Source organism: Bombina bombina, chromosome 6, assembly GCF_027579735.1.
Source record: "Bombina bombina isolate aBomBom1 chromosome 6, aBomBom1.pri, whole genome shotgun sequence".
NCBI lineage: Eukaryota > Metazoa > Chordata > Amphibia > Anura > Bombinatoridae > Bombina > Bombina bombina.
Genome location: NC_069504.1, coordinates 485,642,735 through 486,219,450, shown reverse-complemented (window position 1 = coordinate 486,219,450; position 576,716 = coordinate 485,642,735). Strand labels below are relative to the sequence as shown.

Here is a 576,716-nt window from a genome sequence, read left to right as displayed (position 1 = left end):
AGACATTAGATGCCTGGCTGACCACAATTCAATCCTCCCCCACTCAATATGCAAAATTTCAATGCATCCAGGTGAGAACAAAGGAGGTTAAATTCAGGCAGTCATTTCAAAGAAAGACAAATTACTTCAAAAAGATGGTCATCTATATGGTTGTGTATTGCAAATCTTAGATCAGACAGTAACGTCAAAGTAAATATTAGCATGATGTAGCCTCAGAAGTGTATGCCCATATATGGGCTTCCTGCCCAAGATAGATAATGAACTCACAGGCCCCCTGTGGGGAATAGACGGTCTGTCTGTGGGAATGTTTGAATATACAAACATGCTCAAAGAATTGTAGTTTTTACCATCTACATGATTAATTAGCCCTGCTGAGATCTAAATACACAAAGGAGTTCTGAACTCATTTTTGAATCACAATTTATGTTTAAATCTCAAACATTAAATATATGCCTTAGACTGTATTAAATGTCTATAATGCAATTCAGATTGTAGAGAATTGAATGGCAATTGTAATAGTTTAAAATATGTAACATATTTATATTTTTTTTTCTGTCTTCCAGACATCTAAAGGACAAATTGGGATACATATGCTGAGTTAATAAATACCAATACAGTCAATTTAAAATGTCCAATGTTAACCTATTCTTTTTATTTTTTTCAGGCATTTAACAAATACACATGTGGTCGTCCCATAAATTGTGTAATAGGTTTTACACAATCAGAAAGATGTATACTGTGTGTGTAATATGCTGGTTTTTATATGAATATAAGGAAATACTGGATTTTAAGATAATAATAATAATATATGATGTTAGAAATAATACTGATGTTTCATATCAAAATAATCAGGAAAAATAACAAAATATAATCCATGTATATTAAAATATGACCAGACAGGTTTATTAATATAAAGAAATAGTGTATTTGATAGACATTTTATAAGATTGGATAATCTAACTGTAGCAATATTTGAATGAAATTGTTGTCTCTGTCTGCTGCCCCCGATGGCCTAAATCCAGTATTACAGCCAAAAGGCATTTGGCTGTTGAAAATTAAATTTACCAGTAGCCAATCAGAGAAAAGTGCATACCCAAATCTATCGAATGATTAAGAGATGAGGAGGAATCCTTCTCAGACAAAAAGCTCCTTGCACAGAGAGAGAGGAATTTTGGTGGAAAAATGTTGGTTGGTAACTGCTGCAATCCTGCTTGCTACTATTTTGCTTATAAGAGAGACCAGTGTGCAAACACAGTTTTCTGTAAGACAAATACGTTGCGACACTCTTTGTGGATAAGAGACTATCAAGATAAATTCTCTTACAAATGTGCATAATTCCTCTAAGCATATGACGATAGACATATTTGGATATTAACTGAATTCTCAAACTGGTGATCTGGTAAAGTATAAGAAATTGTTAAGTATATAATTTGATATTTTAAAGCAAATACATTCATTATTGTTACAGTCAAATTGCAGTTAATAGATTTAAAGGGACACTCAGTATTTTAAGCTTGTGTTTCATAGTCCTGTGTAGTCTTAACTAGTCATTACTGCTAAATAATTTATTTATTAGACAGGGTTTTATGCTCCAGATTTATAAGTCAGTTAGTATAGTGAACTCTTTCAGAACTGTACATAAACTGTTTATTGTGATTATATCCCTCGTAGTTATTAATTAAGCATAGTAAGTGGGTAATCCATATTAAGCATTGAACTAGAGTTATTGGTTAATAACAGAAGATTCTGGTATTTCATTGTGGTATTTTAATGCAATTTAACTGTGAATAACGTTAATTATAAAGTCACAATTTGGTTTGCTTTGTAAATAATATTGTAACAGTTTAAACTTGTATAGTATTGATTCATATCTGGTTTTCTAGAAATATAATTCAATGTGTCTATAAATTTTAACTAATATAAAGAATTTAGGAATTTACATAAATGTTATTGTTTTGTATCTGCATTTTATTGGGGGTTTATTTTAAAGAATAATTATTAAATATATTGTATTATAACCCGGCCATATGCTTACAGTAGACTAGTTAGTAAATAGTTATAAACTATTTACTAACTACCTAGTTAAAATAAATACAAACTTACCTGTGAAATAAAACCTAAGCTGCCTTACACTAAAACCTAACATTACAAAATTAAAACCCTACCATTACAAAAAATCAAAAACACTAAAATTACAAAAAATAAAAAACCTACCATTACAAATGAAATTATCCAAAACAATAAAAATTATTCCTATTCTAATACCCTTTAAAAAAAACACCCCAAAATAAAAAAACCTAATCTATAATAAACTACAAAGGGCCCTTAAAATGGCCTTTTGTGGGCCATTAAAAGGGCCTTTTCTAGTGCATTGCCCTAAAGTTAACAGCTCTTTTGGTAAAAAAGAAAATCAAACATCCCCTAAGAGTATACAAACCCCACCCCCCAAACCCACAAAATAAAAATAGTAAATCCTAATCTACCCATTGCCCTGAAAAATAGCATTTGTATGGGCATTGCCCTTAAAAGGGCATTCAGCTCTTTTTCCTGCCCTTAAAAGGGCATTCAGCTTTTTTAGGAAATGCCCAACCAATAATCTAAAAATAAAAACCCACCCAAAAGAAAAAAATAACACAAAATAACAAACAAATTATCAAAAATAATAAAAATTATTCCTATTTTAATACCCATTTAAAAAAAAAACTACCCAAAATAAAAAATCTAATCTAGAATAAACAACCAATAGCCATTAAAAGGGCCTTTTGTAGGGAATTGCCCTAAATAAAATAGCTCTTTTACCTGAAAAAAGTCCCACTAACATTACAAACCCCCAACCCCCAAAAAGCCACAAAATAAAAAAAAAAATCTAAAAAACCTAATCTACCTATTACCCTGAAAAGGGCATTTGTATTGGCATTTCTCTTAAAAGGGCATTTAGCTCTTTTGCATTGCCCTGAAAAGGGCATTTAGCTCTTTTATGAAAAGCCCAAACCCTAAACTAAAAAAAAAAACCCACCCAAAAAATCTTAAAAAAAAACACTAACCCCTCTTTAGGAACTTACAGTTGTTGAAGTCCCGCTTGAATGATCTTTACCCCGGCGGCTCCTTCTTCATCTAGGCGGCATCTTCATCCAGACGGCTCCATCTTCATCCATCGTGGGACCGGCATCTTCTTCATCCCTGCGGAGGTGGAGCAGTTGATGCGCGGAGGTCCAGGGGCAGGTAATACATTGTAATAAATTGCTGGTAAATATCTTGATACAAAATGATTCGCTTCTAGCAATTAGATATACATATGTTGTTGTGCTTCAATTCGAGGCACATATACAAGAACTATACCCTGGATTGTGACAATAACCTCGATTAGCTTCTGGAGCTAATTTTAGCGCAAGTGTTTAGATATCAGCGGTTACAATGCAACATATAATGTGTAGCTATATAATGGTAAAGTATACAGAATAACACAAAAGATGCTTGAATATAAAGCTGTGATCGTGAGGAATGCAATGGTACCCCCAGTATAAAAGGGGTACCTTGTATTTGAATCCTCAGTGTGCGGAAGACTATCGCATGAAGAGGCCCTCAACGTCGGATCGATGGACCTCCGTCTGGACATCCACCTTGGACCTTTGCCTGGACCTCCGCGCATTGACCACTCTGCCTCCGCAGGGATGAAGAAGATGCCGGTCTTGCGATGGATGAAGATGGAGCCGCCTGGATGAAGATGCCGCCTGGATGAAGATGGAGCTGCAGGGATGAAGATGGAGCCGCCGGGATAAAGATCCTTAAAGTGGGACTTCAGCAACTGTAAGTGGATCTTCGGGGGTTAGTGTAAAGATTTTTTAAACTTTTTTGGGTGTTTTTTTTTTAGTATAGGGTTTGGGCTTTTCGCAAAAGAGCTAAATGCCTTTTTAAGGGCAATGCCCATACAAATGCCCTTTTCAGGGCAATGGATGGCTTAGGTTTTTGTTAGGTTTTTTTATTTTGGGGGTTGGTTGGGTGGTGGGTTTTACTGTTGGGGGGTCTTTGTATTTTTTTTTACAGGTAAAAAGAGCTGTTTAACTTAGGACAATGTCCTACAAAAGGCCCTTTTAAGGGCTATTGGTATTTTATTGTAGGCTAGGTTATTTTTTAATTTGGGTGGGCTTTTTTATTTTTATAGGGCTATTAGATTAGGTGTAATTCTTTTTTATTTTTGATAATTTCGTTTGTTATTCTTCGTAATTTAGTGTTTGTTAATTTTTGTAATTAGATAGTTTGTAATTTTTATAGTAGTGTTAGGATTTTTTTAATGTGTAATATAGTTTATTTAATTGGTAGTTAGTTGAATATTAGTTTAATAGTTATATTAGTTTAATTGTTAGTTTAAACAGTTTTTTTATTTTGACAGGTAAGTTTTAATTTAATTTAAGATAGGGAAATTTTAATATAAAGTTAGGGGGGCTTTAGGTTTAGGGGTCTCTAGTTTAAATTAGTTTATTGCGATGCGGGGGGCTTTTGAATTAGGGGTTAATAGTTTAATTTAGTATATTTTGTTGTGGGGGGCTTGCGGTTTAGGGGTTAATAGGTTTATTATAGTGGCGGCGGTGTAGGGGGTTAATAACTTTAGTATAGTGGGGGCGATGTTGGCGGACGGCAGATTAGGAGTTAATAATATTTAAATAGTGTTTGCGATGCGGGAGGGTGGTGGTTTAGGGGTTAATAACTTTATTATAGTGGTGACGATGTCGGGGAGCGGCGGAATAGGGGTTAATAAATGTTATTAGTGGCGGCGATGTCGGGAGCGGCAGATAAGGTCTTAATAACTTTAATATAGTGTTTGCGATGTGGGAGGGCCTCGGTTTAGAGTTTAATAGGTAGTTTATGGGTGTAACACTTTAGTTATGAGCCTTATGTAACAGTTTTGTTGCGTAAAACTCATAACTACTGCTTTCAGAAGGCGTTACGGATCTTGTCGTTATAGGGTGTAACGCAAGCTTTTTAGCCAGAACCCAAAACTCGTAATGGCTGCGCTATGGAAGTCCCATGAAAAAAAACGTAATTTTTATGTGTGCCGGACTGACGTTGCGTTACAGGCTAAAAGGCTTGCGGTACAGCTATACCGACAAGACTTGTAATTTTTTCAGCGTTAAAAGATGAACGCACAACTTATAACTTACCTGTATGCGAATTGCAACAAATGTTGCTTATTATAAAAACCAGGGATAGGAGGAGGAGAAAATGTCCGTGACAGAGAGGCTAAGGCGGGACTGAGGGCGGGACAAAGAAAATATGATGATGCGTCACTATGAGGGGCGGAGACAAAGGCCGACAAAGGAGTAGCCCTGAAACGGAGATGCAAGAACATAACCAATGAAAGTAGAGAGTAAGACTTAGGAGAGAAACTTTGAATAAAAAAACAGAAGCGGTTTAGATAAGGAGAAAATAAATATTACAAAAATCGAAAGATTAAAAATAAATAGGAATTAAATAAATTGGAAACATCCTATATAAATGTTTGTTTAACATAAAGGAAAGAAATTTAATAATTAAATAACAATAAATAACAATAATATAATTTATTAATAACAAGAGAACATTAATAAAATTTGAATACTTAACGTCTGTTCAGCAAAGTGAAAAGAGGATTAGATGTTATATCACTGTCTACTTATATCTTTGGGTGTTATCTGATTGGCTGTTTACATATTGAATAACATGTACCTGTAACTCTATTGGTTGAATTTTTTTCTGTATACTTTATTTAAATTTGCAGTGCTTTTAAGTGCTGTCTGTTCAGTAAATGAAAAGCTTATGTAAAATAGGAGCCTCTATCCTTGTAATAAAATCAGACACTCCTCCCCACATGATGTTGCCAATGCTAGCTCCACACCTCAACAGCAAACACAAACAACACTGAGGATAACTATAACACAGGTTGTATCACAATTCTTCTTGCTTAAATATGCCACAAATTGTCATCTAATAGAAACCTGTGAAGTCAAAGGGCAATCTCTTGCCTTCCAACTCAAATATGTACAACAGTTTTTCAGTCATGAGGGTTAAAGGTTAACTCAGGCAAAAACTGTCCTAATAAATCAGGCTCCCGACCACAAAATATACACTATTGCCAGATAGAGAAGGGATAAGCTCTGAAGCAGCAGCCCTTTCATTTAAGAGCTTTGGTGGCCAGTGGTGTAAGAAGACATTAGACCTTGGTGAATATCATCCAAGTGTAGAGAAAAAACACAGGAGAAATGTGATGATCCTAAGTGAAACATTAGCCCTAAAGAGAGTCCTGTAATACAAAAAAAGGCTAGATTACAAGTGAAGCATACAATCTGGTATTTCTAGTGGATTGTTAAAAAAGATAATTATGCTTACTTGATTTCTTTCATGATGGTGAGAGTACACGATCCTACATGAGGAGGCTAAACACCTTACACAGTTGAGAACTTTATTATTCTTCTAAATGATATTCTTATGTACCAATAGCCTTTGGACATTATAAATAGTGAATTCTGGGTAATTACACCCAATTATACATTTCTTGTTCTTCATTGGACAATTATATGCTATATGATTACCTATCTGTTTTTTATGCTTATACCTTAATTGTAATGCAAATAGATTCTACTGAATATAGCTTGCTTAAAAAAAAATCACCTTACAATAGAGCTTTAATCCCTCCCACTTTTCCTTGATTCCTTAGTCATAACTACAGCCAAGAGAAAGGTGGAAAAAAGCAGGGAAGGAAAAGCAGGGAAAAAGAATTCCAAACTGGTACTAACCGGTGTGGAAAAACAAAGATGGGTCTTGTGGACTCTTAAAATCATGAAATAAATAGATTAATACATTTATCAGGTAAGTATACATTTAGTTTTCTTTCATAAGATGGTGAGAGCCCTCAATCCATCACATGTGGGATCCTATACTTAAGAGACCACCATGAAATAGGGCGGAAAAAACAGTTAAAGTAGGTAAAGGTACGAAACAGGCACTGCGGCCTGCAGAACTTTCCTACCAAAAGCAGCCTCAGAAAAAGCAAATGTGTTAAAAAGGATAGAATTTGGTAAAGATTGAAAGATGACCAAGTAGCTGCCTTGCACATCTGTTCAATGGAAGCTTAATTTCTAAGAACCAAGAAGTGGAGACTATGGTAGAATGAGTAGTAATTCATTCAGAGGGAGACTTCCCCGCAACTAGGTACGCTTCAAGAATCAAAGCTTTAAAGGAAGCTGCCAAGGTAAACAAGGAATAAGAAATCATAAATTCTTTAGTAGTTTGAAGATAACATGTCAAGGCCCATACTACATCTAAGTTAAGAAAGTGATCTCTCCTTAGCTTTTATTTGAAATGGGACTAAATTTTCCTATTGATGTTTTCAGAAGAAACAACTTCAGGAAAGAAAGTAGTTCATTCTTAAAACTGCTTTATCCTGATAAAAAAAGCTCAGGTAAGGAGAATAACAAGCTCACTCTTGCTAAGAGAAATAGAAACTTTCATGACAACAGTTGAATGTCCAGATTATCCATAGGTTCAAACGGCTGAGCTTGAAGTAACCCTTAAAACCAGGTTAAGATTCCACAGAGGTGAAAACAGGCCTGATAACTGGTCTTATTCTGACCAAATCTTAAACAAAGGCTTGAATGTCATGAAGTCTCGAAATCTTCTTGTTATACAAGGCAGAGCAGAAATTTGGCCTTTAAGGGAACTGACTGATAAACCCATAGCCAGACGATCATGCAATTTTTTTTAAGGTTACCAGAAATCCAATGGTAATTCTTAGAGTCAAACCAGGAAAGAAAAACTTTACAGACTGTTGGTATATACCAGGCTATAAATATAATGTATTTATTATTATTCTTTCAAATAACCTCCAATTAAAATGTATATACGAAACAATTGAAATTAATATTTATTCCTTAATTCTTGAGATTAGTTAAATTTATAAACACATTGAAATATATTTATATAGAAACTAGATTGTGAATCAATTATGCACGCTTATTCAGTTACAATATTCTATACAACAAATCATAAAAAATATACCTTTAAAATTAACCTTATTCACAATGAATCGCATTAAAATACCCCAAATGAGGACTCAGAATATGGACTATTAGCTTAACAATGCTTGGTTAAATAATATAACAAAATACTTTAACAGCCAATTGATATGCCAATTTATCTGAGCTGAAATAACCTCTTATTTAGCCACCATAAAACAAGTTTTAAAATATATCACAATAGCTACAAATAACTTAATACACCAGAGAAATTTAACTACAATAACCAGTTTATATGAGATTTTGCAACAGTAAAACTGATTTATAAATATAAAGTACAAATTATTTTCTAGCAAGTAAAATTATTTAGCATTAATGTGACTAGTTAAAACTACTCAGGACTATGGATATAAATGTAAAATACCAATTGTGCTCTTTAAATTAGCAGCTGCAATCTAACTGTAGCAACAAAATACCTTTAATTTAAATATTATATATATATTTAACAATCGTGTTTACTTTACAAATAAGCCAATATAAATGTTTCAGCTTTTTCATATAGATCTAGATTCACTTCATGTGAAGAAAGGTATTGCAATATGGATAAGGAAGTTAGCCTAATTTTTGCTTATAGAGACTGTGTTTCCAAAAAGGCCTGGAAGGTTATCAGTCAAAATTTTAGCAAGCAAAGACCCTTTTCTATCATTTTGCATGAGGTTATATCATGTGATAAACCCCACACTTTTTTATTCTAATCATTAGTGAACCTTTTGGATACACACTTGTCTTTTGATAGGCCTTTAACGAAGCTTGTCTGTGATAGGCCCTTCGAGCTGAACATTTGATTGGCTTACTGGGAACATATGGTTATTTGATACTATAATTCCCTTTGGTTGTAATTCTTACATAAACCACTATATGGCAATAGACAGCCAGAAATGTAGTCTCACCATCAATACTGCTAACAGTACATATAGACTCTTATATATATTCAAATGTATATTTAGTATATTCACTATTTCTTGATATTAATAAACTTATCTAGTTAACATACATGTCCCATTTGATATAACGTAGTATGTATCTATAGAGACTAAACATGAGCATATCTCTAGTAATATTTTAAAATGCACTTAAAAATCAAATTTTCCATGAAAGGATTTAAAAGGATCACAATACCTTCAGCATGGATCTAACTAATATCTCAGTTATCATCTTAATATCACATACATACCATGAGATTAGCAATCAGTTGTAATTTCATATCTATATTTATTTTGGATTATTTTCCCATATCAATATAAATATTGCATATCTACATATCTCTTGATGAGTGTATAAAAATATATGTGATAATTTACAGCACCAATTACATATGCACTTATTAGATGCCTTTAAAGTTGCATTTGTATGAGGGACTAGTAGTATAAATCAATAATATATATATATATATATGTGTTTTGTATATCAGTTAATTTGATCTACTGGTACATATATATTGCATTTCCTAGTCAACATCTTGTTGGGTTATTATGTGTCTGGAAAATATAAAGAAACACATGTTATTACTCTGAGACTCTAGAACACATTTCAAATTCACCAATGCAGCCATTCAATACAGCAGACATCTATCCAATACAGCAGACCTTTATCCAATATAGTATGTTTCAGATCAATATATATATATATATATATATATATATATATATATATATATATATATATACACATATATATGTTGTAAATATAATCTTATATGAAGATTAAGTCACAGCATTGCCAAATATCTGTAGGTAACTTGAGTTCAGATGCCTTATGTGTATTAAAACTCAGCAGGTACCAATTTAACACCTAAGTGTAAATGGTCATTTTCCTCTGTAGATCCATTCAGGCTTCAAAAGATCTAGCTCTAGACCTCTTGGCTGCTTATCCACAGGGGATATTATCTGGTAACTTTTATTACATAGATTATGATCTGAGCAAATGTGATTTAGCATATTGAGTGGGAAGGAGGTCTGATGTGTAATCAGCAAGGCATCTCATGTCTGAATTCAGATTTGTAATACACAGAATGTATTCAGCAATAAAATAAGCATGTTCAAATTTAATATTTAATAGATTGCATACTTATTTATCTTATTATATATACAGGTATACAGGGAGTGCAGAATTATTAGGCAAGTTGTATTTTTGAGGATTTATTTTATTATTGAACAACAACCATGTTCTCAATGAACCCAAAAAACTCATTAATATCAAAGCTGAATATTTTTGGAAGTAGTTTTTAGTTTGTTTTTAGTTTTAGCTATTTTAGGGGGATATCTGTGTGTGCAGGTGACTATTACTGTGCATGATTATTAGGCAACTTAACAAAAAACAAATATATACCCATTTCAATTATTTATTTTTACCAGTGAAACCAATATAACATCTCAACATTCACAAATATACATTTCTGACATTCAAAAACAAAACAAAAACAAATCAGTGACCAATATAGCCACTTTTCTTTGCAAGGACACTCAAAAGCCTGCCATCCATGGATTCTGTCAGTGTTTTGATCTGTTCACCATCAACATTGCGTGCAGCAGCAACCACAGCCTCCCAGACACTGTTCAGAGAGGTGTACTGTTTTCCCTCCTTGTAAATCTCACATTTGATGATGGACCACAGGTTCTCAATGGGGTTCAGATCAGGTGAACAAGGAGGCCATGTCATTAGATTTTCTTCTTTTATACCCTTTCTTGCCAGCCACGCTGTGGAGTACTTGGACGCGTGTGATGGAGCATTGTCCTGCATGAAAATCATGTTTTTCTTGAAGGATGCAGACTTCTTCCTGTACCACTGCTTGAAGAAGGTGTCTTCCAGAAACTGGCAGTAGGACTGGGAGTTGAGCTTGAATCCATCCTCAACCCGAAAAGGCCCCACAAGCTCATCTTTGATGATACCAGCCCAAACCAGTACTCCACCTCCACCTTGCTGGCGTCTGAGTCGGACTGGAGCTCTCTGCCCTTTACCAATCCAGCCACGGGCCCATCCATCTGGCCCATCAAGACTCACTCTCATTTCATCAGTCCATAAAACCTTAGAAAAATCAGTCTTGAGATATTTCTTGGCCCAGTCTTGACGTTTCAGCTTGTGTGTCTTGTTCAGTGGTGGTCGTCTTTCAGCCTTTCTTACCTTGGCCATGTCTCTGAGTATTGCACACCTTGTGCTTTTGGGCACTCCAGTGATGTTGCAGCTCTGAAATATGGCCAAACTGGTGGCAAGTGGCATCTTGGCAGCTGCACGCTTGACTTTTCTCAGTTCATGGGCAGTTATTTTGCGCCTTGGTTTTTCCACACGCTTCTTGCGACCCTGTTGACTATTTTGAATGAAACGCTTGATTGTTCGATGATCACGCTTCAGAAGCTTTGCAATTTTAAGAGTGCTGCATCCCTCTGCAAGATATCTCACTATTTTTTACTTTTCTGAGCCTGTCAAGTCCTTCTTTTGACCCATTTTGCCAAAGGAAAGGAAGTTGCCTAATAATTATGCACACCTGATATAGGGTGTTGATGTCATTAGAAAACACCCCTTCTCATTACAGAGATGCACATCACCTAATATGCTTAATTGGTAGTAGGCTTTCGAGCCTATACAGCTTGGAGTAAGACAACATGCATAAAGAGGATGATGTGGTCAAAATACTCATTTGCCTAATAATTCTGCACTCCCTGTATATATATATATATATATATATAACTGTATTATCTACTGACATTCACAGATACCCTGACAAGACTTTGTGTTAACCTTGTCTTGTAACAGACTTACTGGCCTGAATCAAAGTATCCCACATGATCTTAAAAAAATCTCTCTGAGACAAAATCAGATGATCAATCGCAATGCCATCAAATTGAGAGATTTGAGCTTTTGATGGAAGAAGGGACCTTGAGAGAGAAGGTCCTTCCTGTGCAGAAGACACCAAGGCTGGCTTGAGAACAATTGTACCAGATCTGTGTATGAAGCCCTGTGAGGCCATGCAAGTGCAAATAAAATAACTGAGGCCATTTCCTGTTTTATCTTGGCTATTATCTTCTACACTAAAACAAAAAGGGGAAAGATGTAATTCAGATTGAATGACCAGGAAATCACTAGTGCATTTCATAGAGTTGCTTGTGGATCTCAAGATCTCACACAATACTGTATTATTTTGTAATTCAAGTGAGAAGCCATAAGGTCTATGTCTGGCCATTCCCAACAATTCACAATATACCATTTACCAGGGTGAAGGTACTGATGTCTAATGAAGTTCACATCCCATTTGTCCACTCCTGTAATGTGAATAGCTGAAATCATGCAATGATGGTGGTCTACCCAAGTCAGAATGTGGGCTACCTTTTTCCTTGCTAAGGCACTTCAAGTACCACCTTGGTGATTAATGTAAGCCCCTACTGTGACATTGTCTAACTGAAACCTCACAAAAGACTCTAATCTTAACAGAGGCCTACTCTGGATAGCACTGAAGATTGCAAGGAGCTCTAAGAAGTTGATCAGAAACCTTGCCTCCTGAAGAGACTAAACTCCCTGCACTTTCTGAGATCCCCAGACTGTGTTAATACTACCCAATTCAGATGAAGGAAAGAGGCTCCCTAAATCAAAATTTGTGAGTCTGCCACAAAGACAGAGAATGTCTTGTCTTGAAGTCTAAAGAGATCTTCTAATACAAGACTGCTGAGATTTACATTCCACTGTAGCAAAATTTGAAACTGCAAAGAATGTGAGTGGAATCTAGCAAAAGAAATGGCATCTGAAGCTGCTACCAACTACTTCCATGCATTGAAGCAGTGTAGGAAGAAGAGTTTGATGAAGAAGAGCACATGGCTTTCTCCAAGCCTTCTGAATATGTTCAGTCTGCCCTCAACCAGAACTGAGTTTGGTTTGGGGGCCGCATCTTCATGCAGATTTGGAGGAAGGGACAGGTTTTTTTTTTGTCTGTTTGCACTTAAACCAAGTGGAACAAGACTTCCACATGGACTTGGAGGTGTCTGACTTATGAGACACTGAAGAGGTGGATCTTTACATCTTGCAATGACAAAAAGATTGAAATCAATTCAGTGCAGGTCCAAAGTAACACGATCTTTCCCTGAAATGGAAGGGAAAAAAAGTCTGCCTTTACATATTATTGTCAGGGTTTTTTCCCTGTTGTGTTTGCCTTGTGCTGCTGGCAGCCATTTTACTCACCTCTCTTCCTGACTATGGTGCATTGTGGGGAATGCTGCTCAATTCCTGCACTTCCTTTTATGGCCAGACTGGTGTGCATCATCCATGTGAGACAGGATGCAGTCTCAGAATTGTGATGTCATCACTTATTATTTAAAGGGCCTCTGTTCAGTATGCTTTGCCTTTGCGTTGTCTCAGACCTGTTTGTGAGAGTTCCTGTGTATTACCTGGCTGCCTGACGTCCTTCCTGGTTCCTGATCCATGGCTTGTTCCTGACTCTGCTGTTTTCCTTGTTCCTGATTCCGGCTCGTCTGACTATTCGCTTTGGCTCCTGACTCGGCTCGTCTGACTACCAGCTCTGGTTTTGATTCCTGGCTTGTTTTTTGACTTGTGGACTTTTTATTATTTTTTGCTATTAATAAAGGTGTGATTATTTTTGCACTTCTCGTCTCAGTCTGATTCCTGGCACCCTGACAATTATATCAGCAGACCATGACTTCATCCATAAGGCTCTTTTAGCTCTTTTAGCCAGAACAGTCATAGCAGCACTCTTTGCATTTATTCAAGTAATTTCAACAGCTGCATTTCAAATGAGACTGCACGCAGCCTTGACCAACCTCAAGCAATCCTGAATTTTATCAATGGAAGCTTCTTGGGAAATAAGGTCAGAGATGTTGTCACACTATACTGCAGTAGTTGCAGATATGCAAGCAACACTAACAGCTGGAGGAAACATAGAGCCTGCCAGCTGAAAGTACCTCCTGTGGAAACCTTAACATTTTCCAGCCATCGTATACTTAAAAAAGTACTGGTGTTACGCCCAGTCGAAGTGGAAATAGCACTGTACATCTATAGAATAGTTTCTCATGCCTCCAAATTATTTTCTTTCAGGATGATGATAGTCCATAACATGAGGGATATACTTCCCACCACTAGGAGGAGGACAAGAACCTACACAAGAGCTTCAATCCCTCCCACCTCTCATCTCTCCTCAGTTTAATGTACAGGCGTACCTTGCAGATATTGCGGGTTTGGTTCCAGACTACCACAATAAAGCGAATATAGCAATAAAGTGAGTCACGCTCATTTTTTTTGTTTCCCAGTGCATATAAAAGTTATATTTACACTATACTGTAGTCTATTAAGTGTGCAATAGCATTTAGCATAAAAATGTACATACCTTAATTAAAAAAATATTTATTTCTAAAAAATGCTAACAATCAACTAAGAGTTCAGTGAGTCGTAATCTTTTTGCTGATGGTGGGTATACATAGGTGTTTATATATGTGTATTTATGTGTTTATATGTGTATTTATGTTGCAAAAATGGCTCAAAACAGCATTGTCACAAATCTTTAATTTGTAAGAAGCGCAATAAAGCGAAGCGCAATAAAACTAGGTATACCTGTATATCCAAGTAGATAAAATGAAACAGATAGGTAGGAAAAACAAAAGCAGAGTCTAAAGAGGTGCAAATTAGAACTGTCCATAAAATGTGGGATTTTATACCCAAGCTGAGTCCATATTAAGGAATGGGGGGTTAAAAATAAGGCATTTCCTACTTGCCGGACATTGCATCCTGAAGGACTTTCCTGCCAAAACTGCTTCTGAAGAAACTAAAAAATAAAAACAGTAAAATTTGGAGAATGTATGCAGAGAAGACCATATTGAAGCTTTGCAAATTTTCCCTAAAGATGCATAATTTTTGAAAGCCTAGGAAGGAGCAACTGATCTTGTGGAATATGCTTTGGGTGAGACTTTCCTGACACAAAGTAAGCTTTGTGAATTACCTGTTTAAGCCAAGAAGCTAAGGCTAAAGCAGTAGCTTTATGCCTTTACAAGAACCAGAATAGTGAACAAATATACTAGAACTTTGTCTGAACTCCCTAGTAGTTTGAAGATAAAACTTTAACACTCTAACAACATCAAGATTATGAAGAAGCCGTTCCTTAGAATTAGAAGGATCCGGGCACATTGAAGGAACAACAATCTCCTGGTTGATATTCTCGGAGGAAACAACCTTTGGAAGAAAATCATACTTGTTTGAAGCACCACCTTATCTTTATGAAAAACAGAAAAGGAGATTCACAAGATAAGGCAGACAGCTCAGAGACTCTCCTAGCTGAGGAGATGGCTAGCAGAAAAATATCTTTCTAAGGTAACAGTTTGATATCTATGCTGTGCATGGATTCAAAAGGAAATCTTAGCAAAACTAAAATAACTAAATTAAAATTCCAAGATGGAGAGATAAACTTCACAACTGGCTTAATTCTCACTAATGCCTGGGCAAGGGTTTGGACATCTGGAAGCTTGGCTAACTTCTTATGAAAGAGAACTGAAAAAGCAGAAATTTGTCCTTTTAAGGAGCTAGCAGACAAACCCTTATCAAGACCATCTTGTAGAAACTGAAGGATTCTAGGAATCCTAAAGGAATGCAAGGAAAAACCTCTGGAAGAACACCAATCAAAATAAACCTTTCAAATGTTGTGATACATTTTTGGGGTGACAGGCTTTCTGGCTTGTAGCATAGTATCAATAGTCAAGTCAGAAAAAAACTCTGTGCTTCATGATTTGGCATTCAGCCTCCATACCGTTAAACTTAGATATTTAAGATCTTCTGGAAGAGAGGCCCTTTAGACAAAAGGTCATCTCTGAGGAAGAAGCCATGGAGGAGAAAAGGACATCTGAACCAGATCCGCATTCCATGTTCTGTGGGGCCAAGCTGGAGCTATCAATATTACTGATGCAGACTCCTGTTTGATGCAAGCAATGACTCTTGAAAGAAGAACAAATGGAGGAAACAGATAAGTTAGCTGAAAGTTCCATGGACACACTAAGGCGTCTATCATTTGAGCCTTTGGATCTCTTGATTTTGCACAATACACTTGAAGTTTGTCATTTAAATGGAAGGCCATAAGATCAATGTCCAGTAGGCCCCATTTGGCAACTAACTGATCAAAGATCTCTAGGTGGAGAGACCATTGTCCTGGATGGATAGACTGATGGCTGAGGTAATCAGTTTCCAATTTCTTCACTCCTGGAATGTGAACCGCGGAGAGAGAACATTGGTTCTTCTCTGGACAGTATAGAATCTGGGACACATCCAGCATTGCTTTATTCATTACATCATTCTCAAGAAACATTTATCCAACTCCCCCAAGTCTTATATGGAAGTTGCAAGTGACTCCACTGCTCCCGTGCCAGAATTCCAGACATTTGCAGAAGTCTGTGATGTAATCTCTCTTCAGGATTTAGCCTCAGAAACAGAGGCCACCTCTGGCCAGGTGAACAGTGGAGCCACTTTCAAGGAAAAATCTAAATTTTATCCTATTCATAGTAGGGGTCAAGTAATAGAGACATTTCACTCAAGGGTTGAGACCGACCTCCAAGCTCTGAAGGATAGCCCCGGCAATCTGACACACAATTTGGCCAAAAGACAATGAGAGGCCTTGAGGTCTCTACAACAGAACGCCAACATAGTTATACGTCAGGCAGACAAGGGCGGCACTATTGTTGTCATGAACCGGGCTGATTATGTCTCCAAAGCTTTACACCAACTTAACAATTCACATGATTACTTGATTCTTGACAGAAATCCCACTAATGACTATAGGAGACTTTTAGTGGACATGTTGGATGATGGTGTGGAACATGGGTTTCTAGATGAGCATACAGCCTCATTACTCAATGTTTCATATCCTAAGATTCCCATGTTCCACCATTTTCCGAAGGTCCACAAGTCCCTAATCAATGTGAAGGGCCGCCATATTGTAAGCGGTGCTGATTCACTTCTAGAACGGCTTTCCCAGTGGCTAGATGCCATTCTTCAACCTATAGTCATTACACTTCCGTCCTACACTAGGGACTCCAAACATATACTTAAACTTTTGACAGAACTAAAATGGGAAACCCAATTTACCTGGATTACAGTAGATGCCATTTCACTATACTCCTCTATACCTCATTCTAAAGGCATTAGGGCTGTAGAGTATTTTTTGAGTAAGTGTACAGATTACACCCCAGAATTTCAGATGTATGTTGTGCGTGTATTGGAATTTCTCCTAACTCACAATTTTTTCTTTTTTGGGGGGCATTACTATCTCCAAATATGCGGCACTGCAATGGGGGCAAAGTTTGCCCCTCATACGCAAACTTGTATCTAGGCAGATGGGAGTTGGATAGCCTTTTCGGTCACATATACACTTTTTTTAAAAGATATATAGATGACCTTCTTTTGATTTGGTCGGGTCCCCATTCTTATATTGTTCCTTTTATGGAATGGCTTAATCACAACAATGTGAATCTCAGTTTTACCTACACCTCAGATTCTACTAGCATTAATTATCTTGACCTATGTCTAATAGGGAACACAGATGGCTCCATTGACATCAAAGTCTATCATAAACCTATCTCTGGCAACACCCTCCTGCACGCCTCCAGCTGTCATCCAAAGAATACTTCATATGCAGTAGCAAAAGGACAATTTTTTAGGCTCAAAAGAAACTGCAGCAGACAAATTGATTATGTGCAGGAGGCTAAGTTGCTAGAGACTAGACTTAAAGAGAGAAAATATGCCCAAAGTCATATTATGGAAGCTAAAAACAAAGCTAAAACAAAATCTTACGAGGGACACTCTCTTACAGGATAAGTCCACTAACAGTACTGGTGGTGGTGGATTTAAAGGAGTTTATTTTGTGACAAGCTTTAGCGCTCAATACCCACAAATCTGCAGTATTATTAGGAAACATTTTTCTCTTCTGGCTACAGATGACAAACTTACTGAGACTGTTTGGGAAGGCATTAGGTGCTCATATAAGAAATGCCCCACATTGGCCTCTATCTTATCTCCCACCCAATTAAAACAGACAACACGTCCATCTAGCTCTTGGCTTAGACATCTGGGAATGTTCAGATGCGGCCATCGCAAGTGCAAACCCTGTGATTATGCACAGGTTACCTTAGAATTTACCTCAGCAGTGAGTGGTCAAACCTACCCCATAAAGACATGCTTAAACTGTAAAAGCACTGATGTAATTTATCTTATCTTTTGCACTAAATGCAATTTCCAATATGTGGGATTAACTTCAAGAGGCATCAATTCCCACATAAGGGAACATTTTTCCACCATATCTAGGGGTACATCGACCACTCCTTTAGTGCAACATTTTGCCACCAAACATGACTGCAGTCTTAGTTCCTTTAGATGGGCTGCTATTGAGAAGGCTAAGGTTCCCAATAGAGGAGGCAATCTAGAGAGTATTTTGGCCACATGTGAGGTTTATTGGATTTTTGTTCTAAAAACCAGACTCCCATTTGGTTTAAATTCCAAATACAATTTTATTAATTTCTGGGAGTGAATCATGTTGTCCATTGTACTCCCTTTCCTTTGTCCTCTGAGCCTTGTTTGGTCTTATTTAGTATAATATAATATTTCTTAAAAGGTTTTGCACCTCAATGTGTTTCAATAACTCAATACATAATATTTTAGCCTGAGTGTTTATACCTACTCTCTGTATTTCCTTATCCACCCACAACTATACTTTGCATCCCATATGTTTTGGAGCTTTTTGGCAGCTCCTCTCTATTTACCCCAATTAGTATTTCCATGCCCTTTTCTAATTCTGACTAAAATAAATAAATAATTTTTTGTAATAAGTAGGGCTCCTGTGGTAACAGGGACTTAGATTCCTTCTATACTAACTGTGGTAATGGGGTTTTTTGGACATTAATTATATTATATTAATTTATTTATATGCACATATCGGTAATTTGATTTTCTGTGTTATATAAGTTTTGTTAATTGCTATGTTCCAGGTACTCTAATACTAGGCTTTTGTAATCTTGATTGTCATTGTATTGAAAGCTGTATTGTACTCATAGCTGTATGTATAACTATTTATACATCTGTACTTATTCAGCATCACAATCTTATATTCTACAGTGTATATTGTATGCTTATGCTAAGTCTTTTTATGCACTTTCTGGACTATTGTCCTATGTCTCTTTCCAATTCCTATATGTCTAATGTTCTGCTTCAGTTTTTAACTTATTAACTTTTTTCTATGCTATCAGCTATTTTTGTAAGGGGCTAACCTCAGTTCAGGTTGTTGTGTTCGGCGTGCTTTCGTATTTTAGGTTTCAACCTATTAGATTATCTCTTAAGCTTTTTAAAGTGTTTCACATGTGCGGCACCTTATGCTATGATTATGGCTTTACGCCAAAACATGTAAGCCATTGGTGCCATGCTCACACACCCCTTTTACCTGTTTGTACTGATGTACCCTCCAGCCTATGTTGGTGATTTTAATATTTACCAATAAACTACTGTTTTATTTAAACTATACCAGACTCGGGAACCTATCCTTTTTGTTTTGACTACAAGCTTTACCAGCTCAAGGATCCCGTTTTTCCTCATAGTGATACCGCAAACTCCGGGTGAAGACTACCGTCACCCCACACGTCATTTCTGAAGTCATCGTCCGGAGCCGAGTGCCGCAAGCCATAAACCGGATAGAGGTGCCACTGGGAGGAAGCAGTGAATGCATTTGCCGAGTAAGCTCTCGGTCTGTATGGAATACAGATTCCCCAGTGCTCTCTGGAATACCTCTGATGGCAGACTCATAAGACATGGATGCTAGAATACAGTGTGGAAGTACCACTACTAAGTTGAGTGCGTATTGGGTCATAAGTCCCGGAGATAAGAATTGTATGCTATTTTGCTTGATATACTTGGAGACCAAAGGGGCATACCGCACTAACTCTTTTTACTGTTACACTTCCAGCATCGGCAGAGGATGATTAATGCATGCCACAGTAGTCATATTGTCTGAGTGGAAACTGATGTACTTATCCTTCTGGAGAAGGGGCCAGGACTGAAGAGGCCAAAGAATTGCTCAAAGTTCCAGAATGTTGATTGGTAACCTCGCCTCCAGAGGAGACCAAACTCCTTGCGCCCTCTGATACTCCCAGAAAGTGATCTAACCCCAAAGACTGGCATCTGTGGTTACAATAGCCCACAAAGGCCGAATTGAGGATGCCCTGATGGTCAAAGAAGGACTTTCCACCCACCAAGAAAGAGATTTTCTGACAGAAGTATCCAGAAAGATTTGTTGGTCCAATTGCAGACGGTTCTATGTCCATTGTTTGAGCAGAGACAGTTGGAAAGGCCATAAGTAAAGGCGGGCCAACAGCATCTCTAGCCGTAAGACCCATTACCTCCATGCATTGAGCTACTGTTGGAAAATGAAAGCATTGAAGGAGATGACATGTCTTCTGAAACTTTATTCTGGAAAAGTTGCATAGATACTAAGCCTATAATGACTCGGTAGCTGGTGATAAGGACCACTTTGCAACATTGATTGTTGAGGAAGGCAAACCTGATCTCTTGGGGAATGAAAGGAAAAAAAACGGTTACCTGATTTGTTCTTTTATTATTTTATCTGTCAGGAATTCTGTTCCACCTTTACAGAAAGGCTGTAATCTCTCTATACCACCTTTACAAACTCAGGCCAACCCCTTACCCTATTTAAAGTTACTCTTGAGGCCAGCCAGGTGCTTAGTGATTAAGAAATCAACCTAACTGAGCTCCCTGCACATGATTTGTGCTCCAGCTATTTCAAACCTTAGAAAGTTTATTCCTAAATCTTTAACCTGAATTTCTACAAGGAAACTGGATTGCTTTCTGCCTAGGCAGAACTTGCTACTTCTGCTCCGCTACTGCTGAAGTTTATCAAGTGATTTATTGACACTACAACAGCGTGACCTGCTTGTCACAATTTGCAAGATTGATACTGTTACAATTCCCGGTAAGCTGTTTACCTCTAATTCAACTGCCAGTCTGCATTGCAAGTTTCAGCAGACACGGAGCTGCTCACAGCAAGACATTCCTAAGCAGTGACATCACAACTATTCCAGACGGCTCAGCTTACAAGCAGATTTCATATCAGCTGTTCTACCATTCTGTCTCAGCCTGTCTCACTGATTCACACACTCTGCTGCTACAGAACATTTTCCTGCTAATCTCTATATGCAGGTAGTGTGGTCTCAGTGGTTTCCTAAACATTTTGGCTGTACTTAGAATTATATTACCAGCATAAAATCTTCATTGCTATTTTTCCAGTGTGGAAATTTATACTTTATTATTTGCAAGTATAAACATAGTGAGAGATTCTTCACCTATTCACAGATTAATCCAAGTTTGTGAATTCAATATAAACTCACTTTGTGCCCTAAAATTAACATTTATCCATATGTTAATTTACAGCTAAGTGATACAAAACCTATCATCCACAGTTGTGATCCATACAAAGGATTGAATTGATACAGTGAATTAATTCATTACAGAATCACTAAGCCAGTAAGATGGATCCAGTGGATTTACCACAGGTGGTTTATGAACTGTCACAGAAGGTGGACCAATTAGGTCAAGCTATGAACAGTTTACAAATAGAAAATGAAACTCTAAGAAAGGTCATTAGAGATTCCATAGGACACAAAACACCATCACAAGACACTCATCCTGAGCCACAAATATCCGGTCCTGATTTATTCTCTGGGGACAGAAGAACTTATCGTCAGTTCAAAAATGCCTGTTTGCTCACTTTCACACTCAAACCAAAGACTTATCCCACCGACCATTTAAAGGTTTTGACTATGATCTCCTATCTGCGAGGAGAACCCAGGATATGGGCGGACTCATACTATGAATCTAACAGCCCCATTCTATTCTCTCTCCCAGACTTTCTTCAGGCCATGGATGAGCTATACCTTGATACAAATTCACAGATTACAGCAGAAACAAAGATTAGAGCCCTCAAACAGGGTACGAAACCAGTTGAACAGTATATTACTGAGTTCAAACAGTATTCAACGGACTCTCAATGGAACAGGGTAGCCTTGAAAAATCAATTCCGACTGGGACTCTCTGATAGTGTTAAAGATGAGCTTGCCAGAGTGGAGCTACCTGACACATTGGAAGCATTGATGAGATTATCTATGCAAATAGACAGGCGCCTAAGGGAGAGGAAGTCTGAACGCCATGGTCCAGAACCTACTTATCGTAAGACCCCCACTTCCGCAGTACCCGTAGGCAGTGGTGGGACATCTCAGGAACCAATGGAGATAGGGCTCTTGAGGGGTCCTCTGTCTACTGAGGAAAAGCAAAGAAGAAAAACTCTCTTGTTGTGTCTTTATTGTGCTAGTCCAGCACATTCAGTCAAGGACTGCCCCATTCTTCTGAAAAACAAGAAAAGTAAGTGTCTGCTAACCAATTGTACTACCTCACAGCAGAACAAACCTAATTATTGTTTCATCTCTCTCTCTTTGCAATGGGACCGTAGACGCCTATCTTCTGAGGCCATTCTCGACACTGGGGCACATGGGAATTATATAGACATAGAGGTTGTTAAGGCAAATAAAATACCACTTGAAAAAAAAAGCTCTCCTGTCTCCATTCGTGTTGTGGATGGTACATACATAGCTAGCGGTCCGATAACACACCACACGGTTCCTTTAATGGTTACCACTCAAAACTGCCATTTCGAATACATGTCATTTGATGTTTTACCTTCTCCTCTTTTTCCAATCGTTCTAGGTATTCAGTGGATACGCCTCCATGAACCCTCCATAGATTGGAAAACCCTAAAAGTCACTTTGAACTCCTCTCATTGTAAAACAAATTGTTACCATTCAACACATACCATCCACATAACTGAACAAACTACAGATATACCTGAAGTATATTCACAATATACCGAAGTATTTAGTAAGAGGGAGGCAGAAACACTACCTCCACACCGTAGCTATGACTGCCCTATAGATCTGAAACCTGGTTCAGTAATACCACATGGTCATCTCTACCCTCTAAGCCAACCTGAATTAGCACATTTAAAAGGCTATTTAGACGAAAACTTAAAAAAAGGGTTCATCAGGCCGTCCGTGTCTCCTGCGGCAGCTGGTATGTTCTTTGTTAGAAACAAAGATAAATCACTACGTCCGATCATTGATTATAGAGAGCTCAATAAAGTTACCGTTAAAAACAGGTATCCACTCCCCTTAATTCCTGAACTTATTGAGCGACTCCATCAAGCTAAGATATTCACCAAATTGGACCTCAGGGGGGCCTACAACCTCATTCGCATAAGAGAGGGAGATGAATGGTTAACTGCGTTTAGAACGAGATATGGCCTATACGAATACCTGGTTATGCCATTTGGATTATGTAATGCTCCTGCAACTTTTCAGCATTACATCAATGATGTTTTCAGGGATCTCCTTGACATATGTGTAGTGGTCTATCTGGATGACATTCTCATTTATTCCCAGAATTTACAAGACCATATCAAACACGTCAGCTGGGTTCTATCCAGACTTCAAATACATCGATTATATGCCAAGGCCGAAAAATGTATATTCCATGCTGAAAAGATCTCCTTCTTGGGATACAATATCTCATCCGAGGGCATTCAAATGCAACAAGACAAAGTAGAAGCGGTAAAGAGCTGGCCTACCCCACAAAGCCGCAAGGATCTACAGCGGTTTTTAGGGTTTAGTAATTACTACCGAAAATTCATTAAAGGGTATTCTGGTATAGCTAAACCATTGACCTCGCTTACTGGTTGCACTTCCAGATTTCTTTGGAATGAAAAGGCAGCAGAAGCATTTGAATATCTGAAATCCTCTTTTACATCAGCACCCATTTTACATCACCCCAATCCTGATCTCCAATACTTCCTCGAAGTAGACTCATCTGATTATGCTTTGGGAGCAGTTCTTTCTCAGAGAAAAAGCCTAATGCATCCATTACATCCGATAGCCTTCTTTTCCAAGATGATGTCCCCCGCCGAAAGAAACTACCCCATAGGCGAAAAGGAACTTCTCTCCATCAAAAGAGCTTTTGAGACTTGGAGACATCTACTAGAAGGAACTCAACTACCAATAATAGTGTATACAGACCATAGAAATTTGGAATATTTACAAAGGAATAAGACTCTTTCCTCAAGACAAGTGAGGTGGAGTCTCTATTTCAGTAGATTCCTATTTCAGATAGTATATAGGCCAGCCTCTCGTAATGGTAAGGCAGATGCTTTATCCCGTAGAGACCCTAAACCCGATTGTAGCGAAACCCCTTCGGCTATAATTCCACACGACTCATACATTGGAAGCATTACCACCACAGCTTCCAAGTTTAAAAAAGCCTTGCAAACTGAACAGGAACTTCCACCTGATCTACGTATAGGATCGGATGGTCTCTACTACAAACAAAATAAGTTGTATGTTCCGACTACTTTAAGACAATACATCATTAGAGAACATCATGATACTCCTCTCTCTGGACACCCTGGGATCCAGAGAACTCAAGAGCTAATAAGTAAGGCTTACTGGTGGCCAGGAATGGCTCCGGAGATTCGCCTCTATGTACAGGCTTGTACTAGATGTATTACATCAAAATCCGAAAAAAGACCCCCATATGGATTACTCATGCCAATACCAGTCCCTGGAAGACCTTGGACTCACTTAGGCCTAGACTTCATTGTTGAATTACCTACTTCCGCCGGAATGAATACAGTCTTGGTTATAATTGACCTCCTCACTAAAATGGCTCATTTTGTACCCCACCACAAACTCCCAACCTCAGCCGAAACAGCTCAGTTATTCATTGATAATGTAGTAAAGTACCATGGAATTCCAGAGATTCTCACCACCGATAGAGGCACGCAGTTCACCTCTCGTTTTTGGAGAAACTTATGCCAGAAACTCCAAATCGACCATCGTTATAGTACTGCTTACCACCCCCAGACTAATGGCCAAACTGAACGATTAAACCAGTGGCTTGAACAGTACTTGAGGTGTTACTGTGCCTACCATCAGGGGGATTGGCATAAATACCTCTCTCTAGCTGAATTTGCTTACAACAACTCCCTTAACTCCTCTAGTAAAATGACACCTTTCTACGCAAATTACGCATTTCACCCAAAGATGGTCTTAACAACAACGGAATCCTGTTGTAACCCAAACGTTGAAGATTTAGCTGACCATTTACACGAGAATTGGAAGTTACTCCAAGAAAACCTCCAGACAGCTCAAGCTGTACAAAAGAAGTACTACGACCTCAGACGAAGACCTTCTCCACAATATTCCATAGGAGATTGGGCCTGGCTTTCCACGAAAAATCTAAAACTACAACTTCCCAGTAAGAAGTTAGCTACTCTGTTTGTTGGACCCTTCCAGATTATTAAAGTCGTCAATCAAAATGCTATAACCCTTCGCTTACCCTCATCTTTAAGTATACATCCCACTTTTCATGTATCCTCACTAAAACCAGCAGCTATTAACAGCACCCAAGTATTACCTCCAAAAACACAAATTCTAGAGGATAATATTTATGAAGTAGGAAACATACTAGACTCACGCATCAACAGGGGTCAACTTCAGTACCTGGTTAGGTGGAAAGGATATTCCTCTGACGAGGACACATGGGAACCCGTTAACCATGTCAATGCCCCAAGACTTATCTCTCAGTTCCATCGACGGAATCCCGAAAGACCACGCATGCAAGCCGTGGGACGGCATGCCTGAAGGGGGCATTCTGTCAGGAATTCTGTTCCACCTTTACAGAAAGGCTGTAATCTCTCTATACCACCTTTACAAACTCAGGCCAACCCCTTACCCTATTTAAAGTTACTCTTGAGGCCAGCCAGGTGCTTAGTGATTAAGAAATCAACCTAACTGAGCTCCCTGCACATGATTTGTGCTCCAGCTATTTCAAACCTTAGAAAGTTTATTCCTAAATCTTTAACCTGAATTTCTACAAGGAAACTGGATTGCTTTCTGCCTAGGCAGAACTTGCTACTTCTGCTCCGCTACTGCTGAAGTTTATCAAGTGATTTATTGACACTACAACAGCGTGACCTGCTTGTCACAATTTGCAAGATTGATACTGTTACAATTCCCGGTAAGCTGTTTACCTCTAATTCAACTGCCAGTCTGCATTGCAAGTTTCAGCAGACACGGAGCTGCTCACAGCAAGACATTCCTAAGCAGTGACATCACAACTATTCCAGACGGCTCAGCTTACAAGCAGATTTCATATCAGCTGTTCTACCATTCTGTCTCAGCCTGTCTCACTGATTCACACACTCTGCTGCTACAGAACATTTTCCTGCTAATCTCTATATGCAGGTAGTGTGGTCTCAGTGGTTTCCTAAACATTTTGGCTGTACTTAGAATTATATTACCAGCATAAAATCTTCATTGCTATTTTTCCAGTGTGGAAATTTATACTTTATTATTTGCAAGTATAAACATAGTGAGAGATTCTTCACCTATTCACAGATTAATCCAAGTTTGTGAATTCAATATAAACTCACTTTGTGCCCTAAAATTAACATTTATCCATATGTTAATTTACAGCTAAGTGATACAAAACCTATCATCCACAGTTGTGATCCATACAAAGGATTGAATTGATACAGTGAATTAATTCATTACATTATCATTATTATCGGTTATTTGTAGAGCGCCAACAGATTCCGCAGCGCTATAAACATAGACGGTATACAAGGTAACATTTATAGGGATCAAATGGGTAGAGGGCTCTTCCGAGAGTCACACTGTTGTAGTCAGCTTTTAAGAAGGTGATCTGCAAACAGTTCGGCTCTTAGGCTTACATGCTAAGGGGGTTCAAGGGGATAGCAATGTAGGAGAGGAACTGGTATAAGGAAAGGTTAGTGTAGGTTGTATGCATCCCTGAACAGCAGAGTCTTTAGGGAGTGCTTGAAGCTTTCCAAACTAGGGGAGAGTCTTAAGGAGTGGGGCAGAGAGTTCCACAAGATGGGAGCCAGTCTGGAGAAATGCTGCAAATGGGAATGTGAGGAGGTAACAAGAGAGGAGGAGAGTAGGAGGTCGTGAGCAGAGTGAAGGGGACAGAAGGGAGAGTATCTGGAGACAAGGTCTGAGATATAGGGGGAGCAGTGCAGTTGAGGGCCTTGTATGTCAGAGTAAGAATTTTGTGTTTAATCCTGGAGGTAAGAGGAAGCCAGTGAAGGGATTGACAGAGAGGTACAGAGGCATTCATTATGGATTGTAAAGTAGCTAGACGGAAACTTAGGAGACCAGAGAGGACAGAGTTATAGTCCCAAAACTCCAATGATCCAAAAATCCAATGATCCAAAAATCACCCTCCTGGCAGCTCCTGCGTGGGTACTCACCCCCTCCAGTGACCAGAGTACACAACAGCCCTCACAAATAGCAGGAAGCCGAGCAGGGAGTGAGAACTATCTTGATTTGGAGACAGCATAAGAGAGGCCGGAGAAAAGAGCGCCAAACTGAGGAAGCAGGGCTACCTCCCACAGCACTCCTGGTGCCTCAGAGAGGCCAAAAATACCAAATAAAGTGAAACTTTTCACAAAGTATTCAAAATCATAAGACAAACCCCCAAATGACTCCTAGCCCCTAGCAGAGTCCAACCACATGCTGCCTGAGACAAACGTTGGCTACTTACAGCAGTCAGGAGTTTCTTAAAGGTCCAGATAATCAATTTAAACATTGTTCAAAGTGGTCTCAAGATAACTGCCAGCTGGTTAGAGAGACTTAAGGGTTCTTAGATATAGCCTCTACAGTTGTGATTAGGGCAATTATTTGTAAGAATTAGCCAAACATTATGTCAGCAGGTAGGCAGGCAAAGTCCCCTGGCTAAGTTATACTTGAGTGAAAGTACTTTCTTGTAGCCTGTGGGCTGTGTAGGTGCTGTAGGAGGACTTACCCAAGTGAAGCACCCCTCCACTGAGCTTACCAGGCACAAGAGTATAGCTGTATTATGTAGAGTACCTATCCAGTGCTTGTACAAGTAGAGCAGAGGATTTAAAAGGGAAATTCCTTTATACCACAAGGGGAGGCTAAGGGACATACTGCGCATATAACAAGGTATTCCCCTATATCATTCAGTGCCCTAATTGCTTCTTTCTGCTGTTTGCTTCTTACTGAATGAATATGATCTAGGAGTGAAGAGTCTCACATTGGTATGAACTCCCATAAAATAATCTGTAAGCAAGTAATTGGAGCACCTCTATCTTCAACTTTGCTACTGGGTGGCCAAGAACAAACTAAGCAGAGATGGGAGGTGGAAGGGATCTATGTTCTTGTGTTGGTTCTTGGCCTCCTCCTTGTGGCGGGTAGTATATCCCTTATGGATCCCTATGGACTATCATCATCATACAAAATAAATATGTTTTTGAATTTGGAAAAGGGAACAAAGGAAATGTCTGGATTGTTCCATTCCTTGCTGATTAACTCAGGAACCAGGAAGGTAGATAAACTTTTTTTCGGGGCTGCCTTAAATGGACACTGAACCCAAATTTTTTCCTTTGTGATTTAGATAGAGCATGCAGTTTTAAGCAACTTTCTAATTTACTCATATTATCAATTTTTCTTCGTTCTCTTGTTATCTTTATTTGAAAAAGAGGGCATCTAAGCTTTTTTTTGGTTCAGACTCTGGACAGCACTTTTTTTATTGGTGAAGGAATTGATCCACCAATCAGCAAGGACAACTCAGGTTGTTTACAAAAAATGGGCCGGCATCTAAACTTACATTCTTGCATTTCAAATAAAGATACCAAGAGAATGAAGAAAATGTGATAATAGGAGTAAATTAGAAAGTTGCTTAAAATATCATGCTCTATCTGAATCATGAAAGAAAAAAATTTGGTTTCAGTGTCCCTTTAAATAATTTATCAATCTTTTTCACAGACAGTTTGTCTGCAGGTGGAGGGTCCCCAATTCTGCAAGGCAAGAAAACTTCCAGCAAAAGAGTGTGCTGTGCTCCAATTTGAAATTAAAAGACACATCTTCTGCTACTTTATCAGAAGGAGGTCCTAGGTTTCAGAATAATTGTCATCGCTGAGAAGGAGGATTCTAATAGTAAATTGTATTCCTGGAGGGTACAGGCTACCTAGACGAGTCGTTCCTTAGGTATGACGTAGATGAGCCCAGGGCATGCAAAAGGATCTGTCTGTCTTTTGTGCACATTTGTGTCTAACTGCTGCGGGCATGAAAGCCCTCACTTGTGAAATGTACTGTTTTAAAGGGACATTGTACATTTGATTTTTCTTTTTTTATTTGTATAAATGTTTTGTAGGTAATCCATTTATATAGCCTAACTGGGGTGTTTTTGTAAAAATTTATAGTTTGTTTTTTTAAAATAACATTGTGCTGATTTTCAGACTCCTAACCAAGCCCCAAAGTTTTAAATGTATACTGGTGTATACAGACTTCAGATTGCTTCTGTATAATGGGTCTTTTCATATGCAGGGGAAGGGGGAGGGTCTGCTCTCAGCCCCTTTCAGTGGGTGTCCCTGCTTAACCTCATCAAGAGTGCTATATTGGGAGCTTTATATCAATATGTGTATAAGTTTGTGCGTTCGTCTTAACAAGTCTTGTCGGTATAGGTGTACCGCAAGCCTTTTAGCCTGTAAAGCAACTTCAGTACCGCACTCTTAAAAATTACGTTTTTTCATGGGATTCCCATAGCGCTGGTATTACGAGTTTTGCAGGGAGGCTAAAAAGCTTGCGTTACAGCCTAAAACGACAAGATCCGTAACGCCATCTAAAGTCAGTAGTAATGAGTTTTACGCTACAAATCTGTAACATAAAACTCATAACTTAAAGGGACATAATACTCATATCCTAAATCACTTGAAACTGATGCAGTATAACTGTAAAAAACTGACAGGAAAATATCACCTGAGCATCTCTATGTAAAAAAGGAAGATATTTTTCCTCACAATCTCCTCAGCTCAGCAGAGTAAGTTCTGTGTAAAAAGTTATACTCAGCTGCTCCCAGCTGCAGGTAAAAATAAAAAAAAATGAAGAAATGAACAGCAGCCAATCAGCATCAGCAGTGCTGAGGTCATGAACTCTTACTGTGATCTCATGAGATTTGGCTTAACTCTCATGAGATTTCATAGTAAGCTTCCTTTACCTGATTGGTGAAATAGCATGAGAGTGCATGATGCTCATCCTTTCAGCTGTCCCAGGACAGACACACTAAAATGCTGCTTAGAAATCCTTTACAATGGGAGGTGGCTACTGAGGAACTTTTGAGGTAAAATATCTTTCTTTTTTACATAGAGATGTTCAGGAGATATTTTCTAGTCAGCTTTTTACAGCTATGCTGCATCACTTTCAAGTGTTTAAACATTTGGGTATTATGGCCCTTTAAGTGTTACAAAGTACACTAACACCCATAAACTACCTAATGACCCCTAAACCGAGGCCCTCCTACATCGCAAACACTATTTTAACGTTTTTAACCCTTATTCCGCCACTCCCCGACATCGTCACCACTATAATAAACTTATTAACCCCTAAACCGCCGCCCTCCTGCATCGCAAACACTATTTAAATATTATTAAAGGGATATTCCAGCCAAAATTGGAAACCACATGGGTGCATTTTGGTATTGAACAGAAGCAATTTTGTAATATGCATGTATTAGCAAAAATGCTTTTTATAAAAGCTATAGCTGTTTCAAAAGTGTATTTAAGTATGCACCGTGCACCAGCATTTTAAACACAACACTTACTCGAAGAGCCTAAGGTGCTTGTACCATCTGGTAATGACGCCATTTGTAAATTGCTGACATGATACAAGCCCCACTGATGATCTGAGCAGCTGTAATATTTAATGTGTGGGTGCAGTGACAATATCTAGCTAAGCTTCACATGCACGTGCAGAGAAAAATGTTAACTCTATAACAGTGATAACTTTTACTAGAAGCATTTTTGCCAATACAGGTATATAGCAAATATGTTTCTTTTCAAATATGTAATTAATCTATATGCATTTACATTTTGACTGGAATGTCCCTTTAACACCTAATCTGCCATCCGCCCACATCGCCCCCACTATTCTAAAGTTATTAAGCCCTACACCGCTGCCACTATAATAAACCTATTAACCCCTAAACCGAAAGCCCCCCACAACGAAATATACTAAATTAAACTAGTAACCCCTAAACTTAACGCCCCCCTAACTTTATATTAAAATTACAATTTCCCTAGCTTAAGTTAAATTAAAACTTACCTGTCATATTAAAAAAATAAGTTTTAACTAACAATTAAACTAATATAACTATTAAACTAAAATTAAACTAACTACCAATTAAAGAGACACTCAAGTCAAAATTAAACTTCAAGATTCAGATAGAGCATGCAATTTTAAACAACTTTCCAATTTACTTCCATTAACAAAATGTGCACAGTCTTTTTATATTTACACTTTTTGAGTCACCAACTCCTACTGAGCATGTGCAAGAATTCACAGCATATACGTATATGCATTTGTGATTGGCTGATGGCTGTCACATGATACAAGGGGAGTGGAAATAGACATAACTTTGCAATTTATTTAACAAAAATATACTACTCATTTGAAGTTCAGACTAAGGGCTATTGCATTGTTTTCTTATCATGCATTTGTTGATTATGCAATCAAAATTACAAAGTATCACAAAGTGACAAAGTATCTAATTACAAAACCAAAAAAATACTAAGTTACAAAAAAATAACAAACACTAAATTACAAAAAATAAAACATTAAATTATCCAAAATAAAAGAAGAATTACACCTAATTTAATTGCCCTATCAAAATAAAAAAGCCCACCCAAAATAAAAAAATCTTAGCCTACAATAAACTACCAATGGCCCTTAAAAGGGACTTTTGTGGGGCATTGCCCCAAAGATGTCAGCTCTTTTACCTGTAAACAAAACAAAAAGACCCCCCCAACAGTAAAACCCACTACCCAACCAACCCCCCAAAATAAAAAAACCTAAGCTACCCATTTCCCTGAAAAGGGCATTTGCATGGACATTGCCCTTAAAAGGGCATTTAGCTCTTTTACTGCCCAGACCCTAAACTAAAAAATAAAACCCACCCAATAAACTCTTAAAAAAACCACAACACTTACACTAACCCCCTGACTATCCACTTACAGTTTTTGAAGTCCCGCTTGAACGATTGTGATCCCGGCGTTGAAGTCCTCATCCAGGCGGCGAGAAGTCTTCATCCAGGCAGCCTCTTCAATCTTCATCCCGGCAGCAAAGTCCTGATCCAAGCGGCGAGAAGTCTTCATCCAGACGGCCTCTTCAATCTTCAGCCAGGCTGCATCTTCTATCTTGATCCCGGAGGCACGGAGCGGGTGCATCCTGAAGACATCCGGCACGGAGCATCCTCTTCATACGGTCGCCGCCGTACACTGAATCTTCAATGCAAGGGACGCGATTCAAGATTTGGTCCCTTGCATTCCTATTGGCTGAAAAATTTGAATCAGCCAATAGGAATTAGGACTGCTACAATCCTATTGGCTATTCAAATCAGCCAATAGGATTTAAGTAGCTCTCATTCAATTGGCTAATTCGAATTTTAAGGGCCCTTGGTAGTTTATTCTAGATTAGGCTTTTTTATTTTGGGGTGGTTTTTTTTTTTAAAAAAAAGTTTTTTTATTTTTTGTAATGTTAGGTTTTAGTGTAAGGCAGGTTAGATTTTATTTCACAGGTAAGTTTGTATTTATTTTAACTAGGTAGTTATTAAATAGTTAATAACTATAAATAAATACAAACTTACCTGTGAAATAAAAATAAAACCTAAGCTAGCTACAATGTAACTATTAGTTTATATTTTAGCTACCTTAAGTTTTATTTAAAAGGTAAGTATTTAGTTTTAAATAGGAATTATTTAGTTAATAATTGTAAATTTAATTTAGATCTAATTTCATTATGTAAAAGGGGGTGTTAGGGTTAGAGTTAGGTTTAGGGTTACGTGTTAATATAGTTTAATTTAGGTTGTTGCGATGTGGGGGGCTGGCAGTTTAGGGGTTTATAGGTTTATTTAGTGGTAGTGATGTGGGAGGCCAGATGTTTAGGGATTAATAACTTTATTTAGTTGCGGCGATGTTGGGGAGCGGCGGAATAGGGGTTAATAACTTTAATATAGTTGCAGCGATGTTGGGGTGCGGCGGAATAGGGGTTAATAACTTTAGAATAGTGGTGGCGATATCGAGAGCGGCAGATTAGGGGTTAATAATTTTATTTAGGTGGCGGTGATATCGGGAGTGGCAGATTAGGGTTAATAACCGTAGGCAGGCGTTGGCGATGTCGGGGGCAGCAGATTAGTGGTGTTTAGACTCGGGATTTATGTTAGGGTATTAGGTTTAAACTGTATTTTCTTTTTCCCCATAGACATCAATGGGGCTGCGTAATGGAGCTTTTGTTTCCGCGATCGCAGGTGTTAGACTTTTTTTTTGCCGGCTCTCCCTATTGATGTCTATGGGGAAAGCATGCACCGCTTGTTTTGGGTACGGTATGGAGCTTAAAATCTCCATATTGCATGGGCAAGCCGGGTTTTTCAAAAATTCGTAATGGCAGCGCTATAGTGAATTAAATAACGCAACTTTTGTTGCCTTCGTTAATTTCCCTATAGCGCTTAAAACTTGTAATCTAGCTGAGAGACAGCTATAGTAGAACTGTCCAGGGGATAAAATCCTGGTAGTTAACAAAACCCTAAATACTCTGCTGCAACTGTAATGCTGCATGGGCATGGCCCTGTCTAGCAGTAGGCACAGACTCAGCACATAGGTTACAAAGCTGAGTAGGGGGACACACCAACACTTCCTGACATAGCAAACATATACGATAAGGGGTTAAATTGTCAGTAGATTGCCCTTCTAAGGGATCAGTGTTAAGTCCTAAGACTTTTGCTGTACAAGTTTGATCCATAATGATATAGAATAGTAAGGGCAGGGAAATATCTAAAATTAGACAGCAGCACAGAAATACAGTATAAAAGGCACAAAGAGGGTTAATACCCTCAGGGCAACACACATATATTGGCACAGTATAAGACTGAAGTCCCTGTCAGGGAATCAAAAATAACTGGGTACTGTTTTGTTTTTTTGAGATAAAATTGTACTTTAAAATATAAAAAAAATACAGTTTGAGCCAATAAATGGTTTTGTATGCAAAAAAACTAGTTATTAAGGGTGCTTACCACTCTATGGCTCTGAGGAGAAATTGCAGTGTGTCATCAAAGATAGCCACTGTCTTGAGAGAAAGGAAAGCACAGTTTTGGCGGGAAAAAGTTAACTCCCTGAGCTCTGCAGGAAAGCAAGCTCAGAGACCTCTGAAAATGAGCTCTGCAGCTTAAGAGGTGTTCCTGATCATTTGAGAGCCTGCTGAAAATGAGTCACTCTGGTATGTATGTACTAAATACCAGAAACAGAGACAGTACCTCAATTTAAAGAGACAGTACCTAAATTATACTAGTGTAAACGTGCCCAAAAGTGCCTAAAACTGTTGTATAGTTATTTGGTGTATGTAACTATGTCCCTGGGTTTTGGGAATCTTGTGTACATGTTCATGCTAATATAGGGTTGCCACCTTTTTTGGAAAAAATACAAGCCATGCTCATTAGCATACATTTGCATAAATGATTAGACAGCATAACTCATAAACTAAACTGCTAGGATTGGTTTTAACCCTTTGAGTGCTTAGCTGGATTTAGTTTTCTTCAGTTTTTTTACTATTTTAAAAAAAAATTGACTCCCCCCCCCAGATCCCCAAGACTTATACCTAGGGTTGCCACTTAAACCATGTTTTCCTGGACACTTATGAGTTACACATGCTGCAGGGTGGGCAGGGAGGAACATGTATTGTGTTTCTGGACAGCACTATTCATATTCCTCCCTGCACACGCTGCAGCATGTGTAACTTATAAGTGTTCTGTATTTTAAGGAACGGGTGGCAACCCTACTTATACCGTTGGAAGGGATAGGGAGGCCCCCGGCAATGCCTGTCACTATACAGGCCCGATCGCTGGGGTTGGAGTCAGTAGGAGCCATACATCCAAAGCACTCCAGCCACCAGAAGAAATCTTTGTTTAAAAGACCTTTATTTTCATTAGCTGGGTCCAAAAGTTTACAGGAACAACATTTCGAACCCACAATAGGCCCTTAGTCATGTACACTGATTGCATGCAGGTTTGTACCTTTCATAAACTTACCTGAATACAGAGTTCTAGGTAACATTATAGTGACATCTGCTGGTAATATATTGGTATTGCATCTTTCAACTTCAATATTAACCCTTAATGTACTAAACTCAAAAAGTTAAAAACATAGGTAAAGTAAAACCATTATATACAAAAAAATTTTTTTTTTTATAAATAACTAGAATATAACAGATATATGTCATTTTACAAAAAACATAATTTATGCTTACCTGATAAATTCCTTTCTTCTGTAGTGTGATCAGTCCACGGGTCATCATTACTTCTGGGATATTACTCCTCCCCAACAGGAAGTGCAAGAGGATTCACCCAGCAGAGTTGCATATAGCCCCTCCCCTCTACGTCACCCCCAGTCATTCGACCAAGGACCAACGAGAAAGGAGGAACCAAGGGTGTAGTGGTGACTGGAGTATAATTTAAAAATAATTACCTGCCTTAAAAAACAGGGCGGGCCGTGGACTGATCACACTACAGAAGAAAGGAATTTATCAGGTAAGCATAAATTATGTTTTCTTCTGTTAAGTGTGATCAGTCCACGGGTCATCATTACTTCTGGGATACCAATACCAAAGCAAAAGTACACGGATGACGGGAGGGATAGGCAGGCTCTTTTATACAGAAGGAACCACTGCCTGAAGAACCTTTCTCCCAAAAATAGCCTCCGAGGAAGCAAATGTGTCAAATTTGTAAAATTTGGAAAAAGTATGAAGCGAAGACCAAGTTGCAGCCTTGCAAATCTGTTCAACAGAGGCCTCATTCTTAAAGGCCCAAGTGGAAGCCACAGCTCTAGTGGAATGAGCTGTAATTCTTTCAGGAGGTTGCTGTCCAGCAGTCTCATAGGCTAAACGTATTATGCTACGAAGCCAAAAAGAGAGAGAGGTAGCAGAAGCTTTTTGACCTCTCCTCTGACCAGAGTAAACGACAAACAGGGAAGACGTCTGTCGAAATTCTTTAGTTGCCTGTAAGTAAAATTTTAGGGCACGAACTACATCCAGATTGTGCAGAAGACGTTCCTTCTTTGAAGAAGGATTTGGACACAAAGATGGAACAACAATCTCTTGATTGATATTCCTGTTAGTGACTACCTTGGGTAAGAACCCAGGTTTAGTACGCAGAACTACCTTATCCGAATGAAAAATCAAATAAGGAGAATCACAATGTAAGGCTGATAATTCAGAGACTCTTCGAGCCGATGAAATAGCCATTAAAAATAGAACTTTCCAAGATAACAACTTTATATCAATGGAATGGAGGGGTTCAAACGGAACGCCCTGTAAAACGTTAAGAACAAGATTTAAACTCCATGGTGGAGCAACAGTCTTAAACACAGGCTTAATCCTCGCTAAAGCCTGACAAAAAGCCTGAACGTCTGGCACTTCTGACAGACGTTTGTGTAACAGAATAGACAGAGCTGAGATCTGTCCCTTTAATGAACTAGCAGATAAACCCTTTTCTAAACCTTCTTGTAGAAAAGACAATATCCTAGGAATCCTAACCTTACTCCAAGAGTAACCTTTGGATTCACACCAATATAGGTATTTACGCCATATTTTATGGTAAATCTTTCTGGTAACAGGCTTCCTGGCCTGTATTAAGGTGTCAATAACTGACTCAGAAAACCCACGTCTTGATAAAATCAAACGTTCAATTTCCAAGCAGTCAGCTTCAGAGAAGTTAGATTTTGATGTTTGAAAGGACCCTGTATCAGGAGGTCCTGTTTCAGAGGTAGAGACCAAGGTGGACAGGATGACATGTCCACCAGGTCTGCATACCAAGTCCTGCGTGGCCATGCAGGTGCTATCAGAATCACTGATGCTCTCTCCTGTTTGATTCTGGCAATCAATCGAGGAAGCATCGGGAAGGGTGGAAACACATAAGCCATCCTGAAGTCCCAAGGTGCCGTCAGGGCATCTATTAGGACTGCTCCTGGATCCCTGGATCTGGACCCGTACCGAGGAAGCTTGGCGTTCTGTCGAGACGCCATGAGATCTATCTCTGGCTTGCCCCAACGTCGAAGTATTTGGGCAAAGACCTCCGGATGAAGTTCCCATTCCCCCGGATGAAAAGTCTGACGACTTAAGAAATCCGCCTCCCAATTCTCCACTCCCGGGATGTGGATTGCTGACAGGTGGCAAGAGTGAGACTCTGCCCAGCGAATTATCTTTGATACTTCCATCATTGCTAGGGAGCTCCTTGTCCCTCCCTGATGGTTGATGTAAGCTACAGTCGTGATGTTGTCCGACTGAAACCTGATGAACCCCCGAGTTGTCAACTGGGGCCAAGCCAGGAGGGCATTGAGAACTGCTCTCAATTCCAGAATGTTTATTGGCAGGAGACTCTCCTCCTGACTCCATTGTCCCTGAGCCTTCAGAGAATTCCAGACGGCACCCCAACCTAGAAGGCTGGCGTCTGTTGTTACAATTGTCCAGTCTGGTCTGCTGAATGGCATCCCCCTGGACAGATGTGGCCGAGAAAGCCACCATAGAAGAGAATTTCTGGTCTCTTGATCCAGATTCAGAGAAGGGGACAAGTCTGAGTAATCCCCATTCCACTGACTTAGCATGCACAATTGCAGTGGTCTGAGGTGTAAGCGAGCAAATGGCACTATGTCCATTGCTGCTACCATTAGGCCGATTACTTCCATGCATTGAGCCACCGATGGGTGTTGAATGGAATGAAGGGTGCGGCAAGCACTTTGAAGTCTTGTTAACCTGTCTTCTGTCAGGTAAATCTTCATTTCTATAGAATCTATAAGAGTCCCCAGGAAGGGAACTCTTGTAAGTGGAACGAGTGAACTTTTCTTTTCGTTCACCTTCCATCCATGTGACCTTAGAAATGCCAATACTAACTCTGTATGAGACTTGGCAGTTTGAAAGCTTGAAGCTTGTATCAGAATGTCGTCTAGGTAAGGAGCTACCGAAATTCCCCGCGGTCTTAGTACCGCCAGAAGAGCACCTAGAACCTTTGTGAAGATTCTTGGAGCTGTAGCCAATCCGAATGGAAGAGCCACAAACTGGTAATGCCTGTCTAGAAAGGCAAACCTTAGATACCGGTAATGATCTTTGTGAATCGGTATGTGAAGGTAAGCGTCCTTTAAGTCCACTGTGGTCATGTACTGACCTTCTTGGATCATGGGTAAAATTGTCCGGATAGTCTCCATTTTGAATGATGGAACTCTTAGGAATTTGTTTAGGATCTTTAAATCCAGGATTGGTCTGAAAGTTCCCTCTTTTTTGGGAACCACAAACAGATTTGAGTAAAACCCTTGCCCCTGTTCCGACCGTGGAACTGGATGGATTACTCCCATTAACAATAGATCTTGTATGCAGCGTAGAAACGCTTCTTTCTTTGTTTGGTTTGTCGACAACCTTGACAGATGAAATCTCTCTCTTGGAGGAGAGTGTTTGAAGTCCAGAAGGTATCCCTGAGATATTATCTCTAGCGTCCAGGGATCCTGGACATCTCTTGCCCAAGCCTGGGCGAAGAGAGAAAGTCTGCCCCCCACTAGATCCGATCCCGGATCGGGGGCCCTCAATTCATGCTGTTTTAGTGGCAGCTGCAGGCTTCCTGGCCTGCTTGCCCTTGTTCCAGGACTGGTTAGGTCTCCAGCCTTGTCTGTAGCGAGCACCAGATCCTTCTTGTTTTGGAGTAGTGGAAGATGATGCTGCTCCTGCTTTGAAATTCCGAAAGGAACGAAAATTAGACTGTCTAGCCTTAGGTTTGGCTTTGTCTTGAGGTAGGGCGTGGCCCTTACCTCCTGTAATGTCAGCGATAATTTCTTTCAAACCAGGCCCAAATAAGGTCTGTCCCTTGAAAGGTATATTAAAGGGCCATGATACCCACATTTTTTCTTTCATGATTTAGAAAGATAATGCATTTTTAAACATCTTTCTAATTTACTTCTATTATCTAATTTGTTTTATTCTCTTGATATTCTTTGCTGAAAAGCATATCTAGATATGCTCAGTAGCTGCTGATTGGTTGCTGCACATAGAAGCCTCATGTGATTGGCTCACCCATGTGCATTGCTTTTTCTTAAAATAAGGATATCTAAAAAATGAAGCAAAATAAATAATGGAAGTAAATTGTAATGTTGTTTAAATTTGTATGTTCTATCTGAATCATGAAAGAAAGATTTTGGGTTTAGTGGCCCTTTAAGTAATTTGGACTTAGAAGTTACATCAGCTGACCAGGATTTTAGCCACAGTGCTCTGCGCGCTTGAATGGCGAATCCGGAATTCTTAGCCGTAAGTTTAATTAAATGTACTACGGCTTCCGAAATGAATGAATTAGATAGCTTAAGTACTCTAAGCCTGTCTGAAATGTCGTCCAGCGTAGCTGAACCAAGATTCTCTTCTAGAGACTCAATCCAGAATGCCGCTGCAGCCGTGATCGGCGCAATGCATGCAAGGGTTTGCAATATAAAACCTTGTTGAACAAACATTTTCTTAAGGTAACCCTCTAATTTTTTATCCATTGGATCTGAAAAGGCACAGCTATCCTCTACCGGGATAGTGGTACGTTTAGCTAAAGTAGAAACTGCTCCCTCCACCTTAGGGACCGTTTGCCATAAATCCCGTGTGGTGGTGTCTATTGGAAACATCTTTCTAAATATTGGAGGGGTTGAGAACGGCACACCGGGTCTATCCCACTCCTTAGTAATAATTTCAGTTAGTCTTTTAGGTATAGGAAAAACGTCAGTACTTGTTGGTACAGCAAAATATTTATCCAACCTACACATTTTCTCGGGTATTGCAACTGTGTTACAATCATTCAGGGCCGCTAACACCTCCCCTAGTAAAACACGGAGGTTTTCCAGCTTAAATTTAAAATTTGAAATATCTGAATCCAATCTGTTTGGATCAGAACCGTCAGCCGCAGAATGAAGCTCTCCGTCCTCATGTTCTGCAAGTTGTGACGCAGTATCTGACATGGCCCTAACATTATCAGCGCACTCTGTTCTCACTCCAGAGTGATCACGCTTGCCCCTTAGTTCTGGTAATTTAGCCAAAACCTCAGTCATAACAGTAGCCATATCTTGTAATGTTATTTGTAATGGCCGCCCAGATGTACTTGGCGTCGCCATATCGCGCACGTCCCGAGCGGGAGATGCAGGTACTGTCACGTGAGGCGAGTTAGTCGGCATAACTCTCCCCTCGTTGTTTGGTGAAATTTGTTCAATTTGTACAGATTGACTTTTATTTAATGTAGCATCAATACAGTTAGTACATACATTTCTATTGGGCTCCACCTTGGCTTTAGTACAAATAGAACAGGTCTCATCTTCTGAATCAGACATGTTTAACAAACTAGCAAATAAACTTGCAAATTGGAAATACTATACAAGTAAAATACAATGAAAAAAACGAACTGTGCTTGAAAAGCACTGAATATATATAACAGATGAAATCAATCAGCTTTGTAAAACAAAATGCAACTTAGCAAAGGCTTGTACCCAGTAGCAAGAAATAACTAACCCTGATGCATAAAAAAGTTAAAGAATAAACGTTTTTTATCACAGTCAACTACAATCTTACAGCTCTGTTAGATTACTTCCCTCAAATTAGCTTTGAAGATCCCTGGGTTCTGTAGAGATAAACCGGAACATGCAGGAAAAAACAATGAGCTTTTGACTGAAATTTTTGATGCGTAGCAAAAGCGCCAAAAAAGGTCCCACCCCCTCACACACAACAGTGAGAGAGATTAAAAACTGTCATAATTAGATCCAGCAACTGCCAAGTGGAAAAATAGTGCCCAAACATTTTATTCACCCAGTACCTCAGAAAATGAAAACGATTTTACATTCCAGCAAAAACGTTTAACATAATTAAGAATTATTAAAAAGCCTGTTGTATTTCTATTAGGCTAAAATCTTATATACACAGTGTAATTCCAGTGAAGTACCATTCCCCAGAATACTAAAATGTAAATTATACATACATGATATAATGTCGGTATGGCAGGATTTTCTCAGCAATTCCATTGTTAGAAAATAAAAACTGCTACATACCTTTTTGCAGAATAAACTGCCCGCTGTCCCCTGATCTGAAGTTTACCTCTCCTCAGATGGCCGAGAAACAGCAATATGATCTTAACAACTCCGGCTAAAATCATAGTAAAAACTCTGGTAGATTCTTCTTCAAACTCTACCAGAGAAAGAATAACACACTCCGGTGCTATTAAAAAATAACAAACTTTTGATTGAAGAAATAAACTAAATAAAATCACCATAGTCCTCTCACACATCCTATCTAGTTGTTGGGTGCAAGAGAATGACTGGGGGTGACGTAGAGGGGAGGGGCTATATGCAACTCTGCTGGGTGAATCCTCTTGCACTTCCTGTTGGGGAGGAGTAATATCCCAGAAGTAATGATGACCCGTGGACTGATCACACTTAACAGAAGAAATAGATTCCAATTGAAATCTTTATTAAGACCCTTAGGTATCATAGTGTCAAATTTCTCCAATACATCTCCCTTATTTTTAGAAGGTGTTCCTTGTCACCTCCTCTCCTGGGGACCGCCACTTGTTCGATAACCTGAAACCGAAGCTGGCTAATGTTATGTCCCCTGGAGAGGAAGTGAGAGGAAACAGACTTCTTTATTTTTGCATCTAATGTTTGACTTGTGTTCTATAAGTCTATCTCTGGCCTCTCTACAGGTCTCGCCAATGTAACATGGACATTTGATTAGATAGATAACAAATGTTGATCTACAAGTAAGATACTCTATAAAACTTTTTTCCCCTCAGATCCCCAAGACTTATACCGTTGGAAAGGTTAGGGAAGCCTCAGCGATGTCTGTCATTATACAGGCCCGATCTCCGGGGTGGAAGTCAGTAGGAGCCCCCAGATTGCTAAAAAGGTAGTTGAGTGCTGTATTATTTGTTAATAATTAGATTCTCTGAAGTAGTTTTAGCTTGAAGGACCTTTATTTATATATTCCTAATTATCTGTATTGACCTGAACCTTAAAAATACCGGCCTTGTCAGTATAATACCGTCTGGATGGCAACCCTATGCTAATAGCCTGTCGGCTATGTGAGTGCAAGGATCTAGTTGCCTGTCAGCACTCACTGTGCTTACAATCCTGCAGGGGCCAATCTTGTGCAGTATACACTTAAACAGGATCTAAGGAGGGTGTACTCTAATGAGGCCAACCGGAGGAGGTTGCAGGACCAGTCCCAGCGACACCTGTGGCATAGAAGTGACAAACTCCCATGGGAGATATACTCTCACTGCTAATGTACTCCTTTACACCCCTCTGTCCTATTCCTGGCTCTCTGAGGGGGATAATGGGTATCACATCAGTTTTAGAACCACTTTCAATCGATGTATAAACCAGCACTTCTAGTTTCACCATCCTCCTTGCTGGAGGCAAAAAAATTACTAAGGAATCATGTGAAAGTGGGAGGGATTAAAGCTCTGTTGTGTGGGGTGTTTTGCCTCCTCCTGTAAAACTGGACTTTAATCCCACATGTGATGGCTCATGGACTCTCATCATTTTATGAAAGAAATTAACATTTTATTTTTTTTAAATATTTTTATTGAAGCATGTACAAAGAGAAATACAAAACAGGTGTTTTAAAGTTACATGCTCGTACATTTGTAAGCTTTACAATGAAAAAGAGATACAATAAACTTATTAAACAAAACAAAACAGAAAATTGCGTGTCTTGTCCTATATAATCATTTATGTCAAATACCTCAGTCGGCTCTTCTCTAGTTATTGAATACTCACTATACTTGTCGCGTTACTCTTACTCTGGGGGAGCCCTAGATTGAGGGCGTTAGAGATGCCCTGGCTATATTCCTAACTCTCTGTTACCTGGACGAGGTATTCAGTGTGGTAAGGTGGCCATTCGGCCTGACTAAGGTGTGGGAACCAATGTAGGCAGCGCTTTCAATTTGGCTGATACGTATTCCTCCCAAGAGGCAGATAACAATGCATAAATATCTCTGCAATGGTGTGTTATATAAAAATATTCTTCCATTCGAATCGAATGGTGACATTCTTGTAGCCACTGGGCAATAGTTGGAACTGTAGTTCCTTTCCATTGCCTAGCAATGAGGATTTTGAAACTATTGCTTGTGATAGTAATAAGTTTGCGTTGTGTAGGAGAGATTTTTTTTGGCATCTTATTAAATAGCCATAAACAGGGATCTAGTGGAAGTGTGATCCCTATCAGTTTGGAGGTTTCCATCGAAATTGTGGACCACATTGGTGCAATTTTGGGACATTGCCACCATATGTGAGCCATATGGGCCACTGGACCACTACATCTCCAACAGTTTACAGAGGGGAGCTTATATATTTTGCAGCATCTAGCTGGAGTCAAATACCATCTGTGAAGAATCTTCAGATTCAGTTCTAAGTATTTACTAGAGATGGAGGATTTCTTCACAGATTGGAAAATCCAAGAGGCAGCAACATCGGAAATGTTTACATTTAATTCATCATTCCATCTATCTATGTAATATGATGTTGAACCAAGTGTGAGCTGTTTCAACAGTGAGTAAATAAGGGAGAGGATATGTCTTGAGGGTGTGGTTCTGTGGCATAGGGATTCATATGGGGTCAGCGGTCTAAGCATATTACATTTCTGAGGGTGTGAGGATAGGTAAGTATAGCATTGGTGGTAAAAGAACCAATTATTAAACATCAGAAAACCATCCTCCACTAGTGAAAATCTTGTTTGTAACAAGTTATTTCCTAAGTGACACATCATCAATGTTCTATCTAATGCTTTTATCATTCTCATTGGTATGTGAAGTCCCGGAGGAAACTCAGTGTTATTTATTAGTGATGTCAGAGGGGAGTATTTTGAGGAAATATTAGGGTATTCAACCAGAACTTTTCCCCAAATTGAAAATGTCTCCTGTATGATGCGTGAGGTGTGGGTTGTGGAATAGGCAGAGCCCTCAGTGTCCAGAATTGGGCTCCTAGATGTATAGAGTGTTCTATGTCATGTTCGAGTTTTACCCATAATTTAGTGTTGTAATTTGTGAACCAATCCACCACTCTCTGGAGATGTGTAGACTTCCTACATGCTTCCAAGTCTGGTACTCCAAGACCATTGTTATTCAGGGTCTGACACATAATTTTCTTATTAATTCTAGCGTTTTGTTTGTTCCACAAGAAATCAAATATTTTATTTTGTAGGGAAGATATGAAGGAGTGTGGTGGGGGATTGGGAGCGTTTGAAATAGGTAAAGGATTTTTGGTAGTATAGTCATTTTAAAGGTGTTTATTCTTCCTATCCAAGTCATCTGTTTGCGTCTCCATGAAGACAGAGTGGCAATAATAGAGGTCGGCAAAGTGGTATAATTAGCCGTAAACATTTCATCTATAGTAGGAGCTAGAAAAACACCCAAATATTTTAACAAGCAGTTCTAACAGCGGAATGGACAGAGGTTCCGAACCATTTGTACATCATCATTGGACAGTGTGATATTCAAAATCTCTAATTTATGTTTGTTTATAAGAAAGTTAGAGGCTCGACCGAACTCCTCAATATGTCCTAATAAAATAGGAATAGAATGCTTTGGATTAATTAAATAGAATAGGACATCGTCCATGTAAAGGGAAAACTTATGTTAAGAGTTATTGACTTGAAGGCCTGTTATCTCCGTAAGTGATCAAATTTTCAGAGCTAGGGTCTCTATGGTACATGCAAATAATAGTGGGGATAGAGGGCATCCCAGTCTAGTCCCGTTTTAAATAGAAAAAGGGGCAGAAAGACAACCATTTACCCGTATATTAGCTGTGGGGGATGAGTACAAGGCAAATACTCTGGATACGAACGTTTGGCCTAAGCCCATTTTGAGCAGCACCGTTCTTAGAAACTGCCAATAGGCCTTTTCCGCGTCCATTGACAAGATTGCCAAAGGTACCTGGTAAATGGTGACATAGTCAATTAAATCAATAGCACGGACAGTATTATCTCTCGATTCTCTTGTCAATATGAATCTGACCTGATCCGCATGGATCAGTTACGGAAGAAGGCTATCCAGCCTATTCGTCAACAGCTTTGCATATATTTTTATGTCGGACTTCAACAAAGAAATGGGCCTATAGTTCTCCACTCTAAGGATTGGGTCAGGAACGGGTTTGAGTCAGAGATGGAGTTAAAAAGGGTTAGTAGGTGTGGAGTCAAGATGGGGGCGTATTTCTTATAATAGTAATTAGTAAACCTGTCTGGCCCAGGCGCCTTATTTAATGGTAGATCCTTAATAGCTAATTGCAATTCTTCACTGTTAACAGGGTTATTCAGAGTGGCCTGTTGTTCGGGGGTGATTGTTGCGATGTCTATATCACACAAAAAGGACTCAATGATGTCACTTTTAGTATTGTCAGATATTTGTTCTTGGAGACCCCTCTGACTCGATAAATTGTATAAGGATTCATAACAACTACGAAAAGCCTTGGTAATATCTTTGTAGAATAAGCTATGGATTGGTCAGATTTCGTAATGGACAGGATATAGGATCTGTTAATTTTGCGTTTAAGTTTACGGGGAAAATATTACTACACTTGTTATCCCCTTCATAGTATGTCTGTTGTAGTTTAAGGGCCAGATGTTTACAGTCTTTATCAAGGAGAGAAATTACTGTATCTCTCTGTGCTTGAAGCTGCACTTTAAGGGGTTCGTCAGTTGGGTGGAGTATAAGTTGGGTTTCCAATTCAGTTAATGAGTCAAGAGCCATTTGAAGGGTGACTCATTGCTGTTTACGATAAGTGTCCCTTTATGTGCCTCCCATATAAGCCTAAAATCTGAAACTGTGCCCAGGTTTAGTAAAAAATATTCCTGTAATGCCTTTTCAAGTTTTTCCATATATAGTGGGTGATCTAGGAGGTCATTATCCAATTTCCAAGAGTAAGAATTTCATTGGGCCAAGGGCCACTCGAGTAAGCAGTGGACCATTGAGTGGTCTGTCCATCGCGCTGGCTGGATTTCTGATCTATGGGCTAATGAAATACGGTTACATCTAAGAAAATATAGTCAATTCGGGAGAGTCGTGAGTGAGGGAAGGAGAAAAATGTATATTGACGGTAATCTGGGTGCTGAACCCTCCACATGTTGTGGACAGCTAAATCTTTTATTGAATGTTTAATTCTATTTATTACTCTATGTGGGGCGGAGGATATCCCAGTCGAGTTACCCATCTGAGGGTTTAGGGAGATATTAAAGTCGCCGCCCATAAGAAGCAGACCTTTTCTTACTTCCAATACAGAGTTCCAGAGGAGTTTAAAAAACTTATCTTGATTACAATTAGGGGCATAAGCACATACCAGAGTCACCATGGTATTATATAATTTACCTACTAGAATAAGAAATCTAACTTCATAATCTTCAACTGAGTCAATCAAGGTAAATGGGATGCCCTGTCTAATTAGTATGCCCACCCCATTAGTTTTGGCGAGGTTAGAAGTGTAGTAGGCGTTCCCGAATTTATACTGAAATGTCTTGGATTTCTTTTTATGAAGGAAGTGGGTTTCCCGCATAAAGATTAAATCCCCTTTGTTATTATGAAGGTCTTTGATAGCTATACTCCGTTTATTTGGGTTATTGAGACCCTTAGCATTAATGGTGATTATGTTCAAGGAAGCGTTAGTCTGCACCATTGGTGGGGAGGTCAGTGGTCAGTAGGCGGGCTGTGAGTATTTGTGAGAGCTGTACATAGCAGCGGTGAGAGTGGTGGTCAGGATTGTCAGTGACAAGAGAGTAATTGGGTGCAACATTGTGACAATTATAAAAAGACAATAACACACATTGCAATGAAGAACAAACAAGACAAAAAGCAATAACAATAACAATCATATTTCTAAATGAAGAAGTGGAAATAACTTCAAAATAAATAACCTTAGAGAGATTAAAAATCACTCCAATAGAACTGAGGGTCTGCAGAGTACTGGGACCAAACCTTAACATTATGTCTTACATGTATAGAACAATCACAGCGGTACGTTAGTGTTCAATAGCTGCAGTTGCAACATATTGTGTGAAAAACAAAGAAATGTTGTGTGGAGAAAAAAAACACATTGCCCCTCTGGGCTACATTGCTACCTGGGGGGAGAGAAAATAAAAATAAAAAACTGCAACAAACTATGGCCCAGATTACGAGTTTTGCGTTAGAGGCTGTGCGGTGCTAACGAGCAGTTTTCCCTCACCGCTCACTTACCTACAGCGCTGGTATTACGAGTTTTCAGAAACCCGTCGTTAAAGACAAGAAGTGAGCGTTGAGGAAAATTTGGCTCATTACCGCACTCCAATACCAGCGTTGCTTACGTCAGCGGTGAGCTGGTGTAACGTGCTCGTGCACAATTTCCCCATAGGAATCAACGGGGAGAGCCGGCTGAAAAAAAGTCTAACCTGCAAAAAAGCAGCGTAAAACTCCTTAACGCAGCCCCATTGAAATAAAAGTTATGTTTACACCTAACACCCTAACATGAACCCCGAGTCTAAACACCCCTAATCTTACGCTTATTAACCCCTAATCTGCCGCCCCAGACATTGCCAACACCTAAATTATAATTATTAACCCCTAATCTGCCGCTCCAGACACCGCCACCACCTACATTATACTTATTAACCCCTAATCTGCTGCCCCCAACATCGCCGACACTTACATTATATTTATTAACCCCTACTCTGCCGCCCCAATGTCTCTGCCACCTACCTACACTTATTAACCCCTAATCTGCCACCCCCAATGTCGCTGCCACTATATTAAAGTTATTAACCCCTAAACCTAAGTCTAACCCTAAACCTAACACCCCCTAACTTAAATATAATTTAAATAAATCGAAATAAATATTCCTATCATTAACTAAATAATTCCTATTTAAAACTAAATACTTACCTGTAAAATAAACCCTAAGCTAGCTACAATATAACTAATAGTTACATTGTATCTAGCTTAGGGTTTATTTTTATTTTACAGGCAAGTTTGTATTTATTTTAACTAGGTAGAATAGTTATTAAATAGTTATTAACTATTTAATAACTACCTAGTTAAAATAAAGACAAATTTACCTGTAATATAAAACGTAACCTAAGTTACACTAACACCTAACACTACACTATAATTAAATAAATTAACTCAATTAAATACAATTACCTAAATTAAATTAAATTAGCTAAAGTACAAACCCCCCCCCACTAAATTACAGAAAATAATAAACAAATTACAGATATTTAAACTAATTACACCTAATCTAATAGCCCTATTAAAATAAATAAAAAACTAGCCTAAACTAAACTACCAATAGCCCTTAAAAGGGCCTTTTGCGGCCATTGCCCCAAAGTAATCAGCTCTTTTACCTGTAAAAAAAATACAAACAACCCCCCCAACAGTAAAACCCACCACCCACACAACCAACCCCCCCAAATAAAATACTAGCTAAAAAAAACTAAGCTCCCCATTGCCCTGAAAAGGGCATTTGGATGGGCATTGCCCTTAAAAGGGCAGTTAGCTCTTTTGCAAGCCCAAACCCCTAATCTAAAAAATAAACCCACCCAATACACCCTTAAAAAAAACCTAACACTAACCCCCTGAAGATTGACTTACCGGGAGACGTCTTCATCCAAGCCGGGCAAAGTGGTCTTCCAGACGGGCAGAAGTCTTCATCCAAGCCGGGCAGAAGTCTTCATCCAAGCTGGGCAGAAGTGGTCCTCCAGACGGGCAGAAGTCTTCATCCAGACGGCATCTTCTATCTTCATCTATCCGGCGTGGAGCGGGTCCATCTTCAAGGCATCCGACGCGGAGCATCCTCTTCATCCGACGACTAACACAGAATGAAGGTACCTTTAAGTGACGTCATCCAAGATGGCGTCCCTTAGATTCCGATTGGCTGATAGAATTCTATCAGCCAATCGGAATTAAGGTAGAAAAAATCCTATTGGCTGATGCAATCAGCCAATAGGATTGAGCTTGCATTCTATTGGCTGTTCCAATCAGGGTTAGACTTAGATTTAGGGATTAATAACTTTAATATAGTGGCAGCGACGTTGGGGCGGCAGATTAGGGGTTAATGGCAGATTAGGGGTTAATAAATGTAGGTAGGTGGCGGCGATGTTAGGGACGGCAGATTAGGGGTTAATAATATTTAACTAATGTTTGCGAGGCGGGAGTGCGGCGGTTTAGGGGTTAATATATTTGTTATAGTGGTGGCGATGTCCGGTTCGGCAGATTAGGGGTTAAAAATTTTCTTTTAGTGTTTGCGATGTGGGAGGGCCTCGGTTTAGGGGTTAATAGGTAGTTTATGAGTGTTAGTGTACTTTTTAGCACTTTAGTTAAGAGTTTTATGCTACGGCGTTGTAGTGTAAAACTCTTAACTACTGACTTTAATATGCGGTACCAGTCTTGACAGGAGAGGGTCTACCGCTCACTTTTTGGCAGACTCGTAATACCGGCGCTATGCAAGTCCCATTGAAAAAAGAGGATACGCAATTTACATAAGTGGATTTGCGGTATTTCCAAGTCTGGCAAAAAAAGTGAGCGGTACACCTGTACCTGCAAGACTCGTAATACCAGCGGGCATTAAAAAGCAGCGTTAGGACCGGCTAACGCTGCTTTTTAAGCCTAACGCAAAACTCGTAATCTAGCCGAATATCTCCATGCCCTGGGCATGGGGCATAATAACATCAGCTAACTACAGTACAGAATCACAGTATGAAAACTTAGTGATCTCACCCAACAAAGGCATCTGGGAAGAGTCAGGCCATTCAAAGATTAGTTAATGTATTGTCCTTGCGTTTCTTAGCCTGGACCTTATGCCATTGTGTTCCTTGGGCTTTTTGGTGTTTCACATCCTATCGGTTTGTAGAGCCGGAGGTGGAAGAGTCCAGCAATTGTGGTGGTCTCAAATTTAGTTCCAAGCCTTTTGAAATCTCCTCTTCTTGAAGGCCTTTGTATATATAGGTGTGTCCCTTGTGGGTAATCACCAGATTAAATGGAAAACCCCACCTATACTTTATGTTCTTTTCTTGAAGAATTGTGGTGATGAATTTGATGTCCCTCCTCTTTTGAATAGTGCTGGGACAGAGGTCTGGAAAAATCTGTAGAGTGTGTTCCATGAAGGATATCTTCGAGGTCTGTCTCGCTTTAGTCCATATGTCCTCCCTGTCCACAAACCTCAGGAATTTAAAAATAATATCTCTGGGGGGTGCGTTCAGCTGAGGAGGAGGACGCAGTGTGCTCTTTTACAATTTAAGAGGTGGGTAATCTGTATCCCCTTTGAGGTGTTGAAACAATTTCTGGAGGTAATACTGTAAATCTGCAGCTTTAACTGATTGTGGGATGCCCCTCACCCGTAAGTTGGAACGTCTGCTGCAGTTCTCCAGGTCTTCGAGTTTGTCTTTCAAGCTCTCTATTTGAGATGCTTGGACCGCAGCATGGGTTTGAAAGGCTCCCATCATATCACTCATAGTGGTTTGGGTATCCTCAGCCTCCTCCACTCTGAATCCCAGATTGTTAATATATTTGTGCATAGATGTTAGTTTGGAGGTGATGAGGGTTTTTAGGGATGCAAAGTCCTCTTTGGTAGGTAGAGTGGCAATATCTTTTTGTAGTTGAGTGAGGTAGGCCGCAGGTTGGCAGGATTCGGCATTGTCATATGTGGGCCCAGTCATATCTTCTGACTCTTGGGTATTTTGTGTAGTATTTACAGCAGCCTCCATTGTGTGAAAGAAGGTCCTAACTGAGATAGGAGTAGTCATCTGTGACTTAGCTGATTTTTCACTTTTATTCAAACGCCTGGCAGCCATGTCGTAGTAGCGTTCAGTGGGTAATAATAACAGTTACCCAGGTCCCTGGGATGTTATAATTCTGAGACAGTAATACTTTTAAAATGGCACCCTGTAGCAGCCTGTATTATAGATGGAGCAGCAGGTAAAGTGGTTGCTCTATGCCCCTATTGCTGTAGTAAGCTCTCAGGATCGTTAGATATAGCACAGGGTATCGTAGGACATGTGCACTGTGTCTTGTAAAAATGTAGGCCTACTTATATAATGCTATAGGCTGCGTAGTGCCTCTGTGTTAAAGCCCCATGCATTTTCTCTGTGTTCCAATATTTAATAGCCTTGACAGAGCATGTTAGGGCCGTGAGTGCTTAGGTGTAGCTATTTGTAACTTGTCTGCATCAATCTCACCCCCAAAATTGCCTCCAGCGATATCCAGTTCTTGCCGTGTGCTCCATGTGCGTGTCAAAATGGCGCTGTTGGTCTGTGAAGCCGTCAGGGCTCAGGCAGTAATGGGCTGTTTTGTGAGCTGTGGTGGTTTCTTTTCTACATATCCGCAGTGCTACTGTGTACCGGAGGGCTTCATTCACCTCCTCAAGTCAACGTTAGAGGCTGATCATACCGCTTATGTAGTGTCGGGTCTGTTCGTCTGCATAGAGCTGTTCTAAAATGCGGCCATTTGCCTGCACGGCCAAACGCCGCCCCCGAAAGAAATTAACATTTTACTTGTCACTCCTACCTCCCACTGTGATTGTAGTTTATTCTGCTGGCTATGTTTAAAGAGCTTTTTTTATAACCAATAAATAAGTATTGAAAATTTCAGTATAGGTGGGCACGATACAGGCAAAAAACGATTTCAAGTACCAAAATAAAAGGTAAATTAGCTATTTGTAAACAATTTAATATACTCCAGCAGTAATGGATAATTGGAAACAAATTAAAGGGTAGAAATTTTTACAGTACACTGTCCCTTTAATGTCATGCCAATGAGGTAGAATCTTTACAATTAAATGTTACTGGGTTACATATATACAGGAATGTTACTGTACACATTGTTTGGAGGTAGTATACAGTTATATATGATTGATTTGCACTTTTTTGTTTGTTATAGTTTTCTGCATAACATTTGTCACAATTGTTTGATTGCTTTGATTGTACACAATACAATTATAATTTATGTGTATGTTTTCTTTGTCCATTTTCTCAAAAACAATTAACCTTGTAAGAGTGTGTATAATTTGTTACAGTGCCAAAGAAAGACTAGCAGTGCCTGTCAAAGCAGTGGCATATAAATGACATTGATAACAGAGCAGGAGAAATATCTAAATTCATTGAACTTCTGCCACACCCTTAGATCTTTCAACTAATATAACCCATCTCTTCCCTTACATTTTCTTCTTTCGAAATCCACATGATTCGCTTATTCTCTCCCTTCTCGCTACATGTTGCAGTTATATATCACCCCCCCCCCCCCGTCACCTCAATTCAATTTCTTGATCATTTTGTGGCCTGGCTATCTTATTTCCTCTCCTCATTCATCCCTGTCTTTATTCTTGGGAACCTACCTATTGACAATCCCACTGCCCCTGAAGCAACAAAATTTCTCCAGCTCACTTCCTCTCACTTTCTATCACAGTGGACCGACTCTCTCACTCGCAAAGATGGACACTCCCTTGATCTGATTTTCAGCTTTCAATGCATTCACTCAGACTTCACAATTCGTGTTTTCCTCTTTCTGTCCATCATCTCCTAAACATCACTGCGCTTCCTACTACTCTCCCTCTTTCTAACCCTCACACCAAACTCATCAGAAGCGTTGTCACTAGATCAGGAACATCTTACAAACTCTCTCAAAACTCTGCTCTCTTCCATCTCCTCCTTGTCCTGCCGTGACCAATCTATCTGTCAATTCAACTCCACTCTTACATCGGTCCTTGACAACTTGGCACCTCCTACCATAGCTCAAAAATCACGCAGTCATTCTTGCCCTGGCATTCTCCTCTGAGACACTACCTACACAGATGTTCCCGCACTGCTCGGTGTTCAGCTGGCTTTCTTAACTACAAGTTCATCTTGAACTCCTATTATCCTGCCCTTAACCTAAGCAAGATTACTTTTCTACTCTTATCTCTACCGTTTCTTCAAGCCCAAAACATTTGTTCCCCACTTTTAATACCATTGTCCGCCCACCGCTACATCCTATTGTCACTTCTCTATCAGCTCAAGATTATCAAAGAAGAACAAACAAGGTCCAGGAGTGTCAGTTAAAATGGTAATCCTTTACTTGATAAACAATAAAAGTCACGGTATACAGGATAGCACACACATGGGTAGGCTGTGGCTGTGAGATCAGCTCAAGATTATGCCAGCTACTTTAACAACAAAATCGATTCTATCAGAAACAAAATTATCTCTCAACGTACTACCAGTCTCAAACTCCAACACCAGTTCACAAACGTCCAAAACTCACAAATTAAACTAATTTGCCCCTGTTACTAAGAAACAAGTTTCTGCCCTTATATCTTCTTCTCACCTCACTACCTGTCCCCTTGATCCTATCCTTTCACAACTACTGCCCTCCCTCTCTCCTACTCTAATTCTCACACATATTTTCAATCTCTCCTTTAGCACTGGTATCTTTCCTTCATCTCTTAAACATGCACTAGTCACAACTATCCTCAAAAAAAACTCTCAATCCAACATCCCCACCAAATCCACCCTCTTTGTTCTTCCTAACTGCCGTCTATTTACTTTACAATCCATAATGAATGCCTCTGTCAGGCTGACCTTCCTTACAAGTTGCTCCTTATCTGCTGCACTTCTCTGCCAATCCTTTCACTGGCTTTCTCTAACCTCCAGAATAAAACACAAAATCCTGACACTAACATTCAAGGCCCTCAATAACTTTGCCCCCCCTTATATCTAAGACCTAATGTCCATCCCCTTTGCTCTGCTCATGACCTCCTACTCTCCTCCTCACTTGTTACCTCTTCACATTCCTGTCTACAGGGCTTCTCCAGATTGGCCCCAATCTTGTGGAATTTTCTGCCTCGTTCCACAAGACGCTCCCCTAATTTCAAACATTTTGTAGATCCCCTTGTAATCATCCTGCACTGACCTAATGACCTTACACAAATTTGCATTATCTGCATAAATAGAGATGTTACAATTTAAACCAAATTCAAACCAAATAGATTAGAACACTGCGTTCATAACTTTTTGCAAATAAACTAATAGTCTTCTTATTCTGGACCCAAGTAATATATACATATACACATGAGGTCAAAATATATAACAACCAATGTTAGATATTAGGAGTTCTATTACTCTATTAGGCTTTTTAAACATTGCTTTAATGGGTCTTTATAACAGCAGCACTTTTAGCTGCTACAATGTCTGTTTGAAATGTATTTCAAGTTGTGATTCGCTCAAATGTAACCAATTGTATCTCATGGCACTCTTTTTAAACGTACCCAATTCTTACATGTGTAAATGGACTTGAGGAAACGGCCAGGAGCTTGTGGCCGAGAAACGCGTCTTAAGCTCACCCAAATAAAACACAATTTGTTTTTAAAACAAAGTTTTTACTTGCATCACGGCTTTTACCTAATTGCCCCCACATGCCTTTCTGAGGCTTTTGGAACACACAAGTCGTTTTGTTCATTGTGGATTGTGCTACTAGTTCCAGACCCAAGAGGGGAGACTGTACATACATCTGGTGACGATATCGACGATCCCTGGTGATTGTGGAGGAGAGCCCACGGCCGCACCTCTAACACTTTGAAGGATCCGTTACACAGCGTACTGACTGCTGTTGAATGTCAGCCTGCACATTCGCACTGCTTTGTATAAGAGTGCCAATACTCCTGTGAGTATATTTCCATTTCTTCTGTTTGTTTCCTATTCTGAAGTTTATCTGCACTATGAGGCGCTGTCTTTTTTTGTCCACTTCATGTTACAATTTAATCCTTGCTCCAAGTCATTAATAAAAATATTAAAAAGAACAGGGCCCAGTACTGAACCCTGGGGGACTTCACTGATTGCCTTTGTCCAATCGGATCTGTTTACTACTACTCGTTGCTCCCTGTCTTATCTAGTTATTTAGCTATTGTTATTGCTAACATGTTCAGCTATTCCCAGTCCCTTAATTTTATACATTAATCTCTCATGTGACACTGTATGAAACGCCTTTGCAAAATGTAATCATATCACATTAAAGGGATACGAAAACTGTTTTTTTTTTTAAATAAAGATAGCAAGAAAACGAAGAAAATTTGATAATAGGAGTAAATTAGAAAGTTGCTTAAAACTGCATGCTCTATCTGAATCATGAAATAACAAATTTTGGTTTAGTATCCCTTTAACTGGTTCCCCTTTAGCTATATTGTTTTATATATATATTCCATCTGGGCATAGAGTTTTATTTACCTTAATATTATACAATTTTGTCCTGATATCCTCTAGAGATACCCCAGTTAATGGTATGGGCTTGTATGTTCTAGTTTGTTTCAAAGTATCTCCATTGGTTCCTCTCTTGTGTAGACCTAAGAAAAGAACTGTTTTAGTACCCCAACCTTTTCCCTGTCTCTGTTAATCATGCTAACCTTCACACATTTTTCACACATTTTAATGTACTGTACCCATTTATGTACTTAAAATAACTTTTAGGGTTTGAAATAAAGGACAGAGAGGTGCAGGTCTTATTCGGCAATGTTTGTATGCAAACAACTTCCATGTGTATACAGGATTGACTCCGGAATACGAAATCAATTATAACCATTTCTCCACTTACTTCTTACTTGTTAGCTTTTATTGTACTGGACCACTGTACCCTCTCATACGGTGTTCTCCGTGCAGCTTCTGTGAGGCACTGCCGTCATCTGTAAGGGTCACGTGATCCTCTTCCTAATTCGGAAAGGCGGATTAATGGTCTTTCAGTCTAGAATCTGTATCAAAGTGTATCCCGAATACCGACACACTAGTACATCCACTGTGACTGCAAACAAAGGGGCCAAATTAACAAGGGCCGAATGGCCCCTGATCCCCATGTTTCCGCGCTAGCCTTCAGGCTCGCTGGAAACAGCAGTTAAGAAGCAGCGGTCTTAAGACCTGCTTCTTCTCTTAACCGGTCCACTGCCTCCAGGCTGCGGACATCAATCCACCCGATCCTATACGATCAGGCTGATTGACACCCCCTGCTAGTGGCTGTGAATCTGCAGGGGTGGTTTTGCACAAGCAGTTCACAAGAGATGCTTGTGCAATGTTATGCATTATAGCCTTTCTCAAGATATGCCTATGTCTGACATACAACACCCTTTTATTCACATTAATTGTTACTCCTCCTCCTCCTCCTCAATTCTCTTGTTGATTCTTAAAGGGACATTCAAGTACATATTCATTCTTAAAGGGACGTTTAAGTGACCCTTAAAGTTGGATGCCAAATAAACTTTGACCCAAAATTGACAAGCAATAAACAAAGAGAAAAAAAAAACCTAAACAGAAATGTATAATAGATACATATGTTAGCAAAATACATATAAAAATACTCAAACTTTTAAATGATTCACAAACTCAGATTATAGATAGTTTTAGTTTAGTAAGGTGGAGGTGAATAATTTAAAAGTTTGAGTATTTTTATTTTTACTTTAAGAATTAACAAGAGAGTTGAGGAGTAACTATTAAAAAAGTGTAAATAAAAGGGTGTTGTGTGGCAGACACAGGCACATCTTGAGAAAGGCTGTAATGCTGAAATGCGTCCAGTACAATAACAGCTAACAAGTAAGAAGTGAGTGGAGAAATGGTTATAATTGATTTGTATTCCGGTGAGTCAATCCTGTTTACATACACGTGAAAAGAAGGATTTTATTTTAACATTAAAGTGTTTTATGTACTGTAATGATTTTTGTGTTTTATCTGTCTACTGTTTTAGCTGCTTATTAGCGCTCCCTTTTTTTAGTAGAATTATTTATTGGAGTGAGTAATTTGTATACTACTCACATAAGGGTAGCTGTGCTTTATATTTTCTCAGGGTTTTGTTTCTTGTTTGTTACTAACTTTTAGGGTTTGACTTAGAATCCTTTGCAATTAACCTTTCATGTTCAATTTTGACTAATATCATTCACCTAGATTACAAGTTTTGCGCTATAGAGGGTAGTTAACGAACGCAACAAAAGTTGCGTTATTTCACCCTCCATATCGCTGCCATTACAAGTTTTTGAAAAGCCGGCTTGTACGTGTGATATGGTTGCGTTGAGCTCCATACCTAACAAAATACAAGCGCTGCTTCGACGTGCTCATGCACGCTTTCCCCATAGACATCAATGAGGAGAGAGTGTCAGAAAAAAACCTAACACCTGCGATTGCGGAATGAAAAGCTCTGTAACGCAGCCCCATTGATTCGAATCAGCCAATAGGAAAGAGAGCTGCTTAAATCCTATTGGCTGATTTGAACAGCCAATAGGATTTTAGCAGCCCTAATTCCTATTGGCTGATTTAATTTTTTCAGCCAATAGGAATGCAATGGTACCCCCAGTATAAAAGGGGTACCTTGCATTTGAATCCTCAGTGTGTGGCGGATGATCACATGAAGAGGACCTCCACGTCGGATTGATGGACTTCCACCTGGACATCCGCCTTGGACCTTCGCCTGGACCTCTGCCTCCGTGCATCAAACGTTCTGCCTCCGCAGGGATGAAGAAGATGCCGGTCCCGCAATGGATGAAGATGGAGCTGCCTAAATGAAGACGGAGCCGCCTGGATGAAGATGGAGTCGCCGGGAGGAAGATGGTTCAAGCGGGACTTCAGCAACTGTGAGTACCTAAAGAGGGGTTAGTGTTAGTTTTTTTTAATAATATTTTTATTGAAAAATTAGTAGGTTGTACAAAATGCAAAACAATTTGCTGTGCAGGATATGTATTGCCGATACTCAGCATTTTACAAGCTTTATGTATCCATTATAAAGAGTCCATTATGAGCATCCTAGTGTGGTGCTGTGTGGCATCTGTTGAACATCTGTTGGCTCAAACAATATTATATACATTGCTAATAAAGGCAAAAGAAAAAATAGCACAAATATGATACATGGTTCTCAGAATTCCTGTGAGTTATGCGTCAAAAAATGAAGTGATGCTCACACCCTAGTAAAAAGTGCTGAGTATATATTAAGTCCCTGAGCTTATGCCCCTGTCCTGAGCATTCTACTCTGGATGTTGTTTACTGTTAATCCCCATCTCTAACATAAGTTCGTGTGTATCTATTGTTCTCTGTTTAATGTGGTGGTATCTTTCTAGGTGAAGCAATGTTTCTACCTGCCTTTGCCATTTGTCTATCGTGGGAACCTCTCGGGACTTCCAATGTTTGGGTATTAGTAGCATAGCACTGTTCAGCATGATCAGCAATAGGGCTTTGGTTGCTTTGTTAGTTAGTTTAGGGAGTGAAAGAAACATCAGTGTTTGTGGGCTATTTTGCAGTGGTTTTCCTATAGTGTATTCTATATGGTTGAGTATTTCCACCCAGTAGGTGTCTAATCTAGAGCAATCCCACCAAATGTGAGTTGGCGTCCCATCCCCCCGCAGTCTCTCCTGCACTTGCCAGAGGCATGCTTGTATATCTGTTGCAATCTGCTAGGGGTAAGGTACCACCTTGCCAGGAATTTGCAGCTGGACTCTTGCATCCTTGTGGATATTGAGGTTGTTTTGGTGATTTGGAAATCTGTCTGCCTTTGTACGGTATCTCAATTTGTAGTTCTTCTTCCCATGCCTTAGTGTATGATGGGAGAACATGAGGGTCCTCAACAAGAAGTAGTTTGTACGTTAAGGAAATTGTATGTACCGTGGGGGTGTTTCGTAAACATAACTTATCAAATATGGTTGTTTGCTTTGTGAGGCTATGTTTGTGCTTGTGTGTCTCGAGGAAATGATTCAGCTGTGCGTGCGAGTACCAGCTCATATTAATGTTAGGCATTGTTTCCAATATGTCATGGTGTGTTTTAAGTTTGTCCCCTGTGAGTAGTGTCGCAAGAATACAATCTTGGAAGGTCATTTTGTGGTCTGTCTCTTGTTCTGTATAATTCCATGGTACTGTCGTTTTTTGATGGAGAGGTGTCAGTGGGGAGTATTTTGATGATATATTTGTCGTGGTGTGAATGATCCTGTCCCAGTTTGTGTAAAAGCCTATAAGCAATGGGTATGTTGTTGTCTCTGCTGGTCTTTATTTCTCCGGAACGCAGGCCTTCAGACCTGTGTTTCTTGTACCCAGGATGTCACAGTCTAGTTGCACCCACAGTTTATCAGGGTCATTGAAGCACCAATCAATTAGTCTGTGTAGAGTAATCACCTGTTTGTAAATTTGGATGTTTGGTACTCCAAGGCCCCCCTGCCTCTTGGTAGGTAGACTGTCATCCTGGCCACTCTAGATAGGTAGTTGGTTGGGAGGTGGGATAGGCGTAGTTTAAAGTAAATATAATAATCTGGGGTGTACATTCATTTTAACCACATTAATCCGCCCCACCCAAGAGATTGACTTGTTTTTCCAGCTAGACAAGTCAGCAACCAGAGCGTGTTCTAAAGCTTTATAATTTTCCTGGAATATGACCTGGGGGTCCGGGGAGAGGTATATTCCCAAGTAATTCATTTTAACTTTTTGTAATCTCAGGGGACAACCCCGCAATGCTGTGTCGAGTGCATCTGGGTGACATGTAATATTAATTAATTCTGATTATGTTATGTTAAGATGGAAGTTGGAGAGCTGTCCGTAGTCCCTGAAGGCAGTCAGAGGTTTGGTGAGTGAGGTGTCAGTGTTGGTCAGTGTTAATAGGACATCGTCTGCGTACAGCGCCAGCTTATGTTCACGCGATTTAGTGGGTATCCCTGAAATTTGTAAGTCTTCCCAGATCCTCTGCGCCAGAGCCTCTATGGCTATGGCAAAAAGGGTCGGGGAGAGGGGGCAACCCTGCCTTGTACCATTTCTGATAGAGAATCTATCAGACAGGAGGCCGTTCATTTTAACTCACGCAGTGGGGTTTCTTTACAGTGTAAAGATTTGGGCTATGAAGTTCTCAGTGAATTTCATTTGGACAGGACTGTTTTTAAGAATGGCCAATGTACTCGGTCGAAAGCTTTTTCCGCGTCCGTCGAGACCAATACTAAGGGTATATGTTGCTGTTGGGCATGTGCTACCAGCTGCAGTACTTTCAGTGTATTGTGTCGCGCTTCCCTTCCCGGCACGAAGCCCACCTGGTCTGGGTGTATCAACTTAGGTAGAAATTTGTTCATTCTGTTTGCTAATATTTTGGGGTATATTTTAATGTTCGAATTCAAGAGTGAAATGGTGCAAAGGTTTTCCGGTCTGTCTGGGATTTTCCCCTGCTTGGGTAATACAGTTATATTTGCCTTTAACATTTGGTCTGTGAACCGTCTATCCTTCAGTAGCGAATTGAAAAGAGATACTAATGGTGCTAGTGATGCATGTATGTCTTGTAGTATTTTATGCCTAGCCCATCTGGCCCAGGACTTTTCCCATATGGCATGTCTCTAATGGCAGTTTTGACCTCTTCCCTCCTGATTGGACTGTCTATGTATTCGGTGTCCTCTAAGGATAATGTGGGCAGTTGCACGTCATCCAGATATCTGTCAATGTCAATTTGTGTGCTATTGTAATAATGCCGGAACGTCTCTGCTATTTTCTCGCTGTCCTTCTGTGTTTTTCCCACCGCGTCTGTTAGGGAGTGTATATATGTGCTTAATTGTTTTCGTTTTAGTGCTTTTGCTAGTGATGACCCTATCTTATCACTCATGTCAAAGTACCTTTGTTGTAAAACACAGGCCTTTCGCTGATATTCTTTAGTAAGGTGGTTGTTCAGGGTGGTCCAAACATTGGCCAGGGATTTTAGTATAGTCGCGGAGGAGGGGGCTTTTTTCAGTTCCGTTTACCAGTACCTAATTTGGGATAGGGAGGAAATTACGAACTGTCGGTTATTTTTAGTTTCCCTCACCTTATGTTTAACAAATTCTCCCCTCATCACACATTTGTGGGATTCCCAACCTGTAGAGGTGGGCATGGGGTCCAAGTTGTTTTCCTCAAAGTAGTGCTGCAAGGTCGTGTCAACACCTAGGTTGACCAAGGGGTCAGCTAGAGCGCATTCATTAAGTCTCCACAGAAAGGGGCGTATGGGCATGTACGGCCAAGCTATTGTTCATTGTACTGGTGCGTAGTCAGACCATGTGATTGGGAGAATGCTGGAGCCCTCTACCAGGGACAATGCCAGCTGGTCCGCTACAAAGTAGTCTATTCTTGTGTAGACATGATGTGGATGTGAATAGAATGTGTAGTCTTGTGCCTCAGGATTAACTGACCTCCACACGTCGTGTAGCCTTAGTGCGTGAAGTTGGGTGTTTATAGCTTTAATTATTTTTTGTGGTGTGCATGTTTTGCCCGTCGAGGTATCCCTCATGGGGTCTAAAGGTAGGTTGAAGTCCCCTGCTAAATATAGCATGCCTTTAGAGTGTTCATATAGTATTTGTGTCACACACTTGAAGACTATGTGTTGCCCCTGGTTAGGGAGGTATATGTTTACTAATGTGACATAAGCTAAACAGGATGCCTGTGACCAGTATATAAGATCCGGCAGGATCCTTCAATATGAAGGTTGGTTTGAAAGGCATCGAATTCTTAATGAAAATTCCCACCCCGCCTTTTTTTGAGTTGCCCGATGCTAAATAGAAGGTTCTATACCTGTGGTTTATGAATTTTGGTTCTCTCCCTTTTTTGAAGTGTGTCACCTGAATATATAAAATATCCCCTGCTTCCCTGTGTAGCTGGTGAAATGTTATGGATCATTTTCTGGGCTATTAAACCCTTTGGCATTAATTGAGATCAATTTTATTGGGTTTGGTTGCATCTTACCTGAGACTATCTGCCTCCTACGGTGTAAATGTGAGGCATATGACAGGTGTACTGCCCCGGTGGGCAATGTGTATAAGTCAGGTGGTTCACTGTACAAGGGTGTTTTATGTATCTACGTCCCTCTGGATGCCAGTACACTAACTGCTCTGTAGGGTGTGGGGTGTATTCAGCCAGGTAAGGTGTGTAAAGAATACCAAGTATCTCTCAAAGAATATAACAATTCATAATATAATGCAAACAATTAAACTGTGCAATATGTATAGACAGTGCAAATAACTGACAGTGAAAAAGATGTCACAAGAAAATAAACAATATAACAGACAGGTTAGTATCTCCGCCTCCAAACCCAGCATTTTAAAATGTAAACATAAGCATTATATTTTATGACCTGTTTCCATGGTTTAGCAACAAGAGTCCCCTTGTGTTGGTGCATGTGGGCTTTTAGGGGTCCAGGATGGATCCCCCTACTCCACTGTGGCGGCCGCTATGGAAAGTTATTTTACAGGATCCCGGCTTGTTTTTTCCTCTGTTTTGGGCCTTGTCTTGCTTCAGAGCAGTTGTTGTGTAGAGTGTCCGTCTCTCAGTTGTTCTTGAGTATGTATATTTATCTGCAGAGTTTCACAGAAGTGTGGCAGGTCTTCTTTATTCTTGTAGACTGCCGTGTTGTCGCCTCTGGTCACAATGATGCTGACCGGAAAGCCCCACCGGTAGGGTATTTTTTGCTCCCGAAGGACAGTTGTAATATGGTTCAAGTCCCTCCTCTTCTGAAGCGTTGCAGGGCTCAGGTCCGTGAAGATCTGTATGCGATTACCATAATAAGTAAGATCCTGCTTCTGCCTTGAGTGTTTGAGAATCTCCTCTTTATCTTTGAAGTGTAGTAGCTTTAGTATCACGTCCCATGGTGGAGCCTTGGGTGACGGCTTAGCTCTCAATGCATGGTATGCTTTCTCTATGATGACGTCTGGTGCGCTGTTATCCCCTTTTACTGTGCGGAACAAGGCTTGTAGACACCCCTCCAGTGCCCCTGGTTGTATGGATTCTGGTATCCCACGCACTCTGAGGTTTTTTCTCCTGCCTCTGTTGTCCAAGTCCTCCACCTTTTCCAACAGGTTGTATATAGTTTCCTCCTAGTTGTGCACTAAGCGGGACATATGTTATATGTCGTTATAAGTGGTGTTATGGTTTTCTTCTAGGTTGGTGACTCTCTGCGTCACCCTTGTCAAGTCTCTTTTTAGATCACCGTACCAATTTTTATTTTCTGAAACAATGTTTTTAAGGTCATTTTTGGTACATAATGCTTTTAAATCTTCCTTTGTTATACTTTTTGATTTGACCAGTGTGGATAGCAGGTTTTGTTGCTCTTCTATCTGCATGCGGTCATTGGGGGTGACAAGTGAGGAGGTTGTGGGGGCCTCCGTTGGTTTCAGGAATTGCTGTATCACTCTCGAATGCATATTTCCGTTAGTTTTATTGTATTTGCGCCCAGGCATATCTAGATATATGCAGTGGTAGACAGCTGTAATAAACACTTGGGGTGAGCCTTGTGGGAGCTGTTTGTACAGCTGGTTAGGATGGTGTGCTGCCTTGTCTCATTCACCTACTCCCTGTTAATTGGGCTAAGTGTGCAGTTGGCTGCAGAAGTTACTTGTGTGCCTACTTTCTGTGTCAGGTATATACTGATTGGGCTGTGAGAGGTTTAGCTTTTAAAGTCACTCTTGTGGGTCAATGGACTTAATAGTCGGGCTCTAGTTCTCTGTAGTATGCAGAGTTCGGGAGCATTAAACACTACTGTTTATTACACTATGCCCAGTTCTATATGTGCTGCTGCTGTGTTTTATTGTACTGTTTACACAGCCTATGTCCCCCCTTGTCCACTATATCTGTGTGTCCTATTGTGGGCCTTTTGGTTGTTAATCCCCAATGTAGCCTGCTTCTTTTTCTTTTTTCTTTTTTTTGTCCCTCCACCTCTCGGCACTACCAGCCGTTATAATAGGGCCTTACCTCGTGTCGCTGTTTCCAGTGTAGTCTTACGCGGGATCTTGCTGTGCCCAGTGATGCTTTTAGCTGCCTTGTGTGCCAGCCACCTCTGCCAGAATCATGCTGCCTATACTGTTAATGATGCGTACATCCGCATCTGCTGCTGAGCTGGGGCTGTAGTGCGCCACGCTGGATTTTGGCCCTGCTGCAGCCCTGTTGCTTGTCTTGTTTGCGGGCAGTAGCGGGATCTGCAGTCACCCCCTGTGCTCCAAGACTTTGGGTATCGGCTCCAGAGGAAGTCTGCCGTGTTTGGGGAAGTCTTTTGAGACTGAGGTCTCATATGGCTGCCGGGTTTGGATGGCGTGGGCCTAGGAGCTGTTCCTCTACACGGCCATATCACTAAACGGCCAAGCTCCGCCCCTCATTAGTGTTAGGTTTTTTTTAAGGTTTTTTGGGTTTTATTTTTTTTAGATTAGGGTAGTGGGCCCTTTTAAAACAGCTGAATGCCCTTTTAAGGTCAAGAAAAAGAGCTGAATGCCCTTTTAAGGGCAATGCCCATACAAATGCCCTTTTCAGGACAATGGGTAAATTAGGTTTTTTTTAGATAGTTTTTTTTATTTTGGGGGTTTGGGAGGTGGGGGTTTGTAATGTTAGTGGGTCTTTGTATTTTTGTTTAGAAAAAGAGCTGATTTCTTTAGGGCAATGCCCTACAAAAGGCCCTTTTAAGGGCTATTGGTAGTTTATTATAGTATAGGTTTCTTTTATTTTGGGGTGTTTTTAAAAAAAATGGGTATTAGAATAGGAATAATTTTTATTATTTTGAATAATTTGATTGTTATTTTGATTTGATTGTTATTTTGTGTAATGTTTTTTTTTCTTTTTGGGGTATTTTTTTTTTTTTTTTTTAGAATAGCCGGGAGAAGTCTTCATCCAAGCCGGGAGAAGTGGTCCTCCAGACGGGCAGAAGTCTTCATCCAGATGGCATCTTCTATCATCATCCATCTGGCACGGAGCGGGTCCATCTTCAAGACATCCGACGCGGAGCATCCTCTTCTTCCGACGAATGAAGGTTCCTTTAAGTGACGTCATCCAAGATGGCGTCCCTTAGATTCCGAATGGCTTATAGAATTCTATCAGCCAATCGGAGTTAAGGTTTAAAAAATCCTATTGGCTGATGCAATCAGCCAATAGGATTGAACTTCAATCTTATTGGCTGATCCAATCAGCCAATAGGATTGAGCTCACATTCTATTGGCTGTTCCAATCAGCCAATAGAATGCAAGCTCAATCCTATTGGCTGATTGGATCAGCCAATAGGATTGAAGTTCAATCCCATTGGCTGATTGCATCAGCCAATAGGATTTTTTCAACCTTAATTCTATCTTGGATGACGTCACTTAAAGGAACCTTCATTCGTCGGGTAGTCGTCGGAAGAAGAGGATGCTCCGTGTCAGATGTCTTGAAGATGGACCCGCTCCGCGCCGGATGGATGAAGATAGAAGATGCCATCTGGATAAAGACATCTGCCCGTCTGGAGGACCACTTCTCCCGGCTTGGATGAAGACTTCTCCCGGCTATTCTAAAAAAAAAATATATATACCCCAAAAAGAAGATGCCATCTGGATAAAGACTTCTGCCGGTCTGGAGGACCACTTCTCCCGACTTGAATGAAGACTTCTCCCGGCTTCATTGAGGACTTCTTGCCGCTTCGCTGAGGACTTCTCCCGGCTTCGTTGAGGATGGATGTCGGCTCTTCAAAACTGTAAGTGGATTTTCAGGGGTTAGTGTTAGTTTTTTTAAAGGGTTTATTGGGTGGGTTTTATTTTTAGGTTAGGACTTTGAGCTGCAATCGAGCTAAATGCCCTTTTGAGGGCAATGCCCATCCAAATGCCCTTTTCAGGGCAATGGGGAGCTTATGTTTTTTTAGTTAGGGTTTTATTTGGGGGGGTTGGTTGTGTTGGTGGTGGATTTTACTGTTGGGGTTGTTTGTATTTTTTTACAGGTAAAAGAGCTGATTTCTTTGGGGCAATGCCCCGCAAAAGGCCCTTTTAAGGGCTATTGGTAGTTTAGTTTAGGCAAGGTTTTTTTTTTATTTTAGGGGGGCTTAATTATTTTGATAGGGCTATTAGATTAGGTGTAATTAGTTAAAATATCTTGTAATTTGTTTTTTATTTTGTGTAATTTAGTGGGTTTTTGTTTGTAATTTAGGTATTTGTATTCAATTTAGGTCATTGTATTTAATTGTAGTGTAAGGTTAGGTGTTAGTGTAAGACAGGTTAGGTTTTATTTTACAGGTAAATTTGTATTTATTTTAGCTAGGTAGGTATTAAATAGTTAATAACTATTTAGTAACTATTCTACCTAGTTAAAATAAATACAAACTTGCCTGTAAAATAAAAATCAAACTTAAGCTAGCTACAATATAACTATTAGTTATATTGTAGATAGCTTAGATTTTATTTCACAGGTAAGTTTGTATTTAGTTTTAAATAGGTATTATTTAGTTAAAATTGTAACTTTAATTTAGTTCTATTGTAATTATGTTAAAGTTAGGGGGGTCAGGGTTAGGGGTTAATGGGTTGATTTAGTGGTAGTAATGTGGGAGGCCAGAGGTTTAGGGTTTAATAACTTTTAGTGGCGGTGATGTCGGGGAGCGGCGGAATAGGGGTTAATATCTTTATTATAGTTTGGGCGATGTTGGGGTCAGGGGGAAAAGGGGTTAATAACTTTAGTATAGTGGCGACGAGGTCTGGGAGCGGCAGATTAGGGGTTAATCATTTTATTATAGTATTTGTGATGCGGGAGGGCCTCGGTTTAGGGGTTAATAGGTAGTTTATGGGTGTTAGTGTACTTTGTAACACTTTAGTTATGAGTTTTATGTAACAGTTTTCTTGTGTAAAACTCATAACTACTGGTCTCAGATGGCGGTACGGACCGTGTCGTTATAGGGTGTAACGCAAGCTTTTAAGCCTCACCGCAAAACTCATAATTGCAGCGCTATGGGAAGTCCATGAAAAAAACATAATTTATGCTTACCTGATAAATTCCTTTCTTCTGTAGTGTGATCAGTCCACGGGTCATCATTACTTCTGGGATATTACTCCTCCCCAACAGGAAGTGCAAGAGGATTCACCCAGCAGAGCTGCATATAGCTCCTCCCCTCTACGTCACTCCCAGTCATTCGACCAAGGACCAACGAGAAAGGAAAAGCCAAGGGTGAAGTGGTGACTGGAGTATAAATCAAAAAATATTTACCTGCCTTAAAAACAGGGCGGGCCGTGGACTGATCACACTACAGAAGAAAGGAATTTATCAGGTAAGCATAAATTATGTTTTCTTCTGTTAAGTGTGATCAGTCCACGGGTCATCATTACTTCTGGGATACCAATACCAAAGCAAAAGTACACGGATGACGGGAGGGATAGGCAGGCTCTTTATACAGAAGGAACCACTGCCTGAAGAACCTTTCTCCCAAAAATAGCCTCCGATGAAGCAAAAGTGTCAAATTTGTAAAATTTGGAAAAAGTATGAAGCGAAGACCAAGTTGCAGCCTTGCAAATCTGTTCAACAGAGGCCTCATTCTTGAAGGCCCAAGTGGAAGCCACAGCTCTAGTAGAATGAGCTGTAATTCTTTCAGGAGGCTGCTGTCCAGCAATCTCATAAGCTAAACGAATTATGCTACGAAGCCAAAAACAAAGAGAGGTAGCGGAAGCTTTTTGACCTCTCCTCTGCCCAGAGTAAATGACAAACAGAGAAGACGTTTGTCGAAATTCCTTAGTTGCCTGTAAGTAAAATTTTAGAGCACGGACTACATCCAGGTTGTGCAGTAGACGTTCCTTCTTTGAAGAAGGATTTGGGCATAAGGAAGGAACAACAATCTCTTGATTGATATTCCTGTTAGTAACTACCTTAGGTAAGAACCCAGGTTTAGTACGCAGGACTACCTTATCCGAATGAAAAATCAAATAAGGAGAATCACAATGTAAGGCTGATAATTCAGAGACTCTTCGAGCCGAGGAAATAGCCATTAAAAATAGAACTTTCCAAGATAACAACTTTATATCAATGGAATGAAGGGGTTCAAACGGAACGCCCTGTAAAACATTAAGAACAAGGTTTAAACTCCATGGTGGAGCAACAGTTTTAAACACAGGCTTAATTCTGGCCAAAGCCTGACAAAAAGCCTGGACGTCAGGAACTTCTGACAGACGTTTGTGTAACAGAATGGACAGAGCTGAGATCTGTCCCTTTAATGAACTAGCAGATAAACCCTTTTCTAAACCTTCTTGTAGAAAAGACAATATCCTAGGAATCCTAACCTTACTCCAAGAGTAACCTTTGGATTCACACCAATATAGGTATTTACGCCATATCTTATGGTAAATCTTTCTGGTAACAGGTTTCCTAGCCTGTATTAAGGTATCAATAACTGACTCAGAAAATCCACGTCTTGATAAAATCAAGCGTTCAATTTCCAAGCAGTCAGCTTCAGAGAAGTTAGATTTTGATGTTTGAAGGGACCCTGTATCAGAAGGTCCTGTTTCAGAGGTAGAGACCAAGGTGGACAGGATGACATGTCCACCAGGTCTGCATACCAAGTCCTGCGTGGCCACGCAGGTGCTATTAGAATCACTGATGCTCTCTCTTGTTTGATTCTGGCAATCAATCGAGGAAGCAACGGGAAGGGTGGAAACACGTAAGCCATCCTGAAGTCCCAAGGTGCTGTCAGAGCATCTATCAGGACTGCTCCTGGATCCCTGGATCTGGACCCGTAACGAGGAAGCTTGGCGTTCTGTCGAGACGCCATGAGATCTATCTCTGGTTTGCCCCAACGTCGAAGTATTTGGGCAAAGACCTCCGGATGAAGTTCCCACTCCCCCGGATGAAAAGTCTGACGACTTAAGAAATCCGCCTCCCAGTTCTCCACTCCCGGGATGTGGATTGCTGACAGGTGGCAAGAGTGAGACTCTGCCCAGCAAATTATCTTTGATACTTCCATCATAGCTAGGGAGCTTCTTGTCCCTCCCTGATGGTTGATGTAAGCTACAGTCGTGATGTTGTCCGACTGAAACCTGATGAACCCCCGAGTTGTCAACTGGGGCCAAGCCAGGAGGGCATTGAGAACTGCTCTCAATTCCAGAATGTTTATTGGCAGGAGACTCTCCTCCTGACTCCATTGTCCCTGAGCCTTCAGAGAATTCCAGACGGCACCCCAACCTAGAAGGCTGGCGTCTGTTGTTACAATTGTCCAGTCTGGTCTGCTGAATGGCATCCCCCTGGACAGATGTGGCCGAGAAAGCCACCATAGAAGAGAATTTCTGGTCTCTTGATCCAGATTCAGAGAAGGGGATAAGTCTGAGTAATCCCCATTCCACTGACTTAGCATGCACAGTTGCAGTGGTCTGAGGTGTAAGCGTGCAAAGGGTACTATGTCCATTGCCGCTACCATTAAGCCGATTACCTCCATGCATTGAGCCACTGACGGGTGTTGAATGGAATGAAGGGTGCGGCAAGCACTTTGAAGTCTTGTTAGCCTGTCCTCTGTCAGGTAAATCTTCATTTCTACAGAATCTATAAGAGTCCCCAGGAAGGGAACTCTTGTGAGTGGAACGAGTGAACTTTTCTTTTCGTTCACCTTCCATCCATGTGACCTTAGAAATGCCAGCACTAACTCTGTATGAGACTTGGCAGTTTGAAAGCTTGAAGCTTGTATCAGAATGTCGTCTAGGTATGGAGCTACCGAGATTCCCCGCGGTCTTAGTACCGCCAGAAGAGCACCCAGAACCTTTGTGAAGATTCTTGGAGCTGTAGCCAATCCGAATGGAAGAGCCACAAACTGGTAATGCCTGTCTAGGAAGGCAAACCTTAGGTACCGATAATGATCTTTGTGAATCGGTATGTGAAGGTAAGCATCTTTTAAATCTACAGTGGTCATGTATTGACCCTCTTGGATCATAGGTAAAATTGTCCGAATAGTCTCCATCTTGAACGATGGAACTCTTAGGAATTTGTTTAGGATCTTTAAGTCCAGGATTGGTCTGAAAGTTCCCTCTTTTTTGGGAACCACAAACAGATTTGAGTAAAACCCCTGTCCCTGTTCCGATCGTGGAACTGGATGGATTACTCCCATTAACAAGAGCTCTTGTACGCAGCGTAGAAACGCCTCTTTCTTTGTCTGGATTGTTGACAATCTTGACAGATGAAATCTCTCTCTTGGAGGAGAGTATTTGAAGTCCAGAAGGTATCCCTGAGATATTATCTCTAGCGCCCAGGGATCCTGAACATCTCTTGCCCAAGCCTGGGCGAAGAGAGAAAGTCTGCCCCCCACTAGATCCGATCCCGGATCGGGGGCCCTCAATTCATGCTGTTTTAGGGGCAGCAGCAGGTTTCCTAGTCTGCTTGCCCTTGTTCCAGGACTGGTTAGGTTTCCAGCCTTGTCTGTAGCGAGCAACAGCTCCTTCCTGTTTTGGTGCAGAGGAAGTTGATGCTGCTCCTGCTTTGAAATTACGAAAGGAACGAAAATTAGACTGTCTAGTCTTGGCTTTGGCTTTGTCCTGAGGCAGGGCATGGCCTTTACCTCCTGTAATGTCAGCGATAATCTCTTTCAACCCGGGCCCGAATAAGGTCTGCCCTTTGAAAGGTATATTAAGCAATTTAGACTTAGAAGTAACATCAGCTGACCAGGATTTTAGCCACAGCGCCCTGCGTGCCTGAATGGCGAATCCTGAATTTTTCGCTGTAAGTTTAGTAAGATGTACTACGGCCTCCGAAATGAATGAATTAGCTAGTTTAAGGACTCTAAGCCTGTCCGTAATGTCGTCCAGAGTAGCTGAACCAATGTTCTCTTCCAGAGACTCAATCTAGAATGCCGCTGCAGCCGTGATCGGCGCAATGCATGCAAGGGGTTGCAATATAAAACCTTGTTGAACAAACATTTTCTTAAGGTAACCCTCTAACTTTTTATCCATTGGATCTGAAAAAGCACAGCTATCCTCCACCGGGATAGTGGTACGCTTAGCTAAGGTAGAAACTGCTCCCTCCACCTTAGGGACCGTTTGCCATAAGTCCCTTGTGGTGGCGTCTATTGGAAACATTTTTCTAAATATCGGAGGGGGTGAGAACGGCACACCGGGTCTATCCCACTCCTTAGTAACAATTTCAGTAAGTCTCTTAGGTATAGGAAAAACCTCAGTACTCGTCGGTACCGCAAAATATTTATCCAACCTACACATTTTCTCTGGTATTGCAACTGTGTTACAATCATTCAGAGCCGCTAACACCTCCCCTAGTAATACACGGAGGTTTTCCAGTTTAAATTTAAAATTTGAAATATCTGAATCCAGTCTGTTTGGATCAGAACCGTCACCCACAGAATGAAGTTCTCCGTCCTCATGTTCTGCCACCTGTGACGCAGTGTCTGACATGGCCCTAATATTATCAGCGCACTCTGTTCTCACCCCAGAGTGATCACGCTTACCTCTTAGTTCTGGTAATTTAGCCAAAACCTCAGTCATAACAGTAGCCATATCCTGTAATGTGATTTGTAATGGCCGCCCAGATGTACTCGGCGCTACAATATCACGCACCTCCCTCTGAGCGGGAGATGTAGGTACTGACACGTGAGGCGAGTTAGTCGGCATAACTCTCCCCTCGTTGTTTGGTGAAATTTGTTCAATTTGTACAGATTGACTTTTATTTAAAGTAGCATCAATACAGTTAGTACATAAATTTCTATTGGGCTCCACTTTGGCATTGCAACAAATGACACAGGTATCATCCTCTGAATCAGACATGTTTAACACACTAGCAAATAAACTTGCAACTTGGAAATACAATTCAATTAGAATAATATTAAAATGTACTGTGCCTTTAAGAAGCACAGAAGATCTATGACAGTTGAAAATTAATAAATTGAAACAGTTATAGCCTCAATCCTTGTAAACAACACAACTTTAGCAAAGGTTTAATCCCATTAGCAAAGATAACAAATTCTGAAAGCAGGAAACAAATTACAGAATAAACGTTTTTTATCTCAGTCAAACTATAATTCTCACAGCTCTGCTGAGAGAAATTACCTCCCTCAAAATAAGTTTTGAAGACCCCTGAGCTCTGTAGAGATGAACCGGATCATGCAGGGAATACAATGAGTTGCTGACTGAAATATTTGATGCATAGAAAAAGCGCCAAAAAACGGCCCCTCCCCCTCACACACAGCAGTGAGGGAGAACAGAAACTGTCAGAAAAACAGATTAAGCAACTGCCAAGTGGAAAAATAGTGCCCAAACATTTATTCACACAGTACCTCAGCAAATGAAAACGATTTTACATTCCAGCAAAAACGTTAAACATAATCTCTAGTTATTAAACAGCTTTATGTATTTCTTACAGTGTAATTCTAGTGAAGTACCATTCCCCAGAATACTGAAGTGTAAAGTATACATACATGACATTATATCGGTATGGCAGGATTTTCTCATCAATTCCATTGTCAGAAAATAAAAACTGCTACATACCTCTATGCAGATTCATCTGCCCGCTGTCCCCTGATCTGAAGTTTACCTCACTCCTCAGATGGCCGAGAACAGCAATATGATCTTAACTACTCCGGCTAAAATCATAGCAAAACTCTGGTAGATTCTTCTTCAAACTCTGCCAGAGAGGTAATAACACACTCTGGTGCTATTTTAAAATAACAAACTTTTGATTGAAGATATAAAACTAAGTATAATCACCATAGTCCTCTCACACATCCTATCTAGTCGTTGGGTGCAAGAGAATGACTGGGAGTGACGTAGAGGGGAGGAGCTATATGCAGCTCTGCTGGGTGAATCCTCTTGCACTTCCTGTTGGGGAGGAGTAATATCCCAGAAGTAATGATGACCCGTGGACTGATCACACTTAACAGAAGAAACATAATTTTTCCAAGTGTGGGACTGATGTTACGTTACAGGCTAAAAGGCTTGCAGTACAGCTATACCGACAAGACTTGTAATGGCTGTGTTGATGTTTTAACGCTGAAATTACAAACTTGTAATCTACCTGATTGTTTTTTGCATGCTTAATTACATTCCTTATATAGGGCCAAATTACAAGTGGAGCGTTATTTTAACACTCCCGCTGAAGCATTAACTGCTTTTTGCGTGCATCAGATTGGCTCATATTATGAGTTTAAAGTAAACTGTTTTCACTTGCGTGGTAACCCGACAAAGGCAAAAAGCCGAACTTAGAATACCATGCACGCAATAACCTATTCCCCCACAAAAGTCAATGGAGCAAAAAAAGTGGAAAAACACCCAACTCACGCGCAAACCCAATTGCATATTCTCATGTGTGCTTACCCCCCAGGCGGAGGGAAAAAAGATAGTGAAGATGGGAGAATTACAGTGCATCGCATATATGTTTGATGCCTTGACTCAATGAAGCGCATGCACTCTGAGGGGATTTATGATCTTACTTCGGGCTTAACCACAGCTGCTTGGGTAATGTCTGTACACTTAAAGCTATAGTAGCTCAAAATCATGTGAGTGGTTTTCCTATTGTTCTTAAAGGTATATTCTCATATGGAGTTTCTCTCCATTTTCTTTGAGGTTTGAAGAAGATCAGGTTATGAATATTATCCCATGGCTTTATAGTTCACGGTGTTGTATGGTATAATTTTCTTCTTTTTTTCTTTATTAATTGTTACACAAATGTATCCCTGAGAACATTTAAAAATCTATCGCCCTTAGCTGTATTACTAGTTTCATTTGTCCAGTTTATGTTGGGGTAGTTAAAATCTCCCACTGGTATTATTAACAGCCTTTGCTATTTGCATTAGTAGTTGAGTTTCCTCCTTGTCACTAATGTTGGGGGGCTTTTAGCATGTTCCTAGTAATATTTGTTCAGGAATTTCCCCCCACTCTTTATTTCCACCCACAGGGTTCCCTTATTGTAGGTTTAAGGTCAGGTTTAATATACATGCAAATTCCTCCACCCCTTTTATTACATCTGCCCCTCCTAAAAAACGCCGGGTTTATCAAAACCTATAATAGCAGCGCTATAGGGAGGTGAGCGGTGACAATAACTTGCAAGTTAGCACTGAGCCGCTCATAACACAAAACTCGTAATCTAGCCGATATTCTATGGATTATTTAGAATATTTTACATTATGTTTAATCATTTTGAATATATATATTTTTATATTTAGAGATAGATTACAAGTGGAGGGCTAAATATTGCTTGCACGCAAGAGATATTAGCGCTCCACTGAGTAATACCAGCACCAGTGTATGTATACCAAAAAATGCTTCTAGTTGCAAGTGAAATGCATATTATATCCTATTTATCTGAAAGCAGCCACTAGATGGCTCTTACACATCATCTTTACCTCCATCATTATGACTGTGTGCCATTATGAATAAAAAAAAACAAGGGGTGCCCTTTACTACTTACTAAAGTAAATCTCTATGTATAATCCATAAAAAAGAATAAATAAACTGCATAATTGCCTTAATATGTCAAAAAAACATAATTCTAAACCAATCAAATAATCCTATCACTTTTAAATTGTTCAGTGCCAGCTTTAAGAGGTCAAGCTTTAAAGTCTTAACATAAATTTTTGAATCAGGTCCGACAGACATATGATAAATAGGCCCCATGGTGTTCACTCTTAGAAATTGGGCTATAAAAAAACTCCTATAATGCTAAATTAGTAATATAAGTGGATTTCATTGTCTTGTTATTTTAATACATTTTCTCTATTAATAGTGAATGCAAGTAACAAAAAACAGCACATCAAACATGTTGCTATGCATGATGTACATTTACAGTATATTAAAAGAACAATACATTTGAATGAGTTTCTTAAGATCATGTAAACATTAATTGCTTAGGAAAAAAATTACAGGTGATTTTTGAACACTTCAGTTTAAAACCTAAGCTGGGAAGTAGTTGACATACTGAAAAGATCGCATTTAAATGTGGGTAAATTAATTAAAATACATTTTTATACAGTATTATTCCTCAATTGTTTGGATACAATTTGTATACTGTATTATGAGTAATAGGATTATGTATTATCTATTACAATTTTCACTTTTTAAGTGCTATCCTTCTAAGGTGACACAGGGTATGGGTGCAGAGTTGGGTTGCTCACGGCCAACACCTATAATCCAGGTCAAATGGAGGAGGGCCTAAATTCCATTCAATGACCAGATCCATGATTAAAAGCACCTCTAGTCATGATTCTAGTGATTGAAAAATTCTGATTGAGCTTGAATGTGCTCTACAGGATGGTACATAGTTACACACATATTGACATATGCCTGGAAAAGAGGTTGATCCTGAGTCTATATATTTTTCTACAGTGTGAAGAGAAGTGTTAAAAGGCAAAAGACAAAAGGTTTATATGTGTAAAAAACTATGTTTTATACATTCTACTGACCTTTTAGTTGAGCTAATGGTATGTACATCAACCATAATGTTTTATTTTTTTTTATAAATAATTTTTACATCAACCATAATTTTTGGCAGACTAACACTTAATAAACTCTTAACTCTGATGCTGCAAATTGTGTTGTTCCCTCTTCTCACTCATACTCCTTTACACTCCCTAATACTCCCTAATACTCCATCAAACTATCCCTGGACTTTCTCCCGCTCACTTTCTCTTCACCTCTAACTCCCCCTTGTTTCTCTCCTTTCCTTTAACTTCCCTTGTATTTCTCCTTCCCTTTCAGTCCCCTTGTCTCTATCCGTCTCACAATATCTACCCCTGTCTGTCCCCCACTTACTATATCTTTAGTCTCACTTTTGCTCTGGCTTCTCTCCCTTTTGCAAAATTTTACAATTTCTCTCTCTCTCACACACACTATCTCCCCCACTCTTAGCACTTATTTTTTACAATAACAACAGTGTGTCTGTGTGTGATGTGTAGTATTTGGTTTTGTGGGCACATATAGATGTATTACAAAAATTAACATAGACTTATGCATTGAAAAAAAAAAATCAATTTTGAATTGATGCTGTGTTTTGCATTGGTTCATTATAACTTCTTTCCATGAAGGTCAGTGAAAAAACAGCTAATACATCAACACTCATGAACACTCAAATTCATTTGAAATTGATGGTTAAGTCACCAATGTTGTCTTACACGTCCTAAAGTGTAAGATCGATAAATTTGTTTAATTACCATTATTTAAAGGGCCACTAAACCCAATTTTATTTTTCATGGTTCAGATAGAACATGCAATTTTAATCAACTTTCTAATTTACTCCTATTATCAATTTTTCTCCATTCTCTTGCTATCTTTATTTAAAAAGCAGAAATGTGATGCTTAGGAGCCGGCCCATTTTTGGTTGAGAACTTGGGTTATGCTTGCTTATTGGTGGGTAAATGTAAGCCTCCAATAAGCAAGTGCTATCCATGGTGCTGAACCTAAAATGGGCTGGCTGCTAAGATTTACATTCCTGCTTTTAAAATAAAGATAGAAAGAGAATGAAGAAAAATTGATAATAGGAGTAAATTAGAAAGTTGCTTAAAATTCCATGCTCTATCTGAATCACGAAAGAAAACATTTGGGTTCAGTGTCCCTTTAAGTATTATTATTATTATTATCAGTTATTTGTAGAGCGCCAACAGATTCCGCAGCACTAAGTAATAAACTTATGTCTATTTATATTGTTCATTAAATTGAACTAGCAAAATACCACCCTCACTACCTGTGCAATAATCGAATATACGCCCAATCACATATGAAAATCCTTTCTGACACCCACAAGGTCTGCCCTCAGGGAATTTTCTAAAAAAAAATGGGTGTCCCTGCAAATTGCAAAATGCCTCCCATAGAAAGTAATGGAGTTTACTGGAGAGAGAAACTTTGCTGGGGAGAGTAAACTTAACAGGGAGCAGGTAGCATGCTGCTACAGAAATACATAGTGTAGGTGGTATAGTACAACTTACTTGTCAAGGAATGGAAAAACATTTCTTATAAAGAGACGGTCAGGGGATGATTAAATGATAAAACAAAGACAAAGATAATAGATATAGGGCCAGATTACAAGTGGAGTACAAAAGATTGCTTTCGCTGAAGCGATATTTGTACACCAATTAGTAATATCAGTGCATGCAAGCATTGTGCTCACAAGAGCACACTTCCATAAACTCCAATGGGAGCCTTGTTCTCATGCCATGAGAAATGGCATGAGAACTAGCACAGCGAAGGGGGTTAGTCACACAGCGATGGGCAGCAAATATAAATATATATATATATATATATATAATTATTTGTTAATATGTGTATATACACATAAATATATATGTATATAAATATATACATATATATTTACAGGGAACACACAGTTCCCATAGACTGCTATGTAATGGCACTTTTCCTAACACCCCACAGCTGACAACTTTACCCCCCAAAAACTGCTTAGTGCATATTTTATAATTTTTAAAAAAAATGCTATATTTAAAAATAACCTCTGGTTAATTTTCGAACCGCTAATTGCTATTACAAGCTCGCGATAACAATAACTAGGCGTGCAATAAATTAGCGTTCCACTTGTAATCTAGCCCATAGTGTTGATCTTAAGCTTTAGGATGATGTAAAGACATTGGTGAATTTACCAGTTCTTTAAGATGTTTGAGTTTGCATTGCATTTGTATTAATGGGGCACAGCTTTATTTAATAAGAAAATGGATTACACAAATTGTCACCCTCCTCTTTATTAAGCAGTGTGTGAGGTTCATTAGAAAAATACAGAACAGTTGCTGGGTTCCTCACAACCAAATTGGAGAAGGTGATATTGCACGCAGTCTACTACTAGATTCAAATAAGACTGTAGCTCATAATCAACTGGAATTCACCACTACATATGCTGGGGAAAAGAGAGACTGCACAAGTGCTACCACAAGATAACAAGCACTCTGAAGTGCACTGCCCTTGAGAATAATGTCCCAAGCACTATGTCCTCTGATTAAGGTTATCAGCCATGGTATATTGAAAAAAACTAACAACAACAAAAACACATAAGCCAAGCAGAACAACTAGGGACTCAATTGAGGCTATGGGAATAACGTAGGTATAATTTAAGACATGCATAAAACAATCAGCAATATTTTAAATGATTCAGTCCTTATACAAAAAGGGACAATATACATTAAACTTAACCCAATACTCTAATGTACCTTTAGATTGTTGTGTGGGCTATTCCATGAAGGTAAAACATCAGATATTAAGAAAAGGTGTGACACATCACAGAACATTAGTTAGACACGTTTTGCTAAGTAGTCACACAGAACAGCTGATAGTGTGGCATTTTGTTGATGGGGTTCCAGTCTGAAATTCATCATTATCTATCATGTTCTTCCACTTAAATGTAGATGAGATTGTGATACTAGTTTCTTACAAGCAAAGGTTTGTTATATCTTTACAAAAGATTGGACACGATCACCACCAAGAAACATTAACATATACATTTGGATATATCATTATTTTCAACATTTTTGAGGTGGCCATTATTTAGTTTCATAAAAGCAAAGTTTATGCTTACCTGATAAATGAATTTATTTCATGGTGGTGGGAGTCCATAATCCTTTACTCCTGGGATTCAAATCCTGGCCTCTAAGAGGAGGCAAAGATTCCCAAAACTTCCCAGAGTGCTTCATCCCTCCCACCTCTCTGGTATGGCAGTTTAACGTATAGCCAAGCAGAAAAAGGTAGGAAAGGATGAAGCAGAGAATATAGAGTGCATGGCTCATGGACTCTCGCCACCATAAATACATTTATTTATCAGGTAAGCATAAACTTTGTTTTCTTTCATAAGTTGGTGAGAGTCCACAATCCTTTACTCCTGGGAAACTAATACCCAAGCAGTGGAGTCCACAAGTAGTTTTGGGCGGGATAGGGAAAAATAACATTTTATAAAGGCAGGCAACTAATTCCCAGACACCACAGCCTGGAGGTCTTTCCTACCAAAGACTGCTTTAGAAGAAGCATAAACATCAAAAAGGTAGAATTTTGTAAATGTATGTAGCATTGAACATGTTGCTGTTTTGCAACTTTGTTCAACAGAAGCCTCATTTTTAAAAGCACAAGAATTTGCCCACCTCCAAGTAAGCCTTGTGAATCAAGAGCTTTAACCAAGAAGCTAAAGAAACAGCTGAGGCCTTGCGGCCTTTACATAGACCAGAGAAATAATTGAAAATGACTAGATGTTTGTCTGAAACCTTTTGTAGCCTGAAGGTAGAATTTTAAAGCCCTTACTACATCCAAATTATAAATAAGTCTTTTTTTTTCATTTTGAGGATTAGGACAAAGAGAAAGAACTACAATTTCTTGATTGATAGCATCAGAAGAAACAATTTTTGGCAAAAAACCTAATTTAGTATTAAGCAGCTTCCCTCGCTCGGAGATCCTCTTCACACATCAGCAATGACTAATCTGGTTTCCTCCAATCACGGCTTTCCCCTCAGGGGAATCATTGCCTGAGGCTATGCTAGTAGTTAGTATAGTTAATAATTGTAAAAACAAGGATTCCCAAGGGGGTGTCCGACAGTGGGGGCGCACCTGAAAATTTATGGTAATGAATAATAAATAATTAAATAAACAAAAATAATAAATTCCAACAAGAAAATAATAAAAGGTACTTAAGTTGATGATGGTATAGCGTCCAAAAATCCAAAGACAAAGGGGCATATGTATCAAGCTCCAAATGGAGCTTGATGCCCCGTGTTTCTGGCGAGCCTGCAGTCTCGCCAGAAACAGCAGTTATGAAGCAGCGGTCACAAAGACTCTGAGCATGTGGACAGACATAACCGCAATTCAACCCGATCGTACTGATTGACACCCCCCCGCGAGTCTGCAGGGGGAGGCGTTGCACCAGCAGCTCTTGTGAGCTGCTGGTGCAATGCTGAATACGGCGAGCGTATTGCTCGCCATATTCAGCGAGGTCTGGCGGACCTGATCCGCACTGTCGGATCAGGTCCGCCAGACCTTGAAAACTAGAGGCCAAAATGTCCAATGTTCGGTTTAACAGCTGCTGTTCGCAGTGTAATATCTTTGGTAAGTGATTCCTTAGTGGAAGTTACAAAAGGCTGCTCTGCTCACAATTCCGGTGTGTTGAATTAACTAGAAGACTGGCGAAAAAAAAGAAGAGGGCGCCTCATAGTGTATTACGCACAATAGAACTGTTTGGCACTTAAAGTGAATGTAAATTTTTTATGTTATGAAAGTATAATTATATAGGTAATCAGTATACTAAACAAACCGCCACTTTCATTTTCTCATAAAATGTATAATAATTTTTTTAAATACATTTCTAAATATCGATCGTTGTATATACTTGCTCCTCCCACTCTCAACTTCCTTATTCTTTTCAATCCTACGTATACAGCGGTCCCACCCGCTGTTTACGTAGTGGCAATGAGCGCTCCCATGTATGCTAAACACTGAGCATGTGTCAAACCACGATGCTGCTGTCTGTCAACATAGTATTCAGTGAATGAATACATTCACTGAATACTATTGTTGGGTAAGGAAGCAAAGCATCTGATCGTCATTCCCATAAAGCGCTAAAATATTTGTAGAATGAATGAAGTCCGAGAAGTTTGCTATTGCGCATGCGCGAAATGTGAACGGGCTTCAGATAATAACGTCTGAAGAGCTGTCTAACGCAAGCGCAATAAGGAAGTGTGACGAAAGCAAAAGGGCTTTGGTCCCCCCGTGAATGATTGGTTCTAAGGATCGTGACTACAACGACAATGCATTATAGAAAATGCCGGGCGGACGATTATAATAAAAACGGAACGTTTTTATGCATTTGCCTGAGGAAACGACCATTGAGTGGTCAAGAAACGTGTTGCAATAAAAAGATATTAAAGTGTTTGTTTTAAATAACATATTAGAAGTTGTCTTCTATATGCTGACTTAGCTTCAGCCGATCCTTTTTCTAATCGGCAAGATATTCCAGTTTGGACAAATACATGAATCTAGTCATTACAGCAATCCTCAGCCAAGGAACAGCTGACAGTGTACTAGCCGCTGATTTGAGTGCTAGCCCGCATTCAAGCATCAGTCATAGTACGGTGCAACTTGTTCTGGTAAGCATATTACCTTTAAGTGCCAAACAGTTCTACTGTGCGTAATACACTATGAGACGCCCTCTTCTTTTTTCTCCAGTTAATAATTGTAACTTTAATTTAGGTCTATTTTAATTATGTTAAAGTTAGGTGGTAGGTTTAGGGGTTAATAGTTTCATTTAGTTTGTTGCGATTTGGGGGTTGGCGGTTTATGGGTTAATAGGTTTATTTAGTGTTTCAGTTAGTGTCGGCGATGTCGGGGAACTGCGGTTTAGGGGTTAATAGGTTTAGTTAGTGTTGGCAATGTTTAGGAACGGCGGTTTAGGGGTTAATAGGTTTAGTTAGTGTCAATGATGTCGGGGAGCTGCGGTTTAGGGGTTAATAGGTTTAGTTAGTTTCAGCAATGTCGGGGAACTGCGGTTTAGGGGTTAATAGGTTTAGTTAGTGTCGGCGATGTCGGGGAACGACGATTTAGGGGTTTATAGGTTTAGTTAGTGTCAGCGATGTCGGGGAACTGCGGTTTAGGGATTAATAGGTTTAGTTAGTGTTGGCAATGTCGGGGAATGGCGGATTAGGGGTTAATAGCTTTATTTAGTGATTTAATTAGTGTTGGCGATGTCAGGGAACTGCGGGTTAGATTACAATGAAAAATTATGAATAAGAATAAAGAATGGATCCGAAAATTTGGAAACTGATTTATTAATTTTCGGAATTTTTTGGTGCCGATTCAGAAATTCGGATTCATTCAAAAACTTACGGCTAGATTTAGAGTTCTGCGGCCAAAGGGGTGCGTTAGCTACGCGTGCTTTTTTTCCCCCGCACCTTTTAAATACCGCTGGTATTTAGAGTTCACAGAAGGGCTGCGTTAGGCTCCAAAAAAGGGAGCGTAGAGCATATTTACCGCCACTGCAACTCTAAATATCAGCAGTGCTTACGGACGCGGCCAGCTTCAAAAACGTGCTCGTGCACGATTCCCCCATAGGAAACAATGGGGCTGTTTGAGCTGAAAAAAAACCTAACACCTGCAAAAAAGCAGCGTTCAGCTCCTAACGCAGCCCCATTGTATCCTATGGGGAAACACTTCCTACGTCTGCACCGAACACCCTAACATGTACCCCGAGACTAAACACCCCTAACCTTACACTTATTAGCCCCTAATCTGCCGCCCCCGCTATCGCTGACCCCTGCATTTTATTATTAACCCGCTAATCTGCCGCTTCGTACACCGCCGCAACCTACGTTATCCCTATGTACGCCTAATCTGCTGCCCCTAACACCGCCGACCCCTATATTATATTTATTAACCCCTAATATGCCGCCCCCAACGTCGCCGCTACCTACCTACACTTATTAACCCCTAATCTGCCGACCGGATCTCACCGCTACTATAATAAATGTATTAACCCCTAAAGCTAAGTCTAACCCTAACACTAACACCCCCCTAAGTTAAATATAATTTAAATCTAACGAAATAAATTAACTCTTATTAAATAAATTATTCCTATTTAAAGATAAATACTTACCTGTAAAATAAACCCTAATATAGCTACAATATAAATTATAATTATATTGTAGCTATTTTAGGATTAATATTTATTTTACAGGTAACTTTGTAATTATTTTAACCAGGTACAATAGCTATTAAATAGTTAATAACTATTTAATAGCTACCTAGTTAAAATAATTACAAAATTACCTGTAAAATAAATCCTAACCTAAGTTACAATTAAACCTAACACTACACTATCAATAAATTAATTAAATAAAATACCTACAATTATCTACAATTAAACCTAACACTACACTATCAATAAATTAATTAAATAAAATACCTACAATTAAATACAATTAAATAAACTAACTAAAGTACAAAAAATAAAAAAGAACTAAGTTACAAAAAATAAAAAAATATTTACAAACATTAGAAAAATATTACAACAATTTTAAACTAATTACACCTACTCTAAGCCCCCAAATAAAATAACAAAGACCCCCAAAATAAAAAAATGCCCTACCCTATTCTAAAATGAAAATAGAAAAGCTCTTTTACCTTACCAGCCCTGAAAAGGGCCCTTTGCGGGGCATGCCCCAAAGAATTCAGCTCTTTTGCCTGTAAAAAAAACATACAATACCCCCCCCCCAACATTACAACCCACCACCCACATACCCCTAATCTAACCCAAACCCCCCTTAAATAAACCTAACACTAAGCCCCTGAAGATCTCCCTACCTTGTCTTCACCTCGCCGGGTTCACGATCCGTCCACCGAAGTCTTGATCCAAGCCTCCGAAGTCTTGATCCAAGCCCAAGCGGGGGCTGAAGAGTGATGTCTATCCTCCGGCTGAAGTCTTGATCCAAGCGAGCAGAAGAGGACATCCGGACCGGCAAACATCTTCATCCAAGCCGCATCTTCTATGTTCTTCAATCCGATGACGACCGGCTGATCTTCAAGACCTCCAGCGCGGATCCATCCATCTTCACCGACGACTTCCCGACAAATGACGGTTCCTTTAAGGGACGTCATCCAAGATGGCGTCCCTCGAATTCCGATTGGCTGATAGGATTCTATCAGCCAATCGGAATTAAGGTAGGAAAATTCTGATTGGCTGATGGAATCAGCCAATCAGATTCAAGTTCAATCCGATTGGCTGTTCCGATCAGCCAATAGAATGCGAGCTCAATCTGATTGGCTGACTGGAGGTCTTGAAGATCAGCCGGTCGTCATCGGATTGAAGAAAATAGAAGATGCGGCTTGGATGAAGATGTTTGCCGGTCTGGATGTCCTCTTCTGCCGCTTGGATCAAGACTTCAGCCGGAGGATGGATGTCACTCTTCAGCCCCCGCTTATGCTTGGATCAAGACTTTGGAGGCTTGGATCAAAACTTCGGTGGACGGATCGGTGAACCCGGCGAGGTTAAGACAAGGTAGGGAGATCTTCAGGGGCTTAGTGTTAGGTTTATTTAAGGGGGGTTTGGGTTAGATTAGGGGTATGTGGGTGGTGGGTTGTAATGTTGGGGGGGTATTCTTTGGGGCATGCCCCGCAAAGGGCCCTTTTAAGGGCTGGTAAGGTAAAAGAGCTTTTCTATTTTAATTTTAGAATAGGGTAGGGCATTTTTTTATTTTGGGGGTCTTTGTTATTTAAAATTGTTGTAATATTTTTCTAATGTTTGTAAATATTTTTTTTATTTTTTGTAACAGTTCTTTTTTATTTTTTGTACTTTAGTTAGTTTATTTCATTGTATTTATTTGTAGGTATTGTATTTAATTAATGTATTGATAGTGTAGTGTTAGGTTTAATTGTAGATAATTGTAGGTATTTTATTTAATTAATTTATTGATAGTGTAGTGTTAGGTTTAATTGTAACTTAGGTTAGGATTTATTTTACAGGTAATTTTAATTAATTATTTTAACTAGGTAGCTATTAAATAGTTATTAACTATTTAATAGCTATTGTACCTGGTTAAAATAAATACAAAGTTGCCTGTAAAATAAATATTAATCCTAAAATAGCTACAATATAATTATAATTTATATTGTAGCTATATTAGGGTTTATTTTACAGGTAAGTATTTAGCTTTAAATAGGTTAATTTATTTAATAAGAGTTAATTTATTTCATTAGATTTAAATTATATTTAACTTAGGGGGGTGTTAGTGTTAGGGTTAGACTTAGCTTTAGGGGTTAATACATTTATTATAGTAGCGGTGTGGTCCGGTCGGCAGATTAGGGGTTAATGCTTGAAGTTAGGTGTCGGCGATGTTAGGGAGGGCAGATTAGGGGTTAATACTATTTATTATAGGGTTATTGAGGCGGGAGTGAGGCGGATTAGGGGTTAATACATTTATTATAGTAGCGGTGAGGTCCGGTCGGCAGATTAGGGGTTAATAAGTGTAGGTAGGTGGCGGCGACGTTGGGGGCGGCAGATTAGGCGTTAATAAATATTATGTAGGTGTCGGCGGTATTAGGGGCAGCAGATTAGGGGTACATAGGGATAACGTAGGTGGCGGCGGTGTACGGAGCGGCAGATTAGGGGTTAATTTAATAGAGTGGCGGCGATGTGGGGGGGCCTCAGTTTAGGGGTACATAGGTAGTTTATGGGTTTTAGTGTACTTTAGAGCACAGTAGTTAAGAGCTTTATAAACCGGCGTTAGCCCAGAAAGCTCTTAACTACTGACTTTTTTCTGCGGCTGGAGTTTTGTCGTTAGATTTCTAACGCTCACTTCAGCCAAGACTCTAAATACCGGCGTTAGAAAGATCCCATTGAAAAGATAGGATACGCAAATGGCGTAGGGGGATCTGCGATATGGAAAAGTCGCGGCTGCAAAGTGAGCATTAGACCCTTTCCTGACTGACTCCAAATACCAGCGGGCGGTAAAAACCAGCGTTAGGAGCCTCTAACGCTGGTTTTGACGGCTACCGCCAAACTCTAAATCTAGGCCTAAATTTGGCCGAAACGTATTGCACATGTCTAATATGCTTATATACATACTGTATATATTTATGTGTTTATTTGTGTATATACACATATAAACACATACATATACATATATGTATTCATATACATATATATTTTTATTTTGCTGCCCAACGCTGTGTGATCTTTCTCCTGTGCTGGGCTAGGTGGTTTGCCATGTCTCACAGCATGAAAACGAGGCTCCCATTGGAGCCTATGGAAGCATGCTCTTATGAGCTCAAGAATTCCAGGCAAAGGTCATGTTCACATTGTGCCTGACTTGTAATACCAGCACAAATGTATGTGCGCTGGTTTTACTGAGTGGAGTGCAAATATCGCTCAACTGAAGCCTCATTTTTAAAGGCCCAAGAAGCAGATACCGATCTAGTGGAATGGGCTGTAATATGTTTGGGGGAGACTTGCCCGCCACCAAGTAAGCTTTGTGAGTCACCTGTTTTAAAGGGACAGTCAAATCCAAAATAAACTTTCATGATCCAAATAGGGCATGTAATTTTAACAACTTTCCAATTTACTTTTATCACCAATTTTGCTTTGTTCTCTTGGTATTCTTAGTTGAAAGCTAAACGTAGGAAGGCTCATATGCTAATTTCTTAGACCTTGAAGGCCGCCTCTAATCTGAATGCATTTTACAGTTTTGTGTCATATAGATAACATTGAGCTTATGCACGTGAAATTACCTAGAAGTCAGCACTGATTGGCTAAAATGCAAGTCTGTCTAAAGAACTGAAATAAGGGGGCAGTTTTCAGAGGCATAGATACAAGGTTATTACAGAGGTAAACCCTGTATTATTATAACTGTGTTGGTTATGCAAAACTGGGGAATAGGTAATAAAGGGATTATCTATCTTTTTAAACAACAAAAATGTTGGTTTGACTGTCCCTTTAACCAAGAAGCTAATGTCACAGCAGTAGCTTTCTGTCCTTTACAAGGACCAGAAAAATATATAAATAAAATTGAAACGTGTTGAAAATCCTTAGTCAACTGTTCCGATCAGCCAATAGAATGCAAGCTCAATCTGATTGGCTGATTGGATTCCATCAGCCAATCAGAATTTTCCTACCTTAATTCCGGAATTCGAGGGACGCCATCTTGGATGATGTCCCTTAAAGGAACCTTCATTCTGTGTTAGGACGTCGGAAGAAGAGGATGGATCCGTGCCGGAGGTCTTGAAGATGGAGCCGCTCGTCCTTGGATGGAAGAAGATGCCGCTTGGATGAAGATGTCTACCGGTCCGGATCTCCTCTTCTGCCCGGATAGGATGAAGACTTCTGCCCGATGATGGACTACTTCAGCCGCTGCTTGGATCAAGACTTCAGCCGGAGGATGGACGTCTTCAGCCCCCGCTTGGGCTTGGATCAAGATTTCAGCCGGAGGATGGACGTCTTCAGCCCCCACTTGGGCTTGGATCAAGACTTCGGAGCCTGGACCGATCGGTGATACCCGGCGTGGTGAAGATAAGGTAGGAAGATCTTCAGGGGCTTAGTGTTAGGTTTATTTAAGGGGGGGTTGGGTTAGATTAGGGGTATGTGGGTGGTGGGTTGTAATGTTAGGGGGGGGGTATTGTATGTTTTTTTTTCCAGGCAAAAAAGCTGAATTCTTTGGGGCATGCCCCGCAAAAGGCCCTTTTAAGGGCTGGTAAGGTAAAAGAGCTTTTCTATTTTAATTTTAGAATAGGGTAGGGCATTTTTTTATTTTGGGGGGCTTTGTTATTTTATTAGGGGGCTTAGAATAGGTGTAATTAGCTTAAAATTGTTGTAATATTTTTCTAATGTTTGTAAATATTTTTTTATTTTTTGTACTTTAGTTAGTTTATTTAATTGTATTTATTTGTAGGTATTGTATTTAATTAATTTATTGATAGTGTAGTGTTAGGTTTAATTGTAGATAATTGTAGGTATTTTATTTAATTAATTTATTGATAGTGTAGTGTTAGGTTTAATTGTAACTTAGGTTAGGATTTATTTTACAGGTAATTTTGTAATTATTTTAACTAGGTTATTAACTATTTAATAGCTATTGTACCTGGTTAAAATAAATACAAAGTTGCCTGTAAAATAAATATTAATCCTAAAATAGCTACAATATAATTATAATTTATATTGTAGCTATATTAGGGTTTATTTTACAGGTAAGTATTTAGCTTTAAATAGGAATAATTTATTTAATAAGAGTTAATTTATTTCGTTAGATTTAAGTTATATTTAACTTAGGGGGGTGTTAGGGTTTGGATTAGACTTAGCTTTAGGGGTTAATACATTTATTAGAGTAGCGTCGAGATCCGGTCGGCAGATTAGGGGTTAATAATTGTAGGTAGGTGGAGGCAACGTTGGGGGCGGTAGATTAGGGGTTAATAAATATAATATAGGGGTCGGCGGTGTTAGGGGCAGCAGATTAGGGGTACATAGGGATAATGTAGGTTGCGGCGGTGTACGGAGCGGCAGATTAGGGGTTAAAAAAATATGCAGGGGTCAGCGATAGCGGGGGCAGCAGATTAGGGGTTAATAAGTGTAAGGTTAGGGGTGTTTAGATTTGGGATACATGTTAGAGTGTTAGGTGCAGACTTAGAAAATGTTTCCCCATAGGAAACAATGGGGCTGCGTTAGGAGCTGAACGCTGCTTTTTTGCAGGTATTAGGTTTTTTTTCAGCTCAAACTGCCCCATTGTTTCCTATGGGGGAATTGTGCACAAGCACGTTTTTGAAGCTGGCCGCGTCCGTAAGCACCGCTGGTATTGAGAGTTGCAGTGGCGGTAAATTATGCTCTACGCTCCTTTTTTGGAGCCTAACACAGCCCTTCTGTGATCTCTATAAACCAGCGGTATTTAAAAGGTGTGGGGGAAAAAAAGCCAGCGTTAGCTACGCGGGTCGTTACCGACAAAACTCTAAATCTAGCCGTATATTTGGTTTGCAAAGCTTCCTTATCTTTGTGAAAAAATAGGAAAAAGGAGATTCACAAGATAAAGCAGACAACTCTGAAACTCTCCTAGCTGAAGAAATTGCTAAGAGAAACAAAACTTTCTAGGATAAAAGATTAACATCGAATGGGCTCAAAGGGAGGAGCCTGCATTACAAAAAGAACCAAACTCGAATTCCATGCTGGAGAAATGGGTTTTACAACAGGCTTAATCTTAACTAATAATTTGCATAAATAAAAAGAGAGAAGCGCTCTACCTGGGAATGAACAATAGCATAATAGCTTGTTCTATGGCTAGTTACCACCCAAGAAGCAGCCTCTTTTTGCTCAACATGTGCCTTTCACAGAGAAGAACTTTCCTGTAGCATATCAGTCTGATCCTGACTTAAAGGGCTACTAAACCCAAAATCTTTCTTTCATGATTCAGATAGAGAATAGAAATTTAAACAACTTTACAATTTACGTCCATAATTTATTTTGCTTCATTTTTTAAATATCCTTATTTGAAGAAAAAGCAATGCACATGGTGAGCCAATCACATGATGCTTCTATGTGCAGCAACCAATCAGCAGCTAGTGAGCATATCTAGATATGCTTTTCATCAAAGAATATCAAGAGAATAAAACAAATTAGATAATATAAGTAAATTATAAAGATGTTTAACATTGCATTCTCTTTCTAAATCATAAAAGAAAAAATGTGGGTGGCATGTCCCTTTAACAGTACACTCCAGCCCCGAAATACCAGGCAATCCCTCTCTGAACAAGAAAAACAGCAAAACCCCAGACGTACGTTTCAGCCTATTATGGACCTCATCAGTGAGATGCAGCCATATCCCTCTAGGCACACTGAGCAACGGGTCCATGTCTGGATTCCCGCATCACGCTTAGGGAGACTTCCCTAAGAGTCATAATTTACATAAATAAAAAGAGAGAAGCGCTCAACCTAGGAATCCAGGTGTGGACCTGTTGCTCAGTGTGCCTAGAGGGATATGGCTGCACCTCACTGACGAGGCCCACACTAGGCCGAAACGTACATCTGGGGTTTTGCCATTTCTCTCGTTCAGAGAGGGATTGCCTGGTATTTCGGGGCTGGACTGTACTGTTAAGTCAGGATCAGACTGATATGCTACAGGAAAGTTCTTCTCTGTGAAAGGCACGTGTTGAGCAAAAAGAGGCTGCTTCTTGGGTGGTAACTAGCCATAGAACAAGCTAGTATGCTATTGTTCATTCCCAGGTTGAGCGCTTCTCTCTTTTTATTTATGTTAATCTTAACTAATGTCTGCACAAAAGTTTTAACATCAGGTAATTTAGCTATCTTCCTGTGAATTAAAACAGAAAGAACAAAAATATGGCCCTTTAAGGAACTAACTTACAAACCCTTATCTAACCCATCCTGAGGAACCTGAAAGATTCTGGAATAAAACATGATCTTCGCACCAAGAAAAATAAACCTTCCAAATCTTGTGGTAAATGTTCCTAGTGACAGGTTTCATAGCCTGTAGAAGAGTAGAACTTCAGCATCTGAAAAACCCCTGTGCTTTAAATTAGAAGTTCAACCTCCAAGCCATCAAATTTAGAGATTGTAAATCTTTGTAAAATAGAGGACTTTGAGACAATAGGTCATTGTGTTGTGGAAGGAGCCATGGAGGAGAACTGGACATCTGAATCAGATCTGCATACCAGGTTCTGTGGGGCCAGGCTGGAACTATGAGGCATTCTCTTATTTGATCCGAGCCACAATCCTTGGTAGAAGAACAAATAGAGGGGAAAAGTAGGCTAGATGAAATGACCATGTACTCACCAGAGCATCGATCAATTATGCTCTTGGTTCCCTGGATCTTGCACAGTGTCTGAGAAGTTTAAAATTGAAATGTGAGGCCATCAGGTCTATTTCAAGAAGGTCACATCTGCGAACAAGTCGATCAAAAATGTCCTGATTGAGGGGCCATTCCCCTGGGTGCAGAGACTGACGATTGAGATTGCTTCCCAATTCTTGACCCCTGGAATATGTATTGCTTACACAATGATTTTTTTCTCTGCTGAGGACAAGATCTGGGAAACTTCTTTCATTGACAAATTACTTTGTGTCCCTCCCTGATGATTGATGTACGGCATACCCATGACATTATCTGATTAAAGCTGAATGAAACTTTCTTGTTTCAGGAGGAGCCCCCACTGAAGGGCACAAAAAATCCCTCAGAGCGCTAAGATGTTGATTGGTAACTTTGCCTCCCTGTGCAATTTCTGTCCCTAGACTGCGCCCCAGCCCAAAAGACAGGCATCTGTAGTCACTATGGCCCAAAATGAACAAAGAAAAGAGGCCCCAAGGGCCAAGGACTGATTTTTTTATCTTCTAGGAAAGAGATTGTCCGACTGTGGAATATAAAGTAATCTCTTGATTTAAATGATGGTATCTCTTCATCCACTACTTTGGCATACAAAGCTGAAGAGGATGTAAGTGAAAGCATGCAAAACATAGTGTGTCTGAGGTTGCTACCATCAGTCCAACTACCTCCAAACATTGGGATACTGAGGGAAAGTCTCTGCACTGAAGCTTTAGTTTGTGGGATTCCGTGTGAGAGAGAGACGCATGGAAACTGAATCTATAGATACCCCCAGAAAACAGACCTTGGTACTGGGGGATAAATAACTCTTTGGCACATTTATCTGCTGACCGTGACTTAACAGAAATGACAGAAGATAAGTATGAGAAATTGCCAGCTGCAGAGAGGAGGCCTAAGCGAGAATATAGTCCAGTTAAGGAGCTACTGAAATTCCTTGTGATCTGCCAACAGAGCTCCCAAAACTTTTGTGAAAATACGGGGAGCAGTGGCCAACCCAAAAGGTAGGGCAACAAATTGGAAATGCTTGTCCTGAAAGGCAAATCTGAGGAACTGATAATGTCCCTTGTGAATAGGAATATGAAGGTATGCATCCTTGAAATCTATGGTCATGAACTGTCCCTGTTAAACTAAAGGCAAAATAGTATGAATGTTTAGAGTTTTTAAATTCAGAAAAGGTCGGAAAGTTCCTTTTTGGAACAATAAACAGATTGGAGTAAAAACCCTGACCCTGTTCTAAGACAGCAACAGGATGACTAACTCCCACCAATAATGAATCTTGAACACATTGCAGCTGCCTTCAAATGATCTTATGGGACATGAAGCAGAAAAAACCATCCCAGAGGAGGCCTGGACTAGAAACCTATTGTGTACCCCTAAGGTACAGTGTTCAAAACCTAGGGATCCTGAACCAATTGAAACAAAGCCTCCTGAAAACGGCTTAGTCTGCTCCCAACCAAAACTGAATCTTGATTGGGGGCTGCACTTCATGATTTAGAGTTGGAAGAGGGTTTTTTGTTTTGCTTTGATCTTGACCAAGAGGAACCAGGTTTCCAAGATGAGTCAGCCTTCTGTGAAGTAGAGGATTTCTGATTCGTGGATGGACAAAAGGAACGAAATTTATTGCCAGATCTGTTCTTGTTTTATGACCTCTTATCTTGGGGAAGAAAGCACCTTTGTCTCCTGTGACAGTAGAAATAATGGAATCCAAACCTGAAAAAAGAGAATTTTCCCCTGAAAGTAAAGAGTTAGCAATCTGTTCTTGGAAACCATGTCTGCAGACCAAGATTTCAGCCATAAAGCTCTTCTTGATAAAACAGAAAGTACATTTTCTTTACATTAATCCTAATGATATCCATAACTACATCACAAATAAAAGAATTAGTGGAGCGAAGCATTTTAATGCATCACTATAAATCCTCCACAGAAGGAATCACACCATAAGGCAGCAGCCCCTGCTACACATGTTATTTCAAAAGCTGGTTTAAAAAGATAACCTGTTTGAAGGAACAACTTTCTGAGCAAGGACTCTAACTTGTGATCCATGAGATCCCTGAAAGAAGTGCTATCCTCTAATGGAATGGTGGTTAGCTGCATTTTAGCAGGTAAAGGATACATCTTCTTAAAACTTCAGGCTGTAGCAAACGGAATGCCAGTCCTATGCCATTCTTTGGAAATAATTTCAAAGATTAATTCCGGGACAGGAAAAACCTTTGGAGTTTTTAGTGAAGGCTTAAATATTAAGTCAAGCTGATTAGTTGTTTTTTCTTCTTTAAATAAAAAATAATTATCTGCATCTGAATCAGAAACAGATTCTGAATCCTCTGAGGATATCTCGCCATGTGACAAAGATTCTGAATCGTCAGATGAGGAATCCTGCATAATAGATGCTCTCTACTCTGACTAGAAGCTTGATCTACTGCAACATCCTCCGATCGCTTAGAATCTACAAATTTCCATTTATGCTTACATGATGGTGGCATAGATGCTAAAACCTCAGAAATAAAAGGGCGTAAATATTTTCTTTAATTCTGGAGAAAAACCCTTTGGGAAGCCCTGTGTAAAATAAACAGGATTAGGATAAAACCCTCTAGAGTGGAAGTTAAGGACAGACTGAGCAGAATGCATTACCTGAGATACACAGGTACTGCAAAACTGCACTGGAGGGCAGACTAAAACATTTTTGCGTAGTAAACACATGACTTGAAAAAAAATTATAGTCAGTGGACTTCCCATCTTTTTGGTCTGTAAGGAGCAGTGTAGGCAGAGAGTTGTTTGCATCCATGACCGGATAACAGAAGAAACAAGTAAAGTAATAAAGCTGAAAAGCTATAATAAAATAGTGCTGAGCAATGACAGATACTGCTGAAGCGGTGTATAAATGTCCCTCAGCTATACTAAGCTACCCTAGAGAACTGTAAAAAATGAATAACTATATGGAGTAGCTATAAGTAAACCCCTCAAGCTCCGGTGCTTAGGTACTCACCCCCTCTAACCAATCTAGGAAGATTTGCAGTGTCGTAACATCTCACAAATGCATCAGTGTGTGCACTCTGCTGATGGTTTCCAGCAGCTCCGTAGAAATGTTAAAAAAAATCCACTTCTGACACATTTTTACACACATACAATGTAAGGTGAAAGTTAACAAGCACTGTAACCCTGTGTTTCAAGTTAAACACTTTAAAGGGACATGAAACCCAAATATCTTCTTATGATTCAGATATAGGATACAATTTTAAAAAGTTTCCAATTTACTTCTATTATCAAATTTGCTTAGTTCTCTTTTTATTTTTTGTTGACGTGATAGGTGGATAGATAGGTTGTATATGACTGGAGCACTACATAACAGAAGTGCTGCTATTTAGCACTCTTGCTAATGTATTACATTGTTGCAAAACTGCTGCAATATAGTACTGCAGACACGTGCACACTCCTGAACTTATCTTACTGCTTTTCAACAAAGGTAAACAAAAAAAATTAAAAAATTTGATAATAGAAGTAAATTACAAAGTTGTTAAAATTGTATGTTCTATATAAATCATGAAACAAAAATTTGAGGGTTATACATATACAGCCCATGCACAGTAAGGCCTAAATACACTGTGGGGAGCGCTGCAACATAACATGACTGTATACTAAACATATGCTTTAAAATGCCCCTTGCTACAAATAAAATTACATGCACAGACTAAGGTGTCAGCAAGCCCCCTTTGTGTATACTACAGATATCTGATAGAGAGAGACAAATAATGTAAGGAATATTAAGTGAGTCTGTGTGGAAAATGTTTTCCCCCGGCTATGCTAAAGTGTATCTACAAATAGCCTGCAGGCTATCTGAGTGCATAGTACTTACCTGAACTGGCACTGACTCCGAACTTACTAGCTCTAGAGCAAGCTGCACACAGTAGAGAGCCCGTCCAGTGCTGTACAGTTGACAGCAGAGGATACTGGAACAGAGTACACTGACGACCCAACAGGAGGAGACTAAGGGATATGTAACTGTGACACCTTTGGAAGGCTTGTGACTAAAATCCCATAGGGAAATATTGCGTCACTACCTCTGTGTCCAGATTAGTCTGCAGAATAAAAGGGGTTAACAGGTCTCACATAGGTCTGAGCACCCATTCACCTATTCATGGGAGGCAAAGAATACAACTTCTTAGTACAGGGAGGTAGGAGGTTCAAAAGCTCTTGGTGTTTCTTTGCTTCCTCCTAATACAGGTATAAGTATATATAGATCAATATAAAAATATGTATTTACAATAAAATATACATTATCCTATAACTGAGCATTGGAATGGGAAATATGTACAGTAAATATACAATAAAGCACATAAATACATCTGTACCTATATATATATATATATATATATATATATATATATATATATATATATATATATATATATATATATATATATATATACACACACACACATATTAATAACAATATTATATATATATAACAGAATTTATGCTTACCTGATAAATTACTTTCTCCAACGGTGTGTCCGGTCCACGGCGTCATCCATTACTTGTGGGATATTCTCCTCCCCTACAGGGAATGGCAAGGAGAGCACACAGCAAGAGCTGTCCATATAGTCCCTCCCAGGCTCCGCCCCCCCAGTCATTCGACCGACGGTTAGGAGAAAAAAAGGAGAAACTATAGGGTGCCGTGGTGACTGTAGTGTATAGAGAAAGACATTTTTCAAACCTGATTAAAAAACCAGGGCGGGCCGTGGACCGGACACACCGTTGGAGAAAGTAATTTATCAGGTAAGCATAAATTCTGTTTTCTCCAACATTGGTGTGTCCGGTCCACGGCGTCATCCATTACTTGTGGGAACCAATACCAAAGCTTTAGGACACGGATGAAGGGAGGGAGCAAATCAGGTTACCTAAACAGAAGGCACCACGGCTTGCAAAACCTTTCTCCCAAAAATAGCCTCCGAAGAAGCAAAAGTATCAAATTTGTAGAATTTGGCAAAAGTGTGCAGAGAAGACCAAGTCGCTGCCTTACATATCTGATCAACAGAAGCCTCGTTCTTGAAGGCCCATGTGGAAGCCACAGCCCTAGTAGAGTGAGCTGTGATTCGTTCAGGAGGCTGCCGTCCGGCAGTCTCATAAGCCAATCGGATAATGCTTTTCAGCCAGAAAGAAAGAGAGGTAGCAGTAGCTTTTTGTCCTCTCCTCTTACCAGAATAAACGACAAACAAGAAGTTTGTCTGAAATCCTTTGTTGCTTCTAAATAGAACTTTAAAGCACGGACTGCATCTAAATTGTGTAACAAACGTTCCTTCTTTGAAACTGGATTCGGACACAAAGAAGGAACAACTATTTCCTGGTTAATATTCTTGTTGGAAACAACTTTTGGAAGAAAACCAGGCTTGGTACGCAAAACAACCTTATCTGAATGAACACCAGATAGGGTGGATCACACTGCAAAGCAGATAGTTCAGAAACTCTTCTAGCAGAAGAAATAGCAACCAAAAACAGAACTTTCCAAGATAGTAACTTGATATCTATGGAATGTAAGGGTTCAAACGGAACCCCTTGAAGAACTGAAAGAACTAAATTTAGACTCCAGGGAGGAGTCAAAGGTCTGTAAACAGGCTTGATTCTGACCAAATCCTGTACAAAAGCTTGTACATCTGGCACAGCTGCCAGTCGTTTGTGTAACAAGACAGATAAAGCAGAAATCTGTCCTTTTAGAGAACTCGCTGACAATACCTTATCCAAACCTTCTTGGAGAAAGGAGAGGATCCTGGGAATTTTAATCTTACTCCATGAGAATCCCTTGGATTCACACCAACAGATATATATTTTCCATATTTTATGGTAAATCCTTCTAGTCACAGGTTTTCTGGCTTGGACCAGAGTATCTATCACTGAATCTGAAAACCCGCGCTTGGATAAAATCAAGCGTTCAATTTCCAAGCAGTCAGCTGGAGAGAAACTAGATTTGGATGTTCGAATGGACCTTGTACTAGAAGATCCTGTCTCAAAGGTAACTTCCATGGTGGAGCAGATGACATATTCACCAGGTCTGCATACCAAGTCCTGCGTGGCCACGCAGGAGCTATCAGAATCACCGAGGCCTTCTCCTGTTTGATCCTGGCTACAAGCCTGGGAAGGAGAGGGAATGGTGGAAACGCATAAGCTAGGTTGAACGACCAAGGCGCCACTAATGTATCCACTAGAGTCGCCTTGGGATCCCTGGATCTGGACCCGTAGCAAGGAACCTTGAAGTTCTGACGAGACGCCATCAGATCCATGTCTGGAATGCCCCATAATTGAGTCAACTGGGCAAACACCTCCGGGTGAAGTTCCCACTCCCCCCCCGGATGAAAAGTCTGACGACTCAGATAATCCGCCTCCCAGTTGTCTACTCCTGGGATGTGGATTGCTGTCTGACTGGAATCTTATGAATCCGGCCTTCGCTAGTTGAGGCCAAGCCCGGAGAGTATTGAATATCGCTCTCAGTTCCAGAATGTTTATCGGGAGAAGAGAATCTTCCCGAGACCATAGATCCTGAGCTTTCAGAGAATCCCAGACCGTGCCCCAGCCTAATAGACTGGCGTCGGTCATGACAATGACCCACTCTGGTCTGTGGAAACTCATTCCCTGGGACAGGTGATCCTGGGTCAACCACCAACTGAGTGAGTCTCTGGTCATCTGGTCTACTTGAATCATTGGAGACAAGTCTGTATAGTCCCCATTCCACTGCTTGAGCATGCACAGTTGTAATGGTCTTAGATGAATTCGAGCAAAAGGAACTAAGTCCATTGCTGCAACCATCAACCCTACTACTTCCATGCACTGAGCTATGGAAGGCTGCAGAATAGAGTGAAAAACTTGGCAAGCGTTTAGAAGCTTTGACTTTCTGACTTCTGTCAGGAAGATCTTCATTTTTAAAGAATCTATTATCGTTCCCAAGAAGGGAACTCTTATCTACGGAGACAGGGAACTCTTTTCTACGTTCACCTTCCACCCGTGAGATCTGAGAAAGGCTAGAACAATGTCTGTATGAGCCTTTGCTTTGGAAAGAGACGACGTTTCGATTAGAATGTCGTCAAGATAAGGTGCCACTGCAATACCCCTTGGTCTTAGAACCGCTAGAAGGGACCCTAGCACCCTTGTGAAAATCCTTGGAGCAGTGGCTAGCCCGAATGGGAGAGCCACGAACTGGTAATGCTTGTCCAGAAAGGCGAACCTTAGAAACTGATGATGATCTTTGTGGATAGGAATATGTAGATACGCATCCTTTAAAACCACGGTAGTCATAAATTGACCCTCCTGGATTGTAGGTAAAATTGTTCGAATGGTTTCCATTTTGAACGATGGAACTCTGAGAAATTTGTTTAGAATTTTTAAATCCAGAATTGGTCTGAAAGTTCCCTCTTTTTTGGGAACTACAAACAGATTTGAGTAAAACCCCTGACCTTGTTCCACAGTTGGAACTGGGTGTATCACTCCCATCTTTAACAGGTCTTCTACACAATGTAAGAATGCCTGTCTCTATATTTGGTTTGAAGATAAGTGAGACATGTGGAACCTTCCCCTTGGGGGTAGTTCCTTGAATTCCAGAAGATAACCCTGAGAGACTATTTCTAGTGCCCAGGGATCCTGAACATCTCTTGCCCAAGCCTGAGCGAAGAGAGAGAGTATGACCCCTACAAGATCCGGTCCCGGATCGGGGGCTACCCCTTCATGCTGTTTTGGTAGCAGCAGCAGGCTTCTTGGCCTGTTTACCCTTGTTCCAGCCTTGCATTGGTTTCCAAGCTGGTTTAGTCTGGGAAGCGTTACCCTCTTGTCTAGAGGCTGCCGAGTTGGAAGCCGGTCCGTTCCTGAAATTGTGAAAGGAACGAAAATTGGACTTATTCTTAGCCTTGAAAGGTTTATCTTGTGGGAGGGCATGGCCCTTTCCCCCAGTGATGTCTGAAATAATCTCTTTCAATTCTGGCCCAAAAAAGGTCTTACCTTTGAAAGGGATATTAAGCAATTTTGTCTTGGGAGATACATCCGCCGACCAAGACTTTAGCCAGAGCACTCTGCGCGCCACAATTGCAAACCCTGAATTTTTCGCCGCTAACCTCGCTAACTGCAAAGCGGCATCTAAAATAAAGGAATTAGCTAACTTAAGTGCGTGAATTCTGTCCATGACTTCCTCATACGGAGTCTCCCTACTGAGCGACTTTTCCAGTTCCTCGAACCAGAACCACGCCGCTGTAGTGACAGGAATAATGCACGAAATAGGTTGAAGGAGGTAACCTTGCTGTACAAAAATCCTTTTAAGCAAACCCTCCAATTTTTATCCATAGGATCTTTGAAAGCACAATTGTCCTCAATAGGAATGGTCGTGCGCTTGGCTAGAGTAGAAACCGCCCCCTCGACCTTAGGGACTGTTTGCCATGTGTCCTTCCTGGGGTCGACCATAGGGAACAATTTCTTAAATATAGGAGGAGGGACAAAAGGTATGCCTGGCTTCTCCCACTCCTTATTCACTATGTCCGCCACCCGTTTAGGTATCGGAAAAGCATCAGGGTGCACCGGGACCTCAAGGAACTTGTCCATCTTGCACAATTTTTCTGGGATGACCAGATTGTCACAATCATCCAGAGTAGATAGCACCTCCTTAAGTAATGCGCGGAGATGCTCTAATTTGAATTTAAATGTCACAACATCAGGTTCTGCCTGCTGAGAATTTCTTCCTGTATCAGAGATTTCCCCATCTGACAAACCCTCCCTCACTGCCACTTCAGATTGGTGTGAGGGTATGACAGAAAAATTATCATCAGCGCCCTCCTGCTCTACAGTGTTTAAAACAGAGCAATCGCGCTTTCTCTGAAATGCTGGCATTTTGGATAAAATATTAGCTATGGAGTTATCCATTACTGCCGTCAATTGTTGCATAGTAACAAGCATTGGCGCGCTAGAAGTACTAGGGGTCGCCTGCGCGGGCATAACTGGTATAGACACAGAAGGAGATGATGTAGAACTATGTCTACTTCCTTCATCTGAGGAATCATCCTGGGCAACTTTACTATTTGTGACAGTACTGTCCTTACTTTGTTTGGACGCTATGGCACAATTATCACACATATTTGAAGGGGGAACCACATTGGCTTCCATACATACAGAACATGATCTATCTGAAGGTACAGACATGTTAAACAGGTTTAAACTGGTTAATAAAGCACAAAAACCGGGGGCGGAGCCAGCTATTGAGAGAAGCAGACGTGCTTACTTGCAGCTCTCTGCTTAATATAGATTAAAAAAGGAATTTATTGTAATATAACTCACCAAAATTTGGCTCTAATACCCTTATATTGACTGGTTAGAAGGGAACAACTACTTATTACAAGAGCCTGAGCTTTAGACCTGAAATTCAGGAGCACCTAACTACAAGTCACGGAGCTGCAGCAGACCGCACGCAATCTGAACAGAGCAAACACCGGTCCTGGAACATACTGCTAACTTAGTGGGACACCGGAGGAGCGAGGCTCCTCTCCAGAGTTCATAGCCCAAGAGTCTAGTGGCTGTGACACCCGGTTTGCATCGTATGCGGGAGCGGTACTACCAACCCTTGATTCTGCAGTTGCATCCTGTGACCCGACATCGGAGACCTGCTGCTGTACTAAAACCCTAACAGACTTTGCTTGCGGTATCTACCGTAACGCATAAGACTCACCAGCAGCGAGATTTGCGGAGCCTGAGGCCAGAAACCGCTGGAGGTGAATTGGCTCGAAAGATCGCCATCTTCCTTTTGGGCCTACATTGGCGGAGGTATCTCCCAGTCACCAACTTCCCTCAGATAGCGCACCACGACCGCCTGCAGGAACCTCCGGTAAGAGTCTGTGATAGATTTAATCACAGTTTTTGACCATAGGAGTGCTGGATGTTTGTTGTTAGACTGTGAAACTGGCTGGGAAAATAACACTGTACACCGGGTCTTTAACTCTAACAACCTACAAACTCAGCATTAAGGCCTACCCCTAGAGACATATAAACATAAGCCCTACCTCCCAGTGGCCTAGAAAACAACATCTTTAGTGGGAGGGAAACGCAACTCCTATACCTGTCCCGGCCTAACCACCACTAAGGCCGTTAGAATCGTCACTAAACTACCTTTATTGTCACTGCATACAAGCGACCCTTTTACCAGGGTCCTGTTAACCTACCCCTGGCTTTGAAGAAGAAAGATTGACAAAAGGTTGTAATAGAGAGGAAGCAACATTGGAAGCATCTGGCTGACAGATCCACTCTTAGGCCCTGCTGGTCTGCATTAACTTTAACAGAATACAGCACTACAACTGATCAAGATAAGTGTACTGTAATAGTTGTGCCCTGATAAACCACAGACCTATTCCCTGGAATTTAACACCTAATGAGCTACTTAAATTTACTTAGGTGATTACAATGTTTACCTGAAAGACTGCCTGGTATTGAAATCTCACTCAAACTTTTTGTGCTGGACTGCAGCTTCTCTACTTGGTTGTAAAGGCCTACTCTAATTTGTCAGGGACTGATCTCTACCCAGAACTCTGATAAAAGCAACGCTATAATATTTGAGCTGCTGCGTCAGCCTATGTACCTCTGCAGCCCAGGCTCAGAGTGGAGTGTCTTAACCCTTGTTTCTTTTTGCAGGGAAAAAATTTTTTTTTGCTTAGGTGTGTTAGATACAGAGTGGCATAACTTTCCTGTACAATGTCTGCCTATTAACAACTAATTTTCTCCCTCCAGCGGTGGTAGCCACTATACTATTACAAACAAATATTGTTCAGAGGGCTTTTATACGTACTGTTCTAAACATAGATTACACAACAAGTTGTCACGAGTTATCCCACGCCAAAGGCCCTTGCTATAAACCATCACTATTACTAACTGTTGTGTAAACATATACTATTGGGTTGCATATTTAGATTGTAATGCTCATTGCATAAACTAATCTTGACCTTCTTTCTACAGATATATTAGTACAAAGGCGTACTTACATACGAACTGAAAGTGTAGCGGAGCTACTTAACTTACAAGGCATAACACTAATATATTGTCCTAAATTTTTCATTATCCATTGGGTATTAAAGACCAGAAGCTAATCACTTTAACACTCTCTGACACTCTCTCCACCCCTTTCCTGCTGTACACTGGTACAGCAGGTCATACCCCCTCTCCATTTTCCGTCTTGGCCCAGTGTGGGCATCTCCCCCGGAGAGGGTGTATATTGGGAATCTCACTCTGCCCTCCTCTGCGGAGGCCTGACTAGGATTTGAAACTACCCAGGGTCATGATACAAGATTCCACTCTGGCTACAAGCAACCCGCTGAGTATGGCCGCTTAAACCAAGATTGACGTCAGGGGGACTTTAGTACAATACTTCTCACCATTGTCTCACTCATTATACTCTACATCAAAAAGCAAGTGTCCAAACACATTGATTTGGCAGGGGAAATAGACTTCAAAACATGTCTCAAACTACTAAGAGAAAATCAAAACCGTCCCATCCACCCGGGAAAACGGTCGCAGACCATTTCAAAAACCATCACCCTGGAAAATCCCAAATGTATAGAGAATCCACTTCTACACTAGAGGGCAGTGAATCTGAAGGCAGCATAGACTCCCAATCTCCCATACCAGATGCCCTATCTGCAAACATTGTAGATGTCCTAACCAGGCGTATGAACCTCCTTCAAGACACGTTAACAAAGGAAATCAAAGGCTCCACAGCTGAGCTCCGCAGAGAAATTGGAGCATTGGGAGAACGCACTGAAACTCTAGAGCGTAAACAAGAGGACCTGGCTGTGGACTACGCCCACCTGCAAGCCTATTCCCAAAACCTAGCGATACAGATAACTGATCTGGAATTAAAACTAGCCGACATGGAAGATCGCTCCAGACGGAATAATCTGAGATTCCGTGGAATACCTGAAGAGATCGGCCCCCAAGAACTGGAGCCATATGTTTTGGAGTTTTGCAACATCTTACTACCCTCTTCAGACCCGCCTGGTCTCCTTCTAGACAGAGTTCACAGAGTGGCACGACCTAGATCTGTCTCCCAAGATAAGCCCAGGGATGTCCTAGCTAGGATCCACTTCTTCACTCATGAAGAGAAGATACTAAGGGAGCTGGTTAACAAACCTCAACTACCTGAAAAATTCCAACAAATTACAGTATTTCCGGACATTTCCAGCTACACCCTACAAAAGAGGAGATCCTTCAGAAACATCACCCAAATCCTAAGAACGGAGAATATCAGATATAGATGGGGGTACCCGACAAGACTCATAGTCTCTAAAAATGGTGAGACTCACACAATTTTTACTCCCAAAGAAGGATTTGATTTGCTAGAAGACTGGGGCCTGGCTTCAACTAAACCCTGATCAGATGCGGATTCTTTGCCTTCTAGAGACCGCTCCGATACCACGAACACGGCTCAATCATTACAGAGGCCGAGTGGAACAGACGCCCCCCATGCCACAAAAGTCCGGGCTGGTGCTCTGGATTTCACCCCTAGACTTCAAAAGCCTGCCAAATGAAAAATAGATAGCTCTGGTCTTTATACTAAGTTGATCCTGTTACCATAATGTTTCTACATTCGAAACTAGATAAAATGTATATACTGTTGGTTGTATTTACCATGTGTTAGTTGTTTATTGCATAAAAGGAGTGGGGAGACCCAGGACTCCCCGTTAGGAAATGGGTGTTTGCCCAGTGATGCCCGCTTTATTTCTTTAGTTATTATCTCTCCTCGGTTAGGACTCATGGGAACCCCACACTCCTTTAAGTTACTCAGACTGCTTGATTTCTCGCAGGCGCCTACCTGTTGCCGCATTGAATTGTTCCTAGAGACAGCAGTGACTATAGCATATCTTATAGCACTAACAGTGCATGTTGCTATGCCTGTAGAAATGAGATATAATATTTGCTCCTGCTACCATAATGTTTCTATATCCGAAACTAGATAAAATGTATATACTGTTGGTTGTATTTACTATATGTTAGTTGTTTATTGCATGGAGGAAGTGGGGGGACCCAGGACTTCCCGTTGAGGAATGGGTGTTTGCCCAGTGCTGCCCACTTTATTTCTTTAGTTATCTCTCCTCGGTTGGGACTCACGGGCACTCCCCACTCCTCTAAGTTACTCAGTCTGCTCGATCTCTCACAGACGCATATCTGGTGTTGCTTCGAATTGCTCCTTGAGATAGCAGAGACTATAACATATTATATAGCACTAACAATACATGTTACTATGCTTGTAGAAATATGAAATATTATTCAGTTTTGATAGAAAGACACTGATGTGTCCTTCTCGTTCACATTCCCCCAATGACAGTCAATCTATACTTACAAGTTGAATACTTGTATTACCCCCCCCCCCCCATATACGCAAATTTTATTTGTGCTATCCCCTCTTACGGGGACTGGAGAAGTCAGTTTCGTATCTAGATACACTTCTCCCTTTGGTGATCCAGCGGTTCACCATATCTGTTAAAACACCTAAACCTCACCTAAATAACATTAATACGATTGGTTCTAATCTATAGACGCACACTATACTGTCTATATTGCATAGTTGTTGTTCCTGTTCATTTGTTCAACGTTTCCTGTTCTTTTTATTTCTTGCATTATACTCTAGGTGACAATCAGAATTCTTCCGGGATATATTCTCACGTGGCTCTTTTTGATCCTAATTCGATCACTGAGCTTGGAGCTCATCAAGTGCCACACTCAGGTGCGCAGATCCAGGCGGGGTAAGTTAAATACCTAAATCCTTCCCCCTCTCTTGTCTTTTCCTACCCCCACCCCCCCCTTCCTAGGCTTAAGATGGCGACAACCTCTAATAACATTTCCTTTGCAACATTGAATGCCAAAGGACTCAACTCACAAGAAAAGAGAAGCATGCTTACCAATACCATGAAGTCTCTGAAAATACAAGTTGTTTTTTTGCAAGAGACTCATTGGCTAGAGTCAACCCAGAATCCATACAGAACCTCTGACTATCCCACAGTGGTCCTAGCTTCTCATACTAAGAAATCAAGAGGAGTAGCGATTGCCATACACAAATCCTTACATTTTGACCATATCCACGCAGAGAAAGATAGCCAAGGGCGGTTCTTACTACTCAATTGTAAGCTAAACGGTATCCTATTTACTCTGGTTAATATATACGCCCCAAACCAATTACAATCTAAATTCCTGAAAAGGGTACTGTCTAAAATTGAGAAACATAAAGCTGGGACGGTAATCCTAGGGGGTGACTTCAATATGATATGGGATCCCCTACTAGACAAGAAGGTCCCGACTGGGAAAAAAATTGATGCATACTCTATAACTACGGCCAATAAATTTCGACAGTACATCATCCAACATAATCTGTATGATATCTGGAGGACACTACACCATAATGACAGAGACTATACATATTTTTCCAGACCACATAATTCCTACTCGAGGCTGGACCACTTCTTTACTGACTCGTGGACTCTAAATAGAGTCTTGGCGTCACATATTAGGGTCTGCCCATGGTCGGATCATGATATCCTTAAGTTCACTCTCTCCACAGACTTAACCACAGAGTCTAGGCCTAGCTGGAAATTCCCGAAGCAAATGCTCCAAGATAAAACCTTTAGAGCCTCCCTTCAGACCTCTATTATAGAGTTCCTGAGAATAAATGAAACCCCAGGTATGTCCCCCCAAACTGTGTGGGCCGCTTTGAAAGCGTACATAAGAGGGATTTGCATTAGGAGAAAGGCAATATCAAGACGCCAAGCAGGCTTGCCCCTGGGTCTTCTCATGGCTGAGCTGCGCTCTGTAGAGCAGGAGAATAAAGATGCTCCAACTACCCTTCTAGCCGATAAAATTAAGGAACTAAGAACACAACTGGCGGACAGGGAACTACAGAGAGTTAAAGAATCCTATGTTCGATTCAAAAAGCTGATGTACTCCCAAAGTAACAAAGCCTCGACCCTTCTTGCCCATAAACTAAAGGGCAGGACAGCGACAGCTAGGATTTTGTCACTTAAAAGGGACAATATCTCTGTCTTCTCACCCAAGGAAATTGGGGAGACGTTTGCGGCCTATTACTCTGATCTGTATCATCTTAAGCCCTTGATGGCTAACAAAGAGTCCTCTTCACGTGAAGTGATTGACTTTTTGCAAAATCTAGATTTACCAACTCTCCCAGAGAAAGATAGAGAAGCACTTAAAGCCCCATTTTCCTTAAATGAGCTTAACTTAGCCATTAAACATACCCATAATAACAAAGCCCCAGGCCCGCATGGCTATCCGGCAGCCTTTTATAAACTGTTCAAAACAGAATTAAACAAGATCCTCCTTAGGGTCTTTTCTGAAGCCCGAGAGGCAGGTTCATTTCATAAAGAATTTCTGCAGGCAGTAATCCTACCCATCCCTAAGCCAGACAAAGATCCCTCAATATGTACGAGTTACATCAATTTCACTGATAAATGGTGATGTCAAGCTATATGCCAAACTTTGGGCTAATCGCCTCAATAGCTTGCTCCCGAAGGTGATACACACGGACCAGGTTGGGTTCACGTTTGGTAGGGAGGGCCCAGACAACTATCGGAAAATGCTGAACGTACTTACAGAGGCATCCCGACTGAAGATGCCCATGCTGGCCCTGTCGCTAGACGCAGAGAAAGCGTTTGACAGGGTCAGATGGGAATACTTGTGGCACACGCTCGCCCAATTTGGCATACCAGAGGGAGTGATTACTGCGATACGAGCCCTATACTCTTGCCCCTCTGCAGTAGTTAATGGTCTGGGATTCGCTTCTTCAACAATACATATCACTAATGGCACAAGACAAGGCTGCCCCCTGTCACCTTTAATTTTTTCCATGGCCATTGAGCCCTTGGCTCAGGCTATTAGACAATCACGCACAATAAGAGAGGCCACGAAGATAGCATTGTACGCGGATGACGTGACACTATTCCTAACGAACCCAATAGGCTCCTTGCCAGCTCTTTTTGATATCATTGACGAGTTTGGAGCTCACAGTTACTACAAAGTAAATGTCTCCAAAACGGAGGCTCTACCAGTATGCATTCCAACATTTGAATTGGATGTATTACAAACATCGTACTCTTTCAGATGGTCGCAAACCACTATTCGGCATTTGGGGGTGCAACTTGGCCCAGACCCGAAAGTAGTGATTGCTGTTAACTATTCAGATCTTATCAGAGAAGTCACTGAGCTTACTTCCTCCTGGAGTCTTAAGGAGATTTCCTGGTTGGGCCGCATTGCATCTTTCAAAAGGACGATCTTGCCTAAAATCCTATATTACTTTCGCTGTATCCCTCTCAATGTCCCCAAAGCTCTAATAGATAAGCTCCAATCTCTTGGACAACACTACATCTGGGGCGGGTCTAGGTCTCGGGTTGTGGCGAAAATCCTCCAAAAAAAGTATGAACATTGAGGGGTTGCAATGCCTAGCATACGCGGATATTATGAGGCAGCCAGGCTTTCTCACATTACGGCATGGGCGAACAAAGGGGAACCGCAGGGATGGAAAAGCATAGAAGCCCTAGCCTTCCTCTAGGCTTAAAACTGGCAGATCTACCCTGGATTCCTGATCATTGCCTTGACAATTTAGGAATAAAAAATGCCATCGTCAGAGATAATCTGAAAGTTTGGCATAGCCTTAGAAATCTACGCGACATTTCCCCGCATCCATCTCCCATTCATTCCATACCAGCCTTACTGGCAGCCCTACCTGACACACACATACAGCAATGGAGTGAATGGGACCTACAATCGGTCTCTCACCTTTACCCCTCAGGCACCCTACTCACTCCCAAGAGTATTAGAACAATTCTTCCAGAACCTCCCCCTTGGGCCGCTTTTGAATATTCGAGACTCTATGCTTTCTTGACATCCTGGGGATTCACCAAAACCCTAAATAGACCCCTGACTAACTGGGGAAAATTGTGGCAGCTTCCTATCAAGACTCCTAGACTCATATCGTTCCACTATGACCTCTTACAGATGTCTACTAACAGCGATAGACCTTGGCAGTTGAGGGCCTGGGAGGGAGACTTATCCAGACCAATTACAGATAGAGACCTACGTACAGCTATGACATTAACTAAAAAGACTGTACACTGTGCAAACACCTTAGAGGCCTACATGAAACTATTCCTGAAATGGTACTATACCCCCTAGAGATTGTCACAAATGTTCCCTACAACGTCTCCTTTATGCTGGAGAGAATGTGCGCAGAGAGGCTCGGATATTCATATATGGAGGGAATGCCCAAAACTCGCACCCATTTGGAGTCAGGTAGCAGACCTCTGTACCAACCTCGGGCTCTCTATCCCACTCACCCCTACAATTGCTCTCCTGCACATCTTCCCAAGAAGTGTCCCAGCCCACGTTTCTAAGTTGATCATCTTTGTCCTAGCGGCCATGAAGTTGGCGATAGCAAGAGCCTGGAAGCAGGCCTTACCCCCAGATATTACGACCATTACATCTATAATACAGGTATACGCCAAAATGGAACAAAGTTTCTATTTTAACATGGATAAAGAGGACCTATACTGGCAGATTTGGGAGACTTGGTTTAACTACCAGGGAAACCATAGCCAAATATGTAGACATGATAGAGCCCCTGATCATTTCTATTAACATAATTAAACTTTCGTACTTAATTAGACTGTACTAATTAACTGATGGCTCCTGCCTCTCTAACTTTTCAAACTCTGTTTCTCTCCTCCTATCTCTGACCCTATCCCCCCTCCCCCTTTCTCCCCTACCCTCCCCTCTTCCCCCTCCCCCCTCCTACTACATGTGACCTACCCTCTGCCCTAGCCCGTACCTTTTCCTCTCCTTCACCCTCTCAGAAAAGGCCTCCCCTGCCTGGAGATGAGCACTACGTCTATTGGAAGAAGTGTGTTGACAGACATTTCTGAGCTGACTTTCTGAAGTCTCTAGAAAGTTATGTCCATGTGTAGGACTGGAGTATTACCCTAGTCCCTATATTTAAAATTTGTTTGCAATAACAGAAAATGAGGTTTACGTAGTTATCATTTTACTTACTCTGATATGTTTGATCTATATGCTCTGCATCATCACCAATATCTATACACACTATGTAATGGTAACAAAATAATGTATATATACATGTGAACTTATTGGTCATTCATGCTGTAACATGTGTTGTGATGCATAATCCTCAATAAAAATATTTACAAATAAAAAAATAAAAAAAAGTGGGGTTTCATGACCCTGTAATAAATTATTGTATCTGAAAAAAAAAAAAAAAAAGCAAGCACAAAAACCGTTTTAAAACAAAACCGTTACTGTCTCTTTAAATGTTAAACAGGGCACACTTTATTACTGAATATGTAAAAAACTATGAAGGAATAATCCAAAGTGTCTTAATGCATTCACAGTATTGCACCCCAATTTTCAATCTGTTAACCCTTAAAATGTGGAAACCGGAGCCGTTTACAATTTTAACCCCCTTACAGTCCCAGCCACAGCCTTTGCTGCGACTTCACCAATCCCAGGGGGGTATACGAAACCAAATGAAGCCTTCTAGGAATGTTTTTAGTGGATTCCAGACCCTCACACATGCAGCTGCATGTACTGTACTCAAAAGTAACTGTGCAGTAATGGCGCGAAAATGAGGCTCTGCCTACTACAGAGAAGGGCCCTTCCTGACTGGGAAGGTGTCTTAACAAGTGCCTGGCGCTAAAAACGTTCCCCAATATTATAAAAGTGTGAAATTCAACTTCAAACTGCATATAATACTTAAATAAAGCAATCGATTTAGCCCCTAAAAGTGTCTACCAGTTTATAGCCCATAATAAGCCCTTTATTCTGTTTGAGACTAAGAAAATGGCTTACCGATCCCCATGAGGGAAAAATGACAGCCTTCCAGCATTACACAGTCTTGTTAGAAAAATGGCTAGTCATACCTTGAGCAGAAAAGTCTGCAAACTGTTCCCCCCAACTGAAGTTCTCTCAGCTCAACAGTCCTGTGTGGGAACAACAATTGATTTTAGTTACTGCTGCTAAAATCATACTCCTCTTTTAAACAGAACTCTTCATCTCTTTCTGTTTCAGAGTAAATAGTACATACCAGCACTATTTTAAAATAACAAACTCTTGATAGAAGAATAAAAAACTACAACTAAACAACACAAACTCCTCACCATCCCCGTGGAGATGCTACTTGTTCAGAGCGGCAAGGAGAATGACTGGGGGGGCGGAGCCTGGGAGGGACTATATGGACAGCTCTTGCTGTGTTCTCTCCTTGCCATTCCCTGTAGGGGAGGAGAATATCCCAAAAGTAATGGATGACGCCGTGGACCGGACACACCAATGTTGGAGAAATATATATATATATATATATATATATATATATATATATATATATATATATATATATATATAAAACAACGAATGAAGAGTGCACTCACCAGGACTTTTCACCAGTTTATTTCTTAAGTATTTTTGTATGTTTGAGGAAGGGGCTAATCCCCGGACGAAAAGGTTCACTACTTAAGAAATAAACTGATGAAAAGTCCTGGTGATTGCACTCTTCATTTGTTGTTATAAACTTTTCTGTTGCACCCCAGACATTAGTGATTGGAGTGCTTGTCTCTTTTTGTGATATACCATATACCTTTGAACCCTTATAACATCATTTTTTTCAGATATTGTTTATATGAGTGCATTATGCAAGGGTTTCACAATCGTATTTAGGTTTAAATTGTAATCCCCAAGCTATTTCCAACACACATAAAAGCCCAATATCGCTCACCCGCAACAGTTAGTACGCCACTTGAAATCTAGCCCTATATGTTATACCAGATTTAAAATATCCTTCTCTATCATTCAATTTTGCTTGTTTTATGCCTCTTCAATCAACTGTGCAGGGTTTAAATCTCTCTTTAAAGTGATGGTAAATTCGCCCAAACTGCTACACATATTTGGAAAGGTCTTCTCCTAACTAGCATATCGATATGCTTATTTATTACAAAGGTCATCAGTACACTAGATAATGTTCGTTTTATTCCTGCTACATTACCTCAATGAATGCAGCCTCTCTCTATGATTTTTGATTATGCTTATTTGAGTGGCAGCTCTTCTAGCCAATCAGAGCTTTGCCATGCGCCCCATGTAAATGTATAGCAGCACGCTCCCATGCTTGGAACTCTGTTATTAACTTGAAATGCGCTACTCCTTACGCTATTTGTGCAACAAAGGAAGTGAATTTGCTTTACCGGTTACTATTCACTGCAAGGATATCAGTATGTGTAGTATCCGTGCTCCACCAATATTTTATCTATTCTTTGGCGAGTTTGTAAATCAATCTAAGAGGTTGGATGAAGACTTCTGCCGGCTTCGATGAGGACATCTGCCGCTTCGTTGAGGATGGATGTCGGGTCTTCAGAAACTAAGTGGATCTTTGGGGTTTAGTGTTAGGTTTTTTTAAGGGTTTATTGGGTGGGTTTTATTTTTTAGATTAGGGTTTGGGCAAGGAAAAAGAGCTAAATGCCCTTTTAAGGGCAATGCCCATACAAATGCCCTTTTCAGGGCAATGGGGAGCTTAGGTTTTTTAGATTAGGTTTTTATTTGAGGGGTTGGTTGTGTGGGTGGTGGGTTTTACTGTTGGGGGGTATTTGTATTTTTTTTACAGGTAAAAGAGCTGATTTCTTTGGGGCAATGCCCAGCAAAAGGCCCTTTTAAGGCCATTGGTAGTTTATTGTAGGCTTGGGTTTTTTTTATTTTGGGGGGCTTTTTTATTTTCATAGGGCTCTTAGATTAGGTGCAATTAGTTTAAATATTTGATAATTTATTTTTTATTTTGTAACTTAGTTGTTAGTTTTTTGTAACTTTGTCATTTTTAATAGTAGATTTAAATTTTTTGAGTAGGATTAGGTTTTTAACTATATAATATATTTAATTTGTAGTTTAATGTAATTTTAGTATAACAATTAGGGTAGATTAATTAATAGTTTAATATAGTTTAATGTAATTTCTCCTACATTGGTGTATGTGGTCCACGGCTTCATCCTTACTTGTGGGATATTCTCTTCCCCTACAGGAAGTGGCAAAGAGAGCACACAGCAGAGCTGTCCATATAGCTCCCCTCAGGCTCCGCCCCCCCCCAGTCATTCTCTTTGCCGCTCTGAACAAGTAGCATCTCCACGGGGGTGGTAAAGAGTTTGTGGTGTTTAGTTGTAGTTTTTATTTCTTCTATCAAGAGTTTGTTATTTTAAAATAGTGCCGGTTTGTACTATTTACTCTACAGCAGAAAGTGATGAAGATTTCTGTTGAGAGGAGTATGATTTTAGCACCAGTAACTAAAATCCATTGCTGTTCCCACGCAGGACTGTTAACCAGAGAACATCAGTTGGGGGGAACAGTTTGCAGGCTTATCTGCTTCAGGTATGATCAGTCATGTTTCTAACAAGACCATGTAATGCTAGAAGACTGTCAGAAATTCCCTCTGGGATTGCTAAGCCATTTTTTTTTTTCTAATAGACTCTGTATAAAATGATGGCTTATATTTAGGGCTCTATGCTGGTTGACACTATTGTGGGCTTTAAAATTGATTGCTTTTTAGCATGTTTTTCACTATAAATAAGGTGTTTTTTCAGACTTTAAAACACTTTTGAGGTTTAATTTCGGCCTGGTACTTATTTGGACACCTAAATCTAGTCAGAAAGGCCCCTCCACTCTAGAATGAAGAGGGAGGAGGCCTCATCTTTAGGCCTAAATTGTGCAGTTGTTTTTGCCTAGGCAATCCATGCAGCTTCATGTGGGGAGTCAAGAGGCATCATAAAAGACTCCAGGGAGGCTTATTTCCTGCTAAAATAATCCCTAATGAAGGTAAAAGGCTACAGTGAAATCTGTGGCTAGTACTGTAGTGTGTTAACTGGTTAATAACTGTTATTAACTCCGGTTTGGGCATTAAGGGGTTAATTTGTGTGCAATCTTTTCAAAGCATTAAGACTCTGTGGTGAAAATTTCATTAAAATCGGATGTTTATTTCATGGTTTTTTTTGATGTTTCAGTAAAAAAGTGTGCATTAAGGGGTTAATTGATCTGAAAATGTGTGTGCAATCTTTTCAAAGCATTAAGACTCTGTGGTGAAAATTTCATTAAAATCGAATGTTTATTTCATGGTTTTTTGATATTTCAGTAAAAAAGTGCTTTTTTATTATTTAAAGAGACAGTAACGTTTTTGTCAAAAATAATTTTTATTGCATTATAGTTCTGTTTAAGTCTGTTAAACATGTCTGAGTCTTCAGATAGCCTATGTTCTGTATGTCCAAAGGCCAAGGTGGTTCCCCCATTAAATTTATGTGTGAAGTGTGCCATAGCGTCCAAACAGCTTAAGGACAGTACAATCACACTTAAAAATATAGCCCAAGATGATTCTTTAGCTGAAGGTAGTGAAAATAGCTTGCTTTCCTCTCCTTCTGTGTCAACACCAGCTATGCCCGCGCAGGCGATGCCCAGTACATCTAGCGCACCAATTGCGATTACTATGCAACAGTTAGCAGCAGTAATGGATAATTCTATCGCAGCATTTTTATCCAAACTGCCAGCTTTCCTAGGAAGCGTGATTGCTCAGTTTTAAATACAGAAAATGAGCAAGTAGACGCAAAGGATAATTTATCTGTAGTGCCCTCACATCAATCTGACTTGGCGGTGAGGGAGGGCTTGTCTGAGGGAGAAATTTCTGACACAGGAAAAGTTTCTCAGCAGGCAGAGCCTGATACCATAGCATTTAAATTTAAGCTAGAACACCTCCGCGCTCTACTTAAGGAGGTCCTGGCTACTCTTGATGATTGTGACCCTTTGGTGGTCCCAGAAAAATTGTGTAAAATGGATAAATTCTTAGAGGTCCCAGTACACACTGATGCGTTTCCGATACCTAAGAGGGTGGCGGATATAGTGAATAAGGAGTGGGAGAAACCAGGTGTACCTTTTGTTCCCCCTCCTATATTTAAGAAAATGTTTCCCCATTGTTGACCCCAGAAGGGACGCGTGGCAGACGGTCCCTAAGGTAGAGGGGGCAGTTTCAAAGCTAGCTAAGCGCACAACTATAGCAATAGAAGACAGTGGCACTTTCAAAGATCCTATGGATAAAAAATTAGAAGGTTTATTTAAGAAAATTTTTGTTCAACAAGGTTTTCTTCTTCAACCAATTTCTTGCATTATTCCTGTAACCACTGCAGCTGCTTTTTGGTTTGAGGAATTAGAAAACTCGCTCCAGAAGGAGACTTCTTAGGATGAAGTCATGGATAGAATTCACGCCCTGAAGTTGGCTAATTCTTTCATTACAGATGCCGCTTTTCAGTTAGCTAAATTAGCGGCGAAAAATTCTGGTTTCGCAATAGTGGCGCGTAGAGCGCTTTGACTAAAATCGTGGTCGGCGGATGTGTCGTCCAAAACAAAATTGTTTAATATTCCTTTCAAGGTAAGACCCTATTCGAGCCAGAGTTGAAAGAAATTATTTCAGATATCACTGGGGGAAAGGGCCATGCCCTTCCACAGGATAGACCTTTCAAAAGTTAAAAATAAGTCTAATTTTCGTTCCTTTCGCAATTTCAGGAACGGACCGGCTTCTACCTCTACAGCCACTAGGCAAGAGGGTAACGCACCCCAGCCCAAACCAGCATGGAAACCATTGCAAGGCTGGAACAAGGGTAAACAGGCCAAAAAACCTGCTGCTGCTACCAAGACAGCATGAAGGGGTAGCCCCCGATCCGGGACCGGATCTAGTAGGGGGCAGATTTTCTCTCTTTGCTCAGGCCTGGGCAAGAGATGTTCCGGACCCCTGGGCACTAGAAATTGTCTCTCAGGGGTATCTTCTAGAATTCAAGGACTTTCCTCCAAGGGGAAGGTTCCACTTGTCTCGCTTATCTTTAGACCAGATAGAGAGACAGGCATTCTTACATTGCGTAGAGTACCTTTTAAAAATGGGAGTGATAAACCCAGTTCCAACAGCAGGACAAGGACTGGGATTTTACTCAAACCTGTTTGAAGTTCCCAAAAAGGAAGGAACTTTCAGGCCAATTCTGGATTTAAAGATCGTAGACCAATTACTCAGAGTTCCATCATTCCAAATGGAAACCATTCGGATTACCAGTTCGTGGCTCTTCCCTTCGGATTGGCCACTGCTCCGAGAATTTTCACAAAGGTGCTAGTGTCCCTTCTAGCGGTGCTAAGGCCAAGGGGCATTGCAGTAGCACCTTAACTAGACGACATTTAATACAGGTGTCGTCTTTTCACAAAGCAAGGGCTCATACGGACATTGTTCTAGCCTTTCTAAGGTCTCACGGGTGGAAGGTGAACATAGAAAAAAGTTCTCTGTCCCCGTTCACAAGGGTTCCCTTCCTTGGAACAATAATAGACTCGGTAGAAATGAAAATCTTTCTGACAGAGGTCAGGAAACTAAAACTTTTGAACACTTGTTGAGTTCTTCAATCCATTCCTCAACCCTCCATAGCTCAGTGCATGGAGGTAACAGGACTAATGGTTGCGGCAATGGACGTGGTTCCTTTTGCTCGAATTCATTTAAGACCATTGCAACTGTGCATGCTCAAACAATGAAATGGGGATTATGCAGATTTTTCTCCCCAGATTCAGATGGACCAGCAAACCAGAGACTCACTCCTCTGGTGGTTGTCTCAGGATCACCTGTCTCAGGGAATGAGTTTCCGAAGACCGAAGTGGATCATTGTCACGACCGACGCCAGCCTCTTAGGCTGCGGCGCGGTCTGGAAGTCCCTGAAGGTTCAGGGTCTATGGTCTCAGGAAGAATTTCTTCTCCCGATAAACATTTTGGAATTGAGAGCGATATTCAATGCGCTCCAGGCATGGCCTCAACTAGCGGAGGCCAAATTCATCAGTTTTCAGTCGGACAACTTGACGACTGTTGCATACATCAATCATCAGGGGGGAACAAGGAGTTCCCTGGCGATGAGGGAGGTATCCAAGATCATCAAATGGGCAGAGGATCACTCCTGCCATCTATCAGCAATTCACATCCCAGGAGTGGACAACTGGGAAGCGGATTATCTGAGTCTTCAGACTTTCCATCCGGGGGAGTGGGAACTCCACCCGGAGTTTTTTTGCTCAGCTGACCCAGCTATGGGGCATTACAGATCTGGATCTGATGGCGTCACGTCATAACTTCAAAGCTACACATTACGGGTCCAGGTCCAGGGATCCCAAGGCGACATTGGTAGATACCTTAGTAGCGCCTTGGTCGTTCAATCTAGCTTATGTCTTTCCACCGTTTCCCCTTCTCCCCCGGCTACTAGCCAGGATCAAGCAGGAGAAGGCTCCGGTAATTCTAATAGCTCCTGCGTGGCCACGCAGGACTTGGTATGCAGACCTGGTGAATATGTCACCAGGAAAATTTACCATAAGATATGGCGGAAATATCTTTGCTAGTGCGAATCCAAGGGTTACTCATGGAGTAAGATTAGGATTCCAAGGATACTATCTTTTCTCCAAGAAGGATTGGAGAAAGGTCTGTCAGCTAGTTCTTTTAAGGGACAGATATCTGCTCTGTCTGTTTGGTTACACAAGCGTCTGGCAGCCATGCCAGATATTCAGGGTTTGAAATTGTACAGGCTTTAGTCAGAATCAAGCCTGTCTACAGACCTGTGGCTCCTCCATGGAGTCTAAATTTAGTTATTTCAGTTCTTCAAGGGGTTCCGTTTGAACCTCTACATTCCATAGATATTAAGTTACTATCTTGGAAAGTTTTGTTTTTTTGTGGCTATTTCTTCTGCGAGAAGAGTTTCTGAATTGTCTGCTTTGCAGTGTAATTCACCCTATCTGGTGTTTCATACAGATAAGGTCGTTTTACATACCAAACCTAGTTTTTTTTCCAAAAGTGGTTTCCAATAATAATATCAACCAGGAAATAGTTGTTCCTTCTCTGTGTCCTAATCCAGTTTCTAACAAGGAACGTCTGTTACACCATCTTGATGGGGTTCGTGCTTTAAAGTTTTATCTAAAAGCAACTAAAGACTTCAGACAAACATCGTCCTTGTTTGTCGTCTATTTTGGCAAGAGGAGAAGTCAAAAGGCGACTGCGACCTCTCTGTCTTTCTGGCTGAAAAGCATCATCCGGTTGGCTTATGAGACTGCTGGAAGGCAGCCTCCTGAATGAATTACAGCTCACTCTACTAGAGCTATGGCTTCCACATGGGCTTCCAAGAATGAGGCTTCTGTTGAACAGATTTGTAAGGCAGCGACTTGGTCTTCAATGCATATGTTTGCCAAATTTTACAAATTCATTACTTTTGCTTCTTCGGAGGCTATTTTTGGGAGATTGGTTTTGCAAGCAGTGGTGCCTTCCGTTTAGGTTACCTGACTTGTTCCCTCCCTTCATCCGTGTCCTAAAGCTTTGGTATTGGTTCCCACAAGTAAGGATGAAGCCGTGGACCGGATACACCAATGTAGGAGAAAACAGAATTTATGTTTACCTGATAAATTTCTTTCTCCTACGGTGTATCCGGTCCACGGCCCGCCCTGGCATTTTGGTCAGGTTTAAATTTATTTTTTGTAAACTACAGTCACCACTGCACCTTATGGTTCTCCTTTTTCTCCTAACCGTCGGTCGAATGACTGGGGGGGCGGAGCCTGAGGGGAGCTATATGGACATCTCTGCTGTGTGCTCTCTTTGCCACTTCCTGTAGGGGAAGAGAATATCCCACAAGTAAGGATGAAGCCGTGGACCGGATACACCGTAGGAGAAAGAAATTTATCAGGTAAACATAAATTCTGTTTTTAGTATTATAGTTAGGGTAGGTTAATTATTAGTTTAATGTAGTTTATTTTAATTTTAGTATAATAGTTTGGGTAGGTTAATTAGTAGTTTAATATAGTTTAATTTAAATCTAAAGGTAAGTTTTAATTTAGTATAAGATAGGGATGAGTTAATATTTAATATAAAGTTAGTGGGTTGTTAGGTTTAGGGGTTAATAGGTTAATTTAGTTTATGGCGATGTGGGGGACTGGTGGTTTAGGGGTTAATAGGTTTAGTAAGTGGTAGTGATGTGGGAGGCCAGGAGTTTAGGGGTTAATACATTTATTTAATTGTGGTGGGCTCCGGGAGCGGAGGGATAGGGGTTAATACATTTATGGCTAGATTTAGAGTTTTGTCGGTAAGGACCCGCGTATCTAACGCTGGCTTTTTTCTGGCCGCACCTTTAAAATAACTCTGGTATTGAGAGTCCACAGAATGGCTGCGTTAGGCTCCAAAAAAGGAGCGTAGAGCATATTTAACGCAACTTCAACTCTCGATACCAGAGTTGCTTACGGAGGCGGCCAGCCTCAAAAACGTGCTCGTGCACGATTCCCCCATAGAAAACAATGGGGCTGTTTGAGCTGAAAAAAAACCTAACACCTGCAAAAAAGCCGCGTTCAGCTCCTAACGCAGCCCCATTGTTTCCTATGGGGAAACACTTCCTACGTCTGCACCTAACACTCTAACATGTACCCCGAGTCTAAACACCCCTAACCTTACACTTATTAACCCCTATTCTGCTGCCTCTGCTATCGCTGACCCCTGCATATTATTTTTAACCCCTAATCTGCCACTCCGTAAACCGCCGCTACTTACATTATCCCTATGTACCCCTAATCTGCTGCCCCTAACACCGCCGACCCCTATATTATATTTATTAACCCCTAATCTGCCCCCCACAACGTCGCCTCCACCTGCCTACACTTATTAACCCCTAATCTGCCGAGCGGACCGCACCGCTATTATTATAAAGTTATTAACCCCTAATCCGCCTCACTAACCCTATAATAAATAGTATTAACCCCTAATCTGCCCTCCCTAACATCGCCGACACCTAACTTCAATTATTAACCCCTAATCTGCCGACTGGAGCTCACCGCGATTCTAATAAATGTATTAACCCCTAAAGCTAAGTCTAACCCTAACACTAACACCCCCCTAAGTTAAATATAATTTAAATCTAACGAAATTAATTAACTCTTATTAAATAAATTATTCCTATTTAAAGCTAAATACTTACCTGTAAAATAAATCCTAATATAGCTACAATATAAATTATAATTATATTATAGCTATTTTAGGATTAATATTTATTTTACAGGTAACTTTGTATTTATTTTAACCAGGTACAATAGCTATTAAATAGTCAAGAACTATTTAATAGCTAAAATAGTTAAAATAATTTCAAATTTACCTGTAAAATAAATCCTAACCTAAGTTACAATTAAACCTAACACTACACTATTAATAAATAAATTAAATAAAATACCTATAATTATCTACAATTAAACCTAACACTACACTATCAATAAATACATTAAATACAATTCCTACAAATAAATACAATTAAATAAACTAACTAAAGTACAAAAAATAAAAAAGAACTAAGTTACAAAAAATAAAAAAATATTTACAAACATTAGAAAAATATTACAACAATTTTAAACTAATTACACCTACTCTAAGCCCCCTAATAAAATAACAAAGCCCCCCAAAATAAAAAAATGCCCTACCCTATTCTAAATTACTAAAGTTCAAAGCTCTTTTACCTTACCAGCCCTGAACAGGGCCCTTTGCGGGGCATGCCCCAAGAAGTTCAGCTCTTTTGCCTGTAAAAAAAACATACAATACCCCCCCAACATTACAACCCACCACCCACATACCCCTAATCTAACCCAAACCCCCCTTAAATAAACCTAACACTAAGCCCCTGAAGATCTTCCTACCTTATCTTCACCATACCAGGTTCACCGATCGATCCAGAAGAGCTCCTCCGATGTCCTGATCCAAGCCCAAGCGGGGGGCTGAAGAGGTCCATGATCCGGCTGAAGTCATCATCCAAGCGGGAGCTGAAGAGGTCCATGATCCGGCTGAAGTCTTCATCCAAGCGGGAGCTGAAGAGGTCCATGATCCGGATGAAGTCTTCTATCAACGGCATCTTCAATCTTCTTTCTTCGGGAGCCATCATCTTCCATCCGACGCGGAACATCCTCTTCTCCCGACGCCTACTAGCCGCATGACGGTTCCTTTAAATGACGTCATCCAAGATGGCGTCCCTCGAATTCCGATTGGCTGATAGAATCCTATCAGCCAATCGGAATTAAGGTAGGAATATTCTGATTGGCTGATGGAATCAGTCAATCAGAATCAAGTTCAATCCGATTGGCTGATTCAATCAGCCAATCAGATTGAGCTCGCATTCTATTGGCTGTTCCGATCAGCCAATAGAATGCGAGCTCAATCTGATTGGCTGATCGGATCAGCCAATCGGATTGAACTTGATTCTGATTGGCTGATTCCATCAGCCAATCAGAATATTCCTACCTTAATTCCGATTGGCTGATAGAATCCTATCAGCCAATCGGAATTCGAGGGACGAGGTTCTCTAAAGTAACAAGTAGGGCAATAAGAACACTGCAAGGCCGTAGGGTCTCTCTGTCCAAAACAAAATAGAAGCCCAACGTAAGCTTACAGTTGAAATATGTAAAAATGTAACTAAAAATAAAATGGAACTGAGAGTTTGTGCGATATACTAGAACAGTCAACATTTACATGCCAAAATTAGAAGTTTAGAACAATGCGGTCTGCAAATCTTGTGTAGCGGGGAGTATAGTGTTCAGAGTGGTGAAAATGTCTCATGGAAATCTCATCCGCTAAGACCACAAATAGAGCCAGGTGTTTGCAGTTAGTGTCCCCTTTACACACCATAGTATTGAGCCAGCTGACGTTACCCAATTCCCCTTCTAGAAGCAGTGCTGGAAGCATTAAATGTGCCCCATGCTGGGAGAGAAATAGCAACCGCCTCTGTATTAAGAGTGAGAGCTGCGGAAGGGAGAGGCCATACTCCAACATCGAGACAGGAGGCACCTAGTGTCATCGGGAGCCCTGCCGAGCAGTAAACTGCAGCTAGTTCTGGGTCATAGGGGGTGTCTGAGAAGTACCTTGCTGGGTATAAATTTGAAGTCATTCCGATTGTTCTCATATGGACTTGTGTTGAGAAGACAGCGGTGTAGGTATTGCGATGCCGAGCCGACTGTGGGCGATCCAGCCGATGCGACTCATATGGGGCCCGTCTCGAGTTCAGAAGCAGCTCCCTCTCATCCAATGTAAGTTGCTGTCTCTGGATCTCGGTCTGCCTCAGGCTCATGCCACTCTTAGCCTTGCTCTCCTCCCTTTGCACTCCCGCTACTGTGGGAGCGATGTGCCCATTGTCGGTTATGAAGGAATCCTCCTGTCTCCAGATCCGGATCGTCTTAGTGATACAATGTGCAGAGGGTTCAGCAGATGACACCAGGGGCCGCAAATCGCCATCTTGAGAATAGCAGCTATCACCGTGTGTACCGCAGGAGTCACGGATCTGCTGCGATAGCTGGATAAAGTGATAGTCCAGTCTGTCACCCAGGTCTTTAAGGAGTGAGAATAGTATGTTCTCCATTTCTTATTTACCGGGTTCTGTGTTAGTTGGCAGGAGAAGGGAGGTGGGGAGTAATTCACAATCGTAATGTTAGCTTTCTTGCGAGGTTGCTAGTGGTCCGTACCATGCGGTCTGTTGGTTGAAGGCTGTGCAGGCCCTGTATAGTGACGCCAGGTTATTACTATCCCACACCTCACTATTTCCCTTCTAGAAGTAATCAGTAGGCTTTATCCATATTAGGTAGGAATTTTAAGGCATTAATTCCATTGTTTGGTGCTCTTTTCTGATGTTTTCTGATATTCTTGTAAGGGAGCTCTAGAAGTTTGCGGCCATACTTGTCTGCGGCTAGCTCCACCCCCAGGGCATTTTTTTATTTTGGGGGGCTTTGTTATTTTATTAGGGGGCTTAGAGTAGGTGTAATTAGTTTAAAATTGTTGTAATATTTTTCTTATGTTTGTAAATATTTATTTATTTTTTGTAACTTAGTTCTTTTTTACTTTTTGTACTTTAGTTAGTTTATTTCATTGTAGTTATTTGTAGGTATTGTATTTAATTAATTTATTGATAGTGTAGTGTTAGGTTTAATTGTAACTTAGGTTAGGATTTATTTTACAGGTAATTTTGTAATTATTTTAACTAGGTAGCTATTAAATAGTTCTTAACTATTTAATAGCTATTGTACCTGGTTAAAATAAATACAAAGTTACCTGTAAAATAAATATAAATCCTAAAATAGCTATAATATAATTATAATTTATATTGTAGCTATATTAGGATTTATTTTACAGGTAAGTATTTAGCTTTAACTAGGAATAATTTATTTAATAAGAGTTAATTAATTTCGTTAGATTTAAATTATATTTAACTTAAGGGGGTGTTAGTGTTAGGGTTAGACTTAGCTTTAGGGGTTAATACATTTATTAGAATAGCGGTGCGCTCCGGTCGGCAGATTAGGGGTTAATGTTTGAAGTTAGGTGTCGGCGATGTTAGGGAGGGCAGATTAGGGGTTAATACTATTTATTATAGGGTTAGTGAGGCGGATTAGGTGTTAATAACTTTTTTATAATAGCGGTGCGGTCCGGTCGGCAGATTAGGGGTTAATAAGTGTAGGCAGGTGGAGGCGACGTTAAGGGCGGCAGATTAGGGGTTAATAAATATAATATAGGGGTCGGCGGTGTTAGGGGCAGCAGATTAGTGGTACATAGCTATAATGTAGGTGGCGGCGCTTTGCGGTCGGCAGATTAGGGGTTAATTATTGTAGGTAGCTGGCGGCGACGTTGTGGGGGGCAGGTTAGGGGTTAATAAATATAATACAGGGGTCGGCGGTGTTAGGGGCAGCAGATTAGGGGTACATAAGTATAACGTAGGTGGTGGTCGGCAGATTAGGGGTTAAAAAAATTTAATTGAGTGGCGGCGATGTGGGGGGGCCTCGGTTTAGGGGTACATAGGTAGTTTATGGGTGTTAGTGTACTTTAGAGCACAGTAGTTAAGAGCTTTATGAACCGGCGTTAGCCCAGAAAGCTCTTAACTACTGACTTTTTTCTGCGGCTGGAGTTTTGTCGTTAGATTTCTAACACTCACTTCAGACACGACTCTAAATACCGGAGTTAGAAAGATCCCATTGAAAAGATAGGATACGCAAATGACGTAAGGGGATCTGCGGTATGGAAAAGTCACGGCTGAAAAGTGAGCGTTAGAACCTTTTTTGACTGACTCCAAATACCGGCGGTAGCCTAAAACCAGCGTTAGGAGCCTCTAACGCTGGTTTTCACGGCTACCGCCAAACTCCAAATCTAGGCCTTAGTTAGTTGTGGCGGTGTTGGGGAGCGGTGGAATAGGGGTTAATACCTTTATTAGAGTTGCGGTGGGCTCCGGGAGTGGCAAGATAGGGGTTAATAACTTTATTTAATTGCGGCGGGGTTGGGGAGCGGCGGGATAGGGGTTAAACATTTAAGTATAGTGGCAGTGTTTAGTGACAGTATATAAATAAAGCTGGGAAAAAGCCGAATAGCAGCGAGATCGATGACTGTTAGTTAACAACAGTCCGTTGCTCATCGCCCCGTACTTGGTGCGCTGCTTTTTGACAGCTTTTTATAAAAATATGGAGAGCGTATTCAGGTCCGTGGCCGCTATGTTAGGCGATGTCAGGCAAGCGTATTGGTGCCATCGAATGCAGCACAATTGACGGCTTGATAAATAGGCCTCTATAGGTGAATCGCAACCGGTAAAGCAAATTCACTTCCTTTGTTGTGCAAATAGCGTAAGGAGTAGCGCATGCGCATTTCAAGTTGATGACAGAGTTCCAAGCACGGGAGCGTGCTGCTATACATTTACATGGGGCGCATGGTGAGGCTCTGATTGGCTAGAAGAGCTGCCACTCAAATAAGCATAATCAAAAATCGTAGAGAGAGGCTGCATTCATTGAGGTAATGTAGCAGGAATAAAACAAATATTATTTAGTGTACTGATGACTTTTGTAATAAATAAGCATATCGATATGCTAGTTAGGAGAAGACCTTTCCAAATATGTGGAGCAGTTTGTGCGAATTTACCATCACTTTAAGGACCAGGCTTAGGGGTAGATTTATGAAATGTCGGACAGACATGATTCGATGTGGCAATACCGCCCCCTGCACATTCGCGGCCAATCGGCCGCTAGCAGGGTTGTCAATCATCCCGATCATATCCAATTGGGATGATTGCTGTCCACCACCTCAGAGGTGGCGGATGAGTTAAGGAGCAACGGTCTTATGAATGCTGCTTCTTAACTTTTGTTTCTGGTGAGCCTGAAGGTTCATGCGGAAACAGCTGCATCTGCAGCATAATAAATCTAACCCTTGCACTTTCATAATCGTCCAAAAGGCTACCATTGTGTCTGATCCTTTTAAACTGGCCATATGGTGCATTATTTTTCCAAGGTAAATGATGATTACTCTTGTAATCTAAATAATTATTGCAATCCATGGTTTAAAATGATTAGTAGATATAATGTTCCCATTATTAGAAAAAGACACATATCAAAAAATATAATACACTCTTGATTTACCATACTAGAAAAGGATAAACCCATTTTTTGTTATTAATATGCTACACAAATTAATTGGCAGAAATTACCTTTCCATACAAATTGCAGATCATATGTAATGGCCATAGTATTCCAGGTGGGCCCAAAGCTGGAATTGTAGATATAATCTTGTTCAAATCTGCCCATATACAGATTGGCAAAGATCGGGGTGAACCTGGTAGCCATGGCCGTACCTCTAATCTAGAGATAGTACTGATCCTGGAACACAAAATAATTTTTATCCAGAATAAAGGCAATTAGTCATAATATGAACTGATTTTGCAGAGGAGGTAAACATAGGTCACCGTCTAAATAATCATTCACAGCTCTTAATGCCAAAGAGTGAGGGATATTTGAAAACAAAGAGTGCAAATTGCAAAAAAATCCAAATATAATCATCTGCAATTACCAAATTACCAAAACTTTGACATGAGGTCTGAAGAATCCTTAATGTACGAATCTAATGAAGATACATTATTCTGCAAAAAATGAATCAACATAACATGAATCCTTATCAGTCAAACTCCCAATACCAGCAGTAATAGGTCTTCCTGGGGGATTTTGTATAGGTTTGTGTATTTTGGGCAAGTGATAATAAGAAGTCCTGTTTGGTTTCTTATTGATAAGTTAATCTCTTTCTGATTTAGACACTATCCTTCTTTATATCCAAATTTCAAAATCCCACTTAAAACTTCAGAATAAACAGTAGTAGGATCATAACTAAATTGTTCATAAAAGATCTTATCATCAAGGATTCTCACCTCCCAAGGAGACCAAATCCCTTAGACCCCCATATTGCACCCCAACCCTAGAGACTTGCATTCATTGTGATTATCATCCAGGAAGGACAAAGAAATTACGTTTCTTGAGAGATTGACTGATTCTCTATCCACCATGTTAGAGAATTCTTTGTGTTTGGATCCAACAGGATTCTTTGAGAGAGCTGAGTGTAATACTTGCACCACTGATGTAGCATGCATAATTGTAGAGGTCTGATGTGAATCCGACCAAAGTGAATTGCGTTTGATGCCAGAATCATCAAACCTAAAACTTTTGTGCAAAGCAATACAGTAGAGTTGGAAATAGATTGAAATTTCACACATGCTGACTGTAGTATTTTCCTTTGCTCTATCAAGGAAAGTCTCATAGTCATTGAAACGATAATAACCCCTAGAAAAGAGACTCTGGTTTCAGGAGAGAGAGAACTCTTCAAAACATTGATACTCCAGTCCTGTCTGTGAAAAAACAAAAAAAAGCTTGTTGGTATGAGATATTGCTAAAGGTCAAGATGGAGCCTGTACCAAGATATCATCCAGGTAAAGAGCTACCAAAATACTTTGAGTACGGATTACAGATAAAAGAGTTCCCAGAACATCTGTAAAAATTCTGGGAGCGTTAGCCAGATCAAATGGAAGTGCTATAAATTGAAAACGTTTGTCCTGAAAGGCAAAATTATGGAATTGACGATGATCCTTGTGAATTCTTCAAATCTATTGTGGATATAAATTGCCCTTGTTGGACAAGGGAAAGAATAGTTCAAATTGTCTCCATTTTAAAATTAGGAACCCTGAGAAATTTTTTTATTTTCTTTTGATCCAGAATATGCCTGAAAGCACCCTCCTTTTTGGGAACTATGAACAGATTTGAATGTTGGCCTTGGCCTTGTTCTGAAATTAGAAGTGGAACAATCACTCCCATTATTTCCAGGTCTTGAACACAATGAAAAAAGGCTTGAGCCTTTTTTCCTGAAGCCTATTCCTGGGAAACTATGTTTAACACCCAAGGATCCTCAACACATTGGAACCAGGCCTTCCTGAAAAAGGTACAATCTTCATGTGGACATGGAAGAGGTAGCCAGCTTTTTTTTTTACTGTTTTGCCTTGGATCAATTTGAATTAGATTTCCATGAAGATCTGGAAGAGTCCTGTTTTTGTGAAGAGGAGAAAGCTTTTTGATTCCTTGATTGACCAAAAGAAACAAAAGTGATTGTAATATCTGTTTTTTTCCTTTAGATTTTTTTATCCTGAGGGAGAAAATAACCTTTTCCACCAGTTACTGTTGAAAAAATAGCATCTAAATCAAGACCAAAGAGAGTCTTTCTTTTGAAAGAGAGAGAGATGAGTCTGGATTTAGACACCATGTCTGCAGGCCAAGATTTAAGCCACAAGGCTCTTCTTGATAGCACAGATAATGCTTTTTCATTGAGCTTAATAATGTCTACAATAATATCACAGGCATAGGCATTGGCTACTCTAATAATTTTCAATTTATTGAAGACCTCTTCATCCACAGAAACATCTGAAATTTGGTCAGATAAACTATCACACCAAAGAGTACAAGCCGCAGCTACACAGGCTATACTGATAGCTGGCTGAAATAAATAACCTGCTTAAAGAAAAGCCTTTTGATAAAAAGACTCTCATTTTCTATCTGTGGGGTCTTTAAAGGAAGTACTATCTTCCAAAGTAGTGAAACAGCCAGAGTGAAAATGGCACTATCCACCTTCGGAATAGATTCCTAAAGCTACACCACACTTAAAAGTAGAAGACAAATTAAAAAGTAATACCTGGCTCTGGCCACTTTGGTTATTAATTAAGACATCAGGCACCAAGGACAGGTAAAACCGCTGGAGACTTGACAGAAAGTTTAAAAATTAAGTCCAATTTCTTGACAGATTTATCTTGAGACTTGAGAGTGCTGGACTCCTAAAGTGTCTAAATCCTCCCTTAAAAGGGTATGTTAAATGTTCCAGTTTGAACATAAAAGAGAAAGATTCCTCATCCTGCTCATCCAGGGACTCCTCATCATCCGACAGTAGTTCACTTTCAGAACACAAATCTGAAGCATTAGATAGTAGTAATTGATTAGCAAATCTGATCTTATGAGTTCAGTGTGACTAGATAAATCAAAAGTAGGTTGTTAGATACTTATGCTTACTTGGAGGGGGCATGGCCGCCAAAATATCAGAAACAGTAGAGCGTATATAATCTGTCAAATCTAGAGATAAATCAGATGAACTCCCTTTAACTATACAAACAGAGGGAGGACAAACTCCTTTATAAGCAAAGACAGAATTAGACTGCTTAGTCTGCATAAAGTTATCCATACATGGAGAACAAATTTGAGCTTGAGGAGTTACAGAAGCTGGCTTGCAAATAAACACATGTTAATGTATGAAACAAATTATCTGTAGATCTGCTTCTAAAGGATCAGAAATACATGAAGATGGTGCAGTTCTAGATTGCTCCATCTTACAAATAAAGGCAAATAAGTTGACAATTGTACAACAATTAAATGCTTAAAACAATCTGTAATATATAAATATAAATACAGTATAACCAGGTGACAAAGAAATAACAGTGAATAGAGATTTTAACAGTAAACCGGTATATACAATTGAGCAAATATGTCAGTAATGTCTGAGAACAGGTTATGTCATAAGCAATAAGCAATAAACAATAAAAAAAGAACCCCCTTATAACAAAAACTTGCACACAGAGAAAAATCTTGAGACTCTTACCCCTACCACACAAAGAAAAAAAACCCAGTAGAGACACAAGAGAAAATGGACTCTTTACCTTAGCAGCACTGCTAACGGATGCGTATTTAGCACTAACCTGACTCGAGAGCGCAAGCCGGGAGCAAGTAGTGCTAAAATCACCTGCATAATCAAGTGGGGCGCAAAAAAAGTTGAGTTCATGAGAATTATATAACTCTCCGAAAGTAAAGCCACAGCGTGTAAAAACTGCCATTAAGAGCGTAAAAGTAAAAAGTAGTAACATTTAAATAAAAACACAGGATGTTTCAAATAAAAAGTGTGCATATAAATAATATAAATAACTGTTGATAAAAACCCTTATCTCCATTAAAGTGTATGGAGAATTTTTTAATTAACACCAATTTCCAAACTTTGTAGAAACGGGAATGCTGGTATCCGCACTGGCCAATGTATACTCCCAATTTTAGAGGAAACAATGGGAACAATACCCCAAAGCCCAATTTTTGGCGTAATAAACCACACTTCTTTACTCCCCCTTACTTACGCAATAGTGGAATACAGGAAATGAAAGCTGCACACACACACCTAATTTTAGGGACCAAAATAGATTTGAGGTATTGGCTGATACTGTGCAACATCATAATACCAGAAGTGATTGGAACACACAGCTGGCCAAACCAAAAGGGAATTTTTCACATGAATAGAACACATGTGAATAAACAATGGGAGGAAAATAGAAGCAATGGTCACCAATTGCATTTTTTTAGACCTTGCCGTGCCACCCCAGGGACGACATCACAGTGTAAAAGAAGGAAGGATTCCACAAATTGAAACCAAAGAACAACACCAGGAAAAAGAAGAAGAGGAAGCGGGGATCAAGAGGGGATAGAAATGTTAAAAAAACAGATATAAAAAGAATGAGATAGAACGCAATAAGGCTAATATCTTTAATCTCTCTAGTACAACTCTAGGTAACACTGAAATAAATCTTTTGTCCAAAGGCCTTCATTTTGCCCCTAAGTCTGCACCAGACAGGTTTCAGACCTATATTATATTCAGAAATATGTATGTAATTTGACATTAAAGAGATATTTCATCAAGAGTACTCAACACATCAGACCAACCCAACAATTCCTCAATAGCTCTGATTATCAGACCATTGGAGTTTTTAATATCTTAAATGACGCTATGCTAAGCCTTAATACCCAAGCATCAGGGGAGGACTCACTAGGAAACCTATTAGATCTATCCATTCACGATTTAGGTTCTACCATCGAACACAGTCATTTCAAAAGAAAGTCTTCCTTCTAACCATATTCAGCACAGGGAGAATTTATTAACACATTTAACAAATTGGTATGTAGGGACTTAACAAAACTATGGGAAAAGAAAAAAAAGCAATGGGTCACTAAATACAATGACAACTTAACCTTTGAAGAGAGAAAGACATTACATTTTTTACAGAATAATAGAGATATTGTAATTAGGGCAGCAGATAAGGAGGGGTGGGGTAGTCATTCAGAATCGCTCTGACTATTTAGAAGAGGCAATTAAAATATAGAGTGACACAAACACATATAAAAAGCTTCATTTTGATCCTACAATCAAATACAAGAAGTAACTTAATAGTATATTGAAATACACTAAAAATGACAGTATTCTTAACTCTGACGAGTTCAACTTCTTATTAGAAATCTACCCCACTGTACCAACTTTTTACCATTTGCCTAAAGTACACAAATCTCTGACTAAGCTGCCCGGCCGACCTATCATAAGCTCCTTAACCAGTAATCTTTCCATTTATATTGACCACTATCTAGAACCGATTGTGAAGTCCACTAAAGCTTATCTTAGGGATACTATGCACACTATACATATTTTTGAAGGGATAGAATGGCAGGAGGACATTATGTGGATCACTTGTGATGTGTCTTCCTTGTACACATGCATTCCACATAATCTAAGAATAACAGCAGTTCAAGAAATATTAGAAAAAGGTAATATGTCTCAGATACACTTACATTTCATCATAAAAGGTATACATTTCATATTGAACCACAATTACTTTACTTTTGAACAACAGTTCTATAAACAGACACAAGACACAGCGATGGGGACAACTTTTGACTCATTCTATGCCAATATTTATATGCATAATTTTGAAGAAAACTACATCTGGAACAATAACCCATTTTCAGAAAATCTTATAAGATATTTCCTGTACATTAACGATATTATCATCATTTGGAAAGGTCCTGAATCAGACTGTATAAAGTTTATTCAACACATAAACAGCAACAACCGTAACCTTAATTTTGTCTCTAAATCAAGTCGAATTTTTAGATCTACAGCTTTTCTTTGATGAGAACAAAAGAGTAGCGGTCAAAAACTATCGTAAACCTGCTGACAAAAATGGGTTTCTTAATGCCCAGAGTGGACATCTACCAAAATGGAAGACAAACAAACCCCTGGGCCAATATCAAAGGGTCAAAAGAAACTGCACAAGGGAAAGCAATTACACCAAGGAGGCATTATTACTAGACCAGAGGTTTATAGAAAAAGGTTATGACATAAACACTATAGGGAGAGCCAAACACAGGGTCCATGAAATGAATAGAGACGCACTTCTAAAACCTAAAGAAAATACTAACGTATGTAAATAATAATGTGATTCATCACAACCTTCAACCAGGGGAGTAGAGACATTCATAATATCCTTAAAAAACACTGGGGAACCCAAAAAGCAGACCCTATCGTGGGCGATTCCCTAGATGACAAACCCCTGGTTATTTACAGAACAAATATGGATCTAAAAAATATCTTGGCCCTACAAAACTACGTAGCGTAATCGACAAATGCCACGATAAACCTATTAACTGGTTACAACAAAAAACAGGCACATTCAGATGTGGGGTAGCAAGATGTGGTATGTGTAGTCAAATAGAAAAAGGGGATACTTTTTGTAATTTTAATAGGTCCAAAACATTCAAGATCAAATACAAAAGTCTATCGCATAGATTTAGAGTTTTGTCGGTAAAGACCCGCGTAGCTAACGCAGCTTTTTTTCCTACCGCTGCTTCCAAACAACGCTGGTATTTAGAGTTGTCTGAAGGGCTGCGTTAGGCTCCGAAAAGGGTGCGTTGAGCCGATTTTACCGCCACTTCAACCCTCAATACCAGCGTTGCTTACGGTAGCGGTAAGCTGGCAAAACGTGCTCGTGCAGGATTACCCCATAGGAAACAATGGGGCAGTTTGGCCTGAAAAAAACCCTAACACCTGCAAAATAGCAGCGTTAAGCTCCCAATGCAGCCCCATTGTTTCCTATGGGGAAACAGTTTCTAAGTCTGCACCTAACACCCTAACATGAACCCCGAGTCTAAACACCCCTAACCTTACACTTATTAACCCCTAATCTGCCGACTCCGCTATCGCTGACACCTGCATTACACAATTAACCCCTAACCTGCCGCTCCGGACACCGCCGCCACCTACATTATCCCTATGAACCCCTAATCTGCTGCCCCCAACATCACCGACACCTACATAATATTTATTAACCCCTAATCTGCCCCCCCCAACATCGCTGCCACCTAACTACAATTATTAACCCCTAATCTGCCGACCGGACCTCGCCGCTACTATAATAAATGTATTAACCCCTAAAGCTAAGTCTAACCCTAACACCCTGCTAAGCTAAATATAATTTTAATCTAACAAAATAAATTAACTCTTATTAACTAAAGTATTCCTATTTAAAACTAAATACTTACCTGTAAAATAAACCCTAATATAGCTACAATATAACGAATAATTATATTGTAGCGATTTTAGGATTTATATTTATTTTACAGGCAACTTTGTATTTATTTTAACTAGGTACAATAGCTATTAAATAGTTAATAACTATTTAATAGCTACCTAGTTAAAATAATTACAAAATTACCTGTCAAATAAATCCTAACCTAAGTTACAAGTAAACCTAACACTACACTATCATTAAATTAATTAAAGTAGCTACCAATACCTACAATTAAATACAATTAAATAAACTAAACTAAATTACAAAAAAAAAACACTAAATAACAGAAAATAAAAAAATATTACAAGAATTTTAAACTAATTACACCTAATCTAAGCCCCCTAATAAAATAAAAAAAAACAAAATAATAAAAGTCCCTACCCTATTCTACATTACAAAGTAATCAGCTCTTTTACCAGCCCTTAAAAGGGCTTTTTGCGGGGCATGCCCCAAAGTAATCAGCTCTTTTGCCTGTAAAAAAAAATACAACCCCCCCAACATTAAAACCCACCACCCACATACCCCTACTCTAGCCCACCCAAAGCCCCCTTAAATAAACCTAACACTACCCCCCTGACGATCTCCCTACCTTGAGTCGTCTTCACCCAGCTGGGCTGAAGTCTTCATCCTATCCGGGCAGAAGAGGACATCCGGACCGGCAGACATCTTCATCCAAGCGGCATCTTCTATCTTCATCCATCCGGAGTGGAGCAGAGCCATCTTCTTCCAAGCCGACGCGGATCCATCCTCTTCAACCGACGCCTACTCACCGAATGAACGTTCCTTTAAATGACGTCAGGATTCTATTAGCCAATCGGAATTAAGGTAGGAAAAATCTGATTGGCTGATTCAATCAGCCAATCAGATTGAGCTCACATTTTATTGGCTGATCGGAACAGCCAATAGAATGCAAGCTCAATCAGAATTGGCTGATTCCTACCTTAATTCCGATTGGCTGATAGAATCCTATCAGCCGATCGGAATTCGAGGGACGCCATCTTGGATGATGTCATTTAAAGGAACCTTCATTCGGCGAGTAGGCGTCGGTTGAAGAGGATAGATCCGCGTCAGCTGGGAAGAAGATGGCTCTGCTCCGCTCTGGATGGATGGATGAAGATAGAAGATGCCGCTTGGATGAAGATGTCTGCTGTTCCGGATGTCCTCTTCTGCCCGGATAGGATGAAGACATCTGCCGGTATGGATGTCCTCTTCTGCCCCATCGGATGAAGACTTCGGCCGGCTGGGTGAAGACGACTCAAGGTAGGGAGATCTTCAGGGGGGTAGTGTTAGGTTTATTTAAGGGGGGTTTGAGTGGGTTAGAGTAGGGGTATGTGGGTGGTGGGTTTTAATGTTGGGGGGGGTTGTATTTTTTTTTACAGGCAAAAGAGCTGATTACTTTGGGGCATGCCCCGCAAAAAGCCATTTTAAGGGCTGGTAAAAGAGCTGATTACTTTGTAATGTAGAATAGGGTAGGGACTTTTATTATTTTTTTTTATTTTTTTTTATTAGGGGGCTTAGATTAGGTGTAATTAGTTTAAAATTCTTGTAATATTTTTTTATTTTCTGTAATTTAGTTTAGTTTATTTAATTGTATTTAATTTTAGGTATTGGTAGCTAATTTATTGAATTAATTTAGTGATATTGTAGTGTTAGGTTTAATTGTAACTTAGGTTAGGATTTATTTGACAGGTAATTTTGTAATTATTTTAACTAGGTAGCTATTAAATAGTTATTAACTATTTAATAGCTATTGTACCTAGTTAAAATAAATACAAAGTTGCCTGTAAAATAAATATAAATCCTAAAATAGCTACAATATAATTATTTGTTATATTGTAGCTATATTAGGGTTTATTTTACAGGTAAGTATTTAGTTTTAAATAGGAATACTTTAGTTAATAAGAGTTAATTTATTTTGTTAGATTAAAATTATATTTAATTTAGGGGGGTGTTAGGGTTAGGGTTAGATTTAGCTTTAGGGGTTAATACATTTATTATAGTAGCGGCGAGGTCCGGTCGACAGATTAGGGGTTAATACTTGAAGTTAGGTGGCGGCGACGTTGGGGGGGCAGATTAGGGGTTAATAAATATTATGTAGGTGTCGGCGATGTTAGGGGCAGCAGATTAGGGGTTCATAGGGATAATGTAGGTGGCGGCGATGTGCGGTCGGCAGATTAGGGTTTAAAAATATTTATTATAGTGGCGGCGATGTGGGGGGACCTCGGTTTAGGGGTACATAGGTAGTTTATGGGTGTTAGTGTACTTTAGAGCACTGTAGTTAACAGCTTTATATACCGGCGTTAGGCCATAAAGCTCTTAACTACAGCCTTTCCATGGGCGTTAGGAGTCTTGTTGGTAGAGGGTCTACCGCTCACTTCAGCCAAGACTCTAAATACCAGCGTTAGGAAGATCCCATTGAAAAGATAGGATACGCAATTGGCGTAAGGGGATCTGCGGTATGGAAAAGTCGCGGCTTGAAAGTGAGCGGTAGACCCTTTCCTGGCTGACTCTAAATACCAGCGGGCGGTCAAACGCAGCGTTAGGACCCCTTAACGCTGCTTTTGACGGCTAACGCAGAACTCTAAATCTAGGCGTATGTAATTCAACATATGTAGTTTATCACCTGACTTGCAACTGAAATTTGATCTATGTGGGAACATAAGAGACATATAAGAACCCGTTTTAATGAACATATTAATATTTCAAAAGGACTCACAACACATAGTGTATCCGAACACTTTCGCATTTTACATAATTCAAACCCTGATAGTCTAAAAATTAAGGTAATAGGCTGGATACCACCTAACAAATTCAACAATAGATTACTTGCCCTAAAACGCAGAGAGACATTCTGGATACACCAGTTAGACTGTATGCACCCACAAGGGTTAAACAGGGAACTAGATCTTCAGGCTTTTATGGAAATCAGTTTAATTGTTTCAGTTTATAGTTAATTTTTTTCTGTTTATAGTTTAATACAAGTGCTTGCATGAATTTGTTTTTAATAATTTTTTTATCCATTAACTGTAACGCTATTCTCTGTTTTATCTTATATTGTTATTTTATATTGTGTTTTATATTGTGAATTTCGTTTTCGTACTTTGCAAATATTTTGATTTTTATTCTTCATTGAATTTTTACAGATCAACATCTGAGTATGTAGGAACTAAATCCATTATTGTCACAAAGTTTTGTTAAAATCTTATACTAAGATATAGGTGCACTTACTATGCAGATATTAAATTTTGCTTTTAATATGTTTGTAACAACATTTTACACTGAATGTGCTATTTATATGCTTAATGTGAACTTTTTGCTCTAGTAACGTTCCAAATAGAACACCTGTGTCTGTTCTCAACCTCTCTTGAATTTAATAGAGGGGGCGTGAACAGGTGCAGGATTGGTCATCAAGGTAAAGCAACTAAAGATTGTTGGGCATTGTCTGTATATTCACCTCTTGAGAAAGTCAGATTGCATAATGACGAAACGCGTAGAGAACTTTAGAGAACTTTGTAACACTCTACCGGACTTGCTGAACAAATACTTCCAGTGTACCTTCGCTCACATTTGGTTCACTACAGCTATGGGGGAGGAGGATCACATAGAAACTTCATAACCCAGTACAGACCGGAGTGGATATATGTTTACATGCATTCATTGCTTTTAAATCTTGTAAGTGTTCATTTGTCTGTTATGCGCACTTATGTTTATTAAATGATCTGCACCTAGTTGGGTTGCGCTTGTCTCTCTTTTCTTCTTCAATTTCCAAACTTTACCACCTCAATGGAAACTAGGCCTAAGGCTTGTTCTGACGAGCAAAAACCCAGAAAAAAAACTGTTATTGCTTGAGCGCAAAAGTTTGCACTTTCAAATTTATTTATATTATCAAATTTCTCATGTTATTCATTGCACAGCATTTCTTGGTTGGTAGTGTGCACTTTTTGAAGCACTATATGGCAGCATTTTTGCATCAATGCTTTTAAAAATGTTATAAACTTTTAATGTACTAGATGGCAGCAGTGTTTGCATAAATTACATCATTGTCAAAAGCATACTTGCCAAATTGCTGCCCTATAGTGCTTTAAAAGTATATAACATTTTTAAAAGAATTGATGCAAACCAATTGCCATATAGTGCTCAAAGCAGGTTATCAACCAAAGTATGCTCTTCAACAAAGGATACCAATAGAATACCAAGTAAATTTTGTAACATAAGTAAATTGGATTATTATTTTTATTTTATTTTTTTAATTTGTATGCTGTTTCTGAATTGAGGAAAAAAAGAATTTGTGTTTCATATAATTTTAACAAAAAAGTAATCTGCTCCAAGACTAGGGCAACATTTTCTAAAAAGAGTGCCACATGTGACAATATATCATAAAATAAGATGAATTGAACTCACAAAACCGGAGCATGTAAAGGAGTTATAGACAAATTCTTACACTGCCCCAGCTGACTGATACCAGGCAAATCCAGTCACCGTATAATCTTAAGTATGCTTTGTTGCAACAGAATAGCTTATATAATAACTTCCGGCAGACATTTAAGTTTAAACGTAAAAAATATTTATTATTCTTATTATTCAATTTAATATTCTTAGTATTAAAAACACATAGCAACTTGATTTCTGTTACCAGAAACTTCCATGTTATTTACCAGATGGACATTTCTAGGTAGGAATTACATCCTACAGCAGGAAGAAAGCTTCAAATCAAAAACAAAAACATAAGGACTGATGCCCTACCTGATAGTTACAACCCCTTTAACTCAAACTGAATAATGACTTCAAATAAAAACACAGACACAGAGAGATGGGTATAAGACGATATTATGGTCACGTTTATTTAACCATTTAAATAAACCAGACTTTAAGAAGTCATAATAATATATTAAACATTAAACCAGTGGTGGCATTCAAGGCCTAGCAATTTTAACCCCATATAGCTAGAGGTCGAGGCCAAGTGTTCTTGGAATTGAAAAGTGTGGAGGGGGAAGCCCCAATGAGGTTCTGCCCCATTTCGTCTAGGAGGCGTAGATGTCCTAAGGGATCTTCAGCCAGCAGTCCCGGGGGGTGGGGTACCCCCAGGGCATGACCTGGGGACATCACCCTGCCCATTAGCCCGACTGTCACACCTATGGACTTGGCCCTCAGATTTTTATGGCCAGGACCTCCCGCCAAAAAGAGACAGACTTTACTATGTAAAGGCGGCCTCTTGCCGCCACCAAACTAAATATGAGTAACGTAAGCCCTTTTGAAGCCTGCCAGGAAGATCAACAGCCCTTCTTCATATAGATGTACTACATTATGGCGATAGAGATGTTTCCTATCAGCTGAGATCTGTTCGTGGCTGACCACAAAACCTTCTGCAGCCATGATAGCTCTCCCCAGTTCTCTGTTCACCTTCTTTCTAACCCTATATGCTGTTTTGGGTGTTGATATATATCTCCACTGTAACCAAGGAATAATGTTGGACCAGCCCAACCTTACTCCTGGAAAAGTGGCACAAATCCATCTTACTTCAGACCTCATTATGTTAATCAGGTTTAACGTTGATGCAGTCCCTAGATCGTTACCCGCCATATGGAGAATAACGTGGGGTTGACCCCATCTTTGCTTAACATCCTAGAGGAGGGGCGGTAAACCATTCTATTGTAAGCCTCTATGACCCAACCATCTCATAAAGCCCTCGTCACCGGAAGCCCCAGTTGCTGCCCATCAGGAAGGGAGATTGCCCTCAAGGCTGCCCAGTGCACATAAGAGTGCCCCACGATCCACACTTGTGTGGGGCCCCTGATAGTACCTAAATCAGAATAAAACAGTTATGAACAAGAAACTTGCATATCGGCTGCTAGGCACCCTGAGATACAAATGTTTACCCGTTTCCATTGCTACTAATCATCTGTTGGGGACGCACATATAATTTGTATCTTTGGGAACTTCACCTCACTAAACCCTTGATAGAATCTGCCTGCCAACCTAATGCAGTCGCACTGGTGGCGGACCCGATGCAGAAGGAATGGGGAGAGATCCTATTCAGGCCAGCTGCTACCACTGCTTTCCTCAAAACCACCGCAAACTGAAATTATGACAGGTTTACCCCCATCTGCGTGCACCAACAACTGTGAAGATGTGGGCGGGCGCAGCACCATGAATGCCCAAGACAATCACACCGGACACGCTCCTGACGCTGACTAACTAAGGGTCAACCATGAGCCCTTTCCCTCCTGATCAGTCTTGGAGCGGGGGATGAAAAGCAGCATGCTATTCCCTGCCCATCTGATGTGGGTGGTTTGAATTACCGTTCTCACTGCAAGTTTGGAGGACGCTACTAGCTCCCCTGGCCGAAGAGCCCCAAAAAATGTGAGTGTAAACGTGCAGCGAAACAGAGCCCTTTTGTAGTCCTCTGTGCACACTGATTCAAGTGCTCCTAACAATTTATCTAATCGCGGTAAAGTGACAGGTTCATGGGCATCGGGGTGCCTGTGTTGTAATCTACCCCATCCCTTAAGGATTTGCCTAACCATAAACCATTTAGTGACATTTGGATGCTCTAGCAAATTGCTGATAAAGGAGATTGCTGCAAGTTTGCTTGACACTGCTCCCTTCCTAACCTTCTGCACATTTAGACTAGCCATCAAATCCAGAAACAATACCTATGGTCCTTCTGCCATCAAGGCACCATGTGATATGCAGTAGCCCTTCCATTTCAGCCAATTTTGTGTATAAGCTTACCATGTAGCCAGAGCCAGTGACGCTCGGACTAGGTGCTGGAAGGAGTTCCATGCCCCGCCAACTCCCAAAGAGAAGGGGGATAAGGTAACCCATTTTTCCTTCCATATGGTGCTAGCCTATAAAACTGCTCCCACTGAAATCTTGACAGCGTGTCCGCCAGGGTGTTATTCGCCCCAGGGTCATGCTTGGCAGTGAATTCAATGTTGTACTGCAAGCATCTCAACACCAGGTGTCTGATGTAATGAACCAAGACTGGAGAAGTAGCCAATAGCCTGTTGATAGAAAAAAACAACGCTAGCCTTGTTGGTCCATAATACTATGAAGCGGTTTTGCAGCACTGGACCCCATAGTTCTATCGCTATGACGATGGAGAATAGTTCAAGCAATATCAGGTCCTTAGTTAGCCCTCCTTGAACCCATGTCATGGGCCAGGGTTCAGCACTCCAGTCTCCTTCCAGGTATGCCCCATAGCCAAAGGCATCAGCAGCATACGTAAATAGGTGCATAGTCTGGCTAGACGCTTGCGGGGAGCGCCAAAGACCGACTGCAATTCCCTAATGCTTATTGACTGTGCTGATGCTACTCCTGTGGCTGCAGCAAGCATTTCCTGGACTTTTTCCTCGGGGAGACGACAGAGCCTTGTAACAATGTCTATCTCTATGCCCATGAATGATAACCTGGTGCAGGGACCGTGGGTTTGTCCTCTGCAAAGGGAACCCTGAAGTCATGCATCAAGCAATGCATCACTGTCATCAGACTAGTGCACTCCTGCGAATCAGCGCTGCCCACCAGCAGGAAGTTGTCAAGGTAGTGCGCGACTGACGCCCCCCCCCCCCCAGCTGCTGTGACCACGGCCCAATGCAAAAACTAACTAAATACTTTGAAGTAAGCAAGATATTGAGCATCCCATCGGGAGACATTTGTCAATATAGTAGTTACCTTTAAATTTGCAACCCATCAGTCCGAACAATGACAGGTGTATGGGTAGCAACCTGCATATTCTATATCGAGCTTGGCTATCAGCACCCGTGGCCCTGCTTCTCTGACAAGCTCTAATGCTTGGTCGAACAATTGGTACCGGACCAAACTAATGTCTGGGTCAATGGTATCATTCACAGACCTGCCCTTCGGATAGGACAGGTGCTGTATGAGTCGGAATTTCCTGGGTTCCTTCTTAGGGACCACCCCCAGTGGGGAGATCACCAAAGAAGGAAGCAGAGGCTCTGAGAACGGGCTTGCAAAGCGGCCTAGTGAGAGTTCCTTTGTTAACTTAGATCTGACCCCCTAAGAATTCATAAGCTGACTGTAAATTCCTGTGTGTCAAGGATCCCAGAATCACCCCTTGTGTAGGAATTTGAAATCCCTCCCTGATCCCCTCTAAAAGTAGGCTAGCAGTCTCCCCATCCGGATAGGCTGCCAACCATGGCCTAATTGCGGCCAACCTCAGTGGTGTTGGAGCCCTTCTGGCTAGCCCCTCCTTTTTGGGCTCCCCGAGCAAGCAGCTAGTTTCCTTTTTGGGCAGCCTGTGCCGTGGTGTTGTCCGCCGCAGTACATGCAAGCGTGGGGAAAGGAGCAGGACACCCCTTTATCACACTGTCTCTCGTTGTACCACCAACATTCCCTCCCCCTGTGCCTAAAAGAACCTTGTTGTTTAGCAAACCACAGGCGTGGGGCCGGGCCCACAGACGCACCTTTTTCATAGGTCCAAATCTTTAATCCTGAAGTTTAGGATTGGGTTTCCCACCCTCTTGTGTCTGAACTCGATATTGTAGGATCTCCACATCCCCTCCCCGAACCTATTGTATATATATATTCTATAATATCAGTGTTTTTTATGATATCTAAGGCTGCCTCGAGTCTTTGCGCCAAATAGCAGGAGGCGAAGACTCTAAAGCAGCGCCGCCACTCCTCAAAGGTGTCCGGTCGCTGTACATTTTTAGGGCCTGTTCCATCCTCACTGCGCTCTTTTTCCCTATAATCATTCACAGACAGCGCAAACATTTTCACATATCAGTGGTCCCTGATCTTGCTCACTGTTTTTGCTTTGATATTGCGCATGAAGTGGAGGAATCTTACAGGGGTATGAGTCACCTTGTACTGCTACACTTCTGGCGCTGACTGTATTATCTGCGCTTGACTGACCTTCCGCGGCCGGCGCTGCTAGTCCGGACACCACCGTTGAGGTTGTGGGAAACGTACAGGTTGTCGAGTGTCCTGGGGACATTAAACCCCCAATGGCCTCCCTACCCTGGCTTCGGTCCGCTACTAGCAACTTCAGCATGCTGAACATGCGCCTCTGCCCTTTACTATTCAGGCCTAGTCTCTTGCCCCTATCTGAATCTAAGTCTGAACTAGAGTCCCCACTTAATGTGTGTGAGAGGTGCAAGGAGGATGGCTCACCAGCTGCAGAAGTTGTCAGTCCTCCGCCAGCTGTAGCTGATTTCGTCACTCTTTCCATAGGCATGTCTGCAGGGGCCATTCCAGCACCCTCTCTTGTGTTGTTGTGGAGTGGCGTCGAATTACGCAATGGCGTGGATGTCCCAGCGACATCTTAGACTTACATTGTTCCCTGTGGAGGATAAAGGAGAGGGGAGCCAGCTGATAGTGAACCCCGCCCACGTCCGTGGGAAGGGGTAGACATCTTAGGCCCTGCTCTACGTTCTCAATCACATCTGATGCAGCCGCATCATAACTATCCTCACTCACTCCCACATCCATGGCTTGTTTCCTCTGGGGAATTGTGCATGGCCGGTGACTTGCTAACTATAGCTTGTTTAGGGGCTCCATAACTGCCCCCGGGGCTTATTAACTGCCCCACAGCTACGTACATACATACCGGTCCTGTCCACACTCATACCCCCATCCCATACTGCAGCCCTTGGGTTAGTCCCCCAGCAATTCATTCAGTATGCCCCTGAAGTGATCCTTTCTGACCTTCCTGATACGTGCTACCACCACGACCCTTTTTTATCAATACCGTTCTTGCACCCTTAGTTGCTTGTAAAGAGCATTGCACAGTGTAGCCGCCCCCGGATACCCCCCACTCCTGTGGACAGGGCACCGCTTCTCCTCTTCCTCACCATTGTCGCCTTCGCAGCCGGTCCCGACGCTCCTGATCCATGCGCATCCCTTCCGGAAGTGATGTTATGCATATAAGGCCTTGGGAGTGCGTGACCGGAAGCGGGGGCGGCTAACGTCATGCTGCTGCGTGCGGCGAACATGCGGTACTTGCGGGGGCCTAAGCTAGACTGCACCCCCACTGACCCATCCCCCGCTGGTGCCAGACCCCTGACCCAAGCAGGCCCGATAGGCCCACTCGAGACTGAGGGCCCAACGGCCTGGGGATCACTGTCGCCGACAAGGCCACGAAATAGGCCTATGACTGCCACCGCTGTCTCCTGGGAAAGCCCAGAGGATGTTAGGGCTCCAAATACCTGCTCTAAGCTGGGGGGCACTGTCAATTATATAATAATATATAATATAATAATCCCAAACAGTTAAGGATCCAAGATTGCAGCTGCATCAGACATTTGCTTATTGAGTTTCCGGGAACTTTCAGACACGTTTGAAAACAGTGTCACTTTTTTTCTATCACTTTCTTTGATCCCTTTGGAATAATCTTAATTAGAGGCAGCACGCAGCAACTTGACAAGGAAGAAGTGTAATTAGAAAGTAGGCTGGGAGACAGGAGCTGTTTGGGTGCGGGGGATGCTGTAGTGATAAATATGCATGTTGCAGAATACTGCCATACCCTGTGCAATGCGAACTCCTGCATGAATTTTGTAGCTTTCATGGCTGCGCTTTGTAACTATAATGTCACATTTTTTTTGTCATTTTAAATGTGGACATTTTTTCACCTAAGTGATTAGGACATCATTTTAACTCTGCGTATGTGCATTATTCATATGGTAATTGTGTACAGCTCTTCAGTATGAATAAAATAAGTTAAACACGTTATTAAAAGGGACATTAAACACTAAAGACTAGACTACAAGTAGAGCACAAAACTGCATTTTCGTGAGCACAACATTTGCGCTCCACTCAGTAATACTGGATGGACACGGCACAGAGCCTAGCGCAGCAAAAGGGTTAAGTCGAACAGTTTTGGGCAGCATATTTAAAATATATATGTATATGAATATATACATATATATTTCTGTGTTTATATGTGTCTATACACATAAATATATATGTATATAAGCATATACGTACGTTTGCCCACTGACAAAGAAATGATCAGTTTATAATTTTAATGGTAGGTTTATTTGAACAGTGAGAGACAGAATAACAACAACAAAATCCAGGAAAACACATTTCAAAAAATTTATAAATTTATTTGCATTTTAATGAGTGAAATAAGTATGTGATCACCTATCAATCAGCAAGATTTCTGGCTCCCAGGTGTCTTTTATACAGAATGAATTATACAAAAAAGCATGCAAAAAGCAATCTAATCTTAAGCTTTTTGCATACAATCCATGCATGTTTTTCAACAAACGACATTTCAAAAACAATGAATTGGCCTTTTTTATTTATTGCAGCCCTCATCTGTTTTTTGTAAATTTTATTTACATAATTCCTTTTTAAGTAATATTTATTTCATTTAACATCTAGAATCTTTTCTAACCTTAAGTGTCCATTAGTGTTTAGTGCAAGTTCCGTGATATGATATTATTAGGGATGGGCGAATGTTTCGCAACATTCGAAAAACGGCACGAATTTTAACACATTCGTTCATTCATTCATTTACATAACATTCTAACATTCGATTTTCGAATGTTCGGTTTCGAATTTTACGATTACATTCGAAAATATTATTTTCGAAAAATTCGAATTTAGATTGTAATAGTATTTCTAATGTTTTTTCTTTAAATGTAATATTCGAATTATGCAATATTCGAATTCGAAAAATTCGAATTTAGATTGTAATAGTATTTCTAATGCTTTTTCTTTAAATGTAATATTCGAATTATGCAATACGTGTATTCGAATTCGAAAATTTTTAATTTAGATTGTAATAGTATTTCTAATGCTTTTTCTTTAAATGTAATATTCGAATTATGCAATATTCGAATTCGAAAAATTCGAATTTAGATTGTAAATAGTATTTCTCAGCAACAGTAATTTATATAATTGCGAGATCAAATGGGATGGGTGTATTGTTGCTGTGCATAGGTTTTCAAAGGAGGTTCTACGTCTTGTCAAATCGGGTTTCTCTTTGTGTGTGTCAAAGAAGTGTCGGATCTGTGCAACTCTGAACCATGAAGTGAAAACTTCAGGATCCCATTCCGCAAGCTCTTCCTGTGTCTTCAGTTTGTCTTGACAGAGGATGTTATATATTGCTGAATCAGCAAGGCTACAGATCCTGTCCGATTGATGTGTACTAGTGATAAATCCTAAATCAGGGTTTTCTCTGATAGGGGAAACCGGTGAACTCGGGGTGGATATATAAGAGGCTTTTTTGAGTAGTCTATCCCAGTCCATCAGGACCTCATCTACCAGAGGGTAGAGCTTGGCCACTTGTGGTCTACGGGGAGGGGAGATCCAAGCCAGGGCCCCCACGTTACCTCTCTTCAGGATAGCATTATCCACCTGGATCCAGGCTTTATGGGGAGAGTTCTGGCACCACTCAACCAGTCTTTGAAGTGATATGGCTCTCTGATAAATACGTAGGTCTGGTATTCCTAAACCACCACCGTTGCGGGGGAGAAACATCGTTCTCCTATTGATTCTCAGCTTCGTGTCTCTCCATACATACGATTCTATCGCTGATTGGATTTGGTGGACAATGTTGGATGCTGCAGCCGAAGGAATAGTCTGCATAATATAAAGCACTCGCGGGAGCACGTTCATTTTAACCACTCCAGTGCGGCCCAGCCAGGAGATAGTTTTATTTCTCCAGTTCGATAGATCCCTGATTATTTCGTCTCTGACAGATTTATAGTTCAAATCTACTATCTCCTTTAATGTGGGTACTAGAAGTATGCCCAGGTATTTGAGTTTACCGTGAGCGACTTTTAATGGACATTCGTCCTCTATGGCTCTAAAATCGTTCAGGGGGACTGTGACATTCATAATTTCAGATTTCAGGGGGTTCAATAGGAAATTTGACACCCTCCCATATGCAGAGAACTCTTCCACCGCCGCACCTAAAGAGTGTTCCGGGTCTGAAATCAAAAGAAGGACATCATCGGCGTACATGGCGAGCTTATGCTCGGAGCCTTCCACCTTGATTCCCCTGATCTCAGTGTTTGTTCGGATCTTAATTGCCAAGATTTCGATCATGAGAACGAATAGTAGAGGGGACAAGGGACACCCTTGTCTGGTCCCGTTTCCAATCGTGAAGGCATCAGAGAGAGTGCCATTTACCCTTACTCTTGCATTCGGGGATGAGTACAGAGACATTATCCTGTTTACAAGCTTAGGACCAAAACCGAATTTAATTAGAGTATGGTAGATAAATGACCAGCTAACCCGGCCAAATGCTTTCTCAGCATCTGTTGAAACCAGGGCTAGCGGTACCTTATTATTATGAGCATATGTGATCATCTGGAGGACCTTGAGGGTGTTATCCCTCGCCTCTCGTCTTGGGACAAAACCCACCTGATCCGTGGAGACTAACTGAGGGAGATATTTGTTGAGACAGTTGGCAATTGTTCTGGCTAGTATTTTAACATCCAGGTTGAGCAACGATATAGGTCTATAGTTCTCGGGTCTGGAGTCTGGTTTGCCCGGCTTGGGATCACAGTGATGTGAGCCTCTAACATCGATCGAGGCAGCAACGGGGAGTCTGAAAGTGCATTGAAGAGATTTAACATTTCTGGGGCTAGTATGTCCCTGAAAACTTTATAATATTTGGCTCCGAAGCCATCTGGTCCCGGGCTTTTGCCAGTTGTCATATCTTTGATAGCCTGTTTAATTTCCTCCATGGTAAATGGAGCTTCTAAGGCTTCAGAATCTGATTGCGAGAGTGTTGGGACCTCTATTTTATCAAGATACTCCTGTATCTTTCTCGTCTCTTGCTCCTGACCTTCAGAGTCATTTTGTAGGTTATATAGATTTGCGTAATAAAACACGAATATCTCCGCTATCGACTTGCCATCCTCTCTGGGTGTCCCATCAGGGTGCATCATGGAGTGAACATAATGCTTCCTTTTTTTACGTGCGATGGCCCTGGCAAGCAGGCGTCCTGCTTTGTCGCCCTGCTCAAAGAATTGTTGTCTCAGTATTAAGGCTGTTTTTTGTTGGTCTTCTTGCAAGAACTTCAAGAGTGCAGCTCTTGTCTGAGACAGGGCCCTGATGAGTGAGTCATCAGTTGGTGCCTCTTTGTGTGCTTTTTCCGCTGTATCTACCTCAGATAGTAATCTCTGATATAACTCCCTCCGCTTCCTGATTATCCTAGCCTTTTGTTTTAGAAATATGCCTCTAATTGTACACTTATGTGCTTCCCAGACCCCTGTGGGCTGGACCTCTGACCTCTCATGTATCTGGAAGTATTCTGTTAAAGTTTTTTCGATTTCAAACCTCAAGACCGGATCGTCCAAGAAGGTGTCGTCCAGTCTCCAGACGTATGGTGTGGTAGGTGCAGTAGACCATGACACCGAGCAAGCGATCGGAGCATGGTCCGACCATGTGATAAGGAGTATATTACTGTTCGTGGTGATAGTCAGTCCTGTTGTGTCTGTAAACCAGTAATCTATTCTGGAGTACTTTCTGTGGGGGTGTGAGTAAAATGTATAGTTTTTAGCAGTAGGGTGCTGTGCCCTCCAAATGTCATGAAGTGCTGCTTCTTTAAGCAAAGAAGATATGCATTTGAGAGCCCTGTGGGGGACGCTGGAGATTCCGTTGGAGGTATCTAGGGTTGGGTCCAGAGAGGCATTCATATCACCCCCTAAATACAAAACACCAGATTGTAACTCCAAGACTTTGTGGATCACTTTTTGGAAGAAAGTGTGTTGGTGTTGGTTAGGGCAGTAGACGTTGACCAGGGTAATGGGCCTACCATACATGAGACCATTTAGTAATATGTACCTACCCTCCGGCTCTCTGTGCACAAGTGTAGGTTGGAACGGTGTTGAAGAGCCAAAGATAATTCCGACCCCATTCTTTTTGCTAGGGCCGGATGCAAAAAAGGCAGTAGGGTAGTGTTGGTTAGACCAGCGTGGTTCATGACCCAATGCAAAGTGTGTTTCTTGTAAATAGATAATGTCCCCCCCATGTCTGTGTAGATCTCTGAGGACCATAGAACGCTTAGCGGAGCTGTTTAGACCTTTCACATTTATGGAGATCATTTCAATGGGGCGGGACTTAACCTGTGAGCTTACCATTTTATATATGGGGAAGGGAGATGGGGGGAGAGAGAAAAAAAGAAAAAAAAAACAAGAGAGGGGGGGAGAGAGGGAGGGCGAGTGATGGAAAGTGTAGAGAGGGGAAAAGACAGAGAGGAGAGGTGTTAGGTTGGATGTTAGAGAAAAGGAGAAAAATGACCTTGGTCGTAAAAAAGTATATGGAGATTCCAGAGAACCTGTGTTTCAATCAATTTATAGTAGTAATAAAAAACAAAAAAGAAAAAAGGAAAAACTGAGTAGTTTAACACTCAGGTATGTACCTAGGCTCTAATAAAATGACAAAAACTAAGGTATCAAAGCAGGGGTAGTGTTCCCTGCCATCTTACACTCTATATTAACATTTCTTTTGTAAAACTTATAACAGTAAACAAGTACCATTATGAATTGCAGATTATTTAAACTTCCCTCCCAGGGTTAAGCGGGGGCACCTGTCTTGTGATCTATTATGACTAATAGGGGATCGCAATCTCTTAGTAACCTTTATTATAATCAAAATTATTCAAGGCCTATGGAGTTAGAGCTCCTCCCTAGGTGATGCTAAGGGCCATTCTTTATCTAGAGGCTCCCTATTATCTAGTCAAACATTGCGGACCCCTGAAGTGTATTCTCCCTAGCAGACCTATATAATGACCTAAATATGATAGTGACTAATGTATGGCAATCCCACTTCGACATAGTTTACAGACAGAGGGCAAGAGAATTGATGCCCTCCACTTGGTTTACTTTTTAGGGGGATTTCCAATCCTCTAGCCTGTCCTCAGATTATAAATAATTCTCAATTTTAGCTAAAATTTAAGAGCTTTTCCCCCATGAAGGGACTACTAGCACATATCTACTAGAATCATTTTTCCATGTTCTCTTTGTATGGGTAACCCAATGGCTGCTTAAGTCTAAACGGGATATAATCTTTCTACAGAACCAAAGAAGATAAGATAATAAAAACAGGAATGCATTCATCACATTTATATTCATAACATATCAACAACATTTTTTAAGACTTAACTGGGTCCTGATCAGCCTCTCTCATCTGTCAGATGAACATATGTCCATATACGAAGTGTAAAATAAGGCAGTTCTGACAAAGAGAGAAAAAAGAAAACAGGAATGTTTTTTTTTAAACTTAACTGGGTCCTGATAGACCTCTCTCATCCACCTGGTGAACATATGTCCGTATGCAAAGTGCAAAGTAAAGCAGTTCAGTGCATAGTAACAAAGTACAACTGTAAATCTCTCACCGCTCAACCTGTGAGATGATGGATTCTGTTGGTTTCTTCAGCCCTGTGATCCATGGGGGCCGCAGGAGCTTTATCAGGGAGCCTGATGTTGAGGCCCAGAGCCTGATTAAAGGATGTCAGGTCAGCAGGAGTCTTGAGGACGTGTGTGGCGTTGTCTTTAGCAACAATGAGGCTTGTGGGGAAGCCCCACCTGTATGAGATCCTGTTGGCCTTTAGTGTGGTCGTGACGAATTTGAGGTCTCTCCTTTTTTGGAGGGTAGTCGGGCTGAGATCTGAGTAAACTTGTATCTCTGTTCCTCTGAATTCGATCAGCTGCTTATTCCTGGCCATTCTCAGTATCTCCTCTTTTTCTTTAAAGGAGAGCAACTTTAGGACAATATCCCTTGGAGGGGCTCTATTTGGGGGTTTAGGGCGCAGTGCCCTATGGGCTCTCTCTATTTTAACCTCTCGGCTTGTTTCATCATTTCGGAGGTACCTAACAAAGTCTTGTATATAAGCTAATATTGTAGGAGGTTCAACTGTTTCGGGGACCCCTCGCAGCCTAAGGTTGTTCCTCCGACTGCGATTTTCAAGGTCCTCCACACGGTCTAAGAGTGAGTGAACAGTGTTCTCCTGCGCTTGCAGGAAACTAGCTTGGTGTTGCAGGTCTGAGCTGAGGGCCTCGTGTTTTTCCTCTGCTTGGGTCACTCTTCTATCAACCGCTGCAATATCTCTTTTCAGCTCTTGGAACATTGACTTAAAATCCCTCATAGCCTCTTTGCTATCTTCCTTTGAAGAAAGGAGCCTGAGATCTTCTTTAGTCACACAGTTCTGATGAGTGGGCAATTTAGGGGTATCATGAATTTGTGCTGAGGTAGATTTCAGCTGAGCATCTTGTTTCCCCGCTGGTGTTGCAGGTTCAGTTGCTATTAGGTAGTTTTCCATTATAGAGGATTGCGTATTTTTAGGTAGTCTAGTTTGTCTTTTGCTGGACATCACATATATATAGTCCGTTTGGCTGTTTTTGTTAAAAAGAGGACAAATAAGAGGAGTAGGAGGAAGGCCCAGCTATTGATGAATGATCAAATTGTTAATTCCCTCTTCACTTGGAGTTATAGCTTCTCTACCTCCCTCTCCCCTTCAGACATATGTTATAGAGATCCCAGCAATATATAATGTCCCAGATAGAAGTGGATTATGGTGATAATAAAAACGAATGTTTAACTTCTAACTCAATTATCAAGTTAATAGGCCTCTCAGTTCAGCAATAAACAAAAGCTTATGCACATAACCATGGTGTAGCTCCCTTTAGTGTGATACGGTAATGCACCCAAGATAGTGACCTGCTGTGTCTGCAGAACTGAACAGGGCCCAACTCTCCGCTATTACCAACTTAGCTGCATATCAGGCCTGCTGGGGTGTAAGAATTTGCAGGGCCCAGACACAATCCATTAGTCTTCTCCCCCTTCCTCCCACCAGGTAATTTCGGCCAGGACAAATGGGAGATCAAGTCGCCACTTCTAGAAGCCGATAGAATGGCTGTGGTAGCTTACCCTGTGAGGCTTGTATGATGTGCGGCCTTCAGCCACGTGGCCGCTACTTGTCTGCTATGATGATCGGCGTCTTCTGCGGCGAGAACTCCAATCTCCCAGCCACTCCGCGCCCCCGGCTCTTATTATGGTGCTCCGCTAGTTGGGGTGATCTTGCCAGGCAGACCGCTGCTGAGCTCCGATGTCTAGGTGCGCGGTTACACACCTCTGTTGCTGGGCATGAAGGCGTCTGTGCCGGGAGTGATGGCGGCGCTATCGCGGCTTCTCAAAGTTACATCGGGTGGCTCCGCTCCGGCTCAGACCCCCGAGGCTCTACTGGTAATCCGATCAGTCTCCTTGTGGTGGAGCGTGGAGCGTGTAGCTAGGCAGGGGTATTTTCCCTGGAGCTGCGGATGCTAGATCAGCTGGGCCCAAGTTGGGTGGTGTGTGCTCCGGGTTCCCTTCAAGCAGATCTCTCTTCAGCCAGGGGTTTTAAACTTGGTCCGGTTGGGGAGTCAGGGTTGAGGGATCCTAAGCTGCAAATTTTAATATTAAACTTTATATATGGTGTACTTATTTTCGGTGTAAGATTAGCAGGGACAACAGAGCTTTTCTAAAAAGCAGCCATTCTCAGCAGTGGCTAGGCTCCGCCCCCCTGTAAATAGTATTTCTAATGCTTTTTCTTTAAATGTAATATTCGAATTATGCAATATGTGTATTCAAATTTGAAAAATTTGAATTTAGATTGTAATAGTATTTCTAATGCTTTTTCTTTTAATGTAATATTCGAATTATGTAATATTCGAATTCGAAAAATTCAAATTTATATTCGAATTCGAAAAATTCGAATTTATATGTTTGTAATAGTATTTCTAATGCTTTCTTTAAATGTAATATTCGAATTATGCAATATTCTATATGGAAACATTCTAAATGATATATTTGTATCTATTATGTATCAATTTACTAGATTCCTGCCATACCACATGAACTATTGAACTTCTGAATAGTATTTGTTAAATAGAATGTTAAATTCGAAATTTCGAATGTGGACATTCGATATAATTATAAACATTCGAATTCGAAAGTGACATTCGAAAACTGTATATAACATTCGATTTTTGAATTTTTAAGAATATTCGTTCTTATCGACATTCGGATTTAGAATTCAAATTTTGGTAATAACATTCGTTCTACATTCAAAATTCTAAAATTTACACATTCGCCCATCCCTAGATATTATGTTCTGACATTACAACTTACAAATATCGATTTCATTTGTAGATAATATTTTTAATAAAACTTTTGTTTAGAATTTTTTTGTTTCTTTGTGCAATTTCGGATTGTAACTTCAGTCTGGTAGTAGTTGTATGGTGGGGCCAGGGGTCCATAAAAACAATTTTTTTAGCAACAGTGTATTTATGATTATTTGACAATGCTGTAGAAATTCTATATTTAAAACCATGCAGAAATGTTTCCTCCTCAATACACAAACGGTAGGTGCCCTTTTGGCAGATATGAGTTTTTTTAATTTGAAATGAGACAGGTTAACTCCACAGCTGGCTTAATTTTGAAATACATACCAACAAGCCTAAATCCTGCATTTAACCAGATCTAATGGTATGAGTACCACAGCTTATGGTTCCACCAAGACCTTATAGAGTACAGCATTTTCAAAATCCATAAGTACAGCTGACACATGGGAACATTTGTACACTATATTTGAAGTTGTGCTCTTGTTTGGGGAAAATGGGGAAAAAACAAACTTTCAACCTTTTAAAAGTACTTTTTTTCATCTAGCCATCTACCCAGATCATTAATGTACAATTTTGAATTCACAGAATTAATATTGTTTGCACATTTACAAATATGAATCTTTAAAAAGTGATCTCATAATTTCTGCATTTTTTTTATCATGCATGTCACACACTGTTGATTTAGGGGATGCAAGGTGCATAAATGTTCCCTCCTGTGAGTGTTTATGTGGGTGTCTGTGTTTATGTCTTTGTGCTTTGGTTTGTGTCTCTATGAGTGTGTATGTATTTTTATTCTGTGGGTCTCTCTGTGAGGGTGGGTGTGTATGTCTGTGAATTTTCTGTGGATGTCTGTGAGGGTGTTTGCATATGTCTTTGTGCTTTTTCTATGGGTGTCTCTGTGAGGGTGTGTGTATGTTTGTCTTTGTGTATTTTCTCTGGATGCCTCTATGAGGGTGGGTGTGTATGTCTGTGTTTTCTGTGGATGTCTCTGTGAGGGGGTGTGTATGTCTTTGTGTGTTTTCTGTGGATGTCTATGTGAGGGTGTGTAAATGTATATGTCTTTCTGTGTTTTATGTGGTTGTCTCTGTGTGTGTGTATGTCTTTCTGTGTTTTCTGTGGGTGTCTCTGTGTGTGTGTGTGTATGTCTGTGTGTTTTCTGAGGCTGTCTCTGTCGGTGTTTCCTTGGGTGTATGTGCAAGTTTGTGTTTGAGTTTGAACAAGCAAAGAGAGAGGTACGCTTGCTCAATGTGGAATTGCTGGAAATCATAAATTTATTTGAAGACCAAATAAGTACAGGTACAGGTATACAGGGTCACAGTTAGGAATGCCTGACGCGTTTCGCGCATGCGTACATGCGCTTCATCATGTGTGTGTGTGTGTCCATTGTCTGTTCCTTTTTAGGACATTTTGACCTTACTACTGATTATTCACATCTTTCTACAGACTTTTAGACTAATGAGACCTTTCCGGAAGTCACCTAATCCACCATTTAACCTTTAAATTATTGTTTAGGCAGTTCAGGGCCCTTCCATTCAGCCACTGCATGCTGTTGTCATCATTTAGTTGACATCTTCTTTTACAAAAAGATAATCAGAACTCCATATTTTGCTTTCTAAATCTCTTTTTTTACAAAACTGTAGTCTACCTCATTACTTGTCAGATCAATGTCAGTGTCTGTTTGGGTGTCTGAGTGTGTTTCTTTGCATGTCTGCTAGAGTGTCTATATGTGAATCCTTCTGTGTGAGTGTGTGTGTTTCAGTATATGAGTGTGTCTGTATGTTACTACCTTTACAACATTTCCAAGTTTAAATAGACACTTAAGAATAAAGTGCATATACGTTTTAGTCACTTGGTCAAAAATTGCACATGTCAAAGGGGGGGGGGGGCAGGGGGAGTGTGTCTGTGTATTTGTAACTACCTTTACAACATTTCCAAATTTAAATTGCACATGTCAAGGGGGGGGGGGCCCTGATCAATGGTTAAGTCAGGGGCCCAAAATTTCTAGTGGCGGCCCTGCGGCCGAGAAACATGTTATTAGCTCAAATAAATCCCTTTTATATCCTATTTGGATTGTTTTTATATTCTCTTTATCTGCTCAAATTACCCTTCTCATGAGCATATGATCATTTTAACACTCTGAGTTGTTTTGCCTCTAATTCGGCTCCCCGAAGTTCACGGAGAGACTTTTTACTGTTTGGCATTCTGTCAGAGGGTCTCCACATTCGGCTTTCTTCTGCAACTGTACCGGTCAGCCACGGAGCAAAACCAGAGTTCCGCTGTGAGGACCTGACAGCTGTTCTTTGTTGACTACGGCTTTACGATAACTGGGATCTCGTTTGTGGGTTCCTGACAGCCGGATTCACTTTTCCCGCACTGATCTCCAGCGTACTGACTGCTGTTTAAATGTCAGCCTGCCTGTCTGCACTTTTTTGATTAAAAGTGCCACCTTCCTTGTGAGTACCATTTCACTGGACACCATCACACTGTGTTATAATCTGTCTAGAGTTATTCACACCATGAGGCACTCTCTTTCTGCTTTTACTTGTCTTTTATACAGGTATATAAAGGGAGTGCTCCTAATCTCAGCTTGTTACCTGTATAAAAGACACCTGTTCAATCGATCAGATTCCAAACTCTCCACCATGGCCAAGACCAAAGATCTGTCCAAAGATGTCAGGAACAAGATTGTAGACCTACATAAGGCTGGAATGGGCTACAAGACCATCGCCAAGCATCTTGATAAGAAGGTGACAACAGTTGGTGCGATTATTCGTAAATGGAAGAAACACAAAATAACTGTCAATCTCCCTTGGTCTGGGGTTCCATGCAATATCTCACCTTGTGGAGTTTCAGTGATCATGAGAATGGTGAGGAATCAGCCCAGAACTACACAGGAGAATCTTGTCAATGATCTCAAGGCAGCTGGGACCATAGTCACCAAGAAAACAATTGGTAATACACAACGCCGTGAAGGACTGAAATCCTGTATACCAGCAAGATCCCCCTGCTCAAGAAAGCACATGTACAGGCCCGTCTGAAGTTTGCCAATGAACATCTGAATGATTCAGAGGAGAACTGGGTGAAAGTGTTGTGGTCAGGTGAGACCAAAATCGAGCTTTTTGGCATCAACTCAACTCAACATGTTTGGAGGAGGAGGAATGCTGCCTATGACCCCAAGAACACCATCCCCACCATCAAACATGGAGGTGGAAACATTATGCTTTGGGGGTGATTTCCTGCTAAGGGGACAGGACAACTTCACTGCATCAAAGGGACAATGGACGGGACCATTTACTGTCAAATCTTGGGTGAGAACCTCCTTCCCTCAGCCAGGGCATTGAAAATAGATCGTGGATGGGTATTCCAGCATGACAATGACCTAAAACAAAAGGCTAAGGCAACAAAGGAGAAGCACATTAAGGTCCTGGAGTGGCCTAGCCAATCTCCAGACTTTAATCCCATAGAATATCTGTGGAGGGAGCTGAAGGTTCGAGTTGCCAAACATCAGCCTCAAAACCTTAATGACTTGGAGAGGATCTGCAAAGAGGAGTTGGACAAAATCCCTCCTGAGATGTGTGCAAACCTGGTGGCCAACTACAAGAAACGTCTGACCTCTGTGATTGCAAACAAGGGTTTTGCCACCAAGTGCTAAGTCATGTTTTGCAAAGGGGTCAAATACTTATTTCACTCATTAAAATGCAAATCAATTTATTACTTTTTGAAATGCTTTTTTTCTGTATTTTTTGTTGTTATTCTGTCTCTCACTGTTCAAATAAACCTACCATTAAAATTATAGACTGATCATTTCTTTGTCAGTTGGCAAACGTACAAAATCAGCAGGGGATCAAATATTGTTTTCTCTCACTGTACATATATATTTACAGTTTAAACACAGTCCAGATAGACCCCTATGTAAAGGCACTTTTCAGTGCCGTTTTTTTACTAACACCCCACATCCCCTCACTTTAACCCCTAATAACTGCTTTGTGTAGCTATTTTGAAAAAAAAATAAAGATGCTGATATTTTTTAATTTCATAAAGGATCAGTCCACTTTATTTGAGGGGCAATTGGGGCACATTTTTTTAAATTAACCAGAGGTCTGACTTCTGGTTCATTTTGCTTAGCACAAAGTGCTACCACAAGCTTGCAGTAGCATTAACCAGCCACTTGTAATGGCTGGTTATTTAACTTGCGCACGTAAACAGGCAAATTTGCCCCTTTACACGCACACGTTAAATTAGTGCTCCACTTGTAATCAAGCCCTAAATAAATGCTAGACAGAATTATGCATTTGAAGATAAGAGTAGTCTGAGAATAACATAGATTTATTTTTTAAAGTTTCATTAGCTTTTCATATAGTGGCAAAATAGAGTTTTAATGTCTATAAAACAATGGGAGCTGCCATGTTGTAACTTAGGCTACTTCCTCTGCTGTGGCAAATTAGGGACAGTTATTAATAGGTCACTAGAGTGGATGTGTGGAATATAACAGTGTTCTATATAATTTTAACAGAAACTGAAATGCTCACTGTTTCAGAATGGAATTACAGGAAAAGGGGACAAAATAAATAATAAAAGCATATTGTAGTTTATATATATATATATATATATATATATATATATATATATATATATATATATATATATATATACAGTATATATATATATACTGTATATATATATATATATATATATATATATATATTAGTAACAACTAAATAAAAAGACACAAGAATGCAGTCTTACTAATATAATTATACGGATGTACCTTCGCCTATATTATAAGGTTTAAGAATAATAGGTATATATTTAAACACCAAGTCAATTTAGAAAAATATATTAAGTACATAAAAGTCCTTTAATGACACATTTCTACAAAACGTTGTTAAATATACAGTAAATATATATATAGGCAACTATTTGATCAACACCCCAAAGTGTACAAAAAATTGTATTCAGTTTAAAATGTAAAACATGCAAAGCATAGCTACATTTAGTATTCTGTATGTTAGTTTTATTTTAGTCTGATCCCTAATAACAGGTGACAGCACTGACTGCCTTGCCATCCCATGTGGCCAGTGGCCTCCAACTTGGCTCCCTCCTGGAGCCCTGACCTTGTTGCGTGTGTGACTGTGTGTTTGGTCACGTGATGTAATTGTTCGCACCCCCCCATTATCCATTCCCCTGTATTCAGGCAACAGGCGTGATGCAATTTTCAATGATTGGCACATCACAGTCATTCACAAATTTTTGCATCATGCAAATTTGTGAATGTCTGTGATGTGCCAATCATTGCCATTGGAGAGGGAGCAGCTGTGGTGACGGCACTGCCATATCCTATGCCAGCTGAGTGTCTGTTTAATAAACAGGGCAGCCGCAACGCTCCCTTACCTGTTCTGCTGCTCTCCACAGTCCACACGCTGGCCCACCCCTGCCCTAATGGCCCGGCCCACATGGATTTTTCCCGATATCCCGGTTGCCCAATCCGGCCCTGGGAATACATATTTGCCTAATTTCATGCAATTGTTATTAGGTTAAAAAAGAAACTATTACGCATACCCCAGAATGTGACAAATTTTATCATATATATTTTTCAGTTTTGGTTGGTTTACTTGTGGCATACTTGGGTATAGAACACTGTACTTGGCATTTTTCATCATGGCATATTTTCCTTGCAATACTGTGGCCTTATATATCTGGCACATGGGTCTGTAAAATCTTCTCATTACCTGGCACTTTCCCTGTGACACACTTTATATTAGTGTTTTTCAACTCCATTCTTCAAATGTCACTAAAAGGTCAGATTCTAAGGATTTCCCTATCTGAGTACAAGTGATTAAGTCACAGTGGGTGAGCAGCTGACCAGCCCAGGCAGGGAATTACAATCTGGCTTGTTAGGGGCAGAAATGACAAACACTAATTTCAGTGATAGATTGAATGTTTACCTTAGCTTTATAAGTTTTCCCCTTAGCAAAGCTCCTGGTACCCCAGGGGTACCTGTACTACAAAGCTCCTGGTACCCCAGGGGTACCTGTACTACAGGTATAGAAAAAAGTGATGCAGCATATATGTAACAAGTTGACTAGAAAATAAGACATGAACATATCTATGTAAAAAATATGAGATATTTCACCTCAAAATTTTTGAGCATTTAGAATTCAGCTACTGCCATTTGCATGTTGTGCAAAACAATAACAGCCAATCAGCATCATCAGTGCTGAATTTAAACTTTGCTTTACTGTGATCTCATGAGATTTCACCATAATCTCATGATATTTCATAGTTATTCATATGCTAAAATACTTAATGCAAAGATGACTAGAAAATATCACATGAACATCTCTATGTATAAAAATGAATGTTTTACCTCAAAATGTCTTCAGTTTAGCAGAGCAAATTCTCTTTGATCCATTATAATTCAGATACTGCCATCTGCATGTTGAAAAAAACAACACAACAGCCAATCAGCATCATCAGTGCAAAATTCAAACTATGCTTTACTGTGATCTCATGGGATTTCCTTATAATCTCATGAGATTTCATAGTAAACTTGTTTAAAATGCTAAATCACTTCAAAGAAATGCAGCATATCTGTAAAAAGCTGACTAGAAAATTTCACATGAGCATCCTTATGTAAAAAACAAAAACAAACAAACAAAAAAAGCTATTTTACCTCTTAAGTGCTCTGTGAATAGATATCTTTCGGCTACTGTAAAGAAGAAAAACAGCCAATCAGCATCATCAATGCTGAATTCAAACTCAGGATTTCACCATAACCTTACAAGATTTGATAATAAACTTCTTGCATATGCCAGATACACTCTCCCTTGTAAGCATCCTGACTGGATGTTTTCAGTCCCATAACAAAATGGAGGAATTTTGTAGGTAAAATATTTATTTTTTACTTATAGATGTCCTGGTGATATTTTCTAGTCAGGTTTTTGCATATATGAGGCTTCACTTTTAAGTTATTTGGGTAACATGTCCCTTTAAACTGAGGAGGGAAATACAAGTGACTGTGCCTGCACATGCAAAATGCAGGCTCCCTTGCAAGTCCAGAGACAAGCATGCTGATTGGGTGTTTAAAACTCCTTTACAATGGGATGTGGCTATTGAGGAAGTTTTGATGTAATATATAACCATACATAAAGAGGTTTATGTGATATTTTCTAGTTAATGTCTTACAGATATGCTGCCTCACTTTCAGGTTTAAAGGGACATAATACTCATATGCTAAATCACTTGAAACTGATGCAGTATAACTGTAAAAAGATGACAGGAAAATATCACCTGAGCATCTCTATGTAAAAAAGGAAGATATTTTACCTCACAATTTCCTCAACTCAGCAGTTCTCTTCCGTGTTTTGTATTTCTCTGGGTGATTACATCCACCTGTGCACCCCTTCTTTGTTCTCAGTTTGGCTTTGTGAGCTCGCATGGTGTGGCTGTGTTAGGGACTCAGGCAGTGGAAAGGACCTTGACACCTCACCCGGGTTAGCCCCCCCATATTCAAAATTTTAACAAATTATCATTCCATTTGTTAGATCTTTGTTAGATCAGGTTAGATCAACTGTTTTTTTCGTTAGATCTACTCTAAAATATGAAATATTAACAATCTTTTTCAGGGGGGGCTAACCCGTAGCCAGCCCCCCCTCAACAAAAATTTGGACAAAATGTTATTGATTATGATAGCTCCACGTTAGATCAGGTTTGATCAGCCAAAAGTTTTGTTAGATCTAGTCTAATTACTGAGATATTGCATTTTTAATGAGGGGGGGCTAGCCCCCCCTCAACTGAAATCTGGACCAAATTTGATTGATTTTGATAGATATACGTTAGATCAGGTTAGATCAACAGTTTTTTTCGTTAGATCTATCACGCAAGCGGCTGTATTCACAATCCTAGTTTGTGTGCGGGGGAGGGGTGATCCCCGGGTTAGCCCCCCCTCAACTGAAATCTGGACCAAATTTGATTGATTTTGATAGATATACGTTAGATCAGGTTAGATCAACTGTTTTTTTCGTTAGATCTATCACGCAAGCGGCGGTATTAACAATCCTATTTTGTGTAAGGGGGAGGGGTGATCCCCGGGTTAGCCCCCCCTCAACTGAAATCTGGACCAAATTTTATTGATTTTGATAGATATACGTTAGATCAGATTAGATCAACTGTTTTTTTCGTTAGATCTATCACGCAAGCGGCGGTATTCACAATCCTAGTTTGTGTGCGGGGGAGGGGTGATCCCCGGGTTAGCCCCCCCTCAACTGAAATCTGGACCAAATTTTATTGATTTTGATAGATATACGTTAGATCAGGTTAGATCAACTGTTTTTTTCGTTAGATCTATCACGTAATCGGCGGTATTCACAATCCTAGTTTGGGTGCGGGGGAGGGGTGATCCCCGGGTTAGCCCCCCCTCAACTGAAATCTGGACCAAATGTTATTGATTTTGATAGATATACGTTAGATCAGGTTAGATCAACTGTTTTTTTTCGTTAGATCTATCACGCAAGCGGCGTTATTAACAATCCTATTTTGTGTGCGGGGGAGGGGTGATCCGCGGGTTTGCCCCCCCTCAACTGAAATCTGGACCAAGTTTTATTGATTTTGATAGATATACGTTAGATCAGGTTAGATCAACTGTTTTTTTCGTTAGATCTATCACGCAAGCGGCGGTATTCACAATCCTAGTTTGTGTGCGGGGGAGGGGCGATCCCCGGGTTAGCCCCCCCTCAACTGAAATCTGGACCAAATTTGATTGATTTTGATAGATATACGTTAGATCAGGTTAGATCAACTGTTTTTTTCGTTAGATCTATCACGCAAGCAGCGGTATTCACAATCCTAGTTTGGGTGCGGTGGAGGGGTTATCACTGGGCTAGCCCCCCTCAACTGAAATCCGGACCAAATTTTATTGAATTTGATAGATATATATTAGATCAGGTTAGATTAACTGTTTTTTTTGTTAGATCTATCACGCAAGAGGCGGTATTCACAATCCTATTTTGTGTGCGGGGGAGGGGTGATCACTGGGCTAGCCCCCCCTCAACTGAAAACCGGACCAAATTTTATTGAATTTGATAGATATATGTTAGATCAGGTTAGATCAACAGTTTTTTTCGTTAGATCTATCACGCAAGCGGCGGTATTCACAATCCTAGTTTGTGTGCGGGGGAGTGGTAATCACTGGGCTAGCCCCCCCCTTCAACTGAAATCCGGACTAAATTTTATTGATTTTGATAGATATATGTTAGATCAGGTTAGATCAAATGTTTTTTTTGTTAGATCTATCACGCAAGCGGGGGTATTCACAATCCTAGTTTGTGTGCTGGGGAGTGTGACAGGGTTGGGGGGTGAGTGTGACAGTGCGAGAGAAGGTGAGTGTGACAGGATTAGTGGGTTAATGTGATCAGGTGAGTGTGGCAGGGTGAAGGGGGAGGGGGTGTGACAAAGTGATAGACAGGGTCGGGGTGGGACCAAAAATAGGCCCAAGCATTTTAAGGCAAAGCAGCCATCCCAATTTCTTGTCAACACCAGCATTTTTGTTGTTTAAAAAGATAGATAATCCCTTTATTACCCATTCCCCAGTTTTGCACAACCAACAATGTTATATTAATGTACTTTTTACCTCTGTGATTACCTTGTATCTAAGCCTCTGCAGACTGCTCCTTATCTCAGTTATATTAATATACTTTTTACCTCTGTGATTACCTTGTATCTAAGCCTCTGCAGACTGCCCACTTATCTCAGTTATATTAATACACTTTTTACCTCTGTGATTAGCCTGTATCTAAGCCTCTGCAGACTGCTCCTTATCTCAGTTATATTAATATACTTTTTACCTCTGTGATTACCTTGTATCTAAGCCTCTGCAGACTGCCCCCTTATCTCAGTTATATTAATATACTTTTTACCTCTGTGATTAGCCTGTATCTAAGCCTCTGTAGACTGCTCCTTATCTCAGTTATATTAATATACTTTTTACCTCTGTGATTACCTTGTATCTAAGCCTCTACAGACTGCCCCCTTATCTCTGTTATATTAATATACTTTTTACCTCTGTGATTAGCCTGTATCTAAGCCTCTGCAGACTGCTCCTTATCTCAGTTATATTAATATACTTTTTACCTCTGTGATAACCTTGTTTCTAAGCATCTTCTAACAGCCCCCTGATCACATGACATTTTATTTATTATGTGTTGACTTTCATTTTAGCCAATTAGTGCAGTGTCTGCCACAAGCCACGGGCGTGATCACAATGTTATTTATATGGCTCACATGAACTAGCTCTCCCCTGTTGTGAAAAGCAAATAAAAAAGCATGTGATAAGAGGCGGCCTTTAAGGGCTTAGAAATTATCATATGAGCCTTCCTAGGTTTTGTTTTTAACTAAGAATACCAAGAGAACAAAGCAAAATTGGTGATAAAAGTAAATTGGAAAGTTGTTTAAAATTGCATGCCCTATTTGAAACATAAAAGTTTTTTTGGGGACTTGACTGTCCCTTTAACACTCGCTTGTCCAGGATGATTGAAATGCTTTGCTATAGTGCAACTGTTTGCACCACAGCAGGGGATGGCGTTGCGCAATAATCCTCTTGTGCAAAATTACATTTTACCTTGCTTTGAAACATGGCCACCTGCAGGGATTGTAAATATACCTTAATGTGTGACATCCAGCACTACAGAAATACACTTGTATGAACGCAGACCCCACATACAGACACTCATATGCAAGCACATCACACATACACACACTTATATGCACGCACATCACACATACACACACTCATATGCAAGCACATCACACATATACACACTCATATGCACGCACATCACACATACACACACTTACACTCATATGTAAGCAGATCACACATACACCCACTTCCAAACACACTCATATGCAAGCACATCACACATACACACACTCATATGCACGCACATCACACATACACCCACTTACACTCATATGCAAGCACATCACACATACACACACTCATATGCACGCACATCACACATACACACACTCATATGCACGAACATCACACATACACACACTTACACTCATATGTAAGCAGATCACACATACACACACTCATATGCACGCACATCACACATACACCCACTTACACTCATATGCAAGCACATCACACATACACACACTCATATGCACGCACATCACACATACACCCACTTACACTCATATGCAAGCACATCACACATACACACACTCATATGCACGCACATCACACATACACACACTCATATGTAAGCAGATCACACATACACACACTTACACACACTCATATGTAAGCAGATCACACATACACCCACTTACACTCATATGTAAGCAGATCACACATACACCCACTTCCAAACACACTCATATGCAAGCACATCACATACACTCACTCATATGCAAGCACATCACACATACACACACTCATATGCACGCACATCACACATGCACACACTCATATGCAAGCACATCACACATACACACACTCATATGCAAGCACATCACACATACACACACTCATATGCACACACTTAACACATATACACACTTAAGGCTGTGACACACATACACATACATATACACACATACAATCATACATACACACATACATACAATCATACAATCATACATACACACATACATACAATCATACATATACACACATACAATCATACATACAAGCATACATAAACACACACACAAGTATAAATATACACACATGCACATACACACACACATACAAGCATACATATACACACATACAATCATATATACACACATACATACAATCATACATATACACACATACTCACATACATACAAGCATACATATACACACACACAAGTATACATATATATATACACACACACATGCACGCACACACACAAGCATACATATATACACATACACACACGTGCATATATATATATATATATATATATATATATACACACACAAGCATACATATACACACACAAGCATACATATACACACACAAGCATACATATACACACAAGCATACATATATACACATACACACAAGCATACATATATACACACACACACACAAGCATACATATACACACACACATATATATACACACACACAAGCATACATATACACACATGCACATATAAATATATATATATATATATATATACATACATGCACATACAAACATACATATACATACACACACAAGCATAAATATACACACATTCACACACAAGCATATATATACACACATGCACAAGCTCTTCCCTCCTGACCTGCGCGCTGCCTGGGGACAGCTCAACAGGAGCCGGGGACATTTCTGGGACATAATTTTTCCAGGGACAGTCTCCTCAATCCGGGGACTGTTCCCTAAAATCGGGGACGTCTGGTCACCCTATCATAAGAAATGTGTTGCATAGCATCTTCAACAAGTCTTCTTCTTTGTTCCATACCTGGGAGAGGTTCACCAGTGTGATCCATGGAGATGAAGGAGGGTTAATCTCATAAAGTATTAACTTCCATATCTCTTACATCAAGAGTTAATACTTATTATAATAAAATCAGCAATATTAAATGTTATAATAGGAGATGCATTACTTGTAATTTTATAGAACACAATACTAAAGAATGTATTTCTTCTGTTATAGGACAAATGTATACTATAAAATAATCCAATAAAGTGTAGAATAATCTTCCCTTCCCTGCTTCCTACACCCTGGTGGTATGTGGGGGCGTAGTTTGTCACTGCTGGATGTCTCTTGGTCTTGTGCAGAGCTTTGGAGCAGGGTTATAATAACGTACCTCACAGGCCAAATAGACACAGTGCGTGCAAAAGCACTGACTGGTTTGTGCATGGACATGCGCTTCTACATGCTACCGAATACCGCCTCTTGCATTATAGATCAAACAAAAAAAACAGTTGATCTAACCTGATCTAATGTATATCTATTTGGTCCAGATTTCAGTTGAGGGGGGCTAACCCGGGGATCACCCCTCCCCGCACACAAAATAGGATTGTGAATACCGCCGCTTGCGTGATAGATCTAACGGAAAAAAACAGTGATCTAACCTGATCTAACGTATATCTATCAAAATCAATAAAATTTGGTCCAGATTTCAGTTGAGGGGGGGGCTAACCCGGGGATCACCCCTCCCCCGCACACAAAATAGGATTGTGAATACCGCCGCTTGCGTGATAGATCTAACGGAAAAAAACAGTGATCTAACCTGATCTAACGTATATCTATCAAAATCAATCAAATTTGGTCCAGATTTCAGTTGAGGGGGGGCTAACCCGGGGATCACCCCTCCCCCGCACACAAACTAGGATTGTGAATACCGCCGCTTGCGTGATAGATCTAACGAAAAAAACAGTTGATCTAACCTGATCTAACGTATATCTATCAAAATCAATAAAATTTGGTCCAGATTTCAGTTGAGGGGGGGCTAACCCGGGGATCACCCCTCCCCCGCACACAAAATAGGATTGTTAATAACGCCGCTTGCGTGATAGATCTAACGAAAAAAACAGTTGATCTAACCTGATCTAACATATATCTATCAAAATCAATAACATTTGGTCCAGATTTCAGTTGAGGGGGGGCTAACCCGGGGATCACCCCTCCCCGGCACACAAACTAGGATTGTGAATACCGCCGATTACGTGATAGATCTAACGAAAAAAACAGTTGATCTAACCTGATCTAACGTATATCTATCAAAATCAATAAAATTTGGTCCAGATTTCAGTTGAAGGGGGGCTAACCCGGGGATCACCCCTCCCCCGCACACAAACTAGGATTGTGAATACCACCGCTTGCGTAATAGATCTAACGAAAAAAACAGTTGATCTAATCTGATCTAACGTATATCTATCAAAATCAATAAAATTTGGTCCAGATTTCAGTTGAGGGGGGGCTAACCCGGGGATCACCCCTCCCCCGCACACAAAATAGGATTGTTAATACCGCCACTTGCGTGATAGATCTAACGAAAAAAACAGTTGATCTAACCTGATCTAACGTATATCTATCAAAATCAATCAAATTTGGTCCAGATTTCAGTTGAGGGAGGGCTAACCCGGGGATCACCCCTCCCCCGCACACAAACTAGGATTGTGAATACCGCCGCTTGCGTGATAGATCTAACGAAAAAAACAGTTGATCTAACCTGATCTAACGTATATCTATCAAAATCAATAAAATTTGGTCCAGATTTCAGTTGAGGGGGGGCTAACCCGGGGATCACCCCTCCCCCGCACACAAAATAGGATTGTTAATACCGCCACTTGCGTGATAGATCTAACGAAAAAAACAGTTGATCTAACCTGATCTAACGTATATCTATCAAAATCAATCAAATTTGGTCCAGATTTCAGTTGAGGGAGGGCTAACCCGGGGATCACCCCTCCCCCGCACACAAACTAGGATTGTGAATACCGCCGCTTGCGTGATAGATCTAACGAAAAAAACAGTTGATCTAACCTGATCTAACGTATATCTATCAAAATCAATCAAATTTAGTCCAGATTTCAGTCCAGATTTCAGTTGAGGGGGGGCTAACCCGGGGATCACCCCTCCCCCACACACAAAATAAGATTGTTAATAACGCCGCTTGCGTTATAGATCTAACGAAAAAAACAGTTGATCTAACCTGATCTAACGTATATCTATCAAAATCAATCAAATTTAGTCCAGATTTCAGTTGAGGGGGGGCTAACCCGGGGATCACCCCTCCCCCGCACACAAACTAGGATTGTGAATACCGCCGATTACGTGATAGATCTAACGAAAAAAACTGTTGATCTAACCTGATCTAACATATATCTATCAAAATCAATAAAATTTGGTCCAGATTTCAGTTGAGGGGGGGCTAACCCGGGGATCACCCCTTCCCCGCACACAAACTAGGATTGTGAATACCGCCGCTTGCGTGATAGATCTAACGAAAAAAACAGTTGATCTAATCTGATCTAACGTATATCTATCAAAATCAATAAAATTTGGTCCAGATTTCAGTTGAGGGGGGGCTAACCTGGGGATCACCCCTCCCCCGCACACAAAATAGGATTGTTAATAACGCCGCTTGCGTGATAGATCTAACGAAAAAAACAGTTGATCTAACCTGATCTAACATATATCTATAAAAATCAATAACATTTCGTCCAGATTTCAGTTGAGGGGGGGCTAACCCGGGGATCACCCCTCCCCCACACACAAACTAGGATTGTGAATACCGCCGATTACGTGATAGATCTAACGAAAAAAACAGTTGATCTAACCTGATCTAACGTATATCTATCAAAATCAATAAAATTTGGTCCAGATTTCAGTTGAGGGGGGGCTAACCCGGGGATCACCCCTCCCCCGCACACAAACTAGGATTGTGAATACCGCCGCTTGCGTGATAGATCTAACGAAAAAAACAGTTGATCTAATATGATCTAACGTATATCTATCAAAATCAATAAAATTTGGTCCAGATTTCAGTTGAGGGGGGGCTAACCCGGGGATCACCCCTCCCCCGCACACAAAATAGGATTGTTAATACCGCCGCTTGCGTGATAGATCTAACGAAAAAAACAGTTGATCTAACCTGATCTAACGTATATCTATCAAAATCAATCAAATTTGGTCCAGATTTCAGTTGAGGGGGGGCTAACCCGGGGATCACCCCTCCCCCGCACACAAACTAGGATTGTGAATACCGCCGCTTGCGTGATAGATCTAACGAAAAAAACAGTTGATCTAACCTGATCTAACGTATATCTATCAAAATCAATCAAATTTGGTCCAGATTTCAGTTGAGGGGGGGCTAACCCGGGGATCACCCCTCCCCCGCACACAAACTAGGATTGTGAATACCGCCGCTTGCGTGATAGATCTAACGAAAAAAACAGTTGATCTAACCTGATCTAACGTATATCTATCAAAATCAATAAAATTTGGTCCAGATTTCAGTTGAGGGGGGGCTAGCCCCCCCTCATTAAAAATGCAATATCTCAGTAATTAGACTAGATCTAACAAAACTTTTGGCTGATCAAACCTGATCTAACGTGGAGCTATCATAATCAATAACATTTTGTCCAAATTTTTGTTGAGGGGGGGCTGGCTACGGGTTAGCCCCCCCTGAAAAAGATTGTTAATATTTCATATTTTAGAGTAGATCTAACGAAAAAAACAGTTGATCTAACCTGATCTAACAAAGATCTAACAAATGGAATGATAATTTGTTAAAATTTTGAATATGGGGGGGCTAACCCGGGTGAGGTGACCTTGACGTGGTGCCTGAGCTTTTCCCATTTGGCCAGATGCGGTGACTAACCTTTCCAGTTGTGATTTTATCTTAGCTGTGAGCTAGCTGGTGAGTGCTGGATGTTTCTATGTGTTGTATTACTTTTTGTTTGTAATCCCCCTTGTTTCTTGCACCCATTCCGGACTGGGGTTAACTGCCTGTGGCTCTGGTGAGATCACAGCTTTTTTGGAGTGCTATTTAGCACCCAGGGCTGGATGTTGCTGAGTCAATGGATGTGTACCTGATCCGGTCTTGGAGTGCAGTTCCCTTCTGTGTTTTGTATTTCTCTGGGTGATTACATCCACATGTGCACCCCTTCTTTGTTCTCAGTTTATTTGGTTTTGTGAGCTCTCATGGTGTGGCTGTGTTAGGGACTCAGGCAGTGGAAAGGACCTTGACGTGGTGGGCTAACCCGGGTGAGGTGACCTTGACGTGGTGCCTGAGCTTTTCCCATTTGGCCAGATGCGGTGACTAACCTTTCCAGTTGTGATTTTATCTTAGCTGTGAGCTAGCTGGTGAGTGCTGGGTGTTTCTATGTGTTGTATTACTTTTTGTTTGTAATCCCCCTTGTTTCTTGCACCCATTCCGGACTGGGGTTAACTGCCTGTGACTCTAGTGAGATCACAGCTTTTTTGGAGTGCTATTTAGTCACTGGATGTGTACCTGGTCCGGTTTTGGAGTGCAGTTCCCTTCCGTGTTTATATATATATATATATATATATATATATATATATATATATATATATATATATATATATATATATATACATACATACATACATACATACAGTCCATTTCATGAGAACACCCTGACTTAAGTTAGAGCATAATGTGACCCTGTGGTACATAAGAAGCTTGTCTCCAGGGCAGGCCCGAGCGTCTGTGCAGGGAGCATATGTAAATACACGGTCAAGTAAATAATTTGTACTTTGTACGTACCATCCTCTGTGCTGTTACCTAACGGGACTGGCATCGGCTGCGCCTGCACCTCTGATGTGTTTTTCCGACGTGCTAATAAATCTGGAAAAAGTGTTTATTTAAGGAATGCCTTTAGTTGCTGGGACATTATAGAACCCTCAAAGCATGCGTAAAAACACAAATGCTACCTTATTTACTGCACGTAATTAAACTTTGTATTCTAAAATATTTAAAGGGATACTGAACCCACATTTTTCTTTAATTATTCAGATAGAGCAGGCAATTTTAAGCAACTTTTTAATTTACTCCTATCATTTTTTCTTCGTTCTCTTGGAATCTTTATTTAAAAAAGCAGGAATTTAAGCTTACGAGCCGGCCCATCTTTGGTTCAGCACCTAAGTTGTACTTGCTGATTGGTGGCTAAATGGTATTCACCAATCAGCAAGCACTATCCAGGGTCTGAACCAAAAATGTGCCGGCTTGTAAGCTTACATTCCTGCTTTTTCAAATAAAGATAGCAAGAAAACTAAGAAAAAATGATAATAGGAGTAAATTAGATTGTTTGTTTTTTTTAAATTGCATGCTCTATCTGAATCATGAAAGAAAAATTTGTGTTCAGTGTCCCTTTAAGCATTCAACAAGTGTACGGTCACTGGAAAATAGGTTTGTTGTATGTGGTGTGCAATAAAGCTACTTTTTTGTTTAATGTGCCTTTAGTGGGAAGCTACTTTAATGATAAGTCTCTATCTTATTTAGGGTTTCAAGGTGTCCAATATATAACTGGGAGGGGGGGGGGGTGGCGGCACAGTAGCGGGTGAAGCAACCTCCCTAAATTAGTTTTTGCAGGTTGGGATGTCTGTAACTTATAAGTATAGTATAGCATTAGTATACTATACGATCAACACATTTATTTATTTTTTACTTTATAGTATGAAAACTTTAACTATAACTAGTAATATTTTTTTTACACTTTTTAAATTGCTACAATATAGTATACACTTAAAGGGACAGTAAAGTCATAATTAGACATTCATGATTCAGACAGCTCATACAATTTTAAACAGCTTTCCAATTGACTTCTATTATTTAATTTGCTTCCTTCTCTTGTTATCCTTTGCTGGATGTTTTTTCTAGGTAAGCTCAGGAGCAGCAAAGAACTAGGTTCTAGCTGCTGATTGGTAGCTGCATAAATACACCGATTGTCATTGGCTCACCTATGTGTTCAGTTAGAAACCAGTAGTGCATTGGTGCTCCTTCAACAAATGATACCAAGAGAATGAAACAAATTTGATAATAGAAGTAAAGTAGACAGTTGTTTAAAATTGTATGTTCTACCTAAATCATGAAAAAACAATTTTGGATTTGATGTCCCTTTAAGGTTTATCATGAGGCGAATGCCTCGAACAGTTGCAGGCTCGCTTATTTGAGCCTGCAACGGAAAATTATGAAGCAGCAGTGTAAACCACTACTTCATAAACCATCTCGCCATCTTGGATTTGGCGGATGAAAATCACCTTGGATTTATTTGACTGGTGGTGATTGACAAGCCCTACTCTCACGCAGTTGATTGCACGAGAATAGGGGACAGCATTGCACAAGCATTTAGCTCTGTAAGAAGTAAAAACAGCAACTGGCACCTATATCCCATGCCTGTCTCTGTGGTGACTAAGGGCAATCATACCTGTCTCTCTACCAATCAGCCTCTTATGGCACCCCAATCCCTCCCCCTTATTACGTTGTTCTTTTTTTTTTCTTATGTACTTTCTGTGCTTAAAAGGAGTTTGTGTGTAATTTGCACTGGGGATTTAATATTCTGTAGTCCTTACATAACTAATGATAATGCCCAACTCAGTTCTTTTGTCAAGTTTGGATTTGGTGTGTACGTGCGTATCTTGTTTTATTGCACTTCGCTTTATTATGCTTCACAGATATTGCGTGTTTTAAAAATTGAAGGTTTGTGGCAACCTTGCATCAAGCAAGTCTATCAGTGCCATTTTCCCAACATATATACAAATATAAACAAATATATATATATATACATACATATACACACACGCACACACACACCCCAGCAGCAGCAGCAAAAAGATTATGACTCGCTGAAGTCTTTTTTTAGCAATAAAGTATTTTTTAATTAAAGGGACATAATACTCATATGCTAAATCACTTGAAACTGATGCAGTATAATTGTAAAAAGCTGACAGGAAAATATCACCTGAGCATCTCTATGTAAAAAAAGGAAGATATTTTACCTCACAATCTCCTCAGCTCGGCAGAGTAAGTTCTGTGTAAAAAGTTATACTCAGCTGCTGCTCAGCTGCAGGTAAAAAAAAATAAATGAAGAAATGAACAGCAGAAAATCAGCATCAGCAGTGCTGAGGTCATGAACTCTTTTACTGTGATCTCATGAGATTTCACTTAACTCTCATGAGATTTCATTGTAAACTTCCTTACACTGAATAGGGAAATAAGATGAGTGTGCACGAATGCTCGCTCCTTCCGCTGTCTCGGGACAGACATACTGATTTGTTGCTTAGAAGTCCTTTACAATGGGATGTGGCTACTGAAAAACTTTTGAGGTAAAATATCTTTCTTTTTTACATAGAGATGTTCAGGTGATATTTTCTAGTCAGCTTTTTACAGCTGTTCTGCATCACTTTTAAGTGTTTAAACATTTGGGTATTATGGCCCTTTAAGGTATGTACATTGATTTTTAGACGCAATGCTTTTGTACACTGAATAGACTACATTATAGTGTAAACATAACTTTTATATACCCTGGGACACCAAAAAAAGTATGTAACTCGCTTTATTCCCATATTCGCTTTATTGCGGTGGTCTGGAACCAACCCCACAAGATCTCTGGGATATTCCTATATAAGATTTTACAAACCAAATGTTAAATAAGATTTTACTTGTTGATTTCTATGGTGTTCTATTTTGCTGGTGTCTCATTACAGTGGCATCAGCTAGGGCCAAACTGGGAATATAAAGCAGCCCTGAAAAAATTTGAAGACCAGACCCATTTTCCTTTGTGTCTGTAGAATGCACACATCCCATTTTTCTCAAGGGGATTGCTGGGACACTTCTTCCCCCAATATTTTTTCAGAATTAAATTATATTAGTTTGTAATACAAAATGTCAGATTTTTGTTATATAGGCACCCTACAACCCATTTTCATCTATGATTGATCATAGTGTGATCTGGAGAAGACACTCAAAATCGTGTGTCACTCTGTGATTTGACTAGACACTAGAAACCATTCAAAGGAGGGATGTTAAACTGGTAAATGGTATTGGAGATAAAACTTACAAGGAAATACTTTGTGACCCTAATATGTATAGGAAAGAGAGGTGATACCGCTGCATTGTCTCATTACCAGCACCACACCTTAAATTCTAGCTGGCCAATTCCAGCTGCTGAGACCCCCCCCCCCCCGCATGCGTGGGATTTTCTATCGCAAATGGGGGGATTTATAGAAAGCTGTTTATTCGTCTCCTCGGCAATATTCGGAAGTCTGCCCCTCCCCCCACTGCAACTACTCCCATTAAGCTGAGTCTCTGTGCGTGTATGACAAACAGCCACTCGGCTATCGCCACTGCTTCTTCTGCTGATCCAATGAGGCTTTTCACAGGCTCCCTTCAATGTCATTGTTTAAACATTTGTTGCAGCAGTAAGCATTGGATCATCAGAAGAAGCAGTGGCGATAGCCGAGTGGCTGTTTGTCATACATGCACAGAGACTCAGCTTAATGGGAGTAGTTGCAGTGGACTTCCGAATATTTCCGAGAAGACGAATAAACAGCGTATGCGGCCAGGTATGTGATGACGCTGGCACGCATGCGCATTAGGGTCAAAATGTGTACAACAGCTGATGTAACGTCACAGGAAGAGACGTGGTTCGCTCTTTTCAAAAGTTCGGCCCCTTACCAGAACACCAGCCTTGGCATCAGCTCAGTATTTGTGTGGAATTTGTAATTCTGTCAGCATGCATCTATCTACAGTAACCATAGTTGCCAAAATTTCCAGGGACACTTTGCAGCAGAGCAATACCCATTTACTGTTCGCATAGCGCCACCTACTCAGATCGCCCCCGAAAACAAGCACATACAATTCTAGTAGTATACTTTAGCCATACTGATTGCTTAAAGGGACAGGAAAGATTAAACTTTTATCATTCAGACAGAGCTTGTTCTACACATATCCTACACTAGTTGGAGCTAGCTGCTGATTGGTGCCTGCACACATTTGTCTCTTGTGATTGGCTAATTAGATGTCTTCAGCTGCCAGTAGTGCAATGCTGTTCTTTCAGCAAAGGATAATAAGATAATGAAACAAATTTGATAATAGAAATAAATTGGACAGTTGTTTAAAATTGTATGTTCTATCCAAATCATGAAAGAAAATCTTGGGGTTTCCTGTTGCTTTAAGGACTTGCTAAGACTCTATTGAACGTTTCTCATGTAGATTGCATTTTAATGAGTTAAATATTCATGTTTTTATCTTTTTGCTGTAGTGATTGAGAGCACTAGGTTAATAGACCCAGAATGCCCCAGTACATTTTTGGTAAATATTGGATTTCATATATCTGATTGCAGAGGCTTTGTTCAGCTCATCTGGCTCTGCCATGGGATATAAGTTCCCCTTGTTCCCTTCCCCGTCATATATCTTTCAAATGATTGTCTGTCATGCGCCCCCTTTAGAAGTCCTTATGTGTATCCCTTTTACAAATTCTTTCTTTTGTAGGTCAGAAAAATAAGAGCTATAAACTTCATTAAAATGGTAATGGCACTGTATTTTTCACCTTTAATATGTTCACAGCAATTCATTTTACCTATAAGAGTGTATTGAATGGTTTATAAATAGCTACTTTACCTGTTTTTTCTGTTAAACCAACAACTTTATTAAAATATGAATTCTGCGGTATAGTCTGTAGAAACTGCTATGAAACAAAAGGCATCAACAGAAATAAAGCCCCAGTTGGAGTTTTTTTCTAGTGCATGGAATACATAGCACAATTATTAGCTACTTCCCTGAGTCTGTTATCCCTTTAATGTCTCTCAATAACTGGTTATACCAGCCACATAGTATTAATAGTTTTGGCATCTTGAGGTCTATTCTAGCAAATAAACATTTTAATTTTATGTATATATAAAGGGATTCATATTGGTGTATATAGAGAAATTTAAGATTAGGAAGTTTGCTCTTCCTGCAGGCTCTACCCATTTAGGGTCAGATTACAAGTGGAGCGCTATTTAATGCGCCCACTCAATCGTTAACTGTGCTAAAAGTAAGCTTTTTGCACGTGTCAGGTTGCTCATTTAAAAGCAAACTGTTTTTGCTCACGCATTAACCCGACTTGCGTAAAAAAATTTACTTAGAATATATTATGTGTGATAACCTATTCCTCCATAAAAGTCAGTGGAGCAAAAAAGTGGGGGAAAATCCTACCTGCAAACAAAAACAATCCCATATTCTCAAGTGTGCTAACCAAACATAAAAATATGAATATTTCACATTCCAATGTTATTCAAATTGCAGCATATGTTTTATTTACATATTTCTATATATATATATATATATATATATATATATATATATATATAATGGTAATTTGGTACACTATACAGTATATATATATATACACACAAACATATATATGTGTGTGTGTGTATATATATATATATATATATATATATATATATATATATATATATATATATAATATATATATATATATATATATATATATATATATATATATATATATAGAGAGAGAGAGAGAGAGAGAGAGAGAGAGAGAGAGAGAGAGAGAGAGAGAGAGAGAGAGAGAGAGAGAGAGAGAGAGAGAGAGAGAGAGAGAGAGAGAGAGAGAGAGAGAGAGAGAGAGAGAGAGAGAGAGAAAGTGTAGCAGCACTCCAGCTCCAAATAGCTTCGTTAAGCTCTCCTTGCCCCGGGTGCACTTCAAGAGTATAAACAAACCAGCATAAAGGAAGTCACTCACAGGGTCTTGCAAAAAGATAAAGCATTTATTTGACGTTTCGGGTGTTACCCCTTTCTCAAAAAACAACACAGTGTAAAACAGTATACTCACTCCCCTTAAATACCCCTGCACAGCTAACAAATAATTTGAGAAAGGGGTAACACCCGAAACGTCAAATAAATGCTTTATCTGTTTGCAAGACCCTGTGAGTGACTTCCTTTATATATATATATATATATATAGGTATATATATATATATATATATATATATATATATATATATATATATATATATAATCATATATATCTATACATAATCATATATATATATATATATATATATATATATATATATATATATATATATATATATATATATATATATATATATATAAAATTATGTATATATATATATATATATATATATATATATACACACCTATATATATATATATATATATATATATATATATATATATATATATATATATATATATATATATATATATATATATATAAATACCTATTTATAAATACATAGAACATATTCCCCTGTGTACAGAACATTGAAATGTGAAATATTTACAGTAAATACATAGTTAAAACCTTTATTTAATAATAAATATTGCATACATATGTTTTTACATGTTTTAATCTACTTAACTGCAAAGGGCTCCAATGCACTTACATATGTACACATATATAGACATATATATATCTGTTTATATGTGTATATCTGTTTGTAAATACATATATAGATGCACAGATACAGTACATATGTACACACACACATATATATATATATATACATGCACATTTTTAGATATGTATATGTATGCATCTCTTTGTTAACCCCTTTGTGACTACAGCACTTTTCCATTTTCTGAACGTTTGGGACCAAGGCCCCTATTTATCAACCCGTCAACTTACTTGCATTCGCCGGCACCAATACGCTCACCTAAGATCGCCTAACATCGCTGCCGCGGACCTGAATACATTCTCCAAAGTTACCAAAAAAGCTGTAAAAGAAGCTCACCAAGTACGGGGCGATGAGCAGCGGACTGTTGTTAACTAACAGTCATCGATCTCGCTGCTCTTCTGCTTTTTCCCAGCTTTGGTATACTTTGGTATACTGTCACTAAACACCCACACTATACTAAACTGTTTTACCCCTATCCCGCCCCTCCCGGACCCCGCCGCAACTAAATAAAGTTATTAACCCCTAAACCGCCGCTCCCCGAGCCCACCGCCACCTACATTATACTTATTAACCCCTAATCTGCCGCCCCCTACACCGCTGCCACCTACATTATGTTACTAACCCCTAATCTGCCCCCCCTACACTGCCGCCACCTACATAATACTTATTAACCCCTAATCTGTCGTCCCCGTCGCCGCCACTATATTGAATTTATTAACCCCTAAACCTAAGTCTAACCCTAACACCCCCTAACTTAAATCTAACTTAAATAAATATAAATAAAATTACTATCATTAACTACATTATTCCTATTTAAAACTAAATACTTACCTGTAAAATAAACCCTAAGCTAGCTACAATATAACTAATAGTTACATTGTAGCCATCTTAGGGTTTATTTTTATTTTACAGACTAGTTTGTATTTATTTTAACTAGGTAGAATAGTAACTAAATTGTTATTAACTATTTACTAGCTACTTAGCTAAAATAAATACAAAAGTACCTGTAAAATAAAACCTAACCTAAGTTACAATAACACCTAACACTACACTACAATTAAATAAATTACATACAATTAACTAAATTATATACAATTATCTAAAGTACAAAAACCCCCAACTAAATTACAGAAAATAATAAACAAATTACAGAAATTTAAACTAATTACACCTAATCTAATAGCCCTATCAAAATAAAAAAAGCCCCCCCAAAATAAAAAAAACCCTAGCCTAAACTACCAATAGCCCTTAAAAGGGCCTTTTGCGGGGCATTGCCCCAAAGTAATCAGCTCTTTTACCTGTAAAATACAAACAACCCCCCCAACAGTAAAACCCACCACCCACACAAACAACCCCCCAAAAAGAATCCTAACTAAAAAAACCTAAGCTCCCCATTGCCCTGAAAAGGGCTTTTGGATGGGCATTGCCCTTAAAAGGGCAGTTAGCTCTTTTGCGGACCACAGCCCTAACCTAAAAATAAAACCCACCCAATACACCCTTAAAAAAACCTAACACTAACCCCCTGAAGATCGACTTACTGGGAGACGTCTTCATCCAAACCGGGCAGAAGTGGTCCTCCAGACGGGCAGAAGTCTTCATCCAAGCCGGGCAGAAGTGGTCCTCCAGACAGGCAGAAGTCTTCATCCAGATGGCATCTTCTATCTTCATCCATCCGGCGCGGAGCTGGTCCATCTTCAAGACATCCGACGCGGGGCATCCTCTTCGGCCGACGAATACCTGACGAATCTAACTGCCCTTTTAAGGGCAATGCCCACCCAAATGCCCTTTTCAGGGCAATGGGGAGCTTAGGTTTTTTTAGTTAGGATTTTTTTGTGGGGTTGTTTGTGTGGGTGGTGGGTTTTACTGTTGGGGGGTTGTTTGTATTTTTTTTTTACAGGTAAAAGAGCTGATTACTTTGGGGTAATGCCCCGCAAAAGGCCCTTTTAAGGGCTATTGGTAGTTTAGTTTAGGCTAGGGTTTTTTTTATTTTGGGGTTTTTTTTTTTATTTTGATAGGGCTATTAGATTAGGTGTAATTAGTTAAAAATTTCTGTAATTTGTTTATTATTTTCTGTAATTTAGTGTTGGGTTTTTTTGTACTTTAGATAATTGTATATAATTTAGGTAATTGTATGTAATTTATTTAATTGTATTTAATTGTAGTGTAGTGTTAGGTGTTATTGTAACTTAGGTTAGGTTTTATTTTACAGGTACTTTTGTATTTATTTTAGCTATTTAGTAACTATTCTACTTAATTAAAATAAATAAATACAAACTTGCCTGTAAAATAAAAATAAACCCTAAGATGGCTACAACGTAACTATTAGTTATATTGTAGCTAGTTTAGGGTTTATTTTATAGGTAAGTATTTAGTTGTAAATAGGAATAATGTAGTTAATGATAGTAATTTTATTTATATTTATTTAAATGAGATTTAAGTTAAGGGGTGTTAGGGTTAGACTTAGGTTTAGGGGTTAATGAATTTAATATAGTGGCGGCGACATTGGGGGTGGCATATAAGGGGTTAATAACATAATGTAGGTGGCAGCGGTGTAGTGGGGCAGATTAAGGGTTAATAAGTATAATGTAGGTGGCGGCGGTGTCGGGGGTGGCAGATTAGGGGTGTTTAGACTTGGGGTATATGTTAGGGTGTTAGGTGTAAACATAACTTTATTCTCCCATAGGCATCAATGGGATATCGGGCAGTAGCGAACATGAGCTTTCGCTGCTTTCAGACTCCCATTGATTCCTATGGTATCCGCCGCCTCCAGGGCGGCAGATTGAAAACCAGGTATGCAGGGCTGGAATAGTACCGAGCGTACCTGGTAGAAATTTGTTAACTTTCAAAAGTATTCAATACCAACTTTGTGGAGATACACGCAGACAATATATTCGTTGTAAAATATAAATCTCTTGGTGAAGACAACTCCACACAGGAATCCCACATTCGCGGATTACACCAAGTTTATGCGAAATAAGTGTACACAATTGAAGTACTGTAAATCACTCAGGCTTACCGCACAGTAGATCCCACCGACTGTTGAGAAAGTCTCTCCCACGCTGCCACAGTGAAAGCATGCAGCTTGTTGTGTATACACAATAATGTCGGCAGAAAAACACCTGTGCCGCCTAGGTAAATTACCTGCTACGTCACGCAGGTAAAATGCTGCTACTTCTCCGGTGCTGTTAGGGCTTTCCAATGCCCCTATTCTTCCATCCAAGGAACAAACATCAATATCACACACTTTCACAGTACCGGTAAAGAAAGGCAGGGAGAGAAAGCATCCATTTAAAAGGTAGTCTTTATTATACTTGCATTAAAATCGTACAAAGGCACAGCACACTGTCAGAATCCACGGCTGACGCGTTTCCTGCCTCACGGGCAGTTCATCAGAGCACAGGATAGAGCGCTAAACACAGCTGTTAAATCTGGGATGTGTCTCACATAAGAACCAATCAACATGTTCAAATGGAGACACACACATTAACTCCATGTTTACTTTACCAAACAGTATGTATAACAGATAAAGGTAAAAAACACACTCTCTTTCAAAAGTAGTCAGATAGGGCCTGAATTTGCATTCGGAACATCTCTAGTGACGTAAGCATCGATCTGTGTCGGATTGAGACCGGCGGATCGTATGTTATAACATAGTAGATAAGGTTGAAAAAAGACTGAAGTCCATCGAGTTCAACCTATACAAATCTAAAATACTTTCAAAAAGCTCCATTTAACTCCAGTTCACTACCTCCTTTGGTAATGAGTTCCACAATTTTATTGCTCTTACAGTGAAAAAAACTTTTCCGTTGCAGGAGATTAAATCTCCTTTCCATCAACCTTTAATTATGACCTCTTGTCAGAAACAATTTTCTTGGAATAAACAGAGCTTCTGCCATCTCTGTATATGGGCCTTGAATATATTTATATAAAGTAATCATGTCACCTCTCAAGCGCCTTTTTTCTAAAGAAAACAGACCCAGTTTGGCTAGCCTCTCCTCATAGGTTAATTTCTCCAATCCCCTTATTAGCTTTGTGGCCCTTCTCTGACATTTTTCTAGTTCTGCAATATCTTTTTTAGCAATCGGTCCCCAGAACTGCACTCCAAGCTCAAGGTGAGGTCTTACCAGGGCTTTATATAATGACAGAATTATGCTTTCCTCCCTTGAATCAATGCCTCTTTTAATACATGCTAGTATCTTATTAGCCTTTGTAGCCTCTGCCCTGCATTGTGCACCCATCTTTAGCTTGTTATCTATTACTACTCTCAAATCCCTTTCCTCCTGTGTTTGGCTAAGTCTTGTCCCATTTAAAAATACGTAGCCTGCTTATTTTTACTTACAAAATGTAGAACCTTGCATTTTTCCGTATTCAATCTCATTTTCCATTCACTTGCCCATAATTCTAATTTTAGCTAATCCCTTTGTAAAGAGAGTTCGTCCTGCTCTGACCTAATGACCTTACTTAACTTAGTATCATCTGCAAAAATAGAGATGTCGCTATTTAATCCTTGCTCCAAGTCATTTAGAAAAATATTAAAAAGAACAGGGCCCAGTACTGATCCCTGGGGGACACCACTGATTACCTTTGTCCAATCTGAGTATGATCCATTTACTACTACTCGTTGCTCCCTTTCTTTTATCCAGTTATTTATCCATGAGCTAACATTTTCAGCAATTCCCAGTCCCTTAATGTTGTGCATTAATCTCTCATGTGGCACTATATCAAATGCCTTTGCAAAATCTAAGTATATCACATCAACTGATTCCCCTTTATTTATATTTTTACTTACTAGCTCGTAGAATCTAATTAGATTAGTTTGACATGATCTATTTCTCCTAAAGCCATGCTGATTAGAAATCATAATCTTGTTTACACGAATATGATCATCAATATAATCCCTTCAAATATCTTCCCCACTTTTGATGTCAGACTAACTGGTCTATAGCTTCCTGGATCATCCCTGCTTCCCTTTTTGAAGAGTGGCACCACATCAGCTTTACGCCAATCCTGGGGTACCATGCCTGAGGATAATGAGTCTTGAAAAATTAAGAGTAAAGGTTTGTCTATAACAGTGCTACTTTTACCGGTCTGTAGGGTTTGATAAATAAGGGGAATCAGGCTCGCCACAATTACGCTGCAGAATTCAAGCGTATTTGCGGTTGACTGCTTGATAAATAGGCCCCCAAGGCTATTTTTACATTTCTGTGGTGTTTGTGTTTAGCTGAAATTTTCCTCTTACTCATTTACTGTACCCACACATATTATATACTGTTTTTCTCGCCATTAAATGGACTTTCTAAGGATACCATTATTTTCATTATATCTTATAATTTACAATAAAACAAATTAGAAAATATGATGAAAAAAAATGGAAAAAAACACTTTTTCTAACTTTGACCTCCAAAATCTATTACACATCTATTACACATCTACAACAACCAAAAAACACCCATGCTAAATAGTTTCTAAATTTTGTCTTGAGTTTAGAAATACCCAATGTTTACATGTTCTTTGCTTTTTTTATAGTTATAGGGCAATAAATACAAGTAGCACGTTGCTATTTCCAAATCATTTTTTTTCTCTCAAAATTAGCGATAGTTACATTGGATCACTGATATCTGTCAGAAATCCCTGAATATCCCTCTACAGATATATATATAATTTTTTTTAGTAGACAACCCAAAGTATTGATCTAGGCCCATTTTGGTATATTACATGCCACCATTTCACCGCCAAATGCGATCAAATAAAAAAAATTGTTCACTTTTTCACAAACATTTTCACAAACTTTAGTTTTTTCACTGAAATTATTAACAAACAGCTTGTGCAATTATGGCACAAATGGTTGTAAATGCTTCTCTGGGATCCCCTTTGTTCAGAAATAGCAGACATATATGGCTTTGGCATTGCTTTTTGGTAATTAGAAGGCCGCTAAATGCCGCTGCGCACCACACGTGTATTATGCCCAGCAGTGAAGGGGTTAATTAGGTAGCTTGTAGGGTTAATTTTAGCTTTAGTGTAGAGATCAGCCTCCCACCTGACACATCCCACCCCCTGATCCCAACCAAACAGCTCTCTTCCCTCCCCTACCCCACAATTGTCCCCGCCATCTTAAGTACTGGCAGAAAGTCTGCCAGTATTAAAATAAAAGGCTTTTTTTTTTTTTAAATATCTATTCATCTGTGATTGACCTCCCCTTAGCCCCCAACCTCCCCCAAAAAAGCTCTCTAACCCTCCCCCGCTACCTATTTGCCGCCATCTTGGGTACTGTCTGCCAGTACCCAGTTTGCTACCCCAAAAAAAGTTTTTTGTTTTTTTTATAAAATATCAATTTTCTGTAGTGTAGCTGCCCCCCTCCCCCTCCCAGATCCTTTGATTTTTATTTTTCTCCCCCTCCTATTCAGTTACATTGGTGGCAGTAGTTGCTGCGCACGCACGCACGCACACGCACACACTCGCCCTCCGCAATCCCCCCCGCACACTCCCGGCACCCGGCGTGCACATTGCACATACAGGAACCGGATGCCAGGTAGCGATGGGCTGCCCACCCGCCTCCCTGCTAAAGCTCCCACCCACCAACGATCGGCACCATCGCTAACGGTGCAGAGAGGGCCACAGAGCGGCTCTCTCTGCATTGGTGTGTAAAAAAAATGGTATTGCCAGATGCCTCAATATTGAGGCATCACTGCAATACCATGAAAGCAGCTGGAAGTGATCAGGATCGCTTCCACCACTTGAAACCCCAGAGGATGTGCCAGGAACGTCCTTGGTCGTTAAGGGTATTTTTTGTAGGACGTTCCTGGCACGTCCTCGGTCGCGAAGGGGTTAAAGCCCTTTGCCTGATTTTTTTTTCTAAGACCTCAGTTCTTTGACCCCTTTTGTGAGCCTTATGTGTTTTGTGACATTTTTTTGTTTCACAAAACAGTTAACCAGAGCTCTGAGCTCGCACTAACCCGACGTGCGTTATCTTCAATTGCGCTCAAGCAATCGCATTTACTTTTCAATTATATTATGATCCAAATACTTGCAAACAGCCATGATAAACTCCTTTTGGCTCACGCACAACAGTTAGCGCACCACTCATAATCTAGCCCTTAAAGGGACACTGAACCCAAATTTTTTTCTTTTGTGATTCAGATAGAGCATGACATTTTAAGCAACTTTCTAATTTACTCCTATTATCAAATTTTCATAATTCTCTTGGTATCTTTATTTGAAATGCAAGAATGTAAGTTTAAATGCCGGCCCATTTTTGGTGAACAACCTAGGTTGTCCTTGCTGATTGGTGGATAAATTCATCCACCAATCAAAAACTGCTGTCCAGAGTTCTAAACCAAGAAAAAAGCTTAGATGCCTTTTTTTCAAATAAAGATATCAAGAGAATGAAGAAACATTGATAATAGGAGTAAATTAGAAAGTTGCTTAAAATTGCATGATCTATCTGAATTACAAAAGAAAAATGTGGGTTCAGTGTCCATTTAAATGGTTATGAAAACAATAGATTGGGGTTTCCATGAGCAAAACAGTTTGTACAAACACTAAAATAATCTAAAGGAACAGTTTCCCATACATTTAATACTCTGCAGCTAGTATAACATCACTGGAATGACATTGAGGGAAAGCAATTTTACAGTATAGTGTCCCTAATAAGTATAATAGAAACAATGCTCTTATTAATTGAAAAATAATAATAATAATAATATAATTTATTAGTTCCTAATGCAGCTTAGATCTCTTTGTGTGGTGAGCATCTCCAAAGGCCAACAGTGTAATGCATGTAGGAAAAGAGGTAAGACAGCATTTCAATGGTTCAGAAAAAAATCTTCATCAGAAGATTAAAGAGCACTGCCACCAAACTGGGATTAAAAAATCTTTTGTTAAAAGTTACTTTTGAGAAATAACAACGATTGGTCAGTCATGCAATCACATGCAACAGCAGTTAATGGACGTGAAACCCATCTATGATTTAGAGAGAGCATGCAATTTTAAACAACTTTCCAATTTACTTCTATTGTCTAATTTGCTTCATTCTCTTGATATCCTTTGTTGAGAAACATATATAAATGGGCTCAGTAGCTGCTGATTGGTGGCTGCACATAGATTCCTTATGTGATTGGCTCACCCTTGTGCAGTTCTTTTTCATCAACAAAGGATATATAAAGAATGAAGCAAATGAGATAATAGAAGTAAATTGGAATGTTGTTTAAAATTGTATTCTCTATCTGAATCGTGAAAGAAAATTTTTGGGTTTTATGTCCCTTTAAACTCCTGTTTTATCTGAGGAGGAGGGCGCTCAAATAGAGCACCCTAATTCTTCTTGTGTTTGGCCTGGAAATACAAATGACTCCTCATTTGAAAAGAGAAAAACCACGTCCTCCTATAGTTCATCACCACTCAAAATGGTGACCACCTTCCTCACAGACCTCCAGTAAATTTTACTATGATGGGGTAGTGAGACTGTTATGAAGCCCCTGTCTCCCCCTCTGATGTAATCAAAAGGAAATTCACCTTTTTTGAATGACAGCTCACATCCCTCTCTAATTAGCAGCTGATCACCATGTTAATAGTGATCACCTGAACCAACTAGGTACTAGAGCATTGTTATCTAAGAGGGATGGAGTCTGTTTCAGGGCACATTTCACCCCTGATATACCACAAAGGGATGGAAGTTTGGAAGTTCCTACTTTAGGGTGATATACCCTTGTCATTATAAGGTGATTGTTATAAAAATGTCTGTTTCTATGAAAGCATGCTTTTAAACAAAGGATATGAGAACTAAGTACATCTGATAATAGTAGTTCAATTAAATGGTCACTTATTATTGCATGCTCTCTCTGAACCATAACATTTTACATTTGACTTTCATGTCCCTTTATGCCATGTGATTTCCTAAAATGGTGGTCTAGGCTCCCCAATGGGGTATAAAATAGCACTAGCTACCCCTTTAAATTAGCCTAATGGCCACCTGTCAGTGTTTTCCTATTCTATAGTTTCTATGACTAATTGCCTGTTCTTGCAATTAATAAAGTGCCCCTTTACATTTTGCCATAGACTCCTCCTTGGTGTATTTTTTTAAGCATCAAGCTTGGTCAAATAGATATTGGTTTTTTTGTTGGGTAACAAGAGGCTGATAAAAGACTGTCACAGCATTACTCTTGCTAATTCAGCCGAATGGCTCTGAGGGGAGTGGCAATTGGAAGCGAGACTGTGATCTTCTAAACCAATGTATGCCTTTAGTTCTCATATGGAGGTGAGAACCATGCTGATTCACAGTGTCACGCATTTTATAGCCATTCATGTTATTGAGCTTCCCTTGCCATAGTTACATTCATTAGTGTGTACTTTTCTGTATGATTTTGTAGGTGTTTAGTACTTTACTTTTGCTAAATCCATGTAAAAATGCTTGTGCTTTCTGCAAAAAAAGTCTGATGATCAGTTATAGCAGGAGCAAAGGATCCAGGCCACTGCATTCACTACATTTCTGCAAAGCAAGAGGTGACAATACTGAGATTTTGTGTAGGGTTATTTATCTGCATGAAGACAGTGTAGTATGAAGTGAAATTTTTAATTCCAGTCAATAAAAAATGTAGTAAGATGCAAGCTTACAAAATACAGATTTGTACTAAACTTGATGAAAAGTCCTAACTAGTATTTTAAGATATTTTTTTTCTCTTTATATTTGAGACATAAGTACATTGCTGATTTGTATTATTCTACTTTAATATGAAGCACCAACATAATACTATTGCTCTACAAGGTTCATTATATATATAAAAATACGTTTTTAAACAAAATGATTTCAAAGAGAGAATTAATGTGTAACCTTGAAGAGTAAATGTATTTGATCCAAAACAAAAATATGATTTCATAGTTAATAATCTGCATTTAGTAGCACTGTTTCTGACAAACCTAAGTTCATATTCACAAACCTGGATCATACATATAAAAATGTACTTGAATTTAATCACCTCTTAAAACAAACCTGTATGATTTTTCCAGCACACTCCCAAAGATTTATATACAAGATGGTAGACATTTGACCTTCCACCTGTTCATTGCTGGATATGTCCCAGCAGCATGGAAAGGGTAAATGAGCTGGACACCGGACTCAAGGAGGTAGTGCATGTGTGTAGCCTATGCTCCTATGGCAACAAAATAGATCAGATAGCTTCATAAATATTGCCAGTAGCAGAGGCTGCGTGAGGAATAAGTGATCAGTCTGATGTCAGCAGCCTCTGATGCTGCAGCTTCTATCAGGCTGCTCAGTATGGGCAGCAGCCAGAGTCAAGGAGACAGGGAGGGATGAAAAGAGGGAGGGAATTCTCATTTTCTGTGTTTATTGTGATTTGTTCCTTTTGTTCTTTTGGGCAGCCCTAGCCCAGACCCTCCCCTGACCGGCTGTTGGTTGAACTGTATTGCCCGTCTATTACATTTCATTCCCTACTAGAATGTCCTCCTCATATCAGTGCCTTGGTTTTGAGAGAAGACAATCATGTACCTCCTGCAATACCACAATGCTGCTAATGCTTGTCATATAAAGGTATCCCGAACAGTATATGCCTGAATTAGTAGGAACTGCTGCCATGCCCCCAAGAGTGGCAGCTAAGGCTGATACCAGCTAGGTACAGAGAACCCTCAGTGGAGTATCCTGGCAGACAATGGACAGGCTGCACCCCTCTATGAGGAAGCGTCTGTACAGTCTCCCACAGCACATCGGATCCAAAGCATCTATTATGGACGAAGAGGAAGGTGAAGAGAGGGACACCTGGAAGAAGAGTATCAAACTCAAACAGCTGCCTTCGCCTTCTGCCCTGAGGGCCCTTGACCCACGACCTGCAGCAAAGGAAGCACACATTATGGAGACTGAGGTAGGAAAAACCCAAAGAACCAGTAGCAATGGAGACTGTAGAAGATTTACTGGTAGCCTGTCATCCATAGCCAGCTGTGGCCGGCACCTTCACAACTCAGATGCAATTGAAGGAAGGAGGCTTATATCTGAAGGGGACCTGAGCCCCACCGAAGAGAAGTCCCCTTCTGATTCAGCTGGTGGGGAAACTGGATTTGATCGCTCCCAAAATGCTTCATCAGTTTCCCAATCTCAGGGATGTGTGCAGCATAGCACTTCAGTAAAGGTAGAGGAAAGAGAGCAGACATTGTCTGGGGGAGATGATGATCAGGGCAGCTTTATGCACAGACAGTTTGGGGCGCTTCTGCAACCAGGAGTGAACAAATTCTCCTTGCGTATGTTTGGGAGTCAGAAGGCTGTAGAAAGGGAACAGGATCGTGTTAAATCTGCAGGATTTTGGATTATTCACCCATACAGCGACTTCAGGTAAAAAAGAATAAAATACCTGGACCCAAATATAAGCTACATCCCATACATCATGGTAAGGCTATGAGTACAACATATGGGCTTGAAAGGTCTGAGTGTCCTGGCAGTTAGTAAGAGTTTTGTACCTTGTTTCACACAGGATGTAAATCATTGTTTTATTTGAAATGACAGTAAGACCTTTTGTGTTCAAGGTAGAGTAATGGTTCAGTGTTATCTGTAACCTTGGGGAAAACACATTATTTTTAATGACCAAGAAATAAATACTCATTTGCAGTAACATTTATACAGACTTTCACCTCTTTATGTGGCTGTGAATGAAAATATGGATTTTGTGATACTTGAATATATATATAAATAGTGTATATTGAAGTATAATCAGTCGTTTAATGAACTGGGGCCTAGCATTTAAAAGGAGAGTGGGTTGCATGAAAACAAATCCCTAGATACACCTCCCTCTCCTGTGGCTCAGACCCACAGTAAAAACTATGCAGTTCCACAGTGTTTATCTTTAGTGTACATTCTTCCAGCTTCCAATAAAAAGTTCACAACCATACATATAAGTAATGGACATAAGATGATTCATGGTAATTGATCCTTTTCTTGATCAGCTGGAGAACACATCTAATATTCTTTTGCTTCTTGTACGTTTCTAGAAAAATGGAAAACTGACAAAGTTCTAATCAATGATGCACAGTCTCTTAATTGTGATTGCGTTTCCTTACTGCTTTATCCCATATAGTGATAAGAGATCTTGGAATGTCACATATTCTATTACTAAGAGGTCAGGTTATATCAGCACATGCTGTGTTTTTCTAATTAGTGGAACTCAGTGACAAACACTGCTATTACAATCTTCTACATTATAAATCATTTTCACATGATTCACTGCTAAGGAATAATAGAAAATCAAGACTAGAGATTCGCCCTTGCTTGCAGCATATGCCTATTGGTTACTGTTATGAACAACACCAGCTTCATTTAATTGGTAAATACTGTTTTCTGTTTCTTTGTATTGTACCTGTTGATCTTGACTACAGGGCAGGCTGTTCTTGTTGACAGGCACAATAACTGCAGCAGTCTAGAGCCTGGAACGCTTTGAATTATTTCTACTGATGGTTCTTTTTTTCTGCCTTTCTATATAATTGCAAACTAATAGATAATGTGTGCGCACTGCTGATCAGGACGAACTGCCTTTCAGTTAGCCTGCGTAAATCTGCTCTTTTTATCTTTTTTAGATACAAGACAACCCTCATAACTGGCCACATTTTAAACCTGTATATATATATATATATATATATATATATATATATATATATATATATATATATATATATATATATATATATATATATATATATATACTTTCTTTGAAACTGACACAATGTATCTGTTACAAGCCGTACACAATTTGGTTATTCATTACATGAAGTATGAAGCAAATTGTTACAGAAGCAAGCTGCAGCCTCCAATGCTATTCTAAACACTGATGGTTACATTCCCCCAGGAGATCCCTCTCTTCCCCTAAGCCTAAGGGCTACATTCTAGCATGTGATCTGTCTTCTTTGTAGAACAAACTACATGTAAAAGGGACAGCTCATGTAATATTTCTATGTGTAAAACGGGTCCGAGCCTTGATGCAAAGGAGCTTTAATGAAGGATAAATATTATTAGTGATAAGGCAGAAAGTTTAGAGAGCAACGTGCAGTTTATATTGCCAAGTCACAGGAGAGGTGTTGGCCTCTGCGATCAATAATTTCCATTGACAGCGCAAGACAAATTTAACCCCTTGAAACATTCAGTTTTCCATAAATCCAGAACTAACCCAGCAAAATACTTCATCTTAAAATATATTGGAAATTAGCATTTGCCAGCAAATAAGTTGTGCCATTATATGGTCAGCATTAGATTGATGTCAGTGTATAAAAACTTCTTGTTGTTTGGTGAGTATCTTATAACAGTCCTTTCTTGTCTCTAGATAAAGTGTTTTTATAAACAACGTTAGTGTAGAAGCTTCTCTGGTATGTATGGCACTAAACCAATGTTACATGGTCGTTTAAATGCTTAAAGAACTATGTAGATAATAAAACATTTCTTCTGAGTAATTATAGACAATGTATGTGCATTTATACACAAAAGGACAGCTCCTCATATATTTCCCACTTACATTCTTTGTAAAATTAAACATAACTCTTCTTGGGACTATACAATGGCAGGGAAGGGATCTGCTCTGTGTTCTCATACATGTGGCTAAGCCTTAGACTGCAATGAGCAGACAGCTGTTATGGCTCAGGAATCTCCTGCAGATTAAATCCTATGTGATAGAGAAAAGGAAAATTGTGCACTCGCTCACCCACGAAACTATTATAAAGTCAGATAGAAAAAAAAAAGTTTGGCAAAATTCATTTTTTAAGGTTCCGCCCGTATTTTCCACTAGCTGAGGGACAACTTATAATGTTACCAAACCCATCGATTGATAGATATGTATGCCAGCATGTATTGGTCAAATTTGTACTGGCTGCTAAACAATCGGTCCACAAACACTGAGGGCTTTATGAAAACATTTCTATTTCTTAAAAAAATATATATATATTATTTTCAAGTGAAATTTCAAGTAGTGCAAGTGTCACAAATAAAAAAAAAAAAAAAAACTCAAACCAGTTTTTACCTTTCATTAAAGGGACACTGAATCCAAATTTTTTTCTTTAATGATTCAGATAGAGCATGCAATTTTAAGCAACTTTCTAATTCACTCCTATTATCAAGTTTCTTCATTCTCTTGCTATCTTTATTTGAAAAAGAAAGTCAGAACCCTGGATAGCACTTGTTTAAAGGTAGATGAATTTATCCACCAATCAGCAAGAACAACCCAGGTTGTTCATAAAAAAATGGGCTGGCATCTAAACTTACATTCTTGCTTTTCAAATAAAAATACCAAGTGAATGAAGAACATTTGATAATAGGAGTACATTAGAAAATTGCTTAAAATTGCATGCTCTATCTGAATCACAAAATAAAAAAATTGGGTTCAGTGTCCCTTTAAACTCATTTATGCGGTGACTGAAGCTGATCTATTTGGCAGACACTTCTAAATTTGATGTTTTAAAAAGAGAGTAAACACCTTGAGATTGTTATATATATATATAATGTTTAGGTATGCGTAATATACTGTATTTTTCGTTATTTATTTTGCCCCCTTTTAAATATATTTAGATCTGAAAATTGAGCAAATTTTAATTTTCAGTACATAAAAAGCACCCTGTTGTCTCCTCAAGGCTTATTTGTACCTAATTGGCTTCAAATGATAACAACTGTAAAACAGAGGACTTTCTACTAACTTTATGACTGTGGCTAGCATTGCTATCTGCAGACTAAAACCCAGATTGGCTCCTACAAATATGGTAAATTGTGGGTGAAGTACGGCTATTGAAAAATAATTGCAGTAAAAAGGATGTTAAAATGTTTTAAAAAGAAACGTTAAGACTTAGCTGATATGCTATTTTATAGCAACACAACATAAATATCTTGTAATTACAAGGTATTTACTGTCCCTTTAAGTAGTTTTTGCTTTTTTAGATTGGGATGTCTTATGTTACATATAAACCATTGACTTCCTTCTGATCATAGCTTATTTAGGTAGGAGTTGTGCACTATACTAAAATAAAAAACAACAACTCACTTATGCCCTCTCTTATTATATTTGATTTATTTCTTGCAACAGATCAGGTGATATTTGTCTTGTTTTCTACTAATATATTTACTAAGCTGTATGTATCAGTTTATGCTTCAATATGAGGATTACACAAATGGTTTAGTGACAGATGTCTGAAAAACAGTGCACAGTCCAGTGTGATTGGATATGTAAGTTCCGGATTTATTCTTTTGATGATTGAGACGTTTTATTTTTTTCTTCTTCATCATTCTAGATTGTGTTTTGTTAATTTTTTTTTTAAAACATTTATTGATATATAGTCTCATTTGTTCTGTCTGTGAGACATTTGGTTATACAAGAGTTACATATGGAGTGTTATATTAAACACACTAAACTTTATATATACATTTTTTAGAAACATATATAGATGACAAATCTTAGATGAGTAGGATATAGTGACAGATGTGTGTAAAATACTGTACTTAGTAAACACAGACCTGGGTGATTAGATTGTAAATTATGGGGTTGTACTCTGGAGGACTGGGGCTGATTCCTCTTATTAATCTCCTGCCATAATATCCAAATGGAATCTACTATTAATATGTTGTATAATTGTAGGACAAGTTTTAGATCGGCGTGTGTCCAACCTTTGGCCCTGAGGGGCCACATTTTGGCCCTCCATTGCTTTATATCTGGTCCCCACTTTCTTGTCTTACGTTGCGCTTCTTAGCACCAGCAACTTACAAGGTGCAGTTTCATTCCTTTAATGTGGATCAAAAGGGTATATTTCTAAGTGTATTGTGCACTTTATTTTATAAATGGTTATTCATTTTAAGCATGTATATAAAGCTGAGTGTAACTTCATGTTGATGAATAGGAATGCTGACATTTGTGTGTGGACTGGTTTAGAAGGATTCCATTTGTGTTTACAATTATTTAGTATATTTACAGTTTTCTAATATAGATTAATGTATTATTTATTAAATGGAAATTAAAGGGATAGGAAAGTCAATATTAAACGTGCATGATTCAGTTAGAGAAAGTAATTTAAAGACACTTTTAAATTAACTTTTATTTTCAAATGTGCTTTGTTCTCTTGGTACCCTTGTTGAAAAGGAACCTGAACACATTTTGTCTTTTCTGATTGGCTAACTAAATGTGTTCAGCAAGCTGCCAGTAGTGCAATGCTGTTCCTTCAGCAAAGGATAACAAGAGAACAAAGCAAATTTGATAATGGAAGTAAATTGGAAAGTTGTTTAAAATTGTATGTTCTACCTAAATCATGAAAGAAAAATTTTGGGGTTTCCTGTTCCTTTAAACACTTTGAGATTATAATATACAATGTTTACTTTTGCATAGTAAAACAACTTTGCATTATGCTTTCATTATCTAGTTTGTAGCCCTTTTCCTCTATTTTAACCCTGCAAATTGGGGATTTTATTTTTATGAGAATTTGAAGTACACATCAGGCTCCACAAGCCTAACCCTGCTAAATATATTCTCCAAACTGGATTAAGCAGGGGGATCAGATGAAGAACTGCAAAACAATTATAGTTTTCCTGACAAAATGCCTTATTTTGCGGAGCCATTCTGAACACCGTTGGTCAAGTTGTGGAGTTTGGCTATTGAGAAACAATTGCAGCAAATAAAGTTCAAATACATTAAAAATGTCACTCTCAACTAGTATGTTAATTTGTTGCAAGAAAAATCGTATACTTAAGAAATGTTTTGTGTCCCTTAAAGGGATAGTGTGCCCTAAATTTTTCTCCCCTTTAACGGACATACAACCCAAAATTTTTCTTTCATGATTCAGATAGAACATACAGTTTTAAACAACTTTCCAATTTACTTCTATTACCAAATTTTCTTCAAATTTCTTTTTATCCTTTGTTGAAAAGCAGGAAGGTAAGATCAGAAGCATGGACGTGTCTGCAGCACTTTCGGGCGATTTATCAAGCTGAGGTGGACAGGGGTGCATATACGCACCCCTGTCGCCGCAGCTCGCCTCTGGCGGTCTGAATTCTCCTGGAGGAATTCAGCATTGCACACAAGCACTATTTTGCGCTTGTGTGCAATCCTGCCCCCTATCCGCGCACAGCCAATCATGCATGAGCATGAGCTGTCAATCTTCCCAGTCTGAAAAGACTGGGAAGATTACATTTAGCCAAACAAGAGGTGGGGAAGAGGTTAGTAAAGCAGCGGTCTGCCGAAAGCCTTTAATAAATCGACCCTTATATGGCAGCAGTTTTGCAACAATGTTATACATTAGCAAGATCACTAGATGGCAGCACTATTTCCTTTTATGTAGTTCTCAAGACTTGTGCACACTACTTAACTTATTGTCTCTTCAACAAAGAATAACACGAGAATGACGCAAATTTTATAATAGAAGTAAATTGGAAACTTTGTTTAAATTTTTTTTCTCTATCTGAATCTTGAAAGAACAATTTTGGGTTTATGCCTCATTAATTTGTTCCCAATTATTTTATCTGCTGGAGTTTATTAAATTGTTTACAAATAGCTAATTTACCTTTTATTTCAGCATTTTAAATATCTGATTTGCCTGTAATATCCCTTCCTATACAGAAAGTTTCTATACTTATGTATTGGCTATAGAAAAGTTGTGGAAACAAAGCCAGCAGAAGAAATTACATTGTCGATGGGAGTTAGGAGATATCTTCATTTTCAGTTGTATTTGATATACAGACAGATATAATATAAATAGGCATGTGTGTGTACATAAAGTGATAAAATAAGGAGATCTGATTTTATTGCAAGTTCAGCTCGTGGTTTAAAAAGAACAAAACAAGGGGGGCGGAGCTTGTAGCTGAAGCGGCAGGACGCATCTGAGAGGAGCTCCTAAAATGAATCACTCTTGATAGCCACTAATTTGGGTTATTTCATTAAAAAAAGTATATATGTGCTTTACAATAGTCTGAAGAGACTAATAGATTGGAACCGTATCTGGATTGCTGACCGCCTATGTTCTTTAGCTGAGTCGCAAAGTGAACACCATTACCCACAAGGCCTTCATCTGAGCGACCAGGGCTGCCGTATTATACCCCCCCAGGAAACTGGGTTACTAGGCAGATATTTAATACTGCCTCAAAACTTTTAAGCGATCATTGGGTCATATGTATAGCTGGGGACACTAGACTCCATATATAAAATTGTAGACCTGCTTTGGTTAACCATTAGGAATACTTGCCAATACAGAGGTACATTGCATCTGCATGACGACTGCTCAAAATGGAGACTGTGGTTGCATCAGCGCTGCAAGATCTGGAGCCAATGCTTAACGCCCATTTTTATGCGCTCCAAGAAGTATTCACAGCCGAGTGGAACTCTCTGAAAGCAGTATGTAGCTCCTTCCATAGGAGATCAAATCCTTCAGCTGATCCTACAGTGCCCTACCTTTCACCCTCCGGACAAGAGCTTACGGAGATACATACTTATCCTCCATCAGATCATGGTGACTCACAGCGTTATGTCTCAGAGGTGAGCATAAACCCCGGACCGGGCACGCTAGATGTGATTGAGGAGGCCGATGCTAGTTGCGGTGCCGGCGATCAGCTGTCCAAGCTGGGTAGAGCAGTTGCCTCATCGGATAATGGTGAGCATGGGGCAATAACGGGGGATTGCAAGCTAGACACTCAGGGGTCTGCAACATATCCTATTGTTACCATGGATGTCACACTAATGTCCGGCTCCCTGTTCCTACTTGAGGAGAACTCTGTTTGGCAGTGGATGAGTACGGGCTTTTTGCCCTTGCAGAGAGACTATGTTGGGGGTCCACAAGCTTGGATCTATCTGAGCATAGGGATCACAATGAGTGGCCTTAAAATATTGCAAAGACAGGCCAGTATATATGACTCTTGGAGGTTGCTGCTTCACGACACATATCTGAGACTTGTGTGCTTGGTTTCATATCTAAGCAATCATTTTTTACATGCCTTGAAGGTGGGAATAGGCTAGATTAATTGCAGTCACTAATGTTCAATGGCGCATACTGTATATCAATCCATTATATTGTTTCTTTTGTTAATGGACTCGTTCACCATATTTTCCTAATGCAGGTGGTCATCGTATCTGGTGCTTTATAACATATTCATTATACTTGTATTATAGTATGCAGTTCTGTAAATGTTTCCCTAATACTCCCCTGCTATTTGGAGAAGTCCTCAATTTTGGTACAGTACAATCTCCTCATCCTACCCTTCATATTACCCCCTACTGGCAATTGTGCTCCAAGCTGGAATTTCATTGTAATCAAAGAAAATCCCAAAGCCTACCCAGTGTGGTACTTCCTCCTTCTATTAAATCTGCTTGGGCCTGGTGAATAATAGATGATGATGAGCACTATGATTTGTCACTGTTTTCCACAGTTAATATTAATTCAACTAACTGTTACACCAGCTATACTAGGCCAGTTTTATATTTCAGTATATTATTGCTATATCGCATAGTTTTGATGTTTCTAGTTTATTACTATATGAACCATTCATATGACATTACATCATATGCTAGTTAATAATTTGAAAAATCCAAGGTCCAAAAGTGACCATCTAGTGGTTACCAAGAGAGAGACATTATACACAACCAAATGGTCCACAAGTGGCCAGTTTAGTAACCACTCATATGATTATTTTAGTTATAAAACAAAAAATATGAGGTTTTAATTGCTTGACATATCACAAGGTACATAATTTTCTATTTTCAGGATGTATTCTACTGTTGTATTCTGATCAATATCTGTAACATGTCTTCATTTGTTTGTTAGAATCTGTGCATAACCTCAATAAAAGAATATTGAAAAAAAATAAATACATAAAAGAACAAAACAAGCTAGAGGGGACAGGGCATTAATTAGATAATTATGTAGCATGAACCAATTGAGGGGGCACATTGTTAGTTGTCAAATATTCCTCCCAGGAGGTTATCATCAGTATGTATGTGTTTATACATTGGTGTTTTATATAAAAATACTCCTGCAAGTGGATCAAGTGATTGCATTCTTGCAACCACTGGGCAATAGTTGGGGCAGCATGATTTCCATGGTCTAGCTATAAGGATCTTGAAGCTATTGCTTGAAATAGTAACACGTTTACCATGTGTGGTGGAAAACTGTTTTGGTATTTTATTAAATAGCCAAAAACAGAGGTCTAATGGTAGGGGGATCCCCAGTAGTTTGGAAGTTTACAATGAAATGGAGGGAAGCCTGTAAATGTTACTGCAATGGGCCAGAGTCATATACCATCTGTGAAGAATCTTAAGGTTTAGTTCCAAATATTTGCTAGAAATAGAAGATTTCTTCACAGATTGGTAGATCCGAGAGGCATCAATATAAGAAATGTTTACATTTAGTTCTTCATTTCACCTATCTATGTAATATGGTTCAAAGCCTGGGTCAGGCTGTTTCAATAGCGAATAGATGAGAGAGAGGGCATGTCTCGAAGGTGTGGGTTTGCGGCATAATGGTTCGTATGGAGTTAATGGTCTGAGCATGTTTTGTTTTTGTGAATGGGAGGTTAAATATGTATTGCATTGATGATATAAGAAAGTTTGTAAACATCAGAAAGCCACTGTTAACTAAGTAATGTGTGTTCTGTAGAGAGTTTTCATTTCCCAGGTGACATACCATTTCCAGGTAGGACATCTGTATTATTTACCATAGAAAATTAGATAATTATTTACTAATGATGTCAGCGGGGAAAACTTTAAAGAGATATTGGGGTATTCATAGTAACATAGTAGATGAGGTTGAAAAAGACTGTAGTCCATTGAGTTCAACCTATGCAAATCTAAAATACTTACAAAAAGCTCCAGTTAAGATTAAATAATCCCACTAAAAGGTGACCCATTTAATGCTAGCAATCATATCCATTAATTTTGTTTCTAGATAGAAATTTATCCAAACAATTTTTAAATGTATCTAAAGTGTGGAATTTGATTATGTAATTAGAAGCACGAGCACATCATTGGGTAGCAAATTTAGAAGGAAAGGAAAATATCCTTCTTAAAGCGACCATGGACATATGCGCATGCGTAGCTAAACTTGGTACCACATTTTGATAGTGTCATTTGTCATTCAATTACACAAGGTTTTTCACTGGTCATGCACGCATTCTACTTCTTACTTACAGCTCCATATTCCATATGTAATCAAAACTTAATAGTCTCTCCACCTCTTTTTAATATGCACTTCTTAGTTACAGGTCCATATGTAATCACAATTAAATAAAGCTTCTCTCCACAATATGCACATTATTAAAATAATGCTTACTCCTAAATTCATTAACTCTATGGTAGCATACAGTTAATGAATTTATAAGTAAGCTTTATTTTAATAATGTGCATATTATGGAGAGAGGCTTTATTTAATTGTGATTTCCTATGGACCTGTAACTAAGAAGTGCATATTAAAAAGAGGTGGAGAGACTCTTTATTTAATTTTGATTACATATGTAATATGGAGCTGTAAGTAAGAAGTGGCATGCGTGCATGAGCAGTGAAAAATCGTGTGTAATTGAACAACAAATGACACCGTCAAAATTTGTTTACTTGTTTAGCTGCTCATGCACGCATGTCAATGGCCCCTTTAAGAAGGATATTTTCCTCTCCATCAAAATTTTGCTACCTAACAATCACCTAGATTACAAGTTTTGCGCTATAGAGGGTGCAAAACGAACCCTCCATAGCGCTGCCATTACAAGTTTTTGATAAGCCGCCTTGTGCGTGCGATATGGTGGCGATGAGCTCCATACCACACAAAATCCAAGGGCTGAGAATACGTGTTTGTGGTACACTTTCCCCATAGACATCAATGGGGAGAGAGTGTTAGAAAAAAACGAACACCTAAAGTGCGGAATGGCGATCGCAGTAATGCAACCCTATTGATGTCTATGGGGGAAAAAAAAGTTACATTTAAACCTAACACCCTAACATAAAGCCCCAAGTCTAAATACCCCTAATCTGCTGCCTCCAACATCGCCGACACCTAAATAAACTTATTAACCCCTAATCTGCCGCTCCTGATATCGCCGATCACTATAATAAAGTTATTAACCCATATTCCCCCGCTCCCCAACATCGCCAACACTATAATAAAGATATTAACCCCTATTCCGCCTTTTCCCAACATCACCGCCACTAAATAAAGTTATTAACCCCTAAACCTCTGGCCTCCCACATAACTGCCACTAAATAAACCTATTAACCCCTAAACCAGCAGCCCCCCACATTGCAAAAAACTAAATTAAACTATTAACCCCCTAACTTTAAATTAAAATTACAATATCACTATCTTAAAATAAATAAAAACTTACCTGTGAAATTAAAAAAAAAACTAAGTTTAAACTAACATAACTAGTATACTAAAATTAAAATAACTACTAATTAAATAAACTAAATTACACATTAAAAAAAACTAACACTACAAAAAAAATGAATTCTAAAATTACAAAAAATAAAAAATACTAAATTACAAAAAATAACAAACACAAAAGTACGAAAAATAACAAACGAAATTATCCAAAATAAATTACACCTAATCTAATAGCCCTATAAAAGTAAAAAAGCCCCCCAAAATGAAAAAAAACCTAGCCTACAATAAACTACAAATAGCCCTTAAAAGGGCCTTTTGTAAGTCATTGCCCTAAGGAAATCAGCTCTTTTCCCTGTAAAAAAAATACAAAGACCCCACCAACAGTAAAACTCACCACCCAACCAACCCCTCAAAATAAAAAACCTAACTCTAACAAAAACCTAAGCTACCCATTGCCCTGAAAAGGGCATTTGTATGGGCATTGCCCTTAAAAGGGCATTTAGCTATTTTAAGAAAGCCCAAACCATAATCTAAAAAAAAAAACTAACACTAACCCCCGACGATCAACTTACAGTTTTTGAAGACCGGACATCCAGACGGCAAGGTCTTCATACATCCAGGCAGCGTCTTTTATCTTCTTCCAGGCGGCATCTTCTATCTTCATCCCGGCAGCGCTGGGATGGAGATCGAAGATGTCGCCTGGATGAATGAAGAAGCCGTCCGGGAGGATGAAGACCTCGCCGCCTGGATGTCCGGTCTTTAAAAACTGTAAGTGGATCATCGTGCGTTAGTGTTAGATTTTTTTTTTTTTTACTTTTTTTGGGGTGTTTTTTTTTTTTTTTTAGATTAGTGTTTGGGCTTTCTTAAAAGAGCTAAATGCCCTTTTCAGGGCAATGCAAAAGAGCTAAATGCCCATACAAATTCCCTTTTCAGGGCAATGGGTAGCTTAGGTTTTTGTTAGAGTTAGATTTTTTTATTTTGGGGTGTTGGTTGGGTGGTGGGTTTTACTGTTGGGGGTCTTTGTAATTTTTTGCAAGGAAAAGAGCTGATTTCTTTAGGGCAATGCCCTACAAAAAGGCCCTTTTATAAGGGCTATTTGTAGTTTATTGTAGGCTAGGGTTTTGTTTTATTTTGGGGGGCTTTTTATTTTTATAGGGCTATTAGATTAGGTGTAATTATTTTTATTTTGGATAATTTTGTTTGTTATTTGTCGTAATTTAGTGTGTTATTTTTTGTAATTTAGTATTTTTTATTTTTTGTAATTTTAGAATTAATGTTTTTAGTACTGTAGTGTTATTTTTTTTAAAATGTGTAATTTAGTTTATTTAATTGGTAGCTATTTTAATTTTAGTATAATAGTTATGTTAGGTTAATTGTTACTTTAAACTTAGTTTTTTTTATTTTAAGATAGGGATATTATAATTTTAATTAAAGTTAGGGTTTGTTAGGTTTGGGGGTTGATAGTTTAATTTAGTTTTTTGCAATGTGGGGGGCTAGCGGTTTAGGGGTTAATAGGTTTATTTAGTGGCAGTGATGTGGGAGGCCAGAGGTTTAGGGGTTAATAACTTTATTTAGTAGCGGCGATGTCGGGGAGCAGCAGAATATGGGTTAATAGCTTTATTATAGTGAGGGCGATGTTGGGGTGCAGGGGAATAGGAGTTAATAACTTTATTATAGTGGCAGCGATGTCGGGGAGCGGCAGAATAGGGGTTAATAAATTTTATTAGTGGTGGCGATGTTGGGAGCGGCAGATTAGGGGTTAATATGTTTAATTTAGTGTTTGCGATGAGGAAGAGCCTTGGTTTAGGGGTTAATAGGTAGTATATGAGTGTTAGTGTACTTTGTAACAGTTTAGTTATGAGTTTTGTGTAACAGTTTTGTTGCGCCAAACTCATAACTACTGGTCTCAGATTGCAGAATGGATCGTGTCGGTATAGGCTGGAACGCAAGCATTTTAGCCTCACCGCACAACTTGTAATACTGGCGCTATGGAAATCCCACGCAAAAACGTCATTTTTTTGAGTGCAGTATTGACGTTGTGTTACAGGCTAAAATGCTTGCGGTATAGCTATACCGACAAGACTCGTAATGGCTGCGTTCTGGTTTTTACGCTGAAATGGCCATTTTTTCTGCATTAAAACCGGAGCGCAAAACTCGTAATCTAGGTGAATGTGTGCATGCTTGTTTTTACGTAATTGTTTTCTACACATTTTTTTGAAACATATGCGGATTGTGATTACTTAATTGTGTGCAGGCATATGTGGAGGTAGCAAATTTTGACAGAACACTGGTGTGATTATAAATAATCTCCTGAGAGTAAGATGAATACATTTGATGGAGCCAAATAACCAACCCACTGAGGGAAGGGGCAAAAGTGTCATGCTGGTCATGTGAAACAGATTTCAAAACGGACCTTCTGTTACTGTTGACTCAAAGCAATGAGGGTGAATAATAATAAATGATCCATTGTTTTTAAGCCTGAGGAAAAGACCGGTTATTGGTCTAGAAACGCGTAGCAATTCTTATGGATTAAAGATTTCAATTTTTAATACACGGAAGTTGTCTTTTACTTTCATTTGATCCTTCCTGGAAAGGTGTTTGATCTTTTTTACCTACCGCAGTCTTTGACACACAAGCTGCACAGACGTTCTTTCACTCCCAATCAAGCCACGCAGAGTACCACCTGTATGCAGCACACCTGAGGCCACCCAGTGTGCTAACCACTGAGAGTGTTAGTCTGCCTGCTAGCACCGGTTACAATATGGTGCATAACCTTTCGGTAAGCCTATATTATTATTCACCCTCATTGCTTTGAGTCAACAGTATCACGCTATGTGGCGCCCTCTTTTCTACTTCTAATTTACAGAAATCTTCACTCCGAGGACCAGAGGAGCTTTGCCGCCTGTACATTTGGTCGTACATTATCTATCCAGCACCATCCGTTTTCACGAAGGTTTATGGTTGGTGCACAGTTTCGATTCATTTTATTTTATTTTATAGTGCAGCCCGTTCTCGGTTCCCCTCGGGGTTCCTTTTTGACTTTCGGACCTTCTGTTGCCTGGGTTTGGTGCCGGTTTGAAACAGACCTATGCAGTGTGGTGTCAACTACCCCTGAAACAATGGATTTTACAATTTAACTCTGGTTAAGCTTGGTGTGGCATTTGAACGGCCCACAATGATGAGGAGCACTACCGTTAAGTGAGTTGTGATTTGTACACCTGGATCTACATGGTAGATGGTAGAGTTCTAGAATGTGTATCTTTTGCACTAAGAGCCCGGACTATGTGTCACTGGAAGTTCTGGAACCATCTGTGTACTACTACCGAAGCGGATATCCTCTGCAATTTATATGAATCCCCCAGAGTGTGTATATTACACTAAGTGCCAGGGGAAACATTTATAGGAGGACTTATATCGCCCAATATTTAGAAGGGAAACCTAATATGATAAAGGCTTGCTTTATTCATTCATGAGTGTTTAACAGTAATACCCTGTACAATTTTGTATATATTTTATGTGTCTGATTTTAGGTGAGCTGTTGTAATTGGGATGTGTATTTTAATTAGAATGCAATAAACTGAACTTGTAGTGCAGCCAGTGCCACACTTTGGTTTTCAATTAATTTATTGATAGCTCTTTTTCTATATTTTGATTTTTACAAAAGCATTTTGCAATATACTTCTATTAGCAAAAATGCTTTTACTAAAAGTTTTTACTGTTTTTCTGCAGCATACGCACATATCCCGTGAATGCTCCTGCATTAGTATTCCAACACAACACCTTCTCAGAGTCAGCAGTGGCTTGTATGATACAAATTAAAGGGACACTGAACCCAAATTTTTTTCTTTCGTGATTCAGACAGAGTATGCAATTTTAAGCAACTTTCTAATTTACTCCTATTATCAAATTTTCTTCATTCTCTTAGTATCTTTATTTGAAAAGCAAGAATGTAAGTTTAGATGCCGGACCATTTTTGGTGAACAACCTGGGTTGTTCTTGCTGATTGGTGGAATAATTTTAAGTTCTGTCCATTGTTTTGAACCAAAAATAGCTTAGATTACTCCTATTTCAAATAAAGATAGCAAGAGAACAAAGAAAAATTGATAATAGGAGTACATTAGAAAGTTGCTTACAATTGCATGCTCTATCTGAATCACGAAAATAAATTTGGGTTCAGTGTCCCTTTAAGTCTACAGAAGCAATACACACCCCCACTTGCTCTCTGAGCATGCATGGCGTTTGAATACTTGTGCATGGGCCTTCACAGGATATGTGCATATGCCGCTGAAAAACAGTAATACATTTTACTAGAAGCATTTCTGCTGATGAAAGTATAATTCAAAAATGGTTCTATTTCAAATTGAAATACACCCGTGCACATTTAATTTTTTACCTTTACATCCCTTTAAGGGAAATCAATTTTACAGTACACCGTCCCTTTTGAACACATTAGCTATTTGATTGTGATTTTTATGGCAGCTACTAGTGAGATGGGCCTTATATACCTCATTTGGAAATGGGTTTTCCCACTGGTTTCTGATAAATTGTGCCCTTCTCTGTGGCATATAGGACAGAAGCATATTTTGCCAAATTGTAAGGGGATATTTCAATGTCTTGTTAGACATATATGAGGCAAATATAAACTGAATTTGTAGGGTTGCCACCTCGGCCATGTTTTCCTGGACACTTATGAGTTACACATGCTGTAGGGTTTGCAGGGGGGGCATGTATTGTGCCTCTGGACATCACATGAATAGTGCTGATGAACAGTACAATACTTATTCCTCCCTGCAAACCCTACAGCATGTCTAACTCATAAGGGTCTAGGAAAACATGGCGGAGGTGGCAACCCTAGTGAGAGATGGGGGGAGGTTCTCAGGGCCTTGGGCAGCATGCAAACTAAATATACCCTGCCTAATCAAGAACCTCCCTGATGCCTGGGGATGAAGATGATTGCACTTACTTGCTCATTACCGCATCTCATGTCTCTTGTTTGGACATGTGGTAGATGAGGAATTGTTTTTTAATAATAGTCATTGGCATCTTAGTGAATTGATTCCTTTATTTTAACATACGAGAGCCATGCAACTCCTATTGCTGTAGGGTATGAGATAGGGGACTCAGAACATGACTGATATTTGCTTTCTCATTGTCATTGCTGCAGATTCTCACTATTCTCTGAAAGTACAGCTGCTTTGGTTAATCAGTTTTTCTGATATTGCTCAGCGTTTAAAACAGATTTAATTTTATTTGTCAATGTGTATTAAAATAATCCTAAGTAGTGTGCATCTTTATTGTTAGAGCAGAACTTTTATACTTAAAATATAGCCAATACTTTCTTCAAGTTTTATCAGACCCAGCTCATCTTCTGGGAGGCTTTTCCATAGTTAAAGGGGCATTAAAATAATTGTTATACATGCATCAGAAATAATCACTACATTGCAATAGATCTGCCTACAAAATAAATGTGTGTAAAGCATTATTTTGCAATGCAAGGTCACACCCTTTGAGAGGCCTCTTGAGTGTTGTATATTACATCCCATTTGCTGATTTGAAGACGGGTTTAAATAAGCTCCTGCATATATTAAGGATCACTGTGCTGCATGTTGAATAGTCAGGTTTCTGAATTCCATAGATTACCCTCTGGAGCAAAATAAAAAGTGAAATTAGTAAAGGTCTTTCCCTATGTATAATTAAACCAATTACATTTTTGAGTTTAAGGGGCCATAATAGTCGTAAAATAACAAGTTTTAATTGAGCATGTCATTTTAACACTATCGATCCTGCACTACTGTAAGGGTAGTTACACATCTGGGTCGTGTGACTAGTGCTGCTAATTCGATAAGTGGCAGTTTCCACTTGGGACCGGGACCAGCAACAGCATTGCTCTGTGGGCTCTGAGCTGTACTTCTACTTTGTGTTTAACCCTTTTGCATGGGTTAAACACACAGTAGGGCAGGTTTGATAGACTTAAAAACAATAAGAGCAAGTCATTTTTTTATTACTATGGACATTTAAAGGGACAGTATACACTCATTTTCATATAACTGCATGTAATAGACACTACTATAAAGAATAAGATGCACATATACTGATATAAAAATCCAGTATAAAACTGTTTAAAAACTTACTTAGAAGCTGTCAGTTTAGCTCTGTTGAAAAGGTAGCTGGAAAGCCCACTGCAAGTGGCAAATAAGACACTCCCCCCCCCCTTCTTTTGCATATGAAAAGACCCTTTACATAAACAGGAGCAAGCTGGAGAAGGTAGCTGACGGTATTCACATACAACTTTGGGGCTTGGTTAGGAGTCTGAAAATCAGAGCAATGTTATTTAAAAATAAGCAAAACTATACATTTATTTTAAAAAAAAACTTTATGGGCTATATAAATAGATCATCTACAAAACATTTATGCAAAGAAAAATTGAGTGTATAATGTCCCTTTAATGTCCTTTTAACAGCTGCCACTGTACAGTATGTGTGTGCATAGAGCGATAAGCAGTGCCAGTTCTATGGTGAGACCCGATGGGACCCTGGTGCCCAGGCAGCATTTGGTAAGTGTAGTGCAATATCTTTGTTTTAAAAATTGAGATAGAAACATTTGCTACTAAGATGTGTCAATTAGACGTTTGTGGCTATGCACCTAAATGTGAGTGATCTGGTGAAATGGTCCTTGAAGCTGATCCAGATGAGTTGCTTTTAGTGGCAAACAATATACAAAAAGCAGACAACAATGCAATCAATTAAATCAATGAAAACAATTAAAACAATACTCTGCTCACACAGCTGAAGCCTCCCCCAGCTCCTCCAAGTTACTCCAAAAATCCCAGGGGGGAGCAATCTGTCAAAAGGTTGATATATTTTAAGAAGAGAAAAATAGAAGCCATAGTGTAATATTTCATTGAGATAGTAAAGCACGATTGGGCACACTGACATATTTCTAATGGATATTCCTTCTATATTATGTAGGTGTTCTGTATCACTAAAGCTTGTGTGAATTTAACAAGCTTTTTTTTTTAATTTTATTTAAATGCCTAGAAAATTAGCACCATAGATCAAAAAAGGAAACTCTACAAAGTAGAGTACATCCTATTGTAAATCAACTACCTTCTGAATTGGAATGTAAGTGCTACTGTTACCCTTTCTTCTATTGAAATATTATAATCCCATACAACCCACACCAAACCTGAAACACAGGGATCCTCCTCCTCAGTGGTGGCATTTGTGGCAAAAATGAATTTTTATTAGAGGAGGCAAAAAATAATAAATTAGGAAGGTTAGGGTTAGGCATTGGGATGGGGATTACCCTTATCTATGCTTGAGGGCTGCAACATTTTTTATGTCTACTGTGTTTTAAGGAGTGTTGCTTGTTACAATATTTCTGTAGTAACATTGTGGGCTTGGCTTTCAGTTTTAACTCTCAATCTCTATATTTCTCTCTATCTATCTATCTATCTCTCTGTATCTCTCTCTCTCTCTCTCTCTCTCTCTCTCTCTCTCTTCCTACCACAACCCTGTAAGGGGTGTGTGGTCTCTACAGAAGGGCAAAAGAGCAGGTTTTCCTTTGAAGTGTTGGTTGGAGACATCTAGCTGTAGTCAGTTTATTGCCCACGCTCATTATAAGACTTTTGCTGCAAACATCATGTGATGGTAGAACTTAAGTTCTTTAATGTCTGCATGCACTGGTTACAGTCTTAAGAGTTAACCTATCCCGGTCAGCTCTGATTGGCATGATTAACAAGCCCTGTACTCACAAAATTGGTTTGGTGAGAGCAGGGGGCTAGGCAGGACGAGCATTTGCTTGTGCAATAATAAATTCAGGTAGCAGATGCTGCCCTTTTGCCACAATGTTGGGCAGACATGTTCCCAGCAGCAAACCTTGTATCTGAATCTGCTAAATAGGGCCATTGTTTTGTTGGCTATTCACTAGAGCTAGTGTCTAGTTAGTAGGGTGATTTCCTTTTTTTTAGACCATGTGACAACTTATATTGTAATATGACCCATCACTGTAAAGAGAAGATATTCTTGTTTCAATCGATGGGTCTAATTTATCTGTGTTTATTTTTGGAGTAGATTATGTGATCCCTTATTTGAAAGAGAAGACTCATGTTTTTCAAATGTGTGCATAATGGGTGTGGTGAATTTGTTTAGTAGGCAAAGGAATAATGTTTTAATACCATGTTTGGGAATCAGATAAATAAGATATTTTGTTTTTTATTAAAATGCTTTTCAGTTTGCTGTTTTTAGGTTCACTCCTTGCAGTCAAATTTTACATTTTAAATACCACTTTATCCTAAACTGCACTTAACTGACGTATATTATTTTACATTTCCCTAAAATGAGACCATTAGCTCTGAACAATTCACTCAATGAATTTTGTTGGGATAACTAGCTTAAAACATTAATAATTTATTTATCCTTCATAACATGTTTAATTAAGCATAGTAAAAACAGTGCAGTGTACATTCATAATTTACTTTGCTTGAATTTCTTGTAACTTACAATTGTAAATTGGATTTTTTATTCACCCCCCAGGAGAGGCTGGATTACATACTACACATTAATTCCCTTGGCTGCTTGACAAAGGCTACAAAATATTGTGTTAAAACACCAAAAAAAAGGCAGCCAAGGGGTTAAATATGCCAAAAGTTGTGTGAGGCTGCTACCCAGTTAGTATGGAAATGTATTTTTTCAGTTTAGTACTTCATTGCTGAAATAATAATGTGGCTACATATATGAAGATGGGTATGCAACTTCAGGGCTCTTATGGTTTGCTGTTTTGCATGAGCAAGTCGGTACCGCAAGTTAAGAACCTCTTTCAATTTGCCTGTGATGATTGACAAACTCTGCATTTGATTGTGTGAATGCCAAGGGTAGAGCTCCAAAAGTAAGTGCTTGTGCAATGATACCTGTGGATAGACAATGCCGCCTCACAAGCCCCAAACACAGGTGGACAGGTTCCTAGCCTGGGAAACTTATTTGCATGCTTGTTAATAAATTGGGCCCTGTGTATCCCCACCATGACCACCAATCTAACATTCTGGGTTTCCTGGACAGTGTTTGTGTGTGCCTGCAGTAAGTAAATGTCATTTAAAACTCTAATTTTACTATTACAATGTGCAGATTTTATTTTAATTTAACGTTCCTGGTAGAAATTTGGATATAAAGAGGGAGAAAAAAAGAGGATAGGGGACAGTGGGAGTAAGATCCTAATTTGTTACAATCCCAAATTTGTTTTCCAATGTAGAAGCCAAGGTGTTGAAGTTCTCCTGTTTCCTTTGATATCTGCTTAACAAAAAAAAATGGCTTGTCCTGAATAGATTTTGTTTTCAATCTTCTTTGCTCCTGCCTGGCCTGGCCCCCATATTGAATTGAGTTAGAGTTTGAATGGGAAATATAATGCTTTTCAATTAATCAATCAATTTTGTTATTAGTATTTTTTCTAGCAGTTTGACAAAGAGATGCAGCTCACAGACACACTTGTTGATTCTCGAGCTCCGTGTGATTCAGTCTAGAATATGTCTACTCTCAGAGAGTGCTTGCGGTGGCCAAAACTATGTTTATTGCAATTCTTTTTTTAGATGAAACTTCTTTTGACTATAGATTCTTATCAGGTTTAATTTCCTTTCACTTTTTTTTTATCTACAACTGGCTAACCCTGTACAGAGTTTTTATCCACTGCAACTTCAAAACTGTTCACTTAAATTTTATAGATGTTTAGCAAAAACAAGTAGAATGTTCATTACCTTCTAATTCTTATATCTGTCCTATTATATGAATTACTTTGATGTAACTACCCAAGCCAGAATTGCAAGAGTTTAAGGCATTTATGTATAAAGCTTTTAAGGGGTTATTTATACCTTAACCTCTGCTGCTGTTTCAAGTATATTTTATTGAAATTAAAGATCCATCCTTCTAAAGACTATTATGACTTAAAGGGACACTGAACCCAAATTTTTTCTTTTGTGGTTCAGATAGAGCATGAAATTTTAAGCAACTTTGTAATTTACTCCTATTATCAAATTTTCTTTATTCTCTTGGTATCTTTATTTGAAATGCAAGAATGTAAGTTTAGATGCCGGACCATTTTTGGTGAACAACCTAGGTTGTCCTTGCTGATTGGTGGATAAATTCATCCACCAATCAAAAACTGCTGTCCAGAGTGCTGAACGAAGAAAAAAGCTTAGATGCCTTCTTTTTTATATAAAGATAGCAAGAGAACGAAGACACATTGATAATAGGAGCAAATTAGAAAGTTGCTTAAAATAACATGCTCTATCTGAATCACAAAATAAAAATGTCGTGTTCAGTGTCCCTTTAAAGGGATAGTAAACCCCAACATTTTCTTTTATGATAGAACATACAATTTTTTATTTTTTTTTATTTTTTTTATTGAGGGTTAAGTTCAGGCATACAAAGAATGTACATTGATCAAACAAGACAGGTAAAATAACTGGTTACTGTACAACTGAAATGTGTTGAGTACTTTACAATGGCTAACCTATAAATGGTATTAATCTGAAAACAATCTATATTGTCTATAGAAGTTCAAAGGAGAGATACAGTACTCAATATGTGTAATAACTGCCAAAATGCTTATGAACCTTCTTGAAAGGAGATGCAGGAGGCCACTTTTGGACCTCAAATGTTCTAGGGGGTAATAGCAGTAGTAAAAGGTATCCTAATGTGTAGAGACCACTTATGGGTCTCTTCATGTAGACCTCAGTTTTATATTTTCTTATTAGAGTTGTATATATATCATCTATGAAGTAAGTATAATAAGGGCTCCGCCAGTTGCGTGACTCAGGTAGGAGATTTACAACAGATATAGTATTAGAATTAGAAGGAGGAGCTGCGCTCAGGCCCCAAGACAGTGAGCAGGAGAATCGCTGTAATTATCCCAAAAGGGGGGACCTGTGAAGCAAAATTAGATTTACACATGTAGGATGAGAGGTAACCTTGCTATTAAAAGAAAGAGAATATTTAAGAACTAATTGGGATCCTTTTGGTATGATGTAATAGAATATTAGAAGTATATTAAACAGGTATTATGAATTATAGCATAACCATTAGTTGGGACAGATAAATGCTAATGTGTGCCTTTGAATTAAGTTTCATCTAGATGTAGATTTCAGTGTTGGCAGTTGTAGATGCTAGAGCATTGGTGTGGTCTAGTGAATATACATACTTAGGGTAAAGGGAGTTGCCCCGCCATCTCGGCCGCTGAAAGCAGGACGCCATCCCAAATTAATAAGCTAAACCTCTAAGGAAATAAATAAATATGTATAACCCAATAGCTGTGAGATGTTTTAGATTATATGCTTACAGCAACATAAATGGGCAGTAAATGGGTATATATGTGAGAGGCTGTATGAGGCAATCATTTTTGTTAAACAGCAATAGGGTCCTATTAATAGGAATCTCATAGTGGTCATGTATAGGTTGCTGTTGAACATTATGCTAATTTAAGGCAACAGATTAAATATTCTAACAAAGTTTAAAACAGACAGAGTGTCAGAGAGAGTCTAGCTCTAAATAAATAACTACAGGATCTCGTAATGATCATATATAGATTGCTGCTAAACATTACACTAATAAATATTCTAACACTGAAAAGCATGGAACGGCAAAAAAAGAAACCAAAACAAATAAGGACATCCATCCTATGAGTAATTCTTAGCTAGAAAGTGTTACACTCATTGTGGTTAATAGTACACTCAATAGCCAGTGTGCATAAAGAAAACCTCCTTGAATTGACACCGGTCCCTCGATGTCCATTGAAGTCAGCTCAGGGGGAACCGCTGTTGGTCCATCCTAAATGCGGCAAGAATACCTGAAAACCGGCAGCAACAAATGGAGACTGCGAGCAGGGAAGTCCACCGTAAGTCACCTCGATGCGTTCAGAGAGAGCAGCCCGCAGCAAGCCACCCGGATCCCAGTTCAGGTATAACAAAAGTGAATGTGAACAGATAGCCGATAAAGTAGGTACTCTGGAAAACTGCGCCGCTCGCGGCTGTGCGGATCTGTTGGTCTGTATGTAGTCTTCAGCCAGGATCTCCTTTATGATATGTGCCATAGGTATCGGCTGCTGGGCTAAAGTTAAAGTAGGGCTGAGTGTGTCGATAACTTTTTCCCTAGCTGTCACCCATTGAATGTGGCTGTCCATGTCACAAATTGTTTGATCAAGTCTGATGTCCGGAACCACGGGTTCTGTGGGAGTAGGGTTGGAGTCCCTCTGGGGTGCCTTATTAACAGGCGGCGAGTATTGGAGCACAGGTGCAGTTCCATGGACTGTTGGGAAGATCTCAGTAGATTGATGTGAAGTGCGATCGTCACTGCCATTGAGTGCCATGCACAATTTTTCCTCAAAGGCAGCTCTGTGTGTTTCAAGTAGGCAGTGCAGCTCCTCTAAAATAAAGATTACGATCTCCATGTCTCATCTAATATATGACAGGCCTGCGGCGTAAAATGATTTGTGGTTATATTCAAGATGCTTAAAGTTCAGCACTACGTGCCGCCTAACAACAAGGCCAGAGCGCACCTCGCCGGGGGGTGAGTGAAAGGCCTCAGCCTTAGAGTGTGCTCCGGGTGCTCCAAGTTACAGTCTTTTGAGATATAGTAGGCTCATCTGAAGCAGGATCTTTAGTTTTGTAGAAATCAGGCTATATGAGCAATAGATGGGCCATCTAGGATGTTATTTTAGAGAAAAATAATGCAAAGGTTGGAGCAGAGTGGTGATGTGCGACCTATCATGGCCGCCTCTCGGAAGTTCCCCCCGAACATACAATTTTAAACAGCTTTCCAATTTAATTCTATTATCACATTTTCCTCATTCTCTTGTTATCCATTGCTGAAGGGACAGCATTGCACTACTGACAAGAAGCTGAAAATATCTATTTAGCCAATCACAAGCGACAAATGTGTGCAGACACCAATTAGCAGCAGCTCCCACTAGTGTATGATATGTGCATATTCATTTTTTAACAAGGGATACTAAGAGAACGAAGCACATTTGAAGATAGAAGTGAATTTAAGTGTCTTAAAATGACATGCTCTATCTGAATCATGCAAGTTTAATTTTGACTTTCCTATCCCTTTAAATAAAATATCTATCAAAAACAGATACATGCTAATGCTGATTTCTGAACTTCTTCACCACCTATGTTCAGCTAAGGGCTTCATTGATGGAGATTACATCTTAGTACAGATCAGAGGATGATGCATGAAAGGCAACATTCAGAACCAGTTAAGGTAACTTTGAATATTTTGTTATGGTATTCAAACTGTGTAATGTTTCAGACAGTTTCCAGCACTTTGTTAATGACATTATTTGAGATTATTTGGATCGATTCTTGATCTCTTACTTAAATGATATTGTTCTTATCTACTTCTGCAGTTATCCTGCTCATCACAAGCCTGTTTGCTAAGTTCTCTCACATCTATAGCAACATTGTACTTGAAATCAATTAAGTGGCTAAGCCATGTAACAAAATGATGTAGTCAGTCCAGGGTCAAAACCAGACAGGGATACATGCATCCTTAACTGGATATTAAAGGGACATTAGAGGGATATGAAACCCAAAATGTTTCTTTCGTGATTCAGATAGAGCATGTAATTTAAACAACTTTTTAATTTACTTCATTTTCTGCTCATTCTCTTGGTATCTTTTGTTGAAAGGCAGGGATGTATGCTCTATTTCTGGAGCACTAAATAGCAACAGATTTTTCAAGAATTTTACCCATTTGCAAGCGCACTAGATGGCAGCACTATTTCCTGCCATGCAGTGCTCCAGATGCCAACCTAGGTATCTCATCAACACAGGATATCATCGGAACAAAGCAAATTTGATAAAAGAAGTAACAATGGAAACTTTTTAAAAAGTTTATGCTCAGTATGAATTACAAAAGAAAATGTTTGGGTTGTATTCAAAGCAAACACTATGTTGTAACCTTCTTCTCTGCAGAGGCCAATGAGAGTCAGTTATAAATGGGTCACTAAAGTGTACTACCAAGGACTAAGTGGAATAAAGCAGTGTTAAGTCTGGACCCTGCATTTTAACAGGAATAGGAAAGCCCAGATTTTTCATAAATAAATTACAGGAAAAGGTTTTTTTGCTACATATAATTAAACATTTTATATTTAAATCTCGGGCAAGATTACAAGTCGTCCGGTAAATCAGTTGCAAAAACTATGCACACATTATGGCTTTTTTGCATTTGGAGTTGCGCAGCTTTTACAAGTTGCGAATAACTTATTTTGCACGCATGTTAAGCCACGTAATCCAAACAGCCAAATTGCGTGCTTATTCACGTCTTCCCCATAGAAGTCAATGGAGAAGAAAAATAGAGAAAAAAAAACTAAAACCCTAATCTGTTGCGCAAAGCCCATGACGTATTCTCCTCGAAAAATGTACATAAAAAATGCCAATATTTCATATTGCGAAATTGTTTTTATAACGGAATATGTTTTATTTATTTTTAAATAAATATTTCTCTATAAATGTGATGATTTTCGACTGATATCTCTATTTCTAACGAGATATGTATATGAATATATATATAAAAACACAAGAGGTTTTGGGGGGTGCTGGGAGAAAAGTTCTCTGGGGTGTAGTTATTCAAATATAGGTGTACTTTGTAGCTTGAACCTTGTGCTTTGTATAGTGTGGTACCCAGCTACACTATACTCGACTGTAGAAATGTGAGAGAAAAGGAGATTAAGGCCAAACGCTACACACAATTTGATGAAATAATAATAATATAATAATATAGTGATTTGGATGAACCTTACTATTTCCTCTATAGGTATTATAAACAGTCTGCAGTATTGTAATAGTGTGGCAAATTGGCATCCAGACTGTTATAGTCTCTATAGTCTTTGAATATTGGAATCCTAAGATGTTTAGGAATAACGCTGTAACGATGTTAGTACATATCCTTAAATAGTAGTAGTGCTTACTTAATAGACTTAACCTCAATCATATGAGGTAAGTAAAGGTGATCCGTGGTCGCCTAAGTGTGGCTCAGAAAACGGTTCCTGCCGCTAGTTCCGTGTGTCCAGGGGTAATGTCTTCAGTGCGTCCCTGAGTATGGTTTGTGGATCAGGAAACTTCCCTCCAAGCGGTTTCATAGGATCCGCTGCAGCTGCCTCCTTTTTACTCCTTTATTCACCCACCGAACCCCACTGGGCCACACTCAGGCGACCACAGATCACCTTTACTTACCTCATATGATTGAGGTTAAGTCTAGTAAGTAAGCACTACTACTATTTAAGGATATGTACTTACATCGTTACAGCGTTATTCCTAAACATTTTAGGATTCCAAAATTCAAAGATTATAGAGAAACACTCTGGATGCCAAATTGCCACACTATTACAATACTGTAGACTGTTTATAATACCCATAGAGGAAATATTGTAGCTCAGTGTGGGCCAAAAAAATAGTAAGGCTCATCCAATCACTATATTATTATATTATTATTATTATTTCATCAAATTGTGTATAGCGCTTGGCCTTAAAGGGACATTCCAGTCAAAATGTAAATGAACATAGATTTATTACATATTTGAATAGAAACATATTTGCAATATACATGTACTGGCAAAAATGCTTCTAGTAAGAGTTATCACTGTTAAAGAGTTAACATTTTTCTCTGCATGTGCATGTGAAGCATAGCTAGATATTGTCACAGCACCCACATATTAAGTACTGCAGCTGCTCAGATAATCAGTGGGGCTTGTATTATGTCAGCAATTAACAAATTGAGTCATTACCAGATGGTACAAGCACCTTAGGCTCTCCGAATAAGTTTTGTGTTTAATATGCTGGTGCACGGCGCATACTTAAATACACTTTTGAAAAAGCTATAGCTTTTATAAGAAGCATTTTTGCTAATGCATGTATATTACAAAATTGCTTCTGTTCAATACCAAAATGCACCCATGTGGTTTCCAATTTTGGCTGGAATATCCCTTTAATCTCCTTTTCTCTCACATGAATATATACAGTATGTCTAGATATCTCAAGATCTATATGCGATTATCTCTTTGAAAATACCTTTGAGATATTGTTTATATGTGCATAAGATTGTAATGTAAAATACACCCGAGATCTCCTATTTGTATCCCTTATAACTTTTGTGTGCAATATTTTTTTAAATAATTTTTATTACACAGTGTTAATGAGTGTAACTGTACTTTGTAATGCATTTTTGTGAACCTTTTATGTTGCACAAAACCATTAACTACAGCTCTTCGAGCGCGGAAACGATTGTTTGCGTAAAAGGCAAATGGGTGAGCATAATTGCGATTTTTCAAGCCTTGTAATACCTTGCAATGGAAACTGATGGTGAAAAGACCATATCGTGCGCGGGAAAATCATAACGTGTGAATATATTCAGGTCTCATAGGTAGTATGATGATGTCTTTAAATGACCATTAAAGTAACATGAAACCCACATGTTTTCTTTCATTATTCAGATAGAATGTGTCATTTTAAACAACTTTCTAATTTAATTCTGTTATCAAATGTTCTTCATTGTCCTGATATCCTTTGTTCAAAAGCAGGGAGGTAAGCTCAGGAGCGTGCACGTGTCTGGGGCACTTCGTGGCAGCAGTTATGCAAGCTGTTAACCATTTGCAAGAGCACTAGATGGCAGCACTATTTCCTGCCATGTAGTGCTCCAGACACCTACTTAGGTATCTCCTTGACAAAGAATACAATGGGAACAAAGCTAATTTGATTATAGAAGTAAACTGAAAACTTTTTTTAAAATGATATGCTCTGTCTAAATCACAAAATAAAATGTGTGGGTTTCATGTCCCTTTAAAAATAGTATAATTACATAATCAACAAATGCATAGGGGTAGATTTATCAAATGTCAGGCGGACATGATTTGCTGTAGCGGATCATGTCCGCCCCCAACATCGCTAAATGCCAACCACATACGTTGTCGGCATTTAAGTGAAATGCTTGTGCAATGCCACTCCCTGCACATTCGCGGCCAATGAGCCGCTAGCAGGGGGTGTCAATCATCCCGATAGTATCTGATCGGGATGATTGCAGTCCATCACCTCAGAGGTGGCAGATGAGTTAAGGAGCAGCGGTCTTGACCACTGCTTCTTAACTTAAGTTTCAGGCGGACCTGAAATTTCGGAGGTAGATCGCAGCAGCCACTGCTTGATAAATCTACCCCATAGTGTCAAGAAATGCATTGCACTCACTGTCAATTTCAAACGAGCAGTAGATTTTTCTGATAAAGTTAAAAATTTGCTCTAATTTTCTGCCCCCTGTATCATGTGACGACAGCCATTAGCTAATCACAGACTTGTGTATACACTGTGAACTATATTTACATCCTCAATAGAAGTTAATGCCTCAAAAATTTTGCATATAAAAAGACTGAGCACAGTTTGCTAATAAAAGTAAATAGATTTTTTTTTAATTGCATCTCAACCATGAAAGTTTAATTTTTACTTTAATGTCCCTTTAAGCATAAAAACGTATGGAAAACCTGCTATGACAAATCAGTTGTGACAATCTGGTAGTCAAGTACATGAACTCAGGTTATACTGAGAATGAAACAAGACATGCAACACAACCTGAGATTAGTAGTAAAAAAGGAGGCAGTATTTCCTTTATGCTGAACTTAAAGGGACATGAAACCCAAGCATTTTCTTTCATGATTTAGGTAAAACATACAATTTTAAACAACTTTCTAGTTTATGTCTATTATCAAATTTGCTTTATTCTCTTGGTATCATTTTTTGAAGGAGCAGCAATGCACTACTGGTCTGTAACTGTACACATGGGTGAGCCAGTGACAATCGGTATATATACAGGGAGTGCAGAATTATTAGGCAAATGAGTATTTTGACCACATCATCCTCTTTATGCATGTTGTCTTACTCCAAGCTGTATAGGCTCGAAAGCCTACTACCAATTAAGCATATTAGGTGATGTGCATCTCTGTAATGAGAAGGGGTGTGGTCTAATGACATCAACACCCTATATCAGGTGTGCATAATTATTAGGCAACTTCCTTTCCTTTGGCAAAATGGGTCAAAAGAAGGACTTGACAGGCTCAGAAAAGTCAAAAATAGTGAGATATCTTGCAGAGGGATGCAGCACTCTTAAAATTGCAAAGCTTCTGAAGCGTGATCATCGAACAATCAAGCGTTTCATTCAAAATAGTCAACAGGGTCGCAAGAAGCGTGTGGAAAAACCAAGGCGCAAAATAACTGCCCATGAACTGAAAAAGTCAAGCGTGCAGCTGCCAAGATGCCACTTGCCACCAGTTTGGCCATATTTCAGAGCTGCAACATCACTGGAGTGCCCAAAAGCACAAGGTGTGCAATACTCAGAGACATGGCCAAGGTAAGAAAGGCTGAAAGACGACCACCACTGAACAAGACACACAAGCTGAAACGTCAAGACTGGGCCAAGAAATATCTCAAGACTGATTTTTCTAAGGTTTTATGGACTGATGAAATGAGAGTGAGTCTTGATGGGCCGGATGGATGGGCCCGTGGCTGGATTGGTAAAGGGCAGAGAGCTCCAGTCCGACTCAGACGCCAGCAAGGTGGAGGTGGAGTACTGGTTTGGGCTGGTATCATCAAAGATGAGCTTGTGGGGCCTTTTCGGGTTGAGGATGGAGTCAAGCTCAACTCCCAGTCCTACTGCCAGTTTCTGGAAGACACCTTCTTCAAGCAGTGGTACAGGAAGAAGTCTGCATCCTTCAAGAAAAACATGATTTTCATGCAGGACAATGCTCCATCACACGCGTCCAAGTACTCCACAGCGTGGCTGGCAAGAAAGGGTATAAAAGAAGAAAATCTAATGACATGGCCTCCTTGTTCACCTGATCTGAACCTCATTGAGAACCTGTGGTCCATCATCAAATGTGAGATTTACAAGGAGGGAAAACAGTACACCTCTCTGAACAGTGTCTGGGAGGCTGTGGTTGCTGCTGCACGCAATGTTGATGGTGAACAGATCAAAACACTGACAGAATCCATGGATGGCAGGCTTTTGAGTGTCCTTGCAAAGAAAGGTGGCTATATTGGTCACTGATTTGTTTTTGTTTTGTTTTTGAATGTCAGAAATGTATATTTGTGAATGTTGAGATGTTATATTGGTTTCACTGGTAAAAATAAATAATTGAAATGGGTATATATTTGTTTTTTGTTAAGTTGCCTAATAATTATGCACAGTAATAGTCACCTGCACACACAGATATCCCCCTAAAATAGCTATAACTAAAAGCAAACTAAAAACTACTTCCAAAACTATTCAGCTTTGATATTAATGAGTTCATTGAGAACATGGTTGTTGTTCAATAATAAAATGAATCCTCAAAAATACAACTTGCCTAATAATTCTGCACTCCCTGTATGCAGCCACCAATCAGCAGATAGAACCTAGGTTCTTTTAAATTAAAATAATAGAAGTGAATTGGAAAGTTGTTTAAAATCACATGCTCTTTCTGAATCATGAAAGAAAAAAATTTGGGTTTCATGTCCCTTTAAAAAAATGCAGGTTTAAGGATGATTGATGGACCAAAGTAAGTTTTTATCTATCCTATTTATCTATCCTCAACTGACATTTTCAAATCAACAATAAAACTAATTTAATTTAAGTTCTAAGTAAATCTAAAGTTATTCTATTTATTAACAATCCTACTTCTCTGGCCTGAAGAGGCTCAAAAAGTTTTTTCAGAAGCCTTTTCACTACGGTGCCTTCTGTAGCCAATCCTGAGGCTTCTGCTCTGTATTCTCGGGAGGCAGATACACAGTTGGAACTTTTCTTTCTAAGGGGTAGATTTATTAAGCAGCAGATGTTGCTTTCTACCCGCAATGTTTCCTGCTCAAAAGACCACTGCTCCTTAACTCGTCCGCCACTTTTTAGGTTGCGGACTGCAATCATCCCAATCAGATACGATTGGGATGATTGACACACCCTGCTAGTGGCTGAATGGCTGTGAATGTGCAGGGGGCGGCATTGCACAAGCATTTCAAATGTCGGCATTTAGCGATTATGTCCGCCCGCCATTTGATAAATTGGCCCTATGTGGCAATCTCTCAAAGAGTTATTTCACCAAGTTGTCTACTTCTGTTGTAAGCTGCATCTATTAAGATGAATAATTATGATGTAGCAAACGATGAGTAACTCTCCATTATATTGGTTCTGGAAGAATGGGGATGTCCATCCCGTCACTATCTTTATAGGCTATAAGAACAGTGGTTATTATTATTACTTCAGGTCTGACAGGATATGTTTTTCTTCAATTTCAGTTTTCACATTACCTATAGACCTGCTTTACTTTTACCTGAAACAATCTTATCCCCCAAATATTTATTGGTCACACTGCAGTCCTTGGTTGACTGCATCTAAACATACTAAACAATTACTTAGCCTCCTTAATTCTCCCTGCAATGTAAATGTCAGCTCTATAGAATCATTTGTTTTTTTCCCATCTTTCATTAGAAGTCCTTCAAAAATCTCATGATGGAAGTCTCTTGATTAATGTGTGCACATGCTAGATACCACCATAAAGTGCCCAGCAGGGCTTTGAAATTGCTTCCCATTTCCAAATTAGACCATGGTCTTCTATTGATTTGGATTGAGTCACCTGCATTCAAAGAATTCAACACTGTTCTTATTGTTTTGGACAGATTCAATACGACAACTTGCTTTATTCCTAACAATCATCTTCATTCATATTGAAGCTGATTGCCTGTTTGTTTGAGAGACTGTCTATCTGTACAATGTCCCCAATTAATTGATTGATCTGTGATAATGGTTTCTTGTCGTTTGTTATAGATCTCCTTCCTCAGCTTGCCATTCACAAAGTAATGGTCAAACAAAAAAGACTAACAAGATGTTTAGATTATACTTATTGTTACTCATGTCTTTAGAGTGATTGATCTGAATATTTAGTGTTGGCGGAAGTCACTTATAATAAGGTTTGCCATTCCACTACTTAACAAACCCCATGTTTCATCAGTTATGTACAACATTTTCAGTTGTAATTAGATGTTCCTGCCTCAGCTATTGTCCCTGCTGTTTTCAGCCATGTGAAAACCATCTCCTACAGTTTGCAAGCTTCTCAGCAGTCATCTACCCTTTGCCTATAATGTCTTAAATTCATTTAATGACTTTCAAACTGTTGCTTATTGATCACTACCAGATCCATCCAGTGTTTTATAGTTCTGTTTTGAAACATTATGTACCCAATTGTTTTTGTTCTATTACCTTCATTCCTGCTCCTGTCTCTGTGATTAATGTGGATGTGTTTGGGATGGAGTGGTTCCTTGATCATTGTAGATGTGCATGATCTCATTGGAAGGACTTTAGATCTGTAGAGAATTCTTGAGAGCTAGCTTCCAATATTCATACTTCATTATGGCTCCTAAAATTGATTTTCATGGGGTAAACCTAAAAGGTTATTGATGGTTTGATGCCTGCCTCTTGGTATTGCTTCTGTTGTTCCTTTTCTGCCTGGCCTGATTAATAGCCCTAATTAGACAACTGAACCCCTGCTACCTGTTCTGATTCTCTACTCGTAACTGACCACCAAACCTGTGCTGACAGCCCTAAACCTTAGCATCTTGCTAATTGTGAACCTAAGCTGCCTCCCCAAAATACTTGCCTAGGCAGCCTATATTCAAACCTGTATGTAAGGGAACATTCTTATCTGTCAATAAGCCATTGTGCTTGATTGCAGCTTGCTGTTTGTACCAGCTATTAGCTCGGGTCTTACTAAACTTAAAGTGACAGTCTAGTCAAAATTAGGGCATGCAATTTTAAACAACTTTCCAATTGAGTTTTATAATTCAATTTGCTTTGTTCCCTTGGTGGTATTTTTGAAAAGCTAAACCTAGCTAGGCTCAAACTGATTTCTAAACCATTGCAAACCGCCTCTTAGCTCTGAGCATTTTGAAAGTTTTTCACAGTAAGACAGTGCTAGTACATGTGTGTCATATACATAACATTGTGCTCACCCCGTGGAGTTATTTAGGAGTCTGCACTGATTGGCTTAACTGCATGCCTGTCAAAAGCACTGAAATAAGGGGCCAGTCTGCAGAAGCTTCGATAGAAGGTAATCACAGAGGTAAAACATATATTAATATAATTGTGTTGGATATGTAAAACTAGGGAATGGGTAATAAAGGGATTATCTATCTTTTTAAATAATAACAATTCTGGTGTAGACTGTCCCTTTAAACTGAATTTAGATGTAAATCAGTGAGAGATTCTAGAAGAGCAATATGATCTATGTATCCTGACTTAACTCATGATAATTTGTGCCTGATTTTCAGCCAAGTCCAGTACTGCAGTCCTCCTCTTTACTACCCATGCATTCTCCCATATACATTGCTTTAAGGATACACATGTATGCATTGGAAACAAATAGAGCATAATGGCCAGAGCTCAATTTCATCATAAGGTAGCAAGATGCAGGTCCAGATCTCTTATATGTGGTCCGATGTTGGTTAAATGCCAATTAGATAGGTTCAGGGTCTTATCTGGTTGACAGAAGGGTTGTAGGTTGGGGGGTCTGATCTAGCTTGGTTATGTGACTATTATCTAATGTATGTAGCTTATGTCTAATGAAGAGCTTAACACACTCAGGAACCAGGAGAAAATATGCATATATATATATATGACATTGTCATCACTTCCAGTCCGGCAAGACCATCGAAAGAATAAGCTTTGAACTGCAGCTTTACTGTGACTAAAAGTTTTAAAAGAAAAAGATTATAGTCCTAGGCTTCATTTGATTATTTTATTATATAATATTTAATTGTTTAATGAGTTATATACTCTTGGTGCAGACCCTTGTTCATTTTATATTAATTTTAATAGTATGAGAAATAGCGAAAGCCAACTTATTATGGTATCACTTATGACAGAAAGGGATTCCAGCACTCTTTTCAAATTTAAATTCTATTTATTAATTTACAAGTGTACAAATTACGTGAGTACATATACCATCCCCACATAGACTTAAAAGAGAGAAAAAGGAAACCGTTTACCTTTGGTTAAATATCTCCCACTAAATAGTAACAGCTAATATCTTAAATCGTTATATATTGGCAAAAGATTATTATGCATCAATAAACAACATTGCTATATTAGTCCAGCGATTAAGCAAGGATTCTCTTACTATTAACATTAATATTCACTGTGACTAAAGCCGTGTCAGGGTTTTTCCCCCTGTTTTGTTTACCATGTGCTGCTGGCAGCCATTTTACTCACCTCTCTTGCTGACTCTGGTGCATACTGAGTGATGCTGCTCATTTCCTGCTCTTCCTTTTATGGCCAGACTGGTATACATCATCCGTGTGAGACAGGATGCAGTCTCAGAATTGTGATGTCATCACTTATTATTTAAAGGGCCTCTGTTCAGTATGCTTTGCCCTTGTGTTGTCTTAGACCTGTTTGTGAGAGCTCCTGTGTATTACCTAGCCGTCTGACGTCCCTCCTGGTTCCTGATCCCTGGCTTGTTCCTGACTCTGCTGTTCTCTTTGTTCCTGATTCCGGCTTGTCTGACTACTCGCTTTGGCTCCTGACTCAGCTCGTCTGACTACCAGCTCTGGTTTTGATCCATGGCTTGTTATTTTTTGCTATTAATAAAGGTGTGATTATTTTTGCACTTCTCGTCTCAGTCTGATTCCTGGCACCCTGACATTATGCAAGGGCCATCAATCCTGATGGTGCTAATAATCCACCTTTACCTGCCATAATTTCCAGGATGGAAGAACAGGATCACCGCTTGGATCAATTTGCACTAGCCCTGCAAACCCTGCTGACTCGCACTGCACATTTGGACCAAAGTATCCCGCAAGTTATGGCTGCTCCTGTTTCCGTTGCTGCACCTAGTCCTACCAGGAGCATGTCCAGTTCTGCACCTCTACCTCAGCGATATGGAGGCGATCCTAATCAGTGCAGAGGGTTTTTGAACCAGGTGGGCATTTACTTTGAGATGTTACCTCAGGCATTTCAGAGCTAAGGTGGGATTTCTCATCTCGTTACTCTCTGACACAGCTCTTGCCTGGGCTAATCCCTTGTGGGAGACTAATAAACCTGTGATTTCAAATTACCCTGAATTTGTGGCCTCCTTTCGAAGGGTATTTGATGTTCCGGCTCGCTCCTCCTCTGCTGCTAAACGACTCATGTCCATTCAGCAAGGTACAAGATCTGTTGCTCAGTATGCCATTGAGTTCCGTACGCTTGCCACAGAGGTAGGTTGGAACAATGAAGCCATTGTTGCCGCCTTCTTTCATGGGCTCTCTGATGCGATTAAAGATGAAGTTGCTGCCAGAGATTTACCAGAAGATCTCGAGGCATTGGTGTCTTTTTTGATCCTAATTGACATCAGACTAAGTGAGAAGCCCTCTTTCAAGGAGCGCTTGAGGAAGCCTCCTGTTCCGTTGTTTCCTACATGGTCGTTCCCACCCATGCCTTCCTCTCCTCCTGGTCCCGAGTCATCAGGTACTGCTGAGCCAATGCAGTTGGGATTCACGTGTCTCTCTGCAGCAGAGAGGGCCTTTAGGAGGAGGGAGGGGCTCTGCCTTCTATTGTGGGTTACAGGGCCACCTTTTGAAGTCTTGTCCTGCATGGCCGGGAAACGCTCACACCTAAGGTCCTGTCAGGGGCAGACCTTGGGTGGTTTATCCTCGTCCCCGGAACCACTAAAGGAGAAACCTTTGGTCACGGTTGTCCTTTACTGGGTGGACTCCTCCATAGTCACCCAGGCTCTTGTTGACTCCGGTGCTGCGGGCTATTTCATTGACAGTTCTTTTTTATCAAAGCACTCCATTTCTGTTTTGCCTCAATCTGTTCCGCTTGCTATTGAGGCCATTGATGGCAGGCCCCTTCAGCCCGCACTCGTTACTCACGAAACTGCTCTGTTATCCATGGCTGTTGGGGCTCTCCATTTTGAAACCCTCCAGTTCCAGGTGATAAACTCTCCACATTTTCCGGTTGTTCTGGGTTATCCCTGGCTCCAAAAGCACAATCCTAGTCTCGACTGGCGCAGGTCTGAAATTTAGTTGTGGTCTCTGCAATGTATTTACACTTGTCTTCAGAAACCAGTTAAAGTCTTGTGCACTTCTTCGGTATCTCAATTGCCAGAGGAGTACCGAGAGTTCCTAGATGTTTTTGACAAGGTGCATGCCGGTACGTTGCCTCCTCACCAGTCTTACGATTGTGCCATAGACCTGCAACCTGGAGCCATTTCTCCTCGGGCCAGGTTTACCCTCTGTCTGTTGCCGAGAATTGTGATATGGAGGAGTATGTTGCAGATGCTCTGTCACGGGGGATCATCCACAAATCCTGCTCTCCTGCAGGGGCTGGCTTCTTCTTTGTGAAGAAAAAGGGTGGCGAGTTAAGGCCATGCATCAATTATAGGGGTCTTAATCGTCTTACCATTAAAAATGCTTACCCTTTTTTCCGCTCATTACGGAACTCTTTGACCACCTCAAGGGAGCTACGGTCTTTACTAAACTTGATTTTAGAGGAGTGTACAATCTCGTTAGGATCAAGGAGGGCCACGAATGGAAAACAGCATTTAACACCAGGAGCGGGCATTATGAGTATCTTGTAATGCCCTTTGGCCTATGTAATGCTCCTGCTGTTTTCCAGGAATTTATTAATGATGTCCTACTAGATATGTTGCAACAATGTGCTGTGGTGTACCTAGATGACATCATCATACACTCACCCACACTTGAGGCTCATCGTTCTGATGTTACATGGGTTCTTCAGAGACTACGTGAGAATGGCCTGTTTTGTAAACTCGAGAAATGTGAGTTCCATCAGACTCAAGTAACCTTCCTAGGTTATGTTATCTCCGTTGCAGGGTTCTCCATGGATCCTGACAAGTTATCTGCAGTTCTGCAGTGGCCTCGCCCAGTTGGTCTTCGAACTATTCAACGTTTTTTGGGGTTCGCCAATTACTATAGAAAGTTTATTAAAAACTTTTCTTCCTTGGTCAAACCTATCACAGACATTACCCGTAAAGAGAATGATCCACTCTATTGATCACCTACTGCCATTAAGGCCTTTGATAGTCTTAAGACTGCCTTTGCTGCTCCAGTTCTGGCTCATCCTAACCCTGTCCTGCCTTTTGTTCTTGAGGTTGATGCGTCTGAGACTGGAGTAGGTTCCCTCTTGTCTCAATGTCCTATGCCTGACAGTTCCTTGCATCCGTGTGGTTTCTTCTCTAAGAAATTGTCTCCAGCAGAGTGCAATTATGAAATTGGTGACAGGGAATTACTGGCCATAATTTTGGCACTCAAGGAATGGAAGCATCTTCTTGAGGGTACTAGCGTGCCAGTACTCATTCTTACTGACCACAAGAATTTAACTTATCTATCTGAAGCAAAATGTTTGTCGCCTCGACAGGCCAGATGGGCGCTATTTTTGTCTTGGTTTAATTATGTGGTCTCCTACCTGCCTGGTAGTAAGAATGCTAGGGCTGATGCCCTCTCTCGACAATTTTCGCCTCTGTCCAAGGAGTCGTCTGTACTACTCCAGTTATACCTCCTGACCATATTTTGGCTACCATACATACTAATTTGACTTCTCCCTTGGAGGAGGAGATCCTGGCTGCACAAACCAATGCACCTGTAGAAACCTAGTGACAAGTGTTTTGTTCCTGAGAATCTTCGAACAAAACTTTTGCATACTTACCACTATCCTAAAGCCGCAGGTCACCCAGGCAAGAACCAAATGATTTGGTCTGTCACTCGACATTTCTGGTGGCCAGGTCTTCATTCTGATGTTGCTGCGTATGTTGCATCCTGCTCAGTTTGTGCACAGAATAAGACTCCTCCTCGTCATCCTGTGGGTCTTCTTCAACCTATTGCTAATGGTGAGTGTCCTTGGACACAACTTTCCATGGACTTCATTGTCGAGCTCCCTGTTTCCAATGGCAATACTGTTATCCTTATGGTGGTTGACCGTTTTTCTAAAATGTCATATTGCATTCCCTTGAAGAAGTTGCCTACCACTCAGGAGCTTGCGGTCTTCTATTTACATGGGTTACCCAAGGAGATAGTGTTGGACCGGGGTAGCCAGTTTGTCTCCAGATTTTGGTGTTCCTTTTGTGCTCAAATGGGGATCCAGCTTTCCTTCTCCTCGGCATATCACCCTCAATCCAATGGGGCTGCGGAACGGTCTAATCAAGCTCTGGAACAGTTCCTCCGTTGCTATGTCTCAGATCACCACAATAATTGGTCTGAACTGTTACCTTGGGCAGAGTTTGCTCGTAATAGTGCTATTAATGCTTCCTCCAAGTTATCCCCGTTCATGGCGAATTATGGGTTTCAAATATTGACAGAAAAGGAAGGCAGCAATAAAGTGGAGTTCAATTATTTATTGAGCATGCCAAAAAAGGCACGTTTCGGGAGTCAACCTCCCTTAATCATTGCATGATTAAGAGAGGTTGACCCCTGAAATGTTGCTTTTTTGCATGCTCAATAAATAATTGAACTCCACTTTATTGCTGCCTTCCTTTTCTGTCAATATTTGGATATTCGTGGGTCCTTGTGGTGACCTAGGTTGGCGTGCAGTGGCCTGCTGTGCTGGACTGTTATTTCTTTTGAATTAGGGGTTTCAACCATCCTTATTGCCCAATTCATTCATGTCTCAGGGTATTCCAGCTTTGGAGGAGCATCTCCGGCAACTCTGTTCCACGTGGGTGCAGATTCAGGACTGCCTTCATCGTTCTATGCAGCGCCAAAAGTTCCAGGCTGATCGTAGGCGTCTGTCCGCACCTTCCTACTAGGTTGGTGAGAGAGTTTGGCTGTCCTTCCAATAAACTGGCTCCCCGTTATGTTGGTCCTTTTCGAATACTCCGACGGGTCAATCCTGTGGCCTACGCTCTTGACCTTCCTCCTGCAATGTGCATCTCCAATGTTTTTCATGTCTCCCTCTTGAAACCATTGGTTTGTAATTGGTTTACCACTGTGTTGCCTCATCCCCGTCCTATCTTTGTTGATAACCATGAGGAGTATGAAGTCAGCAGCATTATTGACTCTCGTATGTCCAGGGGCTGTGTACAGTATTTGGTTCACTGGAGGGGCTACGGTCCGGAGGAGCGTTCATGGGTTCCCTCCTCTGATGTTCATGCTCCCACCCTCCTCTGTGCCTTCCATGCCTTTTTCCCCAATAAGCCTTTTGTCCTCCCGCGGGGAAGGGGTCGTTGTCAACTGTGTGAGGATTCTTAAATATATTATACCTCTGTTTTGTAGGAAGCACAACCTTAATTAAATGTATAGGAATGTTACACAGAGTTTTACACAGGAGGCCGAGAAGAGTGTAAGCTCTGTGTATTAATGTAGCCCCTTTTTAGCTTGTACTCAGAACTCTCAAGAGTACAAGCAGCAAGTGAGGGCGGAATAGTTATATAATCAAATAACAGATTGAGATAACAATTATAGTAATCAGAAGCAGATCTTATTTAGGCTGAAGCAGTTAGGCTGGAGACAGTTGCGGTATTAAATATAATGTAAATAGACAGTCTGTATAGTATATTGGATATAGCATACGACCTGACCCACAAGCTGTGAAAGGATAAGACTCAGGAGCCGTCTAGTGAAGAGAGCTGACCAGGAAAGTTGTTGAACCACCGGAGCCAAACACACAGTCAGGGCGCGGTGACAAGGGAGAGCTGTAGCTGCGGCTGCAGCTGATGACGTCACCCGCGCTGGTCCGGTCTGCTGTGTGAGAGTGGAGCTGCAGCGCAGCTCAGGAGATTTGAGGTCTGAGCGGAACAGCAAGCAATGGAAGTCGTAGGTAAACTGTGGCAGCCTTAGGTTGAAAGTTAATACCCAATTTGGAAGAGGGTGAATGTTCCTTAGCTGTGGATAACGGGTCGCCTAGTAAAGCAACTTGGAGAGTAGCTGGATATCTAGACTTGGGTCACACAATAAGTTCTTGCAGTCAGATGCAAAACAAAATAACCAAGCAATGAGTCTAGGAGAGGGAGGTGCCTTTATAGGACTAATGAGGATGAAGGATGGAACCAATTAAAGGTATAGAACGTGTAAGAACCCTGACAGTCATTGAGGGAGGGTACTGTCAGGGTTTTTTCCCCTGTTTTGTTTGCCATGTGCTGCCGGCAGCCATTTTACTCACCTCTCTTCCTGACTCTGGTGCATACTGTGTAATGCTGCTCATTTCCTGCACTTCCTTTTATGGCCAGACTGGTATACATCATCCATGTGAGACAGGATGCAGTCTCAGAATTGTGATGTTATCACTTATTATTTAAAGGGCCTCTGTTCAGTATTCTTTGCCCTTGCGTTGTCTTAGACCTGTTTGTGAGAGCTCCTGTGTATTACCTGGCTGTCTGACGTCCCTCCTGGTTTATGATCCCTGGCTTGTTCCTGACTCTGCTGTTCTCCTTGTTCCTGATTCCGGCTCGTCTGACTACTCGCTTTGACTCCTGACTCGGCTTGTCTGACTACCAGCTCTGGTTTTGATTCCTGGCTTGTTATTTCACTTGTGGACTTTTTATTATTTTTTGCTATTGATAAAGGTGTGATTATTTTTGCACTTCTCGTCTCAGTCTGATTCCTGGCACCCTGACAAGCCGAACAGGACCAGGACTTTCTCCCTCACTCCACAGAAAGGATTATTACCCCACGGACTCTACATGGGAATTTGAGCATTTATATGTGGATACACATTTATGAGGTTGTTTTTAAAACTATTCAAACCAAGTACATTTGAAGTGGGACGTTGGATTCCTTTATGATACAGGAGTGTTTGGTGTAACAATTTGAAATAAAGTCTTCAAGTATTTTATCAATTGAGTGGATTGGTGTTACATCTTTGAAGAGGAAGCGACCTTTCATACAAAAGGTGGAAGAAAAAGAGACATACTGGGACACCACACAGAACGCGTACAACTGTACCTAAGATAGGGAAAGTCTCTCCCCCCAGACGCAACACATACCTAATTAGAAAAGAAAAAAGTGCCAATGGCACTACTTGTACATATTAGTTAACCCTCTATCACCCACAAATAATTAATGGGACTGTGTCCCTAAATTGTAATATATTAACAGGATAGGATAGGTGCTATGTAGTAATACAATGACAGTACCAACCCAAGAGAGGCAAAGAGGCTGTCGCTTGGAAAGAAAGCTAACATACAGTATGTAGCACACAAGGGGTTAATGTATCATGAATTAACATTTGTTTATTGGCAAAATTTAGATAGCAAAGAGAGAGATAACTGCACTCAAAGAGTAAACAGTTGCTGCTCAGAGTTTAAAACATAACTTTTATTGATGAAATTCACACATAAAAAATAAGAAAATGCATAGTTAAAATGACCTAATAACTAATTAGTTTGAGGTTGAAATAGGTTTATATCTAACCTATCTAAAGCCATTTGTCATTTGAAAATATTACATCATGGGCTCCATGTACTAAATGGCGGGCGGACAGCTTCTCAACTCGCGAAGCTGTCTGCCCGCCTTTGCTACACACGGGCAGCGGATCTGTTTATCCGCTTGCTCGTATGTATCATTACACACTTATTGGAGTGTGTAATGCCCGCCCCTTCAATCGTGTGACCAATCACGCAACTGAAGGGGCTGTCAATCACCGAGAGCGAGCGCGCTCTCGGTGATTGACAGCCCCTTCAGTTGCGTGATTTTCCCTCGCCACCTAAGTGGTGGCGTAGGGTGTAGGAAGCGGCGGTTTAATTCTTACATTGCGGGAAGCAGGCTTGCATATGCGAACCTGCCCCGCAAAAGGCTCCGGAGCAGCTTTCGCTGCTTCATACATGGATCCCTTGGCATAAGTTGTTCTCTTTTTTTTTTCCTTTTTCTCAAGTTTTTTCCTTCTCCTGTCTTGGAGTGCTGTGTCTTGCTTTTCTTCCTGTGTTTTCCTCATCTCCACAAGTGGTAGTGGGCCCTTTAGATATAGTAGCCAAAGATTAAAGAATAACTCAGGAGAGATTTTTTGCATAGCATAATTCATCAACATTGTGTACAGGTGATACTGATACTGTTTTGTGATTGGATGCAGGGGAAGTGGGAGGGTTTGGTATGTTCTTTTAAGCACTGTTTTGTTCACTTTTTAATTTTCTGAGGAAGGAGTGAATGCTCCGAAAACGTTCACAATAAAGTTTGCTGTGATTTAAATCCAGAGAGTGCAATTGCTGGACTGTGTTTATTGAGAATTTTTTGCACCCTGGTACCTGTTTTATGAGCGTGTGGGAGTGCGCTTTTCCAATTATATTAATATATTTGATTTTATATTTCCTTATTATCTGTTTAGGATTTTTTTATGTTAATTAACATACAAATAATGTAAATATTTATATATTTTTTGGTATGCAAAGATCAGCTGTATCGCTATTATTGTCAATAATCACTATGTGCTTTTGAATATACCATGGCATCAGATAGTCATTAAGTAGTTAATTATAGAAGAGAGGGTATGACCTTTTTCAGTAATCTCACACAGCTAATAAGAGTCTGTACCTGTTCTGAATTTATTAGCTCTGATGAAGCGCAGGTACGCCTGCGCGAAACATGTCAGGTGTTTAATGTCTGCTATGGCCCTTTGATTGTGGACCAATAAACCTAACCTGATTATCAGCACTACTATTAAGGACTGTAATGTTTTCTTTCTTTTCATATTGGATTATTACAGCGGCTGAAGAGCCGTTTTTACACTGCTGCCAACAACTCCTATCAAGCAGTTCTTCTTTGCTTATCCCCTACCAACTCACCCGCTTATGAATGTACCAGTTTACTTCTACATCACAGCGATTAAACGTAACAGCGTTCCCGTAGCCGCTCACAAACTCAATCCTGAGTACATTTATGCTGGTACTGGGTGAGTGATCGTCTCGACATATACTTATCTAGCGATCAGGGAATTACTATATTTCTATACACTTGGGACTGCCTTAAGTGATCGCAGACTAATTTGCATAGCGATCAGGGAACTGCCTTATACCACTGTGCACCGCACTTTGGGACTACCCTGAATATCTATGGAGCTATAATCGCTTTTGGCAACAGGCTTGGAGATTGCATTCACTACGAACTGTGAACTATTACGAACTGATATTTATTATGAACTGCTTCCTGATACCTTTGGTTTACTCAAGCACATTATAAGTGTCCCATTTTGCTTTCAGTTTGCTCAGAATCTTGAATTCTTACTTTGGACACTTCATATGCTCACATTGTTGTTTAAGACTTTAAGACTACTATTTGGTTATACATTGTGGTTTTACATTGATCTACTGCTACTAGTGCATTATGTACTACTAGCAATCTATATTTTATATTGTTTATTGATTTTGCATATAGCAATTATACATTTTTCTACTATATAATACACCATATCTTTGCATTATCACATAATGGCTACTGAACATATACCCACAGGGGTTATAGATGTAACTAAATGCAAGCTAATTATGACTAATGCCTTAAAGGGCCAAACACAGATTTCAGATGCTATAAGAGAGGACAATTTATCTATGGTATTCTCTTCTTTAGAGAAATTGAGATTTAGAGAAACCAATCTATGGTGGGATATTGAATTCCTTGATTTATATATTACAGAGAATAGAGTACCTAGAATGAAAAAACTCCCTACTTTTGCACTAAGTATACCAGAATTTATGGAGGAATGGAACACTAATTTGACAAATTGTTCCATTATTTGCATGAAACAACTTGTGAAATATAAAAGAAATGAGGGAGACACTCTATTACAAGAGATAGATTAATTGTTTGGACTACTCAAACCATTTGAAAAGACCAAACAATATAGTGACTATCAAGAACAGCTGGATGGAACTATTAATAAATTAGACTCAGAATTATCAGAAAGAAAAGTTAAAAAATACCATAGAGATGTGAATGATTATGAACTAGACATAGTCTTTTCCTGGCAAAAAAGAACTAGAAGAACAAATCAAACTACCAAAGATAAGAGTAATGACAATACCAAATCTATAAAGAAAAATATAAATAAAAAGAAAAGACATCAAAGACAACAACCGAAAAAAGTGACATTCTCTAGTATCAATACAGACCATCAAGATATAGATCCCACCACATAACTAGAAAGTGATCAAATAGAGGACATACCAGACCCCAGTAATATAGATCAACCAGCGAGACAGGATTTGAAATCACTAGTTAAATCTCCACAACAAACTAGCACACCAAAAAAGGGAGAGGGCAACTTCAGATACCCCAGCAGGATAAGGAAGAACCACAAAAATTAGGGGTAGTTGTAAACCTCTCAAAATTCAATTTGAGTTAAGTTGTGCACCAGTTACAAACTTTGATTTATTTAACACTATATTAGATGTGAACAACTTTATACGAAAGATTGTTTTAAAAAAACATTTTTCCAACACTGAGTTTAAACAAACTAATCTTACACCACAATCACCACTCACTACATTTTCTCCTTTGGTTGGATTACATTATACTCAACTAAAAGATCTTACAAACCTCATCACTTTATCAGCACAAGCGAGTACACATACATAATCTACTTTGGACACGAGATTTAATTTCAAAGACAAATCATATTTCTATCCAATACACAGTAGAGATTTTAACATTGATATGTATCAACGGGCTATTGAAAGAGACCTTATGTGTTTAAATAAACAAATCCGGTCAGATACAAGTAAATATAGAGACAATCTCTCTAGATTAGAGAGAAAAGCACTAAAATAACTCAAAAATAATGATGACATCATTGTTACCCAGGCAGACAAGGGTGGAGCTGGGGTTATATTAGACAAAGAACAATACCATAAGGAAGTTATGTCACAATTTAATAATCAAGAACTATATACCAAATTGCCTTACAACCCTGTCTTTTAGACAAATAAAGATATCATTATTAGATACTGCGATTGAGAACAAATTTATGGCTAGAGACCTAGTGGATTTTCTAATGATTGACGATCCTAGAATACCATATTTTAAAATTACACCTAAGATTAATAAAACAATCATAAATCCACCAGGTAGGCCAGTAGTGGCTAGTAATGGCTCTCTCTGTGAAAGATTAGGTGAATGGCTCGAGCTTGTCCTCCAACCTATAGTTTTAGCCCTTCCGGGCTACATTAGAGACAGTTCACATCTTATACAACAGCTCGCTGACATAAAATGGAATGAACAATATAAGTGGCTGACCATTGATGTTACAGCCCTTTATTCGAATATACCACATCAACTAGGTATAGAGGTTCTGTCCAATATGCTACACAGATATACAGAATATGATAGAAACTTTATTTCATGTATCACAACAATTACAGAATTTCTGCTTTCACATAATTATTTTGTTTTAAAGGTGAATATTATCTACAAAAGAGTGGGACAGCCATAGGGGCAAAATTTGCCCCAGCTTTTGCTAATATTTATATGGGCTGGCTAGAGTACTGTCTTATCTTTACTGACACTTGCCCTTTTTCTGATAATATAATACTATACAGCAGATTCATTGACGATTTGATATGAATATGGAAGGATGATGGTATACAGAATATAAATAATTTTCTTCAGTATATGAATTCCAACAAATATAATCTAAATTTCACTAGCCAACAAAATAAAAAAGAAATAGATTACTTAGATATACATCTAAATATAGGGCTAAATTATTAAATATTAACATCAATTATAGAAAACCTTTGGCGAAAAATACCATCTTACATGCAGATTCATGTCACATCCCACATGTCATAAAAGGTATCCCCAAAGGCCAGTACCTCAGAATACGTAGAAACTGCTAAAATATTGCAATGTATTTTAAACAAGCAAGAGAGCTGACTGAGAGAATGACACTTAGGGGGTACGATAAGAAATTGCTTGTGCAAATGGAACATAAAGTTTCCAAAATAGATAGGTCCACACTGTTTGTTTAAAGAAAAGACTCCAAGACTAAAATCCAAGATGAAAATATCCTCTTTATAACAAAATATAGTCAACAATACACAGAGATATGCAATATTCTGAAAAGGAACTTACCCATTTTACACATGGATGAAACATTTGAATTTATAACCAATACAAATAAAATTAAATACATAGCGAGAAGAGCTTAAACACTGGGAGACATTACTAGAACGGACCTTTCAGAAAAAAATAAACCTCTGACCAAATGGCTTAACCCTACAAATGGCTTTTATAAATGTTGCCATATTCCATGCAAGAGTTGTTCCTTTACTCAAAAGAACAAAACATTTAAGTCGACAGTGAATAGCAAAATGTATGACATTAGAAGTAGAATAGATTGTACTACACAATTTGTTATATATCTTATTACATGTCAATGCTGTTTTCGTCAGTATATTGGGATCACTACTAGGTCCCTAAAAGAAAGAATTAGACAACACTAACTATCATTGGATGATAAGGAAGCCAACACCCGGTGGCTAAACATTTTAGACAACATGGAAAGGGCACTAAATATTTATATTTCTCTTTCTTGGGTATAGATAGTATATCAAAAACTGCAAGAGGAGGCAATAGAACTAATCTATTACTAAAAAGGGAAGTGTTTTGGATTATTGGACTCAATACTAGGGCACCAGAAGGTATTAATTAGAGGCTTGATGTAGATTTATTTATAAGATAAATTATGAGAACTTTTTTGTATACTTTTTCTGTTCTTTCAGCATAGTAATATTCAGTCAAACTTATTAATAAAGAGATATCATTCCACTAATTTCTAAGTCACTCCTTTGGTAAATAATATAATATAACATAACACAATATGTGTATTTGAGTCTCTCTATCCCATCATAAGCATATATATATATATATGTATATATTTCTGATACAGATTATTGTCTAAAGCCAGAGTTTTTAAACTTACTTTGTTTTTGTTGCAATTTAATAAATATAGCAACAAACACTTGAGAGTTTCTCTAAAATATCTTTGATTGCTATTTTTACTTGCAAACTAAATATTTTGATCTTACCATCTCTTCCTCCTTCAAGTAATTATTATATACTGTATGCTGTGTTATACTGTATATAATAATAAAAAATTATAGTATGTATTTCTTTGCATTTTTTATGTTATTGTATTATATTAATAGTCTGTTCTGTTGGCTCTTATAGGATAACTAATCACCTTAATATTTTTGAAAAAATTCTCTCAATTAATATAGAGATTCTAAGGATATTTCACATAGCCAATACAAGTCTAAACCTAGATAGGTGCCAAATAAAGTTTATGTTACCTATTTTATATAATTTTATTTTATTTTGTACTCATCTTAATTTGATTTTATATTTCCTTTATTATTATCTGTTTAGGATTTTTTTATGTAACATACAAATAATGTAAATATTTATATATTTTTGGTATGCAAAGATCAGCTGTATTATGATTATGCTTGAATTGGCTTCATTCCCTCTCTCTATTATTGTCAATAATCACTATGTGCTTTTCAATATACCATGGCATCAGATAGTCATGAAGTAGTTAATTATAGAAGAGAGGGTGTTACCTTTTTCAGCAATCTCATTGGCTACACACAGTTAATAAAAGTCTGTACCTGTTCTGAATTTATCACCTCTGATGAAGTGCAGGTTTGCCTGCACGAAACATGTCAGGTGTTTAATGTCTGCTATGGCCCTTTGATTGTGGACCAATAAACCTAACCTGATTATCAGCACTACTATTAAGGACTGCAGTGTTTTCTTTATATATATATATATATATATATATATATATATATATATATATATATATATATATATATATATATATATATATATATATATATATATCTTATATATAGAAAGCACTCAATGGACTTCGTATAGATGCAAAAATAACTTTTATTCCAAAGTCATAATGTTTTGGGTACCGGACCGGTCCCTTTGTCAAATGATACACAGGATACAAAAGTATGCATAACATCCCTCACCTCACCCCACCTTATATACCTATAACGTATTAGCAAATATCAACAATTAACCAATAGTACTTGGCCCCAAGAGAAACCATGCTGGTTTCACGTGCACCGCCGCAAACCCGAATGACACAACGCACCAGATACGTCGGCACGCCCTGGGGGGGGGGGGGGGTGTAACAAGTGACAGCTGTCACATGCAACCTGTAGCCCGTGGGCTTTTACAAATACCGATTATCATCGGTAAGCATACTCGAGCACAAAGAAGCTCATGTAGTATACATGGAAAGGGGCTAAATAAAAGAAAAGAAATAAAAACATAAACATAGATACATATGTACATAGCATATTAGACACGTATCATCATTGGCCTATTCTGACATGTTAACTAAGGACTATGGTGCTACATCATGTCTAATGGACATGGTAGAGACATCAGAGAACTTAGTGAGAGTTCATCCATATATGTAATGAGTGACAAATCCACATTTCAGGGGATATATTGTGGCATAATAGAAACTTGATCAAGATCCATAAATGCATAAAAGTCCCATCTTCAGATAGAAGGGGCTGAAATCCAAGTGGGTGTTGAGACCCTTCGGCATTATAGTTTCCAACGTGTAAATCCATCTAGTCTCTCTCCTCAATAATGCTTTTGCCCTGTCACCCCCTCTGGATATAGGTGGTATATGATCTATTAGCATCGTTTTCAGGCTTGCAGCGCTATGTTTCTTCTGACAAAAATGTCTGGCTACAGGTTGCTCAGGGTCACCTTTGTTGATGGCTTCCCTGATAGCACACCTGTGATTGGCCATGCAGTTCCTGAACGATGTTACTGTTTTCCCAACATAAAAAAGGGAGCACGGGCAAATGAGGATATAAATGAAGTGATCACTTGTGCACGTAAGGCGATGGTTGATCTTATATCTTTGGTTAGTGTGAGGGTGCTGGAATGAGGAACCCCTCAACATGCTGTTACATGTTACACAGTTGCTGCATTGGAAGCAGCCTTTCTTGTTTGACTGTAACCATGTAGTCTTGTGGTAGCAGCTCACTGGATTGGATTGCACTAGAATATCTCTTAGGTTTCATGCTCTCCGATACGCCATCCTGGGGGGTGCTGTATGTTGAGGAGTGCATATATTTGAAAGAAATATTCGTTACTTTTGTGAGGAATGCATATCTTTGAAAGAAATATATAAATATATGTATGTATATATATATATATATATATATATATATATATATATATATATATATATGTATGTATGTATGTATGTGTGTGTGTGTATGCATGTACGTCTATATACAGGGCTCAAAATTTTCACTAGCCATTGGCGAGTGAAAATGTATTTGTGTGTGTGTGTGTATATATATATATATATAACGTCACTGTAATACAATTTGTGTTATACACTTGATAAGACTAGAGAGTCTTAGCTCTATTTACCACTCCTAGCACCCTGGCATATGAAGTTTGTTAGTGGGAGTGCACCTATCTCTACATAATACATATATATATATATATATATATATATATATATATATATATTTATATATAGCAAGCAAAAGACAGCAATCTCTGGTCTTAATGGTAGTAGTTTATTTAGTGATGTTTCGGGGAATGCTCCCCTTCATCAGACCCGGAGAGTGCTGTCTTTTGCTTGTGAGAGTGCACCTTGCTCATTCTGTGTGTGAATATATATATATATATATATATATAGCAAAGTCCTGGTCACCAAGCACTCACGTATATATATGGTTGAGAGAGAGAGAGAGAGAGAGAGAAATTAAAAGGTTTTGGTCTGTCTAGATTTTAAACAGATGTACATAGTTAGGTTGCTTATTTTCAAGCTGGTATGCCATATACTTCATAATATTACTTGGGCACAGTTCGTATATGGATATTCTGATTCAGAAGGCTCTGTGGATCATAATGCTATGCACACTAATGCTTGCACATATATTCTAGAAGCTCTTAGAGCCTTAGGTTGCAATGCATTGGTATAGCTATAGTGTCCTATTCTTGATCCCACTGAGAATAAAGATAGAAATTCTATGCTAGTGTTTCTCAGGCACATTCATTGGTCTAGTGATTCAATAAATTTGACTGATACACAAAATATTCATCTGATCTGAGAGAAATCCATGTCTGCTGTGATGTCCCAATAATTCTGTCAAGACAACATTGTTTTGTATTATGTAGCATATTTCCTAGACTGTTTTGCACACTTTGGCAAGCTAGGAAAAAGTATGGACTAATTAAATACTAAGTGGATTACAATTTTACATTATTTATTTTAGCTTTAGGGAAATGTACTGTATAATTTGCTGTGTACTTTAATGTGATATCCAAGGTGCCATGTACCTGTTTAATTGTGAATTTCCCCTTTTTGCCTAGGTTACTATATAAAAAAAATCAATTTTCAGCAGATTTCTCATAGCATCCCCATTTTAGCAACCTGATCAAACCATTATAATTAATTATGTATTCCGCTGTCCTTATCCTCCAAACCTGTATTAACCCTAACTGCCACTGTAAAGGTCCCACAATCCTCAATTATCTGTAACCATGGCCAGATCCCAAAGCAAAAAAAAAACAACAAATTCACAGCCGACCTGATCCCCTGCTAATGTAGCCATAACCAAGCACACAGACTTTGACATCAAAAATAAATTATACTGATGATAATGTCTTGAACATTGCTAAATTGGGACTTACGAATAAGTGTACTTTTATACCGATACAATATGATCCTAGTGTGGACAATTTTATTAAATTGGTGTCTGGGGATATAGATAGAATGAGAACAGCTCAAGAGAAATGTAAAATGAGAAATAAGAATAATCTTACTAGAAATGAATTCATGGCTTTGGAATCATTAAAAAATAATACAAATGTGGTTTGCAAGCAAGCAGATAAGAGTGGTGCAACTGTATTATTGGATAAGGATTATTATGTTAGAGAGATTTTACGACAGTTGTCTGATGAGAATTTGTATTATCCCTTAACTTGTAACCCAACTACTAAGATATTGAAAGAAATAGAAAGTTGTGTGACTAGAGCCTTTAAATATGGTCTTATTGATAAGGATACAAAGTAATTTTGATTAAAAAGGAGGGAATTTTCCTTGTTTTTTTATACTTTGCCCAAAATACATAAGAGTATGGTTAAAAACCCGGGGAAACCTATTGTTGCTAGCACAGATTCAATTTTTTTTTTCAATATTTCTATTTTTCTTGATAGAATTCTAAGGTCTGGTGTGATTCAATCCACTTCATATATTAAATACACTATTGTTTTTTTAACTAAAATGCATACTTTTCTTTTATTTATAGACAAATATATATTGTTTACTCCAGGGGCGTATTAAGGCCTTGGAAGGCAGATTGGGGATGATGATGGTGGGGGGTGGCACTTTTTGCAGCCCCTGTAGGGAGCGGCATCTGAATTAATCCTGAATATAGGATTGAGCGGATCGTGGGCCAGGGACGGTTGCCTTTGCCCCACCCTACAGGCATAGCAGTAACATCAAGATTCTTGACTAATAGTCATATTTTTAATTATACAATTCTCAACATATAAAGAGGAACTTGCTTCACAATTATCAGAAACTGAAATAACCTAACACCATTTCATAGAAAAGGGACAAATTATAATTTCTCATATAACCCTTAGGTGTTCACCTAAAAATGGATAGACAAGGTGAAAATTTAGATAAAATTTTGTTACAGCATGAAACAAGATGATTAAAGGGTTAAATGAGAAATTAGAAGTATGTTCCCCTTTATTTGCTGAGCAATGTATCATTATAAATATGATTATTAGGGGGATATTTATCAAGCCGTCAACCGCAAATACGCTGGAATTCCGCAACGTAATTGTGGCAAGCTTGATTCGACCTAGTTATCAAAGCCTACAGACAGGCAAAAGTTGAAATCTGTGACGTAACATACGATCCGCAGGTCTCAATCCGACACAGATCGATGCTTATGTCATTACAGATGTTCCAAATACACATTCGGCACTATTTGACACTTTTTAAAAGTTATCAAATAGTTAAATGGTACGCTCGCGGCTATTCCAGCCCAGCGTACCTGAAGGCCATGGATGCCATAGGAATCAATGGGAGTCTGAAAGCAGCGAAAGCTTATGTTCGATGCTGCCAGATATCCCATTGATTCCAATGGTAGAAAACCAATAACGTTTACACCTAACACCCTAACATAAGCCCAGAGTCTAAACACCCCTAATCTGCCGCCCCGACATCACAGCCACCTCCATAATGTTATTAACCCCTATCACGCCACTCCCCGACACCGCTGCAACTAAATAAATGTATTAACCCCTATCCCGCCGCTCCCGCACCCCGCCGCAACCTAAATAACCTAAATGAGAGCTCAATCCTATTGGCTGATTGGAACAACCAATAGGATGAGAGCTGCTCAGATCCTATTGGCTTTTTGGAACAGCCAATAGGATTTTAGCAGCTCTAATCCTATTGGCTGATTGGAACCTTTCAGCCAATAGGAATGTAAGGGACTCCATCTTGGATGATGTCACTTGCATTCAAGTTCCAGTTTACGGCGGCAACCATATTGAAGAGGAGCTACGTGCCGGATGTCTTCAGGATGGACCAGCTCCGCGCCGGATGGATGAAGATAGAAGAGGCCGCATGGATGAAGACTTCGCCGGATGGATGAAGATGGAACAGGCCGCCCGGATGAAGATTTCTTGCCGGCTGGATGGATCCTTCAAGTGGAACTTGAAAACTGTAAGTGGATCGTCGGGGGTTAGTGTTAGGTTTATTTAAGTTTTTTTGGGTGGGTTTTATTTTTAGAGTAGGGTCTGGGCAGGTAAAATAGCTAAATGCCCTTTTAAGGGCAATGCCCCAAAAATGCCCTTTTCAGGGCAATGGGGAGCTTAGGTTTTTAAGATAGGCTTTTTATTTGGGGGGGTTGGATGGGTGAAGGGTTTTACTGTTGGGGGGTGTTTGTATTATTTTTTACAGGTAAAAGAGCTGATTTATTTGGGGCAATGCCCCGCAAAAGGCCCTTTTAAGGGCCATTGGTAGTTTATTGTAGGCTAGGGTTTTTTTTATTTTGGGGGGCCTTTTTATTTTGATAGGGCTATTACATTAGGTGTAATTCGTTTTTATTTTCGATACTGTGTGGATTTTTTCCCGTAATTTAGAGTTTTGGTTTTTTTGTAACTTAGCGTTAATTTTTTTTGTAATTTAGTAATTTTTAATAGTAGATTTAAATAATTTGAGTAGGTTTAAGGTTTTTTAATATGTAATATAGTTAATTTAATTACTAGTTTAATGTAATTTTAGTATAATAGTTAGGGTAGGTTAATTCATAGTTTAATATAGTTTATTTTAATTCTACAGGTAAGTTTTAATTTATTATAAGATAGGGATGTAAAGTTAACGGGTTGTTAGGTTTAGGGGTTAATAGCTTTATTTAGTTTATGGTGATGTGGGGGGCTGGCGGTTTAGGAGTTAATAGGTTTAGTTAATGGTAGTGATGTGAGAGGCCAGAGGTTTAGGGGTTAATAATTTTATTTAGGTTGTGGCGGGGTCAGGGAGTGGCGGGATAGAGGTTAATAACTTTATTTAGTGGCAGCAGGGTTCGGGAATGGTGGGATAGGGGCTAATAACTTTTATTTAGTGGCGGCGGGGTCCGGGAGCAGCGGAATAGGGGTTAATAACTTTATTTAGTGGTGGCGGGTTCTGGGAGCAGCAGAATAGGGGTTAATACATTTATTTAGTGGCGGCGGGGTCTGGGAGCGGCAGAATAGTGGTTAATACATTTTATGTAGTAGTGGCGGAATAGGGGTTAATAACTTTATTTAGTGGCGCAGGGTCTGGGAGCGGCGGAATAGGGGTTAATAACTTTATTTAGTGATGGCGGGGTCCGGGAGCGGCGGTATAGGGGTTAATACATTTATTTAGTGGCAGCGGGTCCGGGAGCAGCGGAATAGGGGCTAATAACTTTATTGAGTGGCGGCGGGGTCCAGGAGCAGTGGAATATGGGTTAATACCTTTATTTAGGTTGCGACGGGGTCCGGTAGTGGCGGGATAGGGGTTAAACAGTTTAGTATAGTGGTGGCGTTTAGTGACAGAGTATACATAAAGTTGGTAAAAAGCCAAATAGCAGCGAGATCGATGACTGCTTGGTACTTGGTGTGCGGCTTTTTGACGGCTTTTTTTATAAATATGGAGATCGTATTCAGGTCCACGGACGCGATGTTAGGTGAGCGTATTGGTGCCGGCGAAGGCAGCATAGTTGAGGCTTTGATAAATATCCCCCATAATGTAAATATAAATATGTGATGCAGATGACCCCACCGCTCCTAATGTGTGTAACCAATATGACCAAAAAAAGGTAAGAAATTAATACTAGGTTTGAGATTGACACTTTAATAACAATAGGCAAAATAAAGGTATTGTTTTCTTGCTTTCTGTTTTTCTCCTTCTCTGTGTAAAGGGGATAAAGCAGATAAGTTGCCTCATAATGGATCTCAAACGAGAGTAATCCAGATGAATATTTCACAAGAATTACATGAATAAAGGTAAATATATAAATCAACACAGAGGTAGGATAAATTTCGTGAACATGTGATCACTCTTCTCCCCGAAAGTGTCCTTTATGTAGGCAGATTACTAACCCTTTAATAGTTAAATATGGAGTTATGAGAGAAATTATGTTACGGCCCTGGGTACTCAAATAGATTGAGGGTCTAAGTAGTCGGCTGAGCAAATTTGAGGTAATAGTATCACTTACTAGGTACTCAAGGGCTACATGTACAGGATAACAATGTAATATAGTCCATTACAGGAAATGTTCATCAAACTATATAATATAATATGTTCACATTTCCTTTGAATGTAAAAAGTGGGCTTCTAAACTAATAACAATAATATTAATGGCTCACGGTGGTTTAAAATTCAGCCGATACCCATTGCCCTTTGAGTGAGTCTAATGCTGTCTGTAACATGGGGATATGACTTGCAATAACCTTTAATCAATATCGGATCTAACACCATAAGTAGTAAAGGTACCAGTATCTTGGATCCAAGGTAGATTAGACTGTCCTGCTGGTGCTCTTCGGTCAGGGCAGTCTTTGTGGTAGTGTAAGTTAAGCACTGCACGATATATTTAACTTTTACATCCAAGTGATCCTGCATCTGATCCGATGTCGGTAATGTTGGGAAAGTAACTTGTGTTGATTTTAGCACTAGCTGCTCTTTCACGACAACTGTCAGCTTGGCAGTCTTTGTTTTCTTAAGAACATTGCTTACAAGGTCTAATGCATGCGGCTTCGGTGGGTTATCCTGTGCAACTGTTTGCACTTCCTTTCACAGAGTTGCAGAGGAGGAAATAAAGGCATCTAACCGAGGTAAAAATGTAGCAGTCAGTTCTTCCAGGACTTGTTGTATGCAATCCGCCATCTTAGTTTGCGATTTCAATGCCTCCCATGTGTGAGAGTTGTTGTTCACTCTCCAGTTGTCTCCAGGGGTATCAAATGATTCCAACTGGTCCAAGTAGCAAAACTACTAAGGATATACACTTGGAGTTGTGCAAAATAAAACTTAATAAACAGTTTAGTGAGAGTCTCCACTGCGGCGCTCCAACTTCACGCTGCCATCAAGTTGCTCCGCCCACCGGAAGTCTTATTTTTTCTTTTTTTAATTAATAAAGATGATTTGACTAGACAGCATAAGTGTGTAATTCATCAAGTACATGAATACAAAAATTTAAAAAAAAAATATTGGTATATTTAAGAGATTGTCATCCACACATTCAAACTATTAGGTACCCACCTCTGCCCGCATATAAATGATCCATGAGTTTACATGGTAAGCTGGTAAAGGCTGATAAAGGTAACAATTATTATACATGTAATGCTACCTTTGTGGTCTACTTAATTAAGTGTCCAAGTGGAACTGTCTATATTGGAGAGACAACCCAAAAAGCTAGGGAAAGAATAGTGCAACACAAATCCTACATTAGGAGAAAAGAAATATGGATACCTGTTGTTAATCATTTTTTAAAGGTAGGACATAGTATATCTCGGTTACAATATTAAATTATAGACCATGTTCCACTACTACGTAGAGGAAGTAATAGAGATAAATTGCTTTAGAAAAGAGAGGCCTTTTGGATACAAAGACTTGAGTCTATGTACCTAAATGGCATGAATAGAGAATATAATTGAGCCCGTTTTTGTGACTAATTTTAATAAGTAACTGTAAGGTTTTTCAAAATGTTTATTTTTATGTGTGTGAAATAGAAGTGTTAAAATAATGGACAGTTTTGAGTCTTTTAAACATGAAATTTGAATAAAATTGATTTTGTTGCATTATATACTATTTTTAGAACATCCAGTAGAAGTCAACAATCTGATCGGTAACACTTTTGTTTACTAACTAAGGGTTAATAATCATTTCATTTGATTGGATACAATTGCCCCTGGTGAACTATTTAATGCTGTGATATTATATGATGTTTTGTGACACGACTATGGGCATGAAGCCCAAAATGTAGTCATTATATTTGGTATACCTGTTTGTAAATAAACAGATTTTTTTTTTTTTATACTGGGGTATTTTTGCAGAGACCCTGTAGTTTGCATGCTATCTAAGGACACATGTGCTGACCATGTCTTTGTTTATGTAACATAAGCAAGTACATGCTCCACTACAAATAAATATGATGGCTCCCTAGTTGCCCATGGCTACTATCCTATTTGTGATGTCCCAAATTCTAAATCCTCTTTTCTAAATCATCCATATACCCATTGCAGATATCCCCCTCCATTATTAATTCTTCAGTAAACCCAATAACCCCACTAACACCAAAAATACTAATTACAAAAAAATAAAAAAAAATATATAAAAAGAACATGCACAAACATTTTAATATTCTATAGGAGTAAACCACTAAGATGAAAAGTGCATGGGAAGAAGCAAGAAGATGACCACAAGAATGTGAAAAAGTGAACAAGATAAGGGTAAATAATAATAGCAGTTGTGTATGCTCCGGTTCCAAAAACTGAGCGATTTGTATAGGATTTAGGCCATCATGCAGTGCATCATTGCTGTGATGTCAAATTGTATTCAGTGTTGCAAAAGGTACATTTATACTGTCCAAAGTTGGTTTCATCATTATACGAATATTTCTAAAGGCTAAGTGATAATTAGTGAAATTACAATTGTTGGGGATTGCAGTTGTTTAATGAAAACGGAATCAAAATAAACTGTTCATTTACAAGTGTGTTTATAACTATGGTCTACTCACAATCAAACCATAAAATAGATCCACTACTCAAAAAATTTAACAAAGTTTGTGTAGCTGTATCAAAAGAGATATGCATCATTTTTGGCAAAGGCAGACTGTGAATTATCACAATGATGCAGTTGCTTATATCTGATTGCTATAAACAGTCAAGTTAAGGAGTAACTGTCCATTCATAATAAAGGCAAACTACAGCTAACGTGACCCCCAAACTGTAACATTTTATAACCACAAGCTGATTACACAAAATGGAACTATATCTAACTTTGCCTTCTCATAACTATTAACCCTAACTAAGTTTCATTATCCCAGCCCATCCCTACATGATCCTCCAACATAGTTACGACCTCAAAGCACCCAAGGGACCCACTCAATACAAAACCTGCTGAAAACACATTTTCACTGAGCACAAAAAATACTTTTAACAGTGCATTTTTGGTTTCTAATTATTCTCTGTTAACATTTTAACAAACTCACTATCACTTATTTGTATCATTAAAATAGGAAACAAATCACACTTTAAACTATGAAGCATGTTTAGACATTTTAAACATATATTGAGACAAAATTATGATAAAGTGTTAATGTTTTACTTTTAAAACCAGGGTGATAATTGACTAAGGGAGATGAATGAGGGGACAATGTCTGAGTTACGGATGAGCAAATTTCCATCAAGGGAGGGGTGTAGATGAGGGCAACATCTTGAAGATTTTACGCAAATGCAGACTAGTATGCCTAGTAGAAGTATGAAGTTCAAAGTGCCTTCTCAAAGGCCAAATTAATTAGAATATTTTACATAACAGCAAGTGTAAGCCTAGTTCCTATATAAAGCCTTCTATATAAAGCCTTCCCTCCAGGCCACCAAAATCAAGGACAAAGAATAATGAGACAGGACAATGGCAGACCTCACAATATTTCCCAAAGACTATAACAAGCCCAATAGGAGGGGTTTTGAATCAGTGAGATCCGAGGGTGCAGAGCCAATGCAAGAGTCACAGCAACCTGTAGCAGAGTCACTTTGGGTCAGAGGTGAACTAGGGGTGGGGAGTGGGCAAGGAGAAGTGAAGGAGAAGTGGGCAGTATTGGTTATGTGGGCATGGTATGGGGCAGATCAGGGGCATCGCTAGACAGTTGTCTGGAAACTGGGACATGGGAGGGTTGTGATCTTGTGGGATGGCTAAGACTTCTTCAATTTTTAGATATATCCGATGACAGTAATGAATTACTTGAAAAGTTATGATTTATTAAATACAAAATATATAAACTAAAGCTGCATTTCATTGTTTTTAACCTAAGTGCACTGTTGTTAATTAAGTATATTGTGCATTACATTTATACATGACCCGTGTAGGGCAAATATTTATGACATCACATTACAGACGTTACGCCTGCAAAATCATTCATTTCTAGAATACACATGGCAGATTACAAATTTAAAGGGATATGAAGCCCAACAATGTTCTTTTGTTATTCAGACAGAGCATATCAGTTTTAAACAGTTTCCAATTTAATTCTATTATCAAATTTGCTTCATTCCCATGATTTTCTGTGTTGAAGAGATACCTAGGTAGGCATCTGGAGCACTATATGGTAGGAAATAATGCAGCCATCGAGTGCTCTTGCAAATGGATAACGTTCTTCCACAACAGCTGCCATATAGTGCTACAGAAATGAGCAGGGTCCTAAGCATACACCCCTGCTTTTCAACTAAAGATACTAAGAAAACAAAGAAAAATTGATCATAGAAGAAAATTAGAAAGTTGTTTAAAATCACATGCTCTATCTGAATCATGAAAGAAGAAAACATAATGTATGTAAGAACTTACCTGATAAATTCATTTCTTTCATATTAGCAAGAGTCCATGAGCTAGTGACGTATGGGATATACATTCCTACCAGGAGGGGCAAAGTTTCCCAAACCTTAAAATGCCTATAAATACACCCCTCACCACACCCACAATTCAGTTTAACGAATAGCCAAGAAGTGGGGTGATAAGAAAAAAGTGCGAAAGCATATAAAATAAGGAATTGGAATAATTGTGCTTTATACAAAAAAATCATAACCACCACAAAAAAAGGGCGGGCCTCATGGACTCTTGCTAATATGAAAGAAATGAATTTATCAGGTAAGTTCTTACATAAATTATGTTTTCTTTCATGTAATTAGCAAGAGTCCATGAGCTAGTGACGTATGGGATAATGACTACCCAAGATGTGGATCTTTCCACACAAGAGTCACTAGAGAGGGAGGGATAAAATAAAGACAGCCAATTCCTGCTGAAAATAATCCACACCCAAAATAAAGTTTAATGAAAAAACATAAGCAGAAGATTCAAACTGAAAACGCTGCCTGAAGTACTTTTCTACCAAAAACTGCTTCAGAAGAAGAAAATACAACAAAATGGTAGAATTTGGTAAAAGTATGCAAAGAGGACCAAGTTGCCGCTTTGCAAATCTGATCAACCGAAGCTTCATTCCTAAACGCCCAGGAAGTAGAAACTGACCTAGTAGAATGAGCTGTAATCCTATGAGGCGGAGTCTTACCCGACTCAACATAGGCAAGATGAATTAAAGATTTCAACCAAGATGCCAAAGAAATGGCAGAAGTTTTCTCTCCTTTCTAAAACCGGAAAAGATAACAAATAAACTTGAAGTCTTTCGGAAAGACTTAGTAGCTTCAACATAATATTTCAAAGCTCTAATAACATCCAAAGAATGCAACGATTTCTCCTTAGAATTCTTAGGATTAAGACATAATGAAGGAACCACAATGTCTCTACTAATGTTGTTGGAATTCACAACTTAGGTAAAAATTCAAAAGAAGTTCGCAACACCGCCTTATCCTGATGAAAAATCAGAAAAGGAGACTCACAAGAAAGAGCAGATAATTCAGAAACTCTTCTGGCAGAAGAGATGGCCAAAAGGAACAAAACTTTCCAAGAAAGTAATTTAATATCCAATGAATGCATAGGTTCAAATGGAGGAGCTTGAAGAGCCCCCAGAACCAAATTCAAACTCCAAGGAGGAGAAATTGACTTAATGACAGGCTTTATACGAACCAAAGCTTGTACAAAACAATGAATATCAGGAAGAATAGCAATCTGTCTGTGAAAAAGAACAGAAAGAGCAGAGATTTGACCTTTCAAGGAACTTGCGGACAAACCCTTATCTAAACCATCCTGAAGAAACTGTAATATTCTCGGTATTCTAAAAGAATGCCAAGAAAAATGATGAGAAAGACACCAAGAAATATAAGTCTTCCAGACTCTATAATATATCTCTCTGGATACAGATTTACGAGCCTGTAACATAGTATTAATCACAGAGTCAGAGAAACCTCTTTGACCAAGAATCAAGCGTTCAATCTCCATACCTTTAAATTTAAGGATTTCAGATCCTGATGGAAAAAAGGACCTTGAGACAAAAGGTCTGGTCTTAACGGAAGAGTCCACGGTTGGCAAGAGGCCATCCGGACAAGATCCGCATACCAAAACCTGTGAGGCCATGCCGGAGCTACCAGCAGAACAAACGAGCATTCCTTCAGAATCTTGGAGATTACTCTTGGAAGAAGAACTAGAGGCGGAAAGATATAGGCAGGATGATACTTCCAAGGAAGTGATAATGCATCCACTGCCTCCGCCTGAGGATCCCGGGATCTGGACAGATACCTGGGAAGTTTCTTGTTTAGATGAGAAGCCATCAGATCTATTTCTGGAAGTTCCCACATTTGAACAATCTGAAGAAATACCTCTGGGTGAAGAGACCATTCGCCCGGATGCAACGTTTGGCGACTGAGATAATCCGCTTTCCAATTGTCCATACCTGGGATATGAACCGCAGAGATTAGACAGGAGCTGGATTCCGCCCAAACCAAAATTCGAGATACTTCTTTCATAGCCAGAGGACTGTGAGTCCCTCCTTGATGATTGATGTATGCCACAGTTGTGACATTGTCTATCTGAAAACAAATGAACAACTCTCTCTTGAGAAGAGGCCAAGACTGAAGAGCTCTGAAAATTGCACGGAGTTCCAAAATATTGATCGGAAATCTCACCTCCTGAGATTCCCAAACCCCTTGTGCCGTCAGATACCCCCACACAGCTCCCCAACCTGTAAGACTTGCATCTGTTGAGATTATAGTCCAGGTCGGAAGAACAAAGAAGCCCCCTGAACTAAACGATGGTGATCTGTCCACCATGTCAGAGAGTGTTGTAAAATCGGTTTAAAGATATTAATTGAGATATCTTTGAGTAATCCCTGCACCATTGGGTCAGCATACAGAGCTGAAGAGGTCGCATGTGAAAACGAGCAAAGGAGATCGCATCTGATGCGGCAGTCCTAAGACCCAACATTTCCATGCATAAGGCTACCAAAGGGAATGATTGTGACTGAAGGTTTTGACAAGCTGATATCAATGTTAAACTTCTCTTGTCTGACAAGGACAGAGTCATAGACACTGAATTTATCTAGAAACCTAAAAAGGTTACCCTTGTCTGAGGAATCAATGAACTGAATGGTAAATTGATCCTCCAACCATGAATTTGAAGAAACAACACAAGTCGATTCGTATGAGATTCTTCGAAAATGAGAAGACTGAGCAAGTACCAAGATATCGTCCAAATAAGGAAATACCAAAACCCTATTCTCTGATTACAGAAAAAAGGGGCACAGAGAACCTTTGAAAAAAATTCTTGGAACTGAGGCTAGGCCAAACGGTAGAGCCACAAAACTGGTAATGCTTGTCTAAAAAGAGAATCTCAGACACTAAAAGTGATCTGGATGAATCGGAATATGCAGATACACATCCTGTAAATCTATTGTAGACATATAATGCCCTTGCTAAACAAAAGGCAGGATAGTCCTACAGTAACCATCTTGAATGTTGGTATCCTAACATAACGATTCAATAATGACAGATCCGGAACTGGTCTGAAGGAATTGACCTTCTTTGGTACAAATGAAGAGATAAAATAAAACCCCAGCCCCTGTTCCAGAACTGGAACTGGCATAAATACTCCAGCCAACTCTAGATCTGAAACACATTACAGAAATGCTGAGCCTTTGCTGTGTTAACTGGGACACGGGAAAGAAAAGAATCTCTTAGCAGGAGGCCTTAACTTGAAGCCAATTCTGTACCTTTCTGAAACAATGTTTCTGAAACCAGAGATTAAGAACGGAATTGATCCAAATTTCTTTGAAGAAAACGTAATCTGCCCCATACCAGCTGAGCTGGAATAAGGGCCGCACCTTCATAGGTACTTAGGAGCTGGCTATAGGTTTCTATAAGGCTTGGATATATTCCAAACTGGAAATAGTTTCCAAACTGATACCGCTCCTGAGGATGAAGGATCAGGCTTTTGTTCCTTGTAAGGAAAGGAACTAAAATGATTATTTACCCTGGAAAGAAAGGGAAAGCAAAGATGACTTAGAAGACATGTCAGCATTCCAAGTTTAATCCATAAAGCTTCTCTAGCTAAAATAGCTAGAGACATATACCTGACATCAACTCTAATGATATCAAAAGATGGTATCACCAATAAAATTATTAGCATGTTATAGAATAATAATAATGCTATAAAATTATGATCTGTTACTTGTTGCTCTAAAGCTTCTAATCAAAAAGTTGAAGCTGCAGCAACATCCGCTAAAAATATAGCAGGTCTAAGAAGATTACCTGAACATAAGTAAGCTTTTCTTAGAAAGGATTCAATTTTCCTATCTAAAGGATCCTTAAATGAAGTACTATCTGCCGTAGGAATAGTAGTACATTAGCAGGAGTAGAGATAGCCCCATAACCTTAGGGATTTTTGTCTCAAAAAACTCTAATCTGTCAGATGGCACAGGATATAATTTGCTTAAACGTCTAGAAGGAGTAAATAAATTACCCAAATTATTCCATTCCCTGGAAATTACTTCTGGAATAACTACAGGAGATTTAAAAACCTTATTTAAACGTTTACATTTAGAATCAAGAGGACCAGAATCCTCTATTTCTAATGCAAATAACACTTCTTTAAGTAAAGAACGAATAAATTCCATCTTGAACAAATACAAATATTTATCAGCATCAACCTCTGAGACAGAAACCTCTGAACCAGAAGAACCATTATCAGTATCAGAATGATGATGTTCATTTAAAAATTCATCTGAAAAAAGAGAAGTTTTAAAAGACTTTTATGTATACTAGAAGGAGAAATAACAGACATAGCCTTCTTAATGGATTTAAAAAATAAAATCTCTTATGTTATCAGGAACACTCTGAAAATTAGATGTTGACGGAACAGCAACAGGTAATGTAACAGTACTAAAGGAAATTTTATCTGCATTAATAAGTTTGACATGACATGCAATACAAATAACAGCTGGAGAAACAGATACCAAAAGTTTATAGCAGATACACTTAGCTTGGTAGCTCCAGCACTGTGCAGTGACTTTCCTGAAGTAACTTCTGACTCAGTTGCAACGTGGAACATCTTGCAATATGTAAAAGAAAAAAACAACATATAAAGCAAAATTGATCAAATTCCTTAAATGACAGTTTCAGGAATGGGAAAAAATGCCAAAGAACAAGCTTCTAGCAACCAGAAGCAATAAAAAATGAGACTTAAATAATGTGGAGACAAAAGTGACGCCCATATTTTTTCGCGCCAAATAAGACGCCCACATTATTTGGCGCCTAAATGCTTTTTGGCGCCAAAAATGACGCCACATCCGGAACGCCGACATTTTTGGCGCAAAATAACGTCAAAGAATGACGCAACTTCCGGCGACACGTATGACGCCGGAAACGGAAATAGAATTTTTGCGCCAAAAAAGTCCGCGCCAAGAATGACGCAATAAAATGAAGCATTTTCAGCCCCCGCGAGCCTAACAGCCCACAGGGAAAAAGTCAAATTTTAAGGTAAAACATTTTAAATTAAAATGCATTATCCCAAATATGAAACTGACTGTCTGAAAAATAAGGAAAGTTGAACATTCTGAGTCAAGGCAAATAAATGTTTGAATACATATATTTAGAACTTTATAAACAAAGTGCCCAACCATAGCTAGGAGTGTCACAGAAAATAAGACTTACTTACCCCAGGACACTCATCTACATATAGCAGATAGCCAAACCAGTACTGAAACGAGAATCAGCAGAGGTAATGGTATATATAAGAGTATATCGTCGATCTGAAAAGGGAGGTAAGAGATGAATCTCTACGACCGATAACAGAGAACCTATGAAATAGACCCCTTAGAAGGAGATCACTGCATTCAAATAGGCAATACTCTCCTCACATCCCTCTGACATTCACTGCACGCTGAGAGGAAAACCGGGCTCCAACTTGCTGCGGAGCGCATATCAACGTAGAATCTAGCACAAACTTACTTCACCACCTCCATCGGAGGCAAAGTTTGTAAAACTGAATTGTGGGTGTGGTGAGGGGTGTATTTATAGGCATTTTAAGGTTTGGGAAACTTTGCCCCTCCTGGTAGGAATGTATATCCCATACGTCACTAGCTCATGGACTCTTGCTAATTACATGAAAGAAAGAGAAAAATTCTGGGGTTCATATCCCTTTGAATTATATTTGTAATCTTATTATTGCACAATAGCATAATAGTGTTGCCCCTTCAGAGTGCAGCACATCATTTACGTATATGTATGTGGTAACGTGACATGGAAGTGGCTAATCATATGTATGTGGTAACGTGACATGGAAGTGGCTAATCATATGTATGTGGTAACGTGACATGGAAGTGGCTAATCATATGTATGTGGTAACGTGACATGGAAGTGGCTAATCATATGTATGTGGTAACGTGACATGGAAGTGGCTAATCATATGTATGTGGTAACATGACATGGAAGTGGCTAATCATATGTATGTGGTAACGTGACATGGAAGTGGCTAATCATATGTATGTGGTAACGTGACATGGAAGTGGCTAATCATATGTATGTGGTAACGTGACATGGAAGTGGCTAATCATATGTATGTGGTAACGTGACATGGAAGTGGCAAAAACATTTTGATGCATTGGATTCAATGCATTGACATAAGAAGTTTGGAGTTTAAAATTATGAAAATTACTAAGATAGAAAAAGTAATTTAAGATACTGTATGTAAATGTTGATCATAAATCCAGTCACCAATAAGATCAATGTGTAATTAGTTTAGAAAGTTTGTTATTGTGTAAAGCTCAGATAAGCAGCGTCTATTATGAGAACACATGTATGTTAGATTATTTCTGTAGTTACTGTTCCGTGTTCAAGTATTGTAGTTTAAAATGTTAGTTTTATAAATGTGCTGTACACTAATAAAATTTTACAATCAATTCCATGAAAGTCTGTGTTGTTTGTTATGCACTGAACAAATTAATTCAAAGCAGCAATGCTCAATCAACTAGACAAACAGGTGTTCTTCTTACTAACACTGCAATTTGTTATCGTCTGGTAATGTTACATAACTTTTGAGGTGTAGCACTGTATGGGCCAAGCCTCCAGCATTGATTTTTGGTGAGGATCATACGACCATTAGTTACATAACTTGAAAATATATTTTTCTACTTAAAGTGAAGGTAAACTTTGATGAATGAAAGCCCGTTTTTTTAAAATACTATTAAAAACAGGGGAACTTTCATTCATCCAAGTTTAGAAGGCAGTCGTTTTGATTAAAAACTTACCTTTGTTTTTTTTCACAGCCACACAACCAGAGATCCTCTCTTCACACGTCATCATCAATGACTAATCCAGCTTCCTCCAATCACGGCATGGCCTCAGGCAATGACTACCCTGGGGCGAAAGTCGTGATTTGAGGAAGCTGGATTAGTCATTGATGAGGTGTGAAGAGAGGATCTCCGGGTGGGGAAAGCTGCTCTGGCTGTGCAAAGAAGAGATTTTTTTATTCAAAATGGCTGCTTTGTATACTTTGATGAATGAAAGTGCCCCTGTTTTTAACAGTATTTTAAAAAAAAATTGGCTTTCATTCATCAAAGTTTACCTTCACTTTAACTAAAAAGTCACTTTCCAAAATTTGTACACCAAAACATTTGCTTTAAAAATATATTCCTTGAAAGAAAGGTGTTGGTTTTTGGTCCTTTCTCTATTTACTTCCATTTGATTCAAACCCCATATTTCCATTTTATGAATAATACATTAACTATTTCAAAAACTCCAAAGAAACAGCTCATTGTCACCCAGATCTGTACAGTGTGTATTAACCCTTCTTGAGTAGCAGCTCATTGTCACCCAGATCTGTACAGTGTATTAACCCTTCACTAGCAGCAGCTCATTGTCACCCAGATCAGCACAGTGTATTAACCAGAGGCGTAACTAGAAACCTCAGGGCCCCGGTGCAAGAATCCATGAAGGGCCCCCCCACACACATATTTACATACACACACATACACACATATTTACATACACATACATACACACATATTTACATACACATACATACACACACACACACACACACATTTACATACACATATTTACATACTCACACACACACATATTTACATACACACACACACACACACACACATTTACATACATATACATACACACACACACACACATTTACATACACATACACACATTTACATACACATACACACTTTTACATACACACTTTTACAAACACATTTACATACACACATATTTACATACACATACATACACACACACATTTACATGCACATACACACTTTTACAAACACATTTACATACACACATATTTACATACACATACATACACACACACACACACACACATTTACATACACATACACACTTTTACATACACACTTTTACAAACACATTTACATACACACATATTTACATACACATACATACACACACACATATTTACATACACATACATACACACATATACACACATATTTACATGCACATACATACACACACACACATTTACATACACATACACACTTTTACATACACACTTTTACAAACACATTTACATACACACATATTTACATACACATACATACACACACACATTTACATGCACATACACACTTTTACAAACACATTTACATACACACATATTTACATACACATACATACACACACACACACACACACATTTACATACACATACACACTTTTACATACACACTTTTACAAACACATTTACATACACACATATTTACATACACATACATACACACACACACACACACACACACATTTACATACACACACACACTTTTACATACACACTTTTACAAACACATTTACATACACACATATTTACATACACATACATACACACACACACACACACACACACACACACACACACACACATTTACATACGCACACACACTTTTACATACACACTTTTACAAACACATTTACATACACACATATTTACATACACATACATACACACACACACACATATTTACATACACATACATACACACATATACACACATATTTACATACACACACATTTACATACAAACATACACATACACACATATTTACACTTACATACACACACATTATACATTTAATATATGTGCAAGTTCAACTTATGGGTTAAACACACACAGAAATACTGTGCAAGTCATAGTTTTATGAAATAGAAGCATCTAACGTTAAAAGAAGAAAAAAAACTTTAATGCTGGGCATAGCAGAGTGCTGACATGTAAGTTATAGACTTGTAGCCCAAATTAAAAATGAGGAAAACCAGAGGACTGGGAGCTGGTTCACAAACTAAAAGAGCTGTCCAGAGCAGGAGAATTTGGCAATAATCATCACATTTTATGCTTCAACTGTTTAACATGTACTGCTTAATTCAGCGATACATTGCCTTAGCTGTACCGGCACCCCCTGATGCTGAATCCGACTTCTGTGTCTGTCAGATCAGACCCGGCAGCCATCACCACAGTGGAGACCTCCTTTAACGGCGTCCTCGCAGACACACGGCACAGTGAGTTGTGTCTTGAGTCCTCAAGATGAAGCTTACCGCTGCGTGCTTAATGCCCACCCCTCACTCCTCACAGACACAAGTTGAAACGACACGCACATGCAGTCAGTTGAAGACTTACGCAAACGCAAGCACTGACTGTATTAGGTGCACTGTGGTCACATAATGACCATGTAAGGACACAATAGGAATATAGGATTGAAAAAATATATAAAATAATAACAAAATAACAATGCCATCCAGATCCTGCTTTGACGGAGCAGTGACAGTGGGCCCCCTGAAACGGTCGACCCAGTCGCAGTGGCGACCGCTGCACCCTCTGTAGTTACGCCCCTGGTATTAACCCTTCCCTAGCAGCAGCTCATTGTCACCCAGATCACAGAGCTAACTACTGAAATGTCACACAGCTTTCAGCACTTAGATGTGATCAAAGAACAGTGACAAAAGGAGTGGGCAGTACACAATAGTGCAATGCTGATAAACCCCCAAAGCTCAGACACCTATCTCACTGTCCTCTAAACTAACTACACCAGAATTGTTATTGTTTAAAAAGATAGCAAATCCCTTTATTACCCTTTCCCCAGTTTTGCATAACCAACACAGTTATATTAATATATGTTTTACCTCTGTGATTACCTTGTATCTAAGCCTCTGCAGACTGCCCCTTATCTCAATGCTTTTGATAGGCATGTAGTTTAGCCAATCAGTGCAGACTCCTTAATAACTCCATGGGAGTGAGCATAATGTTATCTATATGACACACATGAACTAGTACTGTCTAACTGTGAACAAATTTCAAAATGCTCTGATCTAAGAAGTGGTTTTCAACGGTTTAGAAATCAGTTTGAGCCTAACTAGATTTAGCTTTTCAAAAACATCACCAAGGGAACAAAGCACATTTGATGATGAAAGTAAATTGGAAAGTTGTTTAAAATTGCATGCCCTATCTGAATTATTAAAGTTTAATTTTGACTAGACTGTCTCTTTAAGTTTCCTCAGCTATGCTTCAGTTTATTGACAGTGACACCTGCTGGCGAAACTCAGAATTGCAGCAAAACCATTTTTTTTTTTTTTTTTTTAAATAACATTAGGAAGTGTGCAGGGACAGTCCGGGACATTTAAATGGCTGGGACTGGGTCCCAAATTGTTTGCAATTGCATTATGTCTAAAAAAAACAAAACAATTTATGCATTTATTAAAAAATACTTTATTGCTTAAAAAATGCTAACCATCATCTGAGCCTTCAGTGAGTCATAATCATTTTGCTTGTGTTGTGTGTATATATACACTCACCGGCCAGTTTATTAGGTACACCTGTTGCTTGGTAACACAAATTGCTAATCACATGGCAGCAACTCAATGCATTTAAGGATCTAGATGTGGTGAAGACGACTTACTAAAGTTCAAACCAAGCATCAGAATGGGGAAGAAAGACGATTTAAGTGACTTTGAACATGGCATGGTTGTTGGTGCAGACGGGCTGGTCTGAGTATTTCAAAAATTGCTGATCTACTAGGATTTTCATGCACAAACATCTCTAGGGTTTACAGAGAATGATCCGATAAAGAGAAAATTTTCAGTGAGCGGCAGTTGTGTGGAGGACAATGCCTTGTTGATGTCAGAGGTAAGAAGAGAATGGGCAGACTGGTTTCGAGATGATAGAAAGGCAACAGTAACTCAAATAACCACTCGTTACAACCAAGGTATGCAGAATACCATCTCTGAATGCACAACAAGTCGAACCTTGAAGCAGATGGGCTACAGCAGCAGGAGACCACAACGGGTGCCACTCCTGTCAGCTAAGAACAGGAAACTGAGGCTACAATTTGCATAGGCTCACCAAAACTGGACAATAGAAGATTGGAAAAACGTTGCCTGGTCTGATGAGTCTCGATTTCAGCTGCAACATTCAGATGGTAGGGTCAGCGTAAACAACATGAAAGCATGGATCCATCCTGCCTTGTATCAACGGTTCAGGCTGGTTGTGGTGGGGGATATTTTCTTTGATCCCCTAAGTACCAATTGAGCATTGTTTAAATGCCACGGCCTACCTGAGTATTGTTGCTGACCATGTCCATCCCTTTATTACTACAGAGTACCCATCTTATGTTGGCTACTTCCAGCAGGATAATGCACTATGTCCAAAGCTTAAATAATCTCAAACTGGTTTCTTGAACATTTGAACATGACAATGAGTTCACTGTACTCATTGTCATGTTCAAGAAACCAGTTTGAGATGCCATCATGTCAATATGGACCAAAATCTCTGAGGAATGTTTCCAGCACCTTGTTGAATATATGCCACAAAGAATTAAGAAAGTTCTGAAGGCAAAGGGGGGTACAACCCGGTATTAGCAAGGTATAACTTGTAAAGTGGCCGGTGAGTGTGTGTGTATATATATATATATATATATATATATATATATATGTATGTGTGTGTGTGTGTGTAAAAATGTGTATTTATGTGTGTATCGACATAGGGTTGCCACAAACCTTCAATTTGCCACAAACCTTCAAGAGCTATATCTGCGAAGCGCAATAAAACAAGGTACAACTGTGTGTGTGTATACATGTTTATTTATGTGTGTGTATGTGTATATATGTATATACATGTATATATACACATGTATATACATATGTATATATATTTTGGAGCCCTTTCTAGTAAAATACCTAAAAAGATTAAAAAAAAAAATGTAATAAATTTTAATATTTAACCTCTTGAGTGCTAACTCAAGCCGTCGCTAGCACTCATTCCACCTTGAGGGAGATCTGGGGGCTTCCACCCGCTTCTACCCCGGCGATTGGGCCTGTATAGTGACAGGCATTGCCTGGGCTTCCCGTTTTGCATGGTGACATCACGTGCAATGACGTGATGACATCACTGCGCAACTTTATTTAAAGATTACAATAACAAGTATAGGGAAAGGGGGCATGCTGCATAGAAGCCTGTATCTCAGGCATCTAAGAAGCTACAGACCCCCAAAACTCACAGTTGGAAAGGTAATCGCTTAACCTTTCCAACGGTGTAGGTCTTGGGGATCTGAAAAAAAAAAAGAAAAAGTAACAACAAAAATATAAATTTCAAAAAATAAAAAAAACATTAAATCAGCTTAGCACCCAGGTGGGAAAGTGCTTAGCACCCAAAGAGTTAATAGTATGTTTTACTGTGTATTTCCTGTAAATATTTTACATTCCAAAGTTCTTAACATAGGGTAAAATGTTCTATGTATTTTAAATAGATATTCCTATATATATATATATATATATATATATATATATATATATATATATATATATATATATATATATATATATATATATATATACCATATATATTCATATATAAATATAGGTATAGATATAAATATTTAAAAAAAAATACGTCAGCTATATATATATACATATATATATAAAGTAAATAAGAAAGGCACTCTCCGTGTAATGTTAGTATAATAACTTTACTAAGATGAACGTTTTCGGGGTCGCCCCCGTCCTCAGACCTTACAAAACAAGTGACATAGTGAACTATTTAAGTGTTTACCTGGTTGCGATCCTGCCAGAGCCTGTGGCGTCCTCATAGCGCAACTGCGTAGGTTGCTACTACAGAGGGAAAGTCGATGGATTTTCACACTTGACACTCTGGTACCTAAGGGACTTAATGTTCATTTTGACATGCAATGTTTTCTGTGAATCATGATATATTGAAGAGTAATTGTGTATCCTTGGAAGTTCTGAGGTACATGGTTGAACATTGTCCAATCTGGAAAATAATTTGAATTTGAATTCGAGATTGATTATATAATATCAGGTCTTGTGGCCTATGTAGATACAATGATGGCATATACATTATATAGTATATCATATATCTATGAATTTGACTATAATATATTGTTCTGTTGGATGAGGCTTGTACCTTTGATTGTCTCAAGTATGCAGTTTTGTATTTGTTGATACAGTGGTGGTACTAACAAGTCTATATCATCTAAGATTGGATATAATTGTGACATAATTTTGAATTATTTTGATCAATTTTGATTGTAGTCCAGTTTATGGATATTAGTAAAAGCCTGTGGGTTATTTAATCCCTGTTGGTATTTTGCAGTGGCGAGTAATGCGATGAAACATAATATATAGTGATACAATATAGAGAAATATGTTAAACCTTTTTGATTTTTTCGAATATAAGTTTCTTGATATCTTGTTCTTTCATGACATGGGTGTTAGCTGTCAAATTCTCACTGCCTACATATAGTGGATAGGACTCACTGTCCGTATAAATGTACATCGTGTTTTACTGACCGGGAGTGAACATGCCTACTTAGGTTTAAGTTCAGTGACATGTTTCATTGATCTGGATAATGTAGTATCTGTGTGGTGACTATATGAATTGGAGTGCCATTCTGGCAGTGCGTAAGGTGAATGGTTTGTGTTGATTATTCTATGCTGATTTGGAACACCCGATTGGTGAATGGGAATATGTTTGGTTGCTTAGCAACAGTAGTTATTGACCGGACCATAGTTTACATCATATTGGCGGTACATTATGGCCTGAGAATAGGTTGTTGGCAGTGGGATTTAACTAACATGAATTTCAATATCTTAGGGCATTAAGACGGACATTGAATTGGTGTATGAGTATTATTTATTATGGTTGCTTAGCAACATTAGCCGGATATCGCAACAGTGATATTAACTGTTTGTGGATTGAGTTTGTTTTATAATAATTAGGGTTTCTTTATGAATGCATATTGATTGATTTTGTTGCTCTTACTAAGAGTGTCATGTGAGGTCCAGATGTTTCCTCTGCACGCAACCACTCTCCACTTATGTCGCCAGATATCTCATTTAAATCTACACTACACCATCAACAATTTTTGTCTATTAGTAACCACTATAGTTGCTATGTGCTCTGTGCTTTTAAATTTATGTAATAATTGTTGTTTTTATTTTTATTTTTTCGTTTGACTTGGTGACTCTTTTGAACCTCCAGGGCCTCGGTACACACTCTTGCGCATGCGCAGTTGCGCTATGAGGACGCCACAGGCTCTGGCAGGATCGCAACCAGGTAAACACTTAAATAGTTCACTATGTCACTTGTTTTGTAAGGTCTGAGGACGGGGGCGACCCTGAAAACGTTAATCTTAGTAAAGTTATTATACTAACATTACACGGAGAGTGCCTTTCTTATTTACTTTATATATCAATGGTTAAAGTGCACCCCGGATGCTGGAGTGAAGCAGTGAGTGTGGGATCCTTCTGAAAGTTTATATATATATATATATATATATATATATATATATATTTAAAAATAAATAGAATATTTTCTTCTATGTGAATAGCATTGGAATGTAAAATATTCATATTCAGGTAAGCAATGTAGGTGTTACGCAGTGTAGGGTTAGCATACAACCATTTAGTTTTTTTTTAGTTTGTGCTCTCCGTTGTAGTCTAAGGGGAAATTAAGTTAACACAGGCACGATATCTGAAGTCCTCAAGCTAGTGCGTGTTCTCGAAACCGGCGTGAGTTAAGTTTACTTCTGTCGGTGTTTGTGCATGAGAGAAAGCGCTAAATAGCGTGTCACTTGTAATCTGGCCCTTAAATTACAAATTAAAGGGACAGTAAACACCTTGTAATTACAAGACATTTTTGTTGTGTCTCTATAGGATAACATATCAGCCAAGTCTTTTTAAAACATATTAACATACTTTTTACTGCAATTATTTCTCAATAGCCAAGCTCCACTCACCATTTGCCTTCTTTGGGAGAGCCAATCTGGGTTTTAGTCCACAGGCAACAAGGCTAGACCTGGTTATAATGTAAGTAAAGAGTGCATTGTTTTGCAGTTGTTATCTGACAAAGCTAATTTGGGACAGATATGTAGCAGAGTTATCATTGAGAAGCCAGCAGGGTGCATTTTAAGTTCTGGGAATTAGAAATTGCTTAATTTTTAGAGCTAAATTACATGAAAGGGGGGAATAATTAAAATAAATTGCAAAGTTGCTTCATTACACATAACTAAACATTTACATACAGACGTACCTAGTTTTATTGCGATGTGAAGAGTTCTTGACAAATTGAAGGATTGTGGCATCCCTGCATCAGGCAAGTCTACTGGTACCATTTTACTAACATATATACACATATAAACACATAAATACACATGTACACACATATATACACATTATATATATATATATATATATATATATATATATATATATATATATATATATATATATATATATATATATATATATATATATATATACATATATACAGTGTATATATATATATATATATATATACATACATACATACACACCACCAACAAAAATATTACGACTCACTGAATGCTCAGCTGATGGTTAGTATTTTTTAGCAATAAAATATTTAATAATTAAGGTATATGCTTTGTTTTTTAGACATAATGCTATTGTACACTTAATAGACTGCAGTATAGTGTAAACATAACTTTTATATGCACTGGGAAACTAAAAAAATTGTGTTACTTGCTTTATTTTAATATTCGCTTTATTGTGGTGGTCTTGAACTAAACCCAATATCTCCGAGATATGCCTGTACATATCTTAAGGTGTTTACTGTCCCTTTAATATCTGGTTCTCTTAAAGGGATGTTAAACAGTCTGTTTCATTGTTGTAATAAAAGAGCACTAAGAAATGGGTTATACTTAATAGACATCATTGCAATATGTACTATTCATTATTTTAAAAGGATTTTACCTTTTATTTCTTACATTTAAATTAATTTGTGCAGGATTAATTACTTCACACAGCCTGACAAGGATGATGGGGCCTCTTCAGGAAGGAATTTATAGCTTGATGTCATAAAACTTCTAGAGTAACATGAGCTGGTTTAGTTGTCAGATAATACTAGAGAGACAGTAAGTCTGTTTTGCTCATACTCAGAAGTGGCAGAATGCAACTTAAGTTCAAAAGATGTCTGCTCCCTTATCTCGTTGAGGGCATGGGCTGCAATAAGAAATTCTAAGTGCTCATTTTGCAAGAAAACAAGTAAGTTGTTTGCTGTATTTTATGTCTACTTTGATTTAACATATTTGTTTTTACTATAGGAGCACTGTTTAATATAAAGGTGGAAATCTTAAATGTAACCTACTAAGGCCTCGCTTCCATTGAGTCGTAATTCAGTTTGCGTGCACTCGCAAACCGTTAAATATGCTGTCGAAAGCAATAGCGTTTAACGACTGTTTCCAATGGCGCGTTATACCTCAATATCGGCTGCCGGACTTCGGCTGCCGAAAAGATTTTCGCGTCCCATAGAAAGTAATAGAAGCCGTTAATCGATAAATTATACCAGGTTTCCATTGAAAGCGCTAACCGTTAATACACTGTCGGAGGCTGTCGATACATTGAGAAATATTACCCCCAGCTCAACTAGGTGTAAAGGAGGAAAAAAGAGCTTTTTGAGGCCTGTTTCTCATTGAAATAGCAAATCACAAAAATATTATGAGTGTTTCAATGTACAAATAACATTATATATGCTACATTTATTGGTCCTATGTATAGGAATATTTGCACCCATGTTGTCATAGAAATTTCAATATGTATGTGCATATAAAAATATATGCAAGCACCACAATTATGGAACGACCTCCCGCACACTTTCAAACCTTCCCCATGCCTAATATCCTTTAAGAGATCCCTCTCTACATATCTCAAAACAGAATGCACCTGTCATTGTTGATTATATATTTCCTACCGGTTCTATGTTAAATTTTTGTGCATATATGGTGTATTATTATTTTTTTTTATTTTATTGTACCCATTGTATCAATGCAATGTTTTGTGGACCCAGGACATACTTGAAAACCATAGAAATCTCAATGTATCTTTCCTGGTAAAATATTATAAAAATAAATAAAATATCTACCTATTCAAAATGAAACCTTTGCCCAGGGATGCTATATATAATCTCAATACATATAGAAAAATAATTCAAAGGAAATAAGTTGTTTATCATGAAGATGAGTTTTATTATTACAGATTTACCCTCATTCAAATGTAATTTTCAATGTGAAAATCATATTTATTCAATACAAAACGATGACACATTAAAGTTATAATGTGTCATAGTACTAATATTTATAAAATATATGTAATGTCATGTCTGCTAAAGCAGATAATACATTTGCAATATTTAGACTATTAACCAAAATACATAAGTGCTTAATATTACATACTTCAAGAGATATGAAGTATTGTCTTTAACATGGAGTTATTGAAACATTTTAAAAGTGCATTGTGCATTGGTCCCAGGGAGAGTCTGTGTCTGTTCATATGATGTCAATTAAAATGTATTAATCACCTCTATATCATGGCAATCACATATATGTTGTATATACATCAGTGCATAAATATCCTAAAGATACATTTATCTAATTATTCTAAATATTGAATAATAATCTTGACAAAAAGGAGTGCATTAGTCATGATAGGTATTAGTCATGATAGGTATATATTTCAGATATTACATTCCACATAGGACTATAAGAATGAATGCAAGGTATTTGGCCATATCAACAGGAAGGAGTATTTACTTTTCAACTCTTCTATAACTGTATAACCCTTATTAGCTTCATCTGAAGGAGCAAACAACATATGCTTGTGGAATATAAATCATAACATTTACACATGTCACGTTGACTTATGTTAGATAGCATATACTGTATAAATTTCAGACACGTATCCCCAAGTATTCTTAAACGGCATAATATGATATCCTCAATAAAAGGACACATAAATTTATCAACAATGTACACCTGCATATTAATTGACATCATGTGAAATAAAAATGAATAAAGCTGTTCATTTTTAGCAGATAAACAGCTATTAGAATAATATTAAGATATATGTTCAAATTTGGATTAGAAAAATGGATGCATATTTATGAGATGAAAATCGCACTTAAAAAAGTGCTTTAGTGCAAAAATTAGATATGATATATCTTGGGTTGAAAAAAAAGAATATTAATTAATTCTTGCGGCGGGATTTTGCCTTTGGAGGAGAGGTACTTAGGGGGGCAGTGTGGCGTCTTGTGCGACGCCCACCAGCTGAATGTGAGGCTAATAACCGCGATTCAGGGTCCTGCAGGGAGATGACAGAGGATGCAAGGGAGGATGGAGTTTGGGGCCTATCCGCGAGCCTCTCCACTGCCTCTGCCAGGCGGACGAGTGAGGCATTATGGATGTCCATTTGGCTCTGTATCCTTCTCAAATCCTGCTGCTGCTGGAGCCTGGACAGCCTAAGCTCTCTATGTATGAGCCTCAGTAGATCATCCTGCTGGGACTGTGCCGGACCCTGTTGTACATTTGGTGTCTCAGGAACTAATAATTGGCTGGTTCCAGGGCTGTCTCTCCGTATTGGTGACTGTGAGGTTGTCTGTGATGGCACTGTTGGCAATACATTGGTGGGTGCAGTGGGTGGTGGTGTGGATTCCTGTTGTGCCATAGGAGTGGGAGGCATATAGTACAGATGATGCAGATCTGTATGCTGCTGTGGTGGGTGCATCATCTGCTGCTGAGGATAATGATGTCGTGGGGGGTGCATCATCTGCTGCTGAGGAGGATGTTGTGGGGGGTGCATCATCTGCTGCTGAGGAGGATGTTGTGGGGGGTGCATCATCTGCTGCTGAGGAGGATGTTGTGGGGGGTGCATCATCTGCTGCGGTGGGTGCAGCTGTGGGGGCTGTGCCATTTGTTGCTGCGAAGTATGCATGAACTGCCATTGTTGAGGAGGATGAGTCTGCTGGGGTTCAGAACCCAAAACATGAAATGTTGTCTCCGAAGTAGATGGAGAAGGGCATGATACATCCTCCACCTCATATGCCCTAGGCTGCTGCATATCATCTTCTAAGAGGCTGATATAGGAGGTAGTGTCACCATAGATATCCTCATCCTCCTCAGTGAATGTAGGAACATCCTGCTGTGGTGTTGGTGCAGCTTCATACTCCTCCTGTTCGGAACCTACAAATAAATATACGGTATGTTTACATTATCTATCTAATAGAATATATTACTTTGTAGCATAACAATACAGACTATTATATTCCATATTTATGTGTATATATGTACACACACACACATACACACACACACACACACACACACACACACACATACACACACATACACACACACATACACACACATACACACACACATACACACACACATACACACACACACACACACACACACACACACATACATACATATAGTGTGTTTGGGATAAAATCAAAGCATATATGACCATAACTGAGGAATCTTTATAGACTGTGTCTTAAAGGAACATTGTTAAAGGGACACTGTACCCAAATATTTTCTTTTGTTCAGATAGAGCATGCAATTTTATTCAACTTTCGGATTTACTCCTATTTTCAAATGTTCTTTATTCTCTTGGTATCTTTATTTGAAATGCAAGAATGTAAGTTTAGATGGTGGCCCATTTTTGGTGAACAACCTAGGTTGTCCTTGCTGATTGGTGGATAAATGCATCCACCAATCAAAAACTGCTGTCCAGAGTTCTGAACCTAGAAAAAAAGCTTACATGTCTTATTTTTCATGTAAAGATAGCAAGAGAATGAAGAGAAATTCATAATAGGAGTAAATTAGAAAGTTGCTTAAAATTGCATGCTGTATCTGAATCACAAAATAAATATTTTGGGTACAGTGTCCCTTTAAGGACAATGACACATGATTTATATGAAATGCTTAATATTCTTGGATATTATATTATCAATATTCTTGCTTGTCGGAGCAGATATACAATACAGAGTGCTTGCTGAACATATTAAATACAACTATGTAAATTTAGATTCATAGCTAAACACAGATGGGTATTTATGATATACAACATATATACATCACATATATGGTTATATTTAATATTGAATATTCACCTTCATACACCTCTTCAGGTGGCACAGAGGTGTCCATTGTCCCCTTACATCCGTAAACAGATTCATCCGAGATGACATTGGACAGCATCTCCTCCCATGACCTTAGGTGTATCCTCTTGCTAGGACCACCACCTGTCCCACGTGCATATTTGGCCTGCTGTGCCAGCTTAGCTTTGGTTTCCCTCCTGCAGTCATGATAGCGGTGTTTAATGCTGGCAGTAGAACGATTACGTCCTAAGCAGCTGACTGCCACTCGAATCTCCTCCCACAGCTTATTCCGGACAGCCGGCCTCAGGTTAGGGTTCTCCAGCTGAGCTGCCCTCTCCAAGTATGCCTCAACAAGAGCCTCCTTTTCCTCCTCAGAGTACCTCTCCTCTCTTAGCCTGCCCTTCACACCTGAAGGGCCAGCAGACACAGACTCTCCCTCCTGTGACTGGGGACCAGCCCTCTCTACCTCCTCTGTCCCTGCAGGCTGTGACAGGCTACCACCAGCCCCACCCCCAGTTGCCACAGTCTGCCCCACTTTCCCTTTTCTTTTTGTGCCTAGCTGAGGCTGACTCCTCCTCACTCCTCCCACCTCCATTCCTCTTCCACCCTCTCTCCTTCCCTCCTCTGCCAGGGTTTGAGGAAGGACAAATCCTCCACCCAAACCTCGGCCCCTATTCCTGCCCATACTACTCCCTACTTCCCCCCTCCCCCTCCCTCTATCCACCCTCACCACTGCCCTCCCCCTAGCCACCCCCTTCCCAACTCCACTAGGCCTATCCATCCCTTTCTCCTTCCTCCCTAACTCTAACCTAACACTAAAGTCCCTAGCTTACCTAACTACACTAATTCACCTAACTAAACCCTAAATTAAATAGCCCCAAAACTAACTACCTAACCTATCTAGACCCTAACTATCTCTATTCTATATCCCTCAAAATAAAAATAAAATGTGGGGGTGAAAATAAACAAAGGGATGTAAATGAAAAAGGAAAAACTAAGGAGGATTAGAACAAAATTATAGAAAAATAATAAGGGATGCAAATTAAGAAAGGGGTGAGCTATATAGTCAAATGAAACCAAAAATATGGGATGTTAAAAAAAAAAAAATAGGATGGGCAAAATGTATATATAAAAAAACAAGTTATATAGTGAGGAAGGGAAGGGTAGTCAAAGGGGGGATGGGAAGTGGAATAAGGGGATTAATGAAAGGAGTAATAAAGGAAGATGGGGATATGGGGGTTAATGAAAAAAAAAATGTGAATGTGTTTGTATCAAATAAAAGTGTGTATGTGTGTGTGTGTGTATTTGTGTGTATAAACTAATGTGTGTTAATTAACTAATGTATGGATGTGTGTGTGTGTGTTCCTAATATTATATGAGGCCTACAATAAGAATATATGGAAATCAAATATCAAACTCTCCACTAACTCTCAAACAACTCTCAAAAACCCAAAACTCCTACCAACGCAACTAGCTCCCGTGTCTTTCTCTCTAGAGGCGATCACAGGTAAAGAGCGCAGGCGCAAACCGTTATTCTTATAGACAGAGGTCGGGTTACCATGGCAATGCACTTGTTATGGCGCGCTTTTCGACAAATCCGACATCGGTTGGCAACGCAAACTTACGTACGGCCGAAAAGAGCGACTGCGCGCAACACGCTAATCTTTTCAATGGAAACCTGGTACTAAAATGGAGCCGTAAATTACCTTTAGCTGTCGTCCGCTTCGGTAGCTTACGGCTCCATTTTTAACGACTCAATGGAAGCGAGGCCATACTCATTAGAAAAGACATAAAATCACCACCAATTAAAAACAAAAACATATAATTAAATAATGAAATATAAGGTAAAATCCTCAAATCTCATTTATTCTTATGATATATTTTTGATTAGTTATTACTTTTTTGTGATTCTATATAAAATTATTCTTAGAAACAATTTATCAGAGGAATCAAATTGTTACTGAGGTATTAAATGCATCAGCTGCAAGTTGGTATGTAGGTTTTAATGTGTAAATAAAGTATAGATGATTTAAATATAGCCCATGCTGTTTCTGCACTATATTAATCTTGTTTGCAAGCATAGATGCCCTTTTCCTCAAGGTTTAAATGTGAAGAGCCTTTTAGCTTAATAATGAAGTAATTGCAGAAGCAACTGAAGAGCTGAGCCGGGAAACTCCACAAAGAGGTAAACACAGAAATGAGGCTCGGCTGTTTGTTCAGCTTAGTGTGGAAGGTCAGTACACCTCTGAACAGTTCACCAACCATAATTTAGGTCCCATGGGCCACTTTGGATTGAAAAATAACAAAGATTGAGGTCAGTAGCTTCCATTTTCTTCTTTGAGCACTGTTGTATTTTATCAGTGTTCTATTAAGTTTAATATTTATTACTGACTGGATATATGGACACAATAGCTGAACAGATTAATATAAACACCTTAAAGGGACACTGAACCCAATTTTTTTTCTTTCATGATTCAGATAAAGCATGAAATTTTAAGCAACTTTCTAATTTACTCCTATTATCAATTTTTCTCCGTTCTCTTGCTATCTTTATTTTAAAAGCAGGAATATAAATCTTAGCAGCCAGCCCATTTTAGGTTCAGCACCATGGATAGCACTTGCTTATTGGAGGCTTACATTTACCCACCAATAAGCAAGCATAACCCAGGTTCTCAACCAAAAATGGTCTGGCTCCTATGCATCATATTCCTGCTTTTTAAATAAAGATGGCAAGAGAACGAAGACAATTTGATAAAAGGAGTAAATTAGAAAGTTGCTTAAAATTGCATGCTCTATCTGAATCGTGAAAGAAAAAAATTTGGGTTCAGTGTCCCTTTAAATAAATATTTATACCAAATACCCAAGCATAACAAAAGTTTGACTCTATGGGGTGGATAACAATGTTTAGAAAAGTTTATCATATGATTTATATTCAAAAATCCTCATAATTTGTAGAAATATTATTAGATAAACTTTTCTAAACAATTGTGATCGACCACTATATGGGATATAAACCTCAGGTCTTGACAAATATCAGGAGCTAACAAGCCATTGCTTCTGACTTTTTGCATTCTTCTACATAAATCTTCAACCTCGCAACCTCAAACGTCTTTTCAATAGAAAAGTTCCAGAAGGTAACAGTAACGGGATTTGGAATTAACCTCTTTGTTCACTATTTAAGGGAAAATGTTTATTTACATGTGTGAGTGTAACCTATTGCAATCCGTTTTCATCCTCACCACTGCTAGACCATCTGAATGCCATTTGTAGGTTGGCATGAAGGACATGCTGAGCATGACTGCTCAATCACTATATTGTCACTTTTAATATGTGACAAGTATTGTTTGTAACAATATATATTTTTGTTATCTGTGAAAGCACAATTTCTGGGTTGGTATGATCTGAAAACAAGAGTGAGACAACAGGTTTCTTAAAATGACATATCTTCTTATATTGGATTAAAAACTACTAAACCTGTGAACTTGCTCCATCACAACATGCTGTCTGCATAGACAATGTTCAAACACGATAGAGCCTTTGTGACCATGTTTTATAGCATTATTTTACATTATCAAACTCCTGTTCATGAAGGTGAGACCCCGTTTAGAAGTTCAATAATTGAGGCGCTTATCGAAAACCAACACAGAACAAACAGAAACCATAATCATAAATGAACATTCTGATATATAAATAACAACAATCTTTTTTTAATTAATATAAACCAAGCGTATTCACAAAATTTAGCAATGAAGAAAAACTGTGCAAGCAGCCATAAGCTTCATGGCAAATGGAAAAATCATTCAACAACTGTATCTGAATAGTTTAATTTATGAAATTCATCTATCTGTCTCACGTGTAGAGTAATCTTAACAGTTCTGAAGAGCAATACCGAAACTGCTTTAGGTTTCCCTGGCTGTTCACTATTATGGCTTAATGAGGATGGAGGAACCATGCATCTGATCTGAAGTCTGCCTTTAGCATACAGCTGTTGTAGTGGAGACTGCTGGGGCTGTTCATCTAACCTGATGGGCATATAGCTGGTGTAATAGGCGCTGCAGGTGGAATATATATGTCCTGTGTTAATTAGGCATTTAGCTGGCATAAAAGGGGCTGCAGCCTGCATATGACCTGAAGTTTCACTTGGTCATAGAACCTATATAAAGGAAGCTGCAGGAGCAAACATCTAAGTCGGGTTAAAATGCTATAGGGAATGAAAACAGTGCTGCTTCTGTTTTTTCAATAAATACATTTCTGTATATTTTTATATATTGCTTGTGTGATTATTAGTAGCTACTGCTGATTATTACGTAAGTTGGCTTAGAGATCTGTAATAAAAAGATTTTTATGCATAATTGTATACATATTAGAGATGTTTTTTGTTGTTTCTCTCCTACACATGCAGAACTGCATTTTTTCATTTTGGAACCAAAGTCTCTGCATATTAATTAGTTCCTTTTGATCTCTGTATATACACTGATCACAAGATCAAAAGGAAACCATTTATAATGGGAAAACAGTAAAGCTACAAATAAATCTATTGCTTTAACTTGTGCGGGGAAGAGAAATTGTATTGCAAAGTTTTGGAAAAGTAATATTGTTAATTCAGCCTATGTCCTTAACCAACTCATTTAGGTATGTGGGCATGCTGGCTCCTGAAGTCTCCAAGTCTCCAAGGTTGTTCTCCTCAAGGAATCTGACTTTCTAACCACTCAGGTCTTTAAAGGGACATTCCGGTCAAAATTTAAATGAACATAGATAAATTATATCTTTGAATAGAAACATATTTGCAATATACATGTGTTGTCAAAAATGCTTCAAGTAAAAGTTATCAGTGTTTTAGTGTTAACATTTTTCTCTGCACTTGCATGTGAAGCATAGCTAGATATTCTCAGTGCATCCGCATTTTAAATACTACAGCTGCTCAGTGCACCAGTGAGTCATTACCACATTGTACAAGCACATTAGGCTCTTTGAGCAAATGCTGTGTTTAAACTGCTGGTGCACGGTGCATACTTAAATACACATTTGAAACAGCTACAGCTTTTATTAGAAACATATTTGCTAATACATGTATATTAAAAAAAATGCTTCTATTCAAAACATAAATGCATCCATGCAGATTCCAATTTAGGCTGGAATGGCCCTTTAAGTTCAAGACTCTCTTTGTTTCACAAGTTGCTTTTCCAGGGATGTTCTGAGCCCCTGGATAGAGAATAGGCTGCACTGAGAGAGAGGGAACCAGTTTATTTCCGCTCTTTGTTTTATATAGTTGACCTGTAATTGGTACTGGAGTAGGCCATATATTATTCAGACTATTATTATGCCCATACCATGCTTTTAATAGGGTGTAAATTCAGTTTGTCCTTGCCTAGGTTGTTGTGCACTTTTACCATTTTTTCTTATCATTTTTTGTGTTTTCATTCATCTTTTACTTTGTATATTTGGAAATATTTATTAGTTTTTTTTTGTTTTTTTTTTGCTTATCATTAGTTATATAGGCTTTAATCAAGCTCATTGATAAAACAAAGGAAGAGAGAAGAAAACAGAAAATATTGACTTCTATACAGTGTATTTCATTTCATTGCTCATTATCTTCACAATGTTTATCAATTTCCCTTACTTTTTTACGTTTTTGTCGCTTAAAACTAAACTGGCGTATCTCATGAGGAAAAAGGTGGACTTCTATTTAGCCTCCAGTGGGTAACAAGGCATCTTGGTAAAGACTGTGTAGGAAATTAATCAATGAATTGAAATATTTGTACATAAGTCAATTTCCTGTGTTGTTTCACACACATTTTAACACAATGTACTATAGAACCAATAAAATTGTTTTGTGTATTATGTCCTTTTTGAAGTCTTGGGGACAGCTTTCTTTTAGAGTTATAGTAATTATCAATCACTACCACAACAAATCCAAATTAAAGTGTAACAGAAACTTGTATAGTAGGGAACTAGCTGATTATAAAGCTCACTCACTCTAGTGCAGTAATTTTAATACTATTAATCCATTCACAGCTTTTGGGATTGGCTCACAGAAGCAGGCCAGACAGAATTAATTAGATAATAAATTATCTAAATGAGCTGCTACTGGACTTGAGAAGTGACCAACCAATTGGGAGCATCATCTGTGTGGGGTACTCATCACTTACCTACCTCTTGGGCCAGTACAGGGTAATCTGTCTTCTTTCCCTCTCACATTAGGGCAGATTTCGCACTATACTTCTATTTGGGCAACGCAGAGTGCACTGAGATCAAGCACAAACATAGAAATCAGCTCAAAGCCAGTACTCTTAAAGGGGGATTCCTGTGCAAATAATAAATAAACTCTACACTAAGCAGCCATGGTTTTAATGACTGGCACCACCATATTAAAGCTAACCGCTTTGCCAGCATGAATATTTGATAGGGTCAGGGATCTGCATATCTCATTGGGAGAAAAGAGTTACTACTATTTGTATTAATAAAATAACTAAGATAACCACGTATCTGTGTATTACAGAATGAATAGAAAGGGCTTAAACAGCATTAAACAGAGACAGAAAGGAATTAATCATTTTTCTGCGTGTAGTGGCAGGAAATGGATTACTTATCTGTCTGTGGTATGACAAGGAGGGGGTACATTTCTGATCTGTGTTTTATTGATAGGAAAGGTTTCATCAGTGATTTTTGTGTGATATGTCAGGAAAGGGTTCCTTGCTGCTCTGTGTGTTACTGGTAGAAATAAGATTAATTTACCAATGGGATAATAAAGCACTACTTTTTAAAGAAAGATCATCAGTATGCAAATTCACCATTTATGTAACGGCTGCTTGCATATAAAATATCCACTTTTATCAGGACAGGAAGAAAATCTATCAAAAGAACAGGACCGCTTTCAGACTCAATCTATAAAGAAGAAAAATGAAAATCCATTAAGTCAAGAATAAATTTAAAAAATATTAATTTTGTTAATGTTAAATATTGTATTACTCTGCACTATAGTGTATAATTAGTTATTAGTTTGAGCTTTAATTCCAGTAAGCACACTGACTTTTTGACCTTTAATTATAAAACAATGAGAAATTGGCTCATTTAGGAGTAAAAATCCTGCCAAACACAAGCCCAGGATTCATGCTGCCCATTTAAAACATGGTTATTGGCACAGACGCCTTTACTTTTGGTGTCTTTTTTAAGATAAGGCAGAGGCAGTGGGAGTGACAACCTGGCAAGGAGAGAGCCAGATGTATTTGTGATGCTGAGTCTCACGTGCAACATAACAGGTTCTGCGTGTGCATTTCCTGTGTGTCTCGGTTGCAGATCCCTCTCTGCCTCTGGCTGATAAGATTATGCGTTGTAAGGCTATTTTTGATTGTGTTAGTGATTCTATGCAGTGCTGAACCCTTGTCAGATGAGCACAAAAGCTAAGCAACCATATATCTCAGATAAAGCCACTCTAATCCATTAAATGATAGAAGTGTATGTCATTTCTTCCAGGATATATCTCTACAATAATTATAAAGCATTGTTCTATTTTAAAAGTATAAATATATGTAAGTGTAACCTCTTAACATTACTGGGATTGAACAGACAGTATATTCTCTGTCTCTAGTGACAGCCTTATATGGATACAGTTCTAATCATCAATTTGATAAGCTGTGGGTCATTTTGTCTGCATCTGCTAAAAGGATGAGTTTTGCTATGCTTTGAGTACCTCCTGTTTATTTCATTGTCACTTTGCAGTGGGCTAGAAATATAAAATTGTGTAATATGGATAAATCCAGGAAAAAGCTTTATATCTGCTATAGCACAAGACATGAACCAGACTTCTTTATCATCACCACTGCATTTCATTCACATTTCAGTATGATGAGTAAGATTAGCAAGCTGCTTGCTTTTGGAACCATAACATATGTAACAGGAATGACTGTGCTTGAGACGCAGGTTCCTTTTGTTTATATAGGTACATCTGGTAACTACTAGGCTGTAGATAGTTCTTTCACTATGTCCGTATTAGAAGGCAGATGTGCAGTCTCTAACTGCTGTGTAAAATTATGCGTATTTGCATGTAGGAAAAAAGGGTTACTGTTGTGAATAATTAAGATCTTCTCTGCTGAAACTATTTGACTGTATTGTAGAAATGATCCGTATGTTTCTGCTTTCCCCCCTCCCATTCGCCATGATTCTCTGAAAACAGAGATTGTATTTCACAGGTGAGCTGTCATGCACAAAAAAATGACAGCGTTTGCATTTGTCATGGCTTTATATTTTGTTTTCACACCGCTTGTGCCCTAAGTGCATGGATTTTCTGCCTTGATTTCTTATATGAATGGTGTTCATTAGAAATGTGCATTCATTTTCTTAGACACTTGACAATTAAACAAATACGTAAGAATATAATGAGAAATGTTTGTTAGTTTTTTTTTTTTACAAATCCAAGCAATGTACAAAAAATAAACTGGTCATTTAAATGAGATTTACTTTTTGTTTTTGCTTTGGTTATTCATTCATATGTTTTTCTGAATAAGTAATTAGCTATGTTGAAGAGGAAGTGGTTGAGTACAACCAATTCAAGCAGTATTTCTGTTGTGAAGGACTTTTGAACCATATTGCAGCCATTAGCTCTATAGCCATTGCTGGCTGGTGCTGGCATTAAATATATGTTAATGGCAGAGTCTGTCCCACTTCTTTATCTGTGCTGTTTATGTCCTGGTTTCAGAAAGTAAAACTGGTGACATTTAAACCCACTTAGAAACCACCACATCTTTCCCCAAAACGACAAGTAATACCCAGGGACTGCCATTCCCCTAAACTGTCCTGCCATGCCCTCAGCATGCCCTGTGACTCCTCCCTAGAAATAAATCACATGGCCAAACCTTGTTAACTGTGCTAGCCAATCCCGTTGACCATCCTAACTCCACCCTACTTACCTAACTCTGACCTTACCTTTCAGTCCTTGATTTAAACATGAATGTTAAAGGGACAGTCAAGTCGGAAAAAAACTTTCATGTTTCAAATAGGGCATGTAATTTTAAACAACTTTCCAATTTACTTTTATCACCAATTTTGCTTTGTTCTCTTGGTATTCTTATTTGAAAGCTAAACCTAGGAGGTTCATATGCTAATTTCTTAGACCTTGAAGGCCGCCTCTAAATGCATTTTGATAGTTTTCACCACTAGAGGGCATTAGTTCACGTGTTTCATATAGATAACATTGAGCTCATGCACATGAATTTACCATGGAGACAGCTCTGATTGGCTAAAATGCAAGTCTGTCAAGAGAACTGAAATAAGGGGGCAGTCTGCTGAGGCTTAGATACAAGGTAATTACAGAGGTGAAACGTGTATTATAACTGTGTTGGTTATGCAAAACTGGGGAATTGGTAATTAAGGGATTATCTATTTTTTAAAACAACAAAAATTCTGGTGTTGACTGTCCCTTTAAGAGACAGTGTATTTTAGCAAAGGAAGAAATTGTTGAGATATTGTATGAAAACATCTACCTCATTTCATAGATAATTGTCTACCAGCTTGATCAAAGTCAATATTAATTATTTTATTTATTTATTCAATTAAAGAGAGTTTTAATATTTGAATAGTCTACTTTTAAATGGCAGCCCATAGAGCATTACCGTAGAACCCATGAAAATAATATTAAAGTCCATTCATTCATCAGTGCTAATTAGCTAATTGTGCATTAGATGAATTGGCAAAATTGATCTGTAATTGATTCTGTATAATTAATTTTTACTCATGTGCAATCCTACTATTCAACCACTTTATGTTAGCTTATGTTAGTTAATACCACTAGACATGTGCGGATTTGGCTAATTCAGGCCAACCTGAATGCTGTAGATGGTGGCCGCAAGCCACATTTAGCAATTTTCAGAGCTGGATTTATTCCTGTGAAAGTGCAACACACTAGATTGACACAGGTCTTAGGGCCGAATGACTCCTGATGCACCTGTTTCCACGAGAGCCTTCAGGCTTGCTGGAAACAGCAGTTAAGAAGCAGTGTTCTTAATACTGCTGCTCCTTAACTGGTCCGCCTGCTCTGAGCGGCGGACAGTAATTAACCCGATCGAATACGATTGGTCGATAGACACCCCCTGCTAGCGGCTGATTGGGGCGGCATTGAACAAGAGGTTCACATGAACTGCATGTGCAATGATAAATGCAGACGGCGTATGCTAATGTCTAAGTCCTTGAAGGACACCTCTTATCTGAGTGCATTTCATAGTTTTTCACAGCTAGAGGGCATTAGTTTTTGTGTGCCATATAGAAAACATTGTGCTCATGCCTGTGGAGTTACCTAGGAGCCAGCACGGATTGGCTAAAATGCAAGTCTGTCAAAAGAACAGAGCTAAGAGGGCAGTCTGCAGAGGCTTAGATACAAGATAATAACAGAGGTAAAAAGTGTATTAATATAACAGTGTTGGTTATGCAAAACTGGGGAATGGGTAATAAAGGGATTATCTATCTTTTTAAACAATAAAAATTCTGGATTAGCCTGTTCCTTTAACTTAAGTTCTCCATTATCAAATAGTAGAACCAGCCTAGTTATACCCATGATGTCCCTTTAAAGGGACAGTCTAGGCCAAAATAAACTTTCATGATTCAGATAGAGCATGCAATTTTAAACAATTTTCCAATTTACTTTTATCACCAATTTTGCTTTGTTCTCTTGGTATTCTTAGTTGAAAGCTTAACCTAGGAGGTTCATATGCTAATTTCTTAGACCTTGAAAGCCACCTCTTTTCAGAATGCATTTTAACAGTTTTTCACCACTAGAGGGTGTTAGTTCACGTTTTTCATATAGATAACACTGTGCTTGTGCACGTGAAGTTATCTGGGAGCAGGCACTGATTGGCTAAACTGCAAGTCTGTCAAAAGAACTGAAATAAAGGGGCAGTTTGCAGAGGCTTAGATACAAGATAATAACAGAGGTTAAAAGTATATTATTCTAACTGTGTTGGTTATGCAAAACTGGGGAATGGGTAATAAAGGGATTATCTATCTTTTAAAACAATAAAAATTCATGTGTAGACTGTCCCTTTAACTTCAGTTCTCCATTATCAAATAGTAGAACCTAGTTATACCCATGATGTTTAATCCTCCAAAGCATACAGTTTATAGTGAACAAGTCTGGGCTCAAGAGAAAGTATACATTTCTGCTTTCTTGTAGCCCTGAGATCAGGATATCTATACTGCTGCAACAGAGGTGTGCAGAAGGCTGAAACAAAAAACCCGGCACTGTTTTGCACTCTGAAGATTTTGAATTTGATTGCTCTGGAAAGTTGATGCAACAGCTATTTGAGCTTAATCCTTAATGCAATCTCTAATTTCATTAAAAGCATTGAAGAGACTCTGGGTTTAGAAAGCATCAAATTGGTATAAGACTAAGTTCAATATTGTAGATAAGAGTTTCATTTCCTATACTATTAAACAAATTTACATGGAACAAAAGAAAAACAGTTACAGGATCCTGAAACTAATTAAACACTTTACTAAAATATATAAGCTCATTACTTTCAACTCTATCTAAAGTTATTGCCACCATGACACTTCTTCCTGAGTCGTTTAAGGGATAAGAAACCCAATTTTTTTTATTTCTATTGTCAAATTTAGTTAATTCTCTTGATATCCATTGTTGAAAAGTAGGTAGAGCTATTTAGGAGCATGCACGTGACAGCAGTTCTATATGGCAGCAGTTTCGCAAAAATGGTAGATCTCTGCAAGAGCACTAGATGTCAGCAGTGTTTCCTGCAATGTAGTGCTCCAAACACGTGCACGCTACTTACCTAGGTGTGTTCTTCAACAAAGAATATCATGAGAACAAAGACATTTTTATAAAGTTAGTATATTGGAAACCTTTTTAATATAATATGCTCTGTCTGAATCTGTCTAAAAGATATAATGCAAAGAATGTTGTAAGAAGTTGCTATGTCACAATCCAATTTTAGCCATTTTCAGTTACAAAAGCTAATGAAATTTGGATATCTGCATGAGAATGATATATCTATAACATGACAGTTATTATACCATTTGTTTCTGATTTACATCAGGGAACATCATTCTAGACTAAAACTATGAATGACATACTGAAGGTGAATTACAAAAACATGGAAGCCACAAATCTGGTAGTTCCAAGGAAAACCTAATTAACTTACCGTTTAACATTCTATGCTACTTAGACATTAGGTAGTTAACCTGGGGGTAAAAGTAATTTTTTTGCCACAGACATTTAAGCCTAGAAAACCAGTCTCTTTTTTCACAGATAATGTTGTACCAGCAGAGCTTCTGAATATGTGCAAACAAAAAATGGAGGATGTGATAGGTCCTCATAATCACAACACACTAAGTGGCAATCATGTTACGAACACTCAAATGTTTGTAGTAGGAGCTTAATTTGCTCCCTTAAAAAAACATTTGGGTACAATTAATTTCAGACCAATGGGTGCTATACTTCATTTTAAGACTTTACCATTCAGAATTTAAAACAAACAGGTATGGAACAGCACTACTGAACGGTGCTGGGAAAGACTTGGGACACTGCCAGGTCCCTGGGAATATTGTAATATCCAAAAGATGTCCACAGCACCAAATTTGGTGCTGTGGACATCTTTTGGATATTACAATATTCAGAATTTAAAAAGTATGCATATGTGCTTTCTATGTGTGCGCATTATGTTTTTATGGTGAGATGGTCAACAAGGCAGACAGTTCAACTTTAATTATGGCTGTAAGTTGAAATTTAAACTTTAAAAAACTATCATACATAGGAAAGAGCTTTATTTAAACTATTTTGTATGAAAAAAAAGTTAAGGTAAATATGTTTAAATTGATATTAAATCCAATTGCAAGTGCACATCTGGACCATAGGGGTCCTTAGCACATCTCTATTGGGTAAACATCTTCCTAAAGCACAAAAAAAGGAGGAGGTGCAGGGCAAGGAGTCTGTAATGATATGGATACGTCATGGGCATAGGGGCTGCAGGGTTAGCGATCCTATCTGAGGTCTTATGTGGATATTTGGCTGACATAGAATCAATCAATTTAAACATTCCATTTAAATTGGATGTGACCTTTGAATGACCCCTATTAAAACTATATAATATTAATTTGTATGAAGTTTCATACTGAGGATATCCAATGATAGCCAACCAAATTTCCTTTAAGTGTATAAATTAATACTAAACTGCCTCTGATGCAGCCTTTAATTGCCACACTGGATAAACATAACATTTTTTTAAACTACACCGAAGAGAGTTAAGTGAAAGATGACAAATAGGACTTTTGGACTGTTGTAAGGGTTATATTTATCATCAACGCTGAGGCGTACAGGGGCGCGTATATGCGGCCCTGTACGCCTCAGCTCGCCTATGGCGGGGCGAAATTACCCGCAGGTAATTAACATTGCACACAAGCACAATTTTGCACTCGCGTGCAATCCCGCCCCCTGCCCGCGCACAGCCAATCACGCGTGGGCAGGAGCTGTCAATCTCCTCGGTCGGACTTGACCGAGGAGATTGAATTTCGCCACAATAGAGGTGGCGTAGATGTTAGGGAAGCAGCGGTCTGGTGACCGCTGCTTGATAAATCCCGGCAAGCAAGTTCTTGAGAGAACTTGCTGCCGTAGGGGCTTAATAAATCTAGCCCTAAGTGTCTGACTGTCACATGCCATTGCCAGAGACAGTAGGTCAAGTCAAAGGAATACAGAGAACAGCACAGGCTCCTTGTTTTGTAAAAGGGATAAGATTATGCTGCGGAAGGAGAGTACCTGCTTACCAAAGAAAGTATAGGGTTAGCTAAAATGTTTGGAGACATAAAGATGCATTGGTTAAAATATTTAACCATCCTCTTATACTACCAGATTTAATAAGGTTGCGCAAAAGATAATATATAGTACATTAGTAAAATGGCGTTTTTTTTTAATCAGTTTAAAACTTAATTGGCGAAATAGTCCTTTTTATATTAGAAAGTAGAAGTAAGTTGGAAAATATTTCTAAAATTGCATGTTCTGTCTGAATTGTGAACGTTTTAACATTTCCTTCCCTTGTGTAGAGGCACATGGGAAAAAGAGCATAAAAGGAACAAACAAATATTAAGTACAAATGCTTAGTGATTCAGATGAGCAGCTAATCAAATTCAACTACAAAACTTAACTGTGCATGATTAAGGGATTTATCATTTTGTCCATACTGTAGACAAACTACAATGCAAAGATTTTACAACGGATTTAGACTTAGTTGCTGCTGTGTCTGTGATTAATTTATGGGATTGAAAAGATTTAAACATTTCTGCACAGATTGCTGCTTCTGCAGTGTGTCTTCAGAATTATTGAAGAAAGCTACTAAAACCAGTAAGTCTTATAAATGTATGTGTTAAAATACAACAACATTCAATAGTTCTAAACCTTTATGTATTATCAGTTGGTGGGTGTACCGCTGTATGGCAGAAAATGGACACCAGCACTGGGTACGTCTGATACTTCAAAAAAAATTTATTGCATTAAAGTTTGCTGATTTGTAAAGTTGTTTGACATATGAACAGCCGACTACATTATTGTACGAGATGTACAAAAAAATGAATGATTGGTTGACTAAATTGATTCAGTCATTTATTCATGCTGTTTGGCGCTAAAAAAAAGGTGTATGAATTGGGGGAAGGAGTTATATTGCTTGGTTAATAAGCTCCTCTGTTTGTAATGATGTACAAGGGGTTTTACAGTTCATTTGTCCATTGTCCCCTGTCCAATCCTGCTATAGTATTACTAATGACTGATGTTAGGGGCAAACGGTCAAGCACTTAAAGGGACAGTATACTGTAAAATAGTTTTTCCCTTAATATGTTGTCAATTCCTTTTTAAACCAGTTGCAGAGTATAACATTTATGAGAATTTGCTTTTTAAGGTTTATTTATGTATATGAATTAGCTGGTTTTGTGCTGTGTAGCCACAACCTAATGAAATCGGTTGAGCTTGTAGGTATAATCAGATCTCATTACTTTATCACATTGTGTACATATACCTGCTTCTATATCTTATATCTGTCTGTAAACCAAACACCAATACATGCAGGCCCATTTATCAAGCTCCGTACGGAGCTTGAAGGGCCGTGTTTCTGGCGAGTCTTCAGACTCGCCAGAAACACAAGTTATGAAGCAGCAGTCTAAAGACCGCTGCTCCATAACCCTGTCCGCCTGCTCTGAACAGGCGGACAGGAATCGCCGGACATCAACCCGATCGAATACGATCGGGTTGATTGACAGCTCCCTGCTGGCGGCCGATTGGCCGCGAGTCAGCAGGGGGCGGCGTTGCACCAGCAGCTCTTGTGAGCTGCTGGTGCAATGTTAAATGCGGAGAGCGTATTGCTCTCCGCATTTAGCGAGGTCTTGCGGACCTGATCCGCAGTGTCGGATCAGGTCCGCAAGCCCTTTGATAAATGGGCCTGTTGGAGAGAACAATGGAAAATTAAGGAAAATTAACATTTTATTACTTTATATCTTCTATACCCTACTGTGAGTGTAATGTCTTCTGTTGGCTGTGTTTACACAGCTTATTTATAGCTTGGCCCTAAGGCCAAAAACTTTCAGAATAAGTGAGGATACCACATGCTAATTCAACTATTTCAAATGCCAATATAAGGGTAAAGGAAATACTTGTAAATAATTTAATACAACGCGGCAGGTAAAGTGGGTCATTGGTAACAAATTTAAGGGGATTATTTTTTTAGTAAACTGTCCCTTTGATGCTGGATTTTAGTTGTATGTTCTTTTAACATTGATAGTTTCTTTTAATTGTTTGAATCCTATAATGTAAGATTTTTTGTTAATATTGATTGTCTGTATTAGATGTTCCCATTGGAAATAGCTGTAAAAAATTAGAATCCAATATTCAGCTGAATTTTTCTGACAAACCTTTTTTTTTTTTGCTCATGCACATGTCTAGTCTTGACTCAAATTGAGTAAAGGAGGGAAAAAAAATAGTTCCAGCTTTTCATGAAAAAAACTGGGCACTGTTAAATGAACATTAAACCCTAATGCAACAGTAACATTTTCCAAAACCAGGACAGTTCCATTTGCTGTTTGGACTTTAGTAGAAAAAGAGTTGAGTAGATTAAAAGAATGGAAATAATGTTCAAGGTTATTGTATAAAGTAGTCTTTGCCATATTAGTAGGAGGCAGGCACTATACAAAAATGACCTCAAAGGGCAGTAAAGCTAAAATGTGTCTTTCATCATTCAGACAGAACATGCAATTTTTTTTTTTTTTTTTAAAGTTCTAATTTACTTAAAGGGACATAAAACCCAACATGTTTATTTCATGATTCAGATAGAACTTACAATTTTAAACAACTTTCCAAACTACTTCTATTATAAAATTTGCTTAATTCTCTTGGTATCCTGTGTTGAAGAAGCAGCAATGCATTACTAGGAGTAAGCTGAGCACTTGGGATGAGCTAATAACGAGTCATTTATGTGCAGCCACCAATAAGCAACCCCTGAGCCTACCTAGGTATCTTTTTCAACAAAAGGATACCAAGAGAACAAAACAAATAAGACAATAAAACCAAATTGGAACATTGTTTAAAATTGCATGCTCTATCTGTATAATGAAAGAAAAAAATGTTGTTTCATGTCCCTTTAACAAATTATGAAACAAGATTGCTGTCAAAAAGGCATGTGTGTATGTGATTTCTATGAATACAAATCTAAATTTACAAATACAATCTTTTTTTGGAAGCACAATTTTGTTTTTTGGAAGTACAAACTTCCGCCTAGATTTAGAGTTCTGCGTTAGGGTTAAAAAGCAGCGTTAAGGGGTCCTAACGCTGCTTTTTAACGCCCGCTGGTATTTAGAGTCAGACAGGAAAGGGTCTACCGCTCACTTTCTTTCCGCGACTCGAGGATACCGCAGATCCCCTTACGTCAATTGCGTATCCTATCTTTTCTATGGGATTTGCCTAACGCTGGTATTACGAGTCTTGGAAGAAGTGTGCGGTAGAGCCTCTACCGACAAGACTCCAACCGCAAAAAAAAGTCTGTAGTTAAGAGCTTTATGGGCTAACGCGGGAACATAAAGCTCTTAACTACTGTGCTATAAAGTACACTAACACCCATAAACTACCTATGAACCCCTAAACCGAGGCCCCCCACATTGCAAACCCTATAATTAAATGTTTTAACCCCTAATTTTCCGAACGGACATCGCCGCCACCTACATTATCCCTATGAACCCCTAATCTGCTGCCCCTAACATCGCCAAAACCTACATTATATTTATTACCCCCTAATCTGCCCCCCCAACATCGCCGCCACCTACCTACACTTCTTAACCCCTAATCTGCCGACCGGACATCGCCGCCACTATAATAAATGTATTAACCCCTAAACCACCGCACTCCCACCTCGCAAACACTATAATAAATTTTATTAACCCCTAATCTGCCCTCATCCGATCGGGCCAGAAGAGGTCCTCCAAGCGGCAGATGTCTTCATCCTAACATCGCCGCCACCTACCTACAATTATTAACCCCTAATCTCCCACCCCCAATGTCGCCGCTACTATAATAAAGTTATTAACCCCTAAACCTAAGTCTAACCCTAACACCCCCCTAACTTAAATATAATTTAAATTAAACAAACTAAATTTACTATCATTAAATAAATTAATCCTATTTAAAACTAAATACTTACCTATAAAATAAATCCTAATATAGCTACAATATAAATAATAGTTACATTGTAGCTATTTTAGGATTTATATTTATTTTACAGGCAACTTTGTATTTATTTTAACTAGGTACAATAGCTATTAAATAGTTAATAACTATTTAATAGCTACCTAGTTAAAATAATTACAACATTACCTGTAAAATAAATCCTAACCTAAGTTACAAATACACCTAACACTACACTATCAATAAATTAATTAAATAAATTACCTACAATTATCTAAACTAAAATACAATTAAATAAACTAAACTATAGTACAATAAATTACAAAAAATTACAAGAATGGATTCTATCAGCCAATCGGAATTAAGGTAGGAAAAATCTGATTGGCTGATGCACTCAGCCAATCAGATTGAAGTTCAATCCAATTGGCTGATCCAATCAGCCAATCGGATTGACCTCGCATTGTATTGGCTGTTCCAATCAGCCAATAGACTGCTAGGTCAATCCGTACGAAGAGGATGGCTCCGCGTTGGATGGATTCAAGATGGTTCCGCTCCGCTTTGGTTGATTGAAGATTGAAGATGCCGCTTGGATGAAGACATCTGCCGCTTGGAGGACCTCTTCTGGCCCGATCGGATGAAGACTTCTGCCGCTCCGGATGTCCACTTCTGGCCCATCGGTGCCCGGCTCCAGGTAGGGTGATCTTCAGGGGGGGTAGTGTTAGGTTTTTTTAAGGGGGGATCGGGTGGGTTTTAGAGTAGGGGTATGTAGGTGGTGGGTTGTAATGTTGGGGGGATTGTATTTTTATTTACAGGTAAAAGAGCTGATTACTTTGGGGCAATGCCCCACAAAAAGCCCTTTTAAGGGCTGGTAAAAGAGCTGATTACTTTGTAATTTAGGATAGGGTAGGGCATTTTATTATTTTGGGGGGCTTTTTTATTTTATTAGGGGGCTTAGATTAGGTGTAATTAGTTTAAACTTCTTGTAATTTTTTTTATTTTTTGTAATTTAGTGTTTGTTTGTTTTTTGTACTATAGTTTAGTTTATTTAATTGTATTTTAGTTTAGATAATTGTAGGTAATTTATTTAATTAATTAGTTATATTGTAGCTATATTAGGGTTTATTTTATAGGTAAGTATTTAGTTTTAAATAGGATTAATTTATTTAATGATAGTAAATTTAGTTTGTTTAATTTAAATTATATTTAAGTTAGGGGGGTGTTAGGGTTAGGGTTAGACTTAGGTTTAGGGGTTAATAACTTTATTATAGTAGCGGCGACGTTGGGGGCGGGAGATTAGGGGTTAATAATTGTAGGTAGGTGGCGGCGATGTTAGGGAGGGCAGATTAGGGGTTAATAAAAATTTATCATAGTGTTTGCCAGGTGGGAGTGCAGTGGTTTAGGGGTTAATACATTTATTATAGTGGCGGCGATGTCCGGTCGGCAGATTAGGGGTTAATAAGTGTAGGTAGGTGGCGGCGACGTTGGAGGGGGGGCAGATTAGGGGGTAATAAATATAATGTAGGTATCGGTGATGTTAGGGGCAGCAGATTAGGGGTTCATAGGGATAATGTAGGTGGCGGCGATGTCCGTTCGGAAGATTAGGGGTTAAAACATTTAATTATAGGGTTTGCGATGTGGGGGGGCCTCGGTTTAGGGGTTTATAACTTTATTATAGTAGCGGCGACATTGGGGGCGGGAGATTAGGGGTTAATAATTGTAGGTAGGTGGCGGCGATATTAGGGAGGGCAGATTAGGGGTTAGTAAAATTTATTATAGTGTTTGCAAGGCGGGAGTGCGGCGGTTTAGGGGTTAATACATTTATTATAGTGGCGGCGATGTCCGGTCAGCAGATTAGGGGTTAATAAGTGTTGGTAGGTGGCGGCGACGTTGGGGGGGCAGATTAGGGGGTAATAAATATAATATAGGTGTCGGCGATGTTAGGGGCAGCAGATTAGGGGTTCATAGCTATAATGTAGGTTGCAACGGTGTCCGGAGCGGCAGATTAGGGGTAAATAATATAATGCAGGTGGCGAGGATGTCGGGGGCGGCAGATTAGGGGTTAATAAGTGTAAGGTTAGGGGTGTTTAGACTCGGGTTCATGTTAGGTGTAGACATTAAAAGTGATTCCCCATAGGAAACAAAGGGGCTGCGTTAGGAGCTGAACTCTTTTTTGCAGGTGTTAGGTTTTTTTACAGCCAGCTCAGCCCCATTGTTTCCTATGGGGATTTCGTGCACGAGCATGTTTTTCCAGCTTACCGCTACCATAGGCAACGCTGGTATTGAGGGTTGAAGTGGAGCTAAATTATGCTCAACGCTCCCTTTTCTGAGGCTAACGCAGCCATTCAGACAACTCGTAATACCAGCGTTGGTTTAAGGGTGCGCTGGAAAAAAAAGGAGCGTTAGCACTGCGGGTCTTTACCGACAAAACTCTAAATCTAGGCGTTCGGTTTTTATAAGTACATTTTTCTTTTTTGGAAATACGATACATTTGTTTCTTTTGAAAGTACAATTTTGTTTCAATTTTTTTTTTAATATTACGCATCCAGCAGGTGTCAAAACACTGTCAAAAAGAAATGTTAGTTACCGTTTTGATAAAGGACTGGTGATGTCACAGTAGTCATTGTCAGAAGTTTGGCTGTAAACTAGTTGCTGTTTTGTTTTTAATGAAATATTACACTCATATATAGAGTATCTGATAAAAATTGTTTATATAAATATTAATATAATCAGAAAAAGCAGAGAGAGAGATTTGGTTTGGTATCTGGCATGAAGAACCAATACTATCAGATGAGATGAGGATAGTGTAATACAATACTAGAATCTCATTAGCCCCCATCTAGAACTGGACGTCCACTGTATAGTTTGCAGAAAGTCCATTATGGGGTGAAAATTAGGAGATATGATTAGAATCTCATTAGCCCCCATCTAGAACTGGACGTCCACTGTATAGTTTGCAGAAAGTCCATTATGGGGTGAAAATGAGGAGATATGATTAGAAAAAGCAGAGAGAGAGATTTGGTTTGGTATCTGGCATGAAGAACCAATACTATCAGATGAGATGAGGATAGTGTAATACAACATCTGGGTGATGTGCAATTGGAGGAGAATGAAGATGAGAACCATCATACATGATGCTGGAATCTCATTAGCCCCATCTAGAACTGGACGTCCACTGTATAGTTTGCAGAAAGTCCATTATGGGGTGAAAATGAGGAGATATGATTAGAAATTTCTATTGTCATTCAATTCAGAGCATGAAAGTCAGGATGACGAAAATGACAGACACTCTATAGTCACATTAATAAATGTTTATATAATTTCTTCTCACTATTAAGTAGTTATTAAGGTAGTATTATGTATGTTTTGCCTTTATTGAAAAGAGGAGGAGGTATAATGCTTAAGGTAACTTAATTTGATTAGCATATGCCTGTATACTTTCCCTCTGGGGAACAGTTGGGAAGTGAAGTGTGAGAAAGAGTTGATAGTTTGTTAAGCCACAGGAAGGCAGAGGACATCACAGACTCGTTAATTTTGTAAGAGGGAACTTTTAACAAAGTATCAGTTGAGACAGCAGACTACCTTGCAGTTTCCACTATACAAGGAATATATATATACAGTATACAACAGAAGTGAGTACACCCCATGTGCAATATCAATTAAATGTCAAATTATTCAAAATTGCATCACCTCTCAATAGTTGCATTATTTCTAAATTGCAAAAGTAGAGTATTTTCTCTTATGAACAATCAAAAACAAACAAATACTTTAGAAATACTATATTTAAAATACAGGCCTTAATGCAACAAAAGTAAATACACCCATTATCACTGACACACAAGTTAGAACATTGAAATAAATTTGAGTACACCTGTAATTTACAATTAGCCTAATTGCATGAACATGGTTAAAAAATGACCTGTGAACACCAGAACTTTCTCAATTATGGACCTATGGGCTGTGTCTATCTGCAAGTCTGCATCATGTCTCCACATGGAAAAGAATTGCCAGAGGAATTGAAAAATCGGAGCAGCAGGATTGTCCTCCTAAAATCATGCCACAGACAGTGTGCTTCTTGCATAATTTTGCTCTGAAAAACAGAGGGGAAGTGCTACAGAATTGGAGTTTCTGTGACAGCTCAGACAGTGCGAAAAACATTGCATAATGTCAACCTCTACAGACAGTGTCTAAGAAAAAAAAATCATTGCTTGCTCTTCAGCACAAAACTGCAAGATTCAACTTTGCTTAACAGCATGAAAGAAGACTGATTAATATTAGGAGCACATTCTTTGGCCAGATGAGACTAAGATACATATGTTTGGCTCAGATGGGGCCCATCATGTTGGATGTGTACCTGCCAGGATTATTAGAGTGAATGTATAATTCCAACAGTGAAGCACACAGGTGGGAGTGAGATGATATGGGGCTGCATGAGTGCAAAAGGTGTTGGGGAGATGACATTTATAGATGGCGCCATGAATGCCTGTGGATATACCAAAATGCTGGCTGACAAGATGACTCCCAGTCTCCAGAAGCTTAGCAGTAGAGAAATATTCCAGCATGATCATGCCAAAATCACGAAAGAGTATCTAAAAAAGAAAAACATGAAAACTATGACCTGGCCCAGTATGTTTCCTGACTTGAATCCAATAGAACACTGGGGTAATTTAAAGATAAAGTTTTTTAATTTTACATAAGAGCAAATACCCTACTGTAAAACTTATAGGTAATGCATGTCAGTTGTGATGTCTAGTTCAAGTTGTAGCCCCTCTGTGGTCTTTTTGAAGAGAATCACAAGACTCACAAGCATTCTGGGGCTTTTTGAAAATAAAGGATCTCTATATGATGGATCTGGAGGTGTTGGACCCTGATGCAATCAGCCAATAGGATTGAAGTTCAATCCTATTGGCTGATCCAATCAGCCAATAGGATTGAGCTCGCATTCTATTGGCTATTCCAATCAGCCAATAGAATGCAAGCTCAATCCTATTGGCTGATTGCATCAGCCAATAGTATTTTTCCTACCTTAATTCCGATTGGCTGATAGAATTCTATCAGCCAATCGAAATTCAAGGGACGCCATCTTGGATGATGTCATTTAAAGGAACCGTCATTCGTTGGGTAGTCGTCAGTCTGGATGGATGCTCCACGTCGGATGTCTTCAAGATGGAGCTGCTCCTCGTCAGATGGATGAAGATAGAAGATGCCGTCTGGATGAAGACTTCTGCCCATCTGGAGGATCTCTTCTGCCCGGTTGGATGAAGACTTCGCCCGGCTTCGTTGAGGACTTAGGCCCGGCTGGGTGAAGACGTCTCAAGGTAGGGTGATCTTAAAGGGGTTAGTGTTAGGTTTTTTTAAGGGGGGTTTGGGTGGGTTTTAGAGTAGGGTTGGGTGTGTGGGTTGTAATGTTGGGGGGGTTATTGTAATTTTTTTTACAGGTAAAAGAGCTGATTACTTTGGGGCAATTCCCCCACAAAAAGCCCTTTTAAGGGCTATTTGTAATTTAGTATAGGGTAGTGCTTTTTGTATTTTGGGGGGCTTTTTTATTTTATTAGGGGGATTAGATTAGGTGTAATTAGTTTAAAATTCTTGTAATCATTTTTTTATTTTCTGTAATTTAGTGTTGGTTTTTTTTGTACTTTAGTTAATTTTATTTAATTGTAGTTCATTTATTTAATTATTTTAATTATAGTGTAGTGTTAGGCGTAATTGTAACTTAGGTTAGGTTTTACTTTACAGGTAAATTTGTATTTATTTTAGCTAGGTAGTTTATTAAATAGTTAATAACTATTGTACCTAGTTAAAATAAATACAAACTTGCCTGTAAAATAAAAATAAACCCTAAGCTAGCTACAATGTAACTATTAGTTATATTGTAGCTAGCTTAGGGTTTATTTTATAGGTAAGTATTTAGTTTTAAATAGGAATAATTTAGTTAATTATAGGAATATTTATTTAGAGTTATTTAAATTATATTTAAGTTAATGGGTGTTAGGTTTAGGGTTAGACTTAGGTTTAGGGGTTAATATGTTTATTATAGTGGCGGCGGTGTAGGGGGGCAGATTAGGGGTTAATAAATATAATGTAGGTGGCAGTTTAGGGGTTAAACAATTTATTTAGTTGCGGCGGGGTCCTGGATCGGCAGGATAGGGGTTAATAACTTTATGTAGGTGGCGGTGGTATAGGGGGCGGCAGATTAGGGGTTAATAGGTATAATGTAGGTAGTGGTAAATACATTTATTAGAGTTGCGGGGGGCTCCGGGAGCGGCGGTTTAGGGGTAAAACAGTGTAGTATAGTGTGGGTGCTTAGTGACAGTATAGCAAGAAAGCTGTGAAAAAGCCGAAGAGCAGCGAGATCGATGACTGTTAGTTAACAACAGTCCGCTGCTCATCACCCCGTACTTGGTGCGCGGCTTTTTGACAGCTTTTTTGATAATTTTGGAGAACGTATTCAGGTCCGTAGCAGCGATGTTAGGCGATCTTAGAGTGTATTGGTGCCGTCGAATGCAAGAAAGTCGACGGCTTGATAAATAGAGGCCCTAAACCGAGGCCCTCCCGCATCGCAAACACTAAAATAAATTTATTACCCCTAATCTGCCGCTCCGGACATCTCCTCCACTATTACAATGTATTAACCCCTATTCCACCGCTCCCCGACATCGTCGCCACTATAATAAAGCTATTAACCCATAAACCGCCACCCTCCCGCATCGCAAACACTATTTAAAGATTATTAACCCCTAATCTGCCATCCGCCCACACCGCCGCTATAATAAACCTATTAACCACTAAACTGCAAACCCCCCACAACGAAATATACTAAATTAAACTATTAATCCCTAAGCCTCTGGCCTCCCACATCACTACATAAATATATTAACCCCTAACCCTAACGTAACCCTATGCCTAAATCTAACCCTAACACCCCCTAACTTAAATATAATTAAAATAAATCTAAATAAACCTTACAATTATTACCTAAATAATTCCTATTTAAAACTAAATACATACTTACCTGTAAAATAAAACCTAAGCTAGCTACAATATAACTAATAGTTATATTGTATCTATCTTAGGTTTTATTTTTATTTCACAGGAAAGTTTGTATTTATTTTAACTAGGTAGACTAGTTAGTAAATAGTTATTAACTATTTACTGGCTACCTATTTAAAATAAATACAAAGTTACCTGTAAAATAAAACCTTACCTGCCTTACAATAAAACCTAACATTACAAAATAAATTAAATTAATAAAATACAATTATCTAAATTACAAAAAAAAAAATAAACACTAAATTACACAAAATAATAAACTAAATTATCAAAAATAAAAATGAATTACTCCTAATCTAATAGCCCTATCAAAATAAAAAAGCCCCCCAAACTAAAAAACAACCTAGCCTACACTATTCCAATCAGCCAATAGAATGCAAGCTCAATCCTATTGCCTGATTAGATCAGCCATTAGGATGAAAGCTCAATTCTATTGGCTGATTGCAACCGCCAATATGATTTTTTCCACTTTAATTCCTATTGGCTGATAGAATTCTATCAGCCAATCGGAATGTAAGGGACGCCATCTTGGATGACGTCACTTAAAGTGAACTTAATTTTCCAGCGACGATCGGAAGAAGAGGATACTCCACGCCGGATATCTTGAAGATGGAAGATGCCTTCAGGATGAAGACTTCTGCCTGCTTGGATGAAGACTTCTTACCGCTTGGATGAAGACTTCTGCCGGCTTCGATGAGGACTTCTGCCCGCTTGGATGAAGACTTCTGCCAGCTTCGATGAGGACTTCTGCCCGCTTGGATGAAGACTTCTGCCGCTTGGATGAGGATGGATGTCCGGTCTTCGAAAACTGTAAGTGGATCGTCGGGGGATAGTGATAGTGTCAGGATTAACTTGGCCCTTCCCCCTTTGCCTTTAAAAGGTTTCCCTCAGCTGCAGACAAGTGCTTAGTAATTTAATTGTTCACTAGCACTGTGCTGAGCCTCTGCAGGATTGCTGATCCTGTCCTAACTACAGATTTGATTTCGCTACACTCTTACAGCCTGAAGATCTCCAACCTCTCTGGATATATTATCGGATAGCATCTGACTTACTGAAGGAGCTATTTGCTGCTGATTTATTGTTCTGCTTGAAGGAGTTATATTGTGCCACTGTGATTGCAGGCTACCGGATAATAACATCTGAACTTGTTGCAGCTTCTCCTTACTCCTATGTGACTACCGTAAGAAGCTGATTCTCCTGCCTGTCATTCAGTCTCTCAAGTAATTATTTACTCCTAAACAGCGGAGACTGGAGACTCTCCTCAGCTTCACAAAGCAGTTGCCTGTTTTCAGCTCAGAGCTAATCATCGGGTGATCAGCTGTTCTCCTCAACGCTACGCTGTGCTCACATACCTGCAGCGTGTGAAGTGCAGGATCACTTCTCCCTTCATCCAATTACAATTTGCTCTGACTCACAAGTGTGACAGCTATATGAAAGCTTCCCTGCGCTTCACTGTATAACCGCAACTTCCTCTGTATGATCAACTCGATCCTGTCTTAAAGGGACATACACTTAGCAGTTATAACAAAGGAGTGGTTAAAGTTTCTACCGCACAAGCTCCATTATTTATACAGCACTTAACCACTTTTTCCTATATCCTTATTCTCTCATTATCTCCTTATCCTCATAGAGAATATCAAAAGTTGAGCATACTACAGTGCTTCTATTTCATCAGAAGCATACCTGAGCCACCAAACCAATTAACTTCACTCACTGCCTATCCTGTATCTCATTCAAACGCAGGGACAACAGCGGGCAAAGTGATACAAAACATATGACTAGATCTACAATTGATTTCCATCAATTTAACCCCTCACAGATAGTTTTTTTTTAAGGGTTTATTGGGTGGGTTTTATTTTTAGCTTAGGGTTTGGGCACTGTAAAAGAGCTAAATGCCCCACAAAAGGCCCTTTTAAGGGCCATTGGCAGTTTAGTGTAGGCTAGGGGTTTTTTTTATTTTGGGGGGCTTTTTTATTTTGATAGGGCTATTAGATTAGGAGTAATTCGTTTTTATTTTTGATAATTTTGTTTTTTATTTTGTGTAATTTAGTGTTTTTTTTTTGTTATTTAGATAATTGTATTTTATTAATTGTATTATATTATTTACTAATTTTATGGTTGGTTTTAGTGTAAGGCAGGTTAGGTTTTATTTTACAGGTAACTTTGTATTTATTTTAAATAGGTATCTAGTAAATAGTTAATTACTATTTAATAACTAGTCTACCTAGTTAAAATAAATACAAACTTACCTATGAAATAAAAATAAAACCTTAGATAGATACAATATAACTATTAGTTATTTTGTAGCTAGCTAAGGTTTTATTTTATAGGTAAGTATGTATTTAGTTTTAAATAGGAATTATTTAGGTAATAATTGTAAGATTTATTTAGATTTATTTTAACTATATTTAAGTGAGGGGTGTTATGCTTAGGGTTACGTTAGGGTTAGGTTTAGGGGTTAATATATTTATGTAGTGTTAGTGAAGTGATGTGGGAGGCCAGAGGTTTAGGGGTTAATAACTTTAGTATAGTGGCGGCACATTGAGGGCGGTAGATTACGGGCTAATAAGTTTAGGTAGGTGGCGGCGATGTTAGGGCCAGCAGATTAGGGGTTAATAAATTTATGTAGGTGGCGGCGATGTTAGGGGTGGCAGATTAGGGGTTAATAACTGTAATGTAGGTGGTGGCGATGTTAGGGGCGGCAGATTAGGGGTTAATAACATTATGTAGGTGGCGGCGATGTCGGGGGCGGCAGATTAGGGGGTGTTTAGAGTTGTTTTTTAAGTTAGGGTGTTAGGTTTAAACATAACTTTTTCTTTCGCCATAGACATCAATGGGGCTGCATTACGGAGCTTTTGTTTCTGCGATCCCAGGTGTTAGGCCTTTTTTTTGCCAGCTCTCCCCATTGATGTCTATGGGGAAATCGTGCCAGAGCACGTCAAAGCAGCGCTTGTATTTTGGGTGATGTATGGAGCTCAAGGCCACCATATCACCCGCGCCAGTCGGGTTTTTTTTAAACCTGTAGTAACAGCGCTATAAGGAGGTGAAATACCGCCGCTTTTGTGGCGGTCGTTAATTTCCCTATAGCGCTCAAAACTCGTAATCTAGCTGACTGTTTGTTGAGAACAGCACTGTGTAATGAGTCCCAATGTTTAAAAGTTAGAAGTTAATTATGTATGATAAAAACCAAAACAGCAAAAAAGTACTCAGACATAAAACTCACAACGAACAAAGTATATTTTCTCTGGGTTTGGGCTATCTAACTTGTAGAAAGTATGAAAAAGTCAGAACCCAGACCGTGGAAAAACCTAGAAATAACAATCGAATAGGGAGGGGAAAATCTGGGCAAGAAAAAAAATTCTGAAAGTAAGCTAAAAATACGCTAAAAATACAAGGTAAAAATGCACCAAGAGTATGTGTAATTTATTGGTAAAATCAATAGAATAAAATCAATAGAATAAAAATCAAATACGATTCAAATAAAATTCAAATTCAAGGATCGCAGTGTTTGTGTGGAGTAAATATAATCGATAAATACACTACAAATTTATAGAAGTAAGTAACTTATCTGTATATCTGCGTTGGTGTATAAAATGGAAGAGCCAAAATACACGCCGGCATGTTTGGTTTCGGTGAAACCGGAAGTGAATCCAAATGCGAAAACCGGAAGTGACTTCATACATAATAAACTTCTAACTTTTAAACATTGGGACTCATTACACAGTGCTGTTCTCAACAAACAGTGACTACAGTCAGTGTACAGTGAGTCCTACATTTGCTATCATTATAACCATCTCTGTTTCCTCCTTTTTTTGTTTTTAAATAGTTACCAAAATGTAATTTTATTTCAATTTCCACTATATTTAAATCAGATTTAATTTTAATTTTACACTTTAACGATAACCAGTTTGGTCCCTATAGCGTTCCCTCTTTTTCCTATATATATATATACTGTGTATATAATATATATATATATATATATACATACATACATACATATACAACACACAGAGAAAGTCCAGCACTCACTTACAAGCTCTCAGCTAAGATTAAAAGCAAAAATGGAAGGGTTAGTTACCGCATCTGGCAAAATGGGACAAGCCCAGGTACCTCATCAAGGTCCCTTCCAAAATCTGAGTCCCTAAAACAGCCACACAATGCAAGCTCTCAATATAAAAAACTGAGAACAAGTGAAGGGTTCACAAGCTTATTTAATCACCCAGATGCGGTAACTAACCCTTTCATTTTTACTTTTAATCTTAGCTGAGAGCTTGTAAGCGAGTGCTGGACTTTCTCTGTGTATTGTATTCATATGTTTTGTAATTTTCCCTATGGGCCTTGCACCCAGATCTGTCTGGGGTTAACTGCCTGTGACTCAGGGGACAGCACAGCTGAGTGTTAGTGAGCACACAGGGCTGAGCATGTTGCAGGGTCATGGGATGAGTATCCAATCCAGTTTGAGAGTGTAGTCCCCTTCCGTGTTTTGTTTATATATATATATATATATTAAAAAAATAAACAGAACATTTTCTTTTATGTGAAGAACATTGGAATGCAAAATATTAATGCATGTCGGGTTAGCGTGCGAGCAATAAGTGTTAGATTTTTGCAGTCCGCATGCTCCATTGAAGTCTATGGGTAGAAGAAGTAATCGCTGTAGCGATATCTAAAGTCCTTAAGATATATACACAAGCTAACCTGCACTCGTAATTTGACCCTAAATGCTGTAAGTGCACTTTAAGCTTTTTCTTCTGTTTCTATATATATATATATATATATATATATATATATATATATATAGCTATTAGTTTACACTCAGAATATGCCCTGACAGACATCAATGATTATTTCAGACAGACCTCTCTTTACCCATCAGTCATACGTCACTGTGAGACCTGTGAATTTACAGAATAATTTGGTTTTGTACACTGTGTATAGCTGACATTCTTTGAGTTTTTAAAATACAGAAATGGTCTTTAACTTGCACTCTGTAAGACCACTTATTCTCAGCAGGCTATTGAACACAATGGGATGTTTCAGCCATCAGGTAAGTGTGCCACATATAATTATGCCTGTAGGTAAAGACATCACAAATTGAAAATGTTGTCTTTCCTGGTACATAAAGCATTAAAGGGACATCTTACTATAAAATGTTCCCCCTTTAATGTGCTCCAGCCTCCTAATGATCTATTGAAGTGTATTAAATTGTTTATAAACAGGTCTTTTACATTTAGTTTGTCATTAGAAATAGCTACTTTTGCCTGTTGAATCCGTATATACATGGACCCTTTGTTCCCGCGTTAGCTCCCCATCAAATCCAAAGTGAGGATAATCATCAAGCCATGGCTGTTGCTACAGGTCATAGGGCAATGTTGGTGGCATCACTCCAGGGTCCTGCATTGCAGCCAGACACCCATGCTCCTGCCTGGGAGCCCACTGTCCCTGTGGAACATATGGTTGACGGAACAATGGTGATGGTGGTGGGGGCATGGCGGCAGGCAGTTACGGTCGCACAGAGTGTGGTGGTGGTAGAACTGGCACACGTCATGCAGGAGGTGGTTCTGTGCAGAAGATAAAAAGGATGAGAGGAATTAGTACAGTGAGATATATGTAAATGTGGGGTTCCTATCTACATTGATTCATGCTAGGCCCTATACTGATTCACATGTCAACCTCTATTACATGCATGTGCTAGATTTCAAAATTAGTAAGTTGAAAGAGGGGAAACTAATGAAACAGATATAATACATAATATCATTCTTGGCTAAATCACGCGTCAAATCACTAGAGATTCTTCACAGAATACTACTATTTTTACCAGTAGTACAAGTTTGTTTGCAATTCATATTAATATTTTTGGTGAATGCAGACATCTGTTTGATGACACATTGTGAGGTGGTCTATGAGTGATTTGAATAGGATCAGTATACAGGAATGTGTTTCCTACAGTTGTTATGTGTACATGTCAATGATGAACTAATGGGTACTTTAAAGGACCAGTCAACACATTAGATTTGCATAATCAACAAATGCAAGATAACAAGACCATGCAATAGCACTTAGTCTGAACTTCAAATAAGTAGTAGATTTTTTTATAACAAATTTCAAAGTTATGTATATTTCCACTCCCCTTGTACCATGTGATAGCAATCAGCCAATCACAAATGCATATACGTATAGTCTGTGAATTCGTGCACATGCTCAGTAGGAGCTGGTGACTCAAAAATTGTAAATATAAAAGACTGTGCACATTTTTTTTAATGGAAGTAAAATGGAAAGTTGTTTAAAATTACATGCTGTATCTGAATCATGAAAATTTAATAAAACCTGAGTGTCCCTTTAAGGGACACTATAGGCACTAAACTAACTTTAGCTTGATCTAGGCACCCAAACTGCTTTATTAAGCTAAAGTTGTTTTGATGCCTATATTTTCCATTTAAAGGGACAGTCAACCCAAAATTTGTCATGTCATTCCTATAAAGTTGCAAACGCTAATTATTTTCAACTATAGCCCAATTTCATAACATAAATCGTTTATAAGTAATAGTACTTACTTTTTGCTCCTCTGCCTGTTTAAAATGTCCGCCTCCCCTATTTCGTCACAAGTATCGTCATTGCGTTGCAGTGCTCACAGTTATTTTTCGGCCGTACACACTCCTGTACTTTGTGCATGCGCAATGCGCCGATAAGACTGTAGGGGGAAGTTTAAAAAAGGAACTGTAGTGTTCATTCTCCTAACAGTGTCATATTTGCAGCGTACCAGTGTGCATTAGCTCAACGCTCCGGCTGCAGATCCTTCCAATACCATTTCACCCTTTTGAAAGTATATGGTAAGTAATGAGAATAATGTGATCTGCTATGTGGCACACGGAATTGTTACAAAACATGTCTGTGCATTTAATATGCAGTGGCTGCAAATGTACATGAAAGCTTTACTTACTTACTCTCCATGTGGCTTGGGGCCTGTTTTACTCTGAGACATGATAGTATTGCAATATTCCAGACCTCATCATGAATGGCAGTGTGTTATGTAGCAGTAATGGCAAGTCAAAGTGTAGACATGCTCCATGTCATGTACATGAATGTGTGAGATTCAAGTGTGTTGTATTGCAATTACATATTATACAGGTGTGTGGGATGGTACTCACCCGAATGACGTGTGATCGTTGCAACCCCTGAGTCACGAACCCCCAGAAGGCCACTGACTCCATGTGTAGGGCTGGGCCACCGCCTGTTCCCCTCTGGTGGACTGCTTCCTGCCCCATCTTCTTGTTCACCCACCTCTTACAATCATTCCACCTCTTCTTCAGCCCCTCAACGGTCCTCCTCTTCTGGGTCACGCTTTTCACAGCATCCTCCATCTGTTGCCAAGCGTTCCTTCTTCTCCTTGCCCAGCCTTTTCCATTCTCCTGGGTGAAGAGGTCCGCATAGTTGTTAAAGATGGCCTGGACAAGGGCCACTTTCTCTTTAAAAGAGAAGTTGGGACACCTCATCCTCTCCTCATCCATGGCCACTTGGCTTCCTTCCTGAGATGGTCAGCTCAATGAACAATCCAAACACACATAAAATATGGTGGTTACGCATGGGTTTATATGGGGGTTTTGAATAGTTTTTTGATGTATGAGTTTATTAATTGGTTTTGGTTTTAATTTTTACATGTGAATTCATAAAAAAAACACTCCTACTCTTTCATTTTAAATTATGCATGCAATATACGGGTGTAAATTACTGTCAACGCCAGAAATGTGTAGTTGCGCACATTTTTTTTTTATTGAGGTTTATTGCAAGGCGTACAAATAAGTGACAAGGAATTTACAATACAAAGTATTGTCTGATAATCTAGAATTCGACTTCGATTTGACAGATAACAATAAGGTTTCAAAAGATGATTTGCAATGAAATGTACTGAAAAGGAAAATATGTGTATATATTGAAACAACAATCTTCTTGACATTAACTCTCAACTTCCTAAATTACTCATAAGGCCACTTTTGGACCTTTACCCACTACAGAATGGTAAAAGTGGCAGGAAGGACGATAAAATAAAGGAGACCACTCGTGGGTCTCTAAACATTTATCATTTTAAGTTTAGCTAATTTTAACCTGTGAAATTCTTCTTCTGCCTTGTTAATGTTGGATTTCTCATACTAATAGAAGCAAATAAACAGAACAGAGAAAAAACAAAACAAACACTCTGCTACCCTATTGGACGATTACTATATACAGAAGTAAGATAACATTGAGATAATATCGTGTTCTGCAAGTCCTTGTGTTGTATAAGTGCACCAGAATTTGAATTAAGGGTTATAAGGTACATATGGAGATGGACATATGGATCTCGCAGTAAGTATCTATAATTAAAGAGAAGCTAGAACCACTTGTTTACAGTATTGTGAGGAGGAATTGGTTAAATAATGCATGTTATTGAAGTTGCGCACATTTATTAACATCGCCAGTTTGGCCTACTTATATATCATATGGTGGGGTGTGTTATGTGATTCACCCGATGTGCGAGGTGAATGCAAGGTATTCGATTTGATCTTAACCTGTTCACTTCTCAAGTGGATTCATGCTTTTTATAATTTAGCAATGCCTCAGGGCTAATAGTAGAGCGCAAAAATACAAACAGCATGAAGCATTAAAGGGACACTGAACCCAAAAATTTTCTTACGTGATTCAGATAGAGCATGAAATTTTAAAAAAACTTTCTATTTACTCCTATTATCAAATTTTCTTCATTCTCTTGGTATCTTTATTTGAAATGCAAGAATGTAAGTTTAGATGCCGGCCCATTTTTGGTGAACAACCTGGGTTGTTCTTGCTGATTGGTGGATAAATTCATCCACCAATAAAAAAAAGTGCTGTCCAGAGTTCTGAACCAAAAAAAAGCTTAGATGCCTTCTTTTTTAAATAAAGATAGCAAGTGAACGAAGAGAAATTGATCATAGGAGAAAATTAGAAAGTTGCTTAAAATTGCATGCTCTGTCTGAATCACGAAAAAATGTGGGTTCAGTGTCCTTTCAACATTGCCTGCTTTTTCTCTGGTATTACAATGGTTAATATGTGAGCATTAGTATGGTGCACGCTAAAGTAAAGTGATAAATATCTTTACACATGACACAAAAAAAAATCTATTACCTAGAAGAAATTAATTGTGTCATGTGTAAAGACATTTATCATTTTACTTTAGTGTGCACCATACTAATGATCACATACAGCTAGATTACACATTTTGGAATTAAAGGGGACAAATCCTATTGGCTGTTGCAATCAGCCAATAGGATTGAGCTTTCATCCTTTTGGCAGATTGGAACAGCCAATAGAATAAGAGCTCAATCCTATTGGCTGATTAGATCAGCCAATAGGATGAAAGCTCAATCCTATTGGCTGATTGCACAGCCAATAGGATTTTATTCCCCTTAATTCCTATTTGCTGATAGAAATATTTCAGCCAATAGGAATGTAAGTTTGTATTTAGTTTTAAATAGGAATTATTTAGTTAATAATTGTAAGGTTTATTTAGATTTATTTTAATTATATTTAAGTTAGGGGGGGTTAGATTTAGGCTTAGGGTTACGTTAGGGCTAGGGTTATGCTTAGGGTTACGTTAGGGTTAGGTTTAGGGGTTAATATATTTATTTAGTGTTAGTGATGTTGGAGGCCAGAGGTTTAGGGGTTAATAACTTTAGTATAGGGGCGGCGACATTGGGGGCGGCAGATTAGGGGTTAATAAGTGTATTTAGGTGGCAGCGATGTTAGGGGCAGCAGATTAGGGGTTAATAACTGTATGTAGGTGGCGGCGATATCGGGAGCAGCAGATTAGGGGTTAATAGTTTTATTTAGGTGGCAGCGATGTTAGGGGCAGCAGATTAGGGGTGAATAACATTATTTAGATTGCGCCGATGTCAGGGGTGGCAGATTAGGGGTGTTTAGACTTGGTTTTTACGTTAGGGTGTTAGGTTTAAACATAACTTTTTCTTTCCCCATAGACATCAATGGGGCTGCGTTACAGAGCTTTTGTTTCCGCGATCGCAGGTGTTAGGCTTTCTTTTTCCAGCTCTCCCCATTGATGTCTATGGGGAAATCATGCACGAGTACGTCAAAGCAGCGCTTTTATTTGGGTGCGGTATGGAGCTCAACACCACCATATCACCCGTACGTACTTAGCCTACTTTTTGTAAACTTGTAATAGCAGCGCTATAGGGAGGTGAAATAACGCTGCTTTTGTGGCGGTCATTAATTTCCCTATAGCGCTCAAAACTTGTAATCTAGTTGATATTTAGGGCATGTATTATATTTATTCATGTCAGATAATGTGAATACTCAAAGCTACTCAATGTCTACTAAAATAGCGGGGTTTAACTTTTTTTTTTGCACACACATCCATGTTTTTGGTACATGCAAAGAGCACTGCACAGCCAACAAGGTAAAAAGCACTACTTAGCAAATTTAGGGCAGCTGGCACCTTTGAGGATTGGGGTGCTACAATAATGCATAACACCTCTTATCATCCCCCTAGAAAGACCAGTGGTAGTTGTGTTTCTAAAAGGAGTCTACTTTTATGCTAAAAATCATGGGTAGATTCTATTCCAGGTACAGTTAATAAATATTTGTTCCTACAACTATCTCCATTGAACTGTATGTTGTTATTTCTGACAAATCCTTTGAACTTTTTTCTGCCAAAATATAATCCACTCCATGTTGAGAGCAGAATTCTGTGCAAACAGATCTGAAGTACATTATATTCAATGTTTCAGAAATATTTTAGTTACTTCCATTTGCTTTAATCACAATTCATATCAATTTGTATTGCATCACTTTCCATAGAAATATGCAGCCCTCTGGTAGCCGAATGGTTAAGAGTTATTTTAAAATATCCTACTATCCAGTTTTGAAAGGAAATCATCATGGTTATACTTTCTTTGTTTTATTCATTTAACATCCTTTAAGAGCACTTTAACCAGATTTGATAAAGTAGAAATAGGGTACAGTATTTGGTTTATTAAAGGCTAGATCACAAGTGCGTGTTAACTTTGCTAGACAGAGGATTTTTGCACACGTCGGATAGCACACATATTACAAGCTGAAAATACAAAGTTTTTCACACAAGCTCTAACCTGATGCATGCAAAAAGCCAAGCTTCGAATATCGCAACCGTATTAACGTATTCCCCATAGACTTCATTAAAGTGGGAAAAGTAGAAAAAACTTAACTTGCTTGCATGCCAATGTTCTTCACATGGAAGACTATTTCTATGTATATCTGATGATTTTTAGGTAAAATATCCATCTTTACCTATATATATGATTATATATAGGTATAGATATATACAGATATATGTAGGAAAATCTATCTAAAATCTAAAACATATTCCCCTATGTGAAGAACATTGGAATGTGAAATATTTACATTAAATACAGATTTATGAAATCTGAATATTGCATAAATATGTTTTTCATGTTATATATATGTATACATAAGTACATATATATATATATATATATATATATATATATATATGTAATACATATATAAACATATAAATACATATGTACACACACACACACACACATATATATATATATATATATATATATATATATATATATATATATATATATATATATATATATATATATATATATATATATATATATATATATATATATATATATACAGTATATACACATATACAGGTATACCCCGCTCATACAGCGGGTTAGGGACCGGAGCCCCGCTGTAAAGTGAAAACCGCCTTAAAGTGAAACAAGGCAGTTTTAGCTTTCTTTCCACTTGCCAGTGTGTTTAAAAACTTGAAAACATGTTTGAACTAGCATATATTAGGGGTGCAATAGGGCTAAGTTTCATTTAACACTAGCACAGCACAGAATTCAATAAATACTGTACTTGTAAAATAGTGACAATTACTAATTAAAATTTGCCAAACTATAGCACTGAGACACAGATTGCACTGTAAAGCTGTAAACAGAGTGAACTGTGCATAGCAAAATAGTGCCAGTCACTTTTCTCGCAATCTCACAATGATTACAGCACTATTTCATAATCCTTGGAGGATGAACTTCAGCTCCACAAAGCGCTGTATTAACGAATCGCTGTAAAGTGAAGCGCTGTAAAGTGAGGTATACCTGTATACATATTTAGACATATGTATATATCTCTATTTTAAATGGGCATGAAACCTGAATTTTTATTTCCATGATAGAAAATAAAATGTTAAAAAAAATCTCCAATTTACCTCTACTATTACATTTGCTTTATTCTCTTGTTATTCTTTGTTGAAGAGATATCGAGATAGGTAATGTGCACATCTGGAGCACTACATGACAGGAAATGGTGCCACCATCTAGTGTTATTGCTAATGTATAACATTGTTGTAAAACTGCTGCCATATAATACTGCAGACATATTCACACTGCTGAACTTACCTCCCTGCTTTTCAACAAAGGTTAACAAGAGAACAAATTACATTTGATAACAGAAGTAAATTGGAAAGTTGTTTAAAACTGTATGTTCTATCTGAATCATGAAATAAAAAAATTAAATTGAGTCCTTAAAACTCTTTATTGCAATTTGTTTTAATAATGTTTATGCAATAGTGTAATTATGAGGGTAACTGTACTTTTAAATAAAATTATGATGTTTTTTGTGCAACTTTTTAGTCGAGCATAACAGTTAACCAGAGCTCTGAAGTTGCGCTGTCATGGGAGCAAGACATGTCTCATTACCAGGGGGTCCTCAGATCCGGTAGCTGGTGTCCTCCTGGACTTCCTGAATCGCAGCGGGCAGTTGCGGGTGCGCGCTTCTGTACCCGTGAAAGTGTACGGCAGGGGTGTCGGAAATGGTGTTAGAGCAGTGCGGGGAGTGTCCAAAGAAAAATCCTCCACTAGCTGAATGCTGATTGGCCTCCTAAGGGGTGACTCCTAGCGTCACCATGGTTATGGGGGCATTCCTTGTCCCTATGAGCTATAAAGCTTAGGCAGTCCCCTAGTTCAGTGCTACGTTATTCTGCCTGTTTCTAGAGACCAAGTGATTTCTTCCAAGTACCTTTTCCCTGAGTCTTATCATACCTTGACTTCCGGTCTTTTGACCTCCGGCTTGTTTACTGACTACGCTACTGGCTGCTTGCCCTGACCATAGATCTGCTGACCATGTTTTTGCCTTTTCCGTCTCTGTTGTGACGTACCGGATTGCTGTTAATATAGCATATTAGGTCACTCTCTGTCTCCTGCCACTGGGTTCTAGTAATACTATTCTGGCACAGTGTCCACTGACATGCTCTATTCCGACGCACGTTAAATTCAATTGTTCTCAAGTGAATGCGTTTACTTTCAACCTGTAATATACTCGCTACTCCTAACGCCCGCAAAGAGCTGCGATAAACCCCTATTCACTTGTGCACACCAGTTAGCGTGCCACCCGTAATCTAGCCCTAAGTAGGAAAACAGTAATGAAGTTTGATGTGATAATTTACATACTTTTTTGTAATTTTAAAGAAACATTCTAATGCAAAAAAAAAAAAAAGCCCTAATTTGCTAGAGAATGCATTTTTTCATGTTCATTTCTAGTTCTAATACAGTGCTTTGTTCTTAGAAATGTTTTGATCAAACAGCAAAATTCCAGCTTGGGAGCTGCAATACTTTGCAGCTTCTTAACAGGACACAATCCTAAAACAATTAGGAGCAACATTTTCAAGTAACCCCCAATCACTGGAGATGTTCCACTCAGAAGCCGCAATTAATTTCAGCTCCCAGTCACAACATTAAAAGCAAAGTGTTTAACTTTTTTGTGCGGATTAAACACATAGGGGCCTATTTAAGAACGTGCAAGCAGACATGATCGGATATTGCGGATCATGTCCTCTGTACATCGATAAATGCAGACAGCATAAGCTCTCGGCATTTATCATTGCACCAGCAGTTGTGGTGAACTGCTGGTGCGATACAACCCCCTGCAGATTCGCAACCAATCGTTCGCTAGCAGGGGGTGTCAATCATCCCGATAGTATTGGATCTGGTTGATTTACGGTGATATCTGTCCGCCGCCTCAGTGCATGCGGACAGGTTATGGAGACCGCTTCTTCATAACTTGTGTTTTTGGCGTGCCTGAAGGTTCACCAGAAACACGGGGCATCCAGCTCCATACGTACCTTGATAAATAGGCCCATAAACTAGATTCCAATTCATGCAGATAGCCTAACAATGCTTATTGATGGGGTTATTGCAAGTTTTTCAATTCAGCGATAATACACATATTTAATTAATATACTCCACCTAAACTCCCTCTATTCCTTGCAAAGGGACAATTCAACAATAGCAGTCTCCATTTTTTTCTATTTTGACAATTTGAAGTTAATAATAGACAAAAGTACAGGGAGCGCCACGTACAATAGCTTACATGGATGTATGTAATGATGCTAAAATAGTCAAATGAATGAAAAAAATAGATAAATAAATAAAATACAATAAATAATTAATAAACTAGAAATAGTACCTATATCTTTAAAACATAAAAGTGCTGAAAAGCAATACTTAGTCCAAATAAAGTCACTTGATTCTTAATGTGACAAGAGTGCTGCTCCTTCTCAGCCCACTGGTGTTCCCTCTCAGGCTTTAAAAAATGTAACACGTAAAACAGAACAAATGGAGCACACAAAGGGGCCCATTTATCAAGCTCCGGGTCTAAAGACCGCTGCTCCATAACCTGTCCGCCTGCTCTGAGCAGACATTGCTGCAATTCAACCCAATCGAGTATGATCGGGTTGATTGACACCCCCTGCTGGCGGCCGCGAATCTGCAGGGGGCGGCGTTGCACCAGCAGCAGTTTACAAGAGCTGCTGGTACAATGCTGAATACGGAGAGCGTATTGCTCTCCGCATTCAGCAAGGTCTGGCGGACCTGATCCGCACTGTCGGATCAGGTCCGCAAGACCTTTGATAAATATCCCCCAAAAGATCTAAGTGCAGTATTAAAAGATACACTTTATTCTCAAACATAAACATATATATGCACTCACAAAGGTGCCCTCAAACATATGAGGTATGTAGCTGCAAAAAAACTGTCACTTTGTCCCTTCCAAGCTGTTCAGCCAGGTGATCACACTAGGTACTTGACATTTTCCAGACTTCTTGTAACAGTCACAAACGTGTGGTCCTTTATGGCTATAAGGTACTTGTGGCTAACAGTGTGAGTACAATAAGTAAAAGGAGATCATGTGAAACCACTGCACAGCAGAACTGTAATGTGCAGTCTGACTGTGCTGTGGACACACTCACGTCTCCTCGATACAAACAATGGGTGTGGCCTAATGTGCTTCGCGGGCTCCTCCCCACTTCGTCAGAAGCTATGACCACACGTTTGTGACTGTTACAAGAAGTCTGGAAAACGGAAGTACCTAGTGTGATCACCTGGCTGAATGGCTTGGACGGTACAAAGTGACTGTTTATCGCAGTTACATACCTCATATGTTTGAGGGCACCTTTGTGAGTGCATATATATTTTTATGTTTGAGAATAAAATGTATCTTTTAATACTGCACTTAGATCTTTTGTGCGCTCCATTTGTTCTGTTTTACAGATATATTCGTTTTGAAGTTAATAATAACGTCTTATTCTTTCAGCCATCCATCAATTTGTTGCACATGCCCAACTCACATGTCCAAAACATTGTGTTTTTATTTAATAGGTAATATACATGTAGTTCAAATCATACTCTGAAACTAGGAAACATCTGCACAAATTAAATTTGTCCTTTTAACTGTTCATTTATGGTTGAAATTAAGTGTGTGAATTTAGTGAAATAATCTTAGTTGTTATCTGAAAAATCTGCATTCAAACACTAGTACTAAAATAATTCTTTGTCATGTCTTACTTTAGCCTTTGTCCCTTTTACTCCTGTAAAATTTATTAAAGTACCTGTTTGAAAATCATACAAATATTTGTTAAAAATATATTTATGATATTTTCAGGGTATGTGTGAAAAGAAAGGATTGGAAAAGCCAATGAGTAAATGTACATTGACCCTGCAACTTGTTACACAATAATTACTTTATTAGTAAAGGAATTTATTTATAGTGCCCTCCACTAATATAGGCACTCGTGGTAAATATGAGCAAAGAAGGTTGTGAACATTTTTCTTTATAATTTAACATTTTGATCTTTTGTTCAAAAAATACACAGAAATACTCTGCTCTCATGGATATCAAACAATTGCCATCACAACACAGGTTTATAAAAAAAATGATCTTTGTTAAATATATGTGTGGCACAATTATTGGCACCTTTTTAGTCAATACTCTACCTCCCATTACCAAAATAACAGCTCTTAGTCTTCTCCCTTAATGACTTATGAGGTTGGAGAATACATGGCAAGGGATCTGAGACCATTATTCCTTACAGAATCTTTTGAGATCCTTCTAATGTCAAGGTCGATGCTGATGGACTCTCCTCTTCAGTTCACCCTACAGGTTTTCTATGGGGTTCAAGTCAGGGGACTGGGATGGCCATGGCAGGACCTTGATTTTGTGGTCAGTAAATCATTTTTTGTGTTGATTTTGATGTTTGTTTTGGATCATTGTCCTGCTGGAAGATCCAACCATGACCCATTTTAAGCTTTCTGGCAGAGGTAGTCAGGTGTTCATTTAATATCTGTTGATATTTGATAGTCTACAATGCCATGTATCCAAACAAAATGTCCAGGTCCTCTGGCAGAAAAACAGCCCCAAAACATTAAAGAGCCGCCACCATATTTAACCGTGGGCATGAGATACTTTTCTATATGGCTACCTCTCTGTGTGTGCCAAACCCACCGGTGTTTATTTAAACCCACCGGTGTTTATTTTTTATTATCTTTTTTTATTTTCTGAAATAAAATACAGTTTACATACCCAAAATACATACAGTATATATATTAAAAAAACATACATGAAAAACTATTTTAAAAGCTGCAATAAACATTCATGGTTCTTTATTATTATGTCTAATATTGCAGAAGAAAGAGAAAAAAAAAGGGTTTTTCAAGGCAGTTTTTCCGCTCCACCACCTCCCCTTAACCTATTCTGTCCTTATATTTTCTATTATTGAGAAAACTCCTCTTATAATAACCTTCTTTAGATTGTTAGAACCAATAACAAGTTGCAGTATTTGCACCTGAATATCAGAGTCATAAGATTGTATTAGTTTACCAAATTTATTGAGAAAATATTTAATTTTAGAAACGGAAATTATTGATGTATCGTGTTGATCAATAATTAACTGATTATACGGTAATTTGTTTTTTAATTTTTCAACAATAAATTCCTATAGGATAGGATGGCCATATTATTCAGTCCTGCATCTTTCTGATCAGACTGCTAGGAACAAAATATTTTCAGAGGTTAATTTAATTTATTTTTAAAGTATTTTCCTAAGCCAATAGCTTACTCTATTCCATAATTTTTTTTAGCCTTAGAACATTCTTAAAAACAATTAATTATATTGGCTTTGTCAAAATTATATTTAAAACAATAAACTATTTTTTTGGGGTTCTATCTAGACATTTTAAGTGGGGACAAGTATGTTTGATTCAACATTTTAACATGTGATTCTTTCCATGCTAAAGAAGGTGTGATCTTCTCTATTCTAGAAAAGCTTTTTTTAAGATCCTCCAAGCTGATATCAAGGAATGTAGCTTGCAGATTACTTTTTCCCTGCTTTAATGTTAAAACTTTATATAGCTTAGAAATAGAGTGGGTCCCTGCCCTGCAATTCTTTCAAGACAGTATCTATGGGGGCCAATACCAATCATTTGGTTCTGTTCTAGATAGTTCATAGACTAAATGTCTAACTTGGAGGTAAGCCACTGGCTCCTAGAATTTTACCCATGGCTCCTAAATTTTTTAATTATTCTCCATATATCTACAGTATATAGAGATACCATTGTCTGGCTCCCAAAAAAATTTCTGGCTCCTAAATTGAAACCACTATATATATATATAAATAAAAGTATATGCTATGTATTTCTTATTTGAAGTTTGTGTATTATGGAAACACAATAGGTAGGTTCATCAGTAGTTTCCATTAAAAAATATATTTTTATATATTTGCTTGTTTTTATATATTTGCATTTGCTGATATTAATATGGCTCATTTGGTACAGTTTTTGGAAATCACTGCAATAAACAATTTGTTTTAGTACAGTTTGACATATTTTACTGCACAAAAGATGGACATTTTCTATTCCATTACATATGTATGTACACTGGTGCCTATACGATATAAATTTAAATGTTCAATTATATGGGGACGGAGGAAAATCTTTAGCTGCTGATTTATACTGAGACACTATATATATATATATATATATATATATATATATATATATATATATATATATATATATATATATATATATATATATATATATATATATAATTTTACAAAAGGAATCCCACACTCACTGCTTAAATCCAGCATCCGGGGTGCACTTAAACCATTGATATATGAAAAATAAGAGAGGCACTCTCCGTATATTTATTACAATAGCTTTACTAAGATGAACGTTTTCGGGGTCGCCCCCATCCTCAGACCTTACAAAACAAATGACAAAGTGAACTATTTAAGTGTTTACCTGGTTGCGATCCTGCCAGAGCCTGTGGCGTCCTCATAGCGCAACTGCGCATGCGCAAGAGTGTGTACAGAGGCCCTGGAGGTTCAAAAGAGTCACCAAGTCAAACGAAAAAATAAAAACAACAGTTATTACATAAATTTAAAAGCACAAAGCACATAGCAACTATAGTGGTTATTGATAGACAAAAAGTGTTAATGGTCTAGTGTAAATTCAAATGATGCAGTGTAAAATTAAATATCTAGCAACATAAGTAGAGAGTGGCTGCGTACAGCGGAAATATCTAGACCTCACATAATACTCTTAATAGGGGCAACACAATCACTCAATATGTAATCATAAAGCAATCCTAATTGTTATAAGACAAACTAACTCAATCCACAAACAGTTAGTATAACTGTTGCAATATCTGGCTAATGTTGCTAAGCAACCATAATCAATTATACTCATACATGAATTAAATGCCAGTAAACATCCCACCGAAAACAACATATTCTCAGGCCATAATGTACCACATATATGATGTAGAATATAGAGATGGTGAAAATTCTACGGGTGATTGAAGGATTAACTGAGGATGATATGCTGGTTACTCTTGATGTAACCAGCCTCTATACAGTCATCCCGCATGAGGAGGGCACGGCTGCGATCAAATCTACTCTCCTTAATTCTCCCTATGTGGGTCCACCTGTCGATGTGGTACTACAGCTATTGGAATACTGTCTCAAGATGAACTATTTTAAGTTTGAAACAAAATTCTATCTACAGACTTCGGGCACAGCGATGGGGTCCAATGTGGCCCCATCCTATGCCAATCTGTATATGGCGGAGTTTGAGACCCTGGGTACTGCATTATTCAGAGATCCACGGATATTAACTTTCCGAAGATAGATTGACGATCTATTCCTGATTTGGAGAGGGGACCAACAAGGTCTAATTACTTGGTTTGATGAATTAAACCAAACTAATAACAACCTCAAATTCAAGATCACCTACAACAAGCAAACAATTGATTTCCTGGACTTAAGGATATACAGATCTGGTGATGGACTAAAGACTACACTATACCAAAAACCCACTGACAGAAATTCAATCCTCCAAGGAACAAGCTGTCACCTACCATTTTTGAAAAACGCTTTGCCCAAGTCACAGTTCAAGAGGGTAACACGAAACAATAGTGACCAAGAAAATAAACTACTACAACTTGAAGAGATGAGGACGAAATTTGAACAGCGAGGCTATAACAGACAACACCTGACCATGGCTTTTCAGGAAGCAAAAACTATCTCACAGAATGAGGCTCTAAAGAAAACGGTAACTGAGGCACCACCTAGGGAACGACTGATATTGACGACCACCTTCACTCCTGATAAGGTTACTCTACCAAATATACTACGAGAACATTGGGATATCATTGCAACTGATAAAAGACTACCTTGTGAAGCCATGGACTTACTGATTGTTGGTTATAGGAGGGCGGCCTCCCTAAGGGATCACCTAATGTGACCCGATAATAGACTAAGCTACAAGTCTAAAACATGGTTAGACACCACCAAAAATGGGTGCTTCCGGTATAGTGGATGCACCACATGCAGTGGGATGACCCAGAGTAAATTTTTCACACATCCGTGGACCAATAGAAAATTTACCATCAGACACAGAGTCACATGTACTACTAACTACATCATATACATGATCCACTGCCCTTATGGCAAATTCTATGTCGGAAAGACACAAGATGATGCCCGCACAAGAATGGCCAACCATAGGTCAGCCATTAGGGCAGCGTTAGAGAATGGCAAATCTGACCAACCAGTTGCCAGACATTTTCTGCAGGCCAAACACAAAAATACTGATCTATGATTTATTATCATAGACCATGTCCCACCTCTCACAAGGGGAGGTGATAGAGGTAGAGTGCTACTGCAGAGGGAAAGTCAATGGATCTTCACACTTGACACTCTGGTTCCTAAGGGACTTAATGTCCATTTTGATATGCAATGTTTTCTGTGATATATTGCTGAATAATTATGTACCCTTGGAAGTTCTGAGATACATGGTGGAACATTGTTCAATCTGGAAATTAATTTGAATTTGAATGTGATATTGATTTGATAACATCTGGTCTTTTGGCAGATGTAGATATAAGGATGATATATTGTATAGTACATCATATAGCTATGAATTTGACTACAATATTATATAATAATAATATAATATTGCTCTATTGGATGAGGCTTATACCTTTGATTGTTTCAGGTATGCATTTTTTATACAGTGATGATACTAACAGGTTTATATCATCCAAGATTGGATATGATTGTGATAGAATTTTAAAGGATTTTGATCATTTTTTCCAGTTTATGGATATTAGTAAAAGTTTGAGGGTTATTTAATCCCTGTGAGTATTTTTTCAGTGGCGAGTTATGTGATGAAACATATTATATAGTGATTTAATATAGAGCAATAGGTTAAACCTTTTTGATTTTTTGACTCTTTGAATATAAGTTTTTGAATAGAAGTTTCTTGATATTTTGGTGTTAACTGTAAAAACTTATTGTAAATACTCAGTGCCTAAAAAACTCATTGCCTGTATACAATGGACAGGATTCAGTGTCCATAAATAGGTACATTGTGTTGTACTGACAGGGAGTGAACATGCTCACTTAGCTTTAGGTTTATGTCTAGTGGTATGTTGCATTGCTCTGGTTAATATAGTATCTATGGAGTGCCATGTTGGCAGCACGCAAGGTGTATGGTCAGTGTTATTAGGTCCATGCTGATTGGAACACCCGATGGGTGTTTGTGAACGTGTTTGGGTTGCTTAGCAACAGTAGTTATGGACCGGACTATATTCTACATCATATATGCGGTACATTATGGCCTGAGAATATGTTGTTATCGGTGGGATGTTTACTGGCATTTAATTCATGTATGAGTATAATTGATTATGGTTGCTTAGCAACATTAGCCAGATATGGCAACAGTGATACTAACTGTTTGTGGATTGAGTTAGTTTGTCTTATAACAATTAGGATTGCTTTATGATTACATATTGAGTGTTGCCCCTATTAAGAGTGTTATGTGAGGTCTAGATATTTCCGCTGTACGCAGCCACTCTCTACTTATGTTCCTAGATATTTCATTTTACACTGCATCATTTGAATTTACACTAGACCATTAACACTTTTTGGCTATCAATAACCACTATAGTTGCTATGTGCTTTGTAATTTATGTAATAACTGTTGTTTTTATTTTTTCGTTTGACTTGGTGACTCTTTTGAACCTCCAGGGCCTCTGTACACACTCTTGCGCATGAGCAGTTGCGCTATGAGGACGCCACAGGCTCTGGCAGGATCGCAACCAGGTAAACACTTAAATAGTTCACTTTGTCATTTGTTTGTTAAGGTCTGAGGACGGGGGCGACCCCGAAAACGTTCATCTTAGTAAAGCTATTGTACTAAATATACGGAGAGTGCCTTTCTTATTTTTCATATATATATATATATATATATATATATATATATATATATATATATATATATATATATATATATATATATATATATATATATACACACACACACACACATAAATATATATATACATATATATGTATATATATATATATATATATATATATATATATATATATATATATATATTGAGTAACAGACAAGCACTCTGCATATTATCTCCTAGTACTATATTTAATTGGGGGGGCACATTTTGTAACATTGAAACATTGAAATATATATTAGATATTTTACCATTTGATACCTCTGTTGGAAAGAGCCATCGTAAATGTAATTAAGAAGTGCGGTTACTGCGTAATCCTGATCAGGAAAGAACCCTTGTGTGTTTGAGTGGCCTGATATTCTTTCCTATTAATAACACTCTGTAGCTACATAGTTCTAGCTAAAGGATGATTAGAAATCTCTTCAGTTTCTACATCTAACATATTGAAAGGAACCAGCAGATGGAATGACTGGCAAGAATATCATTTTTATGATCCTTCCTTCTGCAACAAAATATGTTTTGTTTGAATACAATAATCATTTAAAATGTTAAATATAAGCAATACAAATGTTATGTTAAAGCAAGATTTTAGCTTTCTATGGGCGTATACATTATGGGCCAGATTACAAGTGGAGTGTTTTTTAACGTTCCCGCTCACACACTAACTCTGCTATAAGTAAGCTTTTTTGCATGTGTCGGGTAGCACTTGTGTTACAAGTTGAAAGAAAAAAGTTTTCGCTTGCACCCCAACTTATGTGCAAAAAGCCGAACTTCTTATATACACCCTACTCGCACGGAAACCCGATCGCATATTCTCAAGTGCGCTAACCCGGCATGTATATATGAATATTTCACATACCAATGTTCTTCAAATAGCAGAATATGTTCTATTTATTCATAAATACATATTTCTACATATATCTGATAGTATTTTGGTACAATATATATCTATACCTATATATATATATAGAAAGAAAGGAAGTCCGGACAGGGCTCAAAACAAGGTACCACTTTAATCCAAACAGGTGAATGACACAGCAGTTAAAAAAGCAGCATAAAGGCTAAACAATAAGGTTGTCAGGAGGGCTTTAGGTGGGCTGCATCTAATATATATAGGTAAAGATATATACAGATATATAGAGACATATCTATTTATAAATACTTAGAACATATTCCTCTATGTGCAGAACATTGGAAAGTAAAAGATCTCTATTAAATACATAGTTAAACACTTTATTAAATATGAATATTGCATAAATATGTTTTTTTTTCATGTTTTCATCTACTTAACTGCAAAGCTCCAATGCACTTATATAAATGTCTATATATGTGTACATATGTATTTATGTGTTTATATGTCTGTAAATATATATATATACACATATAAATACATATGTATATATATATAGACATGTATATGTATGTATTTCTATGATACAGCCCTTTGCCTGCCTTTTTTTTCTAACACCTGAAACCTCATATCTTTGAGCCCTTATAACTTAATGGTGCAATTTAAAAAAAAATAAAAAAATGTTATTAGTGTTATTAAGAGCGGAACTGTACTTTTTAATGTATTCTTGATGTGTTTTGTGACAATTTCTTGTTTAGCAAAACAGTTAAGCAGAGCTTTGAGAATGCAGTAATCATTCTAGTGTAAATCGCGATTGCGCTCATGTGTTCGCGTTTACTTTCAAATTGTAATACAAGCTCTAAACCCCAAACATAGAAACACCCGCGATAAACCCCATTTCTCTCACGCGTAACTGTTAGCGCACCACTCATATTTTGGCCCAATATGGGGCCATAATGGTTAAGCATTACCGCAGGTCTCTCTATAAGTACATAGCCAGTTTGAGAATAAAGTTATAAGTAACTGTGTATCACCCAGCTGGTTTACTTTTAAAACTATTGAAAGAGTATAGACATTTACAGGACTGTCCAATAAAGGTAAGAGAGAGCTACAGTAAGAGAATAATACCCTGCCATGGAGGATAGAGAAGGGGAGCTATAAAGTATGCAGATGGAAAGGGGAGAAATAGGAAATAAGAAGATAGGAATTGTAAAGAACAGAAGTTGACCATCTAATTTCAGTCTGGTGAAGAGTGACATTTTATTAGTTCATTAAACTGGTATCCACTTTTAAGTATTTCAATATATATTAGTCCTAGTTTTTAATGTCATTATTATTATTGTTTATTTATAAAGCGCCAACCTTTTACACAGTGCTATACAAAGGTACATAACAATCATAAGGGTACAACACAATAAAACTTACAATAAGACATTATGTAAGACTATACAATGTACATTACTACACTTACATTGACAAAAATAAACAAAAGGAGAGGCACAGATTTTAATTATTTCACTTTGTATAGTATTTAGTAGCTTAGTTGGCAAAAATAATAGTCTCAACTACAATTCTATAGGGAAATAATTTAAATTTGCCCTGTTAAGGATTCTTGAAGCCCAGATTTATGAAAACACTTTGGACAAAATGTATTAAGCTGCATTTGCGGAGCAGGATTGCATGAGCGTGCCTGCACCCACAAATTTAAGAAGCATAAACTGCTTATTTTGCTTTTCCTCTACCTCAAAAGTAGCGTGATCAATCACCCCAACACTCACACATTTGGGGTGATTGATATACCCTACTCTCACACAATTGTTTGCACAAGAACAGGGGATGGCATTGCACAAGAAAGCTCTTCCGCAGTGCTAAATTTTGCAACGCAATGCAGCTTTACAAGTAACGATTGCAGGTGGAAAAGTTCTCTACTTGCGAATCTGTCCACCTGCAGTCATGATACATTTTGACCTTTGTTACATTTCAAATTAGATTTTCAGCATTTTGTTCATATTTTCTTGTGCTATGAACTTCTGTAAAAAACTGTAGATTTAGTTAAAGGGACACTGAACTCAAAATTTTTGTTTCGTGATTCAGATAGAGCATGCAATATTAAGCAACTTTATAATTTACTCCTATTATCAAATTTTCTTCATTCTCTTGGTATGTTTATTTGTTATTATCGGTTATTTGTAGAGCAAGAATGTAAGTTTAGATGCCAGCCCATTTTTGGTGAACAACCTGGGTTGTCCTTCCTGATTGGACAGCACCTTTAAACAAGTGCCATACATGGTCTGAACCAAAAATGTGCTGGCTCCTTAGCTGAGATGCCTTCTTTTCAAATAAAGATAGCAAGAGAACAAAAAAAATTGATAATAGAAGTAAATTAGAAAGTTGCTTAAAAGTACATGCTGTATCTGAATCATGAAAGAAAAAAAATTGGATTTAGTGTCCCTTTAAGAAAAACTGCAAAACTGCAACCATTTAGATCCTCAGCAATATTAAAAACATTGGGCTATATCCTTTAGTTGCTGATAATAATTGTGTTTAAATAGAAACAAAACTCCTTTTGAAAAATTGATTCTTAAAGTGATTGTAAATTTAAATGATTTAAAGCCCAGTATTTCAAAATAATCTTAACAACAGGGGCACTTTAAGTCATTAAACTTTACAAAGATGCTTCTTTTTTTAAATACTTATCATTTTGTTACAGTAAACATCCTCCGCCTGCATCTCCTTCTGTATTTAGTATATCGATGACGAATCCGGCTTCCTCCAATTGTTGCGTGCCCCATGAGCTCGATGCCAAAGGGGGCGCACAATGATTGGAGGAAGTCGGATTTGTCGTCGATATGCTCTATACAGAAGGAGATGCGGGCTGAGGATCAGCGGTATGTTTACAATAACGAAATGGTAAGTATTTTTTAAAAAGAAGCGTCTTTGTAAAGTTGAATGAATTAAAGTGCCTATGTTTTTAAGATTATTTTTAAATACTGGGCTTTAATTCATTAAACTTTACTATCACTTTAAAGGATTATCACAACCCCATTAAAATGTGTCATTGAGTGATACCTCATAGAATATATACAGTATATATGTATTATCCTGGAGCTAATACTTTATTAACATCAGCACTGCTCTGCTAACACCGGTGTACCAGTGTGCTGTAACATGTTTTTATTCCACTCTGCACCTAGTGTGCTCTCTGTAATGAAATAATGTTGTGCTTAGAAAAGGTATGTTTTTAGGTCTATGGGGCCCATTTATCAAGATCCGAACAGAGCTTGTGGGCCCGATTTTCTGGCGAGTCTTCAGACTCGCCAGAAACAGCAGTTATGAAGCAGCGGTCTAAAGACCGCTGCTCCATAACCCTGACCGCCTGCTCTAAGCAGGCGGACAGGAATCGCCGGAAATCAACCCGATCGAGTACGATCGGGTTGATTGACACCTCCCTGCTGGTGGCCCATTGGCCGCGAGTCTGCAGGGGGCGGCGTTGCACCAGCAGCTCTTGTTAGCTGTTGGTGCAATGCTGAATACGGAGTGCGTATTGCTCTCCGCATTCAGCGATGTCTTGCGGACCTGATCCACACTGTCGGATAAATAGGCCCCTATATCTTTATGTATATGGTGTATATCTTTATTAAAGCACATAGATCGTGATTATCATAACAATTATTATTTGTTCCCTACAGTTTATATTTCCATGTGTTTCAGTACACTGCTCGAACTTTGCACCTATTGAGTTTATTTTAAATATCCCTTTAATGTTTATGGCCCTGTATGTTATGTGTTGTTAACCTATTGTTCAAATCACAATTTTAGAGTGATAATGTTCACTTGCCACTTCTGCTGAATCTGAACCTCTAAAGGTCATTCTCTCTTTAGGGTAAACACAGTATGACTGTTTTATTACTTTTTGCCATCCCAGCTCTGATATTATGTGTTTGTACAACTCAGGGCTATATTCTAGTCTTGTATATAAGGAAACTTCAAACTCAGCTCAGCTATGTTCTTCTCAATGTCATTCCAATCCATTAGATTTTAGAATTTTTAGAATTTTTTTAGATCAGTTAGGTTGCCTAAGTTACCTATGAATAATGCCACGCGATATTATCAGCATAACTAAAACCTGGTGGGCTGATTCTCAAAACTAGAGTGTGCACTTTTCTGGATCTCTGCATGACAGGAAATAGTATTGCTAATTTATAACATTCTTGCAAAACTGCTGCCATATTGTGCGGCAGACACGTGCACACTCCTGCACTTGTCTTCCTGCTTTTCAACAAAGAATAGCAAAACAATTTGATAATAGAAGTAAATTAGAAAGTTGATTAAAATTGAATGTTCTATCTGAATCATGAAAGTACATTTTTATGTCCCTTTACACCTACATAAAGGAAGGTATTTATCAGGATACAGGTGATAATATAGAGGCACAGTGGCTTAAAAGAAAGTGCGGGGAAATCCACAAAAAATATTATTAGGAACAAGCCCCCAACATTAGTGACATGGAGGAACCTCAACTGCTAATGCAAATAGGAAAGGCTTCTAATAATACCAGTGTTGTAATTATGGGAGATTTACCCCCTTAAGGACCAGCAACGTACCCTGTACGCCGCTGGTTCTTTCTATGGGAATTGCATTTTTAATAGCGGTCCCGCAGACCACCAACGAAGAGGGTACTTTGTGGTAATTAAGGGATTAAACTACCCCAAAATAAATTGAAACTAGCTGTAAAACTAAGAGAGATATATTGCTAAGTACACTGAAACATAACTTCATGTCACAACTACTGGAGGAGCCAATTAGGAATAAAGCTATATTGGAATTAGTGCTATCAAACAACACAGAAATTATATAAAGCATAGAAGTCAAAGAAGATTTAAAGGGACAGTCAAGTCCAAAAAAATCTTTCATGTTTCAAATAGGGCATGTAATTTTAAACAACTTTCCAATTTACTTTTATCACCAATTTTGCTTTGTTCTCTTGGTATTCTTAGTTGAAAGCTAAACCTAGGAGGTTCATATGCTAATTTCTTAGACCTTGAAGGCCGCCTCTAATCTAAATGCATTTTGATAGTTTTTCACCACTAGAGGGCATTAGTTCACGTGTTTAATATAGATAACATTGAGCTCTTGCACATGAATTTACCATGGAGACAGCTCTGATAAACTGGGACAAATTATTCTCAAATAAAAACGCAAAGGATAAATGGAGAACATTTAAAGGATTGTAATAAAGAATGCAAAAGGGCAATCAGTGAAAATGAAAGAATAGGTGCAAAAGATTCTAAGTCAAACCCTAAAAAGTTTTTTTAAGTATATAAATGGCAAGATGTTTAAGAAGGAAAATATAGGTACATTAAATATGAGAAGGGTAGCATGATTAACAGTGACCAGGGGAAGGCTGAGGTACTAAACCAGTTCTTTTATTCAATATACACCAAAGAGGAACCAATGGGAGAGGAATTTAAACAAACTAGAACATATAAGCCCATACCAATAATGGGGTTATCTCTAGATGATATCAGGAAATAATTTATTCAAGATTTATCATTTTAATATTACCATCTCAAAGTGTTTAATGTCCCTTTAATGCTAGAAAAAAGATTTAATCTCCAGCAATATAAACAGTTTTTCACTGTACGAGCAATCACATTGTGGAACTCATTTTCTAAGGAGGTAGTGAATGCCAATACCTTAGTTTTAAAATGGCTTAGAAACATTTCTGGCTAGAAACAGAATTTAGGGATATGACTGCTTGTGTTAAAAAGAGCCTACTTTATAATCGTATTAATGTAAGCTATCAAGTAGGATCTGTATAAATTTAACTTGATGGGCTTCTTTGAACCTCATCTATTATGTTACTATGTTACTATGTTAATTTATTCAAACTTGATATTTTATGATTTTTCCAGCCATATTCACAGCAGTCAGTGCAAAAATAAAAAATAACAACAATTAACTGATTGTTAATAAGGCCAGAAATTAAAAATAAAAGTTAAAAGGATACATTTCACAGCCCAGGCATACACAATTCTCATTAGTTAACCTGATTATCCAAATAGAGCTTCTAAATATTAAATACATAAATAAATAAAGAAGAAAATTCCTTGGAAAAAAAACATAAAACATTGGCAGAAGACGAGTTGTTTACCAGAAGAGACTGAAAATTCTTTACTGAGTAATATTATATTAAAGGGACACAATAACATCAAAATTAAACTTTAATGATTCAGAGAGAGCATGCAATTTTAAATAACTTTTCTGTTTACTTATACTATCTTATTTGCTTTGTTCACTTGGTATCCTTTGTTGGACAGCATACCTAGGTAGGTTTAGGAGCAGCAATGCACTACTTGGAGCAAGTTGCTGATTGATTGCTGCACAAATATGCGTCTTGTGATTGACTCAACAGATGTGTTCAGCTAGCTCCTAGTATTGCATTGCTATGCCTTCAACAAAGGATTCCAAGAGAATGAAGTAAACTAGAAGTTAATTGAAAAGTATTTTAAAATTGCATGCTCTATCTGAATCATGAAAGAAACATTTTGGGTTTCATGTCCCTTTAAGGATTATAGTTTAGGGGTTGTTTGAGATTGAGATGGGTAAAGATATTGTGTAGAAGAATGTTCCTTTGCGGGGTTAGATTTAGTAAGGTTACTGACAGAGGGTTCTTATAGGGGTTTTTGTGTAGAAGGTTGTTTAGGGAGGTATGTAGAGTTAAGAACACTCTGGATGATAGTGGATAGCATGCTAGTAGTGGGTGAGGTTTGGGTTAGGCTTAAATGTGTTGGGTCAGTTACTATGGGTATTTAAAGTGGGGTAGGTAGAGGTTAGGGTTTATTGCACTGGGGGACAAAGTCAGCTATTTTCTTTTAAAGCTGCAGGCTTATGTTTCAAGTCTTACCTCTTACCTACTAAGTGATTGCCACATTGGATTCATGGAGTACAGGTGTAGCTAATAGGAGAATAATCTACCAACCCTTGCATCTGGACCATCCTTCGTCCCTTTAAAAGAACACCACATTTTTAAAACCTAGTGTGCCCACATATTTTTTTGCATCATGTATCTAGTGCTTTTTAAGTTCTTTATGTGCTTCAGAAGTTATTATTGCAAACCTTGTTTAGTGTTTCTAAATGTTCCATAGAAAGAAAATATTGCAAGAGGAAAGCCACGAATTCTGATTCATATTTTAAATACTCTTTGATCTTAAAAAATTATTACTTATGGCTGATTAGTTATAATTATAATATTATTTGAGCTGCACTTACCCTACAGACAACTATGTGTAGGATTTCAAAAATAGTTATCTAATCATTTATATTTTTAACATATTTATTTCAGACACCATCTAAAAAATTAACTATATAAATGCCTTTGTATGCCGTGTACAGATATATATAAAACAATTAAATATATATATATATACAGTAATTTAAAAACACAATATTCCTACGAACTAATAGAAAATACTTTTGTCCCAGTAACATTTAAAGTGATATGAAACCCATATTTTTTTCTTCCATGATTCAGATAAAGGGGCCTATTTATTATGGTGCGAGCGGACATGACCCAATATAGCGGATCATGTCCGCTGCACATCGATAAATGACGACAGCATACGCTGTCGGCATTTATCATTGCACCAGCAGTTCTTGTGAACTGCTGGTGCAATGCCGCCCCCTGCAGATTTGCGGCCAATCGCCCACTAGCAGGGGATGTCATTTAATCCGATCGTATTCGATCGGGTCGATTTCCGTCGATTTCTGTCCGCCGCCTCAGAGCAGGCGGACAGGTTATGGAGCAGCGGTCTTTAGACCACTGCTTCATAACTTCTGTTTCCGGCGAGCCTTCAGAAACACGGGGCATCAAGCTCCATACAGAGCTTGATAAATATGCCCCATAGCATGCAATTTTAGGCAACTTTCTAATTTACTTCTATTATCAATTTTTCTTCATTCTCTTGGTATTCTTATTTGAAAAAGGACAGAGATGAGTAAAACAAATGTTTGCTGTTAATCTGTTGTATGCCGTATTCCCGTGTACTTCCTGTTAAATGATCGTGCTTGTACCCCTGTTCTACCTAAGTGCTTTTAAAATGACTGTGACATTATTTATGTTTTATACCAGGGATTTTTTAAACTAGGATTATTTAATTTTCATAGGGCTCTATTCACAAAAGAGATGAATTGCAGGGGAATTATAGGTGATCTTACATTAACTATGCATTATTAAAGGGCCACATCCAGTGAGTATCTCCTGCAAGAAGAGCTGGGTTAGCCTTGTACAATGCATAGTTATTGCTGCATACAATTCACTTGCAATTCTATTTTACATAAATTGTACACAGCATTAAAGGGACATAAACCCCCAAACTTTTCTTTTGAGATTCTGATAGAACATGCAATTTTAAACAACTTTACAAAACACTTCTATACATATATACATTGTTTATTAATATTCTATATGTAATATTTCAATACTACGTTTTCATGCGCGCTAACCCGACCGCATCAAGATCGAAATTGAGAAACGCAATGCACACAATGCCTATTTTCCATTCCTATGTTGTTCCCATAGAAAGTAATATACTTTTTTTATTATTAAATATATATATTTCTGTTCATTAAAGGGACACTGAACCCAAATTTTTTATTTCAAGATTCAGATAGAGCATGATATTTTAATCAACTTTCTAATTTACTCCTATTATCAAATTTTCTTCATTCTCTTGGTATATTTATTTGAAATGCAAGTATGTAAGTTTAGATGCCGGCCCATTTTTGCTGAACAACCTGGGTGGGTTGTCCTTACTGATTGGTGGATAAATTCATCCACCAATAAAAAATTGCTGTCCAGAGTTGTGAAACCCAAAAAAAGCTTAGATGCCTTCTTTTCAAATAAAGATAGCAAGAGAACAAAGAACAATTGATAATAGAAGTAAATTAGAAAGTTGCTTAAAATTGCATGCTCTATCTGAATTGTGAAAGACAACATTTGGGTTCAGTGTCCCTTTAAGTGGTAAATGGCAGGTGAATCAAAACATTTTGATTCCTACCATTAAAGGGACAGTTTACCCAAATAAATACCGAATTTTATTGAATTAATCTGTCCAAAATAAAACGATGTGTGTGCGTTTTGTTTTGTTTTTAAACGTTTTGTAACATTAGATTTTTATTTAGCAAAGTGCCGTTTTCATGGGCTGGTAAGAAAAGCCACTTGTCTAATTTCTGGCCACGTGGCCACTCGAGCAGAGTCCCTTCTGTGCAGGGCGCATACTCTAGCCCCTATGGTGACGTCAACGCTAGTGTGAACACGGTGCGCGCTACACTTGGCTATACAGGTATGAACTCCTGCTCTCTCCGCTGACAGCTCCCCTGACCCCGCTCCAGTCCTGCTGCTAACGGTCACAGCAAGCAGAGCTCTCATCATCCTGTGAGCACTGAAGGCTGTTGTGTTGATGCGCTCTGACCAGATCGTTCTGTAAGGGGGCCGTCATTTATAACTAACAAACTGGATATGCCCCCCTTATAGAACGATCCGGTCAGAGTGCATAAACAAAACAGCCGTCAGTGCTTACAAGATGATGAGAGCTCTGTGTGCTGAGACCGTTAGCAGCAGGACTGGAGCAGGGTGAAGGGAGCTGTGAGCGGATAGAGTAGGAGTTCAGACCTGTATAGCCAAGTGTAGCGTGCACCATTGAAGGAGAATCTCCCTTGTACTCTATGGCCTTGGGAGCTATCACTGTGCATGCTAGATGGGTAATAGAGTACCTGCCTTATTTTATCATGTCTACATGCTGCAGTTTGCTGGCTGTTAGTTGCAGAGTGGATATCTTGCATATGACACAAATGCCTTATAGATCTGAGTACAGACACTTTGATATTATTTGTTAGTTATACTTACAGTATACACCTGTCTGTAAATGGTATAATTCTAAGCAAATCATATTCTGCCAGTGGTTGCGTTGAATAATAACATTTACTGATGTATGTATATGTAACTAACAAACTGGCTACACCCAGGGGCGTGTTAAGGCATAGGCCAACAAGGCCGGTGCCTAGATCAGCAGATTTTTAAGGGGCAGCAGAATTTTGAGTCCCTAGGGCCACTCTACTGAACTGAGGGCCGGGTGGCTAAATCAAACCGGGCCCGGCTATTGCTATCCTATGGGATTGTATGTGGGTGCAGAATTTTGAGTGCCTAGGGCAGCACAAAACCTAAATACGCCCCCTTACAGAACGATCTGGTCAGAGCTGAGAGCACATAAACACAACAGTGCTCACATAGTGCTACATTTGCAAACTTAGCATAGATTTGCATAATGCAACTTGATTGGCCATGGGGCGGGGCAAAAAACGTTTTTATCAGGGTGTTCCAGGGTTGTCTGGCAGAAGGGAAAATAAACAAGGGAAAAGGTAAAAGAATATATATATTTCCTTATTAAAATATTTATGTTTAAGATTCTACTTCACTTGTTAACATAGATTTATTGCTGCTAATTACATCTCCTGAGTGAACTGGTCCTTGCATTATAAAGAGACAAACCCAATGAGTATCCCCTGCAAGAAGAGCTGAGGTAGCTGTACACATAGCTTAGTTAAAGGGACAGGAAACCCAAATTTTTTCTTTTGTGATTCAGACAGAGTAGACAATTTATTTCTATTATCAAATTTGCTTTGTTCTCCTGCTATTCTTTATTGAAGAGATACCGAGATATGCACAAGTTTGGAGTACTACATAACAGGAAATAGTGCTGCCATCTAGTGCTCTTGCTGATGTACAACATTGTTGCAAGATTGCTGCCATATAGTGCTGCAGACTTGTGCACACTCCTAATCTTAACTTGCTGCTTTTCAATAAAGGATACAGAGTAAGTTAAGAAAATGTCATTATAGAAGTATATTGTAAAGTCGTTTAAAATTGCATGCTCTATCTGAATTACGAAAGAAACATTTGGGGGTTTATGTCCCTTTAATGCTGTTTACCATTTTTTAAATAGAATTGCAGGTGAATTGTATGCAGCATTAACTATGCATTGTACAAGGCTAACTCAGCTCTTCTTGCAGGAGATACTCACTGGATTTGGCCCTTTAATAATGCATAGTACATATACTGTATGTACAATAGTACATAGAAAATAATGTACTTTATATGATTAAATATACAGTATATTTTTATATATATCTAATACTGTTCATGTAAAATACATATCTATACCTATAGGAATATATATGCAGGTATAGGTATACACACAAACATATAGAAATATATATTTAAGAATAAAAAGGACATTATGGTGTAAGTGAAGTACATTGAAATTAAAATATGTGCTGTAAATATATAGTAAAACACACATATAAATACATATAAACATATATATATATATATATATATATATATATATATATATATATATATATATATGTGTATACACATAGAGAGAGAGAGAGAGAGAGAGAGATCTACAAAGGACCCCCCCAATGCACTTATATATAAGTAACTGAAAACCTGTAAAATATTATTTTGCAATTTTTTTGCAATATTCATATTTAATTAAGTGTTTAACTGTATTTACTGTAAATATTTCCCATTCCAATGTTCTTCACATAGGGGAATATGTTCTAAGTATTTTTAAATAGTTATTCATATATATGTTTGTATATATCTATATATAATTTTATATATATATATATATATATATATACATATATACACTAGTCCTAAAGCCCGTGTACACTGGCCATTTATTGCAGTACATCGGTCCCACCTTCTATTTTGCTCTCTCTCTTCCCCCTCTATTTTGCTCTCTCTCTCCGCCCCTTTCTTTTGCACTCTCTCCCCCTCTCTTATGCGCTTTCTCTCCACCCGCTCTTTTGTTCTCTTTCCCCCCTCTCTTTTGCTCTCTCTCTCTCCCCCTCTCTTTTGCTCTCTCTCTCCCCCCTCTCTTTTGCTCTCTCTCTCCCTCAACCCTCTCTTGCTCTCTCTCTTCCCCCTCTATTTTGCGCTCTCTCCCAACTCTCTTTTGCACCCTTCTTTCCCACCTCTCTTTTGCTCTCTCTCTCTCCCCCCTCTGTTTTGCGCTTTCCCCCTCTCTGTTGCTCTCTTTCTCCCATTTTTTTGCTCTCTCTCCCTCATTCTCTTTTGCTCTCTCCCCCTTCTCTTTTGTTCTCTCTCCCCCCTCTCTTTTGCTCTTTCACCCCCTCTCTTTTGCTCTCTCTCTCCCTTTTTTTTGCTCTCTCTCCTCTCTATTTTGCTCTCTCTCCTCCTCTCTTTTGCGCTTTCTCTCCTCTCTTTTGCTCTCTCTCTCTCTCCCCCCTCTCTTTTGCACTCCCTCTCTCACCTTCTTTTTTGCCCGCTCTTTCTCTCCCCCTCTCTTTTGCTTGCTTGCTCTCTCTCCCCCTCTCTTTTGCTCTCTCTCCCCCTCTTTTGATCTCTCTCCCCTCCTATCTTTTGATTTATCTCTCACCCCCCTCTCTTTTGCTCTCTCTCTCTCTGTCTCCCCCCCTCTCTTTTTTGCTCTCTCTCCCCCTCTTTTGCACTCTCTCTCCCCTTCTTTTGCTCTCTCTCCCCCTCTTTTTTGCTCTCTCCCTCCCCTGTATTTTGCTCTCTCTCCCCCTCTTTTGCTCTATTACTCCCCTCTTGTGCTGCTCTCTCATGCAGACACTTGCTCCCGCACGGCCCTGCCCCCATCACACCCAGACTCCGCCCCTTCATGCCCCGCCCCTTCATGAACAGTCTGATCCCCCCCTTCACAGATTAGGTGCCAGCAGCCAGCCCAGGCCAGTTTGTTAAAGGTCAGGTGTGTTTCTCCTTGTGCAGTCTCTACTGCGCATGACAGCTTCGGACAAACACACTCGGCCTTTTATATTATAGAATATATATATATATATATATTACCAAAAAACCTCAGATATATGTAGAAATATCTACCTACCCAACATTTCAAAATTCAAAAGAAGTCATATCTTTTAATACTCTTAGGCAGCAAGTCAAACACAAGCTCAAACCACTGGTATGGCTATGTGAGCTCTGTATTTAATTAGCCTTTGCAGAGACAGTGCTAAATATTTTTATCTTAATCGGACATTTAATAATAGATTCTTTAAAACTGCTCTCTGAATTCCTTATTAATATTATAGATTCTGGCCTTTATAGTCAGCAAAAATGCACAGTAACAGTGGCGGACTGACAAGTTGGGCAATTTGGCCCTTGTCCGAGGGCCCGGCATGATTAAAGGGGCCCTTGCATCATGCAGCACCAAGGGTTTTTTTTATTAATATTTTGCATTTAAATATTTTTTTTAAAAATTTGAACTTTTCTTTTGGGGGGAGGGGGGCGGCTGCGGGAGGGGGGGCGGTATGGGAGAGTGTTGGGTGCCAATTTCGGGGTGCGCTCAAGTGTGCTGTGCAGGCAGGCAGTGGAGGGATGGTGGTATGAGCGCATCATGAGGTTGTAGTGGAAGGAATTGCAGAATAATCTCCAATACTACCCCTGCAATAAGTGCACCTGGTGTGGATGACTCCAGTCCACATATTAGTGATCAACCAGCTCCAGCTCCATCTACTCCCAGGCATACAAGTTTGAAAGTTGACTGCACAGTGACAGAAGCAGCAGCAGGCATGAGGAGATAGATGTTCAGTTGGCATGGGGAAACGTGTTGTGTGGTGGTATTTTTTTAAAACATATACACCAGCCTTAAAGGGATATAAAACCCAATTTATTTTTTTCATGATTCAGATAGAAAAAACAATTTTAAACAACTTTCCAATTTACTTCTGTTATCAAATTTCCTTAATTTTCTTGTTATCCTTTGTTGAAAAGCTGGGATGCAAGCTCATGAATGTGCGCATGTCTACAGCACTATATGGCAATGATATACATTAGCAGGAACACTAGATGGCAGCACTGTTTCCTGTCATGTAGTGCTTCAGGCATGTCCACACCACCTACCTAGGTATCCCTTCAACAAAGAATAACAAGAGAATGAAGAAAATTTGATAATTTAAGTAAATTGGAAACTTTTTTAAAATTGTATTCTCTATCTGAATAATGAAAGAATTTTTTGGGGTTTAATGTCCCTTTTGGAATCCCCAATTTTTTATTTCATGATTCAGATAGAGCATGTAATTTTAAGCACCTTTATTATTTACTCCTATTATCAAATTCGTTCTCTTGGTATTTATTTGAAAAATCAGGAATGTAATCTTAGGAGCCAACCCATTTTTGGCCCAGCACCCAAGAAATAGGAGTAAATTAGAAAGGTGCTTTAAATTGCATGTTCTATCTCAATCATGATTGAAAAAAATATTTAGTTTCATATCCCTTTAAAAGAATGCTTTCTGTGCTCTGATTGCAATTTGCAAAATATATGCAATTGCAAACTGAATCAGTTTCTTGTAAAAATAATATGCAATGGAATGTGCTCATATAGAAAAAAAAAGAAGCATTTATGACATCTAGCTCCAATCTGCTGGAACTCAGTAATCTTACCCTTAGAGGCCTACTTATCAAGCCGTCAACTTACTTGCATTCGACGGCACCAATACGCTCGCCTGACATCGCCTAACTTCACTGCCGCGAAACTGAATACGTTCTCCATATTTAACAAAAAAGCTGTCAAAAAGCTGCGCACGGGGCGATGAGCAGTGGACTGTTGTTAACTAACAGTCATCGATCTCGCTGCCCTTTGGCTTTTTCCCAGCTTTATTTGTATACTGTCATTAAGACCCACAATATACTAAACTGATTAACCCCTATCCCTCCGCTCCCCGACCCCACCGCAACTAAATAAAGTTATTAACCCCTAAACCACCACTCCCGGACCCCACCGCCACCTACATTATGTTAATACCCCCTAATCTGCTGCCCTCTACACCGCCGCCACCTACATTATACTTATTAACCCCTAATCTGCCACCCCCTATACCGGCACCACCTACATTATGCTAATAACCTCTAATCTGCTGCCCCCTACACCGCCGCCACTCTAATAAAGTTATTAACCCCTATTCCTCTGCTCCTGGAGTCCACCGCAACTAAATAAAGTTATTAACCCCTAAACCACCAGCCCCCCACATCGCCATAAACTAAATTAAACTATTAACCCCTAAACCTAACAACCCGCTTACTTTACATTCAATTTTAACTCATCCCTATCTTATAATAAATTTAAATTTACCTTTAAAATTACATTAAACTATATTAAATTAATAATTAACCTACCCTAACTGTTATACTAAAATTACATTAAACTATTAATTAATCTACCCTAACTGTTATACTAAAACTACATTAAACTATATTAAATTAATAATGAATCTACCCTAACCTTTATACTAAAACTACATTAAACTACAAATTAAATTAACTATATTATATATTTAAACACCTAACCCTACTCAAATAATTTAAATCTACACTAAAAATTACAAAGGTACAAAAAACTAACTAAGTTCCAAAAAATAACAAACACTAAGTTACACAAAAAAAGAAACACTAAGTTACAAAAAATAAAAAAGAAATTATCAAAGATTTAAACTAATCTAAGGGCCCTATGAAAATAAAAAAGCCCCCCCCCCCCAAATCAAAAAAACCCTAGCCTACAATAAACTACCAATAGCCCTTAAAGGGCGTTTTGCGGGGCATTGCCCCAAAGTAATCAGTTCTTTTACCTGTAAATAAAAAATACAATCAACCCCCCAACAGTAAAACCCACCACCCATACAACCAACCCCCCAAATAAAAAGCTAACTAAAAAAACCTAAGCTCCCCATTGCCCTGAAAAGGGCATTTGGATGGGCATTGCCCTTAAAAGGGCATTTAGCTCTATTGCAGCCCAAGTCCTAATCTAAAACTAAAACCCAAACAATAAACCCTTAAAAAATCCTAAAACTAACCCCAGAAGATTTACTTATAGCGGCTCCATCTTCAAGACATCTGACGCGGAGCATCCTCTTCATTCCGATGACTACCAACAAATGAAGGTTCCTTTAAATGACGTCATCCAAGATGGCATCCCTTAGATTCCGATTGGCTGATAGAATTTTATCAGCCAATCGGAATTAAGGTTGAAAAAATCCTATTGGCTGTTGCAATCAGCCAATAGGATTGAGCTTGTATTCTATTGGCTGATTGGAATGGGCTGCAATAGAGCTAAATGCCCTTTTAAGGGCAATGCCAATCCAAATGCCCTTTTCAGGGCAATGGTAGCTTAGGTTTTTTAGTTAGCTTTTTATTTGGGGGGTTGGTTGTGTGGGTGGTGGGTTTTACTGTTGGGGGGTTGTTGTATTTTTTTTACAGGTAAAACAGATGATTTCTTTGGGGCAATGCCCAGCAAAAGGCCCTTTTAAGGGCTATTTGTAGTTTATTGTAGGTTAGGGTTTTTTTTTATTTGGGGGGGCTTTTTTATTTTCATAGGGCTCTTAGATTAGGTGTAATTAGTTTAAAGCTTTGATAATTTATTTTTTATTTTTTGTAACTTAGTGTTTCTTTTTTTGTGTAACTTAGTGTTTGTTATTTTTGGTAACTTAGTTGTTAGTTTTTGGTAACTTAGTAATTTTTTAGTGTAGATTTAAATTATTTGAGTAGGGTTAGGTGTTTAAATATATAATATAGTTAATTTAATTTGTAGTTTAATGTAATTTTAGTATAAAAGTTAGGTTAGATTAATTATTAATGTAATATAGTTTAATGTAATTTTATTATAATAGTTAGGGTAGGTTAATTAATAGTTTAATATAGTTTAATGTAATTTTATTATAATAGTTAGGGTAGGTTAATTATTAGTTTAATATAGTTTAATTTAATTCTAAAGGTAAGTTTAAATTTATTATAAGATAGGGATGAGTTAATATTTAATATAAAGTTAGCGGGTTGTTAGGTTTAGGGGTTAATAGTTTAATTTAGTTTATGGCGATGTGGGGGGCTGGCTTATTAGAGTGGCGGTGGGCTCCTGGAGCAGCAGTTTAGGGGTTAATAACTTTATGTAGGTGCTGGCGGTGTCGGGGCGGCAGATTAGGGGTTAAAAAATATAATGTAGGGGGCGGCAGATTAGGGGTGTTTAGACTCTGGGCTTATGTTAGGGTGTTAGGTGTAAACATAACTTTTATTCTCCCATAGGAATCAATGGGATATCGGGCAGCATCGAACATAAGCTTTCGCTGCTTTCAGACTCCCATTGATTCCTATGGCATCCGCCGCCTCCAGGGCGGCGGATTGAAAATCAGGTATGCTGGGCCGGAATAGTGGCGAGTGTATCCGGTAGAACCTTCAAAAGTAGTCAGATAGTGCCGAATTTGCATTCGGAACATCTGTAGTGACGTAAGCATCGATCTGTGTTGGACTGAGACCGGCGGATCGTATGTTATGCCACAAAATATTACTTATGCCAGTCTGTAGCCTTTGATAAATAAGGCGACTCAAGCTCTTCACAATTACGCTGCGGAATTCCAGCGTATTTGCGGTTGATAAATAGGCCCCTTAGTGTTTAGTGAATGCAAGAGAAAAATTTATGTCTGTTTTGCTCATGCTCAGAAGAGGCAGAACTCAACTTAAAGGACCAGTAAACACAGTAGATTTGCATAATCAACAAATGCAAGATAACATGAGTAGTAGATTTTTTTTTCTGACAATTTTAAAAGTTATGTATCTTTCCACTCCCCCTATACAATGTGACAGCCATCAGCCAATTACAAATGCATATATACGTATATTCTGTGAATTCTTGCACATGCTTAGTAGGAGCTGGTGACTCAAAAAGTGTAAATATAAAAAGACTGCACATTTTGTTAATGGAAGTAAATTGGAAAGTTGTTTAAAATTCCATGCTCTATTTGAATAATGAAAGGTTAATTTTCATTGAGTGTCCCTTTAAGTTCAAAATATGTTTGCTCTCTCATCTCTCTGAGGCTACAAGGAGAGATTCTAAGGGCTCATTTTGCAACAAAAAAAGTACATTGCTTTTTTTTTTTAACACAACTGTATCTTTTTATATTTGCATTGATTTAACATATTTCTTTTTACTAAAGGAGTACTGTTTCATATCTCTTTAAACACATATATCTGAATGCGTGATAAGTCTATTATGATTTCAAATAAAGTGCAATGCCTCAGAGACCCAAGATAAGTGAGTTTACAAACAAATATTATGTATCAATTACAGGCGTAGCTCCAGACCACCGCAATAAAGCTAATACAGCAATAAAGTGAGTCACACTAATTTTTTTGTTTCTCAGTGCATATAAAAGTAATATTTACACTATACTGTAGCATATAAAGTGTACAATAGCATTATGTCTACAAAAACAATGTACATACCTTAATTTAAAACTACTTTATTGCTAACAATGCTAACCATCATCTGAACCTTCAGCGAGTCATAATCTTTTTGCTGGTGGTGGTGTGTGTGTGTGTGTTTGTGTATATATATATATATATATATATATATATATACACATACATACATATATATATATATATATATATATATATATATATATATATTTATATAAATATAGGTATTTATGTGTTTCCATGTGTATATATGTTGGAAAAATGCCACTGATAGACTTGCTTAACACAGGGTTGCCACACACCTTCAATTTGTAAAAAGAGCAATATCTGTGAAGTGCAATAAAGGGAAGTGCAATAAAATGAGGTTTGCTTGTATTGTTGCATATTTGATTGTTCTTAAACCATGCACATGTCGCCGTTTTGTAACTTTAGGATGTTTCATTTTAAGCTGCATTTCCAAGACTTAAAGCATTAAAAAAAGTGTATACATGTTGTGAAATATTTATATGAAGCATTGTAATTTATCCTGTATTTAATGTCTCTTTAAGAAGAGATTTTACAGAAAGTTATAAGAGGCAAATTAGGTTTTTACTACTGGTTATGTTATATTAAAGACATGTTCACAGACAAAAAAAATGTTTTGCACAAATCATTCATCACTAACATATAAGTGCATTGATTAAGGGAGCATTCAGAATTCGTCTGTTATCGAAAATCCATTTGTCCACCATTTCCTATGGGAAGCATCTATTGGGCACTGAGGGACAGCTGGGCAGCAACTTATATGAAGCTAAAGTAATAGCTAGTTGTAACCAACAGCAGAATAATAAACAATTTCCTGTCAGGAATGGTGAAGAACAGAAACGTACGGCGCAGGTTTCGGCGCAAGCGTTGATACCCACGCCACCCGTAATTTCACCTCGCACATCGGGGTATTACATATACTGCGCAGTTTGATGCTAGACTGGCGTAAGTAGGACAAACTGGCGATCTTCTGAAATGTGCGCAAATACACATTTTAGTCGTCGCAAGTAACTTACGCCAGTCTTGTGTCCACAGAAAGTGCCAATAAAGAGGAAATTTATGGAAATTAGGTTAACATGCGTAAAAACGAACCTGGAATTCAAATAAAAATGCGACACGTAATTACTATATTCAAATTCATATATAAACCCATGCGCAGCTGCCAGTTTCTTCAGTGTGTTTGGATTGTTCATTGAGCTACAACACACTACACTGGAGTGGAGGATTATTGAGAGTAGTGAGAGTAGAGAGAGGCGCAAACAGAGGAGTTAGTTAGGTCGCATTGTTGTTGAATAAGCTTGTACACTTACACATATTCTTACATATTGCACACATTGCATACATACATATACAAATACACCACACTTTTTTTTCTAACACCTCACACAGATTTTATTTGAGTTTTACAGTGTGATAGGCTGAGTGTTTGGTTGTGATTGTGTGTGATTGAACTGGGAGTGTGAGCGTGTGATTTAGTGTGAGGATGGCAGGGAGAGGTAGGGAGTAGGGGAGGAGGGGAAAAGAGTAGAGGAGTATTGGAAAGGACAGGAGGAGCAGTGGGGACCCCGTCAGGGAGTAAGTGGAGTGGGGAGAGGGAGAGCCAGAATGGATGATGGGAGGGAAGATGCCAGAGAGCCCCAGAGAGCAGGTACATCCAGGAGAGGGACAGAGGGTGCACATGGGGGACAGAAGGGGGGAGGAGGAAGATATTATAAGGAGGAACCCACACCAGGGACATCACAGGGAGGAAGCCAAGTGGCCATGGAGGATGAGAGTCTGAGATGTCCCCACTTCTCATTTGCATAAAATGTTGCCCTTGTCCAGGCCATCATGGACAATTACAGTGTCCTCTTCGGGCAGGAGAAGGGCAAAGGCATTGCCAAAAAGAGAAAAATGGCATGGTTGGCGGTAGAGGATGCCTTCAACAGTGTTGCCCCACAGAGGAGGACTGTCGAGGGCCTGAAAAAGCGCTGGAATGACTGCAAGAGGTGGGTCAAAGAAAAGATGGGGCAGGAAGCTATGCACCAAAAGGGAGTATAATACCTGGCAGGAGATGATACGCAGGTCCTGAGTATCACAGCTGTTCGTGGACTTCCAATGGCTCGTGACTCATGGGCTGCAACCACAGCACAGCATGCTGGTGAGTAACATCCCACACAACAGTATTATATGTATTTGAGATATAACATCCTTTAATATCACACATTCATGTACACGATGAGGAGCATGGTATTTGGCGTACTAACAAAAACATCTACAATTATACTTGACATTACTGCAACTTAACACAATGCAATTCATAATATGAGGTAGAATAGTAAAATACTAACATGTCTCAGAGTAACACAAGCCACAAGCCACATGTAATTGTATGCCCACATGGGCATATATCAGACTGTACTAATCCTTCTCATCCTTTACCCCCCCCCCCCCCCCTACACAGAACCTCCTGTCACGAGAATGCAAACATCCATGCCACCACCACCACCACCAGTCATCAGGCAACCACAAAAACATTATGCTCCCAGTCATGAGCATAGTTGGATGGCTTCAGTTGAGGACCCGGGAGACGCTGATAGGTCACACACTGGCCATCAGTGGGACTATCAATCAACCATGAGAGCTCCCCCATCGTCATCCATGGGGATGACCCCCCATCCTCATCCATTGGACGACCTCCCCATCCTCATCCATTGGACGAGCTCCACCATCTGCAGATGGAAATATATCTGAAACTACAGCTGCACCTCAAGCACCAGTAGATGCAGCTGAACCTGCCCCACGAGCACAAGCAGATACAGCTAAACCTGCCCCCACAAGCACAAGCAGTTGAACCTGCCCCACAAGCAGATGCAGCTGAACATGCCCAACAAGCAAAAGCAGATGCAGGTGAACATGCCCAACAAGCAACTAGAAGCCCTGTTGCTCAAGAGCCTGTGGATGCATTGTATTCTTCCCCTGGGTGAGGAATACATTACACTCCAGAGGAGGCTCATAACAAGCACCGAGAGGCCAAGAGAGGTTCTTCAGGAGGCAAGAGAGGATACAACAACGTAGCATAGAGCTACAGAGGGACATGGCAGCATTGTTAAGTGCAAGTGTTCAGAACCAGTCACAGATGATGCAAATTCTGTCTGATATGCAGATGCAGATGGACATAAAATGGAGTAAACAAAATCAACTCTGGGGTGTGTTGGTTGAGCACTTTACACACCAGCAGGACGCTGCCTCCAGCCTATCATCTGTGGCCAGCACACCAGCAGAAACACCAGAATCTTCTAAAACCAGGAAAACAAGGAAATCCACTACAGGCACCTCAGCTCCCTCATCCAAGAAGCCCAAAAAAAAAAAAAAATATTATAGTTCACCATAAACCTTGTTCTCTGTTATTTACCATGTCATTGTCATACACATTCATGTAAGGTGTGTTTTATTACACTAATATTGTTAAAACATATAATATGAACTGTGTGGAAATGGCAATAACAACAGGCAATATTAGCATGTTTATGACATATTCTTGTACTATAACTTACATCCACAATAGTTCTTTATGAAGGGTATATATAGTAATATTCACTTCTAAGATGTAAATCAATGTATCTCACATCCAATATAAATTGACACATGGGTATATATAATACTGATGTTACTGATAGGTGTGCATTATCAGGTGTTTTAAGGTTGTGTTGTTTGTGATTTGTTTGACACAATTGCAAAGAGGCGGCCGCTTCAAGGTCTTAGAAATTATCATATGAGCCATCCTAGGTTTATCTTTCAACTAAGAATACAAAGAAAACAAAGCAGAATTGGTGTTAGAATTAAATTTGAAAGTTGTTTGAAATAACATGCCCTATTTAAAACAAAAAGGGTTTCTTTGGACTTGACTGTCCCAATATATATTGCAGCATCAATGCCAAACTGTGTAAACAGTAGAATAATTTACACTCCCAATGGCTTCTAAAGAGATAAAGGTAATACAATTATGATTGCCCATTGTTCTCTCCAAGTATTGGTGATTGTTTTAAGAAGAAATATAAAGTAAATAAGCAAGCATATGTACACAATATGATAAAGTAATGAGATATGATTATACCTACAAGCTACATGCATTTGATTAGGTCGTGGCTTCAAAATACAAAATCATCTATTTCAAATACACAAATAAAGCTTAAAAAAACTAATCTCATAGTATACTGCCCCTTTAACTATTTGAGATGCTGCTTAAAGGGACAGTCAACACTAGAATTTTTGTTGTTTTAAAAGATAGATAATCCCTTAATTACCAATTCCCCAGTTTTGTATAACCCACAGTTATAATTATACAAGTTTTACCTCTGTAATTACCTTGCATCTAAGCATCAGCAGACTGCCCCCTTATTTCAGTTCTTTTGACAGACTTGCATTTTAGCCAATCAGAGCTGTCTCCATGGTAAATTCACGTGTATGAGCTCAATGTTATCTATATGAAACACGGGAACTAATGCCCTCTAGTGGTGAAAAACTATCAAAATGCATTTAGATTAGAGGCGGCCTTCAAGGTCTAAGAAATTAGCATATGAACCTCCTAGGTTTAGTTTTCAACTAAGAATACCAAGGGAATAAAGCAAAATTGGTGATAAAAGTAAATTGGAAAGTTGTTTAAAATCACATGCCCTATTTGAAACATGAAAGTTTTTTTGGACTTGACTGTCCCTTTAAATGTATGTGTTTGTTAAGGCTTCCAGGGAGTTACGTTGTTTTTTTTAGTCAGTGCAAGGGTTGAGAATGGAGTAGATTTTCTGAATTCTGCACGCGTAAGTCCTTACGCTGTATATCGAATACCAAATTGCGCGGCTGTTCTATGTTAATCTATGGGAGAAAAAAATATGGCCGACGGGTGAAATATACGCGCGTAACTTGTATGCTATGCTGTATATGTAATACCAAAATCTCGTAAAAACGGGAGGCGCAAGCTTTTGCGGGCAATGCCACATATGTAACGGAGCCCGAGAAGCTCACATATTTTTTGCCTGACACCAGAACCAACTGACAAGGGTATTGCTAAATCATTATTCTAAGACTAAATTTCACCTTTCTGAACATTTTCCTACCTTACAGTAACTGTTTTAACCACACAAATTAAGCAACTAAAGTTTTTTTGTGTGCTTTTAGTTTTTTGTCATTATTATTTTTTTTAATTTATTATTTTTGGACAAATGCAATAAATATGCCTACATTTGTCTGAAACCAAATGCCGACCTAGTAAACATAAAAAAAAAGATTGGTTCATTGTGACTGGATCAGCTTACAGTTTGTATTTATTTTTTCAAGGTTATTTCTGTATTGTATTCTATAGATAATTATAAAATGTATATTATATACTTTCAACATTAATATGTTTACTTTTTGTAATTATACAGTATGTCTGTCTGATTCTACTTACGTTTTACTATGCAATCTGGTACTTTTAGGGTTTACCTGTTTTAATTAAAGGATATACAACCCTAAAATGTTCTTTCATGATTTAGATAGAGCATGTCATTTTACAATTTACTTCCAATTTTCTTATTCTCTTGGATGGATGAGCCAATGAAAAGAGACATGTATGTGCCGCCAGTAGTACTTTGAAAAAGATTCAAAGAGAACAAAGCCAATTAGAAAATAGAAGTAGTAATTGTACAGTTGTTTATAAAAACATGCTCGATTTAAATCATGAGTCAGAATTAGGATTTAGCCTTCTTTACTGCTATCTTTTTTTTTTCTTTTTTTTTAAATCCGTTCAATACTGCTTTTTACACCTTTTGTTTCTGATATTTCTTAAATTGGGAATCACTACAGCCAATTTTTATAGTCTATGGGGCCGATTTATCAAAGGCCGAACGGCCCCTGATGCCCCTATTTCTGCGCAAGCCTTAAGGCTCGCCGGAAATGGCAGTTATGAAGCAGCAGTCTTAAGCCTGCTGCTCCTTAACTGGTCCGCTGCCTATGAGGCTGCGTACATCAATCCGCCCGACCCTATACGATCGGGCTGATTGACACCCCCTGCTAGCGGCCGCGAATCTGCAGGAGGCGGCATTGCACAAGCAGTTCAATCGGCCGCTAAGCAGAGGGTGTCAATCAACCCGATCGTATCCGATCAGGCTGATTGCTGTCCGCCACCTCAGAGGTGGCAGACGAGTTAAGGAGCAGCGGTCTTATGATCTGAAAGCGATGAGGGTTGGAAGCAGCATTCGCTGCTTCATAAATCTACCCCTTGGACTGTTTTGTAGCAGTCAGAGAACACCTATTCCACAGACCAGTTTTGCTTATCCAGTTAGTTTCAAAACAGCTATCACTTAACATTTTTCATTAAATAAATACATCTATTTTAATATGTTATGCTCTTTCCAATGCATGATAGAAATGTGTCAAGGTAATGAATTAGCCGTACAAAAGAAAGACAGAAGACACCCAAGTGGAATAGGAAGTTTTGAACAGCAAACACTATCGGATTGAATTGCAATTGAGTTTCATTGCTCTCTTGCACTTAATCAGGAGAAGTGTTCAGACAGAGTAAAGTAATCGTATGCTGTAATGATGTCACCTTTATCATTAGGGTAACACATCATTCCCAAACACCATTCATATATTTTTGAGTACAGATGTTGCTGTTCTGTACAATCCACCACAGTCAAAAACAACATATAGGTCTTCTTCAAGTGATTGTAAACTTTAATCATTTACTGCCCAGCATATGAAATTAATCTTATAAACAGGGGCACATTCATTCATTAAAAAAATTTAAGACGCTTCATTTGTAAAATAATTACCATTTAGTGATGGTAAACATTGCGCCGTTCCTCCGCCCGCATCTCATACCTTATTTAGCTGATTGATGACGAATCCGGCTTTATCTTATTGTTGAATGCCCTACGAGCTGGATGCCTAAAGGGGCACGCAATGATTGGATGAAGCCGGATTCGTCATCGATCAGCTAAATAAAGTATGAGATGCGGGAGGAGAAACAGCGCAATGTTTACCATCACTAAATGGTAATTTTTTTTACAAATTAAGCGTGTTAAACAATTTTTTTTTTCTAAATATCTTTATTTTTTGTGTGCCACATACAGGATGACCAATACATCAAATATTCAGTACAAACATAGAATGATAATTCAACAACATTCTTGCCAATTTGAAAGGACAGTCTGAACCGATTGTGCCGTCGGCTGTGGAGCAGCCAAGGGCTTTTATGATGAATACAGTACCACTCAAAAGAATAACTAGGCTTGTGTATCATGGTTCAGTTCTCCCATAGGGCACTTTTGTAACATACAAACAATACCAACTCTGGTAACCTAATTCAACATTGATATTTGCCAACTCGGATTGCTCCACCTCTTCTCCCCCCTCCCTCAGTTCCTACTTAGTCAAATACCCACTCCCCTCTCAAATTAGCCTCAAGTATGTATTCCGCGTTTTTAAACGGTGTTATAATCATCTTTTTTAGCGCTATTGGGAGCGTGTGAATGAAGGGTTCCCACTTAGTGACGAAAGATTTCACTCTCTTAGTCATGTCTCCCAATCCATCGGATTGTTCGATAAACATTTGGTTGAGCATTGTCTGTCTCAATTGTGTCACAGTAGGTGGATTACGCTTGAGCCAGTTTTGGAATATTAATCGCCTGGCTACCAAAACTATGTTGGAGATGAATAGCTTGAATTGCCTCGGGACATCCCTAAAATCTAACAATATAATGTTTCTAAATGTTAGTTCATTAATGTGAGAATGCATGCTCAAATTCGCCCAGTAATTTGTCATTTTCCAAAATTTTACTAGCTTAGGGCAGCTCCACGTCATGTGCCTAATGTCTGCGTCTTTCTTCCCACACTTTGGGCATTTATCTTCCCTGTCAGTTCTCCATTTTTGGTATTTCTTGGGTGTTATGTAACTATCATGCATGAGTTTGAAGTGTGACTCTCTTACATCTGATGAGAGAGTGGCTCGTTTGACCCTAAGGATGCTTTCCTCTATTTCCTTACCAGTGACTACTTCGCCCAGCAAGGAGCGTCTTAAACAATTTTAATGAATTAAAGTGCCACCATTTTTAATATTAATTTTATATACTGGGGAGTAAATGATTAAAATTGATAATCACTTTAATAAATAACATTGCAACATTTCTAAACAATGATAATAATTGTATTATTGTTGTCATAATTTTTTTCTTGTTAAAAAGCCTTATGGAGCATTTATCATTTTCAGATGATAATAAAATAAAAAATGACTCCATCACCCTTCAGCTTGCAGCTCAGCCTGAATGAAGGTCAGTACTTACTACCAAATGACCTTTTCTCTATTTTCTATGGAGGATCCTGCTGATATGTGCTCTGTATCTGTGTTACCTTGTCCTCAGTAACATCTTGTTAGTATATGTCACCAATGCATCCTTACATATGTTCAGGGCCTCAGCAGGGAATAGCAAAAAAAAAAAAAAAAAAAAGTAGAATTCTCTTTTGGAATTCTGTTAGAAATACCTGAGTCTTTAGCACTGAAAAACCTCTGTGTATATATCTATCTAAATTACACACATTAAATTGACATTTTTAAATGTAACTTTAACTAATAAAACATGAGCTATGTCAAAAACTGTCATTGAATTACTTCATTGAAATTATATTGACCAACTTTATATTTAACCTTTTTTCTTAATTTATTTATTTATGTATTGCACTTTTAGTTTCACATTTCTGTAATTTAGCAAATTGTGCAGAGTAGAGTAGTTTCATTTTTTTTTCTATATGACGATTTGCAGCCATTTATAAATTGTAATCAACTTACTTTAATCCATAACCTTTAAATCTCCTTCTCCCTTAACCTCCTGGTAACAAACACTGAGACTGTGTTAGCATTCTGCTCTTGCCCCACTTGATGTTATTAAATTATTTTATAGTGATAGTAAATTCTCCCCTGAGCGTGGGTTTTTGTATTCCATATCTATATTAAAAACATAATTTATATTTACCTGATAAATTCATTTATTTCGTGGTGGTGAGAATCCATGATTCATTACTCATGGGAATTACCCTTTTCTACCACTAGGAGGAGGCAAAGAGTCCCAACCCCAAGAGCTCTATAAAACCCATCACACCGCAGTCTAATGTATAGCCATGCAAGTGAGGTAAGGAAAAAGGAATACGACCCATAAAAGGAGCAGGGAAAAAGATGTGCTGAAGAAAAAAAACCTAAACCCAGGAAAACACAAGGGTGGGGTCCACCACCATTAAAAAAAGGAATTTATCAGGTAAGCATAAATTATGTTTCCTTTCATACAGATGTAAGAGTCCATGATCCATTACTCATGGTCCATTACTCATGGGAACTAATACTCAAGCTGTGGAGTCCACGAGGCAGACCTCCCTCTAAAAAAGCTTTGAAAAATAAAAGTTTTAACCAAAAGGTTAAAGAAACAGCAGAAGTCTTCCAACACTTCCTAGGACTAGAAAAAAGAACAAACTAAAGGTTTGTCTAAAATCCTAGTAGCAGCAATGAAAAAAAACAAAGAAGGAACAAAATCTCTCAGCTAAAGTTGTCTGAAGAAGCCACCTTAGGAAATAAATCAAAATGTAGACCAAAAAAAAACAGCCTTATCCTGATGAAACATCAGATAAAGAAGATTACAAAAAGAGCAGGTAACTCAGAAACTCTTCTAGCAAAACAAATAGCCAAAAGAAATAACACTTTCCAAGAAATTATAAATGACCAGATTATGCATAGGTTCAAGAAAAGAGGAACCTGCAATACCCTAACACCAGAAAGGTATTCTATTGAGGAGAAATAGGCTTGGTAACAGATTAATATGAACCAGAGCCTGAACAAAACAATAAACAGCAGGAAGATTAGTAATCTTTCTGTGGATCAAAACTGAAAAAGCCAAAAAAAAACTGCCTCTTAGAAAACTGGCATCCTTATCTAGAACATCCTGTAAAAAAACTGCAGAATCCTTGGAATTCTGAAAGAATTCCAGGAAAAAACATGATTAAAGCACCATGAAATAAAAAGCATTCCAGTTTTCTTACAAGCCTGAATCAGGGTTTCAATCACATAATCAGAAAAACCCCTATGTCTACGGATCAAGCTATCAATTTTCATGCAATCAAGTTCAGAGACTTGAGATCCAGATCGAAAAAACAGAATTTATGCTTACCTGATAAATTACTTTCTCCAACGGTGTGTCCGGTCCACGGCGTCATCCTTACTTGTGGGATATTCTCTTCCCCAACAGGAAATGGCAAAGAGTCCCAGCAAAGCTGGTCACATGATCCCTCCTAGGCTCCGCCCACCCCAGTCATTCGACCGACGGACAGGAGGAAATATATATAGGAGAAACCATATGATACCGTGGTGACTGTAGTTAGAGAAAATAATTCATCAGACCTGATTAAAAAACCAGGGCGGGCCGTGGACCGGACACACCGTTGGAGAAAGTAATTTATCAGGTAAGCATAAATTCTGTTTTCTCCAACATTGGTGTGTCCGGTCCACGGCGTCATCCTTACTTGTGGGAACCAATACCAAAGCTTTAGGACACGGATGAAGGGAGGGAGCAAATCAGGTCACCTAAATGGAAGGCACCACGGCTTGCAAAACCTTTCTCCCAAAAATAGCCTCCGAAGAAGCAAAAGTATCAAATTTGTAAAATTTGGCAAAAGTGTGCAGTGAAGACCAAGTCGCTGCCTTACATATCTGGTCAACAGAAGCCTCGTTCTTGAAGGCCCATGTGGAAGCCACAGCCCTAGTGGAGTGAGCTGTGATTCTTTCAGGAGGCTGCCGTCCGGCAGTCTCATAAGCCAATCGGATAATGCTTTTAAGCCAAAAGGAAAGAGAGGTAGAAGTCGCTTTTTGACCTCTCCTTTTACCAGAATAAACAACAAACAAGGAAGATGTTTGTCTGAAATCTTTAGTAGCCTCTAAATAGAATTTTAGAGCACGGACTACGTCCAAATTGTGTAACAAACGTTCCTTCTTTGAAACTGGATTCGGACACAAAGAAGGTACAACTATCTCCTGGTTAATATTTTTGTTGGAAACAACTTTCGGAAGAAAACCAGGCTTAGTACGCAAAACCACCTTATCTGCATGGAACACCAGATAGGGCGGAGAACACTGCAGAGCAGATAACTCTGAAACTCTTCTAGCAGAAGAAATTGCAACCAAAAACAAAACTTTCCAAGATAATAACTTAATATCTACGGAATGTAAGGGTTCAAACGGAACCCCTTGAAGAACTGAAAGAACTAGATTTAGACTCCAGGGAGGAGTCAAAGGTCTGTAAACAGGCTTGATCCTAACCAGAGCCTGAACAAATGCTTGAACATCTGGCACAGCTGCCAGTCTTTTGTGAAGTAAAACAGATAAAGCAGAGATCTGTCCCTTCAGAGAACTTGCAGATAATCCTTTCTCCAAACCTTCTTGTAGAAAGGATAGAATCTTAGGAATTTTTATCTTGTTCCATGGGAATCCTTTAGATTCACACCAACAGATATATTTTTTCCATATTTTATGGTAAATTTTTCTAGTTACAGGCTTTCTAGCCTGAATCAGAGTATCTATTACAGAATCTGAAAACCCACGCTTTTATAAAATCAAGCGTTCAATCTCCAAGCCGTCAGTTGGAGGGAAACCAGATTCGGATGTTCGAATGGACCCTAAACAAGAAGGTCCTGTCTCAAAGGTAGCTTCCATGGTGGAGCCGATGACATATTCACCAGGTCTGCATACCAAGTCCTGCGTGGCCACACAGGAGCTATCAAGATCACCGAGGCCCTCTCCTGATTGATCCTGGCTACCAGCCTGGGGATGAGAGGAAACGGTGGGAATACATAAGCTAGGTTGAAGGTCCAAGGTGCTACTAGTGCATCTACTAGGATCGCCTTGGGATCCCTGGATCTGGACCCGTAGCAAGGAACCTTGAAGTTCTGACGAGACGCCATCAGATCGATGTCTGGAATGCCCCATAATTGAGTTATTTGGGCAAAAGATTTCCGGATGGAGTTCCCACTCCCCCGGATGGAATGTCTGACGACTCAGAAAATCCGCTTCCCAATTTTCCACTCCTGGGATGTGGATCGCAGACAAGTGGCAGGAGTGATCCTCCGCCCATTGAATTATCTTGGTCACTTCTTTCATCGCCAGGGAAGTCCTTGTTCCCCCCTGATGATTGATATATGCAACGGTCGTCATGTTGTCTGACTGAAACCTTATGAATTTGGCCTTTGCTAGTTGAGGCCAAGCTCTGAGAGCATTGAATATCGCTCTCAGTTCCAGAATGTTTATCGGGAGAAGAGACTCTTCCCGAGACCATAGACCCTGAGCTTTCAGGGATTCCCAGACCGCGCCCCAGCCCACTAGGCTGGCGTCGGTCGTGACAATGACCCACTCTGGTCTGCGGAAGCTCATTCCCTGTGACAGATTGTCCAGGGTCAGCCACCAACGGAGTGAATCTCTGGTCTTTTGATCTACTTGAATCGTCGGAGACAAGTCTGTATAATCCCCATTCCACTGTCTGAGCATGCACAGTTGTAATGGTCTTAGATGAATTCGTGCAAAAGGAACTATGTCCATTGTTGCAACCATCAATCCTATTACTTCCATGCACTGCGCTATGGAAGGACGAGGAACAGAATGAAGTACTTGACAAGAGCTTAGAAGTTTTGATTTTCTGACCTCTGTCAGAAAAATCCTCATTTCTAAGGAATCTATTATTGTTCCCAAGAAGGGAACTCTTGTTGACGGGGACAGAGAACTTTTTTCTTTGTTCACCTTCCATCCGTGAGATCTGAGAAAGGCTAGGACGATGTCCGTATGAGCCTTTGCTTTTGACAGGGACGACGCTTGAATCAGGATGTCGTCCAAGTAAGGTACTACTGCAATGCCCCTTGGTCTTAGAACCGCTAGAAGGGACCCTAGTACCTTTGTGAAAATCCTTGGAGCAGTGGCTAATCCAAATGGAAGTGCCACAAACTGGTAATGCTTGTCCAGAAAAGCGAACCTTAGGAACTGATGATGTTCCTTGTGGATAGGAATATGTAGGTACGCATCCTTTAAATCCACGGTAGTCATAAATTGATTTTCCTGGATAGTAGGTAGGATCGTTCGAATAGTTTCCATTTTGAACGATGGTACCCTGAGAAATTTGTTTAGGATCTTTAGATCCAAAATTGGTCTGAATGTTCCCTCTTTTTTGGGAACTATGAACAGATTGGAATAAAATCCCATTCCTTGTTCTCTTATTGGAACTGGATGTATCACTCCCATCTTTAACAGGTCTTCTACACAATGTAAGAATGCCTGTCTTTATTTGGTTTGAAGATAATTGAGACCTGTGGAACCTTCCCCTTGGGGGTAGTTCCTTGAATTCCAGGAGATAACCTTGAGAAACTATTTCTAGCGCCCAAGGATCCTGAACATCTCTTGCCCAAGCCTGAGCAAAGAGAGAAAGTCTGCCCCCCACTAGATCCGGTCCCGGATCGGGGGCTATCCCTTCATGCTGTTTTGGTAGCAGTGGTAGGCTTCTTGGCCTGCTTACCCTTGTTCCAGCCTTGCATTGGTTTCCAGGCTGGTTTGGGTTGTGAAGTATTACCCTCTTGCTTAGAGGATACAGAATTAGAGACTGGTCCATTTCTGCGAAAGGGACGAAAATTAGGCTTATTATTAGCCTTAAAAGACCTATCCTGTGGGAGGGCGTGGCCCTTTCCCCCAGTGATGTCTGAAATAATCTCTTTCAAATCAGGTCCAAATAATGTTTTACCTTTGAAAGGAATGTTAAGCAATTTTGTCTTGGAAGACACATCCGCTGACCAAGACTTTAGCCAAAGCACTCGCGCCACGACAGCAAACCCTGAATTTTTCGCCGCTAATCTAGCTAATTGCAAAGCGACATCTAAAACAAAAGAGTTAGCCAATTTAAGTGCTTGAACTCTGTCCATAACCTCCTCATACGAAGATTCTTTACTGAGCGATTTTTCTAGTTCCTCGAACCAGAAACACGCTGCCGTAGTGACAGGAACAATGCATGAAATTGGTTGTAGAAGGTAACCTTGCTGTACAAAAATCTTTTTAAGCAAACCCTCTGATTTCTTATCCATAGGATCTTTGAAAGCACAACTATCTTCGATAGGAATAGTAGTGCGTTTGTTTAGAGTAGAAACCGCCCCCTCGACCTTGGGGACTGTCTGCCATAAGTCCTTTCTGGGGTCGACTATAGGAAATAGTTTCTTAAATATAGGGGGGGGGAACAAAAGGTATGCCGGGCCTTTCCCACTCTTTATTTACTATGTCCGCCACCCGCTTGGGTATAGGAAAAGCGTCGGGGGGCACCGGAACCTCTAGGAACTTGTCCATCTTACATAATTTCTCTGGAATGACCAAATTGTCACAATCATCCAGAGTAGATAACACCTCCTTAATCAGTGCGCGGAGATGTTCTAATTTAAATTTAAATGTCACAACATCAGGTTCAGCTTGATGAGAAATTTTTCCTGAATCTGAAATTTCTCCATCAGACAAAACCTCCCTCATGGCCCCTTGAGATTGGTGTGAGGGTATGTCAGAACAGTTATCATCAGCGTCCTCTTGCTCTTCAGTTTTTAAAACAGAGCAATCGCGCTTTCTCTGATAAGTAGGCATTTTGGATAAAAGATTTGCTATGGAGTTATCCATTACAGCCGTTAATTGTTGCATGGTAATAAGTATTGGCGCACTAGATGTACTAGGGGCCTCCTGTGTGGGCATAACTGGTGTAGACACAGTAGGGGATGATGTAGTATCATGTTTACTCCCCTCATTTGAGGAATCATCTTGGGCAATATCATTATCTGTTGCAATACTGTCCTTACTTTGTTTGGACACTATGGCACAATTATCACATAAATTTAAATGGGGAGACACATTGGCTGTCATGAGATGCAGGACATATGCAGGACACAGCAATGATGGTACAACTCTATTTTATTACAGAGCATAGCAATACACATCCAGACAGGTTGATTGTACTAAACTAACTGCGACACAGACACCGGACCTAAGCCCCGCCCACATGCTAGTGACATCACATCCTGCTCTCATCACATCTTCCCCTTTTTCAAAGGCAAAGCATACATTCGCATATATTAAATAACAAGGTACACCAACAGGGTATACAACAACATTTTGTTTTAGAACATTATAAAACAGATAGATTAGAAAACATGAACAAATAAATTACATCCTGACTTGGACATCGGGGTAGACTACCCTAGTCCACAGTGACCATGGGATTATTCTGCCCATACTTCCGGTCACTGTTCTAGCTAAAGTCAGTCCCTGTATCGGGCCGGAAGCCTCACCACTCTTCCGCTTGATGTAACTTTGCATGAACTGTCCTCTGATACAGAAGATGGTGAACAAGAGTCTGCTGGAGGCAAAGATATATCCCCACTATGATCTTGCTGAGGGGAAGGCACCTCTCTTAGAACAGGGGATCCCACCGGCGGTGGTACTGAGGTATCCGGTTCCAGACTCTCAGGTACAGGCTGAAGATGTCTTCGGTTACGGCGTGTAACCGTCCCTCCCTCTGTAAGGACTGTGTAAGACCTTGGTTCTGGAGAGCGGCCCACTACCGTAGCAGGCGTCTTCCATTTCTTCTCATCATCCAGTTTAATTCTGACACTTTGGCCCGCTTTCAGTTCCTGTAAAGGCCTGACAGAATGTCTCCTGTCGTAGAAGAAACGATAACCCTTTTTGGCCTCTTCATCCCTCCTAAGGACTTCGTCCCGAGGAACAGGGCCAGGCGGCTTGAAGACACCCACTGAGGGTAAAGTGGTGCGAATCTGGCGTCCTAGCATCAGCTGTGCCGGGCTAAACCCGGTGGCTAGAATGGGCGTCGCCCTGTATGACAAGAGGGCTAGGTACGGTTCAGATTGCTTTAGAATGAATTTTGTTGTTTGAACTGCCCTTTCAGCCATTCCGTTGGCCTGCGGATAATGTGGACTTGACGTGGAATGTACAAAATCATATTCCCTGCTGAAAGCACTGAACTCTGTAGAAGCGAACTGCATGCCATTATCACTCACCAGCTCCATTGGAATGCCCCAGCGGGCGAACAAGCTCTTCAGGCGAATGATAACGGCCTGACTTGTGATATCATTCAGGGGTGCTATTTCCAAATACCTGGAATAGTAGTCGATAACAACAAGAAACTTTTTCCCGTGCAGTTCGCACAAATCAGCAGCTATTTTCTGCCACGGCCCCGCAGGCAGCGGAGTAGACATTAAGGGCTCCCTTCTCTGAGTAGGCCGGCGTTCCCGACAAAAGGCACATTTAGACACGTGATTTGCAATGTCGGAGCTGATCCCAGGCCACCACACAGCTGTAGCTGCTCTTTCTCTGCACTTTGTAATGCCTAAGTGGCCATCGTGAATCCTGTTTAACATCTCCTTCCTCATGCTGACAGGAATTACAATACGGTCTTGGAATAGCACCAACCCCTCCAGCTCCGTGAGCTGCGACCTCTCTGGCTGGTAAGCATTTAAAGACATCCAGGATGCCCGGCTCTCGGGCCAGCCATCTCTTATGTACCTTATAACTTCTTGCAGATCTGTGTCCAAATATGTCTCTTTCTTTATCTCTTCCAGTTTCCTTGAAGAAATGGACTTAGAGGCCAGAACTGAATCAACATACACTTTTACATCCGACTCTGTGGAGGATTCTTCAGCAGCAGCCAGCGGGAGCCTGGACAGTGTATCTGCCACAACCAGCTGCTTCCCCAGCACATGCACTGCCTGAACATTGAACCTGAGCAGTCTCATTAAAAGTCTCTGGCATCTCAAGGGTGTTTTGTCGATGTCATAAGAATTGATAAGAGGGACTAGCGGTTTGTGGTCAGTTTCCAGACTAAATTTCTCCAAACCCACTAGATAACGCTGAAAGCGCTCACAGGCCCAAACTGCAGCCAGGCACTCTTTCTCAATTTGAGCGTATTTTGACTCTGCAGCCGTCAGAGTGCGGGAACAGTAGGCGATGGGCTGTAGTTTGTTGTCATTCAGCTGCAGGAGTGCAGCCCCCAACCCATAACTGCTTGCATCAGCACTAACCACAGTCTTTTTTGAAGGGTCGTAGAACCCCAGCACTGGGGCAGACCCCAGCAGGGACTTAGCATGCAGGAACGCTTTTTCTTGTGAGGGTCCCCAGACCCAGGCAACATCTTTCTTAAGCAACTCTGTGATAGGGTGCAAAACTGTAGATAAATCTGGAAGAAACTTGCCCACGTAATTTACAAGGCCCAATATCTGTCTCAGCTCATGTACATCAGAAGGGCTTTTCATCTGTTCGATAGCCCGAATTTTCTCGGGGTCCGGCTTGATGCCATCCCCGTTGATGATATGCCCAAAGTAGCATAATTCAGTTTTCCTAAAATGACATTTTTCTTTATTCAGCTTCAGCCCAGACTCTTTGATAGCCTGCAGCACACAACTCAAACGCTGATCATGCTCCTCCACTGTAGACCCATACACTAGAATGTCGTCCATGACGACTGCTGTGCCCACGTGGCCACTCAGGAGAGAACTCATTTCCCTCTGAAAGATCTCAGGAGCGGAGGATATCCCAAAGGGAAGTCTGCAGAAGCAGAACCGACCTACCGGAGTGATAAAGGTAGTCAGTTTGCGGCACTTTGGATCCAGGGGGATCTGCCAAAAGCCGCTAGAAGCGTCTAATGTGGAAAAGAACTTCGCCCCAGCCAACTTCGGGGCTATATCTTCCAATGTCGGCAGCACAAATCTCTCCCTCTTCACTGCCTCATTCAACCTTTTCAGGTCCACACAGATGCGCACCTTTCCGTTTTTCTTTGCAACTGGAACAATGGGGGCACACCAATCAGTTGCTTCAACAACCTCTTCAATAACCCCCATAGACTTCATGCGCATGAGCTCTTTCTCCACTTGAGGCATGAGCGGGAACGGAATTCTACGAGGAGTAGAAATACTGTACGGGACTGCGTCACTTTTAAGTGCTATACGGACAGGTTTGCAGCTCAGTAGGCCCAACTCGCCAAACATATCTTCAGAGATCTCATTCACTCTGGCCACGAGGCCCAAGTCACAGGCTGCTTTTCTGCTCAATAAACTGTTAACACACTGACCTCGGATCACATGCACCCACATGGTGAACTTCCTTTGTTTGTACTCACAGCTGGCAAGAAATTTCCCCACACAATCAATGCGGCCACCAGGACTATGAACATTTGTAGTAACCTTCGCCAGCTGGGGCTGTCGAGGCAGTTTCATAAATTCAGCAAAAGACATTACAGTGATATCTGCTCCTGTGTCAATCTTAAAATCAACTTTGGCTCCCATTACAGTAAAGGTAACTTTCCAATCTTCCTCTGAGCTTGTCCGTTCCACAACAGACCCCACAAAAGACACTTCCTGACCCTCCTGGTCACTGTCCACCTGCATCTCCTTAATGTATTCAGTTTTACACACCACTTCAAAATGGCCTATTCTGTTACATTTTCTGCATCTTTTATCTCTGGCCGGGCATATAGCACTCTGATCATGAGCCCGGTAGCACCGTGTGCATCGGCCATGTTGCGCCCATCCACTTCTAGGCCTTTCCAGTACTTTAGATCTACCGCTCACACTGTGCCTTTCACTAGTAATTTTCCTAGACTGTTGCACTTCATCCACAATACTCTCAGACCTCAGATCAGCACTTTGCTTTTTCACCAGTTCACTCTGGCGGGCCATCCTAATAGCCCCGTCTAACGTTAAATCAGGCTCTAACTGCAGCTTCAGGGAGACTTCAGCATCTGCAATTCCAATAACTATTCTGTCTCTGATTTGCTCTTCTTTAGCAACACCAAACTCACAGAATTCAGCTAATTCATACAGGCTGCGCACAAATGACTCCACAGATTCTCCCACACGCTGATTACGTTTGTGAAAACAAGCTCTCTCATGAATCACATTTCTTTTGGGCACAAAGTGGGCACTGAGTTTATCCATAACTATATCAAAGTTAACTTCTTCCCCTTCTTGGAAAGTAAAAGCATTGAACACTGGCTCTACATCTTTCCCCATAGAATATAAAAGAGAATTAACTTGTACTTCACCACTCTCCTTGTTCAGTTTGGATGCAATCCTGAAGCGCTGAAACCGCTGACGCCATGTGGGCCAAGCTGCAGGCTGAGAAAAGTCAAAAGGCTCAGGTGGGGTAAACTTTGACATTGCAATCGATCAGAAACAGAAGCGCAGTCCAGAACTTCTGACACCATGTCATGAGATGCAGGACATATGCAGGACACAGCAATGATGGTACAACTCTATTTTATTACAGAGCATAGCAATACACATCCAGACAGGTTGATTGTACTAAACTAACTGCGACACAGACACCGGACCTAAGCCCCGCCCACATGCTAGTGACATCACATCCTGCTCTCATCACATTGGCTTTCATACATATAGAACATAGCTTATCTGATGGTACAGACATGTTAAACAGGCTTAAACTTGTCAACAAAGCACAAAAAACGTTTTAAAATAAAACCGTTACTGTCACTTTAAATTTCAAACTGAAAACACTTTATTACTGAATATGTGAAAAAGTATGAAGGAATTGTTCAAAATTCACCAAAATTTCACCACAGTGTCTTAAAGCATTAAAAGTATTGCACACCAAATTTCAGAGCTTTAACCCTTAAATTAACGGAACCGGAGCCGTTTTTACATTTAACCCCTATACAGTCCCAGAATGAGGCTCTGTCTATAACTAGAAAGGCCCCCATCTGAAAAAGGTGTCCAACACAGTGCCTGCCGTTTTTCTAAACGTTCCCCAAGATTATAATACCAATAATTAGTTAGAATCTGCATAATATGCCTAGTAAAGCAATTGTTTTAGCCCAGAAAAATGTCTACCAGTTTTTAAGCCCTTTTTGAAGCCCTTTATTCTTTTATGTTTAACTAAGAAAATGGCTTACTGGTCCCCATGAGGGGAAATGACAGCCTTCCAGCATTACATGGTCTTGTTAGAAATATGGCTAGTCATACCTTAAGCAGAAAAGACTGCTAACTGTTTCCCCCAACTGAAGTTACTTCATCTCAACAGTCCTGTGTGGAAACAGCAATTGATTTCAGTTACTGTCTGCTAAAATCATCTTCCTCTTACAAACAGAAATCTTCATCCTTTTCTGTTTCAGAGTAAATAGTACATACCAGCACTATTTTAAAATAACAAACACTTGATAGAAGAATAAAACTACATTTAAACACCAAAAAAACTCTTAACCATCTCCGTGGAGATGTTGCCTGTGCAACGGCAAAGAGAATGACTGGGGTGGGCGGAGCCTAGGAGGGATCATGTGACCAGCTTTGCTGGGACTCTTTGCCATTTCCTGTTGGGGAAGAGAATATCCCACAAGTAAGGATGACGCCGTGGACCGGACACACCAATGTTGGAGAAAAGGACCTTAAGATAAGAGGTCTGACTACAGAGGAAGAGGCCAATTAGGTCTACAAAAAACACAAAGATAAAATAAAAAAAAACCTTCAAGAGGGACCATGATTAAAAAAGCTGTAAGAACCGCACAAAGTCCTAAAACAAAAACTGGTAACCTAAACTCTAGAGTACACTCTTTACGCTCTACAAGAAAAACCAGATAAATAAAAAGTAATCTGCTAAACCAATTGCAGATAGTCTCTAACCACTGATTGCGCCTAAACAGAAAAATGGTTCCATTCAGTTTTATGCATATGGTGCAAATCCTTGATATCAACAGGAGCCTTGTTTCTAAGTTGTTGAGTTAAGTGTTAGATTGTTAGTTACAGAAAATATATACTTTTATTACGTATTTTCTTGCTGTCAAGTCCACTTAGTAGATAGTTTCCTTTATTTAATGTATTCTGAATGGCATATTCTAGGAGGGATATTCTATATATAAGTGATTAGTCATTTATCCTGATCTATCAATCCCATAAGTAGATCTCATATTTATTTATCTTTAAAGTATTTAAATATATATTTTTTTTCTTTTCAGTGATAGCACTACAGTATATTTCTGGGAAAGGAAAATGATTTACTTCTATCACTAATGAATCTCCTCTAGTTATATACAGATAATATTTATCTTTAATTTCTGCCGGATCATTGCCTGGTTTAAAAAATTTAATTCAAAGTTTATGCTTTATAAGTTTATTAATTCCTATTTTCATATTCCATGATTTTGATGTGTTCTATATACAGTATTCTAAAAGAAATATCAATCATGCTAGTGTTTCGGGATGTTATTTTGGTCTAATGTTCACAATAATAGATATTTTAACCATTTGAATTGTGGCTATTTAAATTAATATCAACAATGATGTGTTAGGTGATAACCTTAAAAAACAAATTGTGAAAAAATGTAAAAATCGTGATTAATGCGCTGTCAAACATGTCGCAAAATCTGTGATAGAAATGTGATCTGCCATTTCTTATTACGAAATTAAAAGTAGTGACTGAGTAAAGTAGTGTGCAACCATTATAACGCATAAATATTAAAATATTGGTGTTAAAAAAGCTAGATGCTTATAATTTAAGTGTGTGAAACAAAATATTGTGATACTGGTGTTAAGAGGTGGTGTATGTGAAATTATAGTGCCTCTAATATCAGTACCTCTATTAGAGAGATATACCTAGTGTCAAAATGTGTTTTTGTTTGAGGCGTGATATTCAGTTTATCATATTGTTATAATACTGGGAACTATTTGGGATCCCAAATTGAGATCCAATTTTTATCATTATATAGACCCTATCTTATAGGTTAAAAAGTATAATTGACTTATCAGTCTCACATCAGATATTGATTTTTAAATATGGCTATAGATCCACATTTTATTTTTTTTTTCCTTTTTTTCTCTCTTTTCCTTTTTTTTTTTTTTTAATTTTTCAAGAAAAAACACAAACAGCAAATTTCAACAAAACTTGATACAAAAACGACACTTCATATTCCATATATATGGAAAAACACTGCATACAAAAAAAGAAACAAGTTATACCGCCACTTCACAATTGTCCCTAGCCATGTTTCATCTAGCATCTGGACAAAAAATCTTCAATCCTTCCCTTTTTAGATATATTAACACCACAATGCTTGCCCCGCATTGCAAGGTTGAATCTTTATAACGAATTGGAAAAAAAAAGAAAAAGGAACCAGTAGAAAAGAAATGGGAGAAGAGGTCCCCTCTATCCTCACCCCCCCCCCACACCCTCCTCAACACCCTCCCTGAGCCAAGCCCCCGGGAAATGTCCAGCAAGTACTTGCAATTGGACATAGGTGTTTTCCCTAAATGGTTTAACTAACATTATCTGTATCGGGCGTGGGCAAGATAAAATAAATGTCTTCCAGTGTCTAAAAAAATATTGCAAGACGGTCATCAGCTGGGTTTTGCAGATTATATTGCTCCGAAATAACTTGGGTGACTAGTGCTTTTTTTAACTCTTTCAGAGTGGGAGCAGTTTTAGCCTTCCAGGATCTCAATATTAAGATACGGCCCAATAATATAATCATATTAATTAATTTAGTCCCGCGCTGGGCGTTTTGAGCCAAAAAAAATATTTCCAAAGGGTTGATCTCATAGTCCACCTTGAGAGTTACTTTCATCCAATAAAAAATTTTCGCCCAAAACTGGGCAATCTTTTGGCAGGACCAAAACCAATGGAGTAAGTCTGCACAGGGGGCGCTGCAACGTGTACATACTTTTCGGGTCTTATACCATCTAGACAAACTATCTGGTGTTAAATAGGCCATAAGAGATAGTTTGATCTGTGATTCCCTCCATGAAGTTAAAATCCAGCTTTTCTGAATTACTTTGAAGGAATTTGTTACCACTGAGCGTTCTATCTCTGGGAATATTTTATTCCATCTTTGGACTATATATTCTACCTGTATTTCGGAGGGCTTTTGATTAAATAAAGCGTAGAATGGGCCAATTGAATAATACCCTATCTTAAATGGTTTAATCCTAGTTTGGATCTGCCGGAGTGCCCAATCAAAACCGTATCTTTGCTTTAGCTCAGCTATCAGATGTCTTACCTGTAAAAAGGCGTAAAAGTCTTTATTTGTAAGCCCAAATTGGGCACTTAAATCACGAAACGGAAACGGAATGAGATCTTTATCTGCTATTTGGCTAACATAAACAAACCCCTTAGCAGTCCAATCTCTAAAAACTTTATCTGACAACCCTGGCGGAAAAATCGGATTGCCAATAATTGGTAAGTAGTCAGAGACATATGGAGAGCAATCGATTATCCCACATAATTTTTGCCACGCTGCAATTATATATCTGAATGTAATTAACGAAAAAACCGTCGAAGGTAACGAAGTGATTGGGCAGTGGAGAATAGCAGCTAAACCAAACGGGGCTATCAAAGAGGTCTCCCAAGTCGAAGCAGCTACTTGATCTTGTTCTGTTAGCCAGTCTACGGCAATCTTAACCCGAGATGCTAAACTATACAGCGGTATATTCGGAAGGTTGAGGCCTGCCGCATCTTTGTTATTCATTAATCTGGCGACTGAGATACGCACATTTGCGCCTTTCCATATGAAATTCGAACACGCTTTATTATATTTAATTATATCTGTCTTATGTATCGGCATAGGGATGTTTTGAATAAGATAAAACAATTTTGGAAAAATAATAGTTTTTATAAGCGTTACTCTGGCAGTTAATGAGATGGGTAAATTAAACCATCCTTCCATTTTTTTCTTAGACTCTAAAAAACAGTTGGCAAAATTCAACTTATACCACTCCTCTGGATTCGCACTAAGTTTTATACCTAAATATGATATCTGAGATGTTTCTCTAAACGGGTACTTAATATTTTGTTCTCTTTTGTTTATCCACAGAAGTTCGGATTTTGAAATGTTAATTTTATAGCCAGAAATTGCCCCGAAAGTTTCAAACATATCTAGGACAAGGGGAAGCGTTTTCCTGGTGTTATTCAGACATAGAAGTATGTCATCTGCATACATTAATATTCTCAATTTCTGGTCACCTATCCGGATTCCGTCCAATTGTTGACGGAACCAGATCGCTAATGGCTCAAGTGAGAGATTAAAAAGCAGTGGGGATAGTGGGCATCCCTGTCGCGTACCCCTTTGTAGCACTAAACGTTGTGATAGCTCTCCGTTAACAAGCAACGATGAGTTAGGGGCGGAATAAACTATACGGATAAATTCATATAACTGCCCCGTCAGTCCAAACTGTTCTAGCGAGAGAAATAAATGCGTCCAAGAAATGCGGTCAAATGCCTTTTCGGCGTCGACCGTTAATAATGCTAAGTCGGTCATCTCTTTGTGTCCAGAACTTCTGAATTTGTTCCAAAAATAATCTAGAAGAGTCATGATCTTTCGTATATTTTTAGCCGGATTCCTCTTAATCATAAACCCCGCTTGATTTTCATGAATTAATAGTCCCAAATGTGGACTCAATCTTTTTGCTAAAATTGATGCCAACAATTTATAATCCGTGTTCAACACAGAAATGGGTCTATATGAGTCAGGAAGTTCTGGGTCTTTATTTTTTTTAAGAATCAAAGATACGACCACTGCTGCGAAATAGGGGGAACATTTATTATTATTAAAAAAAAAAAAGTTAAATAGCTCTACCAATGAGGATACAATCTGAGGTTGGAGGATCCTATAAAATTCTATGGGTAAACAATCTGGCCCGGCTGCTTTATTAGTTTTAGCAGATTTAATAGCCGCATTAATTTCCTCTACCGTAATCGGTTTATTAATTTCTGTCAATATTTCAGTTGTAATTTTTGGTATCTTAATTTGATCCCAGAAGGTTTTCCTGCTATCTATCTCATGTTCTTCGGCTTTATATAACTTTGAAAAATAATCATAAAATACTCTAGTGATCTCTGAGTTACTGGTGACTCTTCTGGTATTAGTCCTGATAGCCGTAATATTATTTCTGTTAGTTGTCTTAGTTAATCGTGCCAAGAATTTAGCTGATCTCCCAGCAAACCTACCATAAATGGTCTTCTGTCTTTGTATCTCTATCGCTACTTTTTGCTTAATATGTGTATCATAAGCTAATTTAGCATCTATATATTTCTGCCAGTTGATAGATGACCGCCCTTCTAGATAAGTTCTGTATGAGTTCTTAACTCGATTAGATAATTGTAATTCGAGTTGTTTAGCTTTTCTTTTACGCTTACACATATAATGCTTAATTTCCCCACGTAAGACCGCTTTAGCGGCTTCCCAAAAATATTCAGGCTTATCCATATATGAACTGTTGAATCTATAATACTCTTGCCATTGATTACAAAGCCAATTGTGAAAATGGGGATCATTGACCAGATATTTAGGGAAAAAAATAGTCTGGTTAATAGTCCTATCTATATTAGGTGCGTTTAATGTCAGAGAAATCACTGCGTGATCAGAGATCACTATATCTCCTATCTCTGTCGACCACTCATGTCCACTCCGAGAAACTGGAATCAGAAAAAAATCTATCCGGGAGAGAGACTGTTGACCCTTTGATAGATATGAGAAAGCCCTCAAATCAGGATGCTGCAGACGCCAAATATCTATTAAACCTAGTTGTGAACAGACTTTCTGTAAAATATGACTTTTTCTTTCGCGTATGGATCTAGGGGCTTTACTATCTCTGTCCAGAATCAGATCAGCTATCAGATTAAAATCCCCCGCTTCTATTAGGTTCTGTCCTATATATTTATGTAAATATTGTATCATTATATCCCAACATTCTCTATCAACTGCATTAGGACCATAAATATTATACAAAACATAGCGGATTTTATTATAAATCAATTCTACAATTAAAAACCGCCCTTCCTGATCTACATACGTCGATTCTATTTTATAATCAAGGGTCTTATTAAAGAGAATTGCTACGCCTCTCTTGCGGGCATTATACGGTGCCGCTATTACTTCCCCCACCCATTTGGAGCGAAGTTTCGGAACCTCGACTTCTTTTAGGTGTAGCTCTTGCAGGAAGGCTATATCAGTTTTCTGCTTTGCTAAATGTTTAATTATTGATTTCCTCTTTATTGGGGAAGTTATTCCCCCAACATTCCAAGATGTTAATTTAAGGGGAGCCATCCACACATAAAGCTACCTCTGAAACCCTCCCCCAACATGTAGGTGGAGAAGGGATAGGGGGGACGCGAGGACCAAGAGCGCAGAGATATAGACGAAACCAGAAGGGGGAAAGAAAACCAGCATAGAACAAAGAGGGGAGAGAAAAGTAAGAGGAAAAAAAAAAAAAAAAAAAAGGGGAGGAAAGGGAAAGAGAACCCCAAGCATCAAGAAGGAGGATAATTTATTACCCGACCCATCAATTAAAAACATTCCAAATTCCAAGGAAAAAAACACAATAGATATATACAAACAAAACAAAGAGCATAATTCTACTAAAAAACAGTACTACTCTTAGTATCATATTCTAAGCTATTATAGCCATCAGATACCCAATTCTTTACATAGTGATCTGGCCTCATTGCTGTTATTTAAGGTATAGGCGTTACCCGCCTTATTCACTAACAATTTTGCAGGGTATACCAAACGAACATTGCAATCTGCTTTCAAAAATCTATCAAAGAAGGGAGACATTTCTCTTCTTTTAGCTGAAGTTTTAGCCGAAAAATCCTGAAAAATCATTATTTTATGTGAGTGAATATTTAAGACACTTAATTTCCTGTAATATTTTAAGTACAACATTTTGTCCTGATAGTTCATAAACTTAAAAATGACTGGTCTTGGTTTATGCATAGTATTATTCTCTCTAGGGATACCTATTCTATGGGCTCTCTCAATCAGGAATGGAGCAGGGGGGAGAGGGACAAGGAGTGCCTGAGGTAGAGTAACTGATGCGAAGAATATTAGATCTTGAAACTCCACCAAGTTATTTCGCCTTGACCTATCTTCTAGGTCCTCCAAACGGGCTTGTAATTGGGAGATGGTCTTACCCTGAGTCGATATAGTTGACTCATGCTTGTTCACTATATCTTCCACGTCAGACACCCTTGCTTCCACCTCGTCCATTCTGATGGTGAATTGCCTGACTTCCGCTGTTAGATTAGATATCTCTGCCTTTATTTCTTTTTTAATCAAGTCAAAATGTGGTGTCATCATTTTGACCACTTCTGCCGCCAAATCAGACATATTGGTGGCTGCCATGTTATTCACGCCCCCTTCCTGCGAAGTGTCGAGGGATATATCAGTGTTTTTAGAGTTGCCTCTCTTGTCTTTTACTTTAGGAGGCATTTTAGGTGAAATACCTTTTTGAGAGGACACAAATCTGTCCATTCACCGCTGTGTATGTGTGACTTCTAATAGGTGACTTAAGATCTAATATCTATTGGGACCCCAAGCGGGGTAACGTGAAAAAAAAAACAAAAACAAAAAAACAAAGGGCCACAAATAGTGCCGCGTGGAAAAAAAAAAAAAGAAAAATTGTGCATCTAAAAAAAAAGGGTGTTGTGACAGTGGGGAAAAAAAAAAAAAAAGGGGACGTCAAGATAAGACCCAGTGAAAATTTTATAAATGCCTACCTAGAAAAAATACAAAAGTTATGTTCCTGCTTAACAACTCTAAAGAAAGAAAACCTGTAAGTTAAATAAATTAGCAAGTTTTTATAGCAAAAATTTTCTAGTCATATACCCTAGATTCTTTCCTATAAGGGATAAGAGCTATGAGATTGTTATACTAAAAATAGCTTGTTTCAATGCAAAACAATAATTACAAAGCAAAAAAAAAAAAAGAGAAGAATTTTTACTCCTTATTGACTACCTTTAAGCGTTATTCAACTTCTAATATAGAGCAAGATGATACATACAGGCATATATTACAATAACAGGGTCCTTCTCTGTGCAGGGCTAAATAAAGACAAGTTTTCCTGTCTTATGCACAGTTCAGATTCAGTTATTCAGCTCAGCCCAGGAGATTACATAGATCCACAGTTCCATAGCAAAGTCACTAATAATCTGAAAATTAGGAAAGATATGCTTTAATAGGCTCACCCAATCCTTGGGAAGGGATCTCCTATTAACTTTCTCCTCCACGGCCAAAACTGCCTTCCTACAGCAATCCTTTCAGCAGGTATAAATGTTTATATTAATCGCCTCTTCTGCTCTTATGGGCTACACTGGGGCGGTGGTTTTCCTTTTCCGCATGATCAAATAATATAGGTCCCCTTGTTTTCTAGATGCCTTGAAGCTCTCGCTGCTCCTCTTCCTATTATTGTGCTCCTGGATTGGACATCTGCGGTACCTGGACCATAGTCATGGAGGTTTCCTCCTGCAAGTTTTAATCCTTACGACTCCAGCAAGCAAGGAAAGGCCCACAGGCTCTGCAACGGTTAGCGCGGTACTTGCCAGCAGTCTCGCCTGACTTCTGAACCTTCGCCGCTAATGGGGGCCGTGTCAGCGATGTTACTGCGATAGCTCAGAGCAGACCGATGCACTCTCTCAAGGTACTCTAGGGCGACAATACCAAGCGTTTACACGCTGACCGCTGGAATCACTCTATTCTCCGTGTCTCGGATTCTGCAGCGTGCTTCAGAGCAAAAGGGAGGTGTGTTATTAACTCCTACCTGGATTGGGTCAGCTTGTGAGCACCGAGCCACACACCCTCAACGCTGAGGGTTATGCTTCTGCACCTACTCTTTCCGGCTTCCAAGTACTCTTAGCCTTCAATGGAGTCCGCTCCAGGGCCGACTCTCTAAGGAACCCCAGGCTGACCGGCACGATCCCTCCAGACACAGCGGCGGCTCTGTGATCAGGTAACACTGTGTGGTGCGAAGAATCAGCTCTCTCTGTGCCCAAAGGGAGGGTGTGACATAAACTCCTGTCCGGATTGGATCAGACTGCATACACCGGGCCACACACCTCCCTCACCAAAGCCGACCCCCTGCTGCCGCAAACCAGCTGCGGGATCACTTCCCGATGTTCATCCACTGCAGAGGAGGTAGGGGTGCCGTAGTTCCTATATTTTATCCTGGGCAGTTTTGTACACAGGCAAATGCACAATCTATCTTAGTTTTCTTGTGTTGCGGTGCCCTTTAGCAAATAGAGCACTATTATGCCATCTCGGGACTTCTCCTCCGTGGTTTTAAGTCCTATGCCAGTCTTAGTGGTTTACACCTAAGCCAAGGCATCCTACGGTAGGCTGGAGAAAGGATTTTACTCCTTGTTTGGAGAGGCGTAGCGAGCAGCAGCTACTTGCATGCTACCTGTCCACTGCGCACCCAGCCGGAAGTCAGAAAGACCCCCAATCTTTATCATTATATAGACCCTATCTTATAGGTTAAAAAGTATAATTGACTTATCAGTCTCACATCGGATATTGATTTTTAAATATGGCTATAGATCCACATTGATATCTGATTCTCAAATGTCTTGAATTGGTTATCTGCTTTATAAAAAGCAGAGTATTTCGAAATCCCAAAATCTTCAATTTTGATATATTAGTGTTGTTACTTGTATCATACAATATCAGTCAAAACTGACTAAAAGTATTTTTACAAAAATACATAATAGTTATTTTGTTCATTTAGTCCTGATGGATGTACTGAATCGAGCAAATATAGCCATCTGCTTTCTGCTTTTAATAAAGCAGCTTCCAGGTCTCCACCTCTAATACCCATGCTCACTTTTTCAATTCCCCAACATTGGATGTCTTCTTGTTTGGAGTTATGGAATACAAGAAAGTGTGCAGCTACACTTGTGAGGGATTTCTCTTCTTTTTTATCTTTCGCTGCATTATTGATGTTTCTTAGATGTTCCATGAGCCTTGTCCTCAGTTTCCTCGTTGTCATGCCCACATAATACTTGTCACATTTGCAAAAGAGGACATAAATTACACCTTCTGTTTGGCAACTGATGTATCGACGAAGTTTATGGGTTTTACCGAAACTGTCTAATATACTAGGCGTTTTCCTAATATATTTACAGGTGCTACAATTTCCACATTTGTATGATCCTGGATTGAATGAGGTTTTCATTTTCTTTCATTGAAAGTGACTGCTAGACAGAAGATCTTTCAAATTCTTAGTACGTCTATAACTTATTGCCGGTCTTTCTCCTAAACATTTCTTTAAAGTGGTATCCGTCATCAGAATTTCTAAGTGTTTAGATATTATTTGCACTATTTCAGGGATGTGTGAGTTATATGTGAGAATTAATCTCGGTGTGTCATCACCTATTTTAGTTTTTTTTATATAGAAGTTCTTGTCTGTTAGTTCTCTGGGCTCTTGTTTTTGCTTTTTTTACATTTCTTTTGCTATAACCTCTTTCCGTAAGGCGTGAGGTTAGCTGTTTAGCTTGATTTTTAAATGTTCTCTCATCAGAGCAATTTCTCCGTACTCTGAGAATCTCACCTGTCGGTAAACCCCTGGTGGTGCCTGGTGCATGTGCACTGGTACTATACAGAAGGCTATTTGTCGCCGTCTGTTTTCTATATAGATCTGTTTGAATATTACCGTTCATATCTTTCTTAATTGTTAAGTCTAGGAAATTGATGTCACTTTGACTTGCCTCAAACGTTAATTTAATGTTAAGATTATTTCTGTTTAGTATTTCCAGGAATGTCAGAAGTTCTTCATGTGTACCTTCCCAAATAAAGAAAATATTGTCTATGTATCTTAGCCACATAGGTGTTAGGTCCATATAGAGAGTGTTGATGTTGGTGAAAACGTCTTCCGCCTCCCACCAGCCTAAAAAGAGATTTGCATAAGTTGGTGCACAAGCAGTGCCCATGGCAGTGCTTCAGATTTGTAAATAATGTTCATTGTCGAATATAAATGAATTGTTTGTTAATACAAATTCTAATGATTTAAGGATGAAATCGTCATGTTCTTTGGCCTCTTCAGATTTCTGTTCTAGAAAGTAACGGACTGCTTGTATACCATCATTATGTCTGATTGATGTATATAGTGATACTACATCTGTAGTCACTAGCCAAGTTGATCCACTTAAAGTGATATTATTCAGTCTCTGAAGTACCTGCATGGTATCCTGTACATATGAGGAAAGCTCTGTGACATATTGACGTAACCAAAAATCTATATATTCACTAGCCTTTTCCATTAGGCATCCAATACCCGAGACGATTGGTCTACCGGGTGGGGTTTCTTGGTTCTTATGTATTTTCGGTATCAAGTAAAATGTTGCTATTTTTGGCTTTGATACATTTTGATATTTTTCTCCTTTTCATTTATTATTTACTCATATGACGCTTCAGCTATCAATTTGTTGTATTTTTGATGGATATTGGTCATGGGGTTATTAAATAGTTTGGTATAGCAGTTTTTTATCTCTAAGCTGTTTATATACTTCTTTTAAGTACAGTGGAAGGGGTAAAATGACAATATTTCCTCCTTTGTCCGAGTTGCGGGTGACAACTTCATCCCATTGTTGCATTTCTTGCAGTGCTATTCTTTCGTTGTAGGTCAGGTTGTTAGTTTTTGGGAGTGCATTGAGTTTAGTAATTTCATTGCAGACCATTTCATTAAATATGTCCAGTTGTGGGGCGTTAACATTTTTTGGTACAAAATGTTGATTTATTGCAGATTTTATTCCTCCATTTTTTATTTTTACTGGGGTCATTCTCATTGAGTAAACTTTCAAGATCTTGAATGGTCTTAAATTCTACTGTATTCCAACCCCATTCCTGTTCTTTGTTGGTAAAAAAACTTTTTTATGAAGAGTTTACAGATGTACAGTTGTACATCTTTGATAACTTCGAATTTATCTATGTTTTGAGATGGACAGAATGATAGGGCTTTAGATAGTATTGAGATATTACTTTCTGAGAGCTCTAGGTCGGATAGATTGATTATTCTTAGTGATTCATATGTATCTGGGAGAAGGGACTCGGTTACCTCTTGTGTTGATTCCCATTCCTCTGATGGTTTGATTGTTGATATGTCCGCTCCCTGGTGGGTCTTTTGTTTTTTCCTCCCCCCTCTTGTTTTTCTACCTCCTCTCCTGACTCTAAGAAATCCTTCCTTTTGCTACAGCTTGAGGATCTGGGGGGCTAGTGGGGTAATGGTACGGGGGGTCCATGCTGGTGGAGCTACCTTCCTCTCCATCAGTGTCCGATATGTCACTCTCTATGATGGTCCCTTTACGATTAGTGTTAGGTCTTCTATAAAATGATCTGTTCCGCCATTTATATACCCTGTTGTTGGTAAAGTCATTAATATCCCTGTTAAGTTTACCTTGTTTGGTACTTTTTAGTTCTAATTTGTACTTATCTAGTTCTTTCTTTTGTATGACTTCTCAAATTCAGGGTTGTTTTGAAACTTCTTTAGTATTTAATTTTGCTCTTGTGTTTTAGCTTCTAGTATATCGTATTCTGATTGGTCATTTTTCATGAGTATTTCCATCAACTTTATAGAGCACTCTGAAAGTGCCTCTTCCCAATCGACACTGAGTTTTTGGTTCTTAAATTCATATGCTGGGAATAATTGTATTCTCAACCCTCTTGGTATTAATTTCTTTACTATACACTTTTCAAAGAAGTGGCAGTTCCACTACACCTTATCTTGTTTAAACATGGTCTTGTGTATGTCTCTGAGTGCACCATATAATGTTGTTTGTGTGGTATTCAACCTAGTACTGTTGCCCTCTTCAAACATTTCCTCTAAATCAGCTGCTCTTTTCTGCTGCCTAGCTTGTCTGTCCTTATCCCAAGAAAAATCCATTATTGCAGTAGGTTTTATAGTCTGTGTGCTCTATTGCTCAAGAATTCTGGATAACCCAGATGGCTAGATTAATTTTCAATCAGTAGAGCAATGGCACCACAAGCGGCACACTCCCTGATGTTATCACAGTCACAGATTTTAATTTTAAAATAGATTCTTTACTGTTATATAAGGGAGGGGGAGGAGAGCACAGAAAATTATCTGCATGCAATTTGTGGAAATTCAAGAGAAATTTCCACTAAAGAGTGCGAATATAGCACTCGCTGTCCTGACTATAAGGCAGAATAGTGACTACCTAAATTAAAACATAACTTTTAATATGTTGTATAAAAAACATAATTTATGTAAGAACTTACCTGATAAATTCATTTCTTTCATATTAGCAAGAGTCCATGAGCTAGTGACGTATGGGATATACATTCCTACCAGGAGGGGCAAAGTTTCCCAAACCTCAAAATGCCTATAAATACACCCCTCACCACACCCACAAATCAGTTTAACGAATAGCCAAGAAGTGGGGTGATAAGAAAAAAGTGCGAAAGCATAAAAAATAAGGAATTGGAATAATTGTGCTTTATACAAAAAAATCATAACCACCACAAAAAGGGTGGGCCTCATGGACTCTTGCTAATATGAAAGCAATGAATTTATCAGGTAAGTTCTTACATAAATTATGTTTTCTTTCATGTAATTAGCAAGAGTCCATGAGCTAGTGACGTATGGGATAATGACTACCCAAGATGTGGATCTTTCCACGCAAGAGTCACTAGAGAGGGAGGGATAAAATAAAGACAGCCAATTCCTGCTGAAAATAATCCACACCCAAAATAAAGTTTAAATGAAAACATAAGCAGAAGATTCAAACTGAAACAGCTGCCTGAAGTACTTTTCTACCAAAAACTGCTTCAGAAGAAGAAAACACATCAAAATGGTAGAATTTAGTAAAAGTATGCAAAGAAGACCAAGTTGCTGCTTTGCAAATTTGATCAACCGAAGCTTCATTCCTAAATGCCCAGGAAGTAGAAACTGACCTAGTAGAATGAGCTGTAATCCTCTGAGGCGGAGTTTTACCCGACTCAACATAGGCATGATGAATTAAAGATTTCAACCAAGATGCCAAAGAAATGGCAGAAGCTTTCTGGCCTTTTCTAGAACCGGAAAAGATGACAAATTAACTAGAAGTCTTTCGGAAAGTCTTAGTAGCTTCAACATAATATTTCAAAGCTCTAACAACATCCAAAGAATGCAATGATTTCTCCTTAGAATTCTTAGAATTAGGGCATAATGAAGGAACTACAATTTCTCTACTAATGTTGTTGGAATTCACAACCTTAGGTAAAAATTCAAAAGAAGTTCGCAACACTGCCTTATCCTGATGAAAAATCAGAAAAGGAGACTCACAAGAAAGAGCAGACAATTCAGAGACTCTTCTGGCAGAAGAGATGGCCAAAAGGAACAAAACTTTCCAAGAAAGTAATTTAATGTCCAATGAATGCATAGGTTCAAACGGAGGAGCTTGAAGAGCCCCCAGAACCAAATTCAAACTCCAAGGAGGAGAAATTGACTTAATGACAGGTTTAATACGAACCAAGGCTTGTACAAAACAATGAATATCAGGAAGATTAGCAATCTTTCTGTGAAAAAGAACAGAAAGAGCAGAGATTTGACCTTTCAAGGAACTTGCGGACAAACCTTTATCTAAACCATCCTGAAGAAACTGTAAAATTCTCGGAATTCTAAAAGAATGCCAGGAAAAATGATGAGAAAGACACCAAGAAATATAAGTCTTCCAGACTCTATAATATATCTCTCTAGATACAGATTTACGAGCCTGTAACATAGTACTAATCACAGAGTCAGAGAAACCTCTTTGACCAAGAATCAAGCGTTTAATCTCCATACCTTTAAATTTAAGGATTTGAGATCCTGATGGAAAAAAGGACCTTGCGACAGAAGGTCTGGTCTTAACGGAAGAGTCCACGGTTGGCAAGAGGCCATCCGGACAAGATCCGCATACCAAAACCTGTGAGGCCATGCTGGAGCTACCAGCAGAACAAACGAGCATTCCTTCAGAATCTTGGAGATTACTCTTGGAAGAAAAACTAGAGGCGGAAAGATATAGGCAGGATGATACTTCCAAGGAAGTGATAATGCATCCACTGCCTCCGCCTGAGGATCCCGGGATCTGGACAGATACCAGGGAAGTTTCTTGTTTAGATGAGAAGCCATCAGATCTATTTCTGGAAGTTCCCACATTTGAACAATCTGAAGAAATACCTCTGGGTGAAGAGACCATTCGCCCGGATGCAACGTTTGGCGACTGAGATAATCCGCTTCCCAATTGTCTATTCCTGGAATATGAACCGCAGAGATTAGACAGGAGCTGGATTCCGCCCAAACCAGAATTCAAGATACTTCTTTCATAGCCAGAGGACTGTGAGTCCCTCCTTGATGATTGATGTATGCCACAGTTGTGACATTGTCTATCTGAAAACAAATGAACGATTCTCTCTTCAGAAGAGGCCAAGACTGAAGAGCTCTGAAAATTGCACGGAGTTCCAAAATATTGATTGGTAATCTCACCTCCTGAGATTCCCAAACCCCTTGTGCTGTCAGAGACCCCCACACAGCTCCCCAACCTGTAAGACTTGCATCTGTTGAAATTACAGTCCAGGTCGGAAGAACAAAAGAAGCCCCCTGAACTAAACGATGGTGATCTGTCCACCACGTCAGAGAGTGTCGTACAATCGGTTTTAAAGATATTAATTGAGATATCTTTGTGTAATCCCTGCACCACTGGTTCAGCATACAGAGCTGAAGAGGCCGCATGTGAAAACAAGCAAAGGGGATCGTGTCCGATGCCGCAGTCATAAGACCTAGAATTTCCATGCATAAGGCTACCGAAGGGAAAGATTGTGACTGAAGGTTTCGACAAGCTGATATCAACTTTAGATGTCTCATGTCTATCAAAGATAGAGTCATGGATACTGAATCTATCTGAAAACCTAAAAAGGTTACCTAAGTCTGAGGAATCAATGAACTTTTTGGTAAATTGATCCTCCAACCATGATGTTGAAGAAACAACACAAATCGATTCGAATGAGATTCTGCTAAATATGAAGACTGAGCAAGTACCAAGATATCGTCCAAATAAGGAATACCACAATACCCTGTTCTCTGATTACAGACAGAAGGGCACCGAGAACCTTCTTAAAAAATTCTTGGAGCTGTAGCTAGGCCAAACGGCAGAGCCACAAACTGGTAATGCTTGTCTAGGAAAGAGAATCTCAGAAACTGATAGTGATCTGGATGAATCGGAATATGCAGATATGCATCCTGTAAATCTATAGTAGACATATAATGCCCTTGTTGAACAAAAGGCAGGATAGTCCTTACAGTTACCATTTTGAATGTTGGTATCCTTACATAACGATTCAATATTTTTAGATCCAGAACTGGTCTGAAGGAATTTTCCTTCTTTGGTACAATGAAGAGATTTGAATAAAACCCCAGTCCCTGTTCCAGAACTGGAACTGGCAAAATTACTCCAGTCAACTCTAGATCTGAAACACATTTCAGAAATGCTTGAGCCTTCGCTGGGTTTACTGGGACACAGGAAAGAAAAAATCTCTTTGCAGGAGGCCTTATCTTGAAGCCAATTCTGTACCCTTCTGAAACAATGTTCTGAATCCAAAGATTGTGAACGGAATTGATCAAAATTTCTTAGAAAAAACGTAATCTGCCCCCTACCAGCTGAGCTGGAATGAGGGCCGCACCTTCATGTGGACTTAGGAGCTGGCTTTGATTTTCTAAAAGGCTTGGATTTATTCCAGACTGGAGATGGTTTCCAAACTGATACCGCTCCTGAGGATGAAGGATCAGGTTTTTGTTCCTTGTTGTGACAAAAGGAACGAAAACGATCATTACCCTGGAAAGAAAGGGAAAGCAGAGTAGACTTAGAAGACATAACAGCATTCCAAGTCTTAAGCCATAAAGCTCTTCTAGCTAAAATAGCTAGAGACATATACCTGACATCAACTCTAATGATATCAAAGATGGCATTACAAATAAAATTATTAGCATGTTGAAGAAAAAAAATGCTATGAGAATTATGATCTGTTACTTGTTGCGCTAAAGCTTCTAACCAAAAATTGAAGCTGCAGCAACATCTGCTAAAGATATAGCAGGTCTAAGAAGATTACCTGAACACAAGTAAGCTTTTCTTAGAAAGGATTCAATTTTCCTATCTAAAGTATCCTTAAGGAAGTACCATCTGCCGTAGGAATAGTACGCTTAACAAGATTAGAGACAGCCCCATCAACTTTAGGGATTTTGTCCCAAAACTCTAATCTGTCAGATTGCACAGGATATAATTGCTTAAAACGTTTAGAAGGAGTAAATGAATTACCCAAATTATTCCATTCCCTGGAAATTACTTCAGAAATAGCACTAGGGACAGGAAAAACTTCTGGAATAACTACAGGAGATTTAAAAACCTTATCTAAACGTTTAGATTTAGTATAACGAATAAATTTCATTTTAAATAAATATGAAGATTTATCAGCATCAACCTCTGAGACAGAATCCTCTGAACCAGAAGAACCATTATCAGAATCAGAATGATGATGTTCATTTAAAAATTCATCTGAAAAATGAGAAGTTTTAAAAGACTTTTTACATTTACTAGAAGGAGGAATAACAGACATAGCCTTCTTAATGGATTTAAAAACAAAATCTCTTATGTTATCAGGAACACTCTGAGTATTAGATGTTGACAGAACAGCAACAGGTAATGTAACAGTACTTAAAGGAAATATTATCTGCATAAACAGTTTGTCATGACAAAACAGTACAAACAACAGCTGGAGGAACAGATACCATAAGTTTACAGTAGATACACTTAGCTTTGGTAGCTCCAGCCCCAGGCAGGGATATTCCAGAAGTATCTTCTGACTCAGCTTCAACGTGGGACATCTTGCAATATGTAATAGAAAAAACAACATATAAAGCAAAATTGATCAAATTCCTTAAAAAAAATGCCAGTGAATAAGCTTCTAGCAACCAGAAGCAAAAAATCAATGAGACTTAAATAATGTGGAGACAAAAGTGACGCCCATATTTTTTCGCGCCAAAAAAGACGCCCACATTATTTGGCGCCAAAAATGACGCCACATCCGGAACGCCGACATTTTTGGCGCAAAAGAACGTAAAAAATGACGCAACTTCCGGCGACACGTATGACGCCGGAAACGGAAAATAATTTTTGCGCCAAAAAAGTCCGCGCCAAGAATGACGCAATAAAATGAAGCATTTTCAGCCCCCGCGAGCTGAAGTCCACAGGGAAAGTCAAATTTTTAAGGTAAGAAAAAAATGAAATAAGGAATGTTAAACATCCTGAGTCAAGGCAAATAAATGTTTGAATACATATATTTAGAACTTTATATAAAAAGTGCCCAACCATAGCTTAGAGTGTCACAGAAAATAAGACTTACTTACCCCAGGACACTCATCTACATGTAGTAGAAAGCCAAACCAGTACTGAAATGAGAATCAGTAGAGGAAATGGTATATATAAGAGTATATCGTCGATCTGAAAAGGGAGGTAAGAGATGAATCTCTACGACCGATAACAGAGAACCTATGAAATAGACCCCGTAGAAGGAGATCACTGCATTCAAATAGGCAATACTCTCCTCACATCCCTCTGACATTCACTGCACGCTGAGAGGAAAACCGGGCTCCAACCTGCTGCGGAGCGCATATCAATGTAGAATCTAGCACAAACTTACTTCTCCACCTCCATTGGAGGCAAAGTTTGTAAAACTGATTTGTGGGTGTGGTGAGGGGTGTATTTATAGGCATTTTGAGGTTTGGGAAACTTTGCCCCTCCTGGTAGGAATGTATATCCCATACGTCACTAGCTCATGGACTCTTGCTAATTAGGGTTTACATGAACTTAAAAGCAATGCATGGAGTAGTTATGGATAAATAAACCTTAATGTATATTAGTACTAATTATTGGACTCTGAGGTATGATAGCCTTAGTAAGTATTAAGGTGATACGAGCAGCATTGGTAGATCATAGTGTATATCAGTTGTCCTGTTGGTATATATTACGTACCAGGCTGAGAAATTGTATGTTCAAATTAGGGTGCAAAAAATGCCCAAATCACATAAAAAATTCTTACATACGATAGGTCCTTCTAGTGTACTCCTTGGGTCACGGTTAGAACAAACTGATTCACATAAGTAAGATTATCAATCATATAGATGGATTGGATATGTGATTATTTACTATTCGCCATAGTTGGTTATGCAAAGAAGGGGAAAAAAGAAAAAAACATTTTTTTATTAATGAGTATTCACTTGTCAAGTGAATGTTGCAATGTTAGGGTTTATTATATCTATATGTGTATTATCGGGTGTCCTCTCATTTGTATAAAACCAGATAATATATAACTCATTCAACTTAGTATTTATTCCCTTTATTGCTAATATTATTTACATGTGATATATGTATACTGAATCAAAGGTGAAACGGGGGTGAGTCCATGCTGTGTATCAATAACAGATGCATAACCAATGAGAAAAGCCTCCACTTGTGAAGGAACCAAAGTACCTGGGACTAAATTATCCCCTGTTTATCCCAAATAAAGTCAAAGTTTTTGCAGTGTCAAAGGGAGCGGCACTCTAATCATGCCCTCTTACCCTACATTTGGGATTGTTCAAGCTCCTCCGGGATCCGGGACCAACACCTTCAATGAGAGTGGACACACTCCGTAGTCTCCTCCGCCTCTGTGGGCGCCCGCTGCCTGTACTTTTCCTCAGATGCCCCGGTACTTCCGGGATGACGTCACCACTTCAGGAAAGCTGTCTATTGGTTCCTTGAGTGGGGGTGTGCTCGGTAGCAAGAACCTCGGTGTCAGATCACTGGATAATGCACAGGATACAAGAAGAAGAATTCGATCCACGCCAGAGGAAACTTAAAACAGAAACTTTATTTAATCCTTAAAAAGACAATGGGGTCAAAGCAGCACAAAGAGTGCTGCGCTCCCTCTTTGTGCTGCTTTGAAAAACCCCATTGTGTTTTTAAGGATTAAATAAAGTTTCTGTTTTAAATTTCCTCTGGCGTGGATCGAATTCTTCTTCTTGTATCCTATATATGTATACTGATACACAAAGTACATGTATGGTGATAGATGTAATGCATCCTTCACACAAGGTCAATGGACTACTTAAACAGCTAACCTCACCCCTAACGGAAAGAGGTTATACAAAAGAAATGTAAAAAAAAAAGCAAAAACAAGAGCCCAGAGAACTAACAGACAAGAACTTCTATATAAAAAACTAAAATAGGTGATGACACACTGAGATTAATTCTCACATATAACTCACACACCCCTGAAATAGTGCAAATATCTAAACACTGGGAAATTCTGATGACGGATACCATTTTAAAGAAATGTTTAGGAGAAAGACCAGCAATAAGTTATAGACGTACTAAGAATTTGAAAGATCTTCTGTCTAGCAGTTACTTTCAACAAAAGAAAACAAAAACCTCATTCAATCTAGGATTATACAAATGTGGAAACTGTAGCACCTGTAAATATATTAGAAAAACACCTAGTATATTAGAAAGGTTTGGTAAAACCCATAAAATTTGTCGATACATCAGTTGCCAAACAGAAGGTGTAATTTATGTCCTCTTTTGCAAATGTGACAAGTATTATATGGACATGACAACGAGGAAACTGAGGACAAGGCTCATGGAACATCTAAGAAACATCAATAATGCAGCGAAAGATAAAAAAGAAGGAAAATCCCTCACAAGTGTAGCTGCACACTTTCTTATATTCCATAACTCCAAACAAGAAGACATCCAATGTTGGGGAATTGAAAAAGTGAGCGTGGGTATTAGAGGTGGAGACCTGGAAGCTGCTTTATTAAAAGCAGAAAGCAGATGGCTATATTTGCTCGATTCAGTACATCCATCAGGACTAAATGAACAAAATAACTATTATGTATTTTTGTAAAAATACTTTTAGTCAGTTTTGACTGATATTGTATGATACAAGTAACAACACTAATATATCAAAATTGAAGATTTTGGGATTTCAAAATACTCCGCCTTTTATAAAGCAGATAACCAATTCAAGACATTTGAGAATCAGATATCAATGTGGATCTATAGCCATATTTAAAAATCAATATCCGATGTGAGACTGATAAGTCAATTATACTTTTTAACCTATAAGATAGGGTCTATATAATGATAAAGATTGGATCTCAATTTGGGATCCCAAATAGTTCCCAGTATTATAATAGTATGATAAACTGAATATCACGCCTCAAACAAAAACACATTTTGACACTAAGTATATCTCTCTAATAGAGGTACTGATATTAGAGGCACTATAATTTCACATACACCACCTCTTAACACCAGTATCACAATATTTTGTTTCACACACTTAAATTATAAGCATCTAGCTTTAACACCAATATTTTAATATTTATGCGTTATAATGGTTGCACACTACTTTACTCAGTCACTACTTTTAATTTCGTAATAAGAAATGGCAGATCACATTTCTATCACAGATTTTGCCACATGTTTGACAGCACATTAATCACGATTTTTACATTTTTTCACAATTTGTTTTCTAAGGTTATCACCTAACACATCATTGTTGATATTAATTTAAATAGCCACAATTCAAATGGTTAAAATATCTCTTCTTGGGAACATTAGACCAAAATAACATCCCGAAACACTAGCATGATTGATATTTCTTTTAGAATACTGTATATAGAACACATAAAAATCATGGAATATGAAAATAGGGATTAATATGCTTATAAAGCATTAACTTTGAATTTATTTTTTTAAATCAGGCAATGATCCGGCTGACATTAAAGGGATATTCCAGCCAAAATTGAAAACCACATGGGTGCATTTTGGTATTGAACAGAAGAAATTTTGTAGTATACGTGCATTAGCAAAAATGCTTATAATAAGAGCTATAGCTGTTTCAATAGTGTATTTAAGTATGCACCATGCACCAGCATTTTAAGCACATCACTTGCTCAGAGAGCCTAAGGTGCTTGTACCATCTGGTAATGACTCAATTTGTTAATTGCTGACATGACATAAGCCCCACTGATGATCTGAGAAGCTGCATCATTAAAAATGTGGGAGCAGTGACAATATCTAGCTATGCTTCACATGCACGTGCAGAGAAAAATGTTAACACTAAAACAGTGATAACTTTTAATAGAAGCATTGTTGCCAATAAATGTATATTGCAAATATGTTTCTATTCAAAGATGTAATAAATCTATATACATTTCATTTTGACTGGAATTTCCCTTTAAAGATAAATATTATCTGTATATAACTAGAGGAGATTCATTAGTGATAGAAGTAAATAATTTTCCTTTCCCAGAAATATACTGTAGTGCTATCACTGAAAAGAAAAAAATATATATTATTTAAATACTTTAAAGATAAATAAGTATGGGCTCTACTTCTGGGATTGATAGATCAGGATAAATCACTTACATATAGAATATCCCTCCTAGAATATGCCATTCAGAATACATTAAATAAAGGAAACTATCTACTAAGTTGACTTGACAGCAAGAAAATACCTAATAAAAGTATATATTTTCTGTAACTGACAATCTAACACTTAACTCAACAACTTAGATACAAGGATCCTGTTAATATGAAGGATTTGCACCATATGCATAAAACTGAATGGAAGCATAATAGAAAAAGAGAGGGAAGTAAATAAACCCTCATATCTTATATGCACTGTCAACATTAGGAAAAAGGAGATATTGAACATTAATATAGATATATCCCCTTAAATTATGCAATATATCTACTGACATTAGAAATATATAATCTTGCAATGTTCCACTTTCGCATATAACAATTATCCATCATAGATAACATCAGAACAAATCCCAAGTAAGAAACTGAAGATCGTACAAATATGGTCACAGTAACAGGATCGCTTCAATATATAAATCATATAAATTAATGTGTAAATATATATATTCCCAAGATTACATATTATAAACAAGTGAGTACATTTAGGGGTAATAATTAACTCCACATACACAGATTTTAATACTCCAAGTAAGAGATGACCAGTTATATATAAGAACTTAACAATCTATATAATGATTAACAGAAGATATGTCAGCTATCTATAATGCAAAAGTATCAGTCCACCTTAAACCACGACATAATATAATGGATTCCATCTTAAACATAGTTCCTTCACGTAAACAAGATGAGATGACTGATAGCTTCGTTAACCAAGGCGGAACTTCCGTATTTTACCAGATTTAAATTTCCCACATATGGGCGGCCCGCCGCCATTTGAAAAAGCCCAGTTTTGGTGAAACGCGTTAGGAGTCTAATATGGAGCCGATGGGAGCTCTTTTTTAATTGGAATGCAGTAGTTATTTAGTCAGCATATATTTGATATTATCAGTTGGAGTATCACGGTCCTATTTTGGGACTATTACTTTTGAGGGCTGGGTATAATGGGGAATTAACAAAGTGAACTTACCATATAGATTTACAACTGGGTATAACGGAAAATTAACAAAGTGAACTTACCATATAGATTTACAACTAGCTATCTAGATACTATTAGTTTATTGATAATTGATTGACCATTTCAACGAAGATAGTATAACGATAGTATCATATGATATATGGTCGTAGCAAACTTATTAACACGCTAAATGAGCTGGTTTGTAGTGGGTAATTTAACATATATACATTTAAATATAACGGTGGGGTGGGATATGCACTAGAGATCTACAATCTGAATCCCTACGGGGTATAATACTATTTATGTAAGTCCATATCACACTGTAGCCTGACACTCCAGTTACTTTGTTTATAAATGTTACAGCTATTTAGTTGCGATACAACGCAACTACTATTGTTTCCAATAGTTATCTAGTAGGAAACGATCTGCATTGAAGCTCTGAACATAGAGACATATTAAACTACAACCATAATTGGGCAGCTTAGAACCACAGCAAAGTGACTAATCATTTGCACAAATTATGCTTATGTTATTATATAAAATAAGTCCTATATAAGATAATAAATATCTGTGTAACAACTACAGTTACAATAAATCTGTAATCACTGGACTGGCATAAAGTGGCACCCAGGTGAACTTCGATTATTTACAAAATAAGGAGATCTTAGGTACACGTGTTAAAGCATAACATAACATTCCTAAAACCTATCTAATAAACTTAATTATGTATTGGATATACCATCTAAGATATTAAATAGCACTCTAAGTAGTGCATTGACCTTGTGTGCAGGACGCATTACATCTATCACCATACATGTACTGTGTGTATCAGTATACATATGTCACATGTAAATAATATTAGTAATAAAGGGAATCAATACTATGTTGAATGAGTTATATATTATCTGGTTTTATACAAATGAGAGGACACCCGATAATACACATATAGATATAATAAATCCTAACATTGCAACATTCACTTGACAAGTGGATACTCATTAATAAAACATTTTTTTTTTACTTTTTTCCCCTTCTTTGCATAACCAACTATGGCGAATAGTAAATAATCACATATCCAATCCATCTATATGATTGATAATCTTGTGAATCAATCTGTTCCAACCGTGACCCAAGGAGTACACTAGAAGGACCTATCGTATGTAAGAATTTTTATGTGATTTGGGCATTTTTTGCACCCTAATTTGAACATACAATTACTCAGCCTGGTACGTAATATATACCAACAGGACAACTGATATACACTATGATCTACCAATGCTGCTCGTATCACCTTAATACTTACTAAGGCTATCATACCTCAGAGGCCAATAATTAGTAATAATATACATTAAGGTTTATTTATCCATAACTACTCCATCCATTGCTTTTAAGTTCATGTAAACCCTTTTTTATACAACATATTAAAAGTTATGTTTTAATTTAGGTAGTCACTATTCTGCCTTATAGTCAGGACAGCGAGTGCTATTTTCGCACTCTTTAGTGGAAATCTCTCTTGAATTTCCACAAATTGCATGCAGATAATTTTCTGTGCGAAGCACCCCTCCCTTATATAACAGTAAAGAATCTATTTTAAAAATTTAAATCTGTGACCGTGATAACATCAGGGAGTGTGTCCGCTTGTGGTGCCATTGCTCTACCGATTGAAAAAGTGGTTATTAAACTGCTCTAACTAGGTAATCCTGAAAATCTGGCCTGAAGACAGGTCTGAAAACCTTTCATCTTAAAAATTCTACAGATGTCTAATCCATGTATTCAAAAATACATTCAAACCCCTTTTCTTCACTATCTGTTCTAATCCTTCCCTAAGCAGGCCATCTCTTATGAAAACTTCTCACTAACCAATAGATACTGTGTTGTGCTACTGTATAGTAGTTCTTTACTCACAGTCCCTCTAGTGTGAATGTTGATGTGTGATATCAATCCCATGTTCATGATGATGTGATACGCAACAAGGAAATGCCCAGAGTCTGAGGCAATTCTACACAGCATTTATGCAACACATATCTCAGTCCTTGGTCCACTTAATGGGCCATTAAACGCCTAGATGTAGCATGTGCCTCTGAGGTCCACATGCCACCTACATCTGCATCCAAACTGTTATTTTTGGGAGGGTATTATAATTGTCTCTCCCTGACAACAAATGATTAGTGAGACCGTTTTCATATAGGGGGTTGCTTGTCCCCCTAAGGTACAGGTCATAATTGGGAGAAATCATGATCACTTGTCCACCTGCCACCAGGCTGTTTTTCTATAGAAGGGTTTATGGTAGTACAGTTGGTATTGAAAAGAATTGTCCCCTTGAAAATAATTACATTTTGTTGAAATAAAGACAAGTCAGAATGCAGGTGTAATACAAATTTGTAAATACAATAAAGTGCCCAAAGAATAATATTGGAAAGGGCTTAGGTATATGCTGAAATTTACCCCAAGAAGAGATGTGACTGATAAAGCTGATCTGGAGTCTATGGTAGTGTTCAAGTATGGACAATTTCCATCCATTCAACAGTGAACTCTTGACAGGTACCCCTTACCCAGAACATTCTGTTCTCACTACTGGTGCAGACAATGTGCTCTTATAATGACAATAACAGCCTGAGCACATACCTCCAGTCAGATCCTTGAATCCTTGACGTGTGCTGGTTGAATATGCGAAAGCCCTTTAGGGAGGAAAAGCTTCTCCTCTTCTGCAGCGCTTTACCTCTCTGGGTCTCAGTGCACTGTTCACCTTAGTGGAAAAGAGTCTGCCCACACTTGGGTTCCCTCCGTAGCAAGTTTCTTACTAAGTCAATCTTGGCATCGGCGTCTGACGTCACACTGGGGTGTTTGTATTGGTTCTGCCCAATCCAATCATTAGCCAAAGCAACAGGAGTATAGTCAACCGGTCAGTGAAACAAGCAAAACATGAGAAAAAGACTCACTCTATATAAATAAAAAAATAGCATTTAGTAATCCATTTTAAAAAATGATGACTCACAGCCACCCATGAAATAAGGTAGGAACGGATGCACAGCACAAGCGGCTTACGCGTTTCGGTGGTATGCTGTATTCATAACGGTATGGATTAATAAATGCAATTTTTTATATATAGAGAGCGAGTCTTTTTCTCATGTTTTACTTGAAATAAAGACAGGCACAGTTTTTGTTTATCCAGTTGTAATTACTCAGTGCAACTTATAACATCCAAGTGAAAGATATAACGCCAACATGTCAGACAAAAATAAAGACAATTCAAAAATAGAATCACTGAGGATCAACAGTATTTTGTTGAACCACCTTTTGCTTTTTATTACAGTCTTTAGTCTGTTGGGATATGTCTCTACTAACTTTTGCATAACCCACTCTTCATTGCAGTTAGTGACCATTTGTGGACTGGAGTCATGCCACAGATATTCAATGGGATTTAAGTATGGGCTCTGACTAGGCCATGCAAGGACATTCACCCTTTTCTCCTTCAAGCACTGTGTGGTCATTTTTACTGTGTGCTTTGGGTCATTGTCATGTTGGAAGGTAAACTTTCCCATTGACAACTTCCTGGCAGAGGGCAGCAGATTTTCCTCAAGGATTTTACAGTATTTTGGCCCATCCATTATTCCTTCTATCCTGACAAGTGCTCCAGTGCCTGCTGCAGAAAAATTCCATAATAAGAGGATATTACCACCTCATTATTTACTGTAGGTATGGTATTATTTGGATGGTGAGCTGTATTGGATTTCCTCCAGACATATCGTTTGGTGTTGAGGCCAAATAATACAATTTTAGTCTGACCATAACACTTTTTTCCATGTATGTGGCCTCTGAATCTCTTAGGTGTGTTATGGCAAAGCTCAGTCGGGACTGCATGTTGCCTTTCTTGAGGAGTGGCTTTTTTTCTTGCAACCCTCCCATACAAGACACATTTGTGGAGAATTTGTGATATTGTTGTCACATGCACACAATGACCACTTGTTATAAATTCCTGCAACTGCTTCAGAATTGCTGTGGGCCTCTTGGTAGCCTCTCTGACCAGTTTCCTCCTGGCTCTTTCATCCAGTCTGGAGTGACATCCTGATCCAGAGAGGGTCTGTGTTGTACCAAATACCTTCCACTTCTTAATTATAGACTTCACTGTGCTTCTAGGCATTATTAAGCCTTTGATATTTTCTTGTATCCATCTCCTGACTTGTGCCTGTCCACAACATTATCCCGGAGATCTTTTGACAGTGCCTTGCCACCCATAGCTGATTGTTTGCTTCAGTTTTACTACCAGGGACTGAAATGCTCAAGGAAAGCTCTTTTCATGCTAAACTAATCAATATGCCCACAGATGATAACAGTCGAAGGTCAAATGGCTTTGTGTGTGCAGTTGAGAAAGTGCTTAGCTACACCTGATTGAGTTTACAATTAATTTTAGGAGGGGGTGATCCTTTTTGCAACTCAGTGATTCTGTTTTTGAATTGTCTTTATTTTTGCCTGACATGTTGGTGTTATATCTTTCACTTGGAGTAATTACTGAGTAATTACAACTGGATAAACAAAAACTGTGTCTGTCTTTATTTCAGGCTACAAAGAAACAAAATGTGATTATTTTTAAGGGGGGTGATTCTTTTCAATGACCACTGTATCTCTATCTAACACTCTAACTTAATAAGAGGGGGTGAGATTCCTCAAATTAAACCAGCCTGATATACACCTGTCTACGGCCTGCTTGCCTATACCTGCTTATTGTCACACCCAGACTTACAACTTCTTATAAGACTTGTATGCAATATAATTTTGCGCATATATGGGTCTGAAATTATTGTTTTCATGGGTGGGGGGGGATTCCTTGAACAAAATAATATTAGTGGCAATATGTGCAGCAGAACATAGTTACTTGTTGTACACATGTGATGCACACGATTGCAAAAATTGTGTCTTGCTGGCATTCAAAGGGTCAATCAAGTAGAAGTTGATGCTTGAATATAAAAAGCAAAATACCTGGGGGTAGAGTATTTGGTCACCCATGTGCTATACTACATGTTAGTCATTTCCTCGGTCATCCTGCCTGTATCTGTGTCTATTGACTCTTTCCTCATTTACCTTTTACCACTGTCTCAGCTGGCTTTATCATGTATACATTTATACTCTTCAGTTACTGTAATAAAACATTTGAGAATACTTAAAGGGATATTCCAGCCAAAATTGGAAACCACATGGATGTAATTCGGTATTGAACAGAAGCATTTTTGTAATCTACATGTATTAGCAAAAATGCTTCTAATAAAAGCTATAGCTGTTTCAAAAGTGTATTTAAGTATGCACCGTGCACCAGCATTTTAAACACAACACTTGCTCAGAGAGCCTAAGGTGCTTGTACCACCTGGTAATTACTCAATTTGTTAATTTCAGACATGATACAAGCCCCACTGATGATCTGAGCAGCTGCATTATTTAAAATGTGGGTGCAGTGACAAAATCTAGCTATGCTTCACATGCACGTGCAGGGAAAAATGTTAACACTAAAACAGAGATTGCCAATACATGTATATTGCAAATATGTTTCTATTCAAAGATGTAATAAATCTACGTGCATTTAATTTTTTACTGGAATGTCCCTTTAAAGGGCCATTAAACGCTAAATAAATGCTAGATAGAATAATGCATTCAAAGAAAAGATAAGTCTATGAATAACTTGAAAATCTATTTTTTTTAAGTTTCTTTAGCTGTTTAAATATTGACAAAATAAGTGTAAAGTTTTAGGTGTATATTTATCAAAACGTCAATCTCAGTGCATTCGCCAGTGTCAATACACTCGCCAGACATCTCTGACGCGGATCCACATATGATCCCCTTATTTATAAAAAAAAAATCAAAAACGCGTGCGTCAAGTACGGCGCAATGAGCATCGGTCTGTTGTTAACTAACAGTAATCGATATCGCAGTTATTTGGGTTTTTCCCAACTTTATTTATACTATTTCATTACATTCCATGAACAAGCACATTTCTCTAAAGCAAATCTTTAATTTTTTATCTGTTAATGTCCAAGAAATAGATAGATTTATACCTCAACAAACAATATCTCATAGAAAGCTATTTTTATATTTATTTGTTATTTGATACTTTCACATAAATTAATGTGTATTTGTATTTTTAGTCATGATATGCTTTTATTTCATGTTTTTTTTATAAATGATTATTAATGCTAGAATTTGGGCATATATCTTTGCACATATTTGTGTGTGTGTGTATATATATATATATATATATATATATATATATATATATATGTGTGTGTGTGTGTGTTATGTCAGAAATCTTTTGCAAACATATTTACATGTCACTAAGTTCCTTATTTTGTTCTAAACAATGTTGTCTGTCATATCTCTGTGTTTATGTATACCACTATATGTATATAGTGTAAATTTATTATTATTCTGAGCAGTAATAATTGTGAATATAGCATGAATATAGCATGAAATCATGGTATCATATGTATTTATTTGCAATCAATGGATATTTTAAGAGCTGGGCCAGTTTTCTCTCTGTACCTGTGTAACCTCTCCTGATTGCAATCTACTTTTAAAAACCACCCCTACACAGGTGTTATAAAATGGGCTGGCATATAAAATGACATTTCTTACTAAAAAATAAATTCAATAGATGAAAGAAATACACTGAAAATATCATAACAGTAAAAAGGTGATTTTAATTTATGCTGTATCTGAATTATGACAGTTTAATGTTAGGTGGGCTATCCCTTTGAGCTATCAGTTTAAGATTATATTGAATCAAACATCAATTTGAATTTTAAAATATTACACTGTGTGTCCTAATGTCAGCATCAATGTTTATCTTTAATACTAATTTCACATACTTTCAAAGTATAATACACAATGTAACAAATGGCACTTACAAGTTCTGATGAGTGATCAATGACACAATGCAATAGAAACAGTCTTGTTCATTTGGGGAAGTATGGTATAACGACTTGCAAAACATTTCAACACTTTCTTTTTAATTCTCTATTACATTTTATGGGATTTTTTTGCTGATAAATTCTTTAATAAGCTTTTCATCTGGAAATTTTTATTGAAGTTTTTGGTAATATGTGAGCTGTTTGATATTTGCTTGGTGTTCTTTACAATAACATGAGATCAGAAGGGTTTCAGAAATGTTAGGAAACCCAGGGTGACATTTGAACTGGTTTATGTTGAATGACCAAAAAGGCCCTTCTTCTCTAAAAGCTTTGTATTGTGATGTTTGTGTCCTGCCTGCCAAGCTGAGAACTGTGCTTGTCAGTGAAAAAAAGTTATAACACAATGCCAATTCATAAATTGTAGGTTGTTAAATATATGTTTTTTCTTTTTATTATTGAAAAAAATGTGCAGTTAGAAACCAAGTATAATGTAGTTCTATTTTATCTAGCAAAATCATCAGTGGTTTTCACAGTAATGATTGTAGCCGACCGTGAAAGCATTAACTATATATTATTATTGTTATTATTATTATTCTTTATTTATAAAGCGTCAATAGATTCTGCAGTGCTGTCCATGGGTAATAAAGATAAAAGGACAGTTCAATATGAGATACCAGACAAAATTTAACAAACAAATACAAGGGGAAGTGGGGGCCCTGTTCCTGTGGGAACTTACAATCTAAATATATATATAATGTGTGTAAAGGTAAGTATGTACGCACGCATATATAGACACACACATCGAATGTAGCAAATGCTAAAATAATTAAAGGGATAGAAAGTGTATGGGTGCATTTTAATGTAAAAAACAAAGCATTTTTACATTATACTTACATTAGCAAAAATGCTTCTTGTAAAAGTTATTTCTGTTTTTCAGTGGCATACGCACATGTGAGAGCCTGTACACCAGTATTTAAATACCTTTCCTGCTCAGAGAACTGGTGGTAATGTTTATTGCTTCTAAAGATGTAATGTGTGTCATACAAGCCATTGCTGACATTCTGAGGTGAGATATTTGAATACTGGTGGACAGGATATGTGCATATGCCACAGCAAAACAGTAATAACTTTTACTAAAAGCATTTTTGCTGATGAAAGTATATTACAAAAATGCTTCTATTTGAAATATACACAAGCACATTCAATTTTTTACCTTTCTATCCCTTTAAAGGGAGGGTTTTGTTACTGCTTTTAGCCAAAAGATGATTAACACAAATGCCGTAGCATTCCACCGCCAGTGCTTGTGTTCTCTTCACAGTCCAGCAGAATTCTTATGCAATGACGAGATATAGCAGCTCAGTTGACTTGTTTTTATGAACCATTCCAAACAGACGAGCTAATATTTTAAAGGGACAAGATACCCAAATGTTGAAGCACTTAAAAAAGTGATGCAACATATCTGTAAACAGCTGACTACAAAATATCCCCTGAACATCTATGAATATCTGTGTAAAAATATTTCACACCCCATAGTTAAGGGACTTTAAGCAGCCAATCAGGATACTAGTCCCAGGACTTGCAAGGGAGCATGCATTTGGCATGTGCAGGCACAGTCATGTTATTTCCTTATTCAGTTTAAGGACATTTACTATGAAATCTCACAAGATTTCAGTGAAATCTCATGAGATCACATCAAATCAATGCATGAACCCAGTACTGCTGATGCTGATTGGCTATTGTTTTGTTTTTTTCCAACTTGCAGCTGGACAGTAGCTGAAGTATAACTGTTACTAGAGCATTTACTCTTGTAAGATGAAGACATTTTGAGGTAAAATATATTCCTTTTTACATAGTGATGTTCAGGTGATATTTTTTGTCAGCTTTTTACAGTTATGCTGCATCACTTTCAAGTGATTTAGCATATGGGTGTTATGTCCCTTTAATTAAGCCACTCCTTACTGTGGAACTCTATAGGTCAAGGATCTAAAGTTCTCTGGTACAGCGAGATTATCTAAGGAGTCTCATTAGGGTCCCTCAAATAATTTCAGAAAGGCACATTTTTGCTTGAGAGCTATTTATGTTGCTATGTAGGGTTCTGTATCTGAATGAGAGAAACATACATTGGAATATAATGCTTAAAAAATATTTTGCAAGATTTTTCTACCACAGAGAACTTCTGGTCCCAAGCAGGCAACACTGGGTGAGCAACTGCACAACCCTGCAAATACCTTGCTTGGTTCAACAGTGCTTGCAGCTCACAAGCATGCCATTACCAAAGTGTTTAAACTATTTGCACGTTAATTTTTCCACTACAATGTCTCTTTAACCCAGGAAACAGTTGTATATAGTAATATGTAAACCAAACGTGTAAAAACAGCCAAAACAGGCCGCAAAAGATTTTCAAGAGGTCATTGCTTGAAAAGTGTTTTCTGATTGGACTGATGGAAATTGACAGCTGTATTACAAAGTATTGTAAAAGTTAATACAATGTAAAGCCACTGGAAAACCACACAACAAGTGTTTTAAAGTTGATTGGTATGGCCTTAAATTTTAAAAAATCCACAAAAGACACTTTTGCTATCTATTTTGATGTACTGACATATACCCCTATATTAGCTAAGAGCACTGCTAGTTCTTTGGTAAATTTACCTTTTTAAATTACCCTATGGATAGGAAGACTAAAGCAATTTTCAGAAAATATTTATACCATATCTGGATTATTAGCTGATTTAATATCTTAAAGGACTAATAACACTTGTGTGTGTGTGCGTTATAATCTCAGACTCAATAAAAAAAAAACATTTTCTAAAGAATAAGAATGTATTGTGGCAACATAGTATGAGAATAGTACTAAATCACATTAGAAGCAAATATCAAACAAAAATATATTAAAGTACAATATCTATTACTAGAACAGCAGCAATGACAAAAGTTTTGCATTTCACAAATTCTTATATATTTACATATAATACAATAAACAATGTAACCTACATTTAAACAACAGGGAGAAAGTAAATGAAAATGTGACAATTTTGTAGAATGCAACCCATAAGGAAACCAAATCCAGTGAGACTTTATAGCCCAAAGCTGGCATTTTCTATAAAGAAAATATATATATATAGCTCTAGCAAACTGAAAATATGCTATAGTAATGAAATAAACAATCTGGTCTTAGTTTAAATAAAGCAGATGTGCTCTACAGTGAAATTGTATGGGAAGCAAATTGCTACTATTGCTGATCGGCAGTTTGTGGATTTAAAATCCCAGTGGTCAGATAGCAGGTAATAACAAACTATGCAATAACTAAAGTTACAGTAAGTACAACTGCTATAACCTAACAGTGGTACTCAGCAAAACAGTCCTGGGGGGTAGCAGGAGGATCTAGTTACGATCATAGGCATGAGACAAAAGCAGAAAAGCTTGCTAGAAAATGCTTAGTGCTAGCAGCCTCATGATGACATTTAAAGGGACACTGTACCCAAAAATGTTTTTTCGTAATTCAGATTAAGAATGAAATTTTAAGCAACTTTCTAATTTACTCCTATTATCAAATTTTCTTCATTCTCTTGGTATCTTTATTTGAAATGCAAGAATGTAAGTTTAGATGCCGGCCCATTTTTGGTGAACAACCTGGGTTGTCCTCGCTGATTGGTGGATAAATTCATCCACCAATAAAAAAGTGCTGTCCAGAGTACTGAAACCAAAAAAAAGCTTAAATGCCTTCTTTTTCAAATAATGATAGCAAGAGAATGAAGAAAAATTGATAATAGGAGTAAATTAGAAAGTTGCTTAAAATTGCATGCTCTTTCTGAATTACAAAAGAAAAAAATTGGGTTCAGTGTCCCTTTAAAGTGCAAGGAAATGGGAACGTACACGCATTACACGGGAGGCGAAACACCACCAACCAATAACAAGCGAAACCACGCTACACATCTGGTCAGACCTAGCACACAAAAAGGGGTTGTGCCCCATGAAATCATTACAGCGACCCATTAGATATCTAATACACGGAGACTCACAAAGAGCAATAAAAAAATGGTAGAACAAGGGTTTATACAGGGTAGCAGACCTTTTGGTACAGAACAAAATGATGACTTACAGCCAGCTAAAAGACAAAATATCCCCAATTACGATACACTGGTACCTTTACCTTCAACTGGCATCATCTATGCACGCATTTCTACAGACAACACAGTCTAGCGGTAACACTGTCCTAGAAACCCTATGTAACACACCAAATTGACCAAAGCATTCCATATCCAAACTCTACATAGAAATACAAACGCCTAAGACCAAGACCAAAACAACACTCATACTCAAGTGGGAATTAGACTTAGGAAAATCATTGGAGCCTGATGTATGGTACGAGACTTTCGCAAAAGCTACTATGGGCTTACTGAGCGCAGATCTCAGGGAAAACACTTTGAAGACAATATTTAGATGGTATTTAACTCCTCTTAGAACTTCACATATGACACAACATAATTCGGGGTTATGTTACAGGGGATGCGAGGAACTAGGCACATTCCGACACATGATCTGGGACTGTGCAAAGGTCCAAGATATATGGAAATCATTCTCCTCTCTAATTAGTCACTTACTGGAGGAACGAGTACAAATTACCATGACACAAGCACTACTCCATGACAAAATTCCAAAATACAATAAGCCAGTGAACACCCTAATCAGAATACTATGCACAGTAGTGAGAACGTGCATAGCAAAGTATAGGAAAGTAGGCGTGCCAACATGGCAAGAAATTAACTGCAAGATTCAACACATATATAATATGTATGACCAGGCAGCGTGGTCAATGGGTACTAAAGACAAGAATGATGAAGTGTGGTTCTAATGGATATATAGAAATGGCTTTATTCACCCGTGCGGCTGTGGGGCCAATCTCAGGCATCCAACCCTTAATTAGACGGATTCGAGTTATTAAATCTGCTGATAGTTAACTGACTTTCTTTGTATAAATTAGGATAACTTTCTCTCTTTCCCACTGGCAATAAGAAATACACAACCCATACCAGCGCTTTAGAAGATTAGGCCTTGTTAGGTATATGATGTTAATATATAGAACATAAGCGTGGGTATAAAGCCTGTTTTTCTTCCCCTTTTTTTCTGATCATCTTCTTACATTACTTCTCTATACTTCACCTTGCCCATATGAATCTCAGGTTGCCTCTTGATACTTTAGGGCATTATTCTTCCCTTTTATTTTCTCTTTTTGCTATGTTAAGAGATATTACTGATTATTATGTGATTATTATAACCACTAACCCCCATTTGGAGGGGACTTAAAGAATTTACTTTTCGGTAACAGTCTATTTTTGTTTTGTTATATGAATGTTGTAAAAACTTAATAAGAACATTTAAACATAAAGTGCAAGGAAATGAATATAGGTCTTCTATGAGATAACTAAATAAGTCTAGGTAGTGGCAGATCTAGAATGTAATATTGGGGGCTAACAAAGATGGTGATCAAATTACATGGAGCCCTTCACAGCTCAATGGGGGTGCATATCACCCCCCTAGCACCACCATAGAACCTCCACTGAGTCTAGACCTTTTAGTGAAAAAGCAAGCACAATACTTTCAGGCTGCTAGTTATATAGCACAATACTTTCAGGTTGCTAGTTATATAGCACAATACTTTCAGGGTGCTAATTATATAGCACAATACTTTCAGGCTGCTAGTTATATAGCACAATACTTTCCGGCTGCTAGTTATATAGCACAATACTTTCAGGTTGCTAGTTATATAGCACAATACTTTCAGGGTGCTAGTTATATAGCACAATACTTTCAGGGTGCTAGTTATATAGCACAATACTTTCAGGTTGCTAGTTATATTGCACAATACTTTCAGGGTGCTATTTAAATAGCACAATACTTTCAGGGTGCTAGTTATATAGCATAATACTTTCAGGTTGCTAGTTATATAGCACAATACTTTCAGGGTGCTAGTTATATAGCACAATACTTTCAGGCTGCTAGTTATATAGCACAATACTTGCAGGTTGCTAGTTATATAGCACAATACTTTCAGGGTGCTATTTATATAGCATAATACTTTCAGGCTGCTAGTTATATAGCACAATACTTTCAGGGTGCTAGTTATATAGCACAATACTTTCAGGTTGCTAGTTATATAGCACAATACTTTCAGGCTGCTAGTTATATAGCACAATACTTTCTGGCTGCTAGTTATATAGCACAATACTTTCAGGTTGCTAGTTATATTGCACAATACTTTCAGGCTGCTAGTTATATAGCACAATACTTTCAGGTTGCTAGTTATATTGCACAATACTTTCAGGGTGCTATTTATATAGCATAATACTTTCAGGCTGCTAGTTATATAGCACAATACTTTCAGGGTGCTAGTTATATAGCACAATACTTTCAGGTTGCTAGTTATATAGCACAATACTTTCAGGGTGCTAGTTATATAGCACAATACTTTCAGGCTGCTAGTTATATTGCACAATACTTTCAGGCTGCTAGTTATATAGCACAATACTTTCAGGTTGCTAGTTATATTGCACAATACTTTCAGGCTGCTAGTTATATAGCACAATACTTTCAGGTTGCTAGTTATATTGCACAGTACTTTCAGGTTGCTAGTTATATAGCACAATACTTTCAGGCTGCTAGTTATATAGCACAATACTTTCAGGTTGCTAGTTATATTGCACAATACTTTCAGGTTGCTAGTTATATAGCACAATACTTTCAGGTTGCTAGTTATATAGCACAATACTTTCAGGGTGCTAGTTATATAGCACAATACTTTCAGGGTGCTAGTTATATAGCACAATACTTTCAGGTTGCTAGTTATATAGCACAATACTTTCAGGGTGCTAGTTATATAGCACAATACTTTCAGGCTGCTAGTTATATAGCACAATACTTTCAGGTTGCTAGTTATATAGCACAATACTTTCAGGGTGCTATTTATATAGCATAATACTTTCAGGCTGCTAGTTATATAGCACAATACTTTCAGGGTGCTATTTATATAGCATAATACTTTCAGGGTGCTAGTTATATAGCATAATACTTTCAGGTTGCTAGTTATATTGCACAATACTTTCAGGGTGCTATTTATATAGCATAATACTTTCAGGGTGCTAGTTATATAGCATAATACTTTCAGGCTGCTAGTTATATAGCACAATACTTTCAGGTTGCTAGTTATATTGCACAATACTTTCAGGTTGCTATTTATATAGTATAATACTTTCAGGGTGCCAGTTATATTGCACAATACTTTCAGGGTGCTATTTATATAGTATAATACTTTCAGGCTGCTAGTTATATAGCACAATACTTTCAGGGTGCCAGTTATATTGCACAATACTTTCAGGCTGCTAGTTATATAGCACAATACTTTCAGGTTTCTAGTTATATTGCACAATACTTTCAGGTTTCTAGTTATATAGCATAATACTTTCAGGCTGCTAGTTATATAGCATAATACTTTCAGGGTGCTAGTTATATAGCACAATACTTTCAGGGTGCTAGTTATATAGCACAATACTTTCAGGTTTCTAGTTATATAGCATAATACTTTCAGGGTGCTAGTTATATAGCATAATACTTTCAGGTTGCTAGTTATATTGCACAATACTTTCAGGGTGCTATTTATATAGCATAATACTTTCAGGGTGCTAGTTATATAGCATAATACTTTCAGGCTGCTAGTTATATTGCACAATACTTTCAGGGTGCTGTTTATATAGTATAATACTTTCAGGGTGCCAGTTATATTGCACAATACTTTCAGGGTGCTATTTATATAGTATAATACTTTCAGGCTGCTAGTTATATAGCACAATACTTTCAGGGTGCCAGTTATATAGCACAATACTTTCAGGTTGCTAGTTATATAGCACAATACTTTCAGGCTGCTAGTTATATTGCACAATACTTTCAGGGTGCTATTTATATAGCACAATACTTTCAGGCTGCTAGTTATATAGCACAATACTTTCAGGTTGCTAGTTATATTGCACAATACTTTCAGGTTTCTAGTTATATTGCACAATACTTTCAGGCTGCTAGTTATATAGCACAATACTTTCAGGTTTCTAGTTATATTGCACAATACTTTCAGGTTGCTAGTTATATTGCACAATACTTTCAGGTTGCTAGTTATATAGCACAATACTTTCAGGGTGCCAGTTATATAGCACAATACTTTCAGGTTGCTAGTTATATTGCACAATACTTTCAGGGTGCCAGTTATATAGCACAATACTTTCAGGGTGCTAGTTATATTGCACAATAATTTCAGGCTGCTAGTTATATAGCACAATACTTTCAGGTTGCTAGTTATATTGCACAATACTTTCAGGCTGCTAGTTATATTGCACAATACTTTCAGGGTGCCAGTTATATAGCACAATACTTTCAGGGTGCTAGTTATATAGCACAATACTTTCAGGTTGCTAGTTATATTGCACAATACTTTCAGGTTGCTAGTTATATTGCACAATACTTTCAGGTTGCTAGTTATATTGCACAATACTTTCAGGCTGCTAGTTATATTGCACAATACTTTCAGGCTGCTAGTTATATAGCACAATACTTTCAGGTTGCTAGTTATATTGCACAATACTTTCAGGCTGCTAGTTATATTGCACAATACTTTCAGGGTGCTAGTTATATAGCACAATACTTTCAGGTTGCTAGTTATATTGCACAATACTTTCAGGCTGCTAGTTATATAGCACAATACTTTCAGGTTGCTAGTTATATTGCACAATAATTTCAGGCTGCTAGTTATATAGCACAATACTTTCAGGTTGCTAGTTATATTGCACAATACTTTCAGGCTGCTAGTTATATTGCACAATACTTTCAGGTTGCTAGTTATATTGCACAATACTTTCAGGGTGCTAGTTATATAGCACAATACTTTCAGGTTGCTAGTTATATTGCACAATACTTTCAGGCTGCTAGTTATATAGCACAATACTTTCAGGTTGCCAGTTATATTGCACAATACTTTCAGGTTGCTAGTTATATTGCACAATACTTTCAGGGTGCTAGTTATATAGCACAATACTTTCAGGCTGCTAGTTATATAGCACAATACTTTCAGGGTGCTAGTTATATTGCACAATACTTTCAGGTTGCTAGTTATATTGCACAATACTTTCAGGGTGCTAGTTATATAGCACAATACTTTCAGGGTGCTAGTTATATTGCACAATACTTTCAGGTTGCTAGTTATATAGCACAATACTTTCAGGCTGCTAGTTATATAGCACAATACTTTCAGGGTGCTAGTTATATTGCACAATACTTTCAGGGTGCTAGTTATATAGCACAATACTTTCAGGCTGCTAGTTATATAGCACAACAATACTTTCAGGGTGCTAGTTATATTGCACAATACTTTCAGGTTGCTAGTTATATTGCACAATACTTTCAGGCTGCTAGTTATATAGCACAATACTTTCAGGGTGCTAGTTATATTGCACAATACTTTCAGGCTGCTAGTTATATAGCACAATACTTTCAGGTTGCCAGTTATATTGCACAATACTTTCAGGTTGCTAGTTATATTGCACAATACTTTCAGGGTGCTAGTTATATAGCACAATACTTTCAGGGTGCTAGTTATATTGCACAATACTTTCAGGTTGCTAGTTATATTGCACAATACTTTCAGGGTGCTAGTTATATAGCACAATACTTTCAGGGTGCTAGTTATATTGCACAATACTTTCAGGTTGCTAGTTATATAGCACAATACTTTCAGGGTGCTAGTTATATAGCACAATACTTTCAGGGTGCTAGTTATATTGCACAATACTTTCAGGGTGCTAGTTATATAGCACAATACTTTCAGGCTGCTAGTTATATAGCACAATACTTTCAGGGTGCTAGTTATATTGCACAATACTTTCAGGTTGCTAGTTATATTGCACAATACTTTCAGGCTGCTAGTTATATAGCACAATACTTTCAGGGTGCTAGTTATATTGCACAATACTTTCAGGTTGCTAGTTATATTGCACAATACTTTCAGGCTGCTAGTTATATTGCACAATACTTTCAGGTTGCTAGTTATATTGCACAATACTTTCAGGGTGCTAGTTATATAGCACAATACTTTCAGGTTGCTAGTTATATTGCACAATACTTTCAGGCTGCTAGTTATATAGCACAATACTTTCAGGTTGCCAGTTATATTGCACAATACTTTCAGGTTGCTAGTTATATTGCACAATACTTTCAGGGTGCTAGTTATATAGCACAATACTTTCAGGCTGCTAGTTATATAGCACAATACTTTCAGGGTGCTAGTTATATTGCACAATACTTTCAGGTTGCTAGTTATATAGCACAATACTTTCAGGGTGCCAGTTATATAGCACAATACTTTCAGGTTGCTAGTTATATTGCACAATACTTTCAGGGTGCCAGTTATATAGCACAATACTTTCAGGTTGCTAGTTATATTGCACAATACTTTCAGGTTGCTAGTTATATAGTATAATACTTTCAGGGTGCTAGTTATATTGCACAATACTTTCAGGGTGCTAGTTATATTGCACAGTACTTTCAGGGTGCCAGTTATATAGCACAATACTTTCAGGTTGCTAGTTATATTGCACAATACTTTCAGGTTGCTAGTTATATAGTATAATACTTTCAGGGTGCTAGTTATATAGCACAATACTTTCAGGCTGCTAGTTATAAAGCACAATACTTTCAGGTTGCTAGTTATATTGCACAATACTTTCAGGTTTCTAGTTATATTGCACAATACTTTCAGGGTGCCAGTTATATAGCACATCTAAAGACTTCCAGAACAGGGAAACCATTTAAAAAAAAAAAAAAAAAAAAAATCATTCTAATGCATGTAAACTGCATGTGTTTACATTAATTTGCCCACCCAAGTTAAATCAGCATTTTGATTGGGTAAAAACATGAAAACTTATATGTAACAGCATCCAGAGCTAAGATATGTTTTGTTTTTGTTTTGTTTCTAATATTTAAACTAGCTAATAGTTACCTTTGGTTTGTTTGGTTGCAGGCTTTTATAGCCTTCTAACTATTCTTAATGGGCTAGATTACAATTGGTGCGCTAATGATAATTTGCATGCGATGATCAGATTCACTTGACCGAGTTACCATTAGAGTGCAACTTTTATATTGCAAGTCCATTGTAAAGCTCGTTAACCAGAAAAGGGTAAGCCGATAGCCGAAACAGCAGTGCAACATCAGAACTGAAGTAAAGTGTAAGGGATAAAAAAAAAAAGTTGCACAAAACACATAAAAAAAAATCATTTAAGTATTAAACACTTATATACACTTTTTAACCTCTTTACTACCGGGAATTTCAGAGAAGAGCTTGCCAAAAAGAATTTTTAGCATTTTTACGATCACTTCATTTAAACAGAAATAGAGCTTTGCTTTTTTTTATTTACCTGTCAAAACTATATTTATGTTTTAAGTAGGAAAACCAAGGTATTGATCTAGGCCCATTTTGGTATATTTCATGCCACCATTTCCCTGCCAAATGTGATTACATAAAAAAAAACATTCTCACTTAAATTATTTACATACTACTTGTGCAATCACACAAGTGATTGTAAAATCTTTTCTAGGATTCCCTTTGTCCAGAAATAACAGACATACATGGTTTTTGGTAAGCGGACGCACCACAATTCTATTATTCCCAGCAGTGAAGGGGTTAATCATGTAGCTTGTAAGGTTAATTTTAGCTGCAGTGTAAAGATTACCCTCACAACTGACACCTCCTATCCTTATCATTATTATTTTATATATATACTAGTCCTAAAGCCCGTTCACATGGGCCATGTTGTGCACTACAGCGGTCTCTCTCTCTTTTTCTCCTTTTCTCTCTCTTTTCTCTCTCTTTTCTCTCTCTCGACAAACACTTGGCCTTTTATAATATAGGATATATATATATATATAATATAAAGATATTATAGCAGCTGTTTCAGGGGAATTAATATGTAAGGATGAGTATCGGAGAGCTAAAAAGTACTATAAGTTCTCTGATGCATGGGGGTACTAAAAATTAATATGAAGAAACCAAAAGAGGAGAAAGCGTAAACCCTTAATCCAGCACAGGCCCATAACCATAATCAAAAGCAACTCTTGGGGGAGGCAGATTTATGGAAGGCACAACACAACAGTCAAATAATTGTTTGCATACATTTTATTCTTCTACAGAAAGTAGAACCTGTTAATAGAAAATTATTTGTGCCAGAAAAGGACATAAATTAAATACAGTATTCGACACCTTGATACAATTTATACTAAGCCAATTATCTGTTGAAACAATTTATACTAGAGCAAAAGTTCATGTTCTGTACTTTGTTTCTTCGCATGCACATAAGAAAAGAAAGCAAGTGCTCAAAATTCAGCATCCGTAGTAAGCATTAGATAGTAGAATGTTAGTCAGGCAAAATAAAGCAGCTGACAGGTTTGAAGCTGAAGCGTGTAATATTAGAAGTTAGTCAGCACTGTTGTTGGCATAGTACAGTACAGCACAATTGCACCCCTCACTCCACATTTTTTATGTAGTGTACCTCCTCATCCCGGTCTCTCCCTTCATTTTATTTTCTGCAGTGTAGGGCTATCCCACTCCCCTCCCCCTCCCTCCTCCCACCCCTGCTGGACCGCCCACCCACCTCCCGATTTCCCGCATACACCTCCTGTCGGCACCAGCAGATGATCGTTACAAACGGCGACACACACAGTGTGCTATGGTTCCATATGCAGGCAAATGCCTGGAGCTCAGGAACTCCAGCTCTTGGCTGTAACATAAAGACCATCTTTTAAGAGAGATGGTATTTGTCAGGGTGTTTGACTGGAAAGGGCAAAGTGCCTAGAGCCCCTTGAACTCAGTGGGCAGCTGTTCCCAGAGAATTTGGCATTGACGGATGATGACCACCACAGATCAGGAAGGGCAGGAACAGGGGTGGCAGCAGTAGGGGGAAGCAGAGCCCCACAGCAAAAGTAAATGTGCAGTTTTTAACTGACTGCAATAAAATAAAAATCATTTTCTGCACACAAAGGGTTAAAAGTTTAATTCTAAATATTTCCAAAACCCCAAACAAGCAAGGAGGCCAGTAGCTATTAGTTGCAGGCTATGGCCCCAAAGCAAAAACTGTAGTTCTTCACATTCAACTGACAAGAAAATAGAAATGATTTTCTGCACACAAAGGGTTAAACTTAAAGGGACAGTCTAGTATAAATTAAACTTTCATTATTCAGATAGGACTTTTAATTTTAATCAACTTTCCAATTTACTTTTATCATCAAATTTGCTTTTTTTCTCTTGGTATTCTTAGTTTAAACTAAACATAGGTAGGCTCATATGCTAATTTCTAAGCCTTTGAGGGCTACCTCTTATCACATGCTTTTTAAATCTCTTTTCAACACAAAGAGACAGAAAGTACACGTGGGCCATATAGAGAACACTGTGTTCAGGCACAGGGAGTTATTTAAGATCTAGCACAATACAATAGTAAATTTAAGACAATAGATAATAAACAGTCACAGTCATGTGATCAGGGGGCTGGAAGAAGGTTCCTAGATACAAGGTAATCACAGAGGTAAAAAGTATATTAATATAACTGTGTTGGTTATGCAAAACTGGGGAATGGGTAATAAAGGGATTATCTATCTTTTAAAACAATAACAATTCTATGGTAGACTGTCCCTTTAAATTATTTTCTTTTCCCAAAATAAAGGCAGCAGACCTATGTAACTATCTGTCACCTAAAAAGACCAAAGGGGGAGTGTGAGGGTACCAGAACACCTAAACAATTGTGCTGTTACAGTCCTGTATCTTAAATACCACAGGGAATTTTTCCTTGTAGTGTACCCAGTGTGCTCTCTTTAAAACGCTTGGCAGTTATCAAGGTTTGATCAAATTCAAATTCAACAGTGGAATACAAGTGAGTTCATATATGTACTTGATGTGGTCTCACCTTTGTCGACAGTCCAAGGAATGTCCTTTATGCAGGGCCGTCTGCTGCTTCCATAGCATCCATAGATAGGTAAGAACCACACTTCTTTTTCAATCCGTTTGTGCCGCACTTTATTCGGAACTTTTCCAGAGGTGCCGTAAATTTACGCCCACCCGGGGGCGTGTCCGATATGGACTGGGCAATCCTCCAACCGAATGATTCCAGGCCGCAATAGAGATTGACGTCAGACCAGAGTTCCACCAATCCGATTCGCCCTCAAGGACCGCTCCCTCTCGGCAACGAGTCAGCGACTCTACACAATGTGTTGATGCCGATTTGGCATCCAGGGTAACCAAGCACTCCGGGGATAATTAGGATAGCACAGAGCAGGGATACTAGCGCTCTCCAGGCAAATAGATCCACCACAGCAAAGAAGGAGATGAGAGCGCTAGTAATATAAATAAAACATAACCTTTATTTGGTTATTAAAAGTAGAACAGTAGTCACTTATCAGAACAAATAGAGGGGGTACCTCTGGCTGGCAGGCTTACGCGTTTCGGCTAGGCCGTAATCATGACTATCTGTCACCTAGCCATTCCCCACTGCTGTATTATTAACTTAAGCCACAACTCTTTAGCACTAAAATAATGACAATTATAATTCCCTGGTCCCCAGAGTAAAATAAAAGATTCAGTATGCGTGTGCAGATTACACTGCTCTTTAAGAAAACAATTGATTCTGCAGAATTTTACAGCAATAAACAGCCCAGCAAATTGAGACAGGCACACACCACTGCACTGGTCTGAAGCTGAAGTAAAAAAGGCTATAAGATGGCTGATGCTCAGTAGACTAACACTTACCTATGCTAGGTTACCAATGGATTGGACAAATCTGCTTGGGATTTAATGCCTTACTTGTTGGCCCTCACATCAATTATTTAGTGATGCTCTGTCAGGGGAAGTTGTGCACATGAATAGTCAGACCCCTGCACATCACTGCAATTGAAGGAGCTGATTTGTCAAATAATTTTAGCTTCATCTCTCTCTTCCGTGTAAAATTTTGTTGTGGGACAAAATCGGTCCCATTGCCATTCGTCCACTCAGTATGCCCATGAAATGGCCAATATTCGGACTAATACATATTCAAACAAAAGCAAATGCACATGTCTAATAGAAATATATATTTTAAAATAAAAATATTTTTTTCTTCTATGTGAGGAACCATTGGAATTTTAAGTATTCATAACATGGTCTAACACAGTGTCGGGTTAGTACGAGAGCGATAACTGTTATTTTTTTTTTTAAACAGCGCACCCCATAGAAATGGGGGGAAGTCAGTGTGGTTGAGATATCCGACATCCTGAAGTAAAAAGTGCGCAATCGAAAGTCTGATGCACGCTAACTTTTTACTTTAAATTTGTAATACGTGCACGAATCCGGCCCTGGTCCAATATGAGCAATTAACCATTTCCTACCAATGTGCCAATTTATGATAAAACTTTTCATAGTATCCAAACAATTGCAATAATGATTGAATGCTCAGATCATCATATTTTATTTGTCAGCATGATTAGAAATTGTGTGACAGTGTTTAAATTAAACTAGCTAGAAAATAATAATACTTGTTAAAATGTGACCTTATGAGACTGACAGCTTTCGAAAAAAGCCTCATGAACCGTGAAAATAGACAAAATTGGTTCCTGTGGGGTATACAGTCCCGACAAAATATTTTAAGAAAAAGCATTAGAAAACTGCTATGCAATATTTTGTTGTTTTTTTTAAAAATATATATATATAATTTTTATTGAGATGAAACAACATACAATCCAATATATGACATTTCTTCAGCATATCAAGTAACAAAATGCACAAATATTACAGAAAAATATAGGATAGGGCATCCTATAAACACTATCATAGAATAATTTAAAGTATTAGGGAGAAGGATTATCTCAAAATGTAAAGGTTCGTATGGAGAGATAAGCCAATTGTGTGACACCTCATTTTTTAGTTTTTACTTATAAATTTGGTCATATATCCCCTTTTATTATAATTAGACAACTTATAACGTTTTATCCCCAAGTGGTAAGGTAGGATCTCTCATGGACCCCTAATCATTAGTTTTGACTAAGGGGAATTTTAAAGGGGATAGGAAAACAAGTAAAATAAGATTTTCCAAGGATGCATTTTCCTGCGCCTTTCAAATAGGTAGGGTGTGGTGGGGGTGGGGGGGGGAGTTGGCGAATAAGTACTAGCTCACATGACTAAGCACATCATACCTTAGGAGGTGACATATGGAATAAATATATATTACTGGGTTGCAACATAAATCAAAACAGGACTCTGTTGAGCTATGGATAACAAATTAACTAAATGTTTGGGTCAAGGAAACTAGTAGAAACCACTTTGACTAAATATAGGGTATTTCAAGCCCTTAGCTATGGAGTTTGAAGCTTTAATTGCCTGGCATCAGATTGCAGGTGTTATATGGCTAATAGAGAACAAAATCCAGTCCTGCGTTTAAGTTCTCCCTAATTAGGAGCTAAATGAATACAACTCCCAAAGCCAAACACTTAAAGGGACATTAAACCCACATTTTTTTCTTTCATGATTTAGAAAGAGAATGCAATTTTAAACATCTTTCTAATTTACTTCTATTATCTAATTTGTTTTATTCTCTTGATATGCTTTGCTGAAAAGCATATCTAGATATGCTCAGTAGCTGCTGATTGGTTGCTGCACATAGAAGTCTCGTGTGATTGGCTCACCCATGTGCATTGCTTTTTCTTCAACTAAGGATATCTAAAAAATGAAGCAAAATAAATAATAGAAGTAAATTGTAATGTTGTTTAAATTTGTATTCTCTATCTGAATCATGAAAGAAATATTTTGGGTTTAGTGGCCCTTTAATGTTAGAACAGGCAGACCAGTTGCAGCCAACCATAATTCTCTCACTTGGCGTAACTGGCATGAAAATACTGTGTATACATATAGGTAACTAGTGCCTCTAGCCTGTAATCACAAAAATAATGTAGTATGATTCTGTACTTTAGCATAAAACAAACGTTCCCATACCTATTTAATACTAGATAATACAGTAGGCTTATATAGGTGTAGAGGCGAGATGCAGCCATAGTACAGTAAAAAATAAATGTGCTATCTATACTCCTATATATTCAAGCTTTCCGACCCTATACCCAGATGGTAGATAAATTAACTGCATTAGTAGTCAGAGTATGAGCTGATATTAGGCATCAAAGCTCAACACTAAAGTATTTTCGAAATCCTGCATAACAATGTTTGAATATAACTAAACAAGCCAAATAGGAACAATACATGTATTCTCTTTTAGGGCAAGGTTTTGTTCAATCTATGACTCCCTAGCACACACAATTATCAGCTAGGGACTGTATAGTGATAGTGATCCTGGAAATAAGGTTTTGACTAGTAGTGGTAAAGCAAAATCGTTTACATAACCTTATGTATAACACAATGTTTGCTAACCTAAAACCACTAATCAACTATTTAAAACTGTATCTTAATAAAGGTATCATATAATCAGTCTAAAGATTTATAGGGATATCTCACAGCATAAATATAGCTGTGGCTATTGTGTGTAGGCTATAGACCCAGTGGTCACGTGAATATTATATATAGTGGTGAGATATATAGGATTGTAATCTGTATACACTTTGACCTGAGTAGGTATATTAGGACAGCGATCATGTTTAACAGGGAGTCCTCTTGCCCAAGTAAGAGCACAACGAACATTTGTCTCATGTGGCATGGGCTAAAATGTTATATTCAACTCTGTATACTAATCTAGTTAGTGTGATAAACAAATATTTACAAGTATTATACATATAGTAATGAAGATTAGCCTAAAAAACATGTAAATTAAGTAACTGACCACATAAGACTATCAACAGTTAGGAAGATCAGCCTGTGATCATAGAAGTCCCATGGTGGAAGTCAGTCACATGAAAATAAACTTCATCCCATACCGAATTAGCATAGTCTCCAGACCTGTTCAGTGGGACAAGTTTAACTAGGTGTGAATTTAAACATATGCTGGCTTTTAGAACAATGTCTGTATCGACATTCCAATGCGCTCCAAGAGCGTTAGGATTTCTCTTTGAGCGTCTATCTGCTGCTGTTTCAGAGGCGTAGACTTCAATGTTGTCAAGATATTCCTTGTTCCGGTAGCAGGCTTTCAGGTCAACAAACCAGTCTCCAGCGCCGCAGTTCATTCTGGTTGGCATTAGAATTTGGGCAGACATGGCCGTCTTGTAGTGCAGAGGATCAAGTTTATCTCTCGCATCACATTTACTCTCTACTTTGCCACAGGCTGATATTTTGGGATATGCTGCAGTCTGAAGTTCTGTAGTGTACTCTGAAAACTTTGTCCACCAATACAGTTTCACATACCTCGATGAATCTCCATTCAAGATTGGTAAGATAGTCATGTAAAGGGTCCAATATCACTGACATTCATCTGTCTACCTCCATCTCGGTCCGTTTCATGTTTGACTTTCCCTGATAGGGGGTTTCTACAATAAGGTCTATTCAATATGTTATAAACCCAGTTTGGGGAAATAAATCAGTCTGGTGCTTGCCACGTGGGTGGGAAGATAGCCGCTTCTATTTATACTCGGCCCTGTAGAATAGGCATGATGGCTGGTCACAATATCTATTGGAAAAATGGCAGCCGTCAATTTCTCATAGGGACTCTGAGTTGTCTGGTATGCTGTGATAGCCTGTGCACAGTTATCATCGCTCACATAAGTTCTGTTTAGCAGTGATGGCCTAATAGGCTCTTCCGTTAAGTGAGGCAGTTTTCTCCTTCACTTAGGCTTCGCCTGTGGGCTAGACAACGCTTACCCTTCAATTTAATGATTTACTCTAATGTAGGTAGCTTAGTAGGTCAAATGGAGCCAAGAAAAATAACTATTTTTGCTTAAAGTACTTAAAATCTATCACTTATAGTCAGAGCTCTGAACAGGTACGTCTGATCATGTCGGGTATTAGCTCCACACCCGGAATATGTTTTTTTATTATACTGGGACACTGTTGGTGAGGCCCTGTGGCAAAGAGTTTTTAATCTTTATTCTGCCACAATAATAAATCACATACCATAAGCAGCTACCTAAATTGTCTTATAGCAAATACAGATTTTGATCTAGTTGGATAAAGACCACTGGTCATCTTAGAAATATGTACTGTGTATATGGCAGAAATCCACCATCATCCCTCCTCTCAAGTAGACTATTTTGACCACCCATGGGGACTAAAACACAAGTATAAAAAACCCTCACACATTTAGCAAAAGGACCTCTTTTGCCTTATGGAAGCATAGAAAAACTGGTTTCTGATAGATTGGAATTGCTTCAAATTTGTGGAAAAAAATGCTTATATGCAATAAAAAGCTCATATAACCAATTTTAATCTATCCTTTTGTCAGCAGCAAGCTTGGGTAAAGCTTTAGGTTGCTTTGTCCAATTGGAGTTCTGGCAAATCTAGCATCACCTCTCCACGTAATTATAGCTACACAGCTCACTCTATGTATATTCTTTTATATGTCAGGCACTTAGGCACTGTGGGTCTCATTCTGGAAAATGTAAGAATGATCAGCCAGACCTGAGCAATCAATCTGCAAAAGGTGCATATTTCGCATGACCCAGATCAACAAATAGCTTTCATCAGTTATGATAATGGTAGCCCATTATAAGTAATTATAATAGAAAAGGATGATCTGTACAACCATGCAGGAGTTCTAGATAGGAGTTGCATGTGTGGCCTTTTAAGGCTTCCTCACTCAGAGCACACAGTGAAGCTATAATCTGTAGTTGTGATTCACAGTGAAATGTGTGCTGTGGTGTTGGGTTGAAATTGAGATTGTTGCATGAACTCACCAAGTACATCTTCAATGTCATTGATACAGTGTTAACAAAGCCTTTTATAATTGGAAAGGAAACTGTTTTCTGATGATCCCAGTCGTCTGGTAGAACCATCACACTGCCAAAGGTAAATGGTAATTTCTGGAATCTATTTAGTTGATCAATCTGTTTAAAACCAGGTCAGTTTTCTATGCTGTGAAATCCCGAAGTTATCTGTTTCATCTTTTGCATATCTTTTTCAAACAGACAATGCAACATGTGTAGCTTGTATCAGTCATCAAAGGGGCACTCACAGCAGAGCTGCAATGTAGAAGCAATGATGTTTCATTAGACAGAACTCATACTGATCATTTTTGTTGTGCATATTTCATATGCAGAGAATTTTGTAGATTTTATCATCTGCAAGACTGTTTATATAGGAGCAAACGGAAAGCCCAGTGTCTGGGCTTTCCTTACCACAAATCAGTGACCACTAGAAATGAAGAAAAAAAACTGTCCCTGAATGATGGGCAGTTCCAATTATAGTAATAATTTATATAGTATTTATTACACAGAAGGGGTCCCTTTGCTACCCAAGAAAGGAAATAATTGTAATACAGCAATAATATTTCTAAAAGCTTTGTAAAGAAAACAAGATTAATGGGGCAGAGGGTTACCAGTAGTTATGATATGCTTTGATCAGCTTAGCCAAACAGTAATGTCTTAAGTTGCTTTTGAAAAATGTACCAAGTGGGTGCATTTCATATTCGAAAAAGTTGATGAAAAAATCTGCTAAAAGTCTCTGGAATTTACTAATCTATGGATTTTGGATAATTTGACATGTAAAGGCAGAGAAGTTATTTCAAGAGCTGGGGTTTGTAATCATGCAGAGCTTTGTACATCAGCATATGAAGCTTGAAGTAAAATTGATAGTGATTCTAGCAGTCAGTTATAATTGATACAGCTCTGTATTTAGCAGTTATGTATAGAGGTAGTTCCACTAATCCAGACAATACAAAGTAATGGACCACAATTATGAAGTCTTCTAGTTACATCAAAGGATTGTTTAGATGGAAAAAATAAAGATTTGTTACCTGGTGGGATCTAGAATCATAGAGAAATTCTGCACTTTTTTGTTTGTTCACCACATAACATAAGCCCCAGCAATGTCTGAAGGTGTTTTTGGATAATTTAGTGTTATTTACTGACATTTTAATTAAGTCCCCAAAGACAATTGGTACTGCTAAAAACACAAGAGGCTTATGGGTCTGAAAGAGTAAACAGTTTTTATCTTGCAGTGGAGGAACAAACTAGCTGGAGTGGTGATATACCTGGGGAAGAAACATATTATATCCTTGACTAAAGCAGACTTATAGTGCATATGACATGAATAAAGTCTGTGACTGGTTCCTAAATCTGACTCAGATTAGCATTTATTAATTTGTCTTCTAATCTTTGTCTGATTCCATGTGTATTTTGTAACCCTGTTCTATCATGTGGTTTTACGCGCATGTGCCCTATTATATAAATAAAGTGCGCTTGTTCCTGGGCACAAGTCTTGACAGTATTGCTTCAGTTTTCGTATCTAATTAGAGAATATGTTCATTAGGTTACACTTATGGATTTGCAATTAAACCAAAATAAACATATGCTCTCCCACAGTTCTCATGGATAATCAGCGATTGTTCAGAAGAAATTCAGATTCCATATTCTAAGAACCCTATTAAAAAACAAAAATATTAACCTCCTTAAGTGGCAACATTCATTTAAAAATGTGTAAAAAACAAAACAAAAAAAAACAAAACAATTTGGACATTAACTGTAATAAAAAATTATACAAATGAACTGACAATGACAAATTCACATTTGGAAAAAAAATCTAGCTATTGAAGTAAGCAGATACACCCACACTCATTGGTGAAGTCATTTATGGTCCCTGATTTCTTATAAAAACACTTACTTAATAAATACATTTGGCCACCATGTGTTGTCATCAATTTCCTCCAATTGTTGTTCATTTGTGTGAGGAACTGGTATATATAGTAACTATTCTTGCAGATTAGGTTGAGTTAACTATGCCTAGGAGTTTGTAAATGATGCTAATTGCCCAGTGCTCTGTGGTCACTCAGTGCTGGCCTGATTAAAAATGCTCTACTAAAGGTCCTAGCTGTTCACAATCTTTTGCACGCACAAGCAATCTTTCCTTCTAGCTGAGTGGCAGCTCAAGGCTAGGGGAAGAACAAGAAGACAGCTGGCTTCTGCTATACATCAGCACACAATGAAGAGACAACCACGTCTGAAATATAACGTTCTGGAATCTTATGCACAAACACAGCACTCAATTGCTTGTGCTGTTATATCTTATCTACTGGAAGTTCCAAAAGCTCTGTGCTAATAGTATGCAGAGCTTCAAACATTCTAAATTCTGATACAAGTATCCTGCTCACAGAAACTTATGGCAACTATGAGCCTCAGATTTGAGCTAGTTTTACAGGGCGTTGTCTAACCTAATTTTTTTTTTAATTTGTTAAAAAAAATACATTCATCTCCTTTTTGCCATTTTCATCTGAGTGCTCCTCTTTGGAATTGGTTCTATCATGTGCTGTCTAGATTTATTATTAACATTAATATTTGTTTATAATTATTATTGTTACATGTATTAGTAATGTGCCAACAGATTGAGCAGCGCTATACAGGGGTACAATAAAAAAGACAAGGGAAGGCTTGACTAGTAGGATTAGGGAGTTGAGCTCCCTAAAGAGTTACAATCTAAGTGATAAAAACAGTGTGTACGTGTGCATGTTTATTTGCATAAGTAGGTTTGTCAAATCCTAATAAGTAATTGCCAATTTGATATGCTTTTTGAAGAAGAATATATTTGTGTTTTGATAGCAGGATTTCTAAAATGTAATTAGTATGAACCCTATATTGAAAATGTTGTTGACCCCTAATATCAAGCCTTCACAGAGACATCAGTATTAAACAATAATCTTCACTTCAATTGTATTTCATTGGATATGTGCCAAACAATTTCTAAATTAAGATCTTTTTGATCTTTCCCAAAGTCAGATTAAAGAGATTTATGCCATCACGTTCTCTGACTAAAGAAACACATAAAATGATTTTCCCTCTTCTTCTTATTGAAGGAATAATTTTACAGGCAGCAGAAATAGCAGTCAGATTAAAGCATCAGAAACCTGCAACTGGGCATCTTTACCTGCACATGCTCTCTGATGCAGCGTGATAGAGCTATAAATATCGTTCAGCTGTAACCTCTTGTTACACAACACAACTTCATGCCCCCCCCCCCCTTCTGTAAATCCTCCTCACCTATAGCTTCCAGCTTATTTCAGATCACCACTTCTCCCCCTCTGTATCTTCCGTAGCTCTCTGCTTACAACCTTTCCCTAGTGAGTGGAGGTGATTTGGTGCAGCACTGCAATGGAAAATGCTGGTTTAACCCATTTCATTCTAGTCTAACATTGCACATTCTCTTGCAAGAAAAATTTCCAATGTTTGTTAATACCCATAAAATATTTGCTGATGTACATTTTTTACAATCATTTAAATATTGCAGGCTCCAAATTAACAAATTGTATAGTCTAAATATATTTCAAGAGTTAGTTTTGCGCCATCTAAAATCATACAGCTACAGTAACGGAAGAGTTACCTTTATAGCAGGAATGGAAAAGACTCCCAGAGCCGGCCTATGTGGTCATTAAAAATATTATGAAGTATGGTGTGGCCCAGTGGATTATGCACATTACCCCTTTCTCCAGACTTAATGCTGTCAAACTTCCCATTTATTCCAGAATTACTGAATATGAATATTAGACTCTTACAATCAATGTGCTCTAGATTACAAGTGGAGAGTGAAAATACTAGCGCTATTTTGCACTTACGTTGCACTAGTGCAATCAGTAGCAGTTCTATTTTTGCATTCATATTACAAGTTGAAAGGTATTTTTTATCGCTCAAGCAATAGTCTAGGGTGTGCTAACATCTGCATGTTGGTAGCACAGGTGCATTAAATCCCATACATATCAGACTATTTATAGCGGTATTTTAGATTCCCCAATTTTAATACAAGCACAGTGAGTTTGTTAATAGTGCTCCCTGAGATAGCCATTAAAAATATTGGGTGCTCTAAAACGTTTTGGTACCATTTAGAGACTTTAATTAAAATATTTAACTATCCAATTGTATGACCAGATTGTACATTATTGTTTTCTTGAGGTCGCACAAAAGCTAATGATTACCCTCCACTTGTAATCTAGCCGATTATGAAGCGCTATTGATAGAGCAGGGTGCGCGATCAATATGGCAGGACCACAACCTGGTATTACAAGTCAATGGTAAAACTGAATAACCAGAGAATGTTTACCACGGGCGACATCCCTATATTTATTGCCGCCTCGTTAAACATCTCTCAAATTACAATTTGAAAGTTGTATGTTGCTTGTGAATACAACACATAACAGCACTAAAAAGTTAGCGTGCCTTGAGACCTGAAATAAAGCGTTAGGGCTACAATAATAGTATAACAAAACACATGTAAAACATATTAAAATTAAATGACACACACACAGTATATATACATATTGTAAAATGTAGGTTTATTATTGAAATAAATGTTTAATTTTTTTAAAAAGATACATGTTATATGTCAAAGTGTCAAATGTGTATATATGTTTTTATATGTGTACATACAGGGAGTGCAGAATTATTAGGCAAGTTGTATTTTTGAGGATTAATTTTATTATTGAACAACAACCATGTTCTCAATGAACCCAAAAAACTCATTAATATCAAAGCTGAATAGTTTTGGAAGTAGTTTTTAGTTTGTTTTTAGTTATAGCTATTTTAGGGGGATATCTGTGTGTGCAGGTGACTATTACTGTGCATAATTATTAGGCAACTTAACAAAAAACAAATATATACCCATTTCAATTATTTATTTTTACCAGTGAAACCAATATAACATCTCAACATTCACAAATATACATTTCTGACATTCAAAAACAAAACAAAAACAAATCAGTGACAATATAGCCACCTTTCTTTGCAAGGACACTCAAAAGCCTGCCATCCATGGATTCTGTCAGTGTTTTGATCTGTTCACCATCAACATTGCATGCAGCAGCAACCACAGCCTCCCAGACACTGTTCAGAGAGGTGTACTGTTTTCCCTCCTTGTAAATCTCACATTTGATGATGGACCACAGGTTCTCAATGGGGTTCAGATCAGGTGAACAAGGAGGCCATGTCATTAGATTTTCTTCTTTTATACCCTTTCTTGCCAGCCACGCTGTGGAGTACTTGGACGCGTGTGATGGAGCATTGTCCTGCATGAAAATCATGTTTTTCTTGAAGGATGCAGACTTCTTCCTGTACCACTGCTTGAAGAAGGTGTCTTCCAGAAACTGGCAGTAGGACTGGGAGTTGAGCTTGACTCCATCCTCAACCCGAAAAGGCCCCACAAGCTCATCTTTGATGATACCAGCCCAAACCAGTACTCCACCTCCACCTTGCTGGCGTCTGAGTCGAACTGGAGCTCTCTGCCCTTTACCAATCCAGCAACGGGCCCATCCATCTGGCCCATCAAGACTCATTCTCATTTCATCAGTCCATAAAACCTTAGAAAAATCAGTCTTGAGATATTTCTTGGCCCAGTCTTGACGTTTCAGCTTGTGTGTCTTGTTCAGTGGTGGTCGTCTTTCAGCCTTTCTTACCTTGGCCATGTCTCTGAGTATTGCACACCTTGTGCTTTTGGGCACTCCAGTGATGTTGCAGCTCTGAAATATGGCCAAACTGGTGGCAAGTGGCATCTTGGCAGCTGCATGCTTGACTTTTCTCAGTTCATGGGCAGTTATTTTGCGCCTTGGTTTTTCCACACGCTTCTTGCGACCCTGTTGACTATTTTGAATGAAACGCTTGATTGTTCGATGATCACGCTTCAGAAGCTTTGCAATTTTAAGAGTGCTGCATCCCTCTGCAAGATATATCACTATTTTTGACTTTTCTGAGCCTGTCAAGTCCTTCTTTTGACCCATTTTGCCAAAGAAAAGGAAGTTGCCTAATAATTATGCACACCTGATATAGGGTGTTGATGTCATTAGACCACACCCCTTCTCATTACAGAGATGCACATCACCTAATATGCTTAATTGGTAGCAGGCTTTCGAGCCTATACAGCTTGGAGTAAGACAACATGCATAAAGAGGATGATGTGGTCAAAATACTCATTTGCCTAATAATTCTGCACACAGTGTATATATTTGCTCCCATACACAATCACACACATATATATATATATATATATATATATATATATGTGTGTGTGTGTGTGTGTGTGTGTGTGTGTGTGTGTGTGTGTGTGTGTGTTCAGATTTCCGGGTAATCCTAGGATTACCTGGGTAAAACGGACGTTACCCAAGCGGCTGTGGGTAGCCCGATGTACAGTAATTTTCCCATCTATACTATTTTTTTTGCCTCTGCCTGGGGATATTGAAGGCATCCACCCCAAGTGAACCTTGGGAAATGAGGTTTACAAGGAGGGCTTTTTCCTCCTTGAACCCCCCAGGCAGACTCAAAAAAGATAGTGAAGATGGGGGAATTACAGTGTATCATATATATGTTTGATGCAGTGACTTTAGATTTATGATCTTACATCAGGCTTTATCCACAGCCACTTGGGTAATGTCCATTTTACTTGGGTAATCCTAGGATTACCCAATATCTGACTTTTCCAGCAACTTATATATCTATATATCTATACATACACCTTTGAGACCTTCCCAGTGAAACACCTTGACATATCACATGATTTTTGTCTTTTTAACCCCTTGTGCCATTTGGAGGTAGGTACTACGTAACACAGTACTATGCGCACTGTGTACTGTGTTGACGCAGTACCTACGTCCAACATAGAGGTGCCAGTTTAGACAGTGGGAGCTGCAACCAGAGGGGAGAAGGCATCTGGCTTCATATGTTAAGGGAGCACTAATCTTGACAAGAATAGGATGGGGAGAGGTGGGGTTCCCTACAAAACAGAAAAAATGTATGAAGGGAGAGGGAGGGATGAGGCCCTACACTACAGTAATCGCATGGAAAAGGGAGGTGGGGGGGCAAGGGGGACCCCTAAACTGCAAAAAATATACAAACTAATTAATAATATAAAACAACAATATAAAACATCTGGCTGCCAATAACATACATGGCAGTGGACAGTAGGGGGATCAGGAAGGTGGGAGTGTGAGAAGGGCATTACACTACAGAAATAATTTTAAATAATATTTAAAAATAAAATAAAGCCCTAAAATACCTTGGATGGTGATGACCAGTATGGGGGGTAGGGAAGAGAGCTGTAGATATCAAGATGTGTCCGGTGAGAGGGTAATCTCTACACTACAGCAAAAATTAACCTTGCAAGCTAACTGATTAACTTCTTCATTGCCAGGAATTTCAGAAGTGTTGTGCACAGCTGCAATTAGCAGCCTTCTAATTGCCAAAAACAATGGGAAATTCATGTATGTCTGTTGTTTTTGAACAAAAGGGACCCCAGTAAAGCGTTTACAACCATATGTCTTATGACTGCAGTAGTTGTGAGTAAATAATTTCAGTGAGAATACTAGCATCAAATATACCAATATGGGCCTAGATCAATACCTTGGTCTGTCTGCCTTAAATTTGTATGTATATATATATATATATATATATATATATATATATATATATATATATATATATATATATACTGTATATATATATATATATATATATATTTTATTAAAAAAAATTCATAGGTACATTTTAAAAAAAACTTGCTCAATTTCTGTCTAAATTTCTCTAAAATTCTAGGTAGTGAAGGGGTTAATAAAATACTTTCTTTGTTCTTCACTTAGATTACAATGTTATTGGGTGTAGAATATATTCATTTGTTAGAGTCCAACAAATCAAACAAAATTCTAATAAAAAATTGCTTCACATTTAGTGCTCAAAGATCACATGCTCACCAGAGATATCACTTCTTTTTTTAGCATTATATTGTAATGTAGGTGCCTCTGCTTTACATCTAGAATCCAGCCGTGAGAGCTAAATGTTGTCATTATACAATTGTTTGAGGGACCAGCACCGACAAGACCTCTTAGATAATCTCACAAGAGCAGAGAGCTTTAGATCATCAGGATTCAGGCCTATATTGACCAAACAATGCATATGTTATACAAGTCAAGAAGTAAGAGTAAAGGAACATCTGGGCTTTGTGTATAGGGTGTATATAAATTTATATATTTCCTGCTAGCAGTTTTACTACTACAAAGAGCAAATTAAAAAATAAGCACTAGGAATAAAGCAATGGATCCCAAAGATACAGAAAAGTCTGTAAGAGGAACGTAAAAGTATTAGAGCTAGATAAGATGTTAAAAGTTCATACTGCTTTAAATCATTTGTTAATTTGTGTTCTATATTTTAGCTTAGAGAGAGGAAAGGAAGCCAGTTTGTACTGATAGGTTGAGAATCATTGTACTGCTTCAGGGACCAACTTACTTCCAACACCATGCAGCTAAAACACTCATCTACAGGCTGGATGTCTCCCTAAAAATGAATTCCTTATGTACCAACCCTTGTGGCACCTGTGAATATATATATATATATATATCCATAGTAAAATGCTAGCAAACCATTAGAAAACAAATTCTGCAGACGTCATGTGATGCAGCAGGAACTTTATTCTAACTAATTAATATTTGTGGATTTTCTTTGGTTCATATTTATAAATTTCTCTCACGTTTGTGTTTGCAGTATGTGCAATAATGGACCAGGTGTACATGTTTTTTCTCTTTGCAGGTTTTACTGGGACCTCACCATGTTACTGTTGATGGTGGGAAACCTCATTATCATCCCAGTGGGCATCACTTTCTTCAAGGAGGAGAATACACCAGCTTGGATTGTCTTCAATGTGGTATCTGACACTTTTTTTCTTGTGGACCTTGTGCTAAATTTTCGCACAGGCATTGTAGTGGAGGACAACACAGAGATTATCCTGGAGCCTCAACGTATCAAGATTCGCTATCTAAAAAGTTGGTTCCTTGTGGATTTTGTGTCATCCATCCCTGTGGATTATATCTTCCTCATTGTGGAAACGCGCATTGACTCAGAAGTCTACAAGACAGCACGAGCCCTGCGCATTGTCCGCTTCACCAAAGTGCTCAGCTTATTGCGTCTCTTGAGACTTTCTAGGCTCATCCGCTATATCCACCAATGGGAGGAGGTGGGTCAGTGCATTTCTCAGTATATGTCTCCTTAAATGTATGTGTGCGTCTGTTTTGTGTTAATCAAAGTGAGATAAGAAAAATGCACTTTTTAAGAATGTCCTTCTTAAAAGGATATGAAACAGTGCTCCTTTAGTAAAAATAAATGTTTTATCAAGCTATAAATTCCTTGAACAAATTAAAGGGACACTGAACCTAATTTTTTTCTTTCATGATTAAGATAGAGCATGAAATTATAAGCAACTTTCTAATTTACTCCTATCATCAAATTTTCTTCATTCTCTTGGTATCTTTATTTGAAATGCAAGAATGTAAGTTTAGATGCTGGCCCATGTTTGGTGAACAACCTGGGTTGTTCTTGCTGATTGGTGGATACATTCATCCACAAATAAAAAAGTGCTGTCCAGAGTAATGAACCAAAAAAAAGCTAAGATGCCTTCTTTTTCAAATAAAGATAGCAAGAGAATGATGAAAAATTGATAATAGGAGTAAATTAGAAAGTTGCTTAAAATTGCATGCTCTATCTGAATCACAAAAGTAAAAATTTGGGTTTAGTGTCTCTTTAAGTTAAAATAAATAAATAAAAGTTAAAACCTATTAAGTATAATCCAATGCTTAGTGCTTTTTTTTATTACAACAAATAAAAGATACTATTTTATATCCCTTTAATATTGATGTTGAGTGTAGAGTATAATTAAGAGAACCATAGGGACACAACATTTGAGAATTAAACTTTCTTGTTTCAGATACAATTTTAAAAATACTTTTCATTTTACTTCTGCCATTGCATTTATTTAGTTCTTTCTATATACTTTTTTTTAAAAACACACCTAGCTATATTCAGCAGCAACAATGTATTGCTGGGAACTAGCTGGTGGCTACACACATATGCCGCTTGTCATTGGCTCATCAGATGTATTCAGCTAGGTCCTAGTAGTGTATTGCTGCCCTGGAGCTGACTTTATCTATGTGTTTAACTCTTTAACAGATGATAAACACATGCCAAATTATATTATTGCACTGTTGCTTGTGTATAACTAACACATTATAGAATTTTATTTTTGTAATTTTATGTCCCTTAAGATTCTATACATTAGAGGTTCACTGATAAAACACAAAGGGATCCATCCCAATCCATTAGAAGAGATATGCAAACTACTCTTAAATCTGAGGCTATTCCAGTCAATAAGTAAACCATCAACATATGGCAAAGCTTTTAATGTATAGAATGTTATAGAAAATTATGCCAAAAGTGACACTAGTTGAATGCAATTTTTTTTTCTTCAAACATCATCAACCTGTTTTATTTATCATCCCTAGATTTATGGTATTTTTTGACATTTTACAGTGTTCTTTTACCTTTTCATTATACCCTCCTTTCTCCTTTTAAGCACTGCAGTTGTTTATGACTCCCCTTGACATAATACTTTTCTTTCTACAGCCGACGACCCCCCTAAATAAACAGCACAAATATTGCCTTTTGCTTTCTGTTACTTTTTTACATTTCTTAAAAAAAATGGCAACAAGCTTGCATTCCCTCTGTATGTTTACCATTACCGCTTTATACATCTACCTAAAGTACTTCTGCATATTTTATCTGGCTTTTAAATTCCCACCAAAATCCCTCATTGGATTCATTATTTTTTACCCACATGTTACATTAATCTACACTCCCCCTACCAAATAATTGCTATGAGGTTATCAGTCACTCTATCACTGTTTTGCTTTCACATATCTGAAGAAAGTAAATGTGATGCCTTAAATGTCAAATTAACTTTTGAATTAAAGGGACATGATTCCCAAATGCTGAATCCCTTTAAAGTGATACAACATATTTGTAAAAAACAAACAAAAAAAACCTGACTTGAAAATATCACCTGAACATCTCTATGTAAACAAATCCGATTAAATCACAGTAAAGTGTGAACTCAGCACTGATGAAGCTGTATGGCTGATTTTTTTCACCATGCAGATGACAGTAAAAAGAGTAGCGCTGGATCCCATAGCACGTCCTCTGGTGAGCAGAAGAAATTCTGAACAAAAATATCTTCCATTTTTACATAGAGATGCTCATGTGATGTTTTGCAGTCAGTTTTTTTTACAATTATGCTGCATCACTTCCAAGTGATTTAGCATATAGTTTCATGTCCCTTTAAAGGGACAGTCAGCTTGAAAATTGTTAATTGTTTAAAAAGACAGATAATCCCTTTATTACTTATCCCCTAGGTTTGCATAACCAACACTGTTATATTAATATGCTTTTTACCTCTGTGATTAACTTGTATCTAAGCCTCTGTAGACGGCCCCCATTTCTCAGTTCTTTTGACAGACTAGCATTTTAGCCAACCAGTGCTAAAATGCTAGTCTTTCAAAAGAACTGTCAAATGCACTGAGATAGGAGGTTGCCTTCAACAGCCTAGAAATCAGTTGGAGCCTACCTAGGTTTAGCTTTTATCAAAGAATACCAAGGGAACAATGCAAATTTGATGATAAAAGTAAACTGGAAAGTTGTTTAAATTGCATGATCTAACTGAATCATAAAAGTTTTATTTTGACTTGACTGTCGCTTTAAAGGGACATTAAACACTTTGAGATGGTAATATAAAATGATAAATTATATATATAAAACAACTCTGCAATATACTTTCATTATTTATTTTGTCCTCTTTGCCTGTAATTCCATTCTGAAATTGTGAGCTTTTCAGTTCCTGTTAGAAATGGAAGTGCAGAACACTGTTAAATCCAGCACAACCATTGGCTGCCCACTCTAGTGACCTATTTATAACTGTCCCTAATTGGCCACAGCAGAGAAGGTAACACAAGTTACAACATGGCAGCTCCCAGTGTTTTATAGACACTAAAACTTTACACTTATTTTGTCACTTTTTAAACAACTAATGAAACTTTAAAAAATACATCTTCATGTTAGTCATGGACTAATCTTTTCTTTGAATGCATCATTCTATCTAGCATGTATTTAGTGTTTAATGTCCCTTTAAAGGGCCACTCAATGCAGTAGAGTTACATAATAAACAAGTACATAATAAAAAGAAAAGGCAACAACACTTACTCTGAATATCAAATAAGCAGTAGATCTTTTTTTATGACAAGTTTATTTCTTCTCCCATTTTCCGTCCCCTTGTATCATGTGATAGACATCAGCCAATCACAGACTAGTATACGTATACCCTGTAAGTTTGTGCACATGCTCAGTAAGATCTTGTTTCACAAAATATGTGCATATAAAAAGACTGTGCAATATTTGATCATGGAAGTAAATTGGAAAATGTCCTAAAACTGCATGCTCTCCCTTTAAGTAGACTTTTAACATTTTCCCCCCTGACTGGTAAACTATTGTAGTATTATTCCACCCCATATAGGGCTATTCTACCCAATGCTGATTTCTCACGTCTACTGCAATGCTTTTCAATCCACAGCGTGGTCTTATGATCAATCTTGTTTTGTTGCGCAATTCATGGCTTATTCTCCTGCAGATCTTTCATATGACCTATGATCTTGCAAGTGCTGTGGTGCGCATTGTGAATTTAATTGGCATGATGTTGCTTCTTTGCCATTGGGATGGCTGCCTGCAGTTCTTGGTGCCCATGCTGCAAGAATTTCCTGAAAATTGTTGGGTATCCCTAAATCATATGACGGTGAGTTTCCTTAAAATTCAGAACTTCAAATTTAAAGGGACAGTGTACACCAATTTTCATATAACTGCATGTAAAAGACACTACTATAAAGAAGAATATGCACAGATACTTATATAAAAACAGCCAGTGAAAGGGTCTGGGAAAGTAGGAAGAGCAGACACTTCCCCCTACCCTGCATATAAGAAGACAGATTACACAAACAGGAGAAAGCAGGAATCTGTAGACATCAGTATACATCTGATACTTTGGGGCTTGGTTAGGAGTCTGAAAATCAGCACAATGTTATTAAAAAAATAAGCTAAACGATACATTGTTACTAAAACTCTCACAGATGGTCTACATAAATGCATCATCTACAAAACATTTATGCAAAAACAATCTAGTTTACAATGTCCCTTTAAGACTAACATTTTCTGTAGGGTTCCTTACACTTGTGGGTTTTTATTTGTACGGATTTGGGGCATAAAAAACTTGACTAATCTTCCATAGAAATAAGGCTACTCTTGAACCTCTCCAGTATGACAACAAGAGATAAGAAGGGTGGGCCTGTAGTGGTAAACAATGTATATACAGCTGTAGAAGGTCATGGGATTCAGGAAGACATAGTAAGTGTTATCAGATGAAAAACCCCACAAGCTCCAGGAGCTTTTGAAAGGCTCAGCTTTGACATCCTCTCCATAACTATTTACTGGATCAGAAGGAAGTGTACAAAGTGTTAACAGCTGCTGCAGAGCATCTGATGACTTCAGTGAGCCCTCCGGTGCAACAGGTATAACCAGAGCACTGAAGAATACTAAAGGTAGCCGTAAGAAGAACGTGTAGGGAGGCCAGAGCATGCTTATCCATAGAAGACCTAGGTGGCCAGTGTATCAGGACCAGATGTTGCTGAAGAAATAACTCCTGAGTCCTGGATACTAAGAAAAGTAAAAATTGAAAAAAGATTTAAATTGGAAAGTTCTCTACCCAAACCATTAAAATGTAATTTGACTTTATAGTCCCTTTAATTATTTCATTTCAAAATGTTGTTTAAACAGCAGATACATTTGCAAACTGAACTGAAATAGCTGACCTACTCAACAGAGTGTCCCTAGTGCAATTTTATTTGGGGGCCCCCAAAGGTAGCTCAGTATTAAGCAATAGTAATGATATACATCCTACCTGTATAATGATTTAGGGGGAAAGATAGATGATAGTTAAAAGGCTCTCCTGCATTAGGATTTACACATTCTGCACACACCTATATGTATAGACTGGCTGCTATGGGCCCCCTCAGCCCTTGGATCCTGGTGCCACGGCACCTGCTGCACCAAAGGTAGTTCTGCCCCTGCTCGAGTGAAACCAAAAAATTCTTCCATGATTCAGATAAAGCATACCATTTTTTTACTTCTTTAACCCCGTAACGACCGAGGACGTTCAGGGTACGTCCTAAAAAAAAGACAGTTAACGCCTGAGGACGTACCCTGCACGTCCTCGGTGTGGAAAGCAGCTGGAAGCGATCCTGCTCGCTTCCAGCTGCTTTCCGGTTATTGCAGTGATGCCTCGATATGGAGGCATCCTGCAATATCCTTGCATGGCCATCCGATGCAGAGAGAGCCACTTTGTGGCCCTCTCTGCACCGGACATCGAAGGCCGGTATCTTTGGTGGGTGGGAGGCGGGTGGCAGCCATCGATGGCCCTGCTGATGTGGAGGGGGGCGGGATCATGGGCGGGGATGGCCGGGGGCGCGCATGGACGCGCGCGTGCACGGGAGGGAGGGCGTGTGCACGGGGAGGGAGCGGGTGGGAAACCGCTATATTACAGAAAAATGTGTAATAACATTTGGTAAAAAGGGGGATAAAAAGTTTTTAAAAAAGACATCAGTCAGGTGGTGGGGGTTGGTCTGGGGGGGGGAAGCTACACTACAGAAAAAAAACAAAAAAAAAACTTTTTTTGCAAACTGGGTACTGGCAGACAGCTGCCAGTATCCAAGATGGCCTCCAATAAGGCAGAGGGGGAGGGTTAGAGAGCTGTTTTGGGGGGGATCAGGGAGGTTGGTGGCTAAAGAGGGATCCTACACAGCAGCATATGTAAATATGCTATATTAAAAAAAAATTAAAAAAAATTGTGGGGTGGGGGAGGGAAGGGAAGGGAGCTGTTTGGGAGGGATCAGGGGATGGGATGTGTCAGGTGGGAGGCTGATCTCTACACTAAAGCTAAAATTAACCCTGCAAGCTCCCTACAAACTACCTAATTAACAACCCCTTAACTGCTAGCCATAATACACGTGTGATGCGCTGCAGCATTTAGCGGCCTTCTTATTACCAAAAAGCAACGCCAAAGTCATATATGTCTGCTATTTCTGAAAAAAGGGGATCCCAGAGAAGCATTTACAACCATTTGTGCCATAATTGCACAAGCTGTTTGTACATAATTTCAGTGAGAAACCTAAAATTGTGAAAAATGTAAAGTTTTTTTTTTAATTTGATCGCATTTGGCGGTGAAATGGTGGCATGAAATATACCAAAATGGGCCTAGATCAATACTTGGGGTTGTCTACTACACTACACTAAAGCTAAAATTAACCCTAGAAGCTCCCTACATGCTCCCTAATTAACCCCTTCACTGCTGGGCATAATACACGTGTGGTGCGCAGTGGCATTTAGCGGCCTTCTAATTACCAAAAAGCAAATATACCAAAATGGGCCTAGTCCTAGATCAATACTTTGGGATGTCTTCTAAAAAAAAAATATATACATGTCAAGGGATATTCAGGGATTCCTGAAAGATATCAGTGTTACAATGTAACTAGCGCTAATTTTGAGAAAAAAAAATGGTTTGGAAATAGCAAAGTGCTACTTGTACTTATTGCCCTATAACTTGCAGAAAAAGAAAAGAACATGTAAACATTGGGTATTTCTAAACTCAGGACAAAATTTAGAAACTATTTAGCATGGGTGTTTTTTGGTGGTTGTAGATGTGTAACAGATTTTGGGGGTCAAAGTTATAAAAACTGTGTTTTTTTCAATTTTTTCCCTCATATTTTATAATTTTTTTATAGTAAATTATAAGATATGATGAAAATAATGTTATCTTTTGAAAGTCCATTTAATGGCGAGAAAAACGGTTTATAATATGTGTGGGTACAGTAAATGAGTAAGAGGAAAATTACAGCTAAACACAAACACCGCAAAAATGTAAAAATAGCCTTGGTCCCAAACGGACAGAAAATGGAAAAGGGCTGTGGTCATTAAGGGGTTAATCAAATTTTGCTGAAGAACATTCCAAGGTAGGTTCAGGAGCATGAACTATATAGAGCACTATCTGACAGCAGATTTGAAATGATTTTAATAATGTTATACATTGTGCAAGCACTGTTGTCACCTAGTGCAATTGCTGCCGTATTATGTTCCTGTTCCTAACAGGTGCTTGCTCCTGAGCCTATCTGCTTTTTAACAAAGGACACCAAGAGTGCTCTATCTGAATCATAAGGGGAAAATTCTGGGGTTCATATCCCTTTAAAGATAATATAAGCTGTCATTTTACAAAGTTGAAATGCACTAGTAAGTTGTAGGAAACTGGGGTTGTATCACTGCATTAATAACAATTTACACTAAACTAGCCCAGCCTTAAAGTTACATTTGTACTAATAAAAGTATAGCCTCTGTGAAAGAGTTACCTGCAAAATTATGGCATTTTCATTCCCTTTAAAAACTGAAGCATTTTTAATTTTAAAGGGATAGAAAAATCAAAACTGAAATGTGCACGGGTGCATTTTAATTTGAAATAGACGCATTTTTGCAATATACTGCTATTAACAAAAATGCTTCAAGTATAAGTTATTACTGTTTTTCTGCTGCATATGCACATATCCTGTGAGGGCCCGTGCACCAGTTTTCAAACAACCTGCCTGCTCAGAGAGATGGTAGTGGTGTATTTCTTCTGTGAAGACACAATTTGTGTCATAAGAGCCACCCCTTACTCTCTACGAAGGGGTGGTGTTTGAATACTAGTGCACGGCCTTCACAGGATATGTGCGTATGCCATAGAAAACCAGTAACAACTTTTACTAGAAGCATTTTTGCTAATGATATTGATCTAATTCTTCTTTTACACACTTAAATGCACCCATGCACATTTAAATGTTTACCTTTCTATCCCTTTAATAACCAGCAACCCATTTAGGGCCAAATTACGAGTGGGGCGCAAATTAACGCTTCCACTCGAGCGTTATTTGCACTAAAAGTAAACTTTTTGCGCTTGTTGGGTTGCGCTCATATTACAAGTTGAAAGTAAACTGTTTTTGCTCTTGCTCTAAAATTATTTAGTCAATTTTTTTTTTTAAATGTTGGTTTATTGAACATACCAAAAATATTTAGCCTGAAAAAAATGTTTAGTTACAACAGCATAGTCAGCTGTGCACTCTCCCTGCTTACGCTAACTAGTAAAAGACAATTCCCACGGTTGTGCTGGTTGAGTTAGACGCAGCTTTACTGACAAGTAAATGATAGTTTATTCCGGACATGAACATGCACTTTAAAATAAAATGTAATACATTTTAAAATGTTCTCTTTTATATGAATCAAAGAAAAAAAATCCTTTCAAGTAACTGCCTTGAGAATAAGAGTCAGCTGGACGGATATCTAGCAGCTATCATGAACCCTTCTTATTCTATGTTTCAGAATGCCTCCTGGGGAAAGCAGTATTCATACGCATTGTTCAAGGCAATGAGCCACATGCTGTGTATCGGGTATGGACAGCAAGCACCAGTAGGCATGTCAGATGTCTGGCTCACTATGCTAAGCATGATTGTTGGCGCAACCTGCTACGCCATGTTTATTGGTCATGCTACTGCCCTCATTCAATCGTTAGACTCTTCAAGACGCCAGTATCAAGAGAAGGTAAAAGAAGTTGTAAAATGGATGAATTAAAGGATTAGATTTAATATTTTTATCTGACAAAATGTTTAGTATTAATTTGAGAAATGGCTTACAAAACAATCAGTGAAAACATTATTGGGTTGTTTTGTTTTTTTTGTTTTGTTTTTATGTAATAGAATCTATACCTGTAGTAATTTCAGACAGAACTGCAGCACATTGGTTTACAATATATTACATCCCTTTCTAGCAGCCAAGGGGTTAACAGAAAAAGTTGTATTTGATTTAAAGGGATATTAAACACATTTTCTTTCATGATTCAGATAGAGCATGCAATTTTAAGCAACTTTTTTTTAATTTACTTATTTTATCAAATTTTCTTTGCTATCTTTATTTAAAAAAGTAGAAATGTAAGATTAGGAGCCGGTCCATTTTTAGGTCAGCACCTCGGTAGCACTTGCTGATTGGTGGCTACATTTAGCCACAAATCAGCAAGCACTACCCAGGTGCTGAACCAAAAATGGGCTGGCTCTTAAGCTTACATTATTGCTTTTTCATATAAAGATAGCAAGAGAAAATTTGATAAAAGGAATAAATTAGAAAGTTGCTTAAAATTGCATGTCTGAAAAAAAAATGGGTTTAGTATGCATTTAAAAATAATAATAGTAATAACCAGGGTAAGTAGCCTCTCATTTTCAGGGTCAAAGTGAGCTACTAAGGCAGTGGGCCAGGAGGATTTCTATGTGTGATATCTTTGATGGATAATTGCCTAAATCTGATTTCACAAAACGTCTGACTGGGTTGACTTGACAGTTGTCTGATTTCCTGATTTGCCAAATTTTCAATGTATTTTCAAAGTTTTTTGAAAAAAGCATAATACTCCTTTTTTAACAAATAAAAAAATCTGAAATGTATTTATAATGCCTGTATTTAATTGATTCAATAAACGTGAAAGTGAGTTTACTTTTCTCAAAATGTAGTTTTACATAAAGCTACAATAGAAAAAGAATATGAAGGTGAATGATGGGTGAAAGAAATCATTACACAAGGGGCGAACAGTATGGGCTACTGCTTTGGACGCCCCTTGTTTCAGGCTTGCCTGCTCCTTAACCTTAAAAAATCTCGATCCGATTGGGATGATTGACAGCCCCTGCTAGCGGCTGATTGGCCACCAGGGATAATGGGGCGGCATTGCACAAGCATTGCTGGTGCAATGCTTGTGCAATGTTAAATGCAGACTGCGTATGCTGTCCACTGTTTAATAAATGGAGCCCTATGGTTTGTCAGACAAAACTAAAAATACGTGACTAATTGCAAAGAAAATACATTTATTTTTAATTTGTCACTCGTCGCAGTGCTGTGATTAAGGTTGTCTAATAAAATGTAAAGCGAGAACCTTGCTGAGTACCTTTAGGGCCTCCGGGGGAGCAGCATCAGCTACTGGAATGTAAGATTACACGGTCAAACACTCATGCAACCCCGCCCCCTGCTCTCACGCAATTGGTTGTCAGTCATTCCAGACAAACAATCCTCATTGTCTGACGTCCGCAACCAATGAGGTCGTGGACACGTTAAGAAGCAGGGGTTGCATGGGGCCCATTATGTAGTTAACCACAGCTTGTAAAATATTATAAAAACACTTGTCTTAAGAAATGTGTAAAACTTTCACTGGTGAAGTGATGCAGTCAAATACTGCAGCAGCACTGAATGGGTTACATTTCTGGACTGTTAGTCATAAACCTATTTTTGCTGCTCAGTGAATTTGCCATTGTGTATCTAACAGGATCACCTTGAAAAATAACCATATCTTGTAGTTTTATAAATGACAGGTGGTTACAATTGATTCTCAACCAGAGAGTCTAGATACAGTAGTGCGTCACAGCTCCTGGCTGGGGGTGTCACAAGAAATTAGTGCTAAAGGTGATGGGCGAGAGAATAAGTATTAAGTTAGTTGTTAGCTTTAGAAAAACAGCAATTATTTACTGTAATATAATAGTTTATATAATTCCACTTTTGATTTGCTTTAGTCTAATTTTAAAGGGTTGGTAATATCAAAATGTAACACCCCATTAATTATGCATAGTAAAATAAAATGCTGTATACTTTTAGTATTTACATTGCCTTTTTTCCTGTAATTGAAAATCGTGGGGCTTTTCCACTGCACCCTGAGACGGATTGCATTTCCATAGACATTAGAACTCTGACCTTGCAACATTATACTACACAGGAGCATATTTCTATGGGGCATAGGTCATTTTTACAGCATTAAAAAATAACAGATTTTGAGTCATACAAAAAGAAAAGAAAAACAGACTGAAGAAATGTAGACTCTCTCTAAAATGGATACAACTTTTCTCAGATAGAGTGTACAATAAAAAAATCTGATTTACTTCCTGTGACGGTAACAGGGGTGACTGATCTCCAACTTGGGATCCAGACCTGTACCACTACGTGGTCCATCCCTTCTCCATTACCAGAGACCACCGACGCCCTCCAGGCAGGTATCAATCCCTCTGACAGCTGCCAACACCATCTGTACAAAGACAGTTTTGAGTCTCTCAGGCCAGCTCTTGATACCATCTTTACAAAGACGCTTTTGGCCCTAAGGCCAGCTCTTTACCTACAGGTCTTCAGACTCTGTAACTGATCACCACAACCAAGGAAATGGGAGGCCAGAAAGCAGGTCCTTAATCTCTGCCACTGGAATTCCTAAAAGAACCAGGCAAGGGACCCACAGTTCCAAAAGGAACTTCTGATGCTTGAACTTTATTTCAGCCAGGACTAGTCCCTAAGAATATTACACTTAGCTTGGGGTGATACACTCAAAACATAACAACATAGTAAGTATACAGGCAACAATGCAATCATGATGACTCTGACAAGGTTGGCTCAGGAGCGTGCATGTGTCTGGACCACTATATGGTAGCAGTTTTGCAACAATTTGCAACATTACTTTTAACTATTTTTAACCAATTTATACATTGTCCATAAAGTTTTCCAGACACGTGCACTCCCCTGAGCTTACCTAGGTATGCACCTCAAAAAAGGATATAAGAACAACCGAGTACATTTGATAATTGAAGTAAATGTTTTACTCTGAATCATGAAATATTCTAAATTTGATGTCCCTTTAAGGAAGAAAAATGGAGTGTGGTTGATATGATGTAAAAAGTAAATCAAAATAATAGAAATAAGTAAATAATGAATTAAGAAATAAAAAAATAAAAATTGTGGCGAGTGAGGGGGAAAATATGGAAACCAAGAAAAACTTAGAGCAAAGGAGTATCCTGTTTAATTAAGGAATTTCAATGAGTTAATTCTCCTGTGATGAAAAAACCAGGGTCCCCACAGATTTTGTATTTTATCCATATATAATGTTTTATAAGACTCCTTGGTGTTACTTAATTTTACATATGATTCAGGGGTGTTACAAAGCAAAAACCTTAGACTAACACTGCATTATACCCTGTACAAGTTACTAATGATAGCAGCAGAGCCAAATCATAGTGACAGCCCTGTGACTATCTATAGCTGTGGGGCAGCTGTAACACTAGAAACACTCAAAAGTGAAGCCATTTAAGCACTGCAGCAGATTCCAAATGATAGCAAAAGATATTGCTTTATATGGGAGCAGCTAGCACATAATTACAAGAGTATCCTAATACTATCAACAATCTCTTAAGTAACAGTTCCTCATCTTCTTTATCGATTCCACACTCTGGTTCTTCATTTGTTTTCCCAATTTTAATTGGTTAATCAGGTTAACCAATGAGAATTTGATATCAGTATGTACACTGGCAATATTGCACAGTACAGAAGTGGTTTAAATTTATTTATGTGGTAGGAGGTTGTAGTTAGGGTTTAGGGCTGCAACTAACGATTATTTTCATAATCGATTAATCTGCCGATTATTTTTTCGATCAATCGACTAATCGGATAAAAAGAGAATCAATAATAGTTTTCTATGTTTTAAATTAAAATCCACATAATGAGTGTTACAAATATAAACTTCAGACTAAAACTATACATTAACACAACTGTTTCTTCAATTTTTAAGCAGCAGAGCACAGTTTTATAATTAAACAAAACAAAACCACAAACTGTTTGAAAAGAGGTAGATCTAGAAAGAGTTAGACTATCACTGTTAATAACATTCTGTTATTCACTCTTTCAGAAACTTTGCATTGAAATGCAAACATAGAAACATAGAAACATAGAAACATAGATATTGACGGCAGATAAGAGCCATAGGCCCAGCAAGTCTGCCCGACCTTACCTAACAGTATAAACTTATCTAGTTCGTAGGATAGCCCTATGCTTGTCCCATGCATTTTTAAAGTCCCCCACAGTGTTTGTTGCTACTACCTCTTGAGGAAGTTTATTCCATAAATCAATCACTCTTTCTGTAAAGAAGTGCTTCCTCAAATTACTCCTGAATCTACTACCCTTTAGCTTGAGCTCATATGACCCCTTGTTCTTGAATTTTCCATTTTATGTAAAATACCCACAGCCTCAGTTTTACTAAACCCTTTAATGTACTTGAAAGTTGCTATCATATCACCTCTTTCCCTTCTCTCCTCTAAGCTATACATCTCAACATGTCCACATGCTCCTGGCTAAGGCTGGTTCTCTGTTTGCAGCTATATTTCCTGCAGCAGAGAAAAGGCTGTTGAGGTGTATAAGTAGGGTTTTGACAATTTCACCAAAGTGGGATATTTATCATTGTTATCTCTGCACCAATGCTAAGTGTTTTCTACCTTGGCAAGGGGCCTCTCAATAAAGTAACCCTTGACTTCATTCTAACATAAAAATATCTTGAATATCTATATGCAGTGGTAAATAACCAGCTATAAGGTTAGGGGAAATATCTAGTCCGCTCTAAAAATAACAAATATATACTTATAAAGGTTGAATCTGGTACATATTATCACAATTTATTAAAAATATAAAAAAAACAATAAAAAACAAAATCAAAAGCGCTAAGGACTGTATATCAATAACAGGACAAAGCCTTACACATTTATTTATACAGTACATATAATCAGTAATAGCAAGCAATACGCTAATAATTGTGCAAACAGATAATAGTGCACATCAATTTAAATAACTCCCATCAATCTAGGGGCAAGGTGTAAATAACAAGCTCAGCACTATATCATGCAAAGCATAGTTCCAAATCACCAGATTTAATATAAACGATCCAAATGATGACTATTATATCTGGGTTGCACATAAGCCAGGGGTAGTTGTAAACTTATACTGTCCTGAAAAAGTGAAAAGTAGACGTCTGTAGACGTCCTTTAGGCTAAGGACATAACCATAAAACACAATACCATGTGCAGGAGTTCATTGGAGTGAAGCAGCTGGTGTTGTGCACAGACCAACTAATTGCAAACCAACTAATCGATTATGAGATTCGTTGACAACTATTTTCATAATCGATTATTATCAATGACGATTAGTTGTTGCAGCTCTATTAGGGTTAAAGGACTATTATAATATATAGTATAGTGGTAGCACTGTTGCTACCAAGTGAGGAGAGTTAGATATAGTGGTTAGGGTTAAATAGTATAATACTGATGGCTATGTATATAGGTACTGGTTTTAAGGTGGTCCAAGCCAGAAACTTTCTGGCACCTAGTCATAAGAAGATGATATTACTTAGTCAACCACATATATCATGCTGTAACTAAATAATATGGCGTGAGCTTGATCTGGAAGCTAAAATAGACCAGTTATGAGATTTTTTTAATTTCAGCTTCATTATAGTGACAAGTGTAGGATATAGACAATCATTTTTACATGAAAGGACCAGGGGCAGTGATTACACCTTATCCTGGCAGACATTATTTAAAACTCTCTTTAAAAAAAAAAAAGTAAAAAGTAAAAGTTTAGCTTGAGGGTTGTTTATCTTGCTACGCTGGGTTCAGGATGTGAAGCTGAGACACAAACATAACCATAAAATTAAAAAAAAGGGGCGTGGTTTGGCCGAGCTCAAATATGGCTGCCTAGTTTGTGAGCTCCATGCAGCACCTTGACCACAATTAAAATTAGCGTCCTTAAATGTGACAATTTACAGTCTGTTCTGGGGGGTAATACCCAGGTATCCATAACACCTATTTAATAGCCGGAGACAGAGCCAGCTAAGGTCCGGAATAGATCCGGTACCGGAATACCACAGCACAGCACATCTACCTGAAAGGCCCACGCTCTGAAAGGCCCACACTGGCTCTGTTTTGAGCGCTATTGGCACATATTCGATGGAAAGTTGCCCAACATAGCCCATCATAACAGAGCAACACAGTTAGTAGCAACTGCGGAGAGTGAAGACACATACCTCGTTCCATGCGAGGCGTACGTTCCTGGGCCGCATGCGACACAATCAGCAGATTCAAGATGGTATCGACAAGTGTAAAGACGGCTTCTCCTTCCGGCTGGTTGAGAAGTTAGCGAGTCACTTCTTCAGGAGGATGATCCTTTAGAGCCAAAGGCAATACATAGTCATCCGGAAGGTATGTGATCACAAGGTGGACTATAATGCAATAATTAAATAAAATATTAAATATATTAAATTAAAATATCATTTATTTGGTGGCAATTATATGCAACGTGACAAACTATTAAAAAGTTTGATGCAGGACTTTGTCAGATGTGGTGATGCTTGAAGTTAACTTACTGTAGACAGAAGGCGACAAGCAGTAAAGAAGGCAATATCTCCATTACTCACAGGGGAGGTGTGAGGTTTATTTAGCGGCAAGCATCTTAAAGCTGCACTATCAATACCTACATTAAGACACCTCACAAATTCATCACAAATAAGTGGTTTAGCACTGAAGATGTCAACCAGGAAATCTGTGAAAGGGGATAAACTCCCCAAAACAACCAACATGAATAAATTCTTCAAGACCTCTCAAAACCATAAAACGTTAAATATAACAGATATGGAAACAAAGGTACTGGAAGAGCAGGAAACTGAATCCACACATTTGGAAGAAGAATTAACACCAGTAACAAAAGTATACCTGAAAGATCTGGCTCTACACATATATTAAAGGGACACTAAACCCAACATTTTTCTTTCATGATTCATGTAGATAATACAATTTTTAACAACGTTCCCATTTACTTCTATTATCTAATTTGCTTAATTCTTTAGATATCCTTTGCTGGAGAAATAGCAATGCACATGGGTGAGCCAATCACGCAAGGCATGCATCTATGTGAAGCCACCAATCAGCAGCTACTAAGCCTATCTAGATATGCTTTTCAGCAAAGGATATCAAGAGAATGAAGCACAATATATAATAGAAGTACATTAGAAAGTTGTTTAAAATTGCATTCTCTTTCTCAAGGAGGAAAGAAAAAGTTTGGGTTTCATGGCCCTTTAACAAATTTCAAAAAACTATGGAATAAAATTGATAATATGCATACTGCTGTGACTAACAGCCTAACTGAAATCAAGACTGAGATTGCTGACCTAGGAGGGTGGACCGATTCCCTTGACGAACACACAGATACTACAGTAGAAGATCTCAATGAAACGTCTCAGTCGGTTGTCTCCCAACATCAATTGCTTAATGAGATTCAAGAGAAAATTGAAGATCCAAAATTCTAAAAAAAACAACAACAAAAAAAATAAAACCAAAATGAGGTAAAAAAGGAAAATATTTTGCAAGACAAAGGGATAGCGTTTGCATTACACTTGCATCAAGCGTTCAACAAACCTCTGTGTCTAACTTTTCATGAGAGCAATATTGCCTTTCTTTCACTTGCAGGGATAGAGGAAACTTTACAAAATCCACTTATCAGAAGTGATATATATACTGTATATATATATTATCTTAGTGTCACTGTTTTGACCCTGACAGTTTATAAATCAGTATCTGCAACAGCAGGCTAACGTATTCCCTATTAGTTTTGCAAATCTAAGCGTTTCTCCAAGTTAACATTGCTATGAGATATTTTTCATTAGTTTTGAAGGCGCTGGTGGTTTCTGCACTTGCAGTTTTGTTTAAAGGGACAGTAAAGTCAAAATTAAACTTTAATGGTTCAAATAGAGCATGCAACTTTAAACGACTTTCCAATTTATTTCTGTTATTAAATTTGCTTTTATTTAAACTTATTAAAATAAAATGAGCTGATAGTCATTCTTCAGAAGAAGTGCCAGTGAAACATGCGTCAGGGGAGCCTCCAATGGAGTTTATCTCCATGTTTTAAATTGCTTGTCTAACAGCCTATAACCTCATACTTAGCAGTGGTTTTGTAATTTACAGATAGATAAAAGTAAATTCAGCTCCCGGATTGAAGGAGTTTAGTTGTTAGCATAGATTCATTTGAATCACCTATGTGACTGATTTAGCTCACAGAATCCCAGTATACAGCACCATATCACCTCTGCACCAGATTATTCTAACTAGGCTGAGACAATGTGTCTTTAATATGGTTTGAATGGCAATTGTGTGTATGAATTGTAATGACTATCCCCACATTTTCTTTAAATATGTTTAAATAAAAGCTATGTTTTACTTTTAGTGATAATATAATTTAGCTATACTCTTTCAAATTTAAAGGTGTAAACAACGTTCTTTTGTCAAGCTCTTTTTGACTTGGTTATCATTAATTATTTAGCAGTCATTACACAATGTTAACAAACTAGAAAAATAAACTCAGATATCATGGACTTAAATGCAATGTCTGGCAAACTGTGCTCTGCAATCTGCACCTTCAATAGTTCTCTCCTCAGCCCTCTCCAGTCCTCCAGCATAGACCAACTAGCAAATATTGTAGCCATGGGGCTAAAGAATTTGATTATTAGAAATACCAGTCTCTGCAGCCTGTTCAGAGCAAGCCATGTGGCATAATCTATCAAGATCTCTACCTCCGGTAGTTTGTCCATCTGTTCTCCGCGGCTAGACTTCATACTTAAAGCTATACGCAGTTCAGGCACCGCCAACTCTTTTGTGACTGTCACCCATCAGGTCTCAGTCTCCTCTTCCTCTTCAGGTAAGTTCTCGGCAAGCTCCATATTAAGGTGAAGTAACATTAAACTTGTAGAGGGTGTCAGGACCTCCCCATCGTTATTGGGGCTGCACTCTCCAGAATATATCTGCGGAGGTGATAGTGCTGGTGACCTAGTTATCATGCTGGAGCTGTCAGCAATGCAAGTAGCAACATCAAGGGCCATTGTGACATCCAGTTCAACTGTTTCCAAGTACAGAGGTAAAGGTTTGAGTGCTGCAAGTATGCTTACTGCTAAATACGCCATATTTGGGGTAAAAATTGAGTAATAACAGCTTTTTAAGACTACCACTGTCTTTTCTGCCTCAAACTTAGACAATGGTTCTAGTGTATATAGGCCTCCCTCAAGGAGAGGGGGTTTAAGGCTCAGGGTAGTGGTAGAGTGGCTACCAGTCATCTATAAAGGTATCAAACTGCTCCACCTGATATCAGGGACATATTGTTATCAATATAAAATATAGATGCCTTTTAAAACAGAAGATATTCATTAGATTGAAAGGGCAGCTACAGGAGCCAGTGTATTATGCGACCGGCATCATTGCTGCCACCGGAAGTCCCCCCGTTACAAAATATTTAATGTGATTCTCTACTATAGACTCTGTGGTGCACACAGTTCAACTGTTCTGCATGAGAATATTTCCCCTAAAGTATCTATCACCAACTAAAAGCTGGGGAATAACCTCACTCATTGAGCAATGATTCCACTTGGTTTGGAAGTAAAGCTACAATGGTCTTATGTGGAATCTACAAAAAGATAAAATACACTTCTGTTGGAAATACATTTAACCAGAAACTCATTCAGATAACTGAACCTTTGCCAGAAACTCTGTGGCTAGCATAAAGGGAACAATCATAAAGTACAAATGGAGATATTTAGCAGCCAATTTTAGCAACTTGAAATGATCTGTATTAAGTAGAACATAAAGGCACGCATCCTTCAGATCTACAAAACGACTCATGAAATGACTGAATATAGAGAGAGATTAAAGCAAATCCTTTAAAACAAAACTGTTTACTCAAGGGTCAACTAAATGTGAAAGCCATATTTGTAGAAAAAAATCATAACCTGCCTCCCATAGGATTCCTTGGGGCTGAATTCCAGGAAAGCGTTTTCAACAACCAAGAACACATTCTCTGAGAAAACACATCTTTTCTGTTCTTAGAAAAAAATAGCTCTTACTATCTACATTCTGTTTAATAGCAGATTCCAGGGCAGGTCAAAAAAAAAAAGAAGAAGAGTTTTCTCTCCAAGGAAATGTACAAAAAAAAATATAAGTCTGCCAAAAAAAGGTAGTGAACTGAAAAGTCAAACTCAGGATTCACTTCACAAAAATAACATAATAAAACTTGGTGGAAATTGGCTTGCCTGAAATTTGGTCATTAAATCAGACTGAATAATTAATTTATTTTATAAGTCTAGTAATACTCTTCCCATATGAGAATGAAAGGGGGAAAGGAAAGGGAAAACAAGATGAAAAGACTATGAAATCGGAAAATAGAATGGAGGGAAATGGTGAATCAGTGTTGTATAGATGGGATGTCAGATGATGTATATGAAGGAGGGGAAATGGAGGGCAACAGTGTTTTACCATATGATTCCACCATCCCTGATGTGTCTAGCCACATTACAGTTGTCTTTAATCTTCTGTAAATTCCACTATGCTCTGTGCCAAACTGAAGGTTCCACACTACCCACTGATCTGCAGCACATCCTATGACGGTAAAGAGGTGATTAAAATACAAATTGATTCTTCAAATAAACTCACTCAAAAGTCATGCTTACCTATAAATCACTTCTTAAAGTGGTGTGAAGAATCGGTGGTAAGGTGTTAGCCGGTGGATAAGAAGAAAACAAATTATTTTGAGAACAAAAATGAATGAAGAAGTGATACCTTTAATTGCAGATTTAATTGCAAAGCCGTTAAGATCTGTTTTTCAGACAGCATTTTTAACAAATTATTACAAAATATGTAAATGCATTTATCAGAATCCAAAATACATGATGCAAAAACATAATTTATGGTTACCTGATAAATTAATTTCTTTCTTGGTGGGTCCATGACCCATTACTCATGGAAATGACCTCTGCCACTTGGAGGAGGCAAAGATTCCCAATCCCTTAGAGCTCTATATAACACATCTGAAAGTTAGTCTGATGTATAGCCAAGCAAAAAGAGGTAGGAAAATAAAAAAGAGCAATAAAATATAGGAGCTGGGAAAAAGATGTGCCATAAAAAGAAATTAATCAGGTAAGCATAAATTATGTTTTCTTTCATAAAGTTGGTAAAGAGTCCACGATCCATTACTCCTGGAAACCAATACCAAAGCTGTGGAGAGTCCACGAGTAATGAAAAAAAGTAGGGTGGATTAAAAAACATATTTATTTCCATAAGGAAACTATATCCAAAACCCTCCAAATAAAAGAGATTATGTAAAAAAGAACACATAAAATAACCATTAGGCAAAATAATGCTAAAACCATTGCATGAAGAACTTTGTGCCAAAAGCTGCCACCAAAAAAGCAAACAATGGAAGAAAATAAAGACAAAGAAACAAGAAAAACTAAGAGGTTGCTAGCCAAAATAGGTCAACAGAAGTGTCATTCCAGAAATCCAAGAAGAGAGAACTGAACAGGGAAAATAAACAGAAAAAAAACTATTAAGATTGAGGTTATCCCAACTCCAAGCATGTCAATTAAAACATAAGCTCCAAGCAAAAAACATGAGAAAGCACTTGCTCTCAGACTGAATAAAATCAGGAAAGTGAACAAACCAAAGTTTGTCTGAAAATGTCAGTAGCCCCAACATAGAACTACAAGGCTCCCCAAACCACCGTATCCTAAAAAAGAAAAAGATAAGGAGAGAACAGAAAGCTCAGAAACTCTTCTAACAAAAGAGATGGCCAAAAGACACAAAAACTTACAAAAAAGAAAGCTTAAAAGACTAACCTATGCATGAGCTTAAATGAAGGCACCTACAAAACATCAACACCAAACCCAGACCTCAAGGTGGAGAGATTGGTATAGCAAGCTGAATATGGGCCAAAAACCTGAATAAAAAAAACCATGAAAATAAGAACGATAAGCAATCTTCCTAATGAAAAAACCCCGAAAAAGAACAAAAAACTGTCCTTTCAATAGACTTGGAGATAATCCCTTATCCAATCCAAACTGCACAAAAAAATTAAGAAACAATCTACCCTGATGATTGAAATAAGCCATTAAAAAACATTGGCTGATAGAAACAGGAAATAGAAAGTAGAGGCCAACTCTGAAAAGTCCTGTAAAAAGTATAGAGTTCAAGAATATTTACTGGCAAGCTTCCTTCCCAAGGAGCTCAAACCCCTTGTACTCTCAGAGAATCCCAGAGAGCCCCCATCTAAAGAAACCATTGTCTAAGAAGGACAAGCAAAAGAAAACTTCTGCAAAATGAGGCAATGATTCAGCCACCAAAACAGGTACAGACCGATTTTGAAAATCAGACCAAAATTACAAAGAAAGCAGAGAAAGTTCCCTGCATCACAGGCAATGCAAACAAAGCTGAGAAAGATCTCACACAAAAAAACAAAAAACAGAGAAGCATTAGATGCTACAACGACAAATCCAAATACCCCAATACAAAAAACAGCAGAGGGAATAGAAGACACTGAAGAATTAAGCCAGCTAAAACTTACTTCAGCCTTCTGTAATCAGACAAAGAAAATCTCATGGTTATTGAATCCAAATGATACACCAGAAAGGAACCTTTATCTGAAGAATTAAAGAACACCTTGGAAAAAAGATCTTCCAACCATGATGTTGAAGAAATAACAATAAACTGGTGAAGAAAGAATCTTTTAAATAAAAAGATTAGAACCAGACAAAGACACTCTACAACACCCTGAGTTCTGAAGAGGCAAAAGGGCACCCAGAATCTAGAAAACATTCTAGGAACTGAAGCAAATGATAAAGCAATAAACTGCAAATGATTGTTCAAAAAAGTAGATCTCAGAATGATAATGTTCCTAATGAAAAGAAAAATACAAATAAATATCCCTTATTGCAACAATAGAGCTGGAATAACCACAAGCAAATTTAGAAATAGTGGAGGATGGCCTGGATATTTAGTTCAATCCAAACAGAACTTGGCTTCTAGATAAAGGCAGATAAAACTAATTTCTTACAGAAAAAAACAGCTTATAGGTCCTAAAGGAACTAAAATGATTAGAAGCTTAGAAATACCCCTGGACAATTGTCCTGAAACCTCCAGAAACAGAGACATAACAAGAATCCAAACAATGTCTTTCCCAGAAAGGAAGGAGATAAAAGTCTAGATTAAAAACACAACAATAGCAGACCCTCCATAACATTCTTAAAAAAGGCCTGTCAATGATATATTTCTTACAATAATATAAATAATGACAGAAACAGCAACACAAATAAAAGGAATAGCACAATAAAAAAATTTAAAAAGTCAAGAAAATCCTACTAACAGATTCAACAAAAAAACTATTCAGAAAGGCTATAAAACTGAAACAGCAGAAACAAAATAAACAATCTACTTAGAGATTATAAAATTACTCCAATCTTAAATACAAATAGAACACTAAACCAAAGTGAAATGGCCCCATTATTTTAAGGGATACATATCCCAAAGTACAATAAACAAACAACTAAATTACGAGTTTTGCGGTAAGAGCTGCTCGGTGCTAACTTGCAAGTTATTGTCACCGCTCACCTCCCTACAGCGCTGCTATTACAGGTTATCATAAACCCGGCGTTAGCAGGCAATAAGTGAGCGTTGAACAAAATTTAGCTCCATACCGCACTCCAATACCAGCGCTGCTTTGAGCTGGTTTTTATGTGCTCATGCACAATTTCCCCATAGACATCAATGGGGAGAGCCGGCTAAAAAAAAGCCTAACACCTGCAATAAAGGAGCGTAAAGCTCCGTAACGCAGCCCCACTGATTCCTATGGGGAAAGAAAAGTTATGTTTACACCTAACACCCTAACATAAACCCAGAGTCTAAACACCCCTAATCTGCCGCCCCCGACATTGCTGACACCTACATTACACTTATTAACCCCTAATCTTCCATCCCCGACATCGCAGCCACCTACATTACAGTTATTAACCCCTAATCTTCCGCCCCCAACGTCGCCGCCACCTACATTACAGTTATTAACCCGAAATCTTCCGCCCTCAATGTTGTTGTCACTATACTAAAGTTATTAACCCCTAACCCCACTAACTTGAATATATTGAAAATAAATCTTAATAAAATTACTATCATTAACTAAATTATTCCTATTTAAAACTAAATACTTACCTGTAAAATAAAACATAAGATAGCTACAATATAACTAATAATTACATTGTAGCTATCTTAGGTTTTATTTTTTATTTCACAGGCAAGTTTGTATTTATTTTAACGGCTAGATTACGAGTTTTGCGTTATGAGTAAAAAAGCAGCGTTAAGCCTCATATCGCTGCTTTTTTACAACCGCTGCTATTATGAGTCTTGTAGGTACACTTTTTTGGCCGTACCGCAAATGAACTTACGAAATTTGCGTAAAGTCTTTTTTCAATGGGATTTCCATTGCGCCGGTATTACAATTTTTTTCTTTAGGCCAAAAAGTGAGCGGTACAGCCTACCCCACAAGATTCGTAACACATTTTAAAATCAGTAGTTATGAGTTTTACACTACAAAGCCGTAGCATAAAATTCATAAATTAAGTGCTAAAATGTACACTAAAACCGATAAACTACCTATTAACCCCTAAACCGCCGTACTCCCACCTCACAAACACTAGTTAAATATTATTAACCCCTAATCTACTGTCCCTAACATCGCCGCCACCTACCTACATTTATTAACCCCTAATCTGCCACCCCCAACGTCGCCGCCACTATACTAAAGTTATTAACCCCTAAACCTAAGTCTAAACCTAACCCTAACACCCCCTAACTTAAATATAATTAAAATAAATCTAAATAAAAATTCATATAATTAACTAAATAATTCCTATTTAAAACTAAATACTTACCTATAAAATAAAACCTAAGCTAGCTACAATATAACTAATAGTTACATTGTATCTAGTTTAGGGTTTATTTTTATTTTACAGGCAAGTTTGTATTTATTTTAACTAGGTAGAATAGTTAGTAAATAGTTATTAACTATTTAATAACTACCTAGCTAAAATAAATACAAACTTACCAGTAAAATAAAACCTAACCTGTCTTACACTAACACCTAATCTTATAGTACAATTAAATCAATTACCAAAATTAAATACAATTACCTAAATTAAATACAAATACCTAAATTACCACAAAAAACACACTAAATTACACAAAATAAAAACTAATTACATGATATTTAAACTAATTACACCTAATCTAATAGCCATATCAAAATAAAAAAGCCCCCTCAAAATAAAAAAAACCCCAAAAGTCTTCATCCAGATGGCATCTTCTATCTTCATGCATCCGGCGCGGAGCGGGATCATCTTCAAGACTCCCGACGAATGAAGGTTCCTTTAAGTGACATAATCCAAGATGGCGTCCCTTAGATTCCGATTGGCTGATAGAATTCTATCAGCCAATCGGAATTAAGGTTGAAAAAATCCTATTGGCTGATGCAATCAGCCAATAGGATTGAACTTCTTTCCTATTGGCTGATCCAATCAGCCAATAGGATTGAGCTTGCATTCTATTGGCTGTTCCAATCAGCCAATAGAATGCGAGCTCAATCCTATTGGCTGATTGCATCAGCCAATAGGATATTTTCAACCTTAATTCTGATTGGCTGATAGAATTCTATCAGCCAATCGGAATCAAAGGGATGCCATCTTGGATGACGTCACTTAAAGGAATCTTCATTCGTCGAGAGTCATCGGAAGAAGAGGATTCTCCGCGCCGGATGTCTTGAAGATGGACCCGCTCCATGCCGGATGGATGAAGATAGAAGATGCCGTCTGGATGAAGACTTCTGCCCGTCTGGAGGACTGAGGACTTCTTGCCGCTTCGTTGAAGATGGATGTCGGCTCTTCAAAACTGTAAGTGGATCTTCAGGGGTTAGTGTTAGGTTTTTTTAAGGGTTTATTGGGTGGGTTTTAGTTTTAGATTAGGGTTTGGGCAGCATTAGAGCTAAATGCCCTTTTAAGGGCAAAGCCCATACAAATGCCCTTTTCAGGGCAATGGGGAGCTTAGGTTTTTTTAGTTAGGGGGGTTGGTTGTGTGGGTGGTGGGTTTAACTGTTGGGGGGGGTATTTGTATTTTTTTTTACAGGTAAAAGAGCTGATTTCTTTGGGGGCAATGCCCCACAAAAGGCCCTTTTAAGGGCTATTGGTAGTTTAGTTTAGGCTAGGGTTTTTTTTTATTTTGGGGGGGCTTTTTTATTTTGATAGGGCTATTAGATTAGGTGTAATTAGTTTAAATATCTTGTAATTTGTTTTTATTTTGTGTAATTTAGGTATTTGTATTTTATTTAGGTATTTGTATTTAATTTAGGTAATTGATTTAATTGTACTATAAGGTTAGGTGTTTGTGTAAGACAGGTTAGGTTTTATTATACAGGTAAATTTGTATTTACTTTAGCTAGGTAGTTAGTAAATAGTTAATAACTATTTAGTAACTATTCTACCTAGTTAAAATAAATACAAACTTGCCTGTAAAATAAAAATAAACCTTAAGCTAGATACAATGTAACTATTAGTTATATTGTAGCTAGCTTAGGGTTTATTTTATAGGTAAGTATTTAGTTTTAAATAGGAATTATTTAGTTAATTATATGAATTTTTATTTAGATTTATTTTAATTATATTTAAAGGGAAAGTCTACCATAGAAATGTTATTGTTTTAAAAGATAGATAATCCCTTTATTACCCATTCCCCAGTTTTGCATAACCAACACAGTTATATTAATATAAGGCTAGATTACGAGTTGTGCTTTAGGGTAAAAAAGCAGCGTTAAGAGGTCCTAACGCTGCTTTTCTATGCCCACTGGTATTACGAGTCTTGAAGGTTTAGGGGCACCGCACACTTTTTTGGCCTTACCGCAAAACGACTTACGTAAACTTCGTAAAGTCTTTTTTCTATTGGACTTCCATATCGCCGGTATTACAAATCTGTCCTGGGAGGCCAAAAAGTGAGCAGTACACCCTACCCTGTCAAGATCCCTAACACATTCTAAAGTCAGTAGTTAAGATTTTTATGGTACAACGCCGTACACTAACACCCATAAGCTACCTATTAACCCCTAAACCGAGGCCCTCCCGCATCGCAAATACTAAAATAAAAATGTTAACCCCTAATCTGCCGCTCCGGACACCGCCGCCACCTACATTATATTTATGAACCCCTAAATCTGCTGACCACAACATCGCAGACACCTACATTATATTTATTAACCCCTAATCTGCCGCCCCCAATCTACACTTATTAACCCCTAATCTGCCGCCCCCAACGTCATTGCCACTATAATAAACATATTAAACCCTAAACCGCTGCACTCCCGCCTCACAAACATTAGTTAAATATTATTAACCCCTAATCTGACGTCCCTAACATCGCCACCACCTACCTACATTTATTAACCCCTAATCTTCCGCCCCCAACGTCACCGCCACTATATTAAAGTTATTAACCCCTAAACCTAAGTCTAAACCTAACACCCCCTAACTTAACTATAATTTAAATAAATCTAAATAAAATTACTATAATTAACTAAATTATTCCTATTTAAAACTAAATACTTACCTATAAAATAAACCCTAAACTAGCTACAATATAACTAATAGTTACATTGTATCTAGTTTAGGATTTATTTTTATTTTACAGGCAAGTTTGTATTTTAACTAGGTAGAATAGTTATTAAATCGTTATTAACTATTTAATAACTACCTAGCTAAAATAAATACAAATTTACCTGTAAAATAAAACCTAACCTAAATTACATTAACACCTAACATTACACTATAATTAAATAAATTAAATTAAATACAATTACCTAAATTAATTTAAATTAGCTAAAGTACAAAAAACCCCACTAAATTACAGAAAATAATAAACAAATTACAGAAATTTAAATTACACCTAATCTAATAGCCCTATTAAAATAAAAAAGCCCCCCAAAATAAAATAAAAACCTAGCCTAAACTAAACTACCAATAGCCCTTAAAGGGACCTTTTGCGGGGCATTGCCCCAAAGTAATCAGCTCTTTTACCTGTAAAAAAAAAATACAAACAACCCCCCAACAGTAAAACCCACCACCCACACAACCAACCCCTCAAATAATATACTATATAAAAAAACATTTGTCCTGAAAAGGGCATTTGGATGGGCATTGCCCTTAAAAGGGCAGTTAGCTCTTTTGCCGCCCAAACCCTAATCTAAAAAATAAAACCCACCCAATACACCCTTAAAAAAACCTAACACTAACCCCCTGAAGATCGAATTACCTGGAGACGTCTTCATCCAAGTCGGGTGAAGTGGTCCTCCAGACGGGTAGAAGTCTTCATCCAGACGACATCTTCTATCTTCATCCATCCAGCGCGGAGCGGGTCCATTTTCAAGACATCCAACTTGGAGCATCCTCTTCTGGTGTCGACTAAAACAGAATGAAGGTACCTTTAAGTGACGTCATCCAATATGATGTCCCTTAGATTCCGATTGGCTGATAGAATTCTATCAGCCAATCGGAATTAAGGTAGAAAAATCCTATTGGCTGATTGGAACAGCCAATATAATGCAAGCTCAATCCTATTGGCTGATTGGATCAGCCAATAGGATTGAACTTCAATCCTAATGGCTGATTGCATCAGCCAATAGGATTTTTTCTACCTTAATTCCGATTGGCTGATAGAATTCTATCAGCCAATCGGAATCTGGATGAAGACTTCTGCCCGTCTGGAGGACCACTTCTGCCCGGCTTGGATGAAGACTTCTGCCCGTCTAGAGGACCACTTCTGCCCGGCTTGGATGAAGACTTCTGCCCGTCTAGAGGACCACTTCTGCCCGGCTTGGATGAAGACGTCTCATGGTAAGTCGATCTTCAGGGGGTTAGTGTTAGGTTTTTTTAAGGTTGTATTGGGTGAGTTTTATTTTTTAGATTAGGGTTTGGGCAGCAAAAGAGCTAACTGTCCTTTTAAGGGCAATACCCATCCAAATGCCCTTTTCAGGGCAATGGGGAGCTTAGGTTTTTTTAGATAGTATTTTATTTGGGGGGTTGGTTGTGTGAGTGGTGGGTTTTACTGTTGGGGGGGTTGTTTGTATTTTTTTTCACAGGTAAAAGAGCTGATTACTTTGGGGCAATGCCCCACAAAAGGCCCTTTTTTTAAGGGCTATTGGTAATTTAGTTTAGGCTAGGTTTTTTTTATTTTGGGTTTTTTTTTATTTTAATAGGGCTATTAGATTAGGTGTAATTAGTTTAAATTTCTGTAATTTGTTTATTATTTTCTGTAATTTAGTGTTTGTTTTTTTGTACTTTAGCTAATTTAATTTAATTTAGGTAGCTGTATTTAATTTAGTTAATTTATTTAATTATAGTGTAGTGTTAGGTGTTTATTTTAGCTAGGTAGTTATTAAATAGTTAATAACTATTTAATAACTATTCTGCCTAGTTAAAATAAATACAAACTTGCCTGTAAAATAAAAATAAAACCTAAGATAGATACAATGTAACTATTAGTTATATTGTAGCTAGCTTAGGGTTTATGTTATAGGCAAGTATTTAGTTTTAAATAGGAATAATTTAGTTAATGATAGGAATATTTATTTATATTTATTTAAATTATATTTAAGTTAGTGGGTGTTAGGTTTAGGGTTAGACTTAGGTTTAGTGGTTAATAACTTTAATATAGTGGCGGCGACGTTGGGGGCGGCAGATTAGGGGTTAATAAATGTAGGTAGGTGGCGGCGATGTTAGGGACGTCAGATTAGGGGTTAATAATATTTAACTAATGTTTGCTATGTGGGAGTGCGGCGGTGTAGGGGTTAATATGTTTATTATAGTGGCGGTGACATTGGGGGTGGCAGATTAGGGGTTAATAAGTTTAGGTAGGTGGCGGCGATGTTGGGGGCAGCAGATTAGGGGTTCATAAGTATAATGCAGGTATCGGCGATGTCGGGGGCGGCAGATTAGGGGTTAATAAGTGTAAGCTTAGGGGTGTTTAGACTCGGGGTTCATGTTAGGGTGTTAGGTGTAAACATAAATTTTATTTACCCATAGGAATCAATGGGGCTGCGTTACTTCGTTTTACGCTGCTTTTTTGCAGGTGTTAGACTCTTTTTTCAGCCGGCTCTCCCCGTTGATTCCTATGGGGAAATCGTGCACGAGCACGTACGACCAGCTCACCGCTGACTTAAGCAGCGCTGGTATTGGAGTGCGGTAATGAGCAAAATTTTGCTCAACGCTCACTTCCTGTCTTTTAACGACGGGTTTCTGAAAACTCGTAATACCAGCGCAGTAGGTAAGTGAGCGGTGAGAGAAAACTGCTCGTTAGCACCGCATAGCCTCTACGCAAAACTCGTAATCTAGGTGATACTTTTTACCTCTGTGATTACCTTGTATCTAGGAACCTTCTTCCAGCCCCCTGATCACATGACTGTGACTGTTTATTATCTATTGTCTTTAGCATTGTTTTGTGCTAAATCTTAAATAACCCCCTGTGCCTGAACACATTGTTATCTATATGGCCCACATGTACTTTCTGTCTCTTTGTGTTGAAAAGAGATTTAAAAAGCATGTGATAAGAGGCAGCCCTCAAAGGCTTAGAAATTAGCATATGAGTCTACCTATCTGAATAATGAAATTATATCTATTTATACTAGACTGTCCCTTTAAGTTAGGGGGTGTTAGGGTTAGGTATAGACTTAGGTTTTGGGGTTAATAACTTTAGTATAGTGGCGGGGACGTTGGGGGCAGCAGATTAGGGGTTAATAAATGTAGGTAGGTGGCGATGGTAGGGACAGCTGATTAGGGGTTAATAATATTTAACTAGTGTTTGCGAAGCAGGAGTACGGCGGTTTAGGGGTTAATATGTTTATTATAGGGGCGGCGATGTCCAGAGCGGTAGATTAGGGGTTAATAATTTTATTTTAGTGTTTGCGATGTGGGAGAGCCTTGGTTTAGGGGTTAATAGGTAGTTTATGGGTGTTAGTGTACTTTTCAGCACTTTAGTTATGACTTTTATGTTACGGCGTTGTAGCATAAAACCCATAACTACTTACTTTCAGTTTATGGTATGGATCTTGACGGTATAGGCTGTACTGCTCACTTTTTGGCCTCCCAGGCAGACTCGTAATACCAGCACTAAGGAAGTCCCATTGAAAATAGGAAATTTATGCTTACCTGATAAATTGATTTCTTCTACGATACGACAAGTCCACGGATTCATCCTTACTTGTGGGATATTATCCTCCAGCTAACAGGAAGTGGCAAAGAGCACCACAGCAGAGCTGTATATATAGCTCCTCCCTTCTCTCCACCCCCAGTCATTCGACCGAAGGTATAGGAAGAGAAAAGAAAAGCTAAAAGGTGCAGAGGTGACTGAAGTTTTGAAATAAAATAAATTCTGTCTTAAAAAAAAGGGCATGCCGTGGACTCGTCGTATCGTAGAAGAAATCAATTTATCAGGTAAGCATAAATTTCCTTTTTTTCTACAAGATACCAAGGGTCCACGGATTAATCCTTACTTGTGGGATACAATACCAAAGCAACAGGACACGGATGAACGGGAGGGACAAGACAGATACCTAAACAGAAGGCACCACTGCTTGAATAACTTTTCTCCCAAAAATAGCCTCAGAAGAAGCAAAAGTATAAAATTAGTAAAATTTGGAAAAAGTATGAAGGGAGGACCAAGCCGCAGCCTTACAAAAGCAGAAGCATTGTTTTTTAAAGCCCATGTGGAAGCCACAGCTCTAGTAGAATGAGCCGTAACTTTTTCAGGGGGCTGCTGTCCAGCAGTCTCGTATGCCAGGCGGATGATGCTTTTCAGCCAAAAAGAAAGAGAGGTAGCCGTAGCTTTTTGACCCCTACGTTTTCCAGAATAAACAACAAATAGAGAAGATGTTTGATAGAAATCCTTGGTCGCTTGTAAGTAAAACTTCAAGGCCCGAACCACGTCCAAGTTATGTAACAGACGTTCCTTTTTAGAAGAAGGATTAGGACACAAAGAAGGAACAACAATTTCCTTATTAATATTTGAAACAACCTTAGGAAGGAATCCAGGTTTAGTACACAAAACCACCTTATCAGAATGGAATATAAGATAAGGCGATTCACATTGAAACGCAGAAAGCTCATAAACTCTTCGAGCAGAAGAGATAGCAACTAAAAACAAAACTTTCCAAGATAAAAGCTTAATATCTATGGAATGCATGGGTTCAAATGGAACCCCTTGAAGAACATTGAGAACTAAATTCAAACTCCATGGCGGAGCAATAGGTTTAAACACAGGCTATTTCTGATTAAAGCCTGACAAAAAGACTGAACGTCTGGGACATCCGCCAGACGCTTGTGTAGTAAAATTGACAAAGCAGAAATTTGTCCCTTTAAGGAACTAGCTGATAATCCCTTCTCCAATCCTTCTTGGAGAAAGGACAAAATCCTAGGAATCCTAACCCTACTCCATGAGTAGCCCTTGGATTCGCACCAATAAAGATATTTATGCCATATCTTATGGTAAATCTTTCTAGTGACAGGCTTACAAGCCTGAATCAAAGTATCAATGACCGACTCAGAGAATCCCCGCTTAGATAAAATCAAGCGTTCAATCTCCAGGCAGTCAGCTGCAGAGAATTTAGATTTGGATGTTGGAACGGACCCTGAATGAGAAGGTCCTGTCTCAACGGAAGTTTCCACGGTGGCAGAGAGGACATGTCCACTAGATCCACATACCAAGTCCTACGTGGCCATGCAGGCGCTATTAGGATTACCAAAGCTCTCTCCTGTTTGATTCTTGCAATCCTACGAGGCAGGAGAGGAAATGGTGGAAACACATAAGCCAGGTTGAATGACCAAGGTACTGCTAGAGCATCTATCAGTACAGCTTGGGGATCTTTTGACCTGGACCCGTAATGAGGAAGTTTGGCATTCTGACAAGATGCCATCAGATCCAATTCGGTGTGCCCCATTCGGTGTGACCTCAGGATGGAGTTCCCACTCCCCCGGATGAAAAGTCTGATGACTTAGAAAATCCGTTTCCCAGTTCTCTACTCCTGGGATATAGATTGCTGATAGATGGCAATAGTGAGCCTCCGTCTATCGGATTATCTTTGTTCCCCCTTGATGATTGATATATGCTACAGTCGTGATATTGTCCGACTGGAATCTTATGAATTTGGCCAAAGCCAACTGAGGCCACGCCTGAAGCGCGTTGGCAAGCAAGGGGCATATTAAACCTCCTAAATGAGTAATGTAACACAAAACCGTTATGAAAAAAACATAGACAAACCTCTGCACCTCGCCACAGCTCTGCTGTGGTGCCTACCTGCCCCCAGGGATCTGACAAACGTCTCAATATCACTCCGGTAGACAATATCTCAGTTTGGGCCCAACCGAAGCTGAAGTTTGCTGCCTTCTTGACAAAATCAACTGCGCATCTGAAGCGTGAAAATTAGGCCCCGCCCATCATATACGATGTACTCTCAGCCTAAACAACCACATGTAAAGCGGTGTAGAACTAGCCATGTGGATAAGCATTTCTAAATTGTATGATTATAGCCATGTGAACCCCCAGCACAATGTACAAACACCAGTTATATTGAACCGTTTTGCAATTAAAAAAACGTTATGCTGCCCCAGTGTCTAAACCATGCTGCCATAATTTCTTGCTGCATTTAGCCCTGATAAAAATTAAATACACAGGATTTCAGTAATACCCCTTCTTATGTCTATAGGTTTACTGCTTACCCCTTCCCTCTTTGGGACTATGTCAGCCATTTCTGAAATATCACAGTCTCTTCAGAAGTAAATGACTGAACATACCTCAATGCTTGTAGCATGAAAACGTTCCCCACACTGAAGATTTCTCTAGTATTCCTCAGCCATTCTGTGGGAACCCACATGGATCTTAGTGACATCTGCTAAGATCATCAACCTCCGGGCAGAAATCTTGTTCTATATTACTCACCGGTACCATTTAAAATAAAAAAATCTTGCTTGAAGAAAACTAAAAACTATCATTTTAACACCTCTTTCACTTTACCTCTTCCTATTACTAGTATAGGCAAAGAGAATGACTGGAGGTGGAGAGAAGGGAGGAGCTATATATACAGCTCTGCTGTGGTGCTCTTTGCCACTTCCTGTTAGCAGGAGGATAATATCCCACAAGTAAGGATGAATCCATGGACTCGTCGTATCTTGTAGAAGAAAGGACTTTTGGAAAGCTGCGGTAGTTACGTTGCGTTATGGCCAAAAAATTAATACCAGCTGTAGTGAAAAAGAGCCATAACAATGCTTTTTCACTCATACCGCAAAACTCGTAATCTAGCCGTTCGGTAGGTAAAAAAAAAAACCTTGCAGAAGGATTCAAATAATTACCTAAACGAGACCATTTCCTGGAGACCTTCTTAAAAATAGAACCAGTGACAGGGAATAAAACCTCAGGGGATTAAGCCACAGATTAAAAAAATTATAATTATAAAATTATTAACAAATAGAGAGTACAACATCCACAGTCTTAGAAATCTAAAACCCCTAAGGTAAAAAACCTCCTTAAAAAGAGAATAGACATGTTCTACTAACAAATAAAAAAAGGTTAAATTATACAGAAAATCAGAAAATATAACCCATTAACCTCAGAAGAAACTTCAGCTTCTAAAGAAACATCAGAAATAAAATAAGTAAAAGGTAAATTTGTAAAACTAACCTTTTATGTTCACATGAAGGCTTCAGAGGTGCCAGCATACTCAAAGACATCTGAAGATTTCTTTTATTTCAGGTCTTGTTGAATTTCCCTGTAAGGAACAAACAAAAGAAGCAGTTATACCCATAGAAGCAAAATTAGGCGTGATAGCATAAAACTACAGACAAGTAGAAAATGCATAAACAGAAAAATCTGCAAATAAATAAAGCTCATAAGAAGCTTGTATACCATAAACATCTTAAACAACAGCGTCCCAAGAAGGATTAGGGACAGGATCAGAAGACTCCATTATAAGGAGTAATGTGGTATAAAATTAGATATATCCCCAAGGAGACAATTATCTACGTAAGGGAAAAACAAATTTAAGGACAGAAACAGAAAACTCCATTTATGCATAAAACTTCAAAAAGTAGCTAAAGGGATAATAAAGTACAAATTAAACTTTCATGATTCAGATAGGGCTTGCAATTTTAAACAACTTTCTAATTTACATTTATCATCAAATTTGCTTTGTTCTCTTGTTATTCTTAGTTGAAAGCTAAACCTAGGTAGGCTCATATGCTAATTTCTAAGCCCTTGAAGACTGCCTCTGCATTTGACAGTTCTTTACAGCTAGAGGGTGTTAGTTCATGTGTTTCATATAGATAACACTGTGCTCATGCACAAGAAGTTATTTAAGAGTCAGTACTAATTGCCTGAAATGCAAGTCTGTCAAAAGATCTGAGGCAGTCAGCAGAAGCTTAGATACAAGGTAATTACAGAAGTAAAAAGTATATTAAAGAGAGGAATTACATTTCCTTAGAAAGCTTAATCAAAAAAAGGTGCACTAACTTTAGGATGATGTGCACCAAAGGAACCATAATTAAGGAAAATGCACCAAAGCAAGCAAACACGTGCACAAGCTCACCCACTAGCTTGCATAATTGCACCCGTGAGCACACACAAGTGCACATAGGTACCAAAAAATAAAAATGTTTGCCTTTCCAAAGGGGGCAAAAAATATAAAATAAAAACATGCCCCCCATAAAGTATATGTGCAAAAATGCTAAAAATAACTCAAGTGAGTGAGAGGTAACATAATAATGATCTGTCCAAAGGCCATATATAAACATATATAATCTTGGCCAAATATAAGGTTAATTGTGTGTTAAAAAAATAAACAGTACTTGCCAATAATACTCTCCTGCTAGAAACACAGCTACAGGAAACTATTCCAGTATGAAAACATATCAGCAGAGGACATAATATATGAGTAATCTGTATACCCAGTAGAAAGTAGCAAAAGACAAGTCCCTGCAACAGGTCAGTAACTAAAATTCTCATGGGAAAGAAAAAATGAGTCACAATCTTTACTCCTTGAAGGGACATTAAACCCAATTTTTTTTTTCTTTCATGATTCAGAAAGAACATGTAATTTTAAACAACTTTCTAATTTACTTCTATTATCTTATTTGCTTAATTCTCTTGATATTATTTGATGAAAAGAATATCTAGATATGCTCAGTAGCTTCTAATTGGTGGCTGTGAATAGATGCCTTGTGTGATTGGCTCACCCATGTGCATTGGATATCTAAAAAGGATATCTATAAAAGATATCTAAAAATGAAGCAAATTAGATAAGAGAAGTAAATTAGAATGTTGTTTAAAATTGTATTCTGTGCCTGAATCATTAAAGAAAAAATTTGAGTTTACTGTCCCTTTAACTTCCCTCTTACAAACACTGTATGCTGAGGGGAAATGGGCGTCAAACCCCCCTCAATGAATAAATAATTTGCATATCTTCACTCTTCACCTTCCTCCGGCGGAGGCCAAGATAAGACTAACTACCATAGAGATGGGAGGGATTATATAGAGCTCTTGGGGTTTGGGAATCTTTGCCTTTCCTAGTGGCAGGGAAAGTAATTCCAGAATTAATGCATTGTGGGGTCTTACCACCTTTATGAAAGAAAGTATATACAAAGCATGAACATCTATTATGTGAGAGTGGCACTGTGAAATACATGGAATGATTTCTCAGGAGTCTGTGAGGAGGCTAGCAGCTTCAAGACATTGCTTACATATTAATAATGAAAAAAGTACAGTGTAGAAAAATGTACATGTGGTGTAACCTATGTGTGAAGAGCCAGATTGTCCCCTCTGGGCTGAATAGTAGTACTTTATAGGTACTTTGTTTAATGGAACAATTTATTTGGAGGTGAGAAATCTTCACAAATATGCTTAGGTGTTTCATGTGCAGCACTGGATTAAATTTTCCCTCTTATTTTTTTAAATTTATTTAAACTCCTAAACTTGCTAAACTCCTAAAAACCTTAGGTCTTTTACTGAGTAGAAACAAGAACTACCACCCCAAGATATTGTCATCCTACAAAACATACAAAAAAATCTCTGTTCTGCAAACTTTAAAATCTGAAAAAGTTTAAGAATATCTGGGATACAATATCTCTGGGAAATATTGTCCTTTTCTCCCAGGGGACTTCAAGTTTTTTTTTCTAGCTAAGGAAGGGACTGAATAGAAATGGTTGATATATTAACCATCCTTTGGCATGACTTAAAGTGAATGTAAACTCTGCTTCATCACTCAAGTTCTGCGTGACATTGACCTTTAAATAACATGAGTTTCATTCATCATTTTACTTATCTATTCGCAGTTACCGTTATTTTCAATGTTTTTAGCTGTCCGCTGTCATTATAATCCTCCACCCGGCATTTGCTATTGCTCGTTGTCATTTTTAGCCACGATCAGCATAACCAATAACAGCGCTAACCACAGGGGGACCCAACCCCTTTGTATGTCGTCACGCGTCCGTATTGCGCTTGCGTTAGACTCCGCTTACAACATGCTTCTCAGAAGCTCGTTCACAATTCGCGCATGCGCATTTGCAAATTTCCCTGAGTTCATTTCTTATTGAAAGAATATACGGATTGCGCGATGGAGGATGAGATCCTTGCTGCGCTATCCAACGGCTATCCAACGATAGTATTCAGTGAATGTACTGATTCACTTAATACTATGTTGATTGACAGCGGAATCGTTGTTTGACGCATGCGCAGTGTGTAACTGAGACGGGAGCGCGCATTGCCACTACGTAAACAGCGGGTGGGACAGCTGTATACGTAATATTGCAGAGAATAAGGAAGTGGAGAGTGGGAGGAGCAGGTATAGTGAAAATACGATATTTAGAAATGGAGATAAAAATTAAATTAAACATTTTATTAACAAATGAAAGTGGCGGTATGATTAATATACTTATTCTCTAGATATTTATACTTTCAAAACAGTGAAAATTGACAATCACTTTAATGGGCATTTTTGTTTAACAGATTACATACCTGCAAGAGATTTTTCCATTATTCTTAAAGAAAGTGCACTTGCCCTGAGCAGATTCCCCTTAAGACTTATTTCAGAACTCCCAGCCATTCTGCATTTTGCAGGATGGTACTAGTTTGGCAGCCATGTGCTACTGTCCCTACTTAACCTCTCCATGCCCTATATATGTCCATATCACACCACGAGAATTCACCCCTGGGCCAGCCTGACTCCACTCCCACTTTCTAGGAAAATATCTGAAAATGCTAGATGATATGTTATTTTTAATATTATTGGTCCCCAAATTGTGCCAAAATGGTTTTCCCCTCAAAAAGAATTTACAAAATTATATATTTAGGAGTATTATTGAAAATCTGTGTAGATTGTATAGCCATGTAGACTATATTCACAAACTCATTATAGGCTACAGTTACACCTCAATAAGAACCAGTTTGTCCCAAACCGTATTAATTAAATTAAACAAATTATATTCACAATCAAGTCACTCAGCCACTATGTGCTAGTTTCTCATAGATCAATGACAATAACATATAGTCACACCCCACTGTGCCAGCAACACACACAGCTCTGTGATATTACCCTCTTTGGCTGCCAGTAATACACAAAGTTTAATGATGTAACCCCTTTGTGTCAGTAACACATTTGAACTCTTTTGTGCCTGCAGCATTCACAGATCAGATATAAAGCATGGCCCCTACAGCCACTCTTTATGCCCCAGTGATGCTAATATCACTTGCTCCCCTGTAGGCCCTTGGATTTTAGCTATTTCCTAATGAAGCCCAGCTCAGGTACTTTGTGCTAAAGAGTTTCTGAGATCAAATGCCTTTCCTTACCTAATAAATGATAATACTGCTGATTCTATCTTGTTAGGCTCACACGTGCTGAACCATTTTCACAGCACAACATGGAGGTACATGAAGGGGGAGGAGGAAGGAGTGATAGGTTGGCTTTTTAAGGTAATGGGGGAGCAATGGAAGAGGGTGGTGCAACCTAGGCTACACTTGCTTTTTTATTGGTTTGTGGGCAAATAGTTGTTTATCTTTACCAGTAGCTGACAGAATATCTACTCCAACCCAAGCATGGTGTCCCCATCAATACAGCACCCCTGTGGGAGTCCCATGCCCCTAAAGCGGGTCCTCCCTACACTTAAATGCAGACACCTTTATGGACTGTACACATATAAACACCCAGGCACACTCAGGGTCCCCATATACCATTATATCCAACAAACATCAGCACCTACTGCTCTGCTCACTCAGCTAGCAACTTCTTGTGCCAGTAGTGTTCATAGGAGAAGTGGTAGAGAACGTCTGGGAAGCTGAATGTAACAACAGAAAGTATTGTTATTCAAAAGAGACATAAAGATTTAGGGCCAGATTACGAGTGGAGTGCAAAATATCGCTTACACAAGTGCTTAGTGCAGTTTAAAAAATAAATAAAAAGATGCTACATTTTTTTTATTTTCAAAAAGGGACCTCACATTTTATTTGGGGGGGAATTGGGGGACATTTTAAAAATTAACCAAAGGTCTGAATTCTGGTTAATGTCTGAGTTCTAATGTTACCTTGGTAGCAATAAACAACTACTTGTAATAGCTTGTTATTCATTATGCGCCTGTAAATGGGCGAATTTGCCCATTTACTGGTGCAAGATAAATTAGTGCTCCACTTGTAATCTCTGCCCTTAATGTATAAACTATTGACTGTGATTAAAAATGCTTCCAACCTGTAAAATAAATATGTATTACAGACAGGCAGAAGAAGCAGAACTTATCTTTTAAAATGAAAAGTTAATTTTACAATGTGCATTCTCCTTAAAATTAGCCATGTATCAGTCTGTAATGTCTTAACCTAATAAATTCATAAAATGGAAACTTGATCTCTGAAGTGTTGCAAAATTTGCTGTAGAACTTCCTTTCTTGGTGTGAAAATTACAGTATATAAACTTGGTCAGCTGAGTGGTGGAATTTATCACCTTTTCTTTAATATCTTGTTTATGATTAAGTGTTTTACTTTGTGTGTGACATTCTTTAGCGCTTGTACTAGTTACATGCGTACTTTTGTAAATTTAACCATAATGCCATTATGCTACACTGTGTGCGCTTGATCATAACTATGTAGCCCATGTCTTCGGAACACATGCAGGCAGTAGTTGACCTATTCAACAGAGGGCCCTGGTTCAAAAAAAGGTTTGGGAGCCCCTTAAAGGTTACTTAGTAGTAAGCGATAGATATTACACAGTATTAGGATTCTAGGGCCTGGTGCCTCCGCCCAATGCTAGTTACGCCCCTGCATACAGGTACAACTATTATACACCAATCAAAGCATTAGTTACATGATAAAGAGTCAGCAGAATATTTGAATGATAAAGATTTATCAATGATTCAGCTTTAAAAAAAACGTGTAACGGGATTTAGCTCATTGGAATTCCCTTCATTTCATTATTGTAAAATTACTAACTTGTCCCTTTTAAGGGCACTGAGGAGCTCACTTAAACAATTTTCACATTTAGCAGATTTATAAGCCCTGGTAACAGCATCCTCGGCAGTGTTATTATTGCTGCCATCAGCAATTACCCGAAATAACTAAAAGACACTAATTAATATTGAGGGTGCATGCTGGGTATTCACAGGCTTTGCAAGTGTTTTGTTACTGTGATGCACAATATGTTGGGAAATGATTTAGCGAGACCTCTTTTTCCCTCTCTGCACAGTACAAGCAGGTGGAACAGTACATGTCATTTCACAAACTCCCGGGTGACATGAGGCAACGCATCCATGATTACTATGAGCATCGATACCAGGGAAAGATGTTTGATGAGGAGAGCATTCTGGGGGAGCTGAGTGAGCCCCTCACGGAGGTGAGTGTCCCAAATGTCTACAGGGATCATTTCTGTCACCATTTCATGCTGCAAAGGCCTCTTCTGTCTCAAGGATATGTATAGCTGCATATGCTAATTTACATGGAATAAAAGGGACGTTATAGGGACATAAAACAAAAAATCTTACATGCATGATTCAAATAGAGCACACACAATTTACTTCTGTTATCTTGTTATACTTTGTTGAAAAGCAGGGACGTAAGCTCAGGGGTGTGCACGTGTCTGCAGCACTATATGGCAGCAGTTTTCCAACAGTGTTACACATATAGCAAGAGCACTAGATGGCAGCAATATTTCCAGTCATGTATTGCTTTAGGCATGTGCACTATAAATACCTAGGTATCTCTTCAGCAAAGAATAACATGAGAACAAAGCAATAATGTAAGAAAAAATGTGTTTAATTTCCCTTTAAAGTCATCAATATCTAAACAGCTCTCACTACACTAGTGGTGGAGAACCAGCGTCATACTTAGCATTTACCACTCAGCCTTGTGCCCTTATTCCCCTCCTATATGCCCTGTCTCTTGTATGGCCCACCCTGTCCCAACATTCTGTTACCTATATAAAGAATAACACTATATATTACACCTCCTGACCCCATAACCGTATATGCAGGATACACATTTTCATACCCTCACATCAGTCATGCCCCCCCACCACACACACACAGAGCAGGGCCCTGGGCTGATTATTACTCTAGTACAATATGGAAACCTAGGTTACATCATGGTGCTCATTACTTTATGCAATCTAAAACTATACATTTACTTCCTCAATATTTAAGATATTAATAACAAAAAATAAAAATAAAACATCTACATATTATTATCAGGTTAATCTCTGCTTTAGATACATCTTTATGTCTATCATGTATTCATTGTTAGGACAAGTAATTAAACACATATGTGTGATTCCTGTGGGCATTTAATTTGGACTCTTGTTTGCACATCTTCTATCATACTATGCTGTAATGTATTGTTGTAAATCTCGACAACATTGCAACGTTTTGCTTCCAATGTAGGAGATCATTAATTTCAACTGCCGAAAGCTGGTAGCTTCCATGCCTCTTTTTGCTAATGCTGATCCAAACTTTGTGACGTCGATGCTGACGAAGCTGCGGTTTGAAGTGTTCCAACCGGGAGATTACTTAATTCGAGAAGGAACTGTGGGTAAGAAGATGTTTTTCATTCAGCATGGCGTGGTCAGCATCCTGAGCAAAGGCAGCAAAGAAACAAAGCTGGCAGATGGATCCTACTTTGGAGGTAAGACACACAGACATGTACAATTGTAAAAGGAACACTAGACACAGTAGAATAGAATATATAATAAATGCATGATAAAAAGGACAATGCTAAATCACTTAGCTTGAATTTAAAATCAGTAGTAGATATTTTTTCTGACAGCTTTCAAATTTAGTTGCATTTTCCTTCCCATTGCAACATGTGACAGCCATCAGCCAATCACAAAATGGATATACATATATTTTGTGAATTCTTGCACATGCTCAGTAGGAACTGGTGCCTCAGAAAGTGTGAATATAAAATATTGTGCATCTTTAGCTGATAGAACTAAATTGAAAAGATTTATGAAATTGTGTGCTCCATCTGAATCAAAGTTTAATTTTGACTTAAGTGTTCCTTTAAGCAGAGGACATGAGTATATGCTGAAAAAAAGCCCATGCAGGCCCAAGTATTTGAAGATGTCTTAACCTTTTTTTTTTACTATTGCCTTAAGACTTAAAACAATAGCAAGTAACAAAAAACATAATTTATGTAAGAACTTACCTGATAGATTAATTTCTTTCATATTGGCAAGAGTCCATGAGCTAGTGACGTATGGGATATACAATCCTACCAGGAAGGGCAAATTTTCCCAAACCTCAAAATGCCTATAAATACACCTCTCACCACACCCACAACTCAGTTTAACGAATAGCCAAGAAGTGAGGTGATAAAATAAGGACTAAATAAGCATACAAAAGAGGAACTGGAAATATAATTGTGCTTTTATACAAAAATCATAACCACCATAAGAAAAGGGTGGGCCTCATGGACTCTTGCCAATATGAAAGAAATTAATTTATCAGGTAAGTTCTTACATAAATTATGAGTCATGAGCTAGGGACGTACAGGATAGAAATACCCAAGATGTGGAAGTCCACAGAAGAGTCACTAGTGAGGGAAGGATAAAATAAAAACAGCTATTTTCGCTGAAAAAAAATAAATCCTCATAAATTTCTCATAAATTTCAAGAAAAAAACTTAAATCATAAGCAGAAGAATCAAACTGAGACAGCTGCCTGAATAACTTTTCTACCAAAGACTGCTTCAGAAGAAGCAAATACATCAAAATGGTAAAATTTAGTAAAAGTATGCAAAGAAGACCAAGTTGCTGCTTTGCAAATCTGATCAACCGAAGTTTCATTCTTAAAAGTCCAAGAGGTGGCGACTGATCCAGTAGAATGAGCTGTAATTCTCTGAGGCGGAGACTGTCCCGCCTCCAAATAAGCCTTGTGAATCAAAAGCTTTAACCAAGATGCCAAAGAAATGGCAGAGGCTTTCTGACATTTCCTAGGACAAGAAAAAACAACAAATAGACTAGAAATCTTTAGTAGCTTCGACATAATATTTTAGGTCACAAGGAAGGAACAACAATTTCCCTACTAATTTTGTTAGAATTCACAACCTTAGGAAGAAATTTAAACGAAGTCCGTAAAACAGCCTTGTCCTGATGGAAAATCAGAAAAGGAGTCTCACAAGAGAGAGCAGACAATTCAGAAACTCTTCTAGCTGAAGAGATAGACAAAAGAAACAATACTTTCCAAGAAAGTAGTTTAATATCCAGAGAATGCATAGGCTCAAACGGAGGAGCCTGGAAAGCCTTTAAAACCAAATTAAGACTCCAAGGAGGAGAAATTGATTTAATAACAGGCTTGATATGAACCAAAGCCTAAACAAAGCAGTGAATGTCAGGAACATTAGCAATCTTTCTATAAATTAAAACAGAAAGAGCAGAGATGTGTCCCTTCAAAGTACTTGCAGACAAACATTTATCCAAACCATCCTGAAGAAACTGTAAAATTCTAGCAATTATAAAAGAATGCCAAGAGAATTTATGAGACAAACACCATGAAATATAGGTTTTCCAAACCGATAATAAATCTTCCTTGAAACAGACTTACGAGTCTGTAGCATAGTATTAATCACTGAGTCAGAGAAACCTCTATGACAAAGCACTAAGCATTCAATTTCCACACCTTCAAATTTAGCAATTTGAAATCCTCATGGAAAAATTACCCTTGAGACAGAAGGTCTGGTCTTAATGGAAGTGGCCAAGGTTGGCAACTTGACATCCGGACAAGATACGCAAACCAAAATCTGTGAGGCCATGCTGGTGCTATCAGAAACACATGCGATTGTTCCATTATGATCTTGGAGATCACCCTTGGAAGAAGAATTAGAGGCAGAAAGATGTAAGCAGGTTGGTAAAACCAAGGAACTGCTAACGCATTCACCATCTCCGCCTGAGGATCCCTGGACCTGGAAAGATATCTGGGAAGTTTCTTGTTTAGATGGAAAGCCATCAGATCTATTTCGGGAAGACCCCACATCTGTACAATCTGAAAAAATACATCTGGATGGAGAGACCACTCTCCTGGATGTAAAGTCTGACGGCTAAGAAAATTCGCTTCCCAATTGTCTACACCTGGGATATGTATTGCAGAAATTAGACAGGAGTTGGATTCCGCCCAAGAAAGTATCCGAGATACTTCTTTCCTCGTTAAAGGACTGGGAGTCCCCCCCTGATAATTGACATATGCCAAAATTGTGATATTGTCTGTCTGAAAACTAATGAATGATTCTCTCTTTAATAGAGGCCAAGCCTGAAGAGCCCTTAAAATAGCACGGATTTCTTAAATATTGATTGGTAACCTTGCATCTTGAGGATTCCAAACTCCTTGTGCTGTCAGAGACCCCCAGACAGCTCCCCAACTTATGAGACTTGCATCTGTTGAAATCACAATCCAGGAAGGACGAACAAAAGAGGCCCCTTGAATAATCCGTGATGGTCCAACCACCAGGACAGAGAGAGTTGTATGTTGGGATTTAAGTATACCAACTGTGATATCCGAGTATAATCCCTGCACCATTGATTCAGCATGCAAAGCTGCAGAGGTCTCATATGAAAGCGAGCAAAGGGGATCGCGTCCGATGCTGCAGTCATGAGACCTAAAACTTCAATGCACATAGCCACTGAAGGGAATGATTGGGACTGAAGGTTTCGACAGGCAGAAACCAATTTAATTTGTCTCTTGTCTGTTAAGGACAGAGTCATGGACACTGAATTTATCTGGAAACCTAAAAAGGTGACGCTTGTCTGAAGAATTAAGAAACTCTTTTGCAAATTGATCCTCCAACCATGTCTTTGAAGAAACAACACAAGTTGATTTGTGTGAGATTCTGCTAAATGAAAAGATTGAGCCAGTATCAAGATATCGTCCAAATAAGGAAACACCGCAATACCCTGCTCTCTGATTACAGATAAAAGGGAACCGAGAACCTTCAAAAAGATTCTTGGAACTGTCGCTAGGCCAAATGGAAGAGCGACAAATTGGTAGTGCTTGTCTAGAAAAGAGAATCTCAGAAACCGATAGTGGTCTGAAGATATACATCCTTTAAGTCTATTGTGGACATGTAATGACCTTGCTGGACAATAGGCAGAATAGTCCTTATAGTCACCATCTTGAAAGTTACAAAGTGATTCAAAAACTTCAAATCCAGAACTGGTCTGAAAGAATTTTCCTTCTTCAGGACAATGAATAGATTGGAATAAAAACCCAGACCCTGTTCCAGAAGTGGAACTGGTACAATTACCCCTGAAAGCTCCAGATCTGAAACACATTTCAGAAAGGCTGAAAAGCCTTTCTGAGCTTTTACAGGATTTGTTGGAACGTGAGAGAGAAAAAACCTTCTCACAGGAGGTCTTATTCTGAAACCTATTCGATACCCTTGAGAGACAATATTCTGAATCCAATGATTCTGAACAGAACCGGCCCAAACGTCTTGAAATAATTTCAATCTGTCCCCCACAAGTAGAACTGGATTGAGGACCGGACCTTCATGCAGTTTTGGGGGCTGGCTTTGGTTTCTTTAAAGGCTTGGATTTATTCCAACTTGAAGATGGCTTCCAATTGAAGCCAGAGTCCTTAGGGGAAAGAGTGGTTTTCTGTTCTCTATTCTGACGAAAAGGAATGAAACCGACTAGAAGCTCTAGCTTTACCCTTAGATTTTTTTATCTTGGGGCCAAAAAACTCCCTTCCCCCCAGTAATAGTGGAAATAATAGAATCCAACTGAGAACCAAACAAATTTTTACCCTGGAATGATAGAGATAGTAACCTAGATTTAGATACCATGTCAGCATTCCATGATTTGAGCCATAAAGCTCTTCTAGCTAAAATAGCCAAAGACATATTTTTAACATCAATCTTGATTATATTAAAAATAGAATCACAGAGAAAATGATTAGCATATTGAAGCAATGCTAGACAAATCAGAATCTTTTTCCCATTGTGCTAAGCTATCCAACCAAAAAGTTGATGCAGCCGCAACATCAGCCATAGAAATGGGAGGTCTGAGAATATAGCCAGAATGTAAATAAGCTTTCCTTAGACAAGATTCAATTTTCCTATATAAAGGATCCTGAAAGAAGTACTATATTCCTTAGGAATAGTAATACTCTTGGCAAGAGTAGAAATAGCCCCATCAACCTTAGGGACTTTTTCCCAAAACTCAAAATTAGCCACTGGCAAAGGGTACAACCTTTTAAACCTAGAAGAAGGAACAAAAGAAGTACCAGGCTTAGACCATTCCTTAGCAATCACATCCGAAATAGCATCAGGAACAGGGAAAACCTCAGGAGTAATCACAGGAGGTTTATAAACAGAATTTAAACGTTTAGTGGATTTGTTATCAAGAGGACCAGACTCCTCAATATCCAAAGTAACCAATACTTCTTTCAACAAAGAACAAATATACTCAATCTTAAAAAGATAAGTTGATTTATCAATGTCAATATTTGAAGCAGGATCTTCTGAGTCAGAGAGATCCTCATCAGAAGTGGATATATCAGTATGTTGTCGGTCATTACAAAATTCATCAGTATCATAAGAAGTTTTAAAAGACCTTTTACGTTTATTAGAAGGCGGAATAGCAGACATAGCCTTCTGTATCGCATCAGCAATATAATTTTTCATATCACCAGGGATATCATGTACATTAGATGTTGAAGGAACAACAGATACTCTGTACTAATACTAATAGAAACATTTTCGGCATGCAAAAGCTTATCATGACAACTGCTACATACTACTGCCGGAGATATAATCTCTGCTAGCTAGCCTTACAACAGATACTTAGCTTTGGTAGAACTGTGTTCAGACAGCATGGTTCCTACAGCAGCTTCTGAGACAGGATCAGATTGAGACATCTTGTTATATGTAAAAGAAAAAATAACATTTAAACAAAAATATCTTATTTCCTCATATAGCAGTTTCAGGAATGGGGAAAAAATGCAAATGCTAAAATAGGCAAAAATAAATAGCATAGCCCTCTGAGCGTAAAGAAGGCAAGGAGCATAATGGTAAGTGGGGTAAAATAAAACCAAATTTTTTTGGTGCCAAGTATAACGCATGATGCAAAAGGATGTATAACAATTTTTTGGCACCAACAAACATCCGGAAATGACACAACTCGTGTCATAACAGACACAACTTTGCGCCAAACAACCTGGCGTCAGCTAAGAAGCAGGAAATGATGAACTAGAGTCATCATAGACGCACATTCACGCCAAGAATGACGCAATAAATAACAGCATTTTGCGCCCTCGCAAGCATAGATTTGCCCACAATTTTTTAAGGAAAAACAGTCAAATAGGAAAAAAAGACTAAACCCCAGGTAAGAAAAAATAAAAAAAAATATATTAAAAAATCCTAAAAAATGATTCCCATACTGAAACTGCTAGACTGCAAAGGGAAATATACATAGACCTGACTCATGGCAAATATAAGTAAACACATATATGTAGAACTTTATAAATATACATAAAGCGCCAACCATAGTTGAGAGTGTCTTAAATAATGATACATACTTACCGAAAGACACCCATCCACATATAGCAGATAGCCAAACCAGTACTGAAAACTATCAGCAGAGGTAATGATATAAGAGTATATTGTTGATCTGGAAAGGGAGGTAGGAGATGAATCCCTACGACCGATAACAGAGAACCCTTGAAAAGATTTCCCGTGAGAGAAACCATAAAACCAATAGGCGATACTCTCTTCACATCCCTCTGACAAAAACTGTACTCTGAGAGGAATTGGGCTTCAGAATGCTTAGAAGCGCTTATCATAGAAGAAATCATAAAAATCAAGCACAAACTTACTTCACCACCTCCATAGGAGGCAAAGTTTGTAAAAGTTTGTTGTGGGTGTGGTGGGAGGTGTATTTATAGGCATTTTGAGGTTTGTGAAACTTTGCCCCTCCTGGTAGGATTGTATATCCCATATGTCACTAGCTCATGGACTCTTGCCTATTACATGAAAGAAAAGGGCTTCCTTAGATTTGTTTTTAATCAACACTATTTGGCCATGGTAGGTTTTGTTTAAAGGGAGAGTAAAGTCAAAATGAAACTTTAAGATAGGTTTGGATAAAGTATGTCATTTTAAACAATTTCCAATTTACTTCTGAAATCTAATTTTGCTTTGTTCCCTTGGTAATTTTTTTTGGGAAACATATCTTGGAAGGCTCAAGAGCAGAAATGAGCTTCTGGAAGCTGCTGATTGGTGGCTGCACATTGCTGTCTCTTGTCATTGACTCACCTGGTGTGTTTAGCTAACTCCCAGTAGTGTGTTGCTCCTACAACAAAGGATAGCAAGGGAAATTTTACAGTAGAAGTAAAATGGAAATTTGTTGAAAATTGTATGCTCTAAATCATTAAAGACAAATGTTGGGTCCCTTTAATAAATCTGCCAGTGCCTTGCCTGATATTAATATTCTGTGCTTCAAAAATCTTAAGGAAATGCTTATCTATATTAGGTGCAATACTAATCTTTTTAGGGATTTCTGGGCAAGGACATTCATTATTTCTTCTTCCCCTATTTATAGGTTTGCAGATGTAATAATAAATATATTTAGCCACCATTTCAGATAGGCACCATTTATGTAGTCAATCAGTACTATACATATTTAAAGGGACATAAAAGGTTGTCAGTCTGCTAGGCTACAGCTTCAGAATACTACCATGTGTATGGTTGCAGGTCCTATCTCAGCACTATTAAAGGCACAGATGGGTAATTTGTGTGTCCTGTGCACAAAACATACCTACCAATCAGCATCCCTGCATAGGGTATGTGCATAGATATATTAGTAGTTGGGGACCAAGTCAATAGTTTTATTGCAATGGTGCCAGTTTGCCAATAGGAGTTATTGTTGTGGCATAGGCCATAGTTTATAGAGAGGAGATATCTTTTGTAGCTCCTATCTACAGTACATTTGTATTTGTTTCTACAGGGATTAGAAGTTGTGTTGTACAGGATATAGGCTTCTGCTGTAGACACTGACACATGGCAATGTTAGTGGATCCTGCCTCTGTGAAAAATAGCTATTGAGGGTCAGGGTTGCAAGGGTTACAGCCTGGGGTAACACGCTGTTTGTACTGCATTGCTGTGTGTTCCCATGGGATTTTCTTAAAAACATAATTTATGTAAGAACTTACCTGATAAATTCATTTCTTTCATATTAGCAAGAGTCCATGAGCTAGTGACGTATGGGATATACATTCCTACCAGGAGGGGGCAAAGTTTCCCAAACCTCAAAATACCTACAAATACACCCCTCACCACACCCACAAATCAGTTTAACGAATAGCCAAGAAGTGGGGTGATAAGAAAAAAGTGCGAAAGCATATAAAATAAGGAATTGGAATAATTGTGCTTTATACAAAAAAATCATAACCACCACAAAAAAGGGTGGGCCTCATGGACTCTTGCTAATATGAAAGAAATGAATTTATCAGGTAAGTTCTTACATAAATTATGTTTTCTTTCATGTAATTAGCAAGAGTCCATGAGCTAGTGACGTATGGGATAATGACTACCCAAGATGTGGATCTTTCCACGCAAGAGTCACTAGAGAGGGAGGGATAAAATAAAGACAGCCAATTCCTGCTGAAAATAATTCACACCCAAAATAAAGTTTAATGAAAAACATAAATAGAAGATTCAAACTGAAACCGCTGCCTGAAGTACTTTTCTACCAAAAACTGCTTCAGAAGAAGAAAATACATCAAAATGGTAGAATTTAGTAAAAGTATGCAAAGAGGACCAAGTTGCTGCTTTGCAAATCTGATCAACCGAAGCTTCATTCCTAAATGCCCAGGAAGTAGAAACTGACCTAGTAGAATGAGCTGTAATCCTTTGAGGCGGAGTCTTACCCGACTCGACATAGGCATGATGAATTAAAGATTTCAACCAAGATGCCAAAGAAATGGCAGAAGCTTTCTGGCCTTTTCTAGAACCGGAAAAGATAACAAATAAACTAGAAGTCTTTCGGAAAGACTTAGTAGCTTCAACATAATATTTCAAAGCTCTAACAACATCCAAAGAATGCAACGATTTCTCCTTAGAATTCTTAGGATTAGGACATAATGAGGGAACCACAATTTCTCTACTAATGTTGTTGGAATTCACAACCTTAGGTAAAAATTCAAAAGAAGTTCGCAACACCGCCTTATCCTGATGAAAAATCAGAAAAGGAGACTCACAAGAAAGAGCAGATAATTCAGAGACTCTTCTGGCAGAAGAGATCGCCAAAAGGAACAAAACTTTCCAAGAAAGTAATTTAATGTCCAATGAATGCATGGGTTCAAAAGGAGGAGCTTGAAGAGCCCCCAGAACCAAATTCAAACTCCAAGGAGGAGAAATTGACTTAATGACAGGTTTTATACGAACCAAAGCTTGTACAAAACAATGAATATCAGGAAGATTAGCAATCTTTCTGTGAAAAAGAAGAGAAAGAGCAGAGATTTGTCCTTTCAAAGAACTTGCGGACAAACCTTTATCTAAACCATCCTGAAGAAACTGTAAAATTCTCGGAATTCTAAAAGAATGCCAAGAAAAATGATGAGAAAGACACCAAGAAATATAAGTCTTCCAGACTCTATAATATATCTCTCTAGATACAGATTTACGAGCCTGTAACATAGTATTAATCACAGAGTCAGAGAAACCTCTTTGACCAAGAATCAAGTGTTCAATCTCCATACCTTTAAATTTAAGGATTTGAGATCCTGATGGAAAAAAGGACCTTGCGACAGAAGGTCTGGTCTTAACGGAAGAGTCCACGGATGGCAAGAGGCCATCCGGACAAGATCCGCATACCAAAACCTGTGAGGCCATGCCGGAGCTACCAGCAGAACAAACGAGCATTCCTTCAGAATCTTGGAGATTACTCTTGGAAGAACTAGAGGCGGAAAGATATAGGCAGGATGATACTTCCAAGGAAGTGAAAATGCATCCACTGCCTCCGCCTGAGGATCCCGAGATCTGGACAGATACCTGGGAAGTTTCTTGTTTAGATGAGACGCCATCAGATCTATTTCTGGAAGTTCCCACATTTGAACAATCTGAAGAAATACCTCTGGGTGAAGAGACCATTCGCCCGGATGCAACGTTTGGCGACTGAGATAATCCGCTTCCCAATTGTCTATACCTGGGATATGAACCGCAGAGATTAGGCAGGAGCTGGATTCCGCCCAAACCAGAATTCGAGATACTTCTTTCATAGCCAGAGGACTGTGAGTCCCTCCTTGATGATTGATGTATGCCACAGTTGTGACATTGTCTGTCTGAAAACAAATGAACGATTCTCTCTTCAGAAGAGGCCAAGACTGAAGAGCTCTGAAAATTGCACGGAGTTCCAAAATATTGATCGGTAATCTCACCTCCTGAGATTCCCAAACTCCTTGTGCCGTCAGAGATCCCCACACAGCTCCCCAACCTGTAAGACTTGCATCTGTTGAAATTACAGTCCAGGTTGGAAGAACAAAAGAAGCCCCCTGAATTAAACGATGGTGATCTGTCCACCACGTTAGAGAGTGTCGTACAATCGGTTTTAAAGATATTAATTGAGATATCTTTGTGTAATCCCTGCACCATTGATTCAGCATACAGAGCTGAAGAGGTCGCATGTGAAAACGAGCAAAGGGGATCGCGTCCGATGCAGCAGTCATAAGACCTAGAATTTCCATGCATAAGGCTACCGAAGGGAATGATTGTGACTGAAGGTTTCGACAAGCTGAAATCAATTTTTGACGTCTCTTGTCTGTCAAAGACAGAGTCATGGACACTGAATCTATCTGGAAACCCAGAAAGGTTACCCTTGTCTGAGGAATCAATGAACTTTTTAGTGAATTGATCCTCCAACCATGATCTTGAAGAAACAACACAAGTCGATTCGTATGAGATTCTGCTAAATGTGAAGACTGAGCAAGTACCAAGATATTGTCCAAATAAGGAAATACCACAATACCCTGTTCTCTGATTACAGACAGAAGGGCACCGAGAACCTTTGAAAAAATTCTTATAGCTGTAGCTAGGCCAAACGGCAGGGCCACAAACTGGTAATGCTTGTCCAGGAAAGAGAATCTCAGGAACTGATAATGATCTGGATGAATCGGAATATGCAGATATGCATCCTGTAAATCTATTGTGGACATATAATGCCCTTGCTGAATAAAAGGCAAGATAGTCCTTACAGTTACCATTTTGAACGTTGGTATCCTTACATAACGATTCAATATTTTTAGATCCAGAACTGGTCTGAAGGAATTCTCCTTCTTTGGTACAATGAAGAAATTCGAATAAAACCCCAGCCCCTGTTCCAGAACTGGAACTGGCATAATTACTCCAGCCAACTCTAGATCTGAAACACATTTCAGAAATGCTTGAGCTTTCACTGGATTTACTGGGACACGGGAAAGAAAAAATCTCTTTGCAGGAGGTCTTATCTTGAAACCAATTCTGTACCCTTCTGAAACAATGTTCTGAATCCAAAGATTGTGAACAGAATTGATCCAAATTTCTTTGAAAAAACGTAACCTGCCCCCTACCAGCTGAGCTGGAATGAGGGCCGCACCTTCATGTGGACTTAGAAGCTGGCTTTGCTTTTCTAGAAGGCTTGGATTTATTCCAGACTGGAGATGGTTTCCAAACTGAAACTGCTCCTGAGGATGAAGGATCAGGCTTTTGTTCTTTGTTGAAACGAAAGGAACGAAAACGATTATTAGCCCTGTTTTTACCCTTAGATTTTTTATCCTGTGGTAAAAAAGTTCCTTTCCCACCAGTAACAGTTGAGATAATAGAATCCAACTGAGAACCAAATAATTTGTTACCCTGGAAAGAAATGGAAAGTAGAGTTGATTTAGAAGACATATCAGCATTCCAAGTTTTAAGCCATAAAGCTCTTCTAGCTAAAATAGCTAGAGACATAAACCTGACATCAACTCTGATAATATCAAAAATGGCATCACAGATAAAATTATTAGCATGTTGAAGAAGAATAATAATATTATGAGAATCATGATCTGTTACTTGTTGCGCTAAAGTTTCCAACCAAAAAGTTGAAGCTGCAGCAACATCAGCCAATGATATAGCAGGTCTAAGAAGATTTCCTGAACACAGATAAGCTTTTCTTAGAAAGGATTCAATTTTCCTATCTAAAAGATCCTTAAACGAAGTACCATCTGACGTAGGAATAGTAGTACGTTTAGCAAGGGTAGAAATAGCCCCATCAACTTTAGGGATTTTGTCCCAAAATTCTAATCTGTCAGACGGCACAGGATATAATTGCTTAAAACGTTTAGAAGGAGTAAATGAATTATCCAAATTATTCCATTCTCTGGAAATTACTTCAGAAATAGCACCAGGAACAGGAAAAACTTCTGGAATAACCACAGGAGATTTAAAGACCTTATCTAAACGTTTAGATTTAGTATCAAGAGGACCAGAATCCTCAATTTCTAAAGCAATTAGTACTTCTTTAAGTAAAGAACGAATAAATTCCATTTTAAATAAATATGAAGATTTATCAGCATCAACCTCTGAGACAGAATCCTCTGAGCCAGAAGAGTCATTAGAATCAGAATGATGATGTTCATTTAAAAATTCATCTGTATAAAGAGAAGTTTTAAAAGATTTTTTATGTTTACTAGAAGGAGGAATAACAGACATAGCCTTCTTGATGGATTCAGAAACAAAATCTCTTATGTTATCAGGAACACTCTGAACATTAGATGTTGATGGAACTGCAACAGGTAATGGTACATTACTAAAGGAAATATTATCTGCATTAACATGTTTGTCATGACAATTAATACAAACAACAGCTGGAGGAACAGCTACCAAAAGTTTACAGCAGATACACTTAGCTTTGGTAGTTCCAGCACCAGACAGCGATTTTCCTGAAGTATCTTCTGACTCAGATGCAACGTGAGACATCTTGCAATATGTAAGAGAAAAAACAACATATAAAGCAAAATTGATCAAATTCCTTAAATGACAGTTTCAGGAATGGGAAAAAAATGCGAAGGAACAAGCTTCTAGCAACCAGAAGCAAAGAAAAATTACTTAAATAATGTGGAGACAAAAGCGACGCCCATATTTTTTTAGCGCCAAATAAGACGCCCACATTATTTGGCGCCTAAATGCTTTTGGCGCCAAAAATTACGCCACGTCCGGAACGCCGACATTTTTGGCGCAAAAGAACGTCAAAAATGACGCAACTTCCGGCGACACGTATGACACCGGAAACAGAAAAAAAAAATTTGCGCCAAAAAAGTCTGCGCCAAAAATGACGCAATAAAATGAAATAAAAGGTAAGAAAAATGATTGATTCAAATGCATTATCCCAAATATGAAACTGACTGTCTGAAAATAAGGAATGTTGAACATCCTGAGTCAAGGCAAATAAATGTTTGAATACATATATTTAGAACTTTATTAAAAAAGTGCCCAACCATAGCTTAGAGTGTCACAGAAAATAAGACTTACTTACCCCAGGACACTCATCTACATGTTTGTAGAAAGCCAAACCAGTACTGAAACGAAAATCAGCAGAGGAAATGGTATATATATATATATATATATATATATATATAAGAGTATATCGTTGATCTGAAAAGGGAGGTAAGAGATGAATCTCTACGACCGATAACAGAGAACCTATGAAATAGACCCCGTAGAAGGAGATCATTGAACTCAAACAGGCAATACTCTCCTCACATCCCTCTGACATTCACTGCACGCTGAGAGGAAAACCGGGCTCCAACCTGCTGCGGAGCGCATATCAACGTAGAATCTAGCACAAACTTACTTCACCACCTCCATAGGAGGCAAAGTTTGTAAAACTGATTTGTGGGTGTGGTGAGGGGTGTATTTGTAGGCATTTTGAGGTTTGGGAAACTTTGCCCCTCCTGGTAGGAATGTATATCCCATACGTCACTAGCTCATGGACTCTTGCTAATTACATGAAAGAAAGCTCCTTCAAGGACACAGCTTTCTGTATATATACTGGGATGAACCAATTGAATAGTTTGCAAGCTTATGGAATAATAGAATAAACATAGGATTTTTACACTATATGCCACAATCACACAACAAATATGCAGGCTTACTTCATCCACATATTCTGGCGTTGTTGTTTTTTTAGCCTAAGATTCTCAAATTGTCTCACTTCTTACAAACAAGTTAAAGTATATCATTTTCCCAAATACTTGAATTTGAATTTATATTGTTGATTTTTGGGAGAGACCAAAAGTTATTTGGAATATTAAATGTAGTAAATTACTTGTGCTTAGCATGCACAAAATGTCAAGGGCTACACAGCCATTGGAGACACTTGGGTTGTCTATAGTCCATGGTCACGATGAATTGTCTGCTTCATTACAAGCCAATCTTGGCATTATTAGAAAACACGCGTGATCTGATGATGCCCCAATAGGAACGGAAATAAACACCTTTGTTGGGCTGCTTTATGGTAATGGATAAGTGCCAGTAATGTTTATAAACTCTACCCTCTAACAGATCATACTTCCATTATAGGGTTACAGTTGGTGAGTATATATTTAGAGGAATACACAAATGTTTGTAAAATCAGACCATGCAGATATTTGGAGACAAAAAATCAGAATCAAGCAAACTAATCCCATTGGTGTCACAGACATGGACCCTATTTTATCAATGTAGAGACTAAATTGTGGGCTGCAAAAGTTTTAAAGATGTGGTGCTTTTTTATGTGCAGGGTCCATATGGAAGCAACAATGTCTGGTATCAACCTATGCTTACTCTTGATAGTGTTGGCACCTGTTCAGCATAGTAGATAATTTTACACTTGGGCCCTGTGGCTGTCAGCATTAGGTTGGTCAGGCTTTTGTGCTGCTGAGCAACTTTCTGCCTTTAACTGAGGGTGCAATTGTACTTCCTGCAGCTGTGGTCATCTCAGAATAACTAAATGTGTGCTGCAGTTCCTTACTTGTTATCTTATTTGTTGCTGTGCTCTGGGATGATATTGGCCTCTCCTACTGGTTATATATGCAGGCCTGCCCTTGAGTGTGAGTCCTCCTGATTGGAGTGGTTTTACTGCACAAGGTGATTATGGGCCTTCAGTTCCTGTGGATTTTTAGCAGTTTACTTGTCTTCATTGTCTTTTACTCTATGTTGCTTGTGTGTTACTTCCTGAGAAGATGTTTGCATTATGCCAGTTATCTAACTTCACTTGCCTAGGTCTATAATCAAAGTCGTGAATGTGCGTTTTGATTATTATGATTTTTATGTTTTAAAATACAATTTTTCCTATAACCATTATAGTATTCTGCCCATAACATGATGACATACACTAATTAATTTTCAACAATTTGCTGCTTAAAGGATATTGTACTGTAAAATGTTCTTTAATGCACTACCAAGGATCTATTTTACCTAGAGAGTATTAAAGGGATAATGTACAGTAATTCTTATCCCTTTTAAAGTGTTCCTAGTGATCTATTTCACTTGCTAGAGTATATTACATTTTTAGAGATAGCTCCTTTACCTTTATTTTGTAAAAGCTGTTTTTGTTTGTTGTATTCCCGCCTATAATGAAAATGTCATTCTTATTGTGATGGTAAATCCAAGCGTTTCAAAACTAAAAATAAAGGCCACCTTCAGTCATTAGCTTTAAAAACTGATGAAAAGGTGCCTTTATTTCCCTGCTGCTTCATGGCTAAGTCTAGCGGCTCTGGCGGTCCACATCACTGCTTATTATTTTAATGCCGATTGGCCCACATGGCTATTGGCTAAGAAGTGGAAACGTTACCTTATTGAAAAAAGTGCTGTGCGCCGTCAGAGCCGCTTAGCTAAGTAGCGTAGCCACGGTGAAATAAAGGCACCTTTTCAACCGTTTTTTTTTTTTAAACTGATGAATGAAGGTGGCCTTTATTTTTAGTACTGTTTATAGAAAAGCTATGTAAACAAGAAACTGCAAAAAAAATACACTCCCAGTGGAGGGTTAGAGAGAGGTATTAAAATGTTAATTTACAAATGCTCTCTCTAAGTACTTTTGTGTAAACAGATAAGACAATGAGGCCATTGTACATAAAGATAAAGAAAATATATGAGTGTGTGTTATCCTTAAAAATGTGCTTTCAATTAGGAAAAACAGCTATTTCACGTAGACAAATAAATTATAGGAGCAATTTCACATACATTTTATACACTGCAGCTAGAATGACATGTCACTGTAAACTCATTAAAAGAAGACCAGTTTTACAGTACAAGCCCCTTTAAATTGTTTACAAACTGTTTTATTAGCTTATGCATGATGCAAGTTAGATCTTAGTAATTTATACCACAAGTCAAAAGAAGTTGCAGGTTTTTTCCCTCTATATTTAAATATTTATATAATGTATATTTGCCAAACAATATGGACGGTATTTAGAGATGGATGAAAGTAGATTAAATGGATAATGTTTAGATCTTTAAAAATCTTACAGGTGTGTGGGAGATGGGGGCAGCAGAGCAGCAAACCTTTCCCCTTTTTCTTTTGTGATTATTTTTTTTTCAGCAATCGCTATGTATTTGATACCTACGCGTTTTCTAGTATCCATGTGAAATAGTTAATATGGCCATGAAGGTCTCACATTATCTACAGGGAACCAGTAATACTTCACTTTATTTGATGTAGGTGTCAATAGGTAACATGAAATATTTATTATATGCGGTATGTTCGAAATAAAATTAACCTAGATATAAGTTTGTATGCCTATTGCATTGAATATTCTGTATTATTGATAAAATACTAATATATAAAATCTCAAAAAAATTTTTTACAGATTATTTACCTTTATTTTCTCATTTGCAATAGATAATGTTGTTTGTTGAAACTTCTACCTATACTGAAAATATGAATACTGCAGTATTCTCTATAGAAAAGCTACATAAACAATACATAAAATAAGCCTCTCAGTGATGGGTGGGAGAGACAGGCATTGGTCTTTGCTTTTCAAAAGAATACCAAGGAAACAAAGTAAATTTTATAACAGAAGAAAATTGGAAAGTTTTGGGGGTTTAAGTCCCTTTAAAGGACCATTAATTAGATTAGATTTTCCTACAAATTTGTTAACAAATGCATGATAACAAGTCAATGCAAAAGCACTTTGTCTAAATTTTAAATGAGTAGATGATTTTTTTCTGAAAAAAAGTTAGTTGTTTTCCTTTACCTTCATCACGTGACAGCATCAGCCAATAGCAAAAGGCATATATGTACATACGGTAAATTCTTGCACATGCTCAGTAGAAGTTGGTGCCTCAAAGTGTGCTTATAAAAATATTGTGCACATTTTGATAATGGAAGCAAATTGGAAAGTTGTTCACAATATTGTGCTCTATCTGAATCAGGAAACGTTAATTTTGACTTGTTACTTTAATTCTCTGGAAGGTGGTATAACAAATAATTGGGAACTAAGGGGAAACCAAAGTTACAGTAAAACATCCCTTTAAGATGATATCTCCCAGTTATGGATTTATTTATATTATTTATTCTCAGTTATTTCATCATAGCTCTCTTTACCGTCTTTTATTGTGTCAGGCAAAGCAGTCCCTGTGCACATGTGTTTAAAAGGTATGTCTGACACCCAGGAGATGTAGAGTAGATGAATGAGAGGTCATGTGGTTTCCTGGTTTTAGTTTTTCATTTCATTTGGCTACCTCCATTTGGCTTTAAAGGCTGGATGGAGTAAAACATAATTTATGTAAGAACTTACCTGATAAATTCATTTCTTTCATATTAGCAAGAGTCCATGAGCTAGTGACGTATGGGATATACATTCCTACCAGGAGGGGCAAAGTTTCCCAAACCTCAAAATGCCTATAAATACACCCCTCACCACACCCACAATTCAGTTTAACGAATAGCCAAGAAGTGGGGTGATAAAAAAGTGCGAAAGCATATAAAATAAGGAATTGGAATAATTGTGCTTTATACAAAATCATAACCACCACAAAAAAAGGGCGGGCCTCATGGACTCTTGCTAATATGAAAGAAATGAATTTATCAGGTAAGTTCTTACATAAATTATGTTTTCTTTCATGTAATTAGCAAGAGTCCATGAGCTAGTGACGTATGGGATAATGACTACCCAAGATGTGGATCTTTCCACACAAGAGTCACTAGAGAGGGAGGGATAAAATAAAGACAGCCAATTCCTGCTGAAAATAATCCACACCCAAAATAAAGTTTAACGAAAAACATAAGCAGAAGATTCAAACTGAAACCGCTGCCTGAAGTACTTTTCTACCAAAAACTGCTTCAGAAGAAGAAAATACATCAAAATGGTAGAATTTAGTAAAAGTATGCAAAGAGGACCAAGTTGCTGCTTTGCAGATCTGGTCAACCGAAGCTTCATTCCTAAACGCCCAGGAAGTAGAAACTGACCTAGTAGAATGAGCTGTAATTCTCTGAGGCGGAGTTTTACCCGACTCAACATAGGCAAGATGAATTAAAGATTTCAACCAAGATGCCAAAGAAATGGCAGAAGCTTTCTGGCCTTTTCTAGAACCGGAAAAGATAACAAATAGACTAGAAGTCTTACGAAAAGATTTCGTAGCTTCAACATAATATTTCAAAGCTCTAACAACATCCAAAGAATGCAACGATTTCTCCTTAGAATTCTTAGGATTAGGACATAATGAAGGAACCACAATTTCTCTACTAATGTTGTTGGAATTCACAACTTTAGGTAAAAATTCAAAAGAAGTTCGCAACACTGCCTTATCCTGATGAAAAATCAGAAAAGGAGACTCACAAGAAAGAGCAGATAATTCAGAAACTCTTCTGGCAGAAGAGATGGCCAAAAGGAACAAAACTTTCCAAGAAAGTAATTTAATGTCCAATGAATGCATAGGTTCAAACGGAGGAGCTTGAAGAGCTCCCAGAACCAAATTCAAACTCCAAGGAGGAGAAATTGACTTAATGACAGGTTTTATACGAACCAAAGCTTGTACAAAACAATGAATATCAGGAAGAATAGCAATCTTTCTGTGAAAAAGAACAGAAAGAGCAGAGATTTGTCCTTTCAAAGAACTTGCGGACAAACCCTTATCTAAACCATCCTGAAGGAACTGTAAAATTCTCGGTATTCTAAAAGAATGCCAGGAAAAATGATGAGAAAGACACCAAGAAATATAAGTCTTCCAGACTCTATAATATATCTCTCGAGATACAGATTTACGAGCCTGTAACATAGTATTAATCACAGAGTCAGAGAAACCTCTTTGACCAAGAATCAAGCGTTCAATCTCCATACCTTTAAATTTAAGGATTTCAGATCCTGATGGAAAAAAGGACCTTGTGACAGAAGGTCTGGTCTTAACGGAAGAGTCCACGGTTGGCAAGAGGCCATCCGGACAAGATCCGCATACCAAAACCTGTGAGGCCATGCCGGAGCTACCAGCAGAACAAACGAGCATTCCTTCAGAATCTTGGAGATTACTCTTGGAAGAAGAACTAGAGGCGGAAAGATATAGGCAGGATGATACTTCCAAGGAAGTGATAATGCATCCACTGCCTCCGCCTGAGGATCCCGGGATCTGGACAGATACCTGGGAAGTTTCTTGTTTAGATGGGACGCCATCAGATCTATTTCTGGAAGTTCCAACATTTGAACAATCTGAAGAAATACCTCTGGATGAAGAGACCATTCGCCCGGATGCAACGTTTGGCGACTGAGATAATCCGCTTCCCAATTGTCTACACCTGGGATATGAACCGCAGAGATTAGACAGGAGCTGGATTCCGCCCAAACCAAAATTCGAGATACTTCTTTCATAGCCAGAGGACTGTGAGTCCCTCCTTGATGATTGATGTATGCCACAGTTGTGACATTGTCTGTCTGAAAACAAATGAACGATTCTCTCTTCAGAAGAGGCCAAAACTGAAGAGCTCTGAAAATTGCACGGAGTTCCAAAATATTGATCGGTAATCTCACCTCCTGAGATTCCCAAACTCCTTGTGCCGTCAGAGATCCCCACACAGCTCCCCAACCTGTGAGACTTGCATCTGTTGAAATTACAGTCCAGGTCGGAAGCACAAAAGAAGCCCCCTGAATTAAACGATGGTGATCTGTCCACCATGTTAGAGAGTGTCGAACAATCGGTTTTAAAGATATTAATTGAGATATCTTCGTGTAATCCTTGCACCATTGCTTCAGCATACAGAGCTGAAGAGGTCGCATGTGAAAACGAGCAAAGGGGATCGCGTCCGATGCAGCAGTCATAAGACCTAGAATTTCCATGCATAAGGCTACCGAAGGGAATGATTGTGACTGAAGGTTTCGACAAGCTGTAATCAACTTTAGACGTCTCTTGTCTGTTAAAGACAGAGTCATGGACACTGAATCCATCTAGAAACCCAGAAAGGTTACCCTTGTCTGAGGAATCAAAGAACTTTTTGGTAAATTGATCCTCCAACCATGATCTTGAAGAAACAACACAAGTCGATTCGTATGAGATTCTGCTAAATGTAAAGACTGAGCAAGTACCAAGATATCGTCCAAATAAGGAAATACCACAATACCCTGTTCTCTGATTACAGACAGCAGGGCACCGAGAACCTTTGTAAAAATTCTTGGATCCAGAACTGGTCTGAAAGAATTCTCCTTCTTTGGTACAATGAAGAGATTTGAATAAAACCCCATCCCCTGTTCCGGAACTGGAACTGGCATAATTACTCCAGTCAACTCTAGATCTGAAACACATTTCAGAAATGCTTGAGCTTTTACTGGATTTACTGGGACACGGGAAAGAAAAAATCTCTTTGCAGGAGGTCTTAACTTGAAACCAATTCTGTACCCTTCTGAAACAATGCTCTGAATCCAAAGATTGTGAACAGAATTGATCCAAATTTCCTTGAAAAAACGTAACCTGCCCCCTACCAGCTGAGCTGGAATGAGGGCCGCACCTTCATGTGGACTTAGAAGCAGGCTTTGCCTTTCTAGCTGGCTTGGATTTATTCCAGACTGGAGATGGTCTCCAAACTGAAACTGCTCCTGAGGATGAAGGATCAGGCTTTTGTTCTTTGTTGAAACGAAAGGAACGAAAACGATTATTAGCCCTGTTTTTACCCTTAGATTTTTTATCCTGTGGTAAAAAAGTTCCTTTCCCACCAGTAACAGTTGAAATAATGGAATCCAACTGAGAACCAAATAATTTGTTACCCTGGAAAGAAATGGAAAGTAAAGTTGATTTAGAAGCCATATCAGCATTCCAAGTTTTAAGCCATAAAGCTCTTCTAGCTAAAATAGCTAGAGACATAAACCTGACATCAACTCTGATAATATCAAAAATGGCATCACAGATAAAATTATTTGCATGCTGAAGAAGAATAATAATATCATGAGAATCACGATGTGTTACTTGTTGCGCTAAAGTTTCCAACCAAAAAGTTGAAGCTGCAGCAACATCAGCCAAAGATATAGCAGGTCTAAGAAGATTACCTGAACACAGATAAGCTTTTCTTAGAAAGGACTCAATTTTCCTATCTAGAGGATCCTTAAACGAAGTACCATCTGACGTAGGAATAGTAGTACGTTTAGCAAGGGTAGAAATAGCCCCATCAACTTTAGGGATCTTGTCCCAAAATTCTAATCTGTCAGACGGCACAGGATATAATTGCTTAAAACGTTTAGAAGGAGTAAATGAATTACCCAAATTATCCCATTCTTTGGAAATTACTGCAGAAATAGCATTAGGAACAGGAAAAACTTCTGGAATAACCACAGGAGCTTTAAATACCTTATCTAAACGTTTAGAATTAGTATCAAGAGGACCAGAATCCTCTATTTCTAAAGCAATTAGTACTTCTTTAAGTAAAGAACGAATAAATTCCATTTTAAATAAATATGAAGATGTATCAGCATCAACCTCTGAGACAGAATCCTCTGAACCAGAGGAATCATCAGAATCAGAATGATGATGTTCATTTAAAAATTCATCTGTAGGGAGAGAAGTTTTAAAAGATTTTTTACGTTTACTAGAAGGAGAAATAACAGACATAGCCTTCTTTATGGATTCAGAAACAAAATCTCTTATATTATCAGGAACATTCTGCACCTTAGATGTTGAAGGAACTGCAACAGGCAATGGTACTTTACTAAAGGAAATATTATCTGCTTTAACAAGTTTGTCATGACAATCAATACAAACAACAGCTGGAGGAATAGCTACCAAAAGTTTACAGCAGATACACTTAGCTTTGGTAGATTCAGCACTTGACAGCGATTTTCCTGTAGTATCTTCTGACTCAGATGCAACGTGAGACATCTTGCAATATGTAAGAGAAAAAACAACATATATATAAAGCAAAATTGATCAAATTCCTTAAATGACAGTTTCAGGAATGGGAAAAAATGCCAAAGAACAAGCTTCTAGCAACCAGAAGCAATAAAAAATGAGACTTAAATAATGTGGAGACAAAAGTGACGCCCATATTTTTTCGCGCCAAATAAGACGCCCACATTATTTGGCGCCTAAATGCTTTTTGGCGCCAAAAATGACGCCACATCCGGAACGCCGACATTTTTGGCGCAAAATAACGTCAAAAAAATGACGCAACTTCCGGCGACACGTATGACGCCGGAAACGGAAATAGAATTTTTGCGCCAAAAAAGTCCGCGCCAAGAATGACGCAATAAAATGAAGCATTTTCAGCCCCCGCGAGCCTAACAGCCCACAGGGAAAAAGTCAAATTTTAAGGTAAGAAAAATGTTAAATTAAAATGCATTATCCCAAATATGAAACTGACTGTCTGAAAATAAGGAAAGTTGAACATTCTGAGTCAAGGCAAATAAATGTTTGAATACATATATTTAGAACTTTATAAACAAAGTGCCCAACCATAGCTAGGAGTGTCACAGAAAATAAGACTTACTTACCCCAGGACACTCATCTACATATAGCAGATAGCCAAACCAGTACTGAAACGAGAATCAGCAGAGGTAATGGTATATATAAGAGTATATCGTCGATCTGAAAAGGGAGGTAAGAGATGAATCTCTACGACCGATAACAGAGAACCTATGAAATAGACCCCTTAGAAGGAGATCACTGCATTCAAATAGGCAATACTCTCCTCACATCCCTCTGACATTCACTGCACGCTGAGAGGAAAACCGGGCTCCAACTTGCTGCGGAGCGCATATCAACGTAGAATCTAGCACAAACTTACTTCACCACCTCCATCGGAGGCAAAGTTTGTAAAAACTGAATTGTGGGTGTGGTGAGGGGTGTATTTATAGGCATTTTGAGGTTTGGGAAACTTTGCCCCTCCTGGTAGGAATGTATATCCCATACGTCACTAGCTCATGGACTCTTGCTAATTACATGAAAGAAATACAAGTCTGTATGTGTGTTGCTTTCCAACACTGTCAAATCTCAACAGAGTATTATCACCCCTAGAAGAAGGGCACAGGCAGGTTCTAAGCAGGAGTTATACCCAAAATCCACAGCGTGTTGCCTATTTACAGCTTCCCTCATGGCAATAGGGTAGTGGAAATTGGATTTATTAAAATATTTTTTCCATCTATAATCCTTCATATTACTCATTATGTCCCAGTCCCAACCATCCATTGAGTAGATACATCATTATCAACTGTGTCAGCCATCCATGGCTACCTGTCCCCTGAGGGATGGCTGGTAGTTGCAGTAATTCTTTTTTATTTAAATATAGGGTATGATCAATAACCTTCCACTTTCTAAATTTGTTAGAGCCTGGTCCCCTTCAGATTTTGTCTTCTTTTTTTTTTGTCTACTTTTTTGCCATCTATTTTATTTATTTATTTATTTTACTCAATTTACCAATTTATCAGTATATAATTTTTTTATTGTTGTCAATTTTAACTAGAATTTTGGAAAGTTTTTTTTCAAAATGTTGTAATTTCATATTTTGGATACATCTTTTGTTCAGATGGTTCCTGGATCTAGGTCCAGTGATTATTCTTACCTCTTTTAACCAAAAATGTACTGGTAATGGTGATTAAACTTTATATTTAATATTTTGAGGACATTTTTTACATAACAAAAGCATATCCCCCAACTGTCCTGATTTTCATGGGACAGTCCCGATTTTAGGGGTCTGTCCCACTGTCCCGGGAAGCTTGCCATCTGTCCCACATTGCCCCGTGCATATAAAAAAAAATTAGTAAAAGCACCGAAATCACTGAAACTCCATAGTTTTGTAAGGTGGGTAAAGGGCTGGGCAAGGATTCCTTCCAAGGAACTCCTGGTCTGACAGCATTGTTTCTTGCCTCCTCGAGTCAGACAAAGCCCATTTTATACATGTAGAGAAGTCTTGATAGAAGAGCATTAAGATTTTTGCAAAGATCTTTATATCAGAATTAAGCAAAGAGATAGGCTGATAATAACCAGGATCAGTTGGAACTTTTCCAGGCTTGGGCAACTCAGAGATGTTTGCTACATTTTGCCACCAATCAGCAAGCACTACCCAGGTGCTGAACCTAAAATGAGCCAGCTCCTAAGAGCTTTCATTCCTGCTTTTCAAATAAATATAACAAGAGAATGAAGAAAAATTGATAATAGGAGTAAATTAGAAAGTTGCTTAACATTGCATGCTCTATCTGGAACATGAAAGAAAAAGATTGGATTTAGTGTCCCTTTAAGTTACTGCATGAATCTTTATTTAATAATTGTGTGATGTTGAAGTTAGATTGAATATATAATATGTAATGCAGGCTGCTTAACAAATTACAGATGCATTATTAGTGGATTGGAATACCACTGAAAAGGTAGCCCGAAAAAAATATATTTTTACCCTGCAAACTGAAATGGTTTGGGATGGGTGATATAGTTAGAGACTAATAGATAGATATAAGAAACTCTTTCTAATTAACACATCCCTTGACAGAATCTTGGCCTGTTAGATACTCACCTAGAATTTTGGATTTATTTAGCAAATCCTAAACAGCATCTGAAGGAAAATGCACCAAATGGTATTATTCAGATCAAGTTGCAGCATAAGCAATAAACATAAATAGTATACCAGCTCTTCATGGTGCACAGTGTGAAAATGTGATAGTGCAGCATTTACGCAGGACAAAGTCATTTCAGAAGGGCTTCCAGGTACTATGCAAGCAATTATTTTTTCAAACGGCCATTGGAAATATCTAGGTGCCACACACTTGTGTTCTGCTGCCATCTATTGGTCATGGCCACTACTTACATAAATGACAGTTTTAATGAAATTATTACAGGAAATTCTCTCATATGCAGGAGGGTCACTGGCAGTAGTTTAGAAGTTTGTATACAAAGATTATTTTGTTAAGTGGAATGGGAAATAACAAGGGTCTTTTATACCTGCTAAACACTTTATCAACTTTTCTGAATGTAATAATTAGGTAAGCTGTGTTATCTGTTTTAATCTTCATGAAGAAAATTGCCCAAAGTGAACCTCCCAACTGCCACTTTGTTATAGGCAGGGCCGGATTGGCCTACCAGCATACCAGGAGATTTCCCGGTGGGCTGCAGCAGCTGGGGCTGGAAAGCTACAATTTAAAGGGCTGACTAATGGATGCAACTGGGTTGTAGAGTGCCTATATAACTTAAATCTGACATTTTTATTTAATACAAAGTAATATTATTTAATTCTGAAAAAAATACTGTGGAGGGAGTGTCCCAGTAACCCCCTTTGAAAAAAATGGTGCATGTGCATTCTACTGACTCAACGGAAAATAGGGCTGGTCTTTATATATTTCCAGGGCTGCTTTTTATTCCCAATCCATCCCTGGTTATAGGTATCTCTCTGTGATTAGAAAGTTTCTTAGTCTATAACAAAAACATTCCCAAAGTTTACAGTCCCAGGTCGGCCCAAACACTTACCAATTAGTCGACTGGATGTTACAGAAGTCCTGGAAGCTTTATGAGCTGATCGTCCTTAGTCTGAATGAAGTAGAAGCAGGGAATTCAGAAGGCTATATATACTTAACATAAAATGTAATGCAAACACAGAACATAGCTAGACAATCAGATATCTGTAGCAGTCATACAGATATGATAAAATATATAATGCAAGCACAGAACATAGCTAGATAATTAGATATCTGTAGCAGTCATGCAGATAATATAAAATATATAATGCAAGCACAGAACATAGCTAGATAATTAGATATCTGTAACAGTCATGCAGATATGATAAAATATATAATGCAAGCACAGAACATAGCTAGACAATCAGATATCTGTAGCAGTCATGCAGATATGATAAAATATATAATGCAATCACAGAACATAGCTAGACAATCAGATATCTGTAGCAGTCATGCAGATATGATAAAATATATAATGCAAGCACAGAACATAGCTAGATAATTAGATATCTGTAGCAGTCATGCAGATAATATAAAATATATAATGCAAGCACAGAACATAGCTAGAAAATCAGATATCTGTAGCAGGCATGCACATAATATAAGCATATTTCATGTTAATTTTAAAAATGTGTTCCTTAAAAGCAAGTGGAAAAATTTAGAAAGATTATAATCATCCATTCCTCATGATTGCTGGGTAGCTTTTTTGTCATTGATTGGTGCAGCAGTTCAACCCATTGTATGTGAAATTTAGTACTGTTTACTCATTTAGTTTTATTGATAATGCTTCAACATCTATTTTTTAAATAACAGCATTTTTGCAATATACTTCCATTAGGAAAAATGCTGCTATTTAAAAGGAAATGCTTCTAGTAAAAGTTATTGCTGTTTTTCAGTGGCATACGCACATATGCTGTGAGGGCCCATGTACCAATACTCAAGCACCACCATCTTCTCATATAGTCAGCAGTGGCTTGTGTGACACAACTTACATTTTCACAATACACACCACTGCCAGCTCTCTGAGCCTGAATACTGGTGCACTGGCACTCACAGCATATGCAAGTATGCCTCTGAAAAACACTTTTACTAGAAGCATTTTTGCAAATGAAATTATATTTAAAATTTAAATGAACCTGTGCACATTTTAATTTTGAAAAGTCTATCCCTTTAATGTTTTAAGCAGTTTGCAGTTCTGTTATCATTACTCATTACATACATTATCTTTACTCTCTTCCTTTGTAACATTTATTTTGCCAAAACTCCACTAATGTTTTTTTTTCTCATGCAAGAAAAGAGGATTATTTAATGTTTTGGTAATTGTCTTTTTTTATTAGAAGACCTAATCAAATTTTTAGAAGTTTAGGCGTTGATAAGGATTCTAATAGTCAAACTTTTTTTTACTTATAAGGTACATTTTTCAGCTTTGCCCTCAGATGTTGGCTACTGCTCTGGACGTGAGCCTATCTTGGCTCTAATACACTAAAAAACATCTAAATGTCACTGAGCTATAAAGTCCAGTAACATGACATCAATAACTTGCCGTGCTTACACTTCCCTCTCATACCAATGTCTCTTCCAGCAGCCATTCCTACCCATACACCAGTGACGTGCAGTGACGTCAGAGGCTGGTGAGGCAGTGGCTAGGATACACCTTTATTCTTTAGATATCCTTTGTTGAAGAAATAACAATGCACATGGGTGAGCCAATCACATGAGGTATCTATGTGCAGCCACCAATTAGCAGCTACTGAGCATATTTAGATATGATTTTCAACAAAGGATATCCAAAGAATGAAGAACATTAGATATTAGATGTAAATTGGAAAGTTATTTAAATTTGCATATGGGTTTCATATGGGTTTCATGTCCCTTTTAAATGGTATCTTGGAAAACTGGTCAACTTAGTATACATCTGATTTTAGTCTAAAAGGATTGTAACAGAAACTCTTGCCAGATAACACAATGCTTGCTCTGATTATGAGATCTAGAAATCCATGCCCATTAAAATATGTTTAAAACATACTTTTTACTTTAATGCTGCAAATTATGCTTATAGATTCTTTCATTATTCAGTAAATATAAAAATGTCTTGATCCAGTGGCGGCTGGTGAAATTAAAAGATGGTGGGGCGCTTGACCCCACCCCTTTAAATAAAGCCACACCATCAGATGGCACTACCAATTCATTAATTAAATAAATAAAAGGTAGACAGAAACACAGAAAAGCACTCAGGGGGAAAGGGAGAGAGAGACGGGGGGAGAGAGACACAGAGGGTTAGAGAGAAAGAGAGAGAGAGACACAATCACACACAGAGGGTTAGAGAGAGAGACACAATCACACACAGAGGGTTAGAGAGAGAGAGAAAGAGAGACACAATCATACACAGAGGGTTAGAGAGAGAGAGAGAGAGAGAGACACAATCACACACAGAGGTTGAGAGAGAAAGAGAGAGACACAATCACACACAGAGGGTTAGAGAGAGAAAGAGAGAGAGAGACACAATCACACACAGAGGGTGAGAGAGAAAGAGAGAGACATGATCACACACAGAGGGTTAGAGAGAGAGAAAGAGAGAGAGACACAATCACACACAGAGGGTGAGAGAGAAAGAGAGAGACACAATCACACACAGAGGGTTAGAGAGAGAAAGAGAGAGACACACAATCATACACAGAAGGTTAGAGAGAGAGAGAGAAAGAGAGACACAATCACACACAGAGGGTTAGAGAGAGAGACACAATCACAAACAGAGGGTTAGAGAGAGAGAGACACAATCACACACAGAGGGTTAGAGAGACACATAAGGGATGAGAGTCAGAGGGGGAGGAAGAGAGACAGAGAGAGAAAGAGACCATGGGGAAGAACAACACATAAGGAGAGAGATGGATAGATAGATAGAGAGACACACACACACACAAGGGGGGGGGAGAGGGACCACTGCATTTTTAAGTAATAAAACAGCAGAGCTACATAGAGTTCAGAAAGTGAGTCTATAATTTAGTGTGAAGTACAGAGGCAAGCTGCTAAGTTAGTGGGTGTAAAGTTTGAGTAAACAAAATACAAAAACGATCCTTTGCTGTAAAAGAGTAAAAAAACACTAAACCACATTCATTAAATTATCATTTTCACTAACAGAATCCCTTTCAGTAAAATCTTACTTTAATAAGATGTGGCTGAAACACTGCTCTCTCTGCCTCTCTTCCTGCTCTGTAAGGATTCAGGAAGTGACAGTGGCACATTCCACTGCACTTAGAGGGGAAGAATAGAACTCTCTTTTTCACTTTAGCAAAGCTAGCAGCTTCACAGGACAGCAACAAAATATATGAAAGTTGTTTTTTTCTGTTTTTGTTTTGTTTTATATGATTTAACATCCAGCCCCAACCCTAAGTTCCACTTACTAATGCCTCTCACTGGATTGGTTCAGCCCAAATAGGACTGCCTCAAATAAGAAGTTAATGGGCCATGCAATGATCTTAACCACTTGCATCCAGTAGGTGGCGCAGCATGTTGTGTAATGGTGGGCAGACCTGCTTGAGCCTCTCCATTGCACAACATATAGCTGTGAGAAAAAAAAATGCTGGGGGGAAAAAAATTACAATTTTTTTTTTAAAAAAGCCAATAAAAAAATATATATTTTTGCCCATATGAGAGGTGAAGCACTGCCTCACCTGCCTCTAGTGACTGCACATCATTGCCATACACATCTATTGTGTGCATCTTGATGAAACATCTAATACCGGGTAAATATAGCCCACCAAAAAGTAATTTGTACATGATTTGTGGTGTGTTGGAGATGTTGTGCCTACAGCCAGATTTAAAATAGAATAAGTTGTAGTCATGAGTAATCAGGGCCGCTGTCTAACTACTGTGTACAGGTGGCCCTCGTTTTACAACGGTTCAATTTACACCGTTTCAGAATAACAACCTTTTTTTCCAGTCATGTGACTGCTATTAAAAAACATTGAGAAGCAGTGCATTTATTAAAATAGCCAGTAGGTGGAGCTGTCCGCTTGTGTTGCAGCAAAGCCAAGCAAGCTGAAATTAATCAGTTTAACCAGACCTGCTCTATCGAGCAGATTTCAAAGGAACAATATCTTCCTGTCAATAAATCAGTAAAAGATTGGAATGCATAGAAAGAACTGTTTGCAGAAAAATGCAAGTTTAGTCTGTGTTGTGTCATTATTTTATTAGGTTTATAATGCTGTTTAGCAAATGTTTTTGTTTATTTAACTTAGTTTAATTATATATTCTGTGTTGTGTGATAATTGTATTATGTTTATAATGCTGTTTAGCATTTAAAGTCTTCATTTCAAAGCTTTAAAAATAATGTATGAGGTGTTACTTATTACAATTTTGAGAGGGGCCTGGAACCTAACTCCCTCACTTCCCATTGACTTACATTATAAACTGGGTTTTAATTTACAACAGTTTCGATTTACAACCATTCCTCCTGGAACCTAACCCCGGCGTAAACTGAGGGCTACCTGTATTCATTGTTTGTGCTAAGTTTTCTCCTGCATTTATTCTCTCCAGAGATTTGTCTGCTTACAAGGGGCCGTCGAACTGCAAGTGTGAGAGCTGATACATACTGTCGACTATACTCACTGAGTGTGGATCACTTTAATGAAGTCCTTGAGGAGTACCCTATGATGAGGAGGGCCTTTGAGAGTGTTGCACTCGACCGTCTGGACCGTATTGGTAAGTATTAGTGACATATTATTGTTCCACTATAGATGGCTTTTAACCCAGTATACCTATATCTTCTATTCTGTTAAAAAGTGAATTTAAAAGGTTGGCTGTAGAATAGTATCACTGTGCTCGCAGTAGAAAAGGTTGGTGACATCTTAAAAATAAAAGGAAATACCCATGTACAATTATAACAGCATCAGATAGACAGAATAGAAACAGAATAGAAAAATTCTCTCCTTTTTTGCATGGTGTCTCTTACCACATTGTCAGTCCACAATAGAACACACAATGTTATCCCTCTCAGGGGTGGAACTACGGTCTATCTATTCATACAAAATCATTATACACAGCAGCATGTATATTATTACTATTGCTTACTATTGAGTTATCCTTGGGGGCCCAAACATTTTTTTGCACCAGGGCCCTCTGTTGAGTAAGTCTATTACTGATCCCTCTAAATATATCACCTTCCCTCCATATCCCTGTAATAATAATGCTTAGATAGGAATAAATATACAATTATGCACCTCTAAAGGTTATACAATGAGCCTCTAAATCACTGGTTGCCAAAGTTGACAGTACTGCCCCACTGGGGGCAGTGGGATTGCTATGGGGGCACTGATAGGCATGATAGATGGAAGGGGGGGACTGGGATTATCATAGGTAAGGAGTGTAAGAGGATGTTAGTGGGTCCCTTCTAGCTCAATGATCATTAGTTGCACTTTAGTCTAGATCAGTGCCCCTAACTAGAGCACAGGTGAAATAATCAGGTGATCAGTAACCATGGTTACTAACCTTCTCTCACCCATCATCTGATTACGTCACCTGATAAAGATATCATGGAAATCTGACTTGTTAGTTAGGGGCACTTAAAGGTACAGAAAAGTCAAAATTAAATTTTTATGATTCAGATAGAGTATGCGATTGTAAACACATTTCCAATTTACCTCTGTTATCAAATTTGCTTTGTTGACGACTAAACCTAGGTATGCTAAAAAATCTTAAATGGACACTTAACCCAATTTTTTTTCTTTCATGCTTCAGATAGAGCATGCAATTATAAGTAACTTTCTAGTTTACTACTATTATCATTTTTTCTTCGTTCTCTTGCTAGCTTTATTTAAAAACCAGGAATGTAATGCATAGGAGCGGGCCCATTTTTGGTTGAAAACCTGGGTTATGCTTGCTTATTGGTGGGTAAATGTCAGTCTCTAATAAGCAAGCGCTATCCATGGTGCTGAAACTAAATTGGGTTGGCTGCTAAGATTTACATTCCTGCTTTTAAAATAAAGATAGCAAGATAATGAAGAAAAATTGATAATAGGAGTAAATTAGAAAGTTGCTTGAAATGGCATGCTCTATCTGAAGCATGATAGAAAAAATTGGGTTCAGTTTCTCTGAGTGTGCATGTGTCTATAGCAGCAGTATTTATAGAAATGTTATAGATAGTTACAAACATTGTTGCAAAGACTGGTGCCAGATGGCTTAAGACATGCATGCTCTTGAGTTCACATAGGATTACCCTTTAACAAAGGATACCAAGAGAACTAATCAAAATTGATAATAGATGTAAATTGGAAAGTTGTTTACAAGTTAATTATCTATCCAATCAATTTAATTTTGACTTTACTGTCCCTTTAAGAACTGGAGTTGAGAAACACTGGTCTAGAAGTGAAACAACTTTTCTTTTATTGGGCATTTTACCAGTCTCTGCTTTTAAGTCTTTTCCTTTGTTTACCAGTGTTGTACATTAGCACATTGTGTTAACATTAACTGTACAGGTCGGGAATTAGTAGTAGTATGTAGTAGCTGGAAACATAGCAAGAGACATGTTGTGCCCGTCTGAGTAGCTTTGCACACAGTCATCTGACAATGCTTTTTCAAGTCTTCTGTCACCAGAAATAAACTGTGCTGTGTGCACTACATGAGACTTTGGTAAGTAGGATAAATTGCATAAATGCTATAAGCAAAGAAATTAACTTCAGATTTCTAGACATGGTGATTTAAGACATAAAACCAGACACTGAGAAACTGGTTTTATTTTTATCAAGCTAATCTATCACCTTAACATAAATGAATGTTGAAGTAATTACTAAATGTGGTATATAACACTCCTGCACAGTGACTATTAAAGTTAAAAAAGGTTATATAACAATATCAAGATATTTTAATTAATGAAACCAACATATTACCTTTAATATTTTGCATGTAAGCTAGGGGAGAACTGATGGTTAGTTAATGGAACCAATGAGACGAGGGCTGGAAATGTTTAAGAACCACTGCTCTAAATACTTGTTCTTGCAACTGTATTGGATTAATCATGGGAGAAAGGAGTTGTAATTCTTGAGTGGTCCTTGGGATAATTTTTACATCCTAGTAAAAAAATTTTGTATCTTAATGAGTCATACAAACATTGCCTCTTTGACCTGGTCGATTGATTTTTTTTTTTTTAAACAAAGATTTACAAGAGTGTGAGGTAGAGCTTTGCAGATGGATCCTTCGTGAGGATCTGAATGCGAAAGTAGGATGTTACTTGTTTTGTTCGGATCTTTTCATAGCTGGATTGATTCTAGTGAGGGATCACCACATCTGTGCAAATCCAGATCTTAGTGTGGGGATCACTCAAATCAATCAGGCCATGATCCAAATGCACATTCCTAGTGTGAAGTAAACAAACAGCAAACATTCTCTTGTACAAAAATGTTGATTGCTCAGAGCAGGTCCATTTTTCTGACCGGCCAAATCAAGCTTTTGTACCAAATGTATAAATGATCTGCTACTGTCAAATAAAATGTGCGTTCTCCTAGATACTCTGTCACTGGAAAATATTGCAGAGGTATGAGCCAAGAATGATATTGCATTCAGTTTTCACATGAGAAAAGAGATTCAAGGCTACTAGAAAAACAAAATCTCTGAGTGGGCTGAAACCATTCCTCATTAATGAGTCAGGAAATGGAGGCATAGCCTCATGGGATACAGTCTTTTTAGACCTGCCATTGAGAACCATTTAAGTGTTATAGGCTTTCAACTTCCTCTTTAAGATCTGAAAAAAAGAGAACTGCATTGAACAAGCTTTTGGCCTGATCTGTATAAAATACAAACCATTTATCATTTTCTTTCACGTCAACATGAAGGGACAAATAATAAATAAGAGGAAGAATTAGACTTCTGAGAAGAACTAAGAGAGGTCCCCAGACCCTGACCAGTGCTTCCTGTGACAACATAGAAACTGAAAAACACAACCCACAAATCATTCACAAATAGCTATTGTACAGTCAACTCATTTGACAGCATTAGGAGAAAGGAAAGTATAGCAGACAAAAGGGAATAGTCAGAAGCTGATATGGAACACTCTCTATGTGATCAAGTGACAAAAGCTGAGAGCAATGTTACAACATAATAATGCTGTTTTGAGAGAAGCAGAACCTCTTAAATCACTGTGCACTGAATGGACACTGTGTTTTCACTCTGCATACAGAGAGCAACCCAGAAATATACAAAAATACACAAAGTGCATTAATAAATGTGCACAAATAAAATAGTAATAACATAAATAATTCTACGGTGAAAGAAGTTTTTTTGGTGCAAACATAATCACCCCATAGCCCCACATGTGACATAACACATGCGCACACTGCTAGGTGCTCTGGAGCTGATAGGGACCTTAGGAAAAAAAGGGTCATAAAGTGCACAGTAATAAAGCAAGGAAATTCCCTAAAATTCTCTGACAACCTTGTCTGGGGTATGATACGAAGAGATTCAACGCTTGCTCTAGCTGGTGAGAGAGGTTACTTTATTCTTTTGTCTTTGACAAACATCTCAAATGAGAGCTACAACCCAAACTACCTCAGATAATAATAGGAATGGAGCTTAAACTGTAAGATTGTCATCTGTGGCCCTTTACTTTAGTTATCTATGGGAATAGAGACCATTTAGAAAGAGATATTAAAAATCCCTTTATACATATCCTTTCTAAATCCTTGAGATCTTTATTTCAGCTTATGGACTGTTATCTTTCTTCAATTCCAACAAAAAGTTTTTAGTAGTCTGTAGACTCTATAGACATTGTTAATTGACCCCAAAACCAACATTCTGATGTACAACTGGGGCAATTGTAGTAATACAATTTGTTACTTGTAACAAGGTTTTGGCCTCCTGGCAGGCTACAAATAGGCTTGTACTTGGTAGTGTTTTGTTATGTTCATGAGTTGACCATAACAATAAGATTAATGGAATAAATAAAATAGTGCCAATATAGCATAATTCAATCTCAATATTTTACAGTATGCATGAAATTGTTCTTTCATGGTTCAGATAGAGCATACAATTTTAAACAACTTACCAAATTACTTCTATTTCAATTTTACTTAATTTTCTTGGTATTCTTTGTTGAAGAATCAGCAGTGCACTACTGACAGCTGAACACATCTGGTGAGCCAATGGCAACAGAGATATAAGTGCAGCAACCAATTACCAGTTAGCTCCCAGTAGTGAATTGCTGCTCCTGAGCCTACCTAGGGATAATCTTCAACCAAGGATATCAAGAGAATAAAGAAAATTAGAAAATAGAAGTTAAATTGGAAAAAATTACATTATCTATCTGAATCATGAAAGACAATGTTTGGGTTTTATATTCCTATAACATAGTAGATAAGGTTGAAAAAAAGACTGAAGTCCATCGAGTTCAACCTATACAAATCTAAAATACTTACAAAAAGCTCCAGTTAAGCTTAAATAACCCCACTAAAAGGTGACTCATTTAATACTAGCAATCATATCCATGAATTTTGTTTATATACAGAAATGTATCCAGACTATTTTTAAATGTATCTAGGGTATTGGCATTCACTACCTCCTTTGGTAATGAGTTCCACAATTTGATTGCTCTTACAGTGAAAAAAAATTTCCGTTGCAGGAGATTAAATCTCCTTTCCTCCAACCTTAAATTGTGACCTCTTGTCAGAAACAATTTCCTAGGAATAAACAGAGCTTCTGCGATCTCTGAATATGGGCCTTGAATATATTTATATAAAGTAATCATGTCACCTTTCAAGCGCCTTTTTTTCTAAAGAAAACAGACTCAGTTTGGCTAGCCTCTCCTCATAGGTTAATTTATCCAATCCCCTTATTAGCTTTGTGGCCCTTCTCTGAACTTTTTCTAGTTCTGCAATATCTTTTTTTGTGATCGGTCCCCAGAACTGCACTCCATACTCAGGGTGAGGTCTTACCAGGGCTTTATATAGTGACAGAATTTTGCTTTCCTCCCTTGAATTAATGTCTCTTTTAATACATGCTAGTATCTTATTAGCCTTTGAAGCCGCTGCCCTGCATTGTGCACCCATCTTTAGCTTGTTATCTATTACTACTCCCAAATCCCTTTCCTCCTCTGTTTGGCTAAGTCTTGTCCCATTTAAAAAAATATGTATTTGGAATACTATATAAAAGTAATAAAGCATGAAAAATAAATACCCAATAGAATAGTACATTTATTTATGTAGCAGCATTATTCAAAATATAGCATGCAAATCTGCTTTGCACAGTATATTGTTAAGTAAAAAATATTGATGCCATTATAATTATTTTTCATTTTAAGGCATATTTATTATTGTTGCCATTTTCAGGGAAGAAGAACTCTCTGCTTCTCCACAAGGTACAGCACGACCTCCGCTCTGGGGTGCTCAACTACCAGGAAAATGAAATAATTCAACAGATTGTGCAGCATGACCGTGAAATGGCTAAGGGACCTCATGGACTACAATCTGAGGGCGATTCAGCATCAACACCTCCAACTCCAGTTATCTGGACTCCACTTGTACGAGCTCCTTTGCAGGCAGCGGCTGCCACAACATCTGTAGCAATTCCACTTGCCCATTCTCATCTGTCAGCCACTATTTTTAGGCCTCCTGCCTCTGCATTTGGTGGAATCACACATGGATCACGCCAAACACATAGAGCTCCACTCATCACACACCTTAAAGGAGTAGAGGTGTCCATGCCTCAGCAGTCTGTGTACCATGTACATCAGCTGGCAGGATTTTCTGCAGCTGCCTGTGTTAGTCCTGGACCAGTGACCTACCCAGAAAGTAAAGTAAAACATCAACTACCCTCTTCCTGCTCACCACCGGCTGAAGTTGATTCTTTGCAATGGACAGCATGCACAGGCACCTCCCCCATTTCCCTTAAACCCAGACTATCACAATCAGACCAGCAGTTCCCTCCTCACTCATTGGAACAATGCCAAAACCTACAGACTTACTTACCAGGGCCCTCCATACCAAAAGTGTCTGGGCCCTTATCAGTGTTGCTCACTCAGCGCCAGGTATCAGACTGTCCTGCAAGCTGCCCTTCAACTCTCCGCCCTAGACCAATCAGGACTAATCAAGAATGTGGTTCTTCACGATCTCTGCTCCTCCCATACACTACAGCCATGTCCCCTCAGTCTAGTGGCTGTGCTGCTGTCCCCCTCAATCGGCTCAGACAGGATGGCAGACCCATCTCTGTGTCTCAGCCCTCCTTACCACATGCACCAGCAACAAGCTCCCCCTTCTTTCCCCAGCAGTTCCCCCATGACTTCTCCCTGCGTATAAAGAGTGGCAACCCAGAAACAGTGACCAATGTGACTTTGCCAGAAAAGGGACCAACGGAAGTAGAATTTGGAGCATGGGATAGTGGAAGAGAGGAGCACCCATTCCACTCAAAACTGCCTTGTAACCTTTGACCTTGCTCATTGCTAGAGATCTGCATAGTATTACTCCTCACCATTATAGATCAACAGTTTATGAACTGTTCTTCCTGCAAACATGGTCAGGGCATCAGTCTACAAACAGTATCTGTACTTTTGAGATATGAAAGAACCTCTTTATTTTTTATACACCATATGCTGTAAATATAGTTGGCTCAGGGGAAATGGGATCAACTACCATTTTTTCTTAGATAGGGTTTGGAATTATAGCGTAGCCTCTAGTGTACTAAATTATAAAACAGCAAGGGATTTAACAATACTTGTTAGCCATAATGCTATGCTAAAAATCATTTTTAAATTTTAAACAAGGTAGAAAATGTACTATAATGCTATCCCCAATGAGTTTCTGCCATGGAATTCTGTTTCTCAAACCACAGCTTCCTGAGATCAACCTTAGCTAATGAAGTGCATAAAGAACCAGTAGTTTGCAGATCTTTTAGCAATGAACAAGAATAAAAGGAATTGTTTTGTTGCATTGACATTCTGTGAATATCCCCTTCCGTTAGGACTGGAGGAGCTATCTATCCCCATGCAATAAGGCAGATGCGAAGCCTTGATGCTCTAATCTTGCAACTCTCACATTTGAAACATGGCGTGGGCAATGCATTGGTTAGAAATGCAGTGAAACTGTGCAGGCTCCTCTGGAAGTGAAGGGGTTAGTCCTTTTTCATCATCTATAGATCAGTTTGAAAGCACATTATAGGAAAACAATTCCATCTTATGAGTGTGTTTTGTGTGAATGTGTGTGTGGTCACATAGAGGGACATCAGGGCAAGATCCAGGCATTTTGCCTGTATAAGCAATATTATGTAACATATTCAGAGTCCTTGTGCCTTCACTTCCGAGTAGCATCCATGGGACAGGCATCTGCTAGTGTCTACTAATCCAGAAAACCTGTAATATGGGATGTTTGCCATAGCTTCAGTATGAGTCCTGCTGATTCCCAAACCCAATCTTTTCTCATAGCAATAAGGCACTGCCCTGGAATAATCAGTTTTTGGGCAGAGCCTTGTATTGGAACATGCAATATCGTTGCTGTATTACAAATAAGGGTGTGACCAGCTAATATTTTGTCTCAAACTGTTGCACATTGACTTAATACTGAGCGCATTACTTGTGGTGACACAGATATGGTCAACCAATCACTTTACAGTAAGGAGATTCAACATTTACTAAGTGGTCTTTCTAGTGTCACCAATATCTATATTTTCTAGTGACCTCTAGAATAAATTAGCTGTATTAAATAAAAAGAACTGAGAAGGTTACTTAGTGAATTTTGCACAGTGGCAACTTATACGCCATTTTTTAAGGAGAGAACTGAGCAATAGCAAGAACTCATAGATTACATAAACCAACAATAATAGCCAGTTAAAGTAATTCAACACTTGAACCAACAGACTTTGTTTTCAGTTCTTAAACGCCTGATGTAGGTTGTAGTTTACTAGATGTATCCCTTCTCTTAAAATTTTAGATAACCTTTACAAGTACAAAAATGTATTTGGATGGGTCATAAAGTATTTTGCACCGCTTACTTTTCCACCATCACAGATATGACTGATCTATCCCTTTGTAATGCATCATGTATAGTGAGGCATAACCCAGTGTCAGATGGGGAAATCAAGGGTGCCAGATTATAACATAATCTACCTGTATGGAGGGAATGTATACAAACAAATAGTATAGATACAGTCCAATAAGATTAGCTGAATGATAGAAATCTAGACAATTTATTTCAAGGCATAAACAAAAAGGAAAAGGTTTAATTCAGTGTCATAATAATAATAAAATAATATAGCCATCAGAGAGTTGAACTTTTTCCATATAGAAAAAATAAATAAAAATAAAAACACCATTTCTGATCATATATTTTGCCAATACCCTCTGCATTTTATAGGGGGTTTCTATCTGGTTCTTTTTTGTAATAAACTATTTAAATTATATAAATATAAATATATATATAAACACAATTTCTGGATTATTTTTTTTCATAAATAAACTGTGTGGAAACTTATCTGGAAATTTGATTATTAAATAACACCAAAGAGTTTGACGTAAAAATAAATAACTAAATAAGATGCACACTGGTAGAAGGTAAGAATGGTGTCTCTGTCTAGAAGAATACTGTCTGGTAATAAGTAATAATGCTGTCATTCAAAACCCTAGCAAATTATGTTTTACTGCTGATAATATAGGTTAAAGGAATTATTCAACCATCTTAAAGGGACAGCTAACACCTAGAGATTGCAATATAACATATATAGTTATGCATAGTAAAACAACTTTGCAATATACTTTATTTTTTTTGCCCCTTTCCATGTAATTCCGTTTTGAAAATTGTGGATTTTATTACTTTCCGTCCTTGAAATGCACCCTAACTTATAAAGGCTAACTCTGCTATATATAATGTCCCTAATTGGCTTTAACTGTTAATAACTGCAAAACAATTCATTTTATATGAACAGATTGACCATGGATAGCCTTGTTGTCTGTAAACTCAAGCCCAGATTGGCTCCTCTATATAAGGCAAGTGGTGGGTGGATTTTGGCAATTAACAAAACAATTGCAACATACATGACATTAATTTGATTTAAAAATGTTTAGACTGAATATGTTAATGTATTGTAATTACAAGGTGTTTAGTATCCCTTTAAACACCAGTACTAAAGAACAAGCTGGGGTTTTGTACCCTGAGAGTCTCTTGTGGTTAATATGTTTACTATTAACCATCCGCAGCACAGTTGTCTAAACTATAATATGTATTTTGTACATTATTTATGACATTATCATGCAATCATTTATTTCAATATGTATCACAGTGCTGGTGCCCCTAGACACTACTCAGAAGCTCTGTGATGTCCTATTGTGCCTGGTAAGGTCATCACTAACATGTTTACGCACTACCCACAAACATATATCTACTTAAACAACTAGTTAAACTAATTGTATAAGGAATACAATAAAGTTTGTAGCAATGAATTCCACAAAATTAATATCAATATTACTCCAAGGAAAATTGTTTAGGATAAACACTCTAATTTAAAAAGTTCCATACCATTCATACTTTAAATCTTTATTATTTAAACTAGGAACACACATTCACACAGTAGCAGAAGGATGTTAAAAACACTTAAACCTAGTTTTAAGGTAAGGATTAGAGGTTCAAATATTCATTCACAATTAGTAAACATGGGCCCACTGATATTACAATATAGAGTAAGCTAAGCCCTTACAATCCGAGGGCTGGATTACTTTTAAATTTTAAGCATCTAATACAGTGGGCACCAGGATTAAGTATCTGTTATTGTTGAACCATAATATCTAATTTACAACTTAGGTAAGCAATTTAAAAAAAGGCAGACAGGAGAGACACGACTGCTCCTGCTGGACCCCTCAGCAAGGGGTCCAGCAGGAGCAGCCGTGTCTCTCCTGTGTTATCCCACATACAGTTGAATTATACAAGTAATGAATTGTACAGAACACAGAATGTAAGATGAACCATGAAGGTACTCCTCAGGCAGGCACCGAGCGATCTGCTCCCATAGAGACTAAAACAGATTTGACAAAATTCAAGTGGCCTATGTATTTTGTCACATGAAAGAATTAACTCATATTATAATTTCTTTCATGTAATTGGCAAGAGTCCATGAGCTAGTGACGTATGGGATATACAATCCTACCAGGAGGGGCAAAGTTTCCCAAACCTCAAAATGCCTATAAATACACCCCTCACCACACCCACAATTCAGTTTTACAAACTTTGCCTCCTATGGAGGTGGTGAAGTAAGTTTGTGCTAAGATTTCTACGTTGATATGCGCTTCTCAGCATTGTTGAAGCCCGATTCCTCTCAGAGTACAGCGAATGTCAGAGGGACGTGAAGGGAGTATCACTTATTGAATACGATGATTTCCCTAACGGGGGTCTATTTCATAGGTTCTCTGTTATCGGTCGTAGAGATTCATCTCCTACCTCCCTTTTCAGATCGACGATATACTCTCAATTTACCATTACCTCTACTAATAACTGTTTTAGTACTGGTTTGGCTATCTGCTATATGTGGATGGGTGTCTTTTGGTAAGTATGTTTTTATTTCTTAAGACACCTCAGCTATGGTTTGGCACTTTATGTATTTATATAAAGTTCTAAATATATGTATTGTACTTATATTTGCCATGAGTCAGGTTCATGTATTTCCTTCTGCAGACTGTCAGTTTCATATTTGGGGAATATAAACATCTTTTAAATATGAAATTTATTTCTTACCAGGGGTTTAGTCTTTTTTTCAATTGACTACTTTTTGCAAATTGCGGGCGTTATTAGGCCCGCGGGTGCGACAAATGCTTAACTTTATTACGTCATTCTTGGCGCGAAAATTTTTTGGCACGGAAAAGTACGTCTACAACGCAAGTTCGTCACTTCCGGCGTCATACGTGATGCCGAGATCTTTCACACTGTTGCGTCATTAGTGACGCGAGTGTGTCATTTCCGGTTATTTTTTTGGCGCCAAAAAAGTTTCGTTACGTTGTGCGTCATACTTGGCGCCAAACTTTTTTATTATTTCAATACCCCATTGATGTTTGCCTCTTGCTTTTTTCTATCAGAGGGCTATGCTATTTGCATTTTTTCCCATTCCTGAAACTGTCATAAAGGAAATAGATAATTTTGCTTTATATGTTGTTTTTTTATCTTACATTTTGCAAGATGTCTCAACTTGATCCTGCCTCAGAAGCTTCTACTGGAACATTGCTGCGTGACATCGGTTCAACCAAAGCTAAGTGCATTTGTTGTAAAATTGTAGAATTTATCTCGCCGAAATGTCATTTGTATTAGTTATCATGATAAACTTTTACATGCAGATAGTGTATCCATTAGTATTAGTACATTGCCAGTTGCAGTTCCTTCAACTTCTAATGTGCATGATATACCTGTAAATTTAAAAAAAATTGTTTTTTCTATTCTGAAGGCTTTGTCTGCATTTCCACCTTCAAATAAATGTAAAAGGTCTTTTAAAACTTCTCATTTAGTTGATGAAATTTCAAATGACCAACAACATAATAATTTATCCTCTTCTGATGAGGATCTATCTGATTCAGAAGATCCTTCCTCAGACATTGACACTAACAAATCTACTTATTTAGTTAAAATTGAGTATATGCTTTCTTTATTAAAGAAGTGTTAATTACTTTGGATATTGAGGCAACCAGTCCTCTTGACGTTCAGTCTAATAAACATTTAAATGCTGTTTTTAAACCTCCTGTGGTTTCTCCAGGGGTTTTTTCCTATTCCTGAGGCTATTTCTGATATGATTTCTAAAGGAATGGAATAAGCCAGGTACTTCTTTTCTTCCTTATTCAAGGTTTAAAAAATGGTATCCTTTACCAGAAAAATCTATAGAGTTTTGGGAAAAGATCCCCAAAGTTGATGGGGCTATTTCTACTCTTGCTAAACGTACCACTATTCCTATGGAAGATAGTACTTCCTTTAAGGATCCTTTAGATAGGAAGCTTGAATCTTATCTAAGGAAGGCCTATTTATATTCAGGTCATCTTCTTAGACCTGCAATTTCTTTGGCTGATGTTGCTGCTGCATCAACTTTCTGGTTGGAGAATTTAGCGCAACAGGAGTTGGATTCTGACTTATATAACATTATTCGCTTACTGCAATATGCTAATCATTTTATTTATGATGCTATTTTTGATATTATCAAAATTGATGTTAGATCCATGTCTTTAGCTATTTTAGCTAAAAGAGCTTTGTGGCTTAAATCTTGGAATGCTGATATGACATCTAATTCTAGATTACTATCTCTTTCTTTCCAAGGTAATAATTTATTTGAGTCCCAGTTGGATTCTATTATTTCAACTGTTACTGGGGGAAAGGGAGTGTTTCTGCCTCAGGATAAAAAACCTAAGGGTAAATCTAAGGCTTCTATCTGTTTTCGTTCCTTTCGTCAGAATAGAACAAAAATTCAATCCTTCCCCCAAGGAATCTGCCTCCAATTGGAAGCCTTCCTCAAATTGGAATATATCCAAGCCTTTAGGAAACCAAAGTCAGCCCCTAAGTCTGCATGTAGGTGCGGCATTCATTACAGCTCAGCTGGTAGGGGGCAGATTAAGGTTTTTCAAGCATATTTGGATAAATTCTGTTCAAAATCTATGGATTAAGAGCATTGTCTCTCAAGGGTATTAAATAGGATTCAGAGTAAGACCTCCTGTGAGAAGATTTTTTCTCTCACATATCCGGTTAAAGCTCAGGCTTTCCTGAAGTGTGTTTCAGACCTGGAGTCTTCAGGGGTAATCATACCAGTTCCTCTTCTGGAACAAGGTTTGGGGTTTTATTCAAATCTATTCATTGTCCCAAAGAAGGAAAGAATATTCAGACCAGTTCTGGATCTGAAAATTTTGAATCGTTATGTAAGAGTACCAACTTTCAAGATGGTGACTATGAGGACTATTCTGCTTTTTTTGTTCAGCAAGGACATTATATGTCCACAATAGACTTGCAGGATGCATACCTTCATATTCCGATTCATCCAGAACATTATCAGTTTCTGAGATTCTTTTTTCTAGACAAGCATTACCAATTGTTGCTCTTCCATTTGGCCTAGCAACAGCTCCAAGATTCTTTTTAAAGGTTCTGGGTGCCCTTCTCTCTGTATTCAGAGAACAGGGTATTGCAGTGTTTCCTTATTTGGACGATATCTTGGTACTAGCTCAGTCTTTAGGTTCTGCAGAATCTCACACAAATCAACTAGTGTTGTTTCTTTGGAAACATGGTTAGAGGATCAATTTACCAAAGAGTTTCTTGATTCCTCAGACAAGGGTCACCTTTTTAGGCTTCCAGATAGATTCAGTGTCCATGACTCTGTCTCTAACAGACAAGAGACGTTTAAAATTGGTTGCAGCCTGCCGGCACCTTCAGTCTCAGTCATTCCCTTCAGTGGCTATGTGCATGGAAGTTTTAGGTCTCATGACTGCAGCATCAGACGCGATCCCCTTTGCTCGTTTTCACATGAGACCTCTTCAGCTTTGTATGCTGAATCAATGGTGCAGGGATTATACAAAGATATCACAATTAATATCCTTAAATCCCAATGTACGACACTCTCTGACATAGTGGATAGATCACCATCGTTTAGTTCAAGGGGCTTCTTTTGTTCGGCCAACCTGGACTGTGATCACAACAGATGCGAGTCTCTCAGGTTGGGGAGCTGTTTGGGGATCTCTGACAGCACAATGGGTTTGGAAATCTCAAGAGGCGAGATTACCAATAAATATTTTTGAACTCCATGCAATTCTCAGAGCTCTTCCGTTTTGGCCTCTGTTAAGAGAGAACCGTTCATTTGTTTTCAGACGGACAATGTCACAATAGTGGCATATGTCAATCATCAGGATGGGACTCACAGTCCCCAAGTTATGAAAGAAATATCTCGAATACTTGTTTGGGCGGAATCCAGCTCCTGTCTAATCTCTGCGGTGCATATCCCAGGTGTAGACAATTGGGAAGCGGATTATCTCAACTGCCAGACTTTACATCCAGGGGAGTGGTCTCTCCATCCAGATGTGTTTTCTCAGTTTGTTCAGACGTGGGGTCTTCAAGAGATAGATCTCATGGCCTCTCATCTAAACAAGAAACTTCCCAGATACCTGTCCAGGTCCAGGGATGTTCAGGCGGAAGCAGTGTATGCGCTGACACTTCTTTGGTGTTATCATCCTGCTTACATCTTCCCGCCTCTAGTTCTCCTTCCAAGAGTGATTTCCAAAATCATCATGGTACAATCATTTGTGTTGCTGGTGGCGCCAGCATGGCCACACAGGTTTGGGTATGCGGATCTGGTTCGGATGTCCAGTTGCCCGCTTTGGCCACTTCCGTTACGGCCAGATCTACTATCTCAAGGTCCGTTTTTCCATCAGGATCTCAAATCATTAAATTTGAAAGTATGGAAATTGAACGCCTAGTTCTAAGTCATAGAGGTTTCTCTGACTCTGTGTTCTTCTCATAAATTTTCTTGGCATTCTTTTAGAATTCCTAGAATTTCACAGTTTCTTCAGGATGGTTTGGATAAGGTTTTGTCTGCAAGTTCCTTGACAGGACAAATCTTCACTCTTTCTATTTTTATTTCACAGAAAGATTGCTATACTTCCTGATATACACTGTTTTGTACAGGCTTTAGTTCGTATTAAGCCTGTCATTAAATCTATTTTCTCCTCCTTGGAGTCTTAATTTGGTTCTGAAGGCTTTACAGGCTCCTCCATTTGAGCCTATGCTTTCTTTGGGCATTACATTACTTTCTTGGAAAGTGTTGTTCCTTTTGGCCATCTCTTCTGCTAGAAGAATTTCCGAGCTATCTGCTCTTTCTTGTGAATCTCCTTTTTCTGATTTTTTCATCAGGATAAGGCGGTTTTGCAGACTTCTTTTGAATTTTTACCTAAGGTTGTGAATTCTAACAACATTAGTAGAGAAATTGTTGTCCTTTCCTTGTGTCCTAATCCTAAGAATCCTTTGGAAAGATCCTTACATTCTTTGGATGTGGTGAGAGCTTTGAAATTTTATGTTGAAGCTACTAAGATTTCAGGAAGACTTCTAGTCTATTTGTTATATTTTCATAGGAAAGGTCAGAAGGCCTCTGCTATTTCCTTGGCCTCTTGGTTAAAGCTTTTGATTCATCAAGCTTATTGGAGTCGGGTCAAGCCCCGCCTCAGAAAATTACAGCTCATTCTACTAGATCAGTCTCCACTTCGTGGGCTTTTAAGAATGAAGCTTCAGTTGATCAGATTTGCAAAGCAGCAACTTGGTCCTCTTTGCATACATTTACTAATTTCTACCGTTTTGATGTATTTGCTTTTTCGGAAGCAGTTTCTGGTAGAAAAGTTCTTCAGGCAGCTGATTCAGTTTGATTCTTCTGCTTTTGATTTAAGTTTTTTTTCTTTTAATTGGAAATAAACTTATTTTTTTGGGTTGTGGACTAATTTTTTTCAACGGTATATGGCTGTTGTTATTTTATTCCCTCCCTCTCTAGTGACTCTTGAGTGGAAGACTCCACATCTTGGGTATTGATATCCCATATGTCACTAGCTCATGGACTATTGCCAATTACATGAAAGAAAACATAATTTATGTAAGACCTTACCTGATAAATTCATTTCTTTCATATTGGCAAGAGTCCATGAGGCCCACCCTTTTTATGGTGGTTATGATTTTTTGTATAAAGCACAATTATTTCCACATTTCCTTTGTTGATGCTTTCTACTCCTTTCTTTATCACCCCACTGCTTGGCTATTCGTTAAACTGAATTGTGGGTGTGGTGAGTGGTGTATTTATAGGCATTTTGAGGTTTGGGAAACTTTGTCCCTCCTGGTAGGATTGTATATCCCATATGTCACTAGCTCATGGACTCTTGCCAATATGAAAGAAATGAATTTATCAGGTAAGTTCTTACATAAATTATGTTTTTTTGTTTTTTTTAGGTTTTCAAGAAAATATGAGAAAGTAAGCCATCACAAGTGTCAGTACATACAGTAATGAAATTCAAAAATCAAGAGTACACCATGTTACTGTAGAAAATCTGATAAAGATTAATCATATTTCATTATTACAAATAGAGGGGGGGGGAGAAAAGGTAAAGACTTCGCCTTGTAACGTGAAATATAAATTGCCTACTAGATTAATCAATAATAGTTGTCCTATATCAGCCACAATAAGAGCCTTTAATGATAAGGTCCGGTTAATCACTGCATATGGGTTCACATTGAGCCCTTTTATTAGCTTCTATATACATTACCCACGCTTCCCAGGTATTTAGGAATTGCTCTTTTATATCTAGAAAGCCTGATGAGAGGCTGGTCATGTTAAAAATATGGTCAATTTGTCTAAGGCTAAAAGAGAAGTGCAGTAATTCCCTCTTCCAGTGGCGTGGTAAGCACATTCTAACCACCATGCAAATTGTGGCAACACGTACGTAATTTTTTTAAGTGAAAACTTTAATAGGCTGATGAAAAGGTGCCTGCTCGGCAGCTAATTGTATTGTTCTTTGTATAAAAGTGCCCTGCTCTTCGGAGCCCTGGAAGCACATGCCCCCTTTAACCACCAACCTGCAAAAGATCTCATGGGATGTAGGTATCATCTGAAAGCAACTTTGAAGTAATTTTCTTTGAAATTCACACTAATTGTCCGATGATATAAACTTTGCCAGATAAGACGTGTTTTTTTCTCGCTGACCCTCACAGGGGCTGCACTGGTGGAATTATCTTTTTTAAAAAAAGGGGGGCAGTTCCTGCGAGTGGCGAGATGTCTCCTATTGAAAGTAACGGAGCTTGCTGGAAAAGGACACTTCACACCGTGGAGCGAAGTTACCAATGAGCAGGGGGCACACTTTAAAAATGAAATCATGCAGCCAATAAAAATCACATTACACTGCTTTCTGCGTATAGCATCTTATATTCGCCTATATTTTTGTATGTATGGGTTTGTCTATTAGGGTTATAAGTATTTTCAGTGTTTTGAGAAAAGCTCGCCCCCTTAAACTTGGTGAGAAAAAACTGTGAGATCTGTACTGCGAAAATCTTTACAGAATTACGCTGAGATTAGAGAGACAATTTCGTATACAACCGTATTCATCACATTTTCCGAAAAAACTATTACGCTTTGTATTTTGTACTTAAAAGTACGAATTTCTAAATGATTTTTGCACATCCTATGTACTTAAATTATGATTTACAGTGTGCATATTTAATGTGATTTATTCCTGAGTAATTTGCATACAAATTTTACATTTTTGATAAAATATGATTTTTGGCAAAGAATTTTGTAACAATTTTTAATGCACCTTAACAATACAATTTTTTCCTGTGTATTTTTGTGTGAATGGTTCAATTCTTAATTTTAATACAGACCAATATGCAGGAATATATCCAAAGTGAAAAGAGTCTTTAATAGAAACAGTCCCACAAATACAATAGTTCAAACGATGTTCATTAAAAGAAAGAGAAAGAAACACATCATAGCATAATACTGTGTAAATCTTCACTCCCTAGATGGAAGGCAGACCCAGTATACTCACATTAATTAGAGCCTCAACAGCTCAATGTGATTAGCTCTATTGTGCAAACCCCAGGCAGACAATAACAAATGCTTAAAGCAAATGTACAATTTATTAAAAACAAAAACAAAATTCTTGTAGATCACTAAGTGTAACAGGTACAAACATACAAAGATACTATACGTGTGATAGACCGTTGTTACAGACCACATGAAGCTCCACACCCTATCTGTAGTCTTTCTGTATTGGACAAGGACCAATCCTTGTCACCAATTTGAACAATGCTTAAATAACTCCAACAATCGTTTCCCCAACTACTGGTGAGCATTCTTTAATAATCTCACCAGCCCAGAGACCTTTAGATCATCAAGCCCCAAGTAAGAATGGACTTCCCTTACTAAAGGTTTCAGTCCATTTATTCAAAGATTAGTCAATAGTTTTATCAGTCTCCCACTTATGCATTAATTTGGCCTAAATATCCTTCTCTTAGAAATTAAAGGGTATAAAGTGGATATTGTTCTTCTGGTTCTATGCTTTACTAGGCAGAGGGATTCAAAAATATAATTTATGCTTAACTGATAAATTAATTTATTTTCTGGTAGTGAGAAGTCCATGATCCATTATTCCTGATAATTGCTCTTTCCTACAACTAGGAGGTGGCAAAGATTCCCAAACCCCAAGAAATCTATAAAACACCTCCCACCAGTACCTCAGTCTAACATATAGCTGAGCACAAATAGGAAGGAAAAGTAATAAAAGCCAACAAAATAGGAGCAGGAAACAAATGATATGCGCAAAAAAAGGGGGGGGGGAGATAGAAAAAAAAACAGGGGGGTGTTTTGGACCATGAAAGAAATTAATTTATCAGGTAAGAAAACATTATGTTTTCTTTCATACAGGTGGTGAGAGTCCATGATCCATTACTCCTGAGAACTTATACCCAAGCTGTGGAGTCTACGAGTAATAACAGAAAAGGGTGGAATCTAAGAAACATCTTTTTTTTTTCACTGAGAAACTTAATCCACAAAACAAATAGAATTTATAGAAAAGGCAAAAAAAAAATAACCAACAGGCAAAAATAAATCAACCTGAGACAACTGCCTGAATGACACCCTACTAAAGACTGCCTCAGAAGAAGCAAGAACATTAAAATGGAAGAAAAAAATATGCAAAGACCACCAAATAGCTGACTAGCAAAAATTGGTCCATAGATAAAACATTCTAAATTCTAGGACCCTAAAAAACATAATTTATGGTGAGTCCACGAAATCATCAATTACTATTGGGAATATCACTCCTGGCCAGCAGGAGGAGGCAATGAGCACCACAGCAAAGCTGCTATATATGTCACTTACCTTACCCATAACCCCCAGTCATTCAGTGGAAGTGAAATGGAAAAAATAGATAACACAAAGGTGTAGAGGTGCCTGAGGTTTAAGAAAAAAACACGGTTGGCCGTGGACTTACCATATCCGGAAATAAATAAATTTATCAGGTAAGCATCAATTATGTTTTCTTTCCTAAGATATGGTGAGTCCACGGAATCATCAATTACTAGTGGGAACCAATACCCAAGCTAGAGGACACAGATGATTAGGGAGGGACAAGACAGGTAACCTAAACAGAAGGCACCACTGCTTGAAGAACCTTTATACCACCAAAAGAAGCCTCAACCAAGACCAAGAATCAAATTTGGAAAATTTAGAAAAAAAATGCAAAGAAAAACTAAGTGGCAGACTTGCAAATCTGTTCCACAGAAGCTTCATTTTGAAAGCCCAAAAAGAAGAGACAGCCCTCGAATAATGAACCATAACTCTCTCAGTAAACTGCAGCCCCACAGTCTGAAAAGCAAACAAAGTAAACTTCTCAACCAGAAAAAAGAAAAGTAGCAGTAGCTTCTTAATACAGAGAAAACAAACAAAAACAGACGCCTGCACAAATTGTGCACAGACGTACCTCAAAAAATAAAAATGAGGACACAGAGAGGGAACAACAATTCCAGAAAAGATAAAATGAAACACACTGCAAAGTCCAGAGTACCGAAACTCTCCAAGCAGAAAGTATAACAAAAAAGAAAATTCCAAGAAAAAGAGTTAAAATCTTATGGAATGCTAAGGCTCAAACTGAGCCTGCTGCAAAATCCCTAAAACAAAGAAAAGGGTCCAAGAAGAGCAACAGACTTCAACAGGCCTGATACTAACCAGGTGGTTTTGACACACGTCTGGCACATCCTCCAGACACTTGTGTAAAAAAAGATAATGCAGAAAACTGACCCACAAACCGTCCTCCAGACCAACCTAGCGAAGGACAAAACCCCAAGGAATTCTGACCCGACTTCCAAGAGAAGTCCATGGATTCACACCAATCAGGGGATTTATGCCATACCTAATAGTAAAAGAAACTAGTAACAGACTAGCGAGCCTGAATCATGGTCTCAATGACCGAGTCTGAAAACCCACGCTTAGACATAACTAAGCAGTCAATCTCCAAGCAGAAAGCTTCAGAGAAAAGAAGTTGTATGAAAGAATAGACCCTGAAATAGAAGGTCCTTCCTCAGGAACAACCACCAATGGGGGAATAAAACATTACTGCTAGGTCTAAAACCCAGACCCTGCAACTATGCAGGAACTATTAAAATACTGTAGCTCACTTCCCTTTGAAACGAGAAAAGACTTATGAAAGGTGAGCCATCAGGCTGAAATCTCAAAGAAGCACCAGAGTATTCAGAGCAGCCTGCTAATCACTGAAACATAACATGGGAAAATGGTGTACTGCCATCTCCAACTCCAGCACCCCCCATGTGAGGATTTAACCTGGAGACACTTCAGGGAGAATTGTCCACTCCTTGGAAAGAAAATCCTGACTGCTCAAGAAATCCGTCCCCGGAAAACATACTTGAAGTGAATAGTGGCTAAACTAGAATGAGAACATTCGCCCACCAAACAATCTATGCCAATCATGGCAAAAGATTCCAGGTTCCTCCCAGGTGGTTAATAAAAACCACTGAAATGAGATTATGGAAATAGAACCTGAAAAACCGGATAAGACAACTGAGGCCAAGCCATCAGAGAATTGTAAATCGCTCTCCACTCCAAGATGGTGTCCACAGACACCAACCCCACAGGCTAGCGACTTGACTATAACTCAGGAAGTCTCCGGAATCATGTGCCCCCAAACAGATGCTCTTGACGGAACCCAAAGATTCTGAAAAATGCGGGTAATGAACCCACTATGTCTCGCAAGCAAGGCGAGTGCTCCAATACTAAGTCCCCTCTCTGATCCTCAGGAAATAATCTTGTGTCTGCAGAGCTAGATCTATCCTCCAGGACAGAGCCACAAGATTCTCGGACACAATCAAAACATGCATAACCGCAGACTCTCAGACAGGATCGAACAAAAAGAATGATGTCCAATGAAACAAACATCAGAACATTACCTCCATACATTGAGCCACTAAAGGGCCAAACAGAAGAGTGCCGAAAGAGGCAACAGGAAGAATCCTCTATTTCCTGACCTCTGGCAAAAATATATTCAGAGATAGGGAAAACCAATCTTGTCCCTAAGAAACTACCCCTGTGGCTGGAACAAGGGAACTTATTTGAAGACACACTTACATTAGAGGAATGAAGAGAGACAACAAGATCTCAGTATGAGAGTGTGCTTGTTAAAAAGATGGTGACCTTCTGGGAACCATGGCAAAACCAAAGGGAAGAGTCACAAACTGAAAATGTTTGACAGAAAAGCAAACCTCAGGAACTTAGAAATACACATCTTTCGTAACTATGGTCACTATGAACTGACCCTTCTAGTTCAAAAGGCAGAATGGAACCACTGGATTCCATTTGAAGAATGTTACCCTGAGACAATTTGTTGAGACACTTCAGGTCTACTAATGGGTGAAAAATGTCCTCCCTTTTCGGGAACCAGAAACAGGAATGATAAAATCCTAGGCCCCGTTCTCTTACATGGACTGGAACTATCACTCCCAGGGAAGAGACATCCCAAACGCACTACCAAAAATGCCTCACAGTTATCTGGCCTGCAGATAAAATTGAGAAGCAGAAAATCGGCTTCCATGTCCGCGTCTATTAAAGAACTCAATTACAAACTATTACATGGATGGTACTTGACTCCTAGAAGACTTCATAAGCTCTTTCCACATACCAATAATCGCTGCTGGAGATGTGGACATGTAGGCAGTGGCATTAGTCATATGTGGTGGTGGTGCTCTCAGATAAATTCGTTATGGCGAATAATAATCACAGAAATAGAACACATTTTTCAAATAAGTATCCCATTAGACCCCCTTATCTGGTTATTAAATAAATCATTTAAGCTGCCTCAACCTCATTTCAAACCTCTATTAAAAATCATGACAAATAGCTTGAAAGTCCTGATAGCACAAAACTGGAGATCACCAGAGATCCCCTCGCAAGCTATGTGGCGCAATAAGGTCACAGATCTGATTGATCTGGAAGAGTACGGCTCCTTTGTGAATGACAAAAGAGAACAATTTATAGAACTGCAAATAACATGGGCAAACTATACCAAATCTATTGAACCCCCACCTAACCCATCCGACAATGAATAAAGGTCAATTGGTCAGCTATAATGACAGATTCTATCTAAGCACAAGCACGGCATTTGAACAATATCCATAAGTAGACTCTAATACATGGAGAGATAAGCATAGAGATATCTTCATTTTTGTTTTTGTCAGTTTAATATTGTTTTAAGGAAAAGTGAAAACAAGAGTCTAAGATTTTTCTATGTAAGATTGATCCCTTGACTGTTATTATGGCATTCTTCCTTGTTTATATTGTCAATCTTTTTGTATCATTGATTCTTAATAAAACTTCTTTGGAAAAAAAAAAAAAAAATTGAGAAGCAGAAACCTGCCTCAGGCAGTGAAAGAATGATAACTACATATAAACCCTGAAGTACTATGTCCACAGACTATCTGGGATATTTCGTATCCATGTTTGCAGACAAACAGAAAGAATCAATCCCAGATTGAAGGCAAATATCTTTATATCCAAATTATACGGATGCAACAAAACTTGGACTCATATGAAAAATCCACTGTCCATAACGCCCTGCGGCTAGTACAGCGAAGCCAGAATCCAGCTACTGGCCGATATTGCTTTTTAGCATCAGGGATAAAGAGTTGGCTAGCCTAAGAGCCTTAATTCTGAATTGGATCTACTCCAAAGGAGACTCTACCGTCACCAGCTTAGTCCATAGATCCTGAAAGGAACAGCTATCCTCTCTAGGAAATGATTCTCTTAGCCAGAGTAGAAATGCCCTACTCCTCTATGCACCGTGCACCCTGATATTTAATGGAGACAGCAACAGGAAATATCTTTTTAAAGACAGGAGTTGGGAAAAAAGGAAACCCAGGCTTCTCCTATACCTGCGAAAAGTCTCCTAGCACGGTCTGGAACACGAAAAAATTTCTTACAGGAGAATCCTAGTACTTAGGAAGATTACTGGATTCTTAAAGGGACACTGAACACAATTTTTTTCTTTCATGATTCAGATAGAGCATGCAATTTTAAGCAACTTTCTAATTTACTCCTATTTTTCTTCATTCTCTTGCTATCTTTATTTGAAAAAGAAGGCATCTAAGTTTTTTTTGGTTCAGACTTTGGAATGCACTTTTTTATTGGTGGATGAATTTATCCACCAATCAGCAAGGACAACCCAGGTTGTTCACCAAAAATGGGCCGGCATCTAAACTTACATGCTTGCATTTCAAATAAAGATACCAAGAGAATGAAGAAAATTTGATAATAGGAGTAAATTAGAAAGTTGCTTAAAATTTCATGCTCTATCTGAATCACACACATACAAAAGAGAAACTCAGTTACGTATTGCAGTATGTAGTTAGTAACTACTAGTGTCCTGACAGTACTGTGGCTAAATAGTCCAACAAGTGCTTGTCTGCTAGATGAGGCTATGACTACGGCTACAAGCCAAAAACGCGTAAGCCATTCAGTGCCACACCTGATTGCTATTATTTTTTGTTAGGTAGCTCCCCACTAAACTACCGTGGAAAAACCTGCATATATAATTCCTCAACCTGAGGATGTAAAAAATATGCACTCCGGTAGTATCCTGAGTTCTAAAAAGTATACATAAGTTTATTTGAAAACGAAACATGTCTCATTCCAGTCCAGACATTATAAACCTTGAAAATAAAAATGACTTTACATTTTCAAGCCATGTACTACAGTTACACACGGTCAGCTAGATCACTGAAAAAAACATACTGTCTCTTTAAATGAATTTGTGAAAAGAAAAATAAAGTACCAATCTTTATAAAATAAGACAGAACTCACCCCCTCTTCGCACCAACACTCGATAGGAAACGGCTGGACTACATAATAGCAGCCGTGACAACTGTAGACAGCAAGCTCCCGGCTGTCCAAACATACGGAAGCTGCCGGCGCCAATCAGAGAAAAGAGAGGGAGGAGTTAACCCGTCTGAGAGAAGCAGCGCCATTACTAAAGCGCACACTTACCAGCCTTCAGAAAAATAAATTAATACGACTATAGCCGCAATAAGGGTTCTGTAGAGCGCAAATGCGCTAACAGCATCAAACTTAAAATTAATGAATACCGGGCTATAATAAATCACTTCCTATACCCTAGGCTATTGCTATACAACCTAGGTTAAGGAAGACTGACACAAAAACAATGCTTTCAAAATGCCCACAATGTTGAAAATTAACGATGTCTACAGAAAAAAATAAAGAATTAACCCCTTCATGAAGAGAGATCATTCATAGTCTCCTGTCACATGCCTAAAAGTGCCTGCAAACTGCCCATACAAATCCTCTACTGAGGATTCTGTGTAGTCCCACAAAAAGAAAATACAGAGAGACCATCTTACATTAATGACTCTGAAGTGCCAGCCTCCTAGCCCCAGAAGACAAAAGGCACTTACCTGCATTCTAGCTGTCCGGCAGTCAGACGACTCACAAAGCATGAGAGGATGCCGCTCCTAACAGAGACCTGTGTAAAAAGAAAGACAGAGTAAACCTACTCAGTCCTTCTATACCAGGGCAGCAACATGTTAGGCAGCAAAGCACACTTCACAAGTTCCCAACTGCTTTAAAGCTACCATAGCCCTGCTGAAGAGACTAACGTGGAGTACAGCTATACCCAAATTTTGATGGAAGAATAGAGCAATCCTGCCCTGACTTCAAAAAAAAAAAAAAAATCTTGATAGAAGAATCTTAATCAGGACACCTAATTACTTCACATCCTCCTTGCACTAAAGGCAGAGAGAATTACTGGGGGTTATGGGTAAGGGAAGTGACATATATAGCAGCTTTGCTGTGGTGCTCATTGTCTCCTCCTGCTGGCCAGGAGTGATATTCCCAATAGTAATTGATGATTTCGTGGACTCACCATATACGAAAATAAATAAATTTATCAGGTAAGCATAAATTATGTTTTTTAGGGTCCTAGAATTTAGAATGTTTTATCTATGGACCAATTTTTGCCAGTCAGCTTCCACTGAATGACTAGGGGTTATGGGTAAGGTAAGTGACATATATAGCAGCTTTGCTGTGGTGCTCTTTGCCTCCTCCTGCTGGCCAGGAGTGATATTCCCACTAGTAATTGATGATTCAGTGGACTCACCATATCTTAGGAAAGAAAAGAGGATCTGAATGCAAAAGAAGCAGCCAAGAAGAGAAACTGGATAACAGAACCAGATCTGCATACCAAATACTGCAGGAACAAGCTGGAGCAAAACGGAATCAGCAAAGCTCTTCCTGCCAAAACTTGGCAATCACCCTGGAATAAAAGACCAGAAGTGGAAAGAAATATAGGCTAGCCAGAAAGACCACTGAACTAACAGAATATCCCCACAGATAGTTCAAAGATATCTGTATCTTACACAGTACCTGGGAAAATTAAGATTCAACCGGGAAGTCATCAGAACTATCTTTGGGCAACCCCAAAGATCTATTATCTGATAGAACATTACCAGATGAAGAGACCACTCTTCTAAATGGAAAAACTGAAGACTAAGGAAAAAAACTGCTTTCCATTTATACAGTCCTGGAACATGAACAGCAGAAATCAGACAGCAATAAGGTTCTGCCCAGGAAACAAATAGAAATACTATCCTCATAACTAGGGAACTGTAAGTTTCGCCCTGAAGATTGACATAAGCTACAGATGTAACAGCCTAATCAGAAACAGAGAAAAAAAAACATAATTTATGTAAGAACTCTCCTGATAAATTCATTTCTTTCATAGTGGCAACAGTCCATTAGCTAGTGACGTATGGGATATACATCTAGGAGGGGGCAAAGTTTCCCAAACCTCAAAATGCCTATAAATACACCTTCCACCTCACTCATACCTCAGTTTAACATATAGCCAAGAAGTTAGGTGTATAAAAAGGAGTAAAAAGCATACAAAAAGAGGAACTGAAAAAAATAATGTGCTTTATACAAAAAATCATAACCACAAAAAATAGGGTGGGTCTCATGGACTCTTGCCACTATGAAAGAAATTAATTTATCAGGTAAGTTCTTACATAAATTATGTTTTATTTCATTTAAGTGGCAAGAATGAGCTAGTGACGTATGGGATATAATACCCAAGATGTAGAAGTCCACGAGTCACTAGAGAGGGAGGGATAAAATAAAAACAGCTATTTCCACTGAGAAATTAAATCCTAAAAAATAATCACGTTTTCGTAAAAATTAAAAAAAAAACTCAAATCAAAGGCATTAGAATCAAGCTGAGACAAGTGCCTGAAGAACCTTTCTACCAAAGGCTGCTTCTGAAGAAGAAAACACATAAAAATTGTAAAATTAGAAAACGTATACAAAGAAGGCCAAGTTGCTTTGCAAATTTGATCAACTGAAGCTTCATTCTTGAAAGCCCAAGATGTAGCAACTGATCTAGTAGAATGAGCTGTAATTCTCTGAGGCGGAGACTGCAATAAGCTTTGTGAATTAAAAGTCTCAACCAAAAAGCCAGAGAAATAACAGAGGATTTCTGACCTTTCCTGGAGCCAGAAAACCCCCCCCAAAAAAACAAATAGACTAGAAGTCTTTCTGAAGTAGCCTCAACATAATATTTCAAAGCTATTACCATATCCAAAGAATGCAAAGACCCTTCAAGAGTAATCTGAAAAGCAACTTTATCTTGATGGAAAATCAGATAAAGAGACTCACAAGAGAGAGCAGACATTACAATACAGAAACTCTTCAAGCAGAAGAGATAGCCAAAAGAAATAACACTTTCCAAGAAAGTAATTTAATGTCCAGAGAAAGCATAGGCTCAAAAAGGAGGAGCCTGTAAAATCTTCAAAACCAAAATTTAAACTCCAAGTAGGAGAAATAGATTTAAAAACAGGTTTAATATGAATATCAGGAAGTTAAGCAATCTTTCTATGAAATAAGAGCAGACATTTGTCCTTTCAAACTATTTGCAGACAAAACCTTTATCCAAACCATTCTGAAGAAACTGTAAAATCCTAGTAATTCTAAAAGAATGCCAAGAATAATCATAAGTTGAACATCTTGAAATATAGGTTTTCCAAACACGAAAATAAATTCTCCTTGAAACAGACTTATGAGCCTGTATCATAGTGCAAATAACTGAGTCAGAGAAACCACTATGACTAAGCACTTAAGCATTCAATTTCAATGCCTTCAAATTTAAAGATTTGAGATCCCGATAAAAAAACGGCCCCTGAAACAGAAGGTCTGGCCTTAAAGGAAGTGGCCAAGGCTGGCAACTGGACATACTGACAAGGTCCACATACCAAAACCTGAGAGGCCAAGCTGGTGCTATCGGAAACAAATAAGATCATTCCATTATTATCTTGGAGATCACCTTGGGAAAAAGAACCAGAGGCAGAAAAATGTAAGCAGGTTGGTAAAAACCAAAGAACTGCTAGAGCATCCACCATATCCACCTGAGGACCCTTGGACCTGGAAAGGTATCTGGAAAGCTTCTTGTTTAGACAAGAGACCATCAGATCTATTTCTGGAAAGACCCCAATTCTGTACAAGATGAAAGAAACACATCTGGATGGAGAGCACTCCCCCGGATATAAAGTCTGACGGCTGAGATAATCCCCTTCCCAATTGTCTACACCTGGGATATGAATCACATAAATTAGAAAAGACTTGGATTCCGTCCAAGAAAGTATCCAAGATACTGCCTCCAAAACTGAAGAACTGCGAGTCACTCCTTGATGATTGACATATGCCACTTTTGTGATATTGTCTGTTTAAAAACAAATGTAAAAGTTGTCTCTTCAATAGAGGTCATGCCTAAAGAGCCCTGAAAATAGCATTGAGTTCTAAAATATTGATTGGTAACCTTGCCTCCTGAGGTTTCCAAACTCTCAGATAGCTCCCCCACCTGAAAAACTTGCATCTGTTGAGAATACAGTCCAGGTAGGATGAACTAATGAGGCCTCCTTAACAATAAGGTCATAGTCCAACCACTAAATCGGAGAGAAAAGAGTGTTGGGATTTAAGTATATATCAGTTGTGATATCTAAAAATAATCGCTGCACCTATGGTGCAACACGCAAAGCTATAGAGGCCTCAAACGAAAATGAGCAAAGCGGATCACAACTGATGCTGCAGTCATGAGACCTAAAACTTCCATGCACATAACCACTGAAGGAAATAATAGAGACTGAAGGTTTGGACAAAAATTAACTTCATTCATCTCTAGTCTATCAGAGAAAGAATCAGACACTAAATCTTATCTGGAAACCTTAAAAGGTGACCCTTGTCTAAAGAATCAAGAAACTCTATTGTAAATTGATCCTCCAACCATGTCTTGAAGAAACCACACTAGTTGTTTCAAGTGAGATTCTGCTAAATGAAAAGATTAAAGCTAGTACCAAAATATCATCCAAATAAGGAAACACTGCAATACCTTGCTCTCTGATTACAGATTGAAGGGCACCAAGAATCTTTGAAAAGAATCTCTGAGCTGTCACTAGCCCAAAAGGACGAGCAACAAATTGGTAATGCTTATCTAGAAAAGAGAATCTCAAAAAACAAAAGGGGTCTGAATCAATTGGAATGTGAAAATAAGTGTCCTGTAAGTCACCTTGCTGAACAGAGAGGCAGAATAGTCCCTATAGTCACCATCTTGAAAGTTGGGACTCTTACAAAACGATTTAAAAATTTCAGAACCAGAATTAGACTTAACAAATTCTTTCTTTGGGACAATGAATAGATTTGAATAGAAACTGAAACTCCATTCCTGCAGAGGAACTGGAACCATTTTCCTTGAAAACTCTAAATCTGAAACACATTTCTGAAAAACCTGAGCTTTCAGAGGGTTTGTTGTAACATGGGAAATTTTTTTCCCATGGGAGGTTTTTGTACTGAAACCTATTCGATACCCCTGAGAAAACAATATTCTGAATCCACTGATTTTGAACAGAAACTGTCCAAATGTGTAGAAATAAATTCAATCTGCCCCCCCACCAGTTGAACTGATTTAAAGGCCGCACACCTTCATGCAGTCTTAGGGACTGAAATTAATTTAATTATAAGTCTTGGATTTATTCAAATTCGAAAAAAATCTCAAATTAGAGCCAGAGGCCTAAGGGGAATAAAAAAAAACAATTGGGAGCTTAAAACTTACCCTTAGATTTCTTATCTAGGGACATAAAAGACTCCCTTTCTCCCAGTCTTTAGACCGCTGCTTTATAACTGCTGTTTCTGGCAAGTCTTCAGACTCGACAGAAACACGGACCCACAAGCTCCATATGGAGCTTGATAAATGGGCCTCCATATCAGAGATTAAAGCCATAAAACCTTTCTAGTAAAAATGGCTAAAAACAAAGATTTAATATAAATTAAAATGACATAAAATATAGCATCACAAATGAAATTATTAACATGTTGAAGTAAAAGAACAATGCGTAGACAATTCAAGATCTGATAACTCAACTGTCCAATCAAAAAGTTGAAAAAGCAGCAACATCAGTCATAGAAATGGCAGAGCCAATATGTAAATATGCTTCTCTAAGATAGGAAACAAAATTCCTATCTAAAGGATCCTTAAAAGAAGAAATATCTTCCATAGGATATAAGTACTTTCAGCAAGAGAAGAAATAGCCCCGCCTTAGGGACTTTTACCCAAAAACTCTAAATTAGCCATAGGTAAAGGATATAGCTTTTTAAACCTAGAAGAAAGGTAAAAAGAAGCACTAAGTTAGATTCCTTACTAAACATATGACAGATAGCATCTAGAATAAGAAAAACTTCAAGAGTAACCTCAGAAGCTTAAAGAAACAGAATTCAAATGTTTGCTATTCTTGTTATCAAGAGGGCTAGATTCCTCAATACGCAAAGTAAGAAATACTTCCTTAATAAAGAATGAATACATTCAATAGAAAGGTTGATTTATCAATATCAGTCTCTGAAATAGAATTCTCTGAGTCAGAGAAAACCACATCAGCAGAAATACTTCAGTATGCTGTCGATCAAAACAAACTGCATTAGATTTATGAGGTTAGGAGAGATTGTTTACGTTAATTTGAAGGCAGAATAGCAGTCATAGCCTTCTCTAAGTCTGTAGCAATAAAATCATTTATATCTACAGTAATATCATTTACATTAGACTGTGAAGGTTTAACAGTAGATGTATTTGTACTATAGAAACATTATCAGTATGAAAAAATAAAACATAACAAGTGCCACAAATTTGAGCTGAAGAAATAAAATCAGTTAAATAAACAATATACACACTTAGCTTTGGTAGAAATTGTGTACAGGCAGCTAAGTTCCTACAGTAACATCAGAGGCAGGATCAGATTGAGACATCTTACAAAATGTAACATTTGATCAAAATATCCAATTTCCTCAAAATAGCAATTTTAGGAATGTGAAAAAATGCTTATGCTAAAATACTTAAATGAAAATAAAATCAAAAAGCAAACATCATAGCCCTCTGTAAACAAAATGATAGCAGAGAGCAAAAGAGGGAGAGACTTGATATAACAGATTTTTTGGAGCCAATAATGGCTCAAACAAAGATGACGCAAATGCAGAAAAAAAAACTTTTGGCGCCAAAGTTAACAAGAAATGACATGACTCGTGTCAAAACAAGTGTGACTTTGCGCCAAAAAAATTGTCAACAAAGACGCAAGAAATTATGTGACTCGCGTCACAACAAACGCAACCTCCGCTCCAAAAATATTTGCGCCAAGAATGACGCAATAAATAGAAGCATTTTGCGCCATCGCGAGCCTAATTTGCCTGTGAAAATTTGAAAAAACAAGTCAGAAGTTACAACTAGTTGTTACCCCAGGTAAGAAAAAAATTACTAAATTTCTCCTAAAACATAATTTCCATGCTGAAACTGTTAGACTGCAAAGGGAAATAAACATAGATCTGACTCATGGCAAATATATGCAATATATATTAAAACATTTAAAATATAAAGTGCTAAACATAGCTTAGAGTGTCTTAAAAAATAATATATACTTACCTGAAGACACTCATCCACATATAGCAGACAGCCAAACCAGTACTGAAACATGTCAGCAGAGGTAATGGTAGAGGAGTATAATGTCGATCTGTAAAGGGAGGTGGCAGATGAATCCCAATGACCGAATTTACAGAGAGCCTTATAATAGATTAATAGATTAGGTGAAAACATAGCATCATCAGGCAAATACTCCCTTCACATCCCTTAGACAAACACTGTACTTTGAGAGGAATAGGGCTTCAAAATGCTTAGAAGCGCCTTTCACAGAAGAAAATCAAGCACGATTTGCTGCACCATCCTCCAACGAAGGCAAAGTTTGTAAAACTGAGGTATGAGTGAGGTATGAGTGAGGTGGGAGATGTATTTATAGGTATTTTGAGGTTTGGAAAACTTTGCCCCCTCCTGGTAGGAATGTATATCCCATACGTCACTAGCTCATGGACTCTTGCCACTTACATGAAAGAAATTTCCTTTCAATAGAGAAATTGAAGGGCCCTGAATATAGCATAGAGATTTAAAACATCAACAGTTAACCTTGCCTCCTGAGGAAACCAAACTCCTTATGTCTGCCGAGACCCCAGATAGCCCCCCCATCCTGAAAAAAACACACAAATCTGAGCTTAAAATATAACGTTGGACTACTAGTGCTGAGGAAAAGCTCCTTAACCCCAGACACCATAGAAATAACGGAAATACAAACCAGAACCAAATAAAATCTTCCTCTGTAAAGAAAGAGATAAAAGTCTGGAATTAGAAATCATGTCAGCAGACAAGATTCTAATTATAATGCCCTTCTAAACAGAATAGCTAAATACATACTCGAGCATTAATGAGTGACAACAAAAGAAAGCTTTCACACATTCAAACAACATAAGAGGTTTAAAAAATCTCACTGGCAGAATCAAAAGAAAACTGTCCAGAAAGAGAAAGATCAATCAACAGTCACATCAGCAATATATATCACTGTGCTGCAAATAGAACATGCTTGCAAATAAGCCCTCCTAAGGAAGGAAATAAATGGCTAGATTACGAGTTTTGCGGTAAGCTGAAAAAGCAGCGTTAACAGGTCCTAACGCTGCTTTTTCACTACCGCTGCTATTACAAGTCTTGCAGGTTTAGGGGCACCGCACACTTTTTTGGCCTTACCACAAACCGACTTACGTAAAGCCTTTTTTCTATGGGACTTCCATAGCGCTGGTATCACGAGTTTGTCCTGGGAGACCAAAAAGTGAGCGGTACAGCCTATACCGACAAGATTCCTAACGCATTCTAAAGTCAGTAGTTATGAGTTTTACACTACAACGCTGTAGCATAAAACTCATAACTAAAGTGCTGAAAAGTACACTAACACCCATAAACTACCTATTAACCCCTAAACCGAGGCCCTCCCGCATCGCAAACACTATAATAAAATTGTTAACCCCTAATCTTCTGCTCCGGACATCGCCACAACCAGAATAAAGATATTAACCCCTAAACCGCCGCACTCCCGCCTTGCAAACACTAGTTAAATATTATTAACCCCTAACCTGCCGCCCCTAAGATCGCCGCCACATACATTATACTTATTAACCCCTAATCTTCCACTCCGGACATCGCCGCAATCTACATTAAATTTATTAACCCCTAATCTGCTGCCCCCAACATCGCCGCCACCTACCTACATTTATTAACCCCTAATCTGCCATCCCCAACGTCGCTACCACTGTTCTAAATTTATTAACCCTTTAAACCTAAGTCTAACCCTAACACCCCCGAACTTAAATATAATTTAAATAAATCTAAATAAAATTCCTATCATTAACTAAATTATTCCTATTTAAAACTAAATACTTACATATAAAATAAACCCTAAACTAGCTACAATATAACTAATAGTTACATTGTATCTAGCTTAGGTTGTATTTTTATTTTACAGGCAAGTTTGTATTTATTTTAACTAGGTAGAATAGTTATTAAATAGCTATTAACTATTTAATAACTACCTAGCTAAAAGAAATACAAATTGACCTATAAAATAAAACCTAACCTAAGTTACACTAACACCTAACACTACACTACAATTAAATCAATTCTCTAGATTAAATACAATTAAATAAATTAAATTAGCTAAATCACAAAAACCCCCACTAAATTACAGAAAATAAAAAATAAATTACAAGATCTTTAAACTAATTACACCTAATCTAATAGCCTTATCAAAATAAAAAAGCCCCCCCCCCCAAAAAAAATAAAAAAAACCCTAGCCTAAGCTACCAATAGGCCTTAAAAGGGCCTTTTGCGGGGCATTGCCCCAAAGAAATCAGCTCTTTTACCTGAAAAAAAAAATACAAACAACCCCCCCAACAGTAAAACCCACCACCCACACAAACAACCCCCCCAAGTAAAAGCCTAACTAAAAAAACCTAAGCTCCCCATTGCCCTGAAAAGGGCATTTGAATGGGCATTTTCCTTAAATGGGCATTTAGCTCTATTGCAGCCCAAAGCCCTAACCTTAAAAAAAAAAAACACCCAATACACCCTTAAAAAATCCTAACACTAACCCCCGAAGATTCACTTACCGGGAGAAGTCTTCATCCAAGCGGCAAGATGTCCACAACGAAGCCGGCAGAAGTGGTCCTCCAGATGGGCAGAAGTGGTCCTCCAGACGGGCAGAAGTCTTCATCCAGACGGCATCTTATATCTTCATCCATCCGACGCGGAGTGGCTCCATATTCAATAGATCCGGCGCGGAGCATCCTCTTCAAACGACGTCTTCTTTGGAATGAATATCTCTTTAAGTGACGTCATCCAAGATGGCGTCCCTTAGATTCAAATTGGCTGATAGAATTCTCTCAGCCAATCGGAATTAAGGTAGAAAAAATCAAGCCAAGTTGCTGATCCCTGCGTATAGCCGAGAAGAGAAAAGGAAACATTTAGGTAGGAAAGACAAAGCAGGGTCAGTAGAGTTGTCATTAGAATTGTTGATAAAATTTTAATTGGCGGGGCTTGTGGACCATCATCATTCTGAAAGAAAAGAATTGATCAGGTAAGCATAAATTTTGTTTTCTTTTGTAAAATGATGATGGTCCACAGTCCTCCATAACATATGGAATTACTACCCAAGCAGATGGTCTATGTTACGGAAAGGGTGGGCTATATTTTCTAGAAATTCTTATTGAGCAGAAACTGCGACCTGAATGACTTTTACTGCCAAAAGCTGCTTGCGAAAAAGCAAAATGATAAAATCTGAAAAAAATGTGCAGAGAATACAAGTTGCAGTTTTGCAAATCTGCTCCAAAGATGCATTTTTTAAAATTTAATTTTTTTTTTTTTAATCCCATGAAGTTTGCATTGCCCTTGTAGAAAGAGCTGTAATACGCTTAGGAGGCAACGGAATCACTGTTTTTGAGCCCATAGGCCTACGCTACCTTTGAAGCTTTCTACCCCTTATGTAATAGCCGATACTTAGAGTTCAGTACATATTCAGTACAAAGTATAGCCTTCACCTTGTGAATAAGAAATATTACCTGTAACAGGCATTATGGTCTGAAATAAGGAGTTAAAGGGACAGTCTACACTAAAATTGTTATTGTTTAAAAATAAGGTTAATGCCTTTACTAACCATTCCCCAGTTTTGCACAACCAACATTGATATATTAATATACTTTATAACATTTAAACTTCTAAATGTCTGCCTGTTTTTAAGCCACTATAGACAGCCTCAGCTCATCACATGCTTTTTTATTTGCTTTTCACAACATGAGACAGCTAGTTCATGTGGGCCATATAGATAACAATGTGTTCATGCATGAGGAGTTAATATTTAGTGCATCAAAGTACTAAATGCAAGTCAATAGATAATACATTAAAAGTTATGTGATCAGGGGGCTGTCAGAAGAGGCTTAGATACAAGGTAATCACAGAGGTAAAAAGTATATTAATATAACTGTGGGTTATGCAAAACTGGGGAATGGGTAATAAAGGCAATATCTATCTTTTAAAACAACAAAAATTCTATTGTAGATTGTCACTTTAAATACAGCATCAAAGAAACCTAAACCAGGTTTTTCAATTGCTAAATCATCAAGATGAGACACTTAAAGGGACACTGAGCCCAAATTTTTTCTTTCGTGATTCAGATAGAGCATGCAATTTTAAAGGGACAGTCTACACCAGAATTTTTATTGTTTTAAAAGATAGATAATCCCTTTATTACCCATTCCCCAGTTTTGCATAACCAACACAGTTATAATATACTTTTAACCTCTGTGATTATCTTGTATCTAAGCCTCTGCAAACTGCCCCTTTATTTCAGTTCTTTTGACAGACTTGCAGTTTAGCCAATCAGTGCCTACTCCTAGATAACTTCCCATGCACGAGCACAGTGTTATCTATATGAAATACGTGAACTAACACCCTCTAGTGGTGAAAAACTGTTAAAATGCATTCTGAAAAGAGGTGGCCTTCAAGGTCTAAGAAATTAGCATATGAACCTCCTAGGTTAAGCTTTCAACTAAGAATACCAAGAGAACAAAGCAAAATTGGTGATAAAAGTAAATTGGAAAATTGTTTAAAATTACATACCCTATCTGAATCATGAAAGTTTATTTTGGCCTAGACTGTCCCTTTAAGCAACTTTCTAATTTACTCCTATTATCAATTTTTCTTTATTCTCTTGCTATCTTTATTTGAAAAAGAAGGCACCTAAGCTTTTTTTCTTGGTTCAGCACTCTGGACAGCACTTTTTTTATTGGTGGATGAATGTATCCACCAATCAGCAAGGACAACCCAGGTTGTTCACCAAAAATGGGCCGGCATCTAAACTTACATTCTTGCATTTCAAATAAAGATACCAAGAGCCACTGAACTACAAGAGTATTTATTACAGACATGAGATTTCCTAGAACCTTCATAAAAATTCTAGGAGCTGTAGATTGATCAAACAAAAGAGCCACAAACTGAAAAAGTTTATCTTTAAAGGAAAATCTTAGAAGCTGGAAATGGTCTAGGATTAGGAAGACAGTTACTATTTTAAAAATAGGAACTCTAAAAAATGTGATTAAAATAATTAAGTCTAGGGGCGGCGCTAACAGCCGAACTGAGAGGACGCACAGTAAGGAGCTCTGTGTGCTAACCACCACATACAGCTAAATTAAGAGCTTATTAGTGACTATATTCAACCTCATTTTGGAGAGGATACACTTGGAAACTGTCTGTAGCCTTAGCCCTGAAATTTTGGCTACATAACGCACTTTGTATGCAACTTAGAGACCAGTTTGCTAAATACGCAATTGCAGCCTAGGTCGCTCCGGAAGGATCTTTAGCCAGGAACACTTCAGCCTATACCTGATCACTGCTCCGGAAGGTCAGGGCTCCGCTCCGGAGCTAGAGCTGGTGAAACTGTGACAAACCGGGACGCAATAACAGTCAGGTAGTGATCCATGCGCACATCAACAACATCTTTCACTAAGCATAGTACTAACCAGTTAGTGAGGTGCTGAAAGCTGTAACAGGCCTAAACTGCCTAAGGGACTGCATTCCGGCCGCAGTAGAAGGCGAATCCACAGGCGGGTGAGCAATACTGGAGGCGGGGTGAGCTGCAGAAGCAGAGGAGCGGCATTTTTGCAGAGTGGCGCAAAAAGCCACAATTTTCTTTTGACAAACCAGGAAGGAGGCCTTAACTAACCTGGTGCCTGGTTATCGAGAATCCCGTGCAGCATAGTCCAGGGCGACATACATCTGTGCTGCAGCTTAGTCAATCTGGACACCCGGTGAGATTTCCACCATAAACACCAAATGCACCGTCTCCCATTAAACCCTGAGACACTCCTTTTATTTTATTATTTAGAGGCCAGCCTATATAGACAAATACATGATCTGGGCTCATCAGCCTCAGACTCCCTACACCACCTTTTTCCCTCGTAACTACAGCAAATAGGCTATGGTACCTTTGAATGGGACATTATAAAGACCAGAACTTGGTTTCCCTCATTACTATATTTTTGCTGGCGCAAAGACCATTTAATCACTCACCTACGACACAGGCCCTGCATCTGCAGGACAGAGTACATACTAAGCTCTGGAAATAAAGAAAAGAGGACACAGCTAACATAATAAGCACAAATCCCTGGCATTTCCCATGAAAACAGCTTCTTAGCAAACATTTAGAGAAGTAACATAGGTGGAGAAACCTCTCAAACTCTCTCCTCCACTCGCTCCTCTGGGGGACTCCAGTTCAAATATTTAGCCTACTTCCATCCTATATGGGTGTCATTTCATGAGAGAAAATTGCACCTCAGTGGCTACGGTGGTTCCCCACAGTGTTCGAGCAGTTAGAAACCAGGAAAGCCTGAGACATCTGAGCCCACGTGGAGGATCCGCCTCATTTTCCCGGACCAGTAAGTGTCCCCCCTCCCTACACACTTCAGGGATCTTTGCCACACTTGCAGGGACATAATAACAGTTGATTGGCAGAGAGTATTAGAACATTGTCCTAGACTCTTGCCCCCGGTCTCCTACATTCATTACTGGGCTCTTCCCTGGGCCTGTCACTAATCATCACTGCCCCTGAACCCGAAATATACCCTGACAGTTTAACTGAGGTCAGGGGTAGGAGCCCTTTTGAAATCTGACCTGCTTGGTAGCTCCATCGGAGTTGAGAGTGAGGTCAATACTCATACCTATAAGTCCTATATGCTTATCCACACGGGGCCAAACCAATACCTCTTTCCACAAGCTCCACGTGGTATAACACCACACAGAACTATCCCCTAGATATTATTCTGGACTTTCAGGAGTTTACTAAACAAATTGCTTTTTAGCTGCTGCGCCAGCTTATGTACCTCTGTGGCTCACACCCAGAGTGGAGTGTTATTTATGTGATTATGCTTTCTCTCTCTGTATCCTCTCTGTAAGTACAGCTCACACAACACCAGCCTAACACCAAACATTAGCCTCATATGCTGTAGGTACTCAATCGCACTCCTAGTGATATATAGGGTCACAGTCCAGGTCTGTGTCTTGACTTGCACATAGATTATTTATCTAGATTAAGGTGATTTAAACCTCCCTACTACACTCATTATTTGTTTCATGGCCTTTTTTAGATCTGATCTGGCCTAGCTGTACCCTGACACCACTGGCCTCAGTTTAAATTCACGGGCCCAGCCACCGATATCTTTAGCTCAGCTGCTGAGAATATTAGAGGGGTCCTAGAGTGAACTGCCTTTTTTTTTTTTACAGATGCTATGTCAGCATTTTTGTCTTTGGGTCCCTACCCGAAGTGTTGTGTCAATTTTCAGTGGTGTTATATAGATTATATCTGGATACTCGATTATACTGCTTATACTATTGCAGTTAGCTTTGTCGGTGTTGCATTATTCAGTATCTGGTTGCTGCTGGCCATCTTGCACTTCCTCCTTTCCGACGCAGCTTGTCTGGGCTGGTCACTTCCCTTTCCCCTTCCTCGCGGTTGTATCCCTTTTTTCCTGAGGTGCACGGGGGTCCTTAGGGACAGCAGTATATACGGCACTTAGTAAGCTTATATACATTTTGTGATATCACATGAAAGATGAGTTAATTCAAATGTATAGGTGGTCCTCAGCCTCGCTCTCACTATTATGTTGAATTTCCATGGTTTATATATACTCTAGATAGACAGGTTTAGACCTTTATAACTACTGACTCTTGCAGGCTGTGAAAAAGTATTTGTCGTGCAGAGACCCCCCATGCCATGTCCCGGCCTAAAATGCTGCACACCTCGAGGAGACACCCAAAAAACCCTTTAGCGGTTAAGAAAACAGTCCTAGACCACTTTTCCCAGCGTCCCACAGACACTGCCCAGGGCGAGAGAATGGTAGTGATCAGGACTCTCATGACGAAGGCTCTCAGTCGAGCGCACACTCCATGGCCCACATGCAGCATTACATCACTGAAAACACCTTGAAGAAAATGCTTGCAGCTCAAACTAAATCTATTACATCTGAAATTCAACGCAGCTCAGCAGAACTGCGGAAGGATATAGCTGAGAGAGGAGATAGGGTGGATACCCTTGAACGGCAGCATGATGATTTGACTACTGACCACTCCAACTTACTCTGTTATGCCGAGAATCTAGCCGATCAAATAACTCAATTGAAACTGAAGCTTGCGGACGTGGAAGATAGAGGCAAAAGGAACAATGTTCGCTTTAGAGTTATTCCAGAAAGCGTTTCCACAGGCGAGCTACAAGAATTCCTTAAATCCCTTTTTTCAGAATTGTTAGGCCTTCTTGAGGGCAACTTGCACACCATGGAGTGGGCACATAGAGCCCTTAGACCAAGATCGATGGCTTCGGTCAAACCAAGAGATGTGGTGGTGTGTTTCCATAACTTCACATTTAAGGACCAACTGATGCCGGCTGCATTCAGACCTACACTTTCGGACACTTTCAAGGACATTCAATTGCTGTCAGACCTGTCAGCTCATACTCTGCAAAAAATAAAACTTTATGCGCCCTTGACTTTGCAGCCAAGGAAGGCCAACATTAAATACAGATGGGGCTTCCCTAATAAGCTCATTATCTCAAAGGATAACAAAACGCATGTTGTCTCCTCTCCTTCACTTGGCAGTACCCTCTTGGCAAATTGGGGTATCCTGATTGAACCGGATCAGCAAGGGTCAGTACCCCCCTCCAAGCTATGGGCATCAGCCCCTGAGTGGTCTCTTAGAGACCGTGGGCCCTAAGCAACAAAAACCCAATATGCCGGATCAATCATTAAGACCTCAGGCCCTGTCGACCTGAGACATACCTGACATTTCAAGAGGGTCATTATTGAGCCTGAGTTATGTTTATATCATGTTGTGTATTATGCATATCTTAGTTAGATAGACTTGTTTATATACTGTATATACTGTTGTAATTTTTGTTTGAGAGCGGGGCTGACCTCATTACCCCTCATGACTAAGTTCACATTAGCTCCCCCTGTTTATTGGCCATACTAGGGTCCTACTCAGGTGGACTACTTTCACCAATCCCCCACACCTATACACACCTCCCTCCCTCGCCCTACCCTATTCCCAACCCCAAATAAGTACTTAATTCCGCCAACTCCACTTTGGCTCACGCTCCCATCCCCAAAATATTACGACCTACTGGTAAGGCCATGGCTCACCTCAGATTCCTCACACACAATGTTAGGGGTTTAATTACTATAGGTAAGAGAAGCCTTCTTGCCAGATCATTGCGACACCACAGGGCAGATGCCTTTGAACTCATACACGCATTTAGGGACCCCCAGGCCAAATTTCTCATTTTGATTTGCACCCTTGACCATGTACCATGTACCATATACATTGAACTCTGCATATCTGCTGAATACACTTCAGCCTAGGTACTTGAAGAAAATCCTAGAGAAAATTGAGCAACTCAAACAAGGTAGAGTGATCCTGGCAGGAGACTTTAATATGGTATGGGACGACAAACTAGACAGGAAATCCAAGCCATCCAAGCCTGCCAATCCAAAACACCTTAAGGCAAACCCTGTAAGTGATAGATTTAGAACCTTAATGATACAGTTTGGGTATTTCGACATCTGGCAATCGCTACACCCAGCTGAAAGAGATTACACCACTTCTCTCACCCGCACGCCACCTATTCGAGACTCGACTACATCTTCTCCCATGCAGATACTCTTGACACAGTTAAACTAGCCTCCATTTCTATCTGCCCCTGGTCAGATCATGACCAACTACAAACAGACATTTGCTCCGGGGACGTAGCCATGACTAGACCCGCCTGGAGACTCCCCATCACATCCTCTCAGACATCCCTTTTAGGGAAGCATTGAGAAAGGAAATAAAGTTTACTATTAATACAAACAAGAATCCGCAACTTCGGGATGACATAATTTGGGGGGCATTTAAGGCCACCATAAGAGGCCTCATCATTAAAAAACAAGCGTTCTTGCGTAAACAGGCAGGGTTATCATTATCACAGGCGTACTGCAAATTAAGGGACCTGGAACAGCAACAGCGCACATCTGACACACCAGGACTGAGAGACAAAATTAAAGATGTTAGACTCCACATTGGACAGATTGAGTTTAAAAAGACCCAAGCCAATCTCCTCAAACTAAAGTAAACCATGTATGCCAAGGGCAATAAAGCTGATTCTGTCCTAGCCAATACACTTAGGCAGCGGGTAGGTGCCTCTCAAATTCATACTATTTTAAAAGGAGGAAAGAGCTTTAAACTCCCAACTCAAATATGCCAGCAATTTAGAGACTACTATTCGTTGCTATATAATATACAAGATAATGAATCCACTACTCCGGCCCCCTCTGAGGCTATTTACTCTTTTTTTAACCTCTCTACAACTTCCCTCCCTTAACATAGATCAAAAAGAGTCCCTCAATAACCCCTTCTCGCTCCAAGAAATAAAACGGGTCATCAAAAACTTAAAACCTCTTAAAGCTCCCGGGCCTGACGGGTATACGGCAATCTTTTATAAAACTTACATTCAGGAATTGTCATTGCTAATGCTCAGCTTCTTTAACCTAGCAAACTCTGAAGGTGCTTTTAGCAAGGAGTTCCTTGAGGCGACCATAATTACCATCCGCAAACCAGATAAAGACCCCACACTTTGCACAAATTACAGACCGATCTCTCTGATCAATTCAGACATTAAGATTTACTCCAAAATGCTTGCAAACAGAATTTCTAACTTGCTGCCAGGCCTCATAAATCTTGATCAGGTGGGTTTCATCCCGGGTAGGGAGGGCCCAGATAACACAAGGAAATTGTTAAATATCCTCACGGAATCTAACAGATTAAATAGGCCCATAGCATTATTTTCCCTGGACGCTGAGAAGGCGTTTGACCGAGTCCGAGGGGAGCATTTGTGGCAGGTCTTGGATACCTTCCAATTCCCAGATAGAATGATCTTAGCCATCAAAGCACTTTACTCTTACCCCACAGCCTCGGTTAGAGGACTGGGATTTAACTCTACCCCCTTTCCCATAACCAATGGGACACGGCAGGAGTGCACCCTCTCTCCGCTGTTATTTGCGTTGGCACTAGAGCCTCTAGCAGCCCAAAATCAGAAAAGATAATACACTTGAGGGAATAACCATTCATGGTATGACCCATAAGGTGGCACTCTTTGCTGACGACACTACAGTCTTCTCCTCTAAACCCCTACAAAGCATACCCAGAGTTTTAGAGACTCTAGAGAGGTTTGGTTGTCTGTCCTACTTTAAGCTCAACCAACATAAAACAGAGGTCTTCATGAGGGGTTTCCCTGATGAAGTAGCCAAGTACATCCAAGATAAATATAAGTTTGTCATTAAGTCCTCCCATTTTACACACTTAGGAGTTAAGCTATCACATGATATTCCAACAGTGGTCAATGTTAATTATCAACCTCTTCTGTCAGAATTTAAATCCCTAAAACATAACTGGAACTACAAATCGATATCTTTGCTAGGGAAAGTAGCGGCCATCAAGATGAGCTTCCTCCCCAAATTAACCTACTTATTTAGGTGCCTCCCGATTCGGGTACCCAAACACACCATACTTCAGTTCCAAAGCAAAATTACTAGATATATATGGCAGGTCAAGCCCCCTAGAATAGCGCACAAGACCCTACTCAAGAGAACATGGGGGGGCGGCCTCCCCATCCATAACCAAATATTTTGAGGCGGCGATGCTCACGCATATCTCACAATGGGGCGTCAAGGACTCCAAAATTAAGTGGAGATCTCTGAAACAAGCCTCGCTTCCTCATCAAATCTTTTTGGAAGATCTTATCTGGACCTCTCCACATTGCAGACGGACCCTAGCAATAGATAATATTATCATAAAAGAATGCCTGGCCACATGGGAACATCTTAGGCACTATAAACACATAGCGCCCCACCCCTCCCCTATCACCTCTATCTCTGGTCTTCTGACGGGATCAGCTCAGAGCCATGGCCCAAATCCCCCCTTACCTAACCTTCGAACACACCAGAGTAACAAGCTTACTTTCTAGCTGGGGGTTCCATCCCTCTTCAAACCGGGAACTTACACTGTGGGAAACTAGGTGAAAGCAGGGTAACAGACTAGGGAAACCCATGTCCGTCCATTATAACTTAATGGATGGTGCTGCACCAGATGTTAAAGCCTCCCATATTTTAAAATGGGAACAAAAACTCAAAGTATCCATATCTAGTGAGGAATGGCAGCGTACGTTCACACTCACAAAACAGGCCTTGCATTGTAACACCATTTATGAGACGTACTTTAAAATTCTCACTCACTGGTATTGTCCCAACTAGCCAAATTATTCCCCTCATCCACACCCCTACGCTGGAGGAAATGTGGCCAGACAGGCGACATGACCATATATGATGGAGCTGCCCCAAGATCAAACCACTCTGGAGTGCTTGTTTCTCCCTCCTAGCCGGCTTAGGGATAGCATTACCTAGAGCTCCGGAAATAGCCTTACTTAACATAGGTACTTGTAGGCTACCTAAGTATCAAGGATATTTAAGTATCTATCTGTTCTCCGCAGTTAAGCTCTCAATAGCTAGATTCTGGAAAGCGTCAAATCCCCCGCCATGATCTGACATAGTCAGGCTTATGGCTTATATGTACTCAATGGAGAAGAATATTTTCTTTTCTGTTGGAAAAAACATAATTTATGTAAGAACTTACCTGATAAATTCATTTCTTTCATATTAGCAAGAGTCCATGAGCTAGTGACGTATGGGATATACATTCCTACCAGGAGGGGCAAAGTTTCCCAAACCTTAAAATGCCTATAAATACACCCCTCACCACACCCACAATTCAGTTTAACGAATAGCCAAGAAGTGGGGTGATAAGAAACAAAGTGCGAAAGCATATAAAATAAGGAATTGGAATAATTGTGCTTTATACAAAAAAATCATAACCACCACAAAAAAGGGCGGGCCTCATGGACTCTTGCTAATATGAAAGAAATGAATTTATCAGGTAAGTTCTTACATAAATTATGTTTTCTTTCATGTAATTAGCAAGAGTCCATGAGCTAGTGACGTATGGGATAATGACTACCCAAGATGTGGATCTTTCCACACAAGAGTCACTAGAGAGGGAGGGATAAAATAAAGACAGCCAATTCCTGCTGAAAATAATCCACACCCAAAATAAAGTTTAATGAAAAACATAAGCAGAAGATTCAAACTGAAACCGCTGCCTGAAGTACTTTTCTACCAAAAACTGCTTCAGAAGAAGAAAATACATCAAAATGGTAGAATTTGGTAAAAGTATGCAAAGAGGACCAAGTTGCCGCTTTGCAAATCTGATCAACCGAAGCTTCATTCCGAAACGCCCAGGAAGTAGAAACTGACCTAGTAGAATGAGCTGTAATCCTATGAGGCGGAGTTTTACCCGACTCAACATAGGCAAGATGAATTAAAGATTTCAACCAAGATGCCAAAGAAATGGCAGAAGTTTTCTGGCCTTTCTAAAACCGGAAAAGATAACAAATAAACTAGAAGTCTTTCGGAAAGACTTAGTAGCTTCAACATAATATTTCAAAGCTCTAATAACATCCAAAGAATGCAACGATTTCTCCTTAGAATTCTTAGGATTAGGACATAATGAAGGAACCACAATGTCTCTACTAATGTTGTTGGAATTCACAACTTAGGTAAAAATTCAAAAGAAGTTCGCAACACCGCCTTATCCTGATGAAAAATCAGAAAAGGAGACTCACAAGAAAGAGCAGATAATTCAGAAACTCTTCTGGCAGAAGAGATGGCCAAAAGGAACAAAACTTTCCAAGAAAGTAATTTAATATCCAATGAATGCATAGGTTCAAATGGAGGAGCTTGAAGAGCCCCCAGAACCAAATTCAAACTCCAAGGAGGAGAAATTGACTTAATGACAGGCTTTATACGAACCAAAGCTTGTACAAAACAATGAATATCAGGAAGAATAGCAATCTTTCTGTGAAAAAGAACAGAAAGAGCAGAGATTTGTTCTTTCAAGGAACTTGCGGACAAACCCTTATCTAAACCATCCTGAAGAAACTGTAATATTCTCGGTATTATAAAAGAATGCCAAGAAAAATGATGAGAAAGACACCAAGAAATATAAGTCTTCCAGACTCTATAATATATCTCTCTGGATACAGATTTACGAGCCTGTAACATAGTATTAATCACAGAGTCAGAGAAACCTCTTTGACCAAGAATCAAGCGTTCAATCTCCATACCTTTAAATTTAAGGATTTCAGATCCTGATGGAAAAAAGGACCTTGAGACAGAAGGTCTGGTCTTAACGGAAGAGTCCACAGTTGGCAAGAGGCCATCCGGACAAGATCCGCATACCAAAACCTGTGAGGCCATGCCGGAGCTACCAGCAGAACAAACGAGCATTCCATCAGAATCTTGGAGATTACTCTTGGAAGAAGAACTAGAGGCGGAAAGATATAGGCAGGATGATACTTCCAAGGAAGTGATAATGCATCCACTGCCTCCGCCTGAGGATCCCGGGATCTGGACAGATACCTGAGAAGTTTCTTGTTTAGATGAGAAGCCATCAGATCTATTTCTGGAAGTTCCCACATTTGAACAATCTGAAGAAATACCTCTGGGTGAAGAGACCATTCGCCCGGATGCAACGTTTGGCGACTGAGATAATCCGCTTTCCAATTGTCCATACCTGGGATATGAACCGCAGAGATTAGACAGGAGCTGGATTCCGCCCAAACCAAAATTCGAGATACTTCTTTCATAGCCAGAGGACTGTGAGTCCCTCCTTGATGATTGATGTATGCCACAGTTGTGACATCGTCTATCTGAAAACAAATGAACAACTCTCTCTTCAGAAGAGGCCAAGACTGAAGAGCTCTGAAAATTGCACGGAGTTCCAAAATATTGATCGGAAATCTCACCTCCTGAGATTCCCAAACCCCTTGTGCCGTCAGATACCCCCACACAGCTCCCCAACCTGTAAGACTTGCATCTGTTGAGATTATAGTCCAGGTCGGAAGAACAAAGAAGCCCCCTTAACTAAACGATGGTGATCTGTCCACCATGTCAGAGAGTGTCGTAAAATCGGTTTAAAGATATTAATTGAGATATCTTTGAGTAATCCCTGCACCATTGGTTCAGCATACAGAGCTGAAGAGGTCGCATGTGAAAACGAGCAAAGGAGATCGCATCTGATGCGGCAGTCCTAAGACCCAACATTTCCATGCATAAGGCTACCAAAGGGAATGATTGTGACTGAAGGTTTTGACAAGCTGATATCAATGTTAAACTTCTCTTGTCTGACAAGGACAGAGTCATAGACACTGAATCTATCTAGAAACCTAAAAAGGTTACCCTTGTCTGAGGAATCAATGAACTGATTGGTAAATTGATCCTCCAACCATGAACTTGAAGAAACAACACAAGTCGATTCGTATGAGATTCTTCGAAAATGAGAAGACTGAGCAAGTACCAAGATATCGTCCAAATAAGGAAATACCAAAACCCTGTTCTCTGATTACAGAAAGAAGGGCACCGAGAACCTTTGAAAAAAATTCTTGGAACTGAGGCTAGGCCAAACGGTAGAGCCACAAAACTGGTAATGCTTGTCTAAAAAGAGAATCTCAGACACTAAAAGTGATCTGGATGAATCGGAATATGCAGATACACATCCTGTAAATCTATTGTAGACATATAATGCCCTTGCTAAACAAAAGGCAGGATAGTCCTACAGTAACCATCTTGAATGTTGGTATCCTAACATAACGATTCAATAATGATAGATCCGGAACTGGGCTGAAGGAATTGACCTTCTTTGGTACAATGAAGAGATAAAATAAAACCCCAGCCCCTGTTCCAGAACTGGAACTGGCATAAATACTCCAGCCAACTCTAGATCTGAAATACATTTCAGAAATGCTGAGCCTTTGCTGTGTTAACTGGGACACGGAAAAGAAAAAAATCTCTTAGCAGGAGGCCTTAACTTGAAGCCAATTCTGTACCTTTCTGAAACAATGTTTCTGAAACCAGAGATAAAGAACGGAATTGATCCAAATTTCTTTGAAGAAAACGTAATCTGCCCCATACCAGCTGAGCTGGAATAAGGGCCGCACCTTCATAGGTACTTAGGAGCTGGCTATAGGTTTCTATAAGGCTTGGATATATTCCAAACTGGAAATAGTTTCCAAACTGATACCGCTCCTGAGGATGAAGGATCAGGCTTTTGTTCCTTGTTGTGAGGAAAGGAACGAAAATGATTATTTACCCTGGAAAGAAAGGGAAAGCAAAGTTGACTTAGAAGACATATCAGCATTCCAAGTTTAATCCATAAAGCTTTTCTAGCTAAAATAGCTAGAGACATATACCTGACATCTACTCTAATGATATCAAAAGATGGTATCACCAATAAAATTATTAGCATGTTATAGAATAATAATAATGCTATAAAATTATGATCTGTTACTTGTTGCGCTAAAGCTTCTAACCAAAAAGTTGAAGCTGCAGCAACATCCGCTAAAAATATAGCAGGTCTAAGAAGATTACCTGAACATAAGTAAGCTTTTCTTAGAAAGGATTCAATTTTCCTATCTAAAGGATCCTTAAATGAAGTACTATCTGCCGTAGGAATAGTAGTACATTAGCAGGAGAAGAGACAGCCCCATAACCTTAGGGATTTTTGTCCCAAAAAACTCTAATCTGTCAGATGGCACAGGATATAATTTGCTTAAACGTCTAGAAGGAGTAAATAAATTACCCAAATTATTCCATTCCCTGGAAATTACTTCAGAAATAGCATCAGGGAGATAAAACACTTCTGGAATAACTACAGGAGATTTAAAAACCTTTTTTAAACGTTTACATTTAGTATGAAGAGGACCAGAATCCTCTATTTCTAATGCAAATAACACTTCTTTAAGTAAAGAACGAATAAATTCCATCTTGAACAAATACAAAGATTTATCAGCATCAACCTCTGAGACAGAAACCTCTGAACCAGAAGAACCATTATCAGTATCAGAATGATGATGTTCATTTAAAAATTCATCTGAAAAAAGAGAAGTTTTAAAAGACTTTTATGTATACTAGAAGGAGAAATAACAGACATAGCCTTCTTAATGGATTTTAAAAAATAAAATCTCTTATGTTTATCAGGAACACTCTGAAAATTAGATGTTGACGGAACAGCAACAGGTAATGTAACAGTACTAAAGGAAATTTTATCTGCATTAATAAGTTTGACATGACATGCAATACAAACAACAGCTGGAGAAACAGATACCAAAAGTTTATAGCAGATACACTTAGCTTGGTAGCTCCAGCACTGTGTAGTGATTTTCCTGAAGTATCTTCTGACTCAGTTGCAACGTGGAACATCTTGCAATATGTAAAAGAAAAAAACAACATATAAAGCAAAATTGATCAAATTCCTTAAATGACAGTTTCAGGAATGGGGAAAAAAATGCCAGTGAACAAGCTTCTAGCAACCAGAAGCAATAAATAATGAGACTTAAATAATGTGGAGACAAAAATGACGCCCATATTTTTTAGCGCCAAAAAAGACGCCCACATTATTTGGCGCCTAAATGCTTTTGGCGCCAAAAATGACGCCACATCCGGAACGCCGACATTTTTGACGCAAAAAAACGTCAAAAAATGACGCAACTTCCGGCGACACGTATGACGCCGGAAACAGAAAAAAAAAATTTTGCGCCAAAAAAGTCCGCGCCAAGAATGACGCAATAAAATGAAGCATTTTCTGCCCCCGCGAGCCTAACAGCCCACAGGGAAAAAGTCAAATTTTTTAAGGTAAGAAAAAATGATTGAAACAAATGCATTTATCCCAAATATGAAACTGACTGTCTGAAAAATAAGGAATGTTGAACATTCTGAGTCAAGGCAAATAAATGTTTGAATACATATATTTAGAACTTTATAAACAAAGTGCCCAACCATAGCTTAGAGTGTCACAGAAAATAAGATTTACTTACCCCAGGACACTCATCTACATGTTTGTAGAAAGCCAAACCAGTACTGAAACGAGAATCAGCAGAGGTAATGGTATATATAAGAGTATATCGTCGATCTGAAAAGGGAGGTAAGAGATGAATCTCTACGACCGATAACAGAGAACCTATGAAATAGACCCCGTAGAAGGAGATCACTGCATTCAAATAGGCAATACTCTCCTCACATCCCTCTGACATTCACTGCACGCTGAGAGGAAAACCGGGCTCCAACTTGCTGCGGAGCGCATATCAACGTAGAATCTAGCACAAACTTACTTCACCACCTCCATCGGAGGCAAAGTTTGTAAAAACTGAATTGTGGGTGTGGTGAGGGGTGTATTTATAGGCATTTTAAGGTTTGGGAAACTTTGCCCCTCCTGGTAGGAATGTATATCCCATACGTCACTAGCTCATGGACTCTTGCTAATTACATGAAAGAAATAGACCTTTTTGAATTAATATGAGTGGAAATCCAAGTTTGATACCCAATGGTCCCTGAACATAGATGTATGGAGATCTCCACAATCTGAATTGAGGGCTACCCATAGCCCTCCTCCCCCTGTTCTCCCTCCTAATAAAAGTATCAAAACAACCAACCCCACTATCCAGTGATTATTCTACCCAGACTGCTAGACGCCTTCTATTGTTTTACCAGGATCTCCCCCACTACCCCTACCCCGTCCCATCCCCCCTCATTTTACCTACACCCTCATGGAACATTTATATATGTTTTCTCATAGCCTGATAGTTATTTTTATATGTCTATGTTCCTGAATATAACTTTGAAGTATTGTGTTAAAGGCAATGATTGAGCCCAGATGTGGGTTTCATTGCCATTGTCTCTGTTATTTTCTTTCCTGTTACTAAGTCTATGTAATGTGTGGAGCACCATTAGGTGCAATGTTACTTATTTATTATGAAAAACAAATAAAAGTCATTTAAAAAAAATAATTATGTCTAGAATTGTTCCAAAAATTTGCTTTTTCTTGGGAATTATGGAAAATGATGGAATAAAATCCTTAGCTTAACTACAGATAATAAAATTTGGAAAGTGAGACAGAAGACACCTTCCTCTAAAAGTCTTTCAATTTGAAACCTATTTAGAAATCCTGGGAAACTATGTTTAGAATTCAGAGATCTTAGACAGATTGTGATAGTAATAAACCCCTAAAAATAAATTAGGGTGAGGAAGGGAGAGACTAGAACTCTAGGCTATGGTCCCCCTAAGGTAGGCCTATGTATTTTATAGGGGGCAGTGCCTAATGCCAAAACATAGGTTTATGAAAAAGAAAGAGATAGGGATAGAGGCATTATTTGGCACACTTTGAGTCAGAGTCTAGATAACACATATTACTAATGATGAGTGAACATAAAATGTAGCTTTTATTAATATCAAAGATAAAATATGTTGTCACAATATTAAAAAATATATGTAAGGAAAAACACACAAAGATACCCTAAATACGCAACTCTAAGATACTAATACAATTTTACTGTATATATGAGGGCTTGCTGGTATAAGCCAGGAAAAACTCCAAATACAACAACAAGAATTGATATCCCCAAATAGTTATCTACATAACACGATCAAATGTATGATAGGCTGTTTAACAAATGTCAAATGCTATTAACTATTAATTGCGCATATGAGGTCAATTGTAAGGAGGAGGAAGTTTTTTGGATAAAAAGGTACAAAAAAAAAAGGCTTAATCTGCATCCTACTAGAAAAGAATCTGGTTTGGGGGTCATACCTTTATGATGATTTGGAAGATGAAGAAGGTTCATAGAATGATTAGCTTTGTTCACATTGGAATAAACTATCAGAAAGATCTGGAAGATTCAGGTCATTGTAAGGAGGAGGAAGTTTTTTGGATAAAAAGGAACAAAAAATGATTATTTGTTCAATTTTTCCCTTAGACTTCTTGTCCTGAGGGATAAAATGTCCACACTGTGGAAATAATGTCAAGACCAGGTCCAAATAAATTGTTCCTTGAAAAGGAGAGATACAAGTCTATCTTTGGACCCTCTGTATGCCGACAATGACTTAAAATCATAAAGCCATTTTAGTCAGTACTGCTAAAGTCATATACTTAGAATAAAATAGATCTATGTCAAAATAGGACCACAAATAAGTGTATTAGCCGACTTCAAAAGTTTCAAACAATTTTTAAAATCTTCATCCACAGAGTCTTCTGAGATCTGCTTAGACAATTGTAACATCAGATGCAACTGCTACAGAAGCAATGCTTGCTGAAAAACATAATTTATGTAAGAACTTACCTGATAAATTCATTTCTTTCATATTAGCAAGAGTCCATGAGCTAGTGACGTATGGGATATACATTCCTACCAGGAGGGGCAAAGTTTCCCAAACCTCAAAATGCCTATAAATACACCCCTCACCACAACCACAATTCAGTTTAACGAATAGCCAAGAAGTGGGGTGATAAGAAAGGAGCGAAAGCATCAAAAATAAGGAATTGGAATAATTGTGCTTTATACAAAAAAATCATAACCACCACAAAAAAAGAGTGGGCCTCATGGACTCTTGCTAATATGAAAGAAATGAATTTATCAGGTAAGTTCTTACATAAATTATGTTTTCTTTCATGTAATTAGCAAGAGTCCATGAGCTAGTGACGTATGGGATAATAAATACCCAAGATGTGGAACTTCCACGCAAGAGTCACTAGAGAGGGAGGGATAAAATAAGAGAGCCAATTCCGCTGAAAAATAATAATCCACAACCCAAAACAAAAGTTTTAATCTCAATAATGAAAAAAATGAAATTATAAGCAGAAGAATCAAACTGAAACAGCTGCCTGAAGTACTTTTCTACCAAAAACTGCTTCAGAAGAAGAAAACACATCAAAATGGTAGAATTTAGTAAAAGTATGCAAAGAAGACCAAGTTGCTGCTTTGCAAATCTGATCAACAGAAGCTTCATTCCTAAACGCCCAGGAAGTAGAAACTGACCTAGTAGAATGAGCCGTAATTCTTTGAGGCAGGGATTTACCCGACTCTACATAAGCATGATGAATCAAAGACTTTAACCAAGACGCCAAAGAAATGGCGGAGGCCTTCTGACCTTTTCTGGACCCAGAAAAGATAACAAATAGACTAGAAGTCTTTCTAAAATCTTTAGTAGCTTCAACATAATATTTCAAAGCTCTTACTACATCCAAAGAATGTAAAGATCTCTCCTTTGAATTCTTAGGATTAGGACACAATGAAGGAACAACAATTTCTCTACTAATGTTGTTAGAATTCACAACCTTAGGTAAAAATTTAAATGAAGTCCGTAACACTGCTTTATCCTGATGAAAAATCAGAAAAGGAGATTCACAAGAAAGAGCAGATAACTCAGAAACTCTTCTAGCAGAAGAGATGGCCAAAAGGAACAGAACTTTCCAAGAAAGTAATTTAATGTCCAGAGAATGCATGGGTTCAAACGGAGGAGCTTGTAAAGCCCTCAGAACCAAATTAAGACTCCAAGGAGGAGAGATTGACTTAATGACAGGTTTGATACGAACCAAAGCCTGTACAAAACAATGAATATCAGGAAGATTAGCAATCTTTCTGTGAAAAAGAACAGAAAGAGCAGAGATTTGACCTTTCAAGGAACTTGCAGACAAACCTTTATCCAAACCATCCTGAAGAAACTGTAAAATTCTAGGAATTCTAAAAGAATGCCAGGAGAATTTATGAGAAGAACACCAAGAAATGTAAGTCTTCCAGACTCGATAATAAATCCTCCTAGACACAGATTTACGAGCCTGTAACATAGTATTAATTACTGAGTCAGAGAAACCTCTATGACTAAGAATCAAGCGTTCAATTTCCATACCTTCAAATTTAATGATTTGAGATCCTGATGGAAAAAAGGGATTGAGATAGAAGGTCTGGTCTTAATGGAAGAATCCAAGGTTGGCAACTGGCCATCCGAATGAGATCCGCATACCAAAACCTGTGAGGCCATGCTGGAGCCACCAGCAGTACAAACGAACGTTCCATTAGAATTTTGGAAATCACTTTTGGAAGAAGAACTAGAGGCGGAAAGATATAGGCAGGATGATAATTCCAAGGAAGCGACAACGCGTCCACTGCCTCCGTCTGAGGATCCCTGGATCTGGACAGATACCTGGGAAGTTTCTTGTTTAGATGAGAGGCCATCAGATCTATTTCTGGAAGACCCCAGATTTGAACAATCTGAAGAAATACCTCTGGGTGAAGGGACCATTCGCCCGGATGTAACGTCTGGCGACTGAGATAATCCGCTTCCCAATTGTCTACACCTGGAATGTGAACCGCAGAGATTAGACAGGAGCTGGATTCCGCCCATACAAGTATCCGAGATACTTCTTTCATAGCCTGAGGACTGTGAGTCCCACCCTGATTGACATATGCCACGGTTGTGACATTGTCTGTCTGAAAACAAATAAACGATTCTCTCTTCAGAAGAGGCTAGAACAGAAGAGCTCTGAAAATCGCACGGAGTTCCCAAATGTTGATTGGTAATCTCGCCTCCTGAGATTCCCAAACCCCCTGCGCTGTCAGAGATCCCCATACAGCTCCCCAACCTGAAAGACTCGCATCTGTTGAGATCACAGTCCAGGTTGGACGAACAAAAGAAGCCCCTTGGACTAAACGATGGTGATCTATCCACCACGTCAGAGAGTGTCGTACATTGGGATTTAAGGATATTAATTGTGATATCTTTGTATAATCCCTGCACCATTGGTTCAGCATACAAAGCTGAAGAGGTCACATGTGAAAACGAGCAAAGGGGATCGCGTCCGATGCAGCAGTCATGAGACCTAGAATTTCCATGCATAAAGCTACCGAAGGGAACGATTGAGACTGAAGGTTTTGACAGGCTGAAACCAATTTCAGACATCTTTTTTCTGTTAGAGACAAGGTCATGGACACTGAATCTATTTGAAAACCCAAAAAGGTTACCTGAGTCTGAGGAATCAATGAACTCTTTGATAAATTGATCCTCCAACCATGTCTTTGAAGAAACGACACAAGTTGATTCGTATGAGATTCTGCAGAATGTGAAGACTGAGCAAGTACCAAGATATCGTCCAAATAAGGAAATACCGCAATACCCTGTTCTCTGATTACAGAGAGAAGGGCACCGAGAACCTTTGAAAAGATCCTTGGAGGTGTTGCTAGGCCAAACGGAAGGGCCACAAACTGGTAATGCTTGTCTAGAAAAGAGAATCTCAGAAACTGAAAGTGATCTGGATGAATCGGAATATGAAGATATGCATCCTGTAAATCTATTGTGGACATATAATGCCCTTGCTGAACAAAAGCCAGAATAGTCCTTATAGTTACAATTTTGAATGTTGGTATCCTTACATAACGATTCAATATCTTTAGATCCAGAACTGGTCTGAAGGAATTCTCCTTCTTTGGTACAATGAATAGATTTGAATAAAACCCCAGACCCTGTTCCAGAACTGGAACTGGCACAATTACTCCAGCCAACTCTAGATCTGAAACACATTTCAGAAATGCCTGAGCCTTCACTGGATTTATTGGAATGAGAGAGAGAAAAAATCTCTTCGCAGGCGGTCTTACCTTGAAACCTATTCTGTACCCTTGTGAAACAATGTTCTGAATCCAAAGACTGTGAATCGAATTGATCCACATGTCTTTGAAAAATCTTAACCTGCCCCCTACAAGCTGTGCTTGAATGAGGGCCGCACCTTCATGTGGACTTAGGAGCTGGTTTTGACTTTCTAAAAGGCTTAGATTTATTCCAGATTGGAGAAGGTTTCCAAACAGAAACCGTTCCTTTAGGGGAAGGGTCAGGCTTCTGTTCCTTATTCTGACGAAAGGAACGAAAACGATTAGCAGCCCTATATTTGCCTTTAGATTTTTTGTCCTGAGGCAAAAAAGTTCCTTTCCCCCCAGTAACAGTTGAAATAATAGAATCCAACTGGGAACCAAATATTTATTACCTTGGAAAGAAAGAGAAAGCAAAGTTGACTTAGAAGACATATCTGCATTCCAAGTTTTAAGCCATAAAGCTCTTCTAGCTAAAATAGCTAAAGACATATACCTGACATCAACTCTAATGATATCAAAGATGGCATCACAAATAAAGTTATTAGCATGTTGAAGAAGTTTAACAATGCTATGAGTATTATGGTCTGATACTTCTTGTGCTAAAGCCTCCAACCAAAAAGTGGAAGCAGCAGCAACATCAGCCAAAGAAATAGCAGGCCTAAGAAGATTACCTGAACACAAATAAGCTTTCCTTAGAAAGGATTCAATCTTCCTATCTAAAGGATCTTTAAAGGAAGTACTATCTATCTAGGAATAGTAGTACGTTTAGCAAGAGTAGAGATAGCCCCATCAACTTTAGGGATTTTGTCCCAAAACTCTAACCTGTCAGATGGCACAGGATACAATTTCTTAAACCTTTGAGAAGGAGTAAATGAAGTACCTAGATTATTCCATTCCCTAGAAATTACTTCAGAAATAGCATCAGGGACAGGAAAAACTTCTGGAATAACCATAGGAGGTTTAAAAACCGAATTTAAACGCTTAGAAAAATCCTCATCAGAAACAGACAAATCAGAATGATGATGGTTATTTAAAAATTCATCTGAAAAATGAGAAGTTTTAAAAGACCTTTTACGTTTACTGGAAGGAGGAATAACAGACATAGCCTTCCTAATAGATTTAGAAACAAATTCTTTTATATTAACATGAACATCCTGAGTATTAGATGTTGAGGGAACAGCAACAGGTAATGGTATATTACTAATGGAAATACTATCTGCATTAGCAAGTTATCATGACATTCATCACAAACTACAGCCGGAGGAACAGATACCACAAGTTTACAACAAATGCACTTAACTTTGGTAGAACCAGCATCAGGCAGCGTCTTTCCAGAAGTAGATTCTGATCCAGGGTCAATTTGAAACATCTTGCAATATGTAATAGAAAAAACAACATATAAAGCAAAATTATCAAATTCCTTAAATGACAGTTTCAGGAATGGGAAAAAATGCCAATGAACAAGCCTCTAGCAACCAGAAGCAATGAAAAATGAGACTGAAATAATGTGAAAAAAAGGTGGAGACAAGAATGACGCCCACATTTTTTAGCGCCAAAAAAAAAAGACGCCCACATTATTGGCGCCTTAAATTTTTTGGCACCAAGAATGACGCCACATCCAGTGACGCTGACATTTTTGGCGCAAAACGTAAAAAAAATGACGCAATCACGAACAACTTCTGGCGTCAAGTATGACGCCGGAAATGACAAAAAAAATTTTGCGCCAAAAAAGTCAGTGCCAAGAATGACGCAATAAATTGAAGCATTTTCAGCCCCCGCGAGCCTAACAGCCCACAGGGAAAAAAGTCAATTGAAACAATTTTTAAGGTAAGAAAAAAAAAATAAAAAAAAATTGAATATTCATATGCATTATCCCAAATAATGAAACTGACTGTCTGAAATAAGGAATATTGATCATCCTGAATCATGGCAAATATAAGTTTAACCCCTTAATGATCAACGACGTGCAGGGTACGTCCTCCAAAAAAATGTCCTTAACGACCAAGGACGTACATCCTGCAATAACTTTTTTTAAGCAGTCCGATGCACTCTGTGGCCCTCTCTGCATCGGCTATTGGTGGCTATGATCGTTGGTGGGTGGGAGCGTGTCCAGGGAGGCGAGAAGGCAGCCATCAGTAGAGGAGGGGGGCGGGATCGCGTGTGGGTGCGCGTGCACGGGAGCGTGCACACGCGTGTGAAACTGCCTGGCCAAAAGTTAAAGTGGAAGAGGCACAAGGTGGGACTCAGTGGGAGAGAGGGTGGGAATAAAAAATATTAATGATCTGGGAGAGGGTGGGGGGTTGGGTGTTAAGGGGGGTAAGCTACACTACAGAAAAACTTAAAATAAACATTTGATTTCAAACTGGGTACTGGCAGACAGCTGCCAGTACCCAATATGGTGCACAATAAGGCAGAGGAGGGGGGTAGAGAGCTGTTTGGGGGGGGGATCAGGGAGGTTGGGGCTAAGGGGGGGGTCCTACACAGCAGATTTTTTTTTTTTTTTTTTTTTAAACAAAACAAAAAAAAACTTTTATTTTAGTACTGGCAGACTTTCTGCCAGTACTTAAGATGGCGGGGACGATTGTGGGGTGGGGGAGGGAAGAGAGCTGTTTGGGAGGGATCAGGGGGTGTGATGTGTCAGGTGGGAGGCTGATCTCTACACTAAATCTAAAATTAACCCTGCAAGCTCCCTATAAGCTACCTAATTAACCCCTTCACTGCTAGCCATAATACACGTGTGATGCGCAGCAGCATTTAGCGGCCTTCTAATTACCAAAAAGCAACGCCAAAGTCAAATATGTCTGAACAAAGGGGATCCTAGAGAAGCATTTACAACCATGTGTGCCATAATTGCACAAGCTGTTTGTAAATAATTTCAGTGAGAAACATAAAATTGTTAAACATTTAGCGTTTTTTTCAATTTGATCGCATTTTGCGGTGAAATGGTGGCATGAAATATACCAAAATGTGCCTAGATCAATACTTGGGGTTGTCTACTGCACTACACTAAAGCTAAAATTAACCCTACAAGCTCCCTACATGCTCCCTAATTAACCCCTTCACTGCTGGGCATAATACACGTGTGGTGCACAGTGGCATTTAGCGGCCTTCTAATTACCAAAAAGCAACGCCAAAGCCATATATGTCTGCTATTTCTGAACAAAGGGGATCCCAGAGAAGCATTTACAACCATTTATGCCATAATTGCACAAATTGTTTGTAAATAATTTCAGTGAGAAACCTAAAGTTTGTGAAAAAATTTGTGAAAAAGTGAACGATTTTTTTTATTTGATGGCATTTGGCGGTGAAATGGTGGCATGAAATATACCAAAATGGGCCTAGATCAATACTTTGGGATATCTTCTAAAAAAAAATATATACATGTCAAGGGATATTCAGGGATTCCTGAAAGATATCAGTGTCCCAATGTAACTAGCGCTAATTTTGAAAAAAAGTGGTTTGGAAATAGCAAAGTGCTACTTGTATTTATGGCCCTATAACTTGCAAAAAAAGCAAAGAACATGTAAACATTGGGTATTTCTAAACTCAGGACAAAATTTAGAAACTATTTAGCATGGGAGTTTTTTGGTGGTTGTAGATGTGTAACAGATTTTGGGGATCAATGTTAGAAAAAGTGTGTTTTTACCATTTTTTTCCTCATATTTTATAAAAGGACACGGATGATGGGAGGGAGCAAATCAGGTCACCTAGATGGAAGGCACCACGGTTAGCAAAACCTTTCTCCCAAAAATAGCCTCAGAAGAAGCAAAAGTATCAAATTTGTAAAATTTGGTAAAAGTGTGCAGTGAAGACCAAGTCGCTGCCTTACATATCTGATCAACAGAAGCCTCGTTCTTAAAGGCCCATGTGGAAGCCACGGCCCTAGTGGAATGAGCTGTGATTCTTTCAGGAGGCTGCCGTCCGGCAGTCTCATAAGCCAATCTGATGATGCTTTTAAGCCAAAAAGATAGAGAGGTAGAAGTTGCTTTTTGACCTCTCCTTTTACCAGAATAAACAACAAACAAGGAAGATGTTTGTCTGAAATCCTTTGTAGCATCTAAATAGAATTTTAGAGCACGGACAACGTCCAAATTGTGTAACAAACGTTCCTTCTATGAAACTGGATTCGGACACAAAGAAGGTACAACTATCTCCTGGTTAATATTTTTGTTGGAAACAACCTTCGGAAGAAAACCAGGCTCAGTACGTAAAAACCACCTTATCTGCATGGACCAGATAGGGCGGAGAACACTGCAGAGCAGATAACTCTGAAACTCTTCTAGCAGAAGAAATTGCAACCTAAAACAAAACTTTCCAAGATAATAACTTAATATCTATGGAATGTAAGGGTTCAAACGGAACCCCTTGAAGAACTGAAAGAACTAGATTAAGACTCCAGGGAAGAGTCAAAGGTCTGTAAACAGGCTTGATTCTAACCAGAGCCTGAACAAACGCTTAAACGTCTGGCACAGCTGCCAGCCTTTTGTGAAGTAAAACAGATAAAGCAGAGATCTGTCCCTTCAGAGAACTCGCAGAAAATCCTTTCTCCAAACCTTCTTGTAGAAAGGAAAGAATCTTAGGAATTTTTATCTTGTTCCATGGGAATCCTTTAGATTCACACCAACAGATATATTTTTTCCATATATTATGGTAAATTTTTCTAGTTACAGGCTTTCTAGCCTGAATAAGAGTATCTACTACAGAATCTGAAAACCCACGCTTTGATAAAATCAAGCGTTCAAACTCCAAGCAGTCAGTTGGAGGAAAACCAGATTCGGATGTTCAAATGGACCCTGAATAAGAAGGTCCTGACGCAAAGGTAGCTTCCATGGTGGAGCCGATGACACATTCACCAGGTCTGCATACCAAGTCCTGCGTGGCCACACAGGAACTATCAAGGTCACCGAAGCCCTCTCCAGATTGATCCTGGCTACCAGCCTGGGAATGAGAGGAAACGGTGGGAATACATAAGCTAGGTTGAAGATCCAAGGTGCTACTATTGTATCCAATAGAGTCGCCTTGGGATCCCTGGATTTGGACCCGTAACAAGGGACCATGAAGTTCTGACGAGAGGCCATCAGAACCAAGTCTGGAATGCCCCATAATTGAGTTATTTGGGCAAAGATTTCCAGATGGAGTTCCCACTCCCCCGGATGCTCCTCCATCGCCAGGGAACTCCTTGTTACCCCCTGATGGTTGATATATGTAACAGTCGTCATGATGACTGATTGAAACCTTATGAATTTGGCCTTTGCTAGTCTAGGCCAAGCCTTGAGAGCATTGAATATCGCTCTCAGTTCCATTATGTTTATCGGGAGAAGAGAGTCTTCCCGAAACCATAGACCCTGAGTTTTCAGGGGTTCCCAGACCGCGCCCCAGCCCACCAGACTGGCGTCGGTCGTGACAATGACCTATTCTGGTCTGCGGAAGCTCATTCCCTGTGACAGGTTGTCCAGGGTCAGCCACCAACGGAGTGAATCTCTGGTTATTTGATCTACTTGTATCGTCGGAGACAAGACTGTAGAATCCCCATTCCACTGTCTGAGCATGCCCAGGTGCAATGGTCTTAGATGAATTCGTGCAAAAGGAACTATGTCCATTGCCGCAACCATCAACCCTATTACTTCCATGGACTGCGCTATGGAAGGAATAAGAACAGAATGAAGTACCTGACAAGAGCTTAGAAGTTTTGATTTTCTGGCCTCTGTCAGAAAAACCTTCATTTCTAAGGAAACTATTATTGTTCCCAAGAAGGGAACTCTTGTTGACGGGGACAGAGAACTTTTTTCTATGTTCACTTTCCACCTGTGAGATCTGAGAAAGGCTAGGACAATGTCCGTATGAGCCCTTGCTTTTGACAGAGACGACACCTGAATCAGGATGTCGTCCAAGTAAGGTACTACTGCAATGCTGCTTGGTCTTAGCACCGCTAGAAGGGACCCTAGTACCCTTGTGAAAATCCTTGGAGCAGTGGCTAATCCGAATGGAAATGCCACAGGTAATGCTTGTCCAGAAAGGCGAACCTTAGGAACCGAAAATGTTCCTTGTGGATAGGAATACGTAGGTACGCATCCTTTAAGTCCACCGTGGTCATGAATTGACCTTCCTGGATGGTAGAAAGGATCGTTCGAATGGTTTCCATTTTGAATGATGAAACCCTTAGAAACTTGTTTAGAATCTTGAGATCTAAAATAGGTCTGAATGTTCCCTCTTATTTGGGAATTATGAACAGGTTGGAGTAAAAACCCATCCCTTGTTCTCCTAATGGAACAGGATGAATCACTCCCATGCTTAACAGGTCTTCTACACAGTGTAAGAATGCCTGTTCGAAGATAATTGAGACCCGTGGAACCTTCCCCTTGGGAGTAGTTCCCTGAATTCCAGGAGATAACCTTGAGAAACTATTTCTAGCGCCCAAGGATCCTGAACATCTCTTGCCCCAACCTGAGCAAAGAGAGAAAGTCTGCCCCCCACCAGATCCTTCCCAGATCGGGGGCCAACACTTCATGCTGTTTTGGTAGCAGTGGCAGGTGACTTGGCCTGCTTACCCTTGTTCCAGCCTTGCATCGGCCTCCAGGCTGGCTTGGTTTGAGAAGTATTACCCTCTTGCTTAGAGGGTGTAGAATTTGAGGCTGGTCCGTTTCTGCGAAAGGGACGAAAATTTGGCTTATTTTTAGCCTTAAAAGACCTATCCTGTGGGAGGGCGTGGCCCTTTCCCCCAGTGATGTCTGAAATAATCTCTTTCAAGTCAGGGCCAAACAGTGTTTTACCTTTGAAAGGGATGTTAAGCAAAAGCGCTCTGCGCGCCACGATAGCAAACCCTGAATTATTCGCCGCTAATCTAGCTAATTGCAAAGCGGCATCTAAAATAAAAAAGAGTTAGCCAATTTAAGAGCTTGAACTCTGTCCAAAACCTCCTCGTACGAAGATTCTTTATTAAGCGACTTTTCTAGTTCTTCGAACCAGAAACACGCAGCTGTAGTGACAGGAACAATGCATGAAATTGGTTGTAGAAGGTAACCTTGCTGAACAAACATCTTTTTAAGCAAACCCTCTAACCTTTAATCCATAGGATCTTGAAAGCACAACTATCTTCTATAGGAATAGAAGTGCGTTTGTTTAGAGTAGAACCCGCCCCCTCGACCTTAGGGACTGTATGCTATAAGTCCTTTCTGGGGTCGACTATAGGAAACTAATTTCTTAAATATAGGGGGAGGACAAAGGGTATGCCGGGCCTTTCCCACTCCTTATTTACTATGTCCGCCACCCGCTTGGGTATAGGAAAAACATCGGGGGGCACCGGAACCTCTAGGAAATTGTCCATCTTACCTAATTTCTCTGGAATGACCAAATTGTCACAATCATCCAGAGTAGATAATACCTCCTTAAGTAGTGCGTGGAGATGTTGAAATTTAAATTTAAAAGTTACAATATCAGGTTCTGCTTGTTGAGAAATTTTCCCTGAATCTGAAATTTCTCCCTCAGACAAAACCTCCCTCCTGGCCCCTTCAGATAGGTGTGAGGGTATGTCAGAAAAGATATCATCAGCGTCCTCTTGCTCCTCAGTGTTTAAAACAGAGCAATCACGCTTTCTCTGATAAGTAGGCATTTTGGAAAAAAATGCATGCAATAGAATTATCCATTACAGCCATTAATTGTTGTATGGTAATAAGTATTGGCGCACTAGATGTACTAGGGGCCTCTTGTGTGGGCAAAACTGGTGTAGACACAGAAGGGGATGATGCAGTACCATGCTTACTCCCCTCATTAGAGGAATCATCTTGGGCAATATCATATCTATGGCATTATTATCCCTATTTTGTTTGGACATTATGACACAAATATATCACATATATTTAAATGGGGAGACACATTGGCTTTCATACATATAGAACATCGTTATCTGATGGTTCAGACATGTTAAACAGGCTTAAACTTGTTAAAGCACAAAAAACGTTTTACAATAAAACCGTTACTGTCCCTTTAAATTTTAAACTGAACACACTTTATTACTGAATATGTGAAAAAGTATGAAGGAATTGTTCAAATTTCACCAAAATTTCACCACAGTAACTTAAAGCCTTAAAAGTATTGCACACCAAATTTGAAAGCTTTAACCCTTAAAATAACGGAACCGGAGCCGTTTTTACATTTAACCCCTATACAGTCCCAGGTATCTGCTTTGCTGAGACCCAACCAAGCCCAGAGGGGAATACGATACCAAATGATGCCTTCAATAAGCTTTTTCAGTGGTTCTTAGCTCCTCACACATGCATCTGCATGCCATGCTTTCCAAAAACAACTGCGCATTAGAGGCGCGAAAATGAGGCTCTGTCTATGACTAGAAAAGGCCCCCAGTGAAAAAGGTGTCCAATACAGTGCCTGCCGTTTTTATTAAAACAATCCCCAAGATTTAACAACTATTAAAAGTAATAATCTGCCAAATATACTTAGTAAAGTAATCGTTTTAGCCCAGAAAAATGTCTACCAGTTTTTTAAGCCCTAATGAAGCCCTTTATTCTTTTACTTAAACAAAGAAAATGGCTTACCGGTTCCCATAGGGAAAATGACAGCTTCCAGCATTACCGAGTCTTGTTAGAAATGTGTCATACCTCAAGCAGCAAAAGTCTGCTCACTGTTTCCCCCAACTGAAGTTAATTCCTCTCAACAGTCCTGTGTGGAAACAGCCATCGATTTTAGTAACGGTTGCTAAAATCATTTTCCTCTTACAAACAGAAATCTTCATCTCTTTCCTGTTTCAGAGTAAATAGTACATACCAGCACTATTTTAAAATAACAAACTCTTGATTGAAGAATAAAAACTACATTTAAACACCAAAAAACTCTAAGCCATCTCCGTGGAGATGTTGCCTGTACAACGGCAAAGAGAATGACTGGGGAAGGCGGAGCCTAGGAGGGATCATGTGACCAGCTTTGCTGGGCTCTTTGCCATTTCCTGTTGGGGAAGAGAATATCCCACAAGTAAGGATGACGACGTGGACCGGACACACCTATGTTGGAGAAATAGCCTTGGTCCCAAACGGACAGAAAATGGAAAAGTGCTGTGGTCATTAAGGGGTTAAAGACATATATTTAGAACTTTATATATAAAGTGCCCAACCATAGCTTAGAGTGTCACAAAAAATAAGACTTACTTACCCCAGGACACTCATCTACATATAGTAGATAGCCAAACCAGTACTGAAACGAGAATCAGTAGAGGTAATGGTACATAAAAGTATATCGTCGATCTGAAAAGGGAGGTAAGAGATGAATCTCTATGACCGATGACAGAGAACCTATGAAATAGATCCCGTAGAAGGAGACCATTGAATTCAAATAGGCAATACTCTCTTCACATCCCTCTGACATTCACTGCACACTGAGAGGAAAACCGGGCTCCAGCCTGCTGTGAAGCGCATATCAACGTAGAATCTAGCACCAACTTACTTCACCACCTCCACGGGAGGCAAAGTTTGTAAAACTGAATTGTGGGTGTGGTGAGGGGTGTATTTATAGGCATTTTGAGGTTTGGGAAACTTTGCCCCTCCTGGTAGGAATGTATATCCCATACGTCACTAGCTCATGGACTCTTGCTAATTACATGAAAGAAAAGGTCTTTCGAAGAAAGGTTACCAATTTCATGTTTATATGGTTCCTATGGTTATTTACATATATAGATAAACTTTTAAACATTCAAAAGTGTCCATTAACATAGCTGTGTCTATTAAAAAAATACAAAATATACTTACCCATAGACACTTGTCCACTTAGTAGGAGACAGCCAAACCAGTACTGAAACATATCAGCAGATGTAATGAAATAGGAGTATAACGTCAATCTGTAAAGGGAGGCAGAAGACGAGTCCCTGCAACCAAATTTACAGAGAGCCTATGAAGGATTTCTCATGAGGTAAAAACATTATATCATGAGGCAGTACTCCATCACATCCCAGCATTCTACCCACTTAATCTTAGCATCTACTTCAAGGCAATACATTATGTGAATATGTTTGTTGTGTGGGACAGTGTCAAGTGCTTTGCTAAAGTGTAAATATTAATATTAATTTAGTTACATGGTCAAAGAAATCAATTAGATTAGTCTGAAATGATATTTCAACAGTGAAACCATGTTGCCCTTTGTCTTCTAAGTTGTTTGTCTAAAGGTAAGACACAAGTCTTTCCTTTAAAAGAGTTTTCATTAATTTCCCTGCAATTGAGGTCAAACTTGCTTTGTCTATAGTTATAAAATCTTCCCCACTACCCTTTTTATGAAGAGGGACTGCATTGGAAATTTTCCAGTCTTTTAGAACAACTAATGTTAACAGTGACTGATAAAATAAATAAGCTAATGGAGTAGCTATCACTGATCGAAGATCTCTTAGAATGTTATCTGGACCCACAGACTTATTTACTTTTTTCTTTGATAAAACCCTTGAAACCTCTTCCTTTGTAAAAAGAAAAGTACAACTCACATTATCATTTTAAGTAACATCGCTTAACAGAATCTCACTATCTTTACAATCTGTTGTAAAGACTGAACAAAAGTAATCATTTAGACAGTTCGTTATTTGTTTATCTCCTTCCACTACTCTATCATCAGTCTTGAGTCTTACTATCCCTCCCTTAGTTTTTCTCTTTTCAATGATATATCTAAAGAAGGTTTTGGATCATCTACAAAACATTTATGCACAGAAAAATCTAGTGTACAATGTCCCTTTAACAGCAGAGTGAAACATTACTTACATTTTGGAGATAGTTCTGAAGAACCCGTGAGTGAAGTCATGGTGACCCATAGACCCTTGAACACTCTGATATAAGGGAAGCACAGCAAAACCCATGAACAAATAGCTTGCAGGGGGATGCAACTGAAAATACTTATAAACCAATCACAATTTGGGTTGGGTTAAATTATAAATTGATATCTCTTCTAAAGGATCAGCTGCAAAAAAAAAATATATAAGTAAGGATAGTAATAGATAGACTGAAGAATCTAAGCAGTAAGAAGGTACAGATTTTTACCCCACTAAAGGTAATGCAAAACTAAAAAAAAGTCACGGTGAGATAATACAGTGAGGAATACTGACAAGTAAGCACTGGAAATGACTGTGCCAAAAATAGTAAAGCCTAGAAAAAATAAACATAACAAACAAAGGGTTCAATACATTTCCACCCCTAATTTGATAAAAGCTGAAATGATCAGTGTTTCACCACCTCCACCGGTCCTGAGAGCTAGTCGTCTCAACACACAAAGAGGGTTACAGCACCACAGGAACAAGAAAATAAATAGTCAGGAAGGCATGCTAAAAAGCATGCTAAACAGGTTAAACCTTAGTGGACATATGCTAATGATGAGCATTTAAAACAAAATCTGGTGTTAAAATCCTGGATTTTACAGCAGGTGAGTAAATAAAGCTGTTTTAGGGTCTTCAGTAACTGCAGAAAGCACTAAAGCCGGTCGTGCTAAATTAGAGAAAAGTGCCTTAAAACTGCTATATAAATTGTGTGGTGTATAAATATATGTCCAAACAAAGCAACAAATGTAGCGGTCTCTGTTTTCAATAAGCCAGGAGAGATTCTATAGTTAAAACGTTCATTTTATTGATTACATACGTTAAAAACAACAGGAGCACAGCAAGCAGGTACTGCAACTAACGCGTTTCCTGCCTCAAGGGCACTTCATCAGAGCTGGAAATCAAGTATGCTGACAGCTGTTCAATTCACAAAAGGAGGTGTTCACTACAGCTAATTACAGGTTATAGATAGTATATAGAGGACTTTAACCCTTACATAACCACCTCACAAATGTGTCAATAACTATATATATATATCCTAACAACCTACACTACACTTAAAATCATATAATTCATATATTGAGAAAGGGAAACTATTATATACAATGATTTCATATTGTTCTTATATACATCTCATCGCAAATAAAGAGGATTTTGACTAGCAGGCTTATCATAGAAACATGCGTGACATCTCAAGCAATGCATAATAATTGACAAATATAAAAGATAAATGCAAGTCATCAAAATAACATTAACCCAAGACTGTCCATATAAGTATGTTTACTTGCTATAAGTTCACAATCATCCCTGGTGGGCATAAAAACAGCCATTATTGATATAACTACATTACATCCTATTATATAGAATCATACCCCTGACTTATTCCTATATATTAAGTATCTGTTTATTATAGGGTTAACTATAATGTTTATAATTTCTATGATTTTCCAAATAATGTACTTATGGATTAAATGAAAACATTTACGTATATTATCATAGTGACCAAAAAGTACAGATTTGAATGACATCAACTTTGGTTATCTCAGAAAGGACACATTGATTACCACAGAGTTGGTGCAAAGCTTAAGACTTAGCTCCTATCAATGAAAAGCTTAAAGGGACACTGAACCCAAATTTTTTCTTTTGTGATTCAGATAGAGCATGAAATTTTAAGCAACTTTCTAATTTACTCTTATTATAACATTTTCTTCATTCTCTTGGTATCTTTATTTGAAATGCAAGAATATAAGTTTAGGTGCTGGCCCATTTTTGGCGAACAACCTGGGTTGTTCTTGCTGATTGGTGGATAAATTCCTCCACCAATAAAAAAGTGCTGTCCAGAGTCCTGAACCAAAAAAAGCTTAGATGCCTTCTTTTTCAAATAAAGATAGCATGACAATGAAAAAAAATTGATAATAGGAGTAAATTAGAAAGTTGCTTAAAATTGCATGCACTATTTGAATCACGAAAGAAAAAAATTTGGGTTCAGCTTCCCTTTAATATCACTGATTTTGTTTATTTCATGTGGAGAAGCCATCTTTTGGGTATAAATCCAGAAGATTTATTTTTTACTTAGGGCCAAATATCTGTCTCCACCTCTGATACCTAATTTAACCTGTTCAATACCCTGGAACTTGAAGAAACCCAGATTGCTGTTGTGTCTTGCAAAATGTTTCACCACAGGTGTTTTGGGGACCTCTACTTCCACGGATAGCAGATGCTCCCATAGTCTGTCTTTCAAAAGCTTCGAGGTAAGAACTACATTTTGAAAATTACAGCATGTGCAAGTAATCAGATAGATAACATATGTAGAATTACAGTTAATCCGATCCCTGATTTTGTAGGACTTGTGTTGGTGGATGTAAAACTGTCCCCTATTAGAGCATAGTCACTGCACTTGCACAGTATACCACCACACTTGTAAAAACCTGTCTTCATTGATAACCAATTACTTATGTTGTAACAACATAAAGTAGTCTTAGAACCAAAACTTTTTGCCACTCTATCTCCTATGGTTTCTGACCTGCGAGAGATGTAGTTACAATGTGTAGAGATAGTTTTTAAAACATCATCACTCTCTAATAATGGTATCCTTTTCTTAATGATGTTACATATGTCATTAAACTGTCTGCTGTACGTGGTAATAAAATTAATACCAGTATGCTCAGTATTCTTCTTTACATTATCCTTAAAAAGAGCCTCTCTATGAAAAGCCGCAACCAGTTCAGATATTCCTATTAGTGCTTGGCCGTCATAGCCTCTATCTATCAATCTCACTGTTTACTCATTGGCATGTTTATCAAAAATATCCAGGGTGGTGCAATTTTGTCTGAGTCTAATGTACTGTCCTTTCGGTATCCCTCTTTTGAGATGTTGTGTGTGTCATGTTGCCTGTTTCTTTCCTATACACCTCTGAAATAATTGTCATCTTTATGGCCTAGAAGTACATCTAAATATGGCATACTTACTTCAGAAGTGCTAAATGTGAAACTCAGGTTGTCAGAATTATCATTCAGATGACTCATAAATAGATTAAGTATTTCCATCGAGCCTTCCCAAATTAATAGAACATCATCTATAAATCTTGTATAAAATGTAATGTCTCTATAGATGTTCTGTTCGCCAAAAAACATAATTTATGTAAGAACTTACCTGATAAATTCATTTCTTTCATGGTGGTAAGAGACCATGAGCTAGTGACGTATAGGATATACGTTCCTACCAGGAGGGAGCAAAGTTTCCCAAACCTCAAATGCCTATAAATACACCTCACTCACCTCCCACCTCACTCATACCTCATACCTCATTTTAACGTATAGCCAAGTTAGTGAGGTGTAAAAGGAGTATAAAAAAAGAGGAACATGATAAAGTGCTTTATATAAAAAAAAGACATAACCCCTCCAAAAATTGGGGGGGGGGGGGTCTCATGGACTCTTGCCACCATGAAAGAAATGAATTTATCAGGTAAGTTCTTACATAAATTATGTTTTCTTTCCTATAGGTGGCAAGAGTCCATGAGCTAGTGACATATGGATATAATACCCAAGATGTGGAAGTCCACGAGTCACTAGAGAGGGAGGGATAAAATAAAAATAGCTATTTCCACAGACATTAAATCCAAAAAAATATTTAAGTTTTCTTAAAAATACTTAAATCATAGGCACTAGAATCAAACCGAGACAGCTGCCTGAAGAACCTTTCTACCAAAAGCTGCTTCCGAAGAAGCAAAAAAATAAAAAATGGTAAAATTTAGTAAATGTATGCAAAGAAGACCAAGTGGCTGCTTTGCAGATTTGATCAAGTGAAGCTTCATTCTTGAAAGCCCAAGATGTGGCAACTGATCTTGTAGAATGAGCTGTAATTATCAGATGTGGAGATTGCCCTGCTTCCAAATAAGCTTTGTGAATCAGAAGTTTCAACTAAGATGCCAAAGAAGTGGCAGAGGCTTTCTGACCTTTTCTGGAACCAGAATAAAATAACAAATAGACTAGAAGCCTTTCTGAAATCTTTAGTAGCCTCAACATAATATTTCAAAGCTCTTACCTCATCCAAAGAATGTAAAGAAAGAGTATTCTTAGAATTAGCACACAAGGAAGGAAAAATAATTTCCCTATTGATGTTGTTAGAATTCAAAACTTTAGGCACAAATTTAAACAAAGTCCGCACAACAGCTTTATCTTGATGGAAAATCAGATAAGGAGACTCGCAGGAGAGCAAACAATTCAGAAACTCTACTAGCAGAAGAGATAGCCAATAGAAATAACACTTTCCAAGAAAGTAGTTTAATGTCCAAAGAATGCATAGGCTCAAAAGGAGGAGCCTGCAAAGTCTTTAATACCAAATGTAGACTCCAAAGAGGAGAGAGAGATTTAATAACTGGTTTGATAAGAGTCAAAGCTTGTATTAAACAGTGATCATCAGGAAGATTAGCAATCTTTCTGTGAAATAAAACAGAAAGAGCAGAGATTTGTCCTTTCAAAGTATTGTCAGACAAACCTTTATCCAAACCATCCTGAAGAAATTGTAGAATACTAGGAATTCGAAAAGAATGCCAAAAATAATCATGAGTGGAACACCATGAAATATAGGTTTTCCAAACCTTGTGATATATTTTCCTTGAAATAGGCTTACGAGCCTGTATCATAGTGTTAATCACAGAGTCAGAGAAACCTCTATGAATAAGGACTAAGCGTTCAATTTCCATGCTTTCAAATTTAGAGATTTGAGATCCGGATGGAATAATGGGCCTTGAGACAGAAGGTCTAGTCTTAGAGGAAATGACCAAGGTCCGCATACCAAAACCTGTGGGGCCATGCTGGTGCTATCAGAAACACATAAGATTGTTCCATTATGATCTTTGAGATCACTCCCAGAGGTGAAAATATGTAAGCAGGTTGGTAAAACCATGGAACTGCTAGAGCATTCATCAATTCCGCCTGAGGATCCCTGGACCTGGAGAGGTATCTGGGAAGTTTCTTGTTTAGAAGAGAGGCCATCAGATCTATGTCTGGAAGACCTCACATCTGCACAATCTGACTGAACACATCTGGATGGAGAGACCACTCCCCGGATGTAGAATCTGACGGCTGAGATAATCCGCTTCTAAATTGTCTACACCTGGTATATTAATTGCAGTGATTTAGACAAGAGTCGAAGTCAGCCCAATAAAGTATTAGAGACACTTCTTTCATTGCTAGGGGACTGTGAGTCCCCCCTTGATTATTGACATATGCCACTGTTGTAACATTATCTGTTTGAAACCGAATATACGGTTCTCTCTTTAATAGAGGCCAAGCCTGAAGAGCTCTGAAAATAGCACAGAGTTCTAATATTGATTGGTTACCTCGCCTCTCGAGGATTCCAAACTCCTTGTGTTGTCAGAGACCCCCAGCCAGCTCCCCAACCTGTGAGACTTGTATCTGTTGTGACCACAGTCCAGGTAGGACGAACAAAGGAAGCCCCTTGAACAATAAGGTGATGGTTTGACCACCAAGTCAGAGAGAGTTGAGTGTTGGGATTTAAGTATATCAGTTGTGATATCTGAGTACAGTATAATCCTGCACCATTTGTGCAACATGCAAAGCTGTAGAGGTCTCATATTATTATTATTATTATCATCAGGTATTTGTAGAGCGCCAACAGGTTCTGCAGCTCATATGAAAACAAGCAAAAAGGATCACGTCCGATGCTGCAATCATGAGACTTAAAACTTCCATGCACATAGCCACTGAAGGGAATTATAAGAGACTTAAGGTTTAGACAAGGTGAAACCAAACTCAATCTTCTCTGTTCTGTAAGAAAGAGTCATGGACACTGAAGCTATCTGGAAACCTAAAAAGGTGACCTTTGTCTGAGAAATCAAGAAACTCTTTGGTAAATTGATCCTCCAAACATGTCTTTGAAGAAGCAACAGAAATTGTTTTGTGTGAGATTTTCTAACTAAAAAGATTGAGTTATTACCAATATATCGTCCAAAAAAGGAAACACTGCAATACCTAAAACTATTAAGAATATTATTGGTGCTGTTGCAAGGCCAAACGGAAGAGCGACAAATTGGTAATGCTTATTTAGAAAAGAGAATCTCAGAAAACGATAGCGATCTAGATGAATCGAATTGTGAAGGTAAGGGTTCTGTAAGTCTATTGTGGGCATGAAGTGACCTTGCTGAACAAAAGGCAGAATAGTCTTTATAGTCACCATCTTGAAAATTGGGACTCTTACTGTAATGCTCGTGGGATACTCCTCTATCAGACCGAACTTGGCCAGTAGTCTTGTTATCCCGGCGGCGAGCCGGAATGATAGGGAATATCCCAGAGCAGAGAAAGCTAGTAAGATGAGGAAGGCAGCACTCACCACAGGCAGGACAGTTCCCAGTGGTAACGGCAGAGCAGTCCAAGGACAAACCACTAGAATGGTCAGGCAGGCAGGGTGTGGAAACAGCAAAGCAGTCCTAGGGCGCACCACTAGAATGATCAGGCAGGAAGGCAGGATTTGGCAACAGTAAAGCAGTCCAAGGGCACACCACTAGAATGATCAGGCAGGAAGGCAGGATTTGGCAACAGTAAAGCAGTCCAAGGGCACACCACTAGAATGGTCAGGCAGACAGGGTTTGGCAACAAAGAGGCAATCCAGAACAACAGGCGTTAATACGCAGAGTAGTCAGACAGGGTTCAGCAGCAGTATATCAATCCAGTAATTAAGGGGTATAGCAGGCAGAGAAGTCAGAGAGGCAGGGTTCAGCAACCGCATATCAATGCAGTAGTTAAGGAGTATAGGAGGCAGAGTAGTCAGACAGGCAGGGATCATACACAAATAGGCAAATTAATTCAACGATCTGTCACACCCAGGAGCACACAAAGTAACACCTATACTTGGGCAGTGGCAGATCGTTGTAGGAAACTTACATAGGCGCAGGATTCGCGCCACAAAGGTCCGACTGGCATCAGGAGCATGCGGCGATGACGTCATCGTCGCACTCATCCGGACCTGATACAACCCCTGGAAACGAGCATGGAAGGAGAAGCAAGGAGATACTGTGCACCTACCAACGGATAAAGCGGCACGGCATGACAATTACAAAACGATTTAAAGTTTTCAGATCCAAAATTGGTCTGAAAGAATTTTCCTTCTTTGGTACAAAGAATAGATTTTAATAAAAAAAAAAAACAATCCGTGTTCCTGCTGTGGAACCAGGATAATTACCCCTGAAAGTTCTAGATCTGAAACACATTTCAGAAAGACTTGAGCTTTTACTGGATTTTTTGATACATGGGTAATAAAGAATCTTCCCAAAGGAGGTCTTATACTGAATCCTATTCGACACCCCTGAGAAATTATATTCTTAATCCATTGATTTTGGACAGAGTCTGTCCAAACTCTTTAAAATAGCTTTAGTCTGCCCCCTACCAGAAGAACTGGCTTAAGGGCCGCACCTTCATGTAGGTTTAGGGGCAGGATTTGGTTTCTTATAAGGCTTGGATTTATTCCAATTCAGAGATGGTCTCCAATTAGAGCCAGCGGCCTTAGGGCAGTGCTTTCCAAACTGTGTGTCGTGACGCATTAATGTGTCGGCGGCAGTGTGTAGGTGTGTCCCTGCTTCAGCACAAATTCATTTGAATTTTTTTTTTTTGGTTTCCAACTTTCCGCCTACCGGCTATGCATATCACATGATTAACACGTGATTGATACCTAATAGGTCACAGATCATCTTAACCTATTGGCGCAGCTCAGTGGGAACTTAAAGGGACACTGAACCCAATTTTTTTTTCTTGTGTGATTCAGATAGAGCATGACATTTTAAGCAACTTTCTAATTTACTACTATTATCAATTTTTTTTTATTCTCTTGGTATCTTTATTTGAAATGCAAGAATGTAAGTTTAGATGCTGGACCATTTTTGGTGAACAACCTGGGTTGTCCTTGCTGATTCGTGGATAAATTATTCCACCAATAAAAAAAGTGCTGTCCAGAGTACTGAAAAAAAACAAAAAGCTTAGATGCCTTCTTTTTCAAATAAAGATAGCAAGAGAATGAAGAAAAATTGATAATAGGAGTAAATTAGAAAGTTGCTTAAAATTGCATGCTCTATCTGAATCATAAAAGAAAAAATTTGGGTTCAGTGTCCCTTTAAACTATTCCGATTGGTGGCACATTGGCTCCTGACTGCACGTGCAGTCCTCTCAATTGGCTTGTGACTACATGTGTAGTCAGTGAGTGGGATAGCAGTGTGTTTGCAGCATGGGCAGTAGTCAGTCAGACTGGCAGAGCTCTAAGGGTGGTAGCTTAAACGCTGAGCACATTTTTTTTTTTTTGCAGCTAGCTCCCAGTAGTGTGCATTGCTGTTCTTGCTCTTGATATATGGATAGGAAGTGGAAGCTTAAAAATGTTTGATGAAACGCGAGTGTCTTTATCTAATATTCCACCAATTATTCTGAAACTGTGTTCATCCCATCAACCTCATACATCCCATTAAAATAGTAGCTATTGGTGTTATTAAACTGTTTTGTAATTCTTGCACATACATACTGTTACTTGTAAATACATTTTGTTATTATATAATTTATGTATGTGTCCGTATCTCTCAAAACAAGTTAGTTTAACCTCCTGTTTGCTACTACAACAGAATTACTGTGTCGCGAAATGATGTAGGTCTAAAAAGTGTGTCACCGACATGAAAAGCTTGGAAAGCTCTGCCTTAGGGAAAGGAGTGGTTTTCTATTCTGACGAAAGGAACGAAAACGATTGTGAGATTTAAATTTACCCTTAGATTTCTTGTCTTGGGGCAGAAAAACTCCCCAGTAACAGTGGAGATAATGGAATCCAATTGTGAATGAAAAAACATAATTTATGTAAGAACTTACCTGATAAATTCATTTCTTTCATATTAGCAAGAGTCCATGAGCTAGTGACGTATGGGATATACATTCCTACCAGGAGGGGCAAAGTTTCCCAAACCTCAAAATGCCTATAAATACACCCCTCACCACACCCACAATTCAGTTTAACGAATAGCCAAGAAGTGGGGTGATAAAAAAAAGCATATAAAATAAGGAATTGGAATAATTGTGCTTTATACAAAATCATAACCACCACAAAAAAAGGGCGGGCCTCATGGACTCTTGCTAATATGAAAGAAATGAATTTATCAGGTAAGTTCTTACATAAATTATGTTTTCTTTCATGTAATTAGCAAGAGTCCATGAGCTAGTGACGTATGGGATAATGACTACCCAAGATGTGGATCTTTCCACACAAGAGTCACTAGAGAGGGAGGGATAAAATAAAGACAGCCAATTCCTGTTGAAAATAATCCACACCCAAAATAAAGTTTAACGAAAAACATAAGCAGAAGATTCAAACTGAAACCGCTGCCTGAAGTACTTTTCTACCAAAAACTGCTTCAGAAGAAGAAAATACATCAAAATGGTAGAATTTAGTAAAAGTATGCAAAGAGGACCAAGTTGCTGCTTTGCAGATCTGGTCAACCGAAGCTTCATTCCTAAACGCCCAGGAAGTAGATACTGACCTAGTAGAATGAGCTGTAATTCTCTGAGGCGGAATTTTACCCGACTCAACATAGGCAAGATGAATTAAAGATTTCAACCAAGATGCCAAAGAAATGGCAGAAGCTTTCTGGCCTTTTCTAGAACCGGAAAAGATAACAAATAAACTAGAAGTCTTACGGAAAGATTTCGTAGCTTCAACATAATATTTCAAAGCTCTAACAACATCCAAAGAATGCAACGATTTCTCCTTAGAATTCTTAGGATTAGGACATAATGAAGGAACCACAATTTCTCTACTAATGTTGTTGGAATTCACAACTTTAGGTAAAAATTCAAAAGAAGTTCGCAACACCGCCTTATCCTGATGAAAAATCAGAAAAGGAGACTCACAAGAAAGAGCAGATAATTCAGAAACTCTTCTAGCAGAAGAGATGGCCAAAAGGAACAAAACTTTCCAAGAAAGTAATTTAATGTCCAATGAATGCATAGGTTCAAACGGAGGAGCTTGAAGAGCTCCCAGAACCAAATTCAAACTCCAAGGAGGAGAAATTGACTTAATGACAGGTTTTATACGAACCAAAGCTTGTACAAAACAATGAATATCAGGAAGAATAGCAATCTTTCTGTGAAAAAGAACAGAAAGAGCAGAGATTTGTCCTTTCAAAGAACTTGCGGACAAACCCTTATCTAAACCATCCTGAAGAAACTGTAAAATTCTCGGTATTCTAAAAGAATGCCAAGAAAAATGATGAGAAAGACACCAAGAAATATAAGTCTTCCAGACTCTATAATATATCTCTCGAGATACAGATTTACGAGCCTGTAACATAGTATTAATCACGGAGTCAGAGAAACCTCTTTGACCAAGAATCAAGCGTTCAATCTCCATACCTTTAAATTTAAGGATTTCAGATCCTGATGGAAAAAAGGACCTTGTGATAGAAGGTCTGGTCTTAACGGAAGAGTCCACGGTTGGCAAGAGGCCATCCGGACAAGATCCGCATACCAAAACCTGTGAGGCCATGCCGGAGCTACCAGCAGAACAAACGAGCATTCCTTCAGAATCTTGGAGATCACTCTTGGAAGAAGAACTAGAGGCGGAAAGATATAGGCAGGATGATACTTCCAAGGAAGTGATAATGCATCCACTGCCTCCGCCTGAGGATCCCGGGATCTGGACAGATACCTGGGAAGTTTCTTGTTTAGATGGGACGCCATCAGATCTATTTCTGGAAGTTCCCACATTTGAACAATCTGAAGAAATACCTCTGGGTGAAGAGACCATTCGCCCGGATGCAACATTTGGCGACTTAGATAATCCGCTTCCCAATTGTCTACACCTGGGATATGAACCGCAGAGATTAGACAGGAGCTGGATTCCGCCCAAACCAAAATTCGAGATACTTCTTTCATAGCCAGAGGACTGTGAGTCCCTCCTTGATGATTGATGTATGCCACAGTTGTGACATTGTCTGTCTGAAAACAAATGAACGATTCTCTCTTCAGAAGAGGCCAAAACTGAAGAGCTCTGAAAATTGCACGGAGTTCCAAGATATTGATAGGTAATCTCACCTCCTGAGATTCCCAAACTCCCTGTGCCGTCAGAGATCCCCACACAGCTCCCCAACCCGTGAGACTTGCATCTGTTGAAATTACAGTCCAGGTCGGAAGCACAAAAGAAGCCCCCTGAATTAAACGATGGTGATCTGTCCACCATGTTAGAGAGTGCCGAACAATCGGTTTTAAAGATATTGTTTGAGATATCTTCGTGTAATCCTTGCACCATTGCTTCAGCATACAGAGCTGAAGAGGTCGCATGTGAAAACGAGCAAAGGGGATCGCGTCCGATGCAGCAGTCATAAGACCTAGAATTTCCATGCATAAGGCTACCGAAGGGAATGATTGTGACTGAAGGTTTCGACAAGCTGCAATCAATTTTAGACGTCTCTTGTCTGTTAAAGACAGAGTCATGGACACTGAATCCATCTGGAAACCCAGAAAGGTTACCCTTGTCTGAGGAATCAAAGAACTTTTTGGTAAATTGATCCTCCAACCATGATCTTGAAGAAACAACACAAGTCGATTCGTATGAGATTCTGCTAAATGTAAAGACTGAGCAAGTACCAAGATATCGTCCAAATAAGGAAATACCACAATACCCTGTTCTCTGATTACAGACAGAAGGGCACCGAGAACCTTTGTAAAAATTCTTGGAGCTGTAGCTAGGCCAAACGGCAGAGCCACAAACTGGTAATGCTTGTCCAGAAAAGAGAATCTCAGGAACTGAAAATGATCTGGATGAATCGGAATATGCAGATATGCATCCTGTAAATCTATTGTGGACATATAATTCCCTTGCAGAACAAAAGGCAATATAGTCCTTATAGTTACCATTTTGAACGTTGGTATCCTTACATAACGATTCAATATTTTTAGATCCAGAACTGGTCTGAAGGAATTCTCCTTCTTTGGTACAATGAAGAGATTTGAATAAAACCCCATCCCCTGTTCCTGAACTGGAACTGGCATAATTACTCCAGTCAACTCTAGATCTGAAACACATTTCAGAAATGCTTGAGCTTTTACTGGATTTACTGGGACACGGGAAAGAAAAAATCTCTTTGCAGGAGGTCTTATCTTGAAACCAATTCTGTACCCTTCTGAAACAATGTTCTGAATCCAAAGATTGTGAACAGAATTGATCCAAATTTCCTTGAAAAAACGTAACCTGCCCCCTACCAGCTGAGCTGGAATGAGGGCCGCACCTTCATGTGGACTTAGAAGCAGGCTTTGCCTTTCTAGCTGGCTTGGATTTATTCCAGACTGGAGATGGTTTCCAAACTGAAACTGCTCCTGAGGAGGAAGGATCAGGCTTTTGTTCTTTGTTGAAACGAAAGGAACGAAAACGATTATTAGCTCTACTTTTACCTTTAGATTTTTTATCCTGTGGTAAAAAAGTTCCTTTCCCACCAGTAACAGTTGAAATGATGGAATCCAACTGAGAACCAAATAATTTGTTACCCTGGAAAGAAATAGAAAGTAAAGTTGATTTAGAAGCCATATCAGCATTCCAAGTTTTAAGCCATAAAGCTCTTCTAGCTAAAATAGCTAGAGACATAAACCTGACATCAACTCTGATAATATCAAAAATGGCATCACAGATAAAATTATTAGCATGCTGAAGAAGAATAATAATGTCATGAGAATCACGATGTGTTACTTGTTGCGCTAAAGTTTCCAACCAAAAAGTTGAAGCTGCAGCAACATCAGCCAAAGATATAGCAGGTCTAAGAAGATTACCTGAACACAGATAAGCTTTTCTTAGAAAGGACTCAATTTTCCTATCTAGAGGATCCTTAAACGAAGTACCATCTGACGTAGGAATAGTAGTACGTTTAGCAAGGGTAGAAATAGCCCCATCAACTTTAGGGATTTTGTCCCAAAATTCTAATCTGTCAGACGGCACAGGATATAAATGCTTAAAACGTTTAGAAGGAGTAAATGAATTACCCAATTTATCCCATTCTTTGGAAATTACTGCAGAAATAGCATTAGGAACAGGAAAAACTTCTGGAATAACCACAGGAGCTTTAAATACCTTATCTAAACGTTTAGAATTAGTATCAAGAGGACTAGAATCCTCTATTTCTAAAGCAATTAGAACTTCTTTAAGTAAAGAACGAATAAATTCCATTTTAAATAAATATGAAGATTTATCAGCATCAACCTCAGAGACAGAATCCTCTGAACCAGAGGAGTCATCAGAATCAGAATGATGATGTTCATTTAAAAATTCATCTGTAGGGAGAGAAGTTTTAAAAGATTTTTTACGTTTACTAGAAGGAGAAATAACAGACATAGCCTTCTTTATGGATTCAGAAACAAAATCTCTTATATTATCAGGAACATTCTGCACCTTAGATGTTGAGGGAACTGCAACAGGCAATGGTACTTTACTAAAGGAAATATTATCTGCTTTAACAAGTTTGTCATGACAATCAATACAAACAACAGCTGGAGAAATAGCTACCAAAAGTTTACAGCAGATACACTTAGCTTTGGTAGATTCAGCACTTGACAGCGATTTTCCTGTAGTATCTTCTGGCTCAGATGCAACGTGAGACATCTTGCAATATGTAAAAGAAAAAACAACATATAAAGCAAAATTGATCAAATTCCTTAAATGACAGTTTCAGGAATGGGAAAGAATGCCAAAGAACAAGCTTCTAGCAACCAGAAGCAATAAAAAATGAGACTTAAATAATGTGGAGACAAAAACGACGCCCATATTTTTTCGCGCCAAATAAGACGCCCACATTATTTGGCGCCTAAATGCTTTTTGGCGCCAAAAATGACGCCACATCCGGAACGCCGACATTTTTGGCGCGAAATAACGTCAAAGAATGACGCAACTTCCGGCGACACGTATGACGCCGGAAACGGAAATAGAATTTTTGCGCCAAAAAAGTCCGCGCCAAGAATGACGCAATAAAATGAAGCATTTTCAGCCCCCGCGAGCCTAACAGCCCACAGGGAAAAAGTCAAATTTTAAGGTAAGAAAAAATGGTCAAATCAAAATGCATTATCCCAAATATGAAACTGACTGTCTGAAAATAAGGAAAGTTGAACATTCTGAGTCAAGGCAAATAAATGTTTGAATACATATATTTAGAACTTTATAAACAAAGTGCCCAACCATAGCTTGGAGTGTCACAGAAAATAAGACTTACTTACCCCAGGACACTCATCTACATATAGCAGATAGCCAAACCAGTACTGAAACGAGAATCAGCAGAGGTAATGGTATATATAAGAGTATATCGTCGATCTGAAAAGGGAGGTAAGAGATGAATCTCTACGACCGATAACAGAGAACCTATGAAATAGACCCCTTAGAAGGAGATCACTGCATTCAAATAGGCAATACTCTCCTCACATCCCTCTGACATTCACTGCACGCTGAGAGGAAAACCGGGCTCCAACTTGCTGCGGAGCGCATATCAACGTAGAATCTAGCACAAACTTACTTCACCACCTCCATCGGAGGCAAAGTTTGTAAAACTGAATTGTGGGTGTGGTGAGGGGTGTATTTATAGGCATTTTGAGGTTTGGGAAACTTTGCCCCTCCTGGTAGGAATGTATATCCCATACGTCACTAGCTCATGGACTCTTGCTAATTACATGAAAGAAAGATTTTTACCTTGAAAAGAGAGAGATAATAATCTAGTTTTATACACCATATCAGCAATCCAAGATTTAAGCCATAAATCTCTTCTAGTTAGAATGGCTAAAGACATGGTTTTGACATTGATCTTCAAATAAATCATCACAAATAAAATAATTTGCATGTTGAAGTAAAACAATAATGTTAGATAATTGAGAATCTGAAGACAACTGCTGTGCTAAACTGTCCAACCAAAAAGTAGAAGCAGCAGCAACATCATCAGCCATAGATAACAGGTCTAAGAATATAGCCAGTATGTAAATATGCCCTTCTCAGATAGGATTCAAGCTTCCTATCTAAAGGATCCTTGGCTACAGGTAAAGGATACAATTTCTTAAACCTAGAAGAAGGGTTAAAAAAGGTACCAGACTTAGACCATTCTTTAGCAATCACATTAGAGATAGCATCAGGAATAGGAAATACTTCAGGAATAATAACAGTAGTCTTAAAGGGACATGAAACCCAAAAAAATTCTTAAATTATTCAGATAGAGAATACAATTTTAAACAACTTTCCAATTTACTTCTATTATTTAATTTGCTTCCTTCCCTTGTTATCCCTTTGCTGAAAAGTTTATCTAGGCAAGCTCATGAGCAGCAGAGAACCTAGGTCCTAGCTGTTGATTGGTGGCTGCATATATATCTCGATTGTGATTGGCTCACCCATGAGTTCAGTTAGAAACCTTTGTTCGTTATTGTTTATTTTTTCTAGCCTTTACTGTTTTTGGCAGTTATTTTCAGTGCTTACTTGTCAGTATTACTCACTGTATTCTCTTACAGTGACTTTTTTAGTTTTGCATTACCTTTTGCGGTAAAAAATCTGTGCCTTCTTACTGCTTAGATGCTTCAGTCTATCTATTACTATCCTTACTTATATATCTTTTTTTTGCAGCTGATCCTTTAAAAGAGATATCAACTTATAATTTAACCCAACCCAAATTGTGATTGGTTTGTTAGTATTTTCAGTTGCATCCCCCTGCAAGCTGTTTGTTCATGGGTTTTGCTGCGCTTCCCTTATATCAGAGTGTTCAAGGGTCTATGGGTCATCATGACTTCACTCAGGGGTTCTTTAGAACTATCTCTAAAATTTAAGGAATGTTTTCACTCTGCTGTTAAAGGGACATTGTACACTAGATTTTGCTTTGCATAAATGTTTTGTAGATGATCCAAAACCTTTGCTAGATATATCAGTGAAAATAGAAAAACTAAGGGAGGGATAGTAAGACTCAAGATTGATGATAGAGTAGTGGAAGGAGATAAATTACGAACTGTGTAAATGATTACTTTTGTTCAGTCTTTACAACAGATTGTAAAGATAGTGTGATTCTGTTAAGGGATGTTACTTAAAATGATAATGGGGGCGGAGCCAGCAGCTGAGCGGTCGCACATCTTAGACGCTCTGGCTACAATTTCCATAAAAATCAAGTTTACTGACTGTTCAGGCTCCTTTTTTCAATAAATATTGGGAGTTTAGCAGCTCAGGAAACCTATCAGGTTAAAATCTCAGAGAACTGGGACAGTTGAAGATTTTGGCGGCGGCCTTTACAACCCCGGCTATTTGGGTACAGCATTTAATGCCACACTGCAAAATATAGTTATTAAACCTGATGTTATGGGGGCTGTGGGGCACGGACTGAGACCATTCAACATAGTGTGCTTTTATTAGACGACCTGGAACATAACATCAAGCCACGAAGCATCGCATGTCCATGCAGCTGCAGTTAAAATGGAGGCTACAGCTATACTACTACTGCAGGAAATGGAAGCAAGGCTTCATACACAATTTCTGGCGCTCAAAGCAACGTTTACAGAAGAATGGCGCTCTAAGAGAGAAGCATGTAGTTCCTTGATCCGAAAGTCACTGCACTTAACTGAGCTCCTAACAACAGATTTCCTACCTCCTGAACAAGAGTTTCCTACGAAAACCACAGCCGATCAGATAAATGTCGGCGATCTCCAACCAGATGAGCAGATTGTACCTAGACAGGTGGCGCTCGCTCTGTTAGAGGAATCTGCGTTCCGGAGCCATACTGGTAAACAGGCGGCTGAGCTAGGAAGCATGATTGCCATGTCGGATAGTGGAGAGCACGGAGCGGCTGTTCTGGCTGGTGGTCTTGTAGTCTCGGTCTCTGTTGCTGATTGCAGCTCCTCACTACCGCTCAAAAAGACTCCTACTTGGCAGGTCCTAAGTAATGGCATGTTATCCCCCACAGGGAAATTGTACTAGAGGACTGCAGTCTCTGACCCCCTTGATCCCTGCGACCATGTGGGACGTTCCCAGACAGCAAAAACTCAGGCCAGCATAAATACCTTCAGGACGACGCTACCCTATTTCATAGCTATAAGATTGTTGTACTGCACATCATCTTCTTGCCACAACTTCTATCCAGCCTTGAGAGTTGGGGTGGGTTAGGACTTCATGAGGGACTGGCAGTTATTTGGGAATAGTGTATGATTTACTGTCATGATGTATTCCCTAGTTACATTTTTTTAATTATAAAAAAAATTCTCTTCCTTTTTTTTCCCTGTTAATTGATAATTTAATTGTTGCGGATTTGCATTGTTCCCACAATCTCCAGTACCCATGTCCCATTTCTCGGTCTCTAATATGAGTGAATCTGGGCATTCTGTTACTTTAAAGTGAATGTAAATTTTGATGCTAAAGTGCCCGGTTTTTAAAAATTCGATTAAAAACAGGGGCACTTTAACTCATCAAAATTAACATTTCACTCCTGTTGTGAAAAAAACTTACCTTTTAATCTTGACATCAGCTCCAGCTTCCTCCACCTGTTGCAAAGCCTCTTCCTGGGTCTAAAATGAGGAATCCAACTTCCTCCAATCACGGCGTTGAATCAGACACTGGGGGGGGAAGCCGTGATTGGAGGATGACCTATCCATCATTTCTGACAGAAATGGCTTGCGACGCCGGAGGAAGCTGGAGCTGATGTCAAGTTTAAAAGGTAAGTTTTTTTTTCTCTCAACAGAAGTGAAATGTAAATTTTGATGAATTAAAGTGCCCCTGTTTTTAATCGAATTTTTAAAAACCGGGCACTTTAGCATCAAAATTTACATTCACTTTAAGCAGGCTTCTTTTATTGAAGATGTATTCATATCATAAGGTCCCACTGCCGATATTTTATAAGCTCAATTATGGTATACTGACCTGTAGATAACAATGCAAGCCCTGATTTTAACCTGTACACCCTAGGGTCTTTATATCAGGGAGTAATATTGGTGTAACTGCCCTTTGTACTTAATACCCGTTCTGCTACTGGTGGCCCCTCTGTCAGCGACCGAGACATTGGGTCCACAGCTCTGAGTACTACCAACAGAATAGGAATTAGTCTTATATACCATATGTTCATCAGGGGAAACACCTTTTTCAATACTCGAGGTACACCTATAATTAAAGCTCACTCAGCAATCATAGAGCTCACTCCCTGCCCCTTATTATTCATAAGGCTGTTTACTTGTTTTTCAGGGTTTTATGCTTCGAATTTGACTGTCCAGTGTTCATGAAGAATTTCAAAGCTTGCACAGTGAGCCCTATTTCCTAATAATAAGATTGTTAAGCCTGATAAAAGAAAGATAATGGCAAACATGGTTTTGGTCTGTTCTCCACAGTCTCACAGTTTGTGTACTATATGTGCACTTAGTTACTATACTACATCATACTCATATTGATAGCGAACCCAAATTCTCTATAATGCTATTTTACTACAATTCTTACGCTGAATAATATGTAAATTTTATCTCAGGGTCCAAGAGCGGCCCTATATTTTAAATTATCCTCCAGCAATTGTCATCTCCACTAGAATTGAGAGCCCAAGAGTGGCTTTAACCAGACAGAGGAGGTATAAGATAACATATTGTACATTTAATGCGCATTATCAGTAACTGCGTTCCTTTTACTGTATATGCTAAACTTAATTTCAGACTATAAGTATAGATTTGCTAACGTGTTCCTACATGTATACCATTTACCACAAATGGTAATTTTACTGCATTTCTTATAACAATTCTACGGTTTAATATTTCGCTTAGCCTTAATCCTAGAAATTAGAGTAGCAGCTCAGATTACTGCAGTCACCTTTGCTATCTTCACTAATTAGAAGCTGCTACAATAACATGAGCCCCACAGTACATCCACCTTAGAACTTGATTGTTTCCCATATTTTTATTTTTACTTTTTATACAATGTTATTCACTTTTGGCACAATGCCTCAAGCGGTGCTTACCCGCTGAAGGACTTCCCCATCTAAGTACTAATAGACCCAAGGGGGGTCATAAACAGGACTAACAAGATCCACCAGTGTTACCTACAGTATATTGGTCCAAAAGCGACCAGCTCATTAGTCCTACAAAAGCTATCAAGAAAACTAGAAAAACATAATTTATGTAAGAACTTACCTGATAAATTCATTTTTTTCATATTCGCAAGAGTCCATGAGCTAGTGACGTATGGGATATACAATCCTACCAGGAGGGGCAAAGTTTCTCAAACCTCAAAATACCTATAAATACAGCCCTCACCACACCCACAATTCAGTTTAACGAATAGCCAAGTAGCGGGGTGATAAAATAAGGAGTAAAAAAGCATACAAGAAGAGGAACTAGAAATAAAATTGTGCTTTTATACAAAAATCATAACCACCAAAAAAAGGTGGGCCTCATGGACTCTTGCCAATATGAAAGAAATTAATTTATCAGGTAAGTTCTTACATAAATTATGTTTTCTTCCATGTAATTGGCAAGAGTCCATGAGCTAGTGACGTATGGGATAGAAATACCCAAGATGTGGAAAACCACAGAAGTGTCACTAGAAAGGGAGGGATAAAATAAAAACAGCTATTTCCTTTGAAAAAAATAAATACACAAAAAAATAAGTCTTTCTCAAAAATTTCAAGAAAAAAAAGGAATCATAAGCAGAAGAATCAAACTGAGACAGCTGCCTGAAGAACTTTTCTACCAAAGACTGCTTCAGAAGAAGCAAATACATCAAAATGGTAAAATTTAGTAAATGTATTCAAAGAAGACAAAGTTGCTGCTTTGCAAATCTGATCAACTGAAGCTTAATTATTAAAAGCCCAAGAAGTGGCGACTGATCTACTAGAATGAGCTGTAATTCTCTGAGGCGGAGACTGTCCCGCCTCCAAATAAGCCTTGTGAATCAAAAGCTTTAACCAAGATGCCAAAGAAATGGCAGAGGCTTTCTGACCTTTCCTAGGACCAGAAAAAACAACAAATAGACTAGAAGTCTTCCTGAAATCTTTAGTAGCTTCGACATAATATTTCAAAGCTCTTACAACATCCAAATAATGTAAAGATCTTTCAAGAGTATTCTTAGGATTAGGACACAAGGAAGGAACAATTTCCCTACTAATGTTGTTAGAATTCACAAACTTAGGAAGAAATATAAACGAAGTCCGGAAAAACAGCCTTATCCTGATGGAAAATCAGAAAAGGAGACTCACAAGAGATAGCAGACAATTCAGAAACTCTTCTAGCTGAAGAGATAGCCAAAAGAAACAACACTTTCCAAGAAAGTAGTTTAATATCCAAAGAATGCATAGGCTCAAAAGACGGAGTCTGCAAAGCCTTCAAAACCAAATTAAGACTAGATATGTGCAATTAGTTTCGGATCGATTCGGAAATTTGGAAAATTCGGCAAATTCGAAGATTCGGATCAAACCGAATTTTTGAATTAAAATACTGCCGAATTTACCGAATAAATCCGAATTAGTTCGGATTTATTCGGTAAATTCGGATGGCCATGGATTACACTAGTATTGTACAGTATATTAGGTTATATCACTCTGCTATGGGTTACACCTAATATACAGTACATAATACTAGTCTAATCCCACCTAACACTTACCAAAATTCCGAATTTCCGAACCGAATCCAGACGAATTTCTTTCGAATCCGAATGGATCAGAAACGAATCCGAACCGAATCGATTAAAAATTTTCTGAATTCGAATCGATCCGAACCGAAATTCAAAAAATTCAGAATCGATCCGAACCAAACGAAGAAATTGTAAAAGAAACTGTCAAATTCTAGGAATTCTAAAAGAACGCCAAGAGAATTTATGAGAAAAACACCATGAAATATAGGTTTTCCAAACCCTATAACAAATCTTCCTTGAAACAGACGTACGAGCCTGTAGCAAAGTATTAATCACAGAGTCAGAGAAATCTCTATGATTAAGCACTAAGCGTTCAATTTCCATACCTTCAAATTTAGCGATTTGAGATCCTGATGGAAAAACAGCCCTTGAGACAGAAGGTCTGGCCTTAAAGGAAGTGGCCAAGGTTGGCAACAGGACATCCGGACAAGATCTGCATACCAAAACCTGTGAGGCCATGCTGGTGCTATCAGAAACACATGCGATTGTTCCATTATGATCTTGGAGATCACCCTTAGAAGAAGAACTAGAGGCGGAAAAATGTAAGCAGGTTGGTAAAACCAAGGAACTGCCAACGCATCCACCATCTCCGCCTGAGGATCCCTGGACCTGGAAAGGTACCTGGGAAGCTTTTTGTTTAGATGGGAAGCCATCAGATCTATTTTGGGAAGACCCCATGTTATGGTATAACCCGGGATCAAGGATTAATACCAGATGAAAGATGCCCTGAATACGGGATCAGCTACACACAAACCCAGTTAATTCCCCCCAAACATGAGACCAAGCTCCATCTTGAGGGTAAAACAGAATGTGTTTTATTGAGGGCTATATGCCCAGTATTTATGCACGTCTCCCACCTGGTTGGGGGGTTGGAAGAAGATAGTACATTAGATAGAGGGAAGACGCCCTTTTACAGGATACAATAGAATTGCATTACTTAACCAAATAAACAATTAAACACAAGAAAACAATGGAGTCCTTCTTCACACCTGGCAGTCTGAACTCTGGAGGTGATTAAACAATGTGAACGCTTATCACTTAAACTTAATTACAATAAACAATAGCTGATGCCAGGAAACCTGTCTTTAGAAAATAGTTTCTCAAAACTGAACAAAGTTAACCCTTCCAGTACTGACAGAGGGGTCTGTCACACCCTACATCTGTACAATCTGACAAAATACATCTGGATGGAGAGACGACTCCCCTGGATGTAAAGACTGACGACTGAGATAATCCGCTTCCCAATTGTCTACACCTGGGATATGTATTGCAGAAATTAGACAGGAGTTGGATTCCGCCCAAGAAAGTATCCGAGATACTTCTTTCATCGCTAAAGGACTGGGAGTCCCCCCCTGATAATCGACATATGCCAAAGTTGTGATATTGTCTGTCTGAAAACAAATGAATGATTCTCTCTTTAATAGAGGCCAAGCCTGAAGAGCCCTTAAAATAGCACGGAGTTCTAAAATATTGATTGGTAAACCTTGCATCTTGAGGATTCCAAACTCCTTGTGCTGTCGGAGACCGCCAAGACAGCTCCCCAACTTATGAGACTTGCATCTGTTGAAATCACAATCCAGGAAGGACGAACAGAAGAGGCCCCTTGAATAATCCGATGATGGTCCAACCACCAGGACAGAGAGAGTTGTATGTTCGGATTTAAGTATATCAACTGTGATATCCGAGTATAATCCCTGCACCATTGATTCAGCATGCAAAGCTGCAGAGGTCTCATATGAAAATGAGCAAAGGAGATTGAGTCCGATGCTGCAGACCAGTCATGAGACCTAAAACTTCCATGCACATAGCCACTGAAGAGAATGATCGAGACTGAAGGTTTCGACAGGAAGAAACCAATTTCATTCGACTCTTGTCTGTTAAGGACAGAGTCATGGACACTGAATCTATCTGGAAACCTAAAAAGGTGACCCTTGTCTGAGGAATCAAGAAACTCTTTGGTAAATTGATCCTCCAACCATGTCTTTGAAGAAACAACACAAGTTGATTCATGTGAGATTCTGCTAAATGAAAAGATTGAGCCAGTACCAAAATATCGTCCAAATAAGGAAACACTTCAATATCTTGCTCTCTGATTACAGATAGAAGGGCACCGAGAACCTTCAAAAAGATTCTTGGAGCTGTTGCTAGGCCAAACTGAAGAGCAACAAATTGGTAATGCTTGTCTAGAAAAGAGAATCTCAGAAACCGATAGTAGTCTAGATGAATCGGAATGTGAAGATATGCATCCTGTAAGTCTATTGAGGACATGTAATGACCATGCTGAACAAAAGGCAGAATAGTCCTTATAGTCACCATCTTGAAATTTGGGACCCTTATAAATTGATTCAAAAACTTCAGATCCAGAACTGGTCAGTAATAATTTTCCTTCTTCGGGACAATGAATAGATTTGAATAAAAACACAGACCCTGTTCCAGAAGTGGAACTGGTACAATTACTTCTGAAAGCTCTAGATATGAAACACACTTCAGAAAGGCCTGAGCTTTCACAGGATTTGTTGAAACGTGAGAGAGAAAAAAATCTTCTCACAGGTCATATTCTGAAACCTATTCGATACCCCTGATAAACAATATTCTGAAGCCAATGATTCTGAATGAAACCGGCCCAAATGTCTTGAAATAATTTCAATCAGCCCCTCACCAGCAAAACTGGATTGAGGGCCGCACCTTCATGCAGTCTTGAGGGCTGGCTTTGGTTTCTTATAAGAGTCCTTAAGGGAAGGAGTGGTTTTCTGTTCTCTATTCTGACGAAAGGAAAAAAAACGATTAAAAGCTTTAGATTTACCCTTAGACTTTTTATCTTGGGGCAAAAAACTCCTTTCCCTCCCAGTAATAGTGGAAATAATAGAATCCAATTGGGAACCAAACAAATTATTACCCTGGAATGATAGAAATAGTAACCTAGATTTAGACACCATGTCAGCATTCCATAATTTGAGCCATAAAGCTCTTCTAGCTAAAATAGCCAAAGACATAGATTTAAAATCAATCTTGATGATATCAAAAATAGCATCACAGATGAAATGATTAGCATGTTGAAGCAAACGAACAATGCTATGCAAATCAGAATCTTTTTCCCTATGTGCTAAGCTATCCAACCAAAAAGTTGATGCAGCCGCAACATCGGCAATAGAAATGGCAGATCTGAGAATATAGCAAGAATGTAAATAAGCTTTCCTTAGATAAGATTGCATTTTCCTATCTAAAGGATCCTTAAAAGAGGTAATATCTTCCATAGGCATAGTAGTATGCTTAGCAAGAGTAGAAATGGCCCCATCAACCTTAAGGACTTTTCCACAAAATTCTAATTTAGCTACAGGCAAAGGATACAACTTTTTAAACCTTGAAGAAGGAAAAAAAGAAGTACCAAGCTTAGTATGACGCACAACGCAAAAGGAAGTTGAATTTTTTTTTGGCGCCAACATACATCCAGAAATGACGCAATTCGCGTTATAACAAACACAAATTCGCGCCAAACAACCTGTTGTCAACTAAGATGCAGGAAATAACAAACTTGCGGCACTACAGACATGCATTCGCGGCAAAAATTTATCACGTCAAGAATGACGCAATAAAAAACTGCATTTTGCGCCCTCGCGAGCCTAATTTGCCCGCAAGTTTTCAAAGAAAAAACAAGTCAAATTGAAAAACAGACTATACCCCAGGTAAGACACTTCCTAAAACATGATTCCCATAACAAAACTGCCAGACTGCAAAGGGAAATACACAGACCTGACTCATGGCAAATATAAGTAAAATACATATATTTAAAACTTTATATTAATACATAAAGAGCCAAACCATAGCTGAGAATGTCTTAAATAATGATACATACTTACCGAACGACACCCATCCACATATAGCAGATAGCCAAACCAGTAGTGAAAACTATCAGCAGAGGTAATGGTATATAAGAGTATATCTTATCAAGAGACAGTTAAGGATAAGTAATCCTTATAAAAAGTTAGGGAATTCAGCACACTCAAAAACACATGAATGGTTCTAGAAAGATATATATGTATGTATATCTATAGGATCACTAACACTAGTGTAAGTGGCAAATGTGGAACTGGATGGAGATAGAGAACAGATACTTAAGAAAAAATAGATAATATATTAAATCGTGAAAATATCACCTAAACATAAAAATATTAAAGAAAAAAACAGATATCAATGAGAGATGTCTCTTGGGGATAACTCGTACATGTGAAACTTGTTAATTAAATCGGCTTCAAAAAGGAAAAAACTACAACACCTCTATCAGTGGACAACCCCAAGAAGGGATATGTTGTCATGATAAAAATATATGAGGATCTATGTAGTAAACTACAAAGTGAAATAGTTAATACAAGACTATCAATGCACATGAAAATGTAAATGAACAAACTTCAAGGTAAGATATCTTTATACCGGTAACTAAACAACACATTTTTTTTGAAGCAGCTCCCTTATCTACATATCTTATATAAGAGTATATCGTCAATCTGAAAAGGGAGGTAGGAGATTAATCCCTATGACTGATAAGAGAGAACCCTTGAAAAGATTTCCCACGAGGGAAACCATAAAATCAATAAGTGATACTCCCTTCACGTCCCTCTGACATTCGCTGTACTCTGAGAGGAATCGGGCTTCAACAATGCTGAGAAGCGCATATCAATGTAGAAATCTTAGCACAAACTTACTTCACCACCTCCATAGGAGGCAAAGTTTGTAAAAATTGAATTGTGGGTGTGGTGAGGGGTGTATTTATAGGCATTTTGAGGTTTGGGAAACTTTGCCCCTCCTGGTAGGATTGTGTATCACATACGTCACTAGCTCATGGACTCTTGCCAATTACATGAAAGAAACAGGTTTCAGATGCTTACATTTTAGCATTCCTCTTGCCTTTTTTTGACTATACCATTGTAATGTGCTCCATGAAAATGTTGTTATCCATGTCATAGTGTTTGCTGTGTATTTTCCTTTTCTTCTGTGAAAAACCTCAATAAAAACTTATTTACAAAAAAAAAAGAAAAAAAAAGATGTGAGTTGTACTTTTCTTTTTACAAAGGAAGAGGTTTCAAGGGCTTTATCAAAGATAAAAGTAAATAAGTCTGTGGGTCCAGATAATATTCTAAGAGATCAGTGATAGCTACTCCATTAGCTTATTTATTTTATCAGTCACTGTTAACATCAGTTGTTCCAAAAGACTGGAAAATTGCCAATGCAGTCCATCTTCATAAAAAGGGTAGTGGGGAAGAAGATTCTGCTAACTATAGACCAGTCAGTTTGACATCAATTGCAGGGAAATTAATGGAAACTCTTTTAAAGGAAAGACTTGTGTCTTACCTTTAGACAAACAACTTAGAAGACAAAGGGCAACATGGTTTCACTGTTGAAATATCATTTCAGACTAATCCATTTGATTTCTTTGACCATGTAACTAAATTAATAGACCCGGAAGGAGCTGTAGATGTTGCATATTTACACTTTGGCAAAGCATTTGACACTGTCCCACACAACAAGCTTATTCACAAAATGTATTGCCGTGAAGTAAATGCTAAGATTAAGTGGGTAGAATGCTGGGATGTGATGGAGTACTGCCTCATGATATGTTTTTACCTCATGAGAAATCCTTCATAGGCTCTCTGCAAATTCGGTCGCAGGGACTCGTCTTCTGCTGTTTTTATGCCCACCAGAGATGATTGTGAATTTATAGCAAATAAACATAATTATATGGGCAGTCTTGGGTTAATGTTATTTTGATGACTTGCATTTATCTTTTATATTTGTCAATTATTATGCATTACTTGAGATGTCAAGCATGTTAGTCAAAATTCTCTTTATTTGCGATGAGATGTATATAAGAACAATATGAAATCATTGTTTATAATAGTTTTCCCTTCTCAATATATGAATTATATGATTTTAAGTGTAGTGTAGGTTGTTAGGATATATATGTAGTTATTGACACATTTGTGAGGTGGTTATGTAAGGGTTAAAGTCCTCTATATACTATCTATAACCTGTAAATGGCTGTAGTGAACACCTCCTTTTGTGAATTTAACAGCTGTCAGCATACTTGATTTCCGGCTCTGATGAAGTGCCCTTGAGGGAGGAAACGTGTTAGTTGCAGTAATAAAAAGAGAGAAGCGCTCAACCTGGGAACGAACGAACGAACAATAGCATAATAGCTTGTTCTATGGCTAGTTATCACCCAAGAAGCAGCCTCTTTTTGCTCAACATGTGCCTTTCACAGAGAAGAACTTTCCTGAAGCATATCAGTCTGATCCTGACTTCACAGTATAATCCAGCCCCGAAATACCAGGCAATCCTTCTCTGAACAAGAGAAACAGCAAAACCCCAGACGTACGTTTCGGCCTATTGTGGGCCTCGTCAGTGAGGTGCAGCCATATCCCTCTAGGCACACTGAGCAACGGGTCCACGTCTGGATTCCCGCATCACACTTATGGAGACTTCCCTAAGTGTTATAATTTGCATAAATAAAAGGAGAGAAGCACTCAACCTGGGAACGAACAATAGCATAATAGCTTGTTCTATGGCTAGTTACCACCCAAGAAGCAGCCTCTTTTTGCTCAACATGTGCCTTTCACAGAGAAGAACTTTCCTGAAGCATATCAGTCTGATCCTGACTTCATAGTACAGTCCAGCCCCGAAAAACCAGGCAATCCCTCTCTGAACAAGAGAAACAGCAAAACCCCAGACGTTAGTTGCAGTATCTGCCTGCTGTGCTCCTGTTGTTTTTAACGTATGTATTCAATAAAATTAACGTTTAAACTATAGCATCTCTTCTGGCTTATTTAAAACAGAGACCTCTACATTTGTTGCTTTGTTTGGATACCTTGAATTTGTTTGGGGCAGAGTGGAGAACCCCAATGGTCTGTGTGTTTTATCCAATGCCGGACGATTCAGTGTCCGCATCAGAACGAGGGTACACGCTCAGTTTGAGTTGAGCACTACACGACATTAGTACTGAGGAGCGGACGCTGTCAACTGACGGAGGAAAAACCAGAGTCTCCAGATAGGATTTTGCTCTCATGCGGTAAGCCTAGTTTCAAATATCTGTCAACATATCTGGAAGCTTTACATAAGTTTGTCACTAACCCTGTGTAAGCCGCATTAGTGGGACTCAGTGTGAGTTGAATTTCACAGGGCAACAGTATAAATATATTTTAACCTACCCAGTCTATAACTTTAATGGACTATAAATATATGTCCCCAGACTAGGTGAATCATGTATACACATTCGTATTAATAGCCAGTGGGCTAGGATTGTGCAATGTACTTACCTGCCAGCACTTTCCTCCACAGTGCTTACCTCAGTTGCGGACAACTGCTTTAAGTAGACGGGCCCGTCCAAGGAAGTGCAAGTACAGTGTGATGTCATAAGAAACTGCATTCTACAACCAATGGGATTGGCAGATAAAAATACTTTTCATCTGGGAGATCTATAACAGTTTATAAACCTAAGGGGGCGCACCAGTCATGTTATAAAAAAAAATATATATACAATAAATATGTAACAATATGAAATTTCACAAATTAAACAGTGATAATAAAATGAAAAAAATAAATAATAAAACGTGATATATTGAGTTCAATAAACTGGTGACAAGTGATGTCCAAAATAACGGAAGAAAAAAACTTTAAAGGGACAGTAAACCCAAAAAATGTCTTTCATTATTCAGATAGAGAATACAATTTTAAAAAGTTTCCAATTTACTTATATTATCAAACATGTTTCATTCTTATGTTATTCTTTGTTAAAGAGATACCTAGGTAGGTAGCGTGCACATGCCTGAAGCACTACATGACAGGAAATAGTGCTGCCATCTAGTGCCCCTGCTAATGTATAATATTATTGCAAAACTGCTGCTATATAGTGCTGCAGACACGTGCACACTCTTGAGCTTACATTTCTGCTTTTCAAATAAGGATAACAATAACGAAGAAAATATGATAATAGAAGTAATTAGAAAGTTGTTTAAAATGGTCTATCTAAATCATGAAAGAAAAAACACATTATTTATGTAAGAACTTACCTGATAAATTAATTTCTTTCATATTGGCAAGAGTCCATGAGCTAGTGATGTATGGGATATACAATCCTACCAGGAGGGGCAAAGTTTCCCAAACCTCAAAATGCCTATAAATACACCCCTCACCACACCCACAATTCAGTTTAACGAATAGCCAAGTAGTGGGGTGATAAAGAAAGGAGTAAAAAGCATCAACAAAGGAATTTGGAAATAATTGTGCTTTATACAAAAAAATCATAACCACCATAAAAAAGAGTGGGCCTCATGGACTCTTGCCAATATGAAAGAAATGAATTTATCAGGTAAGTTCTTACATAAATTATGTTTTCTTTCATGTAATTGGCAAGAGTCCATGAGCTAGTGACGTATGGGATAAAAATACCCAAGAAGTGGAACTCCACGCAAGAGTCACTAGAGAGGGAGGGATAAAATTAAAACAGCCAATTCGCTGAAAAAAATTAATCCACAACCCAAATATAAATTTATTCTCATAAATAAAAGGAAAGAAGCAAATAAATCAAAATGGTAGAATTTAGTAAATGTATGCAAAGAAGACCAAGTTGCTGCTTTGCAAATCTGATCAACTGAAGCTTCATTCTTAAAAGCCCAAGAAGTGGAAACTGATCTAGTAGAATGTGCTGTAATTCTCTGAGGAGGGGCTTTACCCGACTCCAAATAAACTTGATAAATCAAAAGCTTTAACCATGATCCCAAAGAAACGGCAGAAGCCTTCTGACCTTTCCTAGAACCAGAAAAGATAACAGACTAGAAGTCTTCCTGAAATCTTTAGTAGCTTCGACATAATATTTCAGAGCTTTCACCACATCCAAGAATGTAAAGATCTCTCCAAAGAATTCTTAGGATTAGGACTCCAAGAAGGGACAACAATTTCTCTATTAATATTGTTAGAATTCACAACCTTAGAGGGCGGAGCCTGGCCGTGCGGGTGAATGGCCGCTGCTGTGTGAAGCTCCGGCACCAGAGTTGCTCCTGATAGCCCATAATAGAGGGTATTATTTAAAAATTTTGGATCCCCAATACAGTCAAGAGGTGCTAATCCCATACACATCTCCCAGACACCGGACAATGTGAAAATCAGAGCGGGAACCGCAACAGAGCTATCGCAAGATACCGGCTGGGACATATGGCCTCGGGGACCATAACAGGGGTAAGACCCGACTTTCTAACATAATAGCCTACAAAAGAGGCTGAAGCGTTATTAGGTGGCTCACTACAGTCGCTAAGTCAGACGCTCCTTTACACGGCTCTAACCGCAAACAGAGAAGAGATTTTGTATGACGCCATTAGGGCCTAGACCGCAGGTGAACCGGGACACACATGAGAAAGGATAAACTTGAATCCAGGCAGATGGCTATAGCGTGCGAACATAAACCCAGAGGTACCTACTCTACATATTATTAAAATGCTGAACTATATATGCTAAAGACAAGGAAATAAAACACACGCATGGAGTTAAGAAAATAAAGGGCAGTTTTTTACTGCTATAACGGCCTGGCGGGAAGATCATTAGTTTGGAGACATATCAGTTAACTAACAGGGTGTGGAGGCAAAAGACACTAAAAGCACAAAAATCTATACCAAAACACGCTGCCATTATAGCCCTATACTTTGCTCTGGTCTAACAGTACTGCAGAGATGACTTCCAAAGCTAAGAACAAGGGAGACAAGGCACCTAAAAGCCAAAACCAACTACCTGCTTCAGTGTGCACCTTTTTTCAGAGCGCTGCAAATTCTCAATCTGAAGCAGAAACTCCATCCCAAGGCTCAATAAGTTTAGATGCCCCAAATGCTCTATCCATGGCTATTTCTGAAGCCTGCGCATCCCAGATAAAAGCTGACTTAGCTAATCTACCCACTAAGGCGGATTTTGATGCCCTCAAAGCTCTCATAACCACAGAGATAGCAAACATGAAAAGAAATTTAAACGAGATGG

The 576,716-nt window shown here is 38.6% G+C and overlaps 1 protein-coding gene across 1 annotated transcript; it reads left to right on the top strand.

Moving 5' to 3' along the window:
* The first annotated feature begins 184,611 nt into the window (after nucleotides 1–184,611).
* Nucleotides 184,612–487,167, top strand: HCN4 (hyperpolarization activated cyclic nucleotide gated potassium channel 4). Its single transcript, XM_053719874.1, has 8 exons — nucleotides 184,612–185,285; nucleotides 409,275–409,698; nucleotides 413,194–413,355; nucleotides 418,014–418,232; nucleotides 449,124–449,270; nucleotides 450,313–450,553; nucleotides 480,294–480,458; nucleotides 486,071–487,167. Exons 1-8 carry the CDS (start codon nucleotides 184,612–184,614, stop codon nucleotides 487,165–487,167), a joined length of 3,129 nt encoding a protein of 1,042 aa, XP_053575849.1.
* Nucleotides 487,168–576,716: the final 89,549 nt, after the last annotated feature.

Excerpts from the sequence above, each read along its gene's own strand:
- HCN4 (XM_053719874.1), top strand. The coding sequence starts at position 184,612 with ATGGACAGGCTGCACCCCTCTATGAGGAAGCGTCTGTACAGTCTCCCA. Across the intron at positions 185,286-409,274 it reads CACCCATACAGCGACTTCAG|GTTTTACTGGGACCTCACCA; the intron begins GTAAAAAAGAAT and ends TTCTCTTTGCAG. Across the intron at positions 450,554-480,293 it reads AGATGGATCCTACTTTGGAG|AGATTTGTCTGCTTACAAGG; the intron begins GTAAGACACACA and ends TATTCTCTCCAG.